Source organism: Schistocerca serialis, chromosome 4 (assembly GCF_023864345.2).
Source record: "Schistocerca serialis cubense isolate TAMUIC-IGC-003099 chromosome 4, iqSchSeri2.2, whole genome shotgun sequence".
In the NCBI taxonomy this organism is placed as follows: domain Eukaryota; kingdom Metazoa; phylum Arthropoda; class Insecta; order Orthoptera; family Acrididae; genus Schistocerca; species Schistocerca serialis.
Window position 1 is genome coordinate 357,867,330 of NC_064641.1, and position 576,716 is coordinate 358,444,045.

A 576,716-nucleotide genomic window follows, 5' to 3' on the forward strand; every position below is an offset into this window, starting at 1 on the left:
AACTACTTAAACCTAACTAACCTAAGGACATCACACACATCCATGCCCGAGGCAGGATTCGAACCTGCGACCGTAGCGGTCGCGCGGTTATAGACTGAAGCGCCTAGAACCGCTCGGCCACACCGGCCGGCACTACGATCATCACATGTGATGTGTACTTCGTATGTCCTGTAATGTTGAAGTATTTAACTCGGCAGTAGCGCACTGCAGGACACGTCTTCTCAGCAAGATTTGGTTTTGATCATAGGAATATTTCTCGACAGCGTCGTTAGTTAAAGTCTGCAGCTTTAATGCTTAAAAGTCGCGCAAAGACTAACTACTTTGCTAAATTAGAGTAGTGATATGAGGCATGAGGGTTCTACTTACATATTTACGCGTAATCAGCATGCAAATTGGCCGTGTTGATCCAAGGATCTGTGACGTGCTGGGTGTTTGTTTTGTTCCAGTCATTTTATATCACTTTCTTTACGGAGCCGTGCATGTCGCCGAAGTGCCGATAGATAGAAAGACTTGCATCAGGCAGCCGAACAATTCCTATAAAAACAACGTCCTTAAAAGAGGTTTAGACTTTCTTTTTACGCTGACGCTGACTTGTATAAATAGTATATTAGGCGAGATCTCAATGGAAACTTGGTAATATGTTGAAAAAACATTCAATATGCAAGGAGAAGGATAAATTTTTAATGAAACTGAGGCAAGGCAACAAACCCTATTGAAACTACTGAAGTCTGGTGAACACGAGTTGCTCATTAATTTTACGCATATTCTGTTCAGCATACTCCATTCGTACAAGTGAATTTCACGACAGTCCATAAGTTATGTTCTATGACAGCAAAGAGAAAGAAAAAACTGTGAGCAGAATATGAGATTCGTAATGTAAGAGTTGCGGGTCTGAGAAAATATTTTTTTATGTTGATATCTTCTCATCATCAATGCCGAATACTCTACATTTCTAAAAGCAGTACACCATAACTACCAGAAAAACTGTGTTTAAGAGACGCATAAATAAAATAATGAGTTGAAAAGACGCACATGTACTGGAAAGACGACGCTAAAGATTGAAACTCGTAAGAATGACGAAACTGCAAAGTTTTCTTTTTAGACTTCTGTTGAAATCAGAGACGCCGCAGGGAAGAGTGTCAAGAAAAAAGAAGAAAGAGGAATGCTACCACTTGAGAGTGACAGTGAAAATGCTTCCTTGTTCTTATTTCTTAGGGATCCATTTATATGAGCCTTTTCACTGCAAACGAAACACATTTTCGTTATTGTAGCACGTAAAATACTTATTTATCAGTCTTAAGTTTGATATTGCTCATAAAAATGCAACTGTATCAAAATGGGATGTCAACACTCTACAATTAAAATGACTGGATGTGGCGCCGGCCTTGGTGGCCGAGCGGTTCTAGGCGCTTCAGTCTGGAACCGCGCTGCTGCTACGGTCGCAGGTTCGAATCCTGCCTCGGGCATGGATGTGTGTGATGTCCTTAGGTTAGTTAGGTTTAATTATTTCTAAGTTCTAGGGGACTGATGACCTCAGCTGTTAAGTCCCATAGTGCTCAGAGCCATTTGAACCATTTTGAACTGGATGTGGCCCGCGAAAGAAGGAACACTGATGAATGGGGATGATCTGATAATAAGATAACTTACGGGAATGTAGCCGGATGACGTAGACAACATCGGCCAATATTACGACGGGGGACAACCCTGTCTTTTTCAAGGCAAACTGCAGCAGGAAATCGCTGCGTAAGGAATTTTAATACCTCAGCTTGCAGACGACGTCACCAGGCTGCATTGCCTTAAGTTATTTGAAAATTACATACGCCGGGAGAAATTCAGGTCTCATGATCTGATAAGTTGCCTTTCTCACTATCTCCGGCTAGAAGCAGGTTTTGCAAACCAAGTATTTTCACCTTCTTCAAGCGCTGTTGACAGTTCGTGACAGATTTAAAATTCTGTGCTGGATCGGGACTGAAATCAGTACCCTCGATTTTTACGGGCGATGCTTTTCTCGACTGAACTCTCTAGGAAGGCCTCACTGCCCATGCGAAAGAGGGAGGGACTTGCTCTGCAGACTGAATTCGGGAGTAGACCGAGAAGCGTTCCTGAACTCTTCATTAGGTAAGATCACAGTCGTGTTCCAGTCCGGTACATACTTTTAATCTGACTGGATGATTCAACGGGCAGCTTTACTTACGAGGAGGTCGTATGGGGCTCACGTCTTGGACTGATTGATCCAGCTGTCTGGCACGTAGTTATAATGTGATTGGAGTGTCCAGCGGGCAACTTAATTGCGAAGAAAGTTTTGGAAAGCTTAGTTTTTGGGCTCACTGACTGCTGCTGTAAGCGTAAGGTCGTATTTAGGCGTAGGCCAGATAGGCACGGACATAGAGCGCCGAGAGACCTCGACCGGTGCTTGTATTTTTAAAAAGAGGACCGAGAGTGTAAACCGCATATGCTCTGAAAACACGGAACGTAGGTCAGCAGCACTGTCACTATAGTTTGTTCACAACGCTTCGGACGAAGGCCTTCTAGCTCTGGATCGGCCGAAATGGATGGAAGTCGGTCGACTTCGGGCACAAGTTTTCTGTGCTCGACAATTACCAGAATGGAACAGTATCGTATAAACTGTCGGTAATTTTATGAGCGAGCAGAGCTCTTGGTGGACGAAGTGACCTTTATCGGAAGAACGCTGCAACTACCCTACAGGCACACCAAAGATCAGTTACCCGTTCCTCGTCCAGCAGTGTGGTGTGATTTACATTGCTTCTGGTCATGTGATTTTGGCTTCCAGCGTCAGTCAGTTTAATCTGTATGTTTTTTGATATACTTAATTATTTAGATATGATCGATAAGCGTACTACACCATAATAAAATGTGCACAATACAAAGAACAGGTGTTTCGGAGTAAAGAGCGTTCGCCGATCTCTAATGTAATTGCAGCCTGTATTAAAGAGTTGACACAAAAAACTCTTGTTTAATATTGCCAGTCCCAGTCAAAGGACTACAGTTTATACAAAAATTAGCCTTACCATACTAGGGCACACGATTTATTGTCACCAAGAAAGAGCTCTAAGAACATTAGGAAGAGACCCATCGCTATATACAGCTTTACAAAATCGGTAATTCGACAAAAGATTGAGGACTTTTACATAAATCAAAAAATAATGATGATATCGAGGAAATAACTTACTTCTGTAAAATTAAATCTCCATTTTCCTTGGCAGAAAGATATTTTGCACAAGACAAGGCGTGAAATGAGATTTATCTGAAAGAGATCTGTGAATAATAGAAAGATTCTGGTAAAGAGAAATTACATAATTTACTGGCGATGCAAATCCTTAATAGAAGCAAGGAAATTAAGAGAACAATGTGTGTGGACAACAACACTACTTTTAGGAAATTCAGTCAGGGTGCTGGCACTGAAGGCATCATGGACAGCCTCTCGTGCGGACGACATAGTAATAATCATATCTGGCACAGAGAACCAGTCCAAAGATTTGGAAGCAAAGAAACGACCAATATCTCTAAGTTCAGTTTGCTGCAGAATCTTTGAACATATTCTCAATTTTAATATAATAAATTTTCTTGAGACAGAGAAGCTTATGTCCACGAATCAGCACGCTTTTAGAAAACATCGCTCGTGCCCCAGGGAAGCGTGATAGGATCGCTGCTGTTCGCTGTATACATAAATGATTTGGCGGACAGGGTGGGCAGCAACCTGCGGTTGTTTGCTGATGATGCCGTGGTGTACGTAAGGTGTCGAAGTTCAGTGACTATAGGAAGATACAAGACGACATAGGCATAATTCACAGTTGGTGTAATGAATGGAAGCCAGCCCTAAATGCGGAAAAATGTAAGTTAATTCGTATGAGTGGGAAGATCAAACCTGTAATGTTCGGATACAGTATAACTAGTGTCCTGCTTGACACATTCAAGTCGTTTAAATGTGTGGGCACACCGTTTCAAAGCGATATTAGAACGAGCATTTGAGAACTGGGGTAAGGAAGGCGAATGATCGACTTTGGTTTATTGGAAGAATTACAGGAAAGAGTGGTTCCCCTGCAAAGGAGACCGCATGTAGGATGCTGGTGCAACCTATACTTGAATACTGCTCTAGTATTTGGGCTCCCTACCAGGTTGTATTGAAAGAAGACATCGAAGCAATGCAGGGGCGGGCTCTTAGTTTTGTTACCGGTAGGTTCGAACAACACGTAAGTGTTACGGAGATGCTTCGGGAACTCAAATGGGAATCCCTGGAGGGAAGACGGCGTTCTTTTCGAGAAACACTACTGAGAAAATTTTGAGAACCGGCATTTGAAGCTTGCCGCCGAACGATTCTACTGCCGCCAACATACATTGCGTGTAACGACTACGACGATAAGACACGAGAGATTAGGGCTCATACGGAGGCATAAAGACAGTCGTTTTTACCTCGCTCTATTTGTGAGTGGAACAGGGAAGGAAATGACAAATAGTGGTACAGGGTACACTCCACTACGCGCCATACGATGGCTTGCGAAGTACCTATGTAGATGTAGATGTAGATGAAGAAATAACATGATTATTGTGGTGAATATCAGATCTAACTGTAGACTGATTTAATGGTATACATTAATGGCCGGCCGTTGTGGCCCAGCGGTTCTAGGCGCTTCAGTCCGTAACCGCGCTGCTTCTACGGTCGCAGGTTCGAATCCTGCCGCGGGCATGGAGGTGTGTGATGTCCTTATGTTAGCTAGATTTAGTAGTTGTAAGTCTAAAGGAGTGATGACCACAGACATTAAGTCCCATAGTGCTCAGAGCCATTTGAACCATATGAACCTTTAATGTCATCGTCTTCAAAACATTCCCCGTTCTAGATTGTACACTTATACCAGCGCTTCTTCCAATTCCAAAAACATATCTGGAACTCTATCTTTGGGAAGCTCAGCACCTATGCTCCTAAAAGGTTGCCTTTTAAAGTTTTCTTTATTTCTGGGAAAATAAAAAGGTCACATGAAGCGGATATGGAGGCTAGGACATTGTTTTGGCAAAAAGGTCACGAACACACAAGAAATATGAGAGGATGGATTATCGTGGTGCAAAAACCATGAATTGCTCCGCTAAAAATCAAACATTGTTTTCCGATTGTTTCAGGAAAACGGCGTTTATCTTGGTAAATAGGACTCCTTACTGTTCGTTTCACGTTATGACAGGAACTAATGATGCACTAAACTGTTCAAGCACAAGAAAATTGCTAGCATAACTTGCACGTTAGGCCGCAGTTGTCTGGCTTTTTCCGGTTGGCGATCCAGAATGCTTCCACTGGGACGATTGAGCGTCACCGACGCATCCGTCAACTCATGTTTCGTCACCCGTTCTAAGTCGTTTTAGTAACTCTACAACGTTGTCTTCATCTAGTGACTCCTGAGTAGCTTGCATTCGCCGCTGTTTTTATTCAAAATTCAACAATTTTGGAACAGATTTAACACTACATTCGAAACAATTTCATGGCAGGAGCCGGTTGATATGCCCTCATCCACAGCGACTTATTTGATTATGATTCGGCGAATTTTCATTTATTTCGGTTGATGTTCTGGGGCATCCAAGTAGTTCGTCAACTTCAACGTATTCACAACCTTCTTCGAAAAGCTTGTACCATTTGCAAAGCCTTGTTTTACTCACAGTAGACTCACCAAAAGCAATATTTACACTTATGAAACATTGATGCACTTTATTTCGCTCTTGTAGCAAAATTGTATACAAATTGTTTAACCCATTTCCATATGAAATGAATAATCGTCAAAACTACCAAAATACCTACAGCCCTTTGAACACCTGACAACGGACTAAATATTTTTCCTGTTCATTTAACAAAATACTCTCCCACACGTGTGACTGCTTCATCAGGCCACGACGAAAAGACTCAGTTGAAATTTGTAAAACCTCAAGATTTAACATTCGTTAGAAAATACTTACAGATAAATATGTTGATCATCATGGTTATGATGATGATATGATGATGATAATGATGATGATGATGACAACCTTAACTCAGGCCTATCAGCATTCTCAAGTCTTCATCTACAAGTGGCATTCAAATGAAGGCGAGGCAGATGGAAATGCGTAAGTAAACTCTTTATTATTTCACATTTAATCGCCATAAATCTTAATACATTTATCCCACTGTGAGGAAAGACGGTCGATGCCTACATGGAAAAGAGCTTGGGGTTGCCCACGGAACCATGATCGTACCCAGGCGTGCAACTCTTCGTCTGAAGAAAATCAGCGGCCTCAACTGTCTTTCTAGAGGGCTCCAAAAATATGAAAACCGCATGAGGAGAATGTGTAGTGTGGTGTCACCGCCAGACACCACACTTGCTAGGTGGTAGCTTTAAATCGACCGCGGTCCCTTAGTACATGTCGGACCCGCGTGTCGCCACTGTCAGGGATCGCAGACCGAGCGCCACCACAAGGCAGGTCTCGAGATACGGAATAGCACTCGCCCCAGTTGTACGGACGACGTAGCTAGCGATGCACACTGACGAAGCCTCGCTCATTTGCAGAGCAGATAGTTAGAATAGTCCATGGCTACGACCTAGCAAGGCGCCATTAGCCTTACATAGCTTGTATCTAAAGAGTCTCACTTGTATCGTCAAGAGCGATGTATACAACAAGGGTGGATTAAAGTTAAGTATTCCAGAAGCTACGTACTTTTCTTTATAGCATTCATTACGTATCCTGTTACAGACCTATCTCTTGCCTGCGTGAACTAAACGCGTGCCTTTCGGCTACTTCCGTGGCGTGGCTGTCTTGCTACGCCACAACATGTAGCGCCCGCCTTCCCAGCAAAACTTCTGGATGGTAGTCTCAACAACCTAGGGAACATATGAACCGTTGCCAAATATTGTTGCAGTATAATGCCCGCCCACGTGCTGCCAAGATTCTTTCGGATACGCTGCAGAAATTTCGCTAAGAGGCCCTTATACATCCGTCATACAGCCCCAATCTCTCGCCATGCGGTTCCATATTTTTGGTACCGTCAAGAGACATTCGTGGGCGTCAATTTGCTTCGGACGAACAGGTGCACGCCTGGATACAATTATGGTTCCGTAGGCAACCGCTTACAGTTTTCCATGAAGGCATTCACTACCTTGTCTCACAGTGGGATAAGTGGACTAACAGTTCATCTGCATCTACATCTACTTAATTACTCTGCTATTCACAATAAAGTGCCTGGCAGAGGGTTCAGTGAACCACATTCAAGCCGTCTCTCTACCTTTCCACTCTCGAACGGCACGCGGGAAAAACGAGCACTTAAATTTTTCTGTGCGAGCCCTGATTTCTCTTATTTCATCGTGATGATCATTTCTCCCTATGTAAGTGGGTGCCAACAGAATGTTTTTGCAATCGGAAGAGGTGACTGAAATTTCATGAGAAGATCCCGTTGCAACGAAAATCGCCTCTGTTTTAATGATTGCCAATCCAATTCACTATCTCCCCTATTTCGCGATAATACAAAACGAGCTGCCCTTCTTTATACTTTTTCGATGTCATCCGTCAGTCCCGCCTGATGCAAATCCCACACCGCACAGCAATACTCCAGAATAGGGCTGACAAGTGTGGTGTAAGTAGTCTCTTTAGTAGACCAGTTGCACTTTCTTAGTGTTCTGCCAATGAATCGCAGTCTTTGGTTTGCTCTACCCACAATATTATCTATGTGATCGTTCCAATTTAGGTTATTTGTAATTGTAATCCCTAAGTATTTAGCTGAATTTAGAGCCTTCAGATTTGTGTGACTTATCGCGTAATCGAAATTTAGCTGATTTCTTTTAGTACTCGTGTGAATAACTTCACACTTTTCTCTATCCGCCGCGCGGAGCGGCCGAATGGTTAGAGGCGCCATGTCACTGACTGCGCGGCTCCTCCCGCCGGAGGTTCGAGTCCTCCCTCGGGCATGGGTGTGTGTGTTGTTCTTAGCATAAGTTAGTTTAAGTAGTGTGTAAGTCTGGGGACGGATGACCTCTGCAGTTTGGTCCCTTAAGAACTCACACACATTTGACATTTCTCTAATCAGGGTCAATTGCCACTTTTCGCACCATGCAGATATCTTATCTAAATCATTTTGCAAGTCGTTTTGATCATCTGATGACTTGACAAGACGGTAATCTGCAAACAGTCTAAGACGGCTACTCAGATTGTCTCCTATGTCGTTAATACAGATCAGGAACGATACAGGGCCTATAACACTTCCTTGGGGACCGTCGGATATTACTTCTGTTTTACTCGATGACTTCCCGTCTATTACTACGAACTGTGACCTTTCTGAGAGGAAATCACGAATCCAGTCGTACAACTGAGGCGATACTCCGTAGGCACGCAGTTTTGTTAGAAGAACGTTAGAGGAACGGTGTCGAAAGCCTTCTGGAAATCTAAAAATACGGAATCAATTTGACATCCTCTGTCGATAGCACTTATTACTTCATGAGTATAAAGAGCTAGTTGTGTTTCACAAGAACGATATTTTCTGAATCCGTGCTATGTGTCAATAAATCGTTTTCTTCGAGGTACTTCATAATGTTCGAATACAGTATTTGTTCCAAAACCCTACTGCAAATCGACATTAGTGATATAAGCCTCTAATTCAGCGGATTACTCCTACTTCCCTTTTTGGGTATTGGTATGACTTGAGCAATTTCCAGTCTTTAGGTATAGATCTTTCTGTGAGCGAGCGGTTGTATATAATTGATAAATATGGAGCTATTTTATTAGCATACTCTGAGAGGAACCTGACTGGTATACAATCTGGACCGGAGGCCTTGCCTTTATTAAGTGATTTAAGCTGCTTTGTTACATCGAGGATATCTACTTCTATGTTTCTCATCTTGGCAGTTGTTCTTGATTGGAATTCAGGAATATTTACTTCGTCTTCTTTGGTGAAGGAGTTTCGGAAAACCATGTTTAATAACTCTGCTTTAGTGGCACTGTCATCAGTAACTTCACTGCTGTTATCGCGCAGTGAAGGTATGGTGATTAATTTGAAATTGTAATGAAATACGTGATTTATGAAATTTGCACTAAACGTATGTTAGTAGACATGGACTACCACAACATAAACGTAATGTAATTGGTGTCAAAGATGTCTCTGTGCCAAATCGAGAAAGTTTCACAAAACAAGAAAACTCATGTTGAATTTCTTCTTGCCAGGCAACATAGGGTAGGTGGCTCCTTCTCTTTCAACTCTTCGTAACCCTAATTCGTGATGGAGCTGCCCCCGCCTCTTTCTGTTACTGCTCTCTGAAAAGGACGAATAAATAACAGCGCCGGTAGCCGACAGATAGGAAATGTGGTTTATCCTACAGTACGCGTGTAGCTCAGTAAAATAGAAGCAGGATGTTAACATGAAAGCAGACTAATAACTACAGAACTGATCAATCCTTGTTTGACGAATAAAAAAGTGAACTTCACCATATTTCCGATTTTTACATTCCTTCTGAAGCGTTACGAATACTTATAGTAGGATGTTTAAGTGTGAAATGTCCTTCCACGCAATCGACGTTCTATTAAAGCTCTTCGCTACGGTGTTCCTTAGGATTCCGGTCGGTGCTTGAGCTGAACATTTCAGCACATCCAACTGACTTTCGTCGGCCGATGATGCCGTGGTGCTTGTTTTAAGGAGAGAAGCACTATTATGCTGATGCAGATATGTTCCGCTTACAAATTTTGCTCTCAATGTCAGCAAGAGGAAATTGCCTAAACTGATTTCACCAAGACATACATTCATTTCGTATCGAGTAAAGCCAGCAGTCCCTGCTCGACCGAATTCCACTAGAGCTGCGACACAGGACAACAGCATCCACCACACATACTCCAGGTTCATATCCTTGTGATAAATGGTACCGTAACTAACCACTCCAGAAAACATTGGTTTTCTGCCCCGCACACCAATGACGACCTCATTTGCTCGTCTCAAGAAGATGTTTCGTGTTCGTTCTTGTGATCAATGACTTATGGGCAGCAGACACACCAAGGAATCAGGCTTGCCTGTCGACGGTTCCATCTCTCTCTGACCATTCATATAGGTCAGCAACAGCGAGTGTCTCTGCTGTACTTGAGAATACTTTTGATGACCGTATCATACAGGCGCTCAACATCAATCAATTTCTTCGGCCTGTCAGGGATTTCAGTGCTTTCCTGCCTTTCTTCCTTTACAATATTGCTCTTGGTACGTGTAACTGTAACGAAATGTTTCGGACAGAATGCTCCACAGGTTTCATTGACGTTTTATGTACGTAATCTGGTGCCATCTCCTTATTACTAAGGAGCACACTTGAAGATTACCAAAAAAAAAGTATAATCACTAACAAAGTGCACAATAACTGATGATGACAAATCGTGATAGACAGCAAAAAAAAAAAAAAATACAATATTTTTAGTTTATTGATAGGAAAAAGATAAAAATAATACATATACACTAACTGCTTAATGATTTTCTAGTTATGCGATGACTTCCATAAGGTAAGAATAAAAGAGGACCGTGCAATGGTAGAGAAGGTTTCACTGTGAACAGAATTACATACACAATCTCTTAAAACGACCACGATAATTCTGTCAGCAGTATTTTTCTCGTACAAGGATGATGATGATAAAGGTAAGAAATTAATATTTCAACTTAATCTCTTGTGCACTGTGACTCGTTGTCACGATAGCCCTCGCAGGGGAAGATTGGAGAGGCTGTAACACCTGTCCTGTGGAAGTGGGTGAAGAGGTAGTTGTAACAGAAAGGCATCCTTATGACAGACATTAGGTACCGCCTGCCATAGGTCCAGTACATAAACCACGATCTGCTGCGGAAAATGCGCTGTAGGCTACACTACTGGCGGCCTCAGTGCCGTAGCCCTTCTCTTCGGTCTTTTTTTCACGCGTTATACAAGTGTGTTCAAACAATACCAGGTATTTTTGTTTTTTGGAAAGAATTCCGTTTATTCGACTACGTCAGTGGTGCCCAACCTGGGGATTATTCCCCATCCCCCCCCCCCTTCCGCCGCCGAGAGGAAAAATCACATTTTCAGTCAGGAAACTAAACCACTGAAAAACTGTAACTACTGAAAAAATCAGCCAACCAGTTGGAAACCAAAGGTTTATTTACTCCTTGACCCAGGTTTCGATATTTCTAAAAAATCTTCCTCAGAAGGAGCGGGCTCTAAAAACGTATATTACTGGTTACAAAAATTGTTTTTACAACATAACAAACATCTTAATCACAGAAAATTATTTGTGAGATAAGCGTACTCACTTATTACATCACATGGAGGTAAATTACGTTAGCTGAAGCCGAACGACTCTTGTCATATACAAAATTGATATAATAAGCAGAAACATCACATGCTATGGCTTAAGGAAGCAGCCAGATTACACTTAGCGTACGTCAGAATATATTCGCAAACGTATTCACCCACTGATAAAGGCTCTTGTCAACATAAAATTTAACAGGAGCAAAATGATAAAATATTAACATAACCTAAGTATTCACCATGCCGGAGACAAAGGCCAACTGTTCAAAGGTACAGGCTCAAGCGACCCGGAAAAATTGGGCTGCAGAGAGCGTTAAATACATGCGCCTAAGAACTACACATTGCTTATGTTAAATAACAGCATTTTACTTTAAAGTGAGAATGTAATTTCCTCGGTTACTAAAAATGCAATGAATTTACGGGTATACATTACGTATAAAAATTACTAACACATCTGCTGACACGGCAACACTCTACATAAATTCAGAGTGCAGAGGCTAGAGTTCTACTTACAGTGGGCAACTGTTACAAATGCGTTGGGAAAGAAGAGGAAATATGAGCTAAAACAACATCACAAAATAGAACAACTTCCGCTTTACACTAAGGAAGCTCAAGGAAAATTGGAAAGCAGTGGGCGCTATATACATGCGCGTAAGCACTGCGTCTTGCTGGTTTTAAGTAATTTTACTCTAAAGCAAAATGAGACTCTTACAGGAGGCCAGTAATAAAAGTAATAATTTTAGAGGTTTACACTAAATATAAAATTATCTGAAAACGTTTATGTAACAGAGTGATACAGCACGTAAATTTAGTGTCCAGAAGTTACCAAATCTATTACAAAAAATTACTTCCGTTGCAAAAACGTGGAGGAAAGAATAAAATGGATAAAGTTACATCACAACATGAAAATCAGAACCTTCTAACTGTACAATACAATTTTTTTGGAATAGCAATTGTAGGAACATATGTTCAAGAGGCCACGAAAAACGAAACCCAGTGATATGAAATGTCAGTATCTCAACAGTAGAGAAGACATTTTTTGAAGAAAACGGCACATTCACCGATGTTAGAGGAGATCGGTAAACACATAGTACGTGACGGTCAGCAGCCGTTTAAACACATAAACGAAGTGCTTACGCGCGAGTTCCAACTGATCGTTCAAAATGTTACTGTCTCTTTTAACAAGAAGTATATCAACTTCAAGTTCTTCTAATAAATCCAGTTTAATTAAGGAAATAAAAAGCTGAACACACCTACAGCCGGCCGGAGTCTGGAACTGCGCGACCGCTACGGTAGCAGGTTCGAATCCTGCCTCGGGCATGGATGTGTGTGATGTCCTTAGGTTAGTTAGGTTTAAGTAGTTCTAAGTTCTAGGGGACTGATGACCACAGCAGTTAAGTCCCATAGTGCTCAGAGCCATTTGAACCATTTGAACACACCTACTACACACATACGAGTCTCGCTTTGTACCGTACACTGGTGACGGTAAAGGTAAGACGTGTATGAAACTAACGCTAAATATCTTCAGTTCTTCCCTAAGTTGTAGATGGTTCCTGCAACAGACAAGCGATTGCTTGATTGCTCACTTCGAAACACATAAATGAACTAATTAACAGCTCTACACAACAGTAACTACATAAGGGGTACTATAGTTCTGTACACGGCATTATTATCATTATTAGTGGCAGTGGTCATACACCAAGCATTGGCAGCCCGTAATCTTTCACTTACTGCCGGTTCAGAATTAAAGAGAACAAAATAAAGTGATTTACCAACCGTAAGTAAAGTGCACATATTTTAGCCTCGTTGATTTTAAATATACACACATCAAAAAAAGTTTTGCATCACCCCAGTTCCCAGAACTCCTGAAGATAGACGTTGACTGTGGATATTGTATCACAGACACAGCCCCTTTGACTGTTCATAGATGTCACTAAATCCGCCCAAAGATGTAAACAACCATGCATGAGCAGCGCCTATTAGACGGAGGGGATCCGACAGCCGATCAGTTCCAGTTATTCCACCAGGAAGGAGGCTCACGGCTCGTGTTATCTGTAGTTCAACCAGGCCTAGACGGTCAATACTGCGGTTCGATCGCGTCCGCATTGTTACTTTGTGCCAGGAAGGACTCTCAACAAGGCAAGTGTCCAGGCGTCTCCGAGTGAACCAAAGCGATATTGTTCGGACGTGGAGGAGATACAAAGAGACAGGAACTGTCGATGACATGCCTCGCTCAGGCCGCCCAAGGGCTACTACTGCAGTGGATGACGGCTACCTACGGATTATGGCTCGGAGGAACCCTGACAGCAACGCCATCATGTTGAATAATTCGTTTTGTATAGCCAAACTGTGCGCAATAGGCTGCATGATGCGCAACTTCAATCCCGACGTCCAAGGTGAGGTCCATCTTTGCAATCACGACACCATGCAACGAGTTACAGCGGGGCCCAGCAACATGCCGAATGGACCGTTCAGGATTGGGATCATGCTCTCTTCACTGATGAGTGTCTCATATGCCTTCAACCAGACAATCGTCGGAGACGTGTTTGGAGGCAGTCCGGTCAGGTTGAACGCGTTAGACACACTGTCCAGCGAGTGCATCAATGTGAGGGTTCCCTGCTGTTTTGGGGTGGAATTACGTGGGGCCGAAGTACGCTACTGGTGGTCATGGAAGGCGCTGTAGCGGCTGTACGATACGTGAATGCCGTCCTCCGATCGATAGTGCAACCATATCGGCAGCATATTGGTGAGGCGTTCGTCTTCGTGGACGACAATTTGCGGCCACATCGTGCACTTCCTTTAGGATAACGACATCGCTCGACTAGTGTGGCCAGCATTTTCTCCAGACATGAGCTCTATCGAACATACCTGGGATAGATTGAAAATGGCTGTTTATGGACGACGTGACCCACCAACCACTCTGAGAGATCTACACCGAATCGCCGTTGAGGAGTGGGACAATCTGTACCACCAGTGCCTTGATGAACTTGTGGATAATATACCACGACGAATACAGGCATGCATCAATGCAAGAGGACATGCTGCTGGGTATTAGAGGTACCGGTGTGTACAGCAATCTGGACCACCACTTCTGAAGGTCTCGCTGTATGGTGGGACAACAAGCAACGTGTGGTTTTCATGAGCAATAAAATGGGCGGAAATGATGTTTATGTTGATCTCTATTCCAATTTTCTGTACAGGTTCCGGAACTCTCGGAACCGAGGTGATGCAAAACTTTTTTTGATGTGTATAGGTGCAGGAATCAGATGAAGGAAATGCCGCTAGAGAGACTAGTAGTGCAGGGGAACCATGTTTTGCAGTAAATATCTATCCTCAGAAGTGGAGAGTCTAGCTTTCTTTTCTGAGATGGAGTTGTAGGCACGACGCACTAACGATGCACCGGGAATTGCTCCATCATTCAAACACACGCACATTCAAACACACGCACACACACACACACACACACACACACACACACACACACACACACACACACACACATACAGACACACACAAATCTCGCAGTACCCAAACACGTCACATGAAAACGAAATGTGCCATTCAAGATTTATAGACGTGATAGTAGTTTTTTGACTATGATAACAGTCCAAATAAAAACGAGGACTGAATGGATTAGGACTATGACTTATGATGTGCACTGACGACCGAGAACAAGTAAAAAGAACGGTTGTTAGACACAAGCAGTACTACTTGTCTCACTGACTCATTAGTTTGTGGTTCCATAAAACACAAGAAAAAGAAATATCTTTCATCCTTTTAAGCTCGATCTTTGGCATAACTTTTACCTATCTCAGCTATGCACTGCAGTAGTGGTGATGTAGTGTTTACTCAAGGTCTGCCTTTACCGTATGCAACATATCGTTTAAAAGTACTACGTTAATGTGCTGCATGTACCCGAATTTTAAACAAGAAAATATTATTGCAATTACTGTTCTATTAACTTTCACTGTTCTGTTAACTAACATTATCCAAAGATGAGTAGCATTTTTACCTTCTCTTCATTAGAGTACATTCTAGTCACGCAAATTTTCAACTGAAGACAGATGACCAAATGACCGGTGTGTATTTTCCTTGTGCTTCCATTTGTTTACTTTCGAATGCAGCAGGTGGATGAATTACGTTAAGCCAGGTACATGCACAGTGCGCCAGTACAGAAGGGTCAAAAAATAGTACTACGTTTTTAATAAAGTCATGTTTATGTGGAGGTTTCACTGGTACGCGCTTTGGAACAGGTCTTAAGGAGAGGAAGTGAACTGCCCAATGAAATATATAGGATACTATTAAGAAACTTGTATGTACTGCTGGTTATATCTTAGTAGCGAACAAAGTTACAAGAAAGGCAGTTACGTTGGTTAGTGTCTCCCTGATAACTAAACAACATTCGATTCGTATTTTTTTATTTATTTATTTATTTTTTGAAAGCTGAGATCGGTCGCGAAATGGAAACCACGATGAAAATCAAACATATGTTATTTGTTATATTTAACGTCACCTTACAGCCACTTCTCCACATACTCGCAGCTCTGACTTAGACATTTGTCGTAACGTGGTATCAACTTCGCAATATCCTCGACATAGAAAGCAGCGGTCTGTGCTTTCAGCCAATTCTCTACGCTCGTCTGCAGCTCGTTTCTGTGCCAAAATGCTGTCTTCCTAGCCAGCGTTTCACGTGAGCAAAGAGATGAAAATCAGAGGTGGCCTATTCCGGGCTGTATAGTAGTGATCAAACACTTTCTACCGAAAATGCTGCAAGAGAGTCGTTGTTGCAGCTGCAGTGTGCGACCGAGCTTGTCATGAACAACATGAGATATAATGTAAGCAAACGATTATCGATTATGGGAGCAAAGTCAAATGCGAGACCTAAGATAACTTGATATGACGTAAAGTCTATTATTGTCATACGCAAGACTTGTTTCTAAGAGCAACATAACATTGTTGACTGTGTGCTGATTCTGCAGATAACAACTAAAGTTCACGATAGGATAATGGGTTTCGTGAGGGACACACTCTTCTAGCGAATTGTAAAACTGTATCACGATTGGCAAAGGAATTCAATGTTCAATATCAAACTACAGTTAAACGAAGTTTTTAAAGGTAGAGGTAATTCAACTAATGTTAGAGGACAAAACATGTTTTACTTCTGACTGGATTGTATAACACAACAGGTGAATTGATGTTAACAAAATATTTAGACATATTAGTCTCAATATTTTGTTATCCATACCTTTGGAAATCTGCCGGTTATGCGAAATCTAAGACCAGTTTTGAAATCACTGCAACAAACGTTTCATACGGAAATGTAAGCGACAATGTAAATATTTATTTTAAAAATCATAACAGACATAGCTATTAATGTATAGATCTAAAATTTTGCATGTTCGAAGAAAAAGAGCTATATTTTAATGGAAAAACACTATAAAAGATGCAGGCTTAATATTTTTCCAGAAATCTGAATTTTTAATTTTTTTATTGTCCTTTAGTAGAAAGAAATAACTCAAATTCTAATCATACAATAAATTTGAAAGTTTTATTGTAGTGTCCTAAGATGGTTATAAGACCACTGGAATACAACCATTAATTTGTGGTGCAAATTGCATTATTAACAGAGTTCTGAATTTTGCACATACAAAATTAAGTTTTTTTCTACACACAGATCTATAAAAATCAGAATGTATTCACAGGATCTCGTTTTTTTCTTAGTTACAATGACACAGCAACATGTTTCGAACAGCTTCTGGAAACTGCTTAGCATTTGCACATATACTTTTTGAGAAAAAGCTTCTGATAATGCAAAAAACGTAAAACCAAGAAAACGAGATTCAAAAATTTTCTTCTCATATTTCCAGATTTAATAAGCGTACTTCAATTTTAAAATCTTCCATACTGATACTCCTCATCATCTTGGTTTCTCTTCTCTCCCCTTCGAATCCGCCTGGCCTGTATTTGAAGCTAAAACAGTGATCTGATAGCTTTCTTGACCCTGCTCTCATCCATGATGTAAAATGCTTTCGTTGTAAACACACCTCTCTTCAGCATTTCAATTCTGCCATTATTCCCGTTATTAAAACATAAAACTGCAACTAATCCAAATTAAATTATTGAGACTTTCATTTGTATTCTGTATCTTCCCATGAAGACACTTCCTAAGTAAATAAGGGTCTGCAAGAAATCTGAATGGGGCTTATATGCGTTCATAACAGGTTCTGGTAATGAATGTTTACGAGAATACATCTCATTTCTTATGTTGTCCTTACACCAATGATCTTTCGGACACATATTATGCAATAGTGTTTGTTCAGTGCCTAGTTTGTGGATAAAAACTACCCACACAGCTCGCCTTTTTGCCTCTAAACTGTGTTTTTCCTAAGAGCTCTCCCATAAAATAAATGAAAAGAATCAATTTCTTTAAGAGTAATACTGCCTTTCCCTCCTAATAGTTTTCCATCATCAAGCACTTCACCTTTCTTCTCCTACAGAAAGTGATGAAGCCTGCCACCAAACCTCTTTTGGATATGGCCAACACATTCAAACTTTTCTATTGCAGTAGTGTACGACTTTTTATCTGTTACTGCTTTGAACGAAGAAGAGTCCCCATGACCAAGATATTTAGTATATCTAACACCACACTCGTCCTCAGATCTGGACAAAATCCTCACAACTACCAGAGCAGAGTTAAACAGTCTAATATTTTAAAGGCATTCCTAATGTTGCTATCATGATAAAATTCACACACGTCACAGATTAAATTGTGTACAGTAAGAAAATAAGAAAAATCGATTTTTTGGACACAAATCCATTATACCCCACTTAAGGTGAGACACTTTACGCAGACTTCACAGTCATTTTAAATTTCGTAAAAATTACATTTATTTCATCTTTCTAAGATGGTAGAACGATTTATGGATGGAATAGAAGATTTAAAATTGTTGCTTACATATCTGTGTACGGTACACCTGATTTAATTTACAAGTGACAAACTCTATTGTGTCAAATATGCGGTATTATGAATTAAAATATTGCTGGTCACGAGTCATCTCACTTCTGCTACGAATTACATACTTGTACTTTGTTTCTTGACTTCACATCCCATCAGGTGAGGAGAGCCATGATTATGTATACATTTTTTAGGGACACCAACACCAGTTCCTTGCTACATGTCATTGGGGTAGGTCGTGTGTCTTGCCATTCGTGAAGTTTTTGTGATTGTCTGCCAAAATTAAGTTGGCAACTCTAAAACAATATGATCGACACTTTCTTGTCGTGAAAACTGATTTCTGCGAACGATGTTTACCAATAAAGAACGTACTGTAAGTACTGTTTCTGGCCATTTATTAATAATTGGAACACAGCAAAAGTGAACGCAGGGACCAGTCTTCTGGAGTGGCCTAGAGTGAATATTACTAACCGCTGTAGTCGATGAATTTCGTTACTGCAGATGGAATTCTAGCAACCTTTAACTTAAGGGGGCTTAGATTTTAAGTGATTTTAGACATTCAGTGATAGGAAACGCCACTAAGGACAAAGCTTGATGGCAACACTTCTCTTCGCTTGTTCTGAATTGCCCTTCATAGATGTAGAAGAATCGCGCTGTATTAGGTTGCAGTGATGGTCGTGCAACGTTCCGTTAATTCCACCAACAAAAGGTCTTTTCGGTCCCAGAAAATTGTAGCCATACACTTTCTGATGGCGAAGGTTCGCTTACACGTCTTTGGTATACTAGGGGAATGGGAATTCATCCACTCTTTGGATTGTCCTTTTATTCTTAGTTTTAGAAATGGTTCCATGTCTTGTCTCCTTCTTGCTGTTCGTTATAGTAGAGCTGGAGAAACGTCAAGGCTAGCATCTTGGGCATGGAACTCGCACGGAGTTTGTGGTAATAAATTCTTTCGCTCACTATGGTTTGGAGAGATGACATTGAAATGTAGGGTAACGAATCACTGTTCAGAAATTGTTAGCCGACTAATTTTTCAATCGCCTGATACTCGCTGAACAAGATAATCGGTTGACAGTACCTCCCCTTCAGTGATCGGGTGCATCATGAACGTCTCTACCTCCTGCTTCAAAGTTCCTGCACCACTGTAGCATTTTGTTGTCATTCACGAAAGTTTCACCGCAAACGTTACTCATTTGTTGATAAATTTCGGTACTCCTCAGCGTGAAGAAATGGTTCAAATGGCTCTGAGCACTATGGGACTTAACATCTGAGGTCATCAGTCCCCTAGAACTTAGAACTACTTAACCCTAACTAACCTAGGGACATCACACACATCCATGCCCGAGGCAGGATTCGAACCTGCGACCGTAGCGGTCGCGCGGTTCCAGACTGAAGCGCCTAGAACCGCTCGGCCACACAGGCCGGCCTCAGCGTGAAGAAATCGAATGATAGCACGCTCTTCGCATTTCGTGGGGGAATCTGTTGTTCCGGACATATTTACCTGCTCACTGCCCGCTCAAAACTGAGAAATACAACGAGCCTCGATCGACGAGCATACTAAGGACACCGTGCAACACATCTGCCCAAAGTTTCACCGGATTTTTAAGCATGGTTTTAATTTCGGAACCGATCGGACCTTAAAAAGTGTCCTCGCGCATTTTTTTATTTGGCTTCAGGGCCAAAAATTATTTAAGGCGCTCAAGATAAATGTGTAATGTATATGTGCAGCGTTAAGCCACTAACAAGGTGACCGCGCCTACTCGTAATCATCGATTTCGTCCAAATTTATATGTAGGGTTTTGGGAGAAATGATCATGACTGATGTGGGAGCGCCAGATGACCAAGTGTTTAGAAAAAATAGCATTTTTGGCGCACGTCGCGCCACGTATGGATCATTTAGGTTCGCGTAATTTCCAAGCAGCGGTTGGCGCAGAGGAAACATTATATGAACGGTAATCTAAAGTCGTGGGACCGCGTGCTTATGGGGGAACGCTTTTTTTCAATTTTTACAAATAACTGAAATGATGATCAGTATATTGCATTTACAAACATTTTAATAAAATGCATGGAAAAGAAATATAAAGGCAAATTTGGGATTGCAAATAAATTCGCAGGAAGGGACTAGAAAGCGTACACGAGAAATTTGTATATAAAATTACATACCTTTATTATTTGTAGTTGATGATATACTCGAGCTGGGGTAGCATTCGTCGTAAAAGTAGGAGAGCAATAATTTTCTCGCCATCTTGCAAACGTTATAAACACCACATTTTTACATTTACATGGTTGTTTTAAAATTACTGCACAAAACCATACTTGCCTAACATTCATAAAACCTTCCGTGGGATCACGCAGAGTTGCAGCAAACCACGTTCAATGCATCATTTCTCCAAATATGAAAGAAGGAAGATCAAAAATATTAAGGGAAATTCAGGAATGCTGAAATACAAGTCGCTCAGGAATAAGAAATCGAAAAGTAAATGATTGTCGGACAGACTGACTCAGCATATAGGAAAGTCAAAACAGCTTTCGGTGAAATTAGAATCAAGGGTGGCAACATTAAGAGTGCAACTGGAATTCCACTGTTAAATGCAGAGGAGAGAGCGGATAGGTGGAAAGAGTACATGGAAGGCCTCTGTGAGGGAGAAGATTTGTTTGATGTGCGACAAGAAGAAACACGAGTCGAATTAGTAGAGACAGGGGATCCAGTATTAGAATCAAAAATCAAAAGAGCTTTGGAGGACTTAAGATCAAGTAAGGCAGAAGGGACAGATAACATTCGTTCAGAATTTGTAAAATCAGTGGGGGAAGTGGCAACAAAACGACTCACGTTGGTGTGTAGAATGTATGAGTCTGGCGACATACCATCTGACTTCCGGAAAAATATCATCCACCAATTCCGAAGACTGCAAGAGCTGACAAGTGCAAGAATTATCGCACAATCAGCTTAACAGGTCATGCATCCAAGTTGCTGACAAGACCAATGTACAGAAGAATGGAAAGAAATTGAGGATGTGTTAGACGACGATAAATTTGGCTTTAGGGAAGGTAAGGGTTCCAGATAGGCAATTCTGAAGTTGCCGTTGATAATGGAAAGAAGACCAAAGAAACATCAAGACACTTTCATAGGGTTCCTCGACCTGGACAAAGCGCCTGGACAAAGCGTTTGACAGTGTAAAATTATGTAAGATGTTCGAAATTCTGAGAAAAATAAGGGTAAGATGTAGGAAGAGTCGTGTAATATACAATTTGTTCAAGAGCCAAGAGGGAGTGATAAGAGTGGACGACCAAGAAAGAAGCACTCTGATTAAAGAGGGTGTAAGACGGGATGGAACCATTCGCCTCTACTCTTCAATCTGTACATCAAAGAAGCAAAGATGGAAATAAAAGAAAGGCTCAGGAGTCCAATTAAAATTTACCGTGACAGGATATCAATGATACGATTCGCTGATGAGATTGCTATCTTCCCTGAAAGTGAAGCAGAATTACGTCACCTGCTGAATGGAATAACTGTCCAATAAGTACAGAATATGGATCGAGAGTAAATCGAAGAAAGGCGATAGTAATGAGAAGTAGCAGAAATGAGAAAAGGGAAACTTAACATCAGAACTGATGGTCACCAAGTAAATGAAGTTAAAGAATTCTGCTACCTAGGCAGCAAAATAACCAATGATGGACGGAGCAAGGAGGACATCAAAAGCAGACTTATACTGGCAAAAAGGGCATTCCTGGCCAAGAGAAGTGTACTAGTATCAAATATAGGCCTTAATCTGAGGAAGACAGTTCTGAGAATGTACGTTTGGGGCACACTATTGTGTGGCAGTGAAACATGGAGTGTGGGAAAACCGGAACAGAAGAGACTCAAAGCATTAGAGATGTGGTGCTACAGTTGAAATGTTGAAAATTGGGTGGACTGATAACGTAAGGAATAAGGAGGTTCTAGGCAGAATCTGAGAGGAAATAAACATATGGAAAACACTGACAAGTAGAATGGACAGGATGATAGGACATCTGCTAAGACATCAGGGAATGACTTCCATGGCACTAGAAGGAGCTGTAGAGGGCACAAACTGTAGAGGAAGACAGAGATTGGAATGCATCTAGCAAATAATATTGAGGACGTAGGTTACAAGTGCTACTCTGAGATGAAGAGGTTGGCACGGGAGAGGAATTCGTGGCGGGCCGCATCAAACCAGTAAGAAGACTGATGACTCAGAAAGAAAAAGCTGGTGACGTACAGTGGAATGTGTTTTGATAAAGTCCTCTCGGGATGTAATTTATTTTTCTCTCTCTACGAGATAAAGGCAGTTTTGAAGCTTTTTGGTCGGATTCTTTAGTTGAGGATAGAAATAGACATTACAAGGTTGCACTAGCGGGGCGCTTTTGGGGGGACTCACACTTTAATACCGCAAGGTAGCAATCATTCTTCTTCTTCTTCTTGAAAAATCTCTTCATTAATTGTGGACTTGGTTGTACAGCCCACGAGGCAATTATCAGAAGAAATTCGTTTTTCTGGTGGTAGGATTTTATCACATCAATTGAGCATATTTCCGTCTATTTGAAGTGCGAGTAACTGAAGTTCGAAAATTAAAGAAAAAAGTTACCTTTCTGTACTCTTCCCGCTGCGCCAAACTGCTGCCCACTAACCACGCTCATACTAATGGCCCACGCCTCGCCCGACCAGCACCAAAAATACTATTGCTCCTAAACGCTTGGTTTCTGGTCAAATACCATAAATTTGGACGAAATCGCTGATGACGAGTAGGCGTGACCCCCTTTTAAAGCCGGCCGGAGTGGCCGCCCGGTTCTAGGCGCTACAGTCTGGAACCGCGAGACCGCTACGGTCGCAGGTTCGAATCCTGCCTCGGGCATGGATGTGTGTGATGTCCTTAGTTAGGTCTAAGTTCTAGGGGACTGATGACCTCAGAAGTTGAGTCCCATAGTGCTCAGAGCCACTTGAACCCCTTTTAAACAGCAAATGTTAAAGCTACGCAGTCTTCCCCCCAGTAGCAGTCGCTGTGAGAAGTGACGTCAAAAGGACGGTCGATCGATGCGACAGGCGCCTTATTGGTTTCGCCGGTTGTGCTGCTTAGAATGGGGAAGACGTGCGATCTATCTGAGTCTGAATGAAGGCAGATTGTGATGGCCCGGAGGTTCGGCACGAGCATTTCGGAAACTGCACGACGTTTCTTCAATACATGGCGTAACCAAGGTGAAACCACGAGCAGAGGTCGTGCGGTTGGGCGGCCACCCCTCATTCAGATGTCGGACGTCGTAGGCTAGGCGGACTATTGAAACAAGATAGGTGGATAGGTGGCGAACTGCGGCGGAATTAACATCAGACTTTAATTCTGGGCATAGTACAAGTGTGCCTGAACACACATTGAACCCAACACTCCTGACGATGGGGCCCCGCAGCCGGCGATCCGTGCAAGTGCCAATGTTAACACCATGACATTGGCAACTACAACTGAAATGGGTCCGTGATCATCGGCACTGGACGATGAATCCCGATACCTTCCTAATCATACCGAAGGGAGGGCGTGAATCCGTAGTCTTCCAGGCCAACAGCTCCTTGACACCTGTACTGTAGTGCGCAAACAAGCTGGCGGCTGTTCCATTACGCTCTGGGGAATATTCGCTTGGGCATCCACGGGTCCAATGGAGCTCGTGCAAGGCACTGTGAGGGCTGAGGAACGTCGTACAATAGCTGCAGACCACATACACCCCTTCATGACGATCATGTTTCCCAACTGAACTGGCGTTTTCAACAAGATAAGGCGCCATGTCACAAGGGCAGGAGTGTGATGGAGTGTTTCGAGGACCACAGTGGCGAGTTCCAGTTGATGTACTGGTCCCCCAACTCGCCAGATCTCAACCATATCGAACACATCTGGGATGTGAATGAAAGTGGCGTCAGACCTCATAAGCCCCCTCCCCGGAATTTACGGGAATTAGCTGTGTGTGCAGATGCGGTGCCAGCTCACTCCAGCGACCTACAAAGGCCTCACTGCTTCCGTGCAACGACGCGTCGCCGTCGTGCAGAAGGTGGACATATCGACTGTTAGACAGGTGGTCATAATGTTCTGGCGGATCAGTGTATAACTTGCAGTATGCCGTTTCAAAGAAATGGTGCATTGAAGAATTGTCACAAGTATGTCCCCTTGGAACAGTTTCTTATAATTAAATGTCAATTAATGTAACATCGATGATAAAAATCTACATTAGATACAAAGAAGAACCGTATTAAAGCATGCTCTCACCATAGTGTGGATTCTTGCAGTCAAGGAGACGGGTTCGCCTCCTGCCGTAGACTAATATTTCACTCTCATACCAGCGTTTTTAACATATTCTGAGACTTCCTTGTGAATCAAATACAGCGATGTTCTGTGATATTGGATGTTATGCATACATATTATCAATATATACACTACTGGCCATTAAAATTGCTACAACACGAAGATGACGTGCTACAGACGCGAAATTTGACCGACAGGAAGAAGATCCTGTGATATGTAAATGATTAGCTTTTCAGAGCATTCACACAAGGTTGGCACCGGTGGCGACACCTACAACGTGCTGACATGAGGAAAGTTTCCAACCGATTTCTCATACACAAACAGCAGTTGACCGGCGTTGCCCAGTGAAACGTTGTTGTGATGCCCCGTGTAAGGAGGAGAAATGCGTACCATCACGTTTCCGACTTTGATAAAGGTCGGATTGTAGCCTATCGCGATTGCCGTTTATCGTATTGCGACATTGCTGCTCTCGTTGTTCGAGATCCAATGACTGTTAGCAGAATATGGAATCGGTGGATCCCAACGCCCTCGTATCACTAGCAGTCGAGATGACAGGCATCTTATCCGCATGGCTGTAACGGATCGTGCAGCCACGTCTCGATCCCTGAGTCAACAGATGGGGACGTTTGCAAGACAACAACCACCTGCACGAACGGTTCGACGACGTTTGCAGCAGTATGGACTATCAGCTCGGAGACCATGGCTGCGGTTACCCTTGCCGCTGCATCACAGACAGGAGCGCCTGCGATGGTGTACTCGACGACGAACCTGGGTGCACGAATGGCAGAAAGTCATTTTTTTCGGATGAATCCAAGTTCTGTTTACAGCACACGATGGTCGCATCCGTGTTTGGCGACATCGCGGTGAACGCACATTGGAAGCGTGTATTCGTCATCGCCATACTGGCGGGTCACCCGGCGTGATGGTATGGGGTGCCATTGGTTACATGTCTGGGTCACCTCTTGTTCGCATTGACGGCACTTTGAACAGTGAACGTTACATTTCAGATGTGTTACGACCCGTGGCTCTACGCTTCATTCGATCCCAGGGAAACCCTAAATTTCAGCAGGATAATGCACGACCGCATGTTGCAGGTCCTGTACGGGCCTTTCTCAATACAGAAAATATTCGACTGCTGCTCTGACCAGCACATTCTCCAGATCTCTCACCAATTGAAAACGTCTGGTCAATGGTGGCCGAGCAACTGGCTCGTCTCAATACGCCAGTCACTATTCTTGATAAACTATGGTATCGTGTTGAAGCTGCGTGGGCAGCTGTACCTGTATACGCCATCCAAGCTTTGTTTGACTCAATGCCGAGGCGTATCAAGACCGTTATTACGGCCAGAGTTGGTTGTTCTGGGTACTGATTTCTCAGGATGTATGCACCCAAATTGCGTGAAAAGTAATCACATGTCAGTTCTAGTATAATACATTTGTCCAATGAATACCCGTTTATCGTCTGCATTTCTTCTTAGCGTAGTAATTTTAATGGTCGTGACCGGGCCAAATATCTCACGAAGTAAGCGTCAAACGAAAAAACTACAAAAAACGAAACTTGTCTAGCTTGAAGGGGGAAACCAGATGGCTCTATGGTTGGCCCTCTAGGTGACACTGCCATAGGTCAAACGGATGTCAACTACGTTTTTTTAAATAGGAACCCCCATTTTTATTAAATATTCGTGTAGTACGTAAAAAAAAATACGAATGTTTTAGTTGGACCACTTTTTTCGCTTTGCGATAGCTGGCGCTCTAATAGTCACAAACATATGGCTCACAATTTAAGATGAACAGTTGGCAGCAGGTAGGTTTTTTAAATTAAAATACAGAACATAGGTACGTTTGAACATTTTATTTTGGTTGTTCTAATGTGATACATGTACCTTTGTGAACTTATCATTTCCGAGAACGCATGCTGTTACGGCATGATTACCTGTAAATACCACATTCATGCAATAAATGCTCAAAATGCTGTCCGTCAACCTCAATGCATTTGGCAATACGTGTAACGACATTCCTCTCCACAGCGAGTAGTTCGCCTTCAGTAATGTTCGCACATGCATTGACAATGCGCTGATGCATGTTGTCAGGCGTTGTCGGTGGATCACGATAGCAAATATCCTTCAACTTTCCCCACAGAAAGAAATCCTGGGGTGTCAGATCCGGTGAACGCGCGGGCCATGGTATGGTGCTTCGACGACCAATCCACCTGTCATGAAATATGCTATTCAATACCGCTTCAAACGCACGTGAGCTATGCGTCGGAAATCCATCATGTTGGAAGTACATGGCCATTCTGTCATGCAGTGAAACATCTTGTAGTAACATCGGTAGAACATTACGTGGGAAATCAGTATACATTGCACCGTTTAGAGTGCCATCCATAAAATGGGGGCCAATTACCCTTCCTCCCATAATGCCGCACCATGCATTAACACGCCAAGGTCGCTGATGGTCCACTTGTCGCAGCCATCGTGGATTTTCCGTTGCTCAGTAGTGCATATTATGCCGGTTTACGTTACCGCTGTTGGTGAATGACGTTTCGTCGCTAAATAGAACGCGTGCAAAAAATCTGTCATCGTCCCGTAATTTCTCTTGTGCCCAGTGGCAGAACTGTACACGACGTTCAAAGTTGTCGCCATGCAATTCCTCGTGCATAGTAGTATGGTACGGGTGCAATCGATGTTGATGTAGCATTCTCAACAGCGACGTTTTTGAGATTCCCGATTCTCGCGCAATTTGTCTGCTACTGATGTGCGAGTTAGCCGCGACTGCAGCTAAAACACCTACTTGGGCATCATCATTTGTTGCAGGTCGTGGTTGATGTTTCACATGTGCCTGAACACTTCCTGTTCCCTTAAATAACGTAACTATCCGGCGAACGGTCCGGACACGTGGATGATGTCGTCCAGGATACTGAACAGCACACATAGCACTCGCCCGTTGGGCATTTTGATCACAATAGCCATACATCAGCACGATATCGACCTTTTCCGCAATTGGTAAACGGTCCATTTTAACACGGATAATGTATCACGAAGCAAATACCCTCCGCACTAGCGGGATGTTACGTGATACCACGTACTTATACGTTTGTGACTACGAGGGCTATCCACAAAGTACATTACGTTTTGGAATTAAAAATAAATAAAGTATTGGAAATTTTTTTTATTATAGACCGATCAAAACCACACTTAAATACTACTTTTCTACGTAGTTGCCATTTAAATTAAGGCACTTATCGTAGCGATGGACGAGCTTGGAAGTTCCTTCATCGTAAAATTCGGCCGCCTGCGCCTTCAACCACGTGGTTACCTCTTCTTGAAGCTGTGCGTCGTCATCAAAACGCTGCATAGCCAACCACTTCTTCCTTGCTGGGAATAAGTGGAAGTCGCTCGGTGCCAGGTCGGGACTGTACGGCGGATGAGGAAACAACTCCCACTTAAAAGATTCGAGAACTTCACGAGTGGCATTTGCCGTGTGGGCCCGGGCGTTGTCGTGAATCAGCAAGATCTTTGAGCCCAACTTTCCCCTGCGCTTGTTTTGTATTGCTCTTCTGAGGTTGTGCAGAGTTTGGCAATACCTTTGAGAGTTTATTGTAGTGCCTTTTTCCAGGAAATCCACAAAAATCACACCTTTTCTGTCCCAAAAGAAGAGGTAACCACGTGGTTGAAGGCGCAGGCGGTCGAATTTTACGACGAAGGAATTTCCAAGCTCGTCCATCACTACGATAAGTGCCTTAATTTAAATGGCAACTATGTAGAAAAGTAGTATTTAAGTGTGGCTTTCATCTGTATATAATAAAAAAAATTCCAATACTTTATTTATTTTTAATTCCAAAACGTAATGAACTTTGTGGATAGCCCTCGTATTACAGCGCCAACTATCACAAAGCGAAATAATTGGTCCAACTAAAACATTCATATTTCTTTACGTACTACACGACTATGTAATAAAAAATGGGGGTTTCTATTTTTAAAAACGCAGTTGATATCCGTTTGACCTATGGCAGTGCCATCTAGCGAGCCAGCCATAGCGCCATCTGGTTTCCCCCTTCAAGCTAGACGAGTTTCGTTCTTGGTAGTTTTTTCGTTTGATGCTTATTTCGTGAGATATTTGGCCCGGTCACCGTCAATGGACCACCCTGTGTACGTCCGCGGCTCGTGGTCTTGCGGTAGCGTTCTCGCTTCCCGCGAACGGGGTCCCGGGTTCGATTCCCGGCGGGGTCGGCGATTTTATCTGCCTCGAGATGACTGGGTGTTGTGTGTCTTTCATCATCATTTCATCCTCATTCACTCGTAAGTCACCGTAGTGGCATTAAAGAACTTGTGGAGCGGCGGCCGAACCGCCCCGCGAGGGGTCTCCCGGCCACCAATGCCATACTGCGAATGACCGAAATTGGAAAATGTCGACTTTCACTGGTGAATGTAAACAGATACCAAATACGTCGGTGAAAGATCGAATATTTCATTACATTATTGTACATTCTGACCCTCTGCGGTGTGTGTGTTTCGACAATCACAGATATGCTCTGGTGGAGGCCCAAAACAGAAGAGTCAAAAACAAGCGACTGGCTCAAGAAAGGTATTGTAAAATGGTTTCTGCTAAAATTAAATGCAACACACCTTTGGATTACAAACGATTAAAACGTTTTGATGTTTCAAAAATTAATGATGAAGAGAAGGACGCAGGAGGAGCTGACCACTGTTCGCGAACAGCTGAACGTGTTGATGGCCGCGGTCAGACGTCTTCAGGCTGCTGCCTCGGAGTGTAGCGGCAGTGGGGAGTCCGGTGCGTCGCATGGTACACCCCAGGTGTTACATGCTTCACCCACTGTCCCTGCTGTCGAGACATCTTCGCGGGTACCGGGCGCGGTTGGGCCACCTTCTCCCCAACGGGAGTGGCGGCTTCAGCGGCGTTCGCGGCACACGAGGCGGAGGGTCAATGTGGAGGCTGGCCGTGTGGCATCACCCGCTCTGCCTGTGAGTGGACATGTGGCCGCTCCTTCAGCAAGGTCCGAGCAGGCACACGGGGGGAGGGGTTTATTTAGTTTTTGGAGCTCCAACGTTAGGCGGGTGATGGAGCCCCTTAGGGAAATAGCGGAAAGGTCGGGGAAGAAGGCCAGTGTTCACTCTGTCTGCTTGCCGGGGGGTCTCATACGAGACGTGGAGGAGGCCCTGCCGGCGGCGATAGAGAGCCCTGGGTGCAAATTGTTGCTCATGTCGACACCAATGATTCCTGCCGTCTGGGTTCAGAGGTCATCCTCAGTTCGTACAGGAGGTTGGCGGAATTGGTGAAGGCGGAAAGCCTCGCTCGCGGGGTGAAATCTGAGCTATCTATCTGCAATATCGTTCCCAGAACCGATCGAGGTCCTCTGGTTTGGAGCCGAGTAGAAGGCTTAAACCAGATGCTCAGACTATTCTGCGGAGATCTGGGGTGCAAATTTCTCGACCTCCGCTATCGGGTGGAGAAATATAAGGTCCCCCTGAATAGGTCAGGCGTGCACTACACGCCGGAAGCGGCTACAAGGGTAGCGGAGTACGTGTGGAGTGCACATGTGGGTTTTTTAGGTTAGAGAATTCCCTCCCTAGGCCCGAAAAGACGCATCCTGAGACGCGGCAAGGTAGGAACAGGCAAAATGCAACAGGGAATAACAATATTAATGAGCTAATAGTGAACTGCAGGAGCGTCTACAGAAAGGTCCCAGAGCTGCTCTCATTAATAAACGGTCACAATGCCCATATAGTACTAGGGACAGAACGTTGGCTGAAACCAGACCTAAACAGTAATGAAATCCTAAACTCAGATTGGAATGTATACCGCAGAGACAGGCTGGACAGTGAAGGGGGAGGCGTGTTTATAGCGATAAGAAGTGCAATAGTATCGAAAGAAATTGACGGGGATCCGAAATGTGAAATAATTTGGGTGAAGGTCACGGTTAAAGCAGGCTCATACATGGTAATTGGATGTCTCTATAGGCCCCCTGGCTCAGCAGCTGTTGAGGCTGAGCATCTGAAGGATAATTTGGAAAATATTTCGAGTAGATTTCCCCACCATGTTATAGTTCTGGGTGGAGATTTTAATTTGCCGATATAGACTGGGAGACTCAAACGTTCATAACGGGTGGCAGGGACAAAGAACCCAGTGAAATTTTTTTAAGTGCTTTATCTGAAAACTACCTTGAGCAGTTAAACTGAGAACCGACTCGTGGCGATAGCATATTAGACCTTCTGGTGACAAACAGACCCGAACTATTTGAAACAGTTAACGCAGAACAGGGAATCAGCGATCATAAAGTGGTCACTGCATCGATGATTTCAGCCGTAAATAGAAATATTAAAAAAGGTAGGAAGATTTTTCTGTTTAGCAAAAGTGACAAAAAGCAGATTACAGAGTACCTGACGGCTCAACGCAAAAGTTTTATCTCAAGTACAGATAGTGTTGAGGATCAGTGGACAAAGTTCAAAATCATCGTACAATATGCGTTAGATGAGTATGTGCCAAGCAAGATCGTAAGAGATAGAAAAGAGCCACCGTGGTACAACAACCGAGTTATAAAACTGCTGCGGAAGCAAGGGGAACTTCACAGCAAACATAAACATAGCCAAAGCCTTGCAGACAAACAAAAATTACGCCAAGCGAAATGTAGTGTGAGGAGGGGTATGCGAGAGGCGTTCAATGAATTCGAAAGTAAAGTTCTATGTACTGACTTGGCAGAAAATCCTAAGAAATTTTGGTCTTATTTGAAAGCGGTAGGTGGATCAAAACAAAATGTCCAGACACTCTGTGACCAAAATGGTACTGAAACAGAGGGTTACAGACTAAAAACCGAAATACTAAATGTCTTTTTCCAAAGCTGTTTCACAGAGGAAGACTGCACTGTAGTTCCTTCTCTAGATTGTCGCACAGATGACAAAATGGTAGATATCGAAATAGACGACAGAGGGATGGAGAAACAATTAAAATCGCTCAAAAGAGGAAAGGCCGCTGGACCTGATGGGATACCAGTTCGATTTTACACAGACTACACGAAGGAACTTGCCCCCCTTCTTGCAGCGGTGTACCGTAGGTCTCTAAAAGAGCGTAGCGTTCCAAAGGATTGGAAAAGGACACAGGTCAACCCCGTTTTCAAGAAGGGACGTCGAACAGATGTGCAGAACTATAGACCTATATCTCTAACGTCGATCAGTTGTAGAATTTTGGAACACGTATTATGTTCGAGTATAATGACTTTTCTGGAGACTAGAAATCTACTCTGTAGGAATCAGCATGGGTTTCGAAAAAGACGGTCGTAAGAAACCAAGCTCGCGCTATTCGTCCACGAGACTCAGAGGGCCATAGACACGGGTTCACAGGTAGATGCCGTGTTTCTTGACTTCCGTAAGGCGTTCAATACAGTTCCCCACAGTCGTTTAATGAACAAAGTAAGAGCATATGGACTATCAGACCAATTGTGTGATTGGATTGAAGAGTTCCTAGATAACAGAACGCAGCATGTCATTCTCAATGGAGAGTAGTCTTCCGAAGTAAGAGTAATTTCAGGTGTGCCGCAGGGGAGTGTCATAGGACCGTTGCTATTCACAATATACATAAATGACCTTGTGGATGACATTGGAAGTTCACTGAGGCTTTTTGCAGATGATGCTGTGGTGTATCGAGAGGTTGTAACAATGGAAAATTGTACTGAAATGCAGGAGGATCTGCAGCGAATTGACGCATGGTGCAGGGAATGGCAATTGAATCTCAATGTAGACAAGTGTAATGTGCTGTGAATACATAGAAAGATAGATCCCTTATCATTTAGCTACAAACTGGAAGCAGTTAATTCCATAAATTATCTGGGAGTACGCATTAGAAGTGATTTAAAATGGAATGATCATATAAAGTTGATCGTCGGTAAAACAGATGCCAGACTGAGATTCATTGGAAGAATCCTAAGGAAATGCAATCCGAAAACAAAGGAGGTAGGTTACAGTACGCTTCTTCGCCCACTGCTTCAATACTGCTCAGCAGTGTGGGATCCGTATCAGATAGGGTTGACAGAAGAGATAGAGAAGATTCAACGGAGAGCAGCGCGTTTCGTTACAGGATCATTTAGTAATCGCGAAAGCGTTGCGGAGATGATAGATAAACTCCAGTGGAAGACTCTGCAGGAGAGACGCTCAGTAACTCGGTACGGGCTTTTGTTGATGTTTCGAGAACATACCTTCACCGAAGAGTCAAGCAGTATATTGCTCCCTCCTACGTATATCTCGCGAAGAGACCATGAGGATAAAATCAGCGAGATTAGAGCCCACACAGAAGCATACCGACAATCCTTCTTTCCACGAACAATATGAGACTGGAATAGAAGGGAGATCCGATAGAGGTACTCAAGGTACCCTCCGCCACACACCGTCAGGTGGCTTGCGGAGTATGGATGTAGATGTAGGTGTAGAAGGTAATTGTACCATTAAAACCAGGGGAAACGAACATACAGTATTATGTTACCAATGAATAGGCCACGGAGGAAGAACACGTATGCTTAAAGAGTTGCAAGCTAAATACAAAAATATTACGTATGAAGTTTTAATGTTGTATTTAAATTTATGAAAACAGTGTCAAGTGAAACACAGTGCACCTAAGAAAGGTATTGTTGTGGAGCCAATGGTCAGTTCTGAATTAAACTCAAGATGTCAAGTTGATCTGATTTATCTGCAGTCAAACAGAGATGGAGAATATAAGTTCATAATGTTGTATGAAGATCATTTAACTAAGTTTGTCCAGTTACGACCTTTGAAAACTAAAAGAGCTGAAGAAGTTGAGCATCACCTTCTTTCAATATTTTTAACATTTGGTGCACCAGCAATATTGAAATCAGATAATGGTAGAGAATTTAGTAATTAACTCATATCCGAAATATGCGTTATGTGGAAAGATGTTACAATAGTTCATGGAAAGCCTCGTCACAGTCAAACACAAGGCTCAGTTGAAAGGGCCAATCAGGATATACAGAATATGCTAACTGCATGGATGAACGATAACGATACAGATAAATGGTGAGATGGTTTATCCTTTGTTCAGTTTGACAAGAACACTACGTACCACGAAGGAATACGCCAAAGTCCTTATGAAGCCATGTTTGGCGTTAAAGCAAAAACAGGCATAGCATCGTCTTTTTTGCCTGGCCAACAAATCGCAAGTATTGAAACTGAAGAACAACTCGAAGAAATTGCCAATACTTCTGAAACCGAAGAACAGCTTGAAGAGTCTGTTAATGCTTATAAAAAAAATTTGAGAGGTGGTCATACCGAAAACCATATTCCAAAGAAAAATATTGAAGAGGACCTAAAACCTCCAACGTCTTCACATCAAATTCTGTCTGAAAAATACGAGTTGATTTCTTCAAAAAGAGCGGCCGCGAAAGAAAATCTTCTACTGCAAGCAACGAAGATGTTACGAACCTCACAAAAACAATTTCCTCCTTCTCAAATTGGTGATAATGTACGAATACAAGTCCCTGAAGTCGACCGTGGTCTTACAGATAGCCGAAATGCGTTAGCGGTTGTTGTTGGAATAGAAGACTCCGACTTCTATAAACTGGCAAATGAAAATGGTACCCTCAAGCAGCTTTACACACGTAATCAGTTCGTAATTTGTAAGGAAAAGTTACTTTCCATAGATGAGATTTCTTTTCAAGAAATGTCGCTGAGAGAAGCAGCTGCAGTTAATTCGAGAAGCGGGTACAAGGCTATACACGCTGTCATTGCAAAAGGAAGTGTTCCAGAAATAAATGCAGTTGTAAAAGCAAGGGACTCTTGTGCAATTCACAGTGTCATAGTAGTTAAAGTTGCTGCAATAAATAAGATTTGAATCACATAAGTAAGCAATTTTTTTATAACTATTATTTTCTTTTCTCATGTAGAGTGTACTGTGTATTTTAAATTCTTGGTCATTCCTTTCAGAAAGGAGGCGAAAAAGTTACGTCACCCTTGTGACGTTTTATAGCGACTGAATTACGGAGAAGAAAATATGAATCTCCATCATGTTCAACATTCACCATTAGTGCATGGTGAATGTGAACATTTACCGGTGTAAGTCAGAAATAAGGGTATTAAGCAAATATTTCGGACATACACTAAGCGACTATGTGAATGGTGACATTCACCGGTCAAAGCCGACATTCTCCAGATGTCGGTGTTTCAATGTGTGTGTGTGTGTGTGTGTGTGTGTGTGTGTGTGTGTGTGTGTGTGTGTTCCATATTTCCTCCTAAGCCACTGGACCAGTTTCAACCAAACTTGGTATAGAGATCCCTTACTGCCACGCAACAATAGCCGTGGCGGTAAGAACCATCTACCTATCAAGTTCAGCAGATATGAAGTCATAAGCAGTGAGGTGCATGAAGAAGTGCCACATTATTTAAGACGTTTAAATGTATCACATCTGTGCTAGTAATTGTATTCTCAATAAATTTCGTAGGCAAGGTCCATATTTTCCGCTAAATGCCCCTACACAAATATATCATGATACCACACGTATTTCAGGAGAGATGGCGTCATAAACACGAGATGCGTGAAAAACTGCCGCGTCACACATTAAGTTTAATACTTTCATTCTTTACTACTAAGACACTCCCACAGTAGAGTAAACTTAAGGAAATCCCTGACATCTGGCAGCGCTTTTGACAGCTTTCCGCTGCGAAGCGCAAGCACCTGTAGGCGAAAACAATAGCCTTGTACAGAGCTATGGAGAGGCGTTGTCATAGGGTCGTTTACAAAATAGGGTCGTAGACACACGAAACAGCTGCACCCAGCGTACGGAAACAGTCTAAGATCATGTTTCTGAATTCGGATACTGTACTCATACGTTTGTACATATGGATACTTCTTTGCACGACTGCTTCGTAATTTCAAAGGTGTTTTCAGTACACGGAAACGAAATTTCTTCGATACTTCACTATAAATGCAGCTCATTTTTTTTGTTTTCCTTTTTAATAGAATATTGGCAACATTTACGTGTATATTTTTATTGCCGGCCGGTGTGGCCGTGCGGTTCTGGGCGCTTCAGTCTGGAGCCGCGTGACCGCTACGGTCTCAGGTTCGAATCCTGCCTGGGGCATGGACGTGTGTGATGTCCTTAGGTTAGTTAGGTTTAAGTAGTTCTACGTTCTAGGGGACTGATGACCTCAGATGTTAAGTCCCATAGCGCTCAGAGCCATTTGAACCATTTTTTATATTTCTATTGTCTATTGTCAAACCACAATTTATGAAAGATGTTTATATTTTATTAATAGGATTAAGTAGGAATAATTAATATTTGTCATGTTGAAAATAATTGTGGAAGCAGGGAATGTCTGCACCAAAGTATTGTTGGCACGAGAGACCGCACATTGATATAATTTTAAAAAGGGCGGGAGAGACAGTATATGGATACATTTTAAGAAAAGAGCGGGAAAGACAGCGCATTGATTCATTTTGTAATGGTAGCAGGGATTGTCTGCACCAGAAAGCATTGTTGGCAGGAGAGACCGCACTTCAGCGTTCGTAGGAAGTCAGTAGTAGCGAGATGTGAAGCGAGTCGGTAGCAGGTCTGAAGCGAGAGGTTGAGAGGAGCGGTGTGCCTGCCAGCCACTAGCTATGATTTACAGCTGTACAGAGACATCAGCTAACTATTATCATAAGAGAAACTAATATTATTGAATTAATTTTTTGAGAAACTAATGACTACTGAAGGTATGTTTGCGCATTGCTAGTTGTAAGATTATTGTAAAAAGTAAGTCCCATTTGAACGTTTGTAAAATCATTTCATTCAGAATATAATTAATTTTTGCCAGCTATATTGCAATACTGATTATAATCCATCTCAAAAACCATCAACGTAACGCTTCGCAAAATTTTATCTTTGTCAAGAAAAGGTTTAACTGTGAATTACGTAACTCCAGTCAAATTAATTAGAGAATAACGTCAGCTTTGCTATTAAAGAATAACATCAGCTTTGGTAATAAATATAGCCGCTTATTATGACAGCCCACCAGCAGCTAATAGAGTATAGTAAAACAGATTAAGTATATTCATGTTGCAGTTCGATGTAGCAGTCAGATGGCGATCCAGAAACAGTAAAAAAGGTGAGGAACAGTTTTGGGTTATTCCAGGCTGAGGGCCACGACGACGACACATTCTATGTTTCGTCGAAATAATCACAAAATAACTTTTAATAAGCAGCATTTAAATTTGTATGCGAAGATTGAGAAAGACAATAACTTCAAAGGGAAGATTTCATTTGTTATTATTAAGCAAGAGGTAGAAATCCTAAGGGAAGGTTTCATAGATAATTGTAAAAGGGAAGGTTGCGTAACAAAAGAGATATAGAGGACACGGGAAGAGGTTTCACAATGCCGAATTTGTCAGCTAGTTTACATATAACGAAGCGTTCCCACAGGAATGAGTCGTTTTGCTTCAGTGCACCCAGCGTAACGAGCAAATGTAACTGTAAGGCTTCTGAGAGCGTTTGTGTCATTGGTCGTCTAACTGGGGTTCGGGGGTCGCATCAAGTGATGGTGGGGCTCGCGGTTCCCAGCCGTATTTTGCGTTAATATGCACCCAGCAACTAACGGCCGAAGCCAAGAATCCAATAAATCTCATTAAGAGCTTCTAAAGTGTATAGTTTTCCTGCTCTGTAAGAAAAAAAAATATTTATAGACAAGGGCAACTACTGACGGCCTTGGGAGAGCCAGCCCTGACAAAACTCTACCATCTGGTGAGCAAGATGTATGAGACAGGTGAAATACCCTCAGACTTCAAGAAGAATATAATAATTCCAATCCCAAAGAAAGCAGGTCTTGACAGATGCGAAAATTACCGAATTATCAGTTTAATAAGTCACAGCTGCAAAATACTAACGCGAATTATTTACAGACGAATGGAAAAACTGGTAGAAGCCGACCTCGAGGAAGATCAGTTAGGATTCCGTAGAAATATTGGAACACGTGAGGCAATACTGATCTTACGACTTATCTTAGAAAATAGATTAAGGAAAGGCAAACCTACGTTTCTAGCATTTGTAGACTTAAAGAAAGCTTTTGACGATGTTGACTGGAATACTCTCTTTCAAATTCTAAAGGTGGCAGGGGTAAAATACAGGGAGCAAAAGGCTATTTACAATTTGTACAGAAACCAGATGCCAGTTATAAGAGTCGAGGGGCATGAAAGGGAAGCACTGGTTGGGAAGGGAGAGAGAAAGGGGGGGGGGGGGGAGCCTCTCCCCGATGTTATTCAATCTGTATATTGAGCAAGCAGTGAAGGAAACAAAAGAAAAATTCGGGGTAGGTATTAAAATCCATGGAGAAGAAATAAAAACTTTGAGGTTCGCCGATGACATTGTAATTCTGTCAGAGACAGCAAAGGACTTGGAAGAGCAGTTGAACGGAATGGATAGTGTCTTGAAAGGAGGATATAAGATGAACATCAACAAAAGCAAAACGAGGATAATGGAATGTAGTCGAATTAAGTCGGGTGATGCTGAGGGAATTAGATTAGGAAATGAGACACTTAAAGTAGTAAAGGAGTTTTGCTATTTGGGGAGCAAAATAACTAATGATGGTCGAAGTAGAGAAGATATAAAATGTAGACTGGCAATGGCAAGGAAAGCGTTTCTGAAGAAGAGAAATTTTTAACATCGAGTATTGATTTAAGTGTCAGGAAGTCGTTTCTGAAAGTATTTGTATGGAGTGTAGCCATGTATGAAGTGAAACATGGACGATAAATAGTTTGGACAAGAAGGGAATAGAAGCTTTCGAAGTGTGATGCTACAGAAGAATGCTGAAGATTAGATGGGTAGATTACATAACTAATGAGAAGGCATTGAATAGAATTGGAGAGAAGAGGAGTTTGAGGCACAACTTGACAAGAAGAAGGGACCGGTTGGTAGGACATGTTCTGAGGCATCAAGGTATCACAAAGTTAGCATTGGAGGGCAGCGTGGAGGGTAAAAATCATAGAGGGAGACCAAGCGATGAATACACTAAGCAGATTCAGAAGGATGTAGGCTGCAGTAGGTACTGGGAGATGAAGTAGCTTGCACAGGATAGAGTAGCATGGAGAAATGCATCAATCCAGTCTCAGGACTGAAGACCACAACAACAACTTACAGAGACTCTCCATCGTTTGTGTGAAGGAAAAAATGTAAACTTCTATAAAAACGTATTCAATACCGTGTTTATTAAAAGTCTGGACAGGGTTGCAGCTTTTAGGAGAAAAAAACTACACCTATTAAGATTCCTACCACGAAAATCTTATACCACGAAGACGATGCCTTACCGACGCAACAGCGTGAAGAAATTTATCTATTTAGTAAGAGGAAAGGCACAGAAGAAGATTCCTGACCTGTCACTACTAAGGAGAAACGAGGTAAAGCGATGACTTCCGCGGACATTACAAGACATTAACGAGAATTAGTAGTGTTACAAGTGAACGTAACAATAACAGCCATTCGGTCTGCCGCCCTCTCCACATATCCTCAAGGAGTTACCATTATTTATACAAATTTTAAAAAAGATAACAAAATCATGTCGCCCCCACTTCAGAGGCCAGTTGCGCAGCTACTCGGCCGATAACAGGCGGCTCCAAGGTCAAGAAACTCTACAGCGACCGGGAGAGTGACGTGCTGACTACATGCCCCTGCATACCGCATGCAGTGATGCCTTTGACAGATGACAACACGGTGGTGAGTCGGGCCCGATTCGTCGGTCTATGGCCAGAAAGCGGAACTTTTTATCGGTTGAGGTATCGAATCCTAAAAACGACATTCGAAACACTTAGTGAACTTTTTGATTGTGTGTCATCCCACATAATGTATATAAATATATGTACAGTTACTGTTATTAGTCGATTAATCACCCGCTCACACAGAAAACTCAACAACACCTCGTCACGCAATTACAGTGTCACTGCTTTGCGGTCGCTGAGGTTGGCATCAATCTGAAACAGATACCTGTAGACATTTAACGATCAGTATTTGGCAACCGGCGGCCAACTTCGCGTCTCTTTACTATAGCTAGACTACCGGGAGCCCATAACGTACTAACTTACGTAGGTAACCAATTAATAACAATATCGATACATATGCAGTTCGAGGCCCGCTCCGCAGTGTATTTATTCTTCCGTGATTTTCCTAAATCTCTTAAAGCAAATGCCGGGATGGTTTCTTTGAAAGTGAAAGGCCGCTTTGCTTCTCCATCTTTCCCTAATCCGACATCATGCACCGTCTCTGATACCACGCTGTCGAAGAGACGTTAAACACTAATCTCCTCCTCACTTTGTTTTTAACTTCGAGGGATCGCGCAGAATAAGAGTTTACACTATTGTTGTTGCGTGATTTACACTATATGCATGAAATATTTAGTGAACGATTCACTGTTCACGTCAGTGACCACAAATGTCTTCGATTTTGTGACTTTTGTCTGATTAGAAGAGGAAAGATGAAATTGCTACAAGTGAAAAGATAAGCAATGACGAATGCACTCTTCCTCGTCACAAATATCTCGCCGCCTTTCCCGAATACGTCGCGACTTCCGAGGGTGTGACAAGGCAGGAATTTAAGAGCACAGCTTAAATTGCTGTGAGTGAAATGAGCAGTAATGACATTTGTATTCCATGCTTGTCACAAATATTTGGCTGTTTATTTCAGAATATGTCTTCCGAGGGTGTGGATGGGCAGGAACGTGAGACTACAGCTTAGAGTTCCGCGAGGAGAGATGTTTAGCTGTTGTTTCTGCGATTTCCGAGGGTCCACTCAACTACGGCAGAAGGTGGTGTCAGTGTTGGCTCAGCTTACTCGAAATGTGTTGACGGTCACAAACACGTCACTTCCAAGTCTACCCTCCGAAGCGGCGCAGGTTTTAAGGGGGGTAGATCAGGGTGACGCTAGATTTTGGAACAGATATTTATGATTTTTTTTTTCAATAAAACTACAAACAAATTACAAAAGTGACTTAACACCTTTATTTACACCCCGTAAGATTGAACTAAATATTTATTTAAATAAAAATCTTGCACCCAGAGGACATTGCATAACGTCGAAAGCCGGTTGGTGGGACCTCTGAACGTCACAATTTTCAACCTTGAACAAAATTTCAGAAACTGCTGTGAAACTGGCGATTTTGGCTAATGTAGTGGGTAGGTTTATTTACAAAATGCTTTCTAAAAATGGCGGCACTCTGAAATTAAAATCAATTTGTTCGACAAAGAAAAGCGTTATAAAAAAGTGCACCAAAAATCGAAAGTGAAATATATCACAAAAATCCTATGTACTACATAGGAAAAACGCCGACTCACAAATTACAAAAAGTTATAATGTAATTGCATGTATATTTTATGAGTTATAAATCCTGCCAACTTGAAAAACACTGTTTTGAAAAAAAGGCGTTTAAAGTTTCAATTTGCCTTTTTTAATATTGAAATTGAACAAACCTTGGGCTTTTTTTTTCACCGATGTCGATTAACTGGTTTCCGCTTACCAATTGATACATCTATTGCACGATTGGGATTACATTTCAGCCGGCCGTAGTGGCCGAGCGGTTCTAGGCGCTACAGTCTTGCACCGCGCCGCCGCTACGGTCGCAGGTTCGAATCCTGCCTCGGGCATGGATGGGTGTGATGTCCTTAGGTTTAAGTAGTTCTACGTTCTTGGGGACTGATGACCTCAGATGTTACGTCCCATAGTGCTCAGAGCCATTTGAACCATTTGAGCCATTACATTTCAAATCTTTTCTGTAAGTATAAATACGTTTGTTTGTAATTTTCGAGCACTCACGTTTTACTTCATACGAAAAACAAGTGAAACGACAAGTTAAGCAGACGCGGTACAAGCAGAGCAGATTGTGTACTAGAAACGAATCATGTTACGAAGAGAAAACTTACTAATAATAGTATTTTGGTTGATGATAATGCCCTCTGCGACACTATCCGAAATTAACAGGACCTCTATTCCGTCGGTAAATATTATACGAGGGTGAGTCAAATGCAAACCTTAAATATTTTTTTAAATATTATTTATTATTTATATTATTATATTATATTATTATATTATATTATTATTAAATATTATTTATTATTTATTGTGCAGATGTGGTACAAAGCTGTATCACTTTTCAACATAAACTCCCCCACGCTCAATGAAGTTGTAACGTTCCCTGGCAAACTCACACTATTAGTAAACTAAAATTTAATTGTACCATATACGCCGCTATGAAGCAATTTGTATATAATGTAATTATTTAACAAAAAATTATTATTTAATTTTGTGTAAAGGACATTCGTTATTATTGTAATATTTTCTGTAGTAATATTCTCGATGTATTTAGGATGGTAATATTTCTATACTCATAATGTAATTGCGAAATGTGTCAATATCTGCGATAACAAAAATGTAAAATTCAGCCACAGAGGAAAATAATGTTGTAAGATTACAAAGAGATGTTAATGGTCAGCAGTAGTATAAAAACCACCACGTAGTGTGTATTCTTTGTCGTCTTCCTGTAGAGCTGAAAGTGAGAGGAACCTGTGACGTAGCATTTTGTCTGTATCTATATTTAGCCGCCATTAGAGGAGAAATTACAAACTAATGTAAGTTGAATTATTGTTGTGGTCTAAATACATTATAATTTATCAAAAGTGTGTATTATTAATGTAAATTAGCTTGCCCATGTCATCTATAATATTTCTTTAAAGAATTTTCAGCATTTTTAGCGGTGTTGCTGGGCTGTGCCGCGACCGAACGATTTGCAGCGGCGGCACATTTAAAAAATTGTTCCGCTAGGAAAAATTAACCAAACCCGTAAATCGGGAGCAGATAAAAATTAGCAGTGAATTAAGAAAATGTTTTTCTTTTACAGCGATCCTGAGACTGACGGAATTTATTACTAGTTTCACATGTGTGCATTCATAGGCGGATAGTTAACGTTGAAATTTAACAATTTTGGTTCTTTCAAATAACTTAGATGTATAGTGAAGTGTGTTTTATCAGTGATAATTAAACGTCGGCTTGGCAATATTTAACCATTTTCTGCTAATAGAGACAGTCTTGTGTTCCATAGCTAACGCCGGGAAAGAATTCAGTAAATATTTTTAAAAAAAACCACTGCATTTAGAAAATGTGTGCCAAGGCCGAATTATATAAAGGATTTAATTCTCAACTAAATATTCTTAATCAGTTAATATGAATTCACGTAATTTTAAATGTACTTAATTCTGTGTAAATGAATTTTTATTACCACACGTAAATAAGAGGTCCTACAACAAAGTTCGTATTTACAGAAGGAAAGAAAGGCGTAATTAACTAAAAAACAAATATTTAAAGAAAAGGTAACTGTTGATGATCATTATTTTCTTTTTCTTTTTAATGAAATTTCATTAAAAAGTCCTCCAGCACTTACAAAGTGCATGAATTCCTTTAGGAAAAAATTCTTTTGGTAGTCCGCGCAACCACTCGTGCACTGCGTGGCGTACCTCTTCATCAGAACGTAACTTCTTTCCTCCTATTGCGTCTTTGAGTGGTCCAGACATATGGAAATCACTTGAGGCAAGGTCTAGTGAGTATGGTGGATGTGGAAGACACTCAAAATGCAGGTCTGTGATTGTTGCAACTGTTGTACGGACAGTGTGGGGCCTTGCATTGTCATGTTGCAAAAGGACACCTGCTGACAGCAATCCACGTCGCTTTGATTTGTTAGCAGGCAGCAGATGATTTTTTGGGAGATCTATGTATGATGCACTGGTGACAGTGGTCCCTCTAGGCATGTAATGCTCCAAAATGACGCCTTTTTCGTCCCAAAAGAGAGTCAGCATAACCTTCCCTGCTGATGGTTCTGTTCGAAACTTCTTTGGTTTTGGTGATGAAGAATGGCGCCATCCTTGCTCGCTCTCTTCGTTTCCGGTTTGTGGAAGTGAACCCAGGTTTCGTCCCCAGTAACGATTCTTGCAAGGAAGCCACCACCTTCTCGTTCAAAGCGGCGAAGAAATTCATCACAAGCATCAACACGTCGTTCTCTCATTTCAGGAGTCAGCTGCCGTGGCACCCATCTTGCAGACACTGTGAAACTGGAGCACATCATGCACAATGTGGTGTGCTGATCTATGACTAATCTGTAAACATGCTGCAATGTCATTCAGTGTCACTCGGCGGTTTTCCTTCACTATGGCTTCAACTGCTGCGATGTTCTGTGGAGTCACAACTCGTGCCTGACCTGAACGAGGAACAATTTCCACTGAAGTCACACCATTTGCGAACTTCCTACTCCATTCGTAGACTAGCTGCTGTGACAAACTTGCATCACCGTACTGAACCTTCATTCGTCGATGAATTTCAATAGATTTCACACCTTCACTACGGAAAAACCGAATAACAGAACGCTGCTCTTTCCTGGTGCAAGTCGCAAGTGGGGCGGCCATCTTTATACTGATACTGCGACGGTACGTGGGCATCTGCACTATGCTGCCACCTACAGGTCATTCTGCACGCTGTTTGTAGCACGAATAATTTCCACCCTTATCTACCATCTTAAGCTCATGTCTTGTAGACCGAGGTGACAAAAGTCGTGGGATAGCGATGTACGCATATACAGGTGGCGGTAGTATCCTGTATAAAGAAGCAATACGTTAGCGAAGCTGTCATTTGTACTCAGATGATTCATGTGAAAAGATTTCCGGTGTGATTACGACCGCAAGGCCGCACTTTGAACGTGGGGCGGTACTCGGAGCTACATGCATGGGATATTCTATTTCGCAAATCATTAGGGAATTCAATATTCGGAGATCCAAAGTGTCAAGAGTGTGCCGAGAATACCGAATTTCACATATATCTCTCACCACAGACAACGCAGTGGCCGACGGCCATAACCTAACGACCAAGAGCAGCGGCGTTTGAGTCGAGTTGTCAGTGCTAACAGGCAAGCAAAACTGCGTGAAATAACCGCAGAAATCAATGTGAGACGTACGACGAACGTATCGGTTAACATGTTGTTGTTGTTGTTGTGGTCTTCAGTCCAGAGACTGGTTTGATGCAGCTCTCCATCCTACTCTATCCTTTGCAAGCTTGTTCATCTCCCAATACCTACTGCAACCTACATTCTTCTGAATCTGCTTAGTGTATTCATCTCTTGGTCTCCCTCTACGATTTTTACCCTCCACGCTGCCCTCCAGTACTAAATTGGTGATCCCTTGATGCCTCAGAACATGTCGTACCAACCGATCCCTTCTTCTAGTCAAGTTGTGCCACAAATTTCTCTTCTCCCCAATTCTAGTCAATACCTCCTCATTATTTAAGTGATCTACCCATCTAATCTTCAGCATTCTTCTGTAGCACCACATTTCGAAAGCTTCTATTCTCTTCTCGACTACACTATTTATCGTTCATACATGGCTACACTCCATACAAATACTTTCAGAAACGACTTCCTGACACTTAAATCTATACTCGATGTTAACAAATTTCTTTTCTTCAGAAACGCTTTCCTTGCCATTGCCAGTCTACATTTTATAACCTCTCTACTTCGACCATCATCAGTTATTTTGCTCCCAAAATAGCAAAACTCCTGTACTACTTTAAGCGTCTCATTCCCTAATCTAATTCCCGCAGCATCACCCGATTTAATTCGACTACATTCCATTATCATCGTTTTGCTTTTGTTGATGTTCATCTTATATCCTTCTTTCAAGACACTGTCCATTCCATTCAACTGCTCTTCGAAGTCCTTTGCTGTCTCTGACAGAATTACAATGTCATCGGCGAACCTCAAAGTTTTTATTTCTTCTCCATGGATTTTAATACCTACTCCGAATTTCTCTTTTGTTTCCTTCACTGCTTGCTCAATATACAGATTGAATAACATCGGGAATAGGCTACAACCCTGTCTCGCTCCCTTCCCAACCACTGCTTCCCTTTCATGTCCCTCGACTCTTATAACTGGCATCTGGTTTCTGTGCAAATTGTAAATAGCCTTTCGCTCCCTGTATTTTACCCCTGCCACCTTCAGAATTTGAAAGAGAGTATTCCAGTCAACATTGTCAAAAGCTTTCTCTAAGTCTACAAATGCTAGAAACGTAGGTTTGCCTTTCCTTAATCTTTCTTCTAAGATAAGTCGTAGGGTTAGTATTGCCTCACGTGTTCCAACATTTCTACGGAATCCAAACTGATCTTCCTCGAGGTCAGCTTCTACCAGTTTTTCCATTCGTCTGTAAAGAATTCGCATTATTATTTTGCAGCTGTGACTTATTAAACTGATAGTTCGCTAATTTTCACATCTGTGAACACCTGCTTTCTTTGGGATTGGAATTATTACATTCTTCTTGAAGTCTGAGAGAATTTCGTCTGTCTCATACATCTTGTTCACCAGATGGTAGAGTTTTGTCAGGACTGGCTCTCCCAAGACTTTCAGTAGTTCTAATGGAATGTTGTCTACTCCCGTGGCCTTGTTTCGACTTAGGTCTTTCAGTGCTCTGTCAAACTCTTCATGCAGCATCATATCCCCCATTTCATCTTCATCTACATCCTCTTCCATTTCCATAATATTGTCCTCAAGAATATCGCCCCTGTATAGACGCTCTATATACTCCTTCCACCTTTCTGCTTGGGGGACTGATGACCTTCGCTGTTTAGTCCCCCTTAAACATCCCAACAACCACCACCTTTCTGCTTTCCCTTCTTTGCTTAGAACTAGGTTTCCATCTGAGCTCTTGATATTCATGGAAGTGGTTATCTTTTCTCCAAAGGTCTCTTTAATTTTCCTGTAGGCAGTATCTATCTTACCCCTCGTGAGATAAGCCTCTACATCCTTACAGTTGCCCTTAGCCGTCCCTGCTTAGCCATTTTGCACTTCCTGTCGATCTCATTTTTGAGACGTTTGTATTCCTTTTCGCCTGCTTCACTTACTGCATTTTTGTATTTTCTCCTTTCATCAATTAAATTCAGTATCTCTTCTGTTACCCAAGGATTTCTACTAGCCCTCGTCTTTTGAGCTACTTGATCCTCTGCTGCCTTCACTATTACATTCCTCAAAGCTACCCATTCTTCTTCTAATGTATTTCTTTCCCCCATTCCTGTCAATTGTTCTCTTATGCTCTCCCAGAAACTCTGTACAGCCTCTGGTTCTTTCAGTTTATCCAGGACCCATCTCCTTAAATTCCCACCTTTTTGCAGTTTCTTCAGTTTTAATCTACAGTTCATAACCAATAGATTGTGGTCAGAGTCCACATCTGTCCCTGGAAATGTCTTACAATTTAAAACCTGGTTCCTAAACCTCTGTCTTACCATTATATAATCTATCCGAAACCTTCTAGTATCTCTAGGGTTCTTCCACGTATACATCCTTCTTTCATGATTCTTGAATCAAGTGTTAGCTATGATTAAGTTATGTTCTGTGCAAAATTCTAACAGGCGGCTTCCTCTTTCATTTCTTAGCCGCAATCCATATTCACCTACTACGTTTCCTTCTCTTCCTTTTCCTACTGTCGAATTCCAGTCACCGATGACTATTAAATTTTCGTCTCCCTTCACTACCTGAATAATTTCTTTCATCTTATCATACATTTCATGAATTTCTTCATCATCTGCAGAGCTAGTTGGCATATAAACTTGTACTACTGTAGTAGGCGTGGGCTTCGTGTCTATCTTGGCCACAACGATGCGTCCACTGTGCTGTTTATAGTAGCTTACCCGCACTCCTATTTTTTATTCATTATTATACCTACTCCTGCATTTCCCCTATTTGATTTTGTATTTATAACCCTGTATTCAACTGAACAGAAGACTTGTTCCTCCTGCCACCGAACTTCACTAATTCCCACTATATCTAACTTTAACCTATCCATTTCCCTTTTCAATTTTTCTAACCTACCTGCCCGATTAAGGGATCTGACATTCCACGCTCCGATCCGTAGAACGCCAGTTTTCTTTCTCCTGATAACGACGTCCTCTTGAGTAGTCCCCGCCCAGAGATCCGAATGGGGGACTATTTTACCTCCGGAATATTTTACCCAAGAGGACGCCATCATCATTTAATCATACAGTAAAGCTGCATGCTCTCGGGAAAAATTACGGCCGTAGTTTCCCCTTGCTTTCAGCTGTTCGCAGTACGAGCACAGCAAGGCCGTGTTGGTTAGTGTTAGAAGGCCAGGTCAGTCAATCATCCAGACTGTTGCCCCTGCAACTACTGAAAAGGCCTCTGCCCCTCTTCAGGAAACACACGTCTGTCTGGCCTCTCAATAGATACCCCTCCGTTGTGGTTGCACCTACGGTACGGCTATCTGTATCGTTGAGGCACGTAAGCCTCCCCACCAACGGCAACGTCCATGAGGGGGTTTCGCAGTTATGAACGGCTAAAGAGGCAGCACGGCTCAATGTTTCACCAGCGGCGTCCAACGACTTGAATCCGTGCTACGTCGAGTCGATGCACTATGTCGGGCAAAAGGAGGTCACACACGACATCAGGAGGTATCCCACGACTTTTGTGACGTCAGTGTAAGTAGGTTATGGAAGTGCACCGCAGTGCGAACTAGCGGCGCAGAGGTGCAGGTGGCGTCCACATGGGCGGCCGGAGCGCTGCGGCTCCCGCCCCGCGCCCCCCCGCGCTGGCAGCCACGTAACGCGTCCCCACTCCTCGGCCGGCCGGCGGGTGTCGCGGCCGCATCAATGGCCACCGCGTCAGTTGAGCGCCGCCGCCGCAGCGGGCGCCAGTGGCGCACGTGGCTCCGGACTCCGGCGCGCCGCACGGACCCGCCAGGTGAGTGCGTCCGGTGCCGCGCGTTTAAATGCATGCGCTGAGCGCCGGCCAGGGCAGCCCCGCGCCAAAACTCTGTGCGTTCGTGTACGAGTGCCAGCGGCGGCACCGTAGGAAATTCGTTCCTTTGTTCGAGCCGTGAGCGGTTCCGGCCACGTGTGTCGATCTTCAGATCTTCGCCTGTCGTACACTGCGTGCCAGCGGCAAAACCTAGTCTGCTGCCTCGCTGCACTCTGCAGATTTCCGGGTCCTGCTGATGAACACGTGTCTGACGCTACAAATAGTGAGAGTGAATACGTATTAAGTGTCTTCTTACCAGATACGGGACCAGTACGGGGCTGTTTTCCTTGAAGAACACAGGCACAGACGTAGTACTTCGTTCTGCGATGGAAGTTTTGTACTACCATTGCTACTCGTATCACCACCGCGATGAACACCAGCGGAGATGCTGTAGACCAGAACTGCTTGAAACGCGTTGTTACAACCTTCTAACGCAGAGCGTGCTGTGAATATCCCGTACGTTTTTGTAAGCATACGTAACTAGCTACTTAGCTGATAGTTTTGTTGCAAACTCGGACTTTATGCAGACGATAAAGGCAGGTATAAGGAGATTCGATTCAGTAACAATTACAGTAATATCAAAGCAGATCCGAACAATATATCAGCCTGCTCTTAATGCAGAGCCATGTGTATTTGTGCGCTTCACGAAAAGTAAAAGTATAGACTATGCCCTTAATAATTCGCACCTGCAGGCGCTCATTTCGTACAAATACGGAATATTTTTCGGGTGTACGCGGTCCATATCAAGTTGCACATGAGGCGTAGATAATCAAAGAATACACGAATACCCACATACTTCATCACATTACCTTCCGTTCAGAAGGCTGTTGCACGCAGCGACTGTTATATTGACTTGTAAATAAGAGATTTCATCTACCAGTCGTCCTTTTTAAATTTTATTCGCAGATCTAGATTTCAGCTAGAAACTAGCCATTCTCAATGTACTATCATTTTTGTTTTTGGTCGGGCTTCATCCACAGTTCATTGAACACTACTAGTATTCAATGAAATGTGGATGAAGCCCGACCAACAGACATTACATGCATTGATCAAAAATGATAGTGCATTGAGAATGGCTAGTTTCTAGCTGCAATCTAGATCTGCCAATAAAATTTAAAAAGGACGACTGATAGCTGAAATCTATTATTTACTCGTACAATCCACATACTTGTTTGACTTGTAGGAGAATACAAATGATATGCCGAGAAGACTAGCAAATCTCTTATAGAAAAGTACTTATTCTAACGAAAACCTTATAAAATAAGTGAGATATATAGGAAACAACCTTTCCCGGCAGAAACTATCCCCATCGCATCGAGTGTGTATATCTCGTGCATAAATGTACACACATCATTCCCATGCTCCTTCAGCGACTGAAATGAGAACGTACCGTAATGTAAAAACCTGCGAAAAGTACCCTCATCTACTCATTTCATATTTACATCACGTGTTGTGTTCTTAGTTTCGCCCTGCTGAGAGATTTCGTGAGAATCCGTAGAATAAATGAACTACATGTTCAAAATTGGAGTGTGAGAGCAGTTGCTAATGGCATATACTGTGCCTTGTAATGTACAACTCGCTTATGTTTAAGTGTCTGAAGGTGTACGTAGATGCCGAATCCGCCAAGACTTGAATAAAGGAAGGAATTTCATAACATAGTGACCGTTGGCGCTAAATACACAATCACATCTGACTAACGCAGTCACAGAAGTTGACGAAATGAGTAAAATCATTGCTTCGCATTGCGTTTCGTTTTCAACTGATTCTCATTGACTGCTCTGTCTGTATTTAACTTATGCTATTCGTGACCAACTGTTAATAAGAGTGGATTGCATCGAGAGAAACGTTATAGGACACATTAGCTTTGCGTGTTGCTGACAGACTTGAACAGTAACACTTAACGGCAGACCGGTCAGACTGCTGGATGATAGCTGCTGTTACGAAATGTTTGTGAGATGATAGTTTGCCATCAGAGCATTTATCCGTCGTTTATCCGCTGATAACCACGTCACAGTCGAGATATGAATTTGTCAGTCAGAAGCGTCTTTCATTGACTTCTTATGTTAAGTCTTTGTTGTTAACTAACGACCTGCATCCTTAATGCTGAAGTTAACTTTTTTCAGTGACTTGTACATGCAGCGCTTTGGACACCTTCATGCTCTTTTCAGAGCAGTAGACTCATCTGTATTTTGCAAAATTAGTTTAGTAGCACAACTTCATTTGACGTGGCTGAACAGTTTAAGACCTGATCGACTGACAGCGAATCCGTCGACTTCTGTCTCACTGGGTCCATGAAATCAGGCGGATTACGAACATCTTCCGCTTCTATCCAGACAGCAGAATTCATTCTGCTTTGTAGGAGCTGGGTAGAGGCACTTTCCTCGCAAAGGCATGGATGTACACCTCTCATCGAATTAGCACACTTCCGGTTTCTCGTGAAGATTTATCGTAAGATGTTTCATGGGTCTGAATGGAAAATTTGGGATAATTGCCATTTAAGTGCAATGGCCTTCAACTCGCTTTGTGGAAGTTCCGGCTTTAAAAAGTCTTGTTTTTCGAAGTAATTTGCTTATACTTTCGGCGTGTTACTACTTGAAGTATTCTGTACTTTTAGTTGAATAGCCTGATGCAGGTGAAACAACACAATATTTTTTGGTCTGTCAAAATTGCATCCTTCGTTTTTAAATACGCTGAGAGAGACAAAAGATTCAGGATACTTTTGTACAATGGCATTCGAATCTTCTGAATTATTCAATGGGTATCAAAGTTGCGTCTTGTGTTAAAACTGTGATGTGTACTATTTATCGCCGGCCGCGGTGGTCTTGCGGTTCTAGGCGCTGCAGTCCGGAACCGCGGAAATGCTACGGTCGCGGGTTCGAATCCTGCCTCGGGCATGGATGTGTGTGATGTCCTTAGGTTAGTTAGGTTTAAGTAGTTCTAAGTTCTAGGGAACTGATGACCTAAGATGTTAAGTCCCATAGTGCTCAGAGCCATTTGAACCATTTTTTATACTATTTATCTGTCTCTAATATATTGACTCTCAGTTGTCACAAAATTTGGCTCCGTTGTTGTAAGTGGCACTAGCCAGTGCCACTGTTTAGCGTAGAGAGTGATGCCGTCACCCTTCCTGGGTGCGCTACTACTTCACGTTGGCCTTGACCCTCCCTATCTCTGATCGCAGTGTGTTCAGCGTGTTCCACACATTCCAGGATTATATCTCCGTGGACATTCTCAATTATATCTCAGTGGACATTTTCTTTTCATGATTTTTTACGTTCAGGATACTCATAAAACGTCTCGACCCCTGTTTCCATCTGCGTTATGTGACACTGTAGAGGTTGAAAAGTTGTTCCTGCAGTTGCGGTCGAATTGGTGAAGGCAATGTGGGTGGAAGGGGTGAAAGGGGAAACCTTTAAGGCATAACTGTCATAACTCAGATCTCAGCTGCAACTGTAGATAGAAGCAACATGTGCGCATATAGCGAAACACGTGACGAACGAACTAACAGATAAAAGCGGAAACATGCTATGAATAAGTAACCCGTGCCACCTTCATTAGTACATGGGCTCAACTCTCTTTTGTTGCCGATAGCTTTCACCTAACGTAAAACCACTTCATATAATTAACTGCAGTCTTTTTAAATGTGGGCAAAGGTAAGAGAATTCATAACAAAGAGAAAGAACCCGATAGTGTCTGGTTATAAGATTAGTGGCGAACATCCTGGGGACATCACATCGTATTTTATGGGCAATTCCAAGAAGCCTAACTTTGATGGGAGGCTTTTCCAAAAACACATTGCATCTATCATGGAAATAGCTATAAATACTAGAGCGATCATTTCTATCGTTCTAGTGTTTGGAGACGCTATCGAGTAGGCATGAACGAATTCAGACACATGCTACAGCACATAAAACAGTAAGCAGCAGTGTCAACTGCAGTTGCAGACGGACATCAGTCTGGTCAAGGTGAGCAGTGCTTTACTCGGAAGGCTGTTTCGTAAAAACAGCAGCAATCGCGCTGCTACTCTTCGCCTGTGTCAACGCATTAAAGGAATACGGAGAGGTCCTCTTAAGGCACCGGTTTTCGAGAACACGGCTCGCAAGTTTAAATTAACTGGCAGTTTGAGAATTGCTCCTGGGAGAGACCGACGGCCTACTGCACCACAAACTGTTAGGTAAGTTACTGTTGTCATGGCTGAGAATGCTGGACGCAATGTACGAACTTCAAGCAGCGCACGAGCTGTGTCGCGACTGCTGAACATTCCGTGTCCCACCGTTCTAAAAGTGCTGCGAACAACTGTGAAATAGTATCCAGACTGTCGTGGAAACAGATACTCAGCAACTTTTGTAACCTGAAACGTGTACAGGGTGTTACAAAAAGGTACGGTCAAACTTTCGGGAAACATTCCTCACACACAAAAAAAGAAAATATGATATGTGGAAATGTGTCCGGAAACGCTTACTTTCCATGTTAGAGCTCATCTTATTACTTCTCTTCAAATCACATTAATCATGGAATGGAAACACACAGCAACAGAACGTACCAGTGTGACTTCAAACACTTTGTTACAGGAAATGTTCAAAATGTCCTCCGTTAGCGAGGATACATGCATCCACCCTCCGTCGCATGGAATCCCTGATGCGCTGATGCAGCCCTGGAGAATGGCGTATTGTATCACAGCCGTCCACAATACGAGCACGAAGAGTACCAGGGTTGAATAGACAAGAGCTTTCAAATGCCCCCATGAATGAAAGTCAAGAGGGTTGAGGTCAGGAGAGCATGGAGGCCATGGAATTGGTCCGCCTCTACCAATTCATCGGTCACCGAATCTGTTGTTGAGAAGCGTACGAACACTTCGACTGAAATGTGCTGGAGCTCCATCGTGCATGAACCACATGTTGTGTCGTCCTTGTAAAGGCACATGTTCTAGTAGCACAGGTAGAGTATCCCGTATGAGATCATGGCAGTGAATCGAGGAAGTACAGTACATACTGACGAAACTAAAATGAGCTCTAACATGGAAATTAAGCGTTTCCGGACACATGTCCACATAACATCTTTTGTTTATTTGTGTGTGAGGAATGTTTCCTGAAAGTTTGGCCGTACCTTTTTGTAACACCCTGTATATGGTACGCAATTAGCAAATACTATACTATCTCTTCCGCATGTCCTTACAAACGTCGCCACAACGTTTCGTTGTCCTGCGTTCTAATTTTTCATGGAGGCCTTCTTGAATATTGCAAGTTTCATTTTAGGCAGCCTGTATTCCTCGCGTAGGGGTGATGAGAATATGATAAGAGAGATTAGGGCATGTACAGAGGCATGTAGATTGTCACATTTCCATCGCTCAGTGCGTGAACGGAATAGGAGAGAATACAGACAGTCGCGCGTGCTGCCGGGTCGGTGCGGCTGAACATTACAGCCGGCAACGCTGACACGGCGATAACGGATGAGAGCAGGCGCAGAGCCGCTCCGCGGCCGTCTTTTGTCGGGAGCGCGGGCCGGCGGGTCGCGGCCCAGCGACGCCCAGGAAGCCGCCGCTACTTCCGGCGCGCAGCCAGGCGCCGTTACGTAAGCCTCCCCCCCCCCCCCCGTCCCCCACCACCGCCACGATCGTCCCCCCCGCCACGGCGTCGCGCAGGCGCCTACTCCACCATCGCAGAGCCTCATTCACGCAGAGTCCTGGACAACACAGCCTAACAAATACAGTCCCGACACTCCTGCTCATCTTTGCTACGCTCTGCGACAGCAGCGCACCAAGCGGCCAGTAAGCCACACTGTTTAACGTGATATCCGATCAGTGTGAATAACGGGCTATCTTTTCTGCAACATAGTTTCTACAAAAGGGAGCGTATGTAGTGCAGCAATAATATGCAGAAGACACGCATTTGTTATTCTTTAAGTTTCATAAGGACCTTAAGAGATCCAACGTTATATTACAGGACTCTTTAGTTAAGATTCACTTGCAGACTGAAGGCATTTAGTGAAGAATAATGTTTCTTTTTAGGAATAAGAAATGGCTACCAAAAAGGGAACCTCCCCATTGCACTCACCTCAGATTTAGTTATAAGTTGGCACAGTGGATAGGCCTTGAAAAACTGAACACAGATCAATCGAGAAAACAGGAAGAAGTTGTGTGGAACTATGAAAAAAATTAGTAAAATATACAAACTGATTAGTCCATGCGCAAGACAGGTAACATCAAGGAGAATGTGAACTCAGGAGCGCCGTGCTCCCGTGGTTAGCGTGAGTAGCTGCGAATCGAGAGGTCCTCGATTGAAAATTTTACTTTCTTTATTTTCGCAAAGTTATGATCTGTCCGTTCGTTCATTGACGTCTCTGTTCACTGTAATAAGTTTAGTGTCTGTGTTTTGCGACCGCACCGCAAAACCGTGCGATTAGTAGACGAAAGGACATCCCTCTCCAATGGGAACCGAAAACATTTGATCGCAAGGTCATAGATCAACCGATTCCTCCACAGGAAAACACGTCTGATATATTCTATACGACACTGGTGACGGCATGTGCGTCACTTGACAGGAATATGTTATCGACCCACCTAACTTGTACACTTAGCGAATGGGTAAAAAGATTCTTCTACCTTGCCCGATTTAGGTTTTCTTGTGGATTTAATTATCACTCCCAAAAAAGTGATGAAAACATAAAGTTTGTCACATAAACTGAAAATAAAAAATTAAACTTTTCACATGAGGGAAGACTTGAACCTAGGACCTCTCGTTCCGTAGCTGCTCTCGCTAACCACGGGACCACGGCGCTCCTTGACTACCATTGTCCTTGATGTTGCCTATCTTCGCATGGACTACTCAGTTTGTATATTTTACTAATTTTTTTCATAGTTGCAAACAACTTCTTGTTTTCTCGATTGATCTGTGTTCAGTTTTTCAAGGCCTATCCACTGTGTCCACTTATAACTAAATCTGACGGGGGTGCGATGGGGAGGTTCCCTTGTAAGTAATAGAAGATATGTATGACCTTTCGCAGAAAGACGTGCATACGAGGGCGTGCTGAAAAGTAATACCTCTCAATTTTTTATTTGAAAACTCTTAAGGCTTCTGTAAATAAAACAAACTTTATTAAAATTCCACATGTTCATTCTTCATGTCTACATATTTGCAGCCCTCTGCCGCTAGAGGGCTCCGAATTGCAGCATGTAACTTGACGGTGTCTAACGTAACTATATCGGTATGTGACAAACAGCGTCTCTAATCGAATTTCGAATTCGAAGAGTTCGTCCACACATGGACAATGCCAGGCCACACACGACGCGCTGCGACATCTGCAAAAATCCGACGCCTTAGGTTCATCGATCATTCTCTGTACAGTCCCCCCTTGGCCCCACCGATTTTCATCTGTTTCCAAAACTTAACGAACACTGTCGGTGACTTCCTTTGATAGTGATTATACGGTGCAAGCTGAGGTGAGGTTGTGACTCCGTCAACAAAGTCAAACATTCTACAGTGACGTTATCAACAAACTCATCTCTCGTTGCGAGAAATGTGTTCGTCGCCTACGTTGAGAAATAAATATGCAGACATGAAGACCAAAGCCGTAGAATGTTAACATTTATTTAAAAAGCTTTGAGAGTTTACACGAAACAAAATTCGGAGGCATTACTTTTCAGTACGCCCTCATGCTTACACGGTAACGTGAATATTTTTGTTCGCTTCATTTTAAGCCAAAGTGGTTCCCGAAGCAAAAAATAAACTAGTGTGTAATGCAGTACCTTCGCTGTTTAATGTACCATGTAAGTCACTACAACAACTGCTAAAGAGGGAACTGACACACAGCCGTGATAAAATGTGTCGAGAGCAATAAAATGGTTTCCACCTCAGAAGAAACCAATGGCCGCGCAGGGTAAAGTCACCACAACAACTGCAGAGAGGGAACTGACACACGGCCGTGATAAAATATGTCGAAAGCAATAAAATGGTTTCCATCTACAGAAGAAACCAATGGCCGCGTGAGGTAGCCACGTGGTCTGGTGCGCCTTGCCACGGTTCGACCGTCGGAGGGTCGAGTCCTCCCTCGCGCATGGGTGTCTATGTTGTCCTTGGCGTAAGTTAGTTTAAGTTGGATTAAGTACTGTGTAAGCCTAGGGACCGATGACCTCAGCAGTTTGGTCCCATAGGATCTTACCACAAATTTCCAAGAAACCAACTCCATATTTTTTTCTACATAAGAGACATAAACAGGGTCACAAACATCAGAATCTTCAACACAGACGACCTTTAAGGATAGAGCTTAATAAAATTATTCGAGTGTTCGAAAACCAAATCAAGTGTAAGAACGTGCAAAATTAGACGCCGAAATCGCTGTAAGGCGGAAGGAAACGATAACGATGTGTCATTCCTTTTTGCACCTATATCCATATACATCTATATCCCGCAAACCACTGTCGGTATGTGCGGTATGTGACAGAATGTATTTCTGGTACTATTATCTGATCTCTCTCCCCTCCCCCCCCCCTTTTCCCTGTTCCATTCGCGAATAGCGCATGGGAAGAATGACTGTCGTAAAGCTCCGTATTAGCTCTAATTTCTTGAATTTTCTATTTGTGGCCGTCTCGCGAGATGTATGTGGGAGGAAGTAATACGTTGCCCCACTATTCGTGGAACATACTCTCTAAGAATATTACAATAGTAAAACCCTCCGTGATACAAAACGCCTCTCTTGTAGAGTCTGACACGAGTTTATTGAGCTTCTCATGCCGACTAAAAGATCCCGTGACGAACCACTTCGCTCTTTGTTGTATCCTGTCTCTTATGTTACACCAGCCAGGTAAGGGTCCCAGACCGATGACTAATACTTAAGAATCGGTCGGGCAAGCCATTTCTTTCGTGGATGAATTGTATTTCCTTGAGATCCTGCCTATGAATCTGTCTGGCATGCGCTTTTCGTATTTGTTTCGTGTGGTCATTCCACTGAAGTCGCTTCGGATGCTTGCACTCCTAGATATGTTGCAAAGAGTACTGTTTCTAGCAATTTGTCTCCAATAGTACAATGACGGATTTCATCTCCTTTGTATGCACAATATGTCGGTCCTGTGCAGACCTTCCTACAGCTCGATACAGTCTTCTGACGTTGCTACCTCCTCTCAGACAACAGCGTCATCTGCAAACAGCCATATTGAACTGCTAACGCTATCCATTAAATAATTTACATATACTGGATGGGTCCTATCACACTTTCATGGGTTACTCCTAAAATTAGCTTTATATACCTCGATTTTGTTCCGTTAAGAGCGACGCATTGATCTCTATCTGCAAATAAGTCTTCAGACCGGTCACTAATCTGGTACGATAGTAAGCTTGTACTATTTTCACTAAACGGCAGTGCCAAACGCCTTTCTGAAGTCAAAAGACCACGACGTCAACCTGAGCGCCGACCGCTACAGCTTTGTGAATCTGATGGAGGAACAGAGCGAGCCGAGTTTTGCAAGGCCGTCTTTTGCCGAACCAGTGTTGATTTTTATAGTGCAGATTTTCCTTCTCCACAAACGTCATAATACGTAAGCATAAAACAAGTTCCATAATCCTACAACAGATTGACGTCAACAGTATCTACACAAATTATAAAAATGGCTGTGTGCGTGTGCGCGTGCGCGTTTGCGCGTGCGCGCGCGCGTGTGTGTGTGTGTGTGTGTTCCACATCCATCCTAAAGCAGAGAACCGATTTAAACCAAACTTGGTACGAATATCCCTTACTGTCAAGCAGCAATCGCTGTCTGGGTAAGAACCATCTACCCATCACACTTCAGTACGCTTCACAACCAAACGTGGGCCCGCAGCTCGTGGTCGTGCGGTAGCGTTCTCGCTTCCCACGCCCGGGTTCCCGGGTTCGATTCCCGGCGCGGTCAGGGATTTTCTCTGCCTCGTGATGGCTGGGTGTTGTGTGATGTCCTTAGGTTAGTTAGGTTTAAGTAGTTCTAAGTTCTAGGGGACTGATGACCATAGATGTTAAGTCCCATAGTGCTCAGAGCCAGCCACAACCAAACGTGAAAAACTGCCGCATAATTCATGACGTTTAAGTTTATTACTTCAATGCTACTAACTCTATTAGCAATATATTACGCAGACAGTGTCTACATATGCTACTGAATGTACCTACACAAACACACCATTGTACGACACAAAGTTCAAGAGATATGACGTCATAAACATTGAGATGCAAGTAAAACTGCCGCATCATGCGTGAAGTTTTAATTCATTTATGCTTTACTACTAAGACACTCTTACAGTCGAGTCAACTTAAGGACATCCCTGACACCTGGCAGAAATTCTGACAGCTCAACTGCGAAGCGAAACAATATAATAACTATTTGTAAATCTGCGAAAAAAAAAACAATTTATATGCAAATGTTATACTTACAGTGCATATGACGTTAAAAACGATGTGCTTTCTCACCGCTTGGGGCGCTAGTGTCGCTTCAGTGTTAGATTGTAACAGCAATGACTGCCGCCACTGATATTGTCGATACTCTCTATCCAAACGTCGTCAGTCGTCCAACTGTAAGCTTGACAATGATACATAAGAATCATTTTGTAAACGCATACTTGGGTACTTTGGTGTATATAGAGTAATTATGCACATACTGCGTTAGTCTTGATCGATTTGTGCCAATGCCAGCTTGTGCAAGCTACGAATGCACGTACGCTATGTCAGGGCTTGTAAGTTACCAGGGAACCTACGTGGCGTCAGTATGTCGAGTGACATGATGTAATCATCTGCGAATTCTTGTAAGAGTTTCCATCGAGCATTATTTTTTCATGTGTATTAAAGCAGAAACCTATCACAGAGGGACGTTGCATACATTGCGCTTTTAACAAAATGCAATTACAACGTCGCTTTGAGTCATGAAAGACGTTAAGAGTGGCTGTAGAATCCAAAATGTATGTCTTTTTTTCTGAAACAGTGATACAGAGCATTTGAAAATACAGAGATGGACAAAAATACAGCACATTCCCCTGCCTAATACGGCATAGGAAATCCTTTGGCAGTCAAAACAACTTCCAGTTGTCTCTAAATGGATGAATTCAAGTCCTATGCGGCTTTCAGTGGACTCTTATACCATCTTTCCTGCAAAACAACGGAAGGTTCAGGCAACGTTGATGGAGGTGGATAGGAGACCACGCACCCTTCCGTGCAAAGAAGACCGCAAAGGTTTAACAAAACTGTGATCTGGTGACGCTGGTGGACAGTTCGTCCTTGTCCTTTCAAATGCAGTCCTGGACGATGCGAGCTGTTTGAGCAGGAGCCCTGTCGTCTTGGTGAACAGCATCACCACTGGGGAACAAATACTGTACCTTGGGATGGACTTGATCAGCCAAAATGGTCACATAAACCTCGGCGGCAATATGACGTTGCAGAGTAACCACGGAGTCCATGGACCAGCACGATATGGCTCCCCAAATTATTACAGAACCCCCGCCATGTTTCACTCTTGGGACGTAAACCCGTCCAGAAGCTGGAAACAGTGTGAAGCAAGACTCCTTCTACCAAATGACGTCCTTCCAATGCTCTGTAGTCCAGGTTTTATGGCTTCGGCAGCTCGTTTTCCTGCTATGGACATTTGTGTCACTGATGATTGGTTGGGAGAATCCCAGCCCTCTCTGCAGTTCCCTTTGTACGGAGCCCCCGTCTTCTTGGTTTGGTGCTGACGGAGTTCGCGAGACTGGCATCCAGTTCTGCTGTGAGTTTTGTAGCCGTCTTCCTCTCATTTTTCGTCCCAATCCTCTTCAATGCGTCCGTCCCGTCAAGTTCGCTTAACAGACACTTCCGTCATCGTTGTGACGTAGCGGATTATGTTTTCCGCTTTCTCTAAATGCGGTATAAATCTTCGATATGGTGCCTCTTGAAACACCAAACACTACAGCTACCTTGGTTACGGAAGCACTCACCATACGAACACCAACAGTTTGCCCCCGTTCGAATTCACTTAGCTCCGGCATAAAGAACACACAACTGCACAAAACCCTGTTCTTATCACGACTGGCACTTGCAACATGTTGAGGACATTGCACAAGTGCCTTTCATGGTGAAATACAACAGCACAACCTGTAGGCATGGCCAGCGTCTGCGTTTACGTTTAAGCTTACATTTTTGGCGATGTTTGCATGTTTTTGTCCAACTCCTGCATCTCCAACTCACAGAATAATTTTATTTGACAATCAAAGGTTTTCCTTTCATTGACCAGTCGTAACACCATAGGTTGCCTCTTCTGTTTAATTGCATCGCAAAGACATAAGCCGCCAAAAGCGAGTATATCCTCGTGTCCGATTTCCACGTGGTCGGAGCCCAAACTCAAGCTTCTGGTAGCATACTTGTCCTGTATGGAGGAGAATTGTGCATGCTTGTACAAAATGCTTGCACTTGCGTACGTATTAAACTTGCAGTTACGTGTGAAGTCTCTTTAGTGTATTGTAGAATATGTAGGTCCCAAACGCAGTGCTTGCCAAAATACGAGGGCTTTTCAGAACGTAAGGTCCTGTCGGGCGCGAAACGGAGATTACAGTGAAAATCGGATGAAGCTTTGCACAGGCTTGCTGGACAGTGTCTCTAGTATACCCGTCGATCGCTTCACATAGCTCTTTTCAGTTCTTAACGCACAGTGAGCATTTAAAGATGCCTAGAATATGGCGTCTCCCGCCAAGAATGAGGGCCTGGTGAGAGATTTCGCCTGATATCATGGAGCGCACATAACACAAGTCATGGGTTTCCTTCTTCTTGGCAGTAATCGACCGCATTGTGCAGGGGCAATGAAGATGCTCCTGTAGCGTTTTCGATGGAAATATAACCCGTGAATGCTCCTCCAAAGTTTCATATTTGCTCACATGAACCGGCTATGAAAACACCATTTTCGCACAGACGACGAGCTGTACAGAAGCCTAGAGAATTGGCGGAAAACAGAGGAGAGAGCCTTCTGTGACGTAGATATTGGAAAGTTGGTACAACGCTACGAAAAGTGTGTAAGTCTGAGCGGCGAATAGGTATAGAAATAGCTGGAAGGTAGCAAACAAAATATTGTTGATTTTCACATGGTTCCCATTTCTCGTTCGATCGCACCTTACTTTCCTAACATCTTTTCCGAAACTTTTATGGCCTATCTGTATCGCAGTGAAGCTGACTTGTTTTACACAGCTCTGAAAATGTTCCGAGACGCCAGTACGACTGTCGGAGTAGTGTTGTTTAGCGCCAAGTAGCACCTAACAGCAGTTCTGTGCTGACGGCGAGGGCTTGTAGTTTTTTGGAAGGATACACACTGATTCATTCGTGCACTCAGAGCAAATGAGATATTAATGTCCTGTCCGCAGAAAGTACCTAAAAGAATAAAACCTCTGTAGCCATATTGAAACTTGCAGACACAAACTTCGATTGACCGAGCTGTAAGTAAGTATATCGAAGACTAGTTCTCGTTGTGTTGTGGTGATGGTTTTAAGTCAGAGAAGTGGTTTGATGCACCTCTGCATGCTAGTCTATCCTTTGTAAATCTCATTTCATAGCTATTGCAAACTATAACTACATTCATTTCACTCTCATTACAGCAGTCATCCCCTTCCCTCCCTCCATTATCAATTTAAATATTTCTTAAGGCCTTAATATGTGTTCTATAACTGAACCCTTTCCTTAGTCAAGTTCTGCCATATATGTTTTACATCCCCATTTATTTTAGAAGATAGGCTGAAGAAAGACAAATCTACGTTTATAGCACTTGTATATTTCGAGAAAGCTTTCGACAATATTTGATGGAACATACTCTTTGAAATTCTGAAGCTAGGATGGATATAAGAAAGGGAGAAAACGTTATTGACAGCTTGTTCAGAAACGAGACCACGGTTATAACAGTCGAAGGACATTAAAGAGAAGAGGTGGCTGAGACGGGAATGAGACAGGTTTGTATCCTATCCCTGATATTGTTCACTCTGTATAGTGAGCAATCAGTAAAAGAAACCAGTGACAAATTTGCAGAGGGAATTAAAAATTAGGCAGAAGAAGTGAAAACTTTCAGGTTGGCTGATGACATTGTAACTCTGGCACATGCAGCAAAGCACTTCGAACAGTGGTTTATGGAGTGGACAGAGTATCGAAAAGAGGTTACAAGATGAACATCAACAAAAGTAAAACAAAGGTAATGGAGTGTAGTCCTATTAAATCAGGTGATGCCAAGTGAATTACAATAGGAATTGAGACACTAGAAGTAGTAGATGAGTTTTGCTATTTGGTAGCAAAATAACTGGTGATGGCCGAAGCAGAGAGGTTATAAAATGCAGATTTGCTGTAGCAAGCGAAGCGTTTCTGAAAAAGAGGAGAATGTTCACACGGAATAGAGAGGATATGTTAAACCGAATATAGATTTAAATGCTAGGAACCTTTTCTGTAAACGTTTTTTCTGGAGCGTAGCCTTGTGTGGATGTGAAAGGTGGACCATAGAAAGCAAAACGGAAAGAGAACAGAAGCATTTGAAAAGTGGTGCTGCAGAGGAATGGTGAAGGCTAGATGGGCAGATCGAGTAAATAATGAAGAGATAATGATCATAACTGGCGAAACAATAAATGTATAGCACAACTGCATTAAAAGAAGGGATCAGTTCATGAAATACGTCCCGAGACATCAAAGAATAATCGATTAGTTAATGGAGTGCAATGTGGGGGATAAAAACTGTAGAGGGAGACCAAGACTTCGGTACAGTAAGTAGGCTCAAACAGATGTAGATTGCAATCATTATTCAGAGATGAAGAGGTTTGAACCGGCTAGACTAGCTTGGAGAGCCGTTTCAGAGTATTCTTCGGGAAAGATGAAATTTGGGTTTCTTCAGTTAAATAAAGGCAATCAAGAACTTCCCTGTCAGTCGAATATATCTTTCCTGCACTCCTACGAAGGGTGTTAATGAGTAATGCAACAAACTTGTTTCTGAAAGCAGGTTGTTTTATTCAGGATTCCAAAACACCATATTATTACCCACTATTTTGACTAATAAAAGTTCATTTTTCAACTTATTCATTGCGTGCGACGCCACCTTACTGGGAGCCCGCATGGTAGCACTCTACTGGTCGGCGTCGGAGCCAACGTGTTACTGCATCAATAACCTCCCCATCGTCCACGTACTGCTTCCCGTCAAGTGCATGCTTCACTGGGCCAAACAGATGGAAGTTGGAAGGAGCGAGATGCAGGCTGTAGGGTGGATGAGGAAGGCCACTCCGCTCCAGAGCGAACATCTGTTTCTGGAAACGTCCCCGAGGCTGTGGCTAAGCCCTGTCTCCGCAGTATCCTTTCTTCCAGGAGTGCTAGTCTTGCGATGTTCACAGGAGAGCTTCTGTGTAGTTTGGAAGGCAGGAGACGAGGTACTGTCGGGAGTAAAGCTGGGAGGACGGGTCGTGAGTCGTGCTTGGGTAGCTCAGTCGGAAGAACTCTTGCCTGGGAAAGACAAAGGTCCCGAATTCGAGTACCGGTCGGCACACACTTTAAATCCCCCAGAAAGTTTCAGTCCACTGAAGTTTTGTGACCTCCTCCCGGATGTACAGACTTGTGGAAGGCCTTGCTTTTCTTGGAGGAGGAGGTTCGTTTGCATTTCTTAAAGTTCCTGAGGGTAACATAGGACATTTCAGAGTTGATCATTGCACCATGAGGGAGGACATCAAACAAAATAACCCCTACAGAATCCCAGAAGACCGTCGCCATAACTTTACGTGCTGAAGATGCGGCTTTGAACTTCTTCGGAGGAGGAGAGATGGTATGGCGCAACTCCATGGATTGCCGTCCTGTTTCCGGTTCGAAGTGATGAACCTATGTTTCATCGCCTTTGACGATGTTCATCAAAAAACTGTCACGATCAGCCTCGCAACGCGCAAGTAGTTCCGCACAGATGATCCCTCGTTCCTCTTTATGGCGTTCCGTTAGGCGGCGAGGAACCAGCGAGTATACACCTTTGATTACCCCAACTGCTGGACAAGTTTGTCAGCACTGCCAACAGAGACATACAGTTGCGCTGCGAAGTGTTGGATTGTGATCTGTAAATTATCTCGAATGAGAGTGTCCGCACGTTCTAACATTGCAGGGGTCACAGCTGTGGACGGTCGACCGGCATGGTAAGAGATCGGACAGGTTTGCACGACCTTGTTGCAATGATGACAGCCCCCTAGCCCAACGACTCATCGTCCTTTTGTTCGCAGCCAGTCTCCAGAGACATTCTGCAAGCGCCTATGAATATCTGCTGTTCCTTTGGTTTCCGCCAAAAGAAACTCAGTGATAGCTCTCTGCTGGGAACGCACCTCCGTTACAAACGTCGTTGTGGAGGCTACGTAAAGCGCCGCCAGCTATCGGGACTTCACGTAACTATCGGGGCTGAATCGGGAATCATGATGTCCCACAGCAAATTCTGCATTTCTTTCAGCCGAAAGTGGCCGAGAAAAAAATGTTGCATGGTTAATGAACCTTCTTCGTATTAAAACCACTTAGTCAATATTAACCTTCATCTTATAGAGCAAAACAGATGGTAGCACTACAAAAAACTCGTTCAACGAGAAGCAGTACTGAGAACCGACTAATAGAAAACCGCGCCATCTGACGAGAGATGCAGGCATAAGCTTTTCCGTTTCCTCTTCATTTGACGTTTCCTCATTGGCTAAGCCTGGCCTAACACTGATGCTTTCGGTCACAAAAGATGATTATGTGTACGCCATCTCCCTCAGAGACATACTTTATTGTAGTAGTACAGTCGGAGCACGGACAATCGTTAATATTACATCTCAGTTTCCAATCTGACAGGATCGTCTCCAGTTAGAGCATGTGAATAAGGCAGCAACCAATGTTCCGTCGGCATCGCTGTCATTGGGAATTGAGCACCAGCCAACCATAACAAGATTACAATCTTCTCAAGAAAGCGATCTTTATCGTCGAAAACATATATAAGCAACAACAAAGAAGATAAAGGCGCCCAAAAAAGTATTTTCTCGAGAAAGTCGTCCCAAGAAGCAATCCGTTGCTCAACATATCGATCTGGTGCCGTCACTCTGTTTTAACAGCGAATGAATCAGTTATTCATAATCAGAGTTTGCAGTGTACGTTGTTAGTCATTTTGTTCCTAGCTCATCTGTTTCAAGCGCAGCTGCCCCATATGGAACACCGGACGCGAGTTTTCACGCAGTTACGTTGGCATGTACCTGCGTAAGTGCAAAAAACTATAAAAGGAAAACAACTACCAACGTTAATTTCACTGTCTGACGTACAACAGTGTTTCGGTAGCGTGTTGCATCGTTTCTCAATGTTAACTACAATGTGAAGCTTTTTCTACGAGGGAGGGCTTTTTTTTTCAACGTCTGACCGATTGCGAAATGGGAATCACCATTGATTTATCAAAAATGTTTGATTTACAACATTTAGGTACACCTTCTTGCTACTGCTCTACGCAATCGGCGCTCCGACTGAGGCCTTTACCATAGCATGGTACCAATTTTTCAATACCCTCGTCATAGAAGACTTTCCACCCATTCTCCAGGCTGGTCTGCAGATGGTTGTCTGTGCGGAAATGCAGTCCTCACTGCCAGTATTTCATTTGAGCAAAGAGGTGAAAATCAGAGGAGCCACTCCCGGACAGTATGGTGGGTGGTCGAACACTTTCCATCGAAACTGAGCGTCTTTGTTGCAACTGCTGCGTGCGATCGAGCGTTGTAACGGAGGAGGACAATTCCTGATGACGACACTCCTCTTCGTTTTTTCTGAATTGTCTTTCGTAGAGGATTTTACAAATCATCTGATCCACACACTAAACAAGATCATTGGTTGACAGTCGCTTCCTTTCCTGACCGCCTTCACCACGAACGTCTTTATGTCTTGCTTCGAAGCTGCTGCACCGTTGCTGCACTTTGGTGTCACGCTTGACAATTGGCCGGCCGCGGTGGTCTAGCGGTTCTAGGCGCTCCGTCCGGAGCCGCGCGACTGCTACGGTCGCAGGTTCGAATCCTGCCTCGGGCATGGATGTGTGTGATGTCCTTAGGTTAGTTAGGTTTAAGTAGTTCTAAGTTCTAGGGGACTGATGACCACAGATGTTAAGTCCCATAGTGCTCAGAGCCATTTGAACCATTTTGAACGCTTGACAATTAAGTTATGCAGGCTGCATGAAATCACGCGGTACTCCAGAGCATGAAGTCGAATGAGAGCACACACTCCACACTTACCGGCAGACGTTATTTTCCTAGGCTTCTTTATGTGCTCACTGTGCGCTCAGAACAGATAAGTGATACGTGACGCGATCAACGGGAATACTAGAGACAATGCGCAATATATCTGCTCAAAGCTTCATCGGCTTTTCACTATGGTTTTAATTCGCGACCGATCATATGTGGTGCATTGAAAGGTTGTTGCGACTCTGTTGTCCATCTGGGAGCTAATGATTTAAAAATGGTTCAGATGGCTCTGAGCACTATGGGACTTAACATCTATGGTCATCAGTCCCCTAGAACTTAGAACTACTTAAACCTAACTAACCTAAGGACATCACACAACACCCAGCCATCACGAGGCAGAGAAAATCCCTGACCCCGCCGGGAATCGAACCCGGGAACCCGGGCGTGGGAAGCGAGAACGCTACCGCACGACCACGAGATGCGGGCTAATGATTTAATTACGGCCAGCGATGGGTAGAGATTCGTATGCACGCCTGGTGGTTCGAATGCCCAATTGCGAGAGAGTGTGACGAGGTACGCTGTGTGAACTATTCTACTCCAAAGGCCCTTAAAATAACTGAGAGTCAGTTATGCGGCGATGGCAGCACCCTTTGAACACTGTTTGTAATCCACTAAATTCCTTGACGTACCGTAATAAACTTAGGTAATTGCGTATTTGGTTGATGCTCTACTGCCCTGACGCTAGAGGGAGGAAGGCTTATGTCTACAATGTGGCAGCTGCACAATATATTCGAGATAGTTTCTGTTAACGCGTAGGCATATCTTTTGGTTAGTTAGTGAGTGAGTTAGTTAGTTACATGTTCCAGAAATCATTTGGACGATTCTTTAACGAAATGATGTGGAACGAGTCTTTTGGAGATCGAAAGTCGTTTCGTGGCTTATCCGAAGAAAAGCATTTCATACTCCCAGAATTTCTCGGCAGATAACAGTGCTCGACTCTGTTTAAGCTGTCCCGCACAAAGCGGAAACAGAATGACAATCACAACGCTTTTTTCTATAGACAATAGTTGGAGTTCCAGTCCTTACACTGCTTCCTGGGACCTTCTCCTCGAGAATTATAAACACTTGACACTCATACGGGAGACAGTGTTTACAGAGACTGTGTCGTCTTCTGTACGAGCCCCGTAATGGTAGTTTTTCCTTTTCCCGGACGCGCTTGTTGGCTGGGCGAAATCAGCTCGCAGTAATTTCATCTGACTTTTACATCACATTGTGTGAAATTTTCTTCATACGGGCTATGATTTAGGTCATCCAAAATAGATGTGGCAGTATGGTACAAACAAGTCATTGTTCTGACACGGCAGTGATCTGTTTGTGTTTGCCTTAAGAAAGCTGGGAGAGCGACATGCGAGTAATATTTTAAAGGCCACAACTGGTAGTTATTGATTATGTGTATTGTAAAACGTGTAAGTTTCAAATGTGTAACATTTTGGATGTGACCTCTTCTGTAGATGCAAGAATTCTGTTTAATTTGGAAACGTAGGAATAGTCTAGAGTCCTCGCATCCACAGGTCAATTGTAGCAGAACAGGACAGAAACTTGTATGGCCTTGTAGAAGGAAGCGTCTCGGAAACTTGATCCTCGTCACTTCATGCCCGCTGCGTCACTTCGCTGGGTAAATATCTTTGGTTCGACTGCAAAGTATCTTCAACGTTCGCGGAAACACTTCGATTTATTAGCTAGAATGTGGGTATGCGATCCGGCTGTGATGCCACTTTAAGGATTTTAAAGTACCGCGGAAGAACATCCCTGGTTCCGTTTCCTTTAGCGTTTTTTCAAGTAAGAAGTCGTACTTCAGCAACACTTGAAATTATCTTTTCTCAGTTTCAGAACCCAGAATGTGTCCGCGCGCGCTCACACACACACACACACACACACACACACACACACACACACACACATATATATATATATATATATATATATATATATATATATAATTTGAAAACTTAATAAACCACGGAATAATGTAGATAGAGAGGTACAAATTGACACACATGCTTGGAATGACATGGGGTTTTATTAGAACCACATCTACCGTTATCGGGCCTTTTTTCTTCGTGAAAATGCGTGACTCTGGTTTTGTAACTGCTACCGTGACGGATGAGAGGTACGCCGATATGTTACAGAATCGCATCATCTCCAGACTGGCTGATAAACACCTGCTGGAACGTACGATGTTTATGCAGGATGGCGCTCCATCCCATATTGCTAGACACGTGAAAGATCTCTTGCGCGCGTCGCTTGGCGATGATCGTGTGCTCAGCCGCCACTTTCGTCATACTTGGCCTCCCAGGTCCCCAGACCTCAGTCTGTGCGATTATTGGCTTTGGGGTTGCCTGAAGTCGCAAGTGTATCGTGATCGACCGACATCTCTAGGGATGCTGAAAGACAACATCCGACGCCAATGCCTCACCATAACTCCATACATGCTTTACAGTGCTGTTCACAACATTATTCCTCGACTACAGTTATGGTTCAGGAATAATGGTGGACATATTGAGCATATCCTGTAAAGAACATCATCTTTACTTTGTCTTACTTTGTTATGCTAATTATTGCTTTTCTGATCAGATGAAGCGCCATCTGTCGGACATTTTTTGAACTTTTGTATTTTTTTTGGTTCTAATAAAACCCCATGTCATTCCAAGCATGTGTGTCAATTTGTACCTCTCTATCTACATTAATCCGTGATTTATTCAGTTTTCAAATTTATACTGACTTTTTGATCACCCGGGTTTTATATATATATATATATATATATATATATATATATATATATATATATATATATACGCACCGAAAGATTGAAATGTTCTTTTCGCCTCGACCTCGAGGCATCCGTGACGTCAGACGAAATCTTATCTCGCGGCCGTGGCCACAGTCCAGGTACTCTGACTGATTCGCTGCTGAGGAGAGGTATTGCGTGACATACTGCTCCACATATTTAATCGAAAACATTTATCACGGAGCACTGCTACAGTAACACCATCCGTACAGGCCTCGGAAGGCCCAACGGTTCCAACCGACCGCCGTGTCATCCTCAGCTGACTGGCATCATCGGATGCCGATATGGAGGGGCATGGGGTGACGACGGCGTTCTCCCGGCCGTTTTCAGTTTTCGCAACGCGCAGCCGCTACCACTCCATCAAGTACCTCCTCAGTTGGTATCACGAGACTGAGTGCATCCCAGAAGACCGACAGCGAATTACGGCCTTGATGGCCACCCATCGTGCCAAACACTCCCGACGCTGCCTAATTTCGGTGATATGACGGGAACCGATGTATCCACCGCGGCACGGTCGTTGACGGCGAAGCACTGCTACACATGTGAAATCCAGACCTTACGGCCAATCAGCATCAGAATCAGAATTCAAACATTTCTATTGGCCGTTTACGCCTGCCACTAAGGAAGTCACGAAAGAGCTGCTTCTGACCACGATTTTCAACTTTATTTCCCAAAGGGTGTTAGCAAACACAGGAAACACTGGGGAAGTAGTCACCCTTGAGCACAGCATCGTCGATCAAGACTACCGCCAATTTAGCCGGACTAAGCGAAGACTGGTCCATTAATCTCCGTTCCCATCGCTGAAACAGTCTCTGGCTTTCACAATAGCAACCAGTACAGGCCGACAGGCGCGGCCAGCAAATCATACACAGTCCACCACGGGGTCTATTCGGCGTCAACGTGTAATACCCACATACAGACAGGAGGTAGCAGCACTAGCAGTTGAGGGTATGTAAAGCGTGTCAGGGGACGCGGAAACAGCACAGCCGTGGTCGCAATGTGAAAAAGGAGCGGTTTATCTGTCGTCCAAATGTGTACTGTTCGGTTGCCGCCTTGGTTAAAGTATACCGTGCATGGTAAAAAGGCGCTGTCCGAACCCCGAGGCAGCTGCGGTGCACCATGGACTGTAGATGAGATCGGTGAACGACGACTGCGGAGATGTGTACGGTCGGAAAGACGTGCAACTGTCGACGAAACTGTCCTCCGAGATGAGCAAGGGACTAGCACCAAAGTCTCCTCAACGACCGTTCAGCGAACGTTGCTGTGTATGAACCTCTGCAGCGGCACCGGGTTCATGCACCCATGCCGAATGCTGATCACCATCACGGAAGGTTGGAATTTGAAAAGTAACGCAACTGGACGGCCACTAAAGTGGCCTTTTCAGATGAATCACGTTTTATGCTCCATCGGCCAGATGGGCGTTGGCGTGTACGGCCTAGCAACAATCGTCGGAAGGGTTCAAATGGTTCAAATGGCTCTGAGCACTATGGGACTCAACTGCTGAGGTCATTAGTCCCCTAGAACTTAGAACTAGTTAAACCTAACTAACCTAAGGACATCACAAACATCCATGCCCGAGGCAGGATTCGAACCTGCGACCGTAGCGGTCTTGCGGTTCCAGACTGCAGCGCCTTTAACCGCACGGCCACTTCGGCCGGCTTCGTCGGAAGGGTCCACACGGTGGAAGGATAATTATGTCTCCGTAATGCTTTCGTGGCATTTCCTGCGTGATCTCGTCATTCTGGAAGGTGCATTGGATCAACACAAGTATGCATTTATCCTTAGCGACCGTAACCACACCTACATGCGGTTTGTGTTTCCTCGGCTCGTTGGCTCCTATCAGCGGGACAATGCAACGTGTCACACAATTCGCAGTGTTGAGCGTTGTCCGAAAAGCACCAGGATGAGTTCCGCGAGTTCACCTACTCCCCTGGCCACCCCATTCCCCGGACTTAAGCCAGTCCAGAATCTGCAGGACCACCTCCATCTGGTTGTTCGTGACACGGATCCTCACCCGTGCAACAGCGGAGCTCGCCTCAGCACTGACGTCGGCATGGTTCTACATACCTGTCGGTACCTTCCAGAACCTCAATGATTCTCGTCCTGCACGTCCGCGGTGTAAAAAGTGGCTCTTCAGGCTTATGATAGTTGAAATTACAATGAAATGAACACCCTTAGCTGCTTACAGGCGTTGACATGCGTCAACGGGGACAGATGAAAATGTGTGCCCCGACCGGGACTCGAATCCGTGATCTCCTGCTTACATGGCAGACGCTCTATCCATCTGAGCCACCGACGACATAGAGGATAGCGCCACTGCAGGGATTTATCTCCGGCACGCCTCCCGCGAAACCCACATTCTCAACGTATTGTCCCGCACTACATTCGTAGTGCCCCCGGCCATTACACTCATTACTCGCGGCGCGTTGCAGATTCCCATAAGACTTCGGGCACTGTTTGTGCATTCGCACAGAAGAAGAAGATGGTCAAGTGGCCGGTGAGCCTTAACTATATATATATACTAAAATGGTATCTGTTCTTTCGGACATGTCCGAAAGAACAATACCATCTTAGTATATATTATGATAGTTGATTGCATTAATCTGTTTGGGCCGTGTATATGTTACAAGACCAAAATTTAATTTCTTCGAATGCATACAAAACGAGTGCCTGACATCATGTACGTCGTAGGTTGATGACCGTGGAGGTATAATAAGGTGAGTTGTCATGACGTGCGGCTGGAGAGGCCGAGCGGTTCTATGCGCTACAGTCTGGTACCGCGCGCCCGCTACGGTCGCAGGTTCGAATCCTGCCTCGGGCATGGATGTGTCTGATGTCCTTAGGTTAGTTAGGTTTAAGTAGTTCTAAGTTATAGGGGACTGATGACCTCAGAAGTTAAGTCCCATAGTGCTCAGAGCCATTTGAACCATTTTTTGTCATGACGTAACAATCTTGAAGCCGCCGTCTAGCGTTTTGAGATATCGAGTTTCACATCAAGTTCGATACAGTACGAGAACGTCAGCCGTCTTAATTGCAGCCTTAAACCGCAACCATCTAAGGCTGTAGACTAGACGTCAGCCCGTACTGCGTTCGAGTATCAGTTTCCGTCTTTCAGTTCCTAATATTCTGACGTTTGCTACCCTTTGAGAAGGAAAATTAAAGTTCAGGGAAACGGAATAAAAACTTTAAGATTTTACGATGACATTACAATTCAATGAGAGACAGTAACGAACTTGGAAGAGCAGCTGAGCGCAGTGGATAATGTCTTGAAAAGAGGTTATAACAAGAACATTAAGAAATGTAAAACAACGGTAATGGAATATAGCCCAATTATATCAGGCGTTGCTGGGAGAGTTAGATTAGGAAATGAGACACTAAGAGTAGTAAATGAGTTTTCATGTTCGGGCAGCATGGTAACTGAGGATGGCCGAAGCAAAGAGAATATAAAATGAAGACTGGCAAAAGCAAGAAAAGAATTTTTTTTAAAAAGAGGAGTTTGTTGATTTCTAATATAAAATTCAAGTTTTAGAAAGTCCTTTCTGAAGGTATTTATCTGGCGTACAGCCTGGTACGGAAGTAAAACGTGTACGATATGCACTTCAGACAAGAAGAGAAGCTTTTGAAATACGATGCTACGGAAGAATTTTGAAGTTTAGATGGGTAGATCTGTAAACAAAGGAGGAGGTACTGAATAGAAATGGAGAAGAAAGAAATAGTTCAAAAACTTATAATTATGTCAGCTGCATTTGAGCATTGAGTTGTATCACTGGTGACCGATGAAACCTTGTACCGGACTGGGACTCGAACCTGGGTTTCCCGATTTACGCGGTTTGAACTGCATTTGTTCGAATTCTTCCTTTAGGTGGTCCATACGTGTGTTCTATGTACAAGGGTATTCAGGACTCTAGGATGATAACTGTCCGATCGTAGGTACTGATCCGTTTGTGTCGGCTTGAGAAAGACGGCAGTGCAGCCGGCCAATTTCTTCTACAACGCTGGCATTTCGACAGGGGCGCACAGCTTTGTACATGGAAATTTAAAACTCGACAAGCGGAGCTTATGCCGAAAGATAAGACAGACTGTAAACACTGCATCCACATACAACCAAAGGTAACTAACGTCAGGAGTTATCGATAGTGAATATTAGTAAGCAAGACGTGAGGTACCATTAAGTCTGCCTCTCCATGTGGGAGCAGGGAGGGAGCAAGATTCTACGGATAATTTAAGCAAAAACCTTCATTTTTATTTATAAGGTCATTTGATAATTTAATCTCAACTACTTCCTTAACAGCATAATCCAATAGGTGGAAGATCATTAGAATTCAAGGCAATGTTCGGAATAGCAGATTTGCTGGGCTGTTCTAAGGTTGTGTGACTCTTATGCTCAGTACACCGGTCATCCAAAGTCCTGATGGTCTGACCAACATATGATGTGTGGCATAATTACAAGGAATACGGTGGACATCCGCCTTACGCAAACAAAGATCGTCTTTAACGAATCCCAAAAGGGCCATAATCTTAGATGGTGGTCGAAAAACACATTTCACATCATGTTTCCGCGGAATACTGTTTCTGCTACTTGAATAAGGAAAAATAGCCGTAGACTTCTGTGCCACCTCGTGATTATACCTCACCCGATTCACGGTTAGTCGATAGCGCGACGCGCGTCTGACCTGTCTTTCACTATAACCATACTGGGAACACGCAACAGACAAACTTTCAGGACCTGAGACGCCGTGGGCTTTATGAACTAAGATACGAGATACTCTTTCACGCTGAACCGGATGGTGAGATGCATAAGCCTGTTGATACAAATCACTATGAGTCGGCTTCCTATACACGGCATGTCCGAACACACCACCAACATTCCTCTGACCAACACATCAAGGTATGAAACAGAGTTATCCTTTTGTGTCCCTATTTCAGAACATTGCGTTGGCGCCAGTCACCCTGTGGAATATTGTATAAGTGCAGAGAGACCATGGCTCGCACTTCTAACTATTCGGGTATTGTTAGATTAAATTAGAAAGTGAAATTGTAAATAGATAAGAGGTTTTTATTTAAATTCTGCGTGGAAATCTCCATTTCCCCTGGTCAGACAACAGAGGGGCAGAGTTAATGCTACCTCACCAGTTGATTATTAATATCGACTATCGATGAATTCTGACGTTGGTTATTGTTGATTGTGTGTAGGGCAAATGTTTACTGTGTGTGTGTGTGTGTGTGTGTGTGTGTGTGTGTGTGTGTGTGTGTGTGTTTGTGTGTGTGACCTTTCTGAACATACTCGGAACACCGAGGTTTTAAATTTCCTCTCTCCCTCGTTGCGTTTGTGCCTTGAAGAAGACAGGGTGTACTCCTGTCGAAATACGAGTATCAGTGGTTGTCGAAGACGTCATCCGGCTGTATTCCCGCGGGGATGAACTCAAGTTCAACATTGATATTAATTGGAGTAACGCAGCTTCAACACATACTCTGGGAAATATCAGGGAGGTTGTAGAATAGAGTCATCATGTCCTGAACTTATTGTTATTCTTTAAGCTGTTATGGGCTTTGCTCCATTAATAAGAAGACTTTGTTATAATTTTCGTTGATTTTAAGAAGATCTATGATTCGGCTGATACGCCAGCACTCTTCTTTTTCAACTTTGACTCAGCGAAAGCCAACTGAGAACGAAGAAAACCCCTCAGAGAAGTTACGTCAAAAGTTGTCTCAGAGTCAGAGAAATCTAAGATATGTTGCATATGTATGATGCCCAACCTTTAAGGACCGACCTTTTGATCTCGACAACATCATCTGAAGGAAATAGATAACAGACAGAGGAACTCTACAAATAGGCAAAATGAGACTAAAAATTTTTAGACAAGGTTAAGATTCTATGTGATAATGGATGGATGGCAAGAGGTATTAAATGCGGATGCCTGTGCGAATACACAGCGATGCGTCGGATTTATTTATTTATTTTGTGACCATCTTATGAGCCTAAAAGCTCAGCTATCGTCATCATCCTACAGTTTTTCGATGCGCCGAGAGTACTGGGAAGTGGCTAACGATATTGATGCTCTTCTTAATGACGATGTGACATTTCTAAGTAGGTCATCTATGCGGTCGTTTGCTATTAGTTTTCAGGTTGTACGCAGTGTTTCCAGCAGTTGAAGATGCTGTCCTTAGCCTCAAGACCGCACTATGATCTAATTTATAAGCAGATCCATTAGTTTCTTGGGAGGGGAGGGAGAGCTGGAGGATATGAAGCAAGTTCCTTATAAAACTGAAATTACATTGAAAACTCTGGTTTATTTATTACTAGACACACAAATTTTACAACTTTATTATGGGTAGAAACTACCTATAATGTTCTTAATGGAGAGTTGACGGACTGTGTCTGATTTTGTTGTAGGACAGGTAGCGTTCAGTTACGTGCAAATACTTTCTATATTCACATTTTAGTAGTTTGACTTTTATTACTAACGGTAGAAAACGCATTATGAACTGAAGACACAATGTTAGTGGAATCCTTTAGAATCAAGAGTCATCTGACATTTACAGTTGTAGGAGTAATACCGGCGAACGACGAAATAGTTTTGAATTTCACGGCAAACGACTGCGCACACTTACTGCTAGTCAGTACCCATTACGTGTTCTAAATCTGATACCGAGCTAATGAATGCGCCGTCTGTGCGCGGGTGCAGGCTGCGTATTCGGGTGGCGAAGATAAGTTTTTTTTTTTTTCTTTTTCAAGAGGTATCCATACCAACGAACTAAATCTGCCTTAATTTTGTTTGTAGTAGGAGATATGCTGCGAGATGTTATTTGTGGTGATGTGATCAAGTAGGAATATTCCTATAATCCAATAAGGCTTACAAGCATTTCGATGTCAGGCTGTTTTGTTTCTGTGGCCACTGTTCTTGGCCGGCAGTAGAACAGGCATTGAGGTATTATGGGATTTCATATTCGCACACCACCATGCATCCAAAAAGTCGTATTCCTAGATTTATAATCGTTACTGAAAGCGCTGTCACGCCACAAATAGGATTATTGACATTGAAATCGTTCACCATCTGCAGATTTTACTTACCGCTGCGACTCTTCTCTTGCGGAGGCAGCACGCAGTGCGTTGTTCTGAGCGCCGAATCTTCGCAGAAACAAAGTAATACCGGTTGTGACCCAGTGAAGCGTAACAGGATCTCTAATGTTCTCAATATACATAAACGATGAATCAGGCAGGATCGGCAACGCTGTCAGATTGTTAACGGACTATGTGTTGTTGTTGGTTCATTGTAAGAAAATGCGGAAGAACTTGGATAAAATTTCAACCCTAAAGTGTTACTGCACTATTTGGAGTGTGCTTATGAAGTGAGCATGAAAAAGAGCATCGTACAAATTCGAAATTGGGCTGCCAGTATCGGAGCAAATCGGCGTGTAACAGAGGTGCTCTGGGAACGTAAAAGGCATTCTTTGGAGGAAAGACGACGTACTTCTCGCGGAACCCAGTTGTGTAAATTTTGAGAACTGCAAGACTGTGCAAACATTCTACTGTCACCACCAAGTATCACGCTTAAGGATTGTGGAAATAAGATAAGGGTGAGTAGGGCACATAAAGGGTCGTTTTCAATACGGGAACTGAACACCAGAGAAAATCGCAGTACAATGTCTTGCAAGGTACTTACACAGATGTAGATACGGAGGAAAGACCAAGATTTGTTGTGCTGCGAAGTGTCCTGTGATGATGTCCACGATAAAGACGCGCTTGAATGGTGCTCTCCGTTGATGCAGCCCTTCATCATCGCTGGAAAATGCGACGAGTTGCACGATCTCCCATAGCAGAGAGCCGCGGCAGCAGCAGCTGGAGCGTGGGACCCAGCCGGGCGGCAGCGCCAATCTCAGGTTGTGCGCGGCTAAGCGAAGCGCGACTCACGTGTCGTGCACGTGGTGCCCGCGTGGCGTCTTTTAAAGCAGCCTGCTGGCTAGGAAGCCACGCCCGCGGTGCGGCCCGAAGCACGGGCGCAGCGTGACCTCGCTCGACGCATCCTGAAGCCGTTCTCACGAGGGACTTGGTTCTCGTCTTGAAGTCCAGGCGCGGTTTCCATCGTGGTTGGCCGATCGTCACACGGAATGTTCTCCTCGTCCTGATTTGAAACCATAGCACTCACCAGTGGCAATTGTCGGCTGTGTATCGGAGAGCAAATCACACATTTACGAAAACCGACGCACCTGAAATTGCTACTGTTGCAGTATTAAAGCGCACATTTCCTCGATTGTCCATATGCTAGCCATGTTGTTCTGTGTGTAGTAATAGTGGTAGTTGTTTTGTTGAGGACTTCAGCCCGAAGATGTTTTGATGCAGCTCTCCAAGACACTCTATCCTGTGCAAGTCTCTTCATCTCAGTATAACTACTGCAACCTACTTTCTTCAGAATCTGCTTGCTGTATTCATCTCTTGGTCTCACTCTGCCATTTTTATCGCCCACTTTTCCTACATACACTAAACTGGTGATCCTCCGATGCCTCAGAATGTTTCCTATCAACCAATCCCTTCCTTTAGTCGAGCTATGCCACAAATTTCTTTTCTCCCTAATTCTGTTCAGTACCTCCTCATTAGTTACGTGATCTACCCATCTAATCCTTTGCATTCTTATGTAGCTCCACAATTCAAATGTCTCCATTCTGTTCTGTTTATCGTCATGTTTTATTTCCATATATGGCTAAACTCCAGACAAATGCCTTCAGCCGGCCGCTGGTGGCCGAGCGGTTCTAGGCGCTTCAGTCTGGAACCGCGCGACCGCTACGGTCGCAGATTTGAATCCTGCCTCGGGCATGGATGTGTGTGATGTCTTTAGGTTAGTTAGGTTTAAGTAGTTTTAAGTTCTAGGGGACTGATGACCTCAGATGTTAAGTCCCATAGTGCTCAGAACCAACCAGAAAACACTTCTATTGAAGTAAGAAGGAAGACCCAGAATCCTTTAGAAAATGTGAAAGGTGAATAAAAAAAATTTGCAGATAGCAGGACTGGAATCAACTTCTGTGTTCACAACTCCACACCTCTATGCTGCACTGATACCATGTGAATATACGTCTTTAACGTTGCAATGTCACGCGCGGAGTGGCTGCGCGGTTTGAGGCGTCCTGTCAAGGAATATGCGGCCCCACCGACCGGAGATTAGAGTCCTCCCTCGAGCATGGGTGTGTGTGTGTGTGGTGTTCTTAGCATAAGTTAGTTTAAGTAGTGTGTCAGTCTAGGGACCAATGACCTATGCAGTTTGGTCCCTTAGGAATTCACACACTCACGTTACAAAGTCCTGAAGGCTTTAATCCCCGATATGTCATTAACTGACATTTAACTATAACAAATCGTACCAAGCACATGGTATTATTGATAAATCTTCAATGCGCCGAAGCCTTCAAACCTGAACTTCCGTAACACGCAAATTTAATAAGCAGTACCTTTAACCACCAATACGACGTTTCCCGTTATTTTATTACAGGTCGTATCAAGAACTAGGCATTTTCGAAAGACCCTGCACGTGCCGATGTTTTTAAACAGACTGTATTCATAGTACGTAAGTTGTATACTGAGGTGACTGAAGTCATGGGAGGACGATATCCAAATACACAGAGCGCGAAAACAAGGCATTGGCGAAGCTATCATTTTGTACTCAGGTGATTCATGTGAAAATGTTTCGGACGTGATTATGGCCGGACTACGGGAATTAACAGATCCTGAACGCGGAGATAGGCACGTCCTCCATCTTCCTAGCTCTACAGCCCTTAATGGGTCTTGGTCTGCTCTAGAACATCGTTCCATTCGTCCCTGTCCTGCTCCTTTCCGCTCCATCCAAGTATCAAAGTCTTGGTTTTACCCTGTTTCTTCGTGCCATTGGGTTTTGTAGCAGTGCTACTTATGTTGGGTTCTGATCCTCCATGAGAAAAACATGGTCGACCCATTTAGGGAGGTTTATTTTAATGGCAGATTATATCCTCAGTGTCATGCTCCATTTTCATTAGCTACCCCATAGGTTTTGCGTAACACCTTTCGTTCAAAACATCCTATTAATTCTTCACACTGTTTGTGTGTTCAGGTTTCTCAGCTATATGTAAATGTTGTTCTAGTGGTCTTCAGTCCTGAGACTGGTTTGATGCGGCTCTCCATGTTACTCTATCCTGTGCAAGCTTCTTCATCTCCCAGTACCTACTGCAGCCTACATCCTTCTGAATCTGCTTAGTGTATTCATCTCTTGGTCTCCCTCTACGATTTTTACCCTCCATGCTGCCCTCAAATACTAAATTGGTAATTCCTTGATGCCTCAGAACATGTCCTACCAACCGATCCCTTATTCTAGTCAAGTTGTGCCACAAACTCCTCTTCTCTCCAATTCTATTCAATACTTCCTCATTAGTTATGTGACCTACCCATCTAATCTTCAGCATTCTTCTGTAGCACCACATTTCGAAAGCTTCTTGTCCAAACTATTTATCGTCCATGTTTCACTTCCATACACTCCATACAAATACTTTCAGAAACGACTTCCTGACACTTAAATCAATACTCGATGTTAATAAATTTCTCTTCTTCAGAAACGCTTTCCTTGCCATTGATAGTCTACATTTTATATCCTCTCTACTTCGACCGTCATTAGTTTTTTACTCCCTAAATAGCAAAACTCCTTTACTACTTTAAGCGTCTCATTTCCTAATCTAATTCCCTCAGCATCACCCGACTTAATTCGACTACATTCCATCATCCTCGTTTTGCTTTTGTTGATGTTCATCTTATACCCTCCTTTCAAGACACTGTCCATTCCGTTCAACTGCTCTTCCAATATTGAACGTATTAAAATTTTATACAGCTCACACTTTATTCATCTGGACAGATTCCTAGACTTAAGTTGCGGGACCAGCACATAATAGCATTTATTAGCTAAGTGGATGCGCCGCTTTATTTCCGTACTAATATCAGTCTGTGATGTTACCAGTGTTCCCAGATAGGGTTAAGGTGTGGTGCAGACCTCACGAAGCGTTGGACCCAAGTTGTCAAAAAGGCACTGTTGAAGCTGGTGGTGGTTCCATAATGGTGTCGGCTGCGTTCACATGGAATGGACAGTGTCCTCTGGTCCAAGTGAACCGATTATTAACTGGAAATGGTTATGTTCGGTTACTTGGAGATCATTTGAAGCCGTTCGTGGACTTCATGTTCCCGAACAATCAGGGAATTTTTGTGGATGACAGTGCACCATATCGCTCGGTCACAGTTGTTCGCGATAGTTTGAAGAACATTTTGGAAACTTCGAACGAATGATTTGGCAATAGAGGCAGCATGGCTCAATATTTCTGCGAGTGACTTCCAACGACTTGATGAGTCCATGCCACGCCGAGTTGCTGCACTACGCCGTGCAAAAGGAGGTGCGACACGACGCAGAAAGCAATATTGCATCTCGTTGGCCATCTCACTCCACGGCGCTAACATCTGACATATCATATCCAGTCTTTAATGCCTCTGAATACTCTGGAACGTGCAACTGTCCAGCATCTGATAGACTCATACAGCGACAAGCTTACCACATACGATGAAACATCTGTGTGCAATGTAGGCTGCATAGCTCAGTCTGTTGAAAAAAGATGGTATTGTGACCATGGGAAAGACAGACCGAGGGTTACGGAAGATTATGCAGAAAGTGTGTTAAACTTCTATTAAATCTGCAGTCACTCTAAAATAGCAAAAAAGAGCGTTCGAATCACAATGTAAGGAGACACGTGGACCTAAGGCGTGACTACATGTTCTGTACGTACAAGCGTCGAGAACTTTTACAATAATTATAATTACAAAAAGGCATTGAAAACAAGTTGAGAAATGACGTAATAGAATACAAAGAAAGAATATGGGAAGAATAAAACTTTCATGAAGGCTAGATCACGTGTCGTTCTGCATGTTAAGACGTAACACGCCCAGAATGTTGCTTCAATTTTGGCGGATGACACGAATAACAAGGAATTCAAATGGTTCAAATGGCTCTAAGCACTATGGGACTTAGCATGTGAGGTCATCAGTCCCCGAGAACTTAGAACTACTGAAAAACCTAACTAACCTAAGGACATCAGACAGATCCATGCTCGAGGCAGTATTCGAACCTGCGACCGTAGCGGTCGCACGGTTCCACACTGAAGCGCCTAGATCCGCTGAGAGTCAGTGAGGTTCTAAAAGGCACAGACAGGGATGTGGAGCCATGCCGGCTCCAGTGCTGTGGGCAGCAACGCTAGGTTGAGGATTCATGGCTCGAACAGCCCGAGGCGGTCCCACTGACTATCGGGGTTTAGTGGCCAGCGGTGTACGGTGAACTCACCCTGGTGCTCTTCGTACAACGCACAGTGCGAGTTGTGTGACACGTTGCATTGTCCTGCTGGTAGATGCCACTGTGCCGCGGAAAAACAAACTGCATGTAGGTGTGGACATGGTACCCAAGGACAGGTGCCTACCGGTCCACTGTCACTTCCAGAATGACGAGATCAGCCAGAGAATGCCACGGGAACATTTCCCAGGCGATAAAATTCCCACCCTCGGCCTGGACCCTTCCGACGATTCTTGAAGTGTGTTTCCTTTCAGACGTTTCACGCCACGGACGCCAACGTCCATCTGTCCAATAGAGCATACAACGTGACTCATCTCTTATGGACACATGTCGCCACTCAGTGGACGGCCAGTGGCGGTACTGGAGTATAAATTCAAGCATTCGTCGCCGATGAACAGCAGTAAACGTGAACGCGCGAGCATGGCTCCTGCTGTGGAGGCACATACGGAGCTACTTTCGCTGTTCGGTCGTTGAGGAGACACTGTTGGAAACTCCTTGGTTCATCTGGGCGGTCAGTTGCTCGACGGTTGCACGTCTGTTCGTCCAAACACATCTCCGCGGCACACTTTCACCCTTGTCATCTATACGTTGTCAAAGTGCCAGTTTGGGATAGTATAATCTTGCCATGAACATTACACGGCGGCACGCAGTTTACATACTTAGACGTTTCGGAAATAATTCCACCCTTGGCTTGAAAGCGAGTTATCATATCTTTTCTACGTCAGTTAGCCGGCCGAGGTGGCCAAGCGGTTCTAGGCGCTACAGTCTGGAACCGCGCGACTGCTACGGTCGCAGGTTAGAATCCTGCCTAGGGTATGGATGTGTGTGATGTCCTTAGGTTAGTTAGGTTTAAGTAGTTCTAAGTTCTATGGGACTGATGACCTCAGAAGTTAAGTCCCATAGTGCTCAGAGCCATTTGAACCATCTACGTCAGATAACTCGTTCCGTTTCCGAATTACGATAACAACTGCATTGTTTTTTCCACCCACCCCCCCTTCCTCCCCCGACACGCTAAAGCCACCACTGTCAGTGCTGCCATCTGCCCTCTGTGAGTGGTTATCGCATGTTGCGTTGAAAATAGGCGATGGTCACATTAATTTGACTGAACTGTGTATATAAGTAGTAGACAGCACTGCAAGTTCGACGAAGCTATTCGCCGATGACACTTGTTTTATACAGAAAAGTCGCAAAGCTAGAAGACTGTAGCGAAATGCAGGAAGACCTGCATAGGATCGACGCTTGCTTCAGGGAATGGCAATGGACCCTTAACATAAACAATTGTAATGCGTTGCAAATACAGAGAAAGAAATACCCATTATTTATGTTTACACGACTTCAGAACAATCACTGGAAGCGGTTACTTTCATTAAATATCTAGGAGTATGAGTACGGAGCGATTTAAAGTGGAACGACCACATAAAACTAATCACACGAAAGGCATATGCCAGAGAAAGATTCATTGGAAGATTACTCAGGAAGAGAAGTAGCTAATAAAACTCCCGTTCGACCAATACTTGTTATTGCTCGTCTGGAATTGGTAACAGAAAGGACTGATACAGGGAGTTGGTAAGATCCAAAGCAGAGCAGCACGTTTCATTACAGGCTTATTTAGTGGGTGATTACGGAGAAGATTAACCAATTCCAGACGGTCCGCTGCTCGTAGTCTCACGGTAGCGTTCTCGCTTCCCGAGCACGGGGTCCCGGGTTCGATTCCCAGCGGGATCAGGAATTTTTCCTGCCTCTGGATGACTGGGTGTTGTTGTGTCGTCTTCATCATCATCATTCATCCCCATTAGGGTCGGAGGAAGGCAATGGCAAACCACCTCCACTAGGACCTTGCCTAGTACGGCGGTGCGGGTCTCCCGCATCGTTCCCCTACGCTCCGTCACGGAGTATGGGACTTCATCATCATCATCAGTGGTAGACGCTGGAAGAGAGGCGTTCCGCGTCTGAGTGTGGTTTAGTGTTAAAGTTCCGAGAGCTAGAAGAGTCTCACGTAAACACAATGAAGATAAAGGTAGAGAGATCTGAGCCCACACGAAGGCTTACCAGCAATTTTTCTTCGGTGAATCATTCGCGAACGGGACAAAAAAGGGAGGAAGTAATAAAGGTACACAAAGCTTGCTCCGTCACACAACCCAACGTGGCTTGCGGTGTATGGGTGTTCATCTACCTCTGCATCTATACTCTGCAAACTGTGAAGTGAATGGCGGATGGTATGTCCCACTGTACCAGTTATTAGGTTTTCTTCCCATTCCATTCACGTATGGAGCACGGGAAGAAGGTTTAAATGCCTCTGTGCATGCTGTAATTAATGTAATCCTTTCCTCACGATCCCTATGTGAACGATACGTAATGGATTGTAGTATACACCGTTTAACGCCGGTTCTTGGAACTTTGTAAATAGGCTTTCTCGGGATAGTTAACGTCTATCTTCGAGAGTGTGCCAGTTAAGTTTCTTCAGTATCTCTGTGACTCTCTCTCCTATAAGTTAGACAAAGCTGTCACCGCTGGCGCTGCCCTTCTCTGTATACGTTCAACAAGCCCAGTTACCCCTATTTGGTATGAGTCCCACACACTCGAGTAACCCTCCAGAATGGGTCGCACGAGTTGTCTGTAAGCACTGTCCTTTCTAGACTATTGCAGTTCCCCAGTATTCTACCAACAAACCGAAGTCTGCCACCCGCGCTACCTACGACTGGGCCTACGTGATCATTCTCTTTCATATCCCTACAAGTGCTACACCCAGGTATTTGTAAAGCTGACCGATTCCATCTGGGACTCATTGATGTTATAGGATACTAAATTTTTCCGTTTTGTGACGTCCACAGTTTTACATACAAAGTAACCTGCCAATCCTTGCACCACTTTGAAATCTTATCAAGATCTGACTCAATATGTATGCAGCCTCCCTCAGATAGCACTTACCCATAGATAAATGCATCATCTGCCAAAAAGCCTGAGGTTACTATTAATATTTTCAGCAATGTCATTAATACACAACATGAACAACAAGCGTCCCAACACGCTTCCCTGGGGAGTACATCTGACGATGGCGCTCCATCTGAGATAACATGCTGCCTCCTCCGTACCAAAAAATCATCAGTCCAGTCACAAATTTCGCTTCATACTCCATAAGATCGCACTTTTGGCAATAAGCAAAATGATTTTCGGAAATCGATAAATACTGCATCTACCTGGGTGCTTTAATCCAAAGCTTTAAGTACGTCATGGAAGGAAAGTGTGCGTTGCATTTCGCATCATCGATGTTTTCGGAATTCATGCAGATTGGCCGATGTAAATATAGATATAGATGCAAATGCAGAATGTTTATGCCGTACATACAGGTAACACAGTCAACCTTCACCGTAATCCTGGAGGCGAAGGTACAGAACCCGCTCGACTTATCAATCTCGGACCCAATTGGCGCATTAGACGTCGTCCTACATCACCAGCAAAATGTGCCGGTACCCCATTAATCATCTAGCACGTTTCCCAACCAAGGACCACGACTGAAATTTGAGCCCAATTAGATGGGAAATTACTCGAAAACTTAACATTTCAATTGCATTCGTACCAACTAAGGCTGAGGTCGGTGGCGGCTCGAAATCACGCACCTCTCATAGAGCTCCTTTGGGTACTAAGTTTACTAGGCGTTTTTGCTTCTGCTATCGCATTCTTTGGTCCGAGTCAGTTTTCGCTATTAGTTATGATTCAGGATGTACAACATGAGCCAAACGCGACTGTGACACTGTTGCTATTTCATAAACGTCTCAAGGTATAGAAATAAGTTTTTCACTAAATGTAACCTCTAGGAATGAGAATTTTAGTACACCACTAACTTTTTATCTCTCGATTGTTGAAATCGCCTTTTTTTTCAACACAGATCGGATAATTCAACAAGAACGAACAAATTTCAGTTGTTTTTTACAGATAAACCACAAAAGGTAGAAACACATTGCGCATGTCGTTGGACAGAGGGACACCATAAAAGTACTCATTTTGTGTGCTGGAATTTGCGCGTAGTCAATCTATTGTTCAAGTGCAACCTGCATTCTGCCGTCTATTCAGCAAGAAGTCCGCTATGCACAAGCAAATTTATGACTGGCATACAAAATTCTGGGAATTTGTTACATGTGCAAGACTCCAATGATTTCATTTTTATGCACGATTGCGCTTCGCCTTACTTTCACCTTCTTAACACCATCCCACAACTTTGGACTGAAAGAGGAGGACAGTAAAATCTTGTTCATTGGTCACCAGACCTCACACTTTGCGATGTTTCTCTGTGTGGTACATAGAAGACAAAGCCTTTGTACCTATGGCAGCTACCCTTCAAGACATGAGAAATCGAATTGTTGACCTGTTGATTCGTGTGTCGAATGAAATGGATTACCGTTTCCATGTTTCTGAGTAACGCATGCTGCTCATGTTGAGCGTGTGGTATAGTATCTTTGCGAAAATAAAACTTTGAACCTTCCTCTATCCAGTGGCACGCATAATGTCTTTTTGTGTTTCATACTTTGTCTGTAATAAACAACTGAAATCTGTTCTTTCTTTTTGAATCATCCTGAACAGTATCAGCTGCGGTTTCTTGGAAACAGCCCAGGATTTACGTCGCTTTTTAAAGGTTTTTAGATGATGTCAATATAACGTGCATCACATTAACGTTAAGAAGGTGGGTAATTTACAGGATTTATGCAAAAATATTTAGATCATTTCAGATAGCTAATCTAATTTGTGGGTTCAACAACGTAGGAGAATTTGGAGGCGACTACGTTTTTACAACACAGGAGCAACACTGCTACGAGTAAGACAGCGAATAGCAGTCGTAGTATTTTGTCATGTACCATCGACTCCAGTTGACACTGAGCATCATACATTGTGTGTTGCGTCTTTCACAGCAGTTAATTTATGAATATTTCGTAAATACTGATTTGTTTGGAGGATTCTGCCGAAGCGTTGGGTCTCTGCGGTTTAGACTTTGTACCAATATTCTTATGACATATTCCTGAACATTGAGAAAAATTTTGAGATCTTCGCCCACTTGACCTAAACATGTTGTACTGTATCCGCAAAACACTTCGAATAAGTATTGTGACGACAAAATTAGAAGGATTAAAACCTAAATATGGTCATTTTTTTCTTCAAGCCACAAGAAAGTAGAGGAAATGCCTGAACTAAGTATCTCTCAACACGCGCTGCACAGTGGCGTGGGAGTATGGATCAAAATGTGCGTAAAGTTTAGAAGTGCTTCTGTTAAACAATGTAGATGCACTGTTTTCTGACAATTGATTTCTCACAGTTAAAGGGTCCTTCAAAAGGTCAATTAACTGGTACTACGTTTGTCACTGAACAACCGTGACAAGTATCTGGGGCGAACGAAGACCTTTTCCGTGGACATACGTATGTTTCTTTGGTTTCTCAGAAATTATGCGCAGTTCACGCAAAGATTACAGGCAGCGTTGGAAGCACGGTGTTGCTTTTGGCGACGTGCGCCTTTGAAAGTGTGCCTTTCGTCCGCGATCGCCGCCATGGAACATGCAGCTCGCAGTTTCATTTCGCAGTGCTAGATCACAAAGACGAAGCACAGGTTGTCGAAGCAGTTCACTGCGTGCGTCGCCAGATGGCAGGACCATACGGCGCAAAGGGGCTTCAGGTGGGTTCCTCGAATTTGAGAAAATCTATAGGCGACGCTGTTTCTGGCACACTAGTCGCGCGGGTCTGAGGTTAGGCTGGGAGCACGGCGTGAACACGTGGCACAACTGCAACGAGGAAGCAGGAAACATTCTTATTAAATAGATGATGACGTCGAATCCCAACCAGACTGCACTGTGACGAACGACTGCTTGGAAGAAAGTGATCCACTTTGCATAACTGCAACTAGAATGACCGTGTTCGTTAATGCAAGGTACGTGATGTTAGCATTTTCACTCACAAATACTTGTGTATTTTCCCCGAAATCAGTCATAATGTAATATAGCTTGAGCGAGGTGATATAAACCAGATTTTTCTTGTCCTGACGTTATATTTTTTTCACACAAGGACTGAAATAGCAATTTCAAGGCCTTAACGTGATGTTGGCTACCGTTTTGCACAGCAGACTTTACAGTATTACGAGCCAGATTAGCTCCTCGCATTTGTCGAAAGAAACCAAGAAAACAGGCACAACAGTAATCACCATGTTTATTACCGTATGCCTTGTGTTACGTGGACACGAGGACACTGAACTGTTAACTACGTGGTTGTAGATCTCCCATCTCAGAACGTGAAACTTCGACGTGCCTGTAGATTCCTGTCATCTGCATAGTCCGCAATGTTGTAATTAGGCAACAAAATTTCCACAGGTCTGTACGTGACAGACTTTGTTACTTATTTCTGACTTTGAACTTAACATCAACATGCTGATGGCTGATGTGGAAGCAGAATCGAAAAGTATTTTTATTTTGCGTTCTCGTGACATTTCGTGGCAGTCATGTTGTAATTAGGCAAGAAACAAAATATGAGCATCCCCTCTTCTCAACTCCTCTCGACTCACATCCTAAGCCGAAGCCCATATAGCTCCTGACCCCTGAATATAACCGGTCACGAAACTAACCTTTTGCCACTCACTCCAAATTTTTGACAATACTCTCCTAAAACTTCTTATAAACGCTACGGGATGAACATTTTTCTTGTCTGGGTTGTAGATCTGGAATTGACGTTATTTCAGCATTTTCTCCTCAGTACTGCTTTTACAATTACAGGCATTATGACTACCCTCATAGTGTTCTCGACTCACATCCTAAGCCTTGGTCCGGAATGGCATCCCTCTTCACTCTCCCGATTTCGTCCCCTAACCATCCGTCCACACAGACACCCTCTTAAGCACTACCCGAACTGCTACATCCTCATGATACCCATCTTCCTGACAGTCTAGGCCCGCTCATCACTTCACTCATCTATTTGTCTATTTTAATCAGGCAACACACTTCCTTTTTACTTCTTTTAAATTGTGCAGCTGTCCTTCTGACTTTTATATTCTGTTATCGTTTAATCTATCATTCTTTTAATTAATCAACTAGCCCTCCTTTTATGTTTTAAATCATCTAACTGAATCTATGTCTTTTTAGTACATCAAACATTCATTTCGTCAACTGCCATGTCCAGTTTTATACTGTTACAAACGTTTTGTGTTATATAGCTGAAGAGCGGCGACTTGTATTCGCTGACAGCCCTCCCACACCCCTTCCCTGCCCATATGGGGCGAGAGAAATGAAATGACAAAAAAGATAATTTTTGGCTGACACTTTCAGACTTTCAGGTAGTATAGAGACCACTGCACGGAAAGCAAATTCTCTCTGGGTACAATGGACTTGTTGTCTTTCCTTACCCGTCATTCTGACACCCCATATTCAGGCAGAACGTTGTTCAAATACTGCAGTCCCTCCACAACATTCTGATTTAAGTTCAACGTTGTTCGCAAAATCGCTTGTGGTTAATTCCTCTGAAAATGGAGCCTCCTTTCTTACCACACTCGGAAAGTATTCCAACTTTAATGATGCACCGTCAACAAGCAAAAAATGGTTCAAATGGCTCTGCGCACTATGGGACTTAACATCAGAGGTCATCAGTCCCCTAGAACTTAGAAGTACTTAAACCTAACTAACCTAAGGACATCACACACATCCATGCCCGAGGTAGGATTCGAACCTGCAACCGTAGCGGTCGCGCGGTTCCAGACTGAAGCGCCTAGAACCGTTCAGCCACAACGACCAGCTCGACAATAAGCGTTTAACCCTTAATCCACGTTTCTTGCTTTTTCTGACACTCACGACTAGTACAGAAATTCAGCAAAAAATGAAACTTCTGCTTCGAGAATGCATAAGTTTTGGCGCTCGGCCACGATTTTCACTATCCTCTTTGTTAATATGAATGGACTGCGGTTCATGTCGGTTAATACGTGCAAGCAGACTAAATTTAAGGACCGGCGACAATACCACCTTCGCTGCTGTACGCTGAGAAGAGATGTAGGAAGACAGCAACAGTCATTTTTCTTGTCAAAGCGAGTTTCCTAATGGATGGTTAAGGTTAATCTACACCTGCGCATTATGGTATCCCCGAAGGGAACACTCACATTCGACTGTGCTGGCCGCGGACTGCTCGCTTCTCTGTGGGACAGTTGCCCTGGAAAAAATCGCTGGCCACCTTCATGGCAAAACTAGAAGTTACTGCAGTACTACCTCGTTGAAACCATGTCCTCCGTTTTCACAAGCGGCAAGTAAGGAAGTTCAACATAACAGTAAGAACAGACTGTGAAGGGGACGCATTTGAATCGGACCAGAAACTAAATGTGTTTGTTCATCGGATCAGTTACGAAGAAATGGGCACCATCGTTCATTGAGAGGATAGTATCACTTGTCAGTACATTAAGCAAAGTATCATAGTGACTGTTTTGGAGCGGACCACTGAGGATTTCTTATCAGATTCTGGTTCAAATGGCTCTGAGCACTATGGGACTTTGAGGTCATCAGTCCCTTAGAACTTAGAACTACTTAACCTAAGTAACCTAAGGACATCACACACATCCATGCCTAAGGCAGGATTCGAACCTGCGACCGTAGCAGTCGCGCGGTTCCAGACTGTAGCGCCTAGAATCGCTTGGCCACTCCGACCGACTATCAGATTCTGTCTCGACATTATCTGAACAAATATGGTTCGCGTGGATCAGGAGGTAGTCTTCTTTTGACTAGTTTCCTGGAAGATCCTAATTAACAGGAATATCTAATTACGTTTGTAGTCATCCATCACGTGCACTATTGTAATGACGACGGAACAATCTTTGCTTCTTCCCAGTTAAGTCACCGTATTAAAAAATGTTTCCAGTAGCAACCCACTATGCGTATTACTCCATTGCTACATCGCTCCCAAAATAGCATCCAGATTTAGGTTTCCTGTCGTTTCCCCAAATCGAATAAGAAGGACATGGCCGAATTCATTACAAAAGGGTATTCTACCCTAGCTGTTACTCCATCTCTAATGACTTCGTTGTTCGATGGGACTTAAATTTCTAATCTTTCATGCTTTCTTAAAATGTCATACCTCCCTTGGCCCGTACACCTGACGTAAATATTCTGTCACATTGCTGCGCCGTACCCTGTTTATTCACATTGTATCTCTGAAGGCGGGGCACGTTTGATTTGGCTTTAGTCGTTCGTCTTTCGACTGGTGTTATCACATTCTCTACCTTTCCCTATCTCGTGATGATCTCTCTAACCATATGTAACAGCTACACCCAGCACCTTCTGTAATCTAGTCTTTGTGTGACCTTACTATTTTTCAATTCTGGATGCCGTAGCCTCGGCCGCTGTGGCCGAGCGGTTCTAGGCGCTTCAGCCTGGAACCACGCGACCGCTACGGTCGGAGGTTCGTCTCCTGCCTCGGGCATGGATGTGTGTGATGTCCTTAGGTTAGTTAGGTTAAGTAGTTCTAAGCTCTAGGGGACTGATGGCCTCAGATGTTAAGTCCCATAGAGCTTAGAGCCGATGCCTTAGCAGATTGTACTAATCTGACCCTTCGTCTGGAAAGGGTCTACCTCACCTAGCACTTTTACATTTCGTATTGTATGTCGTCATTAATTCTTTTCTTTGATAGCAACATATTTCAAATGCTTCCAGTTTATTCCCCTCCGGCCACGCGGGATTAGCCAAGCGGTCTCAGGCGCTGCAGTCATTGACTGGCGGAGGTTCGAGTCCTCCCTCGGGCATGGGTGTGTGTGTTTGTCCTTAGGATAATTTAGGTTAAGTAGTGTGTAAGCTTAGGGACTGATGACCTTAGCAGTTAAGTCCCGTAAGACTTCAGACATTTGAACGTCGCACTGTGTTCAGCAATGAATCGCGTTTCTGTACTACCCCGCACGACCATCGTCGTCGAGTATGACGGCAGTGCATTCTACCAGTGTTTTGGAGAAGTTAAGCACTGTTACTACTGGCGTCATAGTGCAGTGAGCTATGGAACATGACTTCAGGTCATAGCTGATAGTAACTGACGGAACTCGGCTGGCACAACGGTATGTTATAGACGTCCTGTGTCCTCATGTGTTATGTCTCCTGTGACAGTAACGCAGTGCCAGTTTTCAACAGAACAATGTTCGTCCACACGTGGCACGGATCTTTGTGAACTGTCTGCGTGATTTTGAGGTACTCTTATGGCCAGCAAGTTCCCCAGGTCTGTTACCGCTAGGGCATGTGCGGGACCGACTCGAAAGGACCAGTTTGTTCAGGATTTGACAAGGGTTGGGTTACTGCGGGATGCGGGCGCCCGGGACTGCATGAAATCAATGAAATAGAACAGCGGAGTAAGTTTCAAAAACCGGCTGTTGGGCCAGGTTTACTCCAGACGTCAGTATGCGGTGCCTGAGAAGCCACCAACAAAATGAGGGGCGTACTACCCGAGAGATGGTCCGAAGGCACGTCTGAGAGGGCCGAAAGCTGGCTGCCAAGCGAGACTTCTATCCAGTCACTCGCTGACAAGCCTGGCGTGGCAGTAGCAAATAGCAAAAGGAAAGCCAAAGTCTCGAATTTCGCGTTTAAGAAATCCTTCACGCAAGATAATCGTACAAACAGACCATCACACAGACTCCCGTGTTGTTGTTGTGGTCTTCAGTCCTGAGACTGGTTTGATGCAGCTCTCCATGCTACTCCATCTTGTGCAAGCTTCTTCATCTCCCAGTACCTACTGCAACCTACATCCTTCTGTATCTGCTTAGTGTATTCATCTCTTGGTCTCCCTCTACGATTTTTACCCTCCACGCTGCCCTCCAATACCAAATTGGTGATCCCTTGATTCCTCAGAACATGTCCTACCAACCGATCCCTTCTTCTAGTCAAGTTGTGCCACAAACTTCTCTTCTCCCCAATCCTGTTCAGTACTTCATCATTAGTATGTGATCTACCCATCTAATCTTCAACATTATGGATTGTATAATAATAGGCATCTGTGGCGTAGAGAAAAAACTGAAAGAGTTGAAAACAAATCAGTCGCTAGGTCCGGAAGGAATCCTAATTCGGTTTTGCGAAGAGTAATCTACGGAATTGCCCCCGTAAGTAGCTTCCATTTATCGCGCATCTTTAGTCCAGTGCAAAGTCGTAAGCGACTGGAAAAAAGCGCAGGTGATTCCTGTATATGAGAAGGGCAAGAGAACAGACCCCCAAAACTACAGACCAGTATCCTTAACATAGGTTTGTTGCAGAATTCTTGAACATATTCTAAGTTCGAGTATAATTAAATTCCTTGGGACGGAAAACGTTCTGTCCACGTATTAGCATGGTTTTAGAAAGCGTCATTCGTGCGAAACTCAACTTGTCCTTTTCTCTCTTGATATACTGCGAATTATGGATGAAGCACAACGGGAAATTTCCATATTTCTAGATTTCCGAAAATCATTTGACACGGCAGACTGTTAACGAAGGTACAAGCGTAGGGAACAGTTTCCGAGATATGTGTGTGGCACGAAGACTTCCTAAGTAGTAGAACCCAGTACGTTGTCCTCCACCGCAAATGTTCATCAGAGACAAGGATATCATCAGGAGAGCCCCTGGAAAATGTGATGGGATGCTGTTTTTTTTTCTATATACATAAATTTTCTGGAATACAGGGCGGACAGCGACCTGCGATTGTTTGCTGATGGTGTTTTTGTTTACGGGAAGGTGTCGCTGAGTGACTGCAGGACGACACAGGATGACCTAGACAAAATTTCTAGTTGTTGCGATGAATGCCAGCTAGCTCTAAAAGTATAAAAATGTAAGGTAATGTAAATGAGTGGGAAAAACAAACCGGTAGTGTTCGAATACAGCATTAGTAATTTTTCTGCTTGACACAGTCGCGTCGATCAAAAATCTAGACCTAACGTCGCAAAGCGATATGAAATGGAAGGAGCCTGTAACGATTGTAGTATGGCAGTCCAATGATCAGCTTCAGTATATTGGGACAATTTTAGGAAAGTGTGGGTCACCTGTATAGGAGACAGCAAAGCCCATAGGACACTAGTGCGAGCCGTTCTTGAATACTGCTCCAGTGTTTGGGATCCGCACCAGGTCGGATTAGAGGAAGACATCGAAGCCATTCAGAGGCGCATCGCTAGATTTTATACAGGTAGATTCTAACACTACGCAAGTATTACGGAGATGCTTCGGGAAACGCTGGAGGGAAGGCGACGTTCTTTTAATGGAACACTATTGAAAACGTTTAGAGAACTGACATTTGAAACTGACTGCAGGACGATTCTACTGCCGCCAACATACATTTCGGGCAAGGGCCATAAAGCCAACGTAAGGGAGACAAGGGCACGTACAGAGGCATATAGATCGTCGTTTTTCCTTCGTTCTGTTTGCAAGTGGAAAAGGAAAGGAAAACTAGTAGTGATGCAGGGTAGGCTTAGCCAGGCACGATGAGGTGGCTTGCGGATTATGCATCTAGATATAGACGTCAGCACCACTCCAGAGGCAGTATGCAGGATATCAATGACCAGTTACAGGAGTTGCGGGCCAGCTTGCCCCGGGAGATGATAAAAGGCTTTACGAGGCCCTCCCCAATCGAGTCACCGCGTTCATCCAAGTCGGAGGGAGGGGGAGGGGTGCAACGTGTTACTTGTAAGTGAGCTAATATCGCCAAGCCCTTTGAAAATTTGACTCGATTTCAAAATCAGTGAAATAATAACACATACATACATACATACACACTTATCTGCGAAATTTCATTTCGTTTTGTCCTCCTGTCTGGGCGCTTCACTTTTTTCCAGGCAGTGCATCTTTTACTTCTTTCATTACCTACGCCACGTTCCATGCCGATCAGAAGTTGGGATAAGCTGAAATCTTGCCTCTCGTAATTCATAACACAGAAAATTGTGTATGACTGCCCAGTTTTGTAACTCCCACGTGTGTTTTCCAGATGTTGTAGACTATTCGTCTTTCTTTGCACCGGGTGGTTATAATTAAAGTGCAGCTGTCCACGGAGGTGCAGTTGGGTTGTATTTATCGTATCGCAGCGGAGCTTGGTAGATATGCTAATGCGTTAATGCGAAACCGATTTACGCTGCAAGAAAATTAGTGCCAGTTTTGGACACCAGGTGTAAATCTGGCGCTGCACAGCTTCTCGTCGACATCTCTGGTGTTCATATTGAACAACATTATCCCTTTCTCACTTGTTTGGCCTTTTCTGGCCACATCCTGTTCCTAATCTGTTACATATGGGAACGTTTCTATATCTCTTTCTTGCATTCACAGCGCCAGACTTGCACCTGGTGCCCAAAACTGGAACTAATTTTTTTTCCCAACGTAAATCTGTTCCTCATTAATGCATTAGGTTATCTACCAAGTTTCGCTGCCATACCATGCTTACAGCCCACACTTGACCTCTGGGTGTGGCTCTAGTTTAATTATAACCCTCTTCTTCTAACATACTGCGTGGTTTCTGTTTGTTCTAAGTCGTGTCTCCCTGCCACTTTCGCGCAACGACGCTGAGTGTGTTTTTTAGGGAATTGACTAGTTTGAACCTGGAACCTGTTGCTGGTAAGGAAACGTCAGACCACACATGACATGTAGAGTTCAGTGAGACTAGCGATGATATAATCAAATACTTAATGATTTCAGCGTCAGCTCCACTGCACTCCCTGTAAAAGAATCTTAATACTAACTAAATTTAGTGGAAGGGATTCAAGGCTTTCCTATTTTTAGTTAGCTGGTAAAATAACGTCGAAAAAACAGTTAAGTTTACCATTGGAATTTTTATTCTACTCAGAAAACATTGATTATAAATTATACTATTGATAAAAGGAAATATTTTAATACAGGATGATAGAAACCAAATGCGTTCAACAAAAATGTGAACGAATATCCCCTGAATGGGTTTCCAAGTTCTACAATGGATCGAAGGATGACCTATGCCATATCGCGTCTATAATCTAGGTTTACGTTAAGTTTCACAAAAGAGAAAACTATCAAAATGGTCTACAGTGACCCTCAATTATCTTTAATTACTTATGTAACTTGTCGTAAATTACAGTGGCTGATGTGGCTTCTCAATAATTATATAACAGATAAATCATCGCGTTTCAGATTTTAACTTCTAATAGCAAATGTGAATACCACGAAGTTTTATTGACGATCGACACTAGTATTACGTAAAAAGGGGGTGTAACAGATGAGACTACTGCAGTTCTGAGTGAAGCCTTATGCGCTCTCATGCGGCATCGCGTGCGTTCATTACCTTGTCGGTGGTTAGTCAGCGACAGGAGGCGGCGGGCGACGCAGCTCCACACACCTCGCCGTCTCGGAAGCAGCTCTCTCTAACCTCTTCGTACTACAATTTTGCCGAAGTTGGTTTAAGAAAAGGTATCTGGCTGTGTTTTCAACTGACCAATCAGCGTCTCAATGTTGACTTTAAGCTTCAAATGGTTCAAATGGCTCTGAGCACTATGGGACTTAACATCTGAGGTCATGACTTTAAGCTCCACCTACAAAAATTCTGTCTATCCAATGGGAAACGTTATACTTTTCGTGGTGGGGAAAATGTTTTTAATGTTTGCAACGTAACAGAGACGCGAAAAAGTCTCACGCTAAAACTTGCAGCTGGTGTGGCCCTTTTAGTGTTATCGTAAGATCTATACTGTTCTTCTGGAGGGCTCTATCTTTTAACATGGGCTGAGGGGTGGTCTTGGCGGTCGGCGGGCGATGTGGGTGTCCCATATCGTAGGGCCTCTTAGCTTACACGACTCTTCTCTCGACTTCTCGTTTCTCCCCTCGGAACTGCGTCTGTTTCACGGTGGGAAGGTATGACATGCATTTAGGCGTTCATGTGTTAGTCTGTGGTACTCCATTCGCTCACTTGTTGATCGTATTACTTTGGTTAATTTAATGTCAGGATTTATTCGGAGCTATGTGACATACTGCCGGATTTGCTATCATGTCAGGGTTTTCATGGAAGGTGTTGGATTTGCCTGACACCTTACATTCTTCCTTAGCAAAGTCTTTTAACGATTGTGAATAATAGTTAAGATAGTCATGGCTCTATTTTGCTATTTGCAGCGACTGTCAACGGCACCACTGCTCCCTCCCAGCACTCCCACCTGCTCATTTGGTTATGCGAGACGTGAATAGAATCACTCGACAAGGCACGCATCCTTTTAAGTTTGATTCCCGTTTCGCTTCCCTAGTCTCGAGCACCCGTGCTCAAGCACGTACCTGGGGTGCCAGATGCGGGCAGCCGGCACTGCCGGACCGGGAAGCGTGGCCGCGGCGGCGCAAGTGGGCCAGGAATTCCGAGCGGCGGCGGCGGCGGCGATATGGAAATGCCGCGCCCAGCCAGTCCCGTTGACGGGTAAACATTTCTCTGCATAACAACGAGCAACGAGCCGCAGCGCACGAGCGTGTCCGGCCGTTCCCGCCCTCTGTCGGCGGGACCCCCTACCAACAGCTCCGGCTGCCGAAGTAAGCGCTTCGGCTTTCCCGTCAGCGTTCGTCCCGCCAATGTGTGATCTGCTGATGACGGTCAGTGCGGCAGATAACTGACCCTCTCGTCTCTACGAACGTCTGTCAGAAGTCCGCGCAGGATACGGTGGCCGATGGGCAGTCACCAGTTTTCGTCCAAAGCGCTGGGCGAGTTCATTCGCTTGTACGAAAGGGGAGGCCGACTGTTTGCCCCCTTTCGGCCGATCGGTGGTGACAGAATTTAGGCGCAAGCCCTGCAATTTCTCAAACATTTTGCGTAAACTATTCGGTTAAAAAAAAGCATTTTTGCGTTTCTTATAGCTTTATACGTCAACTTCACAATGATGTAACCGCCACTTCGTAAATGGTCGTAGTCGGAAGTTCACTGAGGCTTTTTGCAGATGATGCTGTAGTATATCGAGAGGTTGTAACAATGGAAAATTGTATTGAAATGCAGGAGGATCTGCAACGAATTGACGCATTGTGCAGGAAATGGCAGTTGAATCTCAATGTAGACAAGTGTAATGTGCTGCGAATACATAGAAAGAAAGATCCTTTATCATTTAGCTACAATATAGCAGGTCAGCAACTGGAAGCAGTTAATTCCATAAATTATCTGAGGGTGGGCATTAAGAGTGATTTAAAATGGAATGACCGTATAAAATTAGTCGTTGGTAAAGCAGATGCCAGACCGAGGTTCATTGGAAGAATCCTAAGGAAATGCAGTCCGAAAAGAAAGGAAGCAGGCTACGCTACACTTGTTCGCCCACTGCTTGAATACTGCTCACCGGTGTGGGATCGGTACCAGATAGGGTTGATAGAAGGGATAGAGAAGATCCAACGGAGAGCAGCGCGCTTCGTTACAGGATCATTTAGTAATCGCGAAAGCGTTACGGAGATGATAGATAAGCTCCAGTGGAAGACTCTGCAAGAGAGACGCTCAGTAGCTCGATACGGGCTTTTGTTGAAGTTTCGAGAACATACCTTCACCGAGGAGTCAAGCAGTATATTGCTCCCTCCTACGTATATCTCGCGAAGAGACCGTGAGGATAAAATCAGACAGATTAGAGCCCACACAAAGCCATATCGACAATCTTTCTTTCCACGAACAATACGATGCTGGAATAGAAGGGAGAAGCGATAGAGGTACTCAAGGCACCCTCCACCACACACCGTCAGGTGGCTTGCGGAGTACGGATATAGATGTAGATATTATGATCTTTGCATGGAGGTAAGACACTACGCGAAATTCGCAAAAGTTTGCTGTGAAAAACAGGGGTCGCTATGATTTTGCATTTGGTGCATTTACATAGTATGTTGCTGCGTATGAAATTTATCTAACATATTGCATTTTTTTTTTACTTGTGTAGAGGTCTCTGTAACCAATACCGAGAGAACTTATCTGATGTAGCGTACTCATTTGCGATCGCGTGTGCCAGGGGTAAGTCCAGAGTGAAATATCCACAACATTCCTCATATTTCATGAACGGTTTGAGATATCGAAATGAGATTTTGGTAAGTCATAGCACGCGAAGATGAGAGTATTTTACCATGTGGTTATTGTGCAAAATTTAACTATTTTCCGTGGTATTCCACTAACCACAAACTTTTTCGATGAAAGAAAGCAGTTTTTAATGGCCATCTATCTTTTCAAATGATCAGCATGCAGGTGTGGGCATGGAAGGGCTACACTTGATATTTACAAAATATCTGAGCTTAGGCTTCAGTTTACGATGACATTCCCGCTCCAGCACCTGCCTGTAACTCCTACCGCTACCGCTCTCGCCACGAGTGCCCTGCCGTTTGCGCATCTACTGGCCATGCGGACTCTGATTGTCCCTGGACGTCGGAGGAATATCATGTTACAGGCAGAGACTTAGCAACAATCCAGAGATATCTTCCAGGAGTGCTTGTCCAGCAAGGTATGCAGGAGAGCTTCTGGGAAGTCTGGAAGTAAGAATCGTGCCTGTGTAGCTTACTTGGTAAGAAGGCCAAGTTGGGAGTTCCAGTCTCGACCTGGGACACATGATTTCAAAAACAGCGCACAGTCCCCTGCAGAGCGAAGGATACGTTCCAGCAGGACAATGAGACACGCCACACGTCCAGAATTTCTACAGAGTGGCTCCAGGAACACCCTTTAAACACTGCCGCTGGCTACCAAACTGCCCAGACAAGAACATTATTGATCATATCTGGGATGCCTTGCAACGTGCTGTTCGGAAGAGATTTCCACCCCCTCGTACTCTTACGGATTTATGGGGAGACCTGTAGGATTCATGGAATCAATTACCTCCAACACTACTTCAGACATCAGTCGAGTCCATGCGACGTCGTATTGCGGCAGTTCGGGGTGTTCGCCGGGGGCCTAACGATATTAGGCAGATGTACCAGTTTCTTTGGCTGTTCAGTGTAGATATCGCAAGTAAAATTTCAGTTTTCATTGCAAATATAAATTCTTATCACCGGTGTTTTGTAAAACATCGTTTAAATTCTTGGGACAAAAATGAGAAATCAAATACTCTTTGTCTGGACCGTTTTTACACCATAGATGCGGTCTCACACGAGGCAGAGTCATAAGCGTCATAGAAACGTTGAAAAGAATTTTTACTAATTCGATCTCACCGTGTAAATGCTGCGTTTTTAACCACCGCACCCCCTGCAGTCCGAACTGAACTGAACTGAACTGATGTGGAGCCAAGTTAAGGAATTATCACTAGAAATAACAGTATAAAGCTGCCAGGCATACAGGAAGTATTGCTCGAAGTTTCGTCACACGTAACTGCCGAACGCTGGGTTGTTGACCGCCTCGTTATCAACGTAGCAAATGACAGTTACAGTGCTGAAATGTATTTCTCGGATTGTACGAGGGTTGCCACCGCGCCACTTGCCGGCATCCTTCCCGTTCACACTGATGCAAGTTGCAGCTCTGTAGCTGACGTGTACGCATCGCTGTGCTACTTTATAATGTTTACGATTATTGAATCGCCCGCGTGTGAGATACGGTCAGTGATACGTTTTTTGACCGCGAGAAGCCTATCAGCCGCACAAATTCATCGTCAGTTAACAGAAGTTTATGGCTTGAATGCAATGCGTGAAGGTAAAGTGCGTCAATGGGTTAGAGAGTTTAAAAATGGCCGTCAAAACGTCCATGACGAAGAACGCTCAGTCCGGCCCTCTGTGATCACTGATGATTTGGTGGCTGCAGTCGAAACAAAGATTCGTGCGGACAGAAGATTCACAATTTCCACTCTTTCTTTGGAATTTCCACAAGTTTCAAGATCGGTTTTGTACAAAATTGTGTCTGAAAATCTAAACTTTAAGAAACTGTGTTCTCGGTGGGTACCCAGACTCCTCACAGAGTACCACAAAGGGAAGGGATTTGCCACTTCATTGGACTTTTTGATTCGTTACGAGGAAGAAGGGGATGACATGTTGAGTCAAATTGTCACTGGAGATGAAACATGAGTATCCCATATCACTCCCGAAAGCAAGCGACAATCCATGGAATGGCGACACACAACCTCACCCTTCAAGGTCAAAGCCAAACAGACTGTCAAAGCGCAAGATTATGGCAACTGTGTTCTGGGACCGGCGCGGTGTTTTGCTAGTGGACTTTATGCCACGAGGAACGACAATCAACTCAGATGCCTACTGTGCAACTCTAAAGAAGCTCCGCAGAGCAATTCAAAACAAAAGGCGCGGCATGCTGACAAAAGAAGTTTTGCTCCTGCACGATAACGCTAGGCCTCACACCTCTCAAAAGACTCGGGATTTGATTGATTCTTTTGGCTGGGAAGTTTTGGACCATGCACCATACAACCCCGACCTTGCTCCTAGCGATTTTCACCTTTTCCGATGCCTGAAACACCATCTTGGCGGGCAGCGCTTCAATGACGACGATGAAGTGAAAGCGGCCGTGAACTCGTGGCTGTCGGAGCAGGCGGCCGAATTCTTTGAAGAGGGAATTAAAAACTTAGTTGTACGGTTTGACAAGTGCTTAAATAAACAAGGCAACTATGTAGAAAAATAGGTAAAAGCATGTAGAATCAGAAAATAAGTTTTTTTACAAAAGTATTTGTATCTTTTTTAAAAAATAAAAACGGTCCTTACTTAAAAAACAACCCTCGTATTTCAGAGGTTACCACAGACTGATTGTAAGTGATACCTTCAGTGGCTTCAATATTTAACTACACGGAGCAATCCTTGCAACACGCCTTTACGTCACACATAGGTCACACAGAGAAATTACCCCGTGTTGAAGTTAGGAACTTTCACCACTCTTTTTTTTTAATTATAACACTACATTAACAAAGAACGAGAACGAGTTATGGTTTCCTTCTGGTCCCCCAAAAAGCATATTGTAGGGATTTTGCCGTATTTATGCATCTCTTCACATCACCGCAAGTTAGTTAGACAACTGTGCTGGCCAGTGTTGTCTTGGTTAAATGCGCTGGTAAAGCTGGTCTCCCGTACTATCGCTCAGTCGAAGTGCGCGTGACGCGTAGCATGAAACATATCCTTATTATTGTACTTGAATGTACTCGAAACAGCTTGGCTTCCGCATCACGTGAAGCGAAACACAGTGAGATTCCAGCAAACGCGGAAGAATACATATTGTAAAGTTTATATCAGGTTTCGTGTTATGAACGCAGTATAATTTGGAGCGTTCTTCTGTAGCAGAACGGTCAAAAGCTTATCATGTCTTTTTGCGTGAACTGTCTAACGTACACTTTCCATTTCCTTCAAATGGTTCAAATGGCTCTGAGCACTATGGGACTTAACATCTGAGGTCATCAGTCCCCTAGAACTTAGAACTACTTAAACCTAACTAACCTAAGTACAGCACACACATCCATGCCCGAGGCAGGATTCGAACCTGCGACCCTAGCAGTCGCGCGGTTCCGGACTGAGCGCCTAGAACCGCTAGACCACCGCGGCCGGCCCATTTCCTTCAAGGGTACACAATAGACCTTCAGAAAAGGCTTCCCTACATTAAGTGCTTTTGTTCGATGTTCGCAAATACTTCTTTTTCAAAAATGCGTTTCTGGCTTTTGTCAGTCTGCTTATTGTATCATTTCTACTTCGGGTATTTTTCTGCCCACTAACAAAACTCAGCTAAAAACCATGTAGATCCTAATTCCCTCGGCATCGCTTGATTTAATTCACCCACGGTGGTTTCCTTTTTTTTTTTTTTTACTTTCGTTGATGCTTATCTTGTTAGTTCTTTTAGAGACACTATCCGTTACGTTCAACTAATCTTCTAAGTCCTTTGTCGCAGACTTTTAACATCTACATCCAGAAATTTAATTCCCTTTCAAAATTTCTCTGTGGTTTCCTTCGCAGCTTGTTCAAAGCGTTGATTGAATAACACTGGGGATAGGCCCATTCTCAGCTACTGCTTTAATATCATGTACTTCGTTTCTTATACATACACGCTGGTTTCTGTACAAACTGAAAACAACTTTCGCTCCCTGTATATTATAACTGCTACTTTCAGAATTTCAAAAAGTGCATTACTGTCAACATAGTCAAAACCTTTCTGTAAATCCACAAATGCTAAACCATAGGATTGCCCTCTCGGACTATGTTAGTCTTAAGTGCGTCTTCCAAGTACTGTGTTTCCTGATCCATTTGTTGCATTTTAGTTGCTCCTAGTAATTTCCAAAATGCATCTCACCAGCATTCTTTGAGCAATCCTAAGTTTTTGATTGGTTGTCACAATGAAAGCTCATGTCTCTCTGCCGTCATTCAAAACTGGTAATGACAGAACTTTTTTCCTTTCAGATAAACAGGAAGTTACGTTTTGAAAACTTTATTTAAGTTTCTTGCTAAACAAGCACAACAAGCGGTTAAAAGTTTTTGCTTGATTTTACTTTTAACATCTTGAAGTGGTTATTTTAAAAGTAAACGCCCTTAATGCATGCTGTGCCGCAAAATTTGAAGATGATTCTATCTAATTTATCAACAGCGCACAGGGTCATTTTAATTCTCCTGTTTACTCATTTTATCCACGCAGTCGCTCAGTTCAGCTGGATACGCATGGTTATTAATTTTCAGTATACCTCTTATCAGATAATCATTGTGCGGATATTCTAAATCGTAAATAACGCAACAAGGGAATGACTGTCGTACGCAGATGCTCGTTCGGAGGCCACCGATAACCCTCTTATCAGGAAGACGTACACGTATGCGTAGCACGACGCCACGCGACGCGACGCGACTCGGCTAGACGCCGGCTGCCGCGGCCGGAAGTGGCGGGACCATTCCGTTATGGCCAGCCGTCGCCACTGTCGCGTCTTCTGGCCGGGCTGGGCCGAGTAGCGCCGACGCAGACCGGAAGTTGCCGGGTGACGTCACCCACCAAGGTCTCGTGCGCCCGCCGCTACGCCCTTGCCACAGTCTGGCGCAGCGCGCGCACGTTAAGTCTGGGATGTTGCGCGCGTTCAAGAGAGACGGCTTGTTGACGATGCTACAAGACCATCTTGGTGCGTTTCTTTGTTTACTGCCAGAGAGCAGACGATTTGGCTTGAAGTGCTGCAATGAAAAACATGTTAAATAAAGAGTATGCTAATCTTGGTATGCATTGTTTTAAAGTTTCACCAACAGTGATTTCCTCTTAACAATATTAAAAAAGAAACACAGTAACATTGTGACATTGTTAAATAATAAAAAATTCGGTTACATAAATCACTGGGCGTATGCATCGTTATTGCGTAGTCTGCCCACGATTAAGTCTCTTTTTGTTTTGTAAGCTGCTATTACTGATGCCGTACGTTAAAAGAAAGGAAACTCAACTCCTAAAAATTGAAAGTGTGTTCTTGAGGCTTGTGTAATCGATAGCAATATGCATTTTGATCTTATGTTTCGTCGGTAAATTTTACCGTATATGCATTTCCTTAGATGCTACGTCAGTGTTGCATAGCATCTTTGGTTTGACGGTTATATCTGTGACTCGGTAATAGACCGTTTTGTTGCGACGATTGTTGAATTGTGATTATTTAACTTACGTTGAAATAGAAGATTCTAGTATTGCACAGCCACGAATACCAAATGGTATGTAATTCCGTATGTATGAAATATTTATTGTCTTAAACCATGTCGTTCAGGCGACAACACTTGAGACGTTAGTTGTTGAACAAATAGTATAGACCATCCTGCACGGCTAAATTTTAAATTTTCTTCGATATTTTGTAATGGCACCGCAACAATAAATTTTACCGTCTTGTCCTGTAGTTCATGGCTCACTTGAGTACCAGCGTGTCGGAGCGGCATCCTCCGTACTCCATTGTTTTAGGTAACTGGAGCAGGCGTGAAAATTTAGACGTTGCGTAGCTTGTATAAAGTAGTACGTATGAAATCCTTGCATTATTCGGTATTGTAGGCGTGTCCCGGTAGCTAGCCTGTGGCGCTGAGGTAGAATCGTTAGCATCTGTTTTTGGTCCCTTGTGTATATGTAAAAGATTATAACGAATTTTTGGTACCAGTAATAGCTTGCCTTGTTTTCGTGTTGAAGCTTCTTGACTTATTTTCAGTATGAAGCAGTGTTAAGACACACTAGTAATTTTTTGAGTTTTGTATTTATTTATGGATCTGTGATTGATTTCAAGTAAGTCTGACACATTTTAAGCTGAGTCTCCTTGTCTTGTAATTACGGTAATAATAGATTAAACAGATTTAGTTGAAGGTGGGCCAGAGTAGCTTGAAACCGCCTATGGAAATAAATAAATGTAGAAATTAAGAAGTTTATAGGGCAGTTTTATTCTTACATTCCATCTTTTACGTGTTGTTATAGGTTACTGAGTCGGTAAATATTCCATTGAGATTATTTTCAGAGCTTTGTTGCTGCTTTACATTTTTTACATTTCTTCTGTTTATTGCATATTAAATTGTCGTTCATTCTGCGTATTTATTGAACACAACACCTTTCAGTTGTGAGACTGCGGTACCTCCCAGTGTTTGGCTACAAAATAGTTTGTCACTCTGTGATGACGTCCAGAGTTACTCAGACCAAAACGTGCAAGTATCACTTGTATATCGTGATAACATTCATTTTGTTTCGATATGGTGAATACGATTCAGGTAACCAGAAGAATAGGCTGACGTCAGTTTCATTTTGCTATAGTATTTACGAAGTTTTTCATACAGGGTGGCTTCAGATCCATGTTACGCTTAGATCTCTCACATTTTCTGGATAACTGATTTCCATGTCAGCGTAGCACGACCCGATCACGGCACGTCTATATACAGCAGATTTGCAGTAAAAGTGTAGAATAGGGCCAGTGGCCATGGCGTACTTACGTGTTTCTTGGAGGAATGTTGTCAACGCTCGTTGTGAGGTATGATGGGAACAAAAGAGTGTATGTCAGCCTTTTATGCTACGCATCCAATAAGAGAGAGCAGCAGAGAGATAACGTGCTCCAAAGTAATACTTCGGGAAGAAGGGGAAACATTGCAGTGAGCGACGATTATAAATTTAATTGTGTCTTGAGTCGGAGTATTTGAACTGTATTAGTTTCAGAAATCTAAGAACAGCGTCCGTACCCGTGACATATTCGAAGTAATAGTGAAACATTTTTGACAATCGAGATTATAAATGTAATTGCTGCTCGTGTCGATTGCAGCAATTTAAAATGCCTTTCTAGGCCCAAAGCTAACCCTAACTTCGTAATTGGTAACATATTCGGAAGAATCATAACGTGTAGGCTTTCACGGCTGGCGTCTCCATTAGTTAAAACTTTCGGGCTGAGAGGGCGTGGTTGATCTGTAAAACTTCCTCCTGACGTTTCGTTGCCAACTGCAGGCAACATCATCTTAAGCCTTTCTCATTTCTGTTCGGTAATTCTGTGTTGTTGCTGTTGTCGTGGTCTTCTGTCCATAGACAGGTTTGATGCACCTCTCCATGCCACTCTATCCTGTGCAAGCCTCTTCCATCTCCGAATAACTACTGCAACCTAGATTCTTCTGAATCTACTTAGCGTATTCATCTCTTGGTCTTCCTGTACTGCTTTTACCCCCCACGCTTCCCTCCAATAATAAATTGGTGATCCCTTGATGCCTCAGAATGTGTCCTACCAACCGATCCCTTCTTCTAGTCGAGTTCCTCTTCTCTCTCCTCCTAATTAGTTACGTGATCTATCCACCTAAGAGTAATATTATGAATGTAATTTCTGTTACCTAGTCCTCGAGCTAAGTTACACATCAGGTTGTCACCGCAAGCGGGCTTTTTAGCTTTCAGATTCGTTGGCTATATCAACTCTCGAGCACACGTTAAAATCCGAACTTAACAATCTCGTAGTAACTAATGTCAATGGCGAAAAATAGTCAAATATTTGTGGCAACCAATAATATTAATAGAGTTGTTGTTTTATTAGGAATACGTTACCAGTGAAAAGAAAGCTAAGATGAAACTGCAACAAATTTTATTCGTTTTGATTATACACCAATGGAGCAGCCAGAAAAAACATAAAAACAAGTCTGGCATGTCGATTTTGTTTCTTCCACACACACTGGAAGACGTAGCTACCAAAAAAATCTTATACTGTCTTGTGCCACGCAGGAACTGTTTAGAGGGTGCCCTCTGTGGTACTCTTTGGACAGCTGTCTTCGGATCCTTGAAAGTCACTCTGTGATTGACTGTAAGGTGTTGGAATAGGCGTTTTTTAGACATTTGCTTGTGCAGAAACATTCTGACATTACCGTTCTCGAATAAGAAAAAAAATTATGTCTTGTTGGATAACACAGAACACCTATCGTCCTGTTTGTTCCCTCTCCCAAATTACTTCTTCCCAAACTGAAATTATTATGGTATCAACATAGGATCCGCGGAGATTGTGTCCCTGTTTATTTGTTTAACCAGTATTCTTCGTCATTTAATTGTTAAAGTACGCTGTCGTTTGATGGGTAAGGAATGATTTCTAATTTTTTGTGCCATCATTTTCGGCCTGTTTGATGTTCTCTGCAATATGGGGGGGGGGGGGTTAGTTTTTTAAAACGAATACAAAATGCAATGGTAAAATGTCCGCCAACTACTTAAAAGTGCGTAGTAACTTCCCGATTATTACAAAAATGCTTCCCGCAAAAATCGAGTACATGCTGTCTTTGACACAGTTTCTCCTACTATTGACATAAAATGCTACGCAGAAGTGCTTACACTCTTACAGAATAATAAATTTTACCTGTACTGTATAAGACTGGAATGTTACAAAAACTAAGTTCCTCCGGATGTTTGGCTCGAGCACATCTTAATATTGCAGAACTCTGCAGATGGGAAATTCCAGTTTTATACAATACAGATAAAATTTGCTATTTTGTCAAAGTAATCTCTTCTGCATGGTAATGTGTATTAGGACTAGGAGAAACTGCAAGTGTCATAATGACAGTATCTATTCGATTATTGTGTGAAACACATTTTCGTAGTTACTGGGAAGTTACCACGCACAAGTATTTGATGGGCATTTTACCACTGTATTTTGTATTTATTTACAAAAATTAAAACTGCTGATAAACGTTGGAAACAAATACAAAAACCTGTCTGCTGAAAGGAATTGTGAGATTTCTGGTCGACTGAATGCGTTGCGTCTATTTGTCATCGAGAATAGGTAAGGTTGACCGCTTTTACTAAAACTTCTTTTTCGGCAACTTATTTTATTCTCTTCTTAAACTCTACGGCTCAGTATCTGGTAGACCATGATATTAACAGGATGGTCATCCCTCTACAGATATCCCTGCATCCATGAAATTGGGAGTTAATCGATAAATAACAAAGCCAGAAATTACTCTGTCAGCAAGCCAGCGAGATCTTGGGAAACGACGCGAAATGAAACAGTAGGGTTAGAAGGCTGATTATACAATCTTATTTGCATGTGCCATCTATTACACAATCACAATTTCGCAGAAAACAGCCTGATATTTATTGCACAATCATAATTTAGCAGAAAGCAGAGTGACATTTTACGAAGTTAAATGTTATGAGACGAAGCATATTAAATCTCTCTTGTGCTAGCTATAGTGGATATTCATAGTTGCGCTGTTTGGGTTCCGATATCGATTGTAGTTCTACAATTTTCCGGTGTTTATAAACACTAGAAATCACGTCTTCATTTTCCTTTCTCTACGCGTTGGGCGACTATACAGGAAAGAGCCACATTCATCTTACTTGATTCATGGCCTTCTCGTTTTATCAGTGGTCACGCTTATTGGTACTGTAGTTGTTTTCAGTCCGAAGGTTGGTTAGATGCGGTTCTCCATGCTACTCTATCCTCTGCAAGTCCCTTCATTTCCAAATAACTAATGCACCTCACAATTTTCTGAATGTGCTTTATGAATTCATCTCTTGGTCTCTCTACGATTTTTACCCCCCCCCCCCCCCCCCCCCCCCCCACACACGCACAAACACACTTCCTTCGAGTTCTAACTTTTGATTCTAAATTTGAGATCGCTTGATGGTTCAGAATGTGTCGTATCAACCGATCGCTTCTTTCAGTCAGGTTGTGCCACAAATTTCTGGTCGCCTCAATTGCATTCGGTTGCTCCTCATTAGTTAAGCGATCTACCAATCTAATCTTCAGCATTCTTCTGTAGCACCAATTTTCAAAAGACTGTTTTCTCTTGAATTGTACAAAGCTACACTTCAGACAAATAGCACCAGAAAAGACTTCACACTTAACAAATTTCTCTTCTTCAGAACTGCTTTCTTGCCTTTGCGTCTACATTTTATATATCTTCCATGATCAGTTATTGTTCTGCCCAAATAGCAAAACTCATTTGTTACTTTTAGAGTCTCGTTTCCCTGTCTGATTCCCTTAGCATCTGATTCGATTGCATTACTTTATCCTTGTTTTGCGTTTGTTGATGTTGATCTTATATCCACTTTTCAACACGCTTTCCACTCCGTTCAAGTGTTCTTCCAAGTCCCTTACTGTCTCTGACAGAAGTACAATGTTATCGGTAAATCTCAAAAGTTTTTATTTCTTCTCCCTGAACTTTAATTCCTACTCCATATATTTCTTCAGTTTCCTTTATCACTTGCTCAGTGTAAAGACTGAATAATATCGGGGACAGGATACAACCCCGCCTCACTCCCTTCTAAACCACACACCTACTGGTTTACACAAACACGCTTACTAGCTCTGAGCGAAGACGTGTCGCAGTTGTTATGACACTCGTCTATTATTCGGATGAAGAGCATTCAAATGCCTGTGTAACGATCCTGGAGTAGTTATTTCTTTCTCGCCCTGTATCGAGGTGATTCTTTAAGAAGTGTCTGAACACATGTCCGAAAGATCTTCAGTCAGTTGATAATTAGATTATTTTGTTACAATTGTTTCTTTAGATTTTGTCACAATCGTTTCCACTTGAGACGTCGCCGCAGTCTCGAGTATTCGGGAACGGTCCATTCTCATATATGTCCACCGTCCAGTGTACGAGCATCATAAGCACGCTTTTAAAAAGATGGTGATTTTTCTATGAATATCATGGCAAGTGGAATAATGGGGAAGACTGCAAAACAAGTTCTTCCACAAGTACTTGGCTTTAACGTTTTCCACCGTCGAACAGATCTTGGTGTGCGCCGTCCACGTGCGGAGTACAAACGACAGGATAAGTTACATATGTCTTAGTGAATTCGACACAGCGCTTACTCTTAAAAACTAATAGCAAATGAAGCAAAAACTCGGTGCTTTGAACTTTTCGTAAGCTCGTTGGCTCGAAACGGTCTTGTACTTGGTTCCTTAGCTGGAGAATATGCTAGAACTGGGTGGTGCTTGTCTGCCCATGTAAGACGGTGAAAACCCCATTAAATGAAATATATACAGCTTTGGATGTTTAAGATTGTAATCTACCCAATACATGCCCGCCCTTCATTAGAAAGGAGGTTGCAGCAGATAGGATTCAAAACGATCTATGATTATGTTTGACGTCTACTACATGGATATCAACAATCTACCAAGTGTCTGTGAACTGGAAACAGCCTGTCGGAATAGAAAGCAATCCCCAAAACAGCAAAGATCAAACTTTTCCCATCTTAAAAAACAGATGAAATCCGTTAGCCGAAAAGTCTGCAATTAATCTGTGCACTGACGTGACGAGGGCAAGCTGAATTCATCCCACATTCGATGACGAATATCTTGCATCACCAAGTTCACGGCATCTATGATACGATATCTTGGGCCATTAAAATCTGTAGGAGGAGGTGGTACGTAAACTGCATTTTTCACGAACCCCCTCCCCAAACACACACAAGAACGAATAGTAGCGTGTGAGTTGAGAGACCTCGGTGCTCAGAAGTGATGTCCTAAGTCTTCATTCCCCATGCGACCTATCCATTATTGAGGTAGAGATTCAATCATTCAGGAAAGTCGAACATTGACACCGATCTGTTGGGGTTCCGTCCTGCTGGGAAATGTAATCCCTTGAGTCCTCATTCATGTGAGAAACAAACCAGTTTCGCAGCATTCTGTACTGTCGTAAGAAAAGGAAGGTCCATAAATCTGTCATCGATATGGCGCAAAGCACACCAACTTTGCGGCTATCCCGCTCATGTTCCAGTGTTGCATGGGGATTTTGTAGCCCCTGACATTTTCATCACTAAAAATTACAAGAGGCAGAAACAGTTCATCTTCTTCCATGTTTTGCCGTACACGATCACAAAATTCTACACGCTTTACCTTATCGTTTGCGCGAAGAGCCTGTACCAGTTGTAAATGGTATGATTTGTACACTAACAGGTGCCTCAATACACGCCAAATACCGCGTAGTTATAACTAAAGTACAGGTTCTCACGAAGGCCCAATGTGGGCTGTAATTACCGTATAGCGGCGAAACTTGACAGATATGCTAATGCGTTAACGCGGAATCTGTTTACTCTGGGAAAAAGAAATAGTTCCAGTTTTGACCATTTGGTGCAAATCTGTCGCTGTACAGCAATTTGTGACGTCTCTGATGCTGATACTGAACAAATTGTGTAAGCGGCGGTTAATAATAAAATCAACATTATGCTGTTCTCATTTGTTCGATCTTTTCTGCCCACGTCCCATTCTTAAACCATTACATATCTAACATTTCTATGCACCTTTCTTGCACTCACAGCACCTGATTTGCATCTGGTGGTCAAAGTTGGAACGAATTTTTTTCCATCTTTAATCGTTTCCGCATTAACGGATTAGAATGTCTGCTAAGTGTCGCTGCCATACGATAATTACAGTCCACATTGGACCTCTGTGAGTAGTTGCACTTTAATTATAACCACCCGGTAGTTGTTTGCAGTCCAAGTTCCCTACTCGCTCTACGGGCTGATTCCATTGGATTATGTTCAAAGCTCGTTCGAATGCGCTCCACGTGCTCCTCCGATAAACGCGGTCAGCTCTTCCTCGTTGAAGATTCAACGTTACATTTACTCCGAAACGCAAGCTACATCGGAGTCGCAGATTCGATTTATTGAACTCACGAATGCAAAACAAAATCTTGTGGTGCATATTAGCCACTTTCTTACACGGTATACGGTGAGGGCAGTGCAGTTCTGTAGCGCTCTAGAGGTAGTATTCGAAACTTTACATCCTCTTTCAAATATGCTTGACGGAATTCGAGCACAATTTATAGTGCAGAAATTGAGCTAACTGGAAGTGTGTCTGTCATTTTGAATCGCCGTATTGTGTGCATTTTTTCTTTTTTTTCCCTTAGGACTGAAACGTAAATCACTATCTCACCGGCATCGTCTTACTCCTTCTGTAATTTGCACACAATCGACTTATTTAACTTTTGCATCCACATTCCGTCGCCTGACGGCACTACAACACCTCTATCCTTCTTCTCATCATGAAAATAGCTGACACGTTAGCAGCACACCTTTGCGCGATCGCTTTCCGTGCTTGCACTGCCAGGTAACAATGCGCTCTATTTGGTGTATAATGTGGTTATCTCCGTTCATGTGGCCAAGTTAGTTCACACCACGGTCGGGTCTACGCTTCGCCTTTTTAGAATAATATATATGTGCGTGGAAGTTGCGAACCCTGAATATTAGCTCGCAACCTGAGCAGATCGGCGGCGGCGCGCCCGGCAAGTACGTGACCCCGGCTGGCCGCGTCCCAGACACAATCCCGGCCAACAGACACACAGACGACGGCGGCGCCGGGCCCGCCACGCTATACTTAGGAGCGCTATTCTCGTGCCTTCACCTTCCCCCGTATATTTAGCCGCCGCCGCCGCCAGACAGCACAGAAAGCGCCCGTCTGCCTGCCTGGACCGACCGAATTTACAAATAAATAATAGGCCTCACTCCCCTTGTCGGGGGTCCTGCAGTCGCTGTCCGTGTTCTAACCGCATAGGACCCAACGCACGTCGTGCTCTACTTTCTTGTGCCCATTAATTCTCTCGGTTTTTCGGCGAGCAAAGGACTGCAGTGAGCAGAAAGGCGTGAATTGTATAAATGGTCGAAGCCCTGGATAGGAACAGGCCCTCTCAGTTGTCGGGGTTGAGACCTTGGCCGATAGATTGGGCAGATGAGCCACGTCCTGTTCGAATTAGTTAACCACAGTAACGACTGAGAGGCTTACTCGTGCAGTCATGGACTGTGCGGCTGGTCCCGGCGGAGGTTCGAGTCCTCCCTCGGGCATGGGTGTGTGTTTGTCCTTAGCATAATTTAGGTTAAGTAACGTGTAAGCTTAGGGACTGATTACCTTAGCAGTTCAGTCCCGTAAGATTTCACACACATTTCAACATTTTTTTTCTTACTCATGCCTGCTTTGATGTCACTTTTAGGCTGCATTCACATCTGTTGGTACAGGAATGCAATGTACTGTGAAAAGGCACTTCACAATTCACGCGCGACCGGCTTTCGCACCACTGCAGCAGTTCTGGTTACTGGTCATGGCCCAAGGCAAGAGCTTTGGCTCAAATGGTTCAAATGGCTCTGAGCACTAATGGACTTAACATCTAAGGTCATCATTCCCCTAGAACTTAGAACTACTTAAACCTAACTAACCTAAGGACGTCACACACATTCATGCCCGAGGCAGGATTCGAACCTGCGACCGTAGCTGTCGCGCGGTTCCAGACTGAAGCACCTAGAACCGCTCGGCCACACCGGCCGGCCAAGAGCTTTGTTTATAATTTTGGTTTCATGACCATACAGCCATCCATAATTTTCGCATAACATAGCAGTTTTTTTAGTGTTATCTGCGTACGATCATACACACCTCCCAATAATATTACAGAGTAAAAAATTAGATTCATTTACGAAATAAACGGTGTAATTGCATCGCCGAGTGATGCACCAGTGTCAGTATCCATTTCGTCTTCTTGTTTTTTGGGTAGGTGGAATTATTCCTATAACCGACTTGTTTCTTCGTCTCGGCTGTCCTCATCCTGATGTGGTCACCTCGAAGGTGACGATTCACGTGCGGTCCCGTACCGCAGGTTTTCCCCGGGTTAAACCTCGTCCAAAATGCCTTGCTACCGATGTCTACAGCAGCAGAAGAACGTATCTTTACTTATTGTCAGAATCTAAATATTGCCGTGTCTGATTATATGAACACTATTGGCACATTGGTAGCTGTGTATAGTTTATGAACTCTGATGTTTGTATTCCCTAAAAGAGTAGTACGCAGTGGGGGGCCGTTGCACCCCATAGCACAGTGTTCGAGGTTTCTTTTCAGGACTCCGTAACACATGTAAAAAGAAGGGCGTAAATCAGTCCCAGTCGATGCATTTTTTTTTCAACCGACCAAGGTTAAATGTTACACATGCTTTGGTTGTATAAAATTCTTTTGACACCGTTTGCTGGGTATACCAATGGTTGTCGGTTTCACATGGTGTATGTGCTATAACATTTCCTTTTATTGTTGTTCTCCTTTCTTCCTCCCTCCTCATTCACATAGTTATTTTAAGTCGTTGTAGGAACTTAATAAGCGGTCCCTTTGGGTGGCATCATGTACGTGACGTTACATCTTGTTTAGCCAGTTGCTCAGCCTGTTCGTTACTGCGGATACCATTGTGACCTTTATGCGGATTAGTATGACTTCCTTGTATTGTGTCGGTAGTGGAGGTGACCAGTAAATACAATTGCAGAAAGGTAACACATTAATAAGTTTGCGTACACAATGTCCCCTTAATAACTGAGCTATGTAAAACTTTGTATTGCTGTAGGATCTTGGTGCTGAATCTTCCATGCTAATTTTTGTTAAGTCTATACTGTAAATGCACTGAATCGGGGAGGGGGGCGGGGGGGGGGGGGGCTCTTAGTTGCAGTTGCTTAAAAAGAGGCGTCGACAAGGCTCCCATGTTGAGTCGATTTCGCGTCCTCGCGTGACGAGTATGCGTGGCGCCTTTGTGCTGATTTTGAAAATTACTGGCTTTACTGGCTTCTTGCGCAATTTCATGTACAACAGGCTTGTTGTGTCATTGTACAAAACTGTTTTTCATTATCATAACTGCAGCCTAGGAGTCAGTAAACGTGATAATTTTTTCTTCAGGGGTTTGCTGAGTACTTAAGTGCTTCTAAATTGGCTCTTCCTTATGATAGACATTTCCACAGGTAATCTGTAGCATCTCCAAACTTATGCTGGCTAGTCTCTGAATGCACACACAGCGCCATTTGTATTTTTGGTCCCGTCCGCTGATACTGCTTTGACGTCCGTCAAGTGGCGTACAGCTTGCTGTGTTCCTGTAGGTTACACATGTTTAAGTGATGGGAGCGATTTGTCAGTTTAATGGAAAGAAATTTCTTCCCAAGCCAAAATCGCTAAATGTTATTTATTTCACTATGGCAGGTTTCGACAGAAGCTTGCTGTCATCATTTCCGAAGATCAAATAACAACAGCAAGCGTCTGTTGAAATTTTTCGTCGTGAAATACAAAACATAAAGCGATCTTCGCTTCAAGGGAAATTTCTTTCCATTGTTGTATTGTCTTACGTGACGTGAAGGAGGCAACAGGAGGGACGCTGAGAGTATCATCTTGTCAATCTCATATTAAGGACGAAGCGGAATTTTTTAAAAAAGTTTTTAAAGGAACCGCTATGTTAATCATCTGAAGTGATTTAAATCAAGCAAGGAAAACATAGACGGATGGTGATTCGTTCCCCTGTTGCTTACGATTTTGATTCGCATTAATACAGTTCCACTTCGCCTATTGTAACTAATAGAAAACGTTACCAAAAGCCCATGAAGCCAAAGGAGAAAGAAAGGAGGCAGGAGGTCAAAATATCAGTGACAGCATAGGTGGCCTACAGCAGTAGGCCAGTGTTGAATACCAACTACTTTTTGCCAACTCAACACTATGCTGATACTGTTCAAAGAAGTTCTGGGCTTAGAGAAGTTATTTGAGCTATTTGTTCCTAGTAAAACTGTGTACCGAGCACAGGCTGGAAGTGTGACAAAGTAAATCCATTTTTGGTTTCTAGAAATTCACGTAATTAAATACGGGCTGATATACCGTGTATTTGTTGTGCGCAGCACTGTGTGAAAAAGTAAAAATGGCGATTTTCGAAACTTATGTAGAGGCAAGGTGGAGGTTGCGTATGCCTTGGGGAATAGCAAGGGGGACAGCCGGCACGTGGCCGTTAGCAACGGTCGGCGCCAGGTGCGAGTCAAGTTGGCCCGCTCCCCTTGCAAGCACAACAAGCCGAGCCAAGAAACCGCCACTCGCCCTTACGAACAGCAGCTGCAAGTCTTCAGAGAATGCTAGGAGGGCGAGCCCGTAAGGAAAGAGGGAAATCTGATTGCCTCTTTTGTTGAGTTAATTTCCACCCGATGCTTCTGTTAGCGGCAGAACCCAGGTACTATCACGAAGAGATTGAGCGCATTATACTGTTCGCAAGTGGCCCCTGGGCAAAATCAATGAGCTTTTAACGGCTTCGATATTCGCATTCACTCTCATAAATCGGATTATATTCTTCTCCAAGACTAACAAATGCAAACACAGAATAACATCTTTACGGTGTGTAATCAGAGTTCTAATCTAATGAAATTATATCTAGAATGCTTCGTATGTTTTTATGTAGTGCTGGTAACAGTTTATTCAGAAATGTAGCAAGTCTGAACCGTGGTTTTCCGTGGTTACCACTGGTATCGAATATTCATTTTCGCACAATTGCTATACATCGACAAGAAAATTAATTTTGAATATTGTAATGTGTTGCTAATACATTTTGCTTGCCCGTAAATTTAGCAGCAAGTATAATTTTTGGTTTTGCAACCAGAGTGAGAGGAGTTATTGTTCCACGCGTATGTGTTTTGAGTATCATAACGAACGATTTGTTTACAGGCAGATCGCTGGAATAAAATATAAGCGTTTCTAATCCAACTAACGGAGGTTCACAGCATGTAATTGGCTGGATGAAAAACTCAAGATCTGAGTTCCATCTTCCTCTTGCAGACGGACGCCGGTAGCTTCTCTTTGTTAGAAATACGAGGGCATGTTAAAAAGTAATGCTATCAAAGTTTTTATGTGAAAACTCTTAAAGCTTTTTAAGTAAAATGAACTTTGTTGACATTCTACATATTTATTCTTCATATATATACACATTCGCAGCCCTCTGCAACAAGAAGGCTCCGAATTGTAGTGTGTAACAAGTAGGTGTGTAAAGTAACTCTGTCGGTGCGGGAGAAACATCGGCTGAAATACAGTTTCGAATTCGAAACGTTCGTCCACACATGGAGAGCTCTCTCCTTCAGCACGGAAATGCCAGATCACACACGAGTGCCGCGACATCTGCAACAATCCGACGCGTAGGGTTCACTGTCATCGATCATCCTCGATACAGTCCCGATTTGACTCCGTCCGATTTTCATCTGTTTCCAAAGCTTGAAGAACACCTTCGAGGACTTCACTTTGATAGTGATTATGCGGTGCAAGCAGAGGTGACGTCGTGGCTCCATCAACAAAAGTCAAACATTGTAGTGTGATGGCATCAACAAATTGGTCTCTCGTTCAGAGAAATGTATGCATGGCCAGGGTGACTATGTTGATAAATAAATATGCAGACATGAATAATAACAACATTTGTTTTACTGAAAAATCTTTAATTTTCACATAACAAATTCGGAGGTATTACTTTTCACTACGCCCTCTTAGCTTCTCCGTGTCAATGCAGGCAACCTGCACAGCATAGCATATATGAATTTCGTAATTTGGTGTAATTACTTACCTATGTTTCTTCCGCAATGTAGGTTTTTATTTCTGTGGCATTAATATTGGTTATTCTTTCAGTGAACACCACTTGATGATCATTTCTTCCAGGTATTTTGAAGGTAACATTGCAGAAGAACATTTTATTGGGAGGACAGTGAATCTGTTAATAAATTTTAGTGCTTATTTTTAGGTATCATTCGTCACCCTTGGAACTCGCTGCCATCCTCGATAACCCTAAATTTTAGCGCAGTGGCTCTTAATACGAGGTCATAATTGATAGCGGTACTCCAATCTTAAACCTGACTCATTATTTAGACCGTGTGTTGCGGTGCCGTTACGCATGACGGTGCACCCATTTGCGATAAGAACGCCGAACCTAGATTTGCACAAGGTCTTCCAAATTAATGGAAAAAGAATGGCTCACCAAGGTGAAATTTGTCGATGATCTTTTCTTTTTTCCAAATTTACATGCTCAGTGTCATGTTTTGTTTTGGTGAGTTAATGTTGCCTGGCGCAGGATTTACATTGTTGTTCCTTGTCACAAAACTTTCGAATTCCACCCTGCATGTAGTTTTCCAGTTCACGAACACCAAGCACGGAAGGAAGGAACGAACGAACGAACGAACGCAGAGGGGGAGGGGAGGGAGAGAGAGAGAGAGAGAGAGAGAGAGAGAGAGAGAGAGAGAGAGAGAGAGATATAGTTCATGTATATATGTTACAGGAGGTGCAGCTTTATGAGTCTATCGTGTTTTTAACCTAAACGTCGGAGACGGTACCATCGCATCATTAGACGTTTCTATACTAGCCACAATGTCAGTACTTTTCCATGCTGATCATAACCTCGACAATATCCAGAACGCTTGCAATTATTGATTATGTGACGCGCGGGGTAGCTGCGCGGTCTAGGTCGTCTTGTCACGGTCCGGGAGGCTGCCCCCGTCGGAGGTTCGAGTCCTCCCTCGGGCATGCATGTGTGTGTGTGTTGTTCTCAGCGTAAGTTAGATTAAGTAGTGTGTAAGCTTAGGGACCGATGACCTCAGCAGTTCGGTCCCATAAGATCTTACCACAAATTTCCAAATTTCAGGAATTGGTATCGGTTGAAACAACAGGTCATTGCAACTGCACTCTCTACGTGGCAGGGCGATGCCTGTTTTGTGTCTTTGGAATTCCTGCAACATGTGCTTTCAAGTCGCTTCTATCATTCGTTAGTAGTTACGGTTACATTTTTAGGGAGGTAAGCACAAATATGTTCATCAGCCGTGTGTGCAATGGCAGTTGTGAACAAAGGAGGAGCTATGAAACTTCGACAGATTCAAAAGTGTACCAACCAAGACTCGAATCCAGACCTTTGTTTTTTGCGGATGATGCCCTTATAAACTTACCAAGCGCGCGGTAGGCACCTCAAAAGCTTCAGTCTGCCAGTATCTCTTTTATTCTTCCGTAACCCGTCTCTTGCATCCAACATTTGTGGAAGAAAAATGACTTAGCGATGGCTCGCGCAACATTTTAATAGGTCAGGGAATAGTAGTTTCTACGTTCAGGTGATTGGAGCCCGACGTTGCTGGAAACTCCCGGCAAGACATTTTTATAAAGTGCAAATCAATACAAGATTCTTCGGATAAACAACCTGGTTCAAACGAAATCAAGAATCTGTGCCGATCGTGATGCAATCGTGAGCCGTCCTGTAATCGAGATTATCAGTGGTCGTGCTCCAGCTTAGTAACTATGGCACAAAAACATACCAGCAACAGCCTGCACAAAAAATCCGTGATAGATATTCTGTATTCCACAGTTATGGTAACACAAGGGATATCCCTGAGCGTTAAATGATTGGCGAGCGGTAGAAATGTTCGGTTACCCTTTCAGTTGTACAGTCGCGAGGAAAAATATCTTGCGGTGTCATCTGGCAGGAATCGACATCTGTGGAAAGGCCTTTTTCCGATTCGATTTTGTCAATCAACTCAAGCTCCTGCACGAGAGATTTTCTCAAATATTACCCGAGAGTTGTGTCAACAGCTACAGAAGCACGAAGAAGTGAAAATAACGGAGAGGAGTTCTTTTCGGAACATGCTTTACTTATCTAAAGACGTATTGTCATTATTTGGGAACAGATTTCCCAATCGCTAGTTTTGCAGAAACCGCAACTACTAGTTACCAATGGTGAGCCATTTTATATTTTAGCTTGTAGAATGTCAACTGGGAAGAATCCTCAATAAGTCAGTGAATGCGATTGTTGTCCACCGATGCCTTCATGTTATTGGTTACCATCACCGTAATCCTACAAGAAAACAATCCATAACATCTCGTAAGCGATAAGCTCGCATTCTGTCGCCAGTAATTACTAGCGGTCAAAGACTTCCCGTACTTGATGGTATGATCCGATGAAAAAGATTTTTGTTAGGGCGAAGACGGCAGGATGTCTATGCCAGTAACACACGCTACTGTATATATCATTTTGTTGCGACAGCGTAAAGTGGAAGGATAAGCTTGGCTGTTTGGGGTTGGATAACTGCAGCTGTAGTAGAAGTTTTATTCATAATGGACTCATCGGAATAGTCTACTTACATTTTAGAAGACTATGCACTGCCAATCGTTTAATTTCTTTATGCAATAGAGGAAGTGCAAATTTATGCACGACAACAGCAATGAGCGTGCATGAAAAACAACCCGGAGTTGTCTAATCAGGCACCTGTAAGTATCAACATTGGAATGGTCCACGTAGCCTCCAGTCGGAAATTACGGGGCATTGTTGGTTCGAGACTAGCAGCTGCGTCAGGAATCTTCAGGAGAGACTTTTCAGAAACATGACTGTGTCATACAGGGAGTATTACACGACGTCAGCATACTTATGTATCTCTTGACTTCTTCATCCCTCGAACACACACCGAAGTGTTGACCATTGAGGGGTGATGGACCGCTAATTCTTCTCTCTTAAAGCGATACGCATCCTGTTACTTCTTCATGTTCAGTGCCTCTACTCTCTGTGGTTAGTCGCTATGTAACCACCACTCCTTCATTTGCCTATTGACTTGTGTATCATTATTTTTTAATGATTTGTTACCAAAAGAATGCAGTGATTCCCACATAATACGCACCTCAACTGATCTGGACAACGAGCACTCGTGGTTAAAATATAAATAGGAAAAAGGGCGTTTGTTTGTTACGTTTTTTTTTTTTTTGTAGGTTGCACCTGCAAATGCAGCATTAGGCCGTGAAACCGGTTGTGTTTTAATAAACAACAGTTTTACCTAACATCACGCTTTTCAACAGCTGCGGTTACCCAGAATAGAAAATAGTTTGTGAATTCAGTTTAGTGCGAAAGTTATCCTGGCCACAAAAGCCAATTACAAATGCCATACAACCTTGTCACGAGAGATCTAGTCATATTGTTTGTTATGGCGTCGACAAATAGCTGCTCGCAGCATGAGCCCGCTTCTATGCTGCTCATAACCAGAATTTAGCCTTCGACAAATACACCAGATTTTCCCATCCGTGCCGTTTCTACAAGGACTGGGTAATATATCGGCTGCAGCCTTGCTGGAAGAATCCACCCGGGGTTTATTTTACTCCTGTTGAATATGAATTGTCTCTTAAAGCATTGCACTGCATGATTGGGAATTCGTAATGATTTTGCCCGCATCTCGTGGTCGTGCGGTAGCGTTCTCGCTTCCCACGCTCGGGTTCCCGGGTTCGATTCCCGGCGGGGTCAGGGATTTTCTCTGCCTCGTGATGGCTGGGTGTTGTGTGCTGTCCTTAGGTTAGTTAGGTTTTGTAGTTCTAAGTTCTAGGGGACTGATGACCATAGATGTTAAGTCCCATAGTGCTCAGAGCCATTTGAACCATTTTTTCGTAATGATTTCACCCTTCTACACATTCCTTTCATGTAGAGGACGTGCTTAAATAGAATTCTTTGATATTCCACACAGATCAAAAGTGTCTTTGCTTTGTCTTTCTACATGTAGATCTACATTCCGTACGGTGCGTGGCGGATGGTACTCTGTACCACTACTAGTCATTCCTTTTTCGTGTTCCACTCGCAAATAGAGCGAGCGAAAACTACTGCTCTGTGGCTCAGCATGAGCTCTAATTTCTCACATCTTGCATTTGTGGTCCTTACGCGAAATGTATGCTGGCGGCAGCAGAATTGCTCTGCAGCCAGCTTCAAATGTCTGTTATCTGAATTTTCTCGACAAAGTTCCACGAAAAGAACGTCGGTTTCGCTCCGTGGAATCCCATTTGAGTTCCCAAAGCATCTAAGTTATACCTGCATGTTTTCCGAACCTACCGGTATCAAATCTAGTAGCCCGCCTCTGAATTGCTTCTATGTCTTTCTTTACCTGTGTTGGTGTGGATCCCATACACTCGCACTATCGTACTATATGCGGTCACCGTTACAGATGAACCACACTCTCCCATAATTCTCCCAAGTAACCGAAGTGGACCATTCACCTTCCCTAACACAATCCTCACATGCTCGTTCCATTTCATATCGCTTTGCAATGTCATACCCAGATATTTAAACAACGTGACTCTGTCGTATTCGAACATTGCAGGAGTGTTTTTCGTACATGTGTGCATTAACTTTTTTTTTTAATTTTTATAATAAGCTTCCATTCATCACACCAAATAGAAATTCTGTCCCGTTGATCCTGTATTCTTGTACAGCCACTCAGCGACTATACTTCCCAGTATACTACAGGGCTATCAACACACAGTACTACATTGGTGCTCACCCTATCCGCGAGATCTTTTATGTATATAGAAAATAACAGCGGCCCTATCATACTTCCCTGGGGGCACTGCTGGCCATACCTTTGTCTTTGATGAACACTCGCCGTCGAGGACGACATGACTAGGTTCTGTACTTAAAAACTTCGTTAACTGTCTGCAGTGGGGCACTGTGTCAAATGCTTTTCAGAAATTTAAAAATGTGGAATCTGCCTGTTGCCCTTCATCTATACTTTGCAGTACATCGCACCACCACCTGAAGTTATTTCTATCAGTTGTTTTTATAAGGGCAACTAGTCTCACTTTGACTCTCATGACGAAGTTGACACACTCTCTAGCATCATTGAATTGAGTCCGGTTGATACTTGCTGATCTTCAGGAAAGTTTTGACCTGTCCGCTGACCAGATGTTCAAAACATCAGTTGTCTGCTACGTGAATACAAACGTTTAAGATTGTACGGAGACAGAGCAGGTTTTTTTTTATCTATGATGGAATTAATTTATTGCCAACTTAAATTTGTTAGTCAAGTTCGTTCGTAAGTCCGGATGGCTCCTCCAATTCGTTAACAACCTAACCCAAATCAGTGCTGCCTTCAACAAGTAACGCGCGTGTAATACCTTACCATGAGAAATGTTCTTCTAAATCCACTTTCAGTTGCCCTTTGCACATGTACTATGCATTAGAGGAACCGCAGTTGTGACTGCTCATTCTCTCTTTGCATTTAACTTTTATTCCTTTTCCAAGTTAGACATTAATGTACGTTTATTTTAATTAAAGTCGTAGACAGAAGTAACAATATGAAAAAAAAAGTGTTTCCTGTTCCATTTTCCGACGTGGCAGGGGTGAGACATAGTGGGTTATTCATAGGGACTTCCAGGTTTTCAGAAGACTGTGCAAAAACTCAAGACGTACAGAAACCATACATACATTAGTGGACAGAGCGTCTCTACATGTTTGTAACTTATATTACAGGTGCTCAATATGGGCACCGTTTGTGATATGACAAACGACAATGAGTGCGTGCTGCTCATTGACAGGAATTGTCCCGGGGAGGTGTGACAGCTTTCCGCATTGTAAATCTCTTAATTGGGTTGCCTATCTGCAGGCGCGTAGTAATTCGATGCCACAGCACGGGGGAACATGGAATTTACATGGAAACTGTAAAATAGCGCAATCTAGAGGTGCAGTTCGTAATTACAAGAATTCTGCAAACTATTAGCTGGCCTCCCTTTGCCAGAGGGACATTGGTACGTAGCAATTTAATGCAACAAAATTTCCTCTAGTTCTCTGATAGCCTAACATGACACACTTACGACCCAGTGGTAGACGAAGAGCTAAATCAGGCATTTGTCTGGGGCAAATATCACCGAACTCCTATAATACTATCAATTTTAGATCGCGCAGCCAGAAAAGGTTCTTGCCAGTTACAGTGGGCTTCGCGGGTGTTACGGGCATGTGCCACGGTCAGTAACATAACTTGATTTTGTTCACGTTTCTGTGACGACGCCTCAGGGTCAGCTGCTTAGACGACTATTGTTTCGCCAGCAACCTCTCGCGCTTAGCAGTTCAAAGCTGGCAACAGCACTGTTAACTTATCACAGAACTTCCGACTCTGCTTCGTTTCAGGGAAAGTCAGTGGCCGCTCCAAACTCGCTGTGTATTTTCGATAATAACATTGAAAGTGTTAAACAGGTGCCAATTGTTTGTCTTTCTTCTCATTTTTTCTCAGAAGTGAACGGAAAGTACAATTCCTCGAGCTTCATATAGCAGCCAAGTATTTAAATTACATAATTTCATTTTAGCCATTCCTATATTTTTGAACATCATTCTGTGCAGTTATGCTTTGTAAGTTTTGTAGTAGCGTGATTTAATAAATTTTAATCATTGAATGAATGGTTCAAATGGCTCTGAGCACTATGGGACTTAACATCTATGGTCATCAGTCCCCTAGAACTTAAAACTACTTAAACCTAACTAACCTAAGGACATCACACAACACCCAGTCATCACGAGGCAGAGAAAATCCCTGACTCCGCCGGGAATCGAACCCGGGAACCCTGGCGTGGGAAGCGAGAACGCTACCGCACGACCACGAGCTGCGGACTCGTTAAATGAAATTAGTTTCTTGGAGCTGATGACACCACTCAGAAGCACAACACGCTAACATAGTCCATGTCATTACGCTTTAGCTCACGATTCTTGAATGCATGTGGCTATCTAAAATCGTTTCATAAACTGTACTAGTTGGCTTCCCTTGCCTTTTGGTCATAGAGCGTACTGAAAAGCACGATATGATTGCCCAAACGAAACGTAGCATTCGCCGCACTTTGTAACTGGGACTTGAGGTTCACCATATGTTAACGCTTCCATTGAGTAGGGAGCTGAACTATTCTCGTAGGGCTACATTTTCATGTTTTCATTGATTTGGTAAAAGGGAAAAGCAAAAGACAGCATCAGTGCCATACAGATTAGTCACAAAACAAGTTCCGCCAATGAGATGCGTATACCAGAGTGTTCGTGTTAATACATTCAATTCCTGTAATGTCCAACACTGCAGTTTCTTCTAGGGGAAACCTGTGAAGATCATTAGTAATAATTTAGCGTGTCGCAACGACCGGGCGCAAGACTTCTAAGCAGGCACTTGCGTATCCCTAATCTGCCCCAGTTGTCCAACAGGAAAAAGGGAACCTATATAATAACGTGGAAGTTGAACCACGTATCATTCCTCACGACTCCATACGTCCTTTAGAGTTGAAGGCTAGAAAAAAGGCAAACAAAAATTTCAGTGGTCCGCCGGGATTCAATTCCGCGACTTTCCGGTTTCCAGGCACGCACGTTACCTCTAGATCACCAGGCCCTTCAGTTTATAAGTAATTAATGTTACTAGTCAGATGATGTGCCACATCACAACAATCATTCGAGTAGCATTGTAGCATTGTGATGAATTCGTAAACCATAACTTATCCCACCGGCTCACTTTCAATACATCATCAGTGCCGAAACAAAAAACTGCCCCGACTCCGTCTTTGTTTCATCGCTGTAACTTCTTTTAATTACTGCTACATTACCATTCATGAAACTTGCAACTCCAAGGAAAAACTGCCTGAATAAATCCAGCTTCTGTGAAATTGTAGAACCGGCAAAAAGTTGTTAAACATTAGAAATCTAGCATACACGTGAACCTAACAGCTACCTTTTGATGTGTGATAGCAAAGGTAAATGCTACGCCAAGTTCAGAGAATGAAGAACCATCAAAGAAGTATTAACTTGAAAGCAAGTGCTAATAAAAGCGTCAATAAGCACAATATCAATTCATCCCGGGACATTTCGTCTCCTACTGGGCACGATACTACTGCTGCACTAGGTTCCCCCAGGGGCTCACAGCTCGTTTACGAGTACTTGGGCGGTGAGCATGGGGCCGAAGCCACTGCACTATTTCTTCCTTTCCTGTGCTCGAATCATACTCTCTGATAGTAACTTTTTCACGTCTTATTCTTTAGAACAGATTCTCTGCTGACAACGTAGCTCTCTCGTAGGATGTCGATTATTAGTTTTCTCCCTTTGTTCCCTTTATTTTACATCGGTTGATTTAAGTTCGGCTCCTAAATTTGTGTTTGACCACGTTTCTGAAATTTTACGGGCTGGGGGCCATGTTGGGACGTTGCCCAATACCCAGCATGGTAGGCACTCCATGTGGGGTCGGCAATTGCCCGTTCGGTAGTAATCCCCTGACCAAGCAAAGATCGCACTGTTGACGTTGGAGCTGTCACCGCCTCGCGCTTGCCGACGAGTAGCTGTCTGTCCGTTTGAAGGTACCCGGCACTGGTCATCAACCAGCTGACCTTCGCCCTGGACGGGTGACGCTAATGGGGGGAGCCCTCGTTCGGACTAGGTGTCAGAAAGAGACCAAAGTTACCAGTCGGTGGCCGCGAGTTCCCAGCAGTCTCTCCAGACAGACGGCATTTCAGTGCCAATCGTTAGGACTCCAGTAACTTCCCCTCCTTGGCCACACCAAGGGAGGAAAACAAAACGAAGCCACTTGGAGACTGTTATTCGTCTCAGTTCCTGGTTTGCACTCGAACATATGGATGGGCCTTTCTCTCTATTAAATCAATGTTCTTCGCGGAAAATGTTGAAATCATATTTGAGGAAATCTCTTCCCTCAGCAAATTGAGGAGTTCCATCTTAATTAAAACAGTAACTCTCTTGTGAATAGCTTGGTGATGTAACTGTTCGTAACACTCCATAAGAACCTAAACTTGGTATACTGATTAATTTTTCATCGGGACCTATACTACAGATGGATTAGAAACTACGCGAGCTCTTGGAGAGACAAAGCAACCACTTTGTACAACGTACACGTATAGGTCCGCCAGACAATAAGTTAGATACCTGTGCATTCATCCGCGCTTCCAGAGGAGGTCAAGATCATGTGCGTTACCACTGCGATGTGAAACGAATTTCCCCACCCCGAAGCGGTGTTTTAAATTCCAGCAGTTGGGACTTAAGTCTTAGCGGTCTACGTACGACCCAATTTGTGGGGACTGTAGTCAACCACTTTACGAAAATACTCCATGTTCGCAAGAACCTTTTTGTGTCAGTTGCCAGAACGACCACGTTCCTCCACCCCCAAAGTGTGCTAATCTACCCAAGGAATGGAAAATACAGGAACTGAAGGCCCTAGAAAGCCTCTCATATTTGGAAGCTTTGAAGAAATATGATGTTTTGTATACATTCTTAGTAATATCGACATTTGTCACTGCCAGATGTATCCAAATGTGTCCACTCCCTCGACGTCGACATCAGGCAGAAGCGCGAGTTAACTTGGCCATAGGCGATGGAACACCCTCCCCTCTCGTGTTTCCGGAACTATTCCCCGCATCTGGCGGGGCACCAGAATCTTCCTCCGACGTCTGTCGGTGATACGGTTCTCTCTCGTGAACTCTGTCCCAGAAATCCACAAATTATTGGCAAGACAGCAACCAGTGGCTTAAGGAGCCACGGATTGTGTGTCCCAGGGCAGCTCGATGTTCTTCCGTTCCCACACCCACAGCGTAGAACAAAAATCTCGACCGCCAAAAGTTGTGGAAGAGTAGAAGAAATCTAGAGAAAAGGCTACTCCGGTGACCCTAGAGGCGTCAGATATCCCGTTATACTCCAAGCAGACGTTCATTAATGTTGATCTGCCCGCACTGGCGACAGTGATCCTGGAGGATGAACTGTCCTTCTGGCCCCTTCACGTCTAACAAGCGTACTCTCAGCGTGATGACCCAAGGGGACACCAATGTATACTGCCAGAACTGCAACTAATTTCCTCTTGTCCTGTAATTTGATTGCGCTCCAAGAAACACTCTTCACTGATGACCACTGTCAAACTGTTCGAGGTTACCGTACACTCTTGTCAAAATGGTATTGGCCTGGATTGAGCTTCTGGAGGGGTCTGTAGATTGGATTGCACATATGTTATCGGGTGGATTCCACGCAATATCACATTGGAAGTAATAGTAGTGCGAGTGCATGCAATCCCAGACCCAAGCTATCACCATTTTGCAACCTTTATTTACTTCCAAGCAAGACACTTCCTTATGATGACCACCTTATCCCAACAGCTCTTCCCACCTCTTCATCTACTTGGGTATTTCAGTGCACGCCACCCCATGTGGGAAGTACCAGTTCGTCTGGTAGGGGGCTTCTCATCGGCCAACTTCTTTCCAATTTGATCTGCGTCTCCTCAGTGACGGTACTCCTACTCATTTCAGTGTCGCCCATGGCACCTTTTCGGCTATTGACCCTAGTATCTCTTCCCTCAATCTCGTGGATTCGCTGCGATAGTCGTTACACGACGATCTTTTTGACAGTGACCACTTTTCAGTGATGCTGTCATATCCCCGTGATCGCCCGACAAACGACTTGTTGTGCTGGAATCTTTGAAGGGCCAACTGGCAATTGTATGCCTCTATCGTACTTTTGCCCCGTCTCTGTCTGATTGCATCGAGAAGGTTGTGGAAGATGTCTCCTGCGCCACTGGATGATATCTCGCTTTGTATGGGCCCACTCCACCGTAACTGGTACCATGAACGAACCAAAGACGTTGCAACAGGCATTCAGGGTCGTCGAAGGTTCATGCAACGTCTCAAGCGATGTTCTTCAGAGACCAACCTCGGGATGTTCTTCAGAGACCAACCTAATTAATTCTAACTGGTTTCGTGCTAAGGCTAGCTTCTTAATTAAACACAGTAAGAAGGAATAGTGGGGGCACAACATCTCCTCCTTGGGAACATATGCCTGTTCATACCAGTGCTAAGCTCGGCAGTCTGATGGACAACCAAACATCAACAACTGTCCTGAGTTCTTCTTCTTCTTCTCCTCCTCCTTGTACCCAGGGCCTATTACCCGTTCCGATCTCTTTAATCTTCTTTGGTCGAACAAGGTCTTTTCTGCCCCTTGGTATGTAGAATCTTTCCAGTCTGGGTAGTCAATATTCCTCCATCTTGCTTTTACGATTTTTCCTATAGTCAGTTATTTTGTCATTCGGGACAACGATATTCAGCTTCTGACGGATACACTCGTTCTTTATTCTGTCCTCTTTTGTACCTCTCTTAACTGATTTTAAAAATCTCATTTCTGCTGCTGGTATTTGTAGTTGCTCTTTTCTTACTGTTACCCATGCTCAGCTACCATACATGTAACTGCAGACTGCCATTGTTCTACAAAACTCTATTGAGGTTTCTTTATTAATGTTTTTCTTATTGTTTCACATATTAGTTCGCACTTAGTCAACTTTTCCTTAAATTCAACGCTTTTATCATATGTAACAGCGTAGGTACTTAAAACGACTTATTTGCTGTATTATTTTTCTATCAGTGACATAGTTCTCATAGGATGTTCATGATAATATGTCTAAAAATGCGTCGGCGTTTGCCGAACATCTCGCGACCCACTTTGCGACTGCCTGGGCGTCTTCTTTACCTTTCCAAAGTATGAATGACAGGTGGAAGCCATCCCTCCCTCCCCTGCCCCCACTCCCCATCCTTTAGCACCCGTCACCACAAGTTATATAATGAACCTTTCACTGACTGGTAACTACACCCATTGTCAGAAAAAACCGGAACACCTTGAACGACTAGAGAGAGGACGTTCACATTCACAGAACATGTACATTAGTATGTTCCGCAGAAACGATTAGCATTTGAAGCACGTCGGCCTTCGGGTTCAATCATCGATATATCGCGGCGCAACACCACCTACCACTAAAATATGCCTGCGGCCGTCATTGTCGCTATAAACGTAAGGTAATGGATCAATGTAACTTGAGCAGAAATGCAGGATGCCTCGCAGACGTATGCGCGAACAGTACCATCAAATCAGTGAATTTGAAAGGGGCATATTGTATATGCGACAAATATATGTAACGTATGTGCAACCAATTCCGCAGCTACAGCCCAATATTGCCTATCTTCGTCTGTGAAAATGGACTCGATAAGCAATCTGGGCTGTCAGTAAGCGGAATCCAACCTGCATAACACTGTGTGCGTGTTGTATGAGTGTCAGTTTCACTGTCATTTAAGTCCTGAACGATCGTTACACGAAAAACTTAAAACTCACATTTAGATAAGCTATCTGACTGAGTATTTGATTATGAAAAACTAAAGGATGAAATGAACCTGTAGCAATGCATACCTAAGCTGTTTTACTGCCTTTTTGAGAAGAATTTTCAAGTGATACAGAATTTGACGTGTGCAACGGAATTTACTGGAGTACATGGCATTTTGTGGTGTGTCAGTGTCTCTCGTTTTGGCCCTAAGTTTTGCACTCACCTCTTTAGATGACTGCCTTTTTCCATGTGGTTTACAGCAATTCGCAGCAGCATACAGCAGCAGCGGCTAAAGCTTATTGTTACGAAGAATAAATTTAATAAAAGGAGTTTGCTTGGGTCCTGTTAGATACTAAATAACTTGTGAGAAGGGATTTCATGAATTAAGTCTATTTAAAATTTTAGAATCATCGTGACCAATAATAGATAATGACAATGGCATAGTTATCATTAATGGCTGAGTGCCAGATTAACAAATTATTTCAGTTTCAAACTTACATTAACATTGAATAACCACAGCATATTATTAATATGTGGAGAATAATTATTATTATTTGGAGGATGAGGCTTCTTTAACTAACAATCAAAACATTGGATTATTGCAAACGCGGACTAACAATCACGAGACTAACCCTGCAGTTGCTTTTGCACTATGCTTGTGAATTTTACCTTGAATTCCATCTTCAAGCGTAGTTAAACCATCTAAATTTCTCCTGGCTATATAAATGAAATCAGGCCTTTGAGTGTGGTAAGATCTGCCATGAACGACGTCAGGGCAGCATGACACGTCTTCTGTCTACGAGTTTTCGACCGACACTACTACTTCCATTCTCGCAGGCAGACCTCGTCTCCCAACAAAGAATCGCGCTCCCATGTTTCGCCCCCAAATTGTTACTGTCGGTATGTGAGTGCTTACACACTGCAAAAGTGTTGTTGGATGTATTGGTTTTAGTGTAATGGAGAGTTATGACACACTCCTTACAACATAATTGGCATGAGAGAATGCGGTGCATCCATCCGGGAAACTGCTATTCGTGTGGGACGAAGTGTTTCGGCAGAGCAACGGGTGTGCGCTGGATGGTTCACGGAAGGCCGTAGTACATGAATAGATGGGTCAGGTCGCACCACCCAGACCCCCCCCCCCACCCCCCGAGAATATCAACACCTCGAGTAGATCTTCGTCTTCTTCGGCTCTGGCGCAACAGTGTAAAACACACATTATCAGGGGTGACAGTCTATCGCCGTTTATTACCGCATGAGTTACGTGCGCGTCATCCACTTCTCCGCCTGCCTTTGACGAAAGTGCAGAAACATGCTAGACGACTATGGTGTATGGAACGATGTCACTGAAGACAGAAATGGCATCAAACAGTGTTTTCGAACGAATCCAGTTTCTATTTGTTTGAAAATGATTGCAGCAGACAGGGGAGCGGCATCACAACGACTTCATTCACAAGACATACAGCGCCAACTCAAAGCCTTATAGTTTGGGGTGCTATTGGGTACAAACACAAATCACAGTTTGTGCAAGTCGAGATGTCTGTGACCAGTGTGACCTACGTGAATGACATTCTGCGCCCCTTATCCATACCCTTCCGCACGGCGGCCCAGACGCCATTTTTCATCAAGACAAAGAACGACCACGTGTTGCTACACGAACACGTGCCTTTTTTGTGTCACAGGAGGTCAGCCTTTTGCCCTGGCCTGCCAGATCAACAAACTTGTCGCCAATCGAAAATGCATGGGATTGGTGAAGCGACGTGTGCACCGTTGTGACCCAATGCCACCCACCACAGATGAACTTTGGAATTAGGTGAGAGCAGGGTGGATGGTTATACCACAGGACGCTATTCGCGCCTTATACGCGTCGATGCCATCACGCATAGAACAAGTTATTAGCGTCAATGGTCGACCCTATGCATACTAGGCAACAGGACGCATGCCGTACTGAGGTGACTGAAATGCTAATTGTTTCTCCAGAACATACTAATGTACACGCCCTGGAAATATGAACATCATAACTCCAGTCGTTCAAGGTGTTCTGTTTTTTTTCTGAGCATGAGTGTATTTTAGGCAAAACGACCTTGATATGAGTCGTGTAAGACGATGGCTGCACCATACTCATCAACTAAAGACTACCTGCATGCAAAGGCTTAATGATCTCTGCTTTCTTGCCCACAGCTCTTGGTGAGCGGATTGTACTAATATGCTCCATATTTACTGGGCCCTGGTCTCATTGCAGTTGGACTATGGTTGCCGGGTTTACGGGTCAGCAGGACATTCAGCTCTGAAATCGTTGGACCCAGTCCATCATTGGGAGAATAAGACTGTCCATTGGCATCTTCCAAACAAGTCCCACAGACAGTCTCCTTGTCGAAGCAGGAATCTTCCCTCTTTAGTTCCGATGGTATCAACTCATGCTCACTATTCAATCACCTTCCAACAATTTCCTAATCATCCAAAATAGCAAATGCTTTCTGCATTGAGGTGTGTCGACTCCCTGACACCCGCCCTTGGGCAGGATAACCAGTTTAAGTGTGCCATGAGACCCTCTGCCCGGACCGCCGCCTAACTTCCGTGAGAAGGTGTACTCGGGGATTTTTTCCCCCTCCCTCCTCCCATCTTGGGTAGTATTCATTTCACGCATTAGTACCGACCTATTTCAAGGACTTAAAGTTTGAGTTGCCCCGATGACCTTTCAGAGTCCGTTTCTCTCAGTTCTTCAGGACTTTAAGGGTGCTACTGTCTTTTACATCGACTGGTCTAAAACCATGAATAGGACAGGATATGCTTTTACATTTCCCGCCAGTCAGGAACAGCATTTGTTGCCAGGAACACAGAGCGTTTTTAGTTGGAGCTGGATGTTACTCTTGTCACCCTGTGATATCTGCTATTCATTATCTTCTCTCTGATCACAGTCGTGCTTTATGTCTGTCTGTCGGTCTGTTGTTCAGAAGTCTCTCTCTGGGTCCCACGTCATGTGGGTATCCCAGGGAATGAATTGAACGACTGTTTGGCTGGAGAAGCGCTTATTCGCTCGACATTCTTTTTGACGATTCCAAATGCAGACTGCAGATTGCAAATAAGATCTCTCTTGAAACCACCTGCCAGACCAGGATTCGAACCTCGGATCGATGTCTTCTGTGAACAAGCTCTTGACCGACTGATCTATCCAAGCACGACTCACGACCCATCCCTCCCCGTTCCCCCACATGTACTTCTGCCAGTACCTCATCTCCAACCTTCCAAACTTAGAGAAGTGTGCCTGCATACTTGTGGGACTAGCCCTCCTGGAAGGCAAAAAGTCCTGGTCTGGCATACAGCTTTAATCTACCAGGAAGTTTCATATCAGCTCACTCTCTGGTATAGGAATAAAGTTCATTCTGGAAGAGCTCTCTTCAGTGAGAGTTGAAACAGCATGTAATGGGCTGCTGCCGTCTCTAATAAACCCAGCAATATGAAGAACAGGTATATAACGCTCCTCGTTTCATTCCATCCGTAACGAATATGCCGGTGAGGGGGACCCCGTCGCATGAAGAATACCAGGCTATACCCGCCTCGTCCTACCACGTACTGACCTGATTATTTCTTCCTTTATTTCGTTACAGTCGGTCCAATCGATGTCCATTATGTTTATAGCCTTCTCACTTTTGCTATTACTAATCTCCGGCTAGGAGGCATTCTTTACTTTGTAACAGTCGTCGCCCTTAATCACGTTGGCGGAGTCGGATGAAGGTGGGGATTCTCTCGCCACAGCTGAGCCCTGGGACATCTCCAGATCTACATACTTCGATAGTTCGGTCAGATTTCTAGCTGATATCGCTAACTCCAAATGAACTACCTCTTTATCGAGTGGCTGATGACCCCGCTGTTCAATCCCTTAACCAACCAATATACAGCATAACATGAGAGTGATCTTTTTCCTTGGCCTCATTGTACCGTACAGGATCTTCCACAATATGGGCTCTATGTTTGAGCATTGTGTCGGTTGTGAACCTTTTGTGTCGGCACTTTGAGGGTATATGTTAGTAGCAAAACTGGTCCATTGAGTCGGCTTTCATTGTACAGCAACTACACATTGCATTGTGTATATGAACACCGTCGCTTCATGCAGAGTACTAAAATGTAATGAGAGCCTCATTTCAACCTCTCATGTTGTGAAGTCAGGTACGTGTTAGACGGTACCTTGGTAAACACAGACTGGCAGGTTGTTTTCTTGAGCGGCATAGAGAACAAATGTGAAATTTAAAGATTTTATGCGACGTTTGATTCTCCATCCGATCTTGATCTCTTGAGGCCAATAATGAACAATTATCACTACATGACGATGGTTTAAATGCCCGAGTAACGTGGAGTAATGTGCAAGTTATCGGGTGATCAAAAAGTCAGTTTAAATTTGAAAACTGAATAAATCACGGAATAATGTAGATACAGAGGCACAAATTGACATACATGCTTGGAATGACATGGGATTTTATTAGAACCAACAAAATACAAAAGTTCAAAAAATGTCCGACAGATGGTGCTTCATCTGATCAGAATAGCAATAATTAGCATAACAAAGTAAGACAAAGCAAAGATGATGTTCTTTACAGGAAATGCTCAGTATGTCCAGCATCATTCCTCAACAATAGCTGTAGTCGAGGAATAATGTTGTGAACAGCACTGTAAAGCATGTCCGGAGTTATGGTGAGGCATTGGCGTCGGATGTTGTCTTTCAGCGTCCCTAGAGATGTCGGTCGATGACGATACACTCGCGATTTCAGGTAACCCAAAGCCAATAATCGCACAGACTGAGGTCTGGGGACCTGGGAGGCCAAGCATGACGAAAGTGGCGGCTGAGCACACGATCATCACCAAACGACGCGCGCAAGAGATCTTTCACGCGTCTAGTAACATGGGGTGGAGCGCCATCCTGCATAAACATCGTACGTTCAGCAGGTGTTTATCAGCCAGGCTGGGGATGATGCGATTCTGTAACATATCGGCGTACCTCTCATCCGTCACGGTAGCAGTTACAAAACCATAATCACGCATTTCCTCGAAGAAAAAAGGCCCGATAACGGTAGATGTGGTAAATCCAACCCATACCGTGACTTTCTCGTCGTGTAATGGAGTTTCCACGACAGTTCTAGGATTTTCGGTAGCCCAAATTCTGCAGTTGTGGGTGTTGACAGACCCTCGGAGCGTGAAATGAGCTTCGTCGGTCCACAACACGTTACTCAACCAATTGTCATCTTCCGCCATCTTTTGAAACGCCCACACCGCAAATGCCCTCCGCTTCACTAAATCGCCAGGTAACAGTTCATAATGCCGATGGATTTTGTACGGATAGCATCGGAGGGTACGCCCAAGTGCCAATCGAACAGTAGTGTATGGAAGCCCGGTGTGACGTGCGACTGCACGAGCGCTGACTTCCCCGTGCGTAGACGAACCCGCTACAGTCTCCCATTTCTTCCTGAACTGTCTCAGCAGCATTACGCCTTGTGCTCGGTCGGCCACTACGGGGTCTATCGTCTAAACAACCCGTGGCTTCGAACTTCGAAATCATTCTCGCCACAGCTGCTTTTGTCAACGGACCTTTACCCGTTCGAATTCCCTTCCTATGGCGATAGGATCGTAACGCTGAACTAGCACATTCCCCATTCTGATAATACAGCTTCACTAAAAGCGCCTTTTCAGGTAACGTCAACATGCTGCGACTGCTGGCGCATCAGATTCTCTCCCATTACAGCTCCTTTTATACACAATTGTCATGCGCAGTCACTAACGTTTTGCTGGCCAGCGCCATCTGTCGGACATTTTGTGAACTTTTTTTTTTTTTTTCTAATAAAACCCCATGTCATTCCAAGCATGTGTGACAATTTTTACCTCTCTATCTACATTATTCCGTGGTTTAAGTTTTCAAATTTATACTGACTTTTTGATCACCCGGTGTATTGAAAGGACGACAAGTATCATTACTTACATTAATGTTTAGCTGACAGTCACGCATCGAATATGTTGGTTACGTTCTCCAGCAACAATGGGTGATGCTTTGGAAACTTGTATCCATGCGACATGGAAGCAGAATTCCGCAGAAAAACATCCACGCTCGTTTTGATTACGTGCCACCGCGTTAATTAGTTCTGACTGTGGCACACGGCGTTATGAATTTTCAGATTAAAAAATCATGTACAGTTCTGTAACATTGATCATTTGTATATTGTCATGCACATATGGTCTTATTTACGTTAGTTGGCATTTGACTTCTGTCGGTCAAAGTTACGACGTTGTCACGACAAATCTTTTGTGTCTCCATCTCGTGCAAAAATCACGCCAAAACTCAGAACTGAACGTACAGTTCGGATCTCTGTAGTGTCTCCCTTATGCTCCTCTTTCGACAAATTTCATCACAAATTGTAAGGTGCGCGAAACTAAACCTGTTGTGACCACTCACGTAGAACTGGCGGGCACAAATGCTTTGCGTAGCGGAAGTGGGAACATTGTGATAGCCAACAATGCAAGGCTCCCATTGGTGTCTCGGTGTTGCATGCTTCACTTGCTGCAGCCCGCAGAAAGGCGTAGTAAGGGACTGCAATATACGTTGCTTCTTTGGACGTGATGGTGACTAACGCCGTAGAAGCAACAGGCGCGCGTTCGGAAGAGAGTGGCATGTAGTCTCGCGCCCTTGACTTAACCTGCGGCAGGGTTAGGCGCGTGACTCGTGAGTCAGCCAGTCCATAGCTGGAGAACTAGCGTTATTTCCGCCGCTCGGCACGATGCTTTCCGGAACAGAGGTGACGCAGGCTGCGGCGCCGGAACATGAGTCAACTGGTCGAGGCAGGCGTGGCTCGGCGCGGAGGCCGATTCATTCATTCATGAGTTCTGTTGTCAGCCGGCCGGCATTCCAGGGGACGGACGAACGCACAATGCGTTGGCTCTCGCTTTCAATGAGCCGTGGGCGGCGGCTGCACTGGCGCCGCAGCGCTGCGCTGCGTCATACAAACCCACCTGCCCTGCGACACTCGGGCCAGTACGCTCTTCCTCGTCGGACTGTGCGCTTCTTGCTGTGGACCGAAACCAGTGTGGGACTAGCGCGTGTGACGATTTAGTTGACTCGGCTGCACGCTTTCGCTACAGCATTCTGTCTCTACCTGTACATCGAAACTGTGCAAGTGTACGTCCTCTTCGCCATTTTGAATTATCTGTTTAACTTGAAGTTAGCCAGACTGTTACATCAGTAATATTGCTGCTGGACTTTGTTCTCTGAAAAGAACTTTTCAAGGTGACGTTGTATAATTATGTATTCAGTTCGCTGTTACATGTTTTGATTAGTGGTGTCATAAAGAGTGGTTGAGCACAGTAAAAAGTATTTTCGTCACAAGCTGTACGTAATACACGTTCGCACGACACGAGAATTAAATATGCCGTTCAAAATAGGTGACAGCTGTTCTTGTCGTGGTTGTATGAAAATACTGTGAAGTTTAGTGATTGACTTAAATGATGTCAGCAGCAACTGTATTGAGCACACGGTTTTTTACGTATCCTTCAGCCCAGCTCCTTGTTGAGTTTTGGTTTGCACTTTTGTGACTGTAGAACTCTGTTGAACCACACCTTTTTAAGGTTTATTACTGGCATGTTCGCTGTTAATAGGTATTATGTGTCAAAATTTCAAATCATAATACATGTTTATCGAAATTTTCTTCTGTATATTCTGTGGTAGTACTCTGTACTTAAGTGGTGACAGTGGTACGTATAATTTTCTCGCTGGCAGCATTCTGTAGACGTCTTAATCTTCCTCGTGTCGGAAGAAAGTGTGTTGTGTTTTGATACCTGACTCTTGGTATGGTTCTTATTAGTGGACACACAGACCCGTGTGCAATTGGTCGGCCGCGGTACGACGAGGTATTGGGAGCAGACGGCGTAGCTCTCTTTTTCTAGAACTGGCTCTCCGCCGCGACGGGCCGCCGCCGGTTATTCATAGTACCTACCGTTCGGCAGCGTCGTTAAAAAGCGCAGTCTCGCCAACCAGCCAACCAACCCAGAGAGGTGCCTCTTCTCGGAACGTTTACACTGTCAAAGAAAGGATGATCTCATTGGCGCGGCGATGTTCGCTCGCTCGCTCGCCTGGCCGGCGTCGAGCCATGCTCGTGCATTATCACGGCGTCGCTGGACTATGTTTAAATGAGCAAGTGAATCAGACTTGGTAATGCATCGATTCACATATAACGCACTGTGTTATACTGAACTCTTCTTGTGAAACTGCCACAAGTTTTTCTCTTTCCTATTTCTCAGGTAGTAAATTCGAAAAATAATAGATCAAATTCGGAAAGTAATAGAACCAGCTTTAGCGCTCACAATTAGAGTTGCAAGTGGAATGTGATTGGAAGATCGTTCATAACGTTATTGCTCATATTCTCCACCCGATACTTCAGACATTGGTGCCTCTGAGTCGGTAAAAACAGTAGTGAGAATGATCGATCAATAGATTTGTGATGGGAAACAAAAATCGTAAAACAATTTATAATTGTTGAAATAACATGCGTAATCTGATATCATTCTTTCAGAAGAAAAAAAGACAATTCTTGTAGGGAATTTGTCTATGGAATTAAAATTTATGTTAAGGTTTGCCGTGTTATAAAGTGACGTCTCAGGTATTGTGTATTCGCGTCACATGAAAGACAGAAAGAGAACACTTGCATTAAGCAGAGCGCTCGACCTTCTCCTGTACTTCGCCTCCGGAAGGATTCTTTTCGTTGTAGCCAGCGAACACTTATGTGCTCCACCCGATTCTCCATCCATGGCCGAAGTGACAGCGAACTATGGATGAAGGATAACAAGCAGATTCCACATTTCTATATTTCCGCAAACCATTTGACACGGTGTCCCGCGGCAGACTGTTAACGAAGATACAAGCGTATGGAATAGGTCTCCTGATTTGTGACCGGTTCGAATACTTCCTGACAAGGGAACCTCCCCATCGCACCCCCTCAGATTTAGTTATAAATTGACACAGTGGATAGGCCTTGAAAAACTGAACACAGATCAATCGAGTAAACAGGAAGAAGTTTTGTGGAACTATGAAAAATTAGCAAAATATACAAACTGAGTAGTCCATGGGCAAGATAGGCAACATAAAGGACAATTATAAGCTGATGAGCGCCGTGGTCTCGTGGTTAGAGTGAGCAACTGGGGAATGAAAGGTCCTTGGTTCGAGTCCTCCCTCGAGTGAAAATTTTACTTTCTTTATTTTCGCAAAGTTACGATCTGTCCGTTCATTCATTGACGTCTCTGTTCACGGTAATAAGTTTAGTGTCTGTGTTTTGCGACCGCACCGCAAAACCGTGCGATTAGTAGACGAAAGGACGTGCCTCTCCAATAGGAACCGAAAACATTTGATCGCAAGGTCATAGGTCAACCGATTCCTCCACAGGAAAACACGTCTGATATATTCTATACGACACTGGTGACGGCATGTACGTCACATGACAGGAATATGTTGTCGACCCACCTAACTTGCACACTTGGCGAATGGGTAAAAAGATTCTTCTACCTTGCCCGATTTAGGTTTTCTTGTGGATGTGATAATCATTCCAAAAAAAGTGATGAAAACATAAGAGTTTGTCACATAAACTGCATCAAATGAATGCAACAGTTTCAGAGTCGCACAGTTTTCCCTGTGCTCTGTCAAAACATATGTTTTTTACGTTTTCAAATGTTTCCGTGCGTAGACCGTCATATTCTGTATATGTCCAAGCAAATCTGAACATGTCCTGGAATTTTGGAGAGCGAAGTTGATTATGTGTGAGTGCCTGAACTTTGATAATTATCCGAAAATAAAAAATTAAAATTTTCACCCGAGAGAAGATTTGAACCTAGGACTTGTCGTTCCACAGCTGCTCACGCTAACCACGGGACCACGGCGCTCGTAAGCTAACACTCTCCTTGGTGATGCCTACCTTGCGCATGGACTACTCAGTTTGTAAATTTTGCTTATTTTTTTCATAGTTCCACACAACTTCTTCTTTCTCGATTGATCTGTGTTCAGTTTTTCAAGGCCTATCCCTGTGCCAACTTATAACTAAATCTGAGGGGGGTGCGATGGGGAGGTTCCCTTGTAAGTAACATAACCTAGTATGTTGCCCTCGACGGCGAGAGTTCATCATAGACAAGGTTATAGCGAGGAGTGCCACAGGGAAATGTGATAGGACCGCTATTATTTTCTGTATACACCGCTATTATTTTCTGTATACATAAATCATCTGGCAGACAAAGTTGTCAGCAGTCTGCGCTTCTTTGCTGATGATGCTGTGGTGTACGGGGAGGTGTCGAGGTTGAGTGACAATAGGAGGTTATAAGATAACTTAGACACAATTTAGAGTTGGTGTAATGAATGACTGCTCGCTCTAAATGTAGAAAAATTTAAGTTAATGCTGATGAGTAGAAAAAAAAATCGTTAATATTGGGATACAGCATTATTAGTGTCCTGCTTGATACAATCACATTTAAATATCTAGGCGTAACGTTGCAAAGCTATATGATATGGAACGAACGTGTGAGTATTATGGTAGGGAAGGCGAATGGTCGATGTCGGTTTATTAGGAGTATTTTGGGAAAATGTGGTTCACCTGTAAAGGAGACAGCATAGGACGCTAGTGCGACATGTTGTTGAGTACTGCTCAACTGTTTTGGATCCGTAATAGATCGAATTAAAGGAAAACACTGAAAAAATTTAGAAGCGGGCCGCTAGATTTGGCAAGATGCAAGTATTACCGGGCTGCTAAGGGAGCTCAAATGGAAATCCCTGGAGGGAACGCGACGTTCTTTTCGAAACATTACTGGGAAAATTTAGAGAACCAGCATTTAAAGCCGACTGCAGAGTGATTCTGCTGCCGCCAACATACATTTCGCGCAAGGATCACGGAAATAAGATACAAGAAATAAGGGCTCTTAGGGAGGCATATAGATAGTCGGTTTTCCTCGCTCTATTTGGGTGCCGAACAGGAAACGAAATGACTGGTGCATGGTACCTTCCGCCACGCACCGAACGGTAGCTTACGGAGTAGCTATGTAGATGCACCGCTTGCAGTATTCATCACTCACCACTTATGATTCGAAGGGAAAATAACCTGTTGGCGGTGGAGGAAGGGAATCTTCAGAGACATCTATATCTATTTCAGTATTCCGCCAAGTCACCTGACAGTCGATGATGGAGGGTAATTCGGGTACTACTAACTGATTTCGCCCCCCCCCCCCCCCCCCCATCCTCTGTTCCTTTCGCGAATGGCGCGTGGGAAGAATGATTGTTGATAAACCTCTGTATCAGCTCTTCAGCTCTAATTTCGCGAATTTTCTCGTCGTAGTCATCGTGCGAGTTGTATATGGGAGGAAACTTAATATGTTATCCGACTCTTCCCAAAACTTATTCTCTCGGAATTTCATTAGTAAACTCCGTGACGTCTGTTGCCCCTATACACATTTCAAAGTTTACGCACAAAACCTCGTATTCTTCTGCCTGCAGAATCAGAAACAGGAAGCATTCGAAATGGGATGCTGTAAAAGAATGTTCAAAATGAACTGTACCGATAAAGTACGAAATGACGGAAGGATTAAAAAGAATAGGCGATGAAGCAAGTGTGTGTGAGACCCTTTGCAGAAGAAGGGACAGCTTGAGACAGCTTAATGGGATGTCTTGTACTACTACTACTAAGGCATCGACGCGCTGGAAGGAACAGTGGAGGGTCATGAATATTAGAATATGTAATGCGGACTATAGATTATAGATGTAATAATTACGTAGCGATTGAAATATCAGCACAAGATAGGAAAATATGAAGGGCAGCTTCCTATCAGCTGGACTGATAACTTAAAAATGGCGATCTAAAAAATGGACACTAATACCTTTGAAAGTTTCGCACGCAATTCATTCAGCTGAGCTCAGTGTATGATTGAAATTTTCATTGCGCACGAGTTTTCGTTTTCGGTGACGTAAAAAATTACTTTTAAATCTAGTTTCTTTGACGTTTTCATCAGATAGCCTAGGAAATATACTTTACTCATGCGTAAATCTCGATCTAATTTTATCCGGTCACGATAAAAATGTTACGTACATACGCAGTTGGTGCTTGTGCCACATTTAATTTGACCAAAAACAGTATTGACTCTTTTAGAGGTTTTTCTTGCATTTTTTAAATTCTTTGCTCTTACTCTCCTGGTCATTCACAAAGATGCTACTTGATTCTGCTTGGCATTGAAACGATCGTACGGCATTTATTGGCGGGGATATCCCCTTCGGGGTTCGGGCGCCGTATTGCAAGTCTTTTTAGTTGACGCAACTTCGGCAACTTGCGTGTCAGTGATGATGAAAATGATAATGACACACAACACCCAGTCCCCTGCCGGGAATCGAACCCAGGCCCCCTTGGGCATTAATATTGTGCTTTCATAGGTTTCCGTCATATACGTAGAGGGCGTCACACGTAATTACATAACCTTATTGTGTAGAAAGTCGTAAATTTCAGACTGGAGCCTAATATAGGATATTCGCTGTTTCGTAAACTGGGGCTATTTTAATGAGTAGTAAAGAAATATCGTCCGCTTTCGGCAGAAGATATCTCCTGAACGAAGGCCTATTAAAGTGAACGGCCTTAGGATGAGATAACTAGCACCTTAAATCACATCAGTATTCAGTCCATTCTCTAATCACCACCCCCGACCCTGCATCCTTTCCTTTTCAGAGGTTCTTTGCTAGCCGTGAAGTTAAAGTTCTGTGTGAAATAAACTGCCATATTCTCACACAGTTGGTATTTCCTTGTATTGTTCATAATCTAACATAAATTGTCTCTGAATAACACATTTATCCATATTGTCAATTGTATATTTATTGTGTATACTTGGCTGCTTTTACTTCGAAGTAAATATTCAGTTAACCCATCTCAGCATCGTGTCCTTTGTGCCGTAATTAACAAACTATCGACTTACGTAGCTTTAGTATTTCGCTTGCACGTTCCGTGAACTTTTCTGTTTACAATGCAAGGCGTTTTTCACAATCACTTTACATCTTCGTATACGTATATACTCCGCAAACCACTGTTCGTTGCATGGAGGAGGATACAGCCTGCTAATATTATCGATGTTCCATTCGCGGATGACTGATATGCCTCAGATCGCGCCCTAATCTCTCTTAACTTTCTCTCATGAATTTTACGCACAGAACAGGGTGATTCAAAAAGAAAGAGCAGATTTCAGTTGTTCATCACAGACAGACTACGAAAGACTAGAAAGAAACACGTGGCGCGCATCACTGTATAGAGGATTAAGTTCGGACAGACACTGTACCACACGCTCAACAGGAGCACCGTGCTTTGCTCGAGAAGCGTAGAAACAGATGTCCATTTCATTCCTCGCACGGATCAGCAGGTCCCTGTTTACTGAATCGACAGCTTCCTTCAACAGTTCGATTTCTCAGCTCTTGAAGAGTAGCTGCCATCGGTAGAACAAAGGCTCCGTCTTTTATGTACCGCACAGAAAAAAATCGCCGGTTGTGAGGTCTGGTGACCTGGAAGGCGGAAGTAATGAAAAAGGTCCTGTTGTCCAACTCTTCCAGTCCGATGTTATAGCATGGTGTTATTAAGATAACGCCGCATCTCAAGGTGACAGTGACATTGGGCGCCGTTGTACATAAAAATTAAATCATTGGAATCTTCGCTGCTACAAGTAAGGCTTCATATGCAGGAGTCGTTTCAGAACACGCCACACCGTTGTTTGAGGTAGTTGAAGTTTCTGGCCTCCCGTCTTGAGGACTTCGGAGGGCTCGTGTGAAAGTATCTCGGATACGCTCGATATTTCCATCAAAAGTACGTGGCCGACCAGTGCTCTTTCCTTCGCATATGCAACAGACTTCCAAGAATTTTATGTGCCAGTTGTAAATGTGTTTGAGCAGAGGCACCTTCTTGGTGAATCGACGGCGGAATATAATGGATTGACTTCGCACAAATTGCAAGACACGAAGTGATTTGTCTTGTGGTGTGGTCGCCATGTTGCTACAAATACACAACAGCGCACTTGTTGAAACTGTGAACCTCCGTTTAGCCACAGACATGCGCAACTTATTTCCATCTTTTATAGTTTTTCCGTAATAATCAATTGAAATCTGTTCTGTATTTTTGAATCATCCGGTATAATGATCGCCAGATTTTCTTCGAATACAGTTTCTCTAAATTTGCGCAGCACGGTTTCGGAGAGAACTGCGTGGTTATTTTGTCCAAAGATTCCGCTTTATGATAGCCGAGCATTTCCGTTACTCTTTTATATGGTCTGTACCAACGTGGTACAGCCCATCTGTGAAATCGTTCGATGTCTGTTGTCATGCCTCCTCGATGAGGACTCCAAAAAATCGAACGTTACCTTCGACTCGGTGACAGTGTCCTGCTTGCACTTTCAAGTAATAACGCGCACCAGTTTGAACTAGAGCGTCGCTGTACCTAGTCACGTGGCTAATGGAGTTCCCACAGCTTCCGAGTTGATCCGCAGGGGACATAACTTGTTACGAGGAAGGCTGGAGATAGTTGTTTTCGTGCCGTCGTACGGTGGCGGCAAGCACGGCAGCAGTGTGGTAGTTGTGCGGGCCGGAGACTAGCCACCCTGCCGGGCCGGCGGCGCCCCCGCGCGCCGCGGCGCACTGGGAACGAGTTGCGGCGCCGAACAAATGAGCGGCTGCCTCCAACCCACGGGTGCCTCAGCCTCAGCGGCTGCGGCGTTCATCTCTCGCTGACCTGCAGCGGCAGACGAGTGAGCCGGCCCGTGCGCTGCCGTCGCGCCAAACCACCCACCGGCGCCTCAATTGCCCACCTCGCCTCACCTCACTTGACGCACTCGACTCGCAGGTGAGTGGGTGGTGCTGCCACAGCGCTCTTTCTCTCTCAAACCGTGCAAACTTAGCTCGGCGCATGTTACGTACCTGGTCATCGTACGCAAATGCGACATTTGTGGGTGGTTTTGTACACGCTTCGGCGGTACATATACTAAAATTGGAACGATACAGAGAAGATTAGCATGGCCCCTGCGCAAGGATGACACGCAAAAGTGGCCGAGCGGTTCTAGGCGCTTCAGTCTGGAACCACGCGAGCGCTACGGTCGCAGGTTCGAATCCTGCCTCGGGCATGGATGTGTGTGTAGTCCTTAGGTTAGTTAGGTTTAAGTAGTTCTAAGTTCTAGGGGACCGATGACCTCAGATGTTAAGTCCCTTAGTGCTCAGAGCCATTTGAACCATTTGGGTGGTTTTAGTTCTGGCGATTTTATCAGTTTTTGAAAATAATGCAACTCTGTACTCTTCCCCTTCTCTCCTGACATAGCTGTCGAGCCACTGCAGCTCTACGTGCTTCATACGAATGACTTCTCTTCTGAGAATATTTTTGTTCCGCCTTCACAACGACAAGAAAATACATGTTTCTCCTTATTAGACGCTTATCGCTTTATTGAAGTAAAGTGTAATTAGTGGTGGTCATTTGTGCCTGGTTTTTCGCCTTCATCAGGAAATGCCACCTACCACACCTTTCGTTTCTTTCTTCGTTAGACATTGATAGTTGTGGTCTGATTGTACGCTGCTTTGCAGAAGTGTGCATTTTTTTGCGTTTAACACACCACACTTTTTCATACGTGTTGTACGAAATAGCGTGCTGTGCTACACATAAAAATGCATAGTTCTGCAAAAAAGCGTAAAATCAGACAAGTATCAGGGCCTAACGAAGAAAGATACGGAGTAAGTGTTAGCAGATGGCATTTCCTGATGAAGGCGAAAAACGAAGGAGAAATCACCACCACTGATTATGCTTCACTTCAGCAAAGCGATATGCGTCTGTTGAGAAAAACACACATTTTCATGTAATTGGAACGATGGAACAAAAATACCTCCAGGAATTGTAAAGCAGCTACTGACAATATGACCACACAAATGAAGACTTTTCTTCTGCATCTTCTTTCAGGAAGTAGGTACTTCACCAGTTCCGGTCACAGAGAAAGTTGTTGCCAACGTTCCTTTGGCCTGTCAGCGTCTCCTTTAATCATCCGGTCTGTACGATAAAACCTCTACGGAAGGAAGATAGAATTTAACATCCCATCGACAGGGCAGTCACTGAGACGTAGCAAAGGGTCGGAATATACTAGAAGATGGAGTAGGAAACGGGCAGTGCCCATTTCAAAGGAACCATCCCGGCATTTGCCTGGAGCTACTTTGAGAAATCACAGAAAACCTAATCCGCATCGCCGGACGGGGATTTGAATTTTCTTCCTCCCGAATACGGTCTTTTCTGGTATTTAACTTTCTTGCATTCAGCTGTGAGAGCCATCTTTATTTTCCTTGATTCTCTCATCTATTTTAAAATTATTCAGTTCTCTCCGCACACCGTCATTTTTAAAATTATCGAGTCTCGTGGAGCATTTCTGATTGTTATATCTAAGATCTTTACCACTCGTTAACCGTGACTCTGTATCGTAAACCAAAACAGTCGTCACTTCATAAAATTTCCTTGTTGTGTTTCTTAGAGTTCCTAAATGATTTTCGAACTGTTCCACGTATGGTCCATTACTTACTCAGTTTGTGATCGAAATCGAGATCATTGTGATAAGTTACGCCACAGCCTATGTACTTAAAGTGAGACGCTTGCTCAATATATCTGTTATCAAGGATTGCTTTAGTTCGGATTGGATATATCTCTAAAAGCCACACTCTTGGTTTTTTGCGCAGAGACTTTCATGTTGAACAAAGAGCAAATCTGCTGAAGATGGTGCCCAGGCTGCCGAATATCATCCTCAGTTTGGTTAGTAGTAGCCCGATTATTAACAGACAACATTGTATTTAAGCGTCTTCTGTCATTTGTTTTAATTTCTGCGTTTGCTCTGGTTATTGCCTCTAATTATACCGTATACGTAGGTATAAAAAAAAAGTGTAGGGGCAATCTACGGCCCTGATGCTCTGCACGGATGACAGAAATTTCTTCAGACAGTAGATTTTTTATTTGTAACATTATTTGTGTGTTGTTGTACAAGCTTCTTGTGACGTCCAAAAGATGCAGAGCTTATCCTCGTTTAGTCATTATTTGCTGAGGGGGATCCTGTGACTCTATTAAAGACCTTACAACAAACGAATGTTCTAGCTTTGCCTTCTCTTGTCTTTTATGACCGAATTACCTGAAATATAACATTTTTACGACGTTGAGTAATGTTTTATAGTATCGGAGCATCAGATAAGCTTCTGTATGCGTGTTGTCCATCAGTGTGTGATCCTTATTAAGTTGAAATAAGGGAAGAGTAGAGAAAGTCCAAAGAGCTGCACGGTTTGTCACAAGTTTATATAGTGTGCGTGAGGCCCTCAAAGAAATACTCAACAAATTTATGTAAGACACGCTACAAGAAAGAAACCGCCAGTTGTGAAGAATTTTACTCTCAAAACTCCGCTGTCCCGAGTCAACAAACATATTACTTCCTGCAGCGTACAACTCGTATTATGGCCACAACAGTAAAAGAAGAAAAATACAGAGCTACATAGATAGGTATCTATAATCCTTTCGCGCATTGAATAGGAAGGAGAGAACATGGTCTTGGTACATACACCATGTACCCTCCGCTGCATACTGTGCGATGAAATGCGGAGTACAAACGTAAATGTACGGAAATAAGCTCACAGAGCAGAATAAAGTAGTCAGAGGTTGTTCCACAATCCATATAGACTTGTCTTCCTAGATTCATTGCGAACATACTGTATGACCTACACATAGGCGTTGCTAGCTGTGTGAACGACTTCTCTTGATTTTGGAGTTGCAATTTGTTGTTTATGCGCAGATACACTTTCTGTTGCCTTAGTATTACCTCGTCCGAAAGTATGAATTAAAGTGATGAAGGGGATCTACCCGTTCTTCTTACTTTTGTAGTTTCAGCGTGCGTGTGGTGGACAGGGTATCTAGGGTATCTATCGCCCACTGGCCTGGAGAAGCGTCCAAACCACATTGCGCTACAAGCCGAGAACTATGATGTTGTAGGATCAATGTCTTAATGACACTGACGAGGGACTATTTCTGTTGAACAGACTCTGTTGCTAGAGGAAACTATGTGTTACTCCGCATTACTTTGTCTGCGTGCTAAGACTTTTTTTACGTATTCCGATATGACTTTTCTTTCATCAGAAAACTTGAATTTTATTTGGTGTATTTGTTTTTCTTCTAATTGCATTAATTCGTTGTGAAGGTGGCATTTGTTATTCTCCCTTAATTGGGATCTTGAAGTTTTGATGCAGAACATGTGAAACGAACTTTATATGACAAACTGTACGGCACCTAGACTTTTACTTAAGTAACCACCATGCACATAACGCTAGCACCTTTAACTTCTTTTCACAGATTTTTCTGTCGTGCTATTTTTATGGATGCTCATTGTGGAACCCTCCGCTGATCATTAGCTTTCCCTTTAGTACCTTTTACTGCAAATTTTCTCGCATTTTGTTTTGAGAATACATCCTTTAGGGTCTGTCTCGAACACAGGTTTGATTTTTCACTGAGCTTGATATGGCGATCACCTGAGCCATCATCTGCCGATTCAGCAGAGTCGGCAGATGATGGTTGAAGTGGTCGCTGTATCAAGCTGATATCTACAGACAACAGTATTTGAATGGTGGCCCCTATTTTGACAGGAACCGAGATTGGAATCTTCCTAGACGGCGGTCAGGGGGCCTGAAGATGACGTAGAAAATCGCCGAAACTGGTAGCCAAATAAAATAAGTTCGGAAATTAGACTGCTGAAATGTGTTTGATTTGACATCCTGTACCGAGCAGCCGAATCTCGAAACCATCTCTGAAAAGATGGACATTCAGAGATTTTATTACATTGTTGATTCAGAGAGTAAACTGTGATTCAGATATAAAAACCGTCAATATCGACACCTTGTTCCCAAATGAAAAAATGATACGGCCGAGGAGCTAGTCATTTGATGAGGTATGGTATTTTTTAAATCCTTTGTGAGGTATATCACATTTCTTTAGATTTTAGCAATGCCAGATAATTCAAATCGATTTCTCTTGTATACCTACATGAATGTGATCAATGCCGGCCGAAGTGGCCGTGCGGTTCTAAAGCGCTGCAGTCTGGAACCGCGAGACCGCTACGGTCGCAGGTTCGAATCCTGCCTCGGGCATGGATGTGTGTGATGTCCTTAGGTTAGTTAGGTTTAACTAGTTCTATGTTCTAGGGGACTAAGGACCTCAGAAGTTGAGTCCCATAGTGCTCAGAGCCATTTTTGTGATCAATGTTGATATTAAGGTGATATAGTAGTCTCAAGCACACCATCTTCAGTCATTGTAATCTTGTAGTCTCTCTGCCATGAGTGACGCATAACTCCATTTTTTCCAGGCAATAGAACCTGATTGTAATTATTCGCCTGCTGCAGTTGTCACGCATTATTATACATTCCATAGTCTCGACTGACAGAACGAAAACCATCTGCATACTGACTTACACTGCTTTTCACTGATGTAGTTCACCGCGTAAGACGGATACGTAGTGGATAATGCAAGCGATTAACTGCCGGCAGTTGAACAATTGAAACCAAACTATATCCCATCAGTACGGAGTAGTAACCCCAAAACTCATCTGTCGTGGACAGAAAATCTTTGTAACGAATGTGTTATCTATTACTAATTGCTCTATCCTAAGTTAATTAGTAACGATGCACGCACCATGATGAAAATATTACTTTGTAGTACGAGTGTTAATGCCATGCTTCGTTAATACTGCCTCTGTGTTAAAGCGTGGTAAGGTTCCGGTTCAGACGTCCGTGCCCAAACCGACGCTTAAGATGTCATAAATTAGCAAGAAATAGACTTTAGCTGAAGGTTATTGACATCATTTGAGTCTGTTCATTTTCATTATATTTATCCGGTATGACTGAACTCAGCTGTCGTGGAATTCGGTTTCCCTGTCTGGTGATTTATCATTTTATTATATTTTTCCTTAGATTCTTATTTTATCCATTAGTAGAGGAATGCGGAATTTTCGGTGTATTATTTCTTGATACCACTTTCTTAAAGAACTTATATTTTGGTTAACAGTGTTAGATTTTAGCCAACAACGAACATTGTTTTCGGAGTTTGACAATTTTTTCGCTCGTGCATTAAGGAACACAACGTGGCCTGTATCGGTCATCATTATCGACGCTACGTTAGTGACAACGATTGGCTCCACAAATGTCTGACAGCTGCGAATGTCTATCGATAGAAGATACCGACGTCTTAGTCTTCTTGCGCACATGTGTCTGTATTTTTCGTTTGAAGCAGGACGAATGCTCTTCAAGGAATGTGCAAAGTTGTCTCTTATCAGATCATTTCCTGCCGAATTACTACGTAATATTAGCTTAAAACTCTAATCTTCAGTCTCTTCGTGGCTCTCGACGTTTTTTCGGAGTAGGTCATACCGTCTTTTAAACAGCGTTAACTATCATAAATATGACTCAGATAACTATCCTGGTGTTTGCCTTAGGAAGCCACGAAAAACCTAAATCAAAACAGGATATGAACCGCTCCCATCTTTACGAATTCAAGTCCAGTATCTTAACCAACGCGGTAACAGACTACAGTGCAGGGCAGCACAAAGATTATAAAATTTTCTTTAGTATGGAAAAAGTTGTGTAAAGATAATGCGTTTCTAAAACTATTGAACGTGGCACCATTTCTCAAAGTTCTACTAGTCTGTTTTATGCATTCAAATTTCCTTGCATTAAAAATAATATGGTTTTGTGTGTTACATTCGTTCTGATACGTGATGCAGATGGGCGGCATAAGAACCTTACGTTTTGTGTGGATTTATGCCGGATGCCATGTCGCACTGTCGTTCCTTCAGCTGTCGAAAAAACTCTAAATCTCTAGTGCAATTTGAGACGGCACCTCTGTATCGGTCTGGTGGCCTCATCATATATCATTGTCATTAAAAAAAGTTTAAAGGAATATTGTGGACCCGGAGACACATCTAGCTCTTAATATGTGAAACAACATTGAAAAGTATACTTGGACTTCAGTGACCAGACATGTGCATGGAAAATACATAAATTTTAAATGAGAATTCAAAAGCGTCGTTGCTGAATCCATCTGGAAATTAGCCGAATAATATCTTCGTTTTGCAGCGACGTTTCGACAAGTTGCTTTTTGTCATCTTCTGAATTTGCCGGAAAATGAGAAGTAACGAACGTGCCGAAACGTCGCCCCGAAATGAAGAAGACATAATTCGGTTAATATCACGAGAGGAATTTATCAGTGCATTTTGCCGAAAATTCCTGCATTCCCAGAGCCTTGCTGTGTCATAGTCTGACCGGCCGGAGTGGCCGTGCGGTTCTAGGCGCTACAGTCTGGAACCGATCGACCACTACGGTCGCAGGTTCGAATCCTGCCTCGGGCATAGATGTGTGTGATGTCCTTAGATTAGTTAGGTTTAATTAGTTCTAAGTTCTAGGCGACTGATGACCTCAGAAGTTAAGTCGCATAGTGCTCAGAGCCATTTGAACCATTTTTTTTTGTCATCGTCTCTTTACACGAATACACGCGCGACTAGTGCGGCATTTGACTGAATACGCCCTATTAACGTACGATAATTGTTTTAGCCAGTCGTGTATTGAGCCTGCTTTCAGACGTGGATAGGAAATGTCAACTTGTGAACTCCATGTTTTTTTCATGTTGTAAGGCGAACGTAATTGTAGCAATCGCAGCGGTTGGACGGACATAGTTACAAGGAAGGTAACGTTGAAGAAACTTTGGGTATCAAAAGAAATACTTCAGTTGCTCGACGAAAGAAGGAAGTGCAAAAATGTTCAGGGAAAGTCAGGAGTATCGAAATACAAACAGGAAGAGCAGAGAAGCCAAGGCGAAATAGGAACAGGAAAAATGAGAAGGAATCGATAAAGAAACGGAGGTAGCAATAAATGATTCAGCAGAAAAGTCAAAGAATCTTAAATTAAGAGCAAGGTTGTCAACATCAAGAGTGCAATTGTGTGTGTGTGTGTGTGTGTGTGTGTGTGTGTGTGTGTGAATTCTTAAGGGACCAAACTGCTGAGGTCATCGGTCCCTAGCTTACACACTACTTAAACTAACTTACGGTGAGGACAACACACACACACACACACACACACACACACACACACACACACACACACACACACACCAATGCCCGAGGGAGGACTCGAACCTCCGGCGGGAGGGGCCGCGCGATTCATGACATGGTGCCTCTAACCGCGCGGCTGTGCAAAAGAGAACTCCAGTGTTAAGCGCAGGGGAGAGTGGACAGTGGAAGTAGTACATTGGAGGCATCTACAAGGACTAGTCTGATGATGTGACTGAGGAAGAATTGAGTCGATATGGAAGACATAGGGGAACAAATTTTAGAATCAAAGTTTAATATTGCTTCGAAAGAAATCGGTCAAATAGCGCAGAATTTCTTAAATCATTGAGGGAAGTGGCAACCAAGTGACTACGCAACTTCGTGCGTAAAATCTATGAATCTGGAGACGTACCATCAGAGGTCGGGAAAGTATCATCCACACAATCCCGAAGATAGTAAAGGCAAATAATTACCAGAACTATCGCACAATCAGCCTTACAGCCCTTGCATCCAAGTTGATTACAAGGCTAATACACAGAAGGCGTTGGAAATTACGTGGAGGTGGTTCTCCGCAGAATCGGCGAGGAGAGGAACGAATGGAAAACATTCACAAGAAGTAAGGACAGGGTGACAGGACACGTGTGTGAGACATCAGGGAATAACCTCCATGGTGCTAGGGAGAGGTGTAGAGCGTAAAAAGTGTAGGGAAGACAGAGATTGGAATACACCCAGAAAATAAATATGTATTCACTTCCAGTATAAGCTGCTATCCCTAGACACTTGCACACAGTCTGCTCTTGTTAATTTTGCTAACGTCTATTGGTTACCTCACTCGCTATAATTTTATTGTTGCCAATAAATGTGGCCATGCCATGGAGAGTGAAATATGATGCGGCCATGCGAAACTATCTAATAACTGTGTTCTCTTCTTTCAGATGTTTCTTGTATGCCTTAAATCTTACAAACATATTATATAGTGTTGAGTTTCTCTTCAGTTTCTGGATTTTATAAAGAGTAACAATAGATGTCCGTAAAGAATCCTGCCTTCTTAGTAACCCGATCCAATTGAATTTGACAACGATTTATTAATCAGAATTGCTGCAAATGTCACAGTGTGCTCCGCAGATACAATTAGAAAAGTTTCATCAATTAGTAAATTCGTCTTACATTAAACCAATTCATAGAATAAAGCTTAAAGAATGACTATAATTAATTTCAAAGTTTTAATTCTGCCGCTGGTCATTCTGTTTTATTCAGGGTATTACAAAAAGGTACGGCCAAACTTTCAGGAAACATTCCTCACACACAAATAAAGAAAAGATGTTATGTGAACATGTGTCCGGAAACGCTTAATTTCCATGATAGAGCTCATTTTAGTTTCGTCGGTATGTACTGTACTTCCCCGATTCACCGCCAGTTGGCCCAATTGAAGGAAGGAAATGTTGACTTCGGTGCTTGTGTTGACATGCGACTCATTGCTCTACAGTACTAGCATCATTGTTGGTGATGTCTTGATTGGGCCCCATGTTCTTCCACCTACGCTCAGTGGAGCACGTTATCATGATTTCATACGGGATACTCTACCTGTGCTGCTAGAACATGTGCCTTTACAAGTACGACACAACATGTGGTTCATGCACGATGGAGCTCCTGCACATTTCAGTCGAAGTGTTCGAACGCTTCTCAACAACAGATTCGGTGGCCGATGGATTGGTAGAGGCGGACCAATTCCATGGCCTCCACGCTCTCCTGACCTCAACCCTCTTGACTTTCATTCATAGGGGCATTTGAAAGCTCTTGTCTACGCAACCCCGGTACCAATTGTAGAGACTCTTCGTGCTCATATTGTGGACGGCTGTGATACAATACGCCATTCTCCAGGGCTGCACAGCGCATCAGGGACTCCATGCGACGGTGGATGGATGCATGTATCCTCGCTAACGGAGGACATTTTGAACATTTCCTGTAACAAAATGTTTGAAGTAACGCTGGTACATTCTGTTGCTGTGTGTTTCCATTCCATGATTAATGTGGTTTGAAGAGAAGTAATAAAATGAGTTCTAACATGGAAAGTAATCGTTTCCGGACACATGTCCACATAACATATTTTCTTTCTTTGTGTGTGAGGAATGTTTCCTGAAAGTTTGGCCTTACCTTTTTGTAACACTCTGTATACTGAGTACGTAAATGTTCATTTCGTATTGAGGTAGGTAGGTATTGAGGTAGGTAGGTACTCTGTCAAATATTTTTTAAGAAGGATTTACAGTAGGAAGTGTTCGGATTATAGTTGTTTGAAGTTCGTGTCACGTTATGGGTTTCTGACATTTATACTACCGCGTCGCACTCGTAAGTATCACTCGTTAGTGCCTTGTGAAGCGCTTACTGTATTCTCTATACGGTAGTTCTTTTCCGGTATGTTGACTACTTCACAATTACTTCATTGTCAGTTGCAGTTCTCCTCCTCTTACTCGGCAGGTATGTGTAACTATGGGGAAGAAAAAGGAAAGAATCAGTCACGCCTCACACATAAGAAAGGATGGCGGCGGTAAGAAAGACACCAACGAACAAATAAATCATACGAGCTCTTGTCAGAAAAATACTCCGGGTGTCCAGATTTATAGAAATAGTACTTTCGTTACAGAGTTAGGAGGCATGTTATCCCCGACTCACATACGAAGGAAAGAGCGGACGGTTGACTAGCACCCGACTTGTTACTACATCTGGCATGTCAGTGGTCAGCAGGTAATTCTTCTGTACGAGATTGGTAGGTAGAGAGATAGGTAGACGAGAGGAGAAGGGAAATGTAGATTTTAACGTCCAGTTGACATAAGGCTAACTGAACTGCGCAAGGTGGCACCCTTGTTATGGCGCAGGACTAGTTTTCAGGGATAGCATGGGTCACATCTCAACCCGGAATCTGGTTTTGCATGATTTCTGTAAATTACTTAAGGAGAATACTGTGACGATGCCTTTTAAGAGACAACGTTGAATTAATTGTCCGATCCGACTTTATGCTTAGCCATTAACGTCGTCGTCCTCGCCTTCGATCTTAAGCTAAACTTATTCTTCCTTAGCTGGAGGTAATAACGAATTCGCGTATTAGCGAGTTCAGTTGAGTCCTAGCCAATCGTTAACTCGCAGTCCTGCACATTTTTAATGTAGCTGGAAGTTTCATTGGCTAATTAGTTTGCCGTGTCAGCCATCTCATTCACGGCTATCAGAGGTAGCTTCATTCCGCTTAAAATCTACCGAACTCTCACCCACTCCAGAACAATTTCGTAAGATAGAAGGTGACTCTGAAAAGTTGGTAACAAGAGTGACAAACAAAATACCTTCACTGGCCTCCCGAAAAGTAATCACTATTAGCTACAACACCTTCCTAACAAGGGCTGTAAAGCTGCTGGAAACCGCCAGCGAGCGCTTCTTGTGGGAATCGCTCGAAGCACTGTGGTCATTCGCTGTTGGATATCCACAACGTCTAGGAATATTCGTGAGCAATTGTGCTTACACTGTCTTTGCTTACCTTTCCTGCTCCCATTCTCAAAGACAGCCACAGATCGCCCCATCCGTTGCATTCCTATGACTGCAAATTAGAGCAGCGAATTAACGTGAAGTTTTGCTTCAAATTAGGAGAAAATGGCGACGGAGGCTGTTGAGGTGCTAGTGCAAGTGTACGGTGTTGAAGCAGTGAGAATACAGTATGTGTTTGAGGGGCTTATATGCTTTGTTTGAGGGTTTATATACTTCAGAGATGGAAAGGGAGGCGTCGAGGATGAACCGGATTCGAGTCAACACGTACAATCCCATACGATATCGAACGACTGCAAAGGATGCTTCCGGGTGATCGGCGGCTGTCTTTGAGAATGAGAGCAGAAGAGTTGAAGTTAACCAAGGGTGTAAGCACTATTGTTCACGAACATCCAGCAAATCGTGATTACAGAGCTTAGAGTGATTCCACAAGAAGTGTTTGCTTACTGTTTCCAAACAGCTTTACAACACATGTCGGGAGTGTGTTGTAGCTAATGGTCATATTTTGAAGACCAATAAAGGTATTTTGTTTATAAAGGGTGAGCTGAAAATTAATACCTCCAAATTTTTAAGCGAAAACTTTTAAAGCTTTTGAAGTATGACAAACGTTATTGACATTCTACATCTTTACTCTTCATATCTACATATTTATTTTACATCATAGTCGCCCTGCCTACGAACACATTTCTCCCAATGAGAGACCATCCTGTTACAGTAGACGGAACGACAACTTCATCGGCACCGCTTCATCACTATGAAAGTGAAATCCTCGAAAGTGTTCTTTAAGTTTTGGAAACACATGAAAATCTGTTGCGGGCAACTCGTAGCTGTGTGGAGGATGATGGATGACGGTGAACCCGAGGCTTTGGATTTTTGCAGTCGTCACAGCGCTCGTGTGTAGTCTGGCATTCTCATGCTGAAGGAGAGGGTGCTCTATGTGTGGACGAACTCTTAAGAGTTCGAAACTCGATTACAGCACGCTGTTTCTCGCGCACTAACATAGTTGTGTCACACACCGCCATGTTAAACGCTACAATCCGGAGTCGTCTAGCAGCAGAGAGCTGCAAATGTGTAGACTTGAAGAATAAAGCTATAGAATATTAATAACGTTTTTGTTACCTCGTAGACTCGCGTGTACTGCGCGTGGTCCGCGTTTTCCGAACACGATATTTCGACGTCGTAAGTAGCGTCTTCATCAGGTGCTTCCTGAGAAGGAATAACATTAACGTTAAAGAAGCCAATGTTGCTGTTCATGTTTCTTGAGAAGGAAAAACCAGATAAAGACGCCGAGTTAGGACATCGTAACATCATGTTGGAAAGACACAGTCCACCGGCAGTGTAACCGATTCTACGTGATGACAACGAATCGCCGGGAAAGTCTAAGAAACTGTAACGTTTGTTTCATTTAAAAAGCTTCAAGAGTTTTCACATAAAAGATTCGGAGGTATTACTTTTGAGCACGCCCTCGTAGCTCTGGTTTCCTGAGACCGTTCACCGAACTTTTCACGCGTACTGTGTAGTTGCCGTTGTATGGGCAGTAGACAGGGGCGAATCTTCACTCTGAGTAGTGTGAAACACGGTACGATACTAGATTTGCTGAAATGCCTGAGAGGCGCGTGAGGAGTGCGCGTCGGCAGAGGGCGGTGGCAGGCGGCGAATGAAAGGGAGGTCGGCGGTCGGGATTTAAAGGTCGTTTACCCGGTGGCCAGGGAATGCCGGGCTGAGCGGCCGCCGCCGGCTCTGGCGCGCTCCCTCCCGGCCGTCTCCGTTATTCCGTTCATTCATAGTGCACGCGAGAAAGCGCGGACCGACCTAAATACCGCGCCGACGAGGGACCCGCTGCCTTCCAGGAAGCGACCAGACGAGCCGGCCGCTGGCGACCCACACGTCGACGCGCTCTCGGTTTACGGTACCGGCGCAGAACAGCTGCCGCCGCGGAGGGTTTTCTGTGGAATGCAGACGTCACTAGGTGGCTGTTGATTTGTGAATCCGCTCGGACGGCATTCCTGGCTGCTATTAAACGGCTCGCTGCCTTGCTCCTTGGTCGCCGGCTAGCTGAGTGCCATGCCGCGCGTCTGGCAGCCGGCATTACCTAGACACAGGCGTAAGCCCGCCGTATAACACGAACAACGTGATATGTTGGTTCTCCACACCGATGTTTTTTCATCGTCCTCCCCAGCGCTCTTCCAACCCACACACTCATTCCTATTCAGAATACAATTACGACACAGGCGAACTGCGGTGAAGCTCAGTTCATTGACACGGTATTCAAAAGTTATAAATTAGTGGGGTCGTATTTAATCTATCGACTGTCTTTATTGCTACTTTTATAGGTTATTATTTCCGATACACGTTTCAGAGCTCCATCATCTATCACTGGCTTTGTGTGCCGCTTGGACCAATTGTGGATTCGTCAGAAAAATATTTCCTTTTTTTTCAGACGTTCTTTGAAATTTTATTTATATACTTTAAACGATCGAGAGGGCAGGTGTGAAGGCATCAAGGAATTTTCAATTTGATAATGGATGGATGCTTGGTTGAAAAAACTGCAGGGGGAGACCAAGGCAGGAACACAGTAAGCGGGTTCAAATAGATATGGTGAGCAGCACTTCTGTATGCAACATACCTGACGATGGAGCGCACTCAAATGGGGTCGCATTTAATGTTTTTGTAAGCTAATATCGTTGCCGGTATCATACGTACTTAATCACCACTGTCTTCCTAGTTAAAATTATTACTCCTAGCTGCTCGTGATCGTAGTAAATTTTCAGCTCATGTTCCAGGAATGCTGTTTTACGGATACAAAAACATATACATCACAATATCTTCAATAGGTAATACATTTTTTTACTACTCTCAATTTTCATTTGTGATAGCACTTCAGAAATGCCAAGAGACCCAGTGTGACTCAAACATTGGGGAGAGAGAAATGTAGCGACAAGCATCCTCTAGATTACTAAAGGAACTAATGCAATGGCTTCTACGTCAAAACGTTATCAGTGATTAGAGAGCTAATTAAGTTTCGTTTATGTACGGTGTCCTGTCTCATACTAAGTGCACTGAAATTAAGGATATCTGTTAAAACCGTGGCTATAGTATTAACTCACCGCGTAAATCCACATCGCAGTTACTGAATTTGGATATCAGTAACTGTCTGAAACGTGACCGATTCTAATAATTTCGCCTGTACAATGTACCGTAATTTTTGGTGTTATTAATCTATGGTATTTGAAGACATCTACAAGGAGCAATATCTGAATGATAACTATTTTCCTTTGGGAAATTGAGTTTGTGTCCTCACTAGTCTCCGTTTCGTTCATCACACCTCTGGTCTAAGGTCAATGTCAAATTCACCTACTGCATCAAAGATTAAATCCATTACAAACGTGAAAATCTAAATTTTGACATTCATATATTATTCAAGTTAATGTTATATTGGAAACTGATTATTGGAGACAATTCACAACGGTATAAAAAAGCGGACATAGCTCCTTGCTAAAGATTCATTATTATATAGCATTTTGCGAGAACAATTAAAAAGCACTATCACGGAATGGGTCACGGTGGAGTGCTGGTATTCGCAGATGAGCCGTTATGTTTGGTATGTTAGTGTACTAGCAGTGCCTCCCTTAACAATGCCACGACACCCACTGGCTCACCCAAAAGTGATACGCTACGTCCGTTATCGGAGGGTTGCTGACAAAAATTTAGTACATGTTGTTTACGTACCGTACGTCGACAATTCCTAGAAATAGAGAAGGCAGCATGTCGTTTCAGGGTAGTAATTTCTGTGAATTTTCGTATATGCTCGCGTTGATAATATGTTAATACGAGTACGTTACCACAGTCTGGCACTGTGGTTGCGGTACTGGCTATTTTCTATTTCACATCGGGTTTGCTATGCGAAGTGTAGTCTTAACCTCTGGTGTTTCGGTTCCGCCGAATTCGGAATTTTATTTTTTATTTTGTTTATTTATCGGGTTCTGTGAGACCATGCGGGCCAAAGATACTGGGTCATGTAACGAGATAGTACATAGTTGTTAAAGAACGCTAATTAGAAACTGTACAGGAAAAAGAATTAATCAAACACAAATTGTGAGAGTATGCGAATAAATATAACACGTTACAGAGAAAAGTTCACAACTACTGTGAGAAACTTCTGGCCAGAACAGAAGATAAGTGCCACAAAAAAAGGTTCATCACAGATTTGAAGACTTGGAGCTATCACTCTTTTTTCAATTCTGAGGGAAGTTTATTGAACATGAAACCTACTGAATAGTGCACACATTTCTGTGCAATGTTTAAGGAAATGTTATCCAAGAGCAGCTATTTTTCCGTGTTCATTGAATTCCTGTTGCAGTTTCTTCTGAATAAGTCCTCATTGTCAACAAATCACATGATGGAGTATTTAGGCAGGGGTGGTAGAGGGAGTATTCTGAGAGAACTGAGCAATGGCATACGCGATGTTCGCGTTCGGTCACCGGATATCACTCTGACGAAAGTTTTCTGTGCCAGCGTTGCCTCAAAATGAGCTGTCTTATGGATCATATTAATCCATCAGAAATGTTTATCAGTCTAGCTATCCCGAAAATCACTTCGATGTATTAATTTTGACTCATTTGACGATATCTGATTGTTATATTTCAGACATTTTTTCATCCTTAGACAAATTCTCAGTTTTGTATAACTATTCCAAAATGTACATCATTGGACTTTGCAACACTGCAAACGAATTTTATAATAAGAGTGATTATTTGCTGGAGAACACGGGTGGGGCTACCATTTGGGCGGTGACCCCAATAATTTGAAGGCTATATCGCGGATCCTGGCCATTTTTCCAGTCATTTGTTAACTTCGTTTCAACCCCTTGCAACTGACGACGAAAAAATGGAGGATGGTGTATATTAGAGCCATAGAGTGTGTGCCCTGGGTGCAGTGGCTGTACGCGATTGCTTTCATCCATCAAATAGGCCGCCGGCTGGTTTTGGACTTTTTGCACAGCACATGTCTGAGGGGCCCGCAGAGGGTGCCCGAGGCCCGCGGTCTGCTCAACTGACACACTTCCCTCGGTTTCGCCGCGAATTTCAGCATAAATTGAACGCGGAATTTCGTTCGTCTGGGAGTATCACATATTTTACATTTTATATTACTTTCGTGCATTTAGAAAGTGTATGTTTTGAATTTCTTCTTTCACTTTAGATGGCAAACACTTCAACTTCAACTCTCTCCTTGTTAAGAACAACCCTTCGATGCCGACGAGCTGTTATCGTATTTAGAGATATAAACGCTGTTGTAGTCAGTATATGAATGTCAGACAATTAACGTGTAAGCAATATATTGTCGTTTCCATCACCACAGATTGTGTATTGAATTGTTACGAACAAAATTATTGCAAGTGTTGTTTCTTTCCCTTTGCTTACATTTTCGAATGGTACAGTTTACTTGCTATCATGTTACATATCAGTGTCGTTTGCCAGTATTTTCTCGTGTTTCTCTGTGCACTTTATTTCATTTCACTCGGATTAACACTCTTAATGTAAATCAATGCCATGTGATCCCGATCACCTTCCACTACTTACGTCACAAAAATGTGATAATTTTTTTAGAAGTAATTTTCAGAAGTCGTGAAAATTATTTTCTAAAAATAATTATTAGAAACGGTGCATTAATGTTTTAAAGTGTCTAAAAATTATCAGTTTTGTGTTATTTTGTATAGCGGAGCATTCTACGCCACGTGGGTACCCGTAAATCAATTTTTTAAGAGTAATCTAAATTTCGGTAGTTAACTTTCATTGCACCATAAGATGCATTATTTCTCGGAACACCGTATTACGTACAAAAAAGTTGAATTATTCACCTCGAAAGCCACGGAAAAAATTATTGAACCCGCGAAATACGGCGAAGCCGCGCCTGAGCGACGGCCATTTTGTCTTGCCGTGGCGAGCCGAGCGCCGAGTTCGTCAGGCGGCCGCGGCGCGGCGCTGGCTTCGCGACTTTTTTTTCTCCTTTTCGCAAGGCCGGCGGCCATGTTGCCCTGAGATCACTCAGCATCTGTCTCCCCTCCATTAGGCCCCCCACCTCGCTCTCCCAGTCCCGACTTTCGTACTAATGACGAATTTTCTCATTGTTTTCCAGGTCGAAAACGTGCACCTTTGTGGATCCATCGGCTGCCAAAGGTCGCGATGCACGCGATTCGGGCGTGTAATGCGCTGTTTTGCGGCGATTGACTCCTATTGAGCGGCGGGCAGGAGCCGGCGAAGGTCGCCCCCCTCCAGCGCCCTCCTCCTCGGCCGGCTCCGCGGCCGTGCGGAGAGGCCCCGTGACGTACACCCGTGTTACTATGCAGACTGCGGCCGCTGATAGTCGCCATGTCACTTGTGCAACATCACTGCAGCTTCGGCGGAGGAGACTCTTGGAATAAACCGCTGCCACGTCGTCCGCTGCCCTGGGATAAAGCAGCAGGGTGTAAATTGGACGCGTACAAGTCGCAGTTTCGGTAAGTAATCAGTTAACGACGCGCTACTGCTGCGATTTTGCTATCACCCGCGACTGCTTTCTCTGCCTCGACTTACAGATTATTTCACTGTCTGCCGCCCGCCTTTTCTGTGCATGCTAAATGTGTGTTTAAAATCACTAGAGTTGCAAACAGGGACTGTGTTACGCTTGATTAATCATCAATGCAAATTATCGAATTACGTAGTGATTACAGAGAATCTTTGTAACGGATCTCGTCCTCTTGATAAATTCGCGTAATGCTAGCTTCTACGACGTTAACGTTCATTTGTAGGCGAGATCATCTTTCGTATCAAAAAGTTCAGAGGTTCCGATTTCATTGTGCATACGTAACTGTTTTTCTGCTTTGCTTCATTTGCTTTCCAACAATGTAAATTTCATTGCAGAGGTAAAAAAAATGGCGTCGCTTGTGATACATGTACGTAAGGAGAAAAAATGTTTTGCTTAGTGGAAACGAAGTGCAATGTCATGTACGTAGGCGCTTAAAAGTGTGGGACCCAATTTGGCAAGCAGTCTTATAGTAGTCGCTATTGGTAATTGTAAAGACAACATTCAGAGAAGGAAGTAGTGATTTGCCCAGTACAGCAGTGACAGCTTTCACTTCATGTTATGAACAAGTGTTATACTAATAAATGTGCACCAACAATGATGCTATGGTAAAAGGGTTGAGTAGCGTTGACAGATGTGTGGCTGGCGCACGTGGTTGCGGGGGTGTGAGGCGCTTGCGGATGCTGCCCTGCGCGCGTTGCGGCGAGCAGCCCTGCTGACGTGTGCTCTGCAAGGGCCGCATCGCCCCAGGGCCGAGACGCGCCACGCGGCCCATGCCACATGTCTGGCCGGCACACCCATACCTTGCTGCGAGCACGTTCTTTCCATGCTCTCACCTGTTACGCGCCAAATTGTTTCCGCCCCTCGTCACGCCATTGCTGGAAGAATCTTGTCTCTTAATCGCTAAAGTTTTGTAATAGTTTCGAGCTTCCGTAAATTTGGAGTGCAATGACAATCGTGCAAATTTGCGTTTTATTTTCTGGGAACCAGACGTGACATTGTTATTGTCTACAGCTCGCTGAGGATACGCAGGCGCAATCGCCTAGACGATACGCGATGGGTGAATGCCATATCGCTAGTTCGGAGGAAGTTCGAATACAGTATGACAGTACGAATGGTCACAAGTTTGTTTGAGCCATTGGGAGAGGCGGCACAGAGATGGTGAAAACCTGACGCAACAGACGCTTGAAGGCAGACCGTAAACCATCCCGTGAAAGTCTACGATGTTACGAGTACCAGTATTAAGTGAGAAATCTAGGCATACACTAGGCTGTAACCTTCCTACGTATAGCTCCCATTGGGATCGAAAAGTTTAGACTTACTCCAGCGCGCAGAGGTCTTCAAGAAATCATTCTTCCACGCTCCATATGCTGATGGGACGGTAAGAAATGCTAAAAACTGGTGTTTCTGCCATGCACTTCACAGTGGTTTGTAGAGTATGGATGTTGATCTAGACGGGGGTCTGGGAAATCGAATGGAGAATGCTAATTTCTCCCCGTGCAGCCATCTATTGAACATGGTCTCATTTTGGTGTCAAGAGATCTTTGCAAGGTAAGTGATCTGCTTAAGCTTCTTGGGTTGCAACTGCTTGCATGGGACATGTGTGTTACTTGGGTTGGTGAAAGCAGGTTCACTAACATTATTGTACCGTAACTGAAAAGTAAATAAGATAACCCATAAAAAATCACGAAGTTCAGTTAACCGGTCATTACACACGTCATTACGTTCACATTTCAAGGCAGTGGACTTTCATTCATAAGGTGCGAATTTCAGATCCTTGCTGATAATCACAATACATCGTAGATTTGCGTTGTTTTCCTGATCCAATGAAGAGAACTGCCTGGATGACTCATTTGGAAATCGCGCGCCCCTTTCAATTCCTGTCGTACACGAGCTCGTGCTACGTTGTAACTGACTTATTTCCTTCTACATTATGAAACCGCTGTTTGGAGAACCGGCATCCTTACTTCTCTTCGCCGAGAGCTCACACTTAACACACGGGAAATATATGTCATTATTTTATTTGAAAGTTGCTGCAAGGTCTCTCAGATGTCACAGTTGCAGCACAGTTGATCTTCACCCTCTTTGTCAAAGTTCTGAGAAGTATGTGTCGTTTCCAGTCGATAAATACATGCAGTGTCTTAGAAAGGAACGAGTTTGCATTGTCTATCCCATCTCAATGTAGATTCACCTGTTCGATGATGAGGGAATAACGTTTTCAGTATGGACACTGATATATGGCAGTGTTGCACGCTGCTGAGACGATTTAAGCGCATGACAATGCGTTCTGATCGTTCAGTTCCGGCACGCAGTTCGGAGCTCTTGACGTATGGCAAATAAGCGATTATTAATTCGGAGTCCTCAGTTCCGCTGCCACTCCGTCAGTGGCTGTCTCGAGGACGACGACTATGCCTCAGGTTCACAGCAAGAAGCCAAAGAGGAAGAAAATGTAATGACGAACAACGGCGTGTATCGAGACCGCTGTTGCAGGAAGCAATACATTTATAAGCCGACTCCCTCGCCAGACCTCACTTCCGTGTGATGAACACGAGGTATGACTCAAGACTAAAGTATGTAATCAGCGTCTAATCTGTTTACATACTATTTTTTTCACGTTTTCCAATGTCGCTTTTTCACTCCCCATTAGCCAATCTTAGCTGTGACTGAATCCAGACACGAAGTACCGGAACAGTTGGCGCGCACGAAACTGTTCAGTACTCCTTAACGTTTGTCGAGAATGCGGTTGACGCTTATTGAGAAGTAGAGCCAAGTTCGTGTGGTAAGGATACATTGTATTACTCACCTGCCGAATTAGAATTTGCGTTAATGCTCGTAGGAAATTTAAACGTAGAAACAAGCAATGGTGTATTGTTCAAAAAAATGGTTCAAATGGCTCTGAGCACTATGCGACTCAACTGCTGAGGTCATCAGTCGCCTAGAACTTAGAACTAATTAAACCTAACTAACCTAAGGACAGCACACAACACCCAGCCATCACGAGGCAGAGAAAATCCCTGACCCCGCCGGGAATCGAGCCCGGGAACCCGGGCGTGGGAAGCGAGAACGCTACCGCACGACCACGAGATGCGGGCGGTGTATTGTTCGTATTACCCAATACGTATCAAACCCATATCTCTGGAAGTGAATCACTACGTACACAGTATAATGTAGATAAATGTTTTTGTCAATTCAGTGTGAATATCTTTGTGTTACATTCACACAAAGGAAAGGATAATCACTTGAAAGGCTTCAAATCACGGAGGAGTTATGTCAGCCGTCGTGTCAGCTGTCCGCCGTGAGATGAAGAGCTCTTTTTCCTGTAGAGATGAACTTACAAGGGAAACTGAATTGACTGTATGGAGAGATGCTAGGAATAAAACGCCGAAGTAATCTACCGCGTCGGATGTTGGCCGCCGGTGCGCTCTATCGAGTCAACTTTATTGCCAGACTCTTCGCTTGCAGCAATTTGAATCGCGTTTTGGCAGCTTTTTCATCACGGAGGCTCAGCAGAGTACTCGAAACACACAACGGGGCGGTCCGACTGCCGATCGGCTGCGAAGGAAGGCGCGAAAGCAGCGTCGGCGCGGCCCGCCGACTGTGAGAAGTGGCGGCTGGCGGGCCGGACCCGCCGCATTATAATGTGTGCCAAATTGAAAGTTGGGGCCAGGGGCCTCCAGGGTAGTTAGCACCGCTCGCTGCCAGCCGGCCGCGGCCGCACCGCAGCATGCAGCGGTTTTTGCCCCAGCGATCTGCGACGTCTCTGAGCCGCGCCTCGTGGGTGCGTGGTCTGGGACGTCTCTGTCAGGGAAGTCCAGGGACCGGCAACTCCCCGTAGGTGGAAAGCGGGGCAACTGTCTCAACGAATGTCCATTACGATCACTTTTCTAGATGTGTAGCAGCAAAAGAGAAGAAAAAAGGGGTGGGAAGTGAGGTCATTAGAAATCAAGCGCCACGTCGGTTGAAGAATGGAGTGGGTGATGGCCGTAATCTATTCTTAAAAAAACACAGTCACTCTTCTCCATTTTGAGGAAGACCTAAACGAGTGTGGAACTGAACTCCGCTCGTCCCGTATATGACTCTCAAAGTCTCAACCTCTGGGATGTCCCACACGGTTTTGTGCAGATGCATTCCGTGAAATGAGCGAAGTTATGTCAGATTTGTGTGTTCCTGATCCTCGCCATGACGCTTCGTGTCATTTGAAATATTTTTCATCTAGCTTCTAGTCCAGTCACGAATTCAAGCCGGGCGCTGATAACCTCGCTGTTGTGCGCCCTAAAACACTAATAATCATCATCACGAATTCAAGCAGTTCAGTGTAGTCGGAGAGCTCTTACCTCTCCGTACTCATCAGTACGTTAAATTGTTTCTATATTTATGTGTAACTTGTTCAAAACTGAAACGGATTTCATGAGGCTAACCACTGTATGCAGATTACGAGAGATACCTGTCAGATCTGTCACTGTATTCGTATTTCGTTTTAACACTACATATTTGTATAGTGTACAACAGTGAGTGTCAAGTTTCATGCATAGTTTTGGCAGAGTATAAAGTTGCAAGCATAAAAAATTAAATCAGAGTTAGCAAAGTAACTGAATTCTAACTAAACTTTACGTTTCAAATATATAAATGATAAAAAGGAAAGATGAACGGATAAGAAACCAAGCAGACGAAACTACTGGTTTTTCGAACAGTACACACCATAAATTGATCCCAAATTATGAAGCAAAATAAAGCTGCATGCACGTGAAAATATGTGGAAATCAAGGAGTGTGACGTGGATCCTAATATTAAAAATGAAGTAGAAATGTCTTCCAAAGTATCGTGGCGAAGATGGCAGCTTAGTCTCCTGTTGAGCTAGATAATAGGCCATCCACTCCACAGAATGTTGTATTCCTTCAGGTACTTCTTGATGGGTGGGAAAGTAGGAAGGCGTATCATAAAACGTAGGGTAAATCGGCGGATGTTGAGTGTGGCTTCTCCTGTGACCCATGTACAACCCAAGGGAGCGTCTGTGAGCGCCAGAGTGACGGGGGTCGTCGTTTGGGCCAAGTCCCGGTTTTCTCTGCAGAGTGGACCTCAGCTTGCACCTGTATAGAGAGAACCGTCCAGCCAGTTGGAAGTGGAGCTGGAGGTAAAGACACAGGTGCCATAGTGTGAGAGAACACCTAAGTGAGAGGATTCGCAGATACGTAGATCCATCACTGATGAGAGATGACCGTTCGTTCTTGGGCAACCATATTAAGGTGTTCAGCACAGAAACGTCATTCTGGTCCAGTAAAGATTCTCTGGTAAAATGTGCCGTTAGAAATAACGTGAAATCAGTCTCAATTTCAGACTTTCACGAAAGGCGTAACAGGTTAAAGTCGTTTCTCATCAAGTAACATGCATTTTCCGGTAAGTAAATACGATTTTCGCCAGCTGCTTCTTAACGCTTTATAAAAGGTACAAAGAAGGTTTCATTGATTGACATAGCCGTCTCTGCATGATAAAGAAATTGGATGGTTGGTAACAAGACAAAGTATTAAACCAAAGCGAAAAAACTGATAGCTGCATGGAGGTACAACCACTCACGGGGTGACAATTATTGAACTATATTTAAAAAAAAAATAAACTGGTTACAAACTACTGCGTGCACACACCTTATTCAACATGTAAACGTGACTACAGATATTAGGATTTAGGTTCTGACATGTTCGATATACCTGGCATCATTGGCGACGATGTAGCTCAGGCGGATACCGGAATTCTGCATCACCCACTGGAGTGTCGGAGCATCGATGCTGTCGTCGACCTCCTGAATGGCTGTGTCCAGCTCATCAATGGTTTTGGGGCTAGTGCTAAACATCTTGTCTTTAACATTTCCCATGAAAAGGAGTCGCATGTGTTCAGATCCGGAGAATATGGCGGGCAATCGAGATCCAAGCCATTGGCCTCTGGGTACCCCAGAGCCAGAATGCGGTCCCGAAAGTGCTCCTCAAGGACTTCACTCTCCTGCTTCGATGGGGTCGAGCTCCGTCTTGCATGAAGCACATCTTGTCGAAATCAGGGTCACTTTGGATAATGGGGATGAAATCATCTTCCAAATCCTTCACGTGCCATTCGGTAGTCATCGTACTATCAAGGAATATCGCACCCATTATTCCATCACTCGATCGCGAAATGCGGATTCTCAGTCCCCCGAATGCACCAATTTTGCTTATTGACCAACCCATTCAAATGAAAGTGGGCTTCGTCTCTGGATCGTACCAACCATGCTCGTACTAATTCCCATCACGTCGCGCGGACAACCGTGCAGTTTCAGCGTCCTAACGCAGACCGTTCTGAAGTTATGACGATTTTATTTCATATAGTTCAATAATTGTCACCCTTTAATTTGGAAATGTCCAAATTGTACCAGAGTGAGCATTTGCCTATCCTTCACGATACAGTCGACAAATGAAAGAACTTTAGAGCTTCTTCCGTTGTGCTCGTTCTTACAGAACAATCTCAGTCGCTGATCTACTTTGCTTGTATGCAGCAATTTCGTTTCGTTTGAAATAGGGTTTTCTTTTGTACTGACCAAATAGTTTACTTTTACTATATGCGACTATAATTCTTTTAAGTGCTGTGCTATTCTGTAGCTCCCAAAAAGCGATACCAAATTAATTATCGCAATGTATAGATGTCATGCATGTTATATACAGACAAATAAAAACTAGTCGTCATGAGGTACTTGCGATTGAAATTAAGCTCAGTGTAGCTAAAACACTACTTAAACCGTCAGCTTGTCACATCCTCTTCCGCTAAAGAATTAACTAAAAGCGGCATTCGTCTTTAACAATTGATATACAGTGCTGCTCTGCAACGCCTTGTCAAGAAATACAATTCGGTTTTGGAACCACACTGATTAATAAACCCATTAAGAGGACTGGAAACAGAACTGTTTTGGTTTTGGCGATCTGATGTGCCTACTGACCATGGAAAGACGTCCGAGATACAGACATTAACAAATGCGTCGTATAATTTGCTCGGAAAAATGTTTTCAACCGCCTGTGAATGTGCATAGGCTTAAAGTCGATGGGAAAAGATCTATGAATGCACCATGAAACTTATTCGAAGATTTACTGAGTATTTACAGCTTGGTAACATTAGATATCGTGTTTCTCCACCCCAGGCCTCGTAGCGTACGTGGATCATCGTTGGCACGGTGTCTACAAAAAGGGTGAGACAAACTGACATTACTGCTACAGCCTGTCCCTCTCTTAGACGACGGCCATCCTGTGGTCACCCAGTTGTTGAAGAGAGTTCCTAAGACGACGCAGCATGAGTATCAATTAGTCCCAAGCACGCTAGGTCGCGTTCATTCAGCAGATAACGCAGGCCGTTCATCTCCTCTGATTCCTGGCGATTGGAGGAAAATTTTCTTGAGACGGGTGTGATGTGTTGCTCCGGACAAAATATTGGAAGATCTCGTCCAGATACAGTACTGTCTTCTAGTTACCCATAACCTTCGACATCGATGAACCCAGTCAGACTTCCGTACATGATACCGACCCAAAATTTGACTGATTCACCTTCGTGCCAAACCCGTGGGACTCCATACCTGAGACGTACATTGCTACCGACCGCTTTCACACTTTTCTATGACAGATCATCAGGCGCCAGACAAATCTTGCACTCGTCGCCGAAGACAACCCGATTCCATCCCAGGAGCACGGCGGTGTCGGCGAAGGGACGGGGGCATTGTTGTGCTGTTGGTAGTAATTGACACCCAGAGGCCAAATTTATGGTGTGGAGACGGTTGAGTACTCTCTGGGTCGACGCAGACATCCAAAAAATTAATACGTAGTTCTGTTGCATTCCCCTCGGTGGACCTGCTAGCAATAATTACTAGGTAGCTGTCTTCAGCTGGTGTTCATGACTGCAAGCGATCGCTATGTGGCAGATCTTCGACGTTCTCTGCCTCGTGGAAGAAGTTGGTTATTCGAATTATGTAGCTGCGGTGCAAGCCAATATCGCGGACAATCTCCGTGCCGAAATCCGTATGCACGTTTTAAGCTCGAAACGACCTGTCGAACCATGTTTACAGACTGAATAGTGCATCCAAGCCGCATTGTCCCGTCCAGGATTGGAGAGACAGAGCGTTCTTGTGAACTGCAGGTTCACTTTTACATCCATCGCACATGAAGCGGTACGTATTGCTGCACTGTTGGTCAGAGGTTTCCAATTTAAACCAAGCAAGTCATGAGGGCGTTGCAAATTTTGGGCCGTTTATATCGTGGGGTTTTTCCTGAAGTACATTAAGATTGAAGCATTTCGTGTCACTCCACCCAACCAGGACTTTTCTGCGTGGTGTCCCGTTTGCGTACCACCATTATAGAAAGTTTCATGTAAGTACAGGATATGTTGTGAAGGGATTGTTCACTTGCCAGCTGTCACACCCGGGAGCAGTGACTTTTATAGATATGAGTGGGGTCTGTTTTGTCGAACATGTGCCACAGAACAGACACCACACATGTCTATATACCTATAGCCGCGACCGCAGTTTGAAAAAGTGTCAGTGCGGATGCACGACCAACGTCCGAACTGCTACGGAAATCAGAAGCCTGCTAGTAGGGGGTTAATGGACGGGTGTCGTTGCATTGCGGCGAGTGGGAAGCTGGGAATTTGGCTCTTACGGAAAATGTGTCCGAATGGCCGAGGCGGTTAAGGCAACCGTTCTAGGGAAGGTTCGAGTCCCAGTCCAGCATAAATTTTCAACCCTCACCACTGCATTGCCGCAATGTCCTGTGCATCTGGAAATTATTATTTCCTTCCTGTCTCTTTCCCATCCCTTTTCATTTCCATTCCTTACTCCCCTGTTATTCATGCAGTGATTTTTATCAGTGTTCCAGTCACATGTGAACACAACCAAAATTAAGGACGGCATTTCTACATAAGCTATGCGTGTCGGCGGACGCTGTATCCATTACTGACAGTATGGGATTTGATTCAGTGTGCATAACATACTAATCGTCGCCAGGGTATCCGAGGGGCGCAGACAAACCGTCAGTATTTGCGTTTCGTTTTACTTACATTCTTGGCTTTATAATCAAGCGTTATAATAAATTTATTGACACATACAGAGAGGGCTAGTATGAGGCCAAAGCAATGAAGACAAAATGGTGTTGGTCATACTTCAGCAGCTGAAAGGAGGAGGAGGTCGGAAAACGGGGGAAAGCACAATTCTAATGATCACTATGGAGAATTAAGACTTCGCTGCTGTAGATTCCGCGATTGATACCGAGATTCCCATGTCTTCCCCCATGAAAATTAACAACTTCCGATTTCTTCTTCCCGACAGCAGTATGTCATAGTTAGTGTCGCTGACTTTACCAAGCCACCATCGAATAAACCCGTTTAAATTATTATGCATCGCTGCCTTTCGTCCACAAATCCACTTTATACCATGTTTACAAATACGAAGGAACAAATATACTAGCTACAGCATTATTAACCAACTAAATATCCATTTGAGCAAGAAAGCAAGCTTCCCTACAATAGCGTCTAAAAGTTAAACATAGGGAAAGAGTGCATATTTCCTGAACAGGCTATCGGAAGAGTTATTGAACCAGGATAAGGTTAATGATAGCTTATGACAGTTGACATGCAACCATGTTCAAATTATGTTACTAGAAAAGTTTTCAAATCGAAGCTACACCTCTCCAAAAGAAAGCAAAGTAGCTGGCTGGCTGCAGTTAATCTCCCACAATGCTTTCCGGGAGACTCACTATAGGCTTCAAATCCAGAGACATCCCTGGACAGTGCAGCCGGTGGGTATGTTCACATGCAACACATTCATCCACCAGCGCAGCCCGATGTGGTCGAGTATTATTGTCCTTTATCTGCAAAAGGTCGCGAGTGTTGTTACGGTATCGAATATCTGTGCTCTTTCGTTAACCGTGTGCAACGACCATCAAGATGGGGAGCTTCGTATCCCCTTACATCATGATGCCTTCCCAGACAAAGGCTTCACCGCCACCAGCACCATCACTCTCTTTCCACAGCGATCCTCTGATTTCTCCGGCTGGCATTTTTCCTCGCAGATGAATGTGCGGCGAAAATCATTCAGCAGACTTCCAGTAGATTTGTCTGTGGAGAGCACATTCCTCATTCATTCCTCTATTCACGATTCAATCTTCTGAGACTAGAGCACATTCCTACATTCGTTCATGAGCCAGTATCGGAGTTGCTAACTCTACAATAAATGAGAGGATCATAGCAGTGACGTGAGGGGAACACACACACAGACACACACACACACACACACACACACACACACACACACACACACACACACACACACATACACAGTTGACATTATCAACTGTTCTGAGTCGATGATACGCGGTTCGTAACGAAACTGCTGCAGTAATTTCTGCAGACATTTGCCTTACAAACTCCGGTGCATTTCGTCGTGCAGTTAAAGGCAGATGTCGGACTGTTGTGGGGTGAAAACTCATGATCGCTCTTCTAGTGGCTCAATATGAACCTTCGCTAAAGCCTTAAAAAGGTACGTGTTCAAAAATCAGTGAAGCCAATTTTGTGGTGTGCTCTAATCTCGGCGTCCTAGGAATGCGCAGGTTGCAAGAGGCATCTTTGGCGCATTACGTTTTAAACTACACGAAGAACTACAGTGTGTTTACAACGCTATGGACTTAATACTGCGGAGATACTAGTGAGCGAGAGAAACTTGCAACGATTGCTCAACCTTCGTTTTCCATTTTTGTGCAGAGAGGATAAACATCGCCTTGTTCACATTCCTTAGCACATTATCTTCAATTCCGACAGCAAAAATACAAGCTAATATTTCACACTATATCACAAATTGGCGCTAGGGAATCTTTACCTTTGACGTTCATTGCAAGAAGCAAATCCGTAACTAAAAGTAATCAAAGGATCTTGATCCAGATAAGGAAACAGGAAAAGCGGGACCAACACACAGATGCACATATCTAAATCGAACAGCGGAGATACTTGTGAGCGAGAGAAAGAGTTACTTGGTGATCGCTGTGGAGAATACTAGACGTTCCCGACAGAATTCTTCAATTTTGGCTTTAGGAAAGATGGTGTCACTGCAGTCATTCGCGAACGTTTATATTGTGGGAATGTTCTTTTACGTCTAAGGACCAAACCATTTGTTTTCGTAAATAGGTACGTCAGCTGCATAGTTCAGCAATATATACACTGACGTGAAAAATGTAAGGGTCAAAGTAACTTTCGCATCATGTGTCTTTGCCACGTAATATGGAACTTGGACCATTCATACAAAGAACTGCTACAGTATAACGCAGAAGGTAATTGAAAGGAATACGCATTCAGACGAACAGAAATGACACTTTTATTCAAAGGATATTAATATATGAAGTCTTGATAGTACCCTGGACATTGAAAAAGGCGGAGTATGGTCCTTAATACCGTATCTGTTCATCACGGATGGTGTTGCATGCTCTGCAACATGCTCGCATATTGGCCACAAGATGGTAAAGGAGTTGTTGTGAGGTCGTTCCGTTCCTTCGCCACCCCCGCCTGACAACTGCATGTGGAGGCACTGCAATACCTCTCTCCAACACTCTCACCTGCTCGATAGCATTTAAGTCGGGGGAACGTGCAGACCACTCCATACACCGAATATCCTCTCGTTCCAAGAGCTCCTCCGCCTGCGCTCTTCGATGCATTGTCATCCATAAAAATGAAGTCAGGGGCGAATGCACCTTACAAAATACGCACGCGGGGAAAGAGTACGGGTCATAGTAACGTGGACCGGTGAGTGTACCGTGTTCCTAGATTTGGAGACCATTATTCCCATTCAACATTATGCTTCCCCAGGCCATAACGCCTGGACCACGAAACCGGTCATGTTCGACAACGTTCCTGGGAGCAATACGTGTTCCCACGCCTCGCCATACGAGGGTATGCCCAGCATTGTCGAACGTGATCGTGTTGGTGGTCCAGGTGTCATGGTGTAGGGAAGTATAATCTTGCGTGGACATACTGACGTCCAAATCTTGGAGCTCGGTACACTCAACGGTCAACGTTATTGTGACACTGTAGTCCTTCCCAGGTGGGTATTTTGAGGGGTGCATTCGGCCCTGAGTTTATTTTTATATATGGCAATGACGACCGCATCGATCTGCGCGGGTGGAGGAGCTCTTGAAAAGAGAGGAATAAGGCCTTTTCCCCGACTTAAATTGCATCGAGTACGTGCGTGATGCGTTAGGCAGGCGTACTGCATCACGTCCACATGCATCAATGACCATCGAGCAGGCTGGTGGAGGAACGGAACGCCCTACCACGAGAACATCGTGGCCAGCATGCGAGCACGTTGAGAGCACGCATCGGCGTCCGTTGTGACCACACACACTATTAAGAATCATGTCCTTTTGCAATGTCCAGGGGACCATCATAAATCGGGGCGACTTAAGCGTAATTATTGTCTTAGAATAAGAGTGTCATTGCTGCTTGTCTCTTGACTTTTTTTTTTTTACCTCCCCCTATACTGTAGCAGTTCTTTCTTTCTTTGTACGCTCTAAGTTTCATTAAGCTATGTTACTTGGCAGTGACATAGCATGTGCAGTTTATGGTTCAAATGGCTCTGAGCACTATGGAACTCAACATCTGAGGTCATCAGTCCCCTAGACTTAGAACTACTTAAATCTAACTAACCGAAGGACATCACACACATCCACGCCCGAGGCAGGATTCGAACCTGCGACCGTAGCGGTCGCGCGGTTCCAGACTGAAGCGCCTAGAACCGCTCGGCCACAACAGCCGGCTGTGCAGTTTATTTCGTCCGTAAGTTTTGCACATCATTGTACTGTTCAAAATAGTCGCGATCAGCCGGCCGATGTGGCCGAGCGGTTGTAGGCGCTTCAGTCGGGAACCGCGCTGCTGCTACGGTCGCAGGTTCGAATCCTGCCTCGGGCATGGATGTGTGTGATGTCCTTAGGTTAGTTAGATTTAAGTAGTTCTAAGTCTAGGGGACTGATGACCTTAGATGTTGAGTCCCATAGTGCTCAGAGCCATTTGAACCATTTTTTTGAGTCGCAATCAATGTTTCGGGTAGATGTTACCGGACGACCTGTTATGCAACACTTTTTAAATATCTGGAAAGTGTTCTGTTAAAACTACACTATGAAATTTCGAAATAGTGTGTCTTAGTACTTTTAAACAAACATAGACTTAAAAAACAATTTGTGAACTCTGACAGACCATACGTGCTTTCTGCCTCTAACTGTTCTGTTCGACAGAATCGAAATGCAGTCACACATGGAATAAAACAAAAATCCAAGTAAATATTCGCTGAGTATTGTGGAAGAAGTTAAATATGTCGAGCTTCATAGATGCGTCTGTCAAAGGAACACAGCAACGGTTTGGGAAGCAAAAGTTCACGATTAACAGGCTGTGCACCATGTCATAAGAAGGAGTGACGTGAGGGCACGTGATTCCGCTGATGTTGATCCATCCGACTGGTGGTGACTGATGTCAGCGACCTACTTGCTACTCTTTAAATGGAGCAGACTATTTGATGGCACTGGAGTCATTTGGTACCTTTCACTTTATCATTAACAGCGCAAACCCGACACTGTACTCTATATGTACTTATTACATCCACGTGCTAATCCAGTCGAGGTAAGTGTGTGCTGCCTGGCCTGGAGGACAGGACTGGGTCCTATTTTGCTTCGGATGTAGTTAGATTGTTTGTATATCAGAGAAAATGATACGTACAGCCACATGTGTGATAGAGGTAATAATAAACGTGTTCTCTGTGCAATTGACTAATGTGTGCTGTCTTCCATTTTGAACGGAATAGTGCAGCTTGTATACGCTGAACATATCTCGAAGTTCGTACATTACGAGTAATCTTTTAAAATTCCTATTCCCCTCTCCGAATACGATATACAAACAGTGACAGGAAAAGAGACGTGGTGGACATAACGTGGTTCCAATAGCTTCCAGACCTACCCTGTGCTTCGTGGCATTCTCATCCCTTAAACTGACTAGTTACATTTAGGACGCAGCGGTCCAGCTTGCGAAAGTGCCAACGGGCACAAAGACGACTGGCTGCTGGACACACCTCCCTGCTAACATTGCCACACGAGTGCACGTTTAAGTAGTATCATCACAAGACTGAACACACGAGGGACTGTTGTTTCATTACCGTACTGTTGTTTAAGATCAGTGCAGAAAGAAGTCGTCCTTAGTCGGATACTGTACGACGAGGTTGAGGGGAAGGCATGAAGCACCGAGTAATCAAGCGGTAGTCTTCTGTTTTGGATTAAGCCACAAAAATTTTGACTTTGTACTGTGGTCTGAGGACGCTGTGCTAACGACCCCTTGTTGCTTTCTGTCATGACTTGGTTACATGTGGAAGTTGTTTTCATCTCCTTAGTTTGATCTAAGAAGCCTACTCATCCTCAAAACCGCAGGAAGTCCATTACTTCTAGAATGTACTGGTGTTAGGAACCTGTTTTATATTTGCATTCTTTCTTTCGGGTTCTTCGCATTGCTATCTGCCTCTAAGCATAAAACATAAAATCTAATTTTGTAATCGGATTGTGTGTTTTCAGTTCCGAGTAAAAATGCATAATGAAAAATTAAGCTGAGCTGTAAAGATATGAAGAAATCCCAACAAAAATAATTGTCGATGGCTCTGCCCCAAATACCTCTAATACGCAGGTCGTGACAGCGTTTCCCAGTGCGTACGTTGTGCCCGAACATTTACAGTTCCTCGATTCGTAATAACTAAATATCTGTATCAGGATGCTGTATGTGGTCATGAATTGAAGTTTTCAGTGCAGTGTAACAAAAAGATGAACAAAGTTGCTAGACAATATCTGTGTAGCCTTCCTTCGCAGATTTCCTAAACATGTGTTGTGGTTTAAAACCAGGAATGAAGACCTCAAAATGCAGTCCGCTATCACGACTTCAGCGTTCCGTTGTTTTTTTTCTGATTCGTAGGTGGATGCATTAACAGGGTCGCCACCGATGTTCTCCCACATCCATGGGAAAATGAGTTCACGCACGATTTCTAATTTACTTCACCTCAATGAGACATTAAAATGCACTCATACTTCCTCTTCGTTAGGCTGTTGCAGCATCATTTGTCGCGTAACGCACATCTACATTCCAGTGGGTGCAACACCAGCCAGTCTCTGAAGAGAGATTTATTTGGTTACTCGCTGGAGGAATCGGAGGTCGTGTGTTACGGCTGCATTTGCATGACAGTGGTTATACACTAATATGATTCGCTTTCCTGGAGGCCAGTACTGCGTGCGAAGACCGGGTAGTGTGTTCACTGTTCACCGAGCATTGAAGAAGAAAGCGTTTCATTTTAAATAATCAACGTCCAACTGAACCCTCGGGCAATGACAGGCTGTCTTGATAGATTTGGTAGCGGTTCATGTCCTTCATTTTCGGTTTCGTTTCTTTCTTCATCGAAAACATCGCTATTTTTCTGGCAGTACCAGGAAGATTAGAGCACCATAAAGCACTGAGCTTAAAATTCTTGTGGTGTTACTTGCCACCTACTTTTTACTGCTTCTGTTCTTTGACTCTAAATAGAACTGGTATTTCAGGGAACACTTCAAGGGTGAGAATGGATTTACTGTAGCTTAATTTTTTTTTAATCATTCGGATAGTCGACGTTTTCGAGACAGCAGGTCTCATTTAAATCACTTGGACGTGTTATCTATACTTTCGTGTTTCTTTAATCAAGATAAACTCCTGGATAAGTTCTGTGGTGTTCGGGCTAACATTAGGTTAGAACTTTGCTTGTAGCCCGTCAGGATTTGTCTAAAATCCTTAGCAGTTGAATTTTATCCTCTGCCGCCAATATTCTACTACGAATACCTGGGGCATTCGAACACACATCATAGCTGTCCGAAAGCTTTGTCATGCTAATGTTTGCGTCAAACTTTTAGAGCTTAACGGAGGTTGAAAGACCAATTTCAGCAGAATGGATAAGTGGGACAACGAATAAACCACAATTTAAATCTGACATATTTATGAAGTCTTTAAAACTAAAAAGTATGATTTGCAATTCCTTGAGATACGATTAAATCATTTCACGAGGTATGTACCTTCTTGAGGATACTATTTCTGCAGAATTCGTAGAGGAAGATTCTGTGGCGTGCGGAAAAGTAGGAAATAGTTGTATGTCTGTGAGATTTCCTCGAGTAACTCTGACCCTAGAACTCTGTTAAAGTATTACGATTCGCAGTGTTAAATCTTAAAGGCAGCGCATACCCAGATGCACAGGAAGAAATATCACTCACACCTCTACGTAATTCCCCCGTTCGAATGCCAAAGGCGCAGTAAACAAATTGAAAAGTCTCTGAAGGTTCAATGAAACACAAGAAACCAACATCAACCACTCAGAGATGGTTCCAGATAAGATTGAATTTTTCTCTTATTTCAAGCAAGATATAATATTTCTACCACGCTCCCGTGCCGTTCTCTTCCTTCTCCCTCACACTATGCTTATGTATCATCAGTTTGAGACATTTAGCTCTTAATTCTGTTGCGAAATCTATGTCTCATGCACTTTATAAGTGCTGTAGTGTAGGCTACACACGTGGTATTGTGCGCAACAGAACAAAAAGTGAGGACGCGAACGGACTCTCAATGTAGCCGGGATGGCAAGGCTTCAAGTCATTGTGTGTGACACTCGCAGCATATAGTCACCATTGCGTATTTCTTATCAGTGTCGAAAAGACGTCCGATTTCGACGTAGGTATTGAGACCTACCATTGAGACGCGAGGACGTCTCGATAAACAAGTATGAATAACATACGGCGCCAGCACCGTAGGCGTCTGTGGAGAAGGCTTTGGTGATACGGGAGCCCGACGTTCCCGGAATATCCCGGCCGCTTGCCTGTGTGTGAGCGCGTGTTGTGACCCCAATAGATAGCGCCAGTGCCCGCACAAAGTGCCCTCTGTCGCCCGCAGCCAGCTGCCGCCGCCGACTGGCGCCACAATTCACAATGGTGCGTGTGGCCGTGCACGTACTGCACACGTTCAGCCCGTCGCAGTCGTCTGGGTATACTTCTGCTCGCCGTGCTAGGGTTTGTTCATCATGTGCTCAAAGCATTCGCTTTTCACGACCTCCACCGAAGAATACATTGTCAAAATAACAACTTCATCTCCCCTTTCATCTGAATGTTAATGATTTCAAGAAGGAACAAAGAATTTAAATTTTTTGTGCACTTTGAGTGATTTTGCTCTAGTAAATAATATCTTTGACCGTTGTACAGACGTTATACGATCATCTTTCAAAAGGTTTTGCTGTTATTTGTTTTGATAGAAACACTTCAGTACGTATAGAAGGTAGTCGTCTATTAGACACTTACTTACCGTATGCTTGCCGCCGTGATCGTTTAGGAAACCCGAACACTCCAAGAGAGGTTGAACGTGCGTGCTTCACCTTAGCGCAAACATGGGCATCTGTCTGAGAGTAGCCGTCAAATAGTAATTTTGGCATATTTAACAAACTTGCTTCAACTGGCCGTCCCTCCTCCAGTTTCCAGCACCGCAGAAATACGTGAAACATTGTGCCAGACGTAAGGTTTGAATCGTTTAATAAAGCTGCTCGTTTCCGACTTTGCATTTGTGCTCTACGTGTTTCATAGGGAGACACACTCAACACAGAAGGTTTCTCTTTGCAAAGGAACTATGTCGGCCAGCTCTTCGCTCTGCACGAACCGTTCATGAGCCAGCAAGACTGTAGCTACTGGAAGAGGGAGTGTATAAATGTTGGACGTTAGTTCATGGCTGCCGTAGGAAGCATGAATGGTTTGAGCTTCCGACTGACCGGAGCGGCTGGAGAAAAACATTGAAAGGTCCAATCTATTGTGTTATTTTCTTTCAGTGGTTGAAGAATCCTTAACCAAGATTTCCGGACTGTCATATGTCGTGTTTTGACTTTCCTTGCTTTTATATCTACGTTTTTAATAATCCCTATTTAACTTCTGTGCAGTAACCTGGATTCCCGAAGGCAGTTTTCATTAGCTATTGTTATGTTTTCGTAGCTAACAAAAGATTTATTTGTTCATTAAGCTCCGGAAATACTTTTCCCTCGAATGTCAGATACATGTTACGAAGTACTATTAACAGATTTTACGAAATGAGAAACCATTCTGCCAAAATACTGCCCGTTTGTGTTGATGTAATAATAAAAAAGTCAGTGCAAAAATAATCATCAGCATTCATTTCATCATCCAAATATCGTTCTTGGGCTATCCTTTATGTATTTGTGAATGTAGACGGCATTGTTGCGAATAGCGAGAGCAGCGGAATGTACTGAATCACACTTTCTCGTGGGACATGATGAATCTGTGTCTATTGTCAATTTGACTTTCCAGGGACACGGGGTATTTTACTGCCGTTTTTCGTATGACAACTGTTCTCTAAAACTTGGAAGAAACACGCAGGTGTCCGACATGTAAACCAAGCGCCCCTGTGTGTCTGTCATTCTGTCAGCCTGCACTGTGGCGAACAAGCTGACGACATCGATATACAACAGTCATAAAACAAGAGTTCTGTGACGAAATGGAACATCGTTAACTACGTTCTGGAATTTTGTTTGAATTATGGCCTTCTGTTTTAGTCTTTGCGGGACTAGTCATCAGAAACATTTCCATTATGACTCTTGCCCATGCGTCTTGTAAAGGTGCGTAAGAGCTACATAATATATTTGTCAGCTTCCAAGATTACTTCCTGCGTTTGGCGGATATTTGGTGTTCGCTATCAAGTTGCAAACAACTGCTTCGTTTTCGAATAAACGAATGGTTGTAGTCTGAAACGGGAGGAAGAGTAGTAGAATTTTGATTTGATGGTATGTCTGTAAAATATGAGATGAGCGATTGTAGCCTTTCCATTATATTACCAAGGACAACGGCCAGAATTTAGTTGCGGTCAGTTCTTACACAGAACTTAAGGGATATTTCAGATTTCATTAGCGTTATGATCGATCGTATCAACTTAGGCTATACAAGGGCAAGAGGAAATGTTCCTTGTATGACGTGTAAGTATTGTTTTTTAGGGGAAAAGTAGTGCACTTATTTTTCGATGTAGCTCCATTTTTTCACGGGATACGTAACGCCAATCAAAAATTTCTGTAAATATGGAAATAAGTGGCGTCAGAAGCTGCCGAATAGGATGTGTGCTCCAACAATTCGTGCTTCAAATTATTCGATTTTACAATTGCACGAACTCTTTTGTGGGTATGTTGTTTATCCTGCGTTTTCGTTTAAAATTCAGACATCCTTCCACGTGTTTTTTCATCCAGTTCGTCCAGTAGACATGCGTGATATATCACCAGTTGTTTTTAACCTTTGAAAGACAATCACGAAAAAGCCTTTTTGCATCATAGAAAACAAACCCACCCCTTCGGTATAAAGAAAAAAACGCAAAGCTATTTTGCGGCAGAACCGTCTACTGCATTGCACCAGTTTCGTTTGGGATACATCGTGGTGGCCCCATGTCTCAACCAAACAGTTCGGTGCACAAAATTCAGTTCTTTTAAAAGCTCTAATTTCTGCAAACTTTTCCCCATAGTTAATTTTTTTGCACAGTACCTATGTTAATCGTTTATCGCCCAACACAGCACTGCGCACTTCCTAAGTGTTTTATGATGTAGTTGCACTTTCTCTTGTCCTTCACGTGGTCGTCTTCTGGAGATGTACGGCCTCCTTTGATTCCATCTGCCAACCTTTTAACTGCTGAAGATAGAGGAGCAGACCTTCTCTGCATCTTTGACAACTTTCATTGAATTTCTCTTGGTGATAAACTAGAAAAAAAAAGATTTTATGGCTTAACACCATTTCAGTTGATGTATTCGTACGAAACATATACCGCGCAGCTATTTTGGAAAGCACCAGAACAATACTGAGTAAGCTGCCACGCCGCCGCCACGCTCAGCTAGCCGAATATGCTCTAAATTTGGGACGCAGACAGTTGGGGCGCTTTTGGGTTGCCATTTGCGACGCGACGGGCGCACTTTCGCTCTGTTTGCGGCATGGCCAGCGTCTGGCAAAAATGGCACACTGCGTATTTAGGAGACAGAAAATGTTCACGCAGTCCTCAAAGGATTTTCTCTGTGAGATAAAAGTATTCACCGGTAGTAAATTTAAATTTTTAACTGTGTTTACCGAAGCAGAGTGAACGGTTTCGGTATCGTTACTCAAAATGTGGACCACTAATTATAAATTCTTGAATTTGAATGTTATGAAACACATTTAAGCCGAGTAAATACTTAATTTACAACAACACGGGGCATTTCACTGTCGTGTTTGTTCTTACTTAAAGTTGGTAAATTTGGTAGCTTGTGTAAAAAGAACCTTGTTTTTCATTGAAGTCATTAGGATACAACAACAGAATTGAAATTCATGATAAAGTCCTATCTTTCTGTTTACAAATTCGCGTTTGACGCCGACACAGTGTGACCGACTTACATGAAGTGTAACCTTCGCTCACTCTCGGTTTCTGTTTCACACAAGTCGAAAATAAAAGCGATTTCTTTCGACGCTTAGCCCTTCACCAGAATCGATATGCTGCAGAGAATTTTAGTTTTGCTACGTATGGCGAAATTGCTACTGTTTTCCTCGCTGTATCGTCTCTCACTTGACTGAAGGTGCATTTAACTTTCTCCGAAAGTGTGGGATTTTGTTTCATCGTCAGCACATTCATTGAGCCTTAATTGTGTTCAGAATTACAAAACCGGTAAGAAATTCAGTTTTCGATAAAACTTCACTCATCAGAATGTTTAGGGTGGCTTCAGGCTAAAATTATTGCGATCTTGTCGCGGTGCTTTATCGCCTGGAGGCGCAAAATCATCACTAATATAATTACAAACTCAGTCTACTGTCTCTAGGTTTCTACAACATGCACTCGTAGTAGAAAAAATATTTCTAGGCCTTAAATAAAATATTAATCTCAGCAGATAACAACTTTTTACTTAACATCGTCGTGGCTCTTAACCCCGACTTTTGGCTGAAGTTTAATTTATAAAAATGAACCTACTATGAATGTACGGACTTTTATATTTTTTTCGTGATCCCACTAGTTTCTACATCGTAAAAAATGCGAAGATCGGCCCGCTAATCCGTTGCAGCGTGTAAGAAGCGGGGGAAATTGGAAAACGGGAATGTCGCTCGCGGTAGGGTCGCCAGGCCGCCGCCCGCCATGCCCGTCTCCGATGGGCTGGCCGGACGGCATTCGCTACCGTCTCGGCAGTAGCGACCTCGGGTTCACAGCAGAAGAGGAGGAAACGACCTCAGGCATTTAAGAAAGGGTTCACTGTTATTAATATTGTTATTTTTTACTTTTGGCGGGTAAAGATAGTTAACCGTTTGATCAAACATTTGATCACAAAATTTACCAGAGACATGCAGACATCTACACATGATGTGAGACACAATCCAATTGGGCATTGTGAACGGATGACATATTGATGTACTGTTTAGTATCGTGGTGCACAGCACTCAGTGGAAACGTTAACTCGCTTTTTTGTATTCGGGTAAACTGGCCAGCCTGGCAGTTTTGAATAGTTCCCTGTCTCACGGAAGTCGGAAGAGTTACGAATGGAAAGCCCTCAAGAAAATTTTTGCTATGGTTTAAGTGAAAGAATTGATATGTGGAATTCCAGCATGGCGATAAAACTGTAGTTTTTTAGTAAAGTGATTTAGTACATAGCTATGTTACCAAATACGTGCGTTCTTCTTTAGCCACAGCGAAAGTATATAACACTCCTGGCAAATGCTGTAGAGTCTGCGCAATAGCCGCAAAATGATGATGATCACCACCATCACGGTAGTGCTCTACGTTTGTAACTGATAGCTGTCGTCATATTGTCGTAAGCTATCATGTCTTGGAACTAAGAGACTGTTGAATGTGATGCGCAATTTGATGAAACGGCTTTTTCTGACACTTTGAGAGCTGAAGCAACCGAAATATGTTAAAAACTTCGGAAAGACTTCCTGACAAACTCTGATTTAAAGATACATCGGTGTCCGCAGCTCGTGGTCATGCGGTAGCGTTCTCACTTCCCACGCCCGGGTTCCCGGGTTCGATTCCCGGCGGGGTCAGGGATTTTCTCTGCCTCGTGATGACTGGGTGTTGTGTGCTGTCCTTAGGTTAGTTAGGTTTAAGTAGTTCTAAGTTCTAGGGGACTGATGACCATAGATGTTAAGTCCCATAGTGCTCAGAGCCATTTGAACCATTTGATACATCGGCGCTGTCTTCAGTAGAAAGAGACGAAACGTCAGGTGACAGCAGTTGTCCTTTTGACAATGATCAAATGCCGCAGGAAGTTCTTTTAGTGATTTATGAACTGACGATAAAATTCTGGACACTGCACGCGTTATCGAGCTTTTAAAATGTGATAAATAACTGTTTCTCATTGTGAAGTACGTTTGTAAGCTTCGAGGTACTAAAAAATATTGGTTTCACAATGAAATTACTTCAGTTTCTAAGATGTGCAAGAATGACAAAATGGCTAAAACCTTCGAAAAATCGTATACGTTGACGCTCGCTTTTTTGTTCCACATTCTCTGAATTAGCGTACCTGCGACCGACGCTCAGAGTTCGAAAGTTAGTGGACAAAATGATGCATGTACCATTTCCTAATTTTGACCGTGGAGTGAATAAATGGCACTTATGTATATCGCCAAAAAGATTATAATTCGTTCATTGTTGTATTTTAACGGAAAGGTTAGTTTGTGGAATTGTTTGGATCACAGTGTAATACTGCAGTAATTATTCACGACTCTCATCCCTCCTCCTTCCAGTCACGTTACTTTCTTGTAATTATTTTCCATTGATAAAATTGTCCTCGTGTCTCTGTTAGTTAAGGTCCAGTAAAAGGCGTCGCATAATGGCTTAATTAAATGAATGTCAAGCTGGTTATGCAAGGGCCAGGGGATCCAGCTTCGCTTGGAACTATAATGAGAAATATCAAGTTCTCTTATTTTTTAATTCAAAGTTGCACTTTATATGCTTCAGGGAATTAGCAAGTTATCATATCCGTCTGGACTTGCTTATATTGCGATTGTTCAAAAAGAAACGAGTCATAGGCTGTTAAACGAAAACCGCTAAAGAGATCGTAATGGTTCAAATGGCTCTGAGCACTATGGACTTAACATCTGCGGTCATCAGTCCCCTAGAACAGCCGGCCGCGGTGGTCTAGCGGTTCTAGGCGCGCAGTCCGGAACCGCGCGACTGCTACGGTCGCAGGTTCGAATCCTGCCTCGGGCATGGATGTGTGTGATGTCCTTAGGTTAGTTAGGTTTAAGTAGTTCTAAGTTCTAGGGGACTGATGACCACAGATGTTAAGTCCCATAGTGCTCAGAGCCATTTGAAGCATTTGATTTTTGAACCCCTAGAACTTAGAACTACTTAAACCTAACTAACCTAAGGACAACACACACATCCATGCCCGAGGCAGGATTCGAACCTGCGACCGTAGCCGTCGCGCTGGATCGTAATGCAATTGCGGTGTGGTCTCTACAAATCGCTAATGCCCAGACTCGCCGCTAGAGGGACGTGGGCGTACACTCACCCCAGAGCGAGCACATGAACGTATCGAGCGTCCACTGCACTGAGTATTGTTGAAAACACAGAACTGGAGTGTTCAAAGGAGAGAAAAGAGGTGTACTGCGTTTGCTGACAGCGGAAGCAGTGCGGGGAACGGAGGTTCATCAGAGATTGGCACAAGTGTACGAGAGTACGCATGTCTGTTGCAAGGATCAAGTTGTGGTATAGGCGATTCGAGGAAAGACTGACGTTGTCCAGAGACCCAGCATTGTCGATACCATTTTCCAGTAGGTGAATGCCTTCATTAAGACCGGCGAGCCATTGCGACAGAGGTCTGATAGAACATCATAACTGCAACGGACATGGAGTGCTCTTGGTACACTTGTCATTCTTCGGTGAATTTCCGTGTCACGCCCTCCTTTCGTTGTAAGGAAACTCACTACAACCCCGTTTGCTTTTGAAGCCTCTAGTACCCTGTTTGCGGCGCGACTGAGTGCAGTGGACGGTCGAAGCGTGCACCCGTTCGCCCTGTCGTCACGTGGGTGTGCGCCCATGTCCCTACAGCGGTGAATTTGGGGTCTCAGGGCTTTTATATGGATCGCACCTTTTCCGTAGACAGTAGCATTACCATCCCTTCAGCGATTTTGATTTTACAGTCTCCGGCTTGTTTCTTTTTAAATGAGCTTCAGCATCGCACCGTAGTGTTCAACGTAACTGATGAACATCTCGTATTCGCGATTGTTTTACTTTTTTATCGCTATTCCTTGCTTCACGAAGTTATTACGTAGCCGTTGATTGATTGACATAAAACTCCCAAAGAATCGAAACTATGGTTTTGAAAAAGAGATGGTAGTCTTCCCTGTATTCAGCCTCGCCAGCCATTGGCAGGGCGACGCATGGAAGCGCCGATATGACCCGTCGGCCGTGGCGTTGCCTGCGCTTCGAGTCGATAAAAAGAAGTCTGAGTTACCGTTCAATCTTGCCACAGATCCAAGTTGCGGCTTTCATCAATGTCGTGTGATGAATTTGAATGGCTATAGTCACTTGTGATCCCAAAGTGCACTTGTACTGTCGGTTTTTAGTAATTATGTGCCATGTAAATACAGATTAATAGAAACATATCTTCATAGCACAACATGTATTACGTATGCTATTTTGTGGAGAACTGACATTTTGGGACCATGCCTGTGCACAAAAAATACAAGATGATTCTCGCAGTAAAGAAAACAGCAACCAGCCGGGGTTGCTGTTTTCTTTCTTGCAACAATCAAACTTGTATTTATTACGTGAACAATTCAAATAGGAATTTCACGGCAACAACTGACATCGGAATCGTTTATGCTGTGTTGCAAACTTGCATTTTGAATGGTATTCACAGAAATTAAAAGTGTTGGAGGTCTGCACGATCTACCACCATATCAATTCACAGTGTACTACTCTTTGTCGTCTCTCTCAAATCTATGGCATCTCTCCAATAGTTGAAGACATTTGAGATCAAAAAAGCGAAACATCAAAAATAAGTAAAATTAATAAAATTAATCTGTCTGAAGAGTAGCGCTATTTCATGTTAGCATTAACGTAAGAGAGTCATTTCCATTCCACATTAAATTTGTGTGAATGTATCTTAATGTGGTAACAACCATACTCGAGTCCACTATTATCTGCACAACACTGTCTGCCATGTTAATGAATTAAATGACATTTTAAGAAATTTTAAACGACTGAGAATTGATGTGCAAAGTGTCTCATGTAAAAGGGATTTTCGTACTCATTCCAAAACTCTTCTTAGATTTTGCTGGTCTGTAATATTTTCAAAGGTAGGGATAATGAAATACTACGATTTATGTAATATTGAGCTGATGCGTTTGACTTACAGTTGTAAAACAATATGTTATGGCCTCCAGCGTCTGCTGAATAAATGCAGCTTTTCAAAAATCTTTCTATTTAATTTGAATGTTACGCAACAGTTCCCTTTGCTCATATGTGATACAGTTTTTTAATTAGCCAAACGAGTTCTTCGTCCATGAAATCGATTGTCCCGTTATGGTCTTTAATTGTTTTAGATCCTCAGTTCGTGATAGCAAAATAGGGGTGATGAATTTAACTGGTTTCAATATTCGAAAAATGAGTTTCTTTCAGGAATCCTAAAACACAGTTTCACACGAATTGTGAGGTGGCTATGGAATCAGCAATGTTATGTTGTTGTTATAACTACGTCTTATGTACAAGGAGAAAAGTGGGATTCACTGGATATAAATATAGATTAAGGTCAAAGAGTTTGTTGCTAGGCGTCGCCATCGACTTCGACTCGATATCCGATTATGAAATTACACGACGGGCTGCAGCGGCGCGGGAACTGCGCAGCCCGAGGGTCCCGGTTGATAACCCAGCGCGGGCCTCCTGTTCTTCACGCCAGGAATTAAAACATCCAGTGGCCAGGCGGCGGGCGTACCGAGCGGCTCAGCTCCGCCGGCACTGCGCAGCGCGCACCATTCGCCAAGCTCGTCCCATGGCCCAGCTCGCTCTCTCGCCCCCGCCTCTGCCTTTTGCGACCTAATTTGTGGTTTTGTTGACTCTGCTCCCACCTGTCGTCAGTGACTGGGATGACGCGGTGTGCGGCTTGCGATTGCGCTGTGGTTTTCACTTCGTTACTTGCGAGTGCCTCCGCCGCCTCTCCCGGCAGCACAGTGTTCTCAGCCCGGGAAAGCTGCAGTTACCTTCATGGGCCCTGTACGGCAACGCACACCGTAAAGTAAGTAAATCCTCTACAGGCAGTCGCTTTTCACTACGGTCAGTAGAGTGCTGTTCGTGTTATTCTCATTGAAAACAATGAATGTGTTCTGTGGCCGTTAGGAGTTTTCTGCACGGAAGACATCTTCACATTTTAGATAGTGTAAAAGAATTTATCATATTCAGAGCTACATGCATCAAAAATGTGATTCTGTAGATAAGAAAACCTAAGCATTGAGGTAGATTGCGGTCGGTGAGGAAGGCAGAGGAATGAGGCGATACGCAATCGGGATCTGGTGATATCGATATGCTGCTTATTAGAATCTGTTATGATTGCGTGAGACGGCATTGCGGGTCCCTTAATTACAATTGCCTTCTTAAACCAAGAATATTTTCGCAGAACCCTGCCAGGCCTATTTTAACTTGCGTCTGCGGTATTAAGCAGCATTTGTGTGCCGATTCTACGACATTTTGTAATGACTGTTTAATGGGTATGCAAGCGAATGATCTTGTGTTTCACTCTTAGCAATCATGTTATTAGTTGTGCATGTACTTGCCACCAAAATTATTAACGCAGAATTCTGTTGTAGCGACAGAGCATGGATAGGTATATTGATTGGCCAGTCGTCAGTTATCGCTCGCACACTCCGCCATGGTAACGTCAGAGTGTTACTTCTTCTAGGGCTTTTGATGGTCGGCCCTAGTTTCTCTCTCTCTCCCTCTATCTCTCTCTCTCTCTCTCTCTCTCTCTCTCTCTCTCTCTCTCTCTCTCTGTGTGTGTCTGTGTGTGTGTGTGTGTGTGTGTGTGTGTGTCACACACACACACACACACACACAGACATATGCACACACAAAAACACACACACACACAAAAACACACACACACACAAAAACACTCCCTACTTACCTAACTACGTCTGCCTCCCAGCAGTCATTATTAGTCGAACAGGGGGACTGTAACCATTTTTTGCTACCGTGCGTATATGCATTTTTCTTGAAGATCCGTAGAGTCGATGAATCTTTCTGTTATGATGTGCAGAAATCATTTCACCGAAAATCGGAAACAGAAATCTGATAGTACAAGAGAAAATAGCAAGTTACAACATCTAGAGCAGTGGTACTGAAGTGCAATCTAAAATCGACATCCACCTAATAGTGATTGGTGAAATAGTTTTCGTTATGATGTACCGCTTGGAGGGAGAAACACAGTGACATGAACAACTGAAATTATGTCTTCGTTTTGCTCTGAAACCATTTCGCATGTGCACGGAAATTGGGGTATATCGAGGAGCCGTGAGAATGCGCGGCGCGGCAGGACAAAATGCTTTGAATACGTCGGCTAATGCTGATCTGTTACGAAAATCAAATTACGAAATTGTTTTCTGAGGCGTACCTGAGGTAAGGATGGCTGTTTGGAGTACCTGTATCTTGGATGATATCAAATGGCTATTGACAGCGACAACAGTAATCACTTGAAGACCTACCGAGACACGAAATGGGCTAAACATGAAGGTTAAGAGATTTCCTCATCCACATCATTGCAGCACCGTTGAAGATTATTTCTTTTTCTAATGAACAGACTATGCATTTTAATACTCATGTTCAGATCTATAACTCTATCTCTGGAATAGTGACACATCACCCAACTCTTACGCTTTTTAACATTATTGAAAATGTACCTCTATTCATTCTACCAAGGAACATGATTGATCACAGCGCACCAAAATAATGCCAGTCCGCTCTCCAGTAAACTGAACACATCGCATATTACTGTTTTAAATCGTCACTCCTAGCAAGAAAGTAGAAACTTACCTTATTCGTTAGAAACTTACCTTATTCGTTAAACGGAAGTGTAGTTGACACGCTCATTGTATGATCGTTCCAGCAACACACATAAAAAATTAAGTGTAAATGTAACAGAAAACTTTTCGAAGTGAGGGCCGGTGAATGTATCTGAAGCATGACTTGTGCGTGCAGCGTTTATGAATACGTCTCGTCTCCTTTTTGTTGTAAACGATTCGCATTTCAGAGCACCGTCGGCCGCCAGTGTTGTCACCATCGACTGCAGCGGATACTATTAACTGCCCATGTAAACATTTACTTTTCAGTTCGTGGGTATTCGATAGCAGGTTCATGGCTGCTCAGTCTCAACACGTAACTGCCGAATATTGCCATTTTATGAAAAATTACTTGACAATGTTTCAGTGTTAAAGTTAGTTCGATTATTCTGGTTTGCGTTCAGTTTCGCTTTTCCTGCTAAATGCGCGGGGTCACGTAATTTGGAGAACAAGAGTATTTGGTTTCTCGTAACGCACAGGAATAACTGATCGAGGGAGAGAGAGAGAGAGAGAGACAGAGAGAGAGAGAGAGACTCGGAATGACGGAGGACGAGGGGCGGGAGGGAGGGGGGGACTTTGATTCTTCAGCCGTTTAAATGCTGCTTCTCCGAGGTATTTAAATCTCAGACATTTAAGTCTTGTCTCCCACGCGGTCAAGCTATTTAAACACACGAAGTCCGGATGCCTTATCAGAGGGCAACGTTAGCAGACGACGATTGCATAACGTAAGAGGAAAACAAATCTTATCTACAAGGAACAACAGGTCGTTCTCGTCAAGAGTATCTGCCATGTTTCGTGAATCAGCGTTACTGTGCTCTGTAGTACCATACCCACGGCCGTGCTTTCCTACTTCCCAATGGTTAAATGAATGCCAGGCAATGACAGTGACCAGCGAAACACGTACTGAATTTTGTTGCTTAAGGAAATGCACGGTAAAGTAGTGAAAATCGAAAAACAAAGGCTGCAGTTTGAGACTAGATACTCTATGGGCTGTTTACAGTCAGTTGTGGAAAACAGTGAACACGTTCAGATACATCTTCCGTAGCCAAAGACCAGGTAATTTCATTTATTTTTAGTCAAAGTATGTAGTCAGTTAGATAATATTAATCTATTGCGTTTTGGTTTCCAAATATGCGTTTCTCATTAAGATTCTGATTTATTGGCTGACAACTGGACATTGAGAACTTAACAGAACTATATTGCTGACGTAAGTTCCAGTCAAAAGTTGTAGCTGTAATATAAAAGCCCTATCGCACTAAGACTAGGTAAATAAGATTTCCATTTCCTTATGGTAAAAAATAAACGGGCTGAGGTATTAAGTAGAGTGCTTACATAATGGTAAGAATATATTTAGATTTTCATTGAAATAACTGTTTAAGCTCATAGAAATTGTGACGGCCTTTAAGTTGACGGATGGGTATTGATGAATCTTCTTCCCCACGATTCAGTATCATTGTTGGACGGCCCAGTTAAATTGATGAATCTTCTTCCCCATGATTCAGTATCATTGTTAGATGGCCCAGTTAAAGTTTCAATTCACAGTGATAAATTTCTTCTAATTGTGGTTAGGCCTGTTGCGAAACTTTTCTCTGCTTATTCGCAGATTTTTTTGGCACCATACTCAGCTGCGACATGTATAAATGCAAACATGAAAATTCCTGTAAAGAGCAATGCCGTCACTCGGACAACCTGCCATGAAAAGTAAACAGTTGTTTACTCCGACGAGGAAATGTCGCGGATCGGTGTATATTGTTTTTCAAGGTTGCGCCGCCAACCACGATGCGATAGACAGTTGTTGTTGTTGTTGTTGTTGTTGGTGGTGGTGGTGGTGGTGGTGGTGGTGGTGGTGGTTCAAATGGCTCTGAGCACTATGCGACTTAACTTCTAAGGTCATCAGTCGCCTAGAACGTAGAACTAATTAAACCTAACTAACCTAAGGACATCACACACATCCATGCCCGAGGCAGGATTCGAACCTGCGACCGTTGCGGTCGCTCTGCTCCAGACTGTAGCGCCCAGAACCGCACGGCCACTCCGGCCGGCGTTGTTGTTGTTGTTGTTGTTGTTGTTGGTGGTGGTGGTGGTGGTGGTGGTGGCGGTGGCGGTGGCGGCGGTGACGGTGGTGTTTAGTCCGAAAACTGGTTTGATGCAGCTCTCCACGCTACTTTAACTCTGTGCAAGCCTCTTCATCCCCGAATAACACCGCAACCTACATCGTTCTGAATTTGCGCACTGATTCATCTCTTGGACCCCTCTACGATACTTACATCCCACACTTCCCACCAATACACAACTAGTAATACCTTAATGTCTCATAATTTGTCCTACAAGCGATCTCTTCCTTTAGTCAAGCTGTGCTACAAATTTGTCTCTCCAATTCTATTGAGTACCTCCTCATTAGTTGTTTGTCAAGAAACAGGAGTAGTTTACAAACATGTTCCTCACACGCAGTGTTCATTCAAGACCGCGTATCGCCTGAAATATTAATTTCCTACCAATAGTACCTGATCTAAAAACACTCAGATTAGGATCCTCTGTCACCCGTATAATTTTGAACTTTAAGGTTTGCCACATAAAGTAGATATCTCCAAATGAAGTGATAGGATTGGGCGACAAAGATGTGCTCGGTGTACGATTGTATTACGTAGGGAACGACCACCTAAGGTCCGTAAGGTAGAAAAAACGAGGAGGCTCTTTTCTTCCAGGCGGGGATTCCTAATTCGGACCAGGAAGTCGCTTACAGTGCCTCATAAACGCAGTAATAATTCTGTTACGATGACTACTTATCTGAGTGTACACAGATGACTTCCCAAGATAATTCATTAGAATGGTTCAAATGGCTCTGAGCACTATGGGACTTAACATCTGAGGTCATCAGTCCCCTAGAACGTAGAACTACTTAAACCTAAGGACATTACACACATCCATGCCCGAGGCAGAATTCGAACCTGCGACCGTAGCGGTCGCGCAGTTCCAGACTGTAGCGCCTAGAACCGCTGGGCCACTCCCGCCGGCAATTCATTAGAACCCCAGTTCGAGACGAGGAACAGTTTCTGCAATAAGTGAAATACAAACTTTGTTACTTTGGACAAAATCTAGTGTGCCAATGCTTCTTAAAGCCTGGGACCATCGCTTCGTAAACGAAGTATGTACTCACTGAATATCAGAGTTGGTAACTTGGTTCTTAATGGAGAGTGATCGAAATGCAACGTCGCCGTGCCTCAGGAAATTGTCATATGTCATTTGCTACGTATATAATTTGGGAAATAAAATTGTGTTAATGATTTTTTATGTTTTTCCAAACGCGTTTTGCCAGAGTTCTTTTTTTTTAAGGCATCATCAGCGGCCTGGAACAGATACTAACTTTCGTTTGAATGCAGCACTTTGGACTTACATGCTGTTGTACCTGTAAGTTACAAACACTTCTGGCAGCCGACCACCAGAATTAATAAGGGTGATATAATTCTCATAAATAGACGAAAGGACTAGGTATCATTTGACTTTACGCTTAGCGATCAGTCAGCACCGTCAAATATTTTGGATTTTATGTTGAGAGCTAGTTAAGGTTCAGCGACACCATATAGTCAAGGGATGCCATTCGCCAAATTGAAATTCAGTTGTAGAGTCCTGTTGTTGTGGAGAACTGACATTTTGGGACCATGCCTGTGCACAAAAAATACAAGATGATTCTCGCAGTAAAGAAAACAGCAACCAGCTGGTTGGCGTACCTCTCCACATTCATCAATACTGTCAGTTCTCTTCGTCTCTAAATAACTACTGATCCTTTCTAACCTACTTACCCGATTAAGCGATCTTAATTCTACTCTCCAACCGGTAACGCCAGTTTTGTTTTTCCTTATGGCATTATTGTCCAGAGTAGTCACCGCCCGAAGATTTGGTGCTCCAAAATATTTTGCTGAAGAGGATCTCATTATCATTAAACTATACAGGAGAGCTGTGTGTCCTAGGCACATACAACAGCTATAGTTTCACCTCACTTTCAGCTGTTCGCTGTGCTAACATACAAGGCCATATTGGTTAATGTTGAAGGCCAGTTCAAACTGGCAGTCCTGCAACTACTAAAAGTGCTGCTGCTCCTCTTCAGGAACCAAATGTTAATCTGAGTTCTCAATAGACATCACTCCATGCGGTCCCACCTACAGCAGTGTGTATCGTTAAGGCACGCTTGTCATCGCGGCAAGGCGTATGATTCATTAGAGTCGGAACATCGTCATATAGCCGCGGGGAAGGCATGCGACAAACATAAATTAGTCGGAAGAGCTGTCAAGGAAGTTTAATTCACCATGAAAGAAGTCACTTATAAAAATCTCGTTCGATCAGCTCTTGAGTATGACTCGTTGGTCTGAACCGTATCAAATAGATTTAACGCACGATATAAAGAAGCAAGTAGAGCTTCACAATTCAGCACTGGCTTGTTTCAGCGCGATAGAGTGCCACAGGCTCTAATGGGATACTCTACAAAAAGTCGCGGCCTCCCTCTAATAAATGGTTCAAATGGCTCTGAGCACTATGGGACTTAACAGCTGAGGTCATCAGTCCCTTAGAGCTTAGAATTACTTAAACCTAACCAACCTAAAGACATCACACACATCCATGCCCGAGGCAGGATTCGAACCTGCGACCGTAGCGGTCGCGCGGTTCCAGACTGAAGCGCCTAGAACCGCTCGGCCACTTCGGCCGGCTGTGATACAGTTTGGAGCATTTTTCATTGAAATTTAGTAGAGAATGTGAAGTCTGGATTTATATTTAGTAATTAACAAAAAAACGCATGTAATATCGTCGCTGTTTATTAGGTTACGATTTCAACCTTCATTTTCTTTACAAAAATATTTTCATTCTATTAAATGTCGCCCTGAAATACTCCCCATAAACACTACTGAATATTAAATAAAATACCATTAGGACAGTTTCCGTATCTGATCATATGCAAGCAATAGCGTTAAATACTTGGAGCCAGTTGAATCGAAGCAACTCGCGTCATTACCCCTTATTACGTTACCTTCACCTGAATTCCTTAATTAACATACTTTCAGGGTTTTTCGAACACTACCACTTCTTACCTTCTTTTGACATTTATCACAATATTTAATATAAGTTTCTACATGTAAGGTTCTCTCCACCTCCACCTCCTCGAATCACAGATCATACTCTCTATTTGCTACAACGTTTTCGAACTGAGTTTTTGAAATTCCCCCATAGCGGACAAAAAATTCCCTCAAATAATTCCATTTCGGCAACTTTTTTCCAAATATCTTGAACCTTCCTATTCCATCAAACTAATATTTTATCAGTTTGGCGCCTCGAAGAGTTGGAATGTGTGTTCAAACCTGTAAAATTATCAAACATATCAAAAAATTGTAGTAAAGTCATTGCCAGTTTAGTGCCGCCTGGCTTGTGCTGTCCATATGCAGTGATTTTTTGCAAGCGCTGTTTTGTTGTTGTTTCGTTTTTTATTATGGTAAGTTTAAGTGAACAATGTGCGGCTGAGATATTGTGTTTTCTGCTGGGTAAAATAAAGCCGAAACTGTTTTAATGTTGAAAATAACTTACCAAGATGACGCTATGGGAAAAACTCAAGTTTACGAATGGTTTACTCGATTTAAAAACGGCAAGTCAACTGATGGCAAACCTTGTTCTGGATGTCCATCAACTGGCCGAATCGACGAAAATATTGAAAAAAAATGTGCTCACAGACCGTTGACTGATAACTGATCAACTGTCAGAGATTATTTGGCTATCTTCGTCTCGGTTCAGCTAATTTTAACGGAAGATTTGGGTATGAAAATGGTTTCTGCTTGACAATCAAAAGGTACGTCGATCTGAAACATGTAATGCTTTGACACAACGGCTTGTACTGATCCAGATTTTCTGTCAAAGGTCTTTACTGGTGATGAGTCATGGTGCCATGGTTACGACCCAGAAACAAAGCAACAGCCAAGCCAGTGGAAGACTCCATCATCACCTCGTCCAAAAAAATGTCAAGTCAAATCAAGGATCAAAACGATACTGATTTGCTCTTTCGATGCTAAGGGCGTAGTTCATTCAGAGTTTGTTCCTCTAGGTCAGACCGTCAATCGAACCTTTTATTTCGAAGTTTTAAGAAGTTTGCGTACCAGTATTAATTAAAAAAGACAGATTTGTGGCGGACAGAAGACTAGTTCTTCCGCCACTACTACGCACCTGCACACACAGCCATCTCTGTTAGATAGAATTCGGCTAAAAATGGCATGGTTCCGCTGCCCCACGCACCTTACTCGCCTGACCTGGCTCGGTGCGACTTTTTCTTATTTCCACGCATGAAAAGAGGCATCAAAGGATACCGATTTAACAACAATCAAGAAGTCAAGAAAAATCCGAGGGGGTAGCTGTCAGCCGTTGACAAAAAAATGTTTCGAACGTTGGAAGCACCGGTGGGACAAATGTATTAGTTGTAATGGAGAGTATTTTGAAGGGGATAAAGTTGTTTTGTAAAAACCTGCTCTAGGGGTGCCACATTTGCTTCCTTCATGCGTTTTCGGTTGTTTTATTTATTTAGCAAATCACCTCTATCTCACTTCGCAACTCGACACTTCTATCCTCTACGGTACTGTGAGCACACAAAATCGATGACCACGTTTTCTACTGCCATCTCCCGAAGGCTCTTCATCGCCGATCTGTCATTGCCTTACATTTAATTATAACAAAACGTAGCAATATGGGCGCGTTTTCGAGAGATCCTGAGTTTTGAAACAGCACATATTCATAGGACATACGTTAAGACATAAAACCATTCAAATACAAGCTTCAACTAGAACGGCAAAATGGCAATCACCTCAGAACTCAATATGCCCACGAACCTCGATAGACATACCATACGGTCGAATCTGGGCATGTACACGTCATAGTGACGTCACATAGGGTCATCACCTAAGTGAGCCTAAAGTCTCCCAGAAAGGGAAAGGTGATTCGACTGAGTTGAAGAAAGAGTGACTTGTAATCGGTACATAGAAAGCTAAGTATGTGTTGTTTGAACGAAAATACCACACATGACATTAGCAGTGATGTTAGCCAGAAAAAATAATTCCCCAATTTCACAAGTACCGAAATTTTCTTCCCCAAAAATTGCCCCAAAAGTTTGATTCTCCCCAAACGTTCTCCACCCCTCCCACCCCATCCACCCCCCCCCCCCCCCAAAAAAAAAGTTTTTCTCCCAAACTGCGAAAAGTAACCCCAGTCTGGAGTCGGTGAAACGCTTGGAAAAAAAGTTGCATTGTCGACAAGAACAATGCCCTACGAATATCCGTATTCCAAAGAATTTTGCAGCCCGTCGATATGATACCCTTACGGTGCAAGGACGAATATTGATAATGTCAGCAGGCGCAAATTGGACAGAAGAACCAGGCGAGACGAATCTAACATCCTCTGCCACACACAAGATACAAGAGTGTATCTGCGAAGTACAGAAGAGAGCAGCAGTGGTAATTGTTTGGACGCCTTTTGCAGTGATGTAAGAGTTAAAAGGCAGGTAGCGTGTGGAGTGGGAGCGAGCGAGGCGAGGCGAGCCGAGCCGAGGCGAGCCGGGCCGGGCGGAGCAGTGATCGGCGGCTGGCGGCTGGCTGCAAGCGTAATTAAGGCGGCCGCGGCCGGGCCCGGCGTGCGCTGCTCGGCAGGTCTCAAGGCCCCGTGCCGCGGACGGCTGCCAAGCGCCGGCGAGGGTCGTTGCCCCGCGCGCTCCGCGCCGCAGACGCCCCCATTTCCTATATTCGTAGCCACCGGCGGTGCCATACTCTAGCACAAGGCGACCACCGGCCAGACACTGCGCTCGACTTCGCCTTTGTACGATGCATGCGGATTTCGTTGGACTGCTCACTATTAGCCGGTTTAAGTCTCTTGTGCTGGAAGATTGACACTACTTACTGTCCAGGAATGTTTCGGAGTGTGCTTCCATTTCGCAAATTGTTGTGTTGGAAGCTCTATGAGGCTGTTCGCAGACGATACAGTTGACTAAAGGAAGATCAGAAAAATGTAGCGGCTTGCAGAAAGACCGACAGGGTTTTTTAATTGTTCAAGGGACTGGTAGTTATACGATAACGTTATTACCGAAAAATCACTGCAAAAAGTAACTACTGCAAAATACATAGGAATAGCCATCTACAGCGAGAAGTGGAAGGGCCACAAAAACGTAATCGCAGGAAAGGAAGAGGCCGGGCTCATGTACACTGGGAGAATCTTAAGGAAACATAATTCATTCACGAAATACATTGATGAGCCAAACATTATGACAACCTGCTTAATACGCCACTGATTCTGCGTATCAGGGATGCGACAATTTGCACGGGTCAAGTAACTTGCTTAAATAACGGGCCCCTGATTTGCGTACGCGATGACGGCGTTCGACAGCGACCCAGATTGGTTGCATAGGATTTACACCAGGCGAATTTGGTCGCCAAGACATCGACCTCAGTTCACCATAGTGATCCTCGAACCATTCTAGCACCGTTGTGGCTCCGAGACACGGACAATTACGCTGTTGAAATATGATACCGCCGTCACGGAAGACTCAGGCATGAAGGGATGGAAGGGATGTAGGTGGTTCGCAGCCGTCAGCGTGTCGTCGGTTACTACCACAGGGTCCGTGCAAGAGCTGGGGAGTGTCTCCCACAGCATAGTAATGTTCCCACTAGCCTTTGTCCGCGGCACGCTGTCACCGCTCACCTCGATGGCGGCGCTTGTGGAGGCGACCTTCGACCTAATGTACCTAGAATGTGATTCACTCGAAGAGCCGATACGTTTCCATTGATGGACGAACGAATCACGATGGCCCTGTGCAACTGCAATCGTAATTGACGACGTCACTGGGTCACATGTAAACACGCAAGGGTGGTCTGCTGCGGAGCTCCATGTCCAACAATGTACGGTGAACGGTGTGCTCCGAAACACTTGTGCGTGCACCAGCATTGTGCTCTTTCGGCAGAGATGCCCATATCACCATCTATCCTACTTTACAGAGCAAACAAGCCTCCGAATCCTACGTTCGTTGAAGAGTAGTGGCCATCTAACCATTAAGCGCTTTGTGGTAGTTTCACAGTTATCCTCCCTCTTTCAGTACCTGCTCATGACAGTAGCACGTGAACATTCGATCACCTTCGCCGTTTTCGGGATAATCATTTACAGGCTCTACGTAATAATAATCTGTTCTTCGTCAAAGTCGCTTATCTCAATGGATTTCGCCATTTGCAGCCCATATGTTCGCCAGGCGATCCCCCATCTATGTCTACTCCGCTTACATGACTTTGATCATAGAATGAAGGCTTTCACGGCAGGTGTTGTCATCACTTAACACTTCCGGGCTGAGATGCCGTGGCCAATACATAAGACTCTCCTCTGACGTTTCGCCTTCGACTCCGGAAGGCATCCTCCGAGGACAATCGGGGAACTGCAACGAGAGCACGAGTGAGCTCCGTATATATAAGCCATCCAGAGGGCGCCGCTGTCAATCACGTCACGTCGGTTGTGCTATGATCTCTGATATTGCCAACTTCCTCAACTGAAATTAATCGATTGTCACGCTGTTGCTGCAATGTTGTCATCCATATCTTATCCAGCTTAATGCCTTCATCTTTTCTATTAAAATTATTGCAGTGTTTGTCAACCTCAATGGCCTCTGTACATTCGCGCATAATAATGCGACGTCTTTGCTATGACGGTCGTCTCACTAAACTTTATTTCATGATCACCTTCCTGAAACACATGTTCCGCTGCAGTCGATTTGTCAATATGTCCGAGGCGGCAGTTCCTTTTATGTTTACCCAGGCAGGTGTTGACGCTTCTTTTTGTTGTGCCTATATAGACCTTTCCACAACTGCACAGAATTTTATAGACACCAGGTGTAGCTACAGGATGTTTAAGATCTGCAAAAGATAAGATATGGATGTCAACATTGCAGCAACAGCGTGACAATCGATTAATTTCAACTAAGAAAGTTGGAAATATCAGGTATCATAGCATAACCGACGTCACGTGATTGACAGCGGCGCCCTCTGGATGGCTTATGTATATGGCGCTCACTCGTGCTCTCGTTGCAGTTCGCCGATTGTCCTCGGAGACTGCCTTCCGCAGTCGAAGGCGAAACGTCAGGGGAGAGTCTTATGTATGGACCACGACAACTCAGCCCGGAGGTGTTAAGTGATTACATAACTTCGTTACCACGTCACGTGCCCACAACGCTACCACACGGCGTCCAGCGTCGCCATTATAGAGTACAGTGTTCTTACACCATTAACATCATTTTGTTGTCTACTATACAGAATGAGTAATACGCAGTTCAACGCATTTGCTTAACATTGATATAAATGGTACAAAATGAACAACTTGCAGCGTATTGCTGTACAAGCACGTCATATCTGATAGTCAGCCAAAGCAGTAAACACAAGACATTGTACTTGATACTAGCGTAAAAGCCGGAACTTATATTGTACAGACGAAAAATATAGTAGGAATACAGTCAGTTGGCAGTGTATTCATTCAAAAAATACTGTATGACTGGCTCAGCACCAACGAAACCTTTTTGGGAGAGGTAATCTCCAAAGAAATGCGGCACGTCTCGTCACAGGATCGTTTAATAGGCGTGATGAGAGGTTTAAGCAGATCCTCAACAACACCAGTGGCAGATGGTAAAAGAGAAGCGCTGTGCATCACGGAGAGAGAGAGTACGTCCTGCGAAGAGTCGGGAAACATATTACGTCCGGGAACTCCCTGGCAAATCAAAACTGCACTGTACCGAGGCTGGAACTCGAGACCTTTGCCTTTCGTGGGCAAGTCTTCTACCGACTGAGCTCTCCAAGCACGACTCGCGACCCGTCCTCACAGCTTTACTTTCGCCACTGCTGCATCTCCCACCTTCCAAACTTCACAAAGCCCCACAGAAGTTTTCCGGAGTTAGAGTCTCGGTCAGGCGAACAGTTTAGGTCTCAAAATGGCTCTGAGCACTATGGGACTTAACATCTTAGGTAATGAGTCCCCTAGAACTTAGAACTACTTAAACCTAACTAACCTAAGGACATCACACACATCCATGCCCGAGGCAGGATTCGAACCTGCGACCGTAGCAGTCCCGCGGTTCCGGACTGCAGCGCCTAGAACCGCAAGACCACCGCGGCCGGCACACAGTTTAGGTCTGCCAGGAGGTTTCGAATCAGCACACATTCTGCTCCAGAGTAAAATACTCGTTCTGGATATTATGTCGTCCTGCGAACGTCTAACAAAATGACCACAACGAGAAATTTCAAGTCATACGAAGGTTTACCGACAGTTATTCTTCTCGAGCGTATTCACGAATGATTTAGGGAAGGAGGAAAAGGTAGGCCTAGTTGTAACAGCGGTACCGTACGGCGGCGCCTTACAGAGTGTAACGTCATGTTCGTTCCCCTCCCGTCATCGTAAAGTCGCGAAAGAAACGTTGGGTTGGGTTGGGTTGATTTGGGGGAGGAGACCAAACTGCGAGGTCATCGGCCTCATTGGATTAGGGAAGGATGGGGAATGAAGTCGGCCGTGCTCTTACAGAGGAACCATCCTGGCATTTGCCCGAAGCGATTTAGGGAAATCACGGAAAACCTAAATCGGGATGGCCGGACTTTTGGGACTGAACCGTCGCCCTCCCGAAAATTGGAAATTTGTTGTAAAGTCTTACGGGACCAAACTGCTAAGGTCATCGGTCCCTAAGATGACGCACTACTTAATCTAGCTTAAACTAACTGACGCTAAGGACAACACACACACCCATGCCAGAGGGAGGACTCCAACCTCCAACGGGGGTAGCCGCGCGGGCCGTGACAAGGCGCCCAAGACCGCGTGGCTACCCCGCGCGGCCATCCTCCCGAATGCGAGTCCGGTGTTATAACCACTGCGCCACCTCGCTCGGTTAAAGAAACGTCCGCTGTCAATGTTTTCATGATCCAAGCTTGCTGAAGCTTTCCCGAATTCGCTTCGCAACTACAAGTTACGGAAAAATTAATCACTAGAGTCTGATATAACTTTCTGGACTCATGTACTTCTGAAATAGTTCTGTTAACCGCCGCCAACCTCGTTTCAACGCGTGAGATAAGACTAAATGGTCATAATTTTTACACCACTAATTGCAACTATGTTTAAGCAGTTTGTTGCTCTCAGATTTCTGATGTGATCACGGGATCGAAAACACTACGCCACGAACAGCTCTCCGGAATCGAGTCGAAAAAGTATGAAATTCAGACACGCCATAAAATATCGACTCAGTCTGTCGATAAAATAAAATAAAAACTCTTCAATCTCAAAGAAAACGGTTAGCCCTTTTAACAACGACCTCTCCTTCGAGCTCCACTGTGTCCAGCTTCTTTTTAGCTCCGCGGCTTAACACTAGGCTGCCGCTGAATCATCACATGCCACTGCGCGATATCATCTCAGTCACCTTGAAAATCGTAACTGCCGGTAAAACTCTTTGTCCACGGAAGTGGACGTAAATTATTCCACGACGATTTCCGCGCATAAGACGTAGCCCTGCCGATCTCTATTCACGTCTCTAGGAACTGATAAACTGTCGTAAATTATCATCTGCGCCCTGTGTCCCATCGGATAACACAACTTGCTCCCTACGCTTCACAGGTAACAGACGACTTAACTATTCCGCGACTTTCCAGCGTATCCCAGAAGTGCATAATGTTTAGGCCTTTTACGTGGTCAGTGTTGTGAGGCGGCGGAGACGGGAGATAAGCAGAGTAGATGGAAGCTGTTCAGCAGTGCTCTTCCCGGTGACTGGCCTTTCCGTAAAGCTGCTAAGCGGGTGGGAGATCTTCTCGTCATAGGGTGAGTGCCCTGTTGTCTTAAATGTCCGTACCATTCCTTCTGCTTCCCCGTATCATTTGGGGTGGAACGGAGCGGAAGTATCCTCGAAGCAGCTAATATGTCATGGATTCCACTGGCTTTGGTTGCGGTGAACGAGTTTATTAGTTTTTGCGATCATGACACACACACACGCGCGCGCGCACACACACACACACACACACACACACACACACACACACACACACACACACTTGTAGTACGAGCCAGTATACTACAGGGGAAACAGACTGCTGCTCTACTGACATAATGGGGAGGCGAATGCTTTACAAAAATAATCTGGTCATGACGGCAATCTCACTGTTTTCGGCAATAACCTGGAGGATACGAATCGTCCGATAAGAAAGAATTATGTTGTGCTCAGTATCACTTCTGAGGAAAAGCTGTAACCTCAAACGACATTTACTGCTTAGCTTGAGAGGAGGAATATTTGCTGTTGAACGGGATAGGGGCGTTTCCTGATCCGGAACGAGATGTTACTCTACAAAATGCTCAAATGTGTGTGAATTTCTAAGAAACCAAACTGCTGAAGTCATCGGTCCCTAGACTTAAACATTACTTAAACTAACTTCAGCTAAGGACAACACACACACACCCATGCCCGAGGGAGGACACGAACCTCTGGCGGGAGGGGCCGCGCAATCGGTGACATGGCGCCTCAAACCACGCGGCCACTTCGCGCGGCTTATTCTACCACTTGTGCAAGCTCGAAACTGGAGAAACTGGAAGCATTTGTTTTAATGATGGATCTGCCCATCGTAAAATCTGTAGTCTAACTTTCCGATTCCGTGCCTCCAATACATGGTAGAATCCTTGATAACGACTGCATCTAAGATTGCTGACATTGAGAATTTGAACAGTGAAATTACGTCGACATATCAATTCGCGTAAGTCCGTTACCCACTCTTGATAAAGACTGTGGTTGCTGCCTACGTCACTGACTGCACGACCAGCTGTCACTGTAGGACTTTCATGACCATTTGTAAGACCTGGTATAAGCAGTTAAGGCGATGTGCGGTCTGTGATACACTTCCTGATAAAGACACGGTCGGATGTCAATGTAAGTTAGTACACGTAAATACCATTGGCTGGAATGTAAACGATGAGAGTTACGATTCTCTGTGACTGGTAGAACGGTCAACAGAGTGCATTTATGTTGTTCGTCTTTAGTGCTGTTACCTGGCCTTTTAGGAAACATAAGGGTCATGAACAGCGTCGTATGTTGTGTGATGACTGTGAAAGACACGGAGATGACGCGTACTCGTCTCAGACAGAATTATCAGCACCTGACAGAGTTTGAAAGGGACCTTATTGTGGACCTCCATTTTGCTGACCGATCGAACCTTGACATATCCACGTTTGTGGGGCATTCGGATGTAACAGTGGCCCGATGTTGGGCTGCTTGGGAATGCGAGGGCAGACACACTCGTCGTCAAGTTTGCGGTCGACAACATCTGGCCACTGCAAACGAGGACCGCCGTATTGTGCACCGAGCACATCGTAATCCCTTCTTATCTGTGCCTGCCAACCGAGGAAAAAAAGTAACATTCTGTGTCATCCCGCATCATTGGTGTGAGACTAGCAGCATCTGGATTAGGGAATTACCGCCCAATACGTAGGCTGCTGTTAACACCACAACACGAAGCCTTCGACCACGAAGCATGGACTCTTTGAACAGCATCGCAGAGTTTTCAGCAATGATCGCGGTTCTGCACGACCACGAATAACCATCGCCTGTGAATACGGTGACGGCCTGGCGAGTGGTCCCATTCTTCCAGTGTTTTGGTAAGGTATTTAACGCTGTTACTCCTGGCGGTATGGCGTGGGAAGCCATTGGATATGACTTCCGATCACGGCTAGTTGTGATTTAGGGAACTCCGACATCCCGCGACCTCATGTGTTGCCTCTCATGTGACAGTATCATGGTGCCTTTTCCAACAGGACAATGCTCGCCCACGCATGACACGTGTGTGTCTAAACTGTCTGCATCATGTTGAGGTATTCCCGTGGGCAGTAAGATCCCCAGGCTTGTCCGTAATAGAATACGCTCGGGATCAGCTCGGACGTTAACTCTGTTTATGTCCTACTAGTCAGGATATCAATGAATATCAATGACCAGTTACAACAGATTTTGGCCATATTGCTTAGTAACACCCTTCCAAACCGGCAAAGTGCATGCATGCAGGCCGTAGAGGGTGCAACGTCACACTTAATAAGTGAACTTATACTGTCAAGTTCTTGTAAGTTTGACTCGATTTTATAATCACTGAAATAACATCACATTTCCTCCAAAACAGTAACGGTTCATTTTATTTATCCTCTCCTTGAGGGTGCTTCACTTTTTGTCAGGCGGTTCGTTCACTATAAATTTGTCCTGATCGCAGCATAAAAAAGCCAATTATATTACCAGCTTTAGTCATTTAAAACGTCCACCTCCTTAGCTGAGTGGTAACGTGCTTGCCTCCCATGCAGCGGGCCCGAGTTCGATTTCCTCCGCTGGTGGACTGGGTGTTGTGTTGTCCTCATCATCATTTCATCCTCATCACCGGTATGCAAGCCGCCCAGTGCGGCGTCGACTGAAATAAGACTTGCACTCGGCGGCCAAACTTCCCCAGATGGGGCCTTCCGGCCAACAATGCCACACGCTCATCAGACAGCTGGTAATGGAAGTGGTACCATAATGCATAATGTGAAATGTAATCAATAAGGGTGCACTGCAAACAACAAATTGTCAAGGTGTTAAACATGTGACCAGCGTGACTCTTGTGGACAGAATGAGGGTTCAAAGATAACGGGATGGATTTCGATTTCGGTATCTGTAAGTTCCTTGTAGGCGTCACTCTGTGCCTTGCCTTAAGCCGTCCTGGAGACGATCGGATTGGTCCATTTATCAAACCTAGAAGAAGTGGTCACGCGTGGCGTGTAACAGGACTTTGCTGCTTTAGGTATCGCTGCTGGATATTACACAAATGAACTACACAACGGTATTAGGTAAATATTTTAAGAGCTTGTCGAAGACGGGTTTGCCTGTCATCAGAGGTTACGATTATGGAGACGTATACTTACAGCACCTGCCTTATTTCCAACTTGGCAACATTGTAGGAAATGTCTGGCGTCTCTGTGATCGTCTGTTATTTTCATTGTGACACTAACTTATACTGGTAACGAATTCATTTTGTAATCCCATTTCACCTAGGCGAAACAATGTAAATAATAATATCACCCAAGTTGTGATATAGGGATAGTAAACAGGATTTTTCGTCTCATGCAATTTCATTTTACGCATTATTTACAACTGTTTTTAACTTTAACGTTGCGATCGATAAAATTTGCTCACCGTTAAAACTAAGAGAGTCTTCTCTAGGCACGATTCTCTCTCTGGCATAGCTTTACTACTCTCCCGAGCTCATGCGAAGACTGTGCTATTTGTCAGCTAAAAACTGTACTACTATTATATTTTTTTTAGTATTTCCGTCTTTTTCTATGTTATGATATTTAACTTTATACTACCCTGTCACAGAAGTAATTTATTATTATTTTGGTGAAGTCCTAGCAAACCCATACGGGTGGGCTAACACTAAAATTTACAGACAGTTTATTAGGATCCACCCATTAACAGCTCATCGCCGACCGTAGCGCAATGGGATTGCGCGCGTCGCTGATACCTGGAGCGCGAGGACCGCCCGTACAGACGCAATTTCATATCGCGTTTTTAAGAGGAGAAGAAGCGAACACTAAGTAAGAAATTACTGAAAATCGAAACGCCTGAAATATTACTTTTAAAAAGAACCAACAATTAACTTCAGATAAACGAAGAGAAGACCCACAATAATATTATTCCTGTGACATTTCGCCCCGACGTCAACGGCAACGCGTTGTGGCACAGATTCCACTAGGCACCAAAAGCTTTAGAACCAACATTGATCCATAACTGCGCAACGACCGCTCACAATTCACAGAAACTGGTCAGAGCTTACTCCAAGACGTTACGTTTCGCGTTCCAGGTATTCTCAACAAGACCGAAGTCATGTGATCCAGAAGGTCACATAAGCACCCTCGGTTTCGGTATCTGTAAGTTCCTTGTAGGCGTCACTCTGTGCCTCACCCTATTTACGTGAAGCGCACTCTAACGATTCCGACAGTTGCCCGTCGACTATTGCGAATACCTTAACAGCAGATAGATTGGCCACAGTGTAACAAAACACTCGTCATTTCAATGCTGGAAAACAAATGCGCTGAGCAAGGTTCGACTTCTCGCAATGGGGCACAGAAATCATCGCCTTCACTCTTGTAGTGCTTACTGCACGGGGCATAGAGATTGGCAGGCAGGAGCAGCGCCATTGTACTCGCGTACACTTATGACAGGGTAAGAGTTGCCAACAAGGCCCCATTCAGGCAAGTGGTGGAGGTATTCTCGTGCGAGGGATGTTTACGTGGGATGAAGCTGTGTCCCTGATAGGCCTAGCATCATTCCTCCCCGGCGTACAAAACTGCAACTTATTATCCGATAACGCGTGACTGTTCGCATTCATCACCCCGAAGACTACCTGAACTTTCAGCGAAGCTGTGTCCCTGATAGGACTAGCATCATTCCTCCCCGGCGTACAAAACTGCAACTTCTTATCCGATAACGCGTGACTGTTCGCATTCATCACCCCGAAGGCTACCTGAACTTTCAGCAAGGCAGTACATCACTCAGGTTCAGAACTTGAAGTCATCAAGCATCAAAACGTTGTTGCCCACATCATCTGACTGGCGGTGGTGGTACCAAGGTTATAGGAACACGCCTTTTATACGGCTGCGAGTGAAAACCTCTAAGTACTGTGCCGTATGTCGGACACCTCGATCCGACCAAGATGAAATAAGCTGTTATCGCGTGCCTTGTCCATCCTGTATTCGGTAGTCATGTGGACAGTTATACAGATGAAACATGTTTTTATAATAATCGCCAGTCTCAATTTAACTCGCGAGGCTAGGTTAATAACTCATAACGCCGACAGAACTGATCAGTGCCCTGTAGCAGTCAGATTGTGTACAGGTAAATTTAACCTCATCCTAGTTCTTTGTCTCATCCTCTTCAGTATCAACAAAGGAAAGTGTTTCGGCATAACAATTCAATGATATGGCGATCGAAATGTTTCAACAATACGAACACCCGTTTTCTCGAGAACAGTGCAGTACAATTTCTTCCTATGTGAATACATTGAGGAGTCTGTTCCTTTGACCAGCACCTCTTCCAGCTATTTGCTGCCACTGGCTCCACGATTCCAAGAAAGTTTCGTGCAACTCCCAATGTTTATTAAACATTTGCGGTCGTTCGCCAATTGATACCGCAGCTACAAATGGTTCAAATGGCTCTGAGCACTATGGAACTCAACTGCTGAGGTCATTAGTCCCCTAGAACTTAGAACTAGTTAAACCTAACTAACCTAAGGACATCACAAACATCCATGCCCGAGGCAGGATTCGAACCTGCGACCGTAGCGGCTTGCGGTTCCAGACTGCAGCGCCTTTAACCGCACGGCCACTTCGGCCGGCACCGCAGCTACAGAATCCTCGTCTTGTTTCTCACCTATGAGCATTCTAATTGGTACCGATAAGTCTACAGCTAATAGAACCATCACACTCGTGGCCGTACTTGGCAAACTAACAACGAGGCCCTCTGACGTCACGAGAAATTCACCTAAGTTTTCGAGCAGTGAAAGCATTTAAGAGTGCGACACTTCGCTCTTTTCCAGGAATTCTCTACGCCCTGCCGCCCTCGGGCTGCCTACAAAGAACGGAGGGAATGTACGCTTTGGAGCTAAAGACACCTTTCTAAAAGTCCATTGAGGTTTCTGCCCATCTGCATGGTTACAGCTGTTCGTTGTACAAAAATTTAAGCTCGTAAAATTACTTTCCAGACTGAAATCCGGATCAGATAATTATCCCTCCCGCAATCGGAGCCCATCGACAGTGAGAAAATACGTTACAAGATGTACTAAAGTTTGACGTCCGATGCGATTAAAATTTAATTGATGCTCCGTTGCTGTGCTTCTGTGTTCATCTGGGTGGTGGTGGTGGTGGTGGTGGTGGTGGTGGTGGTGCTTGGAGGCTTGCACAGTTCATCTTATTTGCCAGACGTTATACATCCCGTATCAAGGATCCACTCTGTACCTCTCGGCTCAGTTGTATGCAAGTTACAGCCTGATAAGGTGGGCTTTAACTTACTGTCATACTTGCGGTTACGTATTGTGCTCGGAATGTAGATAGGAACGATGTCCTTGAAGACATTTTAAATATCAGTGGCCTACCCGAACGTTGCCTGCTTCAGTGATTATGGTGTGTTGATCATATTGTCATCCAGTTTTCAAGTAGCTAATGCATTCTGATTCCAGGCTATTTACTAAGACTGTATATTATGACGGCACTACTTTCCTTTTATCGCGAAAATTGTTATGGTCAATATGGTGGCTCTAAGCACTATGGGACTCAACTGCTGAGGTCATTAGTCCCCTAGAACTTAGAACTAGTTAAACCTAACTAACCTAAGGACATCACAAACATCCATGCCCGAGGCAGGATTCGAACCTGCGACCGTAGCGGTCTTGCGGTTCCAGACTGCAGCGCCTTTAACCGCACGGCCACTTCGGCCGGCATGGTCAATATGAATGCGCATCGAGAAAAGGTGGGATTTCAGATTCCTGTTTATGGGATTGTGCATAAATAACAGTACTGTGGTCTTCGTCTTTTTTAACATCATTTACCTATTAACAAAACATGTTTTGCCTAAGTATCAATGGCGTACCTGTTACGAAACAAATAGAAGCTGGGTAATAAACAGAGTTAAATTCGCATAGGCTGATGCTGTTAGATTACCCCATGGGACTGATGAGAAATATTGTGGCAGTATCACATCCTACGGTATGTGTGAGTTTTTAACCTCTTTCGCTGGTGGCCATTTGCGGTACTGTCCATCTGATAGCGTGTAATGTTGAAAATGGTTCAAATGGCTCTAAGCACATGTGACGTCATCAGTCCCCTAGACTTAAAACTACTTAAACCTAACTGACCTAAGGACATCACACACATCCATGCCCGAGGCAGGATTCGAACCTACGACCGTAGCAGTCGCGTGGTTCCGGGCTGAAGCGACTAGAACCGCTCGGCTACAGCGGCCGGCGGCGCGTAATGCGTGCAAATATTGACATCCTTGTAATTCATTATTACTGCCAAATTGAATTGATTTGTTAGTCTTCTTCGGTTTTTAAGGACAAGAGAGAGAGAGAGAGAGAGAGAGAGAGAGAGAGAGAGAGAGAGAGAGAGAGAGAGCTGTTAAGCTACCCATGAATGTTAATGAAAATCAGCTTACCACTTCTTCCTTTGTCGGGGCTTTGAGGGAGTACGATCTGATACGTCCAACCAGAGAGCCACAACAATTTGTTTCATATTGCTGTTGACATGGCACCCAATAATAATCATCTCCGGCCAGTTGAAAAAAGGACATAGGTGGCAACGATTCCCAGTTAATGCAGACGTTTAATATGACAACAGTATGTACCTATAGACATCGATGACTTCTGCTGCAGCACGAAGACGGAAAGGACTGAATGGCGATACCCTATGTGTGTCAGTACAGCTGCCTGTGAAGAAAAGATTACCTGCGAATGCCGTTCTACGTTTTTTTGTTTTAATATCCTACGTAATTTGGTACAGATACTACTTCACTGTGGGGTACTACTGGAATTGTTATGATAAAATTAGAGCGTATCCTTGTTCACATATTGTTACTTTATTTATGCTCCTGACATACTAGGAAAGTGTTCAGAAATTATTGCGACCGGAACTTGATGCAGTATGTATTATCCGGGATGCATGACATTCACAAATCTGTTGTATTTCTGGAGTCATATCTGGATTTATCAATCAATACGAATTTTTTGTACATAGGTTGTAATGTGTCTGCACAATGATTTTAACCAGATGGTGGGGACAAGGCTCATCAAAGAGCGGAGATGCCACCATTGTCATTTCGGCGATCGTCATTGTCCCGTGGTTTCCTGACCAACTGCCAAAGGACGTAAGAGGCTGTGCTATTCTCGGCGAGCCTGCCAATTTAAATGGTGTCGGGTGGTTTTTGCTTGCGCCTCCAAATGCAGTGAAGCATCAGAGAACTGCAGGGCTTTTCTGCATATACTGCTACTTTCAGCGGATGTGGTCTCTTATCATGCACGTATTCTTATGAGTGCATCCTTTGTATAGTATATCATTTTGTTCTGATTTCAGCTTCATGGTCAACATTGTCAAATGCCAATCTCGCTGTTGTATTCACCCTTCGCGATCAATATCGTTATATGTCGATCTCTCTATATTCACCCTTCATACAAATGTAAATGACTTTATTTATTCAGAGGACAGTCAGTTTACTACCCGTCTTCTCCTTATCGAGGAACAACATATTAAATCGATCTGTGCCGTCTATATTAATCGCCTAGCGACACAAACGGACTGCCTACAAGATTTGCGAATGGTCATTGAGTATCTCCTGGGAACCCTGGGCAACTGTCCATATGTAAAAGGCTTTGTCGTTAATGCAAATGGCTTGTTGATCAATGTTAGGAATTTCGAAAGCTGGAATGATTGTCAAAATGTTCCCTGTTGAAGCATGAAGGCAGCGTACAGGTTATGTAAGTGCACGCACGTGTGTATTTCTAGTGTAAATGCAGATTTAAAACCTCACGTGTTTTACGTCGTTTGGCTCATGACCTGGAACAAGTACTGCAATTTTTCGATCCCCCCCCCCTTTTTTTTAAACCGGACCCTCCGCCGCTTATAGTATAGATTATTTTGGAGGCGAGTTTTTTATTAAATATCACAAAGAGAGAAAATAGACGTTCTTAGTACGTCATGTTATGATAGGTTGATGTGACCATCGACAGAAGAAAACTGCATATTTTTGTCATAGACAGAACACTGAATCGATTATGAACAACTTCAGGTGTCGGCGAGTATTCTCGTCGTAAACTGCTGTGTTGTGGAACAGTAGATTGTTTCCCGAATCCATTTAGACTTATTGTACAAGGAGAACAACAAACGGCTGAAGAACCGAGCACATTCACAGACTTTACGTAGAGACAGCCGCTTGGTGAGGGTTGAGCCTTCACGACGGCGCGATTTTCTCCCGTTTGTCGCGGCGCTGTTCTGTCTGAGCCGACAGGTGCGCACGCCGGCCGTCGATGATATTGTTATCGGGCGTGGCGAGGCCGCGGAACGGCCCGACCCGGCCCGGCTCGCCGGCTGAATATTTTCCCACGTGGCCTGGTGTGGCCGGGCGCCAGTTTTTGCCCGTCTCTGCCGTCGCCGTCCCCGTCTGGGTCTAGTCCGGCGGACGAGCGGGTGGGGGGCATGCTTCTCCCTTATACGGGCCCCCCTGCTCGGCGGCCGCATAAGGCAGTGGTGTGTGTGTGCGTGCTGTATGACCGACCAGCTCCGTGTGTGGAAGTAATCTGCTCGCAACCCTTCGTTTGGTCCCTTCGCGGCTACTTCGTATCCTTTGGCAGCTCCCAGTAAAGTCACGTGAAACTTTATAAGTAGAGTGGAAACTCTTCTCTGAAGTGGTGCTCCTTCCCAGACAGTGTCCGTATTTCATGATTCACAGTACAGTAAGAAATTTAGAGAAATAGAGACCACTAAAGAAGGTGTTTGCGGTTGCCCTCAAACGGCCAGTACCAGGTTCGAGTACTGGAGGTGGTGGCGGTGTAAAGTTCTTTATCACCAGACATTGCTCAAATTTTCTCGACTAAATCTCAGACCTTTCCTCAGTATTTAAGGGTGTGTAATACTGTTGGTGATTCGTCCGTCGGATGAGGACGTTAATCTCGGTTCGCCATCCTACAGTAGAGCTTCGATTATTCGAAACATTTGTGGACGGCGGATGTTCAGATAACCAATTTTTCGGATCACCCATCATTTACGAAAATATATTGTACTAGAAAAATGTCGAATCAAAACACCTTAAGCCGTCTCAATTTCCAGTTGTTATTTTTTTGAGCAGCCAGTTTCAGCGCTACAATACGCCATCCTCAGGCCCCTGACCGACGTGTAGGAAGAATCCTACATCTGGTCCAGTCAAAATAGGTGCCAGTATTCAGTGACTGGTGTCTGTATATTTTTGTTCTTAACACAGCGATCTCTTCGATCAGAGACCACTGTGTTAAGAAGCAAATAAATCTGCGGATACCAGTCACTGAACGCTTGACCTTGCTTTGGATGGACCAGACGTGGAATTCTTCCTACAAGTCGGTCAGGGGCTTGAAGATCCACAATGTAGCGTTGAAACTGGTTGCTCAAATAAAATAAGAAATGGAAATTTAGACTGCTGAAGGTATTTTGATTCGGCATTTTATAGTGTACAGCCGAGGTCCCGCAACCATCTGTGTAAAGATAGACTTAGAGATATTGTATCAGTGCCCATGAGAAAATGAAGCAAAGGAATAACGCATTAAACGCAAAACGGTACACACATACGTCCTAAGAAACAACACGGAAAAAAGCTTTTGAACATTATCACGTCCTATTTATTGTTCTAACCAGTTCGTAGCCGTCTGAAGGCAGTGAAAAGTTTCCTCACGGGATGGTCTTTTCTGAGCACGGTCGTTGTCTTCAGGCTCTTCCTCTTCCTTGTCATCGCAGTGTTCTTGGTCGTTGCTGACACTGGCAGTCATTTCAGCATCCGTCAATTGTCGATCTTTCGGTTGATCAGTATTCGGATAATCGTTGCTGTATTATACTCGAAGAGAAGCCTACGTGCTCACGCCGGATTTCTTCCAGCCCTTGTCCTGTTGCCACCAATAACACATAGTATTCTATATGTACATATTACACTCATGTGTGGACTACAGGCACCACGTTTCAGCTTCTCGCATCTTTTTAATCGACAATACGAACATGACACTACACTCCTCAGGCATTCAGCACAGCTACCGACACTTTTTTTTTCAGTCGCACTTGAGAGTCAGCATTCACGATTAGCAATGATCAAATGGACAGCGGATTACAACAAAGAAACTCTTTTCGTGTGGCGGAGCCCGTAAGGAGCATCTGAGCCAACAGTGTTAATGCCAGTTTGCATTTGTCGTGATGCAAGGATTTATCTCTCTAACGGATGCTCGAGTGACTTTGTTATGCTAGTTGCACACGTGGTTGCACGCACATTCTGTGTTCTTGTCGAGTATACCAGATATTAAATACTTTTTCCTGCTGTACAGCAACTGTGGTGTGTCTAGCTTCATGTCACAGAGGGTAGACCACTGGACCTGCTGGGATACCAGTACGATTCTGCATAGAATACGCGGAAGAACATGCCCCTCTTGTAACAGCAGTGCACCGTTGTGCTTTGGAGCGAAGTGTTCCTAATGAATGGAAAAAGGTAATTCCCGTTTTCAAGAAGAGTCGTCAAACAGAGCCACAAAACTATAGGCCTATATCTCTGACGTCAGTCTGTTGCAGAATTTTGAAATATGCTTAATGCTCGCATAATATGACATTTATGGAGACAGGAGTTCCAAAAACAACGCTCTTTTGAAACCCGGTTCGCTGTGCTCGCCCACGAGATCAGAAAACAGTAGATACAAGCTCCCAAGTAAATGCAGTCTTCCTTGACTTCTGGAAATCATTCGGTAGAGTTCCTCAGTGTCGCCTGATAAACAAAATACGAGCGTCCGAAATGAGACCAACTGTGTGATTAGACTGAAGAGTTTCTAGCAAACAAAACGCAGCACGTCATTCTGAAGTCTTCACGCGTAAGGGCAACTTTGGGCGTGCCCCAACTGAGTGTTATAGGACTATTACTTTTCAAAACATGTGTAAACGGCCTAGTAGATAACGTCGTAAGATCCAAGAGGCTTTTCGCGGATGATACTGTTGTGTACAGAGAAGCCGCGACGGTGGAAAATCGTAGCGAAGTGCAGGAAGACCTGTAGAGGATCCACGGTTGATGCAGGGAGTGGCAGTTGACGCTCAACGTAAACAGATGTGACGTATTGCCAGTATATATACAGAAAGAACCATTATTGTGTGAATATAAAATCGCAAAGCAGTCGTTGGAAGCAATTGATTCCATAAAATACCTAGGAGTAAGCGTGCGGAGCCATTTAAAATGGAACGAACACATAAAATTAATCGCGAGTAAGGCAGATACCTGACAGATTCATAGGAAGAATTTTCAGGAAATGTAGTCCATTTGCAAAGGAAGTGGCTCGCAAAAGACTGGTCCGACCAATACTTGACTAGTGCTCTTCAGCATGGGATTCTTATCAGACGGTACTGATAGAGGAAATGGAGAAGATCCAAAGAAGAGCGGCGTGTTCGTTACAGGTTCATTTAGTATGCACAAAAGTGTTACAGAGGTGCAGACACTGCAAGAGAGGCGTTCTGCATCAAGATGTGGTTTATTTTTACAAGTTCCTCCTATATATATATCTTGCGAACGAACCATGAAGATAATATTAGAGAAACTCTAGCCCACACGGAGGTTTGCCTGCAATCGTTCTTCCCACGAACTTTTTGCGACTGGAACAGGGTACACTAAGTACCCTCCGCCACAAATTATAAGGTGGCTTATGGAGTGTAGATGTCGATGACGTGAGATGTCGATGCCGTGGGCGTGCTACAGTGATATCTTGTACAGTAAATGTACGAGTAACATGTGCTTTGAAGCAACTTATTCAAGTATAAAACTTTTTGTAGGTAGAGAAGTTAAAATCATTATATTGTTGGCTGGGATATCTCGAGGGACAGGTTCAGCTGACTAACTGGCAAGGTTTGCTTTCTTCGTACACAATGACAAAAAATGGTTCAAATGGCTCTGAGCACTATGCGACTCAACTTCGGATGTCATCAGTCGCCTAGAACTAAGAACTAATTAAACCTAACTAACCTAAGGACATCACACACATCCATGCCCGAGGCAGGATTCGAACCTGCGACCGTAGCGGTCACGCGGTTCGAGACTGAAGCGCCTTTAACCGCACGGCCACACCGGCCGGCCACACAATGACACCTTTCCGTCCTGAAGTGTTAGATTTGTATGTTAAGCACAGATTAGTGTGAGTGTCTGTCTTTAGAGTCGTATATGTGCCGATGGAAGAGTAGTTGGAGGATGAAACCGGTGTTGGCATATAACCTACTCCCGAGCAGCAAGAAGTGGGCTATCGAGCTTGTCCTTCGCATCCGACGCAAGGGGCCTCAGTGTCTCACTCACAGACCGATCTTCATGACTGTGCTGTTGTAAAGGATACAAGGAAACTACAATTCACTGTGTTAGAATCACATTTTACTACAGCGTCCCAAGACAGCTCGTCTCGAGTAGACACTTCATGTGGAGCACAATGAAAGAATTGTAAAAGACAGACACGGTATACAACGCTTGGACACGAAAGATCCCATGCAGAAACCGCAAAGAGAGTCTATCCTTAACTTAAGAGTTACCCTTCACAAGTACGTGCGTCTATCTCCAAGACTTAATGGTGAAAACTTAACAAACATTACCTTAGAAAATTATATCATCGACATTCCAGAAATGGAGCTTTCCCTAACTGTGGGACAACAATACATAAGGAAATTACTGAAACATCCAACGCCACACTAGGGAAATTCAAAGCAAAATTCAGGCCGTAGCAACTGGGGTTTTCTCACAGTACACAAACGTACGGTTATAGATGCCATCGCAACGAAAAACATGGAAAAAGTAAAAGTTATAGCTCAGGCTTCAGCTCCAGGCCGCTCACACTCAAACCTCCAGGTGTCAGACACTCACATCGGTACCAAACGTTACATGTCGATAGAGTATCAACCAAAACTCCGATTTAGTTCGTACTACGTGCTGCAGTCCAGCAGGACGGGCGTAAATGTTAATTAAAAGTAACACCAGAACTATGGAGGACAGGAAGGACATAACTGTGAGTAACTAACACGTAGAGCTTTGTGGGGAAGTTGGTAGAGCTTTAAATCGTCGTTCCATGGGTCCAGGGTTCATATCCCAATGATTACAATTTTTTTAACTGTATTATGCGTGAAAATGTTATATGGAACTATTAATACTCCTGCACGTGTGATGCAATTGTTTCTTTATTCTACTGTTCCGATTGTTTACGTTTATTCTGTGAAACTACAAATGCACTAGCCGCTTCATCGTGAGCGTTGTCTGTCCTGTCGCATACCAAACATAACTATCCAAATGTGCTCTATAGGTTTGCTACTTTCAATAACGAAGCGAGAGCAGACTGCCAAAAGACCGTTGCTATAAACGCCGGAAACTTCTTTTACATTTCAGGTAAATGTGCTCCCACATAAGTTTAACGCGTAAACACTTAAAACAACTAGTCATTAGTAGGGTTTTAACGTGGGTGCTTTGCTATGACGACATCACGCTCTACTAACTCATGTACGCTAGATCCTCATGCACGCTAGATCTACAAAACTATCACTCACAGATACGCCTTTCCTGTTCTCCGTAGTTCTGATGTTACTTTCAATTACCGTTTACGCATGTTCTACTGGACAACAGCACATAGCACGAACTAAATCCGTGTTTTGGTTCACACTATATCTACGTACAACGTTTGGTAGCGATCTGAGTATCTGACATCTTGAGGTTTGGTTGTCAACATAGGACACAAAATCGTGCGAAGCCTGAACACTACGAATGTGTAAAGCTGCGAAACGGAGTAAAGCAGTACGTCCAAAATGCCGGACCAGCATGCTCATTCTGTTACGTACAATAGCACAAGCGCCTGATTCAGTGGAAGAATTTTCGTACCTTGGATATAGCAAGGACAAAAACACGAAAGTATATTTCAGCTGTCAGCTGAGAACTTAAGAAATTATTTTAAGCAAAAGTTATCCACCATGCTGTTAAGAACTATAACCCGCAAACACATCCTGACACATTTCACCACGTTGCAGAACATGAAAACCAGTAATTTGAATTTCTTCTGAAGCGATTGGCAACAAAATTATCAGCTCTGCCAAGATCAATAATGTAACAGATAGCTTAGTAACAGTTTTGACACGATTTAATCTTCTGCCATGAATTGATTATATTCCACTCACAAGTAAATATCACCAACTTGACCTCATATTTGAAGGGGGGAAAAAAGCAGAATTGCAAAATACCAGCCACTTCAGTCGATTCCGCGCGAAAATGTGGGCCATAGTTCTGACAATATGCACATACGAACTTATAAATGTACAGCTTTTAAATTCCAGTCGTTCGCTCCCCCCTGCTGCTGCCGCCTAATGCCCAAATGCGAAGTACTGTACGGCGAAGTAAGAGGTTTGTGAAATACCGTTGTGACATCAACAACATTCTTTATTCATTATGTCGAAGTGCGCGGTTTCTAACCTGTAGCTTGTGCCAGAGATATCTTTGGTTTGAACATTTTTATGTTGCGATTCGCAAATGCAGTCTAAATGAATGAAACGAATGATGTGTTATTAAAAAATTGTCGAAGCGCTATTTCATTATTATCTCTCTGTTGTGTTATTTTCTTTTGGGATTTTAAAGCTGACATGAATTACATATTCAGGATGTGCGCTGTTCTTCAATGTGATTGGCAAGATGAAATCGTAAATATAAAATCATTAACTTCATTTCACAATAATTCTTCAGTTGCTTAGATTTACTCACTTTGGTTTTGAGGCGTATATATACCTGCAGAATATTAATACGAGAATACACTGAAGCGACAGAAATCATGGGATAGCGATATGGAATTATACAAATGGCAGTAGTATCGCGTATACAATATAGAAAAGGGCAGTGCATCGGCGAAGCTGTCTTTTGTACTTAGGTGAATCATGTAAAAAGGTGTCCGACGTGATTATGGCCGCACGACGAGATGTGGCCGCAAGACGAGAATTAAGACTTTGAACTCGGAATGGTAGCTGGAGCTGACGCAGGGGACGTTCCATGTCGGAATTCGTTACGGAATTCAGTATTCCGAGACCCGCAGTGTAAAGACTGTGTCGAGAATACCAAATTTTAGGCATTATTTATCACCACGGACAACGCAGTGGCAGACGTCCCTCACTCAACGACTGAAGTAGCGACGTTTGCGTATAGTTGTCAGTGCTAACAGACAAGGCAAGCTACGTGAAATAAACACAAAAATCAGTGTAGAACGTACTGAAAACATACCCGTTAGGACAGTATGCCGAAATTTGACGTTAATGGGCTATTGCAGCAAACGATTAGGCGAAATTTGGCATTAATTGGCTATGGCAGTAGAAGACTGACGCGATTGCGTTTGCTAACTGCTAGACATCGATCGCGACGTCTCTCCTGGGCTGTTGGCCATATCGGTTGGACCCTTGACGACTGGAAACCGTGGCCTGGTTAGATGAGTGCCAGTTTCAGTTGGTAAGAGCTGATAGTAGGGTTCGTGTGTGGCACGGACTCCACGAAGCCATGGACTCAAGCTGTCAACAAGGCAGTGCGCAAGCTGGTGGTGGCTCTATAATGGCGTGGGCTGTGTTTACATGGAGTGGACTGGATCCACTGGATATTCGGCTACTTTGAGTCCATTTGCACTCGTTCATGGTCGTCATATTCCCAAACAATGACGGGACGTTTGTGGATGATAGTGCGCCATGTCACCGGGCCTCAGTTGTTCGCTATTGGTTTGAAGAACATTCTGGACAATTCGAGCGAAAGGCATGGCCATCCTGATCGCCCGACATGAATCCCACCGTACGTCACTGGGAAGTAATCAAGAGGGCAGCTGGTGCAGAAAGTCCTTTGGCGAAAACTATTCCGCAATTATGGGTGGCTCAGTATTTCTGCAGGGGACTTCCAATTACTTGTGACTCCAAGCCACGTCGAGTTGCTGCATTACGCCAGGAGAAAGGAGGTCCGACATGATATCAGGAAGTATCCCAGACGTTTGTCACCTCAGTGTATTGATGAATAATTTTGAAAGTACATGTGTGAGAGATAAACTTGTCTATTTTTCGCGTAGAATAACATGTTCTCGTAAAAGATTTCATAATACTTTCGGCAGTTGTGTCCCCCTCCTTTTTCCCTCGCCTTCAACATCCTGCGAGTAGAGAGCAACTCGCTCCGCTGTGGAATACTTTGCGTTCGAGCATTAGGACTCGGCTGCAGGGCGAAGCGAGTTACGAACAACCGGTCCGCGCGAAATTTAAAAGCTGTACATTCAGAAGATCGTAACTGTTTAATATCAGAATTATGGCCCTAAGTTACGCCCTGGATCGATTGCCGGAGCTGATAACTTGCAAGTGCACTTTTTACCCTTAAAATATGAGGTCTGGTTGGTGATGTTTCCTTGACAGTGAAAAAAAAGTACAATTCGACCAGTCTCTAAGAATGAAAACTCACAATCATGTTGTGGTTGCGGGTCAGTTAGCATCATATTCGTTGTATCTGACGCCCTGGAATATATTGTTCAGCATCAGCTAACTGAATACTTGCATATATTCACCTTATATGACAAATTTTAGTCCGGCTTTCGCAGACACCGTAGCACAAACACTGAAATAATTAAGGTAAATGATTATCTTAAGTATGTTATGTCATTGATAACCGTCAGGCCACAAACTGACACTATTAGATTTCAGCAAACATTTGATATCGTCAGCTTTGACATACTACTCATACTTACAAAAGTGAGACACCTAACATTTTAAAGTGCAGCGCTGTGGTTATGTGAAAGGAAGAGACGTATGTGTATCCTTTGCCACGAAAGGTACGAATTTATCAAACTGCCTGCAGCAAATCTTTTGGAAGTACGCGTCATAGTGACCCATTGTGTTGTCCAAACTTTGTTCAGTGAATACGAAGAACTAAGCATTATTTTGCGTCAGCTTAACTTTCACGCAGTATTCCTGCCCGAAACACGACAAAAGCCACGCATATACTATGCATCTGACCATCTCCTGGGAATTGCGTTTCTTATGGGAACGAAAGTTGTCCTGGAAGCATGTTCTGTCAGAAGTGCCGCCGGGGCTCAGTCGTGGGCGTACTGTTCGTCGATACTGTCATCTTGTAGTTGACATTTCTGTGTCAACGAACTCCACATTTACTTACGTGTCAGGCCTGAAGATTTCAACAGTGCGTCCTCCAGAAGAATGACCACCTATTCTCAGTGCTTATATGGGCGCAAACCCATGCGAAATGAAAACTCTCGACGGCAGCTCACTGATAAAGGGGAGATAGGCTGCGCCTTTTCTTCTTAGCTCCTCGAATGGCTTGGTACGGTACTGTGGCGCGGTGACATTGACATGTACCTGCTACCAAAGAAAAATAAATTAATTACGTAACTTTATTTTTGCGGTGATAAGTACACCTTTGACTACCCTTCGTACCTATATCAATCGCCATTGGACCTTCGATATTACATCATTTAAAAAATGGTAAAATCGAGTGGTATAATATGAACAAACAAGCGGCCACTTTGTAGGAGATGTTTTTGTACCGCAATATGAATGAGAACACGATTGTAAGTGGCTTTTGGAAGCCTTGCACTGAACAGAACCTCAAGAATCAGAAAGTCGTAAGTGCGCTAACAATCATGACATCATCGGATAACACTCATCTCATATCGTTGTCAGTGCTGGACCCTGCACACTCAGAAATTCTATTGGTACGACTTTCAGGAGTATTCTACAACGCTGACATGTCCCAACGGTTTCTGTGAAGCTGGTCGATCGACATGAGAGATGGGTGCATAAACGGTCTCTATGGAGTTTGTGGAGGGAACAGCACATGTTTTCGAAATCACTTTGCTCTTTCTTGCATTTAAGTGACGGTAGTCTTCGCTAAAGGTATTGATGTGAGCTCCAGATTCATGTGTAGGAACGACTTGAGTAATGAGGAAGCGGGCGACTCTAGAATATCGTTGTCGATCTCTACTGCTGCTGTGAGTTTCCAGTGTGATAACCAGCAATCTCGGCCCCTGAGTAAGTCGAACCGTTCCTTAAGAATTTTTCTCCCGCCGTATTCCAACACTTGTGTCGGAATCCCTGTATCACAGTACGATAGCTGCTGCTACCATATGGGCGCTAAATACTCTGCTGACGTGTGTCTACACCAACATATAATAATATCATCATCAGATACCTTAACTTGTGCTTTCTTGAGACTGACTCATTAATATCACTTAACAGAACAAACTGTGGTCTTCACCTACCGCAGGATGTCCGCGGCGCTTCTTTGAGTCTATGGAAAGGCAATTGTTTTAATTACATCTCATCGTTTTACAAAATTAAGGCATATCTTTCAAATCTCACTGACGACTTGATCTCGTCCAGAGGAGATCTATTACGACCAATCCCTATCTTCGCCTTATCTAATGTGGGCAGAACTTCGGAAATGCAATTCACAGCTGTAGGCTCCTTATTGACAGATCTGAATCGAAAATGGTTGTCTTCAGATGTATAGATTAGTGACACGGTATGGATTGAGTTGCAGTTGTCTATGACAGGTAGAACGGCCACGAGAGTGTACTATTACCAGGCATGATGGGGTATACAAGGGGCATAAACGTCAGATGTTGAGTGATATCTGTGAAGGACACGGAAATGTCACGTAAGGGTGTGAGGTATCATTATCAGCACCTGAAAGTGTTTGCAAGGAGTCTCATTGTGGGTCTCCGTTTGGCCGGCTGGTTGACTGTACGATATCCAGATCTGTGGGGATTTTGGATGTGACAGTGGCCCTATGTTGGACTGCATGGGAACGGGAGGACAGACATACTCGTCGTCAGTGTTCCGGCCAACGGCGTCTGACACCGCAGGGGAACTTCGCCTTAATGTGTACCAAGCACATCGTAACCCCTTCATATCTACGCCTTACTTCCGAGAAAAAGTAATGGACACGCTGCGTCAATTGTCTGCATGATGATGAGGTACTGCTGTGGTGGATCCTGTAGAACATGTGTGGGATCAACTCGGATGTCAGTTGCCACTATCCAGGATATCAAGCATCAGTTACAATAGTTGCGAGCTAGTTTGCCTCAGGAGAAGATACAACGGCTTCATGACATCCTTCCCAATAGAATCAGTGGATGCATCCGTACCAGAAAGTGTCTAGCGTCATACTCGTAGGTCAGCTCATACTGCCAAGTTCTTTGTAAATTTGAGCCCTCTCAACTCATAATCTTTCATTCGTTTCTTCCTCCCCTCCTGGGTGCTTTACTTTTTTTTGTCAAGTAGTTTAGAAGTAAGATAGAGAGCTAAAACGCAAAGAAGCGGGTGCCACCATCATTAACTTCTCTTTGACTCGGAATGATAACACTCTACAGAAACCACAACTTCGTTGACAAAGCACTGCTAGTATCTTTGGAATTTACCAACAAGGAACTGAGGTGTTATGTGATCACCTTTCTTCGCTATATACGAAGTGAGAGAATTTCCTCCGTAACCGCTATTTGAATCAGAATGTTCCAGGACGTCTCCTTGAGTAACATAACTGCGGACCACATTTTTAATTCTTGTTGAGTCTTAATAATGCTCCAAGTTCAATGATCTCGATATTGGTATGACAGTAACTGTTTCCTATACCTGGCCTTGCACTACCCTATAACTGTACAAGCTGGATGGGATATAGATGTTTTTAAACTACTATCATTTATACACTGGAAGAATGGATTAGAACACGCTTTCAGTCACAGATTTTCTTGTTTTATTAAATGCATGGTGGATTTCGGATCCTATTGGTCCTTCATCAGGTGTAACTTGTCTTAACACATGATTTTATTTTTGCTCTTGAATGAGGTGAAATGCATATTCCACATAATCCAACAAAAGCGTTTTTAACTTTGTAACACCATCATACATCGGTTTCTCCATCTCGTTCATTGCATATCACTTCACTCAAGAGACACATTTGCATAAACATTTGTGCCTGTTGAGTGAAGTGATATGCATGAACAGGATGGAGAATCCAGTGGATGATGGTATTAAAAAGTTGGATTATGTGGAATATAGATTTCACCTCATTCAAGAGCAAAAATAAATCATATATTAAGACAAGTTACACCTGATATTGATGGACCCATAGGGTCCGAAGTTCATCGTGTATTAAATAAAACACGAAAATTTGTGACTGAAGGCATCTTTCAATTCATACTTCCGGTGTACTGAATACAGTCACGTTTGCAGCTGCGAAATATAGGTAAAATCAAACTACCGTTCATAGTGCATTTCTTAGCATACGGTAGTTAGCAGGTTCGTATTGCCCAGTATTGAAATTGATTGTATCCGCATGGCGAACAGTATTCTCGCCTGTTTTATACTAAGGCAGAGGCCTTCCAAATCATATACGACACATTGACAACATGGGGGGACACGCAGAACGAGAAAATTGTCGACTCAATTAACTAAATCACATTCATCACTTGGTTATACCGAATTCATCGACGTAGTTAACCATGAACGACTTCAGCGGCACACGCAGAAAAAATGGCTCTGAGCACTATGGGACTCAACTGCTGTGGTCATCAGCCCCCTAGAACTTAGAACTAATTAAACCTAACTAACCTAAGGACATCACACACATCCATGCCCGAGGCAGGATTCGAACCTGCGACCGTAGCGTAACGTGCTCCATTGAGCGTAGGTGGAGCTGGCTGGAGTGGCCGTGCGGTTCTAGGCGTTACAGTCTGGAGCCGAGCGACCGCTGAGGTCGCAGGTTCGAATCCTGCCTCGGGCATGGATGTGTGTGATGTCCTTAGGTTAGTTAGGTTTAATTAGTTCTAAGTTCTAGGTGACTGATGACCTCAGAAGTTAAGTCGCATAGTGCTCAGAGCCATCTGAGCGTAGGTGGAAGAACATGGGGCCCAATCAAGACATCACCAACATTGCCTGCCCAAACGTTCACAGAAAACCTGTGTTGATGAAGTTATTGCACAATTGCGTGCGGATTCTCGTTAGCCCACACATGTTGATTGTGAAAATTTACAATTTGATCAAATTGGAATGAAGCCTCATCCGTAAAGAGAACATTTGCACTGAAATGCGGATTGACACATCGTTGGATGAACCATTCGCAGAAGTGTATCCGTGGAGGCCAATCAGCTGCTGATAGTGCCTGCACACGCTGTACATGGTACGGAAACAACTGGTTCTCCCATACAGTGACGTGGTCAACGTTACCTTGTACGGCAGCAACTTCTCTGACGCTGACATTGGGGTTATCGTCAACTACACGAAGAATTGCCTCGTCCATTGCAGGTGTCCTCGTCGTTCTAGGTCTTCTCCAGTCGCGAGTCATAGGTTGGAATGTTCCGTGCTCCCTAAGACGCCGATCAATTGCTACGAACGTCTTCCTGTCGGGACAACTTCGTTCTGGAAAACTGTCTCGATACAAACGTACCGCGCCACGGCTATTGCCCCGCCATACATCAAATGGGCATCTGCCAACTCCGCATTTGTAAACATTGCACTGACTGCAAAACCACGTTCGTGATGAACACTAACCTGTTGATGCTACGTACTGATGTGCTTGATGCTAGTACTGTAGAACAATGAGTCGCATGTCAACACAAGTACCGAAGACAACATAACCTTCCTTCAATTGGGCCAACTGGCGGTGAATCGAGGAAGTACAGTACATACTGACGAAACTAAAATGAGCTCAACATGGAAATTAAGCGTTTCCGGACACATGTCCACATAACATCTTTTCTTTATTTGTGTGTGAGGAATGTTTCCTGAAAGTTTGGCCGTACCTTTTTGTAACACCCTGTATATAATTCACGGAAGAATTGATAGGCCCCTATACACCTTTCCTCCACGATATCTGATGGCCAATACTTAATTTTTTTCCTCTTGCTCGTCAGATATGAGCTGGTTTAAACGTAAGTGAATGAAGTACACTGGTGTCCATAGTTAAAGCAACAAACGGGAATTTTGCAAGGTTGCTCTTATTTTCCCACGAAACAGTATAAACAGGTGATAGTAAAGTAGAAACAACGTACAGAATTCAGAACGTAAACAATTGCAACATGCATAACGGTAGACAAATATTTTCTTCGTTTTTTTCCTACTTAATGGATTTGCGCATATACTCCGACAATTGGTTAATTGCCGGCCGCGGTGGTCTCGCGGTTCTAGGCGCTCAGTCCGGAACCACGCGACTGCTACGGTCGCAGGTTCGAATCCTGCCTCGGGCATGGCTGTGTGTGATGTCCTTAGGTTAGTTAGGTTTAAGTAGTTCTAAGTTCTAGGGGACTGATGACCACAGATGTTAAGTCCCATAGTGCTCAGAGCCATTTGATTTGAATTGGTTAATTTGTTCAGTATGGTGGTGTGACCACCTCTGGCAGCAATACAGACCTGACAACGACGGGGCATGCTGTGAATGATGTCATCATCTCATGTCGAGGCAATAACGCCCACTATTCCTGCAGAACTGCTCGCAGTCTCGGAGAGTCGTTGGTGAATGCTGACGTGAAGCAAGCCGTCTACACAATGCATTCCAGACATTCTCTCTGGGATTCAAATTGGGAGAGCGAGCAGGCCACGCCGTGCGTGCATTATCTTCCGTTTCTAAGAAAACATCAACCACCAGTGCTCTTTGAGGTCGAGCATTATCTTCCATCAACACGAAGTCTGGACCCGCAACAACCGCAAATGAGATCCCAAGATCTCTTCACGATGCCCGAGAGCAGTTAAACCTTGCAAATTCACCTGTACAGTTTCATAAAGAGGGATTCGAGTGGTATACATAATCCCTGCTCACACCACTAGGGATGCTCATCGATATCGGTCTCTTTCCACAACGTTTAGGTCCCGAAATCATTCTTCACGTCCCCCCCCCCCCCCCCCCCTCCAGATGCGAATCCATCGATAATCACTCTCCAGACCAAAACAGGACTCATATGTGAAAGCATTGACCCACTGTTCGACCGTCCAGGTGGCATGTCGATGACTCCACTCTAGACGTTCCCATCCGTGAAGACCCGTCAGAGTTAGATACTGCAGGTCTCCGACTATATAGGCCATTGTGCCGAAGCCTTCTGCGCGCCGTTTGCATCGATACAATACGTCCAGTGAATGTTGCGAGCCGTGCAGTACTAAAGTGGTACTGTCGTGCCCTTACAGCTAAATAACAGTCCTCTCATCTGAGGTCAAGCGTGGTCGGCCCTGCCCTTGTCTTCGGGATACAGTTTCGGTTTCTATAAACTGTCACCACATCCGATAAACGGAATAATTCACATTAAGCCATCGGGCCATATCAATTTGCAACTGTTCTGCTTCCGTTCTTTCTGTGGCCCTCCACCGCAAAGTGTGTGGTAGGCATCTTCTCTGTGTTGTACTACACCTTCTGTGACTGTACACAGTGACTGTGGATGTGAGGCTACCCGGCAAACACTACCTCGTTTCATAGGTGCCCTGACGTCGTCGTTGGCATGGTTGCCCGTTGACCGGAATGCCATCTTTCGTGCAGAGCGCGATCTTACGAACATCTGGTTGACAGTTTGTATGATTATATCGTGAATTAGACACAGGGCGGGGAAATAGCGGTTTGTTGCTTTAATTTTGGACACCAGTGTATATGAATTTTCACACAGATTAACTCTTATTCTAAAAATAGTACAACGTACTACGTAGTTATCACCCAACTTTCATACCGTTCCTCACAAACCTCGACGGAACTAACTAAGCAATTTACGCTTGTCTGGAATTCGTGTGTGATACTTGGCGACATTTGCGTTTCACAGACAAGAATAACATTGCTCATACATAGTCATTAGAGATTGCGGGTGTTGAGTTACATGACGAAGGGAAACTCTCTCTTTCGAGGGGCTAGTGTCAGAGTAACGGTCGACACTTTGGTACGCTGATTCAATCCCTATTTGACTCACGTCCTTGTCTTTACGATTGTTGAACGTAGTGACATTCTTCTTGAAATTTCAAGCTTGACCTCCTGCGACATTCTCACGGCTGACTATTTGTGGAGTTATTGCACTTAACGGTTAATGTAAAAAGTTACTAAGAAACAGTCAGAATGAAAATCTGATGATAAGGTAGTCTTGGATGATAAGAGTTTGGAGTAACTGGATTTCCTTATGAGGCTGAGCTTGATGACGTGAACTAGTTTCATCAACACCAAGATTAACTCATAGTTCCAACTAGAGGGAACACTTCCAGTTATCAAAGGCGATTAAAAAATTTATGAATTTTATACCGAATCATTGTAACATGAGATCTCGTTCGACTTGAAGGAAGAGTCACCCTAAATAATGTCTGTAGATTGTTAACGGAAAAAATTACTTTTCCGTGTGACAGTCTGTTGCGGTGTACCGCCGCCAAAGCCAAGACTGCAAGTCTATCATCAGTTTCATGCCAACTGAGCTCTGCTTAGCGCTTTGTAATCAGCGAGACAGGGGACAGAGCGAACACAGTCTCAGAAAAATGAGTAAAATAGTGTCTAATATACAATCCGCCTTTTGAGTACATTGTCACCTTGGTGACATTGGTAGATTTCGAAACGAATTGAACTGTGACTTAACACGTTTCCACAGATGGAAAACACAGGGAAACTACTTTGTACGGTTAACCCGTTCTTGTCGAACTGTCAGTTAGCTAAGTACAGAGTTGTTGTCCTTAGATAACTGTTTTCTGTCTGTCAGATAGCAGCATTGTTATTGATGTTCAATTGGCGTAGTTTGTTTCACGAGTTTCTCTAAGTTCTCGTGACGTGAGCGCATTCCAGTACGCTTTAAGTAATATGTGCCTCTATCTTCAGTTTCTATGAATCGTACTCGCGACCAATTATTAACTAAAAAAGGGTCTGTATAATCAATAGCATGTGTACGTTCGGCCCACCTACGCAACCAGTCAAACTCCTCAAAGAGAATAACATTATGTATACGCGAATCATACCCGCCAAATCCGAATTCGGAACAGTATGGCATATACACGTGTTGCTTACGGGAAATAACTTTCTCCACTAACGTAGACTTGCCAATATTGGTATCGCCATACAAATACAATTGTTTCTTTCTTACCGCCTTGGACCGAAAGGCCGCATTATACCATTGGACAACATGTGCCTCTATCTTCAGTTTTTTTTCGTCCCTGAGCATCGCTCATATTGGTGAGTTACCGGCCACGTTTGGAATCTGCATATTAGAGGTATCAAACAGGGCAGTCCTTGAGTCGAATGTATCCAAATACATAGAATTCGCACTCCATTTACTTCCCTTAAGTGACTGGAGGATCTAAAAAATATGCACTTCATATTTTGTGTTCATACCACATTTTTTGTGAGAAAGTGCGGCTAAAGTGACTCCAGTGTGTTTGCGCTCTTGACAGCACGTCAAACTTACTCTACCAATAAACACAAAATTTCAGCTTCGGGGTGGTGTTACATTTACAGCGAAGACAGACAAATAGGTTATTGCAGGGTGTGAGTGTATCGTAAATACATCGTATTGTACGCAGCTCCATCGCGAAAGCGGAACAGATTTGATAAGATGTAAATGATAATTCAGCTGTATTAAAAATGTAGGTTTTTCTGTTAGTCGATTAATGATAACGCGTCTCTCACTTACGACAAAACCGCAGTTGTAATATAACAATTTTAAAAGGCATTTTGTTATTTTGCGCGCAAATTAAGAACAGCGCTTTTTATCTTGTACGGATAAAGAGCTGTATTCCGCAAGTAATTGGTACCAGAAATAGACAGATAACAGATGAACTCTGTGACCAGAATTCTTCAAACGTCAGCCAAAAAGAACAACCTAAATTTGCTCAAGAGCTCAACTCGTTTAATGGCAGTTACTTTCGTGCATCGTTTTCTATATGTAGATAAAGAAAACAGTCGAACCCATTAGATACGTAAAGGTGTAGCGAGGATAGACATAAGAGCCTTTCTAATCTTTTGCCACGATAGTATTCATAAACTTTACATAATAATCGTCATCAGTTCAGGATTCTGAGAGCGGCAATAAATAATGCAAGCTCTCTGTCGTGAAATCACTTCGCCAAAACCATGACGTATTGCTGAGTATAATTCTATGTTGTTACGCACAGGACTTTTACATGGACAATTTTTAGAAGCACGCCAGCCAGTAAAAAGAAGTGTTACATACTGCCATGCCATTATCACTTCAGTTACGAAAAGCCTGAAGTGTTTTCAATAGATGTATTTTGATATTTTACTTAAGTAAACCTGGAGGTCATCAGCTTAGAAACGATATTTACAGGAGGACAGATCCAACGCGATGTTACTGACATGCTATGAGAAGAAAGGTGAGCCAAGGCTGACACGTATGGCATTACTGAGGGAATGTACCCCCAGGATGACTTTTCATAGCCAACGCGACAAGCTTATGTCTCTATATTTAGGCCTTGGATACGTCGGGTAAAATCCTGCTTGGTCTATATTATAGGATGATTGTGGGTTTTCCTTGTTACGAATATGGCGTACTACATTCGTCATTGAGTGAAGTATATCACATTCACGGCGGAAAAATTGAAAGTATATGTAAATACTGGACTAAGCTATCCGCAATGTTCTTGATCATGTACTGCCAAGGCATAGAGCTTCGGATGGAGAATCTTATTATTGCTTTTCTTGTGTTTCTTGTTTATGTTTTAGATGAAAAATGTCAGGATTAGTCTAGGGGTTCCTGCTGGCGACAGTTCTGTGCAGCGTCGGGGAAGACAGATGCCGAAAAAGATTCATTCTGATTTTGTCTTTCCTCCTTCCAAACTAAACACATTCTTCCACAGAGCAGTGGGGCTCTTACGGCTATATATGATGATGGGAGCGCGCTTGGTATTGGCATTACGAATAAAAGTGCCTTACCCTGTTACGCACCTTTCTGTATTTTTCGTAGCGTCCAGACTTCGTAGATGACTTAAAACGTTTGTGAGCAGCATCCCCCTCGTTCATCATTTGAAGCAAGTCATTTGTCAGCCAAGGACCAAGATCGTACCTTTGTCGGAAGGCTCTGCTAGCTTATTAGTAAGTTCATTAATTTTTCCATCTAATGTGAGCTCACAGATTATTTGGTGCCCTTGATCCATCATCGCTCAGCTGTTACAGCGTCACGATCTGTGTGTTCAGGGCTCCTACAAATAGAGTGAAACTGTTTTAGCTTTGGGGACTGCGAAGTTTAACTTACGAATATTGCGTCATGTAAACTGGTGCCAAAGTTTGACCGATATCCGTCCTTACTTGTCAGTCTTTCTCGCTGTGACCATATCTGTAAGCGTGTGGCTGTACGACAGGTGTTGTGTGGGTTGCAGTGGAAAAATGTTTATGACGTTGTGGATCAACAATTCAGTTTTAATTCCTTCCATTACGAAGACTTCGTTTGTTCAAACGGTACACGAGACTGTCTCACTAACTTACCATACAGGTAGTACCCAATCATAGGACCATGCTGGATGCCTGGTACTTCCTCAGTAACAACCCATTCTGGTTTCTTAGGCTGCGTTGTGGGGACTTTATTTTTAATTTTCAGAGGGCCTTGGTTCGCCTCTGGCTGCGTCTGCAAGCTAAATAGTTCCTAGTAGAAAACAGTTTTGTCAGTTTGTAGGTTGTGAAGTCAGTGGATACCCACCGCTAGAACCAGCCACAGCCTCGGAATTCATTTCAGAAATGCCGCTATGGCAGGACGGTATGAATCTCGTTACCAGTGCACACGGAACACCAGACGCAGCCAAAGCTTCATAAGCATCCATTCACAGAGTTTTGCCCTAGGATCCACGTAGACCAGACCTGACAGCTGGCGAATCGAGGTTACCCCAACTTGTCAACCATTTCTCATGGAACGAATAGTTCTCCTACTAGAGTACATGTGTCGGTGTGATTTCTCTCTCCGCGATGTAAGAGTTGTGCTTGAATACGCTTAACGTTACCTCTGCCACATACTTAGCTGCACTTTATGCAGCCGACCCTCATACGAGGGCTGGGTAATCCACAGTTCACTTTGGGTGTAAACGTCTTGCTCGAGGGCTTCGTTGCGATTGCTGACCGATCTTGGACACTGGAAAATGCCGTCAACTCGCGCTACTGAACTTGTAGGCGTTATCTATATACTTAAATGTGTCTGTATTGCGCAAGACGGCTTACTGTGTGTCTCGGGGGGGGGGGGGGGGGTGTATTTCACGTAATTTATACGGTCCTTCCCCTTTCTTGTTCCATTCATGAATGTCGTAGCGTGTAGACGACTATCGGTACGCCTTCGTAAGAACCCCCCGTGATTTTGCCGTCATGGTCATTTCGTAAGACACGTTCGGGAGTAAGTAATGTGTTGATTTACACTTCTTGGATGGAACGGTTTCAGAATTTTTCGAGTAAATATCTGCGTGACGCACAGTCTCCTTGAATGTTCTCTCCCTTACAAATTAAACCCATGACCACAACAGCACTGTTCATATCTTAGTTAAAATTTCTGACTGACAGTTCTCGAGAACCGATAGAACAAGGCTTGTAACTACTCGATGGAAAGCGTACTTTTTATTGTATACCATATCTTTGAAGTTTCTTCCTGCTCGATTCTCGGAAGGTGGCTGCTTGTCCGCCCTTATTCCCCTTTCTTTAACCGCGCAATCTCTGCTGGGGTAGATACGTAGCGACCTGAATGGTGTTTATAGTGTATGCCCTGAAGGCCGGTTCGTGCAGTTTTCCAAGCAGTTCTCGCCAGATGTATGGCGTCTTTATTAACGTTTGCCAATGATTTTTCAACATTACTGCTAGTCTCTCGCCACTGAAATAAGCTTGCGGCCATTCACACTAATCTTACTTACATATACCCTGTGTCCCATTAATCAGACCTAATTTGGATTACATGTACTTTTTATATAATTTAAATATGGACCATACTGGTGTTTTGCATACATTTTCATTTGTAGTCAAACAGTGGTTTCCCAGAAACTCTAAACCAGCCATTTCCTTTTTCTACATCTGAGCCCATGTGGTCGTTCCACTTCACGTCCCTACACATTGCAAATGCAGGATTTGACTGACTAGTAGTATCTCATTAGTTCTTTAGTAACAGGATACCACCTGTTGCGTTTCGTGAAGTTCACATCTTTAATTTCGTCTCTAATTTGGGCCCACTTTAAAAATATTTCTTTTTGTAACTGGAAATAGATCGTTGCTCTCCGTCGACACTGGGCATCGCGCGAAAGGCATGGTAAGCCATATTTCTTTGGGCTGACTCCACCGACACATTGCATGAACGAAATTTCTAATATCTGCCGAAACACCAGAGAAAATGCGCCTGACAACTCTCAGAAGAAACACCCTGTATAATCGCATCATCTACGAAAAGCCCGAAAGTACACTATTCTAACCGCTAAGTCAATGAATAACAAGAACACCAGTGCTGCTATTCTTAGTTTTAAATCTAACGCTGTTATGTCGGTTGGTTTTCATTTTAACCCCTGCTCCTCTCTTTTTGTCTTAACAAGGTTTTTATTGATTATTTTTTGAAGCTGACAAGATGCCGATTTTGATTTTGTCTTGCATTGTTCGAACTTACCTTTCCACCTATAAACAGAACTACACACAATCTATTTTGAATATTTAGTTTTGTATACAGCTACAATTTTTTCCTCGTTAATGGTTATTACAGAGTTAGTTAAACTATTTCTCGATACTTTGGCAAATGTCTTACTACTACCCTATTCCTTCATCTCGTAAGAATTTTTTGTGTATTTCTTCCCGCCCATTCTTTACTAGAACTCTCCATTTTATACCTTTGTTATTTAATTCTTACAGTTTTCTATAATGTCCCATTCAGTGAATGAAATTCATTTTCTTTATGTATTTCCCATTGTCCATTTTCAGTTGAAGATACAATTTTGCGAAGTGCTTCCTGAATTCCACGTTGTTATGCAACAAAAGTAAAGCTCAATTACTGAAAAAAGCATTCCTATCCTGTGGCAATCTACATTTGACCATCTTCCGTACTTAGGTAATCCTGCATGCTCTTGTTCGCTAACTATGGGTATTACTTTACACTTTTGGGCACTGTCTTTCTCAGACTTTTGAAGTTAAACAAGTTTTTGTTCTCCTTCCTGCTACGGTTCGTCACTTTAGTCTTAAGTTCGTTTGCTGACCAATGCATTCAATAGTTCTAACGAGCCTTCCTTATGATCGGTGAAGGTATCGGTTCTGGCTACACTTTTATAAGTCTACCCTAGTCTAACTTTTGCCCCTTTTCGTGGTCTTCAGTTTCGATGTGATCTTGGTATCCTAATGATTAACTGTCCATCTGCTACTGCTTGATATCAGGGTCATATCGTGTTGGTTGATGCTCAAAACAAGCAAGGACGCCTTCAGTAGGACAATCGCTAGTAAATTACTACAGTGCTGAGATGGACGTTCGGCGTGATTAATGCTATAATTTCTTTTAAATTAAATAAAGAGAAAATATTAAAATTATATGAAACAACTGTGATTATGGTATGACTGCTCACATTCCGCACCCTCTCTAGTGTGTTACCCGATGAAGCAGAAAAATCTTTCTGCAACGCTGCATTTTGGAACTACTGTATTTGAGATGCAAAGTGGCCACATTTCTGTGCCTTCTCTGGAGAGGAATAATACACTCCTGGAAATGGAAAAAAGAACACATTGACACCGGTGTGTCAGACCCACCATACTTGCTCCGGACACTGCGAGAGGGCTGTACAAGCAATGATCACACGCACGGCACAGCGGACACACCAGGAACCGCGGTGTTGGCCGTCGAATGGCGCTAGCTGCGCAGCATTTGTGCACCGCCGCCGTCAGTGTCAGCCAGTTTGCCGTGGCATACGGAGCTCCATCGCAGTCTTTAACACTGGTAGCATGCCGCGACAGCGTGGACGTGAACCGTATGTGCAGTTGACGGACTTTGAGCGAGGGCGTATAGTGGGCATGCGGGAGGCCGGGTGGACGTACCGCCGAATTGCTCAACACGTGGGGCGCGAGGTCTCCACAGTACATCGATGTTGTCGCCAGTGGTCGGCGGAAGGTGCACGTGCCCGTCGACCTGGGACCGGACCGCAGCGACGCACGGATGCACGCCAAGACCGTAGGATCCTACGCAGTGCCGTAGGGGACCGCACCGCCACTTCCTAGCAAATTAGGAACACTGTTGCTCCTGGGGTATCGGCGAGGACCATTCGCAACCGTCACCATGAAGCTGGGCTACGGTCCCGCACACCGTTAGGCCGTCTTCCGCTCACGCCCCAACATCGTGCAGCCCGCCTCCAGTGGTGTCGCGACAGGCGTGAATGGAGGGACGAATGGAGACGTGTCGTCTTCAGCGATGAGAGTCGCTTCTGCCTTGGTGCCAATGATGGTCGTATGCGTGTTTGGCGCCGTGCAGGTGAGCGCCACAATCAGGACTGCATACGACCGAGGCACACAGGGCCAACACCCGGCATCATGGTGTGGGGAGCGATCTCCTACACTGGCCGTACACCACTGGTGATCGTCGAGGGGACACTGAATAGTGCACGGTACATCCAAACCGTCATCGAACCCATCGTTCTACCATTCCTAGACCGGCAAGGGAACTTGCTGTTCCAACAGGACAATGCACGTCCGCATGTATCCCGTGCCACCCAACGTGCTCTAGAAGGTGTAAGTCAACTACCCTGGCCAGCAAGATCTCCGGATCTGTCCCCCATTGAGCATGTTTGGGACTGGATGAAGCGTCGTCTCACGCGGTCTGCACGTCCAGCACGAACGCTGGTCCAACTGAGGCGCCAGGTGGAAATGGCATGGCAAGCCGTTCCACAGGACTACATCCAGCATCTCTACGATCGTCACCATGGGAGAATAGCAGCCTGCATTGCTGCGAAAGGTGGATATACACTGTACTAGTGCCGACATTGTGCATGCTCTGTTGCCTGTGTCTATGTGCCTGTGGTTCTGTCAGTGTGATCATGTGATGTATCTGACCCCAGGAATGTGTCAATAAAGTTTCCGCTTCCTGGGACAATGAATTCACGGTGTTCTTATTTCAATTTCCAGGAGTGTAGATATTATAAAATTGCAATTCTAGATTCAGTGTCAGCAACGTCTTATTCAGACAGAAATATCAACGGCGTAGCTTCGGCATACTCAGGTAATAGCAATCAACACCATTATATGACCATGGTATCGCTTTACCGACATTTCTTAACAGTGTTAGGGAGAAGAGTCTATAATGAATTATCTTTGTACACAAATGGATTTTGTTGTTCATTCATGATTACTCGTTAACCATGGTGCGTTTTGCAACTGAATCCCTTGAGTCAGATAATTTTTTCCGAGAGGGTTTTTCTTTAACTTGAATTTACGTACGAGGAAAGGTGACAGGTTGTCACGGAGTTTGTATACCGTTGTATTCTTCATGGTATGATGAATTCCTTGTCAATAGCACATTTATAGATAACATTAGTGGAATGACTATTGTAAAGACTTTGCTTCCTCGTCTCTGGAGTAGATCCCATTCGCCTCAGCGCCATGCCACCGTCTCCTGTAATTTGGGCACTACAGACTAAAGTTTCAACATTTTTGAAGGACATTCCGTGACTTTCTCTGTAGGTAGCGTTGATCTCTCCGGTCACCCGAGCCTGTTTTGTCGAATACTCACTGATTCCTAATATCTTAAGTAATCAAGGTTTAGCTTTTGCTTTCTCCATTTGACAGAAGTGCGACCATTACATTCTAAAAAAAAAAAATTGGAAATTTGTGGTAAGGTCTTATGGGACCAAACTGCTGAGGTCAACGGTCGCTAAGCTTACACATTACTTAATCTAACTTACACTAACTTACGCTAAGGACAACACACACACACCCATGCCCGAGGGAGGACTCCAACCTCCGACGGGGGAGGCCGCGCGAGCCGTGACAAGGCGCCCTGACCGACGGCTACCCCGCGCGGCACATTGTAAAAACCGCCGTGTGTTTCGTGTTCTTAGAGGCCATGTGCCATTTTCTTTGATTGCTCTAAAATTCACAATATCGTGCCTGACAGAGGGCTCATCGAACTACATTCAAGCTATTTCTTTATCTTTCCTCTCCGCAATAGCGCGCGGGAAAAACGAACGCTTAAATCTCTCCTTGCGAGAGATTTCTCCTATTTTATTGCATTGTTCATTCTTCCTTATGTAGGTGGGCACCAACGAAATATTTTCTCATTCGGTGGGAGAAGCTGGTGATCTAAATCTTATGAGAAGATCCTGCCGCAACGAAAAACAACTTCGTTTTAATGACGGCCACCGCAATTCGCGTATCATATTCGTGGCAATCTCTCTCTCTTGTTTCGAGATAATACAAAATGAGCTGCCCTTCCTTGAACTTTTTCGATGTCATACGCCGATCGTATGATGTGCGGATCCCACACCTCGCAGCAGTCCTCCACAAAAGGACAGATCAGAGTAGTGTAGACAGTCGCTTTAGTAGACCTGTGTTATCTTCAACGTGTGCTGCCAATAAAACGCAGTCTGCCTTTCAATTTGTCAGATTTCTGGTGTAACCGAAATTTAACAGATTTTGGGTCAATCGCCACTTGCGCACCATGCAGATATCTTGTCTACATAATTTTGCAATTGGTTTCGATGTTCTGATGATGACTTTACGAGGCGATAGATGACACCATTATCTGCAAATAGTTTAAGAGGGCTGCCCAGATTGCCTCCTAAATCATTTATATAGATCATGAACAGCAGAGGGTCTGTAATACTTCCCTTGGGAAAGCTACATGTGATTTGTGTCGCGAACAGTGACCTTGATGACAGGAAAACAAGAATCGAGTGGCACAGCTGAGACGATACTCCGTACGTACACGATTTGATTACAAATCGCTTGTGAGGAACGGTGTCAGAAGTCCTGTGGAAATCCAAAAATGTGTAATCAGTTTGAGATCCCCGGTCTACAGCACCCGTTATTTAAAAATAACGTTTCACATATTGGCACAGATATTCACTTTTTCGCATGATTGATACCCCCATGGAATTGATGCTGCAATTAGTTTTAAAATTTGCTGTTATAGTAAACTCTCGCTAATCCGGCCATCATTAGCCCGACCTCTCAGTCTCCCGCCCCACGTGCAGCCTCTTGTCGCTCAAGCGGGAATGACGCATACAGTAATGAATTCTCGTATGCAACAATGATGTCAGTTAATTACAATGTTGAACAGTGCAATACTGGTTTGAAATAGCAGCTTTCCTTATGGTTCAGTATCATCACTTCTAAAAGAAAACATGTTACGCTAGAACTCAAGCAGAAACTCGAAATTGGTTGTAAATTGAATCGAAGTTCTTCACAGAAATCCATTGTTACTGAGTACAGTGTTGGACAAGCAACTGCTTATGACCAAACTTTAACAAACAGATAATCAAGAGCTTCAGGAAAGATACACTGATGAGCCAAACCTTTATGACCACCCGCTTAGCAGCTTGTTTGTCAGTCTTTAGAGCGAAATACATGACTGATTTTGCGTATCAAGGATCCGACAGTTTGTTAGTAGCTTGTGGAAGTATGTGGCATTAGATGTCTATGCATAGGTAATGTAATTCGCGTAAATAATCAGCCGCCGATTTGTGCATGCGGTGAGGACGCCCGATAGCGACCCATTATGTGATAAAGCATCCTGTCATTGCGTACTATCATATTGACAACTAAAAATTTAGGACAGGTTTCATTGAACGGAATGGATAGTGTCTTGAAAGGAGGATATAAGATGAACATCAACAAAAACAAAACGAGGATAATGGAATGAAGTCGAATTAAGTCGGGTGATGCTGAGGGTATTAGATTAGGAAATGAGACACTTAAAGTAGTAAAGGAGTTTTGCTATTGTGGGAGCAAAATAACTGATGTTTGTCGAAGTAGAGAGGATATAAAATGTAGACTAGCAATGGGAAGGAAAGCGTTTCTGAAGAAGAGAAATTTGTTAACATTGAGTATAGATTTAAGTGTCAGGAAGTCGTTTCTAGAAGTATTTGTATGGAGTGTAGCCATGTATGGAAGTGAAACATGGACGATAAATAGTTTAGACAAGAAGAGAATAGAAGCTTTCGAAATGTGGTGCTACAGAAGAATGCTGAAGATTAGATGGATAGATCACGTAACTAATGAGGTATTGAATAGAATTGAGGAGAAGAGAAATATGTGGCACAACTTGACTAGAAGAAGGGATCTATTGATAAGGCATATTCTATCAAGGGATCACAAATTTAGCATTGCAGGGCAGCGTGGAGGGTAAAAATCGTAGAGAGAGACCAAGAGATGAATACACTAAGCAGATTCAGAAGGATGTAGGTTGCAGTAAGTACTGGGAGATGAAGAAGCTTGCACAGGATAGAGTAGCATGGAGAGCTGCATCAAACCAGTCTCAGGACTGAAGACCACAACAACGACAACAACTGCTACTACTATATATGTACGAGGGGCGTTTGAAAAGTCCGTGCAAAAATAAAAATTACTTACGTGTTTGGAGTAAACCTTTTTTATTTTTCGACATAGCCTCCTTTTAGATTTACACACTTCGTCCAACGATGTTCTAATTTGTTGATCCCTTCCGAATAATAGGAATTGTCCAAGTCTGCGAAATAGCTATTAGTTGATGCAATCACCTCCTCGTTTGAATAAAATCTTTGTGCCGCCAGCCATTTCTTCAAATTGGGGAACAAATAGTAGTCTGAGGGAGCCAAGTCTGGAGAGTAGGGGGGATGTGAAACGAGTTGGAATCCTATTTCCATTAATTTTGCGACCATAACTGCTGAGGTGTATGCTGGTGCATTGTCGTGATGGAAAAGGACTTTTTTGCGGTCCAGTCGCCGGCGTTTTTCTTGCAGCTCGGTTTTCAAACCGTCCAATAACGATGAATATTATTCACCTATAATAGTTTTACCCTTTTCCAGATTGTCGATGAGGATTATCCCTTGCGAGTCACAAAAGACAGTCACCATAACCTTTCCGGCCGAAGGACTGGTCTTGGTCTTCTTTAGTGCAGGTTCTCCCTTGATAACCTATTGTTTAGATTGTTGTTTGGTCTCAGGAGTATAGTAATGTATCCATGTTTCATCTACAGTGACGAAACGACGCTTAAAGTCTTGCGGATTCTTCCAGAACAGCTGCAAACCATTCTTGAAACACTTCACACGATTCCGTTTTTTGTCAAGCGTGAGCAGTCGCGGAACCCATCTTGGGGATAGATTTCTCATGTCCAAATGTTTATGCAAAATATTATGTAACAGTTCCTTCGCGATGCCTACAGCACTAGCAATATCACGCACCTTAAATCTTTTGTCATCCATCACCAAATCATGGATTTTATTAATGATTTCTGGAGTCGTAACCTCCACAGGGCGCCCGTAACGTTCAACATCATTTGCGCCCATATGACCACTCCGAAAATTTTGAAACCATTTATAAACTGTTCTAATCGAAGATGCAGAGTCTACGTAATGTTTATCAAGCTTCTCTTCAGTGTCCTGAGACGTTTTGCCTTTCATAAAGTAATGTTTAATCACCACGCAAAATTCTTTTTCGTCTATTTTTTGACAATCACTCGAGTTCCTTGATTCACACGAATGCCAAACACAAAGAAACAGACCAATATGGCTGAAATTTGGTGTGCGTTCTTTCCAAAGATGCTACTAACTAAACATGACTCCGATACTCGCCGGTGGTGCCATCTCTCGGACTTTGCAACGACTTTTCAAACGCCTCTCGTACACAGTCAAGAACTAAGTTTTCTACGAAAATGAGTCTATCTTCGGATTTAATAAAGTATATTTCCTATGCATTAAGACTAAATTTATAGTACTCTCAATATTGCGGCACCCATTTGTGCAAGGGATGGCCGGAATAGCAAGAGTCTAGTGTATTCTGAAAAATTGTTGCCAATTTTGTAATCGGACAGCTGCACATTAATATTGAAAGGGGAAGTGCTGATACGACGGTGTATGTGTGCCATGCACTTTCGTGCAGTTGAACAAGTTGCCGTATAGTCCTCTGGAAAGCAGTGCTAGCGAAGGCCGACCTAGCACCTGGTCGGTGCGCCGCGTTAAATGTGCGGCGCTGGGCGGCTCGGCGAGAGCGGCTGGTCGCTGCCCTGCCGCACCGCAGCGCACCGCCTCGGCCACTGCAGGAATGTGACACACAATGCCGGTGATCAAATTCTCACAGCGGGACAGGTTCCCCGTTGTGTGTGGGGGCCGGGCGCGTTCTCACGCTTTTGCGCGGGCCTCCGCCTTTGAGAGGGAAGGGACTGCTCGGCCTGGCACGAGCTGGCTGCGGCCCTTCTGCGCGCGGCGCGCAGGCCTGCGCTGCGAGCTCACTGCTGCGCTGCTTCCTCGCCGCGCCGCGCCCTACCTGTGGGAACGGGCGAGATAACGACGACACAACCCTCCGCGCGTGGGAAAAAATACATGGCCGCGTGCGAGCCGCCTGTTTGTTTTCCCGAGGGGCGCGCTTCGTTCAGCTGGGCCTGTTTTTACCGGGAGGACGCCGAACTGGGAAAGAGGGTAGGCAACACCGAGGGTTCCGCGTGAGAAATGTCCCTTGCTTTTTCCAGCTGGCTCCTGTTTTGTTCCGACACCGTGCCAACATCTTTCCGAGAGCGCACGATGTTCCAAGACCTCTACGTTTCTTAAAACTTCTCATTGCCAGTGGTCAGTCAGAGCGAGAACCTAGTAACCGCTTTAAACTCTATAACCTCTCATAAAATTTAGTTTAAAAAATTGTAATTCTCATTATACTCGAGCAACTTAACATAAACTCTTAAAAGTAGAAACCTTGCCTTACACCAGTTTTGCGCGGTGTGCAACCGAGTTAGCGATAGGGATATACATATAAAATATAATAAAGATATTATTGCGAACATTCTGAAGTAGCACTCAACGCGTATGACATCCATTTACTGACTTATACGTAATCTGAAACGTTGAACACGCGCGACCGCTACGGTCGCAGGTTCGAATCCTGCCTCGGGCATGGATGTGTGTGATGTCCTTAGGTTAGTTAGGTTTAAGTAGTTCTAAGTTCTAGGGGACCGATGACCTCAGAAGTTAAGTCCCATAGTGCTCAGAGCCAAACGTTGAACAGAGTAACTACGTTTAATCCCGAAGTCCAAGCTTCATGAAGAAAATGAACCGGTCACTGAGCTCTCCATATAGCAGAGTAAAGCATTACTACATTCTGTGATGACCACTGTTAACGGCCTTTTTCTTAAAAAATAATTCAGTTAATCAATAGATCATAATCGTAACTGGAATTGAAGGAAAGAGCTATCTTCATGTACATGTTTGTTATAAAAACTGCAAATTACTGTCACCTAAACACAAAACAGAATTCTAAGGTCATTGAGGTCATTGTTATAGAGTAAACACAGGTTGGAGTGCAATTGATCGGCTGTCGACAATTAGGGCTGCGGCTGGTGTCTTGAAGATGCCCCACGACTGTCAACATAATGCTTCTGTAGTTTTGACCATTAAAGAGGTACGGCTGCTTTACGTGCCCAGATCGCCAAAAACGTCATATCAGTCCTTGCAGTGGAAGCATTCCTCTTCGATTGTCTCCTGCAAAATAGAAATTGTAGCGCACCCCTCCGCACCGAAGATCATAGCTCTCATCTTCTGAGCGCCAAAAACATTTTATTGGTTTAAGTCTCGTGAAAGGGATATGGCGTTCACGGGTACTATATTACACCACCGAGCAATCTGAGAAACACTTTCAAGGAGAGAGAACACGGAAGAACGGGCGAGAATACCGAAGAAAATTCTGCGCCGACAGTAACAAAGTACACGTGTTTACATTATAACCCCCTCACCACCACATTCAACAAATGCGGCTCTTTGATTGTTATCCAGTCTTTTCGCTATTTATTTAACCGCCTCAGATTGGTGCTTTCTTTATATCAGTTTTCCAACTCCAAACTCATCCTGCTGGACACCGATTTGCTGCTTAATATGTCGTTAGTTACACTGGTGCGTAGTTCAGGATGTATCACGACAACCAATATCCTGCAGGAGCCAGAACTTCCTAGGATATCTGGAGTAGGTGCATCGAAATCGAAAAGTAACTCGTTAGCATTACATGACTTTTGCTGGAGGGAGCAACAAACTCACATTCGACGCTAGTGCATACGTTACACTTCACAGAGTATTAAATAATGATTAGTACTTTTATGAAATATTCTCACTAAATGTGCAAACAGGCTACCTGAAAGCTGTTTTACCACATTACTTAAATGTTCAGTATCAAATAAGTCGGAAAAGGCAGTCATGTCTTGGGTGAATGCGCTTTGATCCATACGTATGACACTAGACAGGACCAAGACGTACTAAGCTATTCCATACTAGTTCCTATGTGGGAAACAAAACTGCTTGTCATAGCACATAAATTTTGTTTTTATCAGTTCTTCGTATATAGTGCTTGTGAAGCGAATTCAAGAACATCTTGCAGAAAGCTACTCGAAGCTAATTACTGCTTCTCAGTGTATTTATTCCTCAATTAAAATTATTGTAAATAACTTATCATTTCTTCAACCGACAACTCAGTTCACAAACTCTGTGCTACTAAGCAAGTAACAATTTAAGAGTAGCCTGAAGCACAATCCTCAACCCCTACTTCGGCGACGAATTGGTTATGACGCTAGGTGATTATTAATACTGTTACATTATTTATGATCACTATAAGTAAATATTGTAATTTATATTGACCACAACCATATTCAAGATGTAAAAAAGTCTAATATTACATAGCACTCATACATTTGAAGTAATATATACACAAAATTTATTGTATTTCTCCGTGAAGAAATAACATGAATTTTATCTTTCTCTCGCTTCGCATCCTTTGAGAACCACTGCAGTAATAATGTTTGAATATAAAAAAAACTAAGCCTTTAATTCTTGTGTTAAACGTGTGCTCTACATTACTTTTTACGGAAGTTCCCTCCACGAAGATCCCCTTACAATGTAACGAACAACACAGTTAATATAAACCAAAGGAGTTGAACTGTGTTATTATGTAATAGCAATCATAATGCTTACAATAAACCTACATTTTTAAATAAATTGTCTTTTGTTTAGAAAACTGTGTGATAAGAAGCTAGTTACATAATATGTATATTGCAGGACGCCATCACATTTTGGATGTGCACTGGAAATGTATATGTGGAAGCGTATTTCTCGCATTCGGTACTACGATATTTCAGCAACACATATCTTCTACACTGGAAATATATTTTCAGTTTAACCAATATGCAACTGAATCTTTAACAATATAATACGCAACGGAAATTCACAAATTACATTTCATCGTGTAAATAAGTCACTGACAAAAGCTGTATTCGTAAATACAAATACAGCTATGACGATGTTGAGCCTATTGCAGTAACGTTTACGCGAATTGGATGACAACCACATAGCACGCGATTTCATCTTGATAGACACTATAGACGACGGCACAAATTCGTTATGGAATACAAGTGTATCTGTATACACTACTAACGCAATGTTTCAATTTATTATATGCGCTGAAGACGTCCCCTCGTCCGACAAAGACATGTCGAGAGCAGTTTTTTTTTTTTTTTTAAATTCCAGTTAAGTAGGCTACTTACTAAAGGGTCGAGCCATTTGCGGGTTCCGCCGGACCAGAATCCGGTCGGAAGTGGAGCAACAGAAAGTAAAATGGCGCCGTCATAACCTGTTTGGCAGCACGCCGTTAACAATGAGTGGGCACCTCCCCTGAACTGAACATTTACTTTGTTGCAGGCGGCGGTGTGGCATGGACCGTTGTGCTGTACAGGCTGCAGTCATTCGACGCGCAGGTCGGTAAGTCATGGATTCTTTGTCAGTTTTCAAATCCAAATTTTGTGCTAAATTTTCGTGTAGTGATGCACTTAGTACTGTAATCTGTTGTACAGGTCACCATATTTCAGAGGTCACCATTTTTTTTTTATTTCGTTTGTGCACCTTACGCGCAGCATGGTACAGGTGTGTGAGCCGTACTGTAATTGAAACCACTAATCTAGTATTTACTGTAGCTGACGTCAAAATACAAGGTCCTGTGACTGTGAGAGTATTAAAAGACTTCGATAAACTACCGTATGTTTGTTCATCTGCAAGAAAATGCCCCTGAGCTGAACAGTGCTGAATTATTATTGTTCCCATAGAACAGCAACAGCATTTTCTTTTGCAATTCTCGTTAATGGAATATTTCTGGTAGCACTTCCGTAGGAACTGTATTCTAAAATTATGGGAGTTCATGTTCTACATGTGCAAGTATTTTCACTTTTGTTGAGCAGCTGATGTGATGCGACCCCGATTTGCATCATGCCGTATGCATGTTGCTGTATTGAGAAAGTATTTTTTTTTCCCTTAAAGGAATGTTTTCTGATGCCTGCTGCGCTTATTTTTCATTGCCATGTACGCTTGTTTCGAACCATGTTCTGTTTGTAATTTATTTGAATTTTTCCGTGAAAGTAGGAGTAACCCTGTCGGTTCATCTGCAGTCACCGCGCAAAGCGTAAACATTGTTGTCCGTATGACATAAGTTGTTGCATAGCGTGTTAAACTCACTGCCAATGGTATGTGGCATAAGTAAACTGAACTGAATGGAAGGCAGCACAGCGAACACGAAAAAAAAAAAAAAAAAAATAATGGCACCTCTGCAACTATAAACAGCGAATTCAACATCGTCCCCGTTTTCATGGCAGAAGGAATTTCTTGAACTCGCTTTATATTGAACTCTACGGGGGTTCCATCACGGGTGGTAATAAATAGTGAATGTTGGCCATTTCCGTTCGGTGTGCACTAATAACAATACCGCATTGACAAAGCACTTCCGTCAAGAGGTTTCATTGCCCACATATTTGAATACAATGGCTCAGGTAGATTATCGGCAATTCTGATGACACTTAACTCATTCTCACGTAACTTGCGTCCTTTCGTCCCTCTGGGCTAACGATATCTCTTCAATCGCATACTGTTTTGTGTGTTAAAATGGAAGCAGAGAATCCTCTCTTGTATTGGAAATTAGAAGATGCTGACTCTGAATGACGAATTAATTTGTTGAGAAGGGCGGGTTTTGCGGGTTACATTAGGGCATCAAATTCGCCGTGTGTTTTGCAGTGCTGTCTCACCCGCAGTTATCTGACAGCGAACGATAAACATATCGAAAGGACCATGCAGCCCTCATATAGGAACTTCAGATCCTAAATGTGACATTAGCATTTTATGTCTCCTTACACTTTTGTGGAAGTCTCACTCAAGACAAACCTTCAAAAAGACATCCTGACACTTAAATTCCTCTCTTTTGGAAATACGCTTCCTGCTATAGCCACTCTACATTTTATTGTTTCTACTTCCACCATCAGTTATTTTTGCTGCCAAAAAAGGAAACCTCGTCTACCTCTTTATATGTCTGATTTCGTAATCTAATTCCTTTAGCATCATCCGAATTCGACTACATTCTATTATCCTTGTTATACCGTTGTTGGTTTTTTTTTTTTTTTCCAGGACACTGTTCACTCCGTTCAACTACTCGTCCAAGTCCTTCGCAGTCTCTGGCTGAATTAATGTCATCGGCTAATCACAAAAAAGGCTACAATCTTACTCATTCCCTCCTCAACCACTGTGTTTCCCTTTCACGTCCTTCAACTGTTACAACTACTTCTGGTTTTTGTACATATTGTAAATAACGTTTCACTTTTTGTATTTCATCCCTGCTACTTTCAGATTTTCGAAGACTGTATTCCAGTGTCAAAAGCTTTTTCTAAGTCTTAAAACTGCTATAAACGTTGATTAGCCTGTCCTTAAAGTATTTTCTAGGAGAAGTCGTAGTGACAGTATCGCCTCACGTGTTCCTAGATTCCTCCAGAGCCCAAGCTGATTTTCCTTAAGGTCGTCTTGTACCAGCACAGCCGGCCGGGCTGGCCGAGCGGTTCTAGGCGCTACAGTCTGGAATCTCGCGACCGCTACGGTTGCAGGCTCGAATCCTGTCTCGGGCATGGATGTGTTTGATGTCCTTATGTTAGTTAAGTTTAAGTAGTTCTAAGTTCAAGGAGACTGATGACTTCAGAAGTTAAGTCCCATAGTGCTCAGAGCCATTTGAACCATTTTTTCTTGTATCAGTTTTTCCATTCTTCTGTAAATAATTCATGTCAGTATTTTGCAAGCGTGACTTACTAATCATAGTTCGGTAGTATTCATACCGTTCAGCACCTGCCTTCTTTGGAATCGGAATTATTACATCCTTAACGGAGTATGAGGGTATTTTGTTTGTATCGTACATCTTGCACACCAGATGGAATAGTTTTGTCATGGTTGCCTTTCCCACCTCTCTCAATGATTTTGAGGGTATGCCGTCAACTCCAGGGGTCTTGTTTCGACTTAGGCCTTTCAGTACTGTGTCAAATTCTTCTCGCAATGTCATGTCTCACTTCTCAATCTCATCTGTTTCTTTAAAGTTGTTTCCCTTGTTTATTTATTTCTTCCACCTTCCAGCTTTTCCTTCTTTGAGAAGTACTGGCTTGGCATCTGAGCTCTTGATATTCATTCAGCTGCTTCTCTTTTCAAAAATGCCTTCGAATAATTTTCCTATAGGCGGCACCCATCTTTCTCCTAGTTATGTATGCTTCTTCATATTTGCATATTTCGTCTAGTCATTCCTGCTTTGTCAATTTACACTTCTTGTCAGTGTTATGTTTTAGTCGGCGGTATTTCGTTTGGTTACTTTCTTTTGCTGCATTTTTCTGTTTTCTTCTTTCGTGAGTTACTTTAATATTTCGGACGCGATCTAAGGTTTTCTAATGGGCATTTGCCTTTTTGCCAGTTAGATCCTCTACTGGCTTCACAATTTCATCCCTCTAAAGTTACCCATTCCCCTGTTTCAGTCAATCGTTGCCCAATGTTACGTTTGAATCTCTCAACAACCTCTGGTTCTTTCAATTTGTCCTGGTCCAATATCCTTAATATGCTACCTCTCTGAAATTTGTTCAGCTTAAGTATGCAGTTCTTAACCAATAATTCATGGTTTCTCACTCGAACCATGTAAAATTGGTGACCAACTTGAATGACCTGTGTTCCTTACATTGGGTCCAGCATGCTACAGATTGTACCATCCGTGCGCTATCGGCACAGCTGCGAAATACAAGCTTTGTAAAAATAACCAGTGCGTTTACGTTGAGAGAATTCATAGAAAGAAGTAGGCTAATCATTAAAGCTATCCTGAGAGTCTTTTGTTCCATTTGCTGTTACTTAAGTGAGATTTCTGCGCTTTTAAATAAACTGACTTACTCATGTATAGATAAGGGTTAGCTAAAGCGGTACCATAAGCAGATGTTGCCGTTCGTATTGCAGAATGCCAATTAACGTTACACATGTAAGAAGGCTAGTATATACAAAATGATGGCTTGTGCACTGATTTATTCATGGAGTAGTCGTTAGTCCCAGACGAGTTACATTTAAATCATGGAACTGGTATAAAAATTCATTTACCGTCCTACAATGCATTATTATTATCATCATCGTCTTTGTATATTTGTGTTAACGAGCCTTGGGGACAGTACATATGAGTAAAATTTTTACCATGCGTCTATCAAATTTTATTTCATGCGTATTGGTTTCAGAGCAATATAATTCAGTTTTCACTTCAACTAAAAATGGGACGAAAAGTTGTGAGTTATTACGTCCGAACATAAAAAGCTAAAAAACGTGTATATATACAAAAAGACAACAGCGGATAACATGTTATAACCAATTTACACAATTCATTTAATTAATTCAAGATTGTACAAGTAGCGTACGGACGCCGTGTCAGAGGTTGTCCCATCTGCCCGCGTAACAGAAAATTACACTTAACGCATAAAGGAAATGCGCTGCTAATTGTACAGCCTGAAATAAATGTTAACCACTTTATATATATATAACTCACCCTGTTCTTTAATCTAATTTTTAGTTTCAACGAAAACATGGTTATATTACTGTGAAAGGGTTATGGAAATAAATAAAATTTTGAGAACGCATGATTATTTCTCCCTTATACAGTAAAGAAAGTTGCTGCGATCCCGGCGATATTGCCGTCATTTACTTGAAGTATTGTGTGCTGAGGGGTTAACAGAAGTCAAGTGTACAAAGTGGTCACGACAATAGGGACAGTAAGTCGTAACGAAGCGTTTGCAACAGATTTTATCAATAGGACCGTTAATCACACGTCTTGGGCCCCAGGAAGAAAACAAGGGATTGCGTATTCTCAACGAGGTCACAACTGTTACGTAGGGGCTTAGGTATCGAAGAGGCTACGTTTGACTCGAGGCACACACTGGGCATCGCGCTAAGGACTATGACGGAGGCTTGAGCGCCGCCTCGTCCGTAACACGCAGATTCCGTAGGCGGCGGCTGCAGCCACGGCGCGCCTGTTGAATGTGTCATTGAGCAGCAGCAGCAGGGCCCATTGAGGAGCTCCGCCATTCAGGTCAGCCGTCGCCCGCCCGCCCACCGCCCGCGCCACCGAGACCGAGACGGGACGGGACCTTCCTTTTTTCTCGTCTTTTTTTTTCCTTCTTCCCTTCTGCCGCTTGCTCTGTGGAGACGAGAACCTTACGCGCTCGCCGCCGCCGCCTCCGCCGCCGCTCTCGGCTTCCGGCGTTGTCACGGTGCGGCGAGGCGCGGGATAAAACATTGCGGAGACGGAGGGCGTATTATGTGGCGGAGGCGAGAGAAAGTACGTGGCGGCAGGCGGCTTTGCCGGCTCCTCACCGCCACGCCGTCTGGTGTCTCGCGGCCGCCCAGCTGGCTCGATTCTGCCGCCTGCAAAACGGCTAACCTGACTCGCTTTCTCTCTTATGCACACTCACTTCCTCTTTTTTTTTTTACATGCGATGTGCTTCGTGTAAGCCGCTTTTCGCACGACTGTAGAATAACAAATTGGTACTCGGCAAGGGAAGTGTAGATTGATCATTAACGAAGAGGACTGTAGCTTTCAACTTGAGCATTAATAATCGCTGTAGAAGTGAGGTTTGAAGCAATCTGATATTAAATAACGAAAACTTTTTCTCACCACCCTTAGCTACGTTACTGTCGACCAACTGCAAATCAAAAGAAAAGATTTGTCGATAAATACACAATTCACTGTTTCTTCCAGTTGTTGTTGTTTCATTTGATGAAAATTTGTCTGTACAGATAAATGCCCCAACAACAGAGCTTTTTACAGCTTATGTGGACGCCTTGGTGTTATGGAGGACACATGGTGGAATACAGATTGTGAATTATAGTCGCTAGAAACTCAAACAAATCATAGTTCGTGTTATTGGGAAAACAATTGATATGGAAGACTGTGAGGCGGTGAAACAGTCAAGTAAGCGAACATGAAAAGTTGACAGACATGCTTTTATTTGGCTGTTTATAACGTTCAGGTTCATATTCATTCCCTCAATGTGGAACTATGAAAAAATCGGTGAGGAGGTACAAAAACAAACAAAAAAGGTTGATCTCCTTTTTGCTTGTTTCTTTCAGTTTATCCTTGTTCTAAAAGATTCAAAAAGTGAAATTAAGTAAGCTTGCGCCCATCATTTGACATTTACACTCATTTTTTTCGCTTTCACTGTCGCGATCAACACTGTAGGTTTCAGTTGGAAACTGGGAAATCGCAGAGGTGTAATTTCTGTCTCGTTGTGCAGCCAAGTAATTGGCGATTCCACTCAGTAGATATGTCAACGATATGTCAACGTAATCACAAAGGAACTTCGTCTTCCGCCACACCTACCCGCAACTTTGCTAGACATACCTTAAGGAACAGAGCTTCGATAGTGCACCTCCCATATTGTAATGTTGTTTGTTGTTGTTGTGGTCTTTAGTCCTGAGACTGGTTTGATGTAGCTCTCCATGCTACTCTATCCTGTGCAAGCTTCTTCATCTCCCAGTACCTACTGCAGCCTACATCCTTCTGAATCTGCTTAGTGTATTCATCTCGTGGTCTCCCTCTACAATTTTTACCCTCCACTACTAAATTGGTGATCCCTTGATGCCTCAGAACATGTCCTACCAACCGATCCCTTCTTCTAGTCAAGTTCTACTACAAACTTCTCTTCTCCCCAATCCTATTCGATACCTCCGCATTAGTTATGTGATCTACCCATCTAATCTTGTACTAATGTACCCACTTGTAATTTCAGTAACACATTCTTTCAGACATCGAAAAGAATGCCAGGAATTTGAGAGACAAATATCATAACTACAATGCTAATTATTATTTCGTCTGTCTGAAAAGGATACAATTAGGACAGGAAACATCTGACCAGATTAAAGAATGCACTGCAGCCCAAAAACCATTCAGAAATTGGAGGGATCTTTACAGTCTGTGGAAAGTTCGAGAGTCGAATGTGGTACCAGTGCTTCCACAAATTAGAGCATCTGGACTCGAAATGCGTAATAAAACGAAAAATAGGGAGACACTTCAGAATTTGTGTTTCAGATTATCTTGGTGCACAAAAACAGGACTTTCACTGTAGGTGGTGCGATGCAGACTAGCATCTGACGCAACGATTTCATAGGGAATAGAAAGTGGCTTTCGAAGCACTACAGCAATAGGTCTGTTTGTCGTATTTTCTTTATGTAATGTATCAATGCAATGAACAGGTAATCGTAAATAATACACACACACACACACACACACACACACACACACACACACACACTACGAACAAAAAATAATAATAGTTATGAACCAATTCTCCTTATTTAGGTTGCTGTCTCACTTCATTGCATGATTAGACTAAAGAAAAATACCTCAAGGAACCACGTAATCACATCAAATGGCGGGAAGTATTAGCTTGTTTCATAAAGTACACAAAGCAAACATTTGGGTTTTGTTCTCTTTTAAGATTTCGGTATGTTGGTTTGTCACGAATTACATACAGGTGAACCAGAACTCCGCCGATAAACTTTCAAGGATGGCAGTATGGACCAAAACTCAATCCTAGTGAATACCTTAAGAGGTATGAGCACTTGATCATCGTTATTGATATATCTCTTCTACTGAATTAGTGCTCATAGCTCTTAAGACAAGTATTTGAGAGCCATGTTAACTAGACATTTTTCCTTGTTTTGGTCCATACTACCACCACTGAAAGTTTGTCGTGAGATTTGTGGTTCACACGTATATGATTTTCCCCCCATTCGTGAGCACCCTACCTTGTTGGTGGGTCTAGCATTATCTATGTCAGAATGACTTATTGTAATTAGATAAGTACCACACACGGTTTTCAATAAATCAGTGTATTTAACAACTAACATTTTGTTGACAGCGAGTCAATAGTTTGAACAAAAGAGTCGATTATAGTCATACTGAAGATGTTAGTTCTGCAAGGGCAATAATTAATTCGGGCGGAACAACACAAAATACGAATATGCATGTCTGGAAGGACGGGCACTGTTGACGATCCACAGCTGTATGAAATATTTCGAAATTAATTCACGGACTGTGAATTCCTTGCATAGATCTACCCTATAGTGACGTACGAAAATTTGTAACGGACCATTTCCCTCTCGTCGCGAAAGGTCGCCGCAACAACTTCGGCTATACGTTCACGCTCCCCGGACCAACCCATACTATGCAGCTGACGCAGAAATCGCAGTCAGCCCACTAATTTCGAAATATTTCGTACAGCTGTTGGTCATCAACAGTGTCTATTCTTTCGACCTGCATGTATTACAGACATAGGCGGGCACACAATAACATAATTTGTATCGATTCCTCGTTGTCGTCCCTGCTGCGGGAATCCAGGTAACGTTGCGAGCATTAGGTGATGACTTTAGTGGTGTACGAAATAAGGATGTAGACTGTGTGATATACGGAAGTTTCGGTCGCTCCAGGAAGCGCGCACGGTTAGCCGAAGTTGTTAAGGCGACCGCCCGCAACAAGCGGGAAATCCGGGTTCGAGTTCCGGTCCAGCACAGATTTTCATTTCACCATTGACTTGTAGATCCATACCTAATACAGCTAACGCTAAGGAATTCGCAACCCTGGAATTAATTTCAAAGCAAAATATTCGTAAAATCAAGGTGATCAAAGTCACAGCGTGTTTTAATCTGAATTTTATAAACCTGACAGAAACATTTTGTTTACAATTCCACTGTGGCGTATGATAACTTTTATAATGAAGTAGTCCAGTATTATAGAAGGGGCGATTTATTGAAGTTAATTAATATGTAACAAAAGAGAGGGAAGGGATAACGGAAGTCTGTGGTCCTCCCTGTCATCCTCTGCCTTGCGGGGTTGTGCGAATGCGGTATGGAGGGGCATGTGGTCAACACACCTCTCTCCCGGCCGTTGGGCAGTAGCGGGCCTCTTTAGATACCCGAAAGTTTTGTTTCGAAGCTCTGCCTTTCGGTGTTACCACTTTTATTGGGCTTAAAATGACAGCATGGATACTGGCGATAACCGAGGCGCTCTGACAAGCTAACCCGTGAGATATAGTCTGTCTGTAAACTGAAGAGCGAGCGAGCGAGTCCCCACTCTGCCTACCCTGCTACGTCACAGGGCGCTTCTACAGGCTGTTTCACAACGTAGTACCGGCCCTGCGGCGGTGCGCGCTTCATATCTGTGGCGACGCCGCGTACAGATACGTCCCGGCTGTGTTTATTTTTAGACAAATGCATTAAGAGTATAAGGAAAACAAAAGACGATAGCTTCTTCGAAACAAAACATTATAGAGTAAATAATATTAACATAAGAACGGAAGTCAGTATTCTACTACAAACATAGAACCGAATGCCTCTTCATGTGAATGTATGTTCCTCTATTCGTAAGACGAACCAGATATAGTGCAATCAACCTGTAGAATTTAAGGCTTGTTCTTACTAAAATGTAGAAGTTTTCTTTAAAGGGTCTGCATTGGAACTTAACAATTCTTGCAACACGAAGAGTGTTTAAAAAGTAAGCAGAAATTTATAATTCCGTGTTTTGTATTAGTTCGGTTTGCACTGCTTTTTTTGCCACTCTCTTCGTAAACATGTCTGAAAAGTATCTGTGCAATGTTTTGCATATTGGGTATTTACCCAGTTCTCAGTTGTCAAATGGTTCAAATGGCTCTGAGCACTATGGGACTCAACATCTTAGGTCATAAGTCCCCTAGAACTTAGAACCACTTAAACCTAACTAACCTAAGGACATCACACACACCCATGCCCGAGGCAGGATTCGAACCTGCGTCCGTAGCAGTCCCGCGGTTCCGAACTGCAGCGCCAGAACCGCTAGACCACCGCGGCCGGCTCTCAGTTGTCAAAAAAGTTATATGTGTTTTGGTAGCATCAACTATTATTTGTTTTGTATAAAAATAGATTAGAGAATCTGTACTAAATTTTGTTATAAGAATGGAATAAAGTGTATCAAATTTTTAGGAATGTTAAATATTGCTTTTGGTGAGTCTCTTATGAGTAAACCCAGAACACGCAAGTGGTATAAACATTTCAAAGCAGGCCTTAAAGGACAGCAGTTTTACAAGAATGGGTGAGATTAAAAATGCAGTCAAAAGGCCTATGAACTATCCCGAGGAAATAATTCCTAAAGTGTTTTGGGAATTGGAAAAAGCACTGGCATAAGTGTATAGCATGTACTGGGGAATATTTTGAATAGGATAACATTGTTGTAGATTGACAAGTAAAGTTCTTACCAAAAAATAAAAATTAATATGTGAACGCACCTTGTATGTCAAGCTTTTTACATAGAAGTCCAGAATCGGTATACGTGTCTCGAAAGAAATTTCAGTAGTGTTTAGATTAGCTATTGCACACATGTTTTAAGCAATATTCCTTAGAATCATGTGAATAGTAACCGAGATAGAGTTTTAGTGACAGAGTATATTCAAATGCTGCTGTTCTCTAGGCATTAAATGTATTACGTGATTGAATCACGTTCTGCTAGCGAAACGTTAATTGATTTTACCATGAAGCTCTCAAGTTATTCCTGGTTTTGTACAACAAGTGATAATGGTATTTATTGCTTTGGACAACATTTGACTGTATTTATCTTGGAAAATCTTTTACTACCATGTACTACATTTCTACCAAAAGAAATTTCATAGTGTATGAGCAGAGTCAGGCTTGAAAGAACACACAACATATTTTTCAAAAAAATATTCATTGCCTGTTTACATACATCGTATTTTAGAGGTCATCATCAACATTGTCACTATCATTACTGTCGTCGTCGTCGTCGTCCTCGTCGTCATCACTTTCTAAATTAATAACTATAGCGTCTATTATGTCTTCCATAACCCCATCCTTAACCCAATATTCTCTTTCAAGTTTCTCCACATGGAGGCAGTATGCACTCCAGTCATCTTGACTTATCGTTTCAAAACCTGTAACAATTGGGACAAGTTTTTGTATACGCTCTCTTTCGGTTACGGCAAAATTTAGTTCGGAATAAAACATGGAAGCTCAGAAAATGTCTACATACCTTCTTTCACCAACTGCAGCAACTTCGTCATGCAAATATCTCCAAGAATATTTCTTCCTCTGACGAAATTCTTGAGCTTTGCCCACGCCATTTCAATTGGATTTAAGTCACAGTTGTATGGTGGAAGTCGCAGCACAGTGTGTCCATGGGCTTCAAGTATTTTATTAATTTCAAATACTTTGTCTTCCGGCTTATGTTGTTTAATTAAATCAAATAATTTTGTTTTTCTCATTGTCAACTCAGCTTCCACCTTATTTTTTAATAACCATTCAATCATTTCGCTTTTATTCGAGGACCTAGTTGGAGCTTTGTTGTGTTCCTTGTTGTGATATGAAGCGTTGTCCATAACAATAACACAGTTCGGTGGCAGATTCGGAATCACTTTATTCGATATCCAATTAGAAAAATTTTCGTAGTTCATTTGCCCATGGTAGTCTCCTGTTGCACAACCCGCTTTATAAACCAACTGTGCGTTGGGTAAGAACCCATCTTTTGATCCAATATTCACCACTATAATCCTATTGCTTCCGCTAACATTGTCCATAATGCCCTCAACGCCAGGGCCCTGCCAACATTTTCTGTAAGTAATGTTATTGTCCACCCAAGTTTCATCAATATAAAAGAATTTTCTGCCTAGCTCCCTTAATTTCCTCACTTGGATCAGATACTTACATCGCCAGTCAATTATATCCGTTCTTTCTACGAGAATCTTTCGTTTACTTACAGATCTTTTCCAGGTAAATCCCATTTCACGCAATGTCTTGTGTAAAACATCTTTCTGCCAAGGAAAATGTATTTTTTGTTTCACGGCATTAAGCAATTTCCGTAATGTCGGCACTATTTTTTGGTTTATGTAAAAGTCCTCCATCGTTTGTCGAATGACTGATTTTGTGAAACTGTCTATGACGATGGGTTTCCTCCCTAAATTATCAGTTTTCCTTCGCGGCGATTCCAGTAAACCATGCGGCTTGTTTTCACGTTCCTTCCTTATGCGTCCTATAGTGGCGAGGCTGACGTTTGCATAAACTGCAGCCCTTTGATTGGGGCTGTTAATGTTAACCAACAGTTCTTTTTGTGTTGCCTCCTTAACACACGCTGTAATAACGTTAGAGACGATCGAACGCTCGTTACTCCGCAAATACCTCCTCTTCTTCGTATTCCGCACATTTTCTTGCAATGCAGGGCGATTATCCATCACTTCGGGATACTGAAGTATATCAGTGAGTACACAAAGTCAACTGACTGACGCTGGCAACAAAGATTCCACAAACAGAAACGACGTATATCAGTATATCACTGCACGCTGAACTACACCGCTAGACGGGTAACAGGGCAACTGATTTTGGGTGGCCCTGTAGGCCAGTGGCAGCGTTCTTCCGGGAAAGGCCACTTCCCCCACCAAAGGCGCTGCTCGCTCTTCAGTTTACAGACAGACTATAGCTGTCCGTGAGAGACGCGTGCGCTGTGGGATGGGCATGTGCCTCGGGAGCAGCGGGCGGCGTCAGCTGTGACTGGCGGCGCGGCCACTGACCCCGACAGGAAGTTGTGTCTAGGCGCTCTCTGACGTCATCCATTGTGCCGCTATTTGCGGCGCCAGCCTCGCCCCACAACCTGCTCCATAAATAACGCTGCATTCCTGCCCCCTGCTCTCTCGCGGGCTCTTTGCGCCCCCGGCTAACAGCTATCAGTCCATTTTAAGCGAAAACCTTGCTGCCACAACGACCTGCATCAAGAGAAAATTGGATAACAACCATTATTTACTCGTGTTTTATTAAAAATTAGACATGTAAATACGATACTTGCTGAAATTACGGTGTGAAACAATATATTAGAAGTGTGTGTGTGTGTGTGTGTGTGTGTGTGTGTGTGTGTGTGGGTGGGTGTGGGTGGGTGGGTGGGTGGGTGTGCATGTCTGAGAGAGAGAGGGAGAGGGAGGGAGGGGGGAGCTGCTCCGCAGTTGCAAATCATCACTAACACCACAAAGCTGCTTACTAGCATCGTTAGGAAATCGCTAGTAGGGTACAAAAATTTTGTCAAACGTCACATGTTACATTTAGAAAGTTTTGTTAGTGGCTATCTTTATATGTAGCAGATATCCAAGGGAAAGGAACGTCTAGTTCGCAGAAGGAACCAGAATTTAACTTCTTGTACACGAAATAACATCGTGTGTGTTCTGAATATTTGATAATACGTTGTGTTTGATGGACTTATTAGGCTTCACGTTCTTTACATGGGAATACTGATTCTATAATTCGAGACTGGACTGCTTTGTTGTACGTCAGATGTGCGACTGTAGTCATTAATTCCGCATCAAAAATCGCTTTCCATGTAGTTGCTTTCACTATGATCGTGCCTGACTCTCTGAGAATATTGCATTTAAGTTAAGAAACCACTTTTGTAAACGACTGTCTGATCGAAGATTTACATTGCTCTCTGAGATTGAATTTTGCGTATCTCAAAGGATCCAGGTTCGTATTGCATACTATCATGTAAGTTTCTCTTCGTTTCTGTTAGAAGAGAGAAATCAGGTACTTCTCTGTTTCAGCCTGATGATGTTTACTGTGTGTCGTCCTGCATTCGTAAGCTTTAACGATGTCCACAAAAGTGCAAATACCAAGAATATTTTTAAAGATTTAAGATGTTTCCAACTTCATGTGAATGCTTGTTGAACATAATTTTGTCAATTTAGCGGAAAATCCGAAGGCTCTCCAGGACCAGCCTGCAGGTGCATAACAGGACGCTTTGGCGTCTGCAGCTGTTGAGCCACCAGCGCCATGCGGGTATCTTTCTGATTAGATGTGGAGCAGCAGTACTAAGTTAATGTAACGAGTCTACCTTTCACAGGTTTCGTGAACAGAACGTACGGTTACCATGTGCTTCCTCGAATGTAACAACGCATTTAATAGATTAGAGGAGTTCATCATGAATTGTGTGACGTATTTTATCCCACACACTGCTTAAAGTACAAATCGGGTTATTCTACGCAGTTAGCATTAAGATAGCTATTGTCTGGAAGTGTGATACTCGTTATATTACACGCTCAGCGGAATCGCCTTACGTGCATGCTACCCGCCTGGCAGCGGTGGCGCAACAGTTGCAGACATCGAAGGGGCCCTGTTACGCATCAGTGGACTCGTCCTGAAGAGCTCTCGGATTTTCCGCCAAGTTGACAAAATAATGTTCAACAAGTGTTCACATGAAGTTGGAAACAACTTACATCTTTATAAATAGTCTTCGAATTTGTACTTTCGTTGACGTAGCTCAAGGTGAACATGCCATGTCGCCAGATCATTGGCGGCGGTGAAAGAGTGAATGAATTGTTAACTGTTCTGAATTTCTTTTGAGAACCAAAATATTTCATTAGTTCATCCCCTTGTAGGACGCGTTGTTGATATGCTACGGTTTTATACGTTGTTGACCATTAAACATACTTTCCTTCCGGTAGCGGTTTTGCTATCTTTTTTGCATTTATGCACTGACTTAATCAATGAAAAAGTGCGTGCTTTCTTGTTTATAATTTTTTTAAGTTAGGAAATCGTTCATGATCGGTGACATGATTTGGCTATGTAGCTAAAACACAACAGAGCTATCTAATCTATTTAAACAGCAAATGACAATACAAAGACGTTTCTGTCGCAAATCTCGAAAATTTCCTCACAGATTTACATCAATTTTTTACACGATATTCCAATAAACGTTTTGACGGACGTAAGCTACATATTTTAAATGTATATAATAGGAAAAAGTTGCTTGCGAAGATCTCGAAAAATTCTTGACCGACTGACTTCAATTTTTTACGCGATACTCTCATAAACATCCAGACAGACATAGTAGATTTTTTTAAAAAACTTCAGTGTACAGGTTTTCTGTTAAAACCCGTAGCAAGACAGAAAATGCTGTGCTGTGAACAAGTGCGGTTTTGTTTTCTTTCTCGCAGTCAGTGTTCACTACGCTAGCAGAGCAATTAAACCATCGGACAAATTGTCGACGCCGTATATCTTCTTTCTCCTTCTGAATACAGAGCTATGTGTTGTTTTGTTTTCTTCCTTACGGCGGTTTTAACAGAAAACAGGAAGTTGTATATATGGATCAAGGACTTATGATTAGAATACTACTTCGGAACCTGAATCGTCCGAAACGTTGTAATGCTACCCGTTTGCAGATTAAAACTATGTGAAATCCTGTCAGTGCTGCTACTATTCTTAAAAAACCAGTAGCAATAGGTGTTCCTCACATCCCATATACCACTGATTCCAACCGATTACCCATTTATTTTAACAGACTTCAATTCTTAATCAGGATTTCGTTGGATGTAACAATAAATATGGCTCAAGTTCAGCGAGAGGGGGAAGAGGAAGTAGACCGAGGGGGGGGGGGGGAAGGACAGAGAGAGAAGGAAGAATGTGGTGGGCAGAGAGAGGGGGGAGAAGGAGATCAGGAAGTATATTCAATTCCCAGCAGTTGTGAAGCATTACCGGGTTCATTAGTTATTAATGTATTTAGCAACGTTTCTTCTCGTATACTGATGACTGAAAGGTTGGCTGGTACACTTTTATCGTTACCTTCGACTGCATGCCTTTAATACAAACCGATGTTACCAGTACTAAACTTTTGCCAGTGTTCTTTTACAGTTGTTTTGACAAATGCTGGTCGTTGCTTTTTTTGGCTCAGATTTTCACGTCATTTACATCGATCTCACGTAGCTTGAAGTTTACACCTTCAGCACTTGTCACAGAACTAGCGGCTGTTTGAAGACCAACTATATTTGACTTCATTATCTTCCGTCCATTGTTAGGCTTTATGCCTGTTTGAGTTTCTTGAGTTGTATAAAAACTGATTTCGGTGAATGACACTGATGCACAATAATGCCGTACGTTCCATTGCAACCGTTTTGCGCATGCTGTCAGAAAAATATTTTCTTAGTTTGTGATTTGACCATTCATAAGCACGCAGCTATGATTGTCAGCTTCGACAGCAATTATAAGTTTATACATGAGCTGATTAAAAGTTTTTAGGAAAAGCCGTAAAATACTTACGGGAATTGGAGACAACACGCACACTGCTCTGCATCCAGAGGAAGGCGTGTGGCTTACTGCACCTCGCGCTGAAAGTAGTTACTTCTCCAATAATAGTAAAGAGCGTGCGCATCATCTTTAGATATTTTTGTCATTTAGTGGGCCCGTAAGCGGTAAAACTTTTCTCCTAACCCTTTTTTTGCTTTTCAAGGGTTTTATCATTATTTTCTTGGGAGAAATTTCACCGATCACATCGGTTTCTAAGCAATTTTTACTTTTTATTGCAATAGCGTAACCAGGTTTTGCCTGCCAAACCTGTTTTTTGAATACTGAGAATGCAACACCCCATTGCTCGCTTTCTTTGTTCATGTGCTTAAAATTATAACCGGCGACAGAATATACATTAAACGTCTGATTATTGATGTTGTTTTGCTGATCAATGACAAATATGGCAGTGATAAATATTTTCTGGCGCAGCGCTACACATTGTATTTGGATTCAAGGTCTATCTGCAATTGTATAATAATTCGTTTATTTTCTCGAATATTCTTGATTGGACACCTTAAGACTTAAAGTAGTTTTCTGGAAAAAAAATAGTGAAATGTGAAGAAGCTGTTCGTAGCAGAAAGAAACTGCACGAGACTCCATACGGTCCAAATATTTACCACTCAGAAGTTGATTTCAGCCTGAAGCTACTTCTGCGACAGTCATAAGCAGAGGAATAATATAACAACAGAGTTAATATGCACCATGGCATTGCAAGGATTATTGGTCTGGGTACGTGTTTCTGTATGTGATTATCAAGGACGCTGCACATAAAGAGTCAATAGTGAATTGCATTATCGACGTAACGAAACCCAAGTTTTCACAGACGTCAGCTATTGGAAGACTTACGGTCACACAAACAAGAATTCCCGCACAGATGACGCAGCAGCCACTGCTGTTCATCGCATCTTATGTAGGGATTTTCTTTGTATTTCACATGTTAAATGGTCGTCTTCGTCGCCGCAGTTGTCGTCTTTCCCTTGGTCTTCAAAGATTGCGTAAGCAGAAAAGTTTCCATGCAATGAATCACGACGCACTCTTGCTACATCAGCTCGTTGTCTTGACGCTGACGTCATTAAGAAAAGCCTGCGCCTAGCGACTTACAAGATGTTAATAGCAGAGACGACGACGAAACTGGGTTAATAGCGAATGCGTCGTGATGTTCATAACAAGCTGTCAATAACATATTGCTCTCTCTCTCTCTCTCTCTCTCTCTCTCTCTCTCTCTCTGTGTGTGTGTGTGTGTGTGTGTGTGTGTGTGTGTGTGTGTAGGAGCGCGGGGGCGCTTCACTTGTGCTGGGCCAAGCACTATCGGGAAAGCTCTAACGAACAGTGAAATATCCTTATCCTTTTGATCAGTCTTCGTAAAGATTGCCAAACTTGCGACGACGTACGAGAGTGCCACTGCCTCAAAGCCAATGATAGAGCCTGTAACCAACCAACTGCATCCTGGCTGGTGCCTGTGTTTCTGGGGCCATATGCGCAATGGGGCCATATGCGCAATGGTGCGGTCGGCATGTTTAAAAGGTCGCAACGAGTGATGGAGCGTCAGTGTTTTGGCTCACTCTGAAGATGGCTCAACGACATACAGCAGAAATATTCTGCTGCTGCACACTCGAAATTTAGTGGAGCAATCGGAAATCTTTCAGTCAGTCAGCAGCAGGAGCCGAATATGAGCGTTGTCATTGGTCATCAACTTTTGCCTCCTGCCTAAACCTTTCGCAATTTAGTTTCAAACAAAGCTGTGCTGGAAAAATACCGCATGTCATGGGGAAATCTCCAATCTCAATTGACCCTAGCAGACGCGCACTTAACATATAGCGTGGCTTGAGAACCAACCTTACATCTTAGTTTAGGCTGTATAAGGGAAATTCGCTCCGTCAGGATGAGGCAGCATACAAAACAGACTTATTTGCCCAGTTAACGAAGATCAAACAAGATCGAATAGGGAAAATCGTGTAATCACAAATTTTTGTAGTGGTAGGAGGGAGTGTCATGAATAAGCTGAAAATCTCCACTGGGGGCGTGAGTGTGGGATCGCGGCGCGGGTGTGGGGGGGGGGGGGGGGAAGAGGAAGGCTTTAAAGGTAACTTTTACGTTAATAACTCGCAAACAGCTGGCGACGCAGTGCGCTCACGTGCACACGGGGTGTTTATCTTCCGCAAAGTGCATTAACATTACATGGAATACAGATTCGAGTTACTAGTAACACTAATGCGAGAAAAGCAAATCTATGTAACTCTCTGCACGCTGTTCGACACTGCTAGAGGTGAAATTGATTCTTAGTCATCGTGTATGGCATCTGTTGCGTTCTTCCCGGAAAGGTATTTTTCCCACCACGATCACTGCTTGCTTTTCGTTTTACAGACACGATACCTCCTCAGCAGTTTCTGTCCAGTCCACTTATGTGAGAAGACAAAATAACTTCACTGAGTTTGTGTTTATGTAGTGGAGTTACTTTCAGTTTACTGAGTGAGTACTTCTTTGCAGCTGTTAAATGAGCTTTTATGTGAAACTGTTTAACAGCTGGACTGTCAACTGTTTATCATACTGACGACCCTGTCCCAAGTGCAACATGCTGTCACTATGTATTCGACAATGTTGATTTCATTGTCTCTACTATCACTGGCCGGGATACTTTTCACAGCATGAGGGAAATCAAAGGCATTACCTCATCCCCAGCGCTCCGAACGTTTGAAGAGTCCCAGAGGCCTGCTCCCCTCTTCAACAGAAGTGGTGTTATGGAACTTCAGATATTCCCGGCTTCCAACGTATGCGAAAGTGTGGCGACACCTCAATACATTCCGCTGCCTCAGTAACCCTAGCTGGGATGCAGATCGCTCTATCCTTGTGTCGCTCTACAAAGCCCTGTCTTTACTGTGGGAGTCTTGCATATGCATATCACTCTCAGCACTGTGGATACTGGATCCCATTCATCATTGTGGGGTCCAACTTGTGACAGGAGCCTAACGAACTAGCCCTGTGAACAACCTGCTTTGGGTCCAAATTGCGACAGGAGCCTTTCGAACTAGCCCGGTGAATACCCTTCTAGTCCATTGCCTATTGGGCGCCAACATCAGCTGTTGAATCATGCTGTGCACGTTCGTAGCTTCCCTGAATATGCCAATTACCATGTCCTTTTCCGTAGAAGGGAGCTCCACCTCCCACAGCAGCGACCCAGAACTGGGTTTACAATTGCTTTACGCCCTCATTGTTTCTGTTTAGAATTGCAACTTCCACCATTGTCGCCTCTGGTCGCCACTGGTCGCCTCTGTCGCCTTCTTGGCTTGTGCCCCGACCTTGGATTTGCTTCGAAGTGTCGTTTGGTCCAAAAGATTCCGCTGACCCCACAATTTTTCGCCACCTGTTCTTGGCTGTCCTTGAGAAGTATCTGAGTTCGGAAGAGGTATTCACCAATGGCTCAACAGTCGGCGGACGAACAGGCTTTGAATACACACATGCACTGTGCAGTGAACTCCACTCCCTGCCAAAAGGGTGCAATGTCTTCACTGCTGAATTAATGGCCTTTAAGTTAGCCCTTAGCCATGTTCGTTCTTGCACTAGCAAGAGTATCCTAATCTGTAGTGCCACCCTTTAGGAACCTTCAGGCTGTAGACCAGTGCTACTCACTTCACCCACCGGTTACAGCTATCCAGGATCTTGTCCCTGACTTCCATCGAGCTGGGTGGCCAGTCGTTTTCTTTTGGTTCCCTGGTCATGTTGGGATTTCGGGAAATGAACGGACTGACTGGTTGGTCAAGCTGGCCACCAGGATGCCGATTCTGGAAATGGGGGTCCCAGAACTGGAACTTCAGTCATTTATACATCGACTACTGGAAGTCTGAAACTCAGAATTGTCTGGCCTGATCTCCCCCCAAAAAACTGAGGACAATTAAGGAGATTAAATTTTTTTAGACAACATAGTTGTGTGGAGATACAGCGATTAACGATTAATCTCCTTATAATCAATTATTCGAAATGACAGTCACAATCGCATTATTTATTTTGCCGCCAACCGGTTTCAACCCGCGATGGGTCATCTTCAGGACAATTTACACTATTTGGTCGCTCGCTGGAGTCGTCACCCTGCCTGTGCACAGTTGGTAACTACGCACTATGCAACTGTGCGCAGGCAGGGTGACGACTCCAGCGAGCGACCAAATAGTGTAAATTGTCCTGAAGATGACCCATCTCGGGTTGAAACCGGTTGGCGACAAAATAAATAATGCGATTGTGACTGTCATTTTGAATAACTGATTATAAGGAGGTTACGACCACATGGCAGTCTTCCCTGCATACTCCTCGGAGGGAATGGGAATCCACCGTCCTCTGTTGGCCACACTTGGCTGACCCATGGCCACGTTCTCAGACAAGAGGTTCCCCCTCACTCCCGATGCCGAGCGCTCTAGACGTTGGCTCACTTACTCGTAGACTGCTCTAATTTGGGTACTTTGAGACCGTATCTTAATCTTCCTGACACTCAACCTCTCGTGCTAGCAGACGACACCAACTCGGCAGACCTGTTGTTACGTTTTGCGAGGGAGGTGGTTTCTATTCGTTCCTGTAAGGTAGGGTTTTTTGGCCTCGCTGGTGAGCCCCCCCCCCCCCCCCCCCCTGCGGGTCTGGGGTAAGAATAGGCCCAAGGTATTCCTGCCTGTCGTAAGAGGCGACTAAAAGGAGTTTCAACCGTTTCGGCCTTCCATGTGATGGTCCCCCTTGGAGTTTGACCATTTCTTCAAAATTCTACAGAAGTACGAGCCTTTTGGGGAACGACGCCTTACGTGGTGTATCACTGGTCCTCCGTGCACTAAGACCTTGGCACTCAGCATTGTAACGGCGTTGTAACCACACCCACTATTCCTCAAATTGGGCCTAAACACCTGATGGGTTGTACAAGTTACGCCCATAGTGCGTCCCCATCTGCACCTACGATCATGATGGACTTTCCATGGCACCCAAAATCCAGCACGGTAGCCAGCCCGTTGTTGTGGGGTCGTCATGTACCCTCTAGGTTGTAGCCCCCTGACAACACAGAGATCGTACTGCCGATACCTGAGCTGCACCCTCCCCACGTCGGCCAAGGAGTAGATGGCCATCTCCTTGGGGCATCAGGACTCCCGGCAACGGTCATCCTGCCAGGTGGCCCTTTCTGAGGCTGGGTGGCGCCCGTGGGGAGAGCCCCTGGTCGGAATGGGTGGTATCGGGGCGGACGTTTCACAGATGAAACGTCAACATGTATCAGGTCGCTCTGTGGCCGAGTCTTTTAAAAAGAAAGTTACTGTCTCTGGTTCTGGTTCTCCTGCCCTTTCCCCCTTGGCCACTTCCTGGGAGGAAGGACAGGCCCGCCGGCTTGGGGCGAAGTACTTCCCCCGCTATTTGGTCTGTTCTCGGACCGATGGGGGGACGTTCGCCACCTCCAAGCCCATGTTCTTTGTTCAGCACATCGAGGACATCTTCAGGGAAATCGAGGCTCTCAGTAAAATGCGTTCGGGGTCCGTTCTTATAAAGACCACCTCCGCCACACAGTCGGCGGCGCTCCAGGCGTGCGACCGACTAGGGGACATCCCAGTGTCCATTGTTCCGCATCTGGCACTGAATAGGATTCAGGGGGTTATTTTGCATCGGGACCTCCTGCTGCAATCTCATGAGGAGCTCAGGGCCAACCTAGAGCGCCGAGGCGTGCATTTCGTCCGGCGAGTCCAGCGCGGCCCCAAAGACCGTCGCATCGACACCGGGGCCTTTATCCTCGCCTTCGAGGGGGACGTTCTCCTGGAGAAGGTAAAGGTGATGTGCTACCGGTGCGACGTGCGACCTTACGTCCCGCCTCCTATGCGCTGCTTTCGGTGTTTGCGCTTTGGGCACATGTCGTCACGGTGTGAGGCTGAGCCCCTTTGTGGCGATTGTGGACGTCCTCTTCGTGAGGAACATACATGCACCCCACCACCTCGGTGCGTTAATTGTCCTGGCATCCACTCGCCTAGATCTTTCGACTGCCCCGCGTATCAGAAGGAGAAGAAGATTCAAGAACTCGTCTCTCTTATTCTGAGGCCAGGAAGAAGTATGACCGCCTCCATCCCGTGACGTTGACAACTTCGTTTGCCTCAGTCATGTCCACTCCTTCCACAGTATCCTCACCCCTATCCTGTCCCCCCCTCCACCTCCTGCCCCCATCTGGGGTCTGCGCCTCTGCCTCCCAAATCTCTCCCTTCCAAATCCTCCTCCCCCGCGGCCCCCGCCGCCTGAGAAGCGATCCTCTTCTCTGGCGTCCATCAGGGAAACGTTCCGGACCCCGGCTTCAGAGGTCCAGCGTTCCAAAACGGACCCCGCGCGTGAGGGCCTTCTTCGGGTCCAGCCCACCATCCCTGTGCCTTCTCGGACTTCCAAGAAGGCCTCCAAGAAGAAGTCTCTATCCCCCTCTCCAACCCGGCGCGTTTCGTCTGAAGCTCCATCCATGAGTCGCTGCTCCCGGCCGTCCTCAGTTTCGCTGGGACGCTCTGCTGCCAGGCGCTCAGCTGGCCTCTCGTCGGCAAATGATGCTGCCCCTCCTACGCAACCCGGGACAGCGGCCGCAGCTGGCGATGACTCAATGGAACAGGATCCGCCTCCCGCCGGTTGTAGCGTTGTTCCCTCGAAACCTGGCCCTCCGCGGCCGTCGAGGTGACCAGCTCTTCCCCCGTCTCGCTCCCCCCTTTTTTCTGACTAGCGATGGCCTTGTTACATTGGAACATAAGAGGTATTCGATCTAATCTGGAGGAATTACAACTGCTCCTCCGCCTGCACTATCCGCTTGTCCTTGGTCTCCAGGAAACCAAGTTGCGCCCAACTGACCGTATTACCCTTACCCACTATACCTCGGAGCAGTATGACCTCACCCCTGTGGACGTTATTCCAGCTCATGGTGGGGTCATGTTGCTCGTTCGGGACGATGTCTATTACCATCCCATCCCATTGACCACCCCACTCCAAGCAATAGCTGTCCGTATTACTCTTCCTGCCTTTACTTTTTCAGTTTGTACCGTCTACACTCCATCGTCATCCGCAGTTAGTCGGGCTGACATGATGCACCTGATTGTTCAGCTTCCTCCGCCGTTTTTATGGTTTGGCGACTTCAAAGCCCATCATCCCCTTTGGGGCTCTCCTGCATCCTGTCAAAGAGACTCCCTCTTGGCGGATGTCTTCAACCATCTCAATCTTGTCTGCCTCAATACTGGCGCCCTGACTTTCCTCTCGGACTCTACTCATACCTACTCCCACTTGGACCTTTCGATCTGTTCCACCACTCTTGCCCGTCGGTTCGAGTGGTATGTCCTTTCTGACACCTATTCGAGCGACCACTTCCCCTGTGTCGTTCGTCTCCTGCATCACACCCCATCCCCACGTCCTTCGAGCTGGAACATACCTAAAGCTGACTGGGGACTTTACTCCTCCCTGGCGACCTTTCCGGACCACGATTTTCTCAGTTGTGACAGTCAGGTCGAATACCTCACGGCTGTTATTGTCAATGCTGCCGAACGTTCCATTCCTCATACTAACTCTTCTTCACGTCGCGTTTCCGTCCCCTGGTGGAATGAGGCTTGTAGAGACGCTATCCGTGCTCGACGACGTGCTTTACGTACCTTTCGCCGCCATCCTACGTTGGCGAATTGTATTGGATACAAAAGACTCCGAGCGCAATGCCGTAGAGTCATCAAAGACAGCAAAAAAGCTTGTTGGGCCTCTTTCACCAGCTCCTTTAATAGTTTTACTCCCTCTTCTGTCGTCTGGGGTGGCCTTCGCCGGCTGTCGGGCATTAAGGCCCACTCCTCGGTACCTGGTCTGACCTCAGGTAATGAGGTCCTTGTTGATCCTGTGGCTGTCTCCAACGCCTTTGGCCGCTTTTTCGCGAAGGTTTCAAGCTCGGCCCATTACCACCCTGCCTTCCTTCCCAGGAAAGAGGCAGAAGAGGCTCGGCGACCTTCCTTCCACTCGCTGAATCGGGAAACTTATAATGCCCCCTTTACTATGCGTGAACTCGAACGTGCGCTTGCACTGTCCCGGTCCTCTGCTCCGGGGCCAGATGCCATTCACGTTCAGATGCTGGCACACCTTTCTCCAGCGGGCAAAAGCTTCCTTCTTCGTACCTACAATCGCATCTGGACCGAAGGTCAGGTCCCCATGCGTTGGCGTGACGCCTTCCCAAACCCGGGAAGGATAGACACCTTCCTTCTAGTTACCGCCCCATTTCTCTTACAAGCTGTGTCTGTAAGGTGATGGAGCGCGTGGTTAATGCTCGGTTAGTCTGGATTCTTGAATCTCGACGGCTACTTACCAATGTCCAATGCGGCTTTCGTCGCCGCCGCTCCGCTGTTGACCACCTTGTGACCTTGTCGACATTCATCATGAACAACTTTTTGCGAAGGCGCCAAACGGTAGCCGTGTTCTTCGATTTGGAGAAGGCTTATGATACCTGTTGGAGAGGAGGTATCCTCCGCACTATGCACAGGTGGGGCCTACGCGGTCGCCTGCCCCTTTTTATTGATTCCTTTTTAACAGATCGAAAGTTTAGGGTACGTGTGGGTTCCGTATTGTCCGACGTCTTCCTCCAGGAGAACGGAGTGCCTCAGGGCTCCGTCTTGAGCGTAGCCCTTTTTGCCATCGCGATCAATCCAATTATGGATTGCATTCCACCTAATGTCTCAGACTCTCTCTTTGTCGATGACTTCGCGATCTACTGCAGTGCCCAGAGAACATGCTTCCTGGAGCGCTGCCTTCAGCGTTGTCTAGACAGCCTATACTCATGGAGCGTGACAAATGGCTTCCGGTTCTCTGAAGAGAAGACGGTTTGTATCAACTTTTGGCGATATAAAGCGTTCCTTCCGCCATCCTTACATCTCGGTCTCGTTGTTCTCCCATTCGTGGAAACAACTAAGTTTCTAGGGCTCACATTGGACAGGAAACTTTGTTGGTCTCCGCAAGTCTCTTATTTGGCGGCCCGTTGTACACGTTCCCTTAATGTCCTCAGAGTTCTTAGTGGTTCATCTTGGGGAGCGGATCGCACTGTCCTGCTTCGCTTGTATCGGTCCATAGTCCGATCGAAGCTGGATTATGGGAGCTTCGTCTGCTCGGCCATCCCTCTTACGCCGTCTCAACTCCATCCACCATCGGGGGTTACGTCTTGCGATCGAAGCCTTCTACACTAGTCCCGTTGAGAGTCTTTATGCTGAAGCTGCCGAATTACCATTGACCTACCGGCGCGACGTACTGCTGTGCCGGCATGCTTCGACAATTGGATTTTGCCCTCCCTACCACCTTCAGAGAGGATGAGAGCCCGACAACACCTTGGCTCCAGGCTCCGGTTCATATTTATCTCGACCTCAGCTCACTCCCGAAGGAGAGTACTCCGGCTGCAGTGTATTGCTCACGGTTTGTCGAACTTCGTACTCGACTTGCCGGTCACAACTTTATGGCTCCAAAACTGACGATGGTGTCGGCTGTGCCTTTGTCGTCGGGGCCGTCACCTTTAAATACCAGCTCCTCGACCAATGTTCCAGCTTTACGGCCGAGCTTTTTGCTCTCCATCAGGCCGTTCAGTATGCCTGCCGCCACCCCCATTCATCGTATGTACTCTGCTCTGACACACTCAGTGCTCTTCAGAGCCTTGGAGGTCCCTATACGGTCCATCCCTTGGTGCAACGGATCCGGCAGTCCCTCCATTCTTTCGCTGACAATGGTTCTCCTGTCAGCTTTCTGTTGGTTCCCGGACATGTAGGAGTGCCTGAGAATGAGGCTGCTGATGCTGCAGCCAAGGCTGCAGTCCTCCTGCCTCGGCCAGCCTCCCATTGTGTCCCGTCATCTGACGTTCGTGGGGTTGTTTGTAAGAGGCTTGTGTCGTTGTGGTGGGATGCTTGGTCATCCCTTCAAGGAAACAAGCTCCGGGCAGTAAAACCGCTCCCAACTGCTTGGACAACCTCCTCCCGACCATCTCGGCGAGAAGAGGTCCTTCTGACCAGGTTGCGGATTGGGCATTGCCGGTTTAGCCACCGCTACCTGCTCTCCGGTGATCCAGCCTCGCAGTGCCCTTGTGGTCAAGCATTAACAGTGCGCCATGTTTTATTGTCGTGTCCCCGCTTTAGTCAATCTCGTGTTGTCCTGTCCCTGCCATCTACTTTACCGGATATTTTAGCTGATGACGCTCGAGCAGCTGCTCGTGTTCTGCGTTTTATAACTTTGACTGGCTTGTCCAAAGACATCTAACTCTTTTACTTATTTTATCTGCATCTTTGTAAGGACTTTCTGGTGTCCCCCTCCCCTCCCCTTGAGTTTTACTAGATTCTATGTGCTCTAACGATTGTGACTGGGCGCTAATGACCTCAGTAGTTGAGCGCCCTTAACCCCCCGCCCCCCCCCCCCCAAAAAAAAAAAACACCGTCCCTCCACCATGGGGTCACTTGGAGCGGCCCTTGCTTTTTATTCTCTTTATTGTTTTTCATTTCTTGGTTTTAATGCCTTGTGTTGCTCATGTTTTAACGACTTACCTGTGCTTTTTTTTTTTGCTTGATCTCTGCTTTTTTATTGCGTTAGTTACACCTACGCTTTCCAGGATTTGCCTTTCGCCTCCTTCCTTGACGAATACTGCTAATTTACCACTTGACAGATGAAGGGACTGATGACCTTGCAGTGCATTCCACTCCAAACCAGCCAACCAACCTGAATAGAAGTGATTTTTAATGGTAACACAGTTAATTTTAAATGCGAACGTTTTAGGTTCGGCTTAACCGTGACTGTTATTGACATTTAATGAAACAACAAGTTTACTGTTACCAGTCACTCTTTATTAAATTTACCATAAATATTTAGTTATGTTACCATGGCAGCTGCCAAGTGTACAAAAGATTGACCTCATTTACAGATATATCATCACACCAACAGCTTGAAACTATATGTACATCAACTACAGGCACAAACTGCACAATCATCTGCATATTTTTAAGCATTAACCAATGTATTACCCCAACCTTTAGACAGTTATTACATGCAACAGATATAATCTTAAGACCCCTTGCCTTGTAAAGTGGGTCATACAGTCATTCTTTCCACCCTCTCTCTCCCTCTCACTTTCTCTCCCTCCCCCTCTGCCTACAGCCTTTCATATCTGTCTATGAATCCCAACCCAAATTATTTGTGTATAATTTTACCACTGTAGCCAATATGATTATTGTACTTAAAGTTTGTAACAATTCATCTTATTGTATATAAAACTAGTATAAAGTTTAAGCTATTTTAACTTGTCAAAATCGGATTGATATACCACCTGAAGTATTTATTCCAAGAAATGTACTGGACACCTCAAAACAACACCTCCAAATCCTTTGAAATTTATTCATTAATAATGTTGTTAGGACATATATTCTTTGTACTTTGTGATAATGTTTTCTCTTCTGCTATACGATCCATGCACGCATTAGTTTTCGACGCCATATTTGTTTACAAAACATGATAGTATACATGTGATGTGTTACGACAGTGACTGGAACCTGTGACCACTGGGAGTACTTTATAAATCTTATTTTATGTTTACCATTAGATACACATTTAATTTTTTGTCGAAAGAAACCCAAAATCGTGCTCTGAAATAGCGTTTTGTTTCTCCAATAGACAGTGCCACAAGTTCCTCCAAAAAATCATAACACAACACACACCAAATGTCATACTAATAAATGTAAATCCACCTGATGATGGAGGTTTAAATCTATGAAACGCGTCGTGAAGATAAATAAACAGTGACTGGTAACAGTAAACCTTTTGTTTCATTTAACACAATTAATGGTGAAAGAAGTTCAGTAACTTTCTGGTCATTCATTAATTCACAACGAAGTAAGTGCAACATAGTTACACCGCTTTACAATACGCTGTCAACAATAGATTAGAGAAAGGTGTCACATTTACTAATCCAGTTCCATTCCCACCAAAAGTAAAAATGTCACTGACATCATCACACGTACAGATTATACATTTCTCAGCCATTGTTTATAGGAACGTATTTTACATAGCTCACTTAACAACTGCAAATAAGTACTCATTTAATAAACTGAAAATAACTCTACTGTATAAACATGCGCTCGGTGAAGTTATGTTGTCTAATCACGTAAGAGAAACGGGCAGGATTTGCTGGGGACGTTTAGTTTGCCTCCAAAATAAAAAGCGAGCAGCGATCGTTGTGAGGTAAGTTGGCTTCCCCGGAAGAGCTCTACAGACGCCATACAAGATTACTAAGAAGCTATTTCCCCTCGAGTATTGCAGAACAGTGTGCAGAGATTTACGTAGATGTTGTCCATGTGCGTTTCTTGTATTAGTATTATTAATAACTCATATCTGTATTCCATGTTGCGTTAGTGTACTTTGCGGAAAATAAACACCCCGCGGGCATATGTACGCCCTGCGTCAACAGTGATTCATAAGGCGCACTAAGAAAGGTTGGTATAACTTTGTGAAATATCCTGCAGTTGCTTCTTGTGAGATATGGAATAGACAGAGTGAGGAATCACTAGCTCCCTTTCCACGTTTGCAGGCTTACAACCACAATCCGGCGACCAACCTCCCTCCCTCTTCTACCCCACATCTCTCTCCACCACCTTGTCCAACAGCACACATTGTCATCCCTTAATTCGTCTCTGCTGCACTTAAACGTCGTACACCATTAAATAGTTTTTCTTAAACCACTAAATTCAACAGCAAACAACTGTATACCATTAAAACACTATTTTTAATATGTATTACGTGATTTTTCCATTCTTTGCAACGCGGAAACTGTGAGCCTTAAAGAATAAGTGAATATAATCTTTTTTGTAGGATTCTTGATGTACTCTAATTTTTTTACTGGCAAACATTTTCGCTAGAAGCAGCGATTTTCGAGTTACTCGAGAAAAACACCGACCCCATGCTCATACTCCACCGGTGGCGATTTTTAGTATATTCTTCTAGACACTCCCCCGAAAACTGTAAAAAAAAAATTGCGAGTGCACGATTTTCCCCTAATTTTCCTTCGTTAACTGGACTAATTATATGATAGCACACAGGGATCACGGAGACTACTCCGGACGCGGGATCTTGGGGCGCTAATAGCCGAGATCATGTCTCATGGCGAACCATACATGGGGACAGATTCAAATGGAAGTAATATCCATGCCCTATTTGAAATCTGAATCTGATACTGTTACTCCGAAGAACATAACTCCACGCATTTATTCTGTGAACAGAATCTGTCGTCACATGATCGACATCACAGCTGCTTCGTAAGAACTCCAAATAAGGATTATATAGTACTTTTTCCCTTTCCTGGCTCGAATCCCTTTCGAGTGGTTACAATATCTTTACCAAATCATCTGTCCTTTAGAATATTCTGTTTTGACAATGTTGCAATTAAGGGATTTTTTACTGTCGATGTTTAATTCCGTAAAAGGTTATCTCTTGTTGCCTTCAGACTGAATATTATCTATTAATCCTCTGTAATAGCTATTGGAGCAGAGGCAGAGTGATTTCCTGAAGACAGTAACGCCACTGATGAAGGGGGTAGCAAAATATTCGTAAGGTTCTCGTTGATGCGTATAGCAAAACGATCTCATTCGACGTACGCCGAGAAATACCGGCAGCTGCTTCACTTACACTCGTAAATTCGGCATTGTACGTGGTGATTATAACTAAACTTGATAGTTCCCTCGTGGAAAACAAATGTCCGGGGGGAGGGGGGCAATGAAACTTTGGGGAAAGATTTGTAAGGACATGCGAAGAGAAATAAGGAATAAATCACTGAAAAAATTATTATTTCCAGATGAGGGATAACATTTGTTAATTTTTACTTTCCAAGCTACAAACATTGCTCAATGTGACGACCATCTGAATTCACGACAGCCTGGAACCGCACTAGACATTCGATTTTACAGTTGTTCGCAGCACTTCTCGAACGGTCGACTGTGGAACGAGCAGCCGTCGTGGCAAAGCTCAGCCATGGCAACAGTAACTTCTTCAACAGTTTGTGGCGCAATTGGCCGTCGGCTTCTCCCAGGAGCAATTCCCAAATCGCCAGTTAATTCGAACTTCCGAATCGTGTCCTGCAACCCCGGTGCTGAAAGAGGGCTTCTCAATACTCGTATTCCTTTAACGCGTCTATACTCGCGCTGCAGCTGTAATGCACCCTGATGGTTGTTTCAAACCTACGTCGCCGTACCTGTACCGGCGCCTAACGGCAAGTTATGTCACACTACCAACAACGCAAATCCAACTGCGCAGAGTCTGAACATAATTCCTGTAAAGCTGGATACCCATATGGTAAATAGTTTTCTGTCAACACTGCGCAAGTAGTGGAAGTTCAATTGTAACCAACCTGAATAGCACGGACTGCAATAGCGGGGATATAGCAACAGCTTGGTGTAAGTTTACTCAAGGACTATTCACATTTGCGCTGTGCTCTCTTAGTATTCAATATTAAGCTCTATTTGCACGAGTATGAAGATTATGATATATTGCATTTGTCTCAGTTTACGCAGAATACCGACGAAGGTGCCTTGCAGAACGTGATACGGCAACTACTGCTTGTCGCGTGGATCTCGTTATAGAAGGCGAGTTACTTCCCAGGCACGGTTAGTGCACACGACAGCGACTTCCTGTTGCAGGCCGTGCTCTGTTCACACTAATTGACTGGTCTAATTAGCAGCAAGGTGGCGAAGGCTCCCCCTGGTTGGCTGTCTGGTTGTAGTGTGTGCTGAAACGGCCAGCCAGTATTCCAGCGAGAAAACCATCAGAGCACAAGCTTTTACCTTGTGTGTACGTGTCTGCAGAGCAGTAAATTTTATTTTTAAGGCTGTTAAATGCTCGTAAAATTTTGTTATTCCACCTATACCAATTAAGGTACAGTTCGAGATATAACGGCAACGTTCTGAACAGCGGTCATGTGTATTTGTATATATATTTTTTGGTTTAGAAAGATCGTTATTCCGATAAAATGTGAAACAACTCAAGAACATAGCCCTTTCCTTTTCACACTCGTTGTTGTCGATGTAGTATATGCCAGAGAGAGAATGATGTTTTCGAAAAGTTGTTCGAATATGTAGTTAGTAATACGTTATTAAATGCTCATGTAACAATGTTAGTGCCGTGCGTACCAGTCTCTGAGAAGTTAATGTACACTGGGATGACAAAAACTCATGAGATACCTCATATCGCGTCGGACCTCTTTTTTCCCGACGTAGTGCAACAACGCGTTGTGACAGGGACTCAACAAGTCGTTGGAAGCCCCATGCAGAAATTTGAGCCTTACTGCCTCTATAGCCGTCTATACTTGCGAAAATATTGCTGGTGTAGGATATTGTGTAGGACTTCACTTCTCGATTATGTCCCATAAATGTTCGAAGAGATTCATGTGGATGGTCAGATCATTCGCTCCAATCGTCCAGAATGCTCTTCAAACCAATCGCGAACCAGTTGTGGCCTGGTGACATGGCTCATTGTTATCCATAAAAATTCCATCGTGTTTTGTTGCAAATGGTCTGCAAGTAGCCGAACATAACCATTTCCAGTCAATAATCAGCTCAGTTGGAGCTGAGGACTCAGTTTACTCCATGTAAACACAGCCCACACCATTATGGAGTCACCGCCAGCTTGCACAGAGCCATGTCGACAGCTTGGGTCCATAGCTTCGTGGGATCTGCGCCACACTCGGACCCTAGCATCATCTCTTAGCAACTGAAATCTGGACTCAAATGCCCAGGCCACTGTTTTCCAGTCGTCTTGGGTCCAACCGATTTCGTCACCAGCCCAGGAGAAGAGCTACAGGCAACGTCGTGCTGTTAGCAAAGGCACTCGCGTCGGTCATCCGCTGCCATATACTATTAACGCCAAATTTCACCACACTGTCGTAACGGATGCTTCGTCATACGTCCCGCATTGATTTCTGTGGGTATTTCACACAGTGTTGCTTGTCTGATAGCACTGACAACTACGCAAACCCGCTGCCGTCGGCCACTGCGTTGTCCACGGTGAGAAGTAATACCTGAAAACTGGTATTCTCGACCCACTCTTGACACTGTGTATCTGTGAATATTGAATTCTCCAACGCTTTCCGAAATGAAATGTCCCAGGCGTCTACCTCCAACTACCATTCCGCGTTCAAAGGCCGTTAATTCCCGTCGTGCGGCCTTAACCACGTCGAAAACCTTTTCACACGAATCGCCAAATGAAGCTCTGCCAATATAGTGCCCTTTTATACCTGGGCGCTGCTACCGTCATCTGTATATGTGCGTATCGGTGTTTTGTGACTTTGTCGCCTCAGTGTATGTTCCTTGCATGGTAGCTGTGAAGCATTTAAAAACTATGTAAGATAGTTTTCATTGTTCCGACATCGAGACGCGTTGTTTGTGCAGCAATCTGAAAAACAGTTTGTTTGATACCTACTCATTAACAACAACAACTAGACGTCATTTCGTCTTACGTGGAAGACCCGTCTGTTTCGATAACGGTTATTTGTTACATCGTTGTTGTTTAGCAAAGTTAGTGTTTTTTCTAGAAACATCATATTTTCTTGTTTTAGGGGCGGAATACAGAAATTAGATAACACGTGAACGAGTGCATAAATTCTGTATATCTTGTTCAAGGGCCTTCCCACGAGGCTTAGTGGCTGTTGAGACAAGACATTGATCGAACTGCCACTGTGGCAGACGCAATTTGTTAAAAGGGGATTTGCACTCTGCTTGTGTAGAAATGTATCTACAAAGCAGTTTTAAACAGCGTTCAATCACTGTTTAATACTCTTTCTCTTCACATAGTAACATTAATATGATCACTGACAAAGTAACATACTAGGGTTTTGGATTAAGAACGTACCCAGGCTTTATTACGACAAACACAGAAATGTACCGTAACGTGTAGTGTTTGTTGTCATTTCCATGGGACAAACATGCAGTGGTGCTAGGCACAGCAGGTCGCGAGCCAGACAATTGCTGTTGGCTGGGATGGCGTCCTCACAGATGTTCCAAATTGTTTCCTTCCCCTCTGGCCCGGCGCGCCGGCCGACTTCCGCTCAGACTACACAACAGGGCCGTCCAAAGCCCCGCAACACTCACAGCTCTCACGATAGCAGTTTGTGTCTGACTGCTGAACTGCTTACTGGACACAGTTGTATCAAGCAATAATGCTCGCCCTGTGCATAAGTTAAATGAACAGGAACTTATGAGGGAAATGTCGAAAATTAGCTTCCATTTAGTTGTCAACAAAATGACAGGACACGAAAGAAACGTGTGTTATGCGCACAAACATTCCAAAGCTACTACTTAATATTTTTTTATTCTGCTTTTAGTTTGACGTTATCGTACACTGAAGCGACACCGAATATCAACGTGTTCTGTGGTGTGTTTTGTTTGGTTCTACCGGCTTTTAAATGTTTGACTGTACATTGTTGAACTGGCTGTCTATCGTTCTACAAGCTGAATCAATATATTACGCCTTCCTGTACCAAAATAGTGACTCTTCTGGCGGGGAAAGTACAGAAGTTAGTGTATAACATTCTTTCGACAACGATGTCATCAGAGAAGTAGCACAGACTCTGAACGAGCAAGAGTCGGGAAGGAAATACCAAAATTAAGGTGATCGTTCTCTCGATCAGATTGTTACATGTGGTGGAAATTCCGCATTTTACGTGAATGATGAGACATAACAGCAAATTATGCTAAGAATTATTACTGCCAGTTCCTTGCACAAACTTGTAAAATGCCGCCAGACGTGCTACCAAGCGACGTGGCACAGTAGTTAGTGGCTTTCAAATCCCCACCCTGCAACCATAGTTATGGTTTTTGTGGTTTCACTAAATAAATTAAGGTAAATACCGGGAAGGTTTCATTGACGCAGGTTTAATTCCTTTTCTATCTTTCCGCAATCCGAGTTTTGCGCAACCTCGCTACTAACCTTATCGTCAACGGGACTTTAAGTCCTAATATTCCTCCCTTCTTTCGTAACATCTCATACAAAGACCTTTATTTCGTAATGAAGATGTGCATCATTCAGGAGTACCGACACGTTTATGATTTTAAAAAAATGAGGCAGTGACGAAATTCACTGTATTTATACCTCGTGAGGGGCCCCTTGCCAGTGTAACGGCCAAGACCTCAGCGGCACCGAAGGCGTAGATGAGTATCATCAGTACGGCGGAACTGTCCGTCAGTTACGGCGCAGCTGGCGGAAGAGGCAACCCAACGTCCACGTCGTAGGGGGTGGTCAGGTGGCGAACTGGGTGGGGTCGTACTGGACAGCAGCGGGCACCAGTATCGACTTGATGCACAGTGCAAATGATGCTTTAGATAGATAAAGATCGAAGACTCATGGGCGACCAATCATAATCGGGTTCTTCGGCCGCGATACTGTGTTGTGGAAAGGAAATGGAAAGGCTACCACATTATTATCTTTCCTGAATGTCGGAAGACGGAGAATAATGATGAAGCTTCTGGAGTTAAAAATTCCGAAGGTAAACTACTTCCCCGTTCGGATCTCCGGCTGAGGAGTACTCCAGGGAGTGTCATCAAGAGATGGCTATTTTAATTCCAGAATCGGGACATGTAACTTAAGAACATTTCGAAGAGCAAGAAAACTGGAAAAATCTGGAGAGAGAAGTGGACAAATCATAATTATTTTTCAAAGGACCTTACTACAAAGTCTTAAGTTTTCAGGAACGAAGGAAAATGTTCTGCGGGTGAGTATATGGGATGTAGCAAGATGGTCTTTCCAGTATTTAAAGAACAGACTGAAATGGATATTTTGGCATTATTTCAGTTATGACTAACAATAAAAACACTCAACACTCATTAACCGTTCAAATTATCATAAAAATTACAACAATTAGAAAGTCAAGAATGATGAATTTTGAAGATTAATGGCTCTGGGCACTATGGGACTTAAAATCTGTGGTCATCAGTCCCCTAGAACTTAGAACTACTTAAACCTAACTAACCTAAGGACATCACACACATCCATACCCGAGGCAGGATTCGAACCTGCGACCGTAGCGGTCACGCGGTTCCCGACTGAAGCGCCTCGAACCGCACGGCCACACCGGCCGGCGAATGCAAATATTGTGTGACAATATGGACTATGAAGAAGAAACGGCAGAGCAGAGATTCTAGTGGAATTCTGTCAGCGAAACAAGTTGGTGGTGATGAATACTTGGTTCAAGAAAAGGGAGAGTTAAATTGTACATATGGAAGAGCCCAGAAGACATTAACAGGTATCGGACAGATTACATCCTCATCAAACAGAGGTTATGGGGTGGCATGAAAGATGCGAAGTCTGTGCCAGTTGCCGATATCGACTCTGATTACAACCTTTTGTAGCAGACATCTGTACAAGGTTGCAGAAGATCGGTTATTATTTTTATGTTGTAATTTCATGTACATGGAAGAAATGTACGAAGAGATAGGAGACCTACAAAGAAGAGGAAGTTACGACCTCATGTACCAGAAAACGAAGACCGAGAACAAAGAAGTATGAGGATCTTTAGAATAGAAGACTCTAGAGGACAAATCGTTACTGAGCAAATGGAGGTGCTGAAGATATGGGAAGAACACGTAAAAAACCCTACGATAAGGAACGTCGTCCGCAAGACATCGAAATAGAGACAGGAGGCTGTTGACGAAGACGACGAAGGACCCAGCATATTGACAACGGAAGTAGAAAAGGCGATTAAGGACGTGAAGAGGACAGCTACAGAAGATGACGACACCGGTGGACTCGCGGGGACATAAAAGCGGAAACGGAGGTTTGAAATGCTTGACGTAATGCATCAACACAATCTACTGTACTGGAGAATGGCGTAAGGACTTGTTGGACTTCGCAATGGTTGCTGATGAGAAGAAACCAAAAGCCAAGAAATGTTGTGATTACAGAACAATTAGTCGGATCTCACAAGTGGTGAAGATCATTGCAAGAATACTCAACAGGTGGCTGGAACATAAAATTGAAGAAGTGATGACAGAGGAGAAACTAGAGACGCCATTTTGTCGAGAGGGCTTTGGCTATTAAAGTAGTAGTTCTTGCTTGTTTTACAAACTGGCAGATGGCTTTCGACAGTCAAAGAAATCAACTGTTGAGACCAGAGACTAATCCTCAACTTGTACCTGTGACAAAGGGTAGAGGTGCACCTAAACTACGGAGAAACAATCTATCGCAGAGTATCTTCGACCTGTATGGAGAATAGATGGCGAGAGAAGCTATGAAAGGATGCAATATCTTCAAGATAGGAGAACGACTTATCAATACCATCACGTATGCAGATGACCTGGTAGTGCTCACCAAAAATCAAAGACAGTTGCAACATACGATGTTGGCGGAAACTGGAAGGAAGTATGTCATGGAGATCAACATCGAGAAATCAAAAGTGATGCCTACATCGAAACGGAAGAAACTGTTGAGGATACTTGTCGACAATCAAGAACGGTGCTGTTCAAGTACTTCGGAAACATGCTCACAAAAGATGCCCATTGCATGAACGAAATTCGAGCAAGAATCACCAAGGCCAAAGTTGCATTCAGCAAGAAGAGGACTCTGGTGACCAGCAAGTTGAGCTTGAAATTAAGGTAGCCGGTGAAGTGCTACAACTGGAGCATTGCACTGTGCGAAGCATAGACGTGGACCATTAGGAGAATTGAGAAAAAATACGCGGGAAGTTTTGAAATGTGGTGATGGACAAAAATAGCGAAGATGTAGTGGTCAGATCGGCTGACGACGATGTACTGAGAAGAACAGGAGATAGAAAACTATTCTGAATACAAATCTTCAGAGAAAGGTCAACTGGACCGGACATATACTTAGCACGAGCGGCCCATACGCGACGTCATCGAAGGGAGATCACAGGAACTGCAGGACGAGGAAGAAGAGTAATTAAACATCTGAATGACATGACAGATGGAGGGAGATACAGAAGACTGAGGGAAGAAGCTGATCACAGGGAACATTGGCGTCAGAAATTCTTCGTGCGAAGACGCTGATCTCCTGCTAGGCAGAATATTGCCTAATAATAATAATAATAATAATAATAATAATAATCTTATGTTACCATCGTAGTCATTATGCAAGAGCTATGTTAGAGAAAGTAATATATTTTTAGAAAGGTACTGCAGTGCGCACTCACGAGTTTTTTGTTGCAAGACTCTCCAGCCTGGAAAAGACATGGCATACAAGCTAGTACTTTGATCAGGGAAACAACGAGTGCATGTTTGGAGTCAGATGGCTCCTACTTTGAAGAATTATTTTATCCAGGACTTCATACACTTATTGGAAGTACACTTAGAGTATGTGTTACGGCGCGTCATGTATTGCAAGTGATCTTCGTTGTCCAAGCCTGTGGGCTACAGCACAACCAGATTACATCTGTTTCTTCGATTGTTGCTGTAGTGGGTCGTATTTAGGAAGGTTAGAACATGGAGCTACTGTGCCCTAGGGCAATTTAAATATGGGTTCATAAAGCATTACCTTTTCCTCGTGCGATCCGTATTGTTCTTCGCACTGTACATGGAAAACATTAATGGACAGTTAAAAGGCGATAGAGTAGCATCTTCGTTGAAGGCTGTCGGAAGAGAGACACTCTGTACTCAAAGCAACGTTCGGCGCATGGCATTGTGTAGCGTGTCGGCGGATTGCGTCCCATCAGTATGGTTCTCTCAACAGTGTTAACAGTCATTTGTCGTGAAACATTTAATTACCTATTCGACGCTAGTCAGGAAATGATTGTCCACTTCTTGGGTGAAGCAGTGGTCCACCGTATAAAGAAGTAAATGCACTTCATTGTATTTGTTCATTGCAGTGATTATTATTGTCTTTGTTAAGTGTTTACTCTGTTAGTTACACTAATGAAACAACCGAATAGCTTGCAGGATCTCCATTTTTTTACCATGGTGTGGTATGAACAGATGACACTGAAAGTAATGGGAAATTATGTCCCACGAAAGCTGAATCACAGTGCAACCTACCAGTGGCGGATACAGAAAAACCTCAAGGAGGGGGCACTGGAGATACCTTGAGCTACCTGTACTTTTACCGTAATAAAAAATTATCAACTCACATGCAAAGTTTAAGAAAGTTCTATTTAAACATCATACACATATACAAGACAAAGCCATCTTATGATATAAAAAAGTTACAATTGTAGTTCTCTTCCTTCAATAATGAATTTTATGCGCCTATTCTTCCTGGCAAATTGGTTAATTACACTGTCAATAGGTCACTCAATGTCGGGGCGAGTGTTCAACAGAGCTAAGCCTTTGTCGATCCTCCTCCATTGTCGACCTCAGCCCTGTCTCTATACGCCGAAATGTTGAAAAACTTCTTCCTGCTGTAGCAATAGATGCAGGTAAAAATTGTAAATTTGTGCTAAGATCTTATGGGACCAAACTGCCTATGTCATCGGTCCCTAAGCTTACACACTACTTAGTCTAACTTAAACTAACTTACGCTATGGACAACACACACACACACCCACACCCACCCACACACACACACACACCCACACCCACCCACACACACACACACACACACACACACATGTCCGAGGGAGGACTCGAACCTCCGATGGGGGGAGCCGCGCGGACCGTGACAAGACACCCCAGACCGCGCGGCTACCCCGCGCTGCAGATGCTGGTAGACAAGCAAATATTTTGTACAGCGTGTGCAAAGTAGGACAGTCAGATGTAGGTCAGACAGACAACGCTTGCATAACAGAATCACGATCATTAAGGGCGTTTATGCTCTTTTGCTTGTATTGAAGAATCTCTCCCAGTAATCTCTTTTTAATCACAAAACAGTAGAATGGCCGCGACTTTTCTCGAACAAATGTCACACAGAATCACGTATCGAGATCACTAGAATGGCCGTGACTTTTGTCGTAGTATGTGTTCTCTATGTATGTGCCAGACAGAAAGGTATAAAATACGATGACGCGGACGCGCGTGCTGCATAGGAAAGTATAGCTACTCGACAACTCGATTCAGTCGAGTAGACTGACGAAAGAAACGAACGAATAGCGTGCTGGCTGACTGGCGTGGGCGGCGCGGATGGCAATGCGGACGGCCCCGTAAGGGGGGGGGGGGGGGGGGCACCAATATGTATCCGCCACTGCAACTTACGAAACTGGCCGGAGCTTAATACGGCGGGCGTACATTTCGCTTCAACGCGTCACAGACACGATTACTAGAATTAACGATAGGGATCAAAAGGTGTGTGCATAGTAGCAAGCTACGATGCTCACGTCATAACAGGCCCTGCGACCGCTTAACCGGCCTCCCGTGTTGATACCTTATCATTGCGTTTGTGAGTGAATTCAAGGCTGTATAATGGATGTAACTGTTTGCAGTGAGTGTTGTGCAATCGTGTAATTATACAGTAATTGGCGTTTGGCCTATTTATGCACAATGTGGTACATTTGATTATATGGGGGCCAACTGCCACCAATCGCCGATCCTTTGCAGGTCATCCACCATTTCGCTGCAACTTTTTATAGCTTCAACCTCTCTATGTATTACAGCATCACCCGTGATTGACGATTAAGTGCAGAGTTACGCTACAGATATAAGTTTATTGAGGGATTTTGAGTGATTTTTAAATTTGTTTCGGGAAAAATGATAGTTTGCTGTGCGATTGCTTATTTTACTAACTACTATAACCTACGAAAAAAGTTAAAAAATTTCGTAGTATTCTTAAGAACAATGAGACGAAACAAAAAAATGCTTTAAATGTGCTGAGTGTTTTCTCTTGCTAATGATTGTGTATGCTCAGTACAATTTGCTGATTCGTATTATGAAAGAGATTTGAAAAGTGAGCTGTTATAGCCTACTCCGAAATCCAATTTGAAATCTGACGCTGTTCCAAATGTCCCATTGTCCAAGTATGATTTGAGGATACTTGTGAGCCGAGTAATGAGATAAAAATTCGACCAAGAACACGAAGTTACTTTAAAGAAGTATACGAGGTCTTATAACTAAATACATCACCATTTAATGAAATTATTAGTAGAACAAACATTAACTCTGAAAAGAAGCACTGCAGCAATTGTGACAATGTGCATTTGTGCCGACAGTTACAAATTATGGAAAAAAAAGAGAGCCTAGGCCAGGGATTCCCAGAGGATGGTACGAGTGCCACTGTTGGTACGCAAGGACATTTCTGGCGGTACACCTGCAAGTCAACGAGACAAGTACTAGTATATGCAAAACATTCCCTCAAGTTACTTTATTTTTAAAGTAAAATGATAGTGAATAAATTCACCGATAAAGGTAGCATCTGTATAATATTAAAGAAAATAGATTTACCGCTGAATGTCTGTTTCGGACTGTACGCAGGAGACAGGAAGATCCCCATCCCACCCTTCATTAATCGTCGCTGGCTTGCCCAGAAATGATTTATACTCTTTCGACGTTGACGATATTTTGAGCAGGTCTTGTTGGTGGTTATTCGACAGTTTTCGTGTCGCTTTACAACTACTGTCAAGCTGTGCGATGTTCCAGTATGTGGCGCTGCAGTAGTCATTAGGCAGTGAACGGTTTATTGTCGTTATTGTGACTTTGTTGGGCGTTACTGTAAGTGGTATTGTGAGACGAAGGAACCTTGCGTCTAAAACCGGAGTGTCCGTGTTACAACGGCTGATCGTTAACTACTCCAATTGTGAAGTTCAGCTTGTGTGACTTACGGGTGATTGTGTTTTAAGTTAACCCTGAGGCGGTATTTAAGCCAGGAAGCTCCTTCAACTTTCAAAGATGCAGTTAATAAAATCTGAACCAACACCTAAGTGTAAGTATGACAAAAGCACTTACAGTTTGCGTTTACAGTAAAGACCGGTACATAAACCGTTGAAAACCCAATTCCCCAAGGCACTGTATGCTTAGAAATGCATTTTGTAGGCCTCTCGTAATGCCCGGGACTAGGGGGGAAAAAGCGGCCAAAGGAATACTAAAAGTTGCGATTACCCAACAATATGGTGAAAAGCAGAATTGAAGGCATGTCTTCTAATACTGAAGAAATGTTATTAGAACAGCAAAAGTGCATTTATTTCCCTCTTCAAATAAGTACCATATGTGAATACTAACCATTCTGTAAAAAACGATCTTCCACGAAACCTTATTACTTCTGTCTGTGTGTGTGTGTGTGTGTGTGTGTGTGTGTGTGTGTGTGTGTCTCCGCGCCAGTCGTCGCTCTATCTCGCTGGCGCATCCCCCTCCCCGTCCCCTTCCACAAAAGCGAACAGGTTATAATAATACGCCCAAATTTCGTAAAATATCAAATGGTACGCACTGACGAAAGTCTGGGAACCCCTGGCGTAGGCAAAATGGCTGAAGGCTGTTTTTTTATGTTAACAGCAAGTGGTTATGAAAAGACGGTGTACCTTATAAAGCTTTTTTAAAATAAAGCCAGATTTATTTGCTTATTTAACTAATAAATAAACTAATAATAATCATACAGTGTAACATGAAAAATCCCTATGAATACATAATTGTGTATAACGAAAAAATGTGTGGGCAGTATGCCTATAAGCGTCCAGTGCTGCGGTGAGGCGAGAGCGTCAGCGGTGACGTCAACGCTCACAGCACATTTGCGCGTGATACCTACCGTGTATTCTACTAATCGTGCGTCACATATGCTCTATAGGGTTGAGGTCATTGAGTGGGAGGGGTGATTGTGGAATGTTACCTTCACGTTCATGTGCACATCTTAAACTATTCCGGCAAAATTGGGGAGCAATGGAATGGTGCAAACAATTGCAGAAAGTACACATGGCATGTGGGAATGTGAAAGCGAACATTATCATCTAACCCTTTTTGTCTCGTGTAGGTAATAACCACACGAGTATATACCTTCACAAACAACCTTAACGATAACCATTTGGAAAGTTACATGAGATGCAAGGCTATAAGTGGATTTAGATGTACTCGCGCCATGTAACTATCATGTAGGAACGTGCATCGTAACGCATCAGTCTAGATTACGTTTTCCACGTTTCGAATGTCCAGTGGCAGTTTTCCTGCGCCCATGTTAATTTCTGTGCCGCGTGACTTGGGGTGAGCAAGTGTCACCTGTTGGACGGTGATTTATGTACCTCATAGTGAGGTGAGTTATCTGGATGTTGTCGTCCAGTATTGAATCGCCGGGTGCTTTGATGCACTGTGTCCTGCCTATCGGCGGTTAACATTCTCGACAGTGGAGGACGACTCCTGAGATCAGTACCTTGTTGCCCACGGCAGCGAACTCTGAGAGTGGCGGTTTTTATCCCAATAGCGGTACTCACCATATGCCTTTGAAGTTACAGCACATGAAAAGCTCATTACCCGAACGATCTCAGAGACAGTCTCGCAGGTGTCGTACTTCACGATTTGCCTGCGATAAATGCGCCGATGTCGTGTGTCTTGTCCATCCATTCGACTATCTCCCCGACGGTCAGTATGAGGAAAACTTCCTCTTCAAAACAGCAGCAGTCTCAAGTTTAAGTGCTCTTGAGTGGGAATTTAAAACGTAAACAGTCCGCAGCTCGTGGTCGTGCGGTAGCGTTCTCGCTTCCCACGCCCAGGTTCCCGGGTTCGATTCCCGGCGGGTCAGGGATTTTCTCTGCCTCGTGATGACTGGGTGTTGTGTGCTGTCCTTAGGTTAGTTAGGTTTAAGTACTTCTAAGTTCTAGGGGACTGATGACCATAGATGTTAAGTCCCATAGTGCTCAGAGCCATATGAACCATATATAAAACGTAAACAGAAGTCACACCAATATTATCTTCCTCCACGCATAACAACTATTATATTTACTGTGAGACAGTCTTACTTTCCCCATATATTTAACAGCATTTAATCACATCGCGTTATGTGCTGACCAGTGGTGGGATGTAGAGAATTAATCAGATACGCTGAAGGAACGAGCTCGAGCCACTCTTCCATTAAAAAATGGATTTTAGGGATTAAGTTACAGTTTCCAAACAACTTTTAAAAATTTTCATTCATTCCCCATGAACCATGGACCTTGCCGTTGGTGGGGAGGCTTGCGTGCCTCAGCGATACAGATAGCCGTACCGTAGGTGCAACCACAACGGAGGGGTATCTGTTGAGAGGCCAGACAAACGTGTGGTTCCTGAAGAGGGGCAGCAGCCTTTTCAGTAGTTGCAAGGGCAACAGTCTGGATGATTGACTGATCTGGCCTTGTAACAATAACCAAAACGGCCTTGTTGTGCTGGTACTGCGAACGGCTGAAAGCAAGGGGAAACTACAGCCGTAATTTTTCCCGAGGGCATGCAGCTTTACTGTATGATTACATGATGATGGCGTCCTCTTGGGTAAAATATTCCGGAGGTAAAATAGTCCCCCATTCGGATCTCCGGGCGGGGACTACTCAAGAGGATGTCGTTATCAGGAGAAAGAAAACTGGCGTTCTACGGATCGGAGCGTGGAATGTCAGATCCCTTAATCGGGCAGGTAGGTTAGAAAATTTAAAAAGGGAAATGGATAGGTTGAAGTTAGATATAGTGGGAATTAGTGAAGTTCGGTGGCAGGAGGAACAAGACTTCTGGTCAGGTGACTACAGGGTTATAAACACAAAATCAAATAGGGGTAATGCAGGAGTAGGTTTAATGATGAATAGGAAAATAGGAATGCGGGTAAGCTACTACAAACAGCATAGTGAACGCATTATTGTGGCCAAGATAGATACGAAGCCCACACCTACTACAGTAGTACAAGTTTATATGCCAACTAGCTCTGCAGATGATGAAGAAATTGAAGAAATGTATAATGAAATAAAAGAAATTATTCAGGTAGTGAAGGGAGACGAAAATTTAATAGTCATGGGTGACTGGAATTCGAGTGTAGGAAAAGGGAGAGAAGGAAACATAGTAGGTGAATATGGATTGGGGGACAGAAATGAAAGAGGAAGCCGCCTGGTAGAATTTTGCACAGAGTACAACATAATCATAACTAACACTTGGTTTAAGAATCATGAAAGAAGGTTGTTGACATGGAAGAAGCCTGGAGATACTGACAGGTTTCAGATAGATTATATAATGGTAAGACAGAGATTTAGGAACCAGGTTTTAAATTGTAAGACATTTCCAGGGGCAGATGTGGACTCTGACCACAATCTGTTGGTTATGACCTGTAGATTAAAACTGAAGAAACTGCAAAAAGGTGGGAATTTAAGGAGATGGGACCTGGATAAACTAAAAGAACCAGAGGTTGTACAGAGATTCAGGGAGAGCATAAGGGAGCAATTGACAGGAATGGGGGAAATAAATACAGTAGAAGAAGAATGGGTAGCTTTGAGGGATGAAGTAGTGAAGGCAGCAGAGGATCAAGTAGGTAAAAAGACGAGGGCTAGTAGAAATCCTTGGGTAACAGAAGAAATATTGAATTTAATTGATGAAAGGAGAAAATATAAAAATGCAGTAAGTGAAACAGGCAAAAAGGAATACAAACGTCTCAAAAATGAGATCGACAGGAAGTGCAAAATGGCTAAGCAGGGATGGCTAGAGGACAAATGTAAGGATGTAGAGGCCTATCTCACTAGGGGTAAGATAGATACCGCCTACAGGAAAATTAAAGAGTCCTTTGGAGATAAGAGAATGACTTGTATGAATATCAAGAGCTCAGATGGAAACCCAGTTCTAAGCAAAGAAGGCAAAGCAGAAAGGTGGAAGGAGTATATAGAGGGTCTATACAAGGGCGATGTACTTGAGGACAATATTATGGAAATGGAAGAGGATGTAGATGAAGATGAAATGGGAGATACCATACTGCGTGAAGAGTTTGACAGAGCACTGAAAGACCTGAGTCGAAACAAGGCCCCCGGAGTAGACAATATTCCATTGGAACTACTGACAGCCGTGGGAGAGCCAGTCCTGACAAAACTCTACCATTTGGTGAGCAAGATGTATGAAACAGGCGAAATACCCTCAGACTTCAAGAAGAATATAATAATTCCAATCCCAAAGAAAGCAGGTGTTGACAGATGTGAAAATTACCGAACTATCAGCTTAATAAGTCACAGCTGCAAAATACTAACACGAATTCTTTACAGACGAATGGAAAAACTAGTAGAAGCCAACCTCGGGGAAGATCAGTTTGGATTCCGTAGAAACACTGGAACACGTGAGGCAATACTGACCTTACGACTTATCTTAGAAGAAAGATTAAGGAAAGGCAAACCTCCGTTTCTAGCATTAGTAGACTTAGAGAAAGCTTTTGACAATGTTGACTGGAATACTCTCTTTCAAATTCTAAAGGTGGCAGGGGTAAAATACAGGGAGCGAAAGGCTATTTACAATTTGTACATAAACCAGATGGCAGTTATAAGAGTCGAGGGACATGAAAGGGAAGCAGTGGTTGGGAAGGGAGTAAGACAGGGTTGTAGCCTCTCCCCGATGTTGTTCAATCTGTATATTGAGCAAGCAGTAGGAAACAAAAGAAAAATTCGGAGTAGGTATTAAAATTCATGGAGAAGAAATAAAAACTTTGAGGTTCGCCGATGACATTGTAATTCTGTCAGAGACAGCAAAGGACTTGGAGGAGCAGTTGAATGGAATGGACAGTGTCTTGAAAGGAGGATATAAGATGAACATCAACAAAAGCAAAACAAGGATAATGGAATGTAGTTTAATTAAGTCGGGTGATGCTGAGGGAATTAGATTAGGAAATGAGGCACTTAAAGCAAAATAACTGATGATGGTCGAAGTAGAGAGGATATAAAATGTAGGCTGGCAATGGCAAGGAAAGCGTTTCTGAAGAAGAGAAATGTGTTAACATCCAGTATTGATTTAAGTGTCAGGAAGTCATTTCTGAAAGTATTCGTATGGAGTGTAGCCATGTATGGAAGTGAAACATGGACGATAAATAGTTTGGACAAGAAGAGAATAGAAGCTTTCGAAATGTGGTGCTACAGAAGAATGCTGAAGATTAGATGGGTAGATCACATAACTAATGAGGAAGTATTGAATAGGATTGGGGAGAAGAGAAGTTTGTGGCACAACTTGACCAGAAGAAGGGATCGGTTGGTAGGACATGTTCTGAGGCATCAAGGGATCACCAATTTAGTATTGGAGGGCACCGTGGAGGGTAAAAATCGTAGAGGGAGACCAAGAGATGAATACACTAAGCAGATTCAGAAGGATGTAGGTTGCAGTAGGTACTGGGAGATGAAAAAGCTTGCACAGGATAGAGTAGCATGGAGAGCTGCATCAAACCAGTCTCAGGACTGAAGACCACAACAACAACAATTACTTTTCTGGGAATTTGTCAGAGTAAATCTCTTTATCTCCTTGTTGTTGTGGTCTTCAGCCTGTAGAAAGGTTTGAATTTGTTTACATAAATAAAGTCGATATCGCTAGCTGCTTGATCTCTCGCAAAATAATTTATTGGCATAAAACAGTCGTAACTGACGGAATAGAATTCACCATTTGCTCATGATTCTCGAGGATGGCTATCTTGTAATTTAATTTTAATTAAGAAAGAAGTGTATACATTAGGATGAAAAGTTTTTGTGCGTTAGTTCGTGCTACCCAGCACAGTGGGCAGTAGTGAGAACGAAAGCGTACTTTGCAAATAGTGAACACGTAACGGAACATGAGGGACTAGAAAGTGATGATTACAACGGCAGGTAACAGTTAATAATTTGACTCACATTAGCTGAAGCTAGTAGAATCGAAACACGTTCCGCCTAGTGCTGGGCTGCGCTCGTGTGGGCGGTGGGAAAGTGCAGCGCGACAATGATGAAGTCAATGTCTGGGATTCCCGCGCGAGGCGTTCCAAACCGTCTGTAGAGCAGGGTGTTGTTTTTCTGCTAGCAGTCAGAGGTCGCCACCGGTTACAAACGATACGATAACTGAAATGAAGGCAGCGTGTTCGTGTTCCAATGGATAGTTTCCAGATACAAACACAAAATACGACGGGCTAGTTGCATATGACTAACGTGTTAAATTAACACCACGTGCAGTTGAGGACTCATTAATTATATCTCGACTGTGATAGAACACCACCCAGAATGCAAAGTTCGCCTTTCACTTTGAACGTGCTCCTCTTTTGCTCGAAACAGACAAGCTTGCAGGGAAAAAAAAAATGCAGTAATTGTCAAGGAAGGAATGAAGACAAGCTTGCCGATAAAAATGTATGTAATGAAGACAAGCTTGTCGATGACGATGTGGGTAACTCGTCCAGAGTTTTGCTTTATATGATTGAATGATTTAAAAGAAAAACACGGTGATGTCGAATAATGAAAACGCCGTGGAGAGATGCTGCAAACACTAGGGTAAAACGCGCTCTGAATGAGCGATAGGCACAGAACGCGCAGCTTGAATGAACACGTTGCGTCTGACGTAAAAGAAACAACTCGCATTTTGACTACAACAGATACGAATGTCGTTCAGTCAACCCTGTTTTCTCACAGACCTCCGTCCTCACGAAAATTGATAGAGTGGCAAAGAAATTAAGAGAACTCGTCATCGCTACCATGAAAATTCGAAGTACCGTGCATAGACGGCAAATGCGACTGCGCTGATTTGCACAATACAGTCACCACTATTAGTAATCAAAAGTTTCAGAATAACTTTTCTAGGGGTGTCAAATGATGAGAAACCGCTGATGCCGAGAGCAAGTCGGTAAACCTGGATGCTGCATATTACTAGGACAGCTTTAAATGCTCTTTAAATGATATAGAATATGAATGGTAAACGGAAGTACAATGTCAGAATGCTAGTGAAGCAGAAAACCATTGCCTCGACTAGTGATACCTTGGAATGATTGAAATGGTGTTGTACACCATCCGCGTCCGGGAACAATAACCAAGAAAGCACAGTCAGGAAGATAACTGGAGATTGATTCAAAATAAGACTGACCTGGATTCCGCAATGATGTAAACTCCTACTGCAAAATAACATTGTTTACTGCGAAAACGCGTGCGGTTCATGGTTCACTACAAAAGGCATTCGAATTACACTCTTGTCTTGTTAGTTGTCGCCTCATGACTACACATAATTTTCGACCAGTGCAAGTTATCCTCGTCATTAGTGTCTATAAATTAACTACTAAAAGGTCAGTTCATAGACCTGTTCATGATTCAGGCCATGACGAATTCATACGGATTCGTCATACTGAGAACGCAGCAGAAGTGAAATTTTCTTCCAAAATTATTTTCCGATTGTGTAGAATCAGAACTCATTTCTCGAGTGCGGCCATATAAAGTTTGGTCTGCGCTGACGCGACTAGCAGGAAGAGGTGACGTCATAACTCACGCGTGCCAAACAGTGACGTCAGTGCCGTTTGGCACGCTGCCCGTTCGTCAACGCAAGTGGGAGGAAAGTCGGGGACGGGCTTTTCCAGGCGAACAGCTGCACCCGAAGGCTAGCGGTCGCGTCGACGGCCGTCAGTCGACGCCGGGCGCCTTAGCAGCAGCACGTGCGGCTGCTGCCGCTGCCTCGAGCAGGTAAATAACGCAGCGGGCCACTCCATTCACGGCTTCGCGTACGCGGCTGCTTGACGCATTCACCGCGCTCTTGCGTCACGCCCAACTGATGACCGACTCGCGCGTGAGATTTACTCCGACATTTCCTTTTCAACCGCATGCGACGCATGTTGATGTGTGTTCCTGTGAGGCTACTGAATGAAGAGCCTGCGTCCGACCCGACTTATCTTGGAGCGAACTGTGAGTTACTATTGTTAACAATTATGTTATTTTATAATTTATTCTTTTATCGGTGTACAGTAATTCGTTTAAAGTCTCATATTAAAGTTAGTTGCAAAATCTACACCGAATACTACCAACAACTGAGAACAGTTTATCTACTGTTATGAAACTTCCTTACAGATTAAAACTGTGTACCGGAGCGAGACTCGAACTCGGGACCTTTGCCTTTCGCGGGCAAGTGCTCTACCATCTGAGCTACCCAAGCACGACTCACGCCCCGTCTCATTCCAGATTATCTACTGTTTGTTACTGATACGGAAGTGCAGTTAGGAATACCTGTGACAGTATATTAGAAGTAGACTGCTTAGTTTAGATGGTATTCACATAATAATTGTCGACCTAGTTCTCGTATTAGACAGGGAAAGGATAATTTGGAAGTGGGTTTTCCGCGACTGCACTTCAGACAAATGTTTACTGTGTTCCGTTCACCGTCTTAGTCCAACTGAGCTGTTGCTCCGCCTCGAATGACCTCAGTATCGACGGGACTTTAAGCATTCTTCATGCATCAAGTAATAGAAACTGATACAGCAGCGTTGCGTTATTGCGTCTAGACTTTTACTGTCGAGCTCGGGGCGCATAAATTACCCAGAAAGAGTTTACTTTTTGATGTAAATGACATATTTCTATAGAACGTTCCATTAGAGTCCGTTGTAGCTGGACGAAAGTATATGTTCGGGTAAGGAAGTGCTGTTTTTCAGTGTCGTAGAGTACAAAGATGAACTGCCAAATTCGGTAACAAGAGGTAAAGATTCCATATGCAGAGGGAAACTTGAGTGCGCGCAGAGCGCCGGAGCTTCCGCATACCACTGCAGGTCGCCAGCAAGACGGCGCGGGCGATCTGTCATGGTGCTGCTGATGTCACCGGTGAGACATTCCTGTGACCGTTGCCGAAGACGGCGCTAGTCGTTGCCAAAGACGTTATTTCCAGGATTGTCTGAACACTGTCACACACGTTTTGGCTGATCATCCTTAATGTGCGGAAACGTTCGTCTCTGCCTGTGGTGAGCATTAGCTCGCTTTCGCGCTACTGGGAACTCCGCTGTACTTTCCTTCCCACCCGCTTCCGCTGCCTGCTGTCATAACGCAGCTTTGCTGGCATTGGCGCCCGAGGCATACTGCCAGCTCCAGTGTACGAGATTGTTCTGTTTTGCAATTTTCCCATGTCGCGTTATTTTGTTGCTGTGCACCCCGCCTATCTTTTTGTATCTATGCAAAGATGGTTGTTTACTTAGAATTTGTGGCGGAGGCCTTTCCCCTAGAACGGACAATGGTTCTTTTCTGATTGTAACGTTGGGCATTCCTTTAATTATTACGCAGAAGATCATAGTAAAGAATAGTATTTATCATTCACACGATATTGAAAAGCGTCAGACAGCTCTTCCAGTGTGATTACTCTATTATTTCATGTAACTGTTGCACAGAGTAAAGCAGCCGTATTTCTTTTACAGGTTTTTACGGAAGTGGCGTACGTAGCAACACTTTTCAGTAACAGTACTTTTGCAGACCTGCAAGTCAGACTTTTTCTTACGCTTCAGCTGCACTGATGTTTTTTTAAGTTTGCAACGTCTTGGAAAATTGTAATAAGGAATGAAACGTGAAGAGAATATGTATGTTTGGATTTTCATGCGTTCTCTCTAAACTACTTTTGTTTTATAGAATTGCCTGCTAAACCGGATGTGATCGTCTTAACATTCTCTAAAAGGACTTTTAAGGTATAAAGAGGGATTTATAGAAGAGTCCGGTGAACACGAAATGTTGTTAGAGTGTAAAGTGTTATTTTGCGTCGTCGCTTTTGAAGGCGCCAGCATAAAGTAAAGGGAGTTGTCGGATTTTAGAACAGACAGTTCGCGTTCTTGGAGGAAGATTACTCAACTTTGCTGCTCGTGCTACTAGGTCTAAGATTATAGTAAGCTTATAGAACCATTAGAGTGTAGAGATTTGGGAGAACTGCTGCGGAACACAGATTGTACTGATGCGCGTGAACCGTAAGACGCTGACAGTGACTAACAACACCACGTAACTTGATCATTACAATATCTAAATTAGTTGCTACACGTAAGTAACCGCACAGAGGACGGTGTGCAAGCATTCATCCTGTCACACTAGTGAGCAGTAGCGTGCGACAATACACACTTTCGATGGCGTATTGAGCCCCTAGATGTGCACTATTCTTGTGTAAACTACAGTCGAAAGGTAGCGGTTACCAACTGCTACTTCGAATTTAGCGGATGGTGAATGTTGGTCTGAAACTCAGTTTTAAGGACACGTGAATACGGTAACTTCAATCTTTTGGTCATCGTGCTGTAAAGATTTGAACTTTTACAGTGTTTTGCCATTATGTTTATTAATCTCCTCAAACACTTACATTTCTTGTAAAGACATGTACAAAGCATTTTGCTCAGCTTTTGATGTCTAAGAGAATTTTGTTATTATTGTGGAGATCATGTGTGGGGATTGATTCGGTACATGGGACACAACGGGCCCTGTTGTACGAATGGGAAAATTTCGCCTCTCGCTTTGCCAAGTTAGTATTACGTAGGATGGTAATTCCACATGTCATTTAAATTGATTATGAACGCACAAATGCATTACATTTTATGAGAGCATAGTTATCTGCGACTTTCTGGGCAGTGTTTAGCATACGCCGCAGTTAGCTCAGACCGGAAGCGACGCCAAACAGAGTAAGAGTTCTTCCGGTGGATGCATCGCCACGTGTTCGTTTGTGTGCTGCCGTCTGTCTCACTTCCTTCACGTCTGCGACCAGTCATCGGCGAGTGGCGTTGCTTCACTGAGAGTTCGTTTTTTAAAGATGGCCAAACATACACACTGATTTTAGGCACTGGTGTCTGTGATTACTTTATCACCTATATTCGCTAGCTTACGAGAATGCTAAAACAGGCATTCGCGTTTGGCAGAGTTCCTCTATTTCACTGCCACTGAGCGGTGCGTTTTTTTTGAGCAGCAGGCCACTCTTCTGGCGAACACTACCGTAATTTTCGCTTCCTCATACAGCTGAACATTAATGCCACGAAGCTCGTAAAAACCGGTAATTCGCAACAATCTTTCCTTCGTGTTTTGACAATTGTTTACTTTTGTTAAGTGATCTGGAGAACTCTGAAGATTAAGGACCCATTTGGTCGGACTGTCAATAACGGAAAGGCAATTACTGAATCGAACATTGTGAAAACAGCCGATAAACGTGACGCATGATTTGTCTTAGTTGCGGTAAGGACCGTGGATTCCTCTTTGTAATCTTTTACATTCCTTTCAGCTCTGTTGTTCAGTTTTTATTAGCAGTTACTGTTGTTCAGTTTTTATTAGCAGTTACTGTTGTTCAGTTTTTATTACCAGTTACTGTGTGTTTAGTGTACCCGTGGTCTAGGGGTAGCGTCTTTGATTCATAATCAAAACGTCTTCGGTCCCGGGTTGGATCCCCGCCACTGCCTAAATTTTGATAAATAATCAGCATTGGCGGCCGAAGACTTCCGGCATAAGAAGTCAGCCTCATTCTGCCAACGGCCTTGTCAAAGAGGGCGGAGGAGCGGATAGAGGTTCAGGGCACTCTCTTGTCCTAGGGGTGGGAAATTGCCCCTAAAGGCGGACGAATCAGCAATGATCAACGACATGAGGATGCAGAAGGCAATGGAAATCACTGCATTAAAGACACGTAACGTGTATCCACAGGACATGTGGCCTGTATTTGAAGAAGTGTCATGATGATCTCTCCATTGGCAAAAGATTCCGCAATAGTCCCCCATTCGGATCTCCGGGAGGGGACTGCCAAGGGGGAGGTTACCATGAGAAAAAGATTGAATAATCAACGAAAGGATAACGTTCTACGAGTCGGGGCGTGGAATGTCAGAAGCTTGAACGTGGTAGGGAAACTAGAAAATCTGAAAAGGGAAATGCAAAGGCTCAATCTAGATATAGTAGGGGTCAGTGAAGTGAAGTGGAAGGAAGGCAAGGATTTCTGGTCAGATGAGTATCGGGTAATATCAACAGCAGCAGAAAATGGTATAACAGGTGTAGGATTCGTTATGAATAGGAAGGTAGGGCAGAGGGTGTGTTACTGTGAACAGTTCAGTGACCGCGTTGTTCTAATCAGAATCGACAGCAGACCAACACCGATAACGATAGTTCAGGTATACATGCCGACGTCGCAAGCTGAAGATCAACAGATAGAGAAAGTGTATGACGATATTGAAAGGGTAATGCAGCATGTAAAGGGGAACGAAAATCTAATAGTAATGGCGACTGGAATGCAGTTGTAGGGGAAGGAGTAGAAGAAAAGGTTACAGGAGAATATGGGCTTGGGACAAGGAATGAAAGAGGAGAAAGACTAATTGAGTTCTGTAACAAGTTTCAGCTAGTAATAGCGAATACCCTGTTCAAGAATCACAAGAGGAGGAGGTATACTTGGAAAAGGCCGGGAGATACGGGAAGATTTCAATTAGATTACATCGTGGTCAGACAGAGATTCCGAAATCAGATACTGGATTGTAAGGCGTACCCAGGAGCAGATATAGACTCAGATCACAATATAGTAGTGATGAAGAGTAGGCTGAAGTTCAAGACATTAGTCAGGAAGAATGAATACGCAAAGAAGTGGGATACGGAAGTACCAAGGAATGACGAGATACGTTTGAAGTTCTCTAATGCTATAGATACAGCAATAAGGAATAGCGCAGTAGGTAGTACAGTTGAAGAGGAATGGACATCTCTAAAAAGGGCCATCACAGAAGTTGGGAAGGAAAACATAGGTACAAAGAAGGTAGCTGCGAAGAAACCACCGGTAACAGAAGAAATACTTCAGTTGATTGATAAAAGGAGGAAGTACAAACATGTTCCGGGAAAATCAGGAATACAGAAATACAAGTCGCTGAGGAATGAAATAAATAGGAAGTGCAGGGAAGCTAAGACGAAATGGCCGCTGGAAAAATGTGAAGACATCGTAAAAGATATGATTGTCCGAAGAACAGACTCAGCACACAGGAAAGTCAAAACAACGCTTGGTGACATTAAAAGCAACGGTGGTAACATTAAGAGTGCAACGGGAATTCCACTGTTAAATGCAGAGGAGAGAGCAGATAGGTGGAAAGAATACATTGAAAGCCTCTATGAGGGTGAAGATTTGTCTGATGTGATAGAAGAAGAAACAGGAGTCGATTTAGGAGAGATAGGGGATCCAGTATTAGAATCGGAATTTAAAAGAGCTTTGGAGGACTTACGGTCATATAAGGCAGAAGGGATGGATAACATTCCATCAGAATTTCTAAAATCATTGGGGGAAGTGGCAACAAAACTACTATTCACGTTGGTGTGTAGAATATATGAGTCTGGCGATATACCATCTGACTTTCGGAAAAGCATCATCCACACAATTCCGAAGACGGCAAGAGCTGACAAGTTCGAGAATTATCGCACAATCAGCTTAACAGCTCATGCATCCAAGTTGCTTACAAGAATAATATACAGAAGAATGGAAAAGAAAATTGAGAATGTGCTAGGTGATGATCAGTTTGGCTTTAGGAAAAGTAAAGGGACGAGAGAGGCAATTCTGACGCTACGGCTAATAATGGAAGCAAGGCTAAAGAAAAATCAGACACTTTCATAGGATTTGTCGACCTGGAAAAAGCGTTCGACAATATAAAACGGTGCACGCCCTTCGAGATTCTGAATAAATTAGGGGTAAGCTATAGGGAGAGACGGTCATATGCAATATGTACAACAACCAAGAAGGAATAATAAGAGTGGACGATCAAGAACGAAGTGCTCGTATTAAGAAGGGTGTAAGACAAGGCTATAGCCTTTCGCCCCTACTCTTCAATCTGTACATCGAGGAAGCAATGATGGAAATAAAAGAAAGGTTCAGGAGTGGAATTAAAATACAAGGTGAAAGGATATCAATGATACGATTCGCTGATGACATTGCTATCCTGAGTGAAAGTGAAGAAGAATTAAATGATCGGCTGAACGGAATGAACAGTCTAATGAGTACACAGTATGGTTTGAGAGTAAATCGGAGAAAGACGAAGGTAATGAGAAGTAGTAGAAATGAGAACAGCGAGAAACTTAACATCGGGATTGATGGTCACGAAGTCAATGAAGTTAAGGAATTCTGCTACCTAGGCAGTAAAATAACCAATGACGGACGGAGCAAGGAGGACATCAAAAGCAGACTCGCTATGGCAAAAAAGGCATTTCTGGCCAAGAGAAATCTACTAATATCAAATACCGGCCTTAATTTGAGGAAGAAATTTCTGAGGATGTACGTCTGGAGTACAGCATTGTATGGTAGTGAAACATGGACTGTGGGAAAACCGGAACAGAAGAGGATCGAAGCATTTGAGATGTGGTGCTATAGACGAATGTTGAAAATTAGGTGGACTGATAAGGTAAGGAATGAGGAGGTTCTACGCAGAATCGGAGAGGAAAGGAATATGTGGAAAACACTGATAAGGAGAAGGGACAGGATGATAGGACATCTGATAAGACATGAGGGAATGACTTCCATGGTACTAGAGGGAGCTGTAGAGGGCAAAAACTGTAGAGGAAGACAGAGATTGGAATACGTCAAGCAAATAATTGAGGACGTAGGTTGCAAATGCTACTCTGAGATGAAGTGGTTAGCACCTGAAAGGAATTCGTGGCGGGCCGCATCAAACCAGTCAGTAGACTGATGACCAAAAAAAAAACTGTGTGTTTAACTAAGTCAGGCGGCGTAGAAACAGACGGAAATTGTAGGATTAGTACGACTACATCACTGCTCCGTAAACCACACTAAAGTGCCTGGTTCTTCGAACTTCCTTCGACTCTTTCTCTGCCGTTCCACACCCTAAAAGCGCTTGGGAAAAATGAACGTTTGTACGAAATTTGATTTCTCATATTTTATTACAATGATCATTTCTCCCTATGTTTGTCGGCGACAATAAAATATTTTCGGACCCAGAGGAGAAAGAGCACACTTTGTATTTTTCCAAATTATCGATTCTGCGAAACGCTATGTCGTTAGCATTTTATTTTAAATGTCTTATGCCCCCCACTTTGCAAATGGAAGTGGTAATGAATTCCTCCTGTAAGATTTGGATCCTCCCGACGTTGGATTGGTGAATTTATGCTCCTCGGCATAGTTTTTCTCGATAACTTTCCATTATTGCAGCACAAATATTGATTCAGTTTTTGACTGACAGATTTTGAGACATACAGTATCTTGAAGAACTATTCCTTCTTCTGTTCTACAGTTATGTCATCGTACTAAGCCAAGTTTCACTCTTCCCTTAGCGAGAGATACCTCTTTTGAACGTTAGATCTTTTGTTTGTGTTACGAGACACCAGAAAGAATCTAAGAATCTCACTGTATAGTAATAAAAGCGCCACCAAAAAAAGACGCTAGAAGTACTTTATAGAATACACTTTCTTCTAAATCCAAGCATTATGTGACTATACAGAATTCGTTGGATGAATCACTAAAAGGCGTATAAGAAAAACAGAACCTTAATGAATAGTGGAAAGAAATAATAAGACTAAATCAGGTAGCTGCTGTTGAAGTTTTAGGGAAAAGGATGAAGTATAGAAATAAAACGAGACTTCAACAGGAAAAGAAGATTCCCAGCTGGAACCAAGAATTAGCAAACAACATAAACTGTAAGAAGTAAGCTTACCTCAGGTATCTGCAATCAAGGAAATAAGAAGACTGTCCCGAGTATAAGTGGCACACAGCAGTGTCAGAAGAGAAACAAGAAAAATAAAACAACAAAACTGGGAAAACTTTCTGAGTAAAAAGAACCATGGTGAAAAGAGGCAACAGACTAAAGCCTATAAGATGTTGAAACGACTTAATGAAAATGAAAGAGATAAAGTTCAAATTAACCCTGTTTCAGAGAGTGAGTGGGCAGATGGTGAGGAAAATATGAGAACTGCAGTTAGTGACGACGTGTTGATCTTATATCAGTGGAAGAACTAAAGGCTGCATCAGGTTTCAGAATCATTATTTTTAAAGATATTAAATCTTTTAAATATTTGTTGGAAATACAGTGATATACCAGAAGACTGACAAACTGCTGTTGTTACCCCATTATTCGTTAAAAAAAAGGAGGGGGGGGGGGGGGGGGACCGCAAGATGCGATAGTTATCGAGGTGTTAGTCTTTGAACTCTGGATACTAGATATATGCAAAACTAATAACAAGTAGACTAGAGATACTATCAGAAGCGTTCTTTGTAGAACAGCAGAAAGGGTTTCGGATGGGGAGATCTTGGTTGGATGGTGTTTCTCTAACCTGCCAAATTATAGGAAAACACAGAGAATACAATCATCCCGCATACACTGACGGAAAAAAATTGCAACACCAAGGAGAAATTTTGCGACATAAACGAACGTTGGTAGGCCGGTTTCTGCATCTGAGATATGCCTGTTCAAATTTCATACCAATCGCAGTGCCACTGGGAGAATGCAAATCATGTTTACTTTATATACACTCTGTAACGGTGGTGAGCGTCAGTTACCTTCGATTTTGACGTGTTGAAATGAAATGAAATGTCGTGTGGCTAGGGTCGCCCGTCGGGTAGACCGGTCGTCTGTTGCAAGTCTTTTTAGTTGACGCCACTTCGGTGACATGCGTGTCGATCGGAATGATATGATGATCAAGACAACGTAACACCCAGTGCCTGAGCCGAGAAAATCTTCGACCCAGCCGTGAATCGAACCGGGACCCCATTGCACATCATTCGGCCGCGCTGACCACTCAGCTATCGAGGCGGACAGACGTGGTGAATTGACGTTATTCAAGAATGCCTTTAAGGCGAAAAAATGGATTATCAAAGCTTCAGTGAGTTTGAACAAGGTCGAGTTATAGAACTACGAGGAGCTGGATGTTCCTACCGCGATACTGCAGAGACTTGCCAGGAATGTAGCTACTGTACATGATTGCTGGCAGCGGTGGTCACGAGAACGTACGGTCGCAAGACCGGGCTCCCGACAGCCACATGGCATTACCGAGAGGGAAGACCATCGTGTTGGGTGTATGGCTATGGCGCATCGTACTGCATGTGGAGCAGTAATTTGAGCAGCAGTTGACACCACAGTGACACAACGAACTGGTTACTTCAAGGATAGCTCGGAACCAGACGCCTTGTAGCGTGCATTCCACTGACGCCAAACCACCGCCATTTACGACTTCACTGGTATGAAGCGAGAGCTCATTGGAGGGCGGGATAGTGGTCTATTGTGTCTTCGGATGAAAGGTAGTAGAGCCTCGATGCCAGTCATGGCCATGTGTCCGTTAGGAGGAGGCCAGTTCAAGGCCTGCAACCAACCTGTCTGCGAGCTAGACACAGTGGACCTGCATTTAGAGTTATTGTCTCGGTTGCGATTCCGTATAACAGCAGGAGCACTTTCGTAGCTATCCCACGCGTCCTGACTGCAAAATTGTACGTCACAAGGAGACTACTGCTGCATGGGCCATGTACACGCTGTGGTTACGGAGCCTTACGCTCAGTAACCCACATCTTGGCGGAATGCCCCGTCCTTCGGACATTGATGCTAAACATAGTCTTCGATGTTCTTTGTGTCTAATACTGAAGAACGACTCGTGGACAGTTGAGCTTTTTTCTCCGTGAAAGTTGTATTCATTCGCAGGTGCAACGTTTCGAACTATTTGAGAGGGAGGGAGGACATATTTGTTGGGACGGGCTGACACACCGCGTTATGGATCTCTGGGGCCATTGATCCTACCTACTTTGCCAGATGCCTTGGACATTGCTGTTTTTCTCCACTTTAATAATTTTTAGATGCAGTTAGTCCATTTTTTTCTGCTGCACCCTATTTTCCGTTTTAGGAATAGCAATTTTTTCAATTAAGTTTCAATTTATTGCATGACTTTTTGACCTGTTATCTGGAGACTCTAAACAGGCCCTGCATATTCAATAATCATGTTCACAGCAAATTATATTTCGTACATAAAAATTAATTGAAACTGAAAAAGTTAGGGATGGCACTCCGATGAATAGTAGGTGCTTTTGCCTTCTTTCTTACTTTGGCTGTAAGAGATTATTTGGGGGGGGGGGGGGGGGAGTGATGGCTTATGTCGTATGCAGATCCCCTGGGGGACACAATCCATTTCTCACTCGCCTACTGATTTAATTATTTCTCACACATATTATTATCGTTGGTCTAGCTAATAACCGTTACGTATTTAGCGTTCTCACTTTTACCATTACGAATATTCCCACATTTACCATTACGAATATTCCGGTTAGAATTCATTCTTTACTCTTTAACTGCGTTCGCCCATAATAGGGTTGGCTGGGGCAGGTGCGTGATCAGTCTTGGGAGACACCTTGTCTGACCTCACCTACATACCAGCCCAACCCATATTTTTATTTCTCATTAAACTATTTATCAGCTATGTCGTCAATATTGCTTTGAGTGCCTAGTTTTTACCACTGCTACATACTTCCATAATTCGATCAAATTTTTGGCTCAAGTCACTAACTCCAGATTAACTGTATCATGAGCTATCATGAGCTGCTTAGTCCATTAACCCCAACCAACAAATTTCGAGATCCGATCAATGGGTTGGAATATGTCCACCACTTATTGTTTCCACACTTCGTCCAACTGACTGAACAACTATCAACGACGATCTGCAGTAACACAACAGCAATGCGGCACAACGCCAATAAAGAAAAATGGACACAAAGACACCACACTCAGAATTTCCAAGGAAGCAAATGAAATGTATTGACTTCGATTAACTGTAACCACAGCTGCCACATTCATCCATCACCATGCCTATTAGCTAATGGCTCCGCGTTCTGTTATCAGGCCTCTTCTATCCGAGCAAGTCCACACTCCATGATCCCTAACACCCGCCCAGAGAAACGGAAAATTGCCCAAGCATAATTCCACGTCCACGCGCGAGAGCTAAATGTCGAATGCATTTCAGGTTCTCCATACTGGAAAAGTAGCCCCGTTGATACAAAAGGATCACAAACTCTTAAATGATTACGATTTTGAAACACAAGCTTTGCCACCGAAGACCAACTACTTCCTCCCTCAACCCCACGACGCCTGTCGGACGACTCGACTCGTAGCTCAAAATCGCTTAACGAAATTATTTAACATTCTGGCCTTCCAGCCAGTGAGAATCAGGAGTTGTATGTTGGCATTTTCGATGGCCATTTCCTGCTCCCCCTTACAGCGCTTCTGTAAAATACTGCTTGCTGCCAGGATTTCACAAGTTTCATTGCCGTGTATGTTGGAAAACACGGGCCGTCGTGGAAAAATTACCTGTCCCCGAAACCAGCCTTGTCAGATTCGACCATCACTCATTTAGGAGAATTAGGAAAAGATTATACCATCATCTTGAGTCCGAACAAGCATCTCCTTCCCCCTGCAACCGGAAACTGACTCTTACCACAACGATAAGGAATAGGTCTGTCAAGAGATGCGACCAGCAAATAGTATGTTACACAACTTTCAGCCCACCAGAAAAGTAATGACGCTTAACTGCTCGCCAGTGGCTTGTTTCGCAAGCTCGCTTGATTCCCTATGGTTCAAGAGCATCTATCAGCTGGTATGTACGTACCTGCTCAGCACTAGTATTAAACACCCATATTTTATGAACATTTGAGTCTCTTATTTGCATAGATTTTCATTAAATGCAAATATTGAATGGTGCAGTAATTTATTTTGCATTAAGGTTCACATAATTACGCCCCTCGATTTTTTTTTCTTTTCTTTTGTGTTTATAGATATAACCTCCTAGAGTTGCCAACATTCTGTTGGCACCCACCTACATAGGAAGAAATGATCATTACGATGAAATGAGAGAAATCCGGTCTCGCACAGAAGAATTTAAGTGCTCGTTTTTCCCGCGCGCCGTTGGAGAGTGGAACGGTAGAGAGATAACTTGAAGGTGGTTAGTTGAACCCTCTGCCAGACACTTTATTGTGAATAGCAGAGTAATCACGTTTATGTAGATTAATAACGCTCTACGAAGAACAGCTTTTCAAGTATGTGGACTCTAAAGGTCCGTTTTGCAGGTCCAATAACAGCAGGTTGAGTTGTTACTATTAAAATGAAAACTGTTTATTGTTAGTAGTAGCTGAGAGTGGGCAGCTACTCACAAGCCACGAGTGAGGTTGCGAAGTTTCTCAGTGCGCAGTTTATTGCTCTGGACATTTTATCAGCTGACGGGCTGCGCTTACTATCCGGGTGTAGAGAAGCGCCACGGTTTTAAAAGGCCGGACCGACGCACTGCGTGGCGCGGCGTAGCGAGGCGCGCGGTCGTGACGGCACGCCGCAGGTGTTTTTCCGCTGATGTAAGGGCGACAGCGGCACAGCAGCGGGCACGCACGTGCGAGAGAAGGCGCAGCGCGCTGTCCTATTATGCGCCGTGCGGAGGCGCCACCTGCTGTCGCCCCCCAATCCTCACCGCCCAGCGCTACAACTGTCTGATTTACCAATGGTTACTGCGTTTGGTGTGTATTTCACGTGTAGCTTTTCCATGTTTCCCACCGATATTAACATTCCTTAGAGGTTTGGCCATTACGTAGCTTACAATGGTATGTTCAAAATTTCCTGTCAGTCCAGATTTTCGTGAGTACGGCATTGTCTACATATCTCGAGGCAGTTTCAGTAGTTGCTGATAACCCTAATGTTTGACTGCCAGACTCCCATGAATATCACATTGAACCATAATACTTGGAAATCTGTGCACCAAATCTTTGTGATCGTCACAAATAAGATGACATCTTCGATTATCCGATCAGTGGGAGATCAGGTAAATGGAATATTTGACTAATAATAGAAATCTGAATAAAAAATAAATATGTATGTATGTGCGTTTATATCCGCGCTCTACATCTCCTCCTGAACCACTCGATCGATTAGAAACAACTTGGTGCACGTAACATTTACTATCTTGAAAGAAATGCTGTAGTGATAAGAACCGCCTAGCTCCCATAGGAGTGTGGGAAACGAGGAGGTGGAGACAGAGAGAAGGGGAGAAAGAGGTAGGTATGGAGAGATGGTTCAAATGGCTCTGAGCATTATGGGACTTAACAGCTGTGGTCATCAGTCCCCTAGAACTTAGAACTACTTAAACCTAACTAACCTAAGGACATCACACACATCCATGCCCGAGGCAGGATTCGAACCTGCGACCGTAGCAGTCGCGCGGTTCCGGACTGCGCGCCTAGAACCGCGAGACCACCGCGGCCGGCGGTATGGAGAGAGCGGGGAAAAGATGGACAGAGAGGGGGAAGTAGATGATGTGCAGACAGAGTGTGAGATGGATAGGGGGAAGGTGGAGGTGGAGAGAGTGAGGGCGAGAGAAGATGGACGGAGAGAGGAGGAGGTGTAGGAGGTATGGTGAAGACGAGGAGGCTAGTCGGCAGGTGAAAAAGCAAGAGGATGTGAGGAGGCATGTGGAAGAGGTAACAAATAAATACATGGTCAGTCGGGTATTCAGCTAGTTAGACAATAAAGATAACATTTATTATAAGTTCTAGTAGAAGCTCAAATACATTAACAAAATAATATACAAGACATCGTAGAACAGTGTGATTTTAATTTGTTTATAAACGGAGAATGGGTCCTATTTCAATTGATTATTTCGTTAGACATCGGCGCAATCGCTCAATCACCTGGAAGTTAAAAGTTAGGCTGAAGCGGTGTAGGAGTGGCGCTCCAGGTACGGCGTGACGTGTGCCACCTGTTGCGGCTCCCTCTCTGTCACCTCTACCCAGCGGTTTGCCTTCTCAGACGTGTGCAGCTCTCCCTCCTCTGTCCTGGCGCTTCAGCTACCCCACTTTTCCCTCACACAGGTCGTCGGCGACATCGTCGCCATCGTCATCATCATAATCATCAACAACAACAAGTGACGCACAAAACATAACACCTGAGCTTAAAACGCTTCGCACAACGTTTCTAGCCAATGGCTTACAGACATAAGTCGATCCACACAGCCTTGTCGACGAATACAAGTAAGAAAGATAAGCAAGAAACAGACAAACTGCAGCCAGCACTGGGCTTACCTTACGTGAAAAATTTCACTGACCCAACAGGCAGACACCTCCGCCGGGTTGGGTTGCAGCCTGTCTTCTATAGTGGTCGCAGGATCCAGGACGTGCTAGGCTCCCCTAAGGGCAAAAGTGGGTGCATTACACACTGCAGGTGTGTGCAAGGTGGAATGCGAATGGGGAGAGGCATACATCGGCGAGACTGGCACGCCAATAGCAACGCGCATTCGGGAACAAATGGCTCAAATGGCTCTGAGCACTATGAGACTCAACATCTTAGGTCATAAGTCCCCTAGAACTTAGAACTACTTAAACCTAACTAACCTAAGGACATCACACACACCCATGCCCGAGGCAGGATTCGAACGTGCGGCCGGTCATTCGGGAACACGAGCGCTATATTCGTCTAGGCCCTAGGGCAACAAAACAAATCTGCAGTGGAAGTACATCAGCAAGATTGTGGAAGAGAAATCAAATTCGGCGAAGCGTGCGTATTGGCCAAGCAGCCAAACAGACCGCACTGTCAACACAAGGGCCGGCCGCAGGTGGCCGTGCGGTTCAAAAAATGGTTCAAATGGCTCTGAGCACTATGGGACTTGACTTAACATCTATGGTCATCAGTCCCCTAGAACTTAGAACTACTTAAACCTAACTAACCTAAGGACAGCACACAACACCCAGTCATCACGAGGCAGAGAAAATCCCTGGCCCCGCCTGGAATCGAACCCGGGAACCCGGGTGCGGGAAGCGAGAACGCTACCGCACGACCACGAGCTGCGGACGGCCGAGCGGTTCTAGGCGCTACAGTCTGGAACCGCGCGACCGCTACGGTCGCAGGTTCGAATCCTGCCTCGGGCGTGGATGTGTGTGATGCCCTCAGGTTAGTTAGGTTTAAGTGGTTCTAAGTTCTAGGGGACTGATGACCTCAGCAGTTAAATCCCATAGTGCTCAGAGCCATTTGAACCATTTTATCAACACGAGGCGCGAGCAGTACTGGCGAGTAACTGCCGCCGCACGGCCGACGTCCAGCACTTGGTAAACAGGAGCCAACTTCTCAAAAAAATGGTTCAAATGGCCCTGAGTACTATGGGACCTAACATCTGAGGTCATCAGCCTCCTAGAACTTTGAACTACTTAAACCTAACTAACCAAGGACATCAAAAATGGCTCTCAGCACTATGGGACTCAACTGCTGTGGTCATAAGTCCCCTAGAACTTAGAACTACTTAAACCTAACTAACCTAAGGACATCACACACATCCATGCCCGAGGCAGGATTCGAACCTGCGACCGCAGCGGTCGTGCGGTTCCAGACTGTAGCGCCTTTAACCGCTCGGCCACTCCGGCCGGCCAAGGACATCACACACATCCATGCCCGAGGCAGGATTCGAACCTGCGACCGTAGCAGCAGTGCGGTTCTGGACTGAAGCGCCGAGAACCGCTCGGTTACCGTGGTTGGCGCCAACGTCTCATTCGCCGGTGACCACCAATCAGGGCACATAATACAAGAGCTAAGAGACAACAGAGTTTAGGCTCTAACTCCACAGCAGTAACCTATTAAAATAGAGCTCCCTCTCCGTCTTTTTTATGTGACCAATGAAATAAACTATCGTTTTAAAATTATGACGTAATGACATACGCAGTGAACAGTAATAACAAAATATAAAGGTCACTGCATAGGTAGAACGCACCGGTAGACACACAAGAAGGACTCTGCAACCGTGGCCGAAACGTTGGTTTTCTCCAGCAGTAATTTTACATGATATGATGCGGTATCATACCAAGAAGACTTTTATGTCGCAGTCTGTTTAAGACATGATACCTCAGTAGAGGTTAGCGAGTATTCTGTTACAGTAGCGTAAATATAGCCTTATTTCCTTGATTTATTACATTTGCTGGATGAGAGAGAGTCCCAGGCTTCGGCACCATATACAATAAAAGCTTATGATAAGATCTGGTCTCAATCTATGAAGGTACACCAATAGCAGCCTGCTACAACAAGATTTTACACAACCTTCGGACACAAAGATAATAACATATGTGCTCGGGAGATACGTCACTACCAATCAGCCTATAAATTACAGACATTATAGAAACAATTTCCATAAAAACTCTCTTAGCTGACGACATGGCCCATCACACATTTTTGAAGAAACATGCAAGATTATTCAATGGAATATAAAGACACTTAAAAAGATGCAAGGGGGCAAAGATCAGTAAAGTTACAATAGAGCCGCGGAGCGAAAACATTGTCAGCACTCTTCGCACGCAGAGGGAGAAGGGGAAAGGGAGGGAGAGAGAGATAGAGAGAGAGAGAGAGAGAGAGAGAGAGAGACCATTTATCAGAACCCAGCTAGAGATCTGTGGACTAAAAATCGAATAAAATATCTGGGAGTATAGTTAAATAAATGACGACGTTCATACCTCATGTCACGAGAAAGAAACGAAGTACTCGTAAAATAATAACACCACCATTAATGTGGACCGAAACTCGAGTGAAAATACTACCTATACACTACTGTAGGGAAGCACGACATGGGGAGCAACTTCCGGATTACGAAACAAAATTTTTCATGATGCTTAAGAGTCTCAAGGTGGACAATCACTACAGATAATCACACAGTATTAAATGAAAAATACTTGGAAGACAACATGAAAGAGAAAGCGAGGAGACTATTCAACAAATTAGATTCCATGCGACAACCCACAAAGACAAGTACAATGGAAACACAGAGGTAGCATGAATATGAAGTTCCTAGAATCATAATTCCCAGCTACGCAGAAAATCAATAAATAACCGTGATCGCGAAAGAAAACGCTATTGAATATGTTAATGTACATTCGTGTATCATGTTACACTGATCTCTGTTGATAATCAGTGACAAACCTCTGCACCACACGATGATCTTTGTATGTTTTTGTGCTTCTCCTAACAATTTTCTATGTCAATTCCCAGTACACAAATTCTTTCTCTGCAATTGGCCTCGTAAAGCTACCTATGTTTTCTGTCATGACCCTTACATTGTGAATAGTGGCGGTCCTGTCACGCCGGCCGGTGTGGCCGTGCGGTTAAAGGCGCTTCAGTCTGGAACCGCGTGACCGCTACGGTCGCAGGTTCGAATCCTGCCTCGGGCATGGATGTGTGTGATGTCCTTAGGTTAGTTAGGTTTAAGTAGTTCTAAGTTCTAGGGGACTGATGACCACAGCAGTTAAGTCCCATAGTGCTCAGAGCCATTTGAACCATTTTGTCCTGTCACGCAATCTTGAGCTACGCCTGACGTTACTTCCACTGCTAAAGAAACCTGTCCATTAAGAACCACGTACTACGTTGTGTTTGCTCTAAAGTCTTCATTCGAGTCGCTTACCTGTTAAGAAGTTCCGTAAGAACGTGTTTTGTTTGGGAGAAGACGGTGGAGAACGGTACAGAAGGGTTTCTTGAAGATAAGAAACACGGCAACCAGTACTAATCTACCTACTGCTTTCTCAGTTTAAAACTCGAAAAGAGGAAGATACGTTCATTACGATCTTCGCTCGCGGGAAACGTGTCGATTCCTACATTGGAGTCGTTGGGTCTCCAGAAAAGTCATCAAATGAAAGTACAAAATATGTTCCATAATTTTACAATGAACTGACATCATTAAGAAAAGTCTTTAGTTCTGCGCAACTCCCCTGCAACCTTACTTCTACAATGGAACAGCCTGTGCTTTCTTGCAGTAACTGGTCGCTCTTCATTGTTCTAAAAATTTATGAACAACCGTTGCTAGAAGAGGGACAAATTCCTCCGCATATTTAGTGGTCTTACCTCTATTGAGTGACTTGAGCTGATTTTTGGTTCTGCACTTCTTTATTTCTAAACTTGCTATTTTAGCATGACTTTAGCTGATTTTTGGTTCTGCGCTTTTTTATTTCTAAAATTGCCATTTTAGCGTGATCAGTGAATCGATTTCGGAAGACAGAAATCAGTATTTTAATATTCGTTTTACTATCTTGCGGTTTGATGCCAACATGATCGACGAGTATCTGAACTTTAATTCATTGAACGGGTCTCGCAGGAGTGCTCTTGGATGATTTTTGTTTGTGTCGTCTTCTATTAGTCGAAAATGTTCCTTTTCGTTTGTATCTGCCTTGTAGCTCTCGGTACTTTAGTAAGTGTCTGGTGTTGTTACGGAACCGTGGTGGCTCCTTGCTACCCCTCACCATATCCCACATGTTAAACGTGTCTAGCACATCTGCTGCAAAATGTCAGAATTTATGGCTGAAACCCTCCACTCCTCCTTCCTATACCTGGCTGTGTGCTTCATACTGCTCAGGTACTTTATAACAATTTTTTTGTCCCACTTGTTGTCCATAGATTAATTTCACTTTCAGTGCCAGTAACCAGTGATGCTGCAATAGTGGTCGCTGATTTCTCTGTCTGCGGTCGCTGAAACGAGAAGTTTGGGTATGTCTTGTTACCCGAAAATCCACTAAGTTTCCATAGTGCTCCATTTATTTTTGTTTCGAAAAGTAGGTACAATTAGGACAATGTAGCAATATTTTTGTTCTTGCCTCCTGTTCTGACTCGTCTTCCAGTCTATACATGGCAGTATGAGGTCTCTGCCTACCACCGAGACACGCCCAGAAACTACGCACTATATTTTCCATTTAGATACGGTGAAAAGTCATAATACCATTGAGAATTATATGGAACAGTGAGGGATTCTGTAGCAAAAGATTTTTAATGTCGTCGTGTTCTGTGCCGAAACATTGTACAAGGTATGTTCTGGGTTGAACATCTGTAACAAGTTAGTGCTTTGCGTCGTATTCGGTGTCGTACATCTCCACAGGAAGATCATTGCCCGCGAAACATTACTGCTTCTAGTCCCGATGGGCCGCACAGTTCTAACGTATCATAAATGTAGTTTTCTTGCCACTTCTTTACTCACAGGAGAGTTAAATTATTCTCCTTCATTCCCAGTTAGTTAATAGTTATGTAAACCTGTTAGCTTCAGTGACTCACAAAATGGTCAGTTTTTATGCATTTATTGGATAGTTTTTCGCCGACAGTGCATTGTGGTTGGGAACGGCATAATGGCAGCAGGTCGACCGGTTCATAATGTTCAGACAGGGAATCGATTCGAGGGACTGGACTCGTAGAAAGTTGCGTGGGAAGACGTTGGCGTGGCACGCTTTGGTGCAGGCGGTAGTCGAAAGACTGACCCGTGACCCTGCGCTAACCACGTTCACACGGGACAGTCTGTAATGCTGGGGCGCCACCTGCATTCTTCACATCTTTTATGTTACATTCTAGCGTATAGTATGCTGATAATATCCGATTACATTAATGACTGCTGTCATGTTAAGACAGAAACGAAGTTATAAAGGCAACATACATTTTCCTTCGCCAGTCGAAATGCACTACTGAATCAAGACCCTCCAGACTTTTCCAAACATTATTCCCTAAAACTCTCTAATATCATACAGTTAGCTGCAGTTGGTTCGTCAACTTTGTTTTTCTTATCTCTTGCAATCCGTTCGGCTGTCTGCATGATCTGTTGAAACATTTTCATTACAGTCTACAGTAAGTCTTCCTCTCCAGTTTGACATTATGATCGCTTTTCTTGCTCTCACTCATAGCAAATTCTACATTCGTCTCTTGATTTGCTGGCAGCACAAGTGTTTTTTAATGGTTTTCACATTTAAAGTTCATATCTCACAACGATTAGTCAAAACTGGTTATGCAAATTGTTATATTTCTGTTTCATGTGTGTTGGAAACTTAGTTTCAGAAATTACGTTCTGTTTACTTTAAGCTATCCAGAAAAAAGATTTATTCTTCTCGTTATTTCTTAAAAAAAAAAAAACCGATTCAGTAACTTCCTTCCTCATTTTTCTGTTTCTATGTTGGTTTTTCGTTGTATTAGTATTGTAACTGGTTTTCAGAGCTACATTCTAATTTATTCTGTTCAGATATTCTTTTAGTGACTGAATAATGACAGTGTGGTCATCAACACGAAGGTGATTGAGGCATGCGCAATTAACACATATACCTTACTTTTAGTTTAAAGATTTGAAACTTTTTTCTTGAGACGACTTCTCTGTCAATTCTGCGTTTCCCAATGTCAAGGTGACATTTAGTGAAAGCTGTAACATTGACTTATGTATTCTTCAGTTTCATACAGTCGATGCCTTGTAAGCACAGGCGTACAAATGACTGATTATGTCATATTCACATCTGAAATCAGCTTTCCCCGTTTTAATACGAGGAGGTAGATTCTGGTGTTGCATCACGAAGGCTGTACGCATACATTCCTTGTCAGAAATGTATATAATTGAGGTTTCTAGGGCACACAGTCTGTTTGGTACAGTGCCATATTCCGAAAGCTTTTCTTGTATGTTAATACATTTTTGTGAACCTAACTTTATCGCCAAAAGGAAATTGCTGTCTTCGGAAATCGGTATATATAGAATATAATGTAAAGGGTGATATAAACATCATGTCCCATAGGACAAATACTGTGAAGCAGAACTACATCGACAAATATTCAGAGGTGGTAATATGAACCAAAACAAGATTTCCAGTAAACTACATAACCTTAAGAGCTCTGAGCACGTATTCAGTGGATGTGTTTCACAGTAACCAAGGTGAACAAGCGCTCACAGCTCGTACGGCAGCGTTTTGGAGCCCTTGTTTATTAGATATTTTTTTCTTGTTTTGATCCATCTCTGAAAGTTTGCCAGTGGAGTTCTGGTTCTCTCTATTTGTCCTATGGGACGCGACTTTTGAATCCCCCCCGTATAGCATGGATCAGCATGACGGGAAATTACGCGTGAGTCAACGAATCGCCCGGCCAATGAACAGGAACTATGGAATCCGATAAAGGAAACCCCCACTGGAGGAGGGAGAAAAGTGGAGCCCGCATTGTCGGCGGCTGTGTCAGACAGGGGCAGCTGATGACGATATGCTGGCGTGACTCAGCTCAATTTGCATTCCCCGCTAATCCCTCGCTTCCGGCCCCGCCTAATCCTGCTGAATGGGAGACCGTCTCTCCACCCCGATCCAGGCCTGTCGCGTCCACGTTCCAGTAACCTAGGTCACGGTTTCCGTCCGTGCATGCGGCACACGACTGCTCTTGGTGTGACTGAGCTCGTGTTAAAACAAACGCCGTGTCACGGATTGCGCAGCCTCTCCCGCCGGAGGTTCGAGTCCTCGCTCGGGCATGGGTGTGTGTGTTGTTCTTAGCGTAAGTTAGCTCAAGGTAGTTTAAGTAGTGTGTAAGTCTAAGGACCGATGACCTCAGCAGTTTGGTCCCTTAGGTATTTACACACATTTGAACATTTGAACAAGCTGTAAGACCGGTGGACGAAGCCTACTGTCTCTGTTTGAGCAGAACGGGTAATTGACTCTGTGAGTTTGGAAGGAGTCATCCCGACATTTGGCTTCATCGATTTCGTGAAATCACAGAATATCTAAATCAGAATGGTCGAACGGGAAGTTGAACCACTGTCCTCCAGTTTCTAATCACTCCACTCTCTCGCTCTGTGTGATTTATGTTGAATGAGTTTTTCATATTAAGGCACAAGGCTTTAGAAAGTTTGAATAAATGGTGGGTGTTAGTGTTCCTTTATTATTCAGAATTGTATGTATTGTATTGCGTAGTCTACCTGCATTCTCTAATGCTGCTATCGTTTATCCTCTCGCTCTTTGCATGCGTTGCACAGATTACTCACCGCCTTCGCCCGAGCATTATAGCCAAGGACAGTGGGGAGACAGCCGTGTCCAAGTAAGTCTTCTAGAATTTCCACTGTGTATTGGAGCAAGACCCATAGTGGATTCTTCCAGGTTACATACACACTTTTTTACGCCGTAATTGTTCAAAAGTAACATTTCTTAAATGCGTTCTGGCAACCAGTCACATTTGCAGTCTCTCACTTGCAGTTCGTCATTCGCAGTTAACCCCTCCTCTTTACTTCTAGAAGCAAGACAGTTGCACGGAACAAGATCTAGGATGCAGAAATGTCATCGAAGAACTGACGGGTGCTCAGGACTTTTAAGTGGATTGCAATTTTAGTAGACTGAATTTTCTCAAGTTGATCAGTACAAATATTTGACTGACATGCAAACACATTGTTTTTTTTTGAAAGTATGAAATATCTGTTTTTGTTGTTGGACACATGGTTTTGAGCGTCCATGCTTTATTTGATCCGAGCGTTTTTTCATGTGTGTTTCAGCGACTGTTCTTCAGCGATCGTCTCACAAGAAGAAAAGAGCTATTATTCTCTCGTTCTCTTCTTGACAGATCATAATCCTCTGTATGAGACGGAAGATACCTCATTGTAAAAGACCGGCTTTTTCATTGATGTCATGTTGGCGAACCGTAGTGGAAAAGACACACAAGTAACAATGCTTTCTACAGAGACAGTATCGAATTTTTTAAGCATATTTATGTACTCGAGACATTGCTGTCGCGAGATGTGTCAGCCAGAGAGAACAACGCTTTGTCAGCTTTCATATTACTTTGCAGAATAACGCTAATTGCATATGCAGGCATGATCCTTTTCTTCTGAAAACTCATTATTGGTCTACGTAACGGCCAGTGTGCGTAATTCAAGACCGTCCGAGGAATTGTTGAGTCTCCTCGGCTGACAGACACTGATCTTGACGAATTTACGAACTGTGTCAATAAGTTCTTCACTGGTCTATGAAGAAGAACGACCTGAACGCTAAACTTCGACCCACTTAAGGTAATAAAAGAATAGGGAACGTTCTTTTCTTTGATCACTTACCCAGTTCAAATCCTGGAGCACAACTGTAATACAGAATCGTTCACCACTGCTCTTTCTTTTATTACTGCTCTTAAAGGCATCTTATAAACAGCCACATAACTGTCAGGAGCAGCTGTATATCAGCCTCAGGGCGTTTGGGGACAGGGTAAAAACATAACACAACGATTTCGATTAGAATTTGAGGTTTCAAGGCCCGCTCAGAAGTTCGAAGTAGTTTAGTGTTCAATAACTGACATGACACTTCCATCAACCGTGGACAGCAAGCAGCACAGTTTAACTGTTGTGATTGTCACGAATAGTCTGGAACGAGCGGTCGGTCCGGTTGGAAATATGTGCTCTCCTCTGTTCGGTTGCCATAGTCACAATAATTGCCTTATAGAATGGTGCTCGCATAAATATTCAGGAAAAGTTAGAAAACGTGAATTGGTCTAGGTACCACCACAGTGAGGATATATCTAGCATGCCGCGCTACCATGACCTGGCGCTCCCGTGAGTTTTTTGTGTAAGTAAAAGTGTCGAGTTACACCATGCTTCGAATTCGAACAAGTGTTCTTTGCAACAGGTCGATAACACAATCTTAGGCAGGACTGAGGCAATCAAGCCACAACAGTGCCTATTGTGCTGGAATCAGTGTCTGGGTTGATGACTTTTACGGCAAAGTCATTATAGCGACACCATCTGTTATCCGGTTAAGAAGTTAGAGGGTGCACGAAAATTTAAGAAACAACACAAAAACCGAAATTTACGTTTCTCCAGCGTTTGCACAGTTGTCCATTTTCGTCTTTCGTTATGTAGTCGTTTGTTTCAAAGCACCTGTCACTCCTTTTCAGCAGTACTATAGAGCCTTTTTTGCAGAACTGGTAAGTGTTTAATGTGAGTTCTCCCTTTTCATTCACGATGTATCGGGGAGGGGCGTCATGGTACGTGACATCGGGTAAGTTGGACTTCATTAGATATTTTTTCCTTGAAATAGATGGCGTATTTCTTCCAACATACACTTTCAAATCATTTCTTCGGCAACCCCATGAGGTCGTTTTCTATTAGCTCAACTTTATAATGATCCACAGAGTTGATGATTTTAGTGTTTGACATGCGTTCGCTTTTCTAGACGAGATTGCTGTTTCCTAGTGTACTAACGATAACCCGAAGCTTGTGAAATTCTTTCCATTCAGGAATAAAACTATCATATTACGTTTTGTATCCCCATGCACTGTTCCTCCCCTGTGTGAACTGTGAATCATTACTAGTGTAGATAATAGCAGTTACGTTTGCACCTATGTTTTCTTTGTTGACATTCCGTCCGGTCATTTTTAGAATCTACTGATTTCCAAGATCCTGTTTTGTTGCATTATCATTATTCCAATACTTTCTCTGTTGTTGTCCTTTCATAGTTACATTCTTTTGTTTTCTTTTCTCTTAGGATATATACCAGACCAACACCTTGGAGAGAGAATACAATACGAATTCTCCCAGGGCAACATCGCCTTACCTATAAGCCCAGTTGGTGGTTAGATAGGCTTTTTGGTAACACGTCCAGAATATCTTAGATCCATTACAACAGGCAGACGAGTTGTTGATCATATCAATATGTGTTTTCGTAATAATGTTGTTTACATAGTGAGTTCTTTCGAACATTCCTGCGTCTGAGAGCAAAACGACAAGAGAAATGGGTAAGCAACAGTTTATAGAACACTTAAAGATAATTAATCATCCACGGTTCCTGGGATGTCCTTGATGAGGGTTTTATTTCCTTTGGACTCAATGGAGCATTTTGCATCATATCCGTTCCATTAATTTAGGCACGTGTATTTGATGACTTCGTAACATCAGCGTTAATCTGTTGAGGGAAGACGGAATTGGGGAGAAAGTATTAAAATATTCAAGAGCCTCGATTCTCCCACGTTCGGTTCCAAACTCAATAAATGTGCAGAGGTTTGTGTTGTGCATGGGAAGAAATGGTGTCTGGCACTGCAAACCACGCTGATTACGTGCAAGATGTTTCATGCTTCTTGCAAATTTTTAGCAATGCAGAAATGGGACACACATTGCGTTACTCTGTTGACAAGAGAGGCGAGAGTGGTCATTAGAGCCCTCATACAGATGTGCGTACCAGAAACGAGGTTGTTTACCGCATACCACTCCTCGTTCTAATTTACTCAATAAGAAGCCAACCATTTAAAAAAGCAGGAATTCAACAAGCTCTCGCTGTTTGCGATTTAATTTTCTCATTAATTACATTGTTAGTGACAATTAGGTATGGTCAGAAATTAGCGTTGGAATTCTCTTACTCTCGAAGAGACTTCTTTGGAAACCAGAGGGGGGGGGGGGGGGAAGATTAAACGACGATTACTAGACCTAATATATTAAAAGCAGAACAGATTGCATGTGGAAGTAGAACCAAAATATCGAAATGAAGGGCATAACAATCCTCGACGCGTTTAGAAAATTATGAAAATTTACAATTTTAGTTTTGATAAAGCTTATTGCTCGTGTTTCTGTTGGACTTCCGCAGATTGTTCTGTGGGCCAGTGTTGCGAAAGTCAGAAAAAAATGTCAACTAAAACTGGACGAGATATTGCTGTAAATTTTGCGCAAGGTCTCAGAGCAGAATATGGAAAATTCTTGTATGTATTCTATTGCATATTAGTAAGCTGTTCCTCAAATTTTCATTATGTTTCTAGTGAGGAACTACTCTTAGAGTCTATGTATTCATTATATCGTATATTCTTTCGTATTACTGCGTGTACCCTCTTTTACATATATATATATATATATATATGTATTGCTGTTTTTATTTCAGGATTCAGTGTCGATGACTCCATCCATCAGTGTCGCATATTTTGCAAGGTATGTACGAAATGCGCTATTACCCAAATAGATGTAATGGAATAAGGACTTCATTGTCAAACAATTGTACCTTGCTGAATGTGCTGTTACAGACATTCGTTGCACACTTATATATATATATATATATATATGTGTGTGTGTGTGTGTGTTGTAATAGCAGTGTGCGAAATATTTTCAAATACGTCTAATTTAGACATGTATGTCCAAGTGATTTGGTTTCGGTTAACAGTTTGTTAATTGTGATGACGTAGTTACAGTTGAGGCTTGCAGTTGCTGGCAAATGATTATCTAAATGAAAAAAATCGTGTTCTACGCCTTTGATAACAGCCGTATTGTCACATTTTTGAGCATTCGCATAGAATTACTTTGTGATAAAAGAGAAAACATACAACAGGATACCTAAAGAGACTTTTAATTCAGTTCCCCTTTAATAACAGTTCAGCGTTTTTATACGGTATTACGTCATTTACTATGGAATTTTAATTCTTGTGGGGCCATTGATCGTCCGAGCTATCCTTGGTGACCAACAGCTCGTACTCAAAACGAATCTTCCTTTTTTTTCGGGTGTCAGTCATCGTGTCGGTGGCTCCATCCGCCACGCAAGCCAGGTTCAGAAAATCACCAAATTGGAAGGTCTGATCCTTTAGAGAGGAGCACCTGTAGTCATCCGGCTGCACTAATGAAACCACCGATCGATGGCTTTAGGAAACCACACGGTGGTGTTATGGCTGAAGTCTCAATACCGTGTGGCGCCTGGACGAAAGTTGTCGAGCCGAGATTACCACAGATACTAAAGCAGTTCTCTCCTCATGGTCTTCATAGGACACTACTCTTGTCGGCGAGAATAATTATTTCAATGCCGATGATACCTACGTCACCTCTATAGTACTTCTTTGTTGTCAGCGTGTGCCCATTGTGCAAATGCTTGGGATTGGGTAGTCTACAAGCAGGTTTGATTTACACCCGCTTATAGTTTGAGAGATACGTGGGTATTGCGTGGGATGTGTGTTCCCTAGGATCGTTGTTCCAGTGTGCAGACGGCAACAATTGAAAGGATCTACAGAAGAAAACCCCGAGAGCATCATTTTGTATTATAGTGTGTTATATGTTTGTTAAATTCAGTGAGGAGAAAACAAATACAATAAGGTAAAAAAAAATGTAGTAGACACTACTTTCTAGCGGAATAAATGGAAGTACTTGTTACCAGTATGTGGAGCTCTCAAAAACATAATAGATGACATGGTCGCAATCATTGCTAAGTTGATGGCTTAGCACTTTCTTCAGCCAATCCCTTCAATTGTCCAGGTACGAGAAATTGTTTGAAATAAATATATAGTACAGTATTTTGCGGTGACTTAGCGTTCTAGTATTGTTTGCTGCTCCACTTAGTCCCATGTGACGATGTTAGAACATGGGACATATTTTCGGTCTTCACTGGCGCTTTCACAAATGTCTTTATAGGCGCAGCAATTTGTCAGAGAATGTACGAATATTCACACATTACGGTACACCATCACTGAATCTTAGATATTACTAGTATTGACACTCTGCACTCTTCTTCGGCGAGATTTGACGTGTCCTGGCGGTGTTATTGCAGATAGCGCTTCCGTCGTTCCCGAAAGGTTGAAAGCGCGTAATACGAAACAAAGTGGTACAGAGCGTGCTATAAGTCAGCCCTTGGGTATATATGAGGATATATCAGAAAGTAACTCGCTAATTTGGTTTTTTTTTGTTAATCTACAGCGTGGGCTCAGTACGGAATTCTTTATTTCGACACAGTTCTTCGTTCTTCGACATAACGATCAAATATTCAGTCATCTTTCGTTTAGTGATTTCCCTGTTCTTTAACACTTCGCTTGCTTTTTTTCCGGCACCGGTACTGGAAATTCCCACAGGCCCGAAATATTTCATCATTTTAGCAATAATGCATGAAAGCAAACTGAACGTGGCTTATTTGAGCAGTGAACATTTGCTGTCAGAAGAGCAGAGGAAAAAGCATTTCTTAATTCATTGACAAATTGCCTGGTGTTGTGCACGCCCCATGTAAACGCTACCAGACCTGGTAACAACCTAAAACGCTCTGGTGGTATAGTAAATGAGAGCTGAATTTTCTTGTTAGTGGAACCTTCGTTTGACTCGGTTGACAGCTTCTAGTCGGATTTCGTGGACTAGCAGGGAGCAAAGTTAAACTTGCATATTAGTTTACAGTTATTATATCGTCAGATATGTGTAAGGGAAAAATTACCCCTGTCCCTCCTACCTGAAATAGGAAATACGAAAGTTGTTTGTCTATGTAGGCGGAAATGTAGTGAGGGCATATGTTATTTATGTAGACGTGAAGCTGTTGAACTTAACTCATTTTGAAACTATTTTCTCCTAAATGACTGATCGCAGTGCTTGTTTAGTGCAGCGTTGTAGCCATGGTTACAGTGTCTGACATCGTTAAGAATGATCTCATCAAGAATTGAGAATGCCTTCTGGGCTACATCTGCCAAAGAAATTGATGTTACTTTACTTGTTTTCTCAGTGCAACCAATTATCAATTTTATGTCTTGGCTAATCGGCAGTCATGGTGGCTGGACTCACAAAGAATCGTTTTGCACCAAAGGAAAACAAAACGTATAATCAGGCATGGCATTGCTTATGGATTTTCAGTACAGAGTTACATTCGACAGTGACCTGCACTGATGCTTATTCATACTTACATGGGCAGGGAAGCAAGCGCTTATACCGATGGGGCGCTATGGTGACGTGCGTTCGGAAACTTCAGCCTCTGAAGCTCGTTCGCAGAAAGTGATATAAATGCCCGCATGGCTGCACGCTAATTGCGCTTGCTGTGTTTTATATCCGCGCCGGAAGCGATAAACCTCTGTTCTAATGTTGTAGAAACAGATCACTAAACATAATGGTGTTAACATAAATGTACCTAATCACTATGTTCCTCGGACGTGTTTCAACTATGCAGCAAATGGTTACTGGATACCTCCATAAAATGTGGCTGTGTGGTGAGACGGAACGGATGTGGCATCATTAAAGTATACCATGTCACAAAATAATGGACACACAAATTAAACATCAACAAGGGAAAAAAGATTAAATTTATTGTTGTAAAAGCAAGTTCAAAGCATCTATCCGGTGACGTGATATGCGTTGTGTGTTATATATCTTTTAGAATCCTAGCAGAGCTCTTACTACATGACACAAGGTACGAATATGAAATCAGCCTGAGAATATGATGAAACCATCTCTGCACACATTGTAAGCTCCTTAATTATTAGTTTCATAGTTTCTCATAAAGATTCGAAAGCTATGTAACTGGACTGATAAGAAAGTACTCAAGTGTTAAAAACAAATCGAGAAATTTCTGACAGCGCCACGTGGCGTTGTACACACTTACCATAAGAAGATTTGTCTACTGTGGTCCTCGCGCGGTGGTGCAGACCCTTAAATACTGTTTTAACTGTGAAAATCACAGACGGCAACACATCGATACTGATGCAGGGAAATTGACCGGGAACGTCTTGAATAAAATGTTTTATGACTGGTTGAAACGTACAGAGCATAGTGGCGCATTGTTTAGGGACTGGACTCCGGAGGGGCGGATGCAACTCCCACTCGGGCCAGCTCTAAACTGCTTAAAGTGAGGGTCGCTCTTACTTATTTAAAAAAAGTACACAACAGATATTCTTTCCCGTCCTACTCCATTCCAAGTTTGTGCTCCATTAGAAATGACCATTTGATCGACAGGACGTTGAACACATTCTCGTCTCGCACTGGCTTTTGGAACAAAGTAGAATGTACTGATTATGCGAACCGTCAGTCAGCCCATCAGTCAACAAACATAAACAAGAAACTATAACGAGCAAGGGTGACAGGTACTGCCACAAAAATCGATGAATGTATATGTAATTGATATCGGACAAATTTGAGATTAGCAAAGATACGATAGTGTAAACGCTGTTATTGACACAGATTAAGTGAACGGAAGATATGTTCCCAATTTGACACACGCAAATTGATTGACCAGTAGAAGAGCTCGGATGGAAACTGCTGATTTTTGTCGATACTTGTGCACGAGATTTTCTGTAAAACTTCACAGCGAATGAGACAGTGCTACCAGCTGCCTCTGGACGCAAAGCAACAATCAGTACAACGATACTCACCACACGTCCCAATACGAGTCACTTCCGTAACTCCGTGATCAGCACCACGATCACCTTTCAATAATGTAGTGACATAATGCTGTGAGGACGCGGAAATGTCGCATACGCGTGTGAGACAGCGTTATCAGCACCTGACAGGGTCTGAAAGGAACATTGTGGGTCTGTATTTGGTCAGCTGGTCGGATCGCATAGTTTGCAGATTGGTGGAGCATTCGGATGTGTCAGTGACCCGATGTTGGACTTCATGGGGGAGTGAGGCTAGGCATACTAGTCACCAAGATTCCGGTCGACCACGTCTGTCCACACTGGAGGATAGCCGGATCGTGCACAGAGCTTATCGTAACGCTTTCACATCTGTGTCTGCCATCGGAGAACAAGTAATGGACTGCCTACAACATTATCACCCCTCACCACTGATCTGAAACAAGGAGCAGCCGGACTAGGGGATTTCTCGTCCCATGCTTAGGCTGCCGTTAATACCGCAACGGAAACCGCTGCATTCACCGTGAAACATGGACTGGTGATGAACGGCGTCACATTGTGCTCACCGATGAATCGCGGTTGACCATCATCGGCGACTGCTAGGCAACCTGCAGAAAGGTCCGATGCTTTTAATGTTTTGGGGACGCACAGCTGTGTTACTCCTGCCGTCATCGTGCGGGGAGCCATTGGGTATGATGTGCGAAGTCTGATGGCACAACGGTAGGTGACTGCCACTCTGCGTCCTCATGTGTTACCTCTCATGTGCCAATACCCTCATGTGTTACCTCTCATGTGCCAATATCGTGGTGCCATTTTTCAACAGGTCAATGCTCGTCCAAACGTAGCATCTGTCAATATGAAGTGTCTGCGTGATGATGCATTCCTGTGGCCAGCGAGATCCCCAAATAAGCACCGACTGAACATGGATCGTCCCTGATTGGACGTCATCTCGTTCGCAGTGCCAGTATCCAGGTTATGTAGAACAAATTACAACAGTCGTGGGCCACCTCGCGTAGAGAGGTTACAACGGTTTTATGACACCCATCCCAACCGAATCAGTACACGTGTATAAGCCAGACGGTGTGTAACGTCCTACTGATAAGTGAGCTCACACTGCCAAGTTCTTTGTAAATTTGACTGCCTATTGTAGTTACTGAAACATCACATACCCTCTCGACCTGTTAAGTCTCATCTCGTTTACTTATCTTCTGGGTGCTTCACTCTTTTTGTCAGTCACTGTAGTAATGAAAAGTAAAGTTGTATTCCATAAAGTCATGCTGATTATATCGATCTTACCTGTATTCGCGTAACTACTCTGGGACGTCTATGACGGTCCGTGCATGTGGCGTGCGCAGGTTTCTTTCACCGCATACTGCTGCTTCCACCGCTAGGTCAGCTATTTATGGATGCCGTGTTTGCCTTAACCTTACCTCACCTATTCTTTTTGGTAGCTCGTCCATTTAATTTTTGAAGTCTTGGTATCACCCCATTTAAAATTCTTACAGTTTCTTCTTCTCCGGATATCCGAATGTTCGCCGTTGTCTTGCACAAAATGCTCCGATACGGATGTGCACTTTCAGAAACATTTTTTCGACGTCCATATCAATAAATAAATTCATTTGTCTGAAAAAGCTTTCTTTGCCTATGTCAATCTACTTCTGATATCTGCCTTATTATCTACATGTCTTGTAATCGTGCTTCCTAGGAAGAAGAATACTTTCTCTTTTTTCCATTATCTTGGCGTTCTCAATTTTGATGTTAAGCAATTCATTATTTTCCTTTTTACTACTCTTCATCTCCATCTTCGCTCTGTTTATTCTTAATCCACACTTGGGACGAAGTTTGCAGTCAATTTCTTTCAACAGGTTTTTGAATCTTCTTTACATCAGATCGGAAGGTTGTGGTGTCTTCGAACATCATCGTTGACATTTATTACCCTTGATCTTTAATTTCTCCTAAGAAATTTTCTTTCACGTCCTTCACAGCTTCTGCGATGTACAACTTGAACAAGTGTGCGCCGTACATCCTTCTTAACACAAACTTGTCTTGTTTGACCATCCACCTTCGTTACTCTCACTATAGATTTTAGGTGTTGTAGATATTCTAAGGGTTATGAAAATCTTATTCCACCTTACATAGGCGCAGGCTCTCTCTTAAGTCCACATACGCTAACAAGGTATCCTGATTTTTCCTCAGCCTGTCTTCCATTACCAACTGCAATGTCAGAATTGCTCGTCTGGCACTTGATGTGTTTTTCATATGCATGACTTGTCAGACTAATTACACCACAGATGCAAATTTTCCCGCATATGCCTTCTTTAACAATGTGATGACAATGCTTTCCTGAAGATCTGTTGGAAATTCACTCGTTTGATAGATTTTTGACACCAACTCAAATACCCTTCTAGTTGCTACACCGCCCGCAGGTGTCAGTAACTTCGGATGTGTATCATCGAATGTTATTGGCTAATGTGAGCTCATGTAATTCTATGCTACGTAAACTGTGACCACCTAACAGGATTCTGTGTTTTCCACATCAAATTCCTACTCCTCTTCTGTAATACCCTGTCAGTCGAGAAACTTTAGAAATTGGACTAATAAAGAAATAGAGAAAAGCTAAGATGGTGGTTTTAATGCTTCAGGTTTTTTACACGGAATTGCCCCATTCAAGTACAACACACAGGTGTTCATATCACCATGTGAAACTGTCATAAAAATGGTTCTTTGGGATGTTGTTCAACTAGTGCGTCACGTTGGCTTGGATGTTGGTTATGGCGTCTCAAAGCGGTAACTTACCACGTAAAATTTTGCTGTTTGTCGTTTTATGGTAGGTTCGCACTGATAACAGCAAGTCCAATCACCCTTTATCATGTTTTCCAGAAAATAACTGTCCGCGTTTTGCGTGTTAATCAGGTTTCGGCAGAAGTCCATGCATCATTTTTATTCGGGAGCCAATGTGTGCGGGACATTCTTTGCGTAGACTTCATTCTTGCTCAAAACATTCCGGATAATGTCTCGAACATCGGATCTAGGGATTGTGTTCCATTGCGATTTGTTACAACATTGACACACTACAGCCACACGTCTACAAGCTGTCGGAGTAGTTACGGCGCAGACGTCGCATATACACTAGGACTAAAAGTAGTCTCGGAACTTCTTGGACGGACGGTGTACCTCGGAACAGTTCGTTGTGCGCTCCTGCCAGCTGTCTGTCTTCGATTATGGATTAATAGGGGTTTTTCATGTGCGGCTCGTAGCTAAACACGTTTTGCATTATGCGTTTAATGTTGGATTACACCGTGTCAGTTGTACCGGCAATCATATCTTTCTCAGTGTCTTGATATATTTCTCTCGTCCTTCCTGATTTACCCTACTTGCACTCTGTTAACTTCATTCCTAAGCAATCTATACTGCAGTGTTCTCCGTCGTTTGTAAGCTGGGTTGTGGTGTACTGTCCTTTATAATATTTCACTCTCTTGCACTGAACTATTCTTGACGCTTTTACGTACAGCATTGTTCAGTGACCCAGACAATTGCCTTTCATCGTGCAGTTCTTGCTCTGTATCGTCTTGAATTTCATCCTATTTCCTTATTATTCGCGACAAGTGTGTTACGGATCAGAGGTACCAATAGAGGTACGTACGTGGAATGTCGGAGTAACTCATGAGGAGAGACAAGTCTTCTTCTTCTACTTTTTTTCTCTTTCGCACCTTCCCGTTGGAACGGGGTCCACTTTTTACCAACTCGTCGCGGCAAGAAGCCGAGCAATATAAAAATCTGTACGCGCACATTTCGTAATCTGTTGACGCACGGCCGGCCCGAGTGGCCGAGCGGTTCTAGGCGCTACAGTCTGGAACCGCGCGACCGCTACGGTCGCAGGTTCGAATCCTGCCTCGGGCATGGATGTGTATGATGTCCTTAGTTTATTTAGGTTTAAGTAGTTCTAAGTTCTAGGGGACTGATGACCTCAGAATTTAAGTCCCATAGCGCTCAGAGTCATTTTGTTGACACGCACAATGTCGCAGAAGTCTTGTAACACGGGGTATGGTTATAGGGCACGACAGGTTCGATAATTAGTTCAGCTTCTTTTATTTCACAGGAGTTACAAATACCCCCGTTAATGTTCTCGATGCGGAAAAATCAGGGAAGATCTCGCTCTTATAGGCTGGCCTAACAAATCAGCTGATAGAGACCGCTGAGTTATAGAGCGTACTTTACAAACCAATCATTAGCCACCTTGAACCTCATTTGCAGCTCAAGCGTAGAGGTTAGTGACACGACGATCCACGGAAAGGCCACACGACCTTGTTTTTATAGCTGTGATACCTCTCAATACCCATTGAACAAAACAACGAACGTGCTATTTCGTTTAGCTAGGTGAAAACAGTGTGCTCTTTGATGCAGTAAAATGTTTTCTGTGTTGATGAATCTGGAATTTGATGTGTTAGTTACGTGTGTGGACGTAGTGGATGCATGGGGTGGGAAAGGTCTTGACTAAAATTGCACAGCAGCCTGACAAAGGTCCTTTCCATAAAACAAGAACCCAGGCGTTGAGATTAAAAAGATTAGCGCTAGATAGAAAACGATGGGGGGTAGCATCGCAGCATCGAACCAGTCTTAAGACTCACGAGTTGTAAAAAATGTGGCTCGCTTAGATTTAGATGATTAAATGTATAAGATATTACACGTTAACAGTCGTTAGTGTCCGTTTCCACTGACACACAAGCGGAAGTACCAACTGGGATCATTTACGTCGCCTTACCTGTGGCTGGTCAGAGGGCGACTGAATTCTATCAAGTGTGCGTAGTTGCGTATAAATTGGTGTTTTTTTTTTGGATGCTGTAATTTACAGAAGATTGCCAATCACCATGCAACATTGTTCTTTGTTTTGAGATATTATAATCGAAGCTGCATTGTCTTCGATGTCGAGCTACTGGAGGATATCTTGCGACCAGCAGACTCCTCTGTGACTGTGTTTCTTCCTGTCTTTGCTTTTGTTGTAAGCTGCATGAAGCTGTACTTACTGCTTCAGAAAATGTAGCATAGAAAAGCTGCTTTGATACGCTGGCGAGGATTAAGAGTTTTTTTTTACTAACGTCGTCCTTGGCCACGCTATATAGTCATGGGACTAATATTTGGCGGTACATACGCATTTAAAACGCCTTCAGTCTGGTCATGGTCGAGAAATTGAGCGTCAGGTTTCTGCTTCAAGTAGTAATGAGAACACACAGCACTTAACAGTTAGGAGTGATTTTAATCGGTTGTAGGTAACACTGGTGTCTGCACAAGCATTCAGTAGTTCCAAACAACAATTGAACCACATAGGGAAGACGGAGTGTGGTCCCGAGTGAAACTACACTGCGGTGACAGAAGTCATGGGATACCTCCTAATATTGTGTCAGACCACCTTTTGCCCGTCGTAGTGCAGCAAGCAGCTCGACATGGCATGGACTCCACAAGTCGCTGAAACTCCCCTACAGAAATATTGAGCCACTCTGCCTCTTTAGCCGTCCGTAACTGCGGAAACGTTGTGGTGCAAGGTTTAATGCACCAACTGACCTCGATTATGAACTCGGGACCTCTTCTTTTCGCAGCTAGGTGTTCTACCATCTGAGACGAGGTACTGGCAGAAGTAAAGTTGTGAGGACGGGGCGTGAGTCGTGCTTGGGTAGCTCAGATAGTAGAGCACGCGACCTGCGTGGTAGCCAGCGTCGCAGACTTCACGGGGTTTGAGGTGAAGAATGTGCTACCGGATAAGACTCTGAAACACTGTATTTTATAAGCGGGCAGAAGATAAAGCTCTTTTTCTTGACAAAACACTAGATCTTGTTTATTTGCTGGATCCCTAAAAGACAGGTGTAACCGCTGAGATCAGCGCTTCCTGTGGCTGTAATTCCAGCCTGCCATCTGGGATAACTAGAACACAAATTGGACGTATATTTAGACTTGGGCATCTGGGCTGCTTAATGCCAAGTGCGTCTGACGACTGCCCACGTAGCAATGCAGCGAGCACCACAGCCCTGGCCGACGCAGCACAACATAGCACAGTAGAGCGCAGGCGTGCCGCGGGCGCCGGCAGTGTGAATGAGCGGCCAGGTAGAGAGGATTCCAGAGCCGGGGGTGCCGGCTGAAGCAGGGGGCAAGGTCGCTCGCCTGCCTGCCGGCCGAGCCATTCACTGCGGCCAAACCTGTTGCTCGCCGCGCCGCGCCGCGCAGCCGCTGCCTACCTGTCCGCCTGCCAGCATTCACGCTTGTTAGCGGCGCCAGCGCCCACGCCACCAATTTCCTCGGCGGCGCCGCGCTCTGATCGCGCCGCTGCCTTTCCTGACCCTACCGCCCGCTGCTGCCGCCGTCGCTGCCTGCTTGGCTTGCTCCCGCCCTAGCGTCGGTTGCCTTGGCTGTGTCTCGCCACGCTATGCTCTTTCGTCCCGTTCTTTGCTGAAATTCGTCCACTACACTGTTCATCTCGAATCTTTTCACCAGTTTTGTCTTTATTTTCGCTAATCACACACGTGTGTGTCTGCCTTCTTACACAGTTGTTGTTGCAGTCGATTTCATTTCGGAGCCCGGCGTATTAGTCGATCACAATATTATTGCACCTGGGAGTGAGGGCGATTCGGTCCGTTTATCGTGGGTCAGCGAGCAATCGGGATGATAGTGTGTGCATAACTGGCCTGAAAATATTGACAGTGCAATGAGTTTTGTCGCTACTGGACTTATTTACTGTAACGTCACCACCTGTATCCGATGAAGGCCAAGTGCAATAATGTCATAGTTGAGTAGTACCAGATGGGCCGTCCAGAGTCTATACACTAATGTAAACAAGGAAAATAACATCGTATTTCCTGAACAGTTAATCGGGAGAGTTACATAACGAGTGCAGGTTCAGTTATAAGACACTCAGCAGACAGGCCAAACAATTAATTAGAAGATTTGCGAAGTCGACGCTAGACATTTCTATAGGAAATCGACGCGAGACATTTCTATAGCAGTATAACAAACTAGGAAAATATGAAATCTGTTCGCCAATAATAATAATAATAATAATAATAATAATAATACAACAGGAGCTCGATAAGAGGATGGACTCTCTACAATCTTGTTCAACAGCAACTGAAGAAACTAACACTAGAATGGCGTAAGAAATTAAAACTTCGCAACTTGTTTAAACATTTAAGGATTGAGATTAAGAATGAATTCGGATGATACAGCCACAGTGGTAGAAGATTTTTAACGCAGTAACAGAAAATGAGTTGTGTGTTGATAGAACCAGTAGAATAAATTGTCTTGCAAATATCTGTTAAAAAAAGGAAGTAATATCAAATATAAGCGACAATGCAGGCTATTTAAATACCGGTTACGGAACAATAAAACCTCTGAATAAGTTGAAGTGCCCGCACAATAGCCGGCCGGAGTGGCCGTGCGGTTCTGGGCGCTAGTCTGGAACCGAGCGACCGCTACGGTCGCAGGTTCGAATCCTGCCTCGGGTGTGGATGTATGTGATGTCCTTAGGTTAGTTAGGTTTAAGTAGTTCTAAGTTCTAGGGGACTGATGACCTCAGCAGTTAAGTCCCATAGTGCTCAGAGCCATTTGAACCATTTTTTTAGAACTGAAGGAAATTGAGACACGACCGGAACAGGCCAAAAGCTGACATATCATCAGACCTGCTGTAGTGACGTCACGAGTAACTGGGGTCTAATGGCAGATGAACACCATTGTGACAGACGCAGTGCATTGATGAAACACATCTGACTTGAACGAAAAAAGGGACTTACAATGCGTTTATCGTGGCCCTTGAAAGACTGGCAACGAAATAAACAAAATAATAATAGCAATAATAATGATAATAAGTAGGTTCCCCACATTAATCCCGGATATGCTCCACAAGAATCAGATACTAAGTCCCAGTTGACAGTCCATGCGGTGAGAAATTCGTCCAGCAGAGTAGTTCATTTCAGACAATCGTTACGACGAGAATAATTTCGCAAAGTGAAGTTGGATTCATTTGTGAAGAGCACATTTCCCCCTGACTACGATCTGTGTTTGATCAGCTCCAAAGTGTAAGACTATCTTGCGAAATAGCGTTCAGATGACGTCTTCGTGGCATTGCGTTGTCAGTTTACTAAGAGAAATGTTCAAACACCGCTGAGACATGATGAGTTTCTTTATCTTCGAGTCGTTTCCCATTCGAAGAATGTAGTACGCCTTTCCTGTACAGTAATCACAATTTAGGTTTGTGGCGAAGTCCACACAGTCAGTGACAGCGATAACAAATTTCCACCCATATTACCGTTCTAATGTCTTCGTTTACTTAACTGTTGGGCGTTCGTGTATTACGTGCCAATGCTACATATCGGTTGCGTTTCTGTTGCCCTCTGTTCCCTGTCCGGCGTCTGATGAGTCTCTTCAGTGATTACCGCAGCTGCGTTGCATGCTTGTAATTTGATACCTCACTGCTTCCAAAAACCTAGAGTACTCTGGAAAAAATGCAGCAGCATTTCAGGATTTCATCTCGTAATAAGAACGAAAGGACGGAATCGGCATTTGGTATATTTATGAAAAGCCTCTTATTGTTAATGATAAGAATATGACATTTATTTCTTCTTTGTATTACTTTTAAGTCTCATATGTTTTTCTGAAGAACAAGATGAAACAACATAACGAGAAATGGATTGTTTAAGCCGCTGGCCACACAATCGGGAGGAGCTGGATTCAAGTCCCCAAGTGCCCAAGCCGATTTAGGCTTTTCGTGGTTTTGGAATAAGATGTATTGCGTCTATTGATTTATTATGTAAATTTTCGCTGTAACTTAATTTAATTAATTTCGTAATCGTTGGTACGCTGGTGCAGGGAGGGCCAACTTAACTGCTACTCCAATGGTTAGATACAAGCAACTTGAAACAAGCATAAATGTTTGGAAATAACCTCCTAGAAACGTCATTCACGTTGTGAGACAATAACATACAGTGCATTCAAGTTTGTTGACTACTCTAATCTTCGTACTGTATTTTCGTGTTGCGGTCAGTTGTCACCTCAGCGTGAATGGTTCACGTATGTGCTGAATATTATAATGCAGAGGGAACCTCCGAAGGATTGTAAATTGCTCAAAACACTATTTGCACTACCAGTAGGTTCTTAAAACTTGTGTAGCCTTAGTTTAAAGAATAAGCCTAATCCAGACTATGAAATGAAAACAAAAGAAAAATATAATCTGTTCCGAACTGTACATCTTCGCACATCGGTGATATGAAAATCTGCTCCTGACTAACTTTCAATAACATGTGCTCTCTCCGGCGAAGCGTGCTTGGTTCTCCTTCGCATGGTGTTCACAGACTGATAGAGACGTAGCTGCTCATACCTTCAGAGGCCATCCAGTAAGCAAGGTTTCCTGCCACGAAACGTTGCAAGTTTCAGCTGGTCCCAAGTATCACTCGTCCGGTTCGCAAACCATTTTATTCTATTGATTGCTGCCTCAAATGACTCTGAGCACTATGCGACTTGACTTCTGAGGTCATCATTCGCCTAGAACTTGGAACTAATTAAACCTAACTAACCTAAGGACATCACACACACCCATGCCCGAGGCAGGATTCGAACCTGCGACCGCAGCGGTCACGCGGTTCCAGACTGAAGCGCCTTTAACCGCACGGCCACACCGGCCGGCGATTGCTGCCTCTTGGAGAAAGGTATTCACGAGAAGATTGTGTCGAGGTCGTGCATTATCGTCTTCTGAGACGAACTACCGGCAGCGGAGTTGGACAATAGGTTGTAGTCTACTGTCCGGATATTGCACATGTCTCAGATTACCCTCGATAGCGATAGTCCATATAATGCTGGCCCAAAACATTAATAACTCACCTCCGTGCCGAACCTGAAGGACTGCGGGCGTGCGGCGGACTTAGCACCAGGCCATCTCCACACTCTTCTACGACGATCATCAGACGTCTAGCAAATCCTGCACTCGTCGTTGAAGAGAAAGCGATACTATTGATTTAGTTTCTATTCCTGGTGTTCCCTTGTCCACCTTTCTACGCGCACAACGGTGCTAGGTGTAATGGACAAACAGAATGCAGAAATGACCGTGTGGATCGTAGTGGGTACTGTCTTTATTTCAAACAGTCGCAGTTGTTGTCCTTAAAAAGGCTACCTATAGTTTGTAGCATTCTCGTTGGGATTCATATGAGCTGTAATTTGTAGGCACAGGTCAGCAGCAGGCGACTTCGAAGAAGATGTTCAGTTATGTTCGTGTCGTCACAATAACGGTCGGATGTTGGAGGGAAGCTATTGTAGTAGACGCTGATTCAGCGGTAAGTATCTTGTGCTGACTAACCTACTTGCCGTTAAGTGACAATAATCGTAATGTCTGAGTTTTAAATTACCTTTAGAAGCTTGCTGATAATGCATAAAATCCGCGTTATGTAATTTTTCTGGGCTACGATGAGAATGCAAGTTTAATTTCACCTCCATTACCATTGGCTTCACGTAGGGATTTCCTGTGGTCGAAAGTATGTTGTGAAAGTAGTTTCCGAACATAGAAATACAAACTGCGCATGACACGAGGGTGATGAAAAACTTCTAACATTTTAGTGGGAAGTCAACACTTTGTAGAGAAGTGGATAGGAAAATTAACTCTTTTAGATACCGCAACATTTTTCTATGATTCAAATGGCACTGAGCACTATGCGACTTAACTTCTGAGGTCATCAGTCGCCTAGAACGTAGAACTAATTAAACCTAACTAACCTAAGGACATCACACACATCCATGCCCGAGGCAGGATTCGAACCTGCGACCGTAGCGGTTGCTCGGCTCCAGACTGTAGCGCCTAGAACCGCACGGCCACTCCGGCCGGCCATTTTTCTATCTGCTAGTCAGTTACAAAGAACAGCTGAATCCTGATTTTCAATTTGTTGTGGGCGCCGGGAACCTGAGAAAAGGATCGTTGCGCCGTCTATCCGTTAGCCTGGCAGCAGAGGACCTGGGAACGACGAGGATAGCGGAGGCGGCGTGCATGACTGTGGCGTTAGCAAATATTTGCCAGTCGCGGCCGCTGCGCGCTCAGCTGCGTTATTACACGTGCATACGTCTAGCGTAGGGCTGTGTTTGGTTTCAAAATGGTTCAAATGGTTCTGAGCACTATGGGACTTAACTGCTGAGGTCATCAGTCCCCTAGAACTTAGAACTACTTAAACCTAACTAACCTAAGGACATCACACACATCCATGCCCGAGGCAGGATTCGAACCTGCGACCGTAGCGGTCGCGCGGCTCCAGACTGAAGCGCCTAGAACCGCTCGGCCACTCCGGCCGGCGTTTAGTTTCATTTACCGTCTCTCTGTGAAGACCGAGGAAAAACCATCCAACGTCACAACTCCACTAGGCAGTCTGGAAGTATTAGCTTCCGTTAGTAGGTAGTACCCGAGCTGAAGGCGGAAATTCGACGTTCCTGGTTTGGATTTGTAACGGCTTGAATAAAATGGGAGATGTGTATATTTAGGAAGAATGTTTTGGTCTGAAAGCAGCTGTTCAATGCCCTGCATAATTTAAAAGCCCCACTGCGCCATGTTGTGAGCGTGCACACAGGTGTTGCTTATTTTGACACAAATTATATTGCTGCAATTCAGACGTGGTAGTATTCGACGGACGTGAGAGCTCGGTCTCCAAATTGATGAAGAACCGTTATCTGTGTTGGTAATTTATAAAAACCAAATGTGTAAAAAACCTTAAATTGACAACTGAAATATAATCTTTCAACCGCACTACGGAAAGAACAGCACACCTTGTATATGCTTAGTGTATTCTGTTTGTTTGACCTGTGGTAGCTGTTTCATTGTGAAGAAAATCTCATTATGAAGGCAAATTCACGAATAGAAAGAGAATGAGGAGAATCTATACACCGAAAACTTTGTCGAAAACGAGACTGCATGGGATAGATGTTGAGGCAAAGCACGTAATGAACCACAAACGGTTGAGACTTCGCGTAGGAATGATGTTGAGGCGAAACACGTAATGAACACAAATTAAACGGTTAATTTTGTTTAGTATGTGTTGTAAATAAGTAAATGTGAAAGGCGAAAGAAGGGGAGTAAAACAACCTATAGATACGGCAGGTTGTTGTGGACTGCAATAAAGCGGAGCTGTTAAGCAAACAGGAGCTTTGTGTGACGCACACGGTAAACAGCACTCTCGGTCGCGGATGGTTATCCCATTCAGCAGCGGCGCGTTACCGTTTGGGGCCGCTCGCCAGCACTAGTTTGCGGTGCGTCGGTAATGTATTCCAACCTGGCGCTAGAGGAGGAGAAATGCACTGCTTACAGCGTTCGCTCGGTACAGAATAATTTTTCGAACACAGCTCAGGTTTAAGACACTAATCAGTCACGATGAAATCATCTCGGGTGATCAGCCAAGTGGTGGCATCGTCTCGTCGTAACGTTTCTATGAGTTCCTTACCCATCATCTTCGCCTGCAGATTAAAAGGTGAGAATGGGAGTCGTCGTTCTGCCACTAGTCCGAAAGGATCATTTAAGTGAAATAACGATTGACCGCAGAATGTATAGAACGAAGGTGTTTCCAATGCCGTGCACATGTCACCTTTCCGGTTCCCACATTTGGAGACGGCCTTCTGTTCGCGAGATGAGTTCGTATGCAAAACTGTGGAGTATTGTATCTACCATGGGTGCAGATTCACGTTCGTAAATAATGAACAGATCTGCTGTTGAACAGCTCTGCTCTAATACTGGAGTTTAATGATACAAAACATATTTTTCGTCCTCTTTACTTATCTTTCATTAAATATTTTCGTCATAGTTACTTCAGTGTTTGTGTAATCTCCACTTCGTCAGTTACATTTTATTCCTGCATGAAAATGCAGTACCTCTGTATGATGAGGAAACTACGCAAACATTACTCCGTCGTGGCGTCACTTATTTAAGCTAACCTACGCGAGTGGAGTTAACCAGAATATGTCAAATAACGGTTGTATGAATAATGAAGACTAAGAAAAATGTGCTTTATAAACCATTGCCTCTTGCTGATAAAGCTTGTCGCAACTGTTCACTAATTAAAATGTAAGCAGGTTGCTGCCGGTTGTTTTTGGGCATTAACTCTGTACTTGGAGACGTTCCAAAGTTCCACTTGTGTGTTGACCTTCCTGACAAACATTTCCCCAGACACTCGTAGAGATTTGCTTGTTTACAATCGTACGGAAGTGTTACCCCTGTATCTTTGCTGCGACGTCTGTGCCTTTCTTCTTTGTAAGTGTGTTGTTTTCGGCGTGCTGGCTTGGATGCAGTTTGTTATGTGTAAAATCTTGAAACGTTTTAAATAAAAGAAAGGTTATTAACTTCAACAACTTTTTTCTTCATATGTATATATTTGCAGCCCTCTGCCCGTAGAGGGGGCCGAATTTAAGCTTGTAATTCAACTACTCGCATGTCGATGCGCGAGAGAAACGGTATGCTGTAACAGAGTTTAGAATTCCAAGAATTCATCGATACATGAGGCATCCTCTCCTTCAGCGCAGCTGTGCCAGACCACACACGAGCGCCGAGACATCTGCAACAGCCGTACGGCTTGGGTTACCGTACATCCTCCATTCAATCACGACTTGGCCCCATCCGATTTGCATCTATTTCCAGAAGTTAAACACCTTCAAGGACTTCACGTCGATAGTGATGATCCGGTGCAAGCACAGATGACGTTGTGGCTTCGCCCCAACAAAGTCAGTGTACAATGACCATAACACACTGGTCCCCTGTTGGGAGAAATTTGTTCATCGTCAGAAATTTGTTCATCGTCAGGGTGATTGTGTCGAGAAATAACGATGTAGACATGAAGAATAAAGATGTAGAATGTTAATAACGCTTCTCTTATTTAAAAAGCTTCACATAAAAGAAATCAGAGGCATTTTTCAGCATGTCGCCGTACTTTCCAATTACAAATCACGTTTTATACACTGCAGGGTAAATTAAATTAGACGTTTAGCATTCCTCTCCTAATATTGGTTAAAGGGCATCACTTGATTGCTATATTTTACCCACGTGACGTACTGCTGCAAAAACGTTTTTGTTACTGGTTGAGTGTATTTATTTGTGAAATTAGTGTGTTGTGTAATACGTTCTTGTGTTTTAACAACGCAAAAACCCATGTAGAAAGTGCTGCGTTTTGTGCCGGTACTTGTATTGTTATCTTTGGATATATTGTACGCAAATGAGTACTTTTGCCCTGTATAAAAGTGAAGTGAGAAAGAATCTACCTTGCAGTGCCGTTTTATGGTAAGCAGCATACCACTTCTGAAAGTGGCAAATTTTAGTTCTGTTGTAGCATCTTGTTTTTTTGCAAATAACGCTTTTTCATCGCAGTGAACGGACGTTAGTTGTCAGCTGTAACACTGAAGATGTTTACTATGACGAATGATTCACAGTATTGTAATATAAGACAGTCGACGAAATTTTTCATTTCCCCTTGCGATAAATGCATTTACCTTATTCTGGCTCACACATTGTATCTTTCCACGTGTAGCAGACAGTTCCCTGCATGTCACTAGCGAGAGCTAGTCTGAGAGGAAGTGACTGAACTGCGTTTTTATGTGTTTTCATCCTTTTTGCCTCTTGGCGAAAAATGTAGCTGTTGGGGATTGGGCGCGCCAGACGGTCTGTGTTGGGGGTCAGGCGGAGAGTAGGCGAGGTCTCGGGTGGACCAGGCGGCGAGCGCATTCTTGCTGGTGGGTCGGCAGTAAACAATGGCAATGCGGGCGGCGTGGGGCCGTGTCTGACGGGAGCCGCCGCCGAGTGCCGAGGTGGCGGTGCTGTGGCGCGCGAGACCTGGCAACGGCGCAGGCCACATTCCTACCGCTCTCGCTCCTCGTCGCGCTCACACACACACACACACACACACACACACACACACACTGTTCCCTCTCTCTCCTTTTCCCTCCCTCCCTTCCTCCGTCTCTCTCTCTCTCTCTCTCTCTCTCTCTCCCCGTCTCGCCCTCCCACCCAACTCTCCTCTTCCCCACCGCCTCTTCTCCTTGGCGCTCAGACTCGCAGCGTGCGACTTTTTCCCATGGTCTAATCCCACGGCCTACAGCGTTCTTTATATGGTGCTAAACAACAACAAAAATACTCTGAACTTTTTTCTCTCCGTTGTGTGTCGCTTTTTTTTGCCTGCGCTTCTTCTTTTCCCCTTTCTCTTGTATTGTGTTGCTTCGGACGACAGAGGTGCGTACGTTGGTGCTGAAATTTTGCCAGGCAGTAAGGCGCCTGTCAAGCAGGCTGCAACAGTGCACCAACCGGGGCAAGCGGCTCCGTGTAGCACGTTGTGGCACAAGCATCTCGTTTTCTGCTTGTTACACAACGAAATGCCTGCGGATGCGGACGCCTCAGTGGCGTCGACAGCTTTCCCAGTGTTCGTATTAACACAATCCTAATTTCAGCCCAATTTCCCGCTCGTCACTAGTGAATGGAAAGCTTGTTATGAACCTGTGGTTAACATGAACTGGGGCCTTAACTTGTGATCCTCACAAGACGGTCATTCGCTGGGCTTAACACACTGGACGCGCATGTTGGAGTAGTGGGTCATATGACCGATTAGCTTCTCCGTTGTTTCGTCAGCATGCTAGAGGCGAATGCCGGGATGATACCTTCGATCGCGCGTTGCCGATTTCTATTCCTTTCCTTTCCTTCCCTTCCCTTACTCGAATTTGTGCTCTGTCATGACTGACTTACGTTGAACACGGAACTTTTAACGAAATAGTAAATTCTAGGTAAGGTAAGGCTATTTTATTATGGAAGAGGATATGGAGGATAACTTTATCCAGAATAGTATTTTGAAAAGGTAATAATTTTATACTAAATTATTTTTTCCACTGTTATTTGTGATTTACATGGTGCGATATTAATAATTCATCTTGCTGCATATCATACTATTCGAGCTGCAGGTCTAGTGCTACTTAAAAAAACATGTATCGTATTCTTAAGTAATTGATTACAGTGTCACACAGCCTTGACGCAACAGGCCGCATTGACTCGCTTCAATGTAATTCTGAAACATGTTGCTGGTTTACGACAAGAACTCCTACACTGTTATTGCTGTTTACGAAACTAGGTAAGATCCTGTCAATACGCTCGATAACGAACAAATGTGCTGCAGATGGGCAGTAGAACGAGTCTGTTTGGTCATTCGGTGCAAGCCCCGTTTTAGTACCCGCTAAAACATTTTGGTCCTCGTGCGCACCGATTCATAAAAATATTGAATTCCACTTCATCTGATTTTTACGAATTCCTCGCATGAAATCTCGTCCAGTTTCTTGAGACACGGTGAAGGGTGGCAACCGCCCTGTACACTTTTTGAAGGTCAGGGACCTGGCTTTTCTGGAGGCCAAAGAAAATGGATCTCATGCCTATAAAACTAATCTTGGACATCTGTAGCCATGTGAATCAGTTTTGTCAATAGCTTAGTAGGTGTAACAAATTACCTTTTCTTTGAAAATCTCCATATAAATACTCACAACAATGACACCAGTACGCTCGTCTATAGAAAGAAAGAAAGAAAGAAAGAAAGATTAGGGTTGTTGATGAAGTCACTGGACACAAAGCACAAACTCAGATTTGGAAAGGAATGCAGTGTTCCAGGTATTGCGCTACATCGCTCGGTTGTTGGAACAAGTTAGTGCGCGTAATACAGTTCCCTTGGAATTCTCCATATGTCACCACGTTCTGCGTCAGGGTACGCGGTAGAAGTGAAGTATACGCTTCATCCAACGACATTGTGTAGGTCGGCAGTTACGGGTTTATATTCCTAGCACCGTCGAGGCTCTTCTTTGTAGACACCTGGTTTGTAAGAAATTTGACAACAGCAGCTATGCGCTGAATGATTTCTATAGCTTCCGCCCCACTGCTTTCCTTGATATTGCGTTCATTAAACGAATACGAACTAAGCAGCCTTTCTGATGGTAGTGCTCTTCTAGTAACTTTTTTCTTCAGAGCTCTGCTGTCTCCATGTATTGCAATATTGTGTTTACATTGTGTCGGAAAAATTCTCTAGCTGAACACCATATTGCAAGAAATATTGTAATGACATCAAATGCTGTATATCTAAATATCATAAATACTGTTGCGATTATTTTTATGTACGCTACACTTAAACGAACGCCAACAATTCGCCCATGTTGCAAGGCTGTTGGGTCCGAACGCAGGAGAAACGCGGACACGTGAGTATGCGGACAGCTGAGTTTACCGGATATCTGAGGACACCACAGTTGTGGTATAGTCTGGTCACCTATTTCTCGGCACGAGGGGAAAACTTCTTAAAGTTGGCGGTGTCTGCAGATAGTTTTCATGCCATCGTGTCCGCTTCTTCCCTGACACCGCCAGTCATAAGGGGCCTTCATACGTTCTATATTTATTAACTATACTATATTGTATTATACTGTCACCCCTTCCAGTCAGCCACAATCACAGCATCAGTAGTTATGTAAGTATTTTCATTTTGCAACGCGATTTCAAGAAGCAAAGCTGTCGAAGAGCGATGAAGTACTTGTTGCTATTTTATTGACTACGACTGTAAAAAAAAAAAAAAAAAAAAAAAAAAAAAAAAAAAAAAAAAACTGTTTACCTGAATGGTTGAGGAAAAAGAACGACACACTCCGTCTCCCGTAATTTCCTCACTGAAACCCAACGTCTCGTGTGATGTCACGGGACACAAACAGAAAGAAAACATGGCAATTAGAGAGGATATTGCAGCTGAAAATCAAGTTAGGAAGAACTGAAATTTCTGAAAACAGGAAACTCATTTGAACGGTATTTAGTGTTGTTACATCAGCAAACGCCAGCAGTAGATAAACTGCCATGAAAACTTTCAAATCATAATACCTGTCGAGCAACAACAGTTTTAGTTAATTCGAGAAGTAAAGAAACATTTTTTGTATTTTGTCATTATTATTTCGTGTGGCATGAACCTCAGAGCTAATGTAGACTAATATGCAATTATAAACAAATCGGGGAAAAGGTCTAAATATATTCAGATTTTGATTGAGAGTACCAAATAAGTAAGACTGCTACAGTTCGATGAGCAGATTCTTTAACCACTTGTGAGAATTCCGTAAGACTGACGTGCATTTTTGTTCGATGTTGAAGCAGTTTTGCACAGCTACGATGTGAAATTCAGCTTTGATGTAATTCGATAAGCTAAAATTATGTTCAAATGATTTAAATGAAAGCATTGTTCCTCAGAATCGTTTATTACCCACATTCGAAAGTGTTAAATACATTTATTATTGCATAGACTTTGCCACCTAAGAAGTTGAAGTTCGTGTTAAATCACTATAAAAAGAATCAAACTAGCGGTCCATCAGGACCAGGTAAGTTGTTCTTGCGACTTGTTTTCATGCGGTCGAGAGGCGGAGAAGTGACAGGTAAATCCTGCCGTGAACCGGCTGTGTCCGCAAGTCTCCGTGTCCGCATATCGCCGGACACAGTTGTATCTGAGGTAACATTACATAAATACAACGCAGTACAAACTGTAGCGGCTCAAAACGCTTTTGTAATCATGATAATATAATGGAGCAATAAAAGAAGACAACATGACAGACAAGTTAGCAAGAAAACCGAAAAAATGAGATGCTTGTATCCGGAACTTCGTATTACTTTTTACTATTACGTTCTCTTTTTCTTGCTTGCTTGCCGGACAACTTCGAGGGGCACGTGAGCCTGTTTACTAGTTTTCCACCAGATATAGGACTCAACTGCTGCAGCATAGTTGTCGAATCCTTCATGCATAATGCTTTTATTTATTTTTTAGAAAATCCTTTCCTGTTCTGGAACACGTTTCCGAGTGTGTACTACCAATATGTTCTTAGGGAGCATACTAGTCTCTTCGAGTTATCTATCCTAAGTTTTTAACGCCTACTGTCAATACAAAGATCTACTGCAGTTCGGAGAACAACAAATCTTGACAAGAATCGTTTTCACAATCATGTTGATACTCGGAGAGTCGCTTTCCAGAGGATCCAAGACGAGCTCACAGCCGATGGTTTTAGTGTTTGACTCTATGGTCCTTACATAATACCACTTCCTTAACGATTCAACCCTACATGCATGACGTGACTGCCTGCGGTTGAACCTGTTGTGAAGCACAAGCTTTCCCTAGCAACACAATCGAAGAGAAACGCAATATTCAGTGCCAGTTGGTGCTACTATTAGACTCACTGTTAAACGTACAACTTAAAAATACACAGATGCAATGTACCCAAGGGATGAGCAAAAAATGACGTTCTTGTTATCTCGTGTTTGGTTTCACAGAATCGCGAGTAGCAAAAGTAATACCGATGTACAACCTTGACCAACTGCGCGCCGGTTTTGTGGAAATGTCGCTACTGGCGAGAAGCAGCGCGGCAGCTCCAGTGGCTGTGGGGACGGGGAACGCCAACGCCCGCTGTAACGCGATGGCACGGACTGCGCGTTGGGTGAGAGGGGACAGAGCCCGGTCTTGCTCAGTGGGTCACTGGCCTGCAGATCGCTTTCAGATCTGCGCGCCGGTGTGTGTCTGTCTAGACGGCTGCGGGCCAGACACAATAAGAACAGCAGGAACGAGGAGAAAGCGGCGTGAGAACGCGCTCCGCCGCGCCAGAGAAAGTTGCGCGCCCGTCTGTCTGGCACAGACACCGCCGCCGCCACCGGACCCCCGCCACACCACGCGTAGGCGACGATGCCGACGCCCTCCGACTTCGCCAGCAGCCTTCCGTCCGCATCACATTGACGATTTGTTCCCCTACAACATCATTGCCATCAAGCCACGTCCGCAGCCTTCGTGCTCGTGGCACGACACCACATATGTCAGGAGAGAGACTTACCGACAGTCGTTCTTCCCAAGCGCTATTCGCGAGTGGAACATTGTTGGAGGGCCCAGTTAGTGGTACGAAAGGTACCCTCCGCCACACACCAGTAGGTGGCTTCCGGAGTATGGTGTAGATGTTAACATTTTGCACATCAGATCTTCGTTTTATTTTATCTGAAGAGAAGCCGTTGTGAGATGGGCAAACGATGTCGCTCGCTTTTTGCACGTGAACTGTCCACAGATGACCCCCCCCCCCCCCTGTACTTGGTTGATGTCGCTCATTTGTAGAGTAACGCCCGCCTCATAGGTAGCAATTTAGAATAGTGATTCAGGTAGAATATATAACCGCCAAGGAGAGGAAAGGGGATGGAGCAAAGTTCTTGAAAGCCTTAGTGTATGCCGACTTGATGGAAGCCTTAATCGCTTTGGCTATCCGTGCATGACTCGCAGCCAGAGCCGAACTTCTATATGCCGTCGTTCATGCGTCACAACCTGCTCTAGTATATATTATGTAACTCCCTTAGAGTGGAGCCATTTTAATTGAAAGTTGCTTGTCCGGCGTCGGCGGATAAATACGATGTTGCTGTGGTGTCACCGCCAGACACCACACTTGCTAAGTGGTAGTTTTAAATCGGCCGCGGTCCATTAGTACATGTCGGACCCGCGTGTCGCCACTGTCAGGGATCGCAGACCGAGCGCCACCACAAGGCAGGTCTCGAGAGACTGACTAGCACTCGCCCCAGTTGTACGCACGACGTAGCTAGCGATGCACACTGACGAAGCCTCGCTCATTTGCAGAGCAGATAGTTAGAATAGCCTTCAGCTAAGTCAATGGCTACGACCTAGCAAGGCGCCATTAGTAACATTGCATGTATCTATGGAGTCTCACTTATGTCGTCAATATCGATGTACCAAGGATGGATTAAAGTTAAGTATTCCAGAAGCTACGTACTTTTCTTTATAGCATTCATTACGTATCCTGTTACAGACCTATCTCTTGCCTGCGTGAACTAAACGCGTGCCTTTCGGCTACTTCCGTGGCGTGGCTGTCTTGCTACGCCACAACAGTTGCAGTACCTCTGTTGATCAGACGTGAGGGAACTTAGTTGCAGTTAAGTATCGGACTTAATTGTGATTGGTGGCAACTCACCATTAATCAGATTTAGACGATGTTAGGTACAGTACTAAAGACACTAGTAAACCGAAAGGTTGCCAGGAAAATATGAGAAAGTAAGCGGAAAAGATAACTCGACATAGGAATCTACTGTCTGTACGTACGTTAAACCCATATGACCTTCCCTGCTATTTAAAGTGCCTTGTCGCTAAGTTTTGAACCTATTTTCCAAATAGTACGTATCCTACTAGTTGGTCTCTAAAGTAGAGGTTCCAGAAAATGGTTTCCAACCGCCAAAATGGACGTCGGAGACCTTTTTTGGGGGGGGGGGGGGTGACAGCTGCAGGTTGGATGAAGAAGCAAACATATTCGTATTTTCTCTGTTCATTTAAGTTTTTGTACCGATTTTCGTCTTATCCTCTAGTTTTGTAAATACATGCGTTCATCATTGTTTACAGTACAATCATTTCATCTTACTGCAAGGTCAGAGGATGCCAATGCTCCTGCTCTCCTCTCTCACGACCTTAGTGATTTAGGAGGCGCAACTGGTAAGTCACTGAAATCGTTTTCTGGAGGACGGGGTCGCAATCTCCATCTAGCCATACCGGGTTCAGTTTTCCCATACTTTAATCAATATGACATCACAGACGTTCAACGCTGCAGCCAAATGTTTCCCCCATCCTTCCCTGTTCGCTGTCTCTGATGACGCCAATGTCGATGTGAGATAACTTTTTACCTCCTGCTCTTTGCCAGGACTTTTTAAAAAGGCGACGGCGCTATGTATTTTGCGGTGTGTGTATGTGTGTGTGTGTGTGTGTGTGTGTGTGTGTGTGTGAGTGAGAGAGAGAGAGAGAGAGAGAGAGAGAGAGAGAGAGAGAGATTTGCAGCCCCGCCATTATGCTATTTGTGTCTGCTCCACACCACATTCAAATCTCCGTCCAATCCCAATCATGTAGACTGAGATTCATCGTGGTTGCTGTAAATCTACACCGTCAAAAGCCGAGGCCATTCGTTTGAAAGGATAAGACTAACTTCCTTCCCCAATCTTACTCAGTCCGAGCTCGCGTTGTGTGTCTAATCTCCTCGTCGTCGATACGAGTTTGAACTCGCAGTCTTACTGCCTGCCTACCTTCCTTCCCCCTGTCGCATAACCCGACTGTTCTGCCCTGTTGCACATCTAACACTTGAGGTATCCTTTTCACAGTTGACGTAGTTTCTACCTCAAACTCCTTCTTGGGTAAGATTTATCTGCATTGCACAGTAGCTAGAGTTTCTTAATGTAATCTCTGATTTTTGTCAACCATGATGAACACTACAGTGGAAAAATAGTCGTCGCTGTACATGCACTACAACGATCTACGCTAAACGCACGATATTGATAGACGAAACAGAATGACGATATTGGCTGGTGTGTTATTTCTGCATTGTCTTGTTACTGCCACAGGCTTATAGGTACGGAATTTCTGTTTACGTGGAATATGCTAATGGGAATTCTATTGGACATCATTTTGTAACTTAGTAACGTGTAGAAGGTCGAACAAGCAGCCGATCTAGGTTTAGCTGTAGTGACCGAGAGCACCTGAAATCCAGTCATCCCGCAGAGCACGTCGCTCGAGATACCCGTGTTACGTTGAGGTTCTGCCATGTGACTTCAACTGAAATTTGTAGTCGCTGTATGAAACCGTGATCTGGCCACTTTAAAATGCTCAGGAACATTTTTAAACCTTAAGCATGCTGTGATTTGTTTTCAGAGTATTACGGTAAATTGATAACTGAGACGTCTCTTTCTTATGACACGCCACTACTAATCCGCAGCCAGTTCGCAAGCATCCCAGCTGATCGCCCCACTCAGGGATATCGAGACATTTTTTTTCCCTTCGCGATGAAGGTATTAATTACTTCTCACTTTACAAACAGCAAATATTGTGCGAAAACTTCATGGTAGGTTGTCCTTTGTCTGATGTTTAGCGTGTCGCTACATTCCTCTTAGCGCACAGTTTTCGCGGAAGGTTGGTATTTCGCACTGTATTACAGATTCGACTCGCCCAGTAATATACCGCATATGCATTGCGAGGAGCCTGCACAGAAAGTCTTGTAGAGTTTATCGACTGGGACACGAACACACATACCTGGCGACCAGCAGACCGATCGGCCCAGACTCATTCACGGCATAACGGTAGTTCGCCCGTTATGTAGGCCACGCGGTAAGCAGGCGCCACTCTCATTCAGCGAACCGCTCTCTTTAGTATTTTTTGTTTTTGTTTTTTTTTCCCTCTTTCTGCCCTTAGTCCTCTGCTTCCACATTCTGCAAGTTGTCGTTGTAAGTTGCAAAACATTTTTATCTACTTTTCTCTGTCGGAAGCACATTTCCACACTGCTTCAGACAGCTGCCTGCTGTGTTAAATGCCGAGAAAATGGATGTAGACGTATAGTCGCATTTTTCACGTAGTAGTGACGAGACACAACAGCTGAAAGACTAAGAGATGCTGTCATAAAAGGTAACTGACCTTTATTTCGAGTCACAGTTACTTAAATCTTACGTAGTTCTTTTTACTTTTTCTTTCCATTTGGATTTCACGGTGTTACAGCTGATTTATCAAAAGCATTACGCAGATAAAAGCGGCCAATTTTAATGAATCTTTCACTGTCTCCTACCGTGTTGTACTGGTCTGCGGTTGTCTGGCTGACTATCCATATGGGCTTGTTATTATCAAGACCATTTACCAAATAACGCGTCACTTTTCTTTAAATGAAACATTCTTTGCTTATATGCAGAAGAGGGCTGTCGAACTTAATGAGTATCGCAGTGAACTACATTTCTGTGTATATGTGAAGTGGATACAGTCAAACTTTATACGACGCTCCTGTGAGTAATGGAATAATAATTCACGAATTTCTTAGCTACCAATAACAGAGAACACGAGATCGATAGATACCCTCCTGTCCACAACAGGGTACTTTCGAGGGTCAACGTGGAAACATTGTGCGGATTATGCTGTGGCTGAACGACACGGAAACAAGTAATACGCACCCATAAGCATAGACTAAATGACCATTGTTACTTGAAATAAGTCATGATTCGACCATCAGGTATCATAAAGTATTAAGATAGCCTGCAAGCCCATAAAGCAATGGCGCTAAAAATTTAAAATCCATATTTCATCACTGTTGTCACATAGTAATGTAAGTTACGTGATCAGTAGTAAAAATGTGACTTCTTACTGTGGTATGTTGACAGAGAATACCTGAATGGAATATATCGTCGCGTGAGTGGTTTGCCGTCAGGTATTTCCTGGCTGTTGGCGTGACGATATATTACTGGACGTGCAAGAGGCGCAACATTTGTTGTCGCGACTGGATCATGGTTCCTGGTGCAGTGAATAGAGTGCTGAATAACTGGTGGACAACCATACCATTCGGAATGAACCCATTACTGTAGGGTACAGAAGCCTCTTCCACACGTGCTTAAAGGACACTGGAATTAGCATGAGAACAGGAACACCCATGCTATACTCTCGAAAGATCGCCTGGACTGATGACTCACGGTAGATAATGGTACACGCCGAAAGGGAAAAATAGACTGCGTAGAGAACCACACGAGATGGCACATACGTTTCGCCAATAGGGTACCGTAGGGACAGGTGGTTTGGGTATTGTAGTATAGGTAATGTTTACACGAAATAAGATTGGGCACTGGTACCTCTGCCGCGTCATCTCTTAGTGGTGAACAGTGTAGAAACCTACTATCATATGCATCTGCTTGTTCGCCTACAGCACACCAAGTGGTATTTGTACTTTGGTAAAGATGGTAGTCCATCTCATCACTCCCGAACTGTGAAAATGAGTTAAGAAACACCCTTTCCTCACAAGCTTATCTGATTTCGAGTCTGTTTCTCTCATCTGCGACGCCATCAATCAAAGACTACGCGACTTCGGTTCAGTTTTGACTAATAATTGTGGCCTGTGGTCATGGATCAAATCAGGATGGCTCTCCGATGCTTTCAGTGAGTAATGTTGACCGTGCCACGACTAGATCTCTTCGTCATCATGGAGAGAGGAAGTGGTAGAGGTAGCTAGGTAGATGTCTGTAACTCTGTTGCTGTTAAGCGTGCGTAATGTTACATCAGCAGGAGACGACATAGGTTTTGCATGTGTATAACGCAGTATGCGACTCATTGGAAAGCAGGGTAGTACAACAGACGTATCTGAGAGTGCCATCGCTCATATTTGGATCTTTTTCAGAAGAGTAAGGAGGCTTTTAATGGCAGTACAGCCTATGTAGATTATGTGTTACATCCTTATCTTACATACTCGAAGTCCAACCAAATATAGCGATCCAGAAAAGCCATCGCTTTGAATATGACGAAGAGTACCTGTCATCAATTCGAGTGCACTTCCCTTCCGTGTTATCGCAGGTAGCGCTGAATTTGTATTTGTATTGGAGGAGCTGGACGTATTATTGAACCTGGGGGTCAGGCGCTTCGGCCGGCACGTGTGTTTACCTGCGCGCTTGAAGCTGATCAGACTCTGATTTGCTGTTTTAACAACTAGACAACATGCCCGTGAAGCTATTTGGACTTCCACAGTTTATACAACAGTATATAAAAATCGATGTGTTTTTTGTTTACAGTAATCTCACTGCATAGGGAATGCCACGAAAACATTCTGCAAGCCATAATGCTCCCTCCTCCGGCATGGGCGCTTCTGGCGATTGTTGCAGGATGTTTATTTTCCGACGTTTAACGCCGTACACGCCAACGGCCATATGTCCGGTGAAGCATAAAGCGTGATTCATCTGAAAAGGCCACCTATCGCCACTTTGGACGTTCGGTTGCGGTATAGGCGGGCTAATTCGCCGATGAACAGGAGCCAGCATGGGTGCATGAACCAGTCGCTTATTGCGGGGATCCATATGCAGCAACTTTCACTGAACGGTCGTTGAAGAGAAACTGTTGGTAGCCCCTTCGTTCAACTGAGTGGTCAGTTGCTCAACAGTTGCATGCCTATTCGCTCGTACACATCTCCACAGTCGTCGTTCAAGCGTGTAATCTATGGCCCGTGGTGCACCACAGTTGCCTCGTTGCTGGTTTTGGATAGCGTCATTTTGCCAAGCACAGTATAATACAACCACGGCGGAACACGAACAGTATACAAACTTAGGAAATACTTCCACTCCCGCCCGAAAGCCGATGCTTTTTGACGTTGATTAAATCGCACCGGTTCCACACTACGATAACGACTACACCTCCCGAGATGCCTTATACTGTATACCATCCATTGCTAGTGCCGCCACCGTCTGTGAGAGGTTATTGCACGTTGACGTCGGTGGTCACATTAATGTCATTGGACCGTATGTGTACCGTCAGCCATATACATTTATATTTTCTTAACATCCTGACACTTACAATGTTAAATGTGTTCAACAGCATTCACACATATTTCTCTGAATAACTAATCTTACGCAAAACATCTAGATAGTTTGAAATACAATCAGGAAATTCGTCACAACTGTAGTTTCTAAAAATCAAGCACCACAAAAACAATACTTTGACTGAATCAGTATATATGTTGCTTTCTTCTGTCCGCTGTACTGTTATTAGTGAGAATACTCCTTCAGAATTAGCGTTCTGTGCAAGAATAGCAAGAAAAGTACCTCACTAGTTTCAGCAGTTTTGAGTGGAATTCTCATCCTTGCTTCAATACCACTTAAATATGTAACCCACTTATCACTACAGGACAATTTTCTAATTTGCAAAAATTAGTTCATATTGATACCTCATCGCAAAACTTTATCATTTATTACAATTCCTTTATCACTCAAGAACTGAACACGCTTCTGTACATCGGCCGGCCGATGTGGCCGAGCGGTTCTAGGCGCTTCAGTCTGGAACCGCGTGACCACTACGGTCGCAGGTTCGAATCCTGCCTCGGGCGTGGATGTGTGTGATGTCCTTAGGTTAGTTAGGTTTAAGTAGTTCTAAGTTCTAGGGGACTGATGACCTCAGATGTTAAGTCCCATAGTGCTCAGAGCCATTTGAACCATTTTTTCTGTACATCACCCGTGCATGCCTTATCATTTAAGTTGAACCAACAAAGACATTTGAGGTCCGAAAATTAAACACGTGATTTATCCATGTCTCGAAATATTGCATACCTCCAAGAGAAAAGTTCATCGTACTAAAATAATGATAATCTACCGAAACTGGCAATTACAAATTAAATATCTTTAAATAATCGCCATACAATATGCTGGTCCAAGTCAAACACACTGAAAAACCTCTTATCTTTGTGCGCAACAAGAACGTAAGTTGATGGAGGACAAATAAGACATTTCTGCATGGTATTCGCTTCTTGGTGTCTTGAAATATACTTTCAATGACAATGCATTATTGATTTGTGTTTTCGTTTCGGCATTTCAGCTTTTAACAAAAGCACTATGAATTAACAGTTAACTTGCTACTACCTTATTCTTCGAAAACCATAATGCAAACAGAAGAGAGTAAATCATCGCTTCACCTCGCCTCGGAGTGCAAATGCTGCGTTGCCACTTCTCTCTTGTGGTGTTACTAACGGATGAATATGCTCTATGACTATAGCCGGTGCCATAGCGAGTTGCAGTTAATGAGCACTAATTCATTTATACAGTATTTTGCCAGTTCATTTTCTGATGATCTCTACTTTTTTCTGAAAATTTAGGACATTAGAGACTTGTCAGAAATTCACCTCAGTCGCCGGACAAGTGGTTATAATGTTTGGTATGTCCGGGAATTTCCGGACGTCTGGTAACTCTTCTGGTACAGTAATAAAGAGTAGATCGCCCGAGTGCTTTGTGTGATACTTCGTCAACCAGTGCACATTTTTCCTACAATCCTTCCAGCGAATATGTCTTCTTTTTGTCTTCACTTCAAGTCAGTTCAAGATTTCGTCCCATTTCACATCGCATCCTAATATAACTCTTTGGTATTTAAAATGACATGACTGGCTCAAGAGCTAACAATAATTTTGTGAGCGTGTTCTGTAGAGTTCTTTCTGTTGTTTATTGATGTAGTCATACTTTCATCGATATTATAATGGAACTACCATTCTATAAATAAAGTGGAAACATTGAGTACTGTTATTTGCAAATGACTTTTCCGTACAGCTGCACCGTCAACTAACAATTTAAACATACTCTGACCCTATTTCAATACGGATGATGGCTGGGGAACGAAAAAAAAAAGCAGTTAAGTGCAATTTGGTAACTAGCTCATACTTTGACACGAGAGCAGTTTTGCTTTCAGGCCGTATTTCGTTTAGTTTGTGAACTGCAACGGAGCCCCGTGGACCTATACGCTCAGACATCAACAATCGTAATGTGCGACTACTAATAGAATTTTGCACGTGGTAGGCGCACACTCGAGTTGTGCGGTCAGAGCATTTCATTGTTGCGTCGGCACTGCTGATGATGACCATGTCGGCCGGCGTCGCAGGGTCTGGTTGGCCGTGCAGTGTTGCCAGCAGCCGAGGTGCATTCCTGGGCTACCGGCGCGCTGGGGCAAAATGTGTCAACACTTGTTATTGTCGGCGCTCCGGCTGGTCTAATTCCTGTGCCCACACCCCGGCGCGCCGGGGCGCCACCTTCCACTCGGCCGCCCCGCTCGCAGCTGTCAGCCGCGCGGCGTCTCTTTTGTCGCATACTCCCATCCCCACGGTGAGACACGTTAAATGGCATTACTAGAGTAACAAGTGTTTAAACAGTTTTTTGACTCTATATTTTCGTTAATTTAAACGGTCTCTGCCCTTCAATCTCACTGATATAGCTTGTTGCATTCTTTCCAATGGCAGAAAGTTACAGTTCTCACTCCGAGTCGCAAGATAGCACAGAATTCATTATTAAAGTTTGCTGGAAACTGAAATAGCAGTGGCAGAAAGCTTAGTGGCGTATTAACTGACGTATTATGTTTTCATCAGGAGGGTGGTTAGATTGCCTACTTCACATCTTCTCTTCAGATACCCTCAGAACCAGGTCACTGGCATAATTGTTACATACACGAAGGTCTGCCATGTTCATAAATTTATCTGACACCTAAATCCAGAATCACGACAAGTCAGTGTCCAACATTCTTATAGGGGTCCATTCACTCCAGACTTCCGCTGATCTAATGCCACAGAATAGAAACAAAATCATCAAATCTATACATATTATAAAAATGTATATATGTACGTACGTATGTATGTGTGTACACTGAGGTGACAAGTCATGGGATACATCTCAATATCGTGTCGGTCCTACTTTCGCCTGGCGTAGTTCACCAACTCGATGTGGCATGGACTCAACAAGTCATTTGAAGTTCCCTGCAGAAATATTGAACCATGCTGTCTCTAGAGTCGTTCATAATTGCGAAAGTGTTGCCAGTGCAGGATTTTCTGCACGAACTGACCTCTCGGTTATGTCACATTAATGTTGGATGGGATCCATGTCGAGTGATGTGGGTGGCCAAATCATTCGCTCGAACTGTCCAGAATGTCCATCATATCAGTAGCGAACAGCTGTGGCCCAGTGACATGTTTGGGGACATGAAGTCCGTGAATAGCTGCAAACGGGCTCCACGTAGCAAAACATAACCATTTCCAGTCCGTGATCGGTTCAATTGGACCAGAGGATCCAGTCTATTCCATGTGAACACAGCCCACACCAATGCAGCCACCACCAGCTTACGCGGTGCCTTGTTGAAAACTTGGGTCCACGGCTTCATGGGGTCTGTGCCACGCTATACCGTGCCATCAGCTCTTACCAACTGAAATCAGGACTCTTCTGACCAGACCACGGTTTGCCAGTCGTCTAGGGTCCAGTCGATATGGGCAGGTGCCCAGGAGATGCGCTGCAGGCGCTCCTGTGCTGTTAGTAAAGGTAAGCCCGAGACGCGGGAATACCCTTACGTAAGTCATCCCATATTTGAGAATTAGAGCACGTTGTGATTTGCAAGAAACTTCGCATACAATTTCAAATATGTAAGAAATTTTTTTCTCATTGACATGCCCCACGAAATGATGAAAGGAAAAAAGTTCGTCACTTACTACATTTTCGCTCTTCTTGCAGTAAAACTGCCGCATGAAGCATGACGTTTTAATTTATTCCGTCTTTACTGCTAACTTTATTCGTGACATTTTTAGGCAATACTCACATATACCACTGAATGCACCAGGAAAATTATATAATTGTTCGATGCTAGTTCAGGAAATACAGCATAAACTCTGAAATGCCTGAAAAACTACCGCATCATGAATCACATTTAAATTTATTGCTTCTTTACTACTAACTCTATTCACTACACATTTCGCAGACAGTACACACATATACCAAAGGATGAATGTGCAAAATTATATCACAGTACGAGAAATAATTTAGCAGTTACAACTACATAAACATTGAGCTGCATGAAAGTGGAACTGCAGGGCGAAGTTCGCTAGAGATGCAGGTCAAAAAATTATGACCACCTGCTTAATGGCTTGTTGGTCCATCTTTGGAACACAATTGAGCACCTCTCCGTGCCATTGATTCTACAATTTGTTTGTGGGGGTATGTGACACCGGATGTCTACACACAAGTCATGTAATTCCTGTAAATATTAACAGGCCGCTGATTCCTGTACGTAGTGAGATCACCCGATAGCGATCCAGAAGGGGTCCATCAGATTCACAGACGAATTTGGTGTCCAGATTGCACTACCATGCTCTTCAAACAACTGTAGCACGATTCTGGCTTCGAGACACGGACAGTTGTACTGCTGAAAGATGACATTGCCGTCAGGGAACCATCAATTATGAAGGGATGCAGATGGTCCGCAGCTACCACAGATCCCATGCAAGCGCAGGAGAATGTTTTCCACACCATAATATTGCGCCCATCAGCCAGCGCCATTGGCGCAGTACATGTTTGGAACCACCGTTCGCCACGATGACGGTGTTTGTGAAGACGGCATCGATCTGGTGTAGCAAGAAACATGATTATCTGAAGAGCCGACAAGTTTCCAGTGATCCACGGTCGAATCCTTATAGCCTGTGCCCACTGCAGTCGTAATTGTCGATGTCGTCGGGTGAACATAAGAACAATTAGGGCTCGTCTGCTGCGGAGTTCTATGTTCAACAATGTACCATGAACAGTGTGCTCCGAAACACTTGTGCGTGCCCCAGCATTCCGCTCTTTCGGCAGAGATGCCACAGATCACCTTTATCGTACTTTACAGAGCAGACAAGCCTTTGAACCTCACGTTCAGCCACTTAGCGTCTAGTGGTAGTTTTACTGTTCTTTTACCACTCTCCTATGCTCTCTTTACCGCGTCACGTGCCCGTAACCCCACCTGACGGCATCAAAAGTCGCGATGAACAGTAGGTTCTCGTGTGGCGGCACGGGAGAAATGTGCGGTGGTCCAATACACCGTTAGAGGGGTGTAATGATGGAATGCAGTAGCTGTTGTGCTTTCAGATCGAACTTTTATCGAAGAGATTCTAGTGGGCGAACCGTTTGCCGTTCATCGGAGGGGCAGGGGAGTTTCGAATTGAAAAGAAATACTTTTCGTATCCTTCGATTGTTGAGGAAGATATGCAATTTGTACGTGGTGATACATGACAGAAAGGAATTTTGAAAGGGGCTTCACAAGGGAGAAGAAAGGGGCTCCACAAGGGAGAAGAAAGGGAACCCGCCCACAATTTGGAAGGAAGGTGCCCAAGAGGCAGTGGTGGCGAGTAGACACCAGGAAAGAGTGGTTAAATTGAAAGAGGAAGCGACTTGCAACAGTGAAGCGGCGACAGTCGCAAATAACACTTTTGTTGTGATGGAGATACTGCATGGTGATGGTTCTGTATAACCTCTTGAAATTGTTATGATATTCCCTTTATGATAAATTTTCAGTAGTAAAGCATTGTGTTACCCAATATGCAGATGAGTTGCTACGTTTCTGGTGTGAATACGAATATCTATCTACTGATTGTAGTTAGTAATTCCTATTGTGGGCGTGGGGAACGCAAAAGGCGAGTTTCGGAATAGTCGAAGTCGTTTATATTTTCGCATTGTGGTTGCATTAACAGTAGACACATGTAATTTTTAGAAAAGGCAGTTGGGTCGAGCAGCTGCAATACATTGCATTAACGATGTTGTGGCTTCTTTTTAATTCCTACATTTAAAAAATCAAAGCGCAAGGAAGCGAGCGGAGTACGTCTGGTAGGACAGACGTGGTGCTGGCCGTGCCCGGAACATCTGCCTTTGAGTCCGTACTGTGACTCACCGCGCTGACCTCCTTCCAATCCGTCGCGCAAACACCCTGTCCGCAGAAATTCCGGGTCACCTCTTAAGGACATGCTATTGGCACTGTATGTAAATATATGAGAGCAATAGAATACACGGGAAGGGTAATTGCGATACAGTCAATCTGAAAGGACTTTGTGTGATTTTAAGCCTCATTTGTTCATTTGCACTTTACATGTGGTAAACCATTTCATGTTGAGTGACCTTTCTCAGTTGCAAAACAACAGCGTTTTTACCTTGATTCAAAATTGTAAAGATATTGATCAGGTTTACCACAATGTTGTTGTGTACTTGCAGTGAGTTTTGCAACAACAGATCTGTTGACTAGTGTTTCAGACTGTCCGTTCAGTATTATTAATTACTTCATTAGTTCTATAGACAAGAATAAATTGTTGTTTTTTTTTAATGCAGTCATATTTTGAAAACAAAGGAACTTGATGCCACAACACTTGAAAATCTGTCGAAGACTTAGATTACGCGCTTTCAGAGTTTCATAAATTATGTTTGAGAATACCTTCAGGAAGCAGTTGTGTGGGTCATGGCCTTGGGTTTTAATAGGTTACACCTGCACCTATTATTACGCGAATTTAAATAGCGTTAGTTAATAAATGTTACGCTGATAACCAGCTCTGGTAATTGTATTTGCTCTGTTACGCTGGTAATCAGCTCTGGTAATGGTATTTGCTCAGTAATTATTTTACGACTTTTGGAGAGCGGGGTAATACACCATACCATCAAATGAACGTTATTTGAAGACACACTTACATTGTTTTTGTCAATTATTTTCCATCAACAGATGTGGAGGTGCCCCTTACTTGGTTGTAGACGTATTGTAAAAATAGTGTTTTTGGGTTTTTGAACTGTTTATAAAGTGTAGCATTATCATGAGAAGACAGCGATAATATTCTGTCTTAATAGAAACAAATGCACATCCGTTTCAGTGCTATTAAGTTGACGACTGAAAGAAATGTAGAAAACTGAAATCATGGTATATGCTGTTGACGATTAATGTGTTGTTGTGGTCTTAAGTTCGAATGGTTTGTTGAAGATCTTTACGTTAGTGTGTCCTCTGCAAGTCTCTTTATCTCTGTATAACTACTGCATCCCACATCCATTTGAGCCTGCTTGCTGTAGTCAAGCCTTGACCACTACATTTCGTTCACCTTGTTTTACTTTGGTTGATGTTCATGTGGTGTATTAATATGTGCTGCAAATCGTATCCATTGACAGCGCAGCATTTGAGCGTTTGTACGATTCCGCTTTATAGACGTTGTGTAGAAATTATAACTTACTGGTCATTGCAGATTAATGTCAGGACATCTTTAAAGGGACAGAGTGATGGCCGTGCCTCAGTCAGAACAAATGCTCGAGTGCAGCCAGCTAGTGCATCGGTGACGAGTGTGGCGGGGGAAGGGAAGGGAAGAGAAGAGACCTGCTCGTCGGCGGCGAGGCGCCGCATTCCTGCGATCCCGGCCGGCTGGCTTGCGGCGCGAGGGACACTGACCCTTGCCGCCGAGGCAGGACGGCTGAGAGTCGCGTGTCTCGGGAGGCCCACCTGAATTCCTGGCTGCTTACAGCCGGAGCGTGCAGGTATGCGGAATCTTCCTCCGGCTGCCTTTCAGGGCTGCCACAGCCGCTCCGACCGGAATGTTGAGCGCGGCGCGCAGGGTTTCCCTTCGCCTAGCGGGCCCGCACGCTACTGCTCCATTTGAGCTGGTGTACCGGTCTTCTCAGTCCGTACTAAGCCTCTACTATGTGGTGATAACGAGACGGAATGTAGCTCATAGTTCTGTTGTTGTCCTTTGTATTGCCGTTTGACATGGTTTCGTATCTTGTTGATAAAGACGTGTGATTAGTAGTTTTTTTGCAACTCCGCAGTCAATCTGTAGCAATGTAACAGAATTTTTGTGCTTGCAGTTACATAGCAATAGTGCCATTACTTCGAGCTTAGTGTTGTATACACAAGACTGAAATTCAAAACAATTAAACGACTGAAAGGGCGATGTATTCCTGACTCATTCTCATGGGTGCGAACTTTTAATACGGATGGAGAATGTGACTGCTATTCATGAATGAATTCGAAATCTATTTCAATATTAAATGTCCGTCAGTATCATGAAACTCTTTTTGTTGAAAACGTTTTTAAGGTGATATATGTATTCGTATTCCTAGACCAAGCAGAACGTTGGCCTATCTAAAACACTGTTTACGAACAAACCATGTTAATGAAATAAAGAGGCCACCAGACAGTTTAGGAAGCACACACTATTAGCTAAATGAAAGATACAAATAATCATGTATAGTAAGGCACTGACATTAATAATAGGTTACCACTTGAGGAATTAGATGCAGCAACTTAACTGCAATGAAATAAGGAATGCAAGAGGCAAAATGATGTTGCGAGAAAGACACACGAAGCAGGTCACTTTTCTGCAAGTAGAAGAAAGTAGCGAATTCTGCACAGAAGCCGTTACAGATTTAAACTGAAATCAAGGTTTACTAAAATTGAAGGTGATGAATTAAATACTGTATTCTGTTTGCAGTAACGCCATAACGAATTAACTAATCCGTCAGCTCCACTAAGTGATTGTCGTTTATCTACGTCTGAAGGACATTGCCGAACGACGGTAAATTACGGTGTGTAGCTGTCAAGACACTCCGGCATTGCAGTGTGGCAGTTCTGTACATAATCTATGTAACGTGAATGCTTTAGGGAAAAAATGTTCCTGCAGATTTCATGTCTCTAGAAAAGCAGAAGTGTCAAGCGCGGGAAATTTGGAATAACAAATGTATTGGTGAATATTATAGGCTTGTTTGTGCGGCTTGAAAATGTAGTGCAGAGAAGAGTGCGTGTGAAATGAAATTAAAAACCGGAAGACCTTCACATCCCAATTTTCCCTTCGCGGATTTTAGTTAATATTTTAAGAGAAGAAATTGGTTTTTACCACCATTCTTTATGAAAAGTAAATGTGTGGTATTCATTTTAGCGCTATCATATATTTATAATGTTTGCTGTTAAATAGGACACAGTGGTATAGTACTTATTCTTGTTGTTCTGTTTTGCAGCGAATCAGTGCTTAAGCATAAGGAACAATAATAATTCGATTATTTTATTCATTTTTGTGTCTTATACATTAATACTGGAGTACTCTTTTCAGAAGGATCGTTTAATGTGATACTTCGTGAAGAACGGCGGGGATGATGTATATGCACTGCGAATTTTCTTATTGGTGTTTTCTATACTACAGTGCGGCGACATTATTACTAACTAGATGCTCTCTCTCTCTCTTGCAGGAACGAGGCAGTTCTGGGTGTGTAATAAGGAGGAAAGGTAAGCAGACATTTCTTTGGCTGCTGGTTTGTCCCGACTGCAAGAAGAAACGACGTAGCCGCTGCTCTTATGTAGGGCAGAGAGCGCCACCCGGCAAGATTGCATTCCGGACCTCCTTACTCCCGCTGGCTTGTGGCACATTTATAGCCCGCTGGCGGGCCGGCGCAACCTCTGCATCCTCTGCCGGAATGGATGTCCGCCGCTGTAATGAGAACGGCCGTCGCGTCAGCTGGCTTTTTCAGCCACGACTCACGCATCGCGCAGCGGTCGCGGTAACAACATTCCTTCCACTGAATTCGCGATGGAAGAATGAGTCTACATTTGATTTTACGTTCATTTGGGAAGGTAGTGATGGTGACTTTTTGAAATGTAGTATTTTATCATAAAACTTCGCTGTTGTACATTTTACTGTTATCGAATTATAGAGGCAGTGGTGTAAATTACGTGGCAGTTTTGTTATTTGTGTACTTGTTAGCTGGGTGGCGTCTATGGCGCTTTGCGCTGAGCATTGATCGTTTTCCGTTTACGTTTCATTGTCACATGGACGCCATTTTCAGAAACGAGTAATCTATTTTGTACGTCCTCTGCACACTTTTGCTACGGTAGTGTGACCTACTTTCAGTTTAATATTTATATAAAAATTTTCTAGGGAAAGGAATTTACAAAAATCTCAAACATAATTCATGAACTTCAGAAACCAGTACCATTAAAAGAGATCTGCTTAATGGCGTATAAGTTATGTGGGACATCCTATGACGTCCCGTTGGTATAGGAATCCTTTTGATTGGAGATACGAAACGGGTTTCAAAGACGCGTAGTTGTGACGGTGTCCAACTGCTTTAAGCTGAAAAGCGTGCACAGACTAGAACAGAACTGTACCTTACTGCTACCGAGCGAGGTGGCGCGGTGGTTAGGACATTGACTCGCGTTTCGGTAGGACGACGGTTCAAATCCCCAGCCGCCATCCACATTTACATTTTCTGTGGTTTCCTAAAATCACTTCATGCAAATGCTGATATAGCAGCTTTGAAAAAAAAAATGATCGAACGTTAAACTCTAGTTTCCCTTCCTTCTTCCTTCCATACTGGTAGTAGTCGCCTGCACTGTTCATACACGGTCCAGCCGCAGTAATGTGACCACCGCCTATGTTCGACGCCGACGTGCAATAACCTCTCACAAGCAGCAGGTGGCAGCACTAACAGTGGTGGGTATGTAAGGCGTATGTGGGGAGGAGGGGGAGAGGTGACGAGAGGATGTGGGAACAGTGCATTCGTTGTCGCAGTGAGGAAACGAAACGATATATCTGGCGTCCAAAAGGAGGTGATCACTGGCTTTAGGGCCAAGGCTGAAAGAATTCCCGAAACGGCCTACTTCGTGAACTTTTCGCGCTCATTGTGGTTAAAGGATACCATACATAGCACAAAGGCGCTACCAAAGCCGGCGCCGAGGCAACTATGGTGCACCCTGGGTTTTGATGACAGGAGTGAAGGCCGGCTGCGGAGATGCGTACGGGCGAAAAGACGTGCAACTGTTGAACAACTGGCCGCCCAGATAAACCAAGGAGCTACCAACAGCGTCTTCTCAACGACCGTTCAGGCAACTTTGCTGAGAGGGCCTCCGCAGCAGGTGCATGGTTCATGCACCCATGCTGACCGCTGTTCATTGGCAACCAGAGCTGGAATTAGCTCTCCAGTTCCGCAACTGACTTCCACTGTTTGGCGACACGTGGCCTTTTCAGATGAATCGCGTTTTATGCTTCATCAGACAGATGGCCGTTGCGAGTACGAAGTGAAACAAGGAGGGTGCGTTATGGTGTGGAAATGTATCCGTGCCATTTTCTGCGTGATCTAGTCATTCTGGAAGGTACAATAGATCAACACAAGTGTGCGTCTATCCGTGGGGACCTTGCTCGCCCCACTACATGCAGTTTGTTGTACCTCAGCACGATGACATCTACCAGCAGGGCAATGAAAGTGACTTACAGCTCGCAGAGAACGTGCGTAGTTCGAAGAACACCAGGATGAATTTACCGTACTGTCCTGGTTACCAAACTCCCCGTATTAAAACCCAGTCGCTAATCTGTGCGACCACCTTGGTCGGGCTGCTACGCGCTGTGGATCATCAATCGTGAAACCTAGCGTATCTGGTCGTGGCACTGGAGTCAGCTTGGCCCCACATGCCTATCGGTATCGTCACAACCTCATTGACTCTTTTCCTGCGTCTCGCAGCAGTCCGCGCAGCAAAGGTGTTTACTGAGGCTTTCGACTGGTGCTCACATTAATTTGACTTTTAATTTACTTCCGTAGGAATCTTAACTTTCAGCACGTTAAGAAACGGTCGCGCGAAGGTATTGTCGGTTTGTTGGTTCCATCTGTTAGTTTCCGCGGCCACGTAATGCCTTCGACTTGCGTTCGGCGGTTTTAAGTCGTCTTCATATTTTGTTGACCAAAGTTATAACTATAACTTCCTCCTCAAAAATGTGGAAATTGCGAAATTTCTGCGAAACAGTTTTGCAACATGAAGTCTATTGCCAGATTGTCATACGTTGCATACTACTGGAAGCCATTAGTACACTTAAGTGTACGTTAATTCGCCACAATGCTACAGTATCTTGACGCGTTATACGTCTCACAGTAATAAGCATTGGTTTATGTGCTTTGAATACATTTAAGAGGACTAGTTGATAGTCACTGATTTCATATCGACCGTTGTTGGAGACGTTTGCATACACGAACAGCAAGCAGTTAGGCCGTGAAACGAAGATTCCTGTGGGTGCAATATCCCAAAAGCGCCATCGCATAGTTTTCTGGCATCTTTCGGTAGTTATATATGCGACACTTGTTCACGCAAAGGAAACACTAATGGCTGAGGCTTAAGGCAATTGATAATACGATGAAAACAGGATGCACGTGCATTTGTGCTGCGGCTTTGCGGACGTCAATAACGCATTTATCCTTTGAAGGACACAAAGCGTTGAAGCCATTACAGTGATACTGCATTCCAAGTGGGTAGTAATAGTGATGTATAATTATTAATACTATCGATAGCATGAAATGTAAATGGACGAAGATCATATTACTGACACTGCCCTTGACTTTTAACCACAGCGTAATAATTCATATGGATATCCGCAGATGTTCCTTTTATGATCTGTCCGAAGAATTCTGTGATGCAGCTGTCTACACTAGTCTATTCTGTGCAAACCTCTTCATCTCTCATAAGTACTTCTTACTGTAATCAACACTTAGCCTCCCTCTACAAATTTTAACTCCCACCCCCTTCCAAAGACACACACTTCCCTGCTCTAACGAACTGACCTTTTCTAGATGCTGCAGGATGTGTCCTATTAACTGATGGCTTGTTTTAGTCAAGATGATCAGCAGATACATCTGTCGATATCTGCATCGGCGCAGGCTTTTATCCTCAACGAAGCTATTACTGCGGATGTCTGCAGCCGCGGAGTCCTGTTACTATTGTCCGAGAAGGACAGCGTTGTACTTTTGTTAAGCTATACAAACTACTGACTCGATCGTCGAAGACAGTCTAGTACTATAGGATCCTTCGGTTCCATATAGCATCCTTAAAGCATTTTATTACCTCAGGGTGTTCACGTTTCATTCACTGCTAGTGTTTTATAATAATCTTATTAAACGGGATCGTTCTAAATTCTGTCGAAATAAGAAGCCACTGTTATGGCTGTTGTTACACAAGACAACCACGAATATCAGTTAATTACCCGATGGTTCTCGACAGAACACAATAAAGGAGTATTTGTTTATGATCTGGTAATGAACGAGAATGTGGCACCATGATTAGAAAAGCGCCCCGCCTCCAAATCGTGTATTGTTGAGTTTTGAGTGTGCTGTACAAAGTATAACAGAGTGGAAAGCGAGCGACAAGAAAGCAGCGAAGGCGCAAACCGCGATGGCGGCGCCCGGGCGGGGGGGCGAGGCCGTGACCAGTGGAATGCAGCGGCCGCGCCGCTAACGAGAACACGCGACGTCACAGACCAGACTACAGGGCGTGAGAATTGAACGGTCAAGGGAAAGGAACACAGATCACTCACTCCCCACCACTGGCGGGCAGAAATAAATGCATGACGTAACTGCGCGCCTATTTCTTGCTGGTTTCTCGCGGTCCTTTCGCCTAGCGGCAGCGGCTGCTCTTTGCCCACAGCTCTAATCACCCTCGCTGCATTCTTCGCCGCCTGGGAGCAACAGCGCCGTGGCGGTCTCCCCACCAACCTTCCCCTCCGCCGCCGCCTCTACCATTCCACTCTGCCCCTACTCCTGTCCCCCCGCGGTCTCTGGAATGCCGCTGCGAGTGCTTAATTATATTGTTCTTACTGGCTGCACTTTGTTAATGGTTTATCGATCTTCTTTGTGCGGCGCGCCAGTCTTCTGAGCTCGCCGCTGCTTGCTGTCGAGGTGGAGGCGTGGCGATCTTTAGTCGGAACGAGGAAGAGTGCGAAGGGGGGAGGGAGGGAGAGAGAGAGAGAGAGAGAGAGAGAGAGAGAGAGAGAGAGAGAGAGAGAGAGAGAGAAGGAGAGATCAGAAACATGTGGAAGCGACTTTGAGAAGAGTCGAGATAGGTAAGAAGGCTCGAGGAGACTTGGTGCGTGGACGGCGGGAGAACTAGCGCTGGAATGTGCTTCTGCCTTGAGGCACATAGTTCTAAACACTGAGCCACCTCCTGCTTACAAATACCGTCCTTTAGCTGTGCTTTCGCCCATTTGCTGTCTACTGAGTTCCTATATCGGAGTAATATATATATACACCCGTTGTTCCATCTTATCTCACGCTCATATGATTTAGAAATATTCATACCAGAATCACTTTTTTTAAAGAAAAATATTTGAGTGGCCTTAACCCTAACAACATTTTCAGTAACGCGGGTTGGGACCTGAGGCCCACCATACAAAAAAATTACAGAAAAGTAAGTTCGTTAATTATTGTTAACATATTAAAAAAAATGCTTTTTAAAGAGAGATTTATATGTAAGCAGGATCCTGAAACTGAAAATACTGTGACTTTGTGTGAAATGTCGCATCTACTGCCAAGACTTAAATTTCTGGATAAGTTTAACTGAAAATTTTAAAACATTTAGAAGGGAATATGTCTTCCAATAAGTGCATAAGCTAGAGGAACCACGTATTAAAACTGATTTTTCCTAGTGCTATGGCGTCAGTGGCGCCACCCTTTCTGTCTGTTAATACTGTGCATTCATCTGAAGTTCCAAAAATCATTATCGAAATTTGCCAATATTTACGAAATATTGTGAGTCACAGCCTATCTAAAACTTATTACATCGCAAAACAGTGATTAATCCTGCAAAACCAGATGTTACGCAGTGAGGAAAGAGGAAAACAGACGGCTGAAGGGAAAACAAAAACAATCGTCGGATTAACCGCAAGAATTCCATGATTTGGTTACAAAGTCGCATCCTTGGCTTGTGGTACCAGTCGTCTGCCCGAAGTGCAATAACATTCACTCCAAGTTGTTTTCTCAATGAAAGGCTTACCATGGTCTGTGAAGCAAGCGTTTAGTGCGGCTTCCTTCTCACCCGCTTCCTCTGCGTGCCTTGTCTAGCGGCGGCTGTAGTGAGATAATGGGCGACAAGGATGGTAGATAAGTGGCTCAAGGACGTCAAAATGCCAGAACCAAAGCGCTGCTCGCTCTGCCCTCTCTCGATCGAGCCGTACACCACGCGCGCCCAACGCTTCCACTCGTTGCCGCTAGATGGCTGAGTCGGTAAGAGCGTTTGTCGTCGCGCTGCTAGATGGCGACGCTGCTCGTAACATTGGAGCCACGGCACTTCGCTGTCATGCATCATTCGAAAGTATGGGTCTTACCGTGGAAAGCAGGGGAGTTACGTTTTCAACAAGAGCAACTGGCACGTTAAGCACACTAGGCGTAGTGCCTTAGGAGGACACAGTAAGCGTCCTGTAAACAAATTTTTTAACAATATTTGTCAGCCTCATGCCGTCCGTGCAAATATCATTCATTTAACTGATCAGTTCATTATTTTGGTGGACTTTGTTTCCTACCTTGAACCTTTTACATTTTCTTTCATGTAGTAATCTGTAGGAAAACGTATAACTGTGTTTAGGTATGCACCAAAATCGGATATGTAAACCACTCAACACGAATGGATTGAAGTTCTGATTGATGAACTACATTCTCTGCTGTAATTGTGTACTATTAACCGATAGAAATTTATTCATGCTATGTCTCGTCTATTATGTAGCCGTGATTGTTATTTTACTAACGATATTTCCAGGTATTTATATTCTTGCTTCAGAAGTATCACGATCATTGCAGGATAGTTTTGATAGCTTATCGCCTAATTAGTTGCGAATTGCCTAATTAGTTGCGAATGGTGACTGCCTCTCGTTCAGCATATCGCTTTTCTGATATTCTGTCTGACTCACTTAGAAACTAAAATATCCCAGTCTGGCTCCTAAGCATAAATATTACAAAAATCCATCTTTCGTCTGTTCCAATAAGAGCTGAAATGGCCGCATGTATCGCGTATTTTTACAGTATCTGCTGGTAAAGGAAAATTTTTGAGAAGGAATGTCTGTTGCGTAAGGCTGATATATAGTGTCTCCAGTCAGCGTTGAACAATTGTTCAGACATCACTCACATAATTAAAAAAGAAAACACATGAATCTTTTAGTAACGGTGGATGAAATGAAGTAGGTACACCTCTGGTCTTCCACGGAAAAAGACAGATAAAAAGGTTATTAATACCCAAAATGAAGTATTAAGATCCACGTGGACATTTACAGGAACCGAATTTATATCTTCATAGATTCTGTGGTTGCAAAGGATTCAGTCAGTCTGGGGACTGTAACTCTTGTACTTCTCGACATTTAGTAAATCTTTCGTTCATGTTTGTGCGTGCATTGCTGCTGATAATGCGCGGCATGTTTCATGGTTTGTTTTTTGTTGAGCACGTCATACTTAAATGTTAACCGAGCGTATACGTGTAACTATTGACTGTTATAATGTTTTGCATTATAAACTGTGGTCTTGACATTTCTGTACATGCTTTCTAGCTGTTCAGAGAATTCGCTTCTACCACTCGTGCGGTGTTAATTCGTTTCTGGTAGAGACTTGGCAGCGCTTAAAGGTACACAGGACGAGGGAAAACAGTTGCAGTCTCATTTGCCTTATTTCCTCGGAAGTGCCATAAATCTTCAGTAAAACTGTCATCAATCCGAAGGTTGATTTAAACACCAAAGTTGTTTACTAGGCATCGTCCCATCGGAACCATTTCTGGGAAGGCGGGAGGCAGCAATTTAGCGTGATGTCTATGGTACAATAGCAGTTTCTAAAGAGGGGGGGGGGGGGGGGCGGGCAAGTATGCAGAATAATATAAAATCTGCTCTCAGGTGTCAGATTGCGACAAAATGCATTGTAAATGTTTAGACCATATCTGTATTTTTGTAAAATTGGTTTTCCGCGTAATGTCTGTCGAGCTGTCAGGTTATTATACCTAACCTATATTGAAGCCTTATACTGAAGACTGCAATCAACTCGTTCTTCTCATACACACGCATTAGTTCTCATTTTACTTTAAGGCGAACACTGGATCAAGTCTCATTTCGTATGATCAGTTGGAGCGGTTGCTGACAATCCTGTTATACAGTGACAACTCTCCCGGTGTCATAATACTAGAAGTAAATTTCAATTGGGCTGCTTGTTAGTGGGCAGGAAGAGACCGATAAAAAGTAAAGTTGTATGCCGAAGAGAACCCGAAAGTTCAAATGGCTCAGAGCACTATGGGACTTAACATCTGAGGTCATCAGTCCCCTAGAACTACTTAAACCTAAATAACCTAAGGACATCACACACATCCATGCCCGAGGCAGAATTCGAACCTGCGACCGTAGCTGCCGCGCGGTTCCAGACTGTACCGCCTAGAACCGCTCGGCCACACCGGCCGGCAGACCCCGAAGGATAGGTTCACCCGCCTAAATTGAAAAGTTTTATTTCCTTCTCGTATAATAGCATGTCCTCATCGCGAAGTGTGAGAGAAATGTATCTGATGGGTGTGGTGTGTGGTGTCATTGTGGTTGTGGTGGTATAGGAGAGGGTGAATGCCGGCGCCGGCTCATAGCCTACTTCTCTCGTATAGCATTAAAGTAGCCACCGAGCTTAACATCTCATCCGACGGACGGATCGCCACCAAAATGTCACACGCCCCCACTTCATGAGGCACTGCGGAGCGTTTCGGGATTTAACCCACGACATTAGCAATAAGTCTGCTGATAGGAAAGGAAATTTACACAACTTCCTCCTCCCCCCCCCCCCCTCCACCAATCTATCGTGATGGCAAGGGAGCCAACAGCACCACGCCCGACGTTGGGTCCCTTCGGTGATCTGACAAAAACTGGTGTCAGACGTGGCAGCGCCGTTTGCTGCCGACGAATCACTTTCCTACAGTCATTAATGGAAACTCATAGCATAGCTGATTGAAAAGGCAATTTAATTGGCGCTGTGGAAGGTTACATCTCGCCAAACAGGTACTGAATTTTGGTCACAGAGCTTCTCTCGTCGTTATGCGTTGTGTAGGAATGTAGCTTGGACATACTGTTGAGAGCACGTTGACATAGTGGACAAAGTGCGGTATTCCTTGGATTGATATCATACACTATGTGATCAAACGTATCCGCACCCCCCCCCCCCCCCCCCAAAAAACATACATTCTTCATATTAGGTGCATTTTGCTCCCACCTACTGCGACCTCAGTAGCCATTAGACATCATGAGAGCAGAATGGGGCGTTTCGCGGAACTCACGGACTTCGAACATGGTCAGGTGATTGGGTGTCACTTCCGTCATACGTCTGTACGCGAGATTTCGACGCTCCTAAACACCCCTAGGTCCACCGTTTCCGATGTGATAGTGACGTGGAAACGGGAAGGGACACGTACAGCAAAAAGGCGTACAGGCCGACCTCGTCTGCTGACTGACAGAAGGTCGTAATGTGTAATAGGCAGAAATCTATCCAAACCGTCACACAGGAATTCCAAACTAGACCAGGATCCACTGCAAGTACTATGACAGTTAGGCCGGAGGTGAGAAAACTTGGATTTCATGGTCGAGCAGCTGCTCATAAGCCACACATCATGGCGGTAAATGCCAAACAACGCCTCACTTGGTGTGAAGAGCCTAAACAATGGACGATTGAACAGTAGAAAAACGTTGTGTGAAGTGACGAATCACGGTGCATAACGTGGCGATCCGATGGCAGTGAGTGGGTATGGCGAATGCCCAGTGAACGTCATCTGCCAGCCCCCCCAGGGGATCCACAACTCTTTTGTGGCTACGTGCGTAGCGAGCACGGGACCCCGAGCTAATGTGGCCTTCCTTCCTTTCCGGGCTGCATACCTTCCCTTTCCGCATCCTTCCCCATCCCCCATCTTCGCCCCCCCCCCTCACCTGTGGCTCTTTCCTTCCCTTTCTCCCCCTCTGGGAGTATGGTTTGTGCCTACGTCTGGAGACGGACGCTTGTAAATGTACCGCATTCTTCGCCTTCCTTGCTTGTATGTCTTCATCCTTCCTTTGTCCTTGTCTTTTCCTTACCTCTTCTCTTTACCCTTTTCTCCGCTGCGGCGTTTGAGACCTCTCTTCTTTCCTTTCCCTTTCTCTTTCTTCCTCCCTGTGCGTGTCTGAAGGCCGACCCACGCACTTCCATGCGTAGCCGATGACGGGGTAACGCGTAATTCCCCACCCCGGGTAGACAGGTAGGACACGTACGTACCCCCTGGTAACGGCCAGGCCCAGGGAGGGGTGAGCTGATACCTTCCGAAAGTGCCGATTGGTCCCTCCGTCCGTTTGTCGGGAGGTGTGACCTGAGGTGTGAACAATCACATAAGGCGGGAGTGCCCTCAGAGAGGGCCCCCACAAGGGAGGAGCGCGCCATCGGAGACGCCGGTAATCATGGGGGATTCTTCCGCAATGGTTTCCTCACCTTCCACTATGTCTGCTCACAAACGTAAGTTCACTGAGTCTCAGCCACAGTCAGTTCTTCCATCGTTGCCACAGTTCCTTGTTGTTTCTCGGTCTGACGAAGGTCACGACTTCTCCACGGTCAACCCTTTCATTATTCAGAAAGGTGTCGGCGCAATTGCAGGTCCTGTAAAGTCTTGTTCCAGATTACGGAATGGCACCCTGTTGTTAGAAACAGTCAGTACCCTCCAGGCACAAAAATTGCTGCGTACCTCACTACTACACACCTTCCCTGTCCGGGTGGAACCGCACCGTACTTTAAATTCCTCGCGTGGAGTCGTTTATACACGCTCCCTCGATGGATTGTCTGACGAAGAAATTCAGCACTACCTGTCTGACCAGGGCGTAACGGCTGTTCATAGGGTTATGAAAAGGGTTGACACGAACATCATTCCAACCCGCACTGTCTTCTTGACATTTGACAAAGTTCAACTCCCATCGAAAATCAACGCAGGCTATGAGATAATTTCCGTTCGCCCTTATGTCCCAAACCCTACGCGTTGCGATCGGTGTCAGCGGTTCAATCACACCAGCCAGTCCTGTTCCAATCCGGCCAAATGTGTTACGTGTGGCAAGGGTGCCCATGAGGGTGCTTGTCCACCTCCATCCCCTCGCTGCATCAACTGTATGGGTGACCACGCTGCTTCCTCTCGAGATTGTCCCGTTTTTAAGGACGAAAAGCTCATCCAGGAAATCAGAGTGAAGGGAAAGGTGTCGACCTTTGCTGCTCGAAAATTATTCGCCAGTCGACAGCCCACCGTGCCTCAGAAAGGAAAATACAGCACTGTCGTTGCTTCTCCTCGGCCAACAAAGGAGGCGGCCACGCAGACTTGCGACCTCACCTTTAGTGCCACGGTCGTCAGATCGGCCAGCGCAAAGATCGCCCGTTCAACCTCACCACTTTCGCCTGCCCACTCTCTGGCTCACCCTTCGTCGAGTTCTGCTAAATCTCGACCCCAAAAGTCAGACACCAAGACTTCGAAAAAGAGCATACTCGTGAAGAGTTTTTACGTACGGCAACTTCCCAACAATCGGTTCCTCTTTCCTCTAAACATCATACTTCCAAGAAGGCTACAAAGAAACCCAGTTTCTCTCCTTCTCCGCCAAGGCGTGTCCCATCTACAGCACCACCTGGCGGAAATCGCCCTCGGCCATCTTCTGTGTCGCCGAGGCGCACTGCTGGCGGCCGATCAACAGGCCGATCGCTGGTGGCAGGAGCTGCTCCTGACCAACCTATGGATCAGGATCTTCTGCCTTCGGCTGAATGCCATTCCATGCTGTCGGTCGCAAGCTCAGAGCAGTCGTTGAGTTGACAGCGACCTTGGTCACATTCCTCCATTTTCTGTTCACCCTATGTCCATTATCCACTGGAATATCCGCGGTATTCGAGCCAATCGGGATGAATTGTCGATTCTCGTACGATCCTACTCGCCGGTCGTCTTCTGTCTTCAGGAAACAAAGCTGCGTCCCCATGACCGCTTTGTTCTCCCTCATTTTCAGTCCGTCCGATATGATCTCCCCTCTGTTGAAGGCACTCCAGCGCATGGAGGACTCATGATTCTTCTCCATGAAACTCTCCATTATCACCCAATCCATTTAAACACTTCCTTCCAAGCTGTCGCCGTCCGTCTTTCCCTTTCCGGATACACGTTCTCTCTTTGTACTGTATACATTCCATCGTCCACACCAATGGCACAAGCTGATCTCCATCTTCTTGGTCAGCTTCCACCCACATATTTGCTGGTTGGGGACTTCAATGCCCACCACCCGCTTTGGGGATCTCCACATCCTTGTCCACGTGGCTCACTATTGCTAGACGTCTTCCACCAAGCAGATCTAGTTTGCCTCAACACTGGGGTCCCTACATTTTTGTCTGCCTCCACGACAAATTTATCTCATTTGGACCTTGCGGTCGGTACTGTTCCGCTAGCTCGGCGCTTCGAATGGTTCGCCCTTGATGATACACACTCGAGTGACCACTTTCCATGTGTCCTTAGACTGCAGCCTCAACTGCCCTACATGCGCCCGCGACGCTGGAAGTTTGCCCAAGCGGATTGGACACTTTTTTCGTCTCTAGCGACATTCGATGACCGTCACTTTACCAGCGTCGACGATGAGGTCACACACATTATCGACGTTATTCTTACCGCTGCGGAACATTCAATACCACGCACCTCCGAATTGCCCCGGCGCCCGCATGCCGTGATGCAATACGTGAGCGGCGACGTGCTCTCCGCGTTTTCCGCCACCATCCTACTCTGGCCAACTGTATCCGTTATAAGCAGTTCCGAGCGCGATGCCGTCGTGTCATCCGCGATAGCAAGAAGGCAAGCTGGAAATTCTTTATTAGCTCATTTAACACCTTCACTCCCTCCTCGGAAGTTTGGAGTCGGCTTCGACGGTTCTCAGGCGCGCCTAGTTTCTCCCCGGTCTCTGGGCTCGCTGTCGCGCATGACACATTAGTGGACCCCGTCGCAATTTCTAACTCGTTGGGTCAGCACTTTGCTGAGATTTCGAGCTCTTCAAATTACCCGCCAGCGTTTCTCCCGAAGAAACGTGCAGCGGAAGTGCGACCTCTTGCTTTCTCCTCTCAAAATCGCGAAAGCTACAATACTGTTTTGTCCTTGCGGGAACTCCAACATGCACTCTCTTCTTCTCGCTCCTCCGCCCCAGGACCGGATGGTATCCACGTCCAAATGTTGCTGCATTTATCAACCCATAGTCTGCGTTACCTCCTTCGCCTTTATAATCGAATTTGGACCGACAGTACTTTTCCCAGACGATGGCGGGAAGCTATCGTCGTTCCTGTTCCGAAACCTGGAAAGGACAAACATCTCCCCTGTAGCTATCGCCCCATTTCTCTCACGAGTAGTGTCTGTAAGGTTTTGGAGCGTATGGTGAATTACCGTTTAGCGTGGTGGCTGGAATCCCGCAGTCTTTTAACACCTGCCCAATCCGGATTCCGAAAGCATCGTTCTGCAGTTGACCATCTTGTTGCTCTCTCCACTTATATCATGAACAATTTTCTCCGGAAACGCCAAACAGTAGCAATATTTTTTGATCTGGAGAGGGCATACGATACCTGTTGGAGGACAGGCATCCTCCGCACACTGTTCTCTTGGGGCTTTCGAGGTCGGCTACCCCTTTTTCTTCGCGAATTTATGGCAGAGCGCACATTTAGGGTGCGGGTGAACACTACTCTCTCCCGTACTTTCTCCCAAGAAAACGGGGTACCCCAGGGCTCCGTGCTGAGTGTCGTACTGTTTGCCATTGCCATCAATCCAATTATGGATTGTCTCCTTCCTGATGTCTCGGGCTCCCTCTTTGTGGACGATTTTGCGATCTACTACAGCTCTCAACGGACCAGCCTTCTTGAACGACGTCTTCAAGGATGTCTCGATCGCCTCCACTCTTGGAGCATCGAAACCGGCTTCCGTTTTTCTCCCAGTAAGACCGTTTGTGTTAATTTTTGGCGACGTAAGGAGTTTCTTCCGCCCTCCTTACATCTAGGTCCTGTCAACCTTCCGTTTTCAGACGTCGCTAAATTCTTGGGTCTTATGTTTGACAGAAAACTGTGCTGGTCCTCCCACGTTTCCTATCTTTCGGCTCGCTGTCTGCGATCCCTCAACACCCTCCGTGTCCTGAATGGTACCGCCTGGGGAGCGGACCGAGTGGTCCTTCTCCGCCTATATCGCGCCTTAGTGCGCTCGAAATTGGACTATGGAAGCACAGTCTACTCCTCTGCTCGGCCGTCTATTCTTCGGCGTCTCGACTCTATCCACCACCGTGGATTACGTTTAGTGTCTGGAGCTTTTTACACCAGCCCTGTGGAAAGCCTTTATGCTGAGACTGCTGAACCTCCGCTGTCCAATCGGCGAGCAGTCCTTCTGAGTCGTTATGCTAGCCATCTGTCTTCCATGCCTGCTAATCCAGCCCATGACATTTTTTTCGACGCCTCCTTTGATGTAGGGTATGCAGGCCGCCCCTCCTCCCTACTACCACCGGGAGTCCGCTTCCGTCAACTGCTCCATTCTCTTTCCTTCCGCTTTCCTAAAACCTTCTTGACAACTTGGGGTACAGCACCGCCTTGGCTCCGTCCCCGGATCTGCCTGCTCCGTGACCTTTGTCGATTTCCCAAGGATGGTACCCCTTCACTTGTTTATCGTCGGGCATTTGCTGCTCTATGTGCACAAATGACGGACGCCACATTTATTTACACCGACGGCTCGAAAACATCGTTAGGTGTAGGGAGTGCCTATATTGTTGGCGACACCCCAAATCACTTTCGGCTTCCCGACCAGTGTTCGGTTTATACTGCGGAGCTTTACTCTGTTCTCCAGGCTGTCCACTACATCCGCCGCCATCAGCGGATACAGTACGTTATCTGCTCAGATTCTCTCAGCTCTCTCCTCAGTCTCCAAGCTCTTTATTCTGTGCACCCTCTGGTCCACCGGATTCAGGACTGTCTGCGCGTGCTCCACCTGGGGGGCGTCTCGGTGGCGTTCCTCTGGCTCCCGGGACACGTTGGTATCTGTGGAAATGAGGTGGCCGATATTGCAGCCAAGGCTGCAGTCTCTCTTCCTCGGCCAGCTATTCAATCGATTTCCTTCGCCGATCTACGGAGCGTTCTATGTCGACGTGTTGTTCATTTATGGCACACGCATTGGTCGACACTTCCCAATAATAAATTGCGGGACATGAAAGCTCTTCCTTGTGCTTGGACCTCTTCCTCCCGAACGCGTCGTCGGGAGGAGGTAATTTTAACTAGACTCCGGATAGGGCACTGTCTTTTTAGCCATCGACATCTTTTAAGCGGCGATCCTCCCCCACTCTGTCCCCACTGCTCTCAGCTGTGGACGGTAAGACACCTTTTAATTGAGTGCTCCTATTTTAATCCGTTACGCTCCCGTCTACAGCTTTCGCCTGATACATCGTCGATTTTAGCAGATGACACGCGCTCAGCCGACCGCGTTCTCAAGTTTATTAGTGCCAGTGAAATGACGTCAGTCATTTGAAGCTTTTTTTGGGGACAACCAACCCCTTTCTGTAGTGGATTTTTAAGCCTTCCTTCTGCTTTTAGTTTCTCCAATTTTATGACTTTCGTTCCCATTGCTGCTGGTTTTAAATTTCGGCTTTTTACTTTTTCCTAAGTCACGGACCGGGCGCTAATGACCATAGAAGTTTTGCGCCCTAAAACAAAACAAAACAAAACAAAAAGTCATCTGCCAGCGTGTGTAGTGCCAGCAGTGAAATTCGGAGGTGGTGGTGTTATGGTGTCGTCGTATTTCTCATGGACGGGGCTTGCACCGCTTGTTTTGCGTGGCACTATCACAGCGCAGGCCCACATTGTTTTAAGCACCTTCTTCTTTCCCACTGTTGAAGAGTAATTCGGGGATGGCGATTGCATCTTTCAACACGATCGAGCACCTGTTCTTAATGCACGGACTGTGGCGGAGTGGTTACACTACAATAACATCCCTGTAGTGGACTGGGCTACACAGAATCGTGACCTGAATCCTATAGGCTATAGAACACCTTCGTGATGCTTTGGAACGCCGACTTCGTGTCAGGCCTCATCGACCGACATAGATACCTCTCGTTGGTGCAGCTCTCCGTGAAGAATGGGCTGCCATTCCCCGAGAAACCTTCCAGCACCTGACAACGTATGCGTGCGAGAGTGGAAGCTGTCTTAAAGGCTAAGGGTGAGCCAACACCATACTGAATTCCAGCATAACCGCTGGAGGGCGTCAGGAACTTGTCATTTTCAGCTCGGTGTCCGGATACTTTTGATCACACGGTGTACAAATGCTTCATTAAAAGGAACTGGTCGGTCTACCATTCGGCTGTTCGTTTTGTCTGCTACATGTTCTTGTGTAGCAGCAGCAGCAGCAGCAGCAGCAGCTTCCTTGTTCAGTAATTATGGAACAGCTAGCGGTTCTCATCATTTTACATCTACAAAATTATGATGCAGGTTGATTCCTACAAAGAAGAAAACAGCAACCAGCTGTTACTGATAATCTGTTTATAAATCAAATAAGTGCTTCATATGCTCGTAACTATTTTGTGAAGACAAGCAGACAACATTGCAACAAAATGACGAGTGGATTTTCGACGGCACTACAATACCAAGGATCTTTCACTATAAGGGGAATAAAGAACCGAAAACCAACGTAAACATTAATAAATGTGCATCTGGGAGTGAACAGCAGTCTGAAGATAAACCTGTCGATTGGAAACCAGTTATTTGTCAAAAATAGCATTATCTATAGAGCATGGTTGCTGTTTTCTTTTGTTAGTCCATCTGTATTCTGTACACAGCTACGGTCTCAAAACGTCTCTTCTCGACAAAATAGCGTTAACTGAATGAAATCCTGGAATACTTAAATCTATACAGTGGTTTCCAAATGACCTCCGTTACACAGATCTACAAGCTGTTGCGCGTCAGTCATATAGAGCTCTAATGCTTTGTAGTTCACTAGATACACAGCTAGGCTGTTGCAGCACTGAACACGCTTTAGGCCAAGTGCCAAAATGTCGTTTAGGAGGTAACGTGGTTTGCCTAAATGAGGTCTGAGGAATTACTAGTGTTATTTTTCAGCAACTGTTCTAAGAAAGGAAAAATCTTCCTGTTTTCTACTGAAGCTCGGTTGCTTTTTAATCCCGCAGTTAAATTTTCTCTCATACATGTAATTTACAGAACGAGAGGAAAAAAATCCATAAACATCCTAATTTTGCTTGCTCTGTAGTAGACGGCTCCATGAAAGCTGGATTCATTATCGGAGCAGAAGGTTAATTTATTTAGTTGCTAGTTTTTTTACCTGCGGCTTGGCTTGAGTACGCGGATGTCACGTACAGTATATTGCGCTCGCACATATATTTCACTCTCCTGTTTCACATCATTCGACCCCAGAGATGTTAAATTTGTGGTATTCAGCCGTTTGACGTGACCTTAGCTACCGACGCACTTTCACAAATTTACTGATTCGTGTCAATCCTCACTCTCGGAATATGATTGACACACCAAATAACACAAATAAGAGACAAATTGAATTTAAAACTTTTAAATACAGGAAAGAAATACCAACAGTTGGTTTTAGAACTTTTTACGTGTCACTCTCTTCCCATCCGAGCAATACTTTCATACAAAAATCATTTATATACAAAATTTGGTTCAGATGTCTCCAGACATCCCTGTGTTACGCTTCTGTTTCAACCCCGACCTTGTGTAAGGTATGTGCTGCTTATAGAACGCTTCTTTGCAGATGGCAAATAGTAAACCCCGGTTGAAATCGATCGAGTGGTTTAATAGGAGACGTGGAACATACATAGATACATACATTCTTTTAATATACTCTTGTGTCCAAAACTTAAGGAAGCAACTAACATTAGCGCTATGTGTAACTGCCAGATAATATAACTCGATCGAACATGGAGCACATTTCGGAAGAAATGCTACACTATAGTACAGAAGGTAACTGAAATAAATGCGCAATGAGACAAACGGAAGTGACTCTTCTATTCAAAGGCAATAGATTGTCACCTCATTTCATGACGATCCCTTGGACATAACAAACGGCGGGACATGTTCGTAATACTAGGGACGGCAGTGTTTGCTATACAAAGTACACCCATGGTGACCACGAAATTGGTCAGACTTTCTTGTGATTAGGCGTTCCATTCCTCAATCACAGCGATTGACAACTGCTGGATGACGGTTGGTGTATGTGAACGTGCTGCATTACGTATCCCCGATGCGTCCCATACGGTGATCGATGGAATTAAGTCGGGGAATGGACAGGCCAGTCCACTCAATAGAGTACCCTCTCCTTTAAAGCATTGTCATCCATAAAAATGAAGTCAGAGCCCAGTGCATCCTTGCAAAGACGCACATGGTGGAGTACGGTCTGAGAATGTTGACCTGTGAGAGTACGGAGTTCAAAAATTTGGAGGTCAATCCGCCCATGAAAACGACTGTGTTCGACTAATTCCTTAGCGCATCACGTGTTCCCTCCTCTCGCTATATGGGGGTATGTCCAGCATTCTAATGATGGTGGTTTTGATAGTGTAGGTGCTATGTTGTCTGGAGGCTTTAGGTTCCGTGGGCGTACTGACCAAATCACCGGTGTACGCTATGTACTCCTTCCCCATTAGCATCTTTTCAAGGCTGCATTCGGCCCTTACTTCATTTGTTTCGTGGATGACAATGAGCGACCGCATCGAACATAGCAAGCGGAGCAGCTCTTGGAACGAGAGGGCAATTGGCGATCGGACTGACCTGCCGTTCCCCCGACTCGAATCCCATCGACCACGTGCAGGGTGAGTTGGGAGGCGTACCGCAGCACCAACGACCATCCAGCAGTTGTCAACCGCAGTGATTGAGGAATGGAACGCCCTACTACAAGAACTTCTTATCAACATTGTGAATAAACTGTCATTTCTGTTCACCTCTTTGCGCGTATTTCTTTCAGGTTTCTTCTTTACTACAATGTACATTACGTATGGTGCAAGTTTCATCGAGCTATGTCATTTGGCAGTGAAACATCATGCGAAAGTTACTTTTCGGTCCTAAGGCTTTGCACACCAGCTGACCCTATTCACTGGGGTTTCTCAGTTAGACCGGAACGCATGCACGTGCTACTTTCGGAATGCAGCTCGGAAGTTCCCAGTAATACTGAGAGAATGTAGCTATTTTAAATCGCTCGTAAGCAATTGCGGGCCCTTTGTCGCCTTAGTTCATTCTGTACACAAATGAACTTAAAGCTAGGTCCTCGAATTCTGACGACCGAGGATGTGGCAGTGTAGATGGAGGGTGGCCGACCAGTAAGTTGGACAAGTGGTATGTGGACGCCACTGTACAGACGCCGTCGGGGGCGATAGTGTTACGTCGGCGGGGCCGCCTCAGCCCGGCTCGACCGCCACAAAAACTCTCCCCGGGCGTCAGTCGGACGGGCCGCGCCCAACGGCCACAATCTTCGGCGGAAATAGTCCGGCCAGATGAGATCACGGCGACCGCCTGATATGTGTGCTGGAACTAAATGCAATTAGCGCCGTAACACGTGCCCTGACTTATGGGGTCAACAGTCTAATTACACGGTCGCAGTGGCCACGGCGGCCGCCCCACCGACCTCCTCAGACATTTGCAGCGCGCTGCGGAGACGTGCCCCTTCTCGTTCAATTCCATCAGCCGCCGCTTTAAAGACCGTCGCTAGGCGGGGGAGGTGCAACAGCCGCAAACAGTGCCAGTCAAAAGTGGTCCCCTGAACTTCTTTTTCACATATCGCACATTTGTAGTTGACATTCATAATGGATATTTAAAACACTATTTCTCATAAGATCAGAGACTTCCACTGCAACTGTCAATCTGATCGAAATTATTTTGCATTTTTATCAGACATGAAAATATTCATAATAACAACGTTTCGTCCATACGACCTAGACATCTTGCTGCAGGTAAACGCTGCCTCTCTGTACAAGCTGTGGATTCTCTCTTAACTGTCAATCAACTGCTCGAATAGGACAGGCAGCAGGCTACTGTACAGGCACTCTTCCCCAGGCATCTTCTATCCAATGACATACCAAAATATGACCATCTGATAACCGAAACGAGACTATGTACAGAGGGAATAAAATCCGCAGAGCCTAGGTGTTTAGTCGCCCTTAAAACAACCACCGCAAAGACTGTCAAAACGTCGTTCATAATTATTTTAGTGTTACATAATGACGCGGCCTAAAAAGTAAAAGGTTAATTAAAGTATCCTCTCGCTTACCCAGCGTTTTTCCAAGTATTCCTTCTGCGCTCGCGTGACGGTGTCATCTCTCGTCGACGTTAGAAGTCGTTAGAGACGAAGTAGTTGATAAGTTAGAGAAGTTTGCGAGAAGCGATCATTCAGCTGTTCAGAGTTTGAAGTAGTGAATAAACTGATTTCACCTAAGAAAAATGTGCGCGAAACCTCTGAAACGCCAGCAGGAGAATAGATAGCTTGCTTCTGTGATCACATCAAAAGATTCCAGTCGCGTAGCAGACGTTCCGTTCAGAATCGTTTGAAGAGGGACGGGTAGACGTACATACTGAATAATGGCTCACTAACACTGAACAAAGAAGCTGTGCAACGGTAAAAATTCTGACTCCTGTTCGGAAGACCAAGGGCTTGTGTTGTAGCAACTCACCATTTTTTAGTTACATTGCAGACTCGTGTACAAAAAATTGCTGCTTTTACAGTACACTGCACAATCGACTGTAACAGCTACACAAATAATATAATTTAAAATAAGTGTGTATCTAGTATAGGAGCGTATCTAATATAAAGCTGCACCTAAAAAATCACTGAAGCGCATTTTGTAGAATACTTGAACATCATAGTATCAGACGTTGGCTCAGTCCCATAGTGTGGACATGGGAATAATTGTTGTGTATCGTTCATATTTTGGACAAGAAGTAAGAAGGAACAATGACTTAACGTTCCGCCGGAGACGAGATCATTACAGACCCAAACTCGTATTTCACAAGGATGGGCAGGGCTTCAGCTGCCGCTTTGTCAAAGGAACCATCCAAGCTGTAACCTCACTTGACTTGAGGCAAACACTGAAAACGTAAATCTGGATTGGCGACGGGGACATGAAGTCTTGTCGTTCTGAATGACAGGCCACTAGTACTTCAACCAACGTGCAAGGTCGCTTGCCTCTTTCGCCGAAACGAGACTGGAGACACGAGTGACAGTCGAGAATGAGAAGTGGAACTACACACAAAACGCACCGAACAATTAGTCCCGCAGTCCATTGCTGGATGAACTGTTGGCAGTAGTCAACTCTGGCTGCGAAAAATCTTGTGCGTCTATACATGAATTCGCAGGGGTTGACGGTGTATTGGGTAGATTCTTAACGTACTCACTATTATTCGAAATGTATGCGACGCAGAAATGTGGTGGATCTTTATTTTTCGTAATTATTTGTGCAAACAGTGCGGCGTGTATCACTTACACCTTGTCTGTGTGACGTAAAAATCCGTTTTCAACTGTGAAATACCGACGGATCACATTAGGAATTGCTCCTTGATACGCATTTTGCAATAGTTTCTTTTTCCATTTATCAGGTCCCGTTGCATTGCGATTCGGTTAGTGCTAAACGATCCCAACCGTTGGTTTCGTATGTGCAAAGTCCTAAGTTCGAACCCGTTTTATCACCCTTTTCATTTTGAACCGAGACGCTCGGGATGCGCTTATGAGACCTCTCTATGTACTGCAAATATCTGATCCTGTCTTCTCCGTGTTAGTACATTGAGTGTAAGGCACATTGCTAGATAATTTATAGAGAAGACTTTCAACGGATTCCTAACCAAAGATTCGGAAATATTTTGCACATTTCTAAAAGTAGTAACCATTTCAAAAATGTAAAAAATTTCCTTGATACATTTTTGACAGGTTAAGTTGTGTGAAAATCCGCGTTGCGCTTTTATGTGCATGTCTGAAGGTTCACCTTTGTTCATCCTTATACAGTTCATAAAAGAGGAAAAATTACAAATGTGGTATAGAAATGTTATATGGGAGTTCTTTTTCGTAGACGTGTAGCTTTCTGTCTTATCCTGACAGGTAATATGCATCTGCTGCTATCTTTACAAACAGCAGAACTTATGTGCTCGTTGATTATTATATCAATATACAGGTGATTCTAAAATATTTGTTTGCTAATGACAATAGCTTGGTAGTAAAGAAAGTTGTGGAAAGTTGGCACTGTTTCAAATAGTGCCGCAACAGACGTAAGTTAATGACATGTAGAAAACTAACAGGAAATCACTGTCCGTCAGTTTTACAGTCTCTAACACACAGTTCAACAAAACCTGCATTTTAATTACATAGAATGGGCACGTGATAAAAACTGAACGGTCCAAATTTCTAGTAAACTATCGAAAGACATGTTCAGGATCTTGTTTAAAGACTTAATGCTGTCATTTTTGCTATTAGAACAGTATCTGAAGTGATACTTTTCGAGACGAAAAGTAGTCTACTTTGGTTATTTTCATTCACATATAACGTATGCTATCATATTTCGGGGTAACTCTTCCATTCTCTATGGGTATTTTTGCCTCAGAAGTGGGCGGTTCTGGCAGTAAGTGGTGAAAGTTCGCGAACCTCTCCTTGGCCCCTATTAATTAGTCTGGATATTCTGACATTGGCCTCTAAATATACTTATATATTCTTTAATGTAGTTTCTTCTTAACATCACCTTATTCCCAAGAATTAGCTGCATTTACTCAGTGAATACTAGACAGAAATCCAATCTGCATTAGGATCGCAAGTCCTTGACTTCCGTGCCGAAAGGAGTTCAGTATTCTGGCTGTATACCTTTTCAATAAGGTACCAAAAGAATTCAAAGATCGTAGCAGTAATACACGCGCTTTCAGATCCAAACGGAAGAGTTTCCTCCTATTCTGTCGAAGAGTCCTTTGAAAAACTAAGCTAATTCCTTCGTTACATTGTTTATTGCGTTTATATAAACTTACAGCTTGTCGTTTTAGGATTCATGAACATTTTATTTTTTCTGTTATTACGTTTCAGTTGTAACTTAACGTACTGACACGTTCTGTGACCATGGAGACTTGCTCCTCAGTTTGGTCCTACCGAACTTGAGGTGTGAAATAAAAATCGTCGTTGTTGTCAGGTGTTGGCATAAAATGACTGGTTCTAGTTGTGCATCGTCAACCCTGCTTTCAGGTCCTACTAAGTTTTCAAACCAGGTGAAGTACACAGTGCCACATTATTCTGTGTTGTCACCCAGTTTATAATTCCATAGTCGTCAAATACACTTAGATTAAACAAACCGTGTGTAGCCTAATGGAATACGGAGTTAAGAAATCGAGAAATGAAAATGTGGCACCCGCTGCAATCTTATTGAGAATTCAACTTCTGTGCGCGCCTTTTCTCTTATCCTCGTGATCCCCTTGTGCTACGTAATGGATTTTGTAGGCTCTGCTCAGCCTGCCTCGAAAATCAGTTCTCTGAATTGACTCTATAGGGTTTCGCGAGAACGTCAGTTATATAAATTTGTTGCGATTTAACGTCTTCATTGCGCTTTGATACGGGATATACCGATCTGTTAAGACTCTAGCAACGCGCCTTCGGAATTCTTTCGACTTCTGCAAAAAGGCGTACATCATACGGACTCCACAGCACTGAAAAAGATCTTTTGGATGGGTCGCTCTAGTGTCTTGTAGCTGGGCCTAAGGAAACCACTTTCCCGGAATCAACTCAACCTAAGTCATCAATCTTCCCTCTGTATCACTCATTTCGGATCGCTTATTGTACTACGAAGTGACATATTCTATAAGTTTACCTCCAATCATTGTTTCGTAGTAACGGGTTGTTTAACTTCATAAGCGCTACCTTGCATCTATTAACATGAAAATAAAGTTGAAATTCTGTATCGTACTTGAATATATTGTAGTAGTAGTACTGCATTTGCTTGCTGTCATCCAGCGACGGTACGTTTCTATAATGGCATTGTTTACGAGCCATCTGATAGTGGTGCTGGCTTTTTGTGATGAACAGTTTGTGTTGAGTGAGACCATCAGCTGTTGTATTGTACACAGTATGCAAGAAGTCCGTGTATCCCTGTTGATTTGGGCAGTTGCGGAAATAAGCAGTTACTTTATTGGTGTCCCTGCTTGGAAACTGACGAAAAGCATTTTTTCTTTAAAAAGAGATGAGATCGATATTTGTAAATGAATTATGACATCACTGAGCAACTAGCTGCAACCTGCCAGTTCCCAAATACCGTGTCTCGCTCGAGAGTTTCGTTTACTGATGATGTATGTGCTTCTCACCACGGTTTACAGGCCAGGAATGGGGATTTCTGGTCTAAAGAAAATCGTTGGAAAGAAACTCGCGCCATATTATGATGTGAGCGGAGATATCATCACCACACCTGTTTAGACCATATTTCTTTCGTAGGGTAAACAGATGGAAATCTTAATTGGACACGTTGCAAATGTGCTCATCTCTAGGACAAGGGAATCACGAATCTTGCGTGGTTACAGCAAGGTAGAGCTTCAGCACACTTTATATTTCAGTTGTTTGAATTACGTAGCGAGACTTTGAGGCTGCTGGATTGGACGTCGTTAAGCTACATATCTAGCCCTGCTGAAATGACCACCACGAAGCCTGGACCTTACCACGACAGACAACTTATTACGGGTACTAAACTCCCATGTTACTGAGTTTTGGGACAAGACTAATGAAGAATTCTCGGAAAATGTTGAAGTCTTTCGGAACATAATTTCGGAGATATTTCGCAAGATGTCAAGGAGCATATATAGACTCAAAAATAGACGTGTGGGTGTACTCAGAGGTGACGAAAGTCATGCGCTAGCGATATGCACATGTGCTGATAGAGGTAGTATCGCGTACACGAGGTGTAAAAGGGCCATGCGTTGGCGGAGCTGTGCTCAGGTGATTCATGTGAAAAAGTTTCCTACGTGCTTATGGTTACGCGATGGGAATTACCGGACTTAGAACGCGGAATGGTAGTTGGGGCTAGACGCACGGGACATTCCATTTCGGAAATCGTTAGGGAATTCAATATTCTGAGAACCGCAGTGTGAAGAGAGTGCCGAGAACACCAAATTTCAGGCGTTACCTCTCACCACGGGCAACACAGTGGCCGACGGCCTTAACTACTGAGAGCAGCGGCGATGCGTGAGGTCAGTGCTAACAGACAAGCAACACTGCGTGAAGTAATCGAAGAAATTAATGTGGGACGTACGACAAACGTATCCGTTCACACACTACTGCGATATTTTGGGTTAATGGGCTACCGACGCGAATGCCTTTGTTAACAGCACGACATCGCCTGCAGCGCCTCTCCTGGGCTCGTGACCATATCAGTTGGACCCTAGACGACTGGAAAACCGTGGCCTGGTCACATGAGTTCCTATCAGTTGGGAAGAGGTGATGATAGAGAGTAGCACAGACCCCACGAAGCCATGGACCCAAGTTTTCAACAAGGCAGTGTGCAAGCTGGTTGTACCTCCGTAAAGATGTGAACTATGTTTACATGAAGTGGACTATGTCCTCTAGGCCAATTGAGCCGATCATTGAACAGAAGTGATTTTTCGGCTGCTTGGAGGCCATTTGCAGCCATTCATGGACTTTGTTCCCAAACAGCAATAGAATTATTGTGGACGGAAACCCGCAGTGGATCACAGTTGTTCGCGATTGGTTTGAAGAACATTCTGGACTGTTCGAGCAAGTGAACTGGCCTGGCCATCCAGATCACCCAACATGAGTCCCATCGAGCATTTATGGGATGTAGTCGAGAGATCATTTCGTGCACAGAATCCTGTACCGGCAGCACTTTCGCGAATATGGACAGCAATAGAGACAGAATGGCTCAGTATTTCTGCAGCTGACTTCCAACTTGAATCTTTGTTGACACGGCATTATGAGGTATCCCATTCATTTCGTCATCTCAGCGTGAAGTACGATGGCGATCAGACAGATCTGCTGAATACAAAGTTCTTAATCGATAGTACTCCAGTATAAAAAATACTGTTTTGACCTGGGTGTTAAGGAATTTCTCGACACACTGTACGTTATTAGGGAACCTCGGAGTGAATTTCGGTATCCAGTGCAACGTACTGGGTGCTAAGTAAACATTCTTTGAACCAGTGTGGATATGTGTGAGAAGATATTCCACGTATCGGTCGGATGTAGCTGGGGCAAGGGCATGGGCAGGGTGCGCTCGTGCTGGCAGTGGCGCGGAATGCGGCGGCCCGCCCACGCGTTCCGCTCGACGCAGGCGGCGCCTTTCGCCGTCCTAATTGGCAGCGCCGCGCCAGGCCGACGCGATTAATGGACGTCGCCTAATGAGTGCGCGCCTCGCGCCGTTGCCTGCGGAATGCCTGTTCCGCCCAACAGTCGCTGTTTGTTTCACAATTTTCCATCACTAATCACTCGCCGCGTGGTGGAATCAGGAGGCTGCTCGGAAGAATGACATTTTACTATCCGACGACAGGAACCATTTTCGCTGGGACACCTCTTTTTAGCACTGCAATTATAAGGTACATAATATTTCACCATTTTAGTAATGGGGGCATTGCAGTATTATACCGAAGCGGTTTTAAATGCAAAGGAAGCAATATTGAATTTCACCAGCTATTCGCTAACTTAAATGATCCTTTCCACTGTAAAGGAAACTGCAGCCAGAACACAACCACCAACACAATGGATAAGGATTTCGGAGCTGTCCGTGGCATGTTTCAGATAATTCAATATGGTACGAAGCCACCTGTGCTGCCATCGGATATACTGAACATCGTGTCGTGGTTTCGGAACGAAGCTGGATATTTTTCGGGGAACTTAACTCCATTTAGTTTGCATGAGCTTCCTCAGACTGTCAACTGTCACTTCTGGGAGTACTGTATCAAAAATGTTTCCAGCCAACCAAATCAAACGTCAGGCGAATGCGAAGGAAAATCGCCACGTGTTATGTGGTATTGTCGTGCAGGAATGTGGTGTTGCGTGAGATGTCCTAAACACAGTACCTCCACAACGTTGCGCTTAATGTTAAACTTGCACCTGACATCAAGGACCTGACGTCTGCCCGTTGCGCCGGCTATTAGGGCAGGTAACCACTATAGAGGCTCATTCGTATGCGGTCTTTAGTTTAGCACCAATGGAAATGGCGCTAGTAGTAAAATAGTGAGTTTCCCAATCAGAACACTAGCCATAACGCGCCAATACCCATTGTAGTCTGCGGTGATATTGGTTTCTGTAGAAAAAGACGTGATGCGGCGACTTCTTTGCCACAAGAGCAACGCGCAGCAGAGAGCGTCGAATCCTGGATATAAATGGGTCCAAACCCTTCCTGATGTCTAGAGTCGAGCAAACACTGTGAATGAAGCTGTACGGCGTGTAACGACCATTCGGAATAGACTTTTATCACTTTGGTCATATTGCGTGGTCCAGCCTCTGTTCCTCTCTGCGGACGACGCTCCCCTATTCACGGGTTCCACAAACGCATCACTGCTGTTTGCAACGTTCCCGGTCCTACCTTCAATGTCCAGGCATAAAACACATCGAAGACCTTTTTATTATGCTCTGTTCCAACTGACTGATAGAAATTGGTATTGTACCCTTTGACATCCACTAGTCGTACTGGTAGTTCATTTTTCTATTTCACTTCGTTTCACATTTTAAATGTAAAACACCGACCTTCCCCGTCAGAAAAACCCCACCAATTCTTCGCTGTCTTTAACGTTAGTTCCTGATATATTATTCAACATGCCCTCTGTATCTTGAATTAATTCGCACCATTTTTTCCGGGTGCTTCTGTTGCCAGAAGCGTCAGTGTGAATAGGTGGTCATAATAAATAATAAAACGATTTTGACTGGTGCAGAAATAATTATGCGCTTGTAATTGTTCTATGTTAGTTCACTGAAGTGGGATGCCTTCTACCGGTTGCTGGTATTTCTGTTGGATGGTATTTTGGCCAAAGGTTTTGGTTCATCTGTGTCGCCTGCTTTGGAATAAAGATGTATTTTAAAACATTGCACTTTCTGGTGGCGTAGCCTACAGTTCGTAAATTCATTTCATTTGCGCAGTGTTGCTAAGCGAAGTGATGCAGTGGCTAAGGAATCAGACTGCCAGTATGGAGGAGCGGAATATAATCTCCATGGTGGTATGAGAGGTGGCACGACAGTCTTATTCTATACATTGCTTTGAAGTCAGCGCCGCCGTCTTACTAGCCCCTGAACACCAGTAAACTATTTACAGTTGCTTCTTGGTCTTAATTTCTGTCGTGTCCACGCAGCAGTTGTTTAAAATAGTAAATATTACAGCCTTTTAGTGAATGGCACAGTGTATGGAAGGCGTTTCAGACGTTTATCTGGTCTTAGAGGAATATTTGATACAGTAATTCGACGTCTTAGGCGTTGTTAACGTAACTTAATTTTTGTTACACATTTGGAACAACCAAGAAGCGAAGTATGTGATGTTAAAAGGCCACTTTCGTAATGCATTATTTTCCTTAACATGGAACGAGAAAATGCTGAGTATATACTTAGGAATGTCTGGACGGTTTGCTATACTTCCTTCGCACAGCGTTCAACCAAAGCGTTCTTAAAGCTGTACTCATAGGAAATTTAGTCAAATTGCGGATATAAAGCCACTTCAGTAAAAGTAACCAGCGTAACTAAAGTTCATATGTATGGAAGAAAATATCACTTGAATGAGTCCCCTTAAGAATCAAATGTGATTCCTTTACATTTTAAACTATAAATAGAACAATTAGTACACTTGTAAATGATGAAAGTTGGCATGATTTACCTAAACCACGTTGCGGGATTATATACTGCTTGCAAGATTACAGCTTCTAAATTATACAACATTCAAAACGAAAAATTATCTTCGGCGGTTTTCTGGTTTCACACGATTTCTCCAGTTTTATCTGAAAGAGACGCGAAATTAGTGTATTGTGTGGAATGCATTGCACAGTTGACTATTTCGTCGCGGTTGGATCTTAATGACTGCGTAATGTTTCATCCAAAACACGAAACAGTTTTTGAAAATCTGTATGTTACCTGCACATCTTATATAAGGATTCTACTCGCGATATATGCGCAGGATTTATTTTTTCTGCATTTTCTCGTAATAATTTGTTTGAACTTAATTAGACCATGAATTTCCGCATTTTGAGCACTGTGCGTCAAGTGTCACTGGGAATACATTAAGATGCCAGTTGTATCTTGTAACTTCCCAGCTTAATTACAAAGTAATTTCAGAAGATGTAGACGGGGTTAGTGACAAGTGTGTTGGTGTATTTGTCCATCTGGGGAAGACTGAACAAGCAAGAAATGCCCAAAGCTCGTGTTAGTACTGCGGAGCGATTAAAGAAACTATTACTGCAGTGCCATTATGCCGGAGCGAAATTGTCCTATTAGAGAGTAACAAACGACGGAGGACAGCTCGGAGGTAACGAGGCGAGAGCTGGGAGCAAGAGTAGAATGGCGATATAGGTGCTAGGAAGAGCGTGTTGGTGCCAGGCTAGCGGATTCATTGAGTGGGCAGGGCTACGTTATCTTGCCGCCGCGCGGCGCGCCGGCGATAGCTGCGCAGAAATAGCACGCCCCCTCCTGAGGGCGGCCGCCTCTGTGGTCGGAAGAGCCGCACGCTGCCCACGCGCCGCGGACCCAGCTAACGGTAGGCCATTTCCGCTGCTTCACTCGCCACTGGTAATTAGCAATAGTTCTTGTGATGCCATCAACCGAGATTTTTAATTCTGAATCGCAGCGAAAATATTCGGCATTCCTTGTATTTGGTTGTAAACTTTCGTTGCATTGCCCAGCGAGGAAGATAAGAGCCGTCCATCTCACGAATAACTACGAATAACTCTGCTGGCGGTACCGACACCAGCTGTGGTAAATAATACTCCAGAAAGCAAACTAAGGTCCCACCCATAGTGGGAATTGGTCGCTTTAGTTTCAAAGTAGTGCTGCGTTGTTTTCTGCCAGCACCCGCGCAAAGTGGTCATTTAAAATGTTTCACTGTTGTGTTAGACACTAAGAAGCAGCGGCGAAAATGCTACGAAGTGTGTTCGCAGTTTGTTGAACTTCAGTAATTAGATTGTCCTCAAATTATGGGAGGAACTTGTAGCTGAGGGAAGTTTCTACACTATAAATGAAACAGTGCTAACAAGAAAAAAGGGAGGAACATTAAGGTTTAACGTCCCTCGACGTTGAGGTCCTTAGAGACGGAGCAAACAGTTCTCTCAGAATGGGGAAGGGAGTCGGCCGTGCCCTTGCAGAGGAACTATTCTGACGTTTGCCTGGAACGAAATAGGGAAAACACGGAAAACGTGAACTGGATGGTCGAACGCGCGGATTTGAACCGTCGTCCTCCTTTGTACTCAAAATAAGCTTTACGTTAATGATATCTATGAATGTGCCATCATGTACCAATTTCTCAAATGTTAGATGGAATAACTGAAAATAAAGATATATATTTTCGAAAATTAGCTTCGCTCAGAACTTGGCTTTATGACTGGCAAAGAACCGCTCACAAAACATCGTCCAGAAGACTTGATTTTGAAAGATGCATTGTTAAACAAGGTGTTACATGTAATGATAAAACACGGCGTCGATTAGCTTTGACGAAACGTTGAATTCAAACGACGATTGTTCTATCTAGCGAGGAAATGGTTTCACAAACATTACGCTGCAAATACAGTACATGCCGACAAAGCAGTAGCGTGCGAGGAGGCTCGTCTAACAAAAATACCGATAAATGTTTAAATGTTCGAATATCTATCTTATGATAGTGCCTCATTTGTTCGAATGTCAGATCATATGCTTTAGCTATCTCGGTTCCTTCCTTTTTTGGAGCTTAAAGACGATGGATGACTGGCACTGTAGCGGAGAAAGAAATGCGTCTTGTTAGGAAATAACAGGTTACTGATATCAGTTCTCATTAAGGTAACAGAACAGTAGTTGTTCGACGGAATGCTTCACGAATGTTGAGTTTTTAAAAATCCTTCGCTGTAAAATAACTCCCTGCTGCTTGCAGCATTGTTAACTTCCTTCGTTGACACAGTGAAGACTACCGATTAATTGCTACGATTCTTCGAATTAAAGTAGAAAAAATTTACGTGCCTGCCTTTATCTGCCGCTAGGAGGACGTAAAGTTGATTCAAATGAGTTTCTATAGTAATTCGATAACTCGTACATCTCAACAATCTCTTGCTAATGCCACATGTGAGGAAGACGTGGGGCATGAGTTGCACCAGTTGGAGCAGTGCAGTCACAGAATCAACTTTGAAACTCTTACTTTTTGAATTGTAGTTTCCCCTTTGTTAGCTTACAACGGTTCCAGACGAGTGAGATGGACTGGAAACAAGCTTTCTAATCGGAATGACATTCGCTACCAGTAGTTAAGAACACTCTTGTTCACTGTGTCCTAGTTACAAATTACACTCGAAGCTTCTGATTCCTTAGACTTACGCAGGTAGTGTGAGGGATACGGAGTCTTGGGTGATTTCGTAACTTTGACATCCTTAAGACATGTATGGTTACGTACCAAAATGAAAAAAACGTACGTTTTGTGCTACGTTACAAGTAAAAAATTAGATTATTGCATGCATCAAATGCTAGTCAGCCTCACATTGTCAGATTAGAACTGTTAATATTAACTGTATTATATGCCGCTTGTGTTGCCTCTGTGGACTCCATTTATTGCGTAGTTGAAATTGAAAACTTTCCTTGGTATAACCGTTGGCTAAGGCTGGTCACAACGCTGTGACGTGACGTCTTCTGGAAAACAGTAGTGATGAAAGTAATGTCTGTGTACGTTAAACATAAACGCGTGTAAAATGTCAACTTATTTATTTGGTTTGATTAAAGCGAGTGTCACTTTATGTTCACCAAACTTAATGAGAAACAGTGCTTAAAGAGGAGATGTCTGAGATTCCTGTCTGTTTCTGTCTATTCAAAACGTCTCATGCTTGAGCCGGATTTGCCCGCTCTAAGTAGACTGAAATTATTGCTTTAAAGAGTGGCATCTTTCCCCACATCTTTTTAAAGTATTTGTACGACTACTGCTGCGTTTGGTTACACATGACAGGACACCTTGTTTACGAATAGAAGTAACTGCTGGACTAATGAGGAAGCAGTTTCCCCTCCGTACTGTAAGTATTCCGTAAAATCATCGTTGGCTTAGGAATCTCTCTACTATGTAATAGTATAGTTTTTTTTTTTTTTTTGTTTTCAGACAGCTCGTGGAGGTACGAAACTATATCTCCACGATTGCTGGGTTGCGAGCGAAATATTACATTGACCCTTGTGTAATACCTCGCAAATTCCTCTCTTGATGCGATTCTTCAATAATGTCTGCTTCGAATACTCATTAATAACTAAGGCCGTCGTCCGGCACTTGATTTCTATTAACCGTGAGAGTTTATTCCTAGCACTATACTCCATTTCGGCCGTATTTTCCAGAAAATTCTGAAAGCCGGAGGGCCACCTATTATATAACAAAGAGTGCATTATATGATGGTGAGTGTATGGCGATCGGTAGGTAGCACAAGAGTTTTGCGCGTCGGGATGTACTCATTAGAGAGCAAGTGTGAAACCTGCTGTAGGTCCGGCAACAGCGCGGCGCTTGACTGTGGAATCAGTAACTGGCTGCTGGTTCGCCGCTTTGCCGCTGCTGTTTACAATCAGCTGCGAGACGAGCGAGCGAGAGCGGCTATAGTCCGATACGATAGCGGCCGTCACGTGACGAGGCCACTTCCTGTGCGTGGCCCTGTTGTGACGCCACAGCAGCTGAGCTGCGGCCGCCGCACGCCCATTCATAAAGCCATTCATTCGCGCCCGCCGCCAAGCGTCCACTGTGGATGTCGCCCGGCTTCAGCGCCTGCCGTTTCTACCGCTCGACTTCTGTCACCGTCAGCATCGAAAACGTCGCAATTTGGTAAGTGTATTCCGGTATTAGATTTAAAAAGGCTTCTACTGGCTGTATGCAGTATTGGAGTGGCAATGTTGCCATACCTGTGCCTGCTGTGGCACCGGAAATGCGGGTCTAGCAGTAACGCAACTTCATCTGAGAAAACTACTCGCCGTAAAGGCTCCACCTCCCGAGTGAAATTTGTCTCTAGGCGGCAATAGATATTTCTTTCAAAGAAAATGTTTCTGCTCTAATTCCTGTTCGAAAATTGTAATATTTTAGTTCATGGACTTAGAGCGACGTTGACATTCACGTACGAGGGAACTCATGTTGTCGAATGACGTGACCAGCTGTAGTGGGGCTTTCGGAATAAAATATTTGCATGGAATAAATATGAGGCAACCCATTTCATCTTGAAAACGATAAACGAATTGGCAACGCAGAATACACTCTTCTGCCATTTTCTGAGGACGTTCGATGTGAATATTTTTTTCGTACGGTTTTACAATTAAATACCTCGTTGAATGGCTGCTCTAGAAATGACACTTTCCATAAGACCTGTCGGAGTTGAAAAAATATTGTTGCACGTTGCCTTACCGCAAATGAAAGTTTACGAACTTACTGAAAATTCTCCACTACTGTCTCCAAACGTCCGTAAATATATAGGTCGATGAGGTACTCTAGTTAGTGTTATTTTACGGGTTTGCTCATCCGTGGAAACTACCAATCAGAAGAGAGAGCGGGTAAAATAGTGTAGATTGAGTGAGGGGTCCGAAGTGTGAGTGCCGGCAGAGACCTTGGCGGCCGTGCTCGCCCCGAGTCGAGGCACATGTCTTGCTAAGCAGGATGTGGCGGAGCCGGCTTTTAATCGGGAACACTACGCAGCGTGGCGGAGGCGGCTGCCGGCCCGCGCCTCTCCCCAGCCTCCGGCACACCCGGGGAACTCGCCGTCCTCTCATTGTCGTATATCCTGCTTCAAAAAGTGCTCGTTTAATGACAGGCTGCGTCGGTTGGCAAATTGTTGGACGCTCGTTGCAATTGCATTGGTCCACGTGACATCAAAATATGGTTCACTGCCTCAAGTATAGTTTTTTTAAACCCCACAGACGTCTCCGAAGGCAGAAATACATACACGGCGGCACACGCATAATGCTTGAAATCAGACACGTGAGAGGTAACCAAGTTTATACTGGCCTGAGCGAAAGAATGAAACCACCTCGCGGCAATAAGTGCAAACTTACGGCTGTTTCCATATCACTTAGCTACTCTCCTAACGTGGGCAGACTGTGGCCTTTTGCTAGGTTTAACTTAGAATATATAATTTAAATTGTTTTAGGTTCTCCATCATACAGAATTTGGTATAAATTACTCAATGTAGCCATTTCTCCATCATTACTCGCTCTCGAGCGTTTCTTTTTCCGCACCGCGGGTACGCCTGAAAAAAGTTAGCCCCCGTACCCTTATACCTGGCGTACAAATCAGCTTACGTTAATGTTTTTGTTGACACGCGAAGTGTAGCTTCAAAATATGGTCAGCCATTCACTTGTTCCTGTATTGTTACCTTACTCCCGTACCGAGGACGTGGCACAGTGGTAACACACTGTACTAGTGCTCGGGAGGGTGGCATTTCAAATTCCTGTTCGGCAATCCATATTTAGGTTTGCCGTAGTTTCCCTAAGTCACTCCAAGCGAATACTTGAATGGTTCATTTGAAAGTGCAGGACTGATCTCCCTTTGTATCGTTCCCCAATCTAACTTTGCTTTAGAAGTATAGTTCTAGTGTTAAGCTACAGTTAGTGTAGTGATTTGCAGACATCGGAGAACCTAGCAATCCAGAAATGTTCGACGCAACTGGCAAAATATCGTCACGAAAAAGCCGCAGTACCCTCTCATGAGCTTCTCATTGTAAATGTCTACAGCTGTTAAGGTTTTTTCCCTTTTTTGCCGGGCGGAACTTGCCCGCTGGGTGTTCTAAGAAGCGAAATTTGCGTATGAGCTGATTTACTGCTTACATCTGTCTGATGCCGTCGAAACGAAGCAGCTAATGCTGAAGCGAGGTCATTGAAAGTCGTAAGGTTGGCAAGCTTGCGAGCGTGCGCTGTTATCAGTATGGCGACAGGAAATTATTGCCATTGCTGGCTGCGCGGGACGTACCGCAACAAAAACGCGAGCACGTGCGTCGGCGGTCGCTTCGTTCTGTGCTTCTTTTCGCTGTAGGTCGCGGTTCCCCTAACCGAGGTCGGTGCATTCTGACATCTTATTTGAAGAACATACGAACGGCTAGTATTAGAGAACAATAATTTCACTCTGGTATTCACAAGCTGCTGCTGTAGCACGTTGGTACCGAGACTGGCATCCAGTATTACAGTAATATGACAATGTTTCTGTAACAGCGAAAGTGTTAGTATTACCTGGTGCACTTGGTGCCGAGTTCTGAGAGTTTACATGTAACCCGTCTCATTGTGTTAGTATGTTCAAGCCAGCAGCTTTTAAGGCAGAGGTTCATCCTGTCTCATCTCTGATGTTGAAGTTGGCAGCTGAGAAGTTTAATTTTTATGGAAAAGCCAAATAAATTCTCTATGTGTGATTTGATCATTTGCGTTTCTGTATGTAGCATATACGTAGGTAAATCATAGCGAATCATTTAATGCTTGATATGCTGCATATTGCAGTCGATGACGTGCTGTACTGTGCATAGCTCAACAAGGGAAGACCCGCAAAATTTCTCAACTTTCTAAAGTCGCGGACTAGATACCCATCTGACACTGAAAAAGGCGTGTGTACTCTCTCCTCGTTACCTTATTTTTTCTTTGTGTTGGCGTGAGTTGACATTCAGTTCGTATAGATTATGTCAGTTCTTTCCTTTTGCTGTGCAATGTGGAGTGAAAGTTTCAGCGAGTATCAACTTCAAATGTGAGAATTGAAGCAGTGATAGTAATATATGATTTGCGTTTAAGAAGCGTTGTACAGTGAATGCTACTTATATTTCGGCAAATTACTGTATCGGAATCCAACGTATCGCATTAGTAACAGACGTTATGAACCTATCCTCTGCTCATGGATACCTAACAAGCGGACTTTCGAATGGAATTACGCATGTGGTAGAGCGTACTAGAAGATATGACATGGTGTGTAAATAAACAGGAGCATATCTCACAGATTGGGGCTAAGGATATTATTGTGAAAATCAAATCCAATAAAACAAGCTTGTTGAATTCCTTGCAAGCTGTGAAATTTCCTCGTTCATCATCGTGGCTAGTTTTTAACTTACTAAAGCCCTATTTGTACAGTTTACCAATTCTTTAAGTTAGCAAAGCATAAATACAGCTTGGTTGCAATATTGACTTCGCGTGATGGAAGAAAGAGCAGAAATAGTTTATTATTCGTACCTGGAAACGAACGAAAAATGCTTAAATAGTGCATCACATGCCTTTGTCCTCAGTTACTTTGGAGCACCCGTAGCAGTGTAGTTTTTATATACAATGCTCATTTTTGCTCGAACAGCAATTACTTAACATTTTCATATTTATACAGGGGAAGGGTTGGTAGAGAAATTCCTTCATTTCTGTAGCTGGCATATTATTGACTTCTTGCCCTTTGTACTTTATACTGAACTTCCAGCTGATTTACGTTGAGCATCCCTTGAACTAATTACTCCGGTTCGCAACTTGATACCGATAAAGGCAGAACCATCATTTAGGTCATTGAGTACGTCATTCGCTTCGTGTGAAAAGAAACGTCTTATTGTCGGCACACTTCTTTTATCGCTGTGATAGTGCAAAAATTTAAACGATGACGTTGTTGGACAAAAAATCTGAAAGTGTTGCTAGCCAGTAGCGGCAGGGGGACACACCAGGCCACGAATTGCGATTTAAAGGCTTATCATCCGAGCTAAAGGTCACAATGCGGCTGACGTGAGTCTGTCAACAGTTGGCTCCAGTTATGTATTAGCCGTCGACAGCCGTGTGTCAGCTCCGAGGGGGAGATTCCATGTTTAAAGAACTTCAGGAATCCACGCGTTCCTTACTTGTGCGTCATTTAATTATGCGTTTTTTGTCGCAGGACTTGTATGTGGTAAGGCGATGTTTACAAACAAGAAGCAAAACTGAACGGTAAGTCTTTTTTCCTGTTTTGAGCACTGGCTTTACATAGGTGTTCTGCAGTGACTGCTTGCTTCTCTAACAGTACAACAAACGTTTATGTATGCGACGAAGAGCACCTCACGAAGCCTGAAGACATCATTTACAAGACGAACCCGGTTTTCACAGTGATTATCCAGATGTATTTGATTCTGAGATCATTGTGAAAGCTGATTTTGTTGTTGTGTCGACGAAACGAAAATCCCATTGTACGAAGATATTGTCAGTGATTACTGTGGAAGAAATGTCTTGAGGCGAGGAACATCTTTGCCATTACCGTCAACATGTTGGTAAGTTGAAGTAATTATATAGTACCTGTTACAAAGTATGAAAATTGGTGATTTATCGTTGAGAAACAAGAATCAGTTTGCATAATTCTAGAAATTCATATTCTCCTGTTTGTTCCTCTCTCTTTACTTTCTCTTTCATTCTAATAAGACTTAAAAAACAGTAATACATTTCATTACAATTAATTACAGCTGGATTGTTAAATATTATCTACACAGGATTTTCTAAATGAAACGTGTCAAAACTGTGTAGCGGAGAAACATTTTCCTTGTTCATAGATGGGAAGAAAGCCCACTGCCGCAAATGAAGCATCCGCTTATCTGGGATAAGCGTCTGTTGCCTCTCCACAAGAACAGTGAAAGGCCTGTGCAATTATTTTATAACGGAACAATAGAAAGCACCTTACCAAGTAACATGAAAACTTACGAATCCTTAATTTGTTAGAGGGGATGAAAATTTGGCAGGTCCAACACATTACTTGCTGATTTCAAGCATTGATACGAAATAAAATGCAGCTACGGATCATATGGTATTTTCCCTATACTAATGCATTCCTCAGTCGGGAAATATTTACTATTAGTAATTTTTCAATCGAAGCTTGATCTTCGACGCAGCCTAAGAAAGATGCAGTCATTGCTTACAAAAATGGTTCAAATGGCTCTGAGCACTATGGGACTCAACTGCTGAGGTCATAAGTCCCCCAGAACTTAAAACTACTTAAACCTAACTAACCTAAGGACAACACATACATCCACGCCCGAGGCAGGATTCGAACCTGCGACCGAAGCGGTCGCGCGGTTCCAGACTGTAGCGCCAGAACCGCTCGGCCACCAGCGGCCGGCCATTGCTTACAGATCTTCGATTAGTTAACGAATAATTCCGTAACTGTATTTTGACAAAACAAGAACATTGTTAAAATAAAAATTTATTGTTGGACCTATACCACAGTGGCCCTCACGAAAATAAGCACCTCAAGGTCATCTCACCATCCCGTAGCATTGCCAGTTAGTGAAAATTTCTAATGTTGGTAAACATTCCGAAAAAAGTATGTCATCTTTTTTAGTCTAGAATATGATGTACTCCCGAAAGAAAACTGTTGTCGGCTGCTACGAAAAAATCTAACGTCTTAAGAAATTTTGAAGAAAAATTTTTTTTCCCTACAGTCTATGGAAGATAAAACTGACATATTTGGACTGAAGAAATATATAACATTCTTAAAGTTTATAGGAGTACGCGATATAAATTTTATTGTGAAAAAAATTCAGAGCTAATAAACGAATTATCATAAGACGTGTACAGTGTTCCACTCGTGTAACGAAAAGTATCATAGCTGGTTAATTTCCTTTGTTGGACCTTGTAAGAACTTCCAGTGAGAATTTAAAAAAAAAAAAACTATAAAATTAATTTTGGTAACATTTGAGACATTGCAAAGTGTCACGTATGAATGCATTTTATTTATGAGACAAGCCGCCGCCTGGATTTCAGTTCCGGCGGCTCTCCTGAAAACGATCGAGAATACTCCCTATCTTCCGAAAAATTTGTTTGCAGCTCTTTCTGACCCTTCGTCACTGCACGCATCACCCTGTTCGCCGATATACACTGTACAAAAATAACTAGCCAGCATTTCCGTTGAAGTCGAGCAAAAAATATTTTTGTGCAACCCTAGTTTTATCAGAATATATTAAAAGATTGACGGCAACACGCAATAAGTGCTTTGCGCACACAACTTTATTCTTGCTGCCTTAATGTATCTGCCTTCCTGTGAAAACTTTCGTCGTTCATTAAGTTTCCAGATTCAAAAAGGAAGTGAGCGGAGAAAACAAAGAACGGAGGTCCCTGAGCCAGAATAATTAGTTGTTTTTTTTTTTTTCACGGAGATCGTGTGGTTTCCTAGCTGTTGGATACTTTCCTCTGTCGTAGTATCGAAGCATAGTTCCACGTAATAACTTTTGGACAAAATCATGAAGTACTGTAGATTTTAGTTTTCATTTGTCTCCCTTCTTTGGGGAACCAAAACGTGTGCTAACATCTATTGTGTGCGCGGGCTGATGTTACTGCACTGTTAATAAGGCATTCACTTGATTCTGAAATACCACAAGGTTTTGTTGTCATTTTACGAACTTGCGTAAGATACGTTATTTCTAACGTCTTTTCGCCCTTTACGCACACCAAACCAGAGTAGCAATGCACGTAGATCCTTGCTCGTGCGTTTCGCTGACTGACACACACACACACACACACACACACACACACACACACACACACACACACACACACACAAAATATATATATATATATATATATATATATATATATATATGCGTTTCGCTGACTGACACACACACACACACTCACACACTATATATATATATATATATATATATATATATATATATATTGTGTGTGTGTGTGTGTGTGTGTCAGCGAAACGCACGAGCAAGGATCTACGTGCATTGCTACTCCGGTTGGTGTGCGTAAAGGGCGAAAAGACGTTAGAAATAACGTATCTTACGCAAGTTCGTCAAATGACAACAAAACTTTGTGGTATTTCAGAATCAAGTGAATGCCTTATTAACAGTGCAGTAACATCAGCGCGCGCACACAATAGATGTTAGCACACGTATATATATATATATATATATATATATATATATATATATATATACTCCTGGAAATTGAAATAAGAACACCGTGAATTCATTGTCCCAGGAAGGGGAAACTTTATTGACACATTCCTGGGGTCAGATACATCACATGATCACACTGACAGAACCACAGGCACATAGACACAGGCAACAGAGCACGCACAATGTCGGCACTAGTACAGTGTATATCCACCTTTCGCAGCAATGCAGGCTGCTATTCTCCCATGGAGACGATCGTAGAGATGCTGGATGTAGTCCTGTGGAACGGCTTGCCATGCCATTTCCACCTGGCGCCTCAGTTGGACCAGCGTTCGTGCTGGACGTGCAGACAGCGTGAGACGACGCTTCATCCAGTCCCAAACATGCTCAATGGGGGACAGATCCGGAGATCTTGCTGGCCAGGGTAGTTGACTTACACCTTCTAGAGCACGTTGGGTGGCACGGGATACATGCGGACGTGCATTGTCCTGTTGGAACAGCAAGTTCCCTTGCCGGTCTAGGAATGGTAGAACGATGGGTTCGATGACGGTTTGGATGTACCGTGCACTATTCAGTGTCCCCTCGACGATCACCAGTGGTGTACGGCCAGTGTAGGAGATCGCTCCCCACACCATGATGCCGGTTGTTGGCCCTGTGTGCCTCGGTCGTATGCAGTCCTGATTGTGGCGCTCACCTGCACGGCGCCAAACACGCATACGACCATCATTGGCACCAAGGCAGAAGCGACTCTCATCGCTGAAGACGACACGTCTCCATTCGTCCCTCCATTCACGCCTGTCGCGACACCACTGGAGGCGGGCTGCACGATGTTGGGGCGTGAGCGGAAGACGGCCTAACGGTGTGCGGGACCGTAGCCCAGCTTCATGGAGACGGTTGCGAATGGTCCTCGCCGATACCCCAGGAGCAACAGTGTCCCTAATTTGCTGGGAAGTGGCGGTGCGGTCCCCTACGGCACTGCGTAGGATCCTACGGTCTTGGCGTGCATCCGTGCGTCGCTGCGGTCCGGTCCCAGGTCGACGGGCACGTGCACCTTCCGCCGACCACTGGCGACAACATCGATGTACTGTGGAGACCTCACGCCCCACGTGTTGAGCAATTCGGCGGTACGTCCACCCGGCCTCCCGCATGCCCACTATACGCCCTCGCTCAAAGTCCGTCAACTGCACATACGGTTGACGTCCACGCTGTCGCGGCATGCTACCAGTGTTAAAGACTGCGATGGAGCTCCGTATGCCACGGCAAACTGGCTGACACTGACGGCGGCGGTGCACAAATGCTGCGCAGCTAGCGCCATTCGACGGCCAACACCGCGGTTCCTGGTGTGTCCGCTGTGCCGTGCGTGTGATCATTGCTTGTACAGCCCTCTCGCAGTGTCCGGAGCAAGTATGGTGGGTCTGACACACCGGTGTCAATGTGTTCTTTTTTCCATTTCCAGGAGTGTGATATATATATATATATATATATATATATATATATCAGTGCACTGAACCATGCTTTGAACACAAGATATTGCACGAAAACAATGAACATTCAGCTGGTGCTGACGCACTGCATTGTTGCCAGTGGTATGTGGTAACAAAGCTATGAGGTGCGCGAATAACAGCGCTTAGCGCCTGAAAACTGCAGGCAGCAGGTGTGGCCTTGATGTGCCTACTTTTGTGACGGCCCCTCTAGCTAGAAATCTCATTGAAAGTGTTCGTCCTCCTGTAAAGAGAAGACTTGTCGCTTTGGAGCACTGTAGACGATACAGAACTGGCATTAGGCAGGCATGTGAATATCTGCCACCAACGTATGTCATGTGGGAATAGATGTGACAGGAGGAACTATATTTCTGCGAAGTGCCAATTGTCACACTGAGGGAAATTATCGGCTTTGTTTATGTACCAGTGTAGAATAGAATTAAATAGATGACTTCCTCGACGTGGCAGTGTACTGCTATCATTCCATTTTGTAATTCTTTTTTGCGCTTTTAATTCCCTGGAGGTAAGGTAGACTACAGAGCCTCAGTACTCTTGAGCCAATAATCTGGCTAGCTGGTAGTGGGACAGCGGGAGACCGGAAGGGGGGGGGGCAGGGGGGGCGGAGCTTACTCAATATTGGTCTGCACTTACACATAGACCTCCGCAGTTTAGGTCTGTTATTTGGAATCATTCCAAAGAAACGTTTTTTGATATATCTACTTATTTTTGATATATCTACTTACTTTCACAAAATTTTAAAATCATTATTTAAAAATTGAACGATGATTAGTCCAGCTTACTGTATATATTAGCAGGTCACATTATGTCAAGTAAAAAATCGTTGCCAGGCCTACCTCTCCAAAAGTTGCAGCTTTGTTGTACGTCATGTACATCTTGTACCTTCTGCACTGTACCTGCAGTATGCCAGCACTTGATATTGTATTTAATTTAATGCACCAAAATATAGTCAGATACACACTTGAGGTAGAATGTTGTTCTGGAAAAAAAATCGGAATATCAAATAGCAAAAGTGTCGGTAAAGGCAGCTGCTTCCGTTTCTGCAGCAGAATCGGCAAGTGCAGCGTTCTTTTGTGAATTGTTATTAGGAGCTCCAAACAGTAACTACTTATTTTCACTTACCTTTGTAGTTACTAGTTTAATTCTTTGTTTCCTTGTGTGTTTATGTGCTTGGTAGGCATAATCTAGCGTTTTAAAAGCTGTTTATTTCTGCCGTATTTATTATGGAGAGGGACTTGGATTGTTATTTCCGGATGCAGGATGAGTTGTGACCCTTTGCTCACAACTCCTGGTGGTGTTGGCTTCGGCCATGCAGCTTGAGGCTGTCGCTAGTGTGCACCGCTGTGGGATACATGCCCCCTGATAGGTCCACTAACTGTTGATGCCCAATTACGGTACGAACGCACCGAGGTTGACCCCTCACCCGTTGGCGAGCGCGGACATTTGATACAGAGCTATGTGGAGAGTCTGAATGAAAGGCTCAGACGGTTCTGCGACCATGTAGGGTGCAGTTTTGAGTTGCGCCCTAGGGTGGTGGGGTGTCGGGCCCCGCTTAATTAGTCAGGGGTCCATTGCATGCAAGAGACGGCTGCTCGGGTATCAGGACGCGTGTGGAGTGGACTGGGCAGTTTTTTAGGTTAGAGCGTCTCGGGAAACAACAAAAGGGTGCAGATCAAACACAGGACAAGGAATGACCTAGGAATCATGGGTGTTGTTGTAGTAAATTACCGCAGCGGTATTTGGAAAGAACCAGAGCACCAGGCGCTAATAGAAAGCACCGAAACACAAATCGTTACAGATACTGAAAGCTGGCTAAAGCCGGTGGTGCGTTCAGCAGAAATTTTTACCAAGGACGAACGGTGTTGAGAAAGGATAGGTTAAATACGTTTGGTGGTGGCGTGTTAGTTGCTGTTAGAAGAAATGTCATGAAGCAAAATTGAAATAAGTTTCTGTGAGTTAGAACGGGTAGTGGTTATATTTGATGCCTGAACAAATTAACAGTTGGTTTCGTTTACCGACCTCCTTACTCACATGATACAGTTACTGAACAGTTCAAAGTAGTTACTTTTGAATACATTATGGGAGTGACAGTGATCAATGTGTTACAAATATTTACTATCAAAAACAGTCTTTGATCACTATTTATTACAGTGACCGGTTTCGACCACTACTGTGGTCTAAACCGGTCGCTGTAATAAATAAATAGTGATCAAAGACTGTTTTTGATAATATATAGTTCAAAGGAGGCTTGAGTCTCATTTCGAATAGTTACTCCATTCATAAAATTATATTTGGTGGCAACTTCAATCCACCCTCGGTATGTTGGCTAATATACAGGGTGATTCAAAAAGAATACCACAACTTTAAAAATGTGTATTTAATGAAAGAAACATAATATAACCTTCTGTTATACATCATTACAAAGAGTATTTAAAAAGGTTTTTTTCACTCAAAAACAAGTTCAGAGATGTTCAATATGGCCCCCTCCAGACACACGAGCAATATCAACCCGATACTCCAACTCGTTCCACACTCTCTGTAGAGTGTTTCGTTTCAAATCATCAATGGTGGCTGGGAGAGGTGGCCGAAACACCATATCCTTAACATACCCCCATAAGAAAAAATCGCAGGGGGTAAGATAAGGGCTTCTTGGAGGCCAGTGATGAAGTGCTCTGTCACGGGCTGCCTGGCGGCCGATCCATCGCCTCGGGTAGTTGACGTTCAGGTTTCATAACTAACCTTTTTCGTAGGACTCTCCATACAGTTGATTGTGGAATTTGCAGCTCTCTGCTAGCTCTGCGAGTCGATTTTCCTGGGCTGCGAACAAATGCTTGCTGGATGCCTGCTACATTTTCATCACTCGTTCTCGGCCGTCCAACGTTTAATACACCACCTGTCAGGAGGTTTAACACCATACTTCGTTCGAAATACACGCTGAACAACTGTCGTCGATTCACTTCTGCCGTACTCAATAACACAAAAAGCTTTCTGTTGAGCGGTCGCCATCTTAGCATCAACTGACGCTGACGCCTAGTCAACAGCGCCTCAAGCGAACAAATGTACAACTAAATGAAACTTTATAGCTCCCTTAATTCGCCGACAGATAGTGCTTAGCTCTGCCTTTTGTCGTTGCAGAGTTTTAAATTCCTAAAGTTGTGGTATTCTTTTTGAATCACCCTGTATATGCTTACATCTGCATCTACATATATACTCCGAAAGCCACCTTATGGAGCGTGGTGGGAGGGTACCCTACAGCTCTACTAGTCATTTTCTTTCTTGTTCCACTCGCAAATACAGCGAGGGAAAAACGACTGTCTGCCTCCCTACGAGGCCTAATCTGTCTAAATTATCTTTACTGTTCTTAGGCGAAATGTACGTTGGCGGTGGTAGAATCTTTCTGCAGTCAGCAGTAGAATCGTTCTGCAGTCAGCCGGAATTGCCGGTTCTCTAAATTTTCTCAATACTGCTCCTCAAAAAGAACGTCACCTTTCTTCAGATGATTAGTATTTGAGTTCTCGAAACATCTCCGTAATACTTGAGTGTTGTTCGAACGTACCGGTAACAAATGTAGCATTCCAGCGTACCGGTAACAAATGTAGCATTCCGCCTCTGAATTGCTTGGATGTCTACCTTTAAACCGACCTGGACAGGGCCTACAATAGGACGCACTAGTGTATTACGTGTAGTCTCCTTTACAGATGAATCACACTTCCCGAAAGTTCTCGCAATAAATCGAAATCGACCATTCGCTTTACCTGCTACGATTCTTACATGCTCAATTAATTTCCTTTTGCTTTGCAACGTCACGCCCAGATATTTAATCCACGTGACTGTGTGCAGCAGCACACTACTAGTGCTGTACTCGAATATTACGGGTTTGATTCTCCTACTCTAATGCTAGCTGCCATTCAACACACCAACTAGAAATTTTGTCTGTCATTCTGAATGATCCTGTAGTCACTCAGCGAGGACGCCTTCCCATACACCACACCATCATAAGCGGACAGCTGTAGAATGTTGCTTATCCTTCAGCCAGATCATTTACGTACATAGAAAATATCACACTTCCCAGCGGCACTCCTGACGAAATCCTTGTATCTGATGAACACGGAGTTTCGCACGAGCGATACTTTCTAAAATAGTGCTGATTTATGAACAGAAATGTTTCCATCTCAAGGAACTTTTATTCGAACTGAGAATATGTTAAAGATTTTTGCATCAAACCGACGATAAAGATATTGGTCTGTAATTTTGCGGATTCGTTCATTTACCCTTCTTATACAGGGTGAAAAGTATTTAAACTGACAAACTCTGGGAGGTTGTAGGGGACATCAAAACAAATGTTTTTCCCTAATGTCATTTTTTTCCCACGAGGATTAATTAAACCGGTGGAGGCCGTATTACGCTCTTCAGTTGTAGGAAACTGCTGTCCACTAGTGTAGTAGTGCATTGTCTCTGTTTACTAATGGAGCGATACACCTGGAGTGAGTACACTGATATGGTCGAGCTGCACAGCGGGTTTATCAACAACAATATCCTAATCGCCGTATCCCGCATCATACGACCTTTGCTGCTGTGTATCAATGTCTGCGTGAGACCGGATCATTTAGCAGATTACATGGACAGGGTCGCCGTCGCACGGTAAGAACGCTGCAAATTGAGGAAGCTGTCTTGCAACATGTGGAGCGGGATCCTTCAATCAGCACTCTTGCAATTGCACGTAACATGGGGACGAATCAGACGAATGTAAGAACAGTCCTTCGAGAGCAATTGTTACGTCCATTTCACTTACAGCGTGTCCACAACCTGGAACCAATTGATTATCCACCCAGAGCACAGTTTTCGCAGTGGTACCTGGGACAGTATGAAATGCATCCGGAACAGTAGGAAATGCATCCTAAATTTCCATCCTCTGTGTTGTTCACCGATGAAGCAACGTTAGGGGGTGATGGAGTCATCAATATGCACAATTCGCATGTTTGGAGTGAGGATAATCCACATGCCACAGCTACTAGCGCTCATCAAGTGCGGTTCTTCGTTAATGTGTGGGTCGATGTTGTTGGGGACTGCTACCTAGGACATTAAATGGCAAGCACTATTACAATTTTCTCGACACAGCATTACCAGAATTGCTGGAGACTGTTCCCAGAGCCGGCCATGGTGGCCAAGCGGTTCTAGGCGCTACAGTCTGGAACCGCGCGACCGCTACGGTCGCAGGTTCGAATCCTGCCACGTGAATGGATGTGTGTGATGTCCTTAGGTTGGTTAGGTTTAAGTAGTTCTAAGTTCTAGGGGACTGATGACCTCAGAAGTTAAGTCCCATAGTGCTCAGAGCCATTTGAACCATTTGAACTGTTCCCAGAAACGTGGATTGGCAGAGGTGGTCCTGTAGCATGGCCTGCTCGATCCCCAGATATGTCTCCTCTCGACTTGTTTGTGTGGGGAGAGATGCGCAACCTTGTTTAAGCAACTCCTGTTACATCAGAAGAGGATCTGGTTGCCCGGATAGTAGCAACAGCAGGAACAATTCAGGATACTCCTGGGGTTTTTGCCCGTGTCAGACAGAACATGATCCGACGGTTTAACTTTTGTTTACGTGTCAATGGAGGCATTTTTGAAAATCTACTGTAACTGAAATTGGGTTGTGTTAATGTGTTGTCTCTCGGTCGTAAAAAAATGGAAAAGTGGTTGTTGGTTTAATTAACTTGCCGCCAGAGAAATCTTCCTCTACCGGTTTAAATACTCCTCATAGGAAAAAATGACATTAGGGAAAATATTTGTTTTGATGTCCCCTGCAACCTCCCAGAGTTTGTCGGTTTAAATACCTTTCACCCTGTATACAGGAGTCACCTGAGCTCTTTCCCGGTCACTTGGGACTTAGCACTGAACGAGATATTTACGATAAATGTATGATAAGTAAGGGGCCTGTCTTCTGACTGGTTAGAGGCGGCTGCCACGAATTCCTGTTTTGTGCCAACCTCTTCATCTCAAGAGTAGCACTTGCCAGCAACATGCGTCCTCAATTATTTGCTGGATGTATTCCAATCTCTGTGTTCCTGTACAGCTCTCTAGGATCACGCAAGTTATTCCGTGATTTCTCAACATTGTCCTGCCCCTTCTTCTTGTCAGTGTTTTCCAGATATTCCTTTCTTCGCCGGTTCTGCGGAGAACCTAATGTCTTACCTTATCGTTTCACCTAATTTTCAACATTCTTCTGTAGAACCACAGCTCAAATACTTCGATTCTCTTTTCCGTTTCCACACAGTCCATGTTTAACTACTACACAATGCAGTGCTCCACACGCACATTCTCAGAAATGTCTTCCTCAAATTTAAGACCTATGTTTCACGCTAGTAGGTTTCTCTCGACCAGGAATGCCCTTTTTGACTGCTAGTCTGCTTTTTATATCCTTTCTTTTGAACCCAGAGTGCGACAGACTCTACTCAAGTAATTTTCGAATTTCATTGTTAAACCAATTCATAATTCACTTACTCGGCATATACTTCTCCAGAGCATAATTTGGAATGAGTTTAAACTTTACCCATACTTCCTCTACGTCCATCGTAATGGGACTCAATTGCAATGAATTGACCAATTCATTGCCTCAGTGGATGTGCTCTTTCTAGCAGAAATACTCTCCTTGCCTTCTTGATTGCTTCATTAACTTAAATATGATATGATATTGCGGTCAATAATCCCTGTTTCTATTCTGACGCCGTCGATTAGGCCGGGGCTGTTTGTAGCTACGAGGTCTAAAATAGCTCCATTGCGTGTGGGCTGTCGAACTAGCTGCTCAGGACTCGTTTTTGGAGAATGTGTTCTAAAGAACATGGCAAGTGACGTGTACCCCCTGAAATGAATCCATTGATGTCCCAGTCTATACTCCTCCAACTAATATTACATCTGGTTATTTCCGCACTACTAACAGTGGACTTTCTGTCTGTGACTCTAAAACTGTAACAGCGGAATCGGGTGGCTAGTAGAAACCTCCAAGAAAATTGATTTCACCTAGACTGTTTTACACGACCAGATAACTTCACTGTCAATCAAATTCGACCTCATTAGGGACAACGGTAAACACTCGAGTATGGCGCGTAACCTGTGTTTCTGATATACGTTTCATGAATCGCGAAATATCTCAGAGCTTTCTGCTTCTGTAGAGCAGAGATTTACGTCGCATCTCGTAATTAAGTGTAAATTCAGGCAGTCAGTAGCGCATTGTTTTGAGGAGCCAGGTACTGTTCGTTTTGAGGCTAGTAAAACTTAATGAAAGTGGTGAGCATAAAACGTCGTCAGAGATCGTACTAAATACTTCCTCCAAAAATTATTTTAATCAATTAGTTCAGGAGTCCATCCGAAGTGTAAGTGGTTGCGAAAACATTCTCGATCTCTTGGCAACAAATAATCGCGAGCAAATGGGAAGCATTATGACAGGTACAGCGATTAGTGGCCACAAGGTTGTTGAGCCGAGACTAAATACCGTAACAATCAAACCCACCAAAAATAAATGCAAAATACATCTCTTCAGAAAAGCACATAAAAACCGCTCGTCGCCTTTCTAATAGACAGCCTCCATTGCTTCTGAACTACCTATGAAAGCTTATACCAAGTGTGTTTTAAATTCAAAGAAATTGTATTGACGATAGTTGAGAGATTTATACCAAATAAACAAATGACGGAGCTGATCCTTCATGGTACACGAAAAAGCTTGCCAAACTTAAAAGAACGCAGAATCCCCAAGATTGGCGAAGTTTTACAGAAGCTCGAAATTCAGCGCTAACTTCAGTGCAGGGTACTTTCAACGGTTTCCGCAAACAAACCCTTTCTCGAAATCTGGCAGGAAATCCAAAGAGATTCTGTTCGTACGTGAAGTACACCAGCGGCAAAGACAGTCAATACACTCACTGTACTACAGCGTGGTATTATTCATCTACATCCGTATCATACTCCGCAAGCCACCTAATGGTGTGTGGTGGAGGGTTGTTTTGTCCCACTAACTGAGCCCTCCAACCCTGTTCCACTCGCGAATAGCGCGTGGGATGAATGAATATCGGTAAGCCTCTGTACTGGCTCTATTTTGTCGACTTTTTGCCTTGTGGTCATTACGCGAACCGTGTGTCCTGGAGAGTAATAGGTTGTCAGACTCTTTCCGGAAAGTGCTCGCTTGAAATTCCAATAGTAAATCTCTCCGTGATACACAACGCTTCTCTTGTAACGTCTGCCAATGGAGTTTGTTGAGAATCTCCGTAACGCTCTCGCGCCTGCTAAACGATCCCGTGACGAAACGCCCCGTTATTCCTGGATCTTATCATTTCTTCTATCTGTCCTACCTGGTAAGGATCCCAGATAGATGACAGTGCCACTAAAACGGAGTTACTAAATAGTAGGGCTGTGTTTGAACAGGACTGGAACTGTTCGAACAGTTCAGGTAACAGTTACGGAAATATCTGGTTCTGTTCCACCTTCTGATCAGTCCGCCATTTAGTGACTTTTGTTGGTACTATCACAGCGACCAACTTCAGCGTTTTTCATGCCTGTGGTTTTTAATAATAAAAATAAATGTGTAACACGAATTGAAATATCTTCCAGGGTGCAGGTCACGTGTAACATCGGCAACGAATAAGTAAATAAACACAAGATGGCAATCATGATCCCCTACAGTTCTCCATCTTTCGACCGTTGCGCGATCCAGTGACGTATGATGGTGCCGTTTCCAAGACGGGGCTTGGTGCTGTAATTCATTCTCGCCATAAAAATTACAATCATTTTATTACAATATATTTCTTTTGTTTGGATTTAATTTTGATTGGTTTATCTGAATATTGCCGCCCTGCTTTCAAACTGATAAAAATTAAGTTTTTATCTGTTACTCTCATATGTTAACAGGGATTGAATTGCTCACTTGCAACTAACTTGACAAATCATTACCGCCTCTCATAAACAATTAAAATATTATACGAGATTCAGTCAAATAATATTTTTTGGAGGACAATATTTTCGTCTTACTCTTACTTACGATTCAGTATTTGTATACATCTACATCCATACTCCGCAAGCCACCTGACGGTGTGTGGCTAAGGGTACCTTTCGTACCTCTATCGGTTCTCTCCCAGTCCCGTATTGTTCGTGGAAAGAAGGATTGTCGGTATGCTTCTGTTGGGCTCTAATCTCTCTGATTTTATCCTCATGGTCTCTTTGCGAGATATACGTAGGAGGGAGCAATATACTGCTTGACTCTTCGGTGAAGGTATGTTCTCGAAACATCAACAAAAGCCCGTACCGAGCTACTGAGCGTCTCTCCTGCAGAGTCTTCCACTGGAGTTTATCTATCATCTCCGTAATGCTTTCGCAATTACTAAATGATCCTGTAACGAAGGGCGCTGCTCTCCGTTGGATCCTCTCCACCTCTTATATCAACCCCATCTGATACGGATCACACACCGCTGAGCAGTATTCAAGCATTGGGCGAACAAGCGTACTGTAACCTACTTCCTTTGTTTTCGGATTGCATTTCCTTAGGATCCTTCCAATGAATCTGTCTGGCATCTGCTTTACCAACGATCAACTTCATATGATCATTCCATTTTAAATCACTCCTAATGCGTAGCTCTCGATAATTTATGGAATTAACTGCTTCCAGTTGCTGACCTATTTTGTAGTTAAATGATAAAGGATCTATCTTTCTATATATTCGTAGCACATTACACTTGTCTACATTGAGATTCAATTGCCATTCCGTGCACCATGCGTCAGTTCGCTGCAGATCCTCGTATAACCATACGTACCGGTAACGTATGAGAACTCGAATGGTAAATTTGCTCAAACACAGAAGGAAGTGCAGTAATAGGCTTTAACGCTATTTCCTCCAGTGCATCACGAAATTGTCAAATAATAACCAGAGCCATAGCTTACTGTTTTGGCTGGTTCGTAGTTTCTTGCACATTCCTTGCCTTCGCTCAGCGCGAGACAAATGTCACGACTGTTCGAACTGGCCCTATAGTGTATCCAACGCTGCAACGTACCTGGAAATCTCGAACCCGTTCGAATGCGAGTATTTTACGCCCAGCTCTATTAAATACGGTTTTTCAAAATTCCTTCACCAAAGAAGACGAAGTAAATATTGCAGAAATCGAACCTAGAACTGCTACCATCGTGAGTAACTTAGCAGATATTGTCGGTGTAACGAAGCAGCTCAAATCAACTAATAGAGACAAGGCTTCCGGTCCAGATTGTATAACAGCTAGATTCCTTTCACAGTATGCTGATATAATAGCTCCGTACATAACAGTGACATGCAACTAGCTTGTCGAAAGATCCGTCCCTAAAGCTTGGAAAGTTATACAGATAATATTGCTATTGTGAAACACAACTAGCTCTTTATTTTTACGAAGTAATGGATATGTGCTATCGACAGGAGATTTCAAATTTATTCCATATTTCTAGATTTCCAAAAGCTTTTTATGCCAAACTCAAAATAGGCTTATCAAATTCCGTGTCCATGGAGTATCATCTGAGTTGTGCGCATGGATTCGTAATTTCCTGTCAGAGGTTACAGTTCGCAGTAATTGACGGGGAGTCATCCCGTAAAACAGGTGTGATAACTGGTGTTCCCTACGGAAGTGGTGTTTGCGCTCTGCTGTTACTAACGTATATAATCGATTTAGGAGACGAATCTGCGAAGCTTTAAGTTGTTCGCAGGTGTGATATCATTTACCGTCTAGTAAAGTCATTATAAGATCAAATCAGTTGAAAAATGTTTGACAAGATATCTGTATGGTGCGAAAAGTGTCATTTGACCCTAAATAATGAAAAGTATGAGGTCATCCACATGAGTGCTAAAAGAAATCCGCTGAATTTCGGTTAAAGGATAAATCTCACAAATCTAAACGCTCTCAGTTTAATTAAATACCTAGGAATTACAACTTAAATTGGAACGACCACATGGATAATGTTGTGTGGAAGGCAATCCAAAGACTTATTTTTATTGGAAGAACACGTACATGATGCAACAGGTTTACTAAAGAGATTGCCTATACGACGTATGTCCGTATCCGCTGGAATATTGTTGTGTGGTGTGGGATTCTTACCAGGAAGTAACGAAACACAAAATTAAAATTGTTGCGCATTACAATTATTAACTCCACTCTACAATCACTCACCTTTTTTATTTGAATGCGTTTTTTCGAAGTGTGTCCTATACAAAACGAGTCTTCTGTATCACCGTTCATATATTCTCTTCGTCTCCATCACAACTGAATTGTTCCACACCGAAATATTGAATCACATTTGGTCTACATTTATCTTGCGCTTCGTTAACCCTAGGATGCATATACAGGGCCTCAGAGGCCCTTGTATGTCTTCATTTAAAAAAAAAAAAAAAAAAAAAAAAACAAACCTGTAAATTTTTGTTTGACTTCAAACTGCTTTCCAATAATCTTTCAGTAACACTATGACATTCCTCCTATCAAGCCTGAACGAGATACCTTTTTAAGTTTTTTCGTATAATTCAATACGTTTACGCATACACCGTGAATGCATAAGCAGGACTTTAGAAGCCCTCACACATTTATAAACGTTCTTTAGCCTATATTGTCTTCAACATTTGTTTGGTAGCAGTTATTAATTCAACAACAACTGTAGTGGTAATTCCAGCAAAAGGAGTGCCAGCAGCAGCAGTAGCCGTAGTAATAATAGTATAACTAAAAAATAATACACACTACTTTCACATATTGGCGATGTCGGTGTATTATTGATCTTTTTGCTATCAAATGTTTTATTATTGCATAGTATAGTTATCCTCTGCTGCTCTTGTCATCTTCATTGTTACTGTAGTTTGTTTGTTGCTGCAAGGCCCATATTGTTAAGAATATGACTCGTTTAGTGCTGCACAAGCTGCTGGTCGTGCGACACGCCTTTTGCTATGGCTTCGACACGCAAAACAAGAGAGTCAGTACGTGCAAATGCAGCTAATTTTGAAAGTGTTGTAGCTCAGTGGTTTGAAGAAGATGATTCTTGCGAGGAAGGAAATATTTTTGAAGATGCAAGTAGTGAAGAGTCAGCCAATGAACCTGAAGATGTGAATATTTAGGCAGATGACAGTCGTTCCGATAATGTTACTTCATCAGAGTCTGAAAATGAAGAACCACCACAAAAAGGGACAGAAGACCAACATACATTAGTCGTAATGGAACGATTTGGAAATTAGATCCTCCTGCAACTTTTCTTACGCCTGTCCATAATATCGTAAAGAAGGTACCAGGCCCAGCCCGTGGTTTGAAAACCTGTAAACCTAAGGATGCCTGGGACTATTTCATCTCCAAGGAAATAGAGAAAATCATCAACTGCACAAATATTGAAGGCAGAAGAGTGGCTACTTTCCGTGGTAAAATGTGGAAAAACGTTTCGCTTGCTGAAATGGAGGGCTTTCTTGGTCTTTTACTGCTTTCTGGTGTTGAGAAGAGTTGGTATGTCCCTCTTAGAGAATTATTCTTGGATGAAAAGGCAAATCCTACATAAAAGGCCACCATGTCAGTAAATAGATTCAAGGATATAAGGAGAATGATTAGATTTGATGACAGGCGTACCCGTGAAGCTCGATCTGCTGATGACAAACTTGCAGCTGTTCGCTATGTATGGGAACTATTTCTTGACAAGTGTCGAAATAGAATGATCCCCAATGATTCGCTCACAGTTGACGAACAGCTAGTCCCAGCTAGTGGAAGATGCAGCTTCATCCAGTATATGCCCTCTAAACCAGCCAAGTATGGCATAAAAATATTTTGGTTATGTGATGCTACATCTGCATATGCTTTAGAAGGGAATTGTTTACACGGGAAGGAAGCCCCATGAACCTATTCAGAAAAATCTTGGACTGAATATGGTGAAAGATCTTGCTAAAAGCATTGAAGGATCATCCAAAAATATTACTGTTCAGAACTTCTTTACTAGTATGCAGCTGGCAGATGAGATGCTTCAGAAGCAAATTACAGTGGTGGGAACAATAAAAAAATGAGATGAAACCATCTGCCACAAGAACGATTCATTCCTCTTTGTTTGCATTTAGAGGTGACATTACAATGGTGAGTTATGTTCCCAAAAAGAAAAAGTCTGTAGTTCTCATTAGCACAATGCATCACTACAGAAACACTGATGAAATTCATGCAAAAAAGAAACCAGATATAATAAAGTTCTATAACTCTACGAAGGGTGGAGTAGATCAAATGGACCAGAAAATTCGTTATTACACTTGCAAGAGACAAACAAGAAGATGGCCATTTGCATTATGGATGAACATGATGGACGTCGCAGCAATGAACGGTGAAATTTTATTTTCTGCCCAACATCTGACATACCATAGTGGAAGAAGTGATAAAAGGCGTTTGTTCCTAAGAGATTTAGCAGCGGAAATGGTGAGACCACTTGTGGAACTTCGTATTCAGATCCCTAATCTTCCAAAGAAAATCGTTGATGCCATACAAAGATGTGGTGTTCAAAAAGATGTCATATTGCCGAACCAACTACCTGTTTCAGGAAAAAGAATATGCAATTATTCTCCATGTAATAAACACAGGAAAAGTGCTATGACATGCATTAAATGTAAAATGAACATTTGTAAGGATCATAGTGGCGTTCTATGTGCTTCTTGTTTGTCACATGTTGAAAACTAAGAAAATGCAATTTTATGTGAACAATGAATAACAACTTTTTGTCAAAATATTGCCTATATACATGATATTGTGAATGAGTATCTTTTAATTGAAGAAATTGGTCGTAATAAATGTTATAAAATGTAAACTGCAACTTGTAAGTGAATTACTAAAATTATTTGTATATATTGTATGTAAATGGATGTAACTAATAAAATTCACTCTTAGTTTTTAAAAAATTAATAAAATGTTACTCAGACCCACCAGATCCTGTTACTGTATCTTAAGAGTCTTTCAATATGACAATAAAATTGACAGAAATAAATTTAACTCCAAAGAATGATTATATGAAAAGAGGAAAATTTTAAATTAGGGCAGGGCCTATGAGGCCCTGCATATGCATTCATGTATTCATGTGTATTTCGGCACCATGCATCCTAGAGTTAATTCACTCCATCGAACACTTCTTTTTAACGTGTTTAGACGGTACTATTGACATAACTGCAAGCTTTCGTTCCGTTCAGTCTTGTCGCTACACCCAAAGGACCAAGAACCCCTCCACTCAGTTGTTTCAAAGAGAAGCCAATGTTTTCTCTGCCACACTTTCAGTTTTAAGAAAACTTAACCACGTCCTTTAGTATAATGAAAGCTTTTTCTAGATTGCATTTGCCGTTCAGTGTAACGCAAGGCCTGCTGGCCAATTCTGCGACACGTGTAGGATAAATCAGAACCCTCACTTTAAAAAATCATATTAACTTCACACCACACAGGACACGAAATTCGCCCAGTACACCTCCGAAGCCGAGAACCTGACTGCTTGATTCCCGAAAATCATTTAACTCTTAATCTTTCAGCCAATGACCACTGCTGTTCAGACTGATCCCTCTTCGCCTTAGTGACAGGTCTTCACATTGGTTCTCTCCCTTCTGCTAATTATAATTATCTCGTCAGTGCTATTTTCTGGAAATTTTGCCGTTGTCATTTACATTCGTAAACGCTTTCCCTGACAAATTCCCCAGCGACCGCATTTTTCCCCAGCAAACGTTTCAAATGATGTGCACTGGATTACTTAATTACGGATACTTATCACAGACGTCACCAACAACGAGAATAAAGCTATGTCATCGTCAAAAGTCGATGTTAGTCTATAATAAGGGAAGTAATCAGTTTTTTACCCAATAATTTCCAGAAATTAGTATGAAAAAGATAGCATAGCAAAGAAAGCACGCAAATTCAAAAACAGTAGTTTTTTTGTTTTAGTAGAAAAATTTGTCAGCCGAAAAACCAACTTAAGGAACGGACGTAGTTTTGTATGTATTACATAGAGATAATTTCTTTAGAGAGGCAGTGCATGTCATGAAATCCCACGTAATGTCTAAAGGCAAATTAGACACTTCCGAGAAATGTGAGTACAGTCGGTAGCGTAGCTGAAGCGTACGGCGCTCCTAGTAACTAGAATGTTCGCCTATAAGTTCTCGATTTTTGAAAACAGAATACTCGATTCTATGAATTTCACGATTCTGTCCATCGGTAATCTGTGGAGAGGACAGGCTTAACTTGTGGTTCCTGAAAGCTTGAAAGCTGGCATCAGGATTTTCAATAGATGCATGGGTCTAGTAGTCTTAGGCAACATGGCCTCGCTATGTTAAAATAACGACACACCTGAAAACAAAGGTGAAATTGGAGCCGCTGTGTTCGCCAAGAACGTGCAGGTTCAATGTTAACAGATGGCGGCACTCTCCTAGGTCAAGTCGTTGAACGTCAGGTGACTTAAGTGGGAAGGCTGGTTAGAAAACTTGAAAAGAGAAATCGATAGATTGAAGGAAGACACAGTGGAAATCGGGGAAGTGCCGTTGCTGAAAGACCGCATCAGAAGATAACAGATTTAGAACACAAAATCAAAGAGAATACTACAGGAGGTCCAACAATGAACAAGAAAATAAGAATGTGTAGCGTAATATAAACAGCATAGTTAACGGGTTATCAGCAGCAAGATAGGCTCAAAGTTACGACACACGTTAGTATTAAAAGTGGTATGACGTTTAATGGCCGCACCCGTCGTCTCGTCCTGTTCGCCGTTTCCAGTATGTGTGGGCAGGGGTTTTGGTTCGGCCTGGAGCTGGTGGATCAGTCTCTCTGTGATCATTATTAATTTCGTCGACACCCACGAGGCTAGTTTCAGAGCGTCTGTTTTTCCTAGGATAATAGCTGTTTTCCAGCAATTACTGAAAAGAGAGTTATGGTTTGAAAGGGCAATTTTTTTTTACAGAAGTTGTGTTATCAGGAGTAAGAAATAAAACGCGCTCCTCGTCCAGGCCCTGAAGGCCCAAGTGATGCCGGCCGCAGTGTCATCCTATGCCATTCGGCGTCGTGTGGATGCGGTGTGCAGAGAATGCTGTCAGCACACCGTTCTCCGTGCTGTTTCGCCATCATTACAGACTTTGGAACCGCTACTTCCTTTCGTGTAGCTCCTCAGTTGGCACCACGAGGCTAAGTACTTCCCGTACCTGTCCTCCTACCAGGGAAAAGTCCTTGCAGTACCGGGAATCTAACTCGCGTCCTCCGCATGGCAGATATCTACAAAGCACAGAATGATCACTGAAAATGCCTGAATTCTGTTCATGAGCCTGATTAGCTGAAAGAGCTATGTGTTGAACAATGTCGTGGAGCGGTTTTGAGCTCAGGGAATCGAAAGAGACGGTCGACTACTCTAGATGGTGTAGGAGGGAAACAGGGCGGATGTTAAGTTTTATATTGGTTATCATTTCGGAGTCAGTAGTTACTAATCCTTCGTGGTTAACGACGTTACTTTTTAAAGTATGAAAATACAACAGACATTGAAGGCGTGTTCCTGTGCACTGTCGTGGAATGTGGCTGAGGCACTGCAGAGCCATTAAAATAGACCGCGAAACCAGTATCTGAAAAAGTGTAATAGTTTCTGGGGAAATTTGTGTGTGGTGTTTTTGTTGGAATGTCCCCCTCGCTGACTTTAAACCTTTATTCTGTTTTGTTATGGAAATTAAAGGCAAAACCAGTTGGAAACTGTGTATGAACCATTAGTGGTAACGTTTTCTGGTGGTCAGTCTCGGAATCTTTCTGAAAATAGCTACAGGGCTTTAGTTAACTTTAGGAGTAGTGTGATATTAACCATGTTAGGCGAGTCAAAGCGAGACTAGAGACCCTTACTTAGGCTGATTTAACAGTATATACGGATAGGTGGGTGTCGGTGGGTGTGTGGATCGGCCGTGGGGCCTATAGAAATAGTCCGTGCAGTTGCGATAACGCTGTCCCTCGGATGGCGCAGTGGTTAACGCACCAGTCTAGTAAGCAGGAGATCTCGGGTTCAAATCCTGGTCCGATACGCATTTTCGCTCTTCGCCGCGGACTCCTCTTAATATCCCGCTGCAGCTGACAACAGTGATCCCCCCCCCCCCCCCCAATTTACATATAATGATTTAATAGTGTAGCATTGCAGATGGTTAAGCCAGATCCCCCTAAAAAAGTTTCCAATTAAATCTACATAGCAATACAATATGTCTCGCAACAGTATGTGATTCTGGGCGCGACAGCGATTGTGATTCGTGCTACACCAATGCACCTCCGAGAATGAACGAAGAGAACATTTCAAACTACAAATTGTACACACAACTCAGCAGACGATAAAGAGATGAAAAAATTCAATAACGACATGAGTGATTATTCAATACCTTTATACCAAGAGGTTTCAGATTGATCAGTTAACGGTAGTAGATATTTAGAAACCAGGTTTTGTAATTCAGAATCTCTACATTTATATGACTGAACTCTTGACGATTACTGGGTATAAAGGGCATACTAAAGCCGAAGAAATTGCAGAAACATTAGGAAATTAAGGAAGTGAAATCTTGATAAACTGAAACAGACGGTTGAGAGTTACAATGAGAACATTATTTCAACATTCTCTAGTTCCTGATGTGCTGTGGGCACAGTCTTCCAAGATAACAGCCACGTTCATAGAGCGTACATATGTTTGTTCCTAGCTTTACGAACACTCCGACACCCTATTGTATTTTAGTTGGCCGGTTAAGTTGTCCAATATTGATTACATTGTAAATGTCTGAGGCTATTTGAAAAGACAGATGAATCAATATTACCGCAGTTTGATAGCTCTACGACACCTAACCATCATTGAGTGGCTTCAGTAGGATATGGCATGTATCTAAAATCTTATGCACTCCCTTACTTACCAAACTGAAGCCATTATCAAGGGTGGACGCGGTCTCTGGGAGAGGTGGTTGGTGTGGCTGGGAAGGTGACTAATTTTGTGTCCTAGGTGCATATACTCATTTGCAGATTTAGAAAATACTTTCGACCTTGTTGACTAGAATGTGCTTATTGAAATTCTAAAGTAGTGACAGATAAAATGGAGTGGAAGATTGACAAATTGGACAGAAATCACACCGCACACACTATTGTTGAAATCGAGGTAGTTACTGGGAAGTGACTAAGACGTGGTAGCACCCTACCTCGGTATTCTTCAATTGTACAATCAGCAAGGAGTACAGGAAATTAAAAAAAAATGGAAAGGGAATTTAAGTTCGGGAATAAAAAATAAAAGGACATTGAGATTCTGTCAAAGACAGCAAAGGACTTGAAAGGTCAGTGTAATGGAATTGATAGTATCTTGAAAATAAATTACAAGACGAATATAAAAAAGTAAAAAGAGCACTATCGAATGTAGTCAGAATGAGTGAGGTAATGCATATGGGTTTAAATTAGGAAAAGTGGCTATGAAAAGCATAAAAATAGGTAATTTGGCAATGAAAGGGATTTGACTGGTAAAATTTGAAAGGTAGACAAAGGCTTGACAATGATAAGCAGCTGTTATACAGAGGTGAAAGAGTCTGCACAGGATAGAATACTTTGGAGGGCTCCATCAAACTAATCTTTGGACTGGACTCTATTACAATAACCAGGATAAGTGGTAGATTCCATTCTGCGTAATTACCACGCGGTTTTCTCACTTAGAAATAAAATACTTCTGAAGCACCAGATACAACAATCAGGGACACACATTAAGGAAGAAAAATAACAACTGTCATATTGGGGCTCTGCTGGTCTGGCACAGTGATTAATGACCTGCAACCCTGTCACCCCTTCTCCCTCTAGGGCAGTTTTCCTGTTGGTTCTGGGAGAAAAATTTGTGATCCCCTCGCCTTTAGGCCAACTGTCAGGGAACAAAAGAATTATTTACGACCCCCTTCCGCCTATCCCAGCCCCAATTAATTTGAGTGCTGTAGACTACTTGGGCTTTTGGTTAATGATAAGAATGGCGTATCCCCACGGTTACAATAGTTTCAAAAATTGTGAGAAGATGGCGAAACTTACCCACCTGCGCTTATCTAGTGGTGATGGCAGTCCTGGGGATATAGAAAGTATTCCATAATTAATTGATTAACAGTTTTGATTGTTTTACAATGCCACTATTTTTATTTGCAGCTCTGCCATCTGCACCATGCAGAACTATCCCTGAAATAATTGTAGACCAGATGACTACAAAATATAGCTGTGCTGCACCACTTGGCGTTTAAGGCTGCACATCACATCACCTCGCCACATGTGACTCGCACCAGCCTCTGAGGGGATGGTCAGCGGCAGTGCATGTGCCTGTGGGGGAGAGCCAGTTTACTGATCCCTGGAGCCTGACTCGGCTGTGTAATATTTCTTACTAGCTGCTACTGGCCGGTGCACAATTAGCCGATGGTTGTGGGACTCCACTATACGTATATGTGAGGAAGTCGATTCATTGCAGGGTTACCTGCATTTGGGTGTGACAGCCGCAGTTCTAAGAAATTAGCACACATCTCACCATGTCCTGCATCAGGGAACTGGGTCTGCTGGAAGCAATTATCCTCCTACCAACTGCAGAGGTTACTGGGCCCTTGCCGTGCCGACAGCCAACAGTTGCGACCACCAGCAGCCATGTGACCATTTTCTGAGTGCATGTAGAACCAGCAGCCACCTGTATCTCCTGGCACGAGCACACAACCAGGGCTCACGTGTTCCCCTCTCTGAGGAGTACTGAATCGTGTTTAATAGCACAGTTCAACCATGTGTTTAACTACAAACACCCATAATGTGTAGTATGTGATAAACAGTGCAGCGCACTTGGTAGTGGCTGCCTTCCCTAGCATTAATATAACACTGCTGTGTAATAGACACGTACTGTAGGGTATGATAGCACACACCTGCACCTGCATTTGTGACCAGTGGTATGGATGGGCTGTGCTGAGACAGCTCTTACATAGGTTGGAAACTGTACCTCCCTCAAAGTCATGGGGCCTGTGATAAGGGTACTAAGCTGTACATCACTGACTCGTAGTTCGTAATAAGAATATCCAGAAAGCATTCTCACTGCAAGTTTGCACATCCGCTTCTTCACCAAAATATACCAGCACAGCACCTAGAAACACCCTGCCGGCCGCGGTGGCCGTGCGGTTCTAGGCGCTCCAGTCCGGAGCCGCGCTGCTGCTACGGTCGCAGGTTCGAATCCTGCCTCGGGCATGGGTGTGTGTGATGTCCTTAGGTTAGTTGGGTTTAAGTAGTTCTAAGTTCTAGGGGACTAATGACCACAGCAGTTGAGTCCCATAGTGCTCAGAGCCATTTGAACCTAGAAACACCAGCAACCCTGCCTCTCTCTCTCTCTCTCTCTCTCTCTCTCTCTCTCTCTCTCTCTCAACTTTTGTCCGTGTCTCCTCCGACCCCTGTCCATTCTTTCTTGGCACGAGCATAAAAATTATGCCTTGGACTGCATTTTATTGCCATAATACTTAGAATATGCAACAAATCTAATAAAGTAGTAAATGGAGGCAGTTGCGTAACACAGATTTCATCTGTTCCATTTGCAGTGTATCCCCTCATCCATTGCATTATGACATTCTGCATTTAAGTTAGAAATAACAACGATACATTTCTAAATAACATTTGTACATACAAAGATCGTGATCATGCTCGACAACAGCATTTAGGTCCCGTAGACAGGTGAAGCAAAGACTGTTTTATTGCCATGTCATAAGTCTACTAAAGAGACTGCCTTACAGAGTGCTTGTCAGTTCTCTTCTAGAGTACTGTTGTGTGGTACGGAATTCTTACCGGATAGGATTGATCGCTCACATCATGGCTGTGGTCCCTATCGTAACGCACGCGCCACATGCCTGGGGTGCATTTTTGTCTCCCTAGTAATGTTGGTTGTACTTTCATACTCGAAAATAACTATACATTGCTTGCTATTGCATCCACAGGCTGGCATTATGCTTTACAACATTATCCCACGATGTGGCAACACAATACTGAATAACTTTATGAAAGATACCAGAACTCGCACGGAAAAACTTAGATGTGCGTTATCACATTAGCCGTACCGCGCTCTTCCATGTGTAATTTTATTAAAATTCAGGGAATTTCGACGTGCTTAATGTGCAGTACATTTACGTCAAATTTAAACACTTGCCATGAAATGTAATAGTGTAACTGAGTGGTAGTGACCCCTACCACCGTGGCAATATGTGGCCACGAGTATTTGTCTTTTCTGCTGTAGAACAATGAAGTTACGACGGTGGGACGAAAATCGACAGGTGTAATTTTTTGTTGTTGTAGGGTTGTTACTGTCTACAAGAGATAACGTTGGAAGCTCCACAAAGCTTTGTAGGGTAAAAGACCGCAGTGCCAAAGGACTGTGTCGAAATGCAGGAAGACTTGCACAGGACAAATGATTTGTTCAGAACTTGAAGTTTGTCTTGCACTGTGTATAAACAGGCAAGAAGACTGTTAGATTGTTCTAGTGGGAGCAGCATCAGCCGTCACATACCTCGTCAGTGCTACGTGAACCACGTTGATGAGAAGGCGAGTGGCTGGAGGTGACTGATAACAAGCCGCGTGAAGTAAAGCCCGCTATGCGGCCGTTGCGTACCTCCTTTCGGCCACAAAGATGGGATGGGGTCCTGATGGCTCGTCTTCGCATATGCCACAGTTATGAAGCGTGGCTTTTCGTTCTGGCGAGAGTATCCTCCAATGTGTCATGCTTGTGGCGTACAGACAATTATGCGCCACATTTTACTAGACTGTATTTTAGTTTCGGTCCAGAGAACAGCAGCAGATTTGACGGCATACATGCTCTCTCTCTCTCTCTCTCTCTCTCTCTCTCTCTCTCTCTCTCTCTCTCTCTGTCTCTAAGTGACATTGAAACGAATGTAGTCAGAGTTTTAAGATTTTGTGATGTGTCCAAATTGTTTAAAAAAAATTAGGGAGATGTTCTTAATGGTGTTAACAGAGTGAATGGCTCACCCACATTTTTCGTACGTGGTAAGCCAATCATATATTCTTGTGCATTCCTTTTTGGTCTTCTGAGGTTTTATTTCTGTTTTAATACCAGGAGTAGCACCTTTCACCCTTCTCCTTTATAGTGAGGCCTGTGTGATTGTGCGGGTCAGCGAGAGTGGACTGGGAGTGAGTGAATGAGTGTCATTTTATAGGTTTCCTCCTCACTGCATGACAGCAGTCTGACATTCTATGCACGTTCGTTTCTTTTAATACATGTAAGGTCGCTGATAACCTCGGCGTTGGCCGCTCGTGAGCTCCACACACACACACACACACACACACACACACACACACACACACACACACACACAAGATGCATGTAGCATCAGCGAGCCTGCTGTTCGCGATCCATCTGAGTTTGACGGAGGGCAGACTGTGATGACCAGGAGGTGTTCGAAGAGTGCTGTGGTTAGTGTCTTCGACACGTGACGAAACCGAGGTGGAACCACAGCCAGACGTCGTGGAGTTGGGCGACCACTGCTCATTACAGATGTCGAACGTAGTAAGCTGGGCAGACGTAAAACAGGACAGGTGGCGAACTGTAGGGGAACTAACATCAGACTTTAATGTTTGGCGGAGTACAAGTGCATCTGAACACAAAGTGCTCTGAACACTCCTAACGAGGGGTCTCCGTAGCCGACGATCCATGCCTGTGCCAATGTTAACACCACGACATCGGCAACCACGAGTGAAATGAGCACGTGACCATCGGCACTGGATGCCACTGGATGCCAGAGAGTTGCATGGTCTGATAAATCCCGATACCTTCATCATCATGCCGGTGGGAGGACAGGAATCCGTCGTCTTCCTGGGAGCAGCTCCTTGACAACTGCACTGCGGGGCGAAGACAAGCTGGAGGATGGCGGGCACGGGGCCCCAAGCCGTTGCAGCCTTCTTTCTCTCCCGGGCTGCATTTCCTTTCCCTTCCCCTCCTTTCCCCCTCCATGCTCCTTTCCCGTCGCCCTCTCCTCTCCCTCTATTGGTGTCCTTGCTTATGTTGGCCCCCGCTATCCTCCTGGTTCTGTTGGTTTTACACTCCGGCTTTGTTGCGTAATCATCTCCTCCTTTTGGCATTCCTTGGTCCCCCTCTGGGGTTTGACCTCCATTACAAAATTTCTCCTCCGTAGTGTGAGCCATTTGGGGAAGAGCACCTTACCTAGTGTCTCCGACGTGTGCCCTCCTAGTACATTCCACCTTTTCTTTCACGTCGTTGTCTGATGCTAGGGTGCATAGCCAGCACGGTAGCCAGCCCGTGTGGGGGGGTCGTTATGTACCCTTTTGGTTGAGCCCCCTGAACACACAGGTATCACACTTCTGATACCTGAGCTGTGACCACCTCACGCATGCCTTGGAGTGGTTGCTCGTCATCCTGGAGCATCGGAACTCCCGGCAATGGCCGCCGTGCCAGATGACCCTTGCTGTGGCTGGGTGGCGCCCGTGAGGAGAGCCCTGATCGGAGTGGGTGGTATCAGGGTGGACGCTATGCAGATGAAATGCATACAGGTCCAAAACTCTGGCCGTTCTTCTGCGGCCGTCTCTCTGCGTGCAACTGATTCCTCAAGTGCTGCTTCTCTTGCCCCTTCGGCCTTCCCTTCCATGGCTATCCCCTGGGAAGAGGGTCAGGCCCATCGTCTAGGGGCAAAACCTTTCCCCCGTTATCTAGTTTGCACCAGGACTGATGGAGATACTTTCACCAGTGTCAAACCTTTATTCTTTGTGGAACACATTGAAGACAAGTTTGGTGAAGTGGACTCCCTGAGCAAGATGCGGTCAGGTTTGTTGCTGATAAAAACTGCTTCAGCTGCCCAATCTGTGGCCCTTCGTGCCTGTACCCATCTTGGCACAATTCCTGTGTCCATTACCCCTCACCAGTCTCTAAATATGGTACAAGGTGTGATTTTTCACAGGGACCTCATCCTTCAAACTGATGAGGAACTTCGGGAAAATCTCGGACGGCGGGGTGTTCACTTTGTTCGGCGTGTTCAGAAGGGTCCTAAAGATAATCGTATTGATACTGGTGCCTTTATCCTGGCCTTTGAAGGGGATACCCTTCCTGAGAAAGTTAAGATTACGGTCTATCGCTGTGATGTGAAGCCGTACATCCCACCTCCTATGAGGTGTTTTAAGTGCTTGCGTTTTGGCCACATGTCTTCTCGCTGTTCCCAGGACCCTCTCTGTGGTGACTGTGGACGTCCACTCCATGAGGGGAGTCCCTGTGTTCCCCCTCCTGTATGTGTAAATTGTCATGGTAGTCATTCTCCACGTTCACCAGATTGCCCAGTATATAAGAAAGAAAAAAAGATACGGGAGTATAAGTCCTTCGATCGTTTAACCTACACAGAGGCCCGTAAGAAATATGCACGACTGCACCCTGTGTCCATGACATCTAGTTACGCCTTGGTTACATCTTCACCCCTTCCTCCCCCTTCCTTACCCCCATCCCGGACCCCTCTCCTCCCCCCTCCCCTGCGGCTCCCACACCTTTTCCTATGGGCGCTGCTCCCCCTCCCCAGCCGGAGAAGTGTCCCACTCCTTCGGAGTCTGCCGGTCAAGGGCGCCTCTCCCGGGATGCCCCTTCCTGGCACCTTCCAGGTCAAAGGTCTGCTGCCGCGCGGCGACCGCGAGAGCCGCGGTCTGTCGGCCCCCAGGTCGCCTGGTCTCTTTCTGTTCCTGATCTTGCTGCAGCTGGCTCCTTTATGCCACACAGCCCTCCTCGATCTCAGCCTGAAAAGAAGAAGAAACATAAGTCCCGGGACAAAGAGCCTCTGGTGTCACCGGAGGTCCCTTCCCCGACTTCACAACCGGATTCTGACCTGTCGTTCATGGATGTCGCCACCTCCTTGTCGGTGACGGGTGGGGACCCGGCGGTATGACTGGATTTAGCGTGTTCAGCCCTCATTTAAACCATCGTTCTGTGGTTCTCCAATGGAATTGTAATGGATACTACCGTCACCCTCCGGAATTGAAATCCTTTCTTTCGTCCTACTCTGCAGCTTGTGTGGTTCTCCAGGAATCTCATTTTACTGATGCTCACTCACCGACCCTCCGTGGGTTCCGTGTTTTCTGTCGAAATCGGGTCGGACCCTTGCGGGCTTCTGGTGGCGTTTGTACGTTAGTCCGTACAGACATTGCTAGCACGTGGATTCCTCTCCAAAGTACATTGGAAGCAGTTGCTGTTAGGGTCCACTTAGACTCTGCAGTCACAGTTTGCAATCTTTATCTCCCTACTGACAGGACTCTTACACCTGCTGCCTTAACCACCCTTCTTCAGCAACTTCCTCCTCCCTTCCTCCTCCTTGGGGATTTTAATGCTCATCATCCTTTATGGGGCAGTGCCTTTCCATCTAGACGAGGTCTTCTTATAGACCAATTTATTGCAGACCACGACCTGTGCCTTCTTAACGATGGCTACCCTACTCATTTCAGTGCCGGTCATGGTACCTTTTCTGCCATTGATCCTTCTCTTTCTTCTCCCTCTCTCCTCCCTTCATTACACTGGTCGCCACACGACGACCTTTGTGATAGTGACCATTTCCCGTTGATTATCACGCTCCCTTCCCGCTCCCCGATGGACAGGTTACCTCGTTGGTCTTTCCACCGCGCCGATTGGCCTCTATACACTGCACAGGTTGAGTTTTCTCCCTCTTTGTCGGGTTGTATTGATGACGTCCTACGTGACGTGTCTGACGCGATTGTTCGCGCTGCTAACCTTGCTATCCCGCGCTCATCTGGACCATTTCGTCGCCGGCAAGTCCCGTGGTGGAGTACGGCCATTGCCATTGCCATCCGTGATCGCCGTCGAGCTTTGCAACACTTTAAGAGGCACCCATCCGTAGCCAGCCTTACTACCTTTAAACGCCTCCGTGCTAAAGCCCGTTATTTAATCAAACAGGGTAAGCGGATATGTTGGGAACGGTTCGTTTCTTCCCTTGGTTCTACTGTCGCTCTGTCACGGGTATGGGCTCCACTTCGTTCTCTCCAAGGTTGCCATAGGCAGTCCACCCTCCCAGGCCTTCACCTCCCAGATGGCATTTGTACGGACCCATTAGTTCTTGCAGAACATCTTGCGACCCATTTTGCAGTGGCGTCAGCGTCAGACTCCTATCCAGCTGCTTTCCTTCATCAAAAACAGCTGGCTGAAGCTTCCACCTTATGTTTCACCCCTTGTGAGTCAGAATCTTACGACGAACCTTTTACTGAATGGGAATTTCTTTCTGCTCTATCTTCTTCTCATGATACGGCCCCTGGCCCAGATTCCATTCATAACCAACTGCTTCAACATCTCAGTGCTCCACAACGGCAACATCCTCTTCGGGTGTTTAACCGTATCTGGCTCCAGGGTGACTTCCCTTCTCAGTGGAGGGATAGCATTGTGGTTCCTGTCCTTAAGCCTGGTAAGAACCCCCTATCTGTTGACAGCTATCGTCCAATTAGTTTGACCAATGTTGTTTGTAAGTTACTTGAACGGATGGTAGCCCTTCGGCTCAATTGGGTCCTCGAATCTCGGGATCTATTGTCGCCTTACCAGTGTGGCTTTCGAGAGGGACGGTCTTCAATCGGTCATTTACTTCGCTTGAAATCCGCAGTTCGGCAGGCTTTTTCCCAGCGCCGCCATTTGGTTGCAGTGTTTTTTGACCTTCACAAGGCCTATGACACGGCCTGGCGCCATCACATCTTACTTACCCTTCATAAGTGGGGTCTTCGGGGCCCACTCCCTATTTTTATCCGCCAGTTCCTGATCCATCGGTCATTCAGAGTTCGAGTTGGTACTGCTTTTAGTTCTCCACAGACCCAGGAGATGGGCATCCCACAGGGTTCTGTCTTGAGTGTCCTTCTTTTCCTCATTGCTATCGATGGACTTGTGGCCTCTGTCGGTCCCTTGGTCGCCCCTGCCCTGTATGTGGATGATTTCTGCATTTGGGTTAGTTCCTCCTCGATGGCATCTGCAGAGCGGCAGCTCCAGGTAGCTATACGGCGTGCCTCTGCATGGACCCTCTCACACGGGTTTCAATTCTCTCCTTTAAAATCGCGAGTGGTCCACTTCTGTCGCTCTACTACGATCCACACTGATCCAGAGCTCTATCTCGCTGCACAACGATTGCCTGTGGTCCCACAGTTTCGTTTCCTGGGTCTTCTTTTCGACAACAAGCTCACTTGGCTGCCCCATATCAGACTCCTGAAGGTAGGATGTTTCCGTAAACTCAATGTCCTTCGCTTCCTTGCCCACTAGTCTTGGGGTGTGGACTGTTCCCTCCTCCTCCGTCTTTATCGTGCTCTAGTTCTGTCTCACTTGGACTATGGTTGTCAAGTTTATGGTTCAGCTGCTCCTTCCACACTGCACGTGCTGGATCCAGTCCACCATCGTGGTATCCGTTTAGCCACCGGTGCCTTCCCTACTAGCCCTGTTGATAGTCTCCTGGTTGAAGCTGGGATCCCCCCCCCCCCCTTTCTGTTCGGCGGTCCCAGCTTCTGGTGTCTTATGCACTCACTATCCGTTCCTCTCCCACTCATCCTTCCTATTCTATCCTGTTCCCAGACCATGGACGTCGCCCACCCGACTCCCGCCCTCGGGCGGGTTTACCGGTTGGGCTGCGCCTTGCGTCTCTTTGCCGTGATTTTCAGCTTCCTTCTTTGTCCTGTCTTCCTCGCTCCCTCCCCTTCACCCCTCCTTGGTTAGTTCCTCGGCCTCGACTTCGGATGGATCTCCGCCGCGGGCCGAAAGATTCCATCCCCCCGGTGGTGTTCCGTTCCTTTTTCCGTCAAATTTTGTGGGAGTTTCGGGATGCTGTTGTTTTTTACACTGATGGCTCTAAATCTGCTGATCGTGTTGGGTATGCCTTCACGTCCTCTGTTGGAACGGAAAGTCATCTGCTGCCACCTACATGTGGGGTGTTTACTGCGGAATTGATGGCAATTTCCCAGGCCCTTACCTTTATTAAACAGTCCCAACACAACCGCTTTTTGTTATGTACGGACTCGATGAGTGGCCTTCTTGCTATTGACCGGTGTTTTTCGCGCCATCCCTTGGTCTCTGCCATCCATGACCATCTCGCTGATATTCACCGTGCTGCTTGTTCCATTGACTTCCTTTGGGTCCCTGGCCATGTGGATATCCCGGGTAATGACCTCGCTGATCGTTTGGCTGGGGGAGCAGTTACTTACCCCCCGTTTTCTGTAACCCCTCCTGCAGCGGATTTACGGCTTCACATCAAATCCCACTTCGCACAGTCATGGGCCAATTCTTGGGAGGCTACTCCCCTGTCTAATAAACTTCGTGCAATTAAGGTGACACGAGGCCCGTGGCGTTCTTCCTTTCGCCTCTCTCGAAAGGACTCGACCACACTGTGTCGTCTCCGCATTGGCCATACCAGGCTGACCCATGGTTTTCTTTTGCGTGATGAGCCACCCCCACTATGTGGTTGTGGAGCCTTCCAGTCAGTAGCCCACATTTTGGTTGAATGCCCTCTTCTTTTAGCTCTGCGTGCTAAGTACAGACTCCCCCGCACTTTACCTTTGATGTTGGCTGACGATTCCCGGATGGTCTCTCTGGTTCTCGGTTTCCTCTGGGAGAGTGGTTTTTATTCTAAGTTTTAAGGTTTTTAATCTCTCTCTGGTGTTGGGGCAGGGCGGTGAGCGTTTGGATGTCTCCCACTGTAAGCAGTGTTCGGAGATTCCCGATTCCCCTCCCTGACCGACATCCTCTTTTCTTCCCCTTTTACTCTGTTTTTACCCTTTTTTTTACGGCTTGGTTAGTCTTTTTATTCCCATACGTACTTTCTACATTCTAGCAGTTGTACCTTTTACGTCATAGGTGGTCTTGCCTATGCTGCTTCAGCATAGTGTTCGTTCTCTTGCCGACTTCTCTCATTTTGTTTTTTACCAGTGACAACATGACTGCTCTTTTACGTTTTTACCTTTTTCCGTTTTATTTTTCTGACTTTACTGAGATGTCCCATTAGCGAAATGGCGCGTATTTGACACAAGGGACTGATGACCTTGCTGTTTGGTCCCTTAAACCTCAATCAACCAACCAACCAACCATGCTGGAGGAGGTTCTATTATGCTCTGGTGAACCTTCATGTGAGCATCCATTGGTCCTGTGGAGTTCTTGCAAACCACCGTGACGGCCAAAGAGTATCGTACACTGATTTCAGACCACGTTCACTCCTTCATGTTCACGTTTCCCGGCGGCAGGGTAGTAGCATTTTTCAACAAGATAATACACCATGTCACAAGGCCAGGAGTGTGATAGTGGTCCGAGGAACACACTGGCGAGTTTCAATTGATGTGCTGGCCTACCTACTCGCCAGATATGAACCCTATCGAACCCATCTGGAACGTGACCGAACATAGCTCATCGCCCTCCTGCACGGACTTTACGGTAATTCGGTGATTTGTGTGTGCAGATGTGGTGCCAACTCCCTCCAGCGACCTACCAAGGCTTCATTGCTTCTATGCCACGACGCGTCGTCGCTTTTATCCGTGCCAAAGGTAGGCATGCTAGCATTAGGTATGTGGTCATAATGTTCTGGCTGATCGCTGTACATCGTAACCAAATAAGAGAAATCTAAGGCTCCTCGCCTATTTGTACGCTACATTAATCTATGTTGAGGACTAACTGCAAGTGTTGGCACTAATCACTTATCCCATGCAGGTATTCCTGTAATCCGATACATCCTTTTAACGTTGCGATTTTTGTAACATAAAAGCTTTATGGAGATCCCGACATTATCTATTGTAAACAGTAACTACAAGGGACCGATGACCGTAGCAATCTGGTCCCTTTAGTCCCCCAAATCAATCAACCAACCAACAGTAACTACCCTATGACTCGAAATTATAGGTAAATCTGTCATTCCCGTCCTGTTATACACTGAGGTGACAAGTCATGGGTACGTCCTAATACCGTGTCGAACCTCCTTTTGTCCGGCATGGTCGTGGCATTGACTCTTCAAATCGTTGAAGTCCCATGGAGAAACATTGAACGACGTTGCGAGAGTGCGAAAGTGTTACCGGTGCAGGATTTTGTGGACGGACTGAGCTGTCGAGTATGTCCCATGTCTTATTAAAGTTCTATGCGATTCATGTCCGGAGATCCTGATGGTCAAATCATTCCCTCGAATTATCCAGAAGGTTTTGAAACCGATCGCGAACAGTTGTGGCCGGGTGATATAGCACACTGTCGTCCTTAAAAATTCCATCACTGTTTGCGAACAGGCCATGAATGGCTGGAAATAGTCTCGAAGTAGCCGAACATAACCTTCTCGGATCAATGATCGTATAATTGGGCCAGAGAACCCAGTCCATTCCATATATGATTACGAATTTATCGTATTCATCTATGGAATTGTGTGCGATTATAGATTCTTTGTATAATCTTTTGTGAATAGTCTTTACTTATCACGTCATCACAAAAACCTATACGGAGAATCCATAACTACTACACAATTACTTAGATGAATAACATAATTATGTAACCATACAACGTTGTTGACTTCGGTGAAATTTATAGAAAACGAAAATTTCGACAAAAATTACTCAACATCTACTGCTGAAAAAAGTATGTAGACAAAAACAACTCAATCTGCGCTACAAATACAATGCGCAGAAATATTTGAGAGCTGCAGCGTCAACAATGAGATAGGGGAGTAAGTACTCAACACATTGTTAAAAAATCAGTCAGGTATATAAAGCAAAAATTCTATGTACTATTAGCGCTATATAGTAGCAGATCGCTTGAGGACGGCAATCAAGCCGAAGTAAGTTGTCGCCTAACTGTCTAACTCTTAAATAAAGTTTCAAAAAATAGCATCTTGGTATAATAATACATATAAAATGTCTTTACAAGATGTCTACTAAGCTGCAGGTCCTGAAGAATGCAAACCACGGACTCCATGGTAAATATTTCCTATGGAAAGAATACGCCATGATTCAGTAACTACACAAAGAAACTATTACGAAAGCAGAGAGAGCTGCATAGCAAATTCGAACATAGCGACCCTATTATTGACAAATAAATTCTGAACTTAGTCAGAAAAGGCGTATTGACAACTATGCGAGAAACGTTAATTGAAACGTTGTCTTCCGAAACTGCTTTGCCAAAGAATAATCTGATTCATTTCCTACGTTCGAGCATCATGTGAAAACGGGGTATGTAGAAATGACAGGGCGCGGAACTGAGAAACATGACACGTCACTTTACGGCTGCAGGAGCGGATGGACTGCTTGCTATATTATATTTTACACTATCCGATCAAAAGTATCCGAACACCACTATGTAATGCGGAATTATCACCAGATGTGACGAGTAGGCAACTCGCCAATGTAAAAGGAGGCGGGCCCTAGTCGATTGCTGGTGATACGACTGTTAAGTGGAATGGCGAAGAAACAACCGTAGCAAACGGAAGATACAGCAGATCTCAGGTGCTGACGGACAGAGACGGTCGAGCATAGCATAGCAGAGGCTGGTTCTGAAACATCGCGCGAGATCAGCACAAGGAATCACTCGTGATTTACAAAGTACTGGCAGCAGTCCAGTTGGCGCAGTGACTTTGTGTTGGGCCTTAAAAAGAAGGGGTAGAGTGGTCAGGCAGCTCCTCACAAGCCAGGGCTGCGTCACTTGAGGTGCTGTGATTGAGGGACGTCGCTGGACTGTAAATGAGTGGAAACGAGTTATTTGGAGTGATGAATCGCGCCTGTGACAAACTGATGGAAGGGTTTGGATTTGGCGAATTCGTGGAGAACGTTACCTACCATAACGTGTAGTGCCATCAGGAAAGTACAGAGGAAGTTATGTTACGGTATGGGGGTGTTTTTCAGATGTGTGTGTGAAATCTTTCGGGACTTAACTGCTAAGGTCATCAGTCCCTAAGCTTACACACTACTTAACCTAAATTATCCTAAGGACAAACACATACACACCCATGCCCGAGAGAGGACTCGAACCTCAGCCGGGACCAGCAGCACAGTCCATGACTGCAGCGTCTAAGACCGCTCGGCGGGTGTTTTTCGTGGGTAGGATGTAGTCCCCTTATTGTACTTAAGAACACGCTAAATGCGGAAGGATATGGACATATTTCAAGTACATTTTATAGCATTGTGTACTGCTTACAGTAGAGGAAGAGTTCGGAGGCGACGAGTAATTGTATCAGCAGGACAATGCACCCAGTTATAAAGGAAAACCTATGAGGAAATTGTTTGTGGACAGTGACGTTCCTGAAATGGACTGTCCTGCCTAAAATCCCGGCGTGAAGCCAATAGAACACCCTTATGTCAGTAGGTCGACTTCGTTCTAGACCTCAGAGTCCATCATTAATCCCTTCTCTGTATTCGGCTTCTGAGGAAGAATGGGCTGCTATTCCCCTACAGACGTTTAGATACCTTAGTGAGAGTGTCCTCAGAAGAGATAAAACCCTCACAAAGGCGAAGGCTGGCACAATAATAATGGTCACAAATGGGGGTGTCGGAAGCTTTTCATCAAATTGTGTAAATGACGTCGATTTCTTGTAGAATTACGGAGGTGTGCTGACGTTTTCTGACATTTTCAAGCTGAACAATCATTAGGAATCAACAGGGTTTTAACAAACAGCAATCCTGTGACATCCGAGTTAACGGTGTTCGTGCATGTGCTTTGAAAGGTGGTAGATTTCCGATATCAGGTTCAAGCTGTGTTTCTTGACTAGCAAAAGGAATTCGATACAGTTTCGCACCACGTAGGAGGAAGATTGCTCTGACACTGGAAGACAGTTCAATCAATGGGGAATGCAAATCAGAAGGTAGCAGTAAGCCTATTTCATCAAAATATTAGGGGAATTAAAGGCAAATAGATGATCTTGAGAGTGACATTACGAGTATCTCAGAGCGTAATTTACAGAGCGAAGGAATACTAAGGCTTTCTTTTGGAGGAGTGCATATGATCTGATTTCAATGCAAAGAGTGCGTTGTAGCAGATAGGAGTGATCTTTTATTCCAAATGTCATATCTCATTCAACAGAGTTGATATATCGAAGCATTGTAAAGATCAAATATTGAAGCTTATGCAGGAGAGTCGAGTTTATAAGGAGAAATCTTTGATTACTGGCCTCTACAGATGCCCCAGTGCAGATTATAGGGCTTTCTTCTCCAGGCTTGCCGTTATGCTAGACTCGGATCTGAAGAAAGAATGGAGACTCATTGTGTATAGGTATTTCAGAATAAACTTTGATTCTCCAGAGAAACAAATGTTAATGTACTTTTCTTGAATCGTGCAACACGACACAGGTAGTGCAGCTACATATACACTCCTGGAAATTGAAATAAGAACACCGTGAATTCATTGTCCCAGGAAGGGGAAACTTTATTGACACATTCCTGGGGTCAGATACATCACATGATCACACTGACAGAACCACAGGCACATAGACACAGGCAACAGAGCATGCACAATGTCGGCACTAGTACAGTGTATATCCACCTTTCGCAGCAATGCAGGCTGCTATTCTCGCATCGAGACGATCGTAGAGATGCTGGATGTAGTCCTGTGGAACGGCTTGCCATGCCATTTCCACCTGGCGCCTCAGTTGGACCAGCGTTCGTGCTGGACGTGCAGACAGCGTGAGACGACGCTTCATCCAGTCCCAAACATGCTCAATGGGGGACAGATCCGGAGATCTTGCTGGCCAGGGTAGTTGACTTACACCTTCTAGAGCACGTTGGGTGGCACGGGATACAGGCAGACGTGCATTGTCCTGTTGGAACAGCAAGTTCCCTTGCCGGTCTAGGAATGGTAGAACGATGGGTTCGATGACGGTTTGGATGTACCGTGTACTATTCAGTGTCCCCTCGACGATCACCAGTGGTGTACGGCCAGTGTAGGAGATCGCTCCCCACACCATGATGCCAGGTGTTGGCCCTGTGTGCCTCGGTCGTATGCAGTCCTGATTGTGGCGCTCACCTGCACGGCGCCAAACACGCATACGACCATCATTGGCACCAAGGCAGAAGCGACTCTCATCGCTGAAGACGACACGTCTCCATTCGTCCCTCCATTCACGCCTGTCGCGACACCACTGGAGGCGGGCTGCACGATGTTGGGGCGTGAGCGGAAGACGGCCTAACGGTGTGCGGGACCGTAGCCCAGCTTCATGGAGACGGTTGCGAATGGTCCTCGCCGATACCCCAGGAGCAACAGTGTCCCTAATCTGCTGGGAAGTGGCGGTGCGGTTCCCTACGGCACTGCGTAGGATCCTACGGTCTTGGCGTGCATCCGTGCGTCTCTGCGGTCCGGTCCCAGGTCGACGGGCACGTGCACCTTCCGCCGACCACTGGCGACAACGTCGATGTACTGTGGAGACCTCACGCCCCACGTGTTGAGCAATTCGGCGGTACGTCCACCCGGCCTCCCGCATGCCCACTATACGCCCTCGCTCAAAGTCCGTCAACTGCACATACGGTTGACGTCCACGCTGTCGCGGCATGCTACCAGTGTTAAAGACTGCGATGGAGCTCCGTATGCCACGGCAAACTGGCTGACACTGAAGGCGGCGGTGCACAAATGCTGCGCAGCTAGCGCCATTCGACGGTCAACACCGCGGTTCCTGGTGTGTCCGCTGTGCCGTGCGTGTGATCATTGCTTGTACAGCCCTCTCGCAGTGTCCGGAGCAAGTATGGTGGGTGTGACACACCGGTGTCAATGTGTTCTTTTTTCCATTTCCAGGAGTGTATAATGTTCTGAAATGATCAAGGCCGAGACAAGCTATCTATGAAAACGTTAAGGATTTTTTACGTAAAATCTTCAGCCAAAACTAGTAATTAATGATTGTTAAAACATTGACATCTGGACTAATAAGGGATTTCACATGCATAAAGAAATCTTAAGCGGTTAATATCTTCATAGACTGTTCTCTAGTTGATGTGCACAGCGAGAAAAATTGGTAATTGACTGTTAGACCATGATACACAGATAGTAATACTGAAAGTAAAGACAGAATCATATCCCATAACACTAAACAGTCGATTTAGAATATGAGTCTACTTGCAGTGCAGAAATTTAAAGCCCGCCTCGAAGGGTTAACTTGGCAAGCCGTTTACAAGATAGAGGACTTTAACGACAAATTTATTCATATTATTAACGTCTCCCGCAACGTTTTTCTTACGGTATGTGAAGAGCTAATTTCAGCAACTACTGTTCGTGCAAACTTGCTGAACTCTGAAGCCCTAGCAGTATTTTTCTGTCTGTATATGAGGCTTATCAGGAATTATTGTAGGATTTTGATACGATTTTCATGAAAGATGGACTGATACACGAGGACGATTTGTGTATAAAATTTATTATGCGTACGCCATGTAACACTGACAATACAGATAAAATATCTTCTGCACCATTTAAATTTTTGCCGTTTAATATCTGTTAACTTGTATTGTACTACTGACTCTGAATCTGTAAGCTGTATTACAGAAACTACATGTAATATGTAATGGATATAACAGTGTATTTATTTCTGGGTGTACATAGTTTATAGTAATTATAATGAAAATTTTGTAAATTGCTGGGTACTAGCCAAGGGAACTTGATTTAAATCTATCGATAGCAACGACGAAATGATAGTAGCTGTGCTGTTGTTTATCTTTGGTTATGGAGAGTCTCCGTCGCGTTGCGAGCACAGAGGACGGAGAGCAGTTTGAGTGATGAAAGAGTGCGGAAGCGTTTGTTGGACGTTCCCGCGGACGCGGTGTGCAGCTATGATGGCGCCAGTGTAGGCGCGCCTGCTTCGTTAACTCGCGAGTATTGAGAGAACGGGAGGAGTGAACAGGCGGAGGAAGCTGCAATTCTGACTATTGGCTATTATCCGTGGCTCTGGAGACGACGACTCTGGTTCTCGAAGAGCAGCAGCAGCAACAACGGCAGCTCAGCATTGTCGTCGACTACATTCTTCGTCGTGCGCACAGCTTCAACACCGTAAGTCTGTTAACTGGCAGATATACTGTAGAGCCTTTACCTAGTTGAATTTCTTTCGCAAAGTGTGAATAATCTGCAATAGTTAAAACTTGTAGGGCATCTGAGTTGTCATAGTCGTCAGACATAATTACGAGGTAGGGTGTCTATCCTTTCCACGCAATCACCGAGCGTCGTAAGAATATGAAAATTACTGCTAGTTTTGTTTGTTTGCTAATTACCAGTTTGCCTACATTTTTTGCATCAGTAACTGTTCATTCTTGTATTGCATAACAGAGGTTTAAGTAATTTGCAGTTTTAAGTATTAACTTCATTCACATAAAGTGACGTAAAATTTCACTGCAAAACTAATAACTAAAGACACAGCAAGTGCGAAATTTCATTTATTCTGTGTTTAGCTTAGCGAGTGACTTCTACTGACTAGGTATGTATTTTATTGTTGTTTTAAAATTAAAATTAGTTGCTCATTTGCTTAAATTCAATTCAGTCTTTCAATAATCAAAAGTAAATTACGTGCTTTTTCTAAATTTTGCATTTCGTTACACTGACGTTACTGAAAGTAATTTCCTTTACATAAGAAATTTTAAGTTAAGCTATTTATTTAACCAGTAACTCCATTTAATTTTACTTTCAAAATTTAGTATTTCAGAATAAGTAACTACATACTCAGTGCTTTCTGATTCATTTATTTTCTCGTGCACTGTTGTGCTGTGGAATAGCGTGACGACCTTCTGTTGCCACATCAGTGATTATTGCTTAAACTTCTTTGCTATTACCTTTCTTAAGATTCTGGAGATACATTGCCCTAGCGGGCTGGCGACCGTTTAATTACACCCTTTTAGCTAATCAGTGTTCTTTGTATTATCAGTAATTTTTGTAGTAAATATTACGTGGCACCCTTTCTCCCCCCCCCCCCCCCCCCCGCCCCTGAGCGGTTCGTGAGCAATTGCACTATATTCCATCCAATTCAAAATTATCATCAGTAATCAGCTGAAGTTAGATTCTTCCTTCAGAAAAGTCTGTTGTACACTTTCCTCCAACTAACTGATATTTTCCTTCGGTAACGGTAGCCTTACTCACTGTAAAATTTCATTAGGCATATGCGATCACGGTCAGTTGTATCCCAGTATAGTTGGCCGATTAAGAAGAAGGAGCTTACAACCAGACAAGTCTTCCGGATGCAGGCACATACTGGACATTAATGAAACACATTAATATAGTGCAGGCAGGCGTGCCGTTCTAATAAGCAACCGATTCGGTTAACTAATGGCCCCGATATTAGCGTATTATACTGGGAAAAACGGGAGCTGGTTTCATAATAGCAATGACCGTCACAGCGCGCTAACAGAATTTTTCTGCAGACAGTGCTGCTAAGTACTGACGAATGTCCTCAGATCGGCTAAGCCGATGCCTGACAACACATTGATGTGCCGCGACAAAACGTAGTGTGTGACGAGAACATTTACTTATTTTTGTAAGAAATGGAGGGATTTTATTGTTAGAAACTCCGCGAATTTTTGTGTTATTAAGGAAACTAAATGTAATTTAGTTATTTCAATTTTAAGTAAGAAGATGCTTGTTTATTCTTAAATTACTTAATACAAGCTGATAAATTATATTTTCTTAGAAACTAAATTTATTTTATTTTCTCAGTACTGCTGTTATACCTTGCTTTTCTTAATTGTATTCTCAGTATTCTCAGTACTTTATATTGAGTTAATTGTATTCTCTTCTGTACCACTGCACCGGTTACGCCGATAGGGTGAGAGCACTTTGTAAACAGTATCTTTTGTGTATGGCTGGCTGTCCGTGCTTTTCCTAAAATTCCGAAGACTAGCAGAAATAGAAATGTACCTCTCTTGTTATTTTTTGCCATGTTTCGTTATTTGTTCCATTTTGTAGCCACTTCTTAAAGTGTGTTACTGTTTTCGTTCGCCGCCAAAGCATCCACATCTTGTCAGACAGAAATATGGTATTTCTGATACACAATATTGTCGTTATTTAGTCCTGGACTTACCTTTGTTCTAATATTTCAGTTCAGTTTTGTCACAGCTGTGCTATTCAGACGCGTGAACGTTCCGAATTCTGCACCAGCTTTTTCCATTACAGTGCTATTAAATTATTTTTTTCGATGTGGATAAGTCCATATGGACTGGTCCGTCCTCGAGTGCAAGTAGTGAAACCATCGAGCCCGAAAAAAAGAAATAGAAGTACGGTAGGTCCGTGGAAACCAGAATAACGCACCTCGACGAAGTTTTGCACCTGGCGTTGCTAGAGGAGCGCCTTCTGTAAGGCAAAAGGTGGTTCTTTTGCTATTGTTCATTAAATGTAGTAGTTACGGAGCTACATCTGATTCTGTGACGCCGGTGAAGCGTAATAGTGAAACGTCCCCTTTGAACAATTATACATGACTGTGCTTAAACTGACATAAAATATTTTTAGCGCAACGCAATCTGACTATCAAAGATCCCTGCAAAAGAATGGCCCTGACTAACATTAAACTATACCTTTCACAAATCACTTACCTCACAAAAATCTTCGCTGCTCAAGCTACTGCAATACAGCGAGCGCCACTACTGCCAGCTAAATAAAAGATTCAAACTATGGAAGGCACTAACTACTGATAGGGATAGTTAGCAAATGAAAGATATTAATAGAGAACAAACAATGTATTTACCTTAATATCATCACAAGTCATAATATATATATCAGTTCATGACAAATTACAAACCTCCGCCATCTCTCTCCCCACATCCACCACTGCTGGCGGCTCACCTCCAACTGCGCAACGCTACGCGCTGTTAACCCAGCTGCCCCTCTACAATGGCAGACAACAATGCAAACTAGCCACAGACTGCACACAGCACAGCCAGTGATTTTCATACAGAGGTGGCGTTACCAATAAAAAAACCTAAACAGCCTACTTAACGTTGCCAACAAGAAAATATAAACAGCCTACTTACATAGAGAAAACATAAACAGCCTACTTACATAGAGAAAACATAAACAGCCTACTTACATAGCCCCCATGCTCCCCACAAAAAATTTTACAAAATTTTTTTGGGCAGTGGCCAATAATGATTTGATAAAATTTTTCATAATTACAATAACAAAGAAATAAAATGCACACACTTATTGATACAATTTTGGTCAAAAGCTCAAATTTTCTCACAGTCCATAAAGACAGTCCTGATCGTTCATCACGGTAAAATAGTAGTGTTTTTCTCAAAGTCTGAGCAGTAGAAGAAAATGCACACGGAAGTAGTGGATTTCCATGCAGTCTTGAAGAAGTAGCGTTGTCCTTCCAACGGAAAGACAGTGCTGACTCTTGACATGCTGACAGATAATGGGCCACAACAGAGCAAACCCACAGCAGAGTCATTCGACGTTTTGAAGAATATTGGTAGGTAGGCCATCACAGAGTAGACCCACTGTAGTCCTGGTAGAGAGTATGGTATTGGTGGGCCACCAGAGGTGCAGACCCACTGCAGTCCTTGTAGAAATAATGGCGTTGGTGGGTCATCATAGATGCAGACCCACTGTAGTCCTTGTAGAGATGATGGTATTGGTGGGTCATCAAAGATGCAGACCCACTGTAGTCCTTGTAGAGATGGCCAGCAGCCATCTGTTGCGATCTGTTGCGACTGTGCAGGTGCACAATCACCATCGAAGAGTCTTGCGAATAATATAACAAGTCCATAACCACCACTTGTGCATTCACAAAGTTTTTGGAATTGTTCTTAGAACCAGCAATGCTGTTATCCAGTCCCTTGCTGAATCATTAACACACGTGCAAACACTAACAGTCCCTACTTCTCACATATTGTCCATATACTATGACCAACAGAAACGTGTGCAGTGAAATGTAACTAACAAGTTAATAATATCATGAACTGGTGACAATTACAATTTTATAACATAAGAATACAATAAAGGTACAAAATACATCATTAAAAACATAACAATATAGATAACATTTGTAGTACAGGCTTTACAAAAGAATCGAACTAACATATACATCAGTGGAATTATGACATGAGTACATACATAAAAGATCAGAATAACATTCGAAACATCAACTTCACACATGAGCATTAAACAGAACAGAATTAATAATGTCTAACATCTTTACAAAGTAAATAACATATTATTAATGTCAATTATAATCGAGGATAACAGTATTCCTCATCATAGTGAATGTAGCTTAATATTAAAAGAAGAAAAAATTCTATGAAACTACACAGAGACAGGAAGAAAACAAATACACAAGGGTACACAAACACATAGTGGGATAACACCAATAGGAAAGGACAGGGTTCGTTTTCAGTGTAACATGTGGTACTGCAGTCCAACCTAAAACTTCATATATCTTTCCTCTTATTTCATCCTTTGTTTCCACCAAAAAAAATTCTAACTAAGCATGCTTTCTGTGTTTATATGTTCACACATTTCTTACCTCATTTTTATTTTCCATTATCTTACCTCATCATTTATTTCCAAGAAAATCCTACCTAAAATACATTTTTTTTTTTTTTGCCAAACCATTTTCTTATAGCGTCTAAATGCATTTCTTCCAATTCATCATAGTTAGTTTCTTATATAGTCTACCCCTCTTAAGCTAACTTAAATCTACTGAGCTCAGATGCTAAACTAAGGGACGAGGCAATGCAGCAGCACAAAATAAGTAACACAAACAGCAATGATAAAAAATACAAAAGGCAAAGCCAGCAGCATAAATTGTAATAACTTATATCAAAACATGACATAGCTCAAGCAGAAAAAAATATTACACTAAAAATGGCCATGTCTAATACCTATGTCACATCTTAACACTAGAGTGATGCATCACAATTTATTCTACAAAAGAAATTACCAAGTACTTGAAAAGAAAATTATGTGTTACTGTTACTAGTTCCTTCTTATTGTTCTTTCCTTTCCAAGTGCTCCTTTTTTAAAGAATGTGGATCATAAAATAATTATTTAATAGATCTGTTGACAGAAAGTGTTCACATTAGCAAATGCATTTAATTTTATTTTATGAAACCAATGCTGCAACACAGCTGGAAAACAGATGTCAAATGAAATAAGCAATTACGCAAACCAAAGCATAAAAATATCATTCAATAGTCATGTGGCATTTCGTAAGTCAGTAGCTCTCAACTCTCGTAGAAAGACACTTGTCATAATCAGGTTTGCAGATGTAAGAATATTTCCCATCAGTTTATAAGCATTTCAGTAAATATCATAAATTACGAGCTCCACAGTATGCTTTCGACAAGGAAATGTCAATAGCGAGTATAATGGCCCCCCCTTTTGTTTTTTTTGTTTTTTTTTTTTTTTACCTGTGCCGCTGTAAGGCTAATGGCTTTTTTTCGGGCGGCTGTTGCCCAGGTGGGTGACCGCGACGCATTACGTGCAGGTGGTCACTTAACTTTCTTACGGAAATATTTACGACAGCAGTTTCCGCTACAGTGACAGTCATATATACAAAATGTCACAGGTCGAGAATTTACGTTGCAAATGTGTAGAAACAAAATCCTATGAATATAACAGTGTCCAAAAAAATTTTCAGTGGCATTGTGATACATTCACACATGATTCACACATGTACACACATTTCATAATTCTAAAGTATGATTCTTGGTTTCCAACATCCTTTTCCATAAGTCAGAGTCCCTAATCACTATTCATTACTCCTTACCTTATTACACATATACGTATCCATCGACACTCGTCAATATTTCGTCATTATAAATATGAAGCATAATCAAATAACTCATATAGCCACAGCCTATTAATCATAAACATACCTCAGCAGCATAATACACATCGTCATCGTAAAAATAACATCATAACACCTCAGTCAAATCTCAAAATCGTCGTAGCTTGCTCCAATAATCTCAAAACCTAAAGAAAATTCTCTGCTCATTTCAATAGTGTCATCTACCTCAAACGTACTTTAAAAATCATGCTCCCTTACCAAATACATCATTCAAAGCTCTCGTAGTATCACAATGGTTCCGAAAAAATATGAACAGTTTACAAAGTACAGACAAAATACAGTTTCATAAGTGTGAAGTTACCCAACTGTGTATTGCGTAAACATGTGTCACTGATGTAGTAAAAAATGTTTATCTCTCAGTTAAATGATCAGATAGCTGTGTAATTTGTGTGTTAGAGAAATATGGTACCGATGTGTAAAGTTGTATAAGCAAATACCATATTAGCTAGGGTTCCTTGTGGTTGCCACACACATGGTACACAAAGTAGGCGTGTACCCCCATGAGGATTAATGTAATTATACCCTCAGGTGTTACAGATTACACCAATGGAATGAAATATATCACGGAAAACTTTCTTTGTAATTCAAAAATCTTTAAAAATAAATGTTTTAAGTATAAAATTGATCACTCAAATACTTGTACTGTAGCGCTAAACTGTGCGTCTTGTAACATAATCTCTGTGGAAGTGTCGTAGTTATCGTCCTCCGAAAGCTAAGTTCTGCAGAAGTCAATGTACTTACCTCATGATAAACAAAAGTGAAATGCTTTGCGTAGAGATATCTTAGTTATTACGCTTATTGTTGTGATGATGAAAGTACTGTGCTGTAACGTATTGTTGTGCTATGGAAAAGGCTGTCTCCTTGTAGCTATACCACAAAAGTTACTAATAAAACATGTTTTGATTTCCAGAAGAATTCAGAAAACTGTGCAGATATAAAACAGATACACCGCAAAAGCAACATGGTAAATTGTCACTCATTAGTAGCGTCGTGATAAAAATCGTGTAGCTGTCACATAAACTAACCACTGTGTCATCTGGTATCTCACAGAAAGTACTTTAATTCCGAATGTATTTTCAAGTAAACCAAAATGTTGCATTAAAATCTCATTAGCAGTACCAGTACAGTATGTGTCCTAAGTATGTAAGCCTGATAGTCGTTACGTAATCGTGCAACTAACAAGCAAGAATGTACAAATACAGCACTGTGTCGTCTGTTCACTATAACAATGCATTCGTAATTTCTGTTTAAAAATGTTCCCTAGGTTCTAGACTGGATATTTAACTTCAAACATTGTTACATGTTAACAGATTCTAAATCTGACAAAGCATACTAGAAATGTGAAGCGAAAAATTTTATGACAAAGACTAAGTTAAAGAGCAGATTATCTTTCAATAAACGGTTTTACATGTGAAATGTGGTGTAAACCTTTACTCTTCCTAGTACGCAGAGTTTCAACTTCAACGCAATTATCATGTGGTATGCGTCGGATTCTGTAAGGTCCATTGTAAACTAGAAAGAATTTGTGACTCAAGTGTTTCTTCTTATGTGACAATGAATGAGCTTTAATGAGAACTTTCTGCCCAATATACAACTTCTTTGCATTTGCTTTACCGTGTAGTTTTCTCCTTTTGTCTGCTGCAGATTTTATATTTTTTAAGAGCCAAATCAATAATGTCTTTGTGTCGAAGTTTACGTGTATTCGGGAAAGGTACAAGCTCTCTGATTCTGTTCGGTGGTTCTTCATTCTTCAGTACAAGAGTAGGTGGTAAAGCAGTGGAGTCGTGAGGCATTTCATTCAGCACGTTTTGAAATAAGTGTAAATATCTGTCCCAATGCTGATGCTTTCTGTGACAATAAAGTCTGCAAAGCTTATTGATTTCTTTCATAATCCGTTCAGACGGGTTGCAATGTGGTGAGTACAATGAAATAAAAACAGGTTTGATTTTATGGTTGCGAAGCATGCGTGACCAAACAGCAGATCTGAATTGCGGTCCGTTATCTGAAATGACTTTACTAACGTGTCCAACTTCACGTAAGAAATTTTTAACAAAGGCGTTTGGATACAGACCGTCCAGTGGCTTTACGTAAGGGAGTGAAAGAAACAAATTTTGAAGTAAGTTCAACAGCGACTAGAACGTACGAAAATCCATTAGATGTTCTGACAAGCGGTCCCAAGAGATCAACAGCAGCAAATTCTTTTAATTTAGAAGGAATGATAGGAAACAACGGAGCACGATGTGAGACAGTAGATGGTTTCGCCTTTTGACAAAGTTTACAAATAGACAAGACTCTTCGAATTCGCTTTTCCATATTGTTAAAATAACAAGTCGTTCGAAGAATATGATAACATTTTCGTGGGCCAAAATGTGCGTAGCTGAAATGAATGTACCAAATGAGCTTATTAACAAAATCGTCTGGAATGCAAAGTACCCATAGCTTGTCATCAACAGTGCAGCGTTTGAAGAGTATGTTGTTTCTAACCAGGTAATAATGCCGAATCTGTGTGTGTGTCTTTTCATGCCATTTGCTCTTGATGTCTTTCCAAATCGGATCTTTATCTTGTTCATGAGCAATGTCCTTTAAAGATGTGGTGATGAAGTTTTCAAAGGCGACTTTCTGAATGTAAAGAATACTGAAATTTTTCTCGAGGTTGCCTTCTGTGGTACTTTTCTCAAGCCCAGCCGGTGCGCGTGACAGTGCGTCCGCAACAATGTTCTCCTTGCCGGGAATGTAGACTATTGTGAAGCGGAATTCTTGCAGAAACAATGCCCAACGTTTTAACCTGTCATGATTTAATTTTGAAGACATAAGAAATTGTAATGCACGATGATCACTGTATACTTTTACGTGCTTACCAGAAAGAAAGAAACGGAATTTGTTAAATGCCCAAACGATAGCTAAAGCTTCTAATTCAGTAACGGAATAATTTTTTTCAGATTTTGTTAGCACTCGGCTAGCAAAAGCAATGGTTTTCTGAATGGTAGTGTCATTTTCTATGGCTTCTTGAAATAAATGGGCACCAAGACCGACTTTAGAAGAATCCGTGCTAAGGCAGAAATCTTGTGACAGATCTGGATGAGCTAAGATTGGCGCATGAAATAACGCTTCTTTCAAAGAATTGAATTCCAACTGTGCTTGTTCGTCCCAGTTCCAAATAGTATTTTTTCCAGTGAGAGAACAAAGTTTTGGTGTAACAAGAATTTGCATATTCAGAAAACGACGGTAAAAATTTACGAGACCTAGAAAACTGCGGACTTGTCTTTTTGTGGATGGAACTGGAATGGCTCTGATTGCTTCTAACTTTTCAGGATCCGGCTGAATGCCTTCAGAAGAAATAATATGTCCCAAAAACTTCACCTTTGACCTACCGAATTCAGACTTTTCCAAGTTAACTGTAATTCCAGATTCTGCAAAAATACGTAACAAACTGTTGAGGATGCGATTATGTAGTTCCCATGAAGCTTCTGCTATTAGAATATCGTCCACATATAAGGTGATGTGACGTTTTAAGAACTCAGGTAATATGGAATTTAGCCCGCGAATGAATGCTGCTGAAGAAATGTTCAAACCAAAGGGAAGTTTCCGAAACTGATAACAAACGCCGAAACAAAGGAAAGCTGTGTATTTTCTACATTCTGGATGAAGTTCGATTTGATAAAAGCTGGATCTGAGATCAATGGAAGACAACACTTTTACACCATTAAAATTTTGAAGAAGTTCTTCCAACGTTTGCGGCCTGTCTGTTTCAGGAATAATGATCGTATTGATTTGTCTCGAATCTAAGACAAGCCTGATCGATCCATTTTTCTTCTCAACAACATGTAATGGATTGTTGTATGAGCTTACTGCAGGCTCAATAATGCCCTCGTCGAGCATAGATTGTATTTCTGTTCTAACACGGTCCCTATAATGTGCTGGAATTACATATGGTCTAACACAAAATTTAGTATGCTCACGAACACGAAATTGGTATTGATATCCCTTGATTGTTCCTGTTTTGTGAGTAAAAACTGTGGAATGTGCTTGTAAAATCTCAAAAAGGTCCTGCCTATCAGTGTCATTACAATTCTCAATTGTTTGAATTTTATTCTGAATTAACTTATTAGTGTCAAATGCGCCGTCGATATCATCCCTGTCAGTACTTGCAGAGTGATTGTTAGTGTCTAGTTCCGTAGAAAAGTCTAACAGAAGGTAAAGCCGATTAATTTCCTCATCATGGTTTGAGAGCCAATCTTCAAATTTCAAAGCTATTGACTTACCTTCTTTCTCTAAACTTATTTCAGCATCGTGAAAGTTTAAGATTGCTTTGTATTCATTCAAAAAGTCTACTCCCAATATAATTTCCGTCGACAATAATGGAACAATGAGAAAGCTCATAGAGAAGCTGTGGCTTTGACAATAGAATTCTAAGTTGGTTTGTTGGCGTACATCTACACTTTTTCCAAAGATTGCACCTTGTAATTTAATCTTACGTAACGGAAGTGTGGGACAATCGTTCGATTTGTTGCATTTGCTAAAGGCTGTTTCACTAATTACTGAAATGGGACTGCCAGAGTCAAGTACTGCCGTAAATTTTACGTCATTTACAGTAATGTGAATCACAGGATATGCAATGTTGTTATGTTTTACGTCGTGTTCCTGGAGTAAGATGTCCCTAATGTCTTCCATTTTTACGTAATTACTAGCTACGGCAGCTGCGTCGTTAGTGTCATAAGAACGTTTTGTGGCTGCCAGCGGTTTGAGTCATTGCCTATTGTCTCTTTGTTGGCGAGCGTCGTTATTGGGATTTGGAGACCTAACTTCTACAAATTCACCGTGATGAGAGGGCCCTGCCCTGTTTAAATCCCGCCAATTGTGATGCAATTCAGGTCTGTCGTTACGATCACATCGTCTGTCGTCATGTCGGTAGTTCCTGTAGTTTCTTTCTTGTCGGTCAAGTGGTGGAGAATTTCTCCTTGAATCGTAACTGCGCGCTGGACCGTTGTGTCTAGAGTTATTCTGTCTCCCTTGATAATAATTATTTTGGTTCCCAAATTGTCTGTTTCTCAGATTGTCTCTGTGATAGTCACTACCGCGGAGAGGTGATCTTTCCCTGTAATTATTACTACTCTGCCAACGGTTGTAATACGGGTGGTGTCTGTTTCGGTCACGATTTGTGTTGTGAGAATAGCCTTGTCGCGTCCAGTTATTATTTCTTTCATCGCGGAATTGCGACTGATGTGATCTGTAATTGTTGTGCTCCTGCGTTCCGCGATTGTCAGTGTCACTTTCCAGTTCTTGTAACAGTCCCTGAAAAGCTTCAATGTCGTCTTTGCAATGTCCTGCCAAAATAATATGTCGTAAATGTTCAGGTAATTTGATTAAGCAAATGCGGATGAGTTCTGAGGGGCTGTATGGGTTTGACAGGTACTGATTCTTGTGCAACATGTCTTCAAAATATTTCACAAGACTGGAGAATTTAGATTGTTCGAAATGTTTCATCATTATGATGCCATGTTTTACACGGTCTTGTGTAGCTTGAGACCAATATGCTGAGAGGAAGGCATGGTAAAATTCTCCTTCACTGTGGCAATCGTGAATGACCGATCGCATTCTTACAGCTGGTTCATTCTCTAAGTAGCCACACATAAATTCTAATCTGTGCTCCAATGACCAGTTGGGAGGAAAACAATGAGAAAATTGATGGAGCCATGCTTGTGGATGAATGTCGTTGCCAGAATTCTTAAATGTTTTGAATTTACGTGTACTAATGAACAGCTTATAGTCAAAATCGTCATGTCGGCGAGTCGCATATCGGTCATTGTTAGGTCGTGTCGGCCGTTCCATCTCAAAATTCGGTGCACATTGCCAATTTCTTTCATAATTTCCGAAATGCCCTGTGTTATTATTTTGCGACTTTTCCGTGTTTCTAAGTCCCTCTTCCCGTGTTGGAGCGCGAGTGTCCTCTGAAATACATAATTCTTGTATTACCTGTGTCAGCTGATCTTGTACTTCCCGGATTTCTCTTTGGTGTTGTGTATTAATTTGATTCTGATTTTGTTTGAATTTTCTTATTTGTTCATACTCTTCTGTGTCAGTGAAGGCTACGGGTCTTGTGTCATTCAGATCATCATCTACCTTTGTAGATAAGTTAGTGACCTGATCCGAAAGTTCGGCTACTTTCTCCGATAGTGAACACATTTCCTCAGTGTGTTTTTCTGAACCAAGTTTCAGAGTGTCCATTTGTGCTGAAATCGAATCTACTGTGTCCTTTAAGTTTTCCTGAGTTTTTGCAAGTTGCGTAACCGAATCGGTAGATGCAACTGAGTCAATTTTAGCCCACAAGGTCTCATGATTTTCATGAACAATGGTTTGCAGTTCTTTTATGGCTGCTTCGTAATTCTGTAATGCATTTTCATGCCGCGAAAAAATAGGTTGAAAATGCTCACAAATTTGTGTTTTTACGTCATTACAGACTTTTTGACATTTCGATTCAATGTTATGTAACTCAGTAGTTAAATCTTCACGTGTTTGTTCAAGTGTGGTGTCTAACTTTTGAAGATTTTGTTCCATTGTGTCTAACTTCTTCAGATTTTGTTCCACTGTGTCTAACTTTTTAAGATTTTGTTCCACTGTATCTAACTTTCGAAGATTTTGTTCCATTGTGTCTAACTTTTGAAGCTTTTGCTGTGTTTGTCCCATTTGCTGTATTAATTGTAATAACAATGCACTGGTGTCTGGAACATGTTCCTCAGTGCTTTTCGGCAGTGAATTTGCACCGGCAACATTCACATTTTGACAAGCGGAAAACGTGTCTTGACTCATTTGGGAAAACGGTGAGGACGCAAAACCTGAATCTACAGTATTTGCAAAATTGTGTCCTGTCATTTCGGATTCCTGAGGCGAGCTGTTGCCGACCGATCGATCGATAATGCTTCCCTCTTCACTAATTGTTTCACTGTCCACGCCACTGTTTGCCGCCCGCTCCATTTCCCTATGCACAATTACCAAATTACTACTTTGAACATCAGTTAATTCATTACTCGGTGGCGCTAACACACTGCTTTCATTTTCACTGTCATTTCTCAGTTTACTTTGGAGCCTAGTATTACGTTTTTCACACGCCATTATTGTCACAGTATTTCACACGACAACACAGAAAAACACAATTTGAAGAGCAAAATAAAATAACATAGCAATGGAAATAATGTCTACTTAATTGCCAGCGCAGCTGCGAAATACTTGGTGCAAATCTACATGCATGCCACAACTGTTTTACTGTACAACAATGAAAAACTACAACTACAAAGGAAATTCTCTCTATGATTACGCGCTATCAATAAACAAAATCTACACTACTTACACAAACTACAAGAAAAAAAATCAGAAGATTCCAGTGAGGTATCCTGGCAGGGTCGCCATATGAAACGTCCCCTTTGAACAATTATACATGACTGTGCTTAAACTGACATAAAATATTTTTAGCGCAACGCAATCTGACTATCAATGATCCCTGCAAAAGAATGGCCCTGACTAACATTAAACTATACCTTTCACAAATCACTTACCTCACAAAAATCTTCGCTGCTCAAGCTACTGCAATACAGCGAGCGCCACTACTGCCAGCTAAATAAAAGATTCAAACTATGGAAGGCACTAACTACTGATAGGGATAGTTAGCAAATGAAAGATATTAATAGAGAACAAACAATGTATTTACCTTAATATCATCACAAGTCATAATATATATATCAGTTCATGACAAATTACAAACCTCCGCCATCTCTCTCCCCACATCCATCACTGCTGGCGGCTCACCTCCAACTGTGCAACGCTACGCGCTGTTAACCCAGCTGCCCCTCTACAATGGCAGACAACAATGCAAACTAGCCACAGACTGCACACAGCACAGCCAGTGATTTTCATACAGAGGTGGCGTTACCAATAAAAAAACCTAAACAGCCTACTTAACGTTGCCAACAAGAAAGTATAAACAGCCTACTTACATAGAGAAAACATAAACAGCCTACTTACATAGAGAAAACATAAACAGCCTACTTACAATAGGTTTATATTTACGTTTAGATAAAGATAATTTGTAGTATTACGTTGTAACATGAAATGTGGACCATGCCGAGGTAGGGTGGCTTGGGTCCCTCAACGACACGGGTACGCATACCCTCGATGCAACCATAATCGAGGTATATCTATAGAGAGGACAGAAGTGGCACAGCAGCATTTTCATCAGCTGAAGAGGTAACAGTCTGGATGATTGACTGATCTGGCTTTGAAACATTAGCTAACAGTGGCTTCGTTTTACGTGTATTGTGATGATGGTGGCATCCTCAAAATATTTTAGAGATAAGCTGATCTCCCATACGGAGCTTCGGACGGGAATTACTCAAGAGTATGTCATCAGGAAGTACAAAACTAGCATCCGACGGAACGGAGCGTGGAATGTTAAACCTTGTAATCGGGGAATTTAAGAAGAGATATGGATAGCTTAAATTTAGATATCTTGGGTATTTGTGAAGTGCAGCGACAACAAGAAAAGGTGTTTTTGTCATGTGAGTGCAGGGCTACAAATACAAAGTGAAGTACGGATAATAACGAATACAAAAATAAGAATGTGGGTAAGCTACTATGAACGGTATGTTGAATACCTTGTTGTAGCCACAAAGCCAACACCAGTCACCGTATTACAAGTTTGTATGCCAGCTAGCTCCCCAGATGATGAAGAGATTGAAACAGTGAATGATGATATTAAAGCAATTATTCGGATAGTTAAGGAAATTTGTGTAAGTTCCTAGGGGACCAAACTGCTGAGGTCATCGGTCCCTAGGCTTACATACTACTTTAACTTAAACTAACTTAAGCTGAGGACAACATGCACACCCATGCCCGAGGGAGGACTCGAACCTCCGATGAGGGAAATTTTGGGGATATGAGAATCAATGCTGACCCTACGGTTTATCATAGAAAATACGTTAAACAGAGGGAAATGTACTTTTACAGCATTTCTACATTTAGAGAAAGCTGTAGGTTATGCTGATCGAAATACACTTCTTGAAATTCTGTAAAAAGTAGGAATTAAACACAGGGAGTGAAAGGACTGCAGCTGTGTAAGAGTCGAAGGAACTGAAAAGTAGACAGTGCTTGGAAAGGGAGTGAGACAGATGTGCAGCTGATCTCCAATATTATAGAATCGAGACATTGAGCAAGCAGTGGCGGAAACCGAGGAGAAATTTGGAATGGGAATTAAAGTTCAGGGTTCAAAATGGCTCTGAGCACTATGGGACTTAACATCGTAGGTCATCAGTCCCATAGAACTTAGAACTACTTAAACCTAACTAACCTACGGACATCACACAACACCCAGCCATCACGAGGCAGAGAAAATCCCTGACCCCGCCGGGAATCGAACCCGGGAACCCGGGCGTGGGAAGCGAGAACGCTACCGCACGACCACGAGATGCGGGCAAAGTTCAGGGAGAAGGGATTAAAAACTTTTATATTTGCAGTTTCGTCAGAGATGATAATGGAGTTCGTAGAAAAGTTGAAAGGAATGGACAGTATTAAAACGAAACAGCAGCAGTCAGTATTTTGATGTTGTATTATGTTCGGGCCGGCCGCGGTGGTCTAGCGGTTCTAGGCGCTCAGTCCGGAACCGCGGGACTGCTACGGTCGCAGGTTCGAATCCTACCTCGGGCATGGATGTGTGTGATGTCCTTAGGTTAGTTAGGTTTAAGTAGTTCTAAGTTCTAGGGGACTGATGTCCACAGATGTTAAGTTCCATAGTTCTCAGAGCCATTTGAACCATTTATTATGTTCGGTGACTCAGTACGTCATCTTCAGGTCTTACCTGACGCTTAGGGGATGAACTTCAATCTTATCTTTTTGATGGTGTTAATTGTTCCTAGCTTCAATGGGACACATTTTTCTTAATTATGGATGACTTGGAGGAGGTCTTAGTTGTATAAACCTGTTTCAGAAACGTTTCACCTTGTATAACACGTGGTCGTCATTCAGAAGATGCTTACCACGCAACGGTTTCTTCATGAGAAAAAAGAGGAAGCAGCATGTGTGACTGCGCGGTATGAGCTGGTGCTTCGTCGTACAGAAACGCAGTCCACTGGACAACTTTGCGCTACGCTTTGGCTTTACAGTCTCCTGCAACGTCGAGAGGTGTTTCGGTAGCATTCTCCTGTGAAGGGTACCCTCTTAAAGCATAATCTGCACCACAACACGATAAATACTCTGTGTCACCTTGTCCGACGATGCTTAGGTTTCTACCTTTTTTCGGCGGTGGTGAATATACATTTTCCCACTGCTTTCGTTGCTCCTTTGTCTTGGGATCGTAGTCATGTGCCCAGGACTCGTCCAAGGTAATCAGACGGCTAAGGAAGTCACCTGAATTGCTACAGTATTTAATCTGCTGCATCACATCTGTGGACATTCTGAATCGCGGAACGCAGCGGGCCGTGACTTACACTATGTTCAAAATTTCAGGTAAAATACCGAAAACTGATCCGTGATTGACTTTAACTTTTTCCATAGTCGTGTCGATTGTTATACTCTGGTCATGGACCATCAGGGCCTCCACTTCTCTTGCGATTCCTGCTTCTATACAAAGAGATGGTCTGCCATTTCGTTCATCGCACAGACTTAAATTACCTTCATGAAAGCTGCTTTGACACCAAACTACTGTTACCGTGCACCTTGGCAACGCAGTACTGTTCCCTTAAATGAAGAAAGTTAATTATGGCTAATGACTATTGCTAATGGTAACCTTCTACAGGTTGTTTCACAATGTCCTGACGATTTCAGAAACGCGCCCTAAAAACAAGATACAGCGACCATTGGCGTGCGCAGTGTCAAGTTCAGGTCAATAATCGTGTAGTGTACTGGTCGTAGCAACATCGTGCGTTCTCGGTGGAGTGATATTTTCGGTAAGGCGAATGTGTCGTGCGCGTGCAACTTGCCTTTCTTAAGTGTTTCAAGATTCAGCCGCTATATCCAATTCCTGTCGTGGAACAATAATAAACGGAGTGAGGAACTTCCGCGCGACTTCCAGTGTATCGAAACGAAAGCCAACCGACCCTTGGAAAACCGTCTAACACCTGAGAACGTCGAACGTGTGTGTAGCATTTTACAGGTAAGCCCTCTTCCTTCTTTACGAAAACTTGGTTCCAATAAGATTGGGTGACATGCCACACATCCCAACAAAACCCTGTAAGTTCTCCATGAAGCGTTTGCTAGCCGCGTAATTTCCAAACGCGCTTGTGTCGAATGTCCGCTTCGCTCGCCTGATTCGACCGTGCCCACACTTTTACCTATGGCGTTATTTGAAGGCGAGACTGTACCCCGACCGGCCGAGAAGCTTGCAACAGGTAAAAGATCGAATTCACAACGATATTTCCAGAATTTCTCCTGCAGTTACGAAAGACGTATTCAAAAACTGGGTGAAATGTCTCTGGTATTTGTAGCCGCGAACGCTCATCGTTTGTCCCATGTTGGGTTCCGTAAGTAAATTTGAGCAAGTGTTGTATCTTGTGTAAAAATGTTTAACTTCGTTTCCCGATTAATTTGTGTGTTATTCAATACTGAAATCGTCAAAACATTATGAAACACCTTGTATAACTTAGAGGTACTACAGGGCCGATCAAAAGGTTTCCTTTTGAAGGGGCTGCTGCACAGTATACGCAACGCAGCGTGACTCCGATGCTGGTATACAGGGTGTTCATTTTAAGTGAAGACATTGAAATATCTCGAAAACTATACGTCAGATCAAACAAAATTATAGTTATTTGTTCACCTCGGAGGGGGACATCCAATGATACCCCACCCCGTACGTGGCTGGAAGGGGGCAGCTTTGAAATCTTCAATGGGAGCCGCCGTTTTTTATTGCAGACTACAATTCTACGGCAGTATCTGCATACGCTTTGTTTGAATCATTTCCTTCGTTTCGCCAAAAATGGTGCTGTAATCAGTGGGATGGAAAGGGTACACAATCGTAATTTACTACTTATTAGCAAAAGGCCCTTGAATATCCCAGTGACACGTGGGCTCCCACTCCATGCTGTCGGGTGGAACAGGCCAGTATTTCATAATTTCTAATTGGAAACCCCATTGGCAACTTTGTATTCCTCCGACTTGTCGAACAGGGCACTACTCGACGTGCCACTGTGGCCGTGGCTAATTTTCCTACGAGAGTAAGTGTTCAGACGTAGTACCGCCAACTTCAATACACTTAGCGATTCGCTTTTCAAATGACCGTACCCAGGACAGAAGCATATCTGCGGAAATGTCAGCAAAGGCGTTTCTGATGTAGTCTCCCATGTCTTCACGGCCTGTTGGCACTTGCTGGTACATCTTACCTTTTAAATATCCCTACAGGAAAAAAAAATCCTGTGACATCAAATGCGGAGACCTATTGAGCCAATTAAGAGAGCCATCTCTGCGGATCCACGGATCAGTGTAGACACAGTCTAATACCTCCCGTATTTCAATTGCGTAATGCTCTGGGCAACCGTCATGATGAAACCACATTCGTTCCCTAACGTCCACGGCAGTAGTACCGTTACTTCCTGTTCCATAAACGTTCGTTATTTGCATCCATATAATGTGCTGTCGACAAAATACGGACCAATGAGATTTGTTCCCCATGATGCCATATCATACGTTAACCGACCAAGGACGTTGATGCTCAGCTTGACATAAATAGTGAGGATTGTCTAGACTCCAAATATAATGCTTGTTATGCCGGTTTATGCCACGATGGTTTGTGAATGTAGAGTTTTTGAAACTGATCGAGTGTGCGCAAGCAGTGGTAGGTAAGACCCACGGAAAACTTTGATTTTTTTTTGTAGGAGTCTGGGAATGACAGGGTAGCTTTTAAGGTAGCTGCGTAGAAGACACTAGAGTAGTCCGTTCTAGTGTGCTGCTGTCGTATATGGATTCCACATGAAGTAAGCCTATCAAGAAAAGTTGCAGAAAATCAGTGGTGCGCTGCAGGACGATAGTACATCAGTATAGCCCACAGCGCTAGTATTGAGAACTGCTCTAGTGTTTGGGATCCGTACGATGTCAGACTGAAGCAAGACATCGAAGCAATTCAGAGATGGGCTGCTAGATTTGTTACCAGTAGTCTCCAACAACACGTAAGTGCTACGTAGATGCTTCAGGAACTCAAATGGGAACTCCTGGAAGGAAGGCGATGTTCTTTTCGAAAAACGCTATTTAGAAAATTTAGTGAACCGGCATTTGAAGCTGACTGCTGAACGATTATACTGATGCCAACATAATTGCGCGGTGGGACCACGAAGATAAGATACGAGAAATTAGGACTCATACAGACGCATATAGACCGACAGTCGTTTCCCCTCACTCCGTTTCCAAGTGGAACAGGAAAGGACATAACTGGTAGTGGGACATGGTACCCTCCGCCACGCACCGTACGGTGGCTTGCGGAGGATCTATGTAGATCTAGACGTAGGTGTAATCAAGATCAAGTGTAGCCATTATTGTATTATAGAACACCGTGACTGTGTATTAAGTGAATACAGACTTACGCAGCTAAAACAGGCCACTCCAAATAAATCCAGAATGAATAAATGTTCGAGGTACGGTTTTCGAAAAGTTACAGCGATCGATATAGCAAATTTCCTGACGTACGCAAGTAATTTTTATCGTTTATAGTCGCCGTATTACGACACAGACTCGTTTTTTTCTAATGGAAGTATATACTTTTTTCTGTGGCATTTGAAAGAATCTTCTAAGAGAACTTCGACAGCTTAAAATGTTGGGAACTTGGTCAAATGGTGTTAAGATAACAGCGTCACAAACCACTGTCCCGTCGTCAGAAGAAGTCGAAAAAGTTAATATCTTTTATGGCGAACACCATCAAAATATTAGAGCAACGATGCGGCTGTTTGCTGAAGAGTGTCCAGATCGTGCCAAGTACTCGAGATCTGGCTTTGCAATCAATATAAAAAAAGTTTTAGAAAGTGGAAGTGTGGAGCATAAAATACGCCAGAGAAAAGACAAGCAAGTGATGAATGAAATGAAACTATGGTTTTGGCAGCAATAACACCAATGCAGATGTCACTAAGAGGCAGGAAGTAGGAGGGGGATCAACCAAGCGAGTGTTATGCGAATACTATATTCCTTCGTATTTCGTCCTTTTCACATTTCGCTGCATCTACAGCTTCATGGCAATGACTTCTCGTACGTTATCTACGAAAAGTGATGCGGCATATCTACTCAAAATTTTGTGTAAGGAAGAAACATCATTTACAAACTAAGCGCAAGTCAATTTCCGCAATATGCACTGATCGGAAGTTGAACATTCACGCTGACTCAAAGAAGTGGATGAGAAGAACGCTCTTGGTGTAGCAACGTTTGGTGTGTGTTCCTCAAGACCCGAGTCATTCGTCTGTTTTATTGGCGAGAATCCATGATTTCATCCTTCTCAATAGTTTTCAGTTTCTTTCGCCATGTTACCAATTTTTGCTGTTTTCTGGATGAACATAATTTGAAAATACTCTCGAAACTGCGGCTTTTAAGGCATAATTTGTAAGCGTGACTTATCAAGTAAAGGATCAGCAGCCCTTTGGAACTAATACCAAAATGAAATCGAATGTGACTCAAATATTTACGTGTAGCGAGCTATAAGGATGGCTTCTTTGTGACCACCCCCTTCCTTCACACAGCAGGCCTTGCGCACATGGTAATTATATCCCTGTAATGAAGTTATAACGAAATATTTTCAGTTCATACGAACGTTATTCTACACACTACAATACACAGACAGTCACATTGCCCATTTTAGCCGGCCGCGGTGGTCTCGCGGTTCTAGGCGCGCAGTCCGGAACCGCGCGACTGCTACGGTCGCAGGTTCGAATCCTGCCTCGGGCATGGATGTGTGTGATGTCCTTAGGTTAGTTAGGTTTAAGTAGTTCTAAGTTCTAGGGGACTGATGACCACAGATGTTAAGTCCCATAGTGCTCAGAGCCATTTGAACCATTTGCCCATCTTAGTGTTTTTCCCACAACGGGTCTGACGTCTGGGGCATTGCCCTCATTTTAATGCATTTATTTAAGTAGTAACACCCTAACTTTAATACTGAATGGATGGTACAAAAGTTATATTTATCTCATGTAAGATTAACAAGATTAAATTAAAAAATTATTGAACAGCACTTCACTCTTCCAAAAATAATTAAAATATTTTATCGTGAAATATCACCTCAGGTGAAGTGGACAAACAACATAGTCACGCTAAGTACCGCAACCACTTCCTGCTATCAGTGTGCCGAAACTTTCGAAAAGTTGTTCCGCAGTTGGCAATATGTCCAGCTTACGTACGCTGACGGAAAATATTATCACAACACCAAGAAGCAGTTGTACGACATACACCAAAGTTGGTAGGCGCCAGTCGCATAAGAGGGGCGCTAGTAGCGCCACTATGAGGATACAAACTAGGTTACCTTTAAACACACACTGCAACGGTCGTGATAGTTTTGAGGGTAGACGTGATGAGTTGCTGTTAGTCAAGAATACCTTTAAGGCGACGATGATGCCATTACCAGCACCTCACTGAGTTAGAACGAGGACTAGTAGTAGGAGCACACCAAACTGAATGTTCCTTTTGCGAGATTGCAAAAAGACCTGCCAGGAAACGTACATGATTGGTTGCAGCGGTGGTCACGGGAATGTATGGTCGCAAAGAAGACGGGTGTCCGGGTGGCCACGTGACACTACCGAGGGAGAAGACCGTCATGTGCCGTGTATGTCTCTGGATCATCGTACTTCAACTGCAGCAGCAATTTGAGCAGCAGTTGGTACCACATTGACATAAAGAACTGTTACATATCGATTACTTAAAGGATAGCACCGAGCCAGACGTCCTGTAGCATGCATTCCACTGACTCCAAACACCTCCATTTTCGACTTCAGTGGTGTCGAGCGAGAGCTCATTGGAGGCAAGGTAGAGGTCGGTTGTGTTTCCTGATGAAAGCCGTTTCTGACTCGATGCCAGCGATGGCTGTGTGTTCGTCAGGAGGAATCCAGTTGAGGGCCTGCAAACAACCTGTCTGCCTGCTAGACACACTGGATCTACAACTCGAGTTATGGTTTGGGGTGTGATTTCATATGACAGCAGGACCACTCTCGTGGGCATCCCATGCACCATGGCTGCAAATTTGTATTTAAGTATGTAGATTCGACCTGTTGTACTGTATTTCATGAGCAGCATTCCACGGAAGGTTTTCCAGCAGGTTACCTCTCGCCCACATACCACTGTTGTAACCAAAACATACTCTACAGAGTGTCAAGAAGTTGCCTTGGCCTGCTCGATCACCAGCACTGTCTTCAATCGAGCGCATCTGGGACAACATCGAACAACAACAGTAGGGGGACAAGGGGGTGCTACCCCAAAGTACCGTTATCCAAGATGGCGGTGATGTAATCCAAGATGGCGGCTGTGACGTCAGCTGATGTCACCCAAGATGGCGGCTTATGGCGGGAAGTTTGAATTTTGGCTGGAAGATAGGTAAATTAGGGTACCTCCACTAACCTAACCCCCATCCTCTCCCACAGAAAATGGCGGGAAAACAAGTCACTTGGGCTACCTCCATCTCTTCCTAGGAATTGGTGGGAAAAGGACTCGGCCTGTGCTAGATGTAAGTCTTTATTTTGCATAGATTCTTTATTTAAACAATTAGAGCCAGTACCACCAAGTGAGTTCACCATGAGGTCCATGATGTGTTGGCAAATGTGCCAACACCTTGTAGATAGAGGAAGCCGAAATGCACGCTATCTAACGCAGACGGGCGTGAATTCTGGAACAGGATAAGTAGTGAATTCTAATAAGAAAAGTATGCAGCTCCTCGAATACTTAACTTTATTCGATCCTTGTGGTACATCGCTCTTGATAATACAAATGAGACTATCTTCAGATACGGTTAATGGCGCCTTGCTAGGTCGTAGTCATGGACTTAGCTGAAGGCTATTCTAACTGTCTCTCGGCAAATGAGAGAAAGGCTTCGTCAGTGTAGTCGCTAGCAAAGTCGTTGTACAACTGGGCGAGTGCTAATCCGTATCTAGAGACCTGCCTTGTGGTGGCGCTCGGTCGGCGATCACACAGTGGCGACACGCGGGTCCGACATGTACTAAATGGACCGCGGACGATTTAAGCTACCACCTAGCAAGTGTGGTGTCTGGCGGTGACACCACATTCCTCCCCCGCAAATCGGCGAACGGTCGTGTTATAAGGCTTCCGCCCGCCGTGGGGAGGACCCCATGGTGACGTATGCGATGAGGTGGGGAGCCTAACAACAGGCGAGGCTGTGCCACCCGCACCCGGCCATTCGGTCCGAGGGGAGCTAGGAAACGCCTGAAAACCTAGTCTAGGGTGCACGTCAACATGCGGTGTATGCGCCCGTAAAGAGACAGGAGGGGCCGAAGGGTCGACCTCCATTGCGTCGGGGTACCCGACGCGCGAAGACGCCATGTGGTCCGGAGCGGGCAAGAGTTCCATGGCGGAGGACAGCTGGTGACGGGAAGCGATCGGCGGCGCGTGACCCAGGGAGGCGCTTGGCGGCTGCAGCGAAGCGTCGAATGCGGGCGGCGCCGGCGGGAGAACCGGCGGCGGCGGCGGCGGCTGCGGCGGGCGTCGCCATGGGGCAAAATGGAAGGCATCGTCGGTAACACCTGGGGATGAGGCGAGCCAGTAGATGGGTCCCCAGGGCGCTGACCGGACGGCACCGTCGCTGAAAGCAGACGGGGAGCGGCAGAACCCGTGCGACGACAGAGGCGCAGCTGATTGAGATGCCGACGCACCTCACCAGAGGCCCCCAAAACCAAATACATCGCGCGGCCGAGGCAGCGAAGAATGCGCCCTGCGAGCCAACGCCGTGAACCTCGATAGTTGCGATAGAATACAACGTCGCCTGGAGCAAAAGCAGGAGTCTGCCGCTGCACAGGAACCTGATGCGGCGGATGCAGCAAAGACATCAAGGTTCGATGAGGAGGACCGTGGAGCAACTCAGCCGGCGAGCGACCATCTCGGGGCTGAGAGCGATATGATGACAAAAAGAGCAACAACGCATCCTCCCGAGAATGCGATTCTTTCAACTTCAACATCTGTGACTTGAAAGTCCGGACCAATCGTTCAGCGGCACCGTTTGACTGAGGCGAAAACGGTGCGGATGTCAGATGTGGAATACCATTGGCGTGGCAGAATGACTGAAATTCGGCGGACATGAATATTATCAGAACGCAACAACAAAACACCACGTCGAACAAAAAGTCTCCCCTTGTGAGCAAAAAATCGGCGAACCAACGGATCCTCGATCCGAGACTTTGACAAAGGCCATTGCGTAGCAACAAAACGCAAAACGGTAGCAAGGACAGGGTCAGCAGCTGTGGCCGTAGCTACACGACGAAAATCAATCGGAAACGATTCGACCACTTCATCTGTTTCCGAATCAATGAACATGCAAGCAAGTTTGGAAGAATCGAATGCTTTATCCTCGACAACAGGCAAACGGGACAACGCATCGGCGTTTCCGTGCTTAGCAGTGGACCGATACAAGATATCGTAGTGGTACTGCGAGAGGAAAATAGACCAGCGAATGAATTTCTGCGCTGTACGCGGAGGTACAGGCTTGTTCGGATGAAAAAGCGATGTCAAAGGCTTGTGGTCTGTGATGATGGTAAAGTGACGACCATACAAGAAATCATGGAACTTAGTAACACCAAACACGAGAGCCAAAGCTTCTTTCTCTATCTGCGAGTAATTTCTTTGCGCAGACGAGAGCAATTTGGACGCAAAGGCAATAGGGTGATCATGCGAGCCAACTTTGTGCGCAAGCACATCACCGATCCCGAAATCCAATGCATCTACCATCAACAAAAGGGGTTTCTGGGGATCGAATGGCGTAAGGCAAGTATTAGAAAGCAACGCCGATTTCAACTGGCGAAAGGCGCGTTCGCATTCCGTCGTCCAGACGAACGGAACACCTTGACGGCGTAAGCAATGAAGCGGAGCTGAAATGGAAAAGGCATTGCGCACATTCACTCACACCTTGTGATGCTAACTCGTGTAATGTTCTTGCGACCTCAACACGCCATGCGTGAGGAACATTGTGCGCTCGAAAAAATTTCGGTTGCGCGATTACTTTCAGTTCCAAATGTGCTTCATAGTTTTTAGCGCAACCTAAGCCCGGTGCAAAAATGTCTGCAAATTCTTCACATAGCCGAGAAACACGGTCTGAAGGCACAGTCTGATTCACTGATAGGACCTGATTTACAATAGACATGTTAAACAACTGAAATAAATCTAAACCAAACAATTTCACTGTAGAAGAAGAACGAAGAACGTAAAATGACACAAGTTTTGTTTGTCCCTTGTAAGTTGCAAGAAGAGTGCACTGTCCTAACACAGGGATCTGCTGTTCTGAATAACTTTGTAACTGAACATTTGCGGCACGCAACGGAGGTTTGCCCAGTTGTTTGTACGTGTCGTGATTGAGCAGTGAAACTGCAGCTCCGGTATCGAGCTGTAATGGTATGACCGTGCCATTAAAGTCCAAATCTACAAAAAGTTTATTGTCCTGCTGGCGATAAGAGCGACTGTCCCGTGCAATTTGAACTGATACAGGTACAGAAGCACTTGCGACTTGACGCGATTTCCGGCGACGTCGACGCACAGTTTTTGTGGGACGAACACAGTCACTGTTAGAAAGAGTGGCACTGGACGAAGTGGAATTAACTACATGAATGTCCATGGGGGAAGGTCCACGAGCCTGAGTGTCCTTGGTTCGATTCCGGCGCGAAGCAAAAGGCCTGGAATGGTTGTGATTGTCTGATCTGAGCTTTTTCTGGCAAACACTTTGAACATGTCCTTTCTTATTACAGAAAAAGCAAATAGCTTGGCATGACGGGCAATGTTCACGCGAATGTCTAGTAGCACACCGCGGGCATGATTTCACTGCATTTGTATGCTTGCGCGGCACACCTGGTTTAGAGCGTGGCGGCAGCTGCGCGAACGTGTGCGAGGGCAGTTGACCGGGCCTCGCAGCGCGCCCGGCGGGCCGGTTAATGTTACACACTGCTGGCGAAGTTTCAAATGAGTCCTGAGCACAGTCAAGCGTGTCTTGTCTATCCAATATGGCTATCACTTGTTGAAGGGAGGGATTAACTAGTTTCAAAATCTGCTCCCGTATGCGAACATCAGAAACGTTCTGTGCAATTGCATCACGTACCATTGTATCTGAATAAGGAAGGCCACAGTCACATTCAAACGCACAATCCCTTGTAAGGCCTTGCAATGTTGCAACCCACTCCCTATTAGTTTGACCGGGAGTACGTTTTGTACAAAAGAAAGTATACCTTTTTGCAACTACATTAACTGTTTCTTTGAAATAGGCGTCCAATGCCGACAAAATTTCTTCGTAGGACAGAGTTGCTACGTCGCGTCGGGGAAACAATTTCACTATCACACGGTACGTTTGCACCCCTACACACGACAATAAATGAGGCTGCCGCTCATTACCTTGAATTCTGTAGGCGGCAAGATGAAATCCAAACTGGCGTGACCACTCAGTCCAGGTCTCTTGCTGTGCATCAAAATTGCGAAACGGCGGTGCAACTGCATGTTGTGGCTGCGGTAGCGGTGAAGCGGCGGCTGCCGCATCGGTTTGAATGGTACGTTGACCCTGGACGAGCTGTCCAAGGGCATCCAATAACGCCTGCGTCTGCTGATTCTGCAAGCGATAAAATTCGGACAGTACATCTGGCGAAGCCATGACACAAGTAAATGTAAGCAATTATAAAGAACACGTTTCCCTCGTTGCCAATGATGTGTTGGCAAATGTGCCAACACCTTGTAGATGGAGGAGGCCGAAATGCACGCTATCTAACGCAGACGGGCGTGAATTCTGGAACAGGATAAGTAGTGAATTCTAATAAGAAAAGTATGCAGCTCCTCGAATACTTAACTTTATTCGATCCTTGTGGTACATCGCTCTTGATAATACAAATAAGACTATCTTCAGATACGGTTAATGGCGCCTTGCTAGGTCGTAGTCATGGACTTAGCTGAAGGCTATTCTAACTGTCTCTCGGCAAATGAGAGAAAGGCTTCGTCAGTGTAGTCGCTAGCAAAGTCGTTGTACAACTGGGCGAGTGCTAGTCCGTATCTAGAGACCTGCCTTGTGGTGGTGCTCGGTCGGCGATCACACAGTGGCGACACGCGGGTCCGACATGTACTAAATGGACCGCGGACGATTTAAGCTACCACCTAGCAAGTGTGGTGTCTGGCGGTGACACCACAGTCCAGAGTCCAGCTGACCTAATAGACAGTACTGCCACCAGAGTGTGCTGTTGTCCCTCCTGTGACATAATCCAGGATGGCTGTCTGGGGTGGAGGAAAATGGAAGGAAAATGACCCAGCCTGTGCTGGGCTGCTGGAGAGAGGAAAGAGTGTACTTTCTTTATTTTGGAACAATTTATTTAGGGATGGATTTCATGTAGTTCATTTATTACACTGATACAAAACACTCGCTCTGACATGCTTGGAGTTACAATACACTGTCTGCAGACCTGCAAACTACTCATAAATAATGCAGTACAGTGATGTACAGACACGCAAACAACTCGTAAATTACCGAAATAATGCAGCACACAGCATACAGACCCGTAAACTACTCCTAATTTTAATAATGCACTGAAGTGCAGTCACGAAAACAACTCCTAAATTATCAAAATAACCCATGTAAAACGCACTGCAGACACACTCACTACTCATAAACTGTCCAAATAACACATAGCACAATCTATGGACCTACTCGCAAAATAATGCAACAGACATGCAAATGTGTGCATGTGCCACCCTCCACCCCCTGTCCACTGGACTGCACAGGACACTACTGCAAGTGCTCGTAGAAGTCGGGATGCACTGGCAGCCCCTGCGAAGTGATGATGCGACTGTGAGCTGCTGAGCCCATTTGGGTCCCGCAAGCATGAGGCAGTGGCATCCCTTTCGTACTTGACACCTGAGAAATTCCTCTTGAAATACGTGTTCACCTAGGCACCATTGCTGACATGACTAGACAGGAGCGAAGACCTATTTGCAGAGCGACTCATCCCCACAGACACTGCAGAAATCCATTCCATTTCTTCCCAGAATAGCACAGGCTGCTTTCACTTCCTCACGATCCTAATGGGTCATTCGAACTGCGTCTAGCTGTGCACATGCACTTACTGCCCAGTGTGACTGATGCATCGCCACGAAATGCGCGCACGTAGCTACACACCATCTCAAGTGCATCTAAAAAGGTTCTCAATGTCATACTGATGTCACATGGCTATGTAAAATAAGAGCCAAGTCGACCTCTCGGAAATTGTATAGTGTCCCAGAAAAAGTTAACGATCGCTTTTGTAGGAGCTTTCATGATGTCTCAGCTTGTCTGCATGGAAATAACATAACCTGTTTACGGTAATAGCGGCGAAAGCATTCTTCCTTGCGGTCCTAACGTGGCACCCCATCCATTGCATGTTACCCTTCCTGCTTTCAACATATTCTATCGTTCTCACTGCTATGTATTGATTCCTATATCCCAGCACAAAAATGAATGAATGGAGCATTATGATTGGCGGGTAAATTCGATAAGAGCCAAATTACTGATGCCGCTGGCGTGGAAGCACCATCTGCCTTTTTTTTCTGCAGATGAGACTTTCAGTGGCAAAAAACTATTGTACACAGATCGCCATATTGCACTGACAATTAAAGCTTGCAAAAGTGTCTTACATATTGTCAAATTTGGAAAGACTCTTACTCAATTACACTGCTCTGCCACTGAGAATGGAAGCTTGAATATTAGAGCGTGAAACTGATCTCCAACCTGACGTTATATCACCGCCCACTGTGTTGCTGCAGTAAACATTCAATTCGTATCCTGCACCATACAAAATCGCCCCTTTTATATCATTCTTATAGCTATCGATCACTAGACACCCGTACATATATCCTGAAGACGGACAGCACCATATATACTCCTCGCTGCACTAGATATTTCCTGTGAGGTCATCCACACTCAACATGTAACCTGAGCCCACTCAGTAGACCGAAGTCACTCACATAACAGTTCCACAAATTTGGGGTCGGCACAAACCTGTTACTGTTTCTAGACTCAACCAGATTGCTTGCTTTTCTACACCCATTTCCAGATGCTGGGATTATGAGAACACATGCATTTTCACATGCTTTGCCATGATATTGTACCATTTCGCTCTATATCTCGATATCAAGCAGTATCCTACTGATTGCTTGCGTAACATAACTCCAAAGATACAGACTGGAAATTATTTCTCTACAAAGCCGAAACTATAGCGGGGTGGAGTATGCTGTAATTCACTAAGTAACTAGAAATTAATCCCGTTTGTGAAGAGCTTTACATGAGAACTCGAAAAAAAATAGAGGAAACTGATATTTCCACACACGAATACCAATGTTGGTGATATAACAGATTCCAAATCACCTCCTATAATTTACAATGTCAAATAAGGTCTTTCTCATATCTAGAGAACCCGCAAATGTGTCTTCCACCTGCTAGATGCACACACCACAATCGATGTTGCCTCAATTAAATAAAAGTGCGAAATGTGCAGAAGCAGTCAACTAGAAAATTTACATGGGAGGGAATAATGATCCAGCACAAACACACGTCTATATTGAATCTTCTCAAATCTCCATGCGATCACGAAAGCTACACAACACATACTAAGTATTAGTTCGCTATTCGGCCATCTAGGGGACAACACAGTCAGTCAGATACATTCCTACACTCCAACAGGTCTCTCCATCTGGATGGCTCCTAAAGTTAAGGGGAAACGTGAATCATTCCCATCACAGGTCACCGGCGCTGCACACCAAGCACGCATAGACAGAATTGTCCTAGGTAAAAACTGGCCTCATATATAATTTATGCCTGTACTTACAACTAAATGTTATGACTGCAGTCTCAGTTGAACGACATTCGACAGTGAGCGAAGTATCAGGAATACACCCTGCTGAGGGCTGTGGCTGTGGAAATAGAAATATGTGTATCATTCTTATGACCTGACATACTCTTCCCTTTGCTGTCACAGTATTCCACATCAAATCCATATGTTCCTTTGGACATGTCTTAACACAAACATATACTTTATAAGCCTTATGCCTAAGGTGAACGTGTCACACATCCCCTACTACTAAGTACAATACTTCGTCAATAACTGATTACGAAATAATACTGACCGAAAAACAACCATTTGTGGGAATGTCTCATAAATTTTTCTAGACAGTGATACCACTGTGTCTTAGAAAGAGACGTGTAATCGTCTTACAAAACATCAGATGTTAAAAAAACTCCGCTATATTAACATGACAAGCGGTCTTGGTTCTACAGGTGCACACAAGTATCCATGTTAAAAGCTATACTGCCTTTATAAATCGAGGTATGGCATTACCTCCGAATGAATAGGTTTTTCCAGACAAATACTGAGACGGTGATCATAGGAGTGTTTATTATCAGACCAGCAGTCCAGTTACACATAGCCCACGATGTAACCTCATGATGAACTCACTGAATTTTGGAAGTGATTCGGTTAAGCAACGTGGTATGGAGCCGGTATTTCCAATTCCCTCTCGCTGCTAGATATTTCTCCAGCATTTGTAACATATTCTGTCTCGATACCATGTCATAGGTTCAGTGATATATCCACTGAGCTATAGGCGATGACTGACTGAGAAGGATCTCAAACAGTAGTAGATGTTGTGCTGATTGATGTTGTAAGAAATGTACACTAGTTTTATGGATCTCTAGTGTCATGCTATCCGTTAGAAATGATGTCTATGATTTGGAATCAAGTCTTTCCGTTCAACCACATGCCTGTGCTGGATCGTATGGAGAAGTCCATTAATGATTACAGCCGCAAGTGAATTATATTTCTGGCACTCTCATATCTCAAAATGAGTCACCTCTCTCGAACCTATCTGCTACAGTAAAATTCCAGCCTTGTTTTAGATAGCCCCCATGTGTCTTGCAAATGCTGCCATTTCTCCAGCTTTACACGTGTCATATTTCCAATTTCAGTCAGAACTGAGTAAGACTCGGGGGAAAATATATCTACCACCTTCTGCAACCCATGTAGAAACAGGCTAAGTTCCATTACTGCAACAGGACTGTGTTTTGACCATTCGATGGAAATGGGAACTGCGAGAAGGACAAGGGTTTTCTGCTTCTGAAGTGCGGTGCGTCCCCAGACTACATACAAGTACTACAGATCTGTGTCCATTCACACCTATCTTCCCAACATGCTTCCTTCGTTATTCTGCACCATCCAACAGAGAAAAATTACTAAGTATAAAAGCTCCACTAACTTCATCTGATAGAGAACTCGATAAGATTTTTACCGCAAGTGTCTCCTCCCACTGGCCACTGTGGCCAAGTGGTTCTAGGTGGTTCAGTTTGGAACTGCGCTGCTGCTACAGTCACAGTTATAATCGTGCCTCTGGTATGTATGTGTGTAATGTCCTTCGGTTAGTTAGCTTTAAGTAGTTCTAAGTCTAGGGGACTGATGGCCTCACATGTTAAATCCCATACTGCTTAGAGCTATTTGAACCATCTCTCCTCCCATGTGTCTAAAAAAAATACTGCATGCATGCAGGCATCAAGCACATGTGATGATCCTATTAAATACACAGGTTTTGATCAACTGCACAGACCAGTTTAAAGTTTCATCAACTGTACTGTGGAAGGATGATCGAATCCTGAGAACTGTACAGTAAGTCGCAAGAGATGCATCCTGTGATCCTGTCTTGTTTTTTTTTTAAACATTGTTCATTTTGTACACCGCCAAATATTTAGCTTTTCCACCACAACTTTGAGGTCCTTGCCAGGTTCTAAGCTGACATTAACATGTTCTGATCCATGGCCTCTCGCAGACAACTAGACGTCACATTGTGATATGACTGATGTCATTCAAAATGGCTGCTGTGGCATCAGCTGATGACGTGAGCACCATTACCCATGATGGCTGCAAAGTGCCACGCCCTCCACTGCCAAGCGCCCCCCCCCCCCCCCCCCTTGTGGGATGTATGAATTTTGGAGGGAAGATAGGTCAATTGGGCTACCTCTAGACATCACACAGTGTAAATCGTGTTGTTACTGCTGTTACCATACCACACTGCACACAAAGGATGAATTTAAATAAAAGTCAGTTATAACATAAGGAAACTGGAGGAGTTTTGCAGCGTTGGCGTGGGTTTCCAAACTACGTTTAAACTCACCTGTCAAAGTGATGGAATAGCTGATTGCTCTGCATTCGTTTTCGACTGATTCCTCATATTGCAGCCATGTACGCAATCACTGTTCTGGTGCTAGCCATCCCCAGAAGGTGTCCCTTCTCCACAAAACTCTTTATCCAACTCAAACAAGTGTTGTCAGTCAGCCATTATGCAGTAACCAACAGTGTGCCAATGGAGAGATGGGATGGAAAATACACCTCCGATGTACCAATAGGATGTTGTGAATTAAAAAAACTACCCCATACATGTAAAGAATATCGATTTAATTAATTTGCATAAATTTTTTATATCAAGGCAGTGTTAGTGGTATAATAGTTGAGGGGAAGGTGTTTACGAATGGGTGACATGGAGCAGAACAGCAGGTTAAGTGTAGAACACCAGGTTAATTTGCATAATTTTTATGTAAAAAGCAGTACGATAGTTTAAGGGGGTGAGTGACAAAGAAGAATGAGCCAGAAATGGCGTTCAGAAGCATGTGCCATTCGAAAAATGTTCCAGAAAATGGTGGGAGAATATAACTAATTACGTAATTTGGTATCAAAGGGGGTACAACAGCTTAAGGAAATGGGGATGAGATGGGAAACCACTTAACAGAACAATAGGTTAAGTGCCAACAAAGAGCCAAACATTAGGTTAAGACACCCAGAGTACAGTGCCAAACATTAGGTTATGCAACATGTTTGCCCCATGTAATTACTTGTTACAAGACATGCATGTTACCAAACAGCAGAGAATTATGAGCAAGAGAAATCCAACCCCCACAAACTAAATGTTCTTATCAACAACCAATATACTCTTGAATTTCCTGTTATGAGAGCCTTCCTCTCCACCACTAGACTGCTATCTCGGATTATGTCACAGAAGGGACGACAGCACACTCTGGTGGCAGTGCTGTGTACTAGGTCACTTGGACTCTGGACCTTGGAGTGAACACACTTGATGGCATTACTGCCTCTAATTGTTTAAATAAAGACTGAAAATAAAGACTTATGTCTAACACAGGTGAGTCCTTTTCCCACCAGTTCCTAGGAAGAGGTGGTGGTCGGACGACTTAGGTTAGTAGAGGTAGCCCAAATGCCGTTTCTTCAGGCCATTTTTCTAGGTTAGTGGAGATAGCTGTGGTAAGTTGCATTGTCCTGAACTTCCTGCCATTTTCTGGGAGAGGGAGATGAGAGAGTTTTACCACATGGGGAGAGGTTAATTAAGTAGTCAATCAAATTGATAAGGGTGTGAGGGTGTGTCCAATAATTCAGACTTGAAAGTGTACCTGTAGCAGCGAGGGGTGTGGTTTCCCGAGGGGAAGGAGAGTGGGAGGGGGGCACAATAAGCTACGTGCCTGTCAATCAAAGGAGAATAATAGGTTTGCCCCTGAGTGCATGCCTACCCCTGATGTAAGCAACTTGCACTGACAAAATGTGCTACAAACAGCCTGGCCCTACTACTTCTATGCTGTTTATGTTGGATTCTATTAGCTGTCATGGGAAATTTTGCCGATTCCTTGGTGTGGCTATGGTTTTGGGGCTGATCTGCAGTCAAGCTGGATATGGACACTTACAGAGAAATGTTTAAATATTGTCTTCAGTCTTTGCTCTGTTGTTTCCTCGCTAAGCTCCTACTGAGCAGAAAGGAACCTGTCTGAACCCTAGCACACGGATTCCAGCGTCTGCTCCTGCATCACAAACATGGTTGGAGAGTATATGTGCCAGTCACCTGTCCGCAACTTCTATAATGCCACTCCCTCCCTTAATGCACAACGGAATCGCAACAGTAGTTCATCATTTGTGTGTGGAGAAAGAAAATCCACGCTTTTTTGGACATTCTGCTTTCAGATTTAAACGGCAGAGCTTATTACACTATACTCAGAACACAGCCATGCTATATTGTATGTATGTACCTCTGTACTTACTCCCTAGCACATCAGTCGAAAAAAGGAAAATACCCTTTCCTACATTGTTAGAGAAGGGAATGAAGTGTGAAATTTCAAGGAGGAAAACAGTTGTGATCTCCAGGATTGGGAACTACTCCAAGACAATGGGTGCAACACAGCGCCACAGAGATACAAATTCTGCATTCCAGTGTGATTGGCCGTACAACTGGAGGGATGAGGATTATATTTGTGCAATCCTATGTTGCTAAAATTTCCCTCCACAGACCAATTTGAGGATGGTTTCGGCATGTTTCCTACATTTACAAATTTGTATACAGATCTCGAGTTACACTTTACCCACCCTACCTAATAAATGCAGTTTTCAAATAAGTTTGAGTTTCAGATGTGCCATTCCACACTAAAAAAGCAGAATTCTTGGAAATAGTGCAATAAATCCTTAACTGAATAGATGTGAATATCTATAAGCAAACAATTTGCTATAGATGACTTCAAAGCTGAATTAGACTTTTTTGAAGTTCAATTCCTCTTTCTCCACATTGATGAGTCTATGTCATTTTTGTTGATATCCAGTATGATTTCTTAGAATCATTCTGACTTTTTCTTTCCTGTTTCAGCTTTTTTTAGTTTTCAGTTCAATCTAACATTATGGAAATACACTTTAATTATTATTTATTATTATTATTAATTATTATTTAATATTTTCTAATTTGGATACCCAGTATTTAATAACGTCAGGATGTAATTTCAGATCGCTTAATCAAAAAGGTGGTATGTATATTCATATTATTCTTGTTGTTGTGGTCTTCAGTCCAGAGACTCGTTTGATGTAGCTCTCCATGCTACTCTATCCTGTGCATACAGTAAAGCTGCATGCCCTCGGGAAAAATTACGGCTGTAGTTTACCCTTGCTTTCAGTCGTTCGCAGTACTAGCACAGCAAGGCCATTTTGGTTAGTGTTACGAGGCCAGCTCAGTCAATCATCCAGACTGTTGCCCCTGCTACTACTGAAAAGGCTGCTGCCCCTTTTCAAGAACCACACGTTTGTCTGTCCTCTCAACAGATACCCCTCCGTTGTGGTTGCACCTACAGTACGGCTGTCTGTATCACTGAGGCACGGAAGCCTCCCTGCCAACGGCAAGGTCCATGGTTCATGGGGGGGATTCATATTAATAACATATAAAACGTGCTTTGCATATACTGTTGAAATATGCTTACCATTTAGGTACTAAAGTAATCTATGAGCAGCTTAAAAAACCTGTGTGGAAAACTATCAGGCTCCTGAGATGCAATAAGCTTGCCAAATTTGGGTCTTGGGGGACGATACGTTTTCAAGTTCACCGAATCAATTATATACGAAATGATAAGTTTTAAATCTTGCCCCCTCTTGGATAAATTTCTGTGGTTGCCCATGTGATCGAGTATTTCTCAGTTTCAAGATTAATCACTGAAATGCCTCATTCAGAAGTGGGAAATAAGTAGTTCAGACTGACATACGTCACCAGTAACTATCTAACAAAATGTTATTGCAAGCCTTATCGCTACATTTTCCCAAGCCAGAAATCTAAAACCTTGCCGTGACCTCTTCCTGAAATTTACAAACAAAATTTTGTCATCACTTTGTATTTCTTGTACTTCTTTTATTTAGATACTTCTTTGTCTTCACTCACTTTTACATTTTCTTTTATTGTCTAATTTTCGTCACAATAAACGTTGCACAAGCTCCCAAGTAAAGAAGGGTATCATAGCAGACTGCTTACGCAATTAGGCAACATGTGGACTCGAGAACACTCACAAATGTTCATGTATGCCCTTTTACTCCTGTTGTAAGCTTTCTATAAAAAAATTTCTGTATGTGAGAAAACTGAATATATTGACTTCGAAAACTTTATTCTTATGTAACATGTACTTTCGTTATCCTATTCATTTGCTGAGAAAAACTGACTTTCGTTTGGCCCTGTGCTGCACATGTGAACAGTGTTATGAAATAAATCTTTGAACTTCATGAAATGCAACATTTTAAATACTAAAGAAAATGAATTTAATTAAATGCCCCAAGAATTTGTGTGCTCAATGACAACTATATAATTAAAACTCAGTACCAAAGTACAGTTTGAACGTTGTGTGCTATGACGTGCATGATCGACTTGAAATATCAACAAAAAGAAATTACTACACTACCTGTAAGAAAATAACTGCTTGGAATTATCAACACTGTTCACTCAAAATTAATCTGCTTGCTAGCATGACACCTGACTAACCTGACTACACACTGTTTGCTCAAGAATGCAAGGTGAGATCTGCCCTGAATAAAAGTGACTTACTACTTGCATGGCATACTGTTTTTGTATTTGGAGCACTGACGACTTCGAAAGCAAACACAAATCAGCAGATGCAGCAGGTAAAGGAAAATGAACTACTCACTACTGATTTCTTACTTTTTGGTTGTCAGAAACATCTTTGGCTTTGTGTGGTATAAGGTGCGATGCACACAAAAAAAAAAAAAAATATTCAGAACTTCACTATGAATCATGGAGATGGGTTTTACTTTAAAGAGAATCATTCTTGAGAAATCAGGCTCTGATTATTGGCAAAAAGACTGCACAACATAAGAAGTCTCTAAAAATTACAAAATTCTCTCATTAAGGAAATAAAACCTACAAGCACTTGACGCAATCGAGTTATTTGTGACATAAAGAAAAACAGAAGTCAAATTGACATAGTGAAAGTTATTAGTTGTGTAACGGACAAAAATTTCCTTCCATTAATATTCTGACACAAACATTTCATTCTTGCACAAGCGTTCATTACCTTTAAAATTCCTCCAAAATCTTCTCCCCCAGTATCTGTGTCTTTGAGTAAAGAACTGTTCAGTAATCAATTGAGTACAAAGTGACGGCTCAAGGGAAATAAACCAATAAAATGTCGTTTGGTGCAAGGTGCAGGAAAATTTTTAGTTGCGCTGATTTTACTGGGATCAACTACTGTGCCTGATGGGGAAATAATATGACATAAAAACTTAATTTCCTCTCTACCAGCCGGCCGGGGTGGCCGAGCGGCTCTAGGCGCTACATTTTGGAACTGCGTGACCACTACGGTCGCAAGTTCGAATCCTGCCTCGGGCATGGATGTGTGTGATGTCCTTAGGTTAGTTAGGTTTAAGTAGTCCTAAGTTTTAGGGGACTGATGACCTTAGAAGTTGAGTCCCATAGTGCTCAGAGCCATTTGAACCAGCCTCTCTGCCAAACTTTAGCAGGTCATTTGTCATTCCACTCTGTGAAAATTTGCACAATAACCTATCTAGTAAGTCCATGTGTTTTTTTCCATATAGCAACAGCAATTAGAATGTCATCAATATATAATGATAACTTATCTATCAAATCAGGTCATAGCACAGTGACTAGTGCTGTAATAAATACACCAGAGCTCACATTTAAACAGAAGGGCAAAACACAAAACTAATAGCTCCTGCAAGCTTGAACAAAAGCCGTATATTTTCGAGGCTCAACTGATGGTCGGATCTGCCAGTAAAAGGTCTCAAATCTACACTAGATAAATAGCATACAATGTGGAACTGTAGGAGTTGCTCTTCCAAATTCTCATATTGTGTTCATACTGGTATTATAATTTAATTAATTGTCCATGCATCTATTGTGTTCATACTGGTATTATAATTTAATTAATTGTCCATGCATCTAAGACCAGACATAGTTCTCTATTAGACTTCATTACAGGTAACAAACGACTACATTACTGGGAGTGACCTACAGCCCCACATTTCGACCATGGGATGACGTACGATTTCCTACCAGAAATATCGTGTGGCACCATGTTCATGTGATAGACATAAGTGTTAATTACTCCAGATTTTTCATTGAATACATGAAAATGGGCAATCAGTAATTCTTTCAGTTGTTGTTTATCAGTGCGCTATGATATATGACCAACATCAAACATAACAGAGTTATCAGTATAATTCTTACTACAGTATCTTCAACTGGTGCACTCTTAGTTTTTAAAAATCATACTTTTATTCCTTGGTAGTATTTATCAGATTTCACTGGAACTCATACTAAGTCGACCTCAACAGATAACTCTCCGTGCACAACTAGCACCTACCTTTGGAGAAATCTCCTTGCATCCTTGCCCCTCAAAAACTCAATTCCTGTCAGACAGTCGGCTACAGGATTCCTTAAAATTAGGAACGGGCATAAAGCCGCTCCATTAGATACAGAAATATTTACCTGGGCGTGTCATTTGACATGCTACGACCACGCACCGAGAGCTCCTATTATCCAACAGTTCTGTACCAGTGATGTAGTTGCTGTCGTGCAATCGCATTTCTAGATGCGTGTACCATAACCGGCGTTTTGTTCAAATCTGTATGGTGATCATTGCACAGTTCTTCTCTAATATCATTACCGTCATTATAGCGCAACATGTTAATGCGAGTGCCAGCATTGGCCCCGTCTTGTGATATGACGAACATAGGGGTCACAACGAAATCCAAACTGTAACGGACATTTCAAAAATAATGCTCAGGTTGGTATTACCGTGGCTTGTTTGACGCAACAACAATGAAAGTTACGTCATATGTAGTTGGGAGCTTGAGGAAGAAGCACTTGTTTTTGTTTTTTCGCTGTGTACTCTAATATAACATTGGCGAGAAATGAAAACGGACACTGAAGGGGTCTCGGGTACTGTGACTGTTGAAGACCAGAAGTCATACATTAAGATTGAAACTTTACGCGGCAAAAGGCTGACATAAATACACAGTGCGTTAAGTAAAGTTTGTTGTGTGTTTACGATGAACGTAGTACAGGTTCATGTTGGGTTTATCGTCTTCGTTGTGGTTGTATGAGCATAGACGATAGTCCACGACCCAGAAGGCGAGATGAACTAAGTCTGAAACTTGTGGCAGATGCTTTTGAAGAAGATCACAGTGGTATTTTAGAGGGACTCTCTAAAGCCACGTGAATTCCCAAACACCAGTATTCCGTATTCTGACAAATGATTTGAAGAAGATAAAAATATCTGCAAGATGAGTCCCATACTATTCGACTGCTGAAGAGAAGCAGAAACGCCTGGGATTTGTAACCTTTTTCAAACAAAGATTCGTCCATGAGGGTCAAGGATTCTTGTATCGAATTTTTGTTATTGATGAAACGTGGATTAGAGACTCTGAACCGGGTTTAAAATCACAGTCCAGTTAGTGGAGAAATTCAGATTCTCAAAAAATATTTCGACACGCTCAATCAATGTTCAAGCAAGTAATGATTTTTGATTATGATCACCAAGAAACCATCATGACAGATAATCCCATGTGGAAGATGTGTCACAGCAGTGTATCATTGTAGCTTCATGGAAAACCTGTGCAGAAAAATGCACAAAACACGACCTCAGTTGCTCGAGGCTGGGCCACTCATTCTCCACGACAATGCTCGCCCGCAAATCGGCAGTGTTGCAGCCCAAGAATGCGCGAATACGTATGGGACGTGTTGCTACACCCTACCTACAGCCGGGGCACGAGTCCACCAAACTTCGACTTCCTCCCAAAGTTGAACAAACCTATGCGTGGACGTCGTTATCTTTTACTGGAAGATTTTTCTACCACCGTTACCCCAGCCATTCGGCAGATGAACATAAGTGGTGTCCCAGATGGAATAATAGAGTTTCTGGGACATTGGAACTCAGTCATAGAGAAGCAGGGGGACTATATTTGAGGGCTGTGAAGAGGTACTGGAAAAAAATAAACGTGTAAAATATTAGTGTGCCTTATTTATGAAACGCCCCTCATAGTTTGTTGAAACTTCAACACGGATATTTGGCGGCGGTTCATTTGTTCCTTCAATGATATTCACGGAATGACCTTGTTTCGCCAATTATTATCATGCGAACTGGGTGGCGCCTGACCGTGTTGTGCATAAGTATATTTTCATTTCTCTGGTTTTGCTTTGCATTGTTTGCATGCCAGTAACAGTTATTATTGTTTCTGGATTTTCGTCCAGGGTCATTTCCTTGATACCCGGGATGATACCTGTTGTTATTATTATACCTCCTATTACTATATTTGTGCTCGGGTTCTATGGGCAGTGATCAGATAATAAGTTTTCAATCGGTATTGCACCTCGAAGTAAACACTTGACTCATATATTTCTTGTTGCATACTACAAATCTGCATAGTCATTTGGCCACACGGTTCTAGTAAATCTTTAATTAAAGTTTGTTCAGTCTATTCGAGCTGTGTTTTAATAGATTCACCAGAATCTTCACAATGCAACACGGGGGCAGTGACCGTTTCGCTCACAACTCGTCGTAATTCGGAATTTAGTTTATCATTGATTTCCGTATCATTCTTTGTCAGCTATTGCGAAAAATCGCAACAGTCACATTGCACTGATTTTTACAGTGTTTCTCCACTTTTGATCTCTGCTCATCGACGAGAATATTTATTTAATTCTCTAATTTTTACAGCACCTCGTATTTGTTTTTACTCTTTCATCAAAACTGATGTAGATTGTGAAAGATCATGACCAGCTATTTTCAGCTGTAATATGTCTCTTGCTATATTACTGTATCGCATAGACGTTATTAAAATTAGCTATTAAGGTCGGTAGTTTATTGGATACTTCTTTCTCTTCTGTTATAAAACCCTTAAAAACCTTATATAACTCTTTCAACACTAAGATAATCCGATCCACAGTCAGATATTTAGTTTGCAAATCAGATTCACAGGAAGCATCGTCCATCGGAACATTCGACGTACGTGAAACACCATCAGTTCTAAAGTCTGCATTTGGTGTTTGATGGTCTGCGTGAATATTGTCTGCACACAGATTAGTTCCAGACAAAATATGTGCCTTCGTTTCAGAGCTCGATTCTGGTTCGGGCTCGGAAAGATGAGAATTTTCTGCATCCATAGCTTCAAGATCATTTTGCTCAGCGTTCATTTCAACGTTATTGTTATCGTCTGGATATGTTTTGTTAACTTTTCCTATCTTCACCATAACAAATATATTCATTAAAAAACTTTGAAAAATTTTGTAAGGAGCCAAGACTTGAAAACGTATTTACATAATTAACCTGAGAATAAGTACTGGCTAGCATGAGCAATTTACTTCAAGGCACACAATATGAAATTTGTCATTCGCCATTATACATAAGTTAGGAAAAGAGTGGCCATCTTGTGGCACAAAGCACATTAATGATTCATGCGTGTAATTACATTTAAAAAAGTAAATTTCGCATTTATTAAGCAGTTACGGATAAATACTTTAGTGTTATTAATTGTACTCACTAGAGCAGAAAGCTTCCTATGCCTAGCGTTTTTACCTGAAACAGGGATGATGTAACATTGTCTGCAACAGTGGTATCCACATTTAAAGTTTCTTTATACATCTGCGTCCGGAATACATTTTCATTCACTTTCAAAAATGTTTTCGTGCAACACCGGTGAGGCGGAATTCTATGAAACGTAACAATGTAAATTTTGCATGTCCTGACTCGGTCTCGCCACTTATAATATTTATGCTTCGGTTGAGAGTTAATCATCACAAATATTTACTAATGGAATTGATGACAGCAGAAATATTATAAGGAAAGAAGATACGTTCTGATAAAGAAAACGAAATGAATGAAAGTTTTACTTTAAAGTCGGCGTAGCTGATTTTCTTAGTCATTAATAGTGTGATGCGACACCGTTTATCACAAATAAAGATTGGAATCTCCAGTGCTGGCGTGCATAAAAATACGTACAACAAATTGTAATTGGACTTCGTAAATCATGAAAAGATAATGAAGGCAGATTCTATGATTGATCATGAAAATTTGCATAAAGCTGCTAAATGGCAGCCAGTCAGCTGCATCACATTATTACGATTTTTGCGTTGCCTAGTTTCAAATTAATGCTGAAACAGAGAAATACAGGTTAGGACAAGGTAGATGCAGTAATTCAATTTAAATAAGAACATTTCAGAATTTAAGTTATGTATTAACATAAAATACGCAGCCATTAAAAATAGCGCTCTTCTTGTCAAAGCGTACGTCTACATCGGAAGCTACGACAGAAGAGAGTGTGGAGACAATGTTCCTCTTTAAAGAAACTATAATCATTTGTTTAAATAGACATTAGTTCACATTTGAAGGGTCACATATTACGTTTACATAATTTTCATACTACGTTGCGTCGTTCCGTTTGTGGAGCGGTCGGTTATATAATTAATTTTAAAAAAGGGGTATTACAAAGCGCGCTACCAGTTCTTCCACATTCATTGGTGGAGTAGAGTAAGCGTAAGAGAGTTTGGTAATTATCTGTGAAGCAGGTTGTTAGACACACCTATTGCGTGCTTTCCTAAAGATTATCAAAGTGGTAAGAATGACAATGGGTACTAATTGGTAGAACTAGTCGGAGGAGGGTGTGCTGGAAACTGGGTTCGAATGTAGCTGATGAAGCAGTGAATTAACAGTAGACTTACGTGATTTGAATGGTTCTAAACAAAAGAGAACCAAGGCTGTCAATGGACTGGAAAGCATGGAGTGGTGGAATGCATGCAAAAACAGTGTAAACGTCCAAACTCACACAGCCTAAAATTAGAAAAGAAGACACCTAGACCCGAATCAAACTCTGCTGATATATATATATATGTATCTGGGCTTCTTTACCACCTCTTCTAGCCCGTCTAATTATACCTTCACCGGCGAGCTTTTCCTCTGTAATTCTTTTTCCCTGATAAGTTCCTTAAGTGCCTATTATTTTAGCGCCTGTTACGGTCCAATTAATTTTTCAAACATATTTTAGTAAATAAATGATACACTTCTTCGTGAGACAATTTAAAAGTGTTACATTCTGACAAAAACTAAAACCCTTTATTGTTCTGAATTGGTATTTCTATCGTAAAAGAAACTGAAAATTATTTTTTTTTACGAAAATAAATTAAAATGTCATTATCTTCCATTTGAGCAAGAGAATTCATTAAATCGCATAAAAGATTGGAAGAAAGATAATGAAAATATTAAAAGTATAAGGCTGATAATGACATAACGTAAAAAGAAATTACACGCAGTAGATGAAGATATCAAAAAATATATTCGGTGACTTCATATGCGCATGAAGTAGGACAGAGACTGACTACATTTGGTTCGTAATATCCTTTGTCATGCTCTTTACAAAGGGTTGTGGACTATACAGGACAGATCAAAAAAATATGCACACACTTTAAAACTGCCTATACAAACCATATGCTTTGAAATCACAGTGAGTATGGGTTGAACGTGTAGTACAATGGTTGAGCAACGGATGGCAGTACTGTTATGACGCGCCGATGATACTGTACAAAGTGAGGCCATGGTGGAGGCAAGACTGAAATTCGGACAGCGAAAAAGCGCTCTAAAATGGTATTGGAAGTTCCAGAACTCCACTGAAGTCCAACGACATTGGAGGCAGGAACGTGGAACTGAACCACCAATAAGCGCAAGAATCGCTCACTTTCGCGATAAGGTCGAAACTGCTTGAACAGTTATGTATATGCATAAGGGAAGATCAGACCGGCCACTCACTGCAGAAGGTGAAGAGTCTTCACACGCTCACCACAGAAATCAAAACAACAATGTGCACGTGCAACAGGCGTGAGTAGCGCAAGCGTAATTCGTATTTTGGACAGAGTAAATCGGAAAACTTACATTACGTAATTGTTACACCGTGAAACAAGACAGTTTAGTGAGTGATACCTCGCACAAGCTGAACGTGATGCTAGTTTTGTTTCCAAAATGGTGTGGTCTGATGAGGCACAGTTTAAACGAAATGTCACAGTAAACAGATATAAGTGTGTGCGTGCTAAGCCTCTCGAAACCCCCATGTTTGTGTCTCATCAGTGCTTCGGGACTTAATGTCTGGTGCGCTTTATGATAAAAGGGACTGATTGGATTTTCCTTTCTCGAGAGTACGATTGTTGGCAGGAGTCACCTGGAGATGCCAGAATCATTAATTTGACTAATGACTAGTGCGTTGTTTGGTGATTAACCTTTCGTCTTCCAACAAGATGGCGCTTCTCCCCACTTTCATAGGGACGTGCGTGCCTATCTGGATAAAATGCACAGGTACGTTGGATCGCACGATCGAGTACCGGTACCCCGCGCCCGCCCGGTTGGCCGTGCGGTCTAAATCACGGCTTTCCGGGCGGAAAGGAGCGCCTGGTCCCCGGCACGAATCCGCCCGGCGGACTTGTGTCAAGGTGCGGTGAGCCGGCTAGTTTGTGGATGGTTTTTAGGCGGTTTCATCTGCCTCGGCGAATGTGGGATGGTTCCCCTTATTCCACCTCAGCTACACTATGTCGGCGATTGCTGCACAAACAAGTTCTCCACGTACGCGTACACCACCATTACTCTACCACGCAAACATAGGGGTTACACTCGTCTGGTGTGAGACGATCCCTGGGGGGTTCACCGGGGGCAGAACCTCCCAATAACCCTCGGTTCGGTGTGGGGCGGCGGAGAGGTGAAGTGGACTGCGGTAGTCGTCGTGGGGTTGTGGACCACTGCGGCTGCGGCGGGGACGGACCCTCTCCGTCGTTTCTAGGTCCCCGGTTAACATACAATACAAATACAATACCGGTACCTCACACTTTCTCCTGAGTTAACACCAGTTTTTACCTGTTGGGTACACTCAAGAACGTATTGTACTGCAGGAAGCTAGTCACCAGCGGAACTGTACTATAAAATCGAAACAGCTTATCAAGTAATTCCTCTACCTACTCTGGAAGATGAGAAGTATAGGAGGCGGGTGGTTGCCAATTTGACCACTTCGTGTAATGGTGTCACTTTGTGTCATTGTAATACGGATAAAAATATGTAAGGTTATCTTTATCAAGGTATATGTACATCTTTTTGACCTATGTGTAGAAAGTGTCGTCGGAGCGTAGATTAAAGCCGGGTGAAAAAATTGAGGACAATGCCACTCTGAGATCTTTGCAGTGCGTCCTACCTGAGGAGGCAGCATATCAGCATGCTATCAAGCCCGCACGCGGCGTGACAGCGGCGGCGAGGAACAACGCTTCATTAGCGCGGCTGTTTGCCTAGGGGCGGCGAGGCGCGCCTGTTTACCCAGCCCGCTCCGCCTTGTAACAGACGGCCGCCGCACCGAAAACACGAGCCGGGGGGATGAAAGGCGACGCGCACCCCGTTTTTGCCGCAGCGGCCGCGCCCACTTAATAATTCAGTAAATTAGTTCCAGTTTGGGCACCGCCAGCCAGCCGGCCGGTGTGAGTGCGGCGGCCGCAAGCGCAGCGCCCCTCTTTGAGGTCGCGCCGACCACGCCAGCACGTACGTATGGGAGCGTCGACAGCCAAAGTGGCAGCTCTCCCTTACCACCGACGTGGGCGGCCTGCTCGACACCGACTCTAACGCCGAGGTACGTGACGTCTTGAGGGCCCTGGAGCGGATGAGACGTGTTCGAGCTGGGAAGGTCCTCATCTGCTTCTATTCGCCGACTGCTCTTACGGCTGCCTAGTTCTCGTATCCAGAGGAGAATCCAACACAGTCCGTCCATCTGTAACCTTGAAACGTTCCTTCCGGCGCTCCTTCACAACTTCTGTGGCGTCACGCGAAATGCCGCTCGCGGCCGCGTTGAAAATCCCTGCACTCTCAGCGACGCGCGGCGCGATTCACTCACAAATATTTATTCGCCGACCCGTATGAATTCTCTGCACTTTTATGCACACAGGGGAGCTCGGGGCAGAACGACATAGCGGGGCACAACGGGACTGTGCGGTTTTCTAGGTGGTATGCATCCGACAGCATACAAACCTAATACGAGGGGGGACCCAAAAATAACCGGAATTTCTTTCTAGAAACCATATACTTTATTGTTTTCAAATACAACCTTAATCTCCTACGAAGTACTCTCCATTAGCATTAATACACTTGTCCAAACGTTCATTCCAGTGTTCGAAGCACCTTTTAAATTCGTCCTCTTTGATACTTGCTAGCACTTTCATGACGTTGCGTTTTACGTCTTCCACATCCAAAACGCTTCCCTCTCAGTCTCTTTTCATCCTCGGGAATAGGAAGAAGTCCGAGGGCGCTAAATCCGGTGAATAGGGCGCGTGGGTCAAGGTAGTAGTCTTCGTTGAGGCCAAAAACTGGCGAACGCTGAGAGCCGTATGTGCGGGAGCGTTGTTGTGATGCAGGAACCACAAGCCAGAATCCCATAAAGCCGGACGTTTCCGCGACAAACTTCTGCGAAGCCGTTTCATAACCTCCAAATAGAATTTTTGATTTACTGTCTGGTTTTCAGGGACAAATTCAGAGTGTACGACCCTTTTGATGTCAAAAAGAAAAAGCAGATCAACATCGTTTTCACACTCGATTTCAAATGTCGAGCTTTTTTTGGTCGAGGTGAGCCAGGTGACTTCCATTGTGATGACTGTTGTTTACTTTCTGCCGGCCGAAGTGGCCGTGCGGTTAAAGGCGCTGCAGTCTGGAACCGCAAGACCGCTACGGTCGCAGGTTCGAATCCTGCCGCGGGCATGGATGTTAGTTAGGTTTAACTAGTTCTAAGTTCTAGGGGACTAATGACCTCAGCAGTTGAGTCCCATAGTGCTCAGAGCCATTTGAACCATTTTTGTTTACTTTCTGGATCGTACCCGTAGCGCCATGACTCATCACCTGTAATGATTTTGTTGAAAAAATGTGGATCATCTTTGAACGCGTCCTCCATTTCGAGACAGGCTTGAACGCGACGATCCCTTTGATCTCCGGTAAGAAGCTTCCGCACGAATTTTGCTGCCGCTCTTCGCATCCCCAAATCGATGGTCAAGATGCGCTGAATTGAGCTCCAGGACAACCCGGACAAGTTCTCGAGCTGGTCGATTGTCCTGGGTCGAACTTCATTGATGAGATCATGGATTTTGTCGATGTTGTCTTCGCTTCGAGCAGTTGAAGGTCGACTGGACCGGGCAGATCTTTCTCCCTTTTTAAACCGAGAAAACCATTCGTACACTTGCGTTTTACTAAGAGCATGGTCTTTGTAGGCTGCCTGAATCATCGCAACAGTTTCTGCTGCGTTCTTGCCGAGCAATAGACAAAACTTCACTGCCGCACGTTCTTTGTAAGAACTAGCCATTTGCTCGTGTCACGTCTGCACTGTATGCACACTTAAAGAACTGCCAAAGAAACCACACTTCTCACTGTTGGGTGACGCCGCGAGGCAGAATGACTCAGCAGAGCTCCTACTGCAGCCCTCTGGCGGCGCAACCTGCTAGTACAAGTACACGATGTGCAGCATTGCGATTTCGGTTACTTTTGGGTCCCCCTCGTATGTTCCAAAACGCTGGTTTTTCGGTGCCCACGCCTCCGGTTCTGTTAATAATAAAAGGTACGGTCTAGTTTTCTGGTTAGCCCTTGGTCTAGCGATCATTTGTATACCCAACAGGAGGATCGTCTTGGTATCACTATCCTACCATACGGGGTCAAAGTATCAGTGTTACACACTTCCTATTGCTCATGAAAATGGAGCAAATTTGATGTGGTCTACGGAGGGCTTGATGGAACTGAGCCACCATTTTAGCCAATGGGCAGTTCCTCGGAAAACAACAGAATAATAGTTTTTTACCATATTTTCGCTGTCATAAGTAGATGAAAACCTAGCCGAAGATTCCAGGATGACTGTTGTTGTGGTCTTCAGTCCTGAGACTGGTTTGATGCAGCTCTCCATGCTACTCTATCCTGTGCAAGCTTTTTCATCTCCCAGTACCTACTGCAACCTACATCCTTCTGAATCTGCTTAGTGTATTCATCTCTTGGTCTCCCTCTACGATTTTTACCCTCCACGCTGCCCTCCAATACTAAATTGGTGATCCCTTGATGCCTCAGAACATGTCCTACCAACCGATCCCTTCTTCTGGTCAAGTTGTGCCACAAACTTCTCTTCTCCCCAATCCTATTCAATACTTCCTCATTAGTTATGTGATCTACCCATCTAATCTTCAGCATTCTTCTCTAGCACCACATTTCGAAAGCTTCTATTCTCTTCTTGTCCAAACTATTTATCGTCCATGTTTCACTTCCATACATGGCTACACTCCATACGAATACTTTCAGAAATGACTTCCTGACACTTAAATCAATACTGGATGTTAACAAATTCCTCTTCTTCAGAAACGCTTTCCTTGCCATTGCCAGCCTACATTTTATATCCTCTCTACTTCGACCATCATCGGTTATTTTGCTCCCCAAATAGCAAAACTCCTTTACTACTTTAAGTGCCTCATTTCCTAATCTAATTCCCTCAGCATCACCCGACTTAATTAGACTACATTCCATTATCCTTGTTTTGCTTTTGTTGATGTTCATCTTATATCCTCCTTTCAAGACACTGTCCATTCCATTCAACTGCTCTTCCAAGTCCTTTGCTGTCTCTGACAGAATTACAATGTCATCGGCGAACCTCAAAGTTTTTATTTCTTCTCCATGAATTTTAATACCTACTCCGAATTTTTCTTTTGTTTCCTCTACTGCTTGCTCAATATACAGATTGAACAGCATCGGGGAGAGGCTACAACCCTGTCTCACTCCTTTCCCAACCACTGCTTCCCTTTCATGTCCCTCGACTCTTATAACTGCCATCTGGTTTCTGTACAAATTGTAAATAGCCTTTCGCTCCCTGTATTTTACCCCTGCCACCTTTAGAATTTGAAAGAGAGTATTCCAGTCAACATTGTCAAAAGCTTTCTCTAAGTCTACAAATGCTAGAAACGTAGGTTTGCCTTTCCTTAATCTTTCTTCTAAGATAAGTCGTAAGGTCAGTATTGCCTCACGTGTTCCAGTGTTTCTACGGAATCCAAACTGATCTTCCCCGAGGTTGGCTTCTACTAGTTTTTCCATTCGTCTGTAAAGAATTCGTGTTAGTATTTTGCAGCTGTGACTTATTAAGCTGATAGTTCGGTAATTTTCACATCTGTCAACACCTGCTTTCTTTGGGATTGGAATTATTATATTCTTCTTGAAGTCTGAGGGTATTTCGCCTGTTTCATACATCTTGCTCACCAGATGGTAGAGTTTTGTCAGGACTGGCTCTCCCACTGCCGTCAGTAGTTCCAATGGAATGTTGTCTACTCCGGGGGCCTTGTTTCGACTCAGGTCTTTCAGTGCTCTGTCAAACTCTTCACGCAGTATCATATCTCCCATTTCATCTTCATCTACATCCTCTTCCACTTCCATAATATTGTCCTCAAGTACATCGCCCTTGTATAAACCCTCTAGATACTCCTTCCACCTTTCTGCCTTCCCTTCTTTGCTTAGAACTGGTTTCCATCTGAGCTCTTGATATTCATACAAGTCGTTCTCTTATCTCCAAAGGTCTCTTTAATTTTCCTGTAGGCGGTATCTATCTTACCCCTAGTGAGATAGGCCTCTACATCCTTACATTTGTCCTCTAGCCGTCCCTGCTTAGCCATTTTGCACTTCCTGTCGATCTCATTTTTGAGACGTTTGTATTCCTTTTTGCCTGCTTCATTTACTGCATTTTTATATTTTCTCCTTTCATCAATTAAATTCAATATTTCTTCTGTTACCCAAGGATTTCTACTAGCCCTCGTCTTTTTACCTACTTGTTTCTTTGCTGCCTTCACTATTTCATCCCTCAAAGCTACCCATTCTTCTTCTACTGTATTTCTTTCCCCCATTCCTGTCAATTGCTCCCTTATGCTCTCCCTGAATCTCTGTACAACCTCTGGTTCTTTTAGTTTATCCAGGTCCCATCTCCTTAAATTCCCACCTTTTTGCAGTTTCTTCAGTTTTAATCTACAGGTCATAACCAATAGATTGTGGTCAGAGTCCACATCTGCCCCTGGAAATGTCTTACAACCTGGTTCCTAATTCTCTGTCTTACCATTATATAATCTATCTGATACCTTTTAGTATCTCCAGGGTTCTTCCATGTATATAACCTTCTTTCATGATTCTTAAACCAAGTGTTAGTTATGATTATGTTGTGCTCTGTGCAAAATTCTACCAGGCGGCTTCCTCTTTCATTTCTGTCCCCCAATCCATATTCACCTACTATGTTTCCTTCTCTCCCTTTTCCTACACTCGAATTCCAGTCACCCATGACTATTAAATTTTCGTCTCCCTTCACAATCTGAATAATTTGTTTTATTTGATCATACATTTCTTCAATTTCTTCGTCATCTGCAGAGCTAGTTGGCATATAAACTTGTACAACTGTAGTAGGTGTGGGCTTCGTATCTATCTTGACTATGCAACGCAAATGGGTGAAATTTTTACGATGTGTCCTATAATAAAACATAGTTTATAAATTGACGTAGCACGAAGAAATATGCTCTGAAGTGTTTCCATTACATCTGGGAACCCCATGTCGTAGTACTAAAGCACATGCAATTCTTTTTTATTTTCTTGCACGTAAAGTACGGTCTGAGGTGTAAAATCAGTTCTGCGTTATTTCAGTTTCACGTAAGTAAACTATATGAACTTAACTGATCAATACGTTTCTTTCCGTACGATTTACATGCTCTGCTGCAGCAGGGAAAACAGGGGAACTAGTGGAAAAATGCTCCTACCAGAGCACAAAAGTTGAGAATCTGTTCGCCTTTTTTATGCTGAGAGAGAAGAATAAAGTGGCAGTGGCAAAGAGGCGGAAAAGTAACAAATACTGAAAGATAGTAGACAGTGATTGTACGAGGGGCGTTCAGAAAGTAAGCTCCGATCGGTCGCGAAATGGAAACGACTATGAAAATCCGATAAAGCTTTGCACAGATGTGTTGGGTAGTGTCTCTAGTATAACCCCAGTTAGCATCACGTCGCTCTTCTCATTTCTGAGCTCGCAGTGAGTGCGTAAAGATGTCTAGAAAATAGTGTCTGCCGCCAAGTACGAGGGCCTGGTGAGAAATTTCGCCTGAAGCTATGCAGCTAACATTACATAACTGTCGTGCTGTTTCGTCTTCACGACAATTCTCAGCCGCATTCTGCAGGGGCAATGAAGATGCTCCTGCATCGTTTTCAAATGGAAATGTTAGATTACCCACAATACAGTCCGCAATTGTCTCCCCCTGAGTTTCATCTCTGGTCACATGAACCGCTGTCTTTGAAGACAACATTTTGACACAGACAACGAGGTGTAGGCCAGCGTGGAGAATTGGCGGAAAGCACTGGCGGCTGCCTTCTATGATGAGGCTATTGAAAAGTTGGTACAACGCTATGACAAAAGTCTAAGTCAGAACGGCGACTACGTAGAGAAGTAGCTGAAAGGTGTAGCTAATTGTTACAAGTAAAACATTTCTGATGTTCACTGTGGTTTCAATTGGGCAATCAATCGGAGCTTACTTTCTGAACAGGCCTCGTATTTCAGAAAAAGCGAAGGAAGCAATGGTTATGTGAGAGCAAGAGAGGGACAGAGTGGCAGTGGAACAAATCTGATAATGTTAGAACAGTGCTAGGTAAAGACTGAAGGAGACACTGCCAGGAGGAAGGAATAAAGAGAAAGAAAAAGCGGAAGTGGGTGTAAGATAGTGATAGTGGGAGGTAGAGTATTTGATAATGAGAAAGAGAGAGACAGTGACAGTGAGAAGAGACAGCAGCAGTAGGAAGGAAGGAGTAGTATTTTAACAGTAAGAGAGAGAACCAGGGTAACAACCAGAGTGAGAGGAGAATGTAGTTATAGGACAGAACGGAGGGGATTGAAGCTGTGACACAGGAGACAATGACAGAGAGAGACAAAGAGATAATGACTGTGAGTTGGGCTGATGGAGTGAGGGAGGGCAGTTGGGAGTGGGTGAGTATGAGCGGCTTCAGCGATGGGCCAGTGGATATGAGCTACAGTTAAGTGAGCTTGCACGAGTCTGATATGCTAAAAAAGGCGCGAATATGTTTCCACGCTAAAATTTTTGGGAAAATTTTTAAAGCCGTTGAGTTAGGTAGAATGAGGCAGCTGCTAACGCACTTCTCAGTCAGAGCCCTGTAAATAAAGAGGAAATGTTAGCATTTTTTGTGCTCCGGTAGGAACATTTTCCGCTGCTGTGAAGACTGCTGCAAAAAAAGAAGAAAAAAACAGCCATCTTGACCTGGCTTGGATTGTGACTTGCAAGTGAACGGTTGTCCTTAACGTTTCCTGATGTTTTTTATAACTTTTGATGAATTTAAACGCAAGATAAGCCTCTAATTCTTAATTTTACGCCGTTAAATGACATGTAATCTTAAAGTGCATGCCGTTTGCTATAACCAAGTTACATAATACGTTTAAATCCGTGAGATATTATGCTACAAATTTGTAATCTGGAATGTGCTCTTGTGGCGGACTGAGACGGCGTGCAATAGGAGTCTTTTTCTGTCCCTTCATGTTTTTGATACAAATACAGTTCAGACTATATATTTCGTTTTTTTAGTTGCTTTTCCAGTTGCCGTGAACTTACATCACAAAGGCCGATATACAGCAAATGGACACGAAATCAATGGAAACACTGTTTCAGCCATTTTAGCTTCTGAAATGGAGGTTTTAAAAGCATTACAGAATGTAACGTAACCAAATCACTGATGGAACTATACGTTTGCAAAGCTAAGAATAGTCGAAACTGCAGAAATGATAAATCAAAGGGGAAATTTAAAAATGTATTCATTGCCGAACAAAAATATACCTGAAGTCAGTGGACAGCAGATATTTTAGTCCAACGATGAAACATCTCATTGTCAGACCATTAGTCTATCAGCTACCAAAAAAATGTTACTTACACACAGATTTGACAAAGAAACTTGTCTAGCAAGGCAGGATTTGGTTATAGGATTTATTACTATGCATCTCATGTTGTCTATTTGTAAATCAGAAAATATATCGTGTGCAAAAGCGATGGGATTCAGAAAAGTAACACTAAAAGTAGAAGACAGTTGGCATGAAGCATTAAAAATAACTGTGCATTTTTCAGAACGACATTAAAATATTTTCTTATAGTTAACCATTTTCTCGAAGAGTTCATATTCCTTAATCTAAATTGTCCATAAAACAACTTTATGTCTTAATTTTAAGGTGATATTCCAAAAAATATCAACTTTTATGCAGTAATTTCACAAGAAATTGCCCTATCCCATTCTGTTCCGTGAGCAGGGGCAGAACGGGAAATATGAATGCATTTCTTTGAAAAAATATAAAAAATACATAACAAAAAGCTGGAAGCGATTTTTCAAGAAAGGTACGTTAGGTTATAATAGTAGGTGACTTTTATGCCTTTAATGAGTGTTTTTTGTGCTCCTTCATTTTACAAAAAATGTTAAACGTCAAGTATTCCGCAGAGTTCCCCTAATGTCATTCTAAATAACGGCTGCACAGCCTTGCATTATTGTCACTACTCTTACACCTAGTGGCTTACCCCCATATGGCTCTGCGGATATTAAAATATTGCAAATAACTTTAGCACTTCAGTTACTCTGAAACTCTGACGGTAGGCTTGCGTTCGGCTGGATTTTTGTCTTCTGAAGTCGGGCGTCGTAATTCAAATTCTATTGACCATTTTGAGGAAGAGTTGCACTTGAAGAGGCCGATCATGACCACGTTTTAATTCGGCATAGCCTGTCGTTTTCTTTATATGATTCATAAGCTACGGATCTCTGTCGTAATTACTAAAACCGATTTTGTATTTTTTTTTGTGCAACTTTTCATCGGCATTGGAGATCATATTTTGTACTTTCCAATGTTTGTAAGGTAGCTCGTTTCGCAATTACTTTCCTATAATATTAAATCCTGTTAACACGCTATACCTCTCGGTGTAGTAATCCTTACAATGTGTACGTGTAAAAACACTGAAGCACCCAAGAAACTGGTATAGGTATGCGTATTCAAATACAGAGATATGTAAAAAGGCAAAATACGGCGCAGTTGTCGGCAACGCCTATATAAGACAAGTGTCTGGCGCAGTTGTTAGATCGGTAACTGCTGCCACAAGGGCAGATTATCAAGATTTAACTGAGTTTGAACGTGGTGTTATAGTCGGCGCATGAGCGATGGGACACTGTCTCCGAGGTAGCGATGAAGCGGAGATTTCGGGTACGACCATTTCACGAGTGTGGCGTAAATATTAGGAATCAGTTAAAACATCACATCTCCGACATCGCTGCGGCCGGGAAAAGATCCTGCAAGAACGGGACCAAACGACTCAAGAGAATCGTCAACATGACAAGGTGTAACCCTTCAGCAAATTGTTGCGGATATCAATGCTGGGACATCAACAAGTGTCAGCGTGCGACCATTCAAACGAAACATCATCGTTAAGGGCCACTCGTGTACCCTTGATGACTGCACGACACAAAGTTTTACGCCTCGCCTGGGCCAGTCAACACCAAAATTGGACTGTTGATGACTGAAAACATGTTGCGTGGTCGGACGAGTCTCGTGTCAAATTGTATCGAGCGGATGTACGTGTACGGGTATGGAAACAACCTCATGACTCCAAGGACTCTGCATGTCAGCAGGGGACTGTTCAAGCTGGTGGAGGCTCTGTAATGGTGTGAGGCGTGTGCAGCTGAAGTGATAAGGTATCCCTGATACGTGTAGATACGACTCCAGTGACACGTACGTAAGCATCCTGTCTGATCACCTGCATCTATTAGTCTCTATTGTGCATTCCAACAGACTTGGGCAGGTCCAGCAGGACAAGGCGACACACAGCACGTCCAGAAATGCTACAGAGTGGCTCCAGGAACACTCTTATGAGTTTAAACACTTCCGCTGACCACCAAACTCTCCAGAGATAAAGATTATTGAGCATACCTGGGATGCGTTGCAACGTGTTGTTCAGAAGAGATCTCCACTCCCTCGTACTCTTACGGATTTGCGGACAGCCCTGCAGGATTAATGGTGCCAGTTCCCTCCAGCACTACCTCAGAAATTAGTTGAGTCCCTGCCACGTCGTGTCGCGGCACTTCTGCGTGCTGTCGCGAGCTCTACATGATATTAGGCAGGTGTACCAGTTTCTTTGGCTCTTCAGTGTATATTTAAGAGAAATGTTGAGAGATTTCCTGATTTTATACTGCACATTTCTTACGTCGACGGCTCCAAACGAGCCTTCATGTCACTTTGTTGCGGCTATCGGTGATGACTGTTAACGCAAATGATTCAAGAAACATTCAGACGTAAGACCGAAATCGGGCGTTTCTTAACTGTGTTGAAAAGCAGGAAGAGGTGTATGTCGCCATCTTTTAGGCCTTACTGGTATCTATAACGCATCTATCCTCTAGCATTAGTGGCACTCCGTCCCGAATAGATAATAATAGTGATATAAAAAGTAGCAATAATCATCAATGTTTTTTTGGGATTCGCCTTGAGTAAAACACAATTTTATGTTTTCTTCTATTTCGCAGACATTTTCTCCAATGTTTCAGCACCATCAGTGGGCTTTTATTTTTTTCTGTTAAACTGAAAAAATGCTCTTTATTATTTGTACACATACAATGAGATGAAGAAGTCATTGGATATCTCCTGATACCGGGTCCGATCTCCTTTTTCCCGGCATAGTGCAGCAACTGGACGTAGCATGAATTCAACTATTTGGTGGAAGTCCCCAAATTCCCATACAACCGTCCATAATTGCAAAAGTATTGCCGGTGCGGGATTTTGAGTACGAAGTGATCTCTAGATTATGTCCCACAAATATTCAATGGGATTCGTGTCAGACGGTCTGTGTGGCCAAATCATCCTCACGAATTTCCCAGAATGTTCTTCAAACCAATCGCTAACTGTTGTGGCTGGGTGATGTGGCGCATTGTCATCCATTAAAATTCCATCGTCATTCCTGCAAATGCTGTCGAATTAGCTGAACATAACCATTTCCAGGCAATGATCGGGCCATTTGGTCCAGAGGCCCCAGTCCATTTCTTGCAGACACAGCCCACACCATTATGGAGCTACCATCACCTCGGACAGTGCTTTGTTGACGATGAAAGGTCTCTGTTGGATTCCTTTCATGTTTGATTTCTTAAATCTGTTGTCATTTATGGAATAAATTCCTCTTCTAAATGTACTGTGGCGTTTCTGACTATCTGGGAGGAGACTGAGTAGTGGAACGTGTTACTTTTACACGTAAACAAGAACGATCTGTCACACTACTACACTTTAAAACACAGTTTATATGTAATTCATGTCACACAGTCTCATACGGAACCTACATCCGCTTTCTGTTATATACTGTATATGATAAGATACTGTCATCCCCCTTCCCTTCTGTGTGAGAGGATGAATGATCAAATGTGTTTGTAGTTGCATGCTTGAGGGTAGCAGACAAGGCTGTCTGCTAGAGAACAGTAGGACCAACGTCGGAACAGGTAGCTACGCTTCCTAAAAGCAAAGAGGTTTCTATCCTTAGTATGGTTCTGTCCGTCCGTTGTCATGTTGGTATAGGAAGCTGCCCCTCTGGCCACTTCCGTTTGTCTTTGTGAGCCACCCTCAGGAAGCACGCTCGGCAGTAGGCAGTTGCTGTGGGACCGTGGCGAGCGTCTGAAGTGGTAAGATCTCCGGCTAAGCGCGTGTCTGCTAAGTCCGTAGGACAATGGATTTGTTAAGTTCAGCCTAACTGAAAATTTAATCATCTTTATTTCGGGTTTAGCTCTAAAATATCTAAGATTATCTTAAATTGCAGCGTAGTGTAATTCTCGTGTGAAGTTCATATTATTTTCCGGTTGTTGCTTTGTTATTACTTTGTGAGTAAAGTGGAACCACGTGTTGATCAGTAACTCTAACTAAGTTCATCAATCTTAAATGTGAATGCTTGTGTGATTATAACGTCTCGTCTTGACAATATTTTACAATATAGCAACTTTTCTTTATGCTTTTCTTTATGTTCAACCCACGTGGAGTGTACTTTGCGAGACCAGTACCACGTGCTTATATAACTGTTTGACCTATCAGGTTAATAGGAAGACGTTAGTAACCAGTTCAAGGTTTTTCTTTTGTCAATTGCTTTTCGATCGAATTTATTTTAATTATCAAAATTACTGTGGAGTTATACGCTTTCTGTAAACCAAGTTGACCACGTGGGGCATGTGGTGTAATCATCAAAGTAGCCTTCAGCTATTCTTTTTGGGAAGATTTCACAAAGAGTTAATATGAATTTAGTATACCAGTGTGTGGTAATTACATGACGGACAGGATTGTGTTACGAACGTAATTTCTTTGGGTGAAAACTGAATCTGTTGGTTGTGGCTAATTTCTTCTTGCTTATGTTTCAACGTTCTTTGGGTGTTGTTTTGTGAATGCAGGGTTGTATGCAGTCTCCCAATCTTGGCTCCATATTTGATGTGTTCCGTAAGATTAAAATCTCACATTTTTTACAATCCTTAAACAAGGCACCAGCTCAGTTATAACTCACGTATAATATGCTGAAATTTCAATGAACAATCTTAAAATAAATTTCCAAATATAAACTGATTTGTTTCCTTTTATTTAAATTCTCCTTTTTATGTATAGATATATTACCGGTTGTTGTATGACTGTAAAAGATTATAATCAATGTTAGTCTGATTGGTAATGTGGTAAACCTAGACTAGTTACCTGGTGAAACAGTTGCGCAGTAATTCACGGTTAACTTCTCCCCAGACAGCTCACAGCTTTTAACCCGCTTTTATTCTACTATTAGCACCCGATTTCGGCATAGCAAATTCATGTAGCAATATTACAACGACTTGGGTCCATGGCTTTGCGTGGTCTGCGTCACACTCGAACCCTGCCATTTATTGAAATCAGGACTCATCTGACCTGGCCACGGTTTTCCAGTCGTATGCAGTCCAACTTATATGGTCACGAGCCCAGGAGAGGCGTTGCAGGCGATGTAGTGCTGTTAGCAAAGGCACCTCGCGTTGGTCGTCTGCCATAGCTCTTTAACGCCAAACTTCTCCACACTCTCCTAACGGATACGTTCGTCGTGCATCCCACATTTATTTCAGTGGTTATTTCACGCAACGCTGCTTGTCTGTTAGACTGACAACTCTACGCAAAGGCCACTTCTCTCGGTCATTAAGTGAAGGCCACTGGCGACTGCGTTGTTCGTGGTGAGAGGTACTGCTCGAAATGTGGTATTCTCAGCACACTCTTGACACTGTGGATCTTGGAATATTGAATTCCCTAACGACTTTCGAAATGGAATGCCCATGCGTCTATCTAAAAATAGCATTCCGAGTTCTGTCAATTCCCTTCGTGCGGCTATAATCACGTCGGCCACCTTTTCACATGAATCAGCTGAGCACAAATGGCAGCTGCTCCAATGAACTACCCTTTCATACATTGTGTAGGCGATACCACGGCATTTGTATGTCTGTATATCGCTATCCCATGGCTTTTATCACCTCACTGCATAAATTTGTGTGTTTAAGACACTATTTACACGTTATGAAAAAAAAGGAAATAAATGCAATAAAAAACGTAAAAATTTGGAAGGTCTACAGCCTGTGGTAACAACAGATATATACAAGACTTGGTGTGTTTTTCAAATTTCTGAACAGTCTTAAAAACTCAAATTTGTAGGTGCACAAATACAGTATAAAAACTCAATTTTATAATTGTGCAAATAGTTAAGAGCATTTTTCCTGTTTAATAGAAAGAAAATAACGACCCACCGATCATACTGAAACTTCAGTTAAAAATGCCTGGGAAATGGAAGAAAAGATAAAATTGTGTATCACTCAAGGAGGATCGCCTCCCAACACAAACCTGTTTGCAAGCATACATGGAGAGAAGAGCTTCAGTCTCAAGATAACAGTAATAATTATTACTATCCATCTTGTGTAATCCAAACAGATAAAAACCACAATTTAGCAGTATTCTTCAACTATTAGTCAGAAAATAATCATTACTGCAGGTACCCCTGCAGCTTCGCAGACCTCTTCCTATGCCATTATTTAAATGCCCTGCGACTGTATGACTGTATTCAGTAAGACTCCTAGATCAGACCACTGGATTGGCGAAATCACACCGCTTCCAGGAGGCTACTAGCTACTTGGAAAATTTTGGAAATTTCTGGTAAGTTCTGATGTGTTGGCAAATGTGCCAACACCTTGTAGATAGAGGAGGCCAAAATGCACGCTATCTAACGCAGACGGGCGTGAATTCTGGAACAGGATAAGTAGTGAATTCTAATAAGAAAAGTATGCAGCTCCTCGAATACTTATCTTTTAATCATCCTTGTTAGTTTGTAACCTCCCCACAAAAATTTAAAAGGAATGTAAAGACAATACTTAATAGAAATGGGAGCCAAGCGTAACCTCCCTAGCAATTAAATTTAATGACAATAAAAGTGAGAATCGCAATCTGAGTCAAGTATAAGTTTTTCATAAAAAATTAAAGTCCATTCAGTGACAAGAAAATATCAGTGATAATAATGATTCAATTAAACCGGAATATCGGTCTTTGGCCCTGTGCAAAACAATCGGAATTAAAGTCTTACCTCAGAATAACTGGATGTCAAATTTCTGCTCTTATCTTTGCGCACGGCTTGGAGGAATTGCATTGCAAATAATAATATTCCTTTTTTCTGTGATTTTACTGAAAATTTTCTTTAAAAGAAGTGGAATGAAATGGGAAGTGCAATTAAATCTTTAGTTCAATAAAAAATAAAATTTTTGAAAAATGCTTTTGAGATCAAAATTATTATTGGGGCATTTGTTGGAAATTAATTACAATAAACAAATTTTTACATTATCTAATGATTATATTAATTAACAGTATACCTCATTCAGCATCTTGACCAGTGTTGCCGACCGCCTACATCACACAACCGCACTGGGCTGCTACTACTGACCGACCGCTCTGCATGACGACTACTGACGTACTGCACTGCACGACTACTACTAGAGTACTGCTCTCAACTAGACAGAGCTACAGACTCGCAACGACAGACTGACAGAGTACTGCCCTCAACTAGACAGAGCTACAGACTCGCAACGACAGACTGACAGACTGAGAACCGCTCGCAACACTCGCGCGGTCAAGCGCAAACTCTCTGGTCACAGATGCTACAATGCCTCGCCATCGCTGCTATGTTACATACGTGTTTCATAACCCTCCACTGGGGGGGCAAAAATTTGGCAGCGATGGTGAGTCATTTGGACTTGCCAAGCGCGGCAAAATTTTTCTTTAATTAACAAAATTCTTCAACTTACAGAATATTTAAACGTTGTGCACACGCACTAAGTACAAAATATATCAGACAAAGACGAAATGTGAGTACTAAACATAGTAGCAAATCAGAAAAATGTATATACAAATTATTTGACAGATAACAAAGTGCACAGGCACTGAAAAAATTCTTTAGCATATTCAGAACAAATAAACAGAATGGCAAAATATATTATGTTGACAAGTGACATAAGTATACTCGCACTGGAGTTCAGCGAATCGAAAAAAATGTATAACCTACGAACAGAAATGATGTTACCAAAAAAAATGATTTTCTTATGTGACAAGAATTAGGATAGGAAAGGGAAGGATTGCATCATGGTTGTAGCACTTTAGATTGCACACAGCTGTTCTGAAAGTCCATATCTTTCCACAGAAGTACAACACCAAGTGACACAACTTGAAGTTCTTTTCCCATCAGAATTTATCAGTGTAGCCAACACACTGAAGTGTCGTAGTAATGTTCCATGTTTTCATTTTGGCAGTACATTAGGTACACCAAACAGTGGGACCATAATAACGTCTTCATTGCTCACGGTGGTGGACAGCATGTCGTGTCAACACCACGCTCTTACAAGGCACACCAATGTAGAATTAGTGCAAAACCAAAGATAGTGCTCCATGATCACTAGGATAAACAGGACAAATGGACATTGCAGTAATTCAGGGTAGTTAGCTTATGAGGAGAAGGACATTATGTCACATAATATTGACAATTACAGACTTAATTAGCAGTTTGTGGCATTCATAGCCCAGTTATTGAACATTTCTGTACCAAGTATGTAGTATTACAGAAAAATGTTCATTAATTGTTTTACATAGGATCAGTAGCCTTCTTTTCTTAGTTACAAAGCATTATGAAATAAATGCATTCTTTTCAGTTACAGAGTTTAATTAAGAATCATTAACCTTCTCCTAATTACAGTTAATTAATCATTTGTCATTCCAATAATAATCATTAGCCTTTTCCTAATTACAGTTAATTAATCATTTGTCGTTAATTAATCATTTGTCTAATTACAGTTAATTAATCATTTGTCTAATTACAGTTAATTAATCATTTGTCGTTAATTAATCATTTGTCATTCTAATATAGTAAGAATCATTAGTCTTCTCCTAATTACAAAGCATTATTAAACAGTCACATTCATTTCCAATTACAAAGTATGAACACTGAAAACAAGAGTTAATTAATGGCATAATTAATAACATAATTCGTTGATTGACATTAATTATTGGCACTCAGTGGCCAGCAAGTATTGAATAGAATAAAACATAGTTCATCATTCAGTATTATTCAGATCATTATGAAGTCATTATTAAAAATCAGTTAATTACAGTCATAGTGTTAATAATCATGGGCATTATAAGTAGTCTCATTACAATAAACAGTGTTTCTCCTTCAGTAGTATTCAGATCATTACAAAGTCATTATTAAAATCAGTTAATTACAATCATAGCATTAATAATCATGGGCATTATAAGTAGTCTCATTACAATAAAACAGTGTTCCTCATTCAGTAATATTCCGATCATTACAAAGTCATTATTAAAATCAGTTAATTACAATCATAGCATTAATAATCACGGGCATTATAAGTAGTCTCATTACAATAAACAGTGGCAGTTATTAGCTAGTGACAAAGCATTATTTTAAATATATACTTTTTTTTGTCTCATTAAGAGGTCATTACTCAAGTGACATACTATTCAGAGCTAATCAGTATTATTTGCTTTTGACCTATTGCTGCAAATGAGGATAGGTAACATCATTCGTCATGAGTCAGCTGTAGCAAGATTATGGAACAAGGCATTATATGTGATCACATTTATAAATGATAAACACAAATGGGTAAAAAAAATAAAAATGCAAGTACTAGAACAGGTATAATAACTAACAGGTTTAGTAAGTATCATGAAAAACTTCTCCTGGAAAAATTACAAAATGGATTATTAACCTGAAAGAAGAAACGCACACTATGCTGAAAAGTAGTGAACTTCGAATTAACAGGTAGTGAAATGTGTATAAAATGTGTTCCATAGCTGTCCTTTCCAAAACTTTCTGTCATCCTACTATGCAATATAACACCTGCTGTCAAAACAAACTGCAACAAATACTTAAATAACTACATAGCATAAATATAAAACTCCAACATTATCCTCATCTGTAAAGAAAAAACTTCATTATCAATCACTTCATTATCCACATTATCATAACTTCATTATTATCATCACCTGTAAAGAAAAACTTCATTATTCATAATACCATATCCTTCATCATTATTCATCAGTATTCATTATCATCTGCAAAAAATCACTTCATTACTCATTATACAACTATTCCTTATCTCTAGCATATTTCATCACTAAAACTAAGATGTGTAGTTCAGTCTGACAGCCTGCATCAATCACCTTGTATTCTGAAAGAAAAAATTAGTTAAGACTGCTATTCTGTGATGAGTATAGTATAGTCTTGTTAATGCTTGTTAATCCTGATCCATTTACTCTTCCTCATAAAGTTATTGCATCTCCTTTCGTTTATTCCGTAGGTGAAATTCCCATTTCTGTTGAATTTATTTCTTACATGCATCATTTCTTTCTGAAATTGATGACAGAGATTAATGTCCTGCATTTAAATCATATACCCACTAAATAAGGACTGGTTTATGGTAACATACTTAAGCATACAGCATAACATGACAGAAAACGTAATATGTCAAAGACATTGACAGTGTTCAGATGCAAAAATGTACACAGAATATCACAATGCAGCAGCAAAAGGAAAAATGTAAAACAGTCACGATGTTGAGATATCATAGGGCAAAAAAAAAAAAAGTCAAAGTCGACTGGTGTGTGTTATATCTTAACTATTTCACAGTGCATATAAACAAAACTGGAATACAATCATACATAAAAAGACAAAATGTGACGTTCGTTGTGTTCAGCTTGTATGTAGTGTAGTTAATCGAGGCGAGAATTAAAGACTTTAATGAAAAAATGTAATGAAATTAACACGTCATTAGCTAACATTGCATAATTAGTCATAAAGTACGTAAGTTCATCTGGAAAAATATGCACGGTCTGATGTGTAACGACAAGAAAAGCGACCTGCTAACCTTACCTTGCCGGGCACTTGCCAAGAAAAAATACGATAATCATCAGTAATTAGTCACGTGAAATAATTGCATTAGTAAATGGCATCATAGTGTGTTGAATCATACAGTGGTTTCACTCACTAAACGGTTTAATGTTTGAGATATGGTGATTGCCTTTCGATTTTCTAGTTCTCAAAGTTTCGACGTGTACAACATTGGGGTGAGGGATGCTGCGAATCCGATACGGACCTGCGTATAGAAGTTCAAATTTACTGCACTTACCTTTTAATTTGCTGGATAAATAGTGTGTACGTATTAATATCTTCTGTCCAACGTGAAAGTCTCGGCGTGTACAAACCTGTTTTTGCTGTCTTCTCCGGCGCTCTGCGGCACGTTTGATGTTCTTCAGCGCAATGTCAATTATTTCGTGGTGTCTTAGTCGCCTACATTTGGGTAATTTTACTAATTCTTTAATTTTGTTCGGTGGTTCAACGTTTTTCAGTATAACAGTCGGAGATAGCATAGTGGATTCATTTGGAATGGAATTAATTACATCTTGGAATGAGAGTATGTGTGTATCCCAATCAATATGTCTTTTGTGGCAGTATATTCTACACAGTTTACCAATTTCCTTCATTAATCTTTCACAGGGGTTCGAAGAAGCGTGGTACTTGGATATATAGATCGGAGAAATGTTTCTGGCTCGTAACATGCGTGTCCATACGGTACTACGAAATTGAGATCCATTGTCAGAAATTACTTTCATCACATGCCCTACATGAAATAGAAAATGTTTTACAAATGCTTTCGAAACAGTTTTAGCAGTAGCTTTGCGTAACGGAGTGAAAGTAACAAATTTTGAAGTGAGCTCAACAGCGACAAAAATGTAGCAAAAACCTCTGTTAGTTCTCGGAATCGGACCAAAATATCTACTGCGGCCATGTGTCTTAATTTAACAGGAACAATGGGATATAAAGGAGGAATATGTGAAGTGGTGTCTGATTTAGCTTTCTGGCAAATTTTACAAGACGCTAAAACTCGTCGTATACGTTTCTCCATGTTGGTAAAATAACAGTTCTGTCTCAGTATAAGAAAACATTTTCGTGCTCCGTAATGTGCGTAACTTAAATGAGTGTACCAAATTAATTTGTTAACCAGTTCGTCAGGCATGCATAATAACCAATTGTTGCTGTCAGGATGAGAGCGGCGAAACAGAACGTCATTGCGCACAGTGTAATGGTTCCTAATCGTAACATTTTTCCTATCTTGCCAAAGGTGTTTAATTTCTTTCCACACATTGTCTTTATTTTGCTCCTTTGCTATGTCCTGTAATGACGATGAAATAAAGTTTTCAAATGCAACTTGCTGAATGTACATGACACTGAAATTTGTTTTGCAGAAGTTGGTTGCTACGTCTTGCTGATTGTTGCCGAGAGAACGCGATAGTGCGTCTGCTATAACATTTTGTGCGCCGGGAATGTGAACAATTGTAAAATTAAATTCCTGTAAATAAAGTTTCCATCTACTTAACCTGTCGTGAGTAAATTTAGCCGAGAGTAAAAATTGTATCGCTCTGTGGTCTGTGTAAACGGTGGTATGTCTGCCATAAAGAAAGTGCCGAAATCTCGTAAAAGCCCATACAACACATAATGTTTCCAGTTCTGTAACGGAATAATTTCGTTCAGCGGGTGACAAAATGCGACTTGCAAATGCGATGTTTTTAATTACTGTAGAACCGTCTTCTTCAATTTCCTGGAAAATATGTACGCCTAAGGCGGTGTTGGAACTGTCGGTGGCAATGGAAAAATTTCTAGTAAGATCTGGATGCGATAACAGTGGAGCATTCAACAAAGCATGTTTCAAATAACATTCTCGTGAACAAAATTCTGCGTGACAAAAGTAATGTTTGCGTTACTGCAATATGCAATCTGTGCTGTGTCTGGTCAAATTCTGTCGTACGTGCTATTATTTACGGGAGAATATTGTGGCATATCCACTATATAAACTGCTTTGTTATTTCTTACTGACGTATTACATTGTCGATGACACCTATTGTCTGTTTCATTCATGATTATTCGTTGTTGCTGATGTTGTTGCTGCTCATAAGATCGACTGTTATTAAATGTACGCCGAGAATTGTGCTCATTATTTTTACGTCTGTCGTGATAGTCATTCCTATACGGTGTATTGCGATACGAGTTGAAATAGAGTGTTGTCTGTACGTAGTTATTTCTTTGCTGCCATGCGTTACCATTTGTTGGAGCTGGGACTATACGTGCATGCGGCGAAACATTAAAGTTTGGTTGACCTTGTAGACTGCATTGTTGGTTACGTATGCTAAGCGGCTGACTTTCATGCTATTGTGGTGGAAAACGTCTATTGTTACCAAAAAATGCGTTTGCTGTTAATTTTACACATACTGATGATTACGATTTTTATCTGTTATTTGAGTTCTCGTGATTCTGGAGTGCCTAATGAAAATTGTCACATTCGGTAAAAGATTTGTCATATCGGGTTTTCAGTACAATATTTCTTAATTCTAGATAGAGCAATAGTTAAAGAGCAGTTTTGATAGATATAAAGGATAGTAGAAGAGAAGGCAGCAGTGCAGAAAACTAAAAATGAAACAGCACTACTACAGCTCGGGGCCCTATGCTCGCTACGGCACATATTCATTAAAGCGTAATGAATCCCCTGAGGTCCATCACGCACTGCAAATAAATTTTAGCTTTTGGGTTGCAGGCAATAGCGGTAAAAATTCAAAAGCAAATAGTTGTATCCATGTTAATTCAAGTTTCCTCATTACAGGCAATGCTGATGAAAATACTATAGCTAATTGTCGCCTCAGGTTCAAAGCTAGTTTCTTCATTACAGGTAATAGCGGTGAAAATACAAAAACAAATTGTATACAGCTCAAAGCGTGTACCTGTGTTCTGTCATTATTAAACTCTTTACATTTTCTGGCGGATAAAAATTGCTCGTAATCTACGTTCTCGTCATTGAATTTGAAAACACGTTCGGGTTTGTGTGTGAATCTGTTCGTCTGTGTCATTTCGGATTTCAAGTTGCATAGCTTTTCAGTTTTTAAGTCACGTGGCTTTTCGGATTTTACGTCTCGTAGTCTCTGTAAATTGTTCACATTATACACGCTGTGTGAGTCAGACAAATGTTCGCAAAGTGGCGGATTCTGTGACGTATTGGTGACTGAAATAGTTTTCAACTCTGTTACTGTAACACTTTCGTCAATTTGGTTGATCTGTCGTGCAAATTTCTCGTCAACTTCCGTATTCGGAGTGTGTGAAACTTCCACTGACTCTAAATTAACCTCGTCGCGAATCTGTACTGCGTTTTTAGGGCATTGTTCAGTGACTGCATTAATTTCGTGTATCTGTGTTTCGTTCGCTGAACATTGTTCAGTGACTGCATTAATCTTGTCTTTATGTGATTCTGTTGTGCCTACACGTGTGCTACTTAATTCTTGTGCAACAGTGCCAACTTTTTCATTACTGTTATTAGCACAAGTCTTAGTATTCACACGTAATTGTCCTCTATCGTCATAATATTGCGCGGCAATGGCTTTAATCTTTGCATCAAGCTGTTCATTCCGTTCACTAAGTTGTTTGATTTTTTTATTAATGTTGTCTTGATCTTCATTCGATTGTTTATACCTTTCATTAATTAATTCACGTTGTTTGCGATCGTTTCTCTGTATTTCAGTCATTAGTTGTAATACTGCCAAAATTTGATCCAATGTAACTTTCTCTACTCTATTATCTGTGCTGTTTGATTGCGTACCTCCAATTGTCACGTTTTGTGTGACCATTTGGTCATTCTGTAATTTACAAAAAGATCTGTCACTCGAACGTACATTGTCAGTCACTATTTCGGAATTAAATGAATCCGTCGTATTTTCGGTACACTGTCCATTCTTATTAGAAACATTTGTCTGTACGTTACTTGGATTTTCTAAATCGGGTGTGTTAAACTCGGCAGCGCTCATTACTATAGAGCGTCCCGCGTCATCATTTGTCGTTAAATTAACAGACGAGACAATTGAGTTCGTTTGTTCATTATCAGGGTAAAAGTCATCACTAGTTGTTGGAATGCACTGATTGTTAGTGGACGCAGGATTGTCATGATTACACTGCGTGTCATATGTCCTATCGGTAAAGTTGTTTGAGTCGGTAATTTCATTCAAAATACCTTGCGATACACTATTCACAGTCTTTCGCGGCATTTTAACAATAGTCAAAATTATTCACAAAACAAATAAGCACAATGCAAAAGTAACACACAAATACAACAGAGCAAAGAATTGCCGTTGACCTGTAGAAAGAAAGTCACAAGTTAATAAAAGCGTTGCGCAAAATCCTAATTATATCTAAGCAAATAAGAGCAGATATCTGACTGTCGCTCAAAAGACTCTCAACGAAATACGATCCTGGCAGGGTCGCCAAGTGTAACCTCCCCACAAAAATTTAAAAGGAATGTAAAGACAATACTTAATAGAAATGGGAGCCAAACGTAACCTCCCTAGCAATTAAATTTAATGACAATAAAAGTGAGAATCGCAATCTGAGTCAAGTATAAGTTTTTCATAAAAAATTAAAGTCCATTCAGTGACAAGAAAATATCAGTGATAATATTGATTCAATTAAACCGGAATATCGGTCTTTGGCCCTGTGCAAAACAATCAGAATTAAAGTCTTACCTCAGAATAACTGGATGTCAAATTTCTGCTCTTATCTTTGCGCACGGCTTGGAGGAACTGCATTGCAAATAATAATATTCCTTTTTTCTTTGATTTTACTGAAAATTTTCTTTAAAAGAAGTGGAATGAAATGGGAAGTGCAATTAAATCTTTAGTTCAATAAAAAATAAAATTTTTGAAAAATGCTTTTGAGATCAAAATTATTATTGGGGCATTTGTTGGAAATTAATTACAATAAACAAATTTTTACATTATCTAATGATTATATTAATTAACAGTATACCTCATTCAGCATCTTGACCAGTGTTGCCGACCGCCTACATCACACAACCGCACTGGGCTGCTACTACTGACCGACCGCTCTGCATGACGACTACTGACGTACTGCACTGCACGACTACTACTAGAGTACTGCTCTCAACTAGACAGAGCTACAGACTCGCAACGACAGACTGACAGAGTACTGCCCTCAACTAGACAGAGCTACAGACTCGCAACGACAGACTGACAGACTGAGAACCGCTCGCAACACTCGCGCGGTCAAGCGCAAACTCTCTGGTCACAGATGCTACAATGCCTCGCCATCGCTGCTATGTTACATACGTGTTTCAAGTTTACAACGTTCTTGATGAGACATTTCATACGATAACTATCAAACTATGTAAGGCTAATGGCGCCTTGCTAGGTCGTAGCCATGGACTTAGCTGAAGGCTATTCTGACTGTCTCTCGGCAAATGAGAGAAAGGCTTCGTCAGTGTAGTCGCTAGCAAAGTCGTCGTACAACTGGGGCGAGTGCTAGTCCGTATCTCGAGACCTGCCTTGTGGTGGCGCTCGGTCTGCGATCACACAGTGGCGACACGCGGGTCCGACATGTACTAAATGGACCGCGGCCGATTTAAGCTACCCTAGCAAGTGTGGTGTCTGGCGGTGACACCACAAGTTCTATGGGTCAAAACTGCTGAGGTCATCGGTCCCTTAGCTTAATCTAACTTAAAGTAACTTACGCTAAGGACAGCACACACACCCATACCCGAGGGAGGACTCGAACCTCCGACGTGGGAAGCCGCGCAAACCGTGACAAGGCGCCTCAGACTGCGCGGCTACGAGCTACTTAAGCTGATGGCGCCACAAAGACAAAACAGGAGTACAGTCCAAAGCCAGTTGGTGAGAAGGGACACAGAAACAGACGGAATTTATTCGGTTCAATTAGCCAGGCGCCTTAATCGAACACCATCTCCAGCTAGCTACTGGTTCCACAGACTGAAAAGACGCCTCTGCTCGCACGCTGCCTATACCACAATACTTGGTTAGGTAACCCGAAAATGATTCATTACAATTCTACACGTATGCAGGGAAACTGACTCGCCTATTCAGCCGCGCGTGGTAGCCTCGTCTTGTCACGGTCCGCGCGGCTCCTCCCGTCGGAGACACGAGTTCTCTCTCTCGTGTGTGTGTGTGTGTGTGTGTGTGTGTGTGTGTGTGTGTCACTCTTAGCGTAAGTTAGTTTAAGTTAGATTACGTAGTGGGTAAGCTTAGGGACCGATGACCTCAGCTGTTTGGTCCCATAAGACTTTACCACAAATTTCGATTTTTTTTTTTTTTTTTTGCCTTTCCTCTTAATCGTTCCATACCGACAAAATAAGTTTGTTGATTACAAAGGCACCCGACTTCCGGGATGTTAACCACTTTAATAACACTGCCTCTGCCCCATAGGGCTCACGACGTGCCACCTAAATCCGCGAGGGTTTTCGGCACCAACCTATTTAATGAGCTCCAAGAAACATTTCTAAATTTAACGTACATGTTTTCTGAATAGGGTACCCCGCCATAACGTATACTGGCGGAGCCAACCAAGGTTACAGTGGCCTTCTTCGGGTCTACTGATATGTTTTAGCTTTGCAAAGTCACTTATATTTTGTCATTACTGCTCGCAGCATTTTACATCACAGTTTTTAAAATGATCGTTGTTATGATTGTTCTCTTCAGGCGGAAGGGGCGGGAGTCTTATTGTAATAAGTTACTACGGTGGGCAAGTGGGGATCTGCTGTTGTCTATTGCTGCTTGCACAGTGTACCATGATTGGCGTTCAACGGCGAATGAGGCGTGGGCTCCTGTTTTCCTCCTGTTAGACGCAGGCAGCGCTGCGGTAGTAATTCGCCGGTATCACTTGCCTATCGTGTTGTTAGTGTGGCCTGTTGTATTCTGAGGGCTGGCAATCAGGATGGGCAAGCCTAATCTATCCTCTCCGTTCATGATGCTAGGGTGTATTCTATGACTTATCGAACCCGGGATTTTGGCAAGTACTCCCAATCCGTCGAAATTTATTTCTTTGCCGCAGTCTTCCTGATACTCTACATCTACATGAGTTCTCGACAAACCACATTACGGTGCGCTGCGGAGAGTACCTTGTGCCACTACCTGTCGTTTTCTCTCCTGTTCCATTCCCAAATGGTCCGAGGAAAAGCGAATGTCTAAAATCCTCCGTACGAGCCTTCGGCGGCCGTAGAATCGTTCGGCAGTCGGATTCAGATTCTGGTTCTCTAAATTTGTGCAATGTTGCCTTGCGGCGAAAGCGTCGTCTTCCGTCCAGGGATTCCCATTTGAGTTCACGGAGCATTTCGGTAATACTTGCGTACTGATCGAACCTACCGGTAACAAATTTGGCATCCCACCTCTGATTTGCTTCTATGTCTTCCTTTAATACCATCTACTGGGGATCACAAACTCTCAAACAGTACTCATGAATGTGTCGTACTGGCATGCTATACATCATCTCCTTGATGGGATGAGCCACACTTTTCTAAAATCGTCCCAATAAAACGTAGTCGACCATTCGCCTTCTCTAGTATCAACCTGACGTGATCAATTCATTACATATCGCTCTGAAACGTTACACCTAGATATTTGATCGAAGTACTGCGTCAACCAGCACTTTAGAAATGCTGTATTCGAACGTTACCAGATCGTTTTCTATAGGACTGTTTCTCCTACTCACCCGCAATAACTTACATTTTTCACATTTAGAGCAAGCTTGCCATTCATCACATCAACTAGAAATTTTGTCAAAGTCGTCTTGTACTCTCCTACAACCATTCAATGACGACACCTTTGCAAACACCACAGCATCATCAGAAAACAACAATAGACTGCTGCTTGCCCTGTGCGCCAAATCATTCAGCTTCCCTGGGGCACTCCTGATCATACATTGTCTCTGATGAGCACTCACTGTCAGCGACAACATACTGGATTTGTTACTTAAGAAATCTTCGAGCTGCTCACGTAACTGGGATTTGTTACTTAAGAAATCTTCGAGCTGCTCGCGTAACTGGGAACCTAACCCGTAAGCACGGGCTTTGGTCAGTCAGTTTGCAGTGGAGCACCGTGTCGAATGCTTGCCGGAAATCTAGGAATATGGAATTTCTCTGCCTACCCTCCATCCATGGTTTGCAGGACATCATGTGAGAATTTTGCACGAGCGATTCTTTCTATATCCGTGCTGATTTGTGGACTGAAGTCTCAAGGAAACGTATTATATTCTAACTCAGAATGTGTTCGAGAATTGTGCAACAAGCCATTGTTGAGAACCTTGGTCTGTAATTATGCGGGTCAGTTCTTTTACCTTTCTTAGATAAAGAAGTCACTTCCTTTTTTTTCCATTGACGCGGGACCTTTCGATGGATGAGAGATTCGCGATAAATTCAGGCAAAGTACGGGGCCAGTGCAGCAGGGTACTCTCTGTAAAACCGAACTGCGAATATTTCTTTCCAACTCTCTGTTGCTTCCGTACGCCACTTCCATGCCTCCATGCCGGTCTCTGTAAAACAGTCAAACGATGATACGTTTGTACGACCCTCTTGCTTGAATGATTTCTTAAACGAGAAATTTAAAACTTCTGCTCTCTTTTTGCTGTCTGCAATTGCTACCCTAGGCAGGTCGACGAATGAATGGAGGATACGAGGCTTCGACCCACTTAGTGATTTTACGTATTACTAGAATTTTCTCCGGTTCTCGACAATAATATACCGCTGAGGTATGGCGCTGGGAGTTATTGTATGCTTCGCACATTGCTCGTCTTACTAATTCACGAATTTTTATTAACTTTCGCCTTTTTCCTGTGCTCTTTTTTGAACCGACGATGCAACAATCTCTGTTTCTTCAGCATTTTCCGAATTTGATTATTAAACCACGGGGTTTTTTTCCGCCCTTAATACACTTACGTGGCTCATACGTCTCCAGAGCACTGCAGCTTGCTGTACTAATCCAGGCGAATGTAGCGGTCGTGTTGCTATTGGCCTGCCTGTCTCGTCGACGTACGCTTCCTCGCATTGATATTCCAACTTCTACACAGCTACAGTCTAAAAAGCGAGTACCTTGTCCTTGGCGGAGCCTAGCACATCTTGCCTGCTGTAGAAAACAGACTGGACGCCAACGTGACGAAGATGTTTATCAATCCTGTCAGTGGCATTTTTCACATAGGGTAAAAGCGCTGTTTGCTGCAGTTTGTCAATTTCTTGCCTACCTCACTTCCTTCTGTCTGTTTCCACGGCTGTTTGGATCGATTTGTGGTTGTAACCATCGGTCAGTATGGAGAAATGTGTATCGGTGAGATCGGCAAGCCTAGCTAAGAGCACACGGGAAGACGAACGCTATATTCCTCTAGCGCAAGACCGTGGGAAGGAAATATAATTTAACGAAACCTATGTGCCGGCCGCTGTGGGCGAGCGGTTCTAGGCGCTTCAGTCCGGAACCACGCGGCTGCTACGGTCGCAGGTTCGAATTCTGCCTCGGGCATGGATGTGTGCGATGTCCTTAGGTTAGTCAGGTTTACGTAGTTCTAAGTCTAGGCGACTGATGACCTCAGATGTTAAGTCCCATCGTCCTTAGAGCCATTTGAAACCTACGTGCATGCCAAGTAGCAGGGATTGATGAAACGCAAGATCAGAGAAGCAGTAGAATACACCCTAGCAACATGAACAGAGAGGATGGTGACTGGCAGCCCTGAAGAGCCCAACAGGCCGCAGCAGCAACGCGTGGCGCGGGCCCTGCCGACGAGTAGCGGCCGCCGCGCGGCCTGCGTCCAGCAGGAGGAGAACAGGAGCCGAGGCCTCACTTGCTGTTGGCCACCAATGATAGCGGGCGACACAAGAAACAGACAACAGAGGATCCCCACTCCCATTACCGTGGTAACCTATTACGATAAAGTTCCCGCTCTTCCTGCCGCAAGAGAAGCAAGAGAAGATGCATAACAACGACCATTCTAAAAATTGTGGTGTAATGTCATGCTATGAGCGGTAATGACAAAATATGAGTGATTATGCACTGCTAAAACACACCAGTAAAAGGCCAGTGTAAGCGTGGCTGAAATGTTGGTTTCTCCAGTATAATTTTTTTCACATTATGACATAGTATCATAGTCAGAAAACTTTTATGTCAACTGACTCTCGCCACGGAAGTCTACGCAATCATCTTCGAAATTTTGTTGACACATTAAGCATACCCCTTCAGCCAGTCAGACTCAGGAATAGAACTGAGGCCGTTTACATTGGCCATTTCCTGCTCCCACTAGTAGCACTCATATGCAAACAACGTCTTCTCCCGGGGATTTCCTAAGTTTATTTCCAACAGGTGCTGAAAGACATCTGATGTGGTGGGAAAAGTACTCGCTCTTAGGCCATCGTAGTAGCCCCTGACCACAAGCCATTTAAAGAGATTACGTAAAAGACCTTTCCATTGTCTCCAGGCTGGACAAAGCCTGCCTATACCGGAAACCGGCAGCAGCGTACGCGGAAGGTAAGGAAGCTGCCCATAGACACGGCCCATCCACTTTGATGAACAGTTAGTAACAACAGAGTGAAAAAGTTTCTATTGGATCGAAATAAGGAATACAGTGTATTAGATTATTAAACTGTGCAATTTCTCTTCAGGGTAAGTATAGAGAGATTTAAAAAAACCCGCAGTGTAGAATTTGCCATAACCCTCCAAAACTAATTGTGTGCAGGCCAGTTATTTAAAAACTAACTTCTACATTTTTGTGCGCTAAGTCTGTAAGTAGGCTGTTTAGGTTTTTTATTGGTAACGCCACCTCTGTATGAAAATCACTGGCTGTGCTGTGGGCAGTCTGTGTCTGCTTTGCATTGTTGTAATACTCGCCATTGTAGTGTTAGGCAGCTGGCTGTGAACAACGCGTAGCGTTGCGCAGTTGGAGGTGAGCCGCCAGCAGTGATGGATGTGGGGAGAGAGATGGCGGAGTTTTGAAATTTGTCATGAACTGCTATATTTATATATGATGATATCAAGGTAAATACATTGTTTGTTCTCTATTAATATCTTTCATTTGCTAACTATCCCTATCAGTAGTTAGTGCCTTCCATAGTTTGAATCTTTTATTTAGCTGGCAGTAGTGGCGCTCGCTGTATTGCAGTAGCTTGAGCAGCGAAGATTTTTGTGAGGTAAGTGATTTGTGAAAGGTATAGTTTAATGTTAGTCAGGGACATTCTTTTGTAGGGAATTTTGAAAGTCAGATTGCGTTGCGCTAACAAAATATTGTGTGTCAGTTTAAGCACAGTCTTGTATAAATTCTTCAAAGGGGACCTTTCAAGTCAAATGGATAACGCGAAAATTTGGCCCTAGGTATAGGTCTTACTTGAGGAATTTGTTAAAAATTCTACTCCGACTAACTTGATTAGAGTAGTAAGCGGGGTGTTCGATAAGCGATACAACACGTTTTTTGAAAGCGAGTTGGTTTCATTCAGGATTCTAATACACCATATTATTCCCCACTCTCCTGGCTACAAATACGTGTTTTTCAACATAATCACCGTTCAGTTCGACCACCTTACGCTACGTTACTGAGAGGGCCTGTATGTCTGCATGGTTCCACTCTACTGGTCGACGTCGGAGCAAACGTCATATCGCATCAGTAACTTCCCTATTATACATGTACCGCTTCCCGTGGAGTGCATCCTTCGTTGGACCAAACAGATGCAAGCCGGTAAGTGCGAGGTCGAGGCTGTAGGGTGGATGAGGAAGAACGGTCCAATAAAATTTCATGAGCTCCTTTCGGGTGCGCAGACTTGGGTGAGGCCTTGCGTTGTCATGAAGGAGGACAAGTTATTTCGCGCTTTTGTGGCGACGAACATGCTGAGGTCCTTTCTTCAATTTACTAAGGGTAGCACAGTACACTTCAGAGTTGATCTTTACACTATGAGGAACGACATCAAACAGAATAATCCCTTCAGAGTCCCACAAGATCGTCGCGATGGCTTTACCAGCTGAAGGTGCGGCTTTGAACTTTTTCTTCGGAGGAGAGGCGGTGTGGCGCCACTTCATGGATTGCCGTTTTGTTTCCGGTTCGATGTGGTTAACCCACGTTTCATTTCCGGTGACGATGTTCGACAAAAGAAACTGTCACGATCAGCCTCGAAGCGCGCAAGTAATTCCGCACAGGTGGTCCTTCTTTGCTCTTTATGGTCTACAGTTAAGGGGGGAGAAACCCAGCGAACACACACCTTTGAACACCCCAACTGGTAGACGAGTATGTCAGCACTACCAACAGAGGAGTTCAGTTCAGAAGCAAGCTGTCTGATTTGATTCGCCGATCACCTCGAGTGAGAGTATCAGTACGTTCCAATATTGCAGGAGTCGCAGCTGCGTGCGACCGACGGCACGCGGGAGATTGGACACGTTTGCGCGACCTTGTTGCGATGATGAGAGACGCCTCGCCCAACGACTCACCGTGCTTTCGTTCACTGACAGGTCTCCGTTGACATTAAGCAAGCGCCTATGAATATCTGCGATGCTCTGGTTTTCTGCCAAAACAAACTGAATGACAGCTATCTGCTTGGTACGTCCGTTACAGACGCCATTTTGAGGGGCTACGTAAAGCGCCGCCACCTATCGGGACTTCATGAAACTAAAGGGGATGAAGCGGGAGTATTCCACTACGTCCAACAAAAAATCCCGCATTTTTTAAACCAAAATTGGCTGAGACAGAAGCATGTTGCTTTACTTATCGAATGCACCTCGTATGTTGGTTGTGATTTTTAGCTGATTGCTAATACCTTCCTGGAAATAGATTAAAAGTCTACAACTTAAAGTAAGTGAAGGGGTCGAACAGAAACGATGATTAAATTCAATGATTACATTTATTCATTAACACAGTTATGGGATCAACATATAAAATGAATAATATAAAAACTGCGACAGTTATAACTGTCCAGATTTGCAGGAAGATTAAATGGAAGGAATTTACTCTTTTCTTAAATCCAACTGTAATTGACAACTATTTAATCCTGTGTTTGTGAATCCTAGCAGTGACTTGGAAGTTGGTGACTGAAACTTAGAAATCCACACATTCATTACGGATACAACAGGAGGCGAGACAGACGATCGTCATGGATTCTACAAGTGTGAAATCAGACTGAACTGCTCTTCCAGCGCTGGGAATAATGCTCACCGCTAGTTTGACTGTGCTGCACCGAACTGTACGCTGCAGATGTGCTGGCCCCTAAGCGAAGACCGAGTCGTCAGCATCTCTTCAGGACTTCGTTATATGGTAGCTTCTACCGCACTTATTAGGACACGACGCCGTACTAACCCAGGTTCGATGCAGACGCTCTTGCGTCCTACCCTGATCTGATTCCCCCGGGCCAGTCTCCTATGCTCTGCCTATTCCTTGCCGCCAAAAGGTGCCTGTCATAAATCTAAAAATTACAAATCACAGAGGTCAGGTCACGAGGATTATCTCCAACAGAGTAGTCCTCCGAAAATAGCGCGTGTTTTTCAACCTCCAAAGGCAACACTAAACTCTACTAACAAAAGCCATTCATTTCAATTCTGTGATATGACGTTAACACATTATTATATCAACCACTTGTTCTCCCGCCAATTGTCATAGCCTCGCAACAAGTCAGAAAACATGGAAAGACGCCCCCGACTGTGGCGTATGGTGCCACACTGTCCTCCGCCTGGACATTAGACGCAAGCAGTCGTGTGGGATGACAATGCCTGCTGCCCCCTGCGGGTTCTGGCCCAACCTCACTTCCAAGATTCGTACGCCTCCCAGGCCGCGATCCCGTCCACCGATCACAGACCTGCTTGGCCGTAGTGTTTCCTATCGCTCAGTCACAAGTTCAAATGCTTCAAATGGCTCTAAGCACTATGGGACTTAATATCTGAGGTCTAGACCTAGAACTACTTAAACCTAACTAACCTAAGGACATCACACACATCCATGCCCGAGGCAGGATTCGAACCTGCGACCGTAGGAGCACCGCGGGTCCGGACTGAAGCGCCTAGAACCGCTCGGTCACAGCGGCCGGCCAGTCTCAAGTCCGATGTGCCTGCATATTCAATAGTGCTCCAGTAAAATTCATGACCCGTTAAAACCAAGTTAATAAAAAGAGGCATTCAAGTTACAGAGGACACCATACTGCCAATCTCCATGGCTTATACACTGAAGAGCCAAAGAAACTGGTACACCTGCTTAATAACATCTAGGACCCGGAGAGCACTCACAAGTGTCGCAACACGACGTGGCATGGACTCTACTGATGTCTGAAGTAGTTCTGGAGGGAAGTGACACCATGAATCCTGTAGGGCTGTCCATAGACCCGTAAGAGTACGAGGGGGTGAATATCTCTTCTGAACAGCACGTTGCAAACCATTACAGAGCCTCCACCAGCTTGAAAAGTCCCCTGCTCACACGCAGGGTCCATGGATTCATCAGGTGTCTCCATACCCGTACACGTTCATCCGCTCGATACAGTTTGAAACGAGATTCGTCCGACCAGGCAACATGTTTCCAGTCATCAACTGTCCATTGTTGGTTTTGACGGTCCCAGGCGAAGCGTAAAGCTTTTGTCGTGCAGTAATCAAGGGTACACGAGTGCACCTTTGGTTAAAAATGCCCATATCGATGATGTTTCGTTGAATGGTTCGCACGCTGACACTTACTGATGGCCCAGCATAGAAATCTGCAACAGTTTGCGGAAGGGTTGCACTTTGTCATGTTGGACGATTCTCTTCAGTGGTCGTTGGTCGCGTTCTTGGAGGATCTGTTTCCGGCCGCAGCAATTCGGAGATTTGATGTTTTACAGGATTCAAGATATTCACGGCACACTCGGGAAATGGTCGTAAGGTAGAATCCCCACTCCTTGGTACCTCGGAGATACTGTGTACCACCGCTCGTGCGCCGACTATAGCACCACGTTCAAACTCACTTAAATCTTGATAATCTGCCATTGTATCAGCACTAAACGATCTAACAACTGCACCAGACAGTTATTGTCTTATATAGGCACTGCCGATCGCAGTGCCGTATTCTGCCTGTTTACATATCTCTGTATTTGAGTCAGGGATTTTCTCTGCCTCGTGATGACTGGGTGTTGTGTGCTGTCCTTAGGTTAGTTAGGTTTAAGTAGTTCTAAGTTCTAGGGTACTGATGACCATAGATGTTAAGTCCCATAGTGCTCAGAGCCATTTTGAACCATCTGTATTTGAATACTCATGCCTATACCAATTTCTTTGGTACTTCAGTGTAATATCAGTAACATTTGCGTACTGTTTATTGCTGTCGTCAGACTCAGAATGATCAATATATTCTAATTTTAGATGAAACCGGCTTGAAAAATCCTTGCTGCGTTTCATGATGTATATTGAGAATCAACGAAAGTGAAATGAGCTTGTATGGTTAGTAGTCCGTTCCACTGTGCTTATTTTTAAACTCTGAATGTGAAATGTGCACTACGTGTAATCTTCAAGAGTGAGCAGTTGCAGCACAAGATCAACCGTTTGAAAATATATCTCTCGGTGGTCTGGAGTGTAGCCGTATATGGAAGTGAAACTTGGACATAACCCTTACAGGCAAAACATAAAAGCTTATGGAATGCAGGATTACAGGTAAGTGATGTAAATTAAATGAATAAATCTGATAACTAATGAAGAGGTAATGAATCAAGATTTAAAGAAAAGGTGTTTATAGTGGAAGATGAGTCATAGAAGGGATGGTTGATAGGACAAATCTTGAGCCATCAGGATATTTAATTTAAGAGGTATGTCTTCGAGTGCTCGGTGTATCCTCAGTTTTGGCTGAATCGCCTACACGGGCCAAACCATTTACACTGTCAATGAGTGTTGTGATGAACGTCTGCACCATATCAACGTGGGGGAGATGAACTGCCCAGAGAATGAACATAAGATTCGATCTTGAAAGATAAAGGTCTAAGTGTGTGCATCTTTATATTGCGATTATATTACAACAGTGACAGCCGAGATCTACATCTACATCTGTATACCACTGTGAAGTGAAAGGTAGAGAATATTTCCCATTAGCTGTTACCCGCAGATACGCTCGCATATCAGTAATTTCATTATCATGAGTGATTGTTAATTAAGTAAGTTATAGTACGTGCAGTAATAGTATTAGCTGTTTTCAAGCGCCTGCCTGTGTGGGTAAGCGTAGCGTGATGCCATCCCCCTTTACGACTATCCCAACGTACCGCGTGGCACACATACATTATTGTTGTCGAGCGGTGCATGAGCGCGGATAGGCATGGGCAGGTGCTCCCATCTCTGTATCGTGTTATGGCAGTAGTTATACGTTACATGGTGAGTACTTGATGTGACAAAATTTAATAATTTTTTTTAACATGGTTTACGTTTATTAATAAGAAAAAGGGTGTTCCATCCCTTGCTTCACACTTTTAAGAATCGATTTTCTTTTTAACTTTCTAAAATAGCTTGTCTTCTTCCATGGGGCTATCTCGATACCAAATTTCAGTGAAAGTGGTTCACTGATTTAGTTGTTAAAAGGTAAGAGATTTGTTTTCACACGCATTGTAGTGTAGAAGTATGTATTAAACGTCTCGAGGATTGTGTAAGCACTATATGCATTATGCCGAATCGTATTATATAGAACATATCAATCAATAAAAGCATTTTCACAAATACGATAATTTCAACAGTTAAAAATAAGTAGTTTTTTTCAAAGACTAGGTATTTTTCCCTGATTCGCGCAATATTCTTCAATCAATAAATGTCTTGTACTACAGCCGGCCAGTGTGGCCGAGCGGTTCTAGGCGCTTCAGTCTGGAACTGCGCGACTGCTACGGTGGCAGGTTCGAATCCTGCCTCGCGCATGGATGTGTGTGATGTCCTTAGGTTAGTTAGGTTTAAGTTGTACTACACACTTTGTAAAGTAGCCTATGTTCTTGCTCAGCGTTCAAGCTATCTCCATACCAAATTTCATCAAAATCATTTCAACGGTTTACTCGCGAAAAGATAACAGACGAACACACTTTCGCATTTATAAAACTTTAATTTACGATATCTATTTTTTTTCCTTCATCCGATTTTGATGAATTGAAGCCTATGCATTAACTGTGCAAACGCCATGAAATTTCAAGTAATTTTGGAGATTAGAGTATTCAAACAGACTTTCAGATAGAAGTTTAAATTGCGGTATCCCTTTTCTCGTCATCCGATTTTGATGAATTAATGCTTAAATGTACCTCTAAGCTAAGCTCAAGTCACATGTGAAAAACGCCAAAAAAATCGTCGAGTAGTTTCGAAGATAAGCCTGTTCAGATAGATAGACGGACACGACAGTTTTACAATTTTATTATTAATATATAGGCTGTACCACGTATTATACTTTCCTCCCATTCCATTCAAATATGGAGCGCGGGACGAATGACTGTTTAACTCCAGTGTGAGCCCTGTAGACATTCTAATCTTGCTTTCACACCCCCTATGGGTGGGTTGGGGTTGGGTTGTTTAGGGAAGGAGACCAGACAGTGAGGTCATCGGTCTCATCAGATTAGGGAAGGAAGTCGGCCGCGCCCTCTCAAAGGAACCATCCCGGTATTTGCCTGGAGCGATTTAGGGAAATCACGGAAAATCTAAATCAGGATGGCCGGACGCGGGATTGAACCGTCGTCCCCCCTATGGATGGGAACGATACATAGGGCATTGCAGCCCATTCGTAGATCGCTCACTTAAGCTTGATTCTTGAAATTTTGCTTTAATGCGTCTAAGCGCAATATTAAATATAATACAAACAATAATACTTATAACTGACAAACAGACATCTAAATTTGAATACAATCAATTGTGTCGATCGTTGTCATCAGGAAATCGTCGAAACTACCACATTCTGTAACTATGTGACTAACGGTTTCCCTGGATGTTCCACAATTGCATTTTCGAAATGGAGCCTTTCCCCATCTACGAAGAGCATCCATACTTCTGCCATGACTGGCGTGTATTCTGTTAAACATTGTCCATGTTCCGCGCGACTGGTGAAAGGCAACGGATTTTTTTCTTATGCAGGGCTAGTTCTGGCAATGTGGACTGCAAGACTCTGTCCAGGCACGTTTCCATTGAAGTTGAACAGAGGCGTATACAGCTCCATGGCTGTTTTCACTGATGGTTTTCTAGATAGAAGCCGGTTTCTTTCTAGGACAACGGCGTCTGGATGGATAACGAACTGCGCTTAAACTCACGGATTAGAGCTGCTTTTCGTCGAAGTCCAGCGGGCGCAATGTGGCTCAGTATGGACAGCCATTTGATGGAGGTTGATCTTAGTGAACCATTGATAATTCTCATTGTGTTACTCAGCTGTGCGTCGAGAGTTCGTGTGTGTGTGTGTGTGTGTGTGTGTGTGTGTGTGTGTGTCCGCCGGCGCGCAATATTGAGCCATACAGGATGACCATATTCCGCAGTAGAGTAGAATAGGCCAAGTGCTGAAGAGCGGAGAGTTTCAGCAGCGCGGCCCTAGGGTGTTTCGTACAGCTTATGTAGGATGGTGTTCCTAGTTCGTATCTCCGCAGCGGTGTTTTCTAGATGCTTCTGGTAGGGCAATGTGCGGCCCAACATTACCCATAGATATTTAGGATGCTGATTGTCGTGATGTAGTCTGTCACCAGCTTAGTCCTGGAGCTGTCTATTCGCCGTTCTGTTACACATCCGAAGAGAAGCCGCCTGTGTCTTGGTGGGGTTTGGTTTCGGTCTCCATCTCCGAAAGTATGTTCCCATTATCGCCAGCTCAGATGTAAAGATGGCTTCTGCTTCTTCAAAATTTTTGTGTTCCCCTGGCAGCACCCGGTCAGGACTGGGAGATATACAGATTAAACACTAGTGGGGAGAGGACAGACCCCTGAGTTTGTCCATTTTGCGTCCTTTGAAGAACTTATCTTGTTGCCTGTATGATCTGGAATGATTTTCCAGCAACCATGCTATTAATATCTTGGTTTTTCTGGATGGGATTATTTGAACAATTTGTAGAGAAGCTGCTGAAAGATCTATAAAGTCAGCTGATATCCCCAAATTCTTTTGAAAGCCTGTTTCTGTGTAGGTCGTGAGTGACATCATTTGGTCTGTATAGCTTTTTTCTGGGCGAAAGTCAGCTGTTCAGTTGGAACCTTCTCAAGTATTGTAGCTGAGATTCCTGTGTAGACGACTCTTTCAAAAAGCTTTTATATTGAGTTAAAAGGGCTATTGGGTGGTAGCTTTTCGGCTCGTTGCTTGGTTTTCCTGGCTTAAGGATAGCTATGAAGTTAGACGTCTTCATACAGTTCGGGGTGCTCCTTCCCGTTCGGGTATCAGTAAAGAACTTCGCTAGCCATTTTTGGTATATTTACTACAGATCAGGAGGAATTCAGGATGAATTGCATCAGGCCCTGGTGCCTTTCCCGCTTTAACTTCTTTGTGGGCCATTGTTATTCCCTGCACACTAAATGGCTGGCAAAATGCGGTCTGGTCGCCCTAGGCATCTTCAGAGTCGTGAATTCGTGTTTGATATGAGTGTTTTGTGCTTTGTCCCATGGGGTTCTTGAAATAGTCACAACGTGATTTGCAATCCTGTCTGGGTTCAAGGAAATTTCATCTCCTGCATCCTTAGGACTTTCGCCTAATTTCTGTAAAAGTACACAGGCTTCTTTCCTAGATCTTTTGAAGCACGAAAAAAAAAAAATGGCTCTGAGCACTATGGGACTCAACTTGTGAGGTCATCAGTCCCCTAGAACTTAGAACTACTTAAACCTAACTAACCTAAGGACATCACACACATCCATGCCCGAGGCAGGATTCGAACCTGCGACCGTAGCGGTCTCGCGGTTCCAGACTGTAGCGCCCAGAACCGCACGGCCACTCCGGCCGGCTTTTGAAGTACAGGTTGACGACTGTTTCTGTCCATTTTTTCATTTTCTCAGTTTATTCTCTTCGATTCTGAAATAGTTCTATTGCAATTATTAGTCTCTCCTTTAGTTCATTAATCACCCATCTCTTCGGTTTAAATTGTTCATAACAAAAATCACTATCAGTATCACTTTAGCAAATTTCAATCTAATTGTAGCTTCCTACGATAATCACTACCAGTATCACTTTAGTAAATTTCAATTTAATTCTAGCTTCCTACGATAATCTATTAATTACTAAGCTTACTTCTCTCTGCTGGCAGCATCGGCCTCTTAAATCACTCCCTTCTCCCTTATTTCCACCCTAAGCTGTTTCAAATACGCTAATTACATTTCTTCTCGTACGACAGAGGATTCACAGTGACACACAGCCGTCACTATTTTGGTCATATTCTCCTTGCACAGAATACCACTAATCCATTTTCTATACTCCCGCAACCTCAGGAAATCTTTAGCAGGCGCCTTTCTTTCGGCACTCGCGGTGTCACAAACAGGGCGTGCAAAATCTTGGACACCCCTGTGGTATGTCACTTGGCGGAAGCAGCGGCCAGTGCCCCTCGCGGCAGGTAGTGCCTAACAAAGGGACAAACCAGTCTGCCACCCTACTCCAGGGTGCTCGGCAGAACTCGTCAGAGCTTTTAGCAGCTCACTGCAACGTCCAGTCTTTACCTGCGCATTACGAAGAACTTAGCCTCCTCTTCAACCAACTAAACTACCACGTAATCCTCTTATCCGAAACGTGGTTGAAACCACACATATCCTCTGCATCTTTTCATCTCCCAGGGTACACATTTCTTAGGGCAGACAGATCAAAAAAGCGAGGTGGCGGGGTCGGCGCGTATATACGAACAGATCTCAAAGCGAAAGTCTTATGTACGTCAAATCCTGCTGAAGAAAAAGAGGCTGAATTCATGTTCATTGAAATAAATATACAAAGTCGGAAATTCTTGACTGGCGTCGTGTACAAGCCGCCAAAAATAAGCTCAATGAGTTCTTTCCAGTCGGAATTACATTCACTTCAGTGTCAATACGAACATGTCATCGTAATGGGTGACTTGAACATAGACCTGCTAAGAGACACTCCCTCCGCAATAAACCTAAGAAGACTGTTTAGTTGCAATAGCATGAACATTCTTCCATTACAACCTACACACCATACAGCGCACAGTCATACTCTTATAGATGTAATCGCAACGAAACAGACTGACAAAGTAAGAGATGTTGGTCAAACATCGGCCCCTGGCCTCTCAGCACATGATGTAATATTCCTGGCCTACTCTGTGCAGCCCCCAAGGATCAAATCGCGTTACATAACTTGTAGGAACATGAAACGTATTGACCTTGACGCTCTAACAGCCGATTGCTCAGAAATCGTATGGCATCAAATAATCAAAAAACCCACAATCGACGGCAAAATTAATGACCTTGGTGATAAACTCACTGCCCTCTATGACAAACATGCACCTGTGCGCACAATCCGTGTAAGAAAATCTCCTGCTCCATGGCTGACAGCTGAATTACGTCAAATGATGACTAATAGGGATGCTGCCCACAGGCGTTTCAAGGCAGATCCGAAACCCGAGCGTTTCGAAGAATACAGAAAGCTACGGAACAGAGTGAAACAATGCATTCGCAATGCTAAAATCAGGCACGCTCGCTCCCTTGTATGCAGCGATCTGACGCCCACGACTCTATGGAAGAATCTCCGTAGCTTGGGGGTCGGAAAGGCAAAATCGGAAACTACTTTTCATGTGTCTGCTAACGAATTAAATGAATTCTTCTCTGCACCTCTGAATACCAGCACAGCTGATAATTACCGTCCACAAGAATCCCCAAACAGGATAACTAACAACGATACCTTCCATCTAAAACATGTAACAACAAATACGGCAAGAAAAGCAATAATGAGAATCTCTTCTGATGCAATAGGCAACGACAGTATCGGTATAACCATGATTAAGAATGTTGCCGATATCTTAGTACCTGTCTTAACTGACATATTTAATTTTTCCCTCGTGAACGGAATATATCCTACTGCATGGAAAAGAAGCCTAATTCGACCCATCCCTAAGATCGAAAACCCGCAACTGCCTAGTGATTACCGACCAATTAGCATACTGCCTGCTGTTTCCAAAGCACTTGAATATATTGTTCATGACCAAATCACTGAACACTTGCATGAATTCAGCCTATATGACAAATTTGAATCCGGTTTCCGTAAACATCACAGCACAAACACTGCTCTAATTAAAGTAACTGATGACCTGAAATATGCCATCGACAATCGAAAGGCAACAATATTGACGCTACTGGACTTCAGCAAAGCTTTTGACACTGTTAACTTTGACATATTGCTCAGAAAAATGCAACAGCTTAATTTCTCTGATAGTGCAATGAGATGGTTTGAAAGCTACTTAAAAGACAGACAGCAATGTGTTGTCTGCGTAAATGAAAAATCTTCCTGGAAACATGTTTCCTCGGGAGTGCCACAAGGATCAGTCTTAGGACCACTTTTGTTTTCTTTATATGTCAACGATATTTCGTCGGTTCTGTCCTCCTGTAAATATCATTTCTATGCCGACGACCTCCAGCTCTACCTAAGCGTCAGACCTGAAGATGTAAACACTGCAATCGCTCAGATGAATGATGATCTGTCTTCAGTAGTGAGATGGGCGAAAAACCTGGGGCTTAAACTAAATGCAAAAAAGACGCAAGTAATCTTAATAGCCCATCAGAAATTAATTAGTTCAGATTTCCGCGAACGGCTACCTCCTATTCTGCTCGACGGTACTCCAATACCATATCAGAAAACAGTGAAGAACTTGGGTGTAACTTTGGATGAGCATCTCAACTGGGCGGAGAATACAGTCGCAGTGTGCCGAAAGACGTCTGCTTGTCTCTATGCTCTCAAAAAGTTTCGGAACATATTTCCACAGGACTTGAAACGCCAGCTCGTGCAAGCACTCGTTCTACCGAACCTCCACTATTGTGATGTGATTCAACAAGGCACGAGTAGTGAAAACAAAAGACGGCTAGAGCTAACCATGAATGCCTGTGTGCGTTACACCTGCAACATTCGCCGATATGATCATGTTAGTGCTTCATACTCCGAGCTAGGGTGGCTGCGGCCGGACAAATTGCGTGACTACCACACTCTATGTCTACTCCACCGACTCCTCATCGCGCAAGCACCCCAGTACCTTGCTTCAGAGATTAAAAACCTGTCATGTCATCATAATCGAAACACGAGGTCACTCTTATTCGGTATCCTAACTGTGCCCACTCACAAAACAAAAACTTTTGCAAACTCCTTCTCAGTTGCCGCTGTCTGCCTATGGAACAAACTGCCCCTTACCTTACGCAAAATTCGATCTCCTGCTGCTTTTAAGAAGAAGTTGAAGCATTTCCTACTATCATCCTCACAAAGTTCTCCACAAAATTAATGTACAAGGACAATCCCCTCATCTGTCAAATAGCAAAGCTAGCGTCTCCTATCTTGCTCCTGAGATGCCTTCCTCTTCATCTTTCTCTATTAGCCACGCAATCTTCTTTTCCTTTATATTTCCTTAATTATGTTTCATCATGTCTCTATTCTTCTCCTCCCTTCACCATGAGTCTCCCTCATACTCCGTGCTGCCGGCACTCCTATCTAAAATCTGTCTCTTCAATAATGTCTAATTATAACAGTACTTGTGACCTAAGAATATAAACTCTATATGTATGTATTTTTCCAGGTGTACCTTTCAAATTGTTTATTTCACTTTTTGTACTAGATGTAGTTTAACATGCCTACTAAAACATATGAATGTAAAATAAGTAGAATGCCTGGTTAGATGTAAGAGAGGGCCTGATGGCCCTAATCTTGCCAGGTTAAACAAATCAATAAATAAATAAATAAAAATAAATAAATGTCGAGCCATGTCCAGTATGCGTAGCAGATCAGCTATCTTTCCGTCCCCTCATAGAGCTCTTCACACAGAGCATTCCATCCTGGTAGTTACTCCTAGCGGAAACTCCGAGGGATGGTCTTCTTTGCTATCTCAGCCAAAGTTCCTTTGAATGTTTGGTAGATTTCGATAGTGGGTGGAATCCAGCCTAAGTATTTGTCAAAGTGGTTGGAGAAATTCTACTCCTTCTTCTAAAAATTCGATCTTGGGCGGGATTGAGGCCTGATTTAGTGGATGCTTATTCTTATTTAAGTTATGTCTGGTCGATGTTGGCTGTGTGGGAAGTCTTGAAGTATTCTGCGGGTCCCCTGTAGTGGTTCGTTCTCATCGTCTTTGCTTATAAAGTACAAATCGGGGTTGTGCTCTCGGTTCCATGTTGTGATTGAAAGATCCCTTCTCATTTGCATGAAGCGGTTGAAACAGATTACCATCGTCCCAATTCGTTAGTGTTCCGCCATTGCTATCAGTGGTCCTGTATCTCCATTGTGTTTGGTGATTGCTTAAGTCCCTTACATAGACCACTGGGTGAGGCAGTAGAGGCAGGGTTTCAGATGTACATTCGGTGGTGGGCTGTTTATATATGTTGCTAATAGTTATTTCTTCCACTTTGATGACGACTGCATGTATGTTCTTGGTGATGGATGTCTTAACCAGGTGGGTTCCGCAGAGGAGCGAACATATATGGCGACACTGTAAATACGATGATATATGGCTCCTGATAAGTTATATCCTGGTATGTTCCCTATTTTGGTTAAGTAGTCTTCACTGTCACTGTGGGTTTACTGAGTGACTAAGACGTCAATGTCGTTGTAGACCAGAATTTTATGGAGGACTGGCATTTTGTCCAGCTTACCCCTTCTATGCTCAGTTGGTAGATCTTGACAGAGGGTCCAAGATTTCTTGTTACAAAGCCCTGAGGAGAGCTTGTTAAATGCGCTGTAGGATGAGGCGGCAATTTGCTTCATACGCTTTAGAAAGGATATCCGAAGATTGTCTGGCAAACAGTGTTGTCAGCTTTTTAGCGTTACCTGGCGCGCACCACATGGCGATGAGCTGACCTTGCAGGTTGTAAGTAGACTGTAGCAGGATAGTTCTCGTCTGCCTTCATTCGTCTGCTAGGTCAGAGTTTTCAGCATTTCCTTGACGCTCTCCCGTGGCTCAAACAACATGTGACCTTTCATACTGCAATTCTTTTTATGCGTTCAATATCCGCTGGGAGTCCTTTTACGTGTAGATTATAAACAGTTGCGCAATATTCAAGGATGGGTGGCACGAATGTTATATATGCTATGTTATTGTAAACTGATTGCATTTTCCCAATGTCCTGTCTAGGAACCAAAGTCTGAGCCTATGTGCTTATTTCATTTTCTGTCCCCCCAAATTTTTACACCCAGCTATTGGTACGAACTGATTTATTCCAGTTGTGACAGTTCAGTAGAAAATCTACTGAAAGAATCTCTAGTGTAACTGTCCGAATTATCGGTGTGGCCGAGCGGTTCTAGGCGCTTCAGTCTGGAACCGCGCGACCGCTACAGTCGCAGGTTGGAATCCTGCCTCGGGCATGGATGTGTGTGGTGTCCTTAGGTTAGTTAGGTTTAAGTAGTTCTAAATTCTAGGAGACTGATGATCTTAGATGTTAAGTCCCATAGTGCTCAAAACCATTTGAACCATTTTTTGTCCGAATTATCACAAAATGAATCTGAATGAACTCAACATGAACCTAGAATCATCTCGGAAAACATCCAGGTGAACTTGGAATGACCAGAATCAGAATGAACTCAAAATGAAAGCTAGAATCACTTCAGAATCATCAGAGAATGCAAAGGCTCACACTGTGAACTCATAATGTAGGTAAACTTCACGTGCGGCTTTTGGGAAGGTCTTGGGATCACAAAGTTCAGTATAACTGGAACCTTTTTGTCCCAAGTGTCATTCTACAAAGTACTGCAGCATGTTACGTTAAACTGTAATGGTTTTAACCAAGATAGGGTAGGGATGAAGGTAGGCTTTGCGCGACGAATGAAACAAACAAGGCTACCTGATACCTCAGAATGAACTCCAAAACATCACAGAATGCTCTTCAGATCATTACTGAATGATCGCAGCCTGCCGCTGTTCGGCAGTTTTGTTCTTCTTGTCCTTCGGGGTGCTGAATTTCCCGTTAAATTGTTCTGCCATTGTCACCCAATGGACAACCAATGATGAGTAGCTCCCTCCTGTCAGTATTGGATACAGTGTGCGAACCTTTCCGATGTTGCTGCAGCTTAAAGACAGGCCCGTTTGTTCATAACGGGGAGGCCTCTAAGTCCATTGCTCAAATGTGTCAGCTCCCTAGCACCCAGCAGCGTCCGTCAGCCGTCAGTCTGTCTTTAAACGGGGACTGCCTCTCAGAGAGAAACACAACATTTGTAAATTGTACCTGTGGCTTTCGAGAAAGTCTTACCATAACAAGGTGCGGCTTAGCTGGGAGACATTTGTCCAGAGCATCGCACTGCAAAGTATAACAGTGTATTTGCTTAAAGTGCAATCATTTTAATTGAGATCGAGGATACACTAGGGTATGGGGACGTGCTTTCGGCTAATATGAACAAAGAAGGCTGTGTGAAGATTATAAGAAGATGGGAGCAGTCGTTACAAATGTGGCGCCAGCCTCTCATCCACCTGTTATACAATCCTCAGCAGGCCATAGATGTTAGAAGCAGCTCCACTGGCCTTCCTACATATTACGCGCATTTTAGTCGCCCCAGAGGCCGCTACCTTACCTACATCCTACATGAATGGAACTCTGTGCCAATAATGGCAGTCAGTAATCCTAACGACGACGGCAGAAACAATTGTTACAATGTCATGCATTTTATTCAAAAGAAGCGTTTTGTTATGATGGTGAGTAAGTAAGCTACTGAATGTGCAATAGTATCAGCTGCCTTCACGTGTCTGGCTGTTGGGATAAGCAAAGCTGGTGATGTGCTCCCCACTCTCCCCCTTTCCAAGCTGTCCCAACGCACGATACGTCAGCATGCGCAGCGTCGTTGCCGAGCAGTGCGTACAGAGGGGCATAGGCAGGAGCGCACGTATATGCATCGTGCCGCTGAATTGCCATACATTATACAACGTGTACATTATGCAACAAATGGTGTGGAAGTTAGTAAGTATTAAACGCATTGGAGACTGTAAAACAATGTATTCATCACTCTGAATCGTTTCAGGTAACCTATGTCAGCTAATAAAAGTATTTCACGAATATGATAAAATTCAAAATTCAAAGAGTAAATAGTTTTTACAAAGAGTAATAATTATTTCTAATTCACATAATGGGCTTCAAACTAATAGATGTCTTGTATTATATGCCTTCTGAAGTATCCAATGTTCTTCCTCAGGATTCAAGCTGTCTCATTACCAAATTTCGTCCACGTGAACTACCGATAATACATCTGTAACTGAGCTAAAAAAAAACTTAACAGCGCCATCTAGTATTTCCTCGGTGTACTATGAAACTAACACGACGGTTTTACAGTGTACGATTAGTATGGAAGATACAGATACAGATACGTAAACTGACAGAAAAAAAATTCACCGCTAAGAGGGAGTTGGGCGGCATAAACGAAAGTTGGCAGGCGTGTTTCTACATCTGAAAGATGACGTCTTGTCAGATTTTGCGCCAGTCGGATTGAAACGTCCCCTTAGTAAAATTAATGAATTACTGTGTTGGTAAGCCCCTACGTTATTTGATTTTCAAACAGCTGAGCAGAACTGAACGTACTCAGACATTTCGCATTTCGCTCTTTACCTGTTCTGATCAACACTAAACTGACACACAATATTTTTAGCGCAACGCAATGTGACTTTCAAATATCCTTACCAAAGAATGGCCCTGACTAACATTAAACTATACCTTTCACAAATCACTTACCTCAAAAAAATCTTCGTTACTCAAGCTACTGCAATACAGCGAGCGCCACTACTGCCAGCTAAATAAAAGATTCAAACTACCGAAGGCACTAACTACTGATAGGCATAGTTAGCAAATGAAAGATTTTGATAGAGAAAAAACAATGTATTTACCTTAATATTGTTCAAAAGTCATATTATATATATCAGTTCATGACATCCAGTCTTACAAATTTACTGTCTCTGTCCAGATCATCTGCTCTCAAAACTCCGCCATCTCACTCCTCACATCCATCACTGCTGGCGGCTCACCTCCAACTGCGCAACGCTACGCGCTGTTAACATCGAACTGCCCAACACTACAATAGCGAATATTACAACAACGCCACCCAGCCACAGACTGCTCACAGCACAGCCAGTGATTTTCATACAGAGCGCTACATGGCGTTACCAACATAAAAACCTAAACAGCCTACTTACAGGATAAGAGGGGCGCTAATAGCCCCAGTATAAAGATGCAAATCTGGTTTGCTTTAAATACACGCTGCAACGGTTGTGAGCGTTAGTCAGCTTTGAGATTGGTCGTGGTGAGTTGACGTTAGTCAGAATGCCTTTAAGGCGACATAATCAACACCTCAGTCGTTTGAACGAGGTCGTGTGATAGGGCAACGAGAAGTTGGATGTTCCGTCTGCAATATTGCAGAAAGACTTGCCGGGAATGTAGCAGGTGTAGACTGCCGGTAGCGGTGGTCACGAGAATGTACGGTCGCAACAAGACCAGGTTTCGGACGGCCACGTGGCGCTACCGAGAGGGAAGACCATCCTGTTCGCCGTACGGTTCTGGCTATTCGTACTGCATCTGCTGTAGCGTTTTGAGCAGCAATTGGCACCACAGTGACACAACGAGCTGTTACAAATCTTCAGTTAATACTGAGAGGCCATGGTCGATGTATAAAATTTCCACCTAACGTTTCGTCTCCATCTGCGGGAGACATCATCTGAGGTCGTCCGGCTACTGCCACTGACGCTCCAGGTACTCTCGCATTTATAGAGCGCATGGCATGGAATTTTGTATATCCCAGGTGTTGCTAGGGGGTCGGGCGTCTTTTGCAGTTCTTAAATATTCCTTAATCTTCTTGGTGGGTCGGAAGATTGTTTCGATCCTATACTTGGCCAGAACTTTCCCGATACGGTCCGTGACTTTAATAACGAACGGTAGGAAACTTTTCCAGTAGGTGACCGTTGTTGCTCTCGACTTCTGGCTTCTTTTCTTCTTTGATGGAGGGCACGATCAATTTCCTTGCTGGTATATCCGTTTTTCATGAAGGCTGACCGTAAGTGATTTAGTTCACCTTGTAAGTGAGCCAGCTCGCAGATTTTGTTCGCTCTGTCCACCAATGTTTTCATGACACCTCTTCTTTGCCGAGGATGATGGTTCGATTCCTTGTGGAGGTATCGATCCGTATGAGTGTTCTTTCTATATACCTCGTGGCCCAGCGTCCCATCCACCCATTTAATCACCGACACATCCAGGAAACTGAGTTGACCGTTGCTCTCTTTCGCCATCGTAAACTGTCTTTTCGGGTTAATACTGCTCAGATGCACCAAGAAGACATCCAGCTCTTCGAGTAGTGTTGACTAATGGTGAAGAAGATCTGGATGTCTTCTTGGTGCATCTGAACAGTATTAACCCTGTACTCACCTGACCAGAAGTCTTGTTCCTCCTGCCACCGAACTTCACTAATTCCAACTACATCTAACTTTAACCTCACGATTTCCCTTTTCAAATTTTCTAACCTACCTAGCCGATTAAGGTATCTGACATTCCACTTCTCCGGTCCGTAGAACGCCAGCTTTGTTTCTACTGATAACAATTCCACGTTAATCGACGCAATAAATACATCTAGAAAACATAAATATCTCAATATACTGCTACTTTTGTGACATTTAAGCATACAGAACCATGCATGCAGTTTACATAGGTGCGTAGTTTGCTCCCATTTTCCTTTTTCCCCCTCCCCCTTTTAAGAGAATGATACTGTTACTGGTGGCAGTGAATCTGGTGCACCCCCAAGAGAACCTACAGTTACATATGCACCTACATGGCTACTCAGCAAATCACATTTGTGTGTCTGGTAGAGGGCTCATTGAACCACTTTCACAATAATTCCCTTTTATTCCACTCTCGCACAGTGCGCGGAAGAAACGAACACCTATGTCCTTCCGTGCGAGCTCTGATTTCCCATATTTTATTACGATGATCGTTTTTCCCTATGTGGGGCGGCGTTAACAAATTATTTGCGCATTCGGACGAGACAGTAGGGAATTGAAATTTCGTGAGAAGATCCTGCCGCCTTTGTTTTTATGACGTCTACCCCAAATCCAGTATCATGTCAGTGACACTCTTACACTCTTCCACATATTTCTCGATAATACAAAACACGCTTCCCCTCTCTGAATTTTTTTGGTGTACTCTGTTAATCCTGTCTGGAGAAGTACTCTAAAACAGGACGTACAAGCATAGCGTAGGCTGTCTCTTCAGCAGATCTGTTGCATCTTCTAACGCAGTCTTTGGTTTGTCTTCCCCACAACATTTCCTAAGTGATCTTTCCAATTTGAGTTGTTCATAATTGTAATTCTTAGGTATTTAGTTGAATTTATGGCCTTTAGATTTGATTTATTTATCGTGTATCCGAAGTTTAACGGATTCCTTTAAGCACTATGTGGATGACCTCACACTTTTCATTATTTAGGGTCAGTTGACAATTTTACCACCTGTATGCCTGAGGCTTATGTACATCGGGAGCTGGCAACTGAAGTATACATGGGCTGGTTAGGTCATTTCAGTAATCTAGTATGGACCCTGCTACAGTGATGGGCTTCAGAATCAACCACTGACCCACACGATATTCTGTTACTTTAGGGCTGAATTGTCGTATCCTCTCTTGACGAGCAAGGTCCTTGGTGTTGCCTTTTTGCACTCGTTTTCCTACTTCTCTCAGCGTTTTTGTACTGGTTCCCCATTTTCCCCTACTTTTGTGTTGTTCGCTTCAAATGGTGATGGCATTTTTCGACTCTGTACCACCTTGTACGGCGACGGCCCTGTACTTTTATATGTTTTAGGACTATACGCCGTATCACTTAGAGCAAGAAAGCAAACTAGTAATTATGATGGCTGCCCACATAATGGCCCTATTGTTCGGTGTACACACTCTGTTCTTTCGTTAGCCTGTGGATGCAACGCGCTTATTCTCAGTTTGCGAATACGTAACAAATGCCATATCCGCTTCATTAATTCGAGCATAAAGTTTATCATTGTATGGACTACAGTAGCGGTTTACTGATTCAGTGTAGCGATCATCCCTATGAAATGGTCGATAATGGTCAGAAAATAGCAATTTCCCACTGATGTCTGGCTAGAAGTACCTAAAATGCCCATCCTGTTCTTTTGAAAGGTTTACTAGCTTCTGGCGACCACTCTAGTGAGACACGTTGATGGCTACATTCCTCATGTTGTGTACATTGCACACAGTTTTTATCACACTGCTCTACATCTTATCTATGCATGCTCCACCTATAATGCTCGACAACACTTCGGTCCGTGATGCTATGCCCACCATGACCACATAATATGTGATTATTCGCTTGCTGTAACACTTCATGTCATGGTATGACAGCAATCACAGTGCAAGATCCAACCCTTGCACAGTACACCGTCATGAATGACAAACCGTCACTGTGCATCAAATAGCCTGAAATCCATATCAGCAGCTTGCTCTCTCTGTTATTCTGACAATGCTATGACCTTCTGTGCGTACTGCACCAACTTTCATACTACGGCTATCTGCATTACCATTCATGCCTGTCATTTCGACTGCTAGTGATACTAGGCCGTTCTGATCCAGCACGGTGTTTCGTATTATCCTCCTGAACCCACCGATTCTATATTCTGCTAACAGTCATTGGATCTCGACCAACGTGGGCAGCAATGTCGCGATACGATAAACCACAATCACGGTAGGCTACAATCCGACCTTTATCAAAGTCGGAAACGTGATGGTACGCATTTCTTCTCCTTACACGAGGCATCACAACAACGTTTCACCAGGCAACGCCGGTCAACTGCTGTTTGTGTATGAGAAATCGGTTGGAAACTTTCCTCACGTCAGCACGTTGTAGGTGTCGCCACCGGCGCCAACCTTGTGTGAATGGTCTGAAAAGCTAATCATTTGCATATCACAGCATCTTTTTCCTGTCGGTTAAATTTCGTGTCTGTAGCACGTCATCTTCGTGGTGTAGCAATTTTAATGGCCAGTAGTGTAGTTCCTATCTGTTTTGTTCAACTGCCATGACGTGTAAGCTTCTGGATATTCCGTACTCTGTACCTCTTGACTTAAAACACAGCTTATTGCATGTTTCTGCATGTTTGCTAGCATCACACAATAATATGAATTCTTTCTCACAGTCTGGATGATCCATATTGGACCAGTTATCAGCAATTCCTTCCGTTTCACAAATCTACTTTTGCACTCCTATATCCAGTGGAACTTACGCTTTGTTTCATAAGTGTGTGAGAGGTCGAGCTATTCCTGCGAAATATGGGACAAATTTCGTATAGTAATTTGCTGACCCCAAAAATAAATGTAATTCATTGCCTGTCTGAGGCATTCAAAACCTCTGCATAACAAAACAATGTTCAAATGTGTGTGAAATCTTATGGGACTTAACTGCTAAGGTCAACAGTCCCTAAGCGTACACATTACTTAACCTAAATTATCCTAAGGACAAACACACACACCCATGCCCGAGGGAGGACTCGAACCTCCGCCGAGACCAGCCGCACAGTCCATGACTGCAGCGCCTAGACCGCTCAACTAATCCCACACGGCTCTGCATAACATTTACCAATTTTGGATCGGTTCTCACTCGATGTTGATTAGTTAGATGTCCCAAGGAATTCATTTCTTTTAGTACAAAATGACACTTCCCTATACTAAAATATCGCCTGGATAAACTGTACACTGTGTTGGTTTTAGTCCCCTCAACACACTATCCAACGAAGTTGAAACGTAAATGGTGCATTTTTCAAACCAAACGGCACTCAACAACTCTGATAGTTGTCCCAAGCGACTGTAAATTCAGTTTTACTTAGTCCTCCGGTACTATTTCCAGTTGATGTTAGCCACTTTTTAGATCAATGATGGAAAAATACCTATTTCGCCCTGAATTATGAAGGTTTCCAATTATATTTGGTGATGGATATCTGTAGTCACAGCAGAATCAACACTCCTTTATTCTGACCTATCTCTCTTTTGCAATCTTAGGTTCAGCTCATGGGCTGGTGCTTTACTTAATGATACCATCGTGTGATATTGGTGGTTAATGGTTCAAATGGCTCTGAGCACTATGGGACTTAACTTCTGTGGTCATCAGTCCCCTAGAACTTAGAACTACTTAAACCTAACTAACCTAAGGACATCACACACATCCATGCCCGAGGCAGGATTCGAACCTGCGACCGTAGCAGTCGCGCAGTTCCGGACTGAGCGCCTTAAGGTGGTTAATGAAATCAGACATTACCGGCTGTAGTTGATAGAGCACCGAATATGTATTACTGTACACAGGAGATTGATTGCCATTCGGGATCCTGTGTTGGATCACCAGGTTGGTAATAGGTATCTACAGTTGCACCAAAATCGTTACTTCTTAATTCTGTCTCATATTTCTTTCAACACTATCAGCACAGGTGCACCTCATGGGCTGGTACCTGTCTCAATGAGACCACCATGTAATTGTTGGTTAATGAATTCTTCCATTACCGGCTGTAGGTGATGGGCCGCCCGATGTGGCTTGCAGTACACTGGTGATTGATTCCCAGTTGGGATCATGTGTTGTGTTACTAGCGTTGCTGGTAATGGTCCACGAGGACTCAATAGATTCTCATATTCTAACAGTAAATTGTCCATTGCTATTGCTTCTGTCTTGTGTTCTTATAAACGCTTCACCATCATATGAAATGCAGCTGTACTGGCAGCTTGCTCATGGCTAGGTCTGAACTAGTTCTCTTTACAGAATGAGATTTTCACTCTGCAGCGGAGTGTGCGCTGATATGAAACTTCCTGACAGATTAAAACTGTGTTCCCGACCGAGACTCGAACTCGGGACCTTTGCCTTTCGCGGGCAAGTGCTCTACCAACTGAGCTACCGAAGCACGACTCACGCCCGGCACTCACAGCTTTACTCCTGCCAGTACCTCGTCTCCTACCTTCCAAACTTTACAGAAGCTCTCCTGCGAAACTTGCAGAACTAGCACTCCTGAAAGAAAGGATATTGCGGAGACATGGCTTAGCCACAGCCTGGGGGATGTTTTCAGAATGAGATTTTCACTCTGCAGCGGAGTGTGCGCTGATATGAAACTTCCTGGCAGATTAAAACTGTGTGCCCGACCGAGACTCGAACTCGGGACCTTTGCCTTTGGCGGGCAATATCCTTTCTTTCAGGAGTGCTAGTTCTGCAAGTTTCACAGGAGAGCTTCTGTAAAGTTTGGAAGGTAGGAGACGAGGTACTGGCAGGAGTAAAGCTGTGAGTACCGGGCGTGAGTCGTGCTTCGGTAGCTCAGTTGGTAAAGCACTTGCCCCCGAAAGGCAAAGGTCCCGAGTTCGAGTCTCGGTCGGGCACACAGTTTTAATCTGCCAGGAAGTTTCATATCAGCGCACACTCCGCTGCAGAGTGAAAATATCATTCTGGAAACATCCCCCAGGCTGTGGCTAAGCCATGTCTCCGCAATATCCTTTCTTTCAGGAGTGCTAGTTCTGCAAGTTTCGCAGGAGAGCTTCTGTAAAGTTTGGAAGGTAGGAGACGAGGTACTGGCAGGAGTAAAGCTGTGAGTACCGGGCGTGAGTCGTGCTTCGGTAGCTCAGTTGGTAGAGCACTTGCCCGCGAAAGGCATAGTTCTCTTTAGATCATCTGCATCTAGAACACAAAAAATGGTGACCAGCACTCCTTTAGACAAATACATGTCTTCGGTCCCAAAATCTTTTACTGTCCATTTGGTGTCAGTCCAAATATTGGGTTTAATTTCAACTTTTCAGCACTATTATACTAGACTCTGTTGGCTGCATCATGCTGGAACACCCCTTGATCCTGGCGCGAGAATTCCATGTAACAACGCGAACTTCGGCGTAAGAGAGCTATTGGGTTTATTTTCAAAAGTGATAAATCCTTTGTAAATATTGTAATTTCTCCAAAACTACTAACGGATTTTGAAGAGTGATACACCGTTAAATTCACCACTTTTAGAACTATGTTGCCAGTGGCAGAAAACTCTATAGTTTCTTTTGAAAAGGGAAATTGAGTCCGATATACCTGTAATTAACATAGCTATGAAAAGAGACAATATATATTGCAGTGAGAACATAACCGAAATTAATTTGAGTGACAAAAGAATTACGATATCTCAAACAGTTCGTGAAATATTTGAGGTGAAAAGTTCAGCTGAAACAACCTGTATAAACTCCAGAATAGTGTCAGAGCCCTTATGGTCCTACCTTCGTTATGAAAAACACCATTTTCTTATTTTTTGTGCGTCAGGAAATAGTATAGCAAAAGCCTTGGACTTGTTTACGACATTAGATGCACTCGGTATTATGATGATCATGTGTAGGTGTAAAGAAACTGGTTCTGTACTTGTAAAAAAAACCCTTTTAAATAATAAAACATGACCTATACAACGAATCTGACTACCCGTGTTAGTCATGGACGAAAAAAAAAAAATTGACGTAGTCTTTGTCAGAACGTGCAGAATCTTATGTGGGGCAAATAAGACGTCAATTTTAATCTAAATATGGTGTGCCAATGTTTATGTAATAAAAAAATAAATTAGGTAGTTTAGTAGAATTATTATATAGGTGCGATAAATCGCTTTAACAGGGTCAAATGAACAATTAAAGTCAATATAATTCCAGTAAACCTGCAGAAGTAAAAAAAAAAAAATTATTGTAGGGGTCTGCATAGACATCGCGCATCTGCTAGATGCCCACGAAATACGTAATTTTGTTTTGAAGCTGACAGCCAATGAGAAAATATGCAAAAATACTATTGGTCGGTTTTCAAGCAGTAATGGCAGACTGCATCAGATGGTAATATACGTAATTTTATGGTAACTAATTTTACTGCACAAAAAATAAAATATGTACTCCCTGCAAAAGAAGTTACACACAAACATTAAAATAAAATTATGATGAGCAGCAAAATGTCTGAGGAGAATTTTGAAAGAAAATTATTAATTGAACTTTAATTTAGCAGGTTTTCAACACTGTCAACAAGACGAAATAATGGAAAGAATATTTATCGGAACTAAACAAAATTGAACCTTCATATTGTGACAGTATTTTTAAAATAGATAATTTAACTGCAATTGTCTTTAATTTTGAAATGAGAGAGAGCGTAATAATTTTCTATTAATGTCTTAACTGTTGCTGCAGGCAGTGCGATGACGTCAGCGGTGGTCCGCGCGGACGATGTGTGAAGTTAATTCTGGTTCGTGACGTGAAGATAATGATGGATCCTCCTGTTTAGTTAATATTCCACTTACGGTGGTGGTCCACGTCTCCGTTGTAGTCGAATCAGCTGGCAGCACTGGCGCGATAATAATAATACACTCCAGGAAATTGAAATAAGAACACCGTGAATTCATTGTCCCAGGAAGGGGAAACTTTATTGACACATTCCTGGGGTCAGATACATTACATGATCACACTGACAGAACCACAGGCACATAGACACAGGCAACAGAGCATGCACAATGTCGGCACTAGTACAGTGTATATCCACCTTTCGCAGCAATGCAGGCTGCTATTCTCCCATGGAGACGATCGTAGAGATGCTGGATGTAGTCCTGTGGAACGGCTCGCCATGCCATTTCCACCTGGCGCCTCAGTTGAACCAGCGTTCGTGTTGGACGTACAGACCGCGTGAGACGACGCTTCATCCAGTCCCAAACATGCTCAATGGGGGACAGATCCGGAGATCTTGCTGGCCAGGGTAGTTGACTTACACCTTCTAGAGCACGTTGGGTGGCACGGGATACATGCGGACGTGCATTGTCCTGTTGGAACAGCAAGTTCCCTTGCCGGTCTAGGAATGGTAGAACGATGGGTTCGATGACGGTTTGGATGTACTGTGCACTATTCAGTGTCCCCTCGACGATCATCAGTGGTGTACGGCCAGTGTAGGAGATCGCTCCCCACACCATGATGCCGGGTGTTGGCCCTGTGTGCCTCGGTCGTATGCAGTCCTGATTGTGGCGCTCACCTGCACGGCGCCAAACACGCATACGACCATCATTGGCAACAAGGCAGAAGCGACTCTCATCGCTGAAGACGACACGTCTCCATTCGTCCCTCCATTCACGCCTGTCGCGACACCACTGGAGGCGGGCTGCACGATGTTGGGGCGTGAGCGGAAGACGGCCTAACGGTGTGCGGGACCGTAGCCCAGCTTCATGGAGACGGTTGCGAATGGTCCTCGCCGATACCCCAGGAGCAACAGTGTCCCTAATTTGCTGGGAAGTGGCGGTGCGGTCCCCTACGGCACTGCGTAGGATCCTACGGTCTTGGCGTGCATCCGTGCGTCGCTGCGGTCCGGTCCCAGGTCGACGGGCACGTGCACCTTCCGCCGACCACTGGCGACAACATCGATGTACTGTGGAGACCTCACGCCCCACGTGTTGAGCAATTCGGCGGTACGTCCACCCGGCCTCCCGCATGCCCACTATACGCCCTCGCTCAAAGTCCGTCAACTGCACATACGGTTCACGTCCACGCTGTCGCGGCATGCTACCAGTGTTAAAGACTGCGATGGAGCTCCGTATGCCACGGCAAACTGGCTGACACTGACGGCGGCGGTGCACAAATGCTGCGCAGCTAGCGCCATTCGACGGCCAACACCGCGGTTCCTGGTGTGTCCGCTGTGCCGTGCGTGTGATCATTGCTTGTACAGCCCTCTCGCAGTGTCCGGAGCAAGTATGGTGGGTCTGACACACCGGTGTCAATGTGTTCTTTTTTCCATTTCCAGGAGTGTAGTTCCAGTGTGTGCGTTGTCGTTACGCGCACGACGTTTTATTATTAAAAGTTTATTAATCACGCGGTGCGGATAGGTCGGAATTATGCAATGTCTTTAGTATTTACGATATATAGCCGGTTAATGCCAATACTTCGCACAGTTCTTTCACCGTGTTGCCACGGAAAAAGTCACATGTGTTTATCACTATAACAGTCCGTTAAACATCAGTTGAATTTACGTCGTCGTCTTTAAGACAGTTTGGTTGATATAGTAAATGTTTCTTGATCAAATCACAGCACTGTTCTTTTACTTACCATTTTGGTTTGTTCCAGTTTCACGCAATTCTAACAGTTGGTGTCTCCACACGACAATGGTGTCTGGTTCACGGTTGATTGTCACAAGTTCACACAGTATGTAAAATCGTCACCGCAAACACTCGATATACTTTTCAGGTTTTAATGTTCACTTAATAATGCACGATCTCCTGTTAACGCAGCGGACGCACTGTAATTAATTGTTCCTGCACGTATCACCGTCTTTCACGCCGAACTTTGCAACGTTTCTCCACCCGCGAACTGGCCACGACATCACAACTCGCACGCTCTCTATCGATAGTCGTTCGCTCTCTCTCTGACACAGTACTTCTCTTAGCCTAACCAAAGATTTACACAGCATATAAAACCGGATCATTCATATTCGTACTATATAAAATATAAAACAGTAGCAAAATGAATGAAGAAACAAGGTGACGTATTACCAAATAAAGAATAGTTGAAATAAATGATACATACGTACTATGACAAGGTAATGCACAAAATATAAAAAATATTATCGACTTTCGGGGAAAGCAAAGTCTTTACATAGGATGTAAAGAATTTTGTAACTGTCGTACCCTATCAAATTTGTCTTTTTCATGCTGGGAAATTGTGTTATGAACATTCTGTGTTGTCAACTACTATTAGCGTTTTCTTAAAAGTCTGTACAGGTGTTGGTTACTTCGATTGAAGTTGAAGATAGGGGACAGTTTCAGTGCAGTGATCTGTGGTTTGCCTACTTTAGGGGCAACTGTACCTCAGTTTCTTCACGATGTTTCAATTTTAATGACCACGACCCCCTCTTCCACCAAATTTGTCACGTCACAATCTAAGATGGCTGAAGTAGTTCACTTGTGCTAAATTTAGAATGACATCTTCCAGGATATTTCATGTTCAAACAACTGCCCCCAGCGTACTATACCGCTAGCAGCTCGATGTTTTTATTTAAACAGTTGGAACACCCTTTCATTAATTTATTTGAATATTACTGGTGTAATTACACTCAGATGTCACATCGTCTAGCAACAACTTTGTGTGTTGCAGATTCTATTTCTAAGTACATATTCAAACTGTTCAATGTGGTAATGCGTAATGACAAACAGTGAGAGGGAGAGAGTAACTATTCCTATGAAATGATATGCCAAGACAATGATTTTGGAATGAAGTATGTATTTAAAAGACGGAGTAAAACTTCGCGTGATCTTCACACATAACACAGGTCTGAACAATTCTTTGCTTAACAAAGTGAACAATGATTTAAGAAAGGTACAATGTTTACAGAGAATTTCTATAAAAACCAAACAGCTTAATCAGTTAACATGTTAATGCATGACGCAGGGACCGGGGTGATCTTTCTCTCAGTTCTGAGCAAGTTAACTATCTGACAATAATCATTCCCAATTGCGCACCGCTTCAGTCTTACCTCAAACTTCTTCTCTTCAAAAACAAAAGATTATTTAAAATTTATATTCCTTTCGCTATCCAATACATACAAGTACGTCATATTCATCTTTGCTGTCCTTTACAATCAATCTTTCTTCATGTAACAGATACAATCACAAGTCCACACAGCACTACTTAATAAATCCATCGGTTTCCACACTTCGGCTAAGAATGTATCAGATTGCGCAGAGGCAAAGACTGTGTCATGACAAGACCAAAGATTGTTTAACAGTAACGTAAATCTTTCTCTTTCCGACATGCATGTCGATACCATACAAAAATCAAAATGACATGACCACCTTAATCTATCACCAACTTTGTGTGGACAGTGACAATTGCAGCTTTTGCTACTTTAATGACCGACACCCCCTCACTCCACTCGGATGTCACAATTCAAGGTGGTGAGCGTTCATCAGAGACAAGGGTATTACCGGGAGTGCCCCATGGAAATGTGATCGGACTGCTGCTATTTTCTGTATACATAAATGATCTGGCGAACAGGGTGGGTAGCCATCTGTAGTTGTTTGCGGTTGATGCTTTGATTTATGGTAAGGTGTAGTCGTTGAATGGCTTTAGGAGAATTCAAGATAACTTTGTTAGACAAAATTTATAGTTGATGTGATGAATGTCAGCTCTCTCTAAATGTAAAAAAAAAGTAAGTTAATGCAGATGAGTAGGATAAACAAACCCGTAATGCCAGAATACAGCACTGGTAGTGTCCCGCTTGGTACAGTCACATCGTTTAAGTAACTGGGCATAACAGTTCAGACCGATATGAAATAGAACGAATATGGTAGAATTGTGGTATAGAAGGAGATTGGTCTACTTTGGTTTATTAGGAGAATTTTGGGAAAGTCTGGTTCACGTGCAAAGGAGACGGCGTTTAGGACGCTGGTGCAACCTGTTCTTGAGTTCTGCTCAAGTGTTTGGCATCTGAACCAAGTCCTACTAAAGCAAGACATCGAAGCCGTTCAGAGGTGGGCTGCTAGATTTGTTACCTGTAGGGTCGAGCAACACGTAGGTATTAAGAAGGTGCTTTGGGGGCTCAAATAGGAATCCCTGGAAGGAAGGCGACATTCTTTTATAATAATGCTATCGAGAAAATTTAGAGAACCGCCATTTTAAGCTGACTGCAGAACAATTCTAATGTCGTCAACATATGTTTCATGTAAGGTCGTCACAGGTAAGATACGAAGAATTAGGACTCGTTTGGAGGCATAATGGTAGTCGTTTTTCCCTCGATGTATTTTCGAATGCAACAGAGAAATGACTAATAGTTGTACAGGGTACCTTCTGCACGCACCGTATGGTGGGTTGTGGAATATGTATGTAGATGTGGATGTGCAACTAGCCATTTGGGCTAATTGTAAGTATAAAATGACTTGCATTTAATGGTTAACCCCGCCCAAGAGTTCAAAGTCACTGTCGAATCATTTTTTTTGTAAAATATTACCTTCATGTGTGTGTGTACTAGTATAGGAATGATACACAACTGAAGGGGATCTACAGACCACACTGCACGAAATACCAAATGTCAGCTGGCTGTAGAGTCCTACACCACTGCCGTTTTTCTTTAATCATTTCGACCTTCAGAGTGAAAGATGTGTTTACTGTTCTTATTTAAACAGTTGTGGACCTCGTGCAGGATACTCGTACCACACTACAGCATCAGCCGATGGTGGTAAAATTGTACAGGCCAAAGTATAGTTCACTGCGACAGGTCCACACACGTCCAGTGTCTCTCACATAGCGATCAAGCTGATACGAGGCTATTAGTAGTGGCAATGTCAGAGTTTCCACAAGTGAGTCAGCAATTTAGAGAACTGTCAACGACGTAACAGAACCCTCAACAGACGTGCCGCTGCCAATCTAGTCATGCATCTGATGACATAGCGATGTCATGCAGTCATGGTACTAGCAGAGGTGTCGGAGTAACCTAAATCCACTACTGTACAGATTCACTAGATACACTGTTGGTGACCAATTGCTGCAAACATTATCCACTTTAAACTGTCTAGAACTAACAATTCAGAGCGACCGTAAGTGGAATGATAATATAAAACAAGTAACAGCAAAACCAGATGCCAGACAAATTCACAGGAAGCATCTTAAGGGAAAGTAAGTCGTCTATGAAGGTGGTGGCTTACAAGGAGCTTGTTCGACTGATTCTTGAGTATTTTTCATCAGTCTGTGATCCTTACCAGATAGGACTGATAGAAGGAATGTATTAATTCTCCGCCCTGCGAACTTTCCGCCCCACTAGAATCTGCGAACTCTCCGCCTCGTACCTGTGTCCATTGTGTCCCGTCCTACCTGCAGCTGGACCGCCCTAATCACCTGGCTCTACCTGTTCCCTGGACTCCACCGAACTCCGCCCGTACAGTCCCGTTTGCCTATTAGTAGCGCTCTAGTATTCCTGGACTTCATATCGTGCCACTTGGGTATTACCATCTCAGTAGTTGTGATATGGAAGTTTCAACGACAATTCGTGGTAAGCCTAGTTGCCACTAGGAAGGTTATTCTTACACAGTGAAGAAAGCGAAGGAAGATGGGAATGTGATTTGGCGCTGTTCAAAACAAAAAGAGAAGCATTGCCGAGGAAAGCTTAAAACCAAGGATTCTACAGTGCTCTTTCCCCACGAGCATCAATGTGCAGCTCCGGATGATGCAAGGTTGGAAGTACAGAGGACTGTGAACCAGGCAAACAAGAGGGCACTAGAGGAAAATACGTCTATTTCCAAAATACACTACTGGCCATTAAAATTGCTACACCAAGAAGAAATGCAGATGATAAACGGGTATTCACTGGACAAATATGTTACACTAGAACTGACAGGTGATTACATTTTCACGTAATTTGGGTGCATAGATCCTGAGAAATCAGTACCCAGAACAACCACCTTTGGCCGTAATAACGGCCTTGATACGCCTGGGCATTGAGTCAAACAGAGCTTGGATGGCGTGTACAGGTACAGCTGCCCATGCAGCTTCAACACGATACCACAGTTCATCAAGAGTAGTGACTGCCGTATTGTGACGAGCCAGTTGCTCGGCCACCATTGACCAGACATTTTCACTTAGTGAGAGATCTGGAGAATGTGCTGGCCAGGGCAACAGTCGAACATTTTCTGTATCCAGAAAGGCCCGTACAGGACCTCCAACATGCGGTCGTGCATTATCCTGCTGAAATGTAGGGTTTCGCAGGGATCGAATGAAGGGTAGAGCCACGGGTCGTAACCCATCTGAAATGTAACGTCCGCTGTTCAAAGTGCCGTCAATGCGAACAAGAGGTGACCGAGACGTGTAACCAATGGCACCCCATACCATCACGCCAAGTGATATGCCAGTATAGCGATGACGAATACAATCTTCCATTGTGCGTTCACCGCGATGTCGCCAAACACGGATGCGGCCATCATGATGCTGTAAACAGAACCTGGATTCATCCGAAAAAATGACGTTTTGCCATTCGTGCACCCAGGCTCGTCATTGAGTACACCATCGTAGGCGCTCCTGCCTGTGATACAGCGTCAAGGGTAACCGCAGCCATGGTCTCCGAGCTGATAGTCCATGCTGCTGCAAACGTCGTAGAACTGATCGTGCAGATGGTTGTTGTCTTGCAAACGTACCCATTTGTTGATCGAGACGTGGCTGCACGATCCGTTACAGCCATGCGCATAAGGTGCCTGTCATCTCGACTGCTAGTGATACAAGGTATTTGGGATCCAGCACGGTGTTCCGTATTATCCTCCTGAACCCACCGATTCCATATGCTGCTAACAGTCCTTGGATCTCGACCGGCGTGAGCAGCAATGTCGAGATACGACAAACCGCAATCACGGTAGGCTACAATCCGACCTTTATCAAAGTGGGAAACGTGATGGTACGCATTTCTCCTCCTTACACGAGGCATAACAACAACGTTTCACCAGGCAACGCCGGTCAACTACTGTTTATGTATGAGAAATCGGTTGGAAACTTTCCTCATATCAGCACGTTGTAGGTGTCGCCAACCTTGTGTGAATGCTCTGAAAAGCTAATCATTTGCATATCACAGCATCTTATTCCAGTCGGTTAAATTTCGCGTCTGTAGCACGTCATCTTCGTGGTGTAGCAATTTTAATGGCCGGTAGTGTATAATCAGAGGAGCTAGGTATCTTGCATAATCGAGGGTACGACTTTGTGACGGATATGCCAGAGCAGCGAACAACGATGAGGACGTTATACAAACAAAGGGTAAAGTCGCAGGGAAGTGAGAGGGATCTAGAGACAAGAGAAGAGATTGAGCTTAAAGCAGAGCTGTTAACTATGAATGATGGCAGAAGTTTCATGTTAAGCGACGGTAAATCAGGAGACAGGATAATAGTTTTTTGTGGAAGATCAGGTTCTAAGAAGTATGGATGGTACGTTCAAGTGCTGTAGCAAACAGTTTTCACAGGTATATACAACTCATGCAGATTTTGGAAGTAATAAAAATGAGACTAATATCTACCCAGTTGCATTTGCATTATTGGCAAATAAAAGGGAAGAGACATATATTCGACTTTTCAGAAATGTGCTGGAAAATAATCCATAATGGAACCCTGCAAGTGTAACTGTAGATTTTAAGTCAGCAGCGATTTCTGCAATTATATATATGTTACCAGCTTCCTCTGTGCATGGATGCTATTTCCACTCCAGTAGTTCCAGTACAACACTCGTGACTGCCGCATCGCGGTCGCGAAGTGTGGCCGCGGCAGTCGCAGATAAGTTTTTATAGTCTGACGATAATTTATGGATTTTTAGTTTTAGCTTGACGATGTCCACTATGGACAAACAGTAGTTACTGTTATTCTGAAGAAGGTTGGGTTACCCCGACTGAAACCTAGGTAAATTCTTGAGAAACGATGGAATTGAGGCTGTTGATTATTAAAATGAAAATTAATATTTATAAAATTGCTGCCAGGGCCGCGAAATGTTGAAGATATTTAAAAAATTATGGGTGAGTTGTTGGATTTGCATTGCTGGTACATATCGGTGAATGAGAGTGAGGAGTGTCTTAGGATTTAGAAATTTGGGATTACATCAGCTGGGCAGAAAGGAAGGGGAACAACGTACTTGGTTTTGCGGATCTGGGATTATTTCGACCTTTACGTCGTCAGTATCTGGAAAAGTTTGCTGGGTCATTTTAGTTTCACACTGACGCTCATTGGTACTCGGCATTTGTTAGTTTAGTGATACGGTTTGATTGGCTGTGGAAGGGAGGTTGTGAGACGACTGGGAGTAGAGAATGTTTTCCTTCTGGTCGGGGTGTGTGCGTCGTAGGTGGCTGCGATGTTGGGTCTCTTCCTGGTGATGATGGGCCTGCTGCGATGACACAGCTGGCGATGATGTGGCTGGTGCTGCGCTAGCTGGCATTCATAGAGATGGTAGCGCTGGAGTGTCGAAAGATCCTGCGAACATTCAGCACCAGTTGTTGCTTATAATTTTGTCCAAGTAGCAGGTGGTGTTGTGTAGACTGCGGCTGTTGTTGTTGTGGAGACAAAAAAAATGGCTCTGAGCACTATGGGACTTAACATCTGTGGTCATCAGTCCCTTAGAACTTAGAACTACTTAAACCTAACTAACCTAAGGACAACACACACATCCATGCCCGAGGCAGGATTCGAACCTGCGACCGTAGCGGTCCCGCGGTTCCGGACTGAGCGCCTGAACCGCTAGACCACCGCGGCCGGCTGTTGTGGAGACAGTTCCGGGCTATGTCCTCAATAATATGGCTTGGCGTTCGTAGTACGGTCCGGTGAGAGAGGTAGCGTCCGTCCACGGCAGTAGAAACTGAACTCTCTTCATCGATGCTGGGGCGAGGGCTGTCGGTAGATGTAGTTACGGCAGCGACAGACCCATGCGATAACAAAGCGGTATTAAGTAATACACTCCTGGAAATTGAAATAAGAACACCATGAATTCATTGTCCCAGGAAGGGGAAACTTTATTGACACATTCCTGGGGTCAGATACATCACATGATCACACTGACAGAACCACAGGCACATAGACACAGGCAACAGAGCATGCACAATGTCGGCACTAGTACAGTGTATATCCACCTTTCGCAGCAATGCAGGCTGCTATTCTCCCATGGAGACGATCGTAGAGATGCTGGATGTAGTCCTGTGGAACGGCTTGCCATGCCATTTCCACCTGGCGCCTCAGTTGGACCAGCGTTCGTGCTGGACGTGTAGACCACGTGAGACGACACTTCATCCAGTCCCAAACATGCTCAATGGGGGACAGATCCGGAGATCTTACTGGCCAGGGTAGTTGACTTACACCTTCTAGATCACGTTGGGTGGCACGGGATACATGCGGACGTGCATTGTCCTGTTGGAACAGCAAGTTCCCTTGCCGGTCTAGGAATGGTAGAACGATGGGTTCGATGACGGTTTGGATGTACCGTGCACTATTCAGTGTCCCCTCGACGATCACCAGTGGTGTACGGCCAGTGTAGGAGATCGCTCCCCACACCATGATGCCGGGTGTTGGCCCTGTGTGCCTCGGTCGTATGCAGTCCTGATTGTGGCGCTCACCTGCACGGCGCCAAACAAGCATACGACCATCATTGGCACCAAGGCAGAAGCGACTCTCATCGCTGAAGACGACACGTCTCCATTCGTCCCTCCATTCACGTCTGTCGCGACACCACTGGAGGCGGGCTGCACGATGTTGGGGAGTGAGCGGAAGACGGCCTAACGGTGTGCGGGACCGTAGCCCAGCTTCATGGAGACGGTTGCGAATGGTACTCGCCGATACCCCAGGAGCAACAGTGTCCCTAATTTGCTGGGAAGTGGCGGTGCGGTCCCCTACGGCACTGCGTAGGATCCTACGGTCTTGGCGTGCATCCGTGCGTCGCTGCGGTCCGGTCCCAGGTCGACGGGCACGTGCACCTTCCGCCGACCACTGGCGACAACATCGATGTACTGTGGAGACCTCACGCCCCACGCGTTGAGCAATTCGGCGGTACGTCCACCCGGCCTCCCGCATGCCCACTATACGCCCTCGCTCAAAGTCCGTCAACTGCACATACGGTTCACGTCCACGCTGTCGCGGCATGCTACCAGTGTTAAAGACTGCGATGGAGCTCCGTATGCCACGGCAAACTGGCTGACACTGACGGCGGCGGTGCACAAATGCTGCGCAGCTAGCGCCATTCGACGGCCAACACCGCGGTTCCTGGTGTGTCCGCTGTGCCGTGCGTGTGATCATTGCTTGTACAGCCCTCTCGCAGTGTCCGGAGCAAGTATGGTGGGTCTGACACACCGGTGTCAATGTGTTCTTTTTTCCATTTCCAGGAGTGTAGATTCCGAATCTAGAAGAGTTGCTTCTAGCACTTCAGTTGCGGGGAGTGAAGAGACGTCATCCCTTGCTGATTTGCCTCATATTGTCTAATTCTTATGTAAACTGATGATTGTTAAAATTCTACAAGATTTATACGAGTTTATTTGAATTAATCCATGGGGATGAGTTAGTTATTGTTTAATAAAGTATGGGACCACAGCTGTACTTTTATTCTTATTTGAGTGCGTTTTTACTGCGTTAGAAGCGCCATCTGGTGTCAGATTTACAGTCCACTTCTTCACTTGTGGCTTTATTACCGCCAGTATGGACTTAAACTGGGTACGAGCATGTACAGTTTGACGTAGTCAATGTACTGATTCTATGGTACGTATCTTTCACACCTGTATACTATGTTTTCCTTTCATCAGTTCACGAGCACGTGTTCTTTCTAATAATATATAGCCCATTCTTAGTTCTTAGTCCGTTTTAGTCTAGCGACAGCTCTGATGATGGCAGTTTGCAGAAACCCGTTATCCATTTACGGAAATAAAGTGCGCTCTAGAGAGACAGTTTTTTTTATAAGTGCATCATTTTCGCAGATGTCTCCAAACGGTTATTCATACCACAGCTCAGTAATATCACATCAATAACTGAACAAATTCATCCATCAGAAACAAGAAATATGAAACTTAATTTCTCGTAATAATCACTGACTGGAGACTACAGACACAATACGCAAGCCCTTCTGTGCAGCAGGTGCCCAGGAACTCTCCACGGCTCCGTCTTTAGAGGGGTCACGCAATCTCCTTATAATCAGACGATAAATGAAATAAAAAGAACACAGCTTTTTGGCGTGAAGTAAGATACTGGTGTAATTAAAAAATAATAAAACTCGATTAAAATTTGTCGAACATAAACTAGGTCGGCTGTTGCGATGAAAGAGTATCGCAAATAAGTTCGTGACGCTACAACACGTGGCCACGGGACGTGGCCTCCGTCGCCCAACGCTCTACAGCGGTCGCCACTGTCCGTAAGTCTGGACTTCTAGTACCAACTGATTCAAATGACATTTCGTACATTTGGAGACGTTTGTGGGTTGCTGATTTTTTTTTCTTTTACCGCAAGCAAATACATTTCGTCGTGAAGTCTTTTGCCAGCTGTTGTATTTTCTAACTAATTGTACGATCGTGACGAGATGAAAGAATGAGTACAAACACAAACACTCTGTCCCCTACCGAAGAACATCTCCAACCCGGCCAGGACTCGAACCCAGAACCCCAGGATATTGAGGCAGTACATTACCAGCTGCGGACCGGAGAGATGTCTTCACAAAACAGTTGTACGGGGTGTTTAAAAATGAATATACGGGTTTTTAAGGCTTTGTAGCATTTTTTACAGTCAGCTTGCAATTAAAAATAGTGTATCAAATGAGAGGGCAACAGTTTTATTTGTGTACCAGTGCACAAAGATTTCCATTTTCAGTTAAACAACAGATCTGAGGATGGCTTCTAGTTTGACGAAAAATAATGTAAGGCATGTTCTTGTGGACAATTTCCCTGCCTGTATTCACTATCGAAAAAAATTGGGATTCGTGGCGACACGCTATGCTCCCTTACATGTGGCGATACGTCCAGTTCCGTTCGCATCAAAAGCTACAAAAGATTTATTTTTTGTAAAAGGCGTCATTCTTCAGCTGTATAGAGTGCGTACGCATTCCGATGTATTCTCCAAGACATAAATTATTCATTATCCGAGGAGTATGTACAAATCGTTAGTAGGTCTCCATTGTAGTTTTAGAATGTATATAACGTATCATTATGCTTCTATGTTGTGTGACATGATTAATCGTGGCAGTCAGAACATTAACGTAACTTGATACTTTCTTGTAGAAATCATCCGTATGCTGCATGTGTGAGTGCAAAAACTTTCAGACCTATACGAATAACATGAAAAGCAAACAAACGAGGATATACGACTGAGTGAAAACACTGAGCATAGAAATTCAGAATCTTTAAAGAGATCACTTTATTCTGAATCAAAGAAATGCACTACATATATTCCGTGGATGCACTCTCGTCAACTTAGAGTTGACCAAAGTACTTAATTACACAACTATTAGCGCAAGACATCTAGAGAGGAAGACACAGTTAAATAGTATTATATACATAGCACCTCTTGTTTTAGGCCTACGAAAGAATGGGAGTCGTAAGTGATGAAAGTGAAGCTCGGGAAAAACTCATTTGCACCTGAATGAGATTCATTTCATTTTCCCTATAATTAATTGGTAACATTTTACAGAAAAACAGATCAGACATATCAGGTGGACTTGCAAATTAACAATCTAAAGCCGGCCTCTGTGGCCGAGCGGTTCTAGGTGCTTCAGTCCGGAACCGTGGTGCTGTTATGGTCGCAGGTTCGAATACTACCTCGGGAATGGATGTGTTCGATATCCGTAGGTTAGTGCGGTTTAAGGAGTTTCAAGTTTAGGGGACTGAAGCCCCATAGTTCTTAGAGCCATTTGATTTGAACAATGTAGAAAATCCATCAAGAGAACGCGGAAGAGCAGTAGCAAAGGAGATATTAAAAGATTACAGAATACGTTATTCATTAAACACCGTAAGCGGCACGGAAAGAATTTTGCCCATTATTCGTCCATACGGACTTCAGTTTCGCAGGGGAAGACAATTATCCAGTATAAATTTCTCAACACTGGAAGATAATGCTCGTCAGAAAGATACAACAACATGTAAGCGACTTACTTGCAGCTGAGAGAAACTGTGTAAGCATTATACAGGAGATGCGCAAAAATATGAAAAGATCAAAAACATTAAACATCGCCAGGCCTAATACGGTGTAAGAAACACGTTGGCATTCAAAACAGCTTCAAGTCGTCTTGGAATGTATCAATAAGGGTCCTGTATTGTTTTCGAGGGGACCTTACGCAATTTTTTCTGAAGAATTGTGGCAAATTTCAGGCAACGATGATGAAAGTGGATAGCGATCACGCCTCCTTCTCTCCAAAGCAGAGTACAGTACTGGGAAATGGTGACCTTGGTGAACAGTGGAGGTGCGACAGTACACCCTCGTGCTCACAAAACCAGTCCTGGACGACGCGATCTGTGTGAAAAGGGGCCCTTTCGTTTTCGAACAGAGAACCACCACTGAGAAACAAGCATTGTACCATGAGAACAGCTGAAGTCGTCGCGTAACACTTGGCAGTAATACGATCTTGCAGAGTAACCATAGGGACCATGGAATAGCACAATACAGTTGCCCAAATCACCACCGAACTACCGTCATGCCTCATTCTTGGCACATAAACTCGACTAGTAACTGGAAACAATGTGGAACGACTCATCGAATCAAATGACTTTCTTCTATTGCTCCATAGGCCATTGCCGCACAGTGCACCTTTTATGGCTTCGACACCTCCCTTTCCTATTATGGGCCGTTCTATCACTGATGAGTGGTTTTGGAATTCCAGCTCGCCCTGCAATTCCCAGCTTATGGAGCTCCTTTCTCTTTTTTTTCCTGAAAGGATTCGCGTGTGCGACATTAAGTTCTCCAGTGACTTTTTCAGCTGTCGTCTTATTTTTCGTCACAGTCCTCTTCAATGAACGCTTGTCACAATCAGTCAACACACACTTTCGTCCGCGTTGTGACGTATCGGATGATGTTTCTCTACTTTCCCCGTGTGCGATATAATCTTGATAGGGTGCATCTAGAAACACCAAACACTTCGGTTACCTTGGTTACCAAAGTACTCACCATACGAGGACCAATGATTTGCCCACATTCGAATTCCCTTAGCTCCGACATAATACAATCTCAAGTACACAGAACACTGTTATGACGACGACTGACACGTGAAACGTAATGAGGACATCGTATGTTGAGGACATCGTACAGGTGCCGCTCATAGGCAAACACAACAGCTCAACCTTCAGGCATGGCTAGCATCTGGAATCACATCCAAACGTGCATTTCTGATTCTACGTTTTCTTTTCAACCCCTGTAAAACAACGGATGATAGAAAACTGGACGGATATCCTCGCCACGTGGGGTAAGAGGCTCAAACACATTCCCAAAACATAGACTTCTGATTCACGGAAGCCATCAATAAAATGAAATAATTTTCCATACGTGAAAGAAACATCGGAACTACAGGGAAGACAATTTGTTCCCTACGCGCAAGAGCATCGTGCAATCATGCCAACTAAAGCTGCGTGCCAGTCCAGATACATGTGTCCCGTTCAACTACGAAAGTCCACCACAAGATTTAAAGCCGGCCGCTGTGGCCCAGCGGTTCTAGGCACTTCAGTCCAGAACCGCGCTGCTGCTGCGGTCGCAGGTCCGAACCCTGCCTCAGGCATAGATGTGTGTGATGTCCTTAGGTTAGTTAGGTTTAAGTAGTTCTAAGTCTGGGGGACTGATGACCTTAGAAGTTAAGTCCCATAGTCCTTAGAGCCATTTTTGAACAAGATTTAAAGCAAAAACCTCCCCTTTCAAACTTTCGTCGGCCATGTCCTGATTGGCCGCCACTCCAAAGAAGTCCAAGAGGTATTACTGTCACTCTGCTGTGTGTTGACCGCCGGCACGGTAGCTCAGCGTGCTCGGTCAGATCAGAGGGTTAGCTGGCCTCGGTAATAAAAATACTGAGTGAACGGATCAACAAAGAATCTGAACGGGTGTCATCGGACGTCCACCCTGAACAAATACAACGAACGATGTAGAACAAAATGAGATAAAAAAAAAAAAACCAAACATACTGGCGCAGATGTATAATCGATCGACACATGCACGGATCTTTCACCGTGTATGGCAATTTACGCTAAGCAATGAACAAAGGCAAATAGGGGCTATGTTTCAATTTTAACGCTGAAGTTATTCCCCAGGCAGGGTCTGTTGTTGAAGAAAGCTTCCCGTTATTTGCCGATAGGGGAACTACGAAAAACGTACACCAGGAAGGGTGGCCCTGGGAGGTTCACCTTGATACCCAAAATACCACTTAGTGGCGTGACTCAACGCTCGCTGAGTACCAAAGTACAGTTTGGTGAGTGACTTATTTTATTTGCACTGTCATTAACCGAGTACGCCTCTACAATGTAACATCTTTAATACAGGGTGTTTCAAAAATGACCGGTATATTTGAAACGGCAATAAAAACTAAACGATCAGCGATAGAAATACACCGTTTGTTGCAATATGCTTGGGACAACAGTACATTTTCAGGCGGACAAACTTTCGAAATTACAGTAGTTACAATTTTCAACAACAGATGGCGCTGCAAGTGATGTGAAAGATATAGAAGACAACGCAGTCTGTGGGTGCGCCATTCCGTACGTCGTCTTTCTGCTGTAAGCGTGTGCTGTTCACAACGTGCAAGTGTGCTGTAGACAACATGGTTTATTCCTTAGAACAGAGGATTTTTCTGGTGTTGGAATTCCACCGCCTAGAACACAGTGTTGTTGCAACAAGACGAAGTTTTCAACGGAGGTTTAATGTAACCAAAGGACCGAAAAGCGATACAATAAAGGATCTGTTTGAAAAATTTCAACGGACTGGGAACGTGACGGATGAACGTGCTGGAAAGGTAGGGCGACCGCGTACGGCAACCACAGAGGGCAACGCGCAGCTAGTGCAGCAGGTGATCCAACAGCGGCCTCGGGTTTCCGTTCGCCGTGTTGCAGCTGCGGTCCAAATGACGCCAACGTCCACGTATCGTCTCATGCGCCAGAGTTTACACCTCTATCCATACAAAATTCAAACGCGGCAACCCCTCAGCGCCGCTACCATTGCTGCACGAGAGACATTCGCTAACGATATAGTGCACAGGATTGATGACGGCGATATGCATGTGGGCAGCATTTGGTTTACTGACGAAGCTTATTTTTACCTGGACGGCTTCGTCAATAAATAGAACTGGCGCATATGGGGAACCGAAAAGCCCCATGTTGCAGTTCCGTCGTCCCTGCATCCTCAAAAAGTACTGGTCTGGGCCGCCATTTCTTCCAAAGGAATCATTGGCCCATTTTTCAGATACGAAACGATTACTGCATCACGCTATCTGGACATTCTTCGTGAATTTGTGGCGGTACAAACTGCCTTAGACGACACTGCGAACACCTCGTGGTTTATGCAAGATGGTGCCCGGCCACATCGCACGGCCGACGTCTTTAATTTCCTGAATGAATATTTCGATGATCGTGTGATTGCTTTGGGCTATCCGAAACATACAGGAGGTGGCGTGGATTGGCCTCCCTATTCGCCAGACATGAACCTCTGTGACTTCTTTCTGTGGGGACACTTGAAAGACCAGGTGTACCGCCAGAATCCAGAAACAATTGAACAGCTGAAGCAGTACATCTCATCTGCATGTGAAGCCATTCCGCCAGACACGTTGTCAAAGGTTTCGGGTAATTTCATTCAGAGACTACGCCATATTATTGCTACGCATGGTGGATATGTGGAAAATATCGTACTATAGATTTTCCCAGACCGCAGCGCCATCTGTTGTTGAAAATTGTAAGTACTGTAATTTCGAAAGTTTGTCTGCCTGAAAATGTACTGTTGTCCCAAGCATATTGCAACAAACGGTGTATTTCTATCGCTGCTCGTTTAGTTTTTATTGCCGTTTCAAATATACCGGTCATTTTTGAAACACCCTGTATGAGCGATCAAACCGTAACGGCAGGAGTTGTTATACAGCATACAGTAGCAAGTTCAGCGGCTAAAGCCTCACCTAAATTCTTTATTTCCTGTTTAATTTCAGTAATAAAATTTTTCTGATGATTGGAGGAAAATTTATTCAAAGTTAAAACTTCTTAAACTAGCTTCTGCAATATGGCTTCATGAAAGTGTTGAAAAGTGTCTTATGGAAACAGCAAATTGGCACTAAATTAGTATTAACTGGATTCTGGACGTTAACCAATATAAGACACGAGAAATACAAGCATTAAGTACGTTCCAAAATACCTTTTACGTATCGGTCATGATATCAAAATAATTCTGTTTTTCAAACTAACGAATGGGAGAGAATATCTGGCGAATCCAGTGTTGGTTGCGTACGGTGCAGGCGTATTTTCTCTTTCCCTCTCTGTCTACTTTTCCGTTTTTCCAATTTTTTGCTATACAATTTTTTTTGGAGAAATTCATTTTGTCTCATGTACGGATCAAAATAACTCAGTACTATTTCCAATGACTTTTTTGTGAAAGCGTTATCTAGTATTTCAAGAAGGGCAAAAAGATAAATAACAAATAGTGAATAATACTGCGTTTTTCTGCCACTGAATGGTAACGTAGGCGTCCTGCAGTAATATTACTTTATTCCAGCGTAAAATGTTAATCTGTAACCACTTGTCACACAAGAGACCAAAAGGGCCTCTGTGTATTAAATTTATGACCTGTATTCATTATATCAGAATTAGAAACAAAAAGTGCTGTACAGTACGACAGCTGGCTAGCGACATTAATTTCGTGTAATTCTGTATTCATGTACTTGAGCGTTTAATTTTCCCATATTGAAATCTTCTGTAGGTAGTACAGTAAACGCATGTAGAGAGGGAGGAAAGGAAAACGATTTCTTGCCTAGAAACCAACGGATCGTGTAGGAGATATCTGTAGTGATATCTGGCATTAAAGTCAGGAAAACAACATTCGTGCACACTGTAATATTTAATATACTGTAAATATATTGCTAAGATATCAAAAAATCGAATCAAATTTTGTTACTCTTTCTAGAAATGGAGTCTAATCGCTTTTCCCCTATATATGTGTCCTTTCATCTCTTCATATGAAGTACCATATTTTAAGAATTTAAATTGTTCTAAGTGATAACATAGGCCGCGATTCGGATTTTCTTGGATTGGCACAAACTGCTGACCTTTCAGCACTAAAAGCTCATATAAGAACGCCATTTTCAGCCCACGATTAGATCATGTCATGTGCTGATAGCGAGAGATATATGTTCCTGGTGAGAGATCGTGAGATCCGTTGTAATGCGTGTGTTGCTCGATCTTTGGACTGTGGCGTGAACTGAGCTGCCAATGGCATGGCACCCGCTTGCGGCTCGCCCCTGGCAGGTATGCAGCGGTGCCGCGCACCCGTGCCTGCTGGATGGCCGGCCGCGGCGGTCGTTGAACCCCCTGAGTTTGTTCCTCCTTTTGGAGCCTCTGCCGGAATGCTTTATGCATGTGTTCATGTTTACGTCCTTTTACAAGTTCCAGTTTTCTAGTTTGACGAATATGTACCGGTGCTAGTTTTCTGCTTGCTTCACGGCGTCGATTAAAATACTCCCAGTTTAAAGTTGATGTCTTTGGAATTGATCGAATGATACCGTGTGTTTTACAACCCCCGCTCATACAGTGAGGTTATAATTAAGCTTTCGCTACTTGAGACAGAGCCCATAAGAAATAAGTGATCATAAGACAATGAAACTTTGCGGAAACATTTGTAAGGACAGACGGAAGAGAAATAACGAATACGCCACTGAAAGAAACATATTTTAATTTCCACATTTGTAAACTGCGTACAATGTTTACGTTCCAGGTTACAAAAGCTGTGAACGTAGCGACCATCTGCATCCACGCCAGCGTAGAACAGCACTGGACATACCATTCCACAGTTGGCGCAACACTTTTCGAACGGTGGACCATGGAGTGCTCAGTTGTCGTGACAGACCTCGTGCACTGCTTGAAGTTCGCACACGTTCTCAGCCATGACAAGATTAACTTTTTCAACAATTTCGCTGTAACTGGCTGTCGGCCTCTCCCAGAGGCCAGTTAATTCGTACTTTTGAATCACGTTCTTCAAGCCCGGTGCGGGCAGAGGGCCTCTCCATATCCCTTTAATGCGTCGATACTCGCTAGCAGTAACAGCGCTATTGCGGTTTTGATAAAACAGTAACAGCGCTATTGCGGTTTTGGTAAAACAGCTTTACGAATGAAGTCCTGCTCATCTCGTCCAGGTCGTTGTTGACTGTCTGCAACTATAATGCAGTATGATGCTTATATTTCAACCCTACGTCGTCATACCAGTACCTGCGCCTAAAGGCAAATCCTGCAGCGCACAGTCTGAACATCATTACTATAAAGTTGGGTACGCGTTCGGTAATTAGTTTTCCATCTACACTGGCTCAAACACCGAAAGTTTAATTATAACATCTAATTATAGCAGTATATAACAACCAATTTTGTTCACTGTGTAATATTGGAGGAAACGTCTCTCAGACAGTTTAATGTCGCCTAGTTCTGTGGTGAGATAAATAGTACAGTTTCTTAATTTAATGTTACTCATCCCCGTTGATGATGTGAATTTATTTCGTATATCTACAGCTACTATAGAGGCGTCTGCGTCAGTTATTTTCGTTTTGATTAAGGCGGAGAAGAATAAACGCAATATGCTCCATTATGAAAGGAGGATAATACGAGCATTTCAGCTGTTAGAGCCTTGATTGAGCAAAGAATTTTTTTAAGTCCAGTGTACGTTGTTTTTCTTTGCAGCTCACAACAAAATCAATTTTGGAAGCCTATGACATCCACAAAAAATCTAATTTTACGGTTCGTCCGGAACATTAAGAATAACGTCCATCGTCTACTATTCTGTAATGCTGTATCAGATCCACCAGATCGAATTCTTCCAACTTGGTCAGCTAGAAAAAACGAAATATTTCTACTATCTAAGAAGCCTGGCCCAGTGCTTTCGATAGCACATATTTCGTCGTTCAATATATCAGTCTCTTGTAATTGTTATGGTCTTCTGCACGGAGACTGGTTTGTTATGGTCTTCCTTCTGCACGGCTCAAACACCGAAAGTTTAATTATAACATCTAATTATAGCAGTATATAACAACCAATTTTGTTCACTGTGTAATATTGGAGGAAACGTCTCTCAGACAGTCTGTCCAACGCAAATATCTTCCTCTCTGCATAGCTACTGCAAGCTACCTCCTCGTCAACCTACTTACTGTAGTCAAGCTTTGGTCTCCCTCTACAATTTTTATCACTGATACTTCCCTCGCCGGCCGCAGTGGCCGAGCGGTTCTAGACGCTACAGTCTGGAACCGCGCGACCGCTACGGTCGCAGGTTCGAATCCTGCCTCGGGCATGGATGTGTGTGATGTCCTTAGGTTAGTTAGGTTTAAGTAGTTCTAAGTTCTAGGGGACTGATGACCTCAGAAGTTAAGTCCCATAGTGCTCAGAGCCATTTGAACCATTTGATAACTTCCCTCCATTACCACATTTCCTTGCTGCCTAAGGGTGTAGTCTATGAAATAACTCAAGCTGTGCTATGAAGATCTTTTCTCTCGACTGTATTCTTCAGCACTTCATTAACTTTTAAATCGACAAGTCTAATCTTCAGCATTATTGTTTAACACCATGTTTTAAAAGCTTCAACTCTTATCTGAAATGTTTATTGTGCGCATTTAACGTCCATATAAGGGTATACTCCACTTTCAGAAAATACATCATAGCATTCTAACATATATTGAGTGTTTATGAATTTATCTTTTCCAACAAAGATTTTCTTGCTATTGGCAGCGTACATTTTATACGATCTCTAATTCGGCCATCGTCAGCTATTTTGCTACCAAAATAGAGAGACTCAGTTACTACTTTTAGCGCTTCATTTACTAATCTGACTTCCTCAGCATCACCTGACTTAATTCGACTAAACTCTATTTCTCTAGTTTTACTCCCGTCAAGACGCTGTTCTTTACAATCAACTGATCTTCCTAGTCTTTTTCTGTCCCTCACAAAGTTACCTTATCAGTTGCAAACTTTGAGGTCTATTTTTTCTTCGCCTTTAACGAACTTCTCCTTGTTTCCTTTCCTGCATACCGTTTTTAATTGTTGGCTCCCTTTCATGCGCTTCAACTCTTATAACTGTCATTTGTATAAGCTGTGTATTTTTTCCCCGATAACATCAGAATTTCAAACAGTGTGTTCCAGTCGGGACTGTGAGAAGCTTATTATAAATTTGCAATTATTATTTACGTTTGTCTTTCTTCAGTCTGTCTTGTAAGATCAGTATTGCCTCACGTTTTCATACATTTCACCGGAATCCAAATTGTTCTTATTCAAGTCACCTTTAAACAGTCGTTTCATTTTTCTGTAGGAAATCAGTGTTTATTTTTTGCTGACACCACTCATTAAACTAATGACGTGGTGATTCACTTGTCAGTACATGCTTCCTTTGGAATAGGAATGATTACATCATTCTTGAAGTCTGAGGACGTAACGCCTGTCTCATATATCATTCATAGCTGATGGAACAATTTTGTCAGGAATATTTGTAGGAAGAGTTTTAAAAATTCTAAGGAAGTGTAGTCAGTTTCATGTGCTATGTTTCTGCTTAAGTTTTTCCGTATTATATCAAATTCTTCTTGTAGTATTGTATCCCTCATCTCAGTTTCATACACTTCCTCTTCCCTTATTGACGGTTCTTTGGTATAGTCCTTCCTTCCTTACTACATCAGTAGCATTGGAGCACTTTATATTCATACGACTGCATCTCTTGTTTCCAGATGTTTCTTTAACTTTCCTATACTCGGCATCTTCCTTCACTGGTTCTACAGTGTTGCCATTCCTTCTTTGTCATTTTTCAGTTTCTGACAGTCTCACTTTTAGACATCTGTATTGTCTTCTGCTCCTTCACTGGTTATTTTTTAAAGACCCTCGTTTCATATAATATCTCGAGTATTATTCAAGAACTATTGTTCTAGAATTTCTTCATCCTGAATCTGTATATCATAACTAATAAGTTTCAGTCAACAGTCTACATTCGCTCCTGGAAATATTTTTAGTTAAAAATCTTGGACCATTACGTTGTTTGCCACCTGAGTGCGACTGCCTGCCTCTGCTGCATGTCAGATACGTAGGATGCCTGCATTTCTGCTGAGGTTGCGTGTTGTCACTACCTCCGGCATGTCTATGCAATCGTTCTGCCCATTCCAAGAATGTGAATTTAATTTTTGTGATTACTAATTGATGCTGCAATTAACTTTCAGAGGGTGGAGAGAGGCAACGTTGTCGATGTACTGGTGCCCATTCCTGCGTCATTTATTTAATATGCTTCCACAAATATTCATAAAAACCTTTAATTTTGACGAAGTCTGACTGATAGCTTTTTCCAGTCAAACATCAAATAATAATTCCTGCTGAACATTCATTCTCAAATTTGTCTCGGAACTCTTTATTATTGATGCATGTATTCGAAATTCTGCTTATCGACAGATCTACATCCCTTTGTAGATGCCCACTATAAAAGAGGTCTGTTCGTGAACTGACCAAGATACCGGAAACACTTTTATAGACTCTTGTGCAAACAGTTGTGGGCACAAAGTTCCTTGCAGAACGAAATAAACTCTAATAAAGGCAACTTCTGCTGAAACAACTGGCAAATGCTGTACCACCTGTTGAATCTATTGGTCACGTCTAATCAATTTCCCGCTGACAATGTGTTCTTTCATCAGCTGTACATTTTTTTTAACGATTCGCTTTCTTCATAATCAGAGTCAGGCAAAGAGTTTATCTTATTACGTGGTGGTTCAAAGTAGTATGCTACTCCTGTAATCATATAATATTATCACTTATGCTCCATAATTCATTACATGCTGCTTTCTTTTGTGTGGCTTATTTTTCCTCCCTGTGCTCTGTGATGATGTGACAGGCGTTTTCATTGACTTACAACTTTTTCCTGAGTTTTAGCTTGGATTCTTGTGCGTGTGTTTCACAAAATTTACTCACTGCATTCAGTTTTGAGTCAACATTACCAGTAATAACTTTCAATCTGGGAGAATGTGCTTATCTAGTTGTACTCGTTATTGGACAAACTGGCTTCCAATGGCCTGTTACACTTCTGATTTCAAGTTAGAGGTTTCAGCCGAAAGATATTTTCGTACATAATGAACACCAGTATCCTAACTGTATTCATCTCTGTTTCTGTATTCGAGTCTATGTTACCTATTCCATTTTTTTATTTTTACACCAAAAATGTCAGTTTCTTTTTTTTCAGTGCAGATTTGAAATCATTGAATGCCTATATTAAAGACAATATCAAAACATTTTTCCCAATGTTTTGGCATTTAGAGACAGTCTATCTGCTATTGATTCTGTCATGCTGCGAGTGTCATCAGTACGACTAGATGCTGAATAGATCACCCCGAGTTCAACTGGTTCCATTTTGACCATCACCATCACATTAGGTGATTCTTTAGCAGTTTTTTCATCATCCTGAATACAAGTGGATTAAATATCAGGGATGAAAACTTGTGATCTCAACTTTTATTCTATCAATATTACTTTCCTTGTTCCCTGCTCTTGGCTGTTTAGTCCTTTAATTTTACAAGCTTTCTTGGCAGGTGCAGAAATGCTTTTTCACTTGACTGTCGTGGAATTGCCCAAGCGACGAGCCCCAATGTGTTGCCAGCCACTGTGGACTGGGTGCGCTGTGGAGGGATGTGCTCTTATCGTCAGGCCAGTCTCATGGCCCGCAGCCTTGAGTGCAACACCTCCTATGGATCTCCCAGGCCGTTAATAGATTTACCAGGGCAAGCTTCCGCTCCGTCCAAGCTGGCTTCCTACTACATGTGCTATCGTCTCCGATAATTGGCCTTCAGCCATAGGTCGGCAGACGGTCGCAAGACGCTCTGTCTGACTTTGAAAGGACTAACAACCACCTGGCTCTTCCGTCCACAGTGCCTCTTTAACAATTTATGTTACGTGCAGAGTGCTACCAAACTTACACACATGGTCCTTTCTTTTGCAACGCTATGAGTCACTTTGTAACTTACATATCTCTGAATAATGCATCGATGTCTGCAAGTCAGGTGAAAAGCACACCATGCAAAACGTCACAACAAAAAGCAAAAAGTCACCACAGTGCGGCTGGCTGGTTCTAGGCGCACGCCAAGCCTACGCTGGATCAGAGCCACTTGTACATTCCTGCCAGCCGGCCCACATCTGCAAAGCTTTAGTCTTCAAACTCGCTACCTTACCTTAACTCCATAGTTCTGACATGCTCCCGTAGGTGGTACATGCACAAAAACTTCGAATAAAATGATGGTGCATCGAAGGGGATGACTGGCCGAAATGTGTCTATCAAGAACAGATTCAATTGTTTACGCGCCGTGTCCTCCAGTTAATACATCACTAACATATTCCAATCAAAGACAGGTGTACACTACACCAGAATTGAAAGAGTTTTCATGGAAGCCACTAATTCCGAATTGTCTTCTTCCCAACGGACTCTATGAACTATCCACGCCAGTGGTACATAATTTTACGGACCATCACTAACACATTCCTTCTATGATAACTGTGCAGAATCCGTTGGCATGCGGGACTTTATAGAAAAAGTGCCAAGATATTTACTGGTATACGAAACCGCGGGAGGTGGTGCAGTGGCGCAGTGGTTCTACAAAAAATGGTTCAAATGGCTCTGAGCACTATGGGACTTAACTGCTGAGGTCATCAGTCCCCTAGAACTTAGAACTACTTAAACCGGACATCACACACATCCATGCCCGAGGCAGGATTGGAACCTGCGACCGAAGCGGTCGCGCGGTTCCAGACTGTAGCGCTAGAACCGCTCGGCCACCCCGGCCGGCAGTGGTTCTACATCTAGACTTACAAGGGTACTCTGCAAATCGCTTTTAAGTGTCTGGCAGAGGGTTCATCGAAACATCTTCACAATAATTCTCTATTATTCCAATCTCGTACAGTGCGTGGGAAAAACGAACACCTATATCTTTCCGTGCGAGCTCTGATTTCTCTTATTTTGTTATGATGATCGTTTCTCCCTATGTGGGTCGGCGTCACCAAAATATTTTCGCATTCGGAGGAGAAAATTGGTGATTGAAATTTCGTGAGAAGATTCTGCTGCAACGCCAAATCCTGTATCATTTCAGTGATATTACCAAGCGTGCTGCCCTTCTTTGAACTTTCTCGATGTACTCCGTCAATCCTGTTTGGTAAGGTTGCCACACCGCGCAGCAGTATTCTAAAAAAGGACTGACAAGCTTTGTGTGGGCAGTCTCTTTAGTAGATCTGTTACATTTTCTAAGTGTCCTGCCAATAAAACGCAGTCTATAGTTTGCCTTCTCCACAACATTTTCTGAGTGTTCTTTGCTATTTAAGTTGTTCGCAATCGTAATTCCTAGGTATTTAGTTGAATTTAAGGCCTTTAGATTTGACTGATTTATGGTACAACCGATGTTTAACATATTCCTTTTAGTAAACATGTGGATGACCTCACAATTTTCGTTATTTGGGGTCAATTGCCAATTTTCGCACCATACAGATATGTTTTCTGAATCGTTTTGCAATTTGTTTTGATCTTCTGATGACTTTACTAGTCGATAAACGACAGCATCATCTGCAAAGAACTTCAACGGCTGCTCATATCGCATCCTAAATAGTTTATATAGATAACGAACGGCAAAGGGCCTACAACACTGCGTTGAGGAACGTCAGAAATGACTTCTGTTTTACTCGATTACTTTCCGTCAAATACTACGAACTGTGACCTCTCTGACACGAAATCATGAATCCAGTCAAATAAATGAGATGATACTCCATAAGCCACAATTTCACCACAAGCCCCTTGTGTGGTACAGTGTCAAAAGCCTTCTGGAAATCTAGAAATACGACATAAATTTGAAGTCCCTTGTCAATAGCACTCAACACTTCGTGTGTGTAAAGAGCTAGTTGCATTTCACAAGAATGTTGTTTTCTAAATCCGTGTTGACTGTGTGTCAATAGGCCGTTTCCTTCAAGGTAATTCATAATTTTTGAACACAACATATGTTCCAAAATCGTGCTGCATATCGACTTTAATGATATGGGCCTGTAATTGAGTGGATTACTACTACAACCTTTCTTGAATATTGGTGTGATCTGTGCAACTTCCCAGTCTTTGTGCGCGGATCTTTCGTCGAGTGAACGGTTGTATATGATTGTTAAGTATGGAGATATTGTATCAGCATACTCTGTAAGGAACCTAACTAGTATACAGTCTGGACCGGAGACTTGCTTTGGTTAAGTGATTTATGTCGCTTCACTACGGTTAGGATATCTATTTCTACGTTACTCATGTTGGTAGTTGTTCTTGATCCGAATTCTGGAATATTTACTTCGTGTTCTTTGGTCAAGGGATTTCGGAAGGCTGTGTTCAGTAACTCTGCTTTGGGAGCACTGTCTTCGATAGTATCTCCATTGCTATCGCGCAGAGAATGCATTGATTGTGTCTTGCTACTAGCAGACTTCACGTGGCAAGAATTTCTTTGTATTTTCTGCCAGGCTTCGAGACAAAGTTTCGTTGTGTAAATCATTATAAGCATCTCACATTGAAGTCCGCGCTAAATTCCGAGCTTCTGTAAAAGATCGCCAATCTTGGAGATTTTGCGTCTGTTTAAATTTGGCATGTTGTTTCCGTTGATTGTACAACAGTGTTCTGACCCGTTTCGTGTACCAAGGAGGATCAGCTCCGTAGTTCGTTAATTTGTTTGGTATAAATCTCTAAATTGCTGCCGATACTATTTCTTTGAATTCAAGCCACACCTGGTCTGCACTTACATTGTTAATTTGGTAGGAGTGGAGATTGTCTCTCAGGAAATCGTCAAGAGAAGTTTTGGCTGCTTTTTTGAATAGGTATACTTTCCGTTAATTTTTTTTTAAGGATTTCGGGGTTACAATATTCAGTCACGCTACGACAACCCTGTGTTGACTAATCCATGTATCCATTTTGATGCTTGTTAGTAGCTCAGGATTATTTATTGCTAAGAGGTTAAGTGTGTTTTCACATCCGTTTAGTATTCGTGTGGGCTCATGAACTAACTGCTCGAAATAATTTTCAGAGAATGCCTTTAGCACAATTTCGGATGATGATTTATTCGTACTTCCGGAATTAAACATTTATTTTCGCCAACATATTTAGGGTAAATTAAAGTCACTACCAACCATAATTGTATGAGGCGGGAATGTGTTTGAAATCAAACTCAAGTTTTCTATGAACCTTTCAGCAATTGTATCATCTGGATTTGGAGGTCAGTAAAAGGATCCAATTACATTTTATTCCTGTTGCCAAGAATAACCTCTGCCCATACTAACTCACAGGAACTGTCCTACTTCAGCTTCGTGACAAGATAAACTACTTCTAACAGCAACGAACAACCCACCGCCAACTGTGTTTAGCCTATCCTTTCGGATCACCATTAGGTTCTTCGTAAAAATTTCGGTGGAACTTACCTCCGGCTTTAGCCAGCTTTCCGTACCTGTAACGATTTGAGCATCAGTGCTTTGTATTAGCACTCGGAGCTCTGGTACTTTCCCAACACAGCTACGACAATTTACAGCTGTTATACCGATGGTTCTTGTATCTGTGTTGTTCCTGTGTTCGGCCTGCACCCTTTGAGACTGAAGCCCTTTTTGTGTTTCCCCGAGGCCCTCTAACCTAAAAAACCGCCCAGTGCACGCCACACAGCCCCTGCTACTCGTGTAGCCGCCTACTGTGTGTAGTGGACTCAAGGTCTGTTCAGCGGAACCGGAAACCCAACCAGCCTATGGCATAAGTCGACGAATCTGCAGCCTACACTGTAGCAGAACTGTCTGAGCCTCTGATTCAGACCCTCCACTCGGCTATGTCACAGAGGTCCTGTCGACTATGCTGCAAATGATGAGCTCTGGTTTCATCTCGCAAGCAAGACTGGCAGCCTTTACCGCTTCTGTTATCCGCTCGAACCAGAGAGAATCTCTTCCGATCCAAAGCGACATCCATCATTGGTACCGACGTAAAAGACTACTTGCTGTTGGCTGCACTCTGTATTATTCGTGTCCTCCAGAACGACCAGTTCCACGTCTGGAATGACTTCACTCAGTATGCAGACAGAGTGCACATTGCCCATTCTTGGCAGCCATGTCCCTAAGGAGCCCCATAACGCGCCTAACATTGGAGCTCCCAACTACCAATAATCCCACTTTCTGTGATTCGTGCGATCTTGCAGACTGAGAGATTTCCTCGTAAACAGGACAGGTGACTATAGCTGGCTGAGCGACAATGTCAGCCACAGACAGCACGGACTAATGGAGGAGGCCTTACGTGCGGCCCCTGGGAAATCTTTCGCCGCCTGCCACGCTCCTAGACGACCTGCCACTCGACCACAGGTGAGGGTCAACGTCAGTGCGAGCAGCAACTGGTCTCGCCACCGGTAAGGACAGGTCAGAGGACTCGGACGTGCTGGACGTCCGATGGGTCCCCATGGTCTGTCCCCAAACCCATCTACTGCAGCTTCAAGATGTGTAACCGAAGCCATCACAGCCTGGCGCTGAGAGCGAAGTGTCACCAACTCGATTCGCATCTGCACACAACTGTCACATTCCCTATCCATACTAAAGACCGTGAAAAACTACACTACTCATACAAATGGACTATCGACACGTGCTGCGAAACTCGACTGTAGACCCTGAAGAAAACGCAACAGTTGTGTCTAATAAATTATATTAATACACACAGATTCAAAAACCGAACTACCGAAGCACTCAGGTAAATGAGCGTTTGGCGTCTTTGGCCGGGAGGTCCTTTGTGGGGCAGGTCTGACCGACTTGATGCAGGTCTTATTACATTCGACGCCATATTGGGCGACTTGCGCTACGGATGGGGATGAAATGATGATGAAGACAACACAACACCCAGTCCCTGAGCGGAGAAAATCTCCGACCCATCTGAGAATCGAACCCGGGTCCGTAGGACTGCAATCCATCACGCTGACCACTCAGCTATCGGGGCGGACAGCACTCAGGTGAGACTAAATAATATGCCCCTGATTAGAAACTTATGATGTGTCACAAAATCGGTTTACTTTCCAACGCAAACGGAAACTCGAGAACTGTGTCTATTAGATATTAAATTAACTCTCAGAGACTCAGGAAAATAAGTTATCAAGGCACACCCTGTTTAGGAACTCACAGATGAAATTATACAATTCGCTCCTGGTTAGGAACTCGTAAAAGTCACAACAGTAACCATGTTGCTGCTTCTGTCTCGGCCGGCTGCTGCTGCCTGACTAACTTAGTTAGTACACTGGATTTGCATTTAGGAGAACGACGGTTCAAATTCCCATTCAGCCTTCCTCATTTTGGTTTTCCGTCATTTCCCTAAATCGCTCCAGGATGCTTCCTTTGAAAAGCTCAGGGCCGATTTTCTTCCCCACCCTTTCTTAAGCCAAGCATGTCCTTTACCACTAATGACCGCTACACTGACAGGACGTTAAACTCTATGTTCTTCCTCACGTTTTTTGATACTGCCAAGCATAATTCAGAATCATATCCTCTGCTACTATGAAGATTAACCACTTATCGCAGTCATAAGGCCTTCCATGATGATCTGCCACAACACTGAGAATACACACAGCAAGATAGTGAGATAGCCGTATTTACTAGCGCAGCTTTGAGACATGACTCCTTAATCTATACTCATAACGAAACTGTGAAACTAATGTCTCTGTCTGTTTTTCTGCTTGAAAACACTTCTCCAAAATTTGCTAGACAAATTTTCACAGGTGTCTTGAGCATAGCTTGGGGCACATTTAGGCTTTATTTAACCAAAATCGGATCAATGAAAATGAGATATCGTAATTAAAAGTTTTATCAATGCTAGTATTATAAATGCGACAAGGAGCACTGTCTGTACATTTTCATGATTGACCTGATGAACCGACGTCGATGAAATGTTTTATGGAGATAGCTGGAATAGTGGGGATGAATATAAGCTACTTTAGGAAGAATGTAGTACAAAATAATTACTGACTTGAAGAATGGTACGTTGATTAGGGAAAATATTTACTCTTTAAAAGAGCTATGTACACTTTGAGTTTCTAAAATGCTTTTATTAGTTGTCATATGCTATGTGATACGATTCAAAGTAATTAACACAATCTTTATACAGAGTGTATCATAATTAATGGTGTAAACGCATACAGTTCAAAGTACACGATACTAGAAGCAAAAAAAGTCTCAGTAAACGTAGTGTCGAAAGTACATACCTTAAAAGCTACGAGCAATTTTTCATCGTCGATACTGTGAAGCAAATCTCTTCTACTGCAAGCTCCTTGCTTTCCATATTTTGGGAACTAGCAGTATGGACCACAACAAGAAAACCATGTCCAGTAAACATGTGCTCTAAAATGCATACGTTAAGAGCTATGAGCACTTTTTCATCTTCGCTACTTTGAAATTTAACTCTTCTAATGAACAAATGCTCATAACTTTTAAGGTATGCATTTTAGAGCACATGTTTTTTTTCTTGTTTTGGTCCGTACTCCCACTTCCCAAAAGAGGGAAAGCAAAGAGCTTGCAGTAGAAGAGATTTATTTCGCTGTATCGATGATGAAAAATTGCTCGTAGCTCTCAAGGTATGCATTTTCGACCCTATGTTTACTGAGACTTTTTTGCTTCTAGTATCGTGGTCTAGGGGTAGCGTCTTTGATTCATAATCAAAACGTCTTCGGTCCCGGGTTCGATCCCCGCCACTGCCTAAATTTTGATAAATAATCAGCATTGGCGGCCGAAGACTTCCAGCATAAGAAGTCAGCCTCATTCTGCGAACGGGAAATGCAAAGACTCAATCTAGATATAGTAAAAAATAGCTCTAAGCACTATGGGACTTAACATCTGTGGTCATCAGTCCCCTAGAACTTAGAACTACTTAAACCTAACTAACCTAAGGACATCACACACATCCATGCCCGAGGCAGGATTCGAACCTACGACTGTAGCAGTCGCGCGGTTCCGGGCTGAGTGCCCTAGATATCGTAGGGGTCAGTGAAGTGAAGTGGAAGGAAGACAAGGATTTCTGGTCAGATGAGTATCGGGTAATATCAGCAGCAGCAGAAAATAGTACAACAGATGTAGGATTCGTTATGAATAGGAAGGTAGGGCAGAGGGTGTGTTACTGTGAACAGTTCAGTGACCGGGTTGTTCTAATCAGAATCGACAGCAGACCAACACCGACAACGATAGTTCAGGTATACATGCCGACGTCGCAAGCTGAAGATCAACAGATAGAGAAAGTGTATGACGATATTGAAAGGGTAATGCAGTATGTAAAGGGGGACGAAAATCTAATAGTCATGGGCGACTGGAATGCAGTTGTAGGGGAAGGAGTAGAAGAAAAGGTTACAGGACAAGGAATGAAAGAGGAGAAAGACTAATTGAGTTCTGTAACAAGTTTCAGCTAGTAATAGCGAATACCCTGTTCAAGAATCACAAGAGGAGGAGGTATACTTGGAAAAGGCCGGGAGATACGGGACGATTTCAATTAGATTACATCATTAAGGAGATGGGACCTGGATAAACTGAAAGAACCAGAGGTTGAACAGAGTTTCAGGGAGAGCATAAGGGAACAATTGACAGGAATGGGGGAAGAGAAGAAATATTGAATTTAATTGATGAAAGGAGAAAATATAAAAATGCAGTAAATGAAGCAGGCAAAAAGGAATACAAACGTCTCAAAAATGAGATCGATAGGAAGTGCAAAATGGTTAAGCAGGAATGGCTAGAGGACAAATGTAAGGATGTAGAGGCTTATCTCACTAGGGGTAAGATAGATACTGCCTACAGGTAAATTAAAGAGACCTTTGGAGATAAGAGAACGACTTGTATGAATATCAAGAGCTCAGATGGAAACCCAGTTCTAAGCAAAGAAGGGAAAGCAGAAAGGTGGAAGGAGTATATAGAGGGTCTATACAAGGGCGATGTACTTGAGGACAATATTATGGAAGTGGAAGAGGATGTAGATGAAGATGAAATGGGAGATACGATACTGCGTGAAGAGTTTGACAGAGCACTGAAAGACCTGAGTCGAAACAAGGCCCCGGGAGTAGACAACATTCCATTGGAACTACTGACGGCCTTAGGAGAGCCAGTCCTGACAAAACTCTACCATCTGGTGAGCAAGATGTATGAAACAGGTGAAATACCCTCAGACTTCAAGAAGAATATAATAATTCCAATCCCAAAGAAAGCAGGTGTTGACAGATGTGAAAATTATCGAACTATCAGTTTAATAAGTCACAGCTGCAAAATACTAACATGAATTCTTTACAGGCGAATGGAAAAACTAGTAGAAGCCAACCTCGGGGAAGATCAGTTTGGATTCCGTAGAAACACTGGAACACGTGAGGCAATACTGACCTTACGACTTATCTTAGAAGAAAGATTAAGGAAAGGCAAACTTACATTTCTAGCATTTGTAGACTTAGAGAAAGCTTTTGACAATGTTGACTGGAATACTCTCTTTCAAATTCTGAAGGTGGCAGGGGTAAAATACAGGGAGCGAAAGGCTATTTACAATTTGTACAGAAACCAGATGGCTGTTATAAGAGTCGAGGGACATGAAAGGGAAGCAGTGGTTGGGAACGGAGTAAGACAGGGTTGTAGCCTCTCCCCGATGTTGTTCAATCTGTATATTGAGCAAGCAGTAAAGGAAACAAAAGAAAAATTTGGAGTAGGTATTAAAATCCATGGAGAAGAAATAAAAACTTTGAGGTTCGCCGATGACATTGTAATTCTGTCAGAGACGGCAAAGGACTTGGAAGAGCAGTTGAATGGAATGGACAGTGTCTTGAAAGGAGGATATAAGATGAACATCAACAAAAGCAAAACGAGGATAATGGAATGTAGTCGAATTAAGTCGGGTGATGCTGGGGGAATTAGATTAGGAAAAGAGACACTTAAAGTAGTAAAGGAGTTTTGCTATTTGGGGAGCAAAATAACTGACGATGGTCGAAGTAGAGAGGATATAAAATGTAGACTGGCAATGGCAAGGAAAGCGTTTCTGAAGAACAGAAATTTGTTAACATCGAGTATAGATTTAAGTGTCAGGAAGTCATTTCTGAAAGTATTTGTATGGAGTGTAGCCATGTATGGAAGTGAAACATGGACGACAAATAGTTTGGACAGAAAGAGAATAGAAACTTTCGAAATGTGGTGCTACAGAAGAATGCTGAAGATTAGATGGGTAGATCACATAACTAATGAGGAAGTATTGAATAGGATTGGGGAGAAGAGAAGTTTGTGGCACAACTTGAAGACGGGATCGGTTGGAAGGACATGTTCTGAGGCATCAAGGGATCACCAATTTAGTATTGGAGGGCAGCGTGGAGGGTAAAAATCGTAGAGGGCGACCATGAGATAAATACACTAAGCAGTTTCATAAGGATGTAGTTTGCAGTAGGTACTGTGAGATGAAGAAGCTTGCACAGGATAGAGTAGCATGGAGAGCTGCATCAAACCAGTCTCAGGACTGAAGACCACAACAACAACAACAACATCATGGTCAGACAGAGATTCCGAAATCAGATACTGGATTGTAAGGCGTACCCAGGAGCAGATATAGACTCAGATCGCAATATAGTAGTGATGAAGAGTAGGCTCAAGTTCAAGACATTAGTCAGGAAGAATCAATACGCTAAGAAGTGGGATACGTAAGTACTAAGGAATGACGAGATACGTTTGAAGTTCTCTAACGCTATAGATACAGCAATAAGGAATAGCGCAGTAGGCAGTACAGTTGAAGAGAAATGGACATCTCTAAAAAGGGCCATCACAGAAGTTGGGAAGAAAAACATAGGTACAAAGAAGGTAGCTGCGAAGAAACCATGGGTAACAGAAGAAATACTTCAGTTGATTGATGAAACGAGGAAGTACAAACATGTTCCGGGAAAATCAGGAATACAGAAATACTTGTCGCTGAGGAATGAAATACATAGGAAGTGCAGGGAAGCTAAGACGAAATGGCTGCAGGAAAAATGTGAAGACATCGAAAAAGATATGATTGTCGGAAGGACAGACTCAGCATACAGGAAAGTCAAAACAACCTTTGGTGACATTAAAAGCAACGGTGGTAACATTAAGAGTGCAACGGGAATTCCACTGTTAAATGCAGAGGAGAGAGCAGATAGGTGGAAAGAATACATTGAAAGCCTCTATGAGGGTGAAGATTTGTTCCGATGTGATAGCAGAAGAAAAAGGAGTCGATTTAGAAGACATAGGGGATCCAGTATTAGAATCGGAATTTAAAAGAGCTTTGGAGGACTTACGGTCAAATAAGGCAGAAGGGATAGATAACATTCCATCAGAATTTCTAAAATCATTGGGGGAAGTGGCAACAAAACGACTATTCACGTTGGTGTGTAGAATATATGAGTCTGGCGATATACCATCTGACTTTCGGAAAAGCATCATCCACACAATTCCGAAGACGGCAAGAGCTGACAAGTTCGAGAATTATCGCACAATCAGCTTAACAGCTCATGCATCGAAGCTGCTTACAAGAATAATATACCGAAGAATGGAAAAGAAAATTGAGAATGCGCTAGGTGACGATCAGTTTGGCTTTAGGAAAAGTAAAGGGACGAGAGAGGCAATTCTGACGCTACAGCTAATAATGGAAGCAAGGCTAAAGAAAAATCAAGACACTTTCATAGGATTTGTCGACCTGGGAAAACGTTCGAAAGTATAAAATGGTGCAAGCTGTTCGAGATTCTGAAAAAAGTAGGGGTAAGCTATAGGTAGAGGCGGGTCATATACAATATGTACAACAACCAAGAGGGAATAATAAGAGTGGACGATCAAGAACGAAGTGCTCGTATTAAGAAGGGTGTAAGACAAGGCTGTAGCCTTTCGCCCCTACTCTTCAATCTGTACATCGAGGAAGCAATGATAGAAATAAAAGGAAGGTTCAGGAGTGGAATTAAAATACAAGGTGAAAGGATATCAATGATACGATTCGCTGATGACATTGCTATCCTGAGTGAAAGTGAAGAAGAATTAAATGATCTGCTGAACGGAATGAACAGTTTAATGAGTACAGAGTATTGTTTGAGAGTAAATCGGAGAAAGACGAAGGTAATGAGAAGTAGTAGAAATGAGAACAGCGAGAAACTTAACATCAGGATTGATGGTCACGAAGTCAATGAAGTGAAGGAATTCTGCTACCTAGGCAGTAAAATAACCAATGGCGGACGGAGCAAGGAGGACATCAAAAGCAGACTCGCTATGGCAAAAAAGGCATTTCTGGCCAAGAGAAGTCTACTAATATCAAATACGGCCTTCATTTGAGGAAGAAATTTCTGAGGATGTACGTCTGGAGTACAGCATTGTATGGTAGTGAAACATGGACTGTGGGAAAACCGGAACAGAAGAGAAGCATTTGAGATGTGGTGCTATAGACGAATGTTGAAAATTAGGTGGACTGATAAGGTAAGGAATGAGGAGGTTCTACGCAGAATCGGAGAGGAAAGGAATATGTGGAAAACACTGATAAGGAGAAGGGACAGGTGATAGGACATCTGCTAAGACATGTGGGAATGACTTCCATGGTACTAGAGGGAGCTGTAGAGGGCAAAGACTGTAGAGGAAGACAGAGATTGGAATACGTCAAGCAAATAATTGAGGACGTAGGTTGCAAGTGCTACTCTGAGATGAAGAGGTTAGCACAGGAAAGGAATTCGTGGCGGGCCGCATCAAACCAGTTAATAGACTGATGACCAAAAAAAATCGTGTACTTTCAACTGTATGCGTTTACGCCATTAGTTATGATACACCCTTTATAATTTGTTATGTGTCTAATCCATACTTCCACACTATTTGTTGCATAAAGTACACGTTGTATAACGTGTAGCTACTTGAGTAGCACGATACACGGATGCCCACTATTGCCCAAACCCCTCTGTACACAGTGCTCTGCAGCGACCCTGTAAATGCCGACACACAGTGCGTTGGTACAGCTTGGGATGGGGGAGAGCGAGTTACATGTCACGAAATATGCTTACTCGAACACGCAGACTCGTGAAGGCAGCTGAGGGTGCATGTTATTGAACATACAGTAGCTTATTTATTCATCATCATTCATCATAACAAAACTACTGATATGCAAGAAAAGCACGGGCAACAGCTAGTATTACATAAACTTTGTTCATCTGATCTAACCACGTATGAGCCAGTAGTTATTGTCACCATTCAAATGAATAACTTTTGTACACCAATCAGAGTCACTTCCCACGCAACTCTACATGTTTTTACTTTGCAGCATCAGATGAACTATTAATAATAACGTATGTTAGTTCTATCAATAGATTATAAAATTCCAGTCACATGTTTTACGAATTGTCACAGAACTAGCCTTTTTCCCCATGCCTTTGCCCGCATATGCATTTGACATTTGACATACACATGGAATACACACCTCCTCCCCACTCTCTGTGTTCACCACTTCCTCTCTCTGTCTGTACAGCTCATCTTCCTAACTTTATTTCTCTCACCTCTCCAATCTATCTCTTTATCTCCTCCTCCCCTCTCTTTGTCCATTTCCCCCAACACATTTCTCTCTGACCACATCCTGCTCCCCCTCCATCTGTAGTTTGCGGTCTAGTGGTTACCGTTGCTACCTCTGTATCACAGGGTCCCGGGTTCGATTCGCAGGTGTCGGGGATTTTCTATGCCGAGGGACTGAATGTTTATGTTGTCCTCATCATTTCGTTGATGATGATGATGAATCACATACTCCTTTACAGAGCGTAAGGGAGCGACGCGGGAGAACCGCGCCGCCTTACTAGGCAAGGTCCTAGTGGAGGTGGTTTGCCATTACCTTCATTTCGTTATCATTTCGGAAATGGCGCAGATAACCGCGTTGCTGGGTGCCCCACAAACCAAAAATCAACATCATCGTCATCATGATCATGATCATGATCATGATGATGATGATGATCATCATCATCATCCCCCTCTCTTTTTCCATCTCTGCTTCTCCCTTTTCCTTTTCAACCCGCCCACAATACCTCTACACCTTCCACCTGCCTCTAGCTCATGCTTCTCCCATTCGTACCCTTTCTCCGTCAATTTCATCTTTCTCCCACATTGTAAATTCCCTCCTCTATGCAGCTAATCCTTTTCCCTGCCATGCACATCGACATGTGTAGCCCTTGCAGTTTTTTCTTTTTGGGTTCATCAGTCTTCCGACTGGTTTGATGCGCCCCACCACGAATTCCTCTCCTGTGCCAACCTCTTCATCTCAGAACAGCAATTGCAACCTGCGTCCTCAATTATTTGCTGGATGTATTCCAATATCTGTCTTCTTTTACAATTTTTGCCCTATACTGCTCTCTTTAGTACCATGGAAGTCATTCCCACGTGTCTTAACGGATGTCCTAGCATCCTCTCCCTTCTCCTTGTCAGTGTTTTCCACGTATTCCTTTCCTCTCCGATTCTGGACAGAACCAACTCGTTGGTCGTGCGGTAGCGTTCTCGCTTCCCACGCCCGGGTTCCCGGGTTCGATTCCCGGCGGGGTCAGCGATTTTCTCTGCCTCGTGATGACTGGGTGTTGTGTGATGTCCTTAGGTTAGTTAGGTTTAAGTAGTTCTAAGTTCTAGGGGACTGATGACCATAGATGTTAAGTCCCATAGTGCTCAGAGCCATTTGAACCAACTCGTTCTTACCTTATGAGTCGACATAATTTTCAACATTCACCTGTAGCAGCACATCTCAAATGCTTCGATTCTCTTCTGTTCCGGTTTTCCCACGGTCCGTGTTTCTCTACCATACAATATTGTGCTCCAGAAGTACATTCTCAGAAATTTCTACTTCAAATTAAGGCCTATCTTTGATGCTAGCAGACTTCTCTTGGCCAGGTATGCCCTTTTTGCCAGTGCTAGTCTGCCTTTGCTCCATCCGTCATTGGTTATTTTGCTGCCTAGGTAGCAGAATTCCTTAACTTCATCAACTTTGTGACAACCAATAATGGTGTTAAGGTTCTCGCTGTTCTCATTTCTACTACTTCTCATTACTTTCGTCTTCCTTCGATTCACTCTCAATCCATATTCTGTACTCATTAGATTGTTCATTCCATTCAGCATGTAATTCTTCTTCACTTTCACTCAGGATAGCAATCTCCTCAACGAATCGTATCATTGATTTCCTTTCACCCAGAATTTTATTTCCACTCCTGAACCTTTCTTTTATTTCCATCATTACTTCTTCGATGTACAGCTTGAACAGTAGGGGGGAAAGACTACATCCCTGACTTACTCACGGCCTTTTTAATCCGTGCGCTCTCTTATTATTCCCTATTGGTTATTGTACATATTGTATATTACCTGTCTCCCCCTGTACCTTACCCCTATTTTTCTCAGATTTTCGAACATCTTGCGCTATTTTACATTGTCGAACGCTTTTTCCAGATCGACAATTTCTATGAACGTATCTTGATTTTTCTTTAATCTTGCTTCCACTATCAACCGCAACGTCAGAATTGCTGTCGGGTGTCTTTACCGTTTCTAAAGCCAAAGTGATCATAATTTAGCACGTCCTCAATTTTCTTTTTCCTCATTCTGTGTATAATCCTTGTTAGCAACTTGAATGCATGAGCTGTTAAGCTGACTGTGCGATAATTCTCGCACTTGTCAGCTCTTGGAGTCATCGGAATTGTGTGGATGATGGTAGATCTCCAAGCTCATAGGGTCTACACACGAACGTGAACAGTCGTTTTGTTGCCACTTCCTCCACTGATTTTAGAAATTCTGATGGAATGTTATCTACCCCTTCTACCTTATTTGATCGTAAGTCCTCCAAAGCTCTTTTACATTCTGATTCTAATACTAGATCCCCTATCTCTTCTAAATCGACCCCTGTTTCTTCTTCCTTCACGTTAGACAAATCTTTCTCCTCATAGAGGGCTTCAAAGTACTCTTTCCACCTATCCGCCCTCTCAGATGCATTTCACAGGGGAATCCCTTTCCACTCTTTATGCTACCACCCTTGCTTTTAATTTCATCGAAGGTTGTTTTGACTTTTCTATAAGCTGAGTCAATTCTTCCGACAGTCATTTCTTTTTCGATTTCTTCACATTTTTCATGCAACCATTTCATGTTAGCCTCCCTGCACTTCTTATTTATTTCGTTCCTCAGTGACTTGTATTTCTGTATTCCTGAACTTCCCTCAACATTTTTTTACTTCTTTCTTTCATCGGTTAACTGGAATATTTCTTCTGTTACGCATGGTTTCTTAGCAGTCACCTTCTTTGCATCTATGTTTTTCTTTCCAACTTTTGTGATTGCCCTTTTTAGATATGTCCATTCTTCTTCAACTGAACTGCTCGCTGAGCTATTCCTTATTGCTGTATCTGTAGCCTTAGAGAACTTCAAGCGTATCTCATCATTCCTCAGTACTTCCTTATCCCACTTCTTTGCGTATTGATTCTTCCTTACTGATCTATTAAACTTCAGCCTATTCTTCATCACTACTACATTGTGAATTGAGTCTACATCTCCTTCTGGGTACGCCTTACAATTCAGAATCTAATTTCGGAATCTCTCTCTGGCCATGATGAAATCTTCGCATATCACCCAGTCTTTTCCATGTATACTGCCTCCTCTTGTGATTCTTGAACAGAGTATTCCCTTGTACTAGCTGAAATTCATTACAGAATTCAATTAGTCTTTACCCTCTCTCATTTCTTGTCCCAAGCGCATATTTTCCTGTAACCTTTTCTTCTGCTCCTTCCCCTACAACTGCATTACAGTGCCCCATCAATATTAGGTTTGCATTTCCCTTTGCGTATTGTATTACACTTTCAGTATCATCGTATACTTTCTCTACCTCTTCATCTTCAGCTTGTGACGTCGGCATGTATACCTGAACTATCGTTGTCGGTGTTGGTTTGCTATAGATTCTGATACGAATAACCCTATCACTGAATTGTTCACCATAACACACCGTTTGCGCTACCTGTCTATTCATAACAAATCCTACTCCCGTTATACCATTTTATGCCGGCCTATGTGGCTGAGCGGTTCTAGTCGCTTCAGTCCGGAACCGCGCTGCTGCTACGGTCGCAGGTTCGAATCCTGCCTCGGGCATGAATTTGTGTGATGTCCTTAGGTTAGTTAGGTTTAAGTAGTTCTAAGTCTAGGGGACTGATGACCTCAGATGTTAAGTCCAATAGTACTTAGAGCCATTTGAGCCATACCATTTTCCGCTGCTGTTGATATCACCATATACTCATCTGCCAGAAATCCTTGTCTTCTTTCCAGTTCACTTCATTGGACCCTACTATATCTACATTGACTCTTTACATTTACATTTTCAGATTTTATAGCTTTCCTACAATATTCAAGATTTTGACATTCCACTCCCCGACTCTCAGAAATTTATCCTTTCGTTGATTATTCAGTCTTTTTCTCATGGTCATCTCCTCCTTGGCAGTCCCCTCGCGGCGATCCGAATGGGGGACTATTACGGAATCTATTGCCAATTAAGAGATCATCATGGCACTTTCTCAATTACACGTGACATGTCCTGTGGATTCACGTTACGTGTCTTTAATGCAGTGGTACCCATTGCGTTCTGCATCCTCATGCCGTTGATCGTTGCTGATTCTTCCACCTTTAGGGGCAATTTCCCGCCCCACGGACAAGACAGTGCCCTGAACCTCTGTCCACTCCTCCGCTCTGTTTGACAAGGTCGTTGGCAGAATGAGGTTGATTTCTTATGCCGGATGTCTTCGGCCACCAGCGCTGATTATTAATCAAAATGTAAGCGGTAGCAGATTTCGAACGCAGGACCGAGTACGTTTTGATTACTACTCAAAGACGCTACCCCCTTTTTTCCCTTTTTTTAATGTCATTTTGTTCTTTATTGTTCCTTCGATTTGTTCGGGGCGGACGTCCCCTGACACCCGTTGAAGTTCATTGTTGATCCATTCACTCAGTTCTTTTTTTTATTACAGAGGGCAGCTAACCCTCTAATCGAACAAGCCGAGTTACCGTGCCGGCTTCCTTGACAACAGGTGCTCTAGAATACAGTTCCGTAAAGCAGGCCGATTCCGCTTTTACTCGAAGTGTGTCATGCAGAGCAGCCTACACATCAGGGGCTTTACAATCATTTATTTGCTGTTGATCTACCGGCATGTCGAGAAATCATCTCGATACTATTGCAACACTTTGTTTATGTCATGCAGGCTAGCCTAATGCCTGGGTTTGGTAAAAAGCAGGTTTCTGTCGGTATCTGCTCCTGTTGAGTTCCTGTGTCAAATTTGGCGAATTTGGTCCAGGGGTTTGGCAGGAGACACCATACATATTCACATACATATACTCTGCTTTGTACATATAGCAGATAAGTTAGGCTTTTCCTCAGCTTAAAGTATTAGGTAAGACTATTTTCGGACATGAGTATGGACAGGTAAATAACATTTTAATGTAGCAATCCCTTTAGTGAAGAGAAATGGCCATGCATATAGTGGGAGGAACACTCGCCACTGCGGCTTATGTGGCCAGGTGAAATCTAGCCTCAAACAGGAGACAGATGGGACCAAGTAC

General features: G+C 43.5%; 1 protein-coding gene and 2 non-coding genes across 3 annotated transcripts; 2 read left to right on the forward strand and 1 right to left on the reverse strand.

Moving 5' to 3' along the window:
• Positions 1–48,213: 48,213 nt before the first annotated feature.
• Positions 48,214–358,676, forward strand: LOC126474459 (uncharacterized). Its single transcript, XM_050101932.1, has 5 exons — positions 48,214–48,276; positions 161,346–161,706; positions 244,493–244,548; positions 318,538–318,584; positions 358,254–358,676. The coding sequence occupies exons 2-5, from the start codon at positions 161,579–161,581 to the stop codon at positions 358,674–358,676; spliced, it is 654 nt and encodes a 217-aa protein (XP_049957889.1). The 5' UTR covers positions 48,214–48,276; positions 161,346–161,578.
• On the forward strand, positions 144,551–144,659 carry LOC126476725 (U6 spliceosomal RNA). The gene has a single exon (XR_007587194.1). It is a non-coding gene; the product is annotated as a U6 spliceosomal RNA (small nuclear RNA).
• Positions 358,677–532,353: 173,677 nt separating the features above from the next.
• Trnas-cga (transfer RNA serine (anticodon CGA)) lies at positions 532,354–532,428 on the reverse strand. Its single transcript has one exon. It is a non-coding gene; the product is annotated as a tRNA-Ser (tRNA).
• Positions 532,429–576,716: the final 44,288 nt, after the last annotated feature.

What these genes read in the sequence shown, in the direction of transcription:
- LOC126474459 (XM_050101932.1), top strand. Translation starts at nt 161,579, where the DNA reads ATGTCACTTGTGCAACATCACTGCAGCTTCGGCGGAGGAGACTCTTGG. An exon ending in GCGTACAAGTCGCAGTTTCG is followed by an intron (nt 161,707 to 244,492) that starts GTAAGTAATCAG and finishes ACTTTGTTGCAG; the next exon opens with GCGGCGGTGTGGCATGGACC. An exon ending in TGCAGTCATTCGACGCGCAG is followed by an intron (nt 244,549 to 318,537) that starts GTCGGTAAGTCA and finishes TTTTTATTTCAG; the next exon opens with GATTCAGTGTCGATGACTCC.